Raw genomic sequence first — 565,804 nt, 5'->3', positions numbered from 1 at the left:
TGGTCAAGTGCAGGATTATTGTCAAGTGTCATAAGAAACTCCAGTGCACAAGGATGTGTTCATGGAGAAGGGGGTGCTAACACTTGGCTTCCTTAAATATGTCTCTTTTGTCAGTCCCTGCTAACTTTCCAGTCAATGAAACTAAAGGATGGTTTTACAGACTACCCAAGAACATCCCTGTCGTGGGGATGAGGTATCACATGCAGTGTTTTTTTGTCTCTCAGCCTGGGAACTTGTGAGTGAGAGGGTGGGTGCTGCGGAGAGAAACCTGCTCAGTGTGCAGGAGGGCTGCCCCAACCCCTGGGCATTCTGCGAGGAGCTGCAACATCAGGCTGTGCAGGTGAGTATTAGGGTTGGAGAGGAGGCGCACCAGAGACGAGCACGGCTGCTGGGGACACTGGGAACTGGAAAGGATCACTGGAAGGCTGATTTGCTTTCTTCTGCAAACTCTGCTCCCTCCACTGGTAGGCAATGCCACCTCTGTCCCTTGCATTGCACACCATGAGGTCACCTTCCCAGCCTGAATGACAACATGATGATTAGTCTGTTATATCTTCCCTCATCACAACAATGTTCTTTTCTGCAAATCCTTGTTGCCATACAGGGCGCTGGCAGCCTCACTGTACCGGCATTTATCGCTTTTATGGCCACGCAGTGTTGGGAAGAGATTAGCTGGCTGGAAGGCAAGGTACTCGGTCAAGGAAAGTTCGCCTGGCTGGGGCAGTGCCTGCTTTTTGGGTCTTCTCCTGCCCATGTCACCTCCTATGTGCTGCAGCCCTCGTTGGTGTCCCCACTCTCCCCCGAATGCTGCTGTCCTGGGGATGAAGCTGTCTGATGGTAGGTCCCCCTGGTTGGGGGGCTCTTGCCCTGTGGTGGCAGGGACACGGGCAGTGGGCAGCCCCCTGGGTCCCACCTGCCTGGTGGGGCAGGTGTGCAGCAGCATGCCCTGCCGCTGCTGTCCGAGCCCCGCCGCGGCTGCCGGGACCCCCCGGCGCTCTTCCGCCCCGCTTGCCCAGATTTCCTTCACGGGGAAAACAGGATACAAGCGGAGGGGGAGGGGAGTGGAGCATGCCTCCGTCTCATCCTGACACGGAGGTGACAAACACAAACATGCCCATCCGCAGGGGTAGCACGGCCGGGTCCCACGGTGTACGTTCCTGCTCATCTGCTGAGCCTGGGCAGAAGGCCGGGAGACCATGCTCCTAAATTGGGCACCTGAGTTAATCATAGAATCATAGAATTGTTCGGGTTGGAAGGGACCTTAAAGATCATCTAGTTCCACCCCCTCTGCCCACCTCCCACTAGACCAGGCTGCTCAAAGCCTCATCCAGCCTGGCCTTGAACACCTCCAGGGATGGGGCATCCACAACTTCCCTGAGCAACCTGTTCCAGTGTCTCACCACCCTCACAGTAAAGAATTTCTTCCTGATATCTGATCTAAATCTACCCCCTTTCAGTTTAAAACCATTACCCCTCATCCTATTGCTCCACTCCATGATAGAGTCCCTCACCATCTTTCCTGTAGGCCCCCTTTAGGTACTGGAAGGCCACTATAAGGTCTCCCCAGAGCCTTCTCTTCTCCAGGCTGAAAGGTTATGGCTTGAGGCCGGCAGTACAAACATCCCCTTTCCTCTTCTATTCCCACTCCCCGGTTTTGAATAATTGGCTCCCCAGTCTGAGTAGATGACAATTTGAAGGCTGCTCGCCATCAGTTTGCCAAGAAACATCACAGTGTTCACTGGGCTCAGGAACAGAGCTGGGATCCAGACGGAGTCCGACTCATTCCCATGCCTGAAGAGACCAAGCAAGCTAGCTTGAGGGAGGCAGGGGCTGGCCAGTTCTCCTGTTAGGTGACATCTGTCAAGTTCCTGTCATGCCTGAGTCTGTTGACGATGCCCAGGGAATAAACTAAGCATTACTTGGTTATTTGTGCAAAGATCAGAGCAGTAAGGAACCAGTTTGTCTGTGTTTTGGTTATTGAAGTCAGCAGATCTGACTGAATGCACAGGGGGATCAGACTGGGCCAAGACTTATTTATTCAGAAGCACTTTCCAGAGGGCGACTGCACTTTAACACCATTCCTGTAAAAAAGGAAGGAAAAAAAATGGCCTGAACATTTGAAGGAAAAACACTTGTTTCCTGTAAGGAGGTTCAGCCAGTGGAAATTGTACCTCTGCTGCCTGCATCTCACCAGTGTACTTTAGCCTCAGGTATGACTGTCAACGGGGAAAGGCAGGAGCCATGTCATCCTCCAAAAGGCAGCACAAACATTTTCTGGTGACCATGGGGCTGGTGACCTTTGTGCTCATCATCATGAAATCAGCTGATGTTATGCTGAGTTTTCTAAGATGCACTCCCATCCTAACCTTTGCTTTGGGTTTGTGACCTTTGTTTCTGCTGGTGCCACCCGAACCTTTCTGATCCCGCCTAGACTCCTGCTCGGTCCTTCCCGGAGACCTGCCAAGCTGCAGCTTGGCAAAGGAAAGCCACGGAGTTTGCTTGCTGTTTGTTCAAAATGCCCAGGGCAACTTCTCTGAACCACATGGGTTCGAAAATAAGCTGGAAATATCACAAGCTCTTTCCAGGGTGTCCGATACTTCCCATTCCTGGTCAGGCTGAAAATATTAAAGCAGCTCCCCTTCAGATAATTCTGCTCCCCTGCCTTTGGCTCAAAGAGCAAGAAGGACACTGAATTATGTGGGTAAACCGAAGCAAGCACTGAGATAAGAAAATCTAAATTTGAGGTAAAGATGTGTTTTATTTAGTTGGAGAAAGCAAGGTCTACGCATGAAAACACAGACAGTACCAGGGCTTTTGCTTTTGCAGCCAAAGCCTTAAGCTCTGGTTCGTCTGTGATGCAAAGTGGCTGCAAAAGCAATGCCAATGTTTTACAGCTGCTTGTCCTCATCCGAGTAATGCAAAATAGTCAGGGCTTGAAAGTCAGCCTGCCCTTTGTGTCCCGGCCAGCCCCCATTCTTACGTATACACCATACACCAGCCCTCGAGCTCGCTCTGGTTGAGGAGTGGTTCACTCGCAGCTCCTTTGCTGGACAACATCACAGGGCTGGGCTGGAAATCAGCACAACGCCGTGTTTGAAACAAGGTGACCAATGTACTATCACAGCCGAGGCAGTAAGAGAGACGTGGGACTTGCGGAGATCCTGCCAGCCCCTCCATACAAGCCAGTCCCAGGCTCCCTCTCTCTGAGACACTGTGGCTCCCAGGCTCCCGAGCCGCAGCAGGACAGTGGTTTGGGGATGCATCTTGCAGGGACAGCCATTCTGGCCACCATGACGCAGTTGCGTAGGTGGTAACCTTCTAGACATGGACAAGTCATTCATATTTCCTACTGTTTCTCAGTTGCCCTGTTGATAAAAGAAGAAAATTTATCACCCACCTTTCCCTCCACCTCCTAGCCCCCAGCCAGGAGGATTTCCCTGAGGAGCTAGCAGAAAGAAAGCGCAATATACTGTGGAGAGACTATACCAGTACCGTGGTGGGCTCAGTGGAGCTAGGTGGGACAGGAAACAGGTTCGGAAGGAAGAATATTCCCGGGGTCTGGAAAATGCTCCTTACACCATAACAGAAAAATTTCCTTAGCTTAGTGATCTGGGAAAGGAGCCCCAGTTTTGCAATGACTTCTGTGACTCCTCCAATAAAAACATTGTGTTACTGAGGCATCACATGCCCTGCGGGCCCTGGTATCCTACACTCAAAGCCTTTGTCTCTCTGCTCTGTGAATAAACAAGAAAGACCGCAGTGGGGAGAAGGGAAGTATTGCCTCCCTTCCTCTTTATTTTGGGAGACGCAGACCAAATGGTGATGGAGCTGGGAAAGGCTCTTAGCAATCCTGACGCCTGGTCTCCTCCGTCAGCCAGAGATGACTCCAGCAAAACAGGTCACTGAAAAGTGCTTTCAGCTTGTGATCTAAGGTGCATCCTTTATTCTGTCTGTAGTAATGGGGCAGGAAGACTTCTCTCCCCAAATCTATCTGCTCTTCTGTTCATAATTTTGGGGCAGCTGGTGAGTCTCCCTCCACTCGCAGAGACCTGGACCGTAATTTGCTCTTGGAAAGAGTGCAGAGGGCTGAGCTGGCCCTGGGCACAAGCATCTGAAACATCCGGGGCCAGAGCAGGGGGAAAGAGTCAAGAAATTTAGAAAAGACATTTTAAAGCTTACCTCTAACTGTTACTTGGGGTCCCTGCCAAGAGGACAACCCAAAACACATCCCTTTTCATTTCAAGGAAAATTCTGGGAGAAACTGAAAAAAAAGGGGCTTTTTTCTTGGATTATCCTGAGAAGCACAGGCAGCTATTTGACAGCGTGGAGGTAGGAAATGTTGTAGCATAGGCAGCCAGCCTCTCCTGCCACAGCCACGAAAAGAAACACAAACACATTGATCCTATAAGTAAAGAGCTGATCCTTGCTCGCAGTATGCTAGTTATGAGCAATTAGGATAGATGCCACACAAAGGCTGCGTTATGGTTGAGAAAAAATGCTGGAAGGGCATCTCCTGCCTTTTCACATGCAAGGGATTACATCAAAATTCCTGGCCACATTGACACACTGAGACCGTCCCCCAGCTGCTTTTGGGAAGTGGGACCATCTGAAAAACCACGGGCAGAAACATCTGGGAAGTAAACTGGCCTGTCCAAAGTTTACATTTCAGTTCAGCCCAATCCATTCAGATAAAATGAGAGCTGCCTCGTGTTCTTAACCCCAGGGGCACTTGGAATCAGAGATTTGTGTCAGATCCAAATAAAATAAAAAACAATCCCAAAATGCTGCCTAAAATGCAAATTAAACCAGAATAGAAACCATTTGTTTAAAAGAATAATCACATAAACAAAGGACAAAAGAGGCAGAAAAATCACGTAGTTGCTTAAGGAACCGTAAGAGGTTCCCCATCATTTCCTGTATCTAAAAAACTGAGGTGGTTTTCACTCTGTGAGGCAGAGGGGGCTCTGTGCTGGCCCAGCTCATACATGCCGCCCTTGGCTCAGCTGTTACATCTCTTCCTGTTGCTGGGCCTTAACGATGCCCTTTCCAAGAGACTGAATGAGCAAGACAGCAGTCCCAAAATTTGAACCCCAAGTCCCTCAGTGTGAGAAGTGAGATAACAGTCGGAGAAGCTTCACCTAACCAAAATCAATGCCAGGGCGTGTGTCAGTATAATACAGTATGGGCTGGGGGCTGCCGTGGCTTGCACGAGGCTGCCTATAGGTATGGCTGAAACGAGGTTGCGGCGGTGAGGGCAACGGCTCTGCTTGGGTTAGTGGTAAGAGTGTGGGTATCCAGAGCAAGCAAGCTGCAACAGCGTGTAGCTTGGTGTGGCCTGAAGAAGCTGGATCAAAAGCTGGAAAAGCCCATGTTCCTGTGGCTCCAGCTAGTCCACTACCACTGGCCAAGCCAGGCACCACTGGGGTTGCTCCAGCATGCAACCACTCCTAGACACTTGTCTTTCCATGGGGTTATAGTACCAGGGGGGTTCATCCCACAGACCTCCATCTCCCAGCTATGCATTGCACCCACCGCTGACTTTGCAAGCGTTATCCTAGAGCCTGGGTTATCTGAGGACCTATTCTGAAGGATCAATACTTCGAAAAGAGCACATTTACACATGTGAAAATCCAGGACTTGTTCTCTACTGCCAACTCCACCCAGACGAAACTCTTCGGTGTCACTCCTGACCAATGTCAGGCTAAGTAAAAGCAGACCTGAGCCCTCAGTTTCTACATGCTTAGAAGAATTTCTGTTTTCCTTCATGGAGGGAATGTTTGAATGAGTTGTTACACTTGCATAACATAATGCTGAAGTGCATTTTGTCCACTGTATAGTTTCTAGATGAAAAAGCAAGGTTAGAGCGAAATTACACAATATAAGAGCAAAGAGAAAATGTATGAGAGAACTGCAGAAAATACGCTTATAACACATTATAAATCCCCAAATTTTGAAGTTAAAAAAACATAAAAGAACTCCAAATGCACCCTTAGGACATATATACACCCTTAATGCTGCCCCAAAATATTGCCTGAACAGGGAATAGTGCGAAAGAAGTGAACAAATGAAAATTTACTCTAGGACTTTTCCTGAAAAATGAATTTCAGGTAGGTATGAATCACAAACACTCCGATGCCATTATTCTAACTACAGCTATTCATAGAGCCAGTGGATGCAGTGGGATAACCAAGGTGTTGGCAAACATGATCACCTCTCCTTGCACTAGTAAATGTGCTCCTGAGTGCATGCATCCATCCATCCATCCATCTGTCCATCCATCCATCCACCACCCATGCAGCAGGTGCTGTGCCACTGCCCTCCATGGGCCACAGCGCAGGCCTGGAGGAGGACCCGGAGACACGGACCCTTGCAACTGCGCTCCATTCCTTGGTTTACTTTCCCCAGCTCCCTTTCTCCCCAAGGAGTCAGAAGATGCTGCTGCACTTCCCCAAAGCCCGGGATATGTGAGGGACGGAGGGAGGAAACACTGCCCTTCTGAGGCCCTGCAGTTAGCTTGGCTTGCATCAACCATCCCTATTTGCCTACGCTCCCCCAGGCAGGCGTATGCAAAGGACCTGTCTGCTTTGGCTGTGTACTTGAGACACATCCTGCACATTGCTTTCCCAGCTGGGCCCATCCCATCCCGGCCCGTGACTCAACTGTGAGAGAGATGGAAGTGTCGCAAAGCCCGTTGTCCTGAGTCATCAGCTATTATTGTCGTGTGCAGGTGGACAATGCCGGCGAGAGGAATTTCTCCAGTGTTGCCAGAAAAAGCAGCATCGCCATCGCCACATCACCACTGTAAAAATAGACCCTTCTCTTTGGGGATTGCTACTTCAGATTGATTTCTGGAAGGTTGTGGCCTCCTGAAAGAGATGGGATTAGCATGTCTCCATATAAAGAAAGCTCAGGGAACATGTGCTGGGACTAGACCTTGTGGAAAGGGATGTTTGAGCGTTCTGCTTGGGTTCTGGTTCACTTGCCTTACACCAAGACCCACAAGCGTGTACATCTGGATGCTGTATGGGATACGTGTGCTGTCCACAGAGCAGATCTGGAGTATCAGGTTATACATGGCTTCAGCAAAGTTGCCTTTGCCAAACTGCAAACTTCCTGACTTACCAGCTTTGATCTCTTTGACTGAAGAGCATTTCAGCGGATAAAGTTTTGCAAGAAAGCACTGACTACACTGGTTTCTGATGACATCCCATACGTTTTCATTTTGGGAGGGATTCTGTCCTGTGCTCTCCAAACAGCCGAGTCAGAAGAGCCCAGAGGATTGTTTGTCAGGAGGGAATGAACAGGGTCGTTTCCCCCATGGCGGCTGGGGACTTCCAGACAAACCTACTCTTCTCAGGTGTTTTCATCCTCTTGCAGATACTGAGAGGAACCATCCTGCGGCGGCCGAGTCCACAGCAGCGCAAAAAGCGCAGAGGGGAAGCAGAGAGGAGCAGGGTCCTGCCCTGGGTCCGAGGGCCTCGCACCTGGCATTGGCCAGCTTCCCCGAGGGCAGGTGGCCCCTCTGCCAGGCTGGCATGGAGGAGCACCCCCATCCACCGGCTGCCTAAATTAGTCCCAGAAGTACGCTCCCTAAGGAGGTGCCAGGGAATCCCGGGCTCCATTTCCTAGGGAAAGGTTTAAATCTGAAGAAGGTTTTGGCTGCGGGCTGCTCGCAGGTTCCTACCATTTCCTGAGGAACGAAGGCTAATGGCATCGCTCAGCCACGTTTGGTCCCTCACTTCCTCAGCACCAGGACACCTGGTGCCTCCGGCTGTGCCCACAGCCCCGAGAAACGCCTCCAGGACCCACCGCCCCGCCGGGCGCCGCTGCTCCGCCGGGGGCTGCGGCCCCGCAAAGCCGCCGGCAGCCGCGGCGCACCGGAGCCGCTGCCCCCTCGCAGCCTGCAGCGGCTTCGTGAGAAGAGGCAGCCCGGGCGAGAAGATGCTGGGGCAGCGGGGGCAGGGGCATCCCGCCCGCCGATCCCCCCGGGCTCCGCCGCCGGCCCTCGGTACCCCCCTAGCGGCCGCCCGGCCGCCCTCGGGCCGGCGGAGCCGGGGCTGCCTCCGAGCCAGGCGCCCCACGGCGGCCCCGGCTGCGCATGTACGTGCACCTGCCCTCCCTCCTGCTCCGGGCTTGCAAGCACCAAGACACCCTCACCTGTGGGGCTGGAGGGGTCTTCTGGCTCATGGGTGAACGGCGTCGCCACCGAGAAAAGAAAATCTCAGGAGACGTTTTCCAGCCTAAAATTATATGGGTGACTGAAAATGAGAAATAGTTTTTTGTTGGCAGTGTTTTCTTCTGTTTTCTCAAAAGGAGTCAGGAATTTTTAGTCGGAGCTGAAGCGCTTTTTGCCAAACCCTGATGAAATTCCTGCCCGTGTTGAAAAACCTTTGGAAATCTCAGATGTTGCTTCCAGGATACGGATATCATGCTGGGTAAAGCCAGTCCAGACCTGGCTATAGGTGGCCAGGGCAGAGCAAAGAAGAGGAAGGTGGATTATAACTTGTGATGACTATAACTTGTGATGATGAAGACAAGACTTTGGATCAACTTCAGAAGGGAGACGGCATGGTCTCAGCAGGGAATGCCTACAAGAGGTCTCCTGCCTGGGACCCCCACTAGCAGCACAGGCTGGCAATGCACCAGCCACTAGAAACATGATAATACCCCTTGGAGAAGGCCAGGCAGATTCCTCTCCTGAGAGTGCAGGAGCCCCAGACAACAACTCCCTGGTTGGACCAAGGAGCATTAGCTCAGGCACAGTGCCCTGCAGCTTAGTTAGGCCGTCACCAGGTCTGAGTGGTCTTAAATCCATCACAGGTCCTGCCCTGCACCTAGCTGCTGCCTTGGGGTGGGTGAGGAGACCTAAGGTCTCTGCCACGAGAGCCCCAGGCTGGGGGCAAGGGCTGTATTTAGCTCGCAGAGGCCTTCCCCAGTCGCGTCAGGATCTGTGGCAGGACCCTGGCTTTCACAGCAGTGCGTGGCAACAGCCGCACACCCACCGCTGCCCCCAGCTCTGGGGCTACACGGGCATTTTTCCCCCCCACAAGCTCCTCAGACACTATGGCATCCTGCCAGCTTCCCAAGCAGGAGCAAACTGCTGCTTCTCTCAGGTGTTGCTTGCTAAGAGGAGACCAGGGACTGTTTCAACCTGGTTTACGCCACCTGCTCTCCCAAACAGGTCAGCCCCTGACCTCTGCACACAGGGAAGTTTCACCCACCCCCTTCTCCCTGGCCATTTTGCGGGCTGTGCAGGAGGGGCTTGCAAAAGCCGTGCTGCTGGACCTACTGCTCTGTTTTCTTCAGGGAAGCGAGCATCTTCCTGCGCAAAGCTGGTTCCCAGGTCAGTCTCCACACCAACATTCATTTACCACCTCTTGACTGTCATTAGTGGGTTGGTTTTTTTTTCAGTAAACCTTCAACCAAGGAGCAAGTAAACCAGATCTTCGTCCCTGCCTCTTGCTCTGTCCTTGAAAACACAACAGAACGCAATCAGGGATCAGCCTGGAGACCCCTAATGACAAGGAGAAAATGGGTTTGTGCAGCTGTGGTGGAACTGGGCATGTCTGAAACTATGACTGGGGCAGGGTTGACTTTGCGTTTTGTTTGGATCAAAGACCAGAGCTCAATCTTCTATTTCCTGACCTGTTAGGAATCTCAGGTTCAAAATCCCCTGTGCTTAGGCAATATAAAACCAGCTACTGGTTCCTCAGTTCTGAAGGAGATTTTTCTAGTTGCAGGAGCCCAGAGTGAATTCCTCTCTACCTTGTACTTCTGCATTTGATGAATCCTGTCCATATTTAGCTTTAATTTGAAGGGTGCATAAACTGGATGTCTTGTTGGAAGCGCATGGAGAGCTGCCTTGCTTGCATTTCACCCAGCAGCTGCAGCAAGATTGGTACATTAAACACTTTCAAGTCAAATTCCCCTAGATAAAGAAATATCCTCAGTTGCATTGACTGTGAGCAGTAGGGGAACTGACCTCTTGGGTCAGTGTTTATTGCAATGGTGATGAGAAGCCAATGAGGGACTCCATAAGGAGGGAGATGATTGCAAGACAATGCCTCTGGTACGGTGAGAACCTCTCTCAAATCTGCCAGGTCTGAGATCCCCACCTGAAATGGCAAGACCAGGGGCTTGGTGTGTTTCCTTCTGTCATTGGTATGCTCTGTGAACTTATACAACTTTATTAAGCATCTGTCCCATTTCCCTCTCTGTAAAAAAAGGGACAATAATACCATGTTTTGCAAGACCCCAGGGTGACTGAGCTAGATTCATCTTGCATCGTGCTGCAGGATTCTGCGTGGCTCAGAAGAGAAGGTAAATCAGTTACTTCCCTTGGCTTGCGGTGACAGCAGTGCCAAGGTGCGGGTACCGCTTCATGAATCCCTCTGAGAACTTGGCCTGCACAAACTGGCACTTGGAAACAGCCTCCAGCTTGTTTGGCCTCCACATTCACACGTCCCCCTCCAGTCTCTGACCTAGAATTCTGTTGTCTTTCCACACACAATAATATCATTCAACATATTAGGCCACGGGCTTTTCAAGGTCAGTGCCATCAATATGTGGAAAGCACTAGAGGACAATAACAGGTTGATAAGTCACATGGCAAATTAGGAAAAGGCCCTCAAGGGTTGTAAAACGTATCAGATCCACTTATCACAACCCTTTCTGATAGTTTCTGTGAATCTCTGGTAGTAAACATCCTGCCTGCTCGCAGTGCCAAGGACGCTTCCCCATTGTGCGATAGCAGGCGGCTGTCAATCCCAACCACTTCTGACACAAACCTGAAGTTCTCCTTTCTTTCCCTTGACAGGAACAACTGGAGTCACTTGCCCTGCAGAGCTTAGCGATCTCTTCTGCTTTCAGAGCTCACGAGACACAACCGAGGGCCTGGTGAAGAACTACTGCTGAATCCCCTTGGGCTGTGCAGAGATGTTTCCACTCTTTGCTTTGCTCCGGGGCCAGTGGCAGCGGCAGCAGCCGGAGGTGCTGTGGGAATGGCAGCGCAGGGAAGTACATATGAGACTCCTGTAAAATAGCGATGTGTCTGGGGTGATCTTGGATCTAAGCTCCTCTATACTAGTAAATTGAATATTGCCAGGCACTGGAAGGCAATTGCCTACCCTGTTAAATAGAAGTGTCTCTTGAACAGTTTTGTCCTGATCCAGCCAGCACACAGCTCCAGGCACGGCACAGGAATTAGCACAACCAGTATGAACACGAGCGGTTCAATGCTAGCTGGCCTCAGTGTCAGAGAAAAGCCCTGGGTTCATTTAATTTACTAGTACAGATGTACCATATGGCTTTCACAGAGCTGTAATTCACTGCCACTTGGAAGAAAGACACACAGACCTATTCCCTGTCCTAAGTATCTGACACCTGGGAGGAAGGTGGCTCACCATTCTGTGTAGCAGAGCAGGGACTCTGACACACCACTGAGGAGTGCAGGCACAGCCAGCATGGAGCACACATGCTCCTTTCTACCTGTCCTTGGGGTGGGATTCACTTCCCTTGAGTAGAGCTGGGAGTCTGGCTCCCTGCAGAGGGGTGGAGAGGGACAGACACCTCCAGGAGATGGTTCCTCCCATCCTAAGACACCAACAACCAATAAACCCCCTCTGGCAGTGCCCGTCTCTGGCAGAGCCCAGGTGACCTGGTCCGCGCTGGGTGCCTAACGTCAACCTGGCTGAAAGAAGCCGTTTTCTCACGGCCTGTAGGCTGGGGTACGCCGACAGGGCAGTCTGCAACCTCCAGCCAGAAAACAATTCGCCCCAAATGATAGAGACACAGCAGGCAAGTGAAACATGCAATGAGGAAGAAATGGCCCAGTTATCTTCATCCTGTTAGCTCTGTTCCTGCCATGCTGTGTCCAGTGTCACTCGGAGATAAAGAGCAAGTACCTTATTATCACCATCATGTCTGCCCTTGAGGGTTTATTCTTTCACCCCCTCCTGTCTTTGTTTCTTTCCCCCTTCCCTGATTTTTTTCTGTGTTGTCTCCCTACTTCCTACCATGCAATTCCCACTTCCCATATGGGTCTCATTCCTACCCTGTCCCCATCCTGTCTGCTAAAATAATCAGCAGAGAAACCCTGAATATGGCCGTTCACATTGTTTCCGTGGGACTTGGTGGCAAGTCTCCTAGTGCGATGAATGAAGGCAGGACGCGCTTCTCAGAGCCATTGTTTCAAGCTGTCTGCCGACTCAGGAAAGCACTGCCAGCTCCGTTTACATTGAGTCCTTGACTGGTGGGTTTTCTCCTCCATCTGCTCTGAGTAAGAAAAGAATCAGGCCCTTGGACTTTAAACAGTGGCTGCTTAGTTTGTGGAGTGCGTGCTTCATAACTAGCCCGTGGGCCAGAGTCGATCCATGGGAAGGATGTTGGATGAGAGCATCATGAGGTGGTCCTTTGGCAGCAGCCAGAGACTGTCTTTATTCAATCGCTGATGTGGCTGTTAAGAGCGGGAATCCGGCTAGCGCAGCGCTGAGTGTGGAATGGGATTGCCAAACCTGGGCTCTCCTCCTCTCAGGCAGCCCTGATGTCCTGTTCATCATATTTGGACAGTTTTCAGTCAGCCGAAAGCACGGAAGGAGACAGCTCGCGTGTGTCTGGAGAGAGCTGCATAGACATCTCCTGAGTGCTGAGTAACAGCATGAAAACACGCTGCAGCACCTTCTAGCTAGCATCCCAGTCTGTGCTGGTCACCAGGAACATTTTACTCCACAAACTAAGACCGCCCCCAAGGAAGTAGGAATGATGGCAGATGAACCTGGAAGATATCAGTGGATTTGCAGGTTATAAAATAGTCTCTTGGACATTTCAGATTGTTTTAATAGCTTCCAGGCTTCCAGCATACAGAAACAGACAGGACCTTGCCCAACATCTGAATAGCTGCACTGTACAGTTTACAAACATGATTCACCAAACAGAGCACTACGTGGGGTCCGAATATTGACGTAACGAAAATGAGTGTGAAGTGAGACATCCCGTCTGCTGAAGAAATCATCCAGTTTGCTGGTAATTGAAAATTCAAGGCAGTCTCATCTATTTCAGTAAAAACATCTTCCCATACCAGGAGAACAGCTTCCCATCCATGTCCTGCCCCAGCGTTGCAAGAAATTTATTCTGTTTGCTCCTGCTCTTCCCCTTTTGACCTGAGCGATGTATCAACATTCTTCTGTGCGGTCTGTATACTCTCAAAGTGTGTACATAGAGGCCCTGATGTAACAAAGCCTGGTGGCTCCCAATCTCCTACCCTAAACAAGAGTTTCCCTGAACACAGGGGAGGGTGACACAATTTCTTGTAAAGTGCCAGTCCTTTCTCCACCACAAATAGTCCTCCCAAAACTCTCCTACTTCCCCCCACTCAGAATCAGGCTGCGAGGACTCCTCTGTGGGCAACACCGAGTGAGTTTCACTCCTTCAGCCTGGGCGGGAGGCAGCTTTCCTGTCCAAAGACCTCTGTGAGGATCTCCCAGTCCTGAGCCCCCCCCAGCCCCTTTCTTTGGCAGAGCTCCAGGTTGTGTTGTCGCTGCTGTTTTTGGTTGTTTCTTGCTCTGTCACATGTATTTCCAGCCTAAGATTGGCAGATTCCTGGGAGAAGGGGGTTCAGCAGCCAAACTCTTCCAAGCCCCATTCCTCTGAAGGAGGAGGACCTAAATTATTGTGTGATGCTGCTGTTCATCACTGTCCCTGGCTAGTCCCACGAGGGGAAGAGCTTCAGCCCAGCAGTTTAAGAGCTCCCTTTCTCTCCAAACTCTATCATACAGGAGGTGAGGCATTTGGCTGTGAGATGCGTGTTCAGGAGAGAGAACCTCCTCCAGCTGGTCCTGCTGATGGAATCACTAAGAACCAGAGAGAGCAGGCAACAGGGGCCCTCAGCTGCAGTCCAGTGGTTAGTGCTCTCGGGTGGAAAGAGGGATGGACAGTTGAGCAGTTTCTGCTCCTTGTATGCCAACTGCATATTTTACAAATACATCCGAATGCATGGTGCCCACAGGACATCAGTGACATGGCTACGACATCGGCTGAGCAGGGTTTCAATAGCACACAATTCAGCCTTGAGGGCCCGAGTCCTTTTGTAGACCCAAGTCCAGGTGACTCACCACTTTGCCAAACTCAGGTTGCTCAAGGTAAATAGGTCTTTAATGACTGCACTGTCCTGTTTCCTTGCCCCATTTGTTATTTCATAATCTTTCCTAGGCTGCTGACAGTTTCAAAAAATCAATTCTTTTGTTGAGACAGAATTTACTGGTAATTACAGTTCTGATTTGCTTTCTCCAACAGCTGGAGAAAGAGATACAAGCATGAAGCACATATGTGGCATTGGGGGGCGGCGGGGGAGAAATTCTTCTGCACTATTTGTACATTAGAAATATGGCTGCCAAAAAGCAAGTTCCCAAATGCCTGGGGTCCACATGTTGTATAAAAGCAGAGTAGCATCTTGGCAAAGAAAAGGAACCCAAAGTCTCCCCAGGTCACATTGTCCTCACAGGAGATGAAAGCCCAGGAGCGGCAAAGTGGTGCCCCATCAGCTGCCTTTGCCACAAGGCAATGCATTTTGCTTTGACTGCTTTGAAAGCAAACCCCTTAAAGGAAACATGTGCTGGGTATACAAATGCAGTGTTTCGTTTATTTAAGACACAAATGCAAAACCAAACAGGCCTTTCACAGTTCTAAGTCACAGATGTCTTTAACGAAAAACAGCTATTGGAATGTTAATAACAGCCCCTTGTACCGTAAGCAATGAGTCCACTCAGTCATGCTTTTAGGAAACTAACAGTTTCGACAGATCAACCTATTAATCACTTGGCCTCCTAATGGTTCATTTAAGGGCAGCTCTTATGAATTTGTTAGTGTGCTGTGCTGACAGTTCGCTGAGCGGTGTACACAGACATCCCATATTCCACTCCTCTGAGGTCCTAAAATGACAGGCTCTCCTCTGAGATACTAATGAAGCATTCATTTGACCCAAACTGCTTCCATTCATTCAGTCTTTAGTCACTTAGTTAACTCAGAAATGCTCCTGTGGCTACAAAACATTCAACAGTGCTAAGAAGATGACAATTCATGACCCCACACCAACAAGGCTGGAAACCCAAGTGACTGGCTGGCGTAAAATATTGCCCCTTAGTGCAGACAGTGAAAGACAGTGATTTATACTGGCCATGAGAGGAACTGTAAGGTAAAATCATTGGTTTCTCTCATTGGAAAAAGTCAGGTAATTTGGATAAGTATTTTTAAAAAGTGTTAGCCGGGAAAAATTGCGGGGTTTCTGTTGACTGGATCCCCACATTTACCTCTGCAAGGTCTGCTGTCTGTGCTCCACAGCTTCATTCTGAGAGCCTTCATGTCAAGCTGCTTAAAACTGATATGGGATGAAACAGACAATAACACCTGGGTGGTTTTTTCAATTTTCAACCAGAAGCATGAGCAGCACTAAACTGCACCATGTAAACTCATTACTTCTATACATTTTTAGATATTCTTTCAGGCTTAATCATTACTGCTGCCATTAGAAAGCCAGGAAAGACTAGCTACATCTGGATTTTCCTCTCCTTAAGCTTCAGCTTCAGGAATAAACATAGGTTTTATGATTGGGCCTGGCGCATGGCATGGAGTTACAGCCAAGGGAAGCTTTAGCTGCCCGTGTCCTCACTCTCTGGTTCCTCTGCTGCAGACCCCGGTGCTTAACACGGCGCCATAACTCCTCTCCAGCTCCCTAGGCTGCCGGTGGGTGGGTTAAGCTAAGATGCGACATTTCCCGGTGCAGAAGCAGGTAAACGTAATGGTGTGGGGATGGTAACTTCTGGCATGGGAGCAGGGCGGGCAGATGGAAGTCGTAAGTCTGATTGTCAAACCCTTGAATCAGCAGTTGGTGGCTGTGCAGAATGGTGTCATTTATCCTCTCTGGATAAATGCAGGAGAAACGCCAGTCACAAAGCACTTTATGGGAGGATACAAGGCAGATGAAGCTGCCCATTCTTTGTTTTATATCCTTATCTTACCCGCTGTTCACTATAGTTCCCTCCATACCTTCAGAACATGAATAACTAGCTGTATAATCAAGGTGACAGTCTGGAAGACGTTTTCCCATTATTTCTAGTGAAAGACACAGACTCATTGTTTGGAGGAAATTATTTCCTCAGTGCTGCAGAACTTGCATCCTCCAGCTGAAATGTGAGTCATGTCTGAGAGTTGACGCTACCGTGACTACAGTACTCCAAAAGGACATGCTTTGCAATTGAAACAGCATTGTCTGCAAAGAGCAGCGCAGGCCAAAACTCCAAGCATCTGTCCCTCTGCAACGCCTCATTCCAATGGACGGTCACATTTTTAATCAAGGCATTCCGTTATTAAATGAGAAACCGGGGGCTAACAAGTGCTGATCCATGTGACGACACAGTGTATCCAGGTTTTTTCCTTCCCATCTCTACTCACACACGCAATTTACTACCCTCACCAGGTGAGCAGGTATTTTTTCTTCATCCTAACCAATCATATTCCAATTATAGAGACAACATCGAAACTTACATCGCAATTCTGGATTGCGTGTTCAATACGTGTTCCTTGGGGTCTCTGTCCTGCTGGGACATAAGCACCTTTGCCTGCCAGTGTTCCCAGGAAAGCTCTGTGCTTACCCCAAAGAAAATGGGAGTCCCACAATCTGCAAATATGTGCGTACGCATGCACACGCACGCACGCATGCACACATCTGGTTGGAAAACCATCAGCTCTTTCCGAGTAAGATCAGTTCACCAATAATGATTGATTCATGGAAAAGAAACAAGAAGGCTAATAGGAGAGAACTGCTGTAAAACGCGACGGTTTGCTACGTAACATTGTCGCTTGGCCTGCTGTCGTCAAAGGTGAAAGTTTAAGAATGAAGCATCCTTGCCTCCCTGCGCTGCATGAGAAAAGCCGGCGTCACAGGCTGCAGAAGTCAGTTGTTTTTGTGCAGGGTTCCTGTTTGTTACTCATTTCCCCTCCCTGTCCCAACACTCTGCCTCTTTAAAGCTCTTCCAAGATTCCTTATAGGAGAAGGTTTGCTGCCAGCTCAGAGCTTCCTGTTGTACTCCGAGAGCCTTATCTCTGCAATCTTCATGCAAACTGCTGGGGGATTTTATGCTTGCTTGTTTGTTTTTTGCAACCCAGGCCATTTCTATGGACTAAGCAGTCTCTCTGTTGCTGACTGAGGTGGTGCGCTTTCTCAGAAAATTCATTAGGTAGATTTGTTTGGTTTGCAGGTTCCAAATTAATCTCTGCCTCTGCGATTTCTACAAAATGAACACTGCCGGCTTGCCTTACCTAAAAGTCCGTTTAAAAAAGTTCTTTAAAATCCTCCAGAGAGATAGCTAGGGATCTGGCAACTGTGTCTCTCCACCTTTCTTTGATTCCTTTTGTCTTTTGATTTTCTAGCACAACTCTCATCACCGGCCCTCTAAATCACATTTGTGCTCAGGAAATAAGAGCCTCGTTTTTCTTGTAGCTCTTCTCAACTGCAAGAGACGCGCTGTATTTCTTAGCTTCACTGGCAGTCTGACAATGTTCAAAGCTAATGTGAAAAAAAGGCCTCATTTCCCAGATCCTCCTCAATTTCCAATGTTTCCTTCCATCTGCACTGGTGCATCTTTGCACAGAAGTTGTATGAAAGAGAAGCTTTTAAAAATACAATTGTATCAATCAGCCTTTCTTACTGAGTTCTACTCTGGCGCTGGATAAAGATTGCTGCTGCGTCTGACCTGAGGTACCAGTATCCTTGTGTTGCGAGGGTCCTTCTCCAGCGTCCTTCTCCAGCGTCAGCCCAGCCAGCTGCCAGCAATGGGGTGAGAGCACTGGCTGTAGCTTTTAGCCACAACTTTTAGCCAGGAGAAGTCACCCTGAGCAACAGCATGAGCTCCCTGGATCAAACTCCAGTTGCTAAATTTATCAAGAAGTAGGTAATATCTCTCGGGACACCTTGGTTTGAGCCTCCAAGACATCCCACTTATTGCAATAGCTATTAAGCATCAATATCTTGGAGCATCTGGATAGTAAATGGCAGTAAAGTGATCAGCAGGAGGGCTGGCTCTTAGGAAAGAGCCCCCCAGAGTAAGGTTCACAGCAGGGAGTCCTGAATCTCGGCTCTGCCCTGTGCCCATTGCTCTGAGGCCATCAGATACGTTTCACACTTTAAGATGAGGACTTGCACCTGGGTACATAGACACTTCTCAAGCTGATGAATAATTAAGGACCTTCCCAGAAACTCAGTCTATATTAGGAAAGGATTTCTCCGCTATTTGGTTGGGGTTTTATCTAAAATAAGAACAGCAGGTGAAGGCCTAGTATCTTGGGCCAGTTCTTCATGCAAGATGAGTCAGGCTGAGTTGGCTTTGCTCTCAACGTGAATCACACGCTGTTGTAGTTATGTCTAGGAATGAGGTAGGGCTGTCCCAGGGGCTGCTCTTTGGGGAAAAGCTGCGGTGTCCCAGTGCTGCCATGGAGAAGGTGCTTTCTTATTTCTGTTCTTCCAGTGAAACTGGCAGCAAATAAGCTGCAGTGCACAACCAGATGACACGGTTTATCACCTGAGATGCTGCAATGAACAGCTTGGGCATGCTCACGGCTTTGGTATCAGAAGAGGCAGTGCTGTCAACATGCGTCAATACAATGACCCTAAAGAGATAGACAGTTCAAGAGAGGTTGAAAAACCTGAAGAAGTGGCACGGAGTGACTGCTCCGTGTTTGCATGAGAAATTGTTAATTCCAGCTTGTGTCTCCATGTGGCTGGATCTGATAAAAATTGTTGTGCTAAGTGATGGCTTTCCTTTCCCTCTGTGAGGGGAATGAAGGAGTCAGAGCTGCTCGTGACACACAGCATGGATGAGAAGGTAAGCAGCATTGCCATAACCCAGAATATGACAGTGACAAATACTGCCCTGTGTGGCAACATGGGCTAGGGAAGGTGCCAGCTAATGCACAGGGTGGTAAACGGTCCTTTGCCTGCGAATGGAGAACCCTGTTAAAATCACTGAAAGGAGAAGGAAATGACAATCTGCTGAAGGAAAACTCTTGAGGTCCTAACTGGGGCTTAAGAGAAAAGAAGAATATTGAAGAGGTGAGAAAAGTCCTGCTGGTGTTTGGGAATGAACCAGCACAATGTTGTGTTACATCTCCTCAAGTGAATTATCAAAGCAAGAGAGCAATAGGTAGCTGAGAAGCCTGATCTGGCCTCCCAGCCCATGGCAGCCCTTAATAGCCCAAGGCATGGTCATCATTACCAGGAATTCATTTGTGAGGGCATGAGAGGAAAACGTTAGCTTTGAACAGACCTGTTCAACTAAGGATGTTGGCCATTTTGCCTCACAGAAAAAGACTTAGAATCATAGAATAATTTAGGTTGGAAAAGACCTTTAAGATCATCAAGTCCAACCATTAACCTAGCACTGCCAAGTCTGCCACTAAACCATGTCCCTTAGCACCACAGCTACGCGTCTTTTAAATACCTCCAGGGATGGTGACTCGACCACTTCCCTGGGAAGCCTGTTTCAATGCTTGACAACTCTTTTGGTGAAGAAATTTCTCCTAATACCCAATCTAAATCTTCCCTGGTGCAACTTGAGGCCATTTCCTCTTGTTCTATCACTTGTTACTTGGGACAAAAGACCGACTCCCACCTCAATAAAACCTCCTTTCAGGTAGTTGTAGAGAGCAATAAGGTCTCCCCTCAGCCTCCTTTTCTCCAGGCTGAACAATCCCAGTTCCCTCAGCCACTTCTCATAAGGCTCATACTCTAAACCCTTCACCGGCTTTGTTGCTTTTCTCTGGACACGGTCCAGCACCTCAATGTCTTTCTTGTAGTGAGGGGCCCAAAACGAGAACACAGTATTCAAGGTGCAGCCTCACCAGTGCCAAGTACAGGGGGACAATCACTTCCCTAGTCCTGCTAGCCATGCTATTTCTGATACAGGCCAGGATGCTATTGACCTTCTTGGGCACCCAAGCACACTGCTGGCTCACATTCAGCCAGCTGTAGACCAACACCTCCAGGTCCTTTTCTGCCAGGCAGCTCTCCAGCCACTCTTCCTTCCCCAATCCTGTAGTGCTGCATAGGGTTGTTGTGACCCAAGTGCAGGACCCAGAACTTGGCCTTGTCGAACCTCATACCATTGGCCTTGGCCCATCAATCCAGCCTGTCCAGATCCCTCTGTAGAGCCTTCCTACCCTCAAGCAGATCAACACTCCCACCCAACTTGGTGTCCTCTGCAAACATACTGAGGGTGCACTCAATCCCCTCATCCAGATCATTGATAAAGATTGTGGACTCCTAGACAGCACTGGCCTTACAACGTGACTTCATGTAGAACCAGGATCCTGTTTCCCAACAGACTCATGAAACTGTCAGAAGAGAATTTTACTTTTCATTTCTGAACTCTTCTTTTCTAATGAGGCTGTTTCGATTGTCCTCACAGGAGACCTGTCAAACCAAATCTGGGCAGACTGTGACTACGGCAGTGTCAGATGGAGACAGAGCAGGTGGCCATGCCCCTAAGCTCTTTCCTTCTCCCACTGTCATCCTTGGAGAATGGTTAGCAATGCAGCAGCCTTGCTTTTGGCATCAGAAGTTAATTTCCTAGCAAATTATTGAAAACTCAAAATTATTCCCATTTCCCACACAGGAGCAAATAATAAACTATTAATATTATCCTGATTTGAGATCTATATGGTTTGCCAAAGCAAGATAATTATTTGGCTACTTTGAGCAGACCTCATCAGGTAGCCTTTTGTGGCATTTGTTTACTGCTGGGCCCCCAAAGCCTCATTATGTGATGTCCTGGGGAAGATCTAGAAAACTCCTCTCTCCGCTGTCAGCACAAGGCTGTGTTATGTGGTGCCAAGCCCACAGTTCTTCAGAGCATGAACGTGGTTCATCCCTCTGGTTTCAGACAGTTTTGGAGATGCTGATGTTCCTTGGCTTGCTGCTATCCCTGGCTGCTCTGGGAGAGATCGGTTCAGTCACTTTATCTGTCCACAGCATAGATACCCACATTTGATCTAGTTGTCTAGGCTCCCTTCTAATAACTGAAAATATGCAGGCACTTCTAAGGCATGGTTCATCTGGCCCTAAAGCAGAGAGCCGGAACAACTCAGATAATTTTCTTCCTCTCCACTGACTGAAAAGACGCCTTCTCTTAAATCTGGGGGGATAGGTTTGCTCTGTCTACCAAGGACTAATTCTGACAAAGCACTTATCTGGGGGTCAGAAAGTCTAACTTTTAATGTGAAGTTCTGGGGGAAGCTGAGAAGCCTGGGTTGGGCACCTTGACTCCTGGCACAGCATGTGGTGAGTGCAACATGCTTCCCAAGGGAAAGCTGCGTCACCGCAGCCTAAGCAGGGCCACAGAAGCAACGAAGCAGCTCAGCTGGTCACGCTTCTAACTTTGCCACCAGCTGCCACCAGCCTTGCCTGGGTGGGAAAAGGAAGATGTACTGGGTGAGAGAGCAAGATAGACCATAGGCCCACTTCTGCCTACTTCCGAATGCTTTTGAAAACCTACCACTATCACGCTGTTGGTTTTGCTTGGTCATTTGTAACCAATCCTTCTTCAAGCTCCAGCCACTGTTTGCTTGTTACCGTTGCAGGTTTCCCTTCCAAGCACAAGCAACCCACCTGCCCTGGGCTAGATGTGACCCAGCCCTACCAGCTTCAATTTATGCTGAGAAAGAGACAAAGACCGGTTGAAATGTAGGGCAAATAAAGGCATCTCCTAGACTGTCACAGAAGCACCTCACATCACGCTCCCAGCTCACTTCTATTTGCCCAGGTTGGTCACCCCTTCATGTGAGGCAGTTTTCAAAGCTGCCAGACATCCTGTGCTGTCAACTTCACCAGCGTTACAAACTTGCCACAACTCCAGAGTCCTTTCACCTAATGGCAAAAGTAGGAGAGCAACGGAGATCTCCTCTTCCTCTTCTGACCAGCATCAATAATTTGATAACAATCCTTAACTGGATTTTTTTTTAATTTCCAAGCCAGTTCAGAGCAGGGAGGGAGAAGTGGCAGACAGTTATTTTAAACCCATCAGTGATAGTGTGAGATGAAACTGAAAAGTTTCTAAGTAACTGTGGCCAGTTACAGCGGCCAGTCTGTCCCAAACCATGACAAAAGGTCTAGGTCTCCTTCTTGAATGTACTTTATAGACACTCAAACCCCTAAATCTCAGTGGGCATCCGAGGAAATGATTGTCTTAAATGTCTACATCACTTGAGCAGGGGATAGCAGCTCATAAGTCCACTCCGATGCCTAGCAAAATTTTGCCCATTTATAAATGAGCTTTTTTCCTGGCTTTCCTTGGTGCCAATTGAGTGCAAGTGTTGGCAAGATCCGCGCTAGTTTGTCTGGACTCCGAACCACTTTGCTGAATGCTTAATCAAGCTGCTCGCCTCCCTCTCCCAACAGAGGCCATTTATACAGCAAGAGAATCAGCTGGTCGATGAAGCAGACAAGTGGAGTGGGGGAGAGGGAGCGAGCTCTTTGAATGGGATGAGAACAGAGCCACCGGCACCTCAAGAAAGTTTATCTGCCTCCAGTGCCAAGCACACACAGTGCTAATCTTTTGTTGCCATGAATATTCAAGCCCAGCTGCCAGCAACAGAGGGAGCAGCTGCAGTGGCAGAGCTGGCAGGTCCCCTCGTGGTGCCCTCGCTTGCCGACCCTGGCATCTGGGTCTGTCTGGGGGTGGGGAGGGGGAGATGCTGCTTGCATGGCAGACGACGAGCCATTCGGCAGCCCAGCTCCATGCTTCCTAAGCAGCAAGAAGTCAGGGACACGCTCAACCTGGAGAGCCCAGGATTGTCCTCTCTTGCCGACACGGGTGTGCCAGATGCTCCAGATGTTTGGGGTCACGTGAAGTCCTGGAGGGAACGGGTGAGTCTGGGACAAGAAAGAGCAACAGCTGGGGCAATCTAAGATTGAAGAACCCTTGCTGCTGCTTGGAGAAGCCAAAGTAAGACAAAAGCCTGCAGGCCCCATGGAAAGCTAGATACACAGAGCCCTGGGCAGAGCGCAGTTCTCATGGCATATTTTGTGAAGGGGCATATTTGGTAGCAGGGCATGGTGGGCTGGGGAAATGCCATTAGGGGAGTGCAGCACGGGTCACAGACAGGCTGGCAGGTGACTGTGCTGCTGCAGTGCCATGGAAGAGCTGGAGGGCTTCTGTCACTCAAGATGGCAGGCAGCAGTAGGAGGAAGCCATGAACTCTCCTCAGATGGGCAACTTGTCCTTCTCCACAATTTAGGGCAGCTTTTCAGGGATAGGGCACTGCAAGAGCAGCTCTTTGACAGGGAACAGGCACACCACCTCCCAACCAGGAGTGCAAAGTCCCTCCTCTCCGGCACATAACTTCCCACTGAGTACAGGCACACAGCCACAAGACTGACCAGTTCTCCAGGCTTTCTTCTTACGGGACTCAGAAATGTGGAGCTAGAAAACCTACCAGAAACAGAGATACACAGCTCTCCCAGGAGAAAAAATGGCCTTTGAAGGCTAGAGGTGGATATTGTGCCATTACCTATTGATCTTCAAGAAAGCAGGGATCAGGATTTTTTGAGAAGATGATCAGACCTGGGTTTGCATCCCTCAGAACGGTTTCTGTGGGACAGGAAAAATGAGCCAGATGCCTGCCTTGGGACACATTTCAGAAAACACTCTTAAAAAAGCAATTATTCAGCACTGGACGGAAAAGTCATTTTGATGCTGTTGAATTTGCCAGTTCTCCGTCCTGTCTCTATCCTTTCAAACGAAGAAAGAAAATCTACCCTAACTGAATTGGCATTTAGGACATCAGACAACTGGGGAAAGTAGGGATAAAGGCAGCAAAAAATCACATCTATCAAAACATTTAATTTCACTTTATGCTTTCTTTGCCCTTTTTGTACAAAACTTGAGAACAAAAGCTGATTTTAAACAATTAATGAAATATTTCAGATTGAAGAAGGAGACATATTGACCCAGATAAACACAAATGTAAGAGTACCTAACAATCTAATTTTTGTCTAATTGTAATTTATCCAATTTTCTGGCAAACTTCTCTTCACAAAGTAAGTGCCCAGACACCGCAGTCCACTTGCCTGGCACACATCCCATTCAGAATTAGAATGGACACAGAATATAGGTGCTTCCCATGGATTTATGGCTATCTTTGTCCCTAGATTGATATTAAACGATAAACAGTTTGCAGATAAGAGCTTTATCCCCAGCAAATCCACCTCCTCCTGCTGCTGCTGCTTTTTCACACTAAGAGGTCAAGGGTTTAGAAACTGATTTCAGACTCCCAAGCTGTTACTGCCAAAGTGCTGATATAGCAGAAGGAAGGGGCATGGTCACAAAAGGTATCTTTGTTTGCAAGAATTTTAAATTGCTTTTCGTATTCCACCAGTACCATATTTCCTTCCACCAGGCTTCACCTTGGATTGAGCTGCATCCTTCTGCCCTTAGCATCATTGCATATATTTTTCTCCACACTTCTTTTATATATTTGAACACATTGGTTCCCATGAAATCCAGCAGAACCGATCTGTGCAACCTTGCCCTGGGAGGCTGAATTTCTTTAGCCAAAGTGGTCTTGATGAGCTGGTCTGTACTCTCAAACACAGTGGCACCCCCAAACCCTCCAGGCGTGCACACAGCGATGCTGCTGTGCTACACAAGCACATTATAGACCAGATAAGCATAAAACAAGGCTCTAGCTAAACGACTCGGGGCACAGCTAAACCACAAGGGACAAGATGAGGCAGATTCCCCTAGGGAAAGCGAAAAGGTGGGCAGAGCCGTACGTGGGCTCTCCTTGTGGCACAGTGCACTGGGATAGATTCAGCCTGTTCCAGACGTGGCCAGTGTCTGAGCTGGTACTGCTCAGCTCCGCAACGGGCAAATGCCAGAAACTGACACATCATCTGATGGAGTTGGATGCCTGGTTTAAGATGAGAGGAAATAGTCAGGGCTAGACTACTTTGGGATAGGAGAGGGCTGTGTTATCCCACTACTGTGGGATAGGAGAGGCCAGTGGCTCCAGTTAGATACATCCCAAAATGAGAAAGTCCCTACATACACTGCCAATATTCCCCCGCAAGACTCTGAAGAAAGAGTTTGGGAGAGCTGAGTAACTCTCATCACAAAGTACTGCAAAGGGGAGAAGGGTTTTATTAGAGAGACAGAGTGGGGAAGCTGATGAAGCCAAGAGAAAGGTGGAGGGTCCTATGTATGAGGAGTTTAGGGAATATTTACTATTTACTGTGAACTTTACTATTACCTGTGCACTATTGAAAACAGAGCTGAGATGCTACCAGGGTATTCCCAGCACCAGGTGAGTCCTGAGTAACCCTGTCTGAAGGAGCCTGAAGGACTCAGTGCAGAACAGCCACATCTAACTCCCTAATGCCCAGCATCCAGAAGGGAGTCCAGATCCACAGACTTTGAGTCTCCTCTTGAGGCTGCTCCACCTTGCAGACATAAACGAGATCCCCCAGACTAGCCAGAAGGGAAGAGCGCCCTTCCCACCAAGGAAGGCAGCTCAGCAGAGAAGGGGGTTTGGGCTCCCAAAGGGACACGGAGTCAGGGTCCCTCTTGCACTCATCTTCTGGCTCAACAGGTATTGCGTTCATTTTCCACACAGTGAAACCTTTTTAACAGGAGGCATCAAAACTACTCCCCAGCACCCTGTGTCTCTTCTCCAGCAAACACACACCTGGAAATGGGTTACGTGAGCTCTGAGCAAGGCAGGTACTAAGTTGTTCAGCACAATCAAAACAAAGCTTTTTCTGGGCATGGTGACTTTTCTAAGGGAAAAAGCAAAAAAAAAAAAGGAAAAAGGTGGATTTCAGCTAAGTGGGAGAGGACAGTGTGAATTTCTGGGTCCACAACCTGAACTCAGCTTTCTGAATTCTGCCAAACTCCCTATTCAGACACCTAACTCTTTACTTAGGCTAAACAAACACTGGATACAGTTAAATGGCTACATTTGCAATCTGGAAATTGTGTGTGGGTGGTGGTGGGAGGGAGGGTGTCACACAGAGACTTACTGTGTTTGGTACAGGTATTAAAATTTCCCTTCATTCCTTTGGTTTGACATAAGATGAATTACACAGAATGGCAGTGTCTCATTTTTTGGTGATGTGGAAGTTCTCAGCTTTGCATCCCACCCTCCACTGGGGGCCAGTTCAAGCAAGGACCGCCAGCAGAAGCGTATATGCTTGAACACATCAGCTGCTGTCGGCATACCTGCTGGTCCCAGAAGAGGTTGGCGGAAGGGGACTAGACATGGCAGTAGTTGGAAGGAGCCTAGCAAAAGAGGAGGGAGAACTGATGGGAGAATAAATGTGTGACACATCCCGTGGGTGCCAAAACATCTCATTGCAGCCCTGACTTGAGGGCAATCAGTGAGAAGGGGACTGATGCGGATGGCTTTCCTCTGATATGCTTAAAGGCAGGAACAAACAATGTGGGCAACAGTCCATTCTGCCCCTTCTCCCCTGAAATTCAGCCCATGGTGCCCTTCACAGGGAAGGCTGCACCGCTCTCTGAAAGCCCCTTTCCCCAGGGAGGCTGGAAGCACTCCCTCAGTTCGCTGTTGTCTCCAACCCACCAGATATTTAAGTTTGCTAAACCTCCCACTGCTTCCTGCATGTTTGATATCTTCCTCTGCTGGGCTAGGGTCTGGCCTCTTCTCCCTTTTTAAATACAGGCAAGATGTTTTTCTGGTAGTTGTTTTGTAACAGTTTCTTAAGATTTTTCCCTTTTTTTCTTTTTCTTCTTACCACAAATTAGTTTTTAGTGCCTACATATTCAAGGGAAGAAGCTGCCCAACCCACAATGGCACTATTTGGTGCACCTCCTAAGCTCTGATTATTTAATGCATTCTTTGCTGGGAAGCAGGCCTGCCAAGAAATGCACTGAGCCTGTAGAGTTGTCCGCTGGAGTCTGCAGGCAGCTTGAGAAAAGTTTGGAGAGAAGGACCTGGCTTGTCCAAAGAGCATCTGTCTTGTTTTGCCAGGTGCCAGAAACAGCAACTGGACTCTACGCACTGCCTGGTGGGTGGCAATATTCCTTACAGTTTCTACGGCACTTCCAATTTCCAATTCTGTAGAATTTCCTCCGAGTCTGCTGTATCACCCAGATGCTGCTGCAAATCACTCTGATGCTGCTTTAACATCATTAGTCCTTTGCACGAGTGATCCAGAAAGCAGAGGGTCTTGCTGGCAAATTTAACTGAGGCTCGGCACAGAAAACACAAAAATCTTAACTCTAGATTTTTAAATGACACTAGGGACTTCACAGTGTTAAAGGAGATGTGTTCTAACATCTGTAATTCTTTCTGTGATTTGCATTCTGTCATTTCCCTCATCTGCAGTCCTTCAGAAAATCTGTGCCCAGACCAACAAATATGGCCAAGTCCCACGATAGCTGAAACTATTAAAATCAAAACCAGTGGCATTAATTTCTAACCAAGACTCACGCAAAGAACCCAGTTCTCCCCAAAACAAGGACAGACAGAATTCCTTGAGCCTTTCTAACATCACAGGAATAGCCTGGTGCCGATTGCCCAGCCTGTGACCTTCTGTGGCTTTTGCCCTCAGATGCTGGGGAGAACAGGCTTTACAATGTGCATAAATAAGAGGAAAAGTTGGAGGCTGATCCTTCTGCATTCCATGCGTCAGGTGGTACCGAATCCTACACTCACTAGCGGACAAGTCCTTCATAGCATCAGTTGGCTGTTGAGTCACTCTTTAGGAATGGGATACCATGAGCCAGCAGCCACCCAAGACACATGCTAAAACAGCTCAGGGCTGGCCATCTCACCTGGCACCCCTTCAGGCCCAGGAAAGTGCTGCTGCTTTCTCCATGTTGACAAGCAAGTAGAGTTTGCAGTCTCATATTTTGCTCACAATCCAGAAAGCAGCTTGAAACTCTGGGTGGTGGTGCTGGTGTTTTTTAAATGAGGACTCAGATCATAGAATCATAGGGTTGGAAGGGACCTCTGGAGATCATCTAGTCCAACCCCCCTTCCAAAGCAGGGTCACCCAGAGCAGGTTGCACAGGAACGCGTCCAGGCGGGTTTTGAATGTCTCCAGAGTTGGAGACTCCACCACCTCTCTGGGCAGCCTCTTCCAGTGCTCTGCCACCCTCAAAGTAAAGAAGTTCCTCCTCATGTTTAGGTGGAACTTCCTATGCTCAAGTTTATGCCCATTACCTCTTCCCTGGTCACCACTGAAAAGAGCCTGGCCCCATCCTCCTGAAACCCACCCTTTAAGTATTTATAAGTGTTGATAAGGTCCCCCCTCAGCCGTCTTTTTCCAGACTGAAGAGACCCAAATCCCTCAGCCTTTCCTCATAAGAGAAGTGTTCCACTCCCCTAATCATCTTGGTAGCCCTTTGCTGCAGCCTCTCCAGCAGTTCCCTGTCCTTGAACCGGGGAGCCCAGAACTGGACACAGTACTCCAGGTGCGGCCTCACCAAGGCCGCCAAGAGTAGAGGGGGAGGATGACCTCCCTCGACCTGCTGGACACGCTCTTCTTGATGCAACCCAGGATGCCATTGGCCTTTTTTGGCCACAAGGGCACATTGCTGGCTCTTGGTCATCCTGTTGTCCATCAGGACTCCCAGGTCTCTTTCCACTGAGCTGCTCTCCAGCAGGTCAGCCCCCAACCTCTGTGCAGCAACAAGAGGAAGGTTGTGCAGCTGCTCCAGTGCAGGTTCAAGATAACTGCCTGCAGCATGTAGGAATTCCTTGGATCCTTGAGAAGTGACAAAGCTTCAGTTTAGGCATGAGAAAAAGATGAGGATGCACCCCAGGGCCAGAAAGGGATCCTCTTATGCCACCCCTGCCTATTGCTATCCGCCTTACAACTGCCGATGTATTTCTTTTAAGCTCTGTGTTGCTCAGGTCTGATTTTTAATGTGCCCTCATTGCCTGTGCTCTATGTTTGGCTCCAAGGTTTCCCCTTTCTCATGGCAAACTCATCAATAAGAAAAGCCTGGAGACAGCTGTAGGACAAGGACTTGAAACTGAATTCAGCCCCAGTTCACCAAAGTACTTTGAGTGCTTGTGTTGAAGTGCAGCCATAAATCATAGTATAGTAAACTGCTTCTGGACAGATCCTTGTCCAGCGTAACACTGTGCCCTGGCATTTCAATATGAACACTGTCTGATGTCCACACAGATTTTGCCTGCTTCTATGGCATTTAGAGCTTCAAAGATTTTTAGGGGGGAAAAAAAAAAGAAAAAGAGAGAGAGAGAGAGGTGGGGAACCTAAACAAGTGATTATATCTGAGCCTAAACAACTAAAACAAAAAAATCCAAGTCTCTATTTTGTTGCTCTCTTAATAATGTAATTGTGGCCAGATGTATGTTGCCTATTTCTTCAAAGTAAACTGAATTTTAGAAAAAAAATCCCTCATTTCGCAATTTGCTGATGTAGTACCTCAAGATTATGCCAGAGAAGAGTTGGCTGACACGCAAATTTTCCAGTTCATGCATCTTATGGGTAAATTATCTTTTATTTATGCTTCTATGCTTAGTTCAATACAAGAAACTTTCCTACTGGGTCACTGAAAAACTTTATACCATGTCTGAACACTGATATTCTGTATGCACAGTGCATGCTGCCTTTCAAGTACGGCATCACACGTGTGTCTAGATACAGCTCATTAAAATAGCACCAGACACAAAGCTGTGCCCCACTTAGATCCTCCACCTAGGATCCTCAAAGGTCCCAGCAGCGGTGGGTCGTTAGTAGGAACCTGGCTCAAGAGGGGTGAACAAACTACAAAATGCGTAAAGGCATTTCCTGACACGACACGGCTGCAAAAACATGCACCTGAGCAGCCCAAGCCAGGGAGGGGATTGAAGCTGGACTAGTCCTGAGCTGCGGTGGAGCTATAATCCCAGCTGCCCCTGTGGCAGGTGACAACTGAGGCAGAGCCTGGGGTATTTTGTGTGCCTGTCAGTCATGTGCCATCGCCACAAGAGCAGATGGGGCAGGCACGGCACGCAGGGACCTGCCTGTGCGGCAAGTAAATACACAGAGCTCATTCAAGGCGCTTTCCCTGAATACGCTCGCTGGTTCACCCTCAGCCCAGTCCCGCGTGTGGACAGTCGGCAAATTTGGCCTCAGGCCCAGCCTTGAGGCTGCTCTTAAAATTCAGCGTCGAGGCAGCGACAGCGTCAGCTCTAGCATTGCATCTCTCAGGAACTCGGCTTTCCCGCACGCGCGCTGAGCAGGACCGCAGGCTCCGTGCTCCGCTCCTGAATGCGGACACATCAGACCAAACGTTTTTCCAAGGTAACTGCCGTTTACTCCTTAGAGGGTTGCAATTGCAGGGCAGAAGGGACTCAACTCTTCCTGACAAAGTAAACTGCATGGAAGCGACGTGTTAGCTCACCCCGAACTGTGAATCACTTCTGAAAAGGCAGACCTCTTCCTGGTATGTTTATACATATAGCGAATCTGCATAAACATGCCACATGTCTGAGCACATGGACTCAGCCATATGCACCCATGAATACACACACGCTTCCTTCCGTGTGCGTGTGTGTGCGTACGCATCCCTCTGCCAGCACCAGATTTCTGGCAGGCAGCTCCTTCTGCCCTTGCCCCACAAACAGCAGGCACTAATTCTCCCATCTGCAGACTTCACCCCTTTCCTTGCCTTGCTTTCTTGCCTGCCAGCAAACATGCCCTCTTTACCTAGTCAGTCTTGCAGGCTCCCCACCACTTCCTAAACTGGTGCTTTTTAATCAAGCAAATTCTCTGCCGAAGCCCAGTGCCATGAGGGGAGGAGCTGGAAGGACCAAGTGCTGCAGTGACTCGACAGCATGACCCACTGAAGCCTCTTCATGTCCCACCTCTGACGACACCCCAGGGGCACATCTGGGCACACCTGAAAGCCCCAGAACCACACACCCCAAGCACACGACATACCACTCGTCTCTGCCTTGCATAGAGGTGGACTGCATTGCATACTGATGGTACGAACATAATAGCAAGAGATCACAAATAGGGGTGTCAACTATGCTGATTTCTATTTTTCTTTTGTTTTCTAAATTTGTCTATAGGTTATTGCAATTCCACGTAGCACAGCAATGCTTTGGCTCTAAGCCAAAGGCAGGAGTAATTTTGAGGCAGCTGACTGCAAGGTTAAAAATTGGGTTAATACATTTTAAAAAACAGCTTTAATATTAGGTGGTCATCTGCTTTCCCGATTAGATCAGTCTTTTTACCCTTTAGCTACGCTATTTAGCTGTATGCTATTCATGCGATTTCACAGTTATTTGCAGACCTGACTTTGTCACAGCACTTCTGTGTTTCAAGAGACAGCATCAAGCCTTCCCACAGGACTGAATTAGGTCTGATTAAAGTAGAAATGCAATTACACTTTTTTTTTTCATGACTCTTCCCGTAAGTTTTTTAAACCCATACAAGTGTTACATTCCATCTGGAGCGGAGGTGGTGCGGATGTTTGCTCTGAATGATTGTTCACTTTTTACCACTTTCAAACAAGAATCACGAATTTGAGTACAAGTCCTGTAACACCTGTTTTGACAGCACTGTTGAATTCTGAAAGCTTGAAAGACCGTTCTAACGTCTGTCCAAACCACCTTTGTAAAATTATATCAGGTATGATTACCTCTTTCTAGCACCTCCTCTCTAAGAAAAACAATCAATCAAACAAAAATGAGAGGCAAAGGAGGGTAAAATGAAAACCGAGAGCACATTTTGACTAAAAGCATTCTTACAATAAAAACAGTCCCAAAGCTGGCCAGCGTGTTCTCTCCCACATGTTTTATTCCCTCCCCAAATCCTCCCTAGGTTGTGTCATTTTAAAAACCTGCAAGCTGGGACATCAAAGAGAGGGCAGGCGTAAGAGGAAAGCAAGCACAGAGGCACTGTACAGAATTAATACACAAAGACCTGTGGGATTAGTGGCTGGAGATTTAGGTCTGTGCACAGTCACAGAGGAGACTGTGCAGACATGGCACGCAAAAAGATTTGCCTTGAATATCAGAGTAGGGCTTTGTCAGTTCTGCCTCGCAGAATGGGAAGGCAAAGACAGCACACGCAGATCTACACTGAAACCACGTCTGAGTTACTGCCCCAGCAGCAGACCCCTTCCTCCTAGTCAGGGCTGTCACAGAGGCTGGTTTGGTTTTGTTGGGGCAGTTTGTTTTGTTTTTGGAAGGATACACTTTGTTCTTGAGATTATTTTTTTTTTTGGACAACCAACATTTGGGGCGATGCCATAGATTCCATCAATGCGGGAGCCTGCTGCGCCTTTTCTTTCTAGACTGAGCCCCCAGCCTGCGAGACCAGCATGGTGTCTCTTGATCCCTCCAAATGAAATTAGGAAAATGGGCCGGCTGACTTGCATCTGCCCTACACTGCACGAAATGGCATTGCAGAGAGGGTGCATTTGCTAGGAAAAGTAATAAATGTAATTTCCTCCATGAATTAGCTGTGCCACACTGGTTCCAAAAGGGGTCGAAGGGAGAACAAGAAAAGAGCCACAGTCTGTTAAAAACACCAGCCCCTGACTTATCAAAGGAAGCGGGATATTGGGTCACACTTCAAAACCTAATGACAGCAGTTCAGGGGATTTGCTCAGACCCATTCCCTTAGCTCAATTTTTACGAGGCACTGGGTACCTTAGAGCGAGCAAGGAGCCCTCTGTTCCTTTGAGGAGAAGGTGACTGGAGGATAGACCACGGGGACAGAGGGGAGGGCAAAGCAGGGCACCGGGTTGTAGCCCGGCTCTGTCGGTGCCTAAAGTGACCTTGTGTAGGAGCAGGAAGAATTTCAGGTCGGCAGAATGTAATTACTCTGGTTGGAAAGTCGCCAAGATTCTAGCATTAACATCCCTACCGCCTGTAAAAAATGCCACGGGGCCAGAACTATAGATTTCTCCATCGCTGGAAAAACAGCGCTGGAGAGGTAGAGGAGCCTGTAAGCTTTGTGAGCAGCTTGAATTGTTATACTGGGGGTTGCAAAAGCAGTTTGACTTTCCAAATCTCCCTTTTAATTTAAAAAACATGGCTAAATTAAAGGAAAACGGTGGATATTTCCCCCCTTTCCTCTCTTTTAGGAAAGGAAGAAGAAATTCCCACAGAACTGTGTCAAATACATCCTGGTGCGATAGCACTCACAGATTATTTGTGTTTGCACCAGATTATTTTTTCCCCTCTCTTCCCCCACCCTCATTGCTTTTTGCAAATCAATCATCTCATTCAGGACAAAGTCCACAGCAGACAGAACACTCGATTCTAGCACTGTCCCAACACCAGATGAAGACTGAGGAGCTACGCTGCCCCCAAAAAAACAAAAGGTGAAGCTCCTTTTTCTAAGCACCTCTTTCTACTTTGCTGCGGTTCAGAGGAAACCAAACTGAGTGCTCTACGCTTGGCCAAAGTTTTAACAGGACCCTCTGCAGCACAAGAGGTGATACTACTAATGTGGAGCATTGGGTCCTGCTGAGTTTCATTGCAAGCAGAAACATTTTGTGCAAACAGGTGTGGAGCTTTCCTATACAGGTCTTCAAAATCCAGGGGCCCGATCTGGAGCCGGAGGAGAGGAAGGGACATGCTAGCACAACAGCTGTATTGGATTATACTCATAATTCGCAGAAACATACAGAAACACTTTCCAGCATGCGATCACTTGTGTTTCAGGACTAGTCTTGAAAAGGCAGAAACGAATTCTTCGCTTTCCTGGCACTCTCCCTTTGACTCACAGGGGATCAATCAGCTTGTAAGCTGCAGAGGTAAATTTGCACACAATAAAGATTCTTTTCAGATGCAGCATTTGGGCAGGGGCTCATTAGGGGGAAAAAAATGGCACGGCTTTAGTCAAAGAATGGCATTAACTTCTCTTTTTGCAAAAGGCAGAGTATATCAGTTCCATGGAAACAGGCATGAAATTGCGAGGCTGGGGGAGGCACGCCTGAGGGGCTTGGAGAGCCACGTGGCATCACCGTGTATCGCACGTGCAGTCACAGCGCACGACAAAGGTGCGGCTGTGCAGTATGACTCCACTTTTAGATCAGAGTTGTGTCTACTCACACGATTGTTGCACAGAAGACCTTGATAACGCAGGACGGAACGGTCACTGCCACTATCTCAAGCATCTTTCTTTTCACCTTTGGTGGGTTTTTTTTTGTTTGTTTTTGGGTTTTTTTTGGTTTTTTTTAAAGCTCAGACTCTGAAAGCAGCTCTGAAACACTTGTATTTTCAAAGTTAGCTTCTGTCCTTCTCTGCTACAAAAGAAAACGTAACAAACGCTGGAGGTCCAAAACAGAAGCAAAAGAACCTAATTTTTTAAGTGTCAAGATTTCTTGGTCTCGTGCTTTTACAGGCCTGCTCTCCGAGCGGCAAGATTGCTTGAAGCCTTTGGGGCCTTCTGCCTCAGGAGCGTGCCTGTCGTACCTGAGCTGCAACTTCTAAACACACATGCAGGAGCACTATGTTCTTTCGCTGCTTTCCTACAATTTTTGATTTTATAGTTATTCCTATTTTATGAAAGCTAACAAGAGAGATGCATAGTCTACCCCTCTATGAAGGCTGTCTTTTCCCAGTGGAAAATCTGTAAGCTACGCCCACAGTGATGTTGTTCTTGTTTGTACCCAAGAGTCAAATGAAAGTCAACCACTTGTGCTCAGATTTTTGGTGGACGTGCATTTGATACTTTTTATAATGAGGGAAATCAGGAGCAGGCTGCCAAATAAACTCGCACGACTGGAAGTGAAGCACTCAGTGCTATTTCTTGTACGTGCACAAAGTTGTTCAGTTCCAGCATGCCCAATCCTCAGAGCAGAATCCCCCTTTCCTCTATTTTGACTCACTCTAATTGCATTTTACCTGTAGCATCGGCCCAGATTGAAGCCCAAACTGTCCTGTGTGCCAAAGAGAATAGTTTTACTGGACAGATTAAAAAAAGACAAAAAAAGGCAGTCATGAGATGTCCCAAAATATGCAAGATGATGCCCTGCTGTAACACATAACAACACTCCAAGGAGAGGATAAGCATAAGATCAAGTGAGAACAGAAGCAGGAAAAACTGACCACAAGCTCGTCTTTTGGGCAGGGAAAGGAAGCTCAGCTGGTGTGGCATCTCAGTACAGACCAACACTATTTCAATCACAACACATTTTAAACGATGAAACAAAGCTGTCCATCGAAGCTCTGCCTTCCTCAGAGGCACTGTGTAGGTCCAGGCCCTGCTGAGATTGTATAATAGTAATTGTTTGATAATGTTCAAGCAATATGTCTCCACCCTCAACTCCCGAGCCTGTAGTTTAGGGCAGTTAGATAATTATTGTAGGTGCTGCTTTTATGACTAACAATTTTCAAAGACTTATGCGCATCTAGATCAAAGTCCAAGCATGCCATACATTTAAGGGAGCAGCAGCATTAATCTATTAAACACAGAATAGGCGAGTTGCCCCTAGACAAATGAAGACATGAAGCAAGAGCAGCAATAACCACCAAGGACAGAGTAGGTGCTCACAGTGAGGTCACTGGATTTCAACATGATAGTCCCAGTGGAACATGAAGAAAGAGTATTTTCTTTTTTAAATTGGCAACAGTCTAATTTTCTGGCCTCCTCCTGCATGATTGGGGGTCTCGCATTTCTGGATGATCTGGATTAGTGTAATTTTAATCTGTCGCTGCACTCATTCCATCAGCAGTTCTGGCAGCAATCCAGGCAGAGAACAGAAAACCCCCAACACATTTTCTTTGGGAGCCTCCCTCTCCCTGTCTCCTTCATATACATGTTGATGGAGCTTTTTCTGACTCAGAAATATGCCTGTCTTATACTCTCATTTCCTCTGAGAGCCTGAAATAGCCACACAGCCATCTGCCACAGGTATCATTCTTCCCATTTTATCATATCATGTCATTACATGGCTCAAAGGCCAAAAGTAGGCAAGTATCAGAACCAGTAAGATGTACTAAGTTTCTTACACCTTCAAAAAATAAAAGTATTAAGCAAATAGCAATTTATCATGAGCTATTTTATTTGGTTCTGGTTTGCATCAATTTTGAAAGAAAGGTTTTGACTGCATGAAGAGTCCTTCACTCTGTATCGCACTAAAAAAAGAGGGGGAGGGAAAAAAAATTCATCAATACTCAGTTAAAAATAGACTCCTACCCTTTACTTTGGTCAGACCAGTAACTAAGAGCAGGAAACAGAGCCCTGCTGAACAAAAACTGGAATTGTGGCATTTTTTATATGTGCTGGCAGATTAGACTGTGCTAGTTATGAAGAAATCCCCCTCCCCTTCCTGCAACCATGCACCATGTCTCCCTTGACTGGGGAGCAACATCCCCATTGCAGGATCAGCTGGTAGAGGCATAGCACTCCTCTACCACCGTCACGTATCAAAGTTAACCTCACGGTGTGTTTTTTGCTATCTATCTCCTGTAAACTATCAAGAGATAAGATGCTCCTCACCACCAGATCCTCTTTCCTATTTAGCAGAGCTGTTCAGGCTGGCTCAAGAAGAAATCAAAAGTTGTTCTCTAAGAGTCATTAATGTTTACAAGTATCTAAAGGGTGGGTTTAAGGAGGATGGAGCCAGATTCTTTTCAGTGGTTCCCAGTAACAGGATGAGGGGTAACGGGCACAAGCTGGAACATAAGACATTCCAATCAAATATGAGAAAAAAAACTTTACGGTGAGGGTGCCAGAGCACTGGAACAGGCTGCCCAGGGAGCTTGTGGAGTCCTCTTCTCTGGAGACTTTCAAGACCCGCCTGGATGCAGTCCTGAGTAATGTGCTCTAGGCAATCCTGCTTTAGCAGGGGAGTTGGACTAGATGATCTCTAGAGGTCCCTTCCAACTCTGAAAAATTCTGTGATTCCGTGAAGAGTCTGAGCATTGATTTTTCTCATCTACTCAGATCCTCCCCAGCCAACACCACTGCAAGGCAACAACTTTGGGGAGGGACAGAACAGCTGGGGATCCTAATCAGTTCAGCCATCTCAGCTTAATCTGCCGCTTATACATTAACGGCATCATCCCTATTCTGCAGCTCTTAGCACTTATCTAGAGCTTCTGAGCACTGAGAGGCTTACAAAGTGTCCTGCCTCACCACAGCCTGTCCAGGACTCAGCATGTACAGCAGAGTAGAACATTTTGTGGGGGAGACCCCAAAATTTAGACTATTCACGCTTGCAGTACTTCCTAGCTCTTATTAAAGAGAAGGATTAGTGTCTACAAGTATCCAGTCCTCTCTCAGAATTACCCACCACAACACGCACAAAACACACTCAGATGCACTCTAGAGTATGAAAGAGTCCCTTTAAAGATAAATTAAAAGTGTGCCATCTGTAAATAAAGCAACCTGCGCCTATGAAGCCAGACATCTTCACTAGGAAGAAAGGGCCTCAAGCCGAAGGCAATAAAATATCTCAGTAGGACTGTTAGAGTTTAAATTCCCTCTTTGAAGTACCACACAGTACTGTTGTTATGTGCGCTAATGAATAGCTCAGCATTCTCAGACTAGTTAAGCACTACAAGGAATTAGAGATGCCATGTGCCAGCCACTATTTTCTGTGAAGTCACTGGCAATGCTTTTGCTCTAGTTGACTCTCTGAACCCTTAAAAAAGTGGCATTGCCGAGGGTTTCCACAGAAAGAAGGAAGGAAGAAAGTAGAAGCAGGTGTACTGGATAAAGAATAAAACTCTCGCCATTTATTTCTGAAGAGCGCTGAGCACCAATTCCAGCAGCAGCAAACACAAGTATTCAGCAGCACTCTAGATAAGCACATGCAAATAAGCATCGGACAGACATGTAGAAATGCGAGTTACCTATTCTCTAATCGCTCTTCCTCCTTTTGGTTATGTTCCTTTGCAAAAAATTAAGGTCAGAGAAAGCGTCTAGGTATACTGCAAACAATAACAACTGCTCCTGAACATAACTCCCTGCACCACTCTGCTGTCTAAAAAAAAAAAAAAGGACTGCACCGGGCATCTTTCACAGGAGGTGTGCAGTATTACCAGGTGGACCAAAGCCAGGACAACAGCAGAGAGAAAATAAGCTATTAACTATTAACAGCAGCTCAGTGGCTTCTAAGCTCAGCCTCGCTATAGCCAGCAGGAACGGTTCTGGATACTGCTTCATTGAACACACTGCCTTAAGCAACACAGCCTCATTCGTTTGAGCATCTGTTTCACCTGTTAAAGAGCAGCATTTTTGGTCCTGAAGTGACATTACACTGCACAGCAGCCTTGAGAATGCTTTCAAGGAAACTTACGGAGACGGATGCTCTTAAAAACATTAAAGCCCCTCTGCTTTTGTTTCTGTACTCTAGAGGCATTTCTATTTGTCCCCTAAATAAACACTCACTCTCCATTCCTTGACTTAAAACGTTGATGTAGAAGCTCCAGTACATCTTGTGAAGCACTGTCACTAGTGTGACAGCCTCAATCTACATGTGGTCCGTGAGAATTCAGTGGTAGGAACAGTCCTGCTGTACCTCCCTCAGGAGGAACCAAGCTCAGCAGCGTTACCCGCTGCCAGCAGTCAAGTAACTCAGCTCTACCAGCCAACAAATGCAACTGTCTTTTGGAAAGATTCATGGGGTGGGGGGAGATGGACGCAGCCCAGATCCCAGCTCTTCTCCTGGAAAGCCTCCCTTCCCCACACACATACCCCCAACCCAGCTAAAGAAGTTCCCTTTGAAAACCAGGGGCACCTCTCCCCACTCCCTGCTGCCCAACGAAGAGCTCTGCCCCTTACCAGCAGCCTGTGCTGTTACCATCTCTCAAGTGGCCTGTGCAGACTCAAAGAAGCAATCCTGCCGCAGTGTGCCCCAGTTTCCCATGGCAGAGAATCGTTAACCCTGCAGCAACACTGCACCCTGAAGTCTGCTGATTACCCTGGAATCAGTTAACACCAGGCAGGTCTGTGGGTAACAGCAAAGAAACAAGAAGTATTAACAGGCAGCACTCTGGGAGAAACGTAAAAAACAAAAACAACCCCCCCACACACTTGTTTTTACTTACACTCTGATCAGTTCCAAGAAGTCTGTTTTTCACCCAGCATGCTGCTGTCAGGATACACACAGTCTCGCAGTTGACTCCCATTTGTCATGGTTATTGTTTCCACCAAGAGACATCCTGCCTTAGGAATACATGTTATCTTTACATATCCAAACTCTCAGCAGCCTGAGACACAGTAAACTAAATAGCTCACCATCACCAAGAGATTCAAGTCCTTCTCCCTTTTCCCACCTCTTCCCTCCCTACGCATTCCTTGTCAGGTCTTATTGCCCACTAGTGTCATCCACAAGCCAGGAGAAATGAATGCCAGCTCAGATGCACATGAAATCTCTGCCTCAGGCTTTTCTCCCTCCCTGCAAGGCTTCTGGGCAAGACCCAACTTAATCAGGGGTCACCTGTTCAACAGAATGGCTAAAAGCTCCCATGTCTCTTTAGAAACATCAGTGTCTCTTAACACAGGAAACGGTTCAGCCATTCTCTATCCAGAAAATAAACAGAACACGTTAATAAGTGTCTCACAGGCACCTAATAAGGATAGGCTGTAATGTTGCGGTAGTGCTAAATTAGGACAGTTGTAGGTAGTTTCTGAAAAATCCAAGGAACTTTTTTTCCCCCCACAGTTACTACTGTGACTAGTTTTCACAAAGAGTTACAGAGGTCGAATTAGAGAAGATGGCTGCTATATGAATTAGCATTTAGACTCGCATATGTCTAACAAGCCCCAGCATCAGATGAAGTTTTTCCTCTGGCCACAGCCTCCCCAATTTTTCTTTCACATGGATTCTCTAGTATCTCAAACTTTGAGCATACACCATGGGTGTTGTCTACAGAGCTACAAATAAGAGCCACTCCCCATCACTTATTTTCAGGGAACTTATAGGAAGGCGGTATCTTTACAATGTATGTATCAAATGAAATTGCACTTGGCAAATAGATTCAGAAATTGTAGACAGAAAACACAGAAAAGAAAAAAAAAAAAAGGGATATAACAAATGTGTGTGAGCTCAGATGCCCAGGCGTCGTTTCCTTAGAAACCAGGCTAAAGACTGCAAAATCCTGTAACTAACAGCAATGTCTGTAGCAAAGTATCAAGATTTAATAGTAAAGCCTTGTGCTTTAGAATATAAACTCAAAAATGAAAATCCTCCCTTTCCTTCAGATTATACAGCTGCAACACACTGACAGGAGTAGCTAGTGATTGCCTTGTAAGGTTCAGACACTAAAATTACGAGCAACAAGTGCATGGCTGTGCATGATACAGATAAGATTATGATAAACATCATCCTTCCAGAGAACTGGCAGGGGGCTGCTGTATTATCAGCACCCAGGGTAAAAAGAAAGGATTCTCAGGGAAATCATCTATGTTTACTATTCTGTGGAATCAAGTCCAAATTTCAAGAAAACTCCATCTAGACCTTAAAAGAAGAAGAGATTTCACGAAGTAAAGGGGTTTGGTGGAAACCTGTCCACCATGTCTACCAGCCCACCTGGGGAATAAATGGAGAACAGTCCAGCATTAGCACCTACTGCACATGAGTAAAGCTACTTTTTGAGAAAGTTCTTCAACCCAATTCCTTTGACAAAATTCACAGTGAATGGCACCACGATGACTTTTGGATGAGTGATACATGGCTTGTTTCATACAGGGACAGTTACTAATGGCAACAGTCTAAATGCATATAGGTTTCAAACAGTAAAAATCAGTACTACAGGTATTGCATAGCATAGGAAAACAGTGAGGTATATAACTCCAATAACACTGCTCTAGAGTAGGTCAGAGAAGACTTCTTCCTGCAAGGACTCCAGAATAGTTTAGATGTAGACTTGTATGTGGCAGTGGTGTGACTGCCTCAATGTGCAAAGCAGCCGAATTGGGTTGAAGAACTCCAAAACACATGGGAGTGGAAAGTCATTTTTTCAGACTAGGCATTGCACAGTGCAAAGATGATGCTGGTCCAAGGGGGTCAAGGATCTTCCTGCCTTGTGGTAGAGCTGGGGAGAATTGCCTCAGAAAAGAGAAAAGGGAAAGTATTTCTGACCACGTTGGCTGGTTAGACATCTTGATTGCAAGAGGACTGAACGTTCATTCCTAGCACTCTGGGCACAATCTCTGACTCTCTAGATAAAATCTTAATCTGTCAGTGGTGGAGAGTACATGTATCTTCAGAAACTTTAACAGTGGCCAGAAGAAGTGGGTTCCTCCCTTACTATTCCTTTAACTCAAGAGGAGGTGCCTGGTTGTCTGACAGTGCAATCTTTGAGCCAGTGGAAACAGAAAAAAACATGAAACCTGTTCACAAGCTGATTATTATGCAGATCAGCAATCGTTATCCTTTCTCTCATTACCTCAAATGCTTTCTGCCATCTGTTGGTAACAAACCTGCATCTGGCAGATTACCAGAGGAGCCCTAATCAATGGGTAATTGGGGTAGAGGATTGTGTGGACAATCCTGGCAATGAAAGCACAGAAAAACTTACAGCAGAAGAAAGTTTACCTGTCACAAGCGTGAGATCCTACACCCAGCATTTCTCTACCATTCTGACAGAATTTTTTGTTGGGAAGTGTGTGAAGGGGGCGGGGGGAGACACAGATTTGTCGCAGGCAATGGGATAAATTATACTAGCCTCTGTAACGATACCTCAAGCAAAAGGTTAATTTCCAACAGATTATGCCAGCGAGTGCTGCCAGGAGAGGCAGAGCAAGCACAAACACGCATGAGTTTGCATTTCCACGGTTGCCTCTTAGAACCATCTGTTAATGAGACACAGAGGATGCTACGGACGCTTTCAAGTAATGGCTCCTAATCTAGTCTCTCAGTGCCTTCTGATAAGAAACGCTCAAAATATGTCCCCTGCAGGTTTTCCTTCTCCAGCCATGCATTCAGGGTCCCGCTCCATTCCACATAGTCCTTCCAAGTCTTGATTACAGCAGCTCAGATATAATATTCACATTATTCCTCTCACTTACAAAAGAAACAAAGCTTTTTAAAAATCACGCTTACTGGTGCCGAGCTCCCAACAGAGACATACTCACAGATTTCAACTGAATTTTAGAATGAGACAGAGTCTCAAAGTTACCAGATTCCTACCAGTTTTGAGGGAAATGGCAGCTGGGTGGAAGACAGAAACCCAGCCAGCGCCTCTACTACGGGAAAGCAAAGGGGAATTTGATGCTCTGCATGCCCATCATCAGCTGGCTGGTGGGTCAGCAAATGCTTTGAGCTACTCTGCACACGTGGAGCTGTCAAGTGACTACCACTACTGCCCCCCTTCTCTACCACGAGTACCTAGAGAGTGAGAGATGAAAGTTGAAGTGGTAATTGTAAAGACCTCTGTAAGAATCAGACTTTATTGATTCATCTTTCAAAGAATGAATCAAAATAAAAACAGTACCGTACTGTTTGAAACATCCAATCCATGCTGTCTGCCCTTCTGCCATTCTGTATAGGCCCAGAGGACAATTTCAAGCAGAAAAATATTCAGAGCATTTGACCCTCTCTAATCACATTATAACAGTGCTTGAAATGTCAAGGTATCAGAGTTTAACGACACAATAAATCAACAAATCTAAGTAATCTCCCAAAACTAGATGGAAGGAGGTGAAAAAGGCAGTGCCCGTTTTTTTGTTTGTTTGTTTTGCTTTGCCTTGCAGGCCACTGCTGTGTTTTACCTGCTTGCACTTGCCCCAGCAGCTGGGAAGGTACATACATAACACCTACTGCCCAGACACCACCCTGGGAGTGTTGCATTCATTGGAGCATGGAAGGAACAAGGAATTCTTGTAGTAAGTAAGAAAGTAGCCCAAAGAAAGGATGGAAGTAGAAATCCCTATAAATATCCAAATGCTGCCAGTGCCCACGCGTGCTGGGCTGGGATCCAAAGTAAGTGTTTTGGGGCAATAAGAATCCTTATTAGGCACCTGAACATGGGAGAGGAGCACCAACACCCAAGCTAAGATGTTAATGAGACTCTGACAGAAAAACAACATCCTTGAGTGATCTAATATCCAGGCTGCTGTGACTAAAAAGTGAGAACATGAATCTTTACTATTCAAAGGGACTAAAAGTAGACAGAGGAATGCAACTGAAAGATACAAATCTTATTTCCTTCCTGCTATTAAAGGAAAGGGGTGACTTTGATACGCGTTGGATTACATTAGGGCAGAGAGCAACACCCCCATTTATTCAAATCCAGCAGCTTTTTTTTTTTTTTTAAATTCAGCATTTCAAGGACATTACTGCAATCCCCACCTAACAGCTGCAGCCTGCAACATGCTAGTTCACTTGCATTTACATCCCCACAGACAGTAGGCATCTGGACACAATAACTTTTTGTAGGCTACCAACTTGGACTGCTCCCAAAAACCAAGGGTTCCGGATAGTTCGTGACCCAAATTAGATAATTTAAAACTTTCAGAGAGGGAACAGAAATAGAGCTGGTAGAGAGAGATTTGTTTTTGTTTTGAAATGGGGATATTGTGTGGCCCCACCATGAAAGGGGGAACAAGAACTCAGTCTCTCCTGTGCAAGATCAGGTATCTGTTTGTCAATGGAAGGAATACTTTCTCCAGCCATCTTCAGCCTCCCATACGCATTAATGGTGTTAAGTCAGAAAGAAGGGGGCACAGCGAAAAGCCAAATCCTCTTCAGATGTCATTTGTGACACCAGAAAAGCAGTGGAAAAAATACAGAAGATCCAGATTCAGTTCTTCAACATGACCATGCTACTGGGAGCAATCTCTTCAGATTTTAACGTCAAACTTTGTTAAAGCAGCCATCCTATTGCTTCACTGCTTAGACAGCTCTGAACAGCTACACTGGGCAAGTGAGAGGTGGCATTAGTTCAAAGACATGACACTTAACTGTCCTGCTGACACCTTAGTAGTGACTCAGCTCTGTAAGCATCTAAGAGCATTTTAAGGATCCTGAGTATTTCAATATACAGACAGGGTAGTTTAGGAAATAAAAGCACCTAATAAAGCCAGGTGTGACACTCAGCAGCATCTAGGAGTGCTGTTACATCAGTAATCCTCTTGAATCCAAAGTATGCTCTGTCCCGCTCTCTAACTCCTCCTTGTTCCACCAATATAGGTTTGTAGATCATCCTCTGTGTCTCTTGCAAATGATAAAATCTGAGACACCCTTTCCCTCACAACCTTCTCTTGATGCTCCTGTCTGTGACTCAGAGAAAAGCAGTACACCCTTCAGGAGAGAGAGATTGGCCAGAAGCAAGTATTTTTCACAGCCTGTATTAATTCTGCTGTATTGGAATAAAGACTGCAAGCTACATTCATCACACTACCCTGGCACAGCTTTGGTCTGTCCCCCGTATTTCATCCTTCTGAAAACTGCAAGCCAGTGGGCTTCTTGTTACCCACTCCACATAATTCTCTTCCTTTCTGCATTAGTTTTCAAGCTTAGTGGCAGGGAGTTTCACCATTCACCCCCTATTAACCCTTCCTATATTTAGTATTTATGTCAGAATCAAACGGTTCTTCGCTAAAGGAGCAAGCAAAGGTGGTGAAAGAAGTGAGTGGGAGACACTCACTCATGGGCTGCTGAGCTGGTGCCTGTCCCTGTGACAGAAGAATGAATAAAAAAAAAGGTACAAAACGTCAGGCATCGCGAAGAAATGGCTCCACCATCACTGTTAATTCAGGGTCTTTACCACAAGGAGGCAGTCAGCTCCAGAAGCGTTCTGACTTCTGAAGAAGGGGATAAGAAGAGAGCACTTCAAACTTCTGCCCAAGACCCCACCTACAGATTTTGGTTGATTTACAGGGAGCGTTCAGCAAGCTTGCTGTGGACAAGCATTATGCAGACGTGCTGAAGGACTGAAAGCACCTATGTTGTGTGCAGAAATTCTTCCTACTTCCTCATTTCAACCTAAGTTCAGCGTGAACTTCCCAAGTTGTTGATTTTCTTCAGAGCATAACTCAGGGCAGGACAAGATGCCTGGCAGGCAAATAATACACACCTTTACTTTTGGCTCAGATGCCACAGCATCAAGCGTGCGACTAACTCAAAGCTGCTGAAATGCAGTACTGAATCACTCCATTCTATGCAGTTACCACTTTCCAGGTACCTCTCCATAAGGATACAAGGGCCACCCAAGATTCTTCTGAAAACTCCCTACTGCTTTTGTAACCATGCTGCCGAGAAAAACAGCTTTCAAGCAGCAAACCCCGATTCTACATCAGCAAAGAAAGTACTGCCAGAATGTTGGCTTAGTGACTGCTGAATGCTGCTATACATTGTTCCACTTCACAGTCTCCTAAAACTGGCTGTGTGTACAAGTATTAGGTAGATCAAGGATCACAAGACATTTCTCAACCAACAGCAAACGACAAATTTAAGATGCTCCTTATAAACAGAAAAGTCCACATTAACTGACTTGCATCCACTCAAGCTCACAGAAGAGGACATTTCCGTCTTTCATGTGTTCCTTGAAAAGTCTGAGTTGAAGGAAATAATAATAATAAAAAAAAGTTACTTTACCGCTTATACTTGCTTTCTCACTAAGAATTTTCAACAGAATGAGAACAAACTCTGGCTTATTAGGGAATGGGTTTTGGTATGTTCTGCTTTCATTAGATGTTTCCTGTACTAACATATTTTTTGCTTTGGAAAGCCTGCCACTGCAAGTCTTTGAAGCACATACTGAGGATTACCATAAGCAACCTTTCAGAAGAACACCGCAGAAAGATGACATGGTCCTAGTTATTCCAATCTCATTAACTGGGCAAGCAGGCAAGTGTTTGAAACAGACTGCAGAACATAAGGAACTGCTTTTCTCCCAAAAAGGCTGCTCAGCAGAACGTACCACTGTAACACAAATGCAGATGGCACCCTGCGACAGTCATGCTGTGTCACACAGGCAAGTATTAAACAAAGAATTGGGACATCTAGGAGAGTAAGCCTCAACTCTCAGTTTCCTCCTCACCCAGCAACATTCTGCTCAGTTCTTTCAAACAGCATGAGCTGATCTAAGTTTATGGCCCTGTTATCAAGGATGGCAACATATGCTTCAGCTATACGTGGAATATTGTTTTATTTAGATCAGCTATACATGTTAATGTTATCTTGATAGCTACTATGGGAAAAATTGGACAAGGGCTATTTTGCTAGAACCATTTTAATTAGCTGAAGAGCAACAAATTTTGACTACCCATACCTTCACAGGCTCTTACTAGAGAGTAAGTATTTTGTTCACATGATGAAAAACACGCAACAGCCATCAAAACCAGACAGGGCAGCTGTTAATTATTGTCATGTAGAGTCTGTAGAGGAAAGTCCTAAATAAACTAATACAGCAGCCTTCATGTTCCTCTTTGTCTGTGACATTCCTGATTCATCCAAAGGCATTGGCCCAATATACCCGCCCTTGCATGTGAAAAGAGGAACAGAGCTGAAACATTAGAGATCAAAACACACCAGATCTACTCTCAGACAAAACCACACCATGCACCTTGTTTTTAATAAACATGGCAAAATAAAAGGGAACCTATAGATAGGAACAACTGTCTTATGAACCCAGTTCCACAGTAATCATTTATTTATTAGAAAATCTATTCAGTATGTACACGCAGAGATGAAAAGAGACTGTTGAATAACTGATTAATTGGAAAACACAGATGTCTGCTTAAATGGAGTCCAGCAGCTTCCAAGTTCAGGCTGTGTTCCGAAGATCATGTGCCATGCCAAGTGACCAGCACTTGGATTTCAATCGCACAAAGTGGAGAATATCTGCTTTTGGATACCAAACCAGTTGTTCAATCCTTTTTATGTAAGCCGTCACCTACAATGAACCATTCAATATGGAGCATGAAATGAGGGGTAGGCTATGGTTCAGCTTCTCCTGAACACTTTAATTGCAAAAACCTCTACCAGTAGTAATCTCAGTTACAGATGAAGCAAGCAAACTACACATTAAACAAACAAAAGGCTATCTCAAATGGCCTATCTGAAGACAACCCAGCCTACAGCCAACACAGCAGCACAGAAGGAATATATGAATACCCGCACATGAAGGAAAACCAAAATTACCACCTGACATATATCAGGTACAGCCTGTACACCCCTTATAAAACAAGGGTGTTTATGTGGTGTTTGGAGCATATGATGGAAATCTCTGTGCAGTGAGACAGCCTGATGTTGTATATACAAATCAGCTGTACTTATTCCCACACCGACCAAGCTCTGCAGCTCAAGTGCTGAATTAAAACAGCTCTATCAACCACCATCATGGGAGCCATGAAGCACTGCAGAAAGTCTGAACCCAATACTGACTTGCTGCAAGTTGGAAACTGCCCTCTGCTGAGCTGCCCCACAATGACAAAGTGAGTCTGTAGGATTAGTTATAGCTGTATTTGTAAGCTTAGAGTGCTCCTGTAGCTTCCTTGTTCCTAAGCAACCAGTCTTACTCAAAACAAGCTGCCTTCAATACCTCTAGCCATTACAGAGAGGAAACGCCTGACCCCTTTTTCTCTCCATCCCAACCAGTTTCAACAGGTAGATCTAACAAGTTTGTTTAATCTTATTCCCCTCCCACCACCTGAAAGCAGCTGGAGGCCAGACTGCTTCAAAGCTGCAAATAAGCAGCCTGATGCCTTTCTGTGAGATCTGGGAGTGAAAAAACCCCAACACTGAGCTGAGGGGGAAGCATCACAAGTCTCCAAAATCACAGTAAGGGCATGAAGCTCAAATCCTACAGGGCTCAGAAGGTGTAAAGTCTGGACTGGGCATGATCAGAGACAGCAGATAATTTAGCAGCTGAACCCATACACAACCCACTGCAAATTTAAGGCACTCGTATAGTGTTCCACTTTCAAGCCCTAAGCTCTTCAATTTTACCAAAATTCCTATTCCAAAGGAAATGAGCTTTTTCTTCTTCAGCACCTCAGTGTGAAAAGTACAGATTCATCAATATTGCAGTTACACTGGGGAAGCTTGTCTGAAGTCAGATACATAAAGTTTGGCCAAATTATTTTATAGAAACCACACCACTCCCTCTCCTTTCCAAGGCATCCCTTCCTCCATGTACAAAAAGGATACGAGATCCTGGCCAGCCTCTCTCTGCTCTGAGGATGCCGTAAGATTCTCTCATAAACACTTACACGTACCACAGTGACCCACACAATACTCCATCTATTCTGGAAAAAGATACTTCATCTGTCTGAATAAAAATAATAATAATTAAAAAATCCAAAATTCCATAAGTCTTTCTCAAATTTCAGCTCAGTACACTTGTTGCAAGGAAGAGGCCTGTTTTCAGTCTGTCTTCCCACAGCTCAGTACAGTGTTGTTGGATGAAGTGATGCAAGAAACAACAAACTTCCCATGAATTCCTACAAGAAGCTACGTATTTGCACTCATAAGCATAGACAGTCTATACACTGACGGTGACAGGGCAGTAGTGAATGGTAAATACCTATTCCAAGAACTACATGCTAATACACGACTACAGTCTGAGTCAAACCACAACATCTAATTTTGATGGAGTACAAGATGTTCCTACTCCCATTTGCCCCTTTACTGGGATTATGACCCCACAATTCAAAGGCAAAAACAAACACACTATGTTCCTGCAAGTCAAGCGTCCAATATCATATTAGAAACCCAACTTTACGGATGCTTTTAAGAAAACACACTAGATGTGAACTCAGGCAACTAAGGAGCTGGCTCACATGCCTGCTGCTAGGACACGATGAAGCAGCAGCAACCAAACATGGCCAGACCCAAGGCCACCAGATATTGCAACTCCAAGCTCAGGGATAATCCCTCTACAGTTTAGCAAACACTAGGTCTGTAGGAACTTACACTAGAATGCAATTACACAAAAGAGGACTGATACTCATTTGTTAACAGCTTTTGATATTCAAAACCAGAGAGTGATTCATTAACTGAAATTGCCTTTTAGTTAGTTTTTTTAGCACCTTGGCCTCCAATAACTACCTTACAGGTCTGCCTCCACTCTCCCCACCAAAAGGCACTGGGCACCTGCTTCAGTTCCTTACTGTTATGTACCTTCCGTTCTTCTGCTACAGAATACTTTTAGCTTCTCTGCAGCAAGCCTCAGTATTTAAATGGACAGCACTGACATCTAGTGGCTTATTAAGAACTTGCCTTCCTAAATTTCCAGCCCAGTCATTTCTTTTTAGAAAGACAAAACACACAGCTCTCAACGTTTCAGTTAGCTGCTTCCTACTACACAGACCAACAGCAAGCAAGCACATCTGAAGTTCTCTACAAACTCTTCTGTAACACAAACTCACCGTTGTCTCCCCCAACTCAGCATTTCCCCAGTCACTTCCTTGAAGCCTAGGAGAAGTGAGGTAGCAGGCACAAGTCTGCTTTAGGCCTTGCCTGCACAACTAAATTTCTTTAGCATAAATCTAGCTGGAGATATTTGTTTTGGTTACGTAGGGCTGGGGCTCCCACTCACCAACCCTTTTGGTCACACTGTTCTCTAGCTGCATTAAAGTAAATGGTAGGGCTTATTCACACAGACAAGGACAAGACCCAAGGCCACATCATTTGTAACAGCTGGTACACAATTCATTCACAGCTAAAAAAAAAAAACAAACATACAAAGGACTGTGATTTCTAAAATGTAACTGTGCTGAAATTATAACAAGAAAAGATAAAAATGCTATTCTGAAAGCAAAGAGGAAGAGACCTTGCAGATTAGATTTATGGGAAAACAGTAAACAGTTCATTTCCCTCCACACCCCCAAAAAACCATCTTACCTTTTTCAATGAGTGATATTGCAAAATTGCCAAGAAGCACAGGTGAATGGTTATTGAAACTTCTGAAGCATGTGACAATGTAAGGAAAGTTCAAAAGATATCTTTATGTAGCTTCCTGTACTGCTGGAAGTGGTCTGGCACGAGTCATTTAACCACTGCTGGAGTCTTTGCAGGCATTGACACACTCCACAGCCTTGACAGCAAATGACTTTAAAGATTTTTCAGGTAACAGTGGTGAGGAAGCAGGAGATTTGTGGTATATTTATCTAGTGCACAAGCCTAAAGTGCTCTGAGAAAGTTGCATACTAGTAATTCAAAAAATACCTAGTTCTAATTTTGTTAACTGAGACATATTAATTCCTAAGACTGGAATAATCATTAGGTTCTTGAGGTGCCTTCCCCTACCACCTCATCTCAGGCAAAGACTTGAGGGTTTTTATTCACTTGATATGCCTCAGCTCCCACAGACATGCACTTCTTCCAATATTATGGACAAGCAGATCTCCCTGGAATGGTATTCAAGCAAAGAATATTGCTAATCTTCAGAGCACAACAGAAACATTCAGCAATGCAACTGTTCTGTAGCACTAATAGGAAAAGAATGGAGCACTATAATAACTCTAATATACCAGCAAAGCATCCTGTAAAAACACAAAACTAAACAGATGGAACAAATATTAAGAACATCTCAAAGAAAATAAATAACTTGAAATTACTTCCTGCATCAGAATGAGCTACTGCTCATGTTTCTGCTAAAGGGCAGAAAAACAGCCACTTGCTTTTGACTGGAGACTGGTTTGGGTGGGGGGCTACTGTTGCTTTATAATGACATATACAACCTTAAATATTACACTGCTTACATGAAAAGATGATGATTCAGGAGCAGCCAGTTATAACTGGCTTAATGTTGAACTTCAAAAGATGTCACATTTAGTTTTCATCACAAATTCTTCTGCTAGACCCATCAACTTTTTCAAAGGAAAAGGCCATCCAGAGACAAAGAAAACTACAGCATGTGGGGTTTCTGAACCACTGCTTAATGAAACAACTGAAACAGTGGTTTCTGATAAGCCAGCCAGCAGCAAACACTACCAGGTGGTAAGGAGACTGCCTATCCCACAGCTTCAGCAATGAAAAGAGGATTCCAAAACCTGAGGTTTTCCTACTGCCAGCTCCGGTTTTTATTACTCCTGTAATTTTACACACATGAAATTCATTCCGTCCAGGCTGAAGCTCCCAAGAAAAGCATGGATGTTCTTCTGGAGCTCTGAATGGTTATCAAAATTCTTAGGTCAGCTCCTTGAGAAAACCAATTTATATTCTGTTCCAGTGATGTGAAGACCCATTTCTACAACCCTACGAACGGGTGACTAGCAGATTCAGAGATGTAATCGAGACAAGCACATACATTCATGTGAAAGAACTGAAGAGGTTTTTCAGAAGAAAGTTATTTTCTATTGCCTTAATGAATCAACATTTTTCATTTAGATCATGGCATTCTTCTGCCAATTACTACCTTTGTGATTCAGCCCCAAACAGCAGAGCTTCATTAAAATTTTAGTTTCTTCAAACATAAAACATGGAACCCTTGCTAAATGACTGAAGAAAATTTTTTGTTCCCTCACCCACAGTGTAATGATTGCCACCTTCTGGGAAGAATTTTCCAAGTCAGAGCAACAGACAGAAGCACTGAACTGCAGCCATCTCCAGAAAGTATCAAATACTGTCAGGAAGACAAAAGACTGGCTGGTCACAAGGTACTGGCTTCAAATGGCAAAGCAAATTTTATACCAACAGAACTTTTCTGTAGTCTACCCTTGAGGGAACCTACAACTAGATCTGTCGTCTAGTGCTCAAGCGTAGCTTGAAGAGGACCACAGCAGGACAACAGAAATAGGCTGTGCTCCTGCTTGCAGAGTATCGGTTGAAACATTACTACTGCATATATCAATTTTGGTTTGGGGTGAAGACAAAACCAAGATCCACTGTACAAAGACAGTCATAACAGAAATAGGATGGAGAGAGGGAGGAAAGGGTGAACAGGCAAGGAAGTATTGCCAGAAACAGTACCTAGAGAAAACTGAAATGTATGGGCTCGTCCATAAAGCTTGTGGGAAAGAATTACACACCTTGAATTGCAGGCAACTGACTTAAGTGTATTATGAGACACTCCTGCTTGAGAATTATACACATTCTTATATTACATTATGTAGAAACATGTATTTGTGTAGCATGATGTTTACAAAATATATATGCAAGAGCATTTGTCCTTTCATGTTCTTTCCATGTACGTGGTTATAGACTCTCGGGAAAAGGAAACAGAATGCAATTCTAGCTTTGAAAGTGATGAATGAAGACTACACTACTTAGTGTTCTTCACTACCTTTCCCTTTAAGCTTGTCTTCACCAAAACAAATACCACACAACAGGGAAGACAAATCACAGGCTGTTCCCAATTCCTTCTGGACAAGGCACTCCATTAGCTTCACACTGAGAACCTCAGAAGAACTGCAAGCAGCAAACATCTGCTAAATATATTGCAGTGTTATCTCTAACTATTGTTCAAGTTCTTAGACAGTCATAGCTATATCTCCCCATTTTTCAAGACTAATTCACTGTAATCCTGATAACAAGACCCCACTACTCTTTCCTTAGAGTTCCACTGAAGCCACTGTGTTCCTGCTTCCGGAGGTTGTATCTCCACCACAGAAGCTTCACAAGTTGTGAACAAAACCACTCTGGTCCATTGACAGCTGCAGATTTGGAAAACTACAGCCAGCTTTGCATCTCCTCTTCATACTTTTGGGGATCAATAAAAGGTTTGTCAATGGACCGGATCATCAGCTCACCACAGTACACACATTCGGCTGCCACAATATCATCAATGTCAGCTTTGATCTGTTCCCGGCTCTGCTGCCCCTTCCCCAAGCTAATGGTATCTGCGTCCTTGGGACGATGGTGGCTCTTGGAAGGCTGACTGGTAGCTGCCAGCTTCTTCTGAAGATCTTCAAGTTTTGCCTGCTTATAGGCAGGAAGGTTTGGGAAAACTGCTTGGAGAAGACAGTCATAGTGAAACATGTGACCACACAGGAAAAGGTAAAAAGGGCGGTTTAGAAGTGGAAAGTCACAAGCAGCACATTTTTCCTGAGGCTCCACAGAGCCATACTTATTTCTCATTTCCTGAATGTCCTCTCGGATTCTCTTGGCACTCTGTGTGGCTTCCTCCATCTCCCTTTTCAGCTCTTCAATGTGTTTGTTGTAGTCCTCTAGGGAGTTACAGATTGCCTCCTTGAAATGGTCAATAGTGACAAAGTCTGGAAAGAATGGCAGGACATCTTCAATCTTCAGCAGGGCACAGCTGGAGAGGCAGGCCATTGCCTTCTTGACATCCTTCTCTTCCTGAACAACATGGCGAGCAATCTTCAACCAGAGCTTCTTCCGGAGTTCCTCATCATCTTCAGGGAGATCTGCACAGGACTTGGCAAGATCAACATCCACCTAGGAGTTGGACAGACAAGGAAACTGAGTTAAGCTTCCCTCTTTGTTTATCCACCATTCAACTTCAACTGCTGTCCCTTATAGGAGGCGTTAATAGAAAACTTCTATTGCTATCTCATTGCCTTGGACGGCACTACTGGCCTGCTCCTTGTTTACATGTGAAACAACTTTCCTCTCCACCAGCGTTCCTCCTTGCAGATTTGCTTGCTACCCAGCAGAGAACAAAAAAGCCCAGCACTACAATAAGGGCAGATAAGCCATGTTACGGTATCTTTGCTGGCCACACATTTCAGCAAAGACATAGCAATGACAATAGAAAAAAAATCCTACATTTCCCTGAAGCTCAGACTAAGCTGACAAAGGCATTCTTCTGTGATAATTATCACAGCTAGAAATAGGAAGTAATTAGAATCCTGAACAGTAGCTATACAAGTCTTGCATAAATGCAGATACGTTAAAGGTAATTTACATTAGAGACTGAGCTTAAGACAGACAGTACTCCCTCCTCGTACTTTCCATGCCCCTACCCTCAGTTAATGACTTGTCAGTCAGCTGTCTACTTAAAACAACAAAGCACAGAAGTATGTTAACAGAGTCAGGTCTTTCTTCCTAGACTTAGCTGCACACCTCCTATACCAAGGAGTCTGTCCACTTCCTCTCAATGCTCGATTGTTCAAGATAACTTGAACAAGCTACATTCCTATACATCATAGCATGCATGCACAGACACACATACCTGTAAGGCTAGATCCACAGCCTCCTCATATAATTCCATCACTTTGTAAATATGGACACATGCGTGGTGGTGCCCATGCTCTGCACACAGGCGCAATGCATACTTCAGGTCATAGTGGATCCTGTTTGGGTTGGTTCCTGCTTGCTCCAGGTATGACAGCAATGAGTCTGGCCGACACAAAGCATAAAGAGACAACAGGTAGTTGTGAATGGCTTGCTGGGTTTCCTCCAACTGATAGACACAGAACTCCATATATCTAATGGCTTCATTGATTTGCTGGGTGCTGGCACTCTGGCTGTAGTTAACAAGCGCTGGAATGAGGTTCCTGGCATCCAGTCTAGAGCCCATAGAAATCCAAGCATCAACTACCTTCTTGGGAATATGCTGGATGAGGACTGGAGAGAACTTGTAGAACAGCTTCTCATCTCTGTGCCTGGACAGCACATTTAGAGCTTCATCGTACTCATCATGCTGGCAGTGGTGAGCTACTACGCGCTCATAGTCCTGCATGATGACTGCAAAGTAGACCATGTGCTCTGTGTCCCCATGGCTTGCCAACAGCTCATAAATCGATGCCCGGTTATTAAATAGACAGTCTTTGTTTTTAGGACTGCTCAGGAAAGTGCGAAACTTCTCCCGTGTATCCAAATAGAGATTTCGCTGTGAGGGATCTCCTTCCAATATACCCAGCCAATTCAGGTACAGCTCCGTTAACCACGTGGTCAGCAGAGTGGTCTGTGTCTTCTCAGAAGGCTTTAGGTTACTTAGCTTCTTAATCAGAAACTCCATCAGGGCCTCTTCTTGCTTGGCTTCAATGAACTTAAGGGCAATTTCCTCAAAGTAGTTCTGGGTCAGCGCATAACATTTGGCACTGTCTAGATACCTCTTGTTTTGGAAGCAGTGCTCTGCCTCTTTTGCCAGCACAATATCTAGGCACTCTGGACGGTCTTTACAATACTCTTTGGCTAAATCAAATTTGTTCATATTCATATACATCTTCCACACATCTCTAGATTCCCGCTGGACGTGGTAGCGGAACACTACTTTCTCAGTGTGAATCCATATCTGCTGGACTGTGGGATCTTTGATCATGCGTGTCAGTAAGCCAAACTTCTCCAGGAACAGATCTTGAAAAACAACCTGCCCATTCAGAGTGCATACAGCCTTCACCCGATCAGGCAGCAGCAACAGGAAGTGGAACTGGGTAAGTACAATGGATATTGGCTTGTTCACAGTTATATCAATATCAGAAGGATAAACCCAGACCCGTTCATCACTCAAAATTGAATCAGGACGGCTATAATCCAATGTACCATATAAAACACCATTTCCCATCATCCAGGCAAAGGAGCGTGGGTTGGAACGCAGTTTTGGGGTGTAAAAGGCTATCTCACTGAAACCAAGGTTGGCTGGAAACTCACGGAAGCTGGGCAAATGGTCAGCATGCATAGCAAATATGGAGCTGAAGCCTTGCTGTTCCGTCCCTTCAGGCACTTTGCCAACAAACTGGAAGAGTCTCTTTCGAGTGGTGGCTATAATAAAAAATTTCCCTTCTATTCCTCGTTCAATCTCCAAGCAGCAGACTGGGGCAGGTCCCGATTCCTCCTCCAGAGTGTAGACCTGTCGAAAGTACTGGTCGGGATTAGTGCTGAAGAGACTTCCCTCGCTGACAGAGATTTCGGCCTCATAGATCTGCCCCTGGGCTGTCCCCACCAGGATAGGCCCAGTGTTGGTCTCTGAACCAAGAAATTTGTTCCAGCCCACACTTTCAATCAAGTGGCCTTTCCAGCGGGAGAGTGTTCGCACTTTCTGAACACTTCTGTTCAGGTAAAGGCATTCACTGGTGTTCAGAGCAATCAGGAGATGAGAGCCTGCCAACAGGTGAGGGGTATAGGAAGGAGAAGGAAAGAACAAATTAAGATTGTGCCTAAGCAAGCCAAATTCCTGAGGCTTCTAATCCTCACACTTGATAAGCTCTGATATCAACATACTAAATCCAAGACTTTCCCAGGCATTCTTAGGAATGTGGGGGATTTCCATGCTGGATCAGAACAGTAGTCTATATGTTGCAAACTTAAAATACTAGTCCCAGATGCTTCAGCGAGAAGGTATTCTTCTGTGTCAATAATTATTCTAAGGATAAACAGTTCCCAGAGTTCTCTCCTATCCCTGTCAGTTGGTGACAAACATGAGAATCTCTTTCCAAACTTTTGTTTTCTTTTTAAAAATCAGTCAAGGCTACAGTGAGCTGCAGATGTTTAACAATCCCTTTTAAAAATTCTTATATAAACACAGCACAGGGTGGCTGCAAAGATATCCTTTTATTGGTTTTAGCAGCCTTGCTCAGAACAGGCTAATTGGCTATGTTCATTTCAGAGAGTTCAAAAGCAACAACATACACACAACAAACCAGTGTTTTTCTAATAGCATGGGGCAAATCAGAAGGCAGGACCCTTGGGCAATGGAGTCCCGCCCACAAAAGAACCACCTGTTCTCCTTATTTACAGAACAGAAAGAGAACTCCTTCACCAGTGCTTGTTACGTGCATTCAATTGCATCTGCTGCCAACCACTGTCTGTAAATATACATAGTCCACTGCCTCACCTGTGTGGTCCAAAAACATCTTGTAGACTTTGGCTTCATCTTTGCGTCCCAGCTCTACCTGATTAGGTTCATCTGGCTTCCCAAGATCAATCCTGCAAAGAGAAACCATGAAAGCATGCTTCCAACAAAAGTTCATGTAGGCGTTAATTGCTTACTGTTTTCCATATTGGGTTCATGCCTTCTTATCCAGTTTGTGATTTTAAGTTCTCTGACAACTTATGAAAAAAAAAAAAAGGCAAGGGAAAACAAGCAATAACTTCAGGTCTCTCACAGCATTACCTGAGAAGAGTGTCTTTGCCAAGGCTCATACAGAGCTGGTTAGATGAGACCACTAAGCTGTTAATTTTCTCTGGAGGAGCAAAGTCAATCCTTTGCTTGTTAAATATTGGTGTTTCCTTCTCCAGTCGTGCATTCACATATCCTGAAGAAAGAACATGAACACTTAAAAACAAAACAAGACAGAAACCCACAACAACAATCACCCCCCACTACACCAAAATCTAACCTAAAAGACTAGAAAGATCATCACCTGTTCTGAGTTTTACTGAAAAGAGAGTGTGCTTCATGGAGCATGCTGCACAGAGAGCAGCACTCAGGTAGATATGTATAACAGGAAAGAAAAGTAGTAATACACCTTACTGTCTTGTCACAGAACCGCAAACTTGTCACAAGTGTTAATTTGAATGCACACAGAATTCCAGGGGAAGCCACAAAACTGTCACGTAAACTGTGTAAAAAGCTGAAAATGAGAGTAGAATCACAAAGTAATTTGTTTTCCTTGGTTGGCAGTTTATTTCTTCAAGACAGGAAAGAATGGCTGGTATTACATAAGACACAAAGAGGACTCTGGTTTGACACTCCCATAGAAACTACCCAAGAGACCACTGTGGCCTTAATTGAAATATATTTCTCTCTTATTCCATGTTGTAATTGAATGAGCTACCATACGTGACATCCATCATTCACAAGCTGAAGCTATTTTTAAAGCCATGTTGGGGTTTTTTTTGTATCCACATAGCAGACTTCATCATAGAGAGAAGTCTGTTGGATTATTTGCTGCAGGGAACACAGCTGGAGGTCACAATGATGTTTTTACCATAACCCTGTTTTACCAACCATAACACTATCCTAATTGCAACTTTCCAGCTGTTGCTGGAAGGCATGCGAACTACTTCTTAGAGCCAAAACAATAACCAAGTCCTGGTGATTGCTGAATCAATGCTCCAATCTTGGCATAAATTGCTTCCTGAGCCAAAACCCTTTCAGACTAGTTTACTGTTTCATGGTAAATCCCAAAATGGAGACAGACTAACCTAATACTCATATCCTTTTGAAAACCATGCCCGAATTCTAAGAAATGCACAGTTAAGTTCAGGTTAGAGTTAAGGGTTGAAGTTTGACATGACACAGCCACCTTACAGGACACATGTTGCGTTTTAAGCCCAACCAAGCAAACCTGAAAAAGCAACGAACTGAAAATGGGAGTGGACAATGAGAGCAAGTTAGCTCATGCAACTAATTACATATTCAGCTGGTCAGTTTAGTACCAACCACCTTGGGAAATGTGGCATCCATAGGAAGGCATGTTGAGGGATTACTTATGAAGGACATCTAGGTGGGAAAGGCAGAGAGTGGAGAAGGTCTGACTTGAGGGAATTGACATACTTCCGGAGAAATATGTTAATAAACAAATAAAACTTAGAAATCAATTGCTTTAAGAATCTCTTATGATCTTCAGTGCAGATGGGCAAAGCACAGGATGCAGTTCAAACTCATTCCTTTGGCTACGACAAAGGCAAAAGCTCAGCCACAGGCAAGCAGTCAACAAACTGAAACTTTTAAAACAGGTGAACCTGTAACACCATTTGGCAGCACAGAGAAGCAGCATAACGGATTTAGTTTTCACTGAAGGCGGGTAGGCCTCTGCACCCAAAAACACAGGACTTGCAGAGACCAGGCCATTCTATTCCTAAATAAGGGCAGCAGTCTTTATGGTCTTCCTATGAGGAAGTAAAAAACTACAAAATAGCTCAGATAGATATGCCAGTGAACTGCAAAATAAGAAGCCATTCATCTAAAACCAAAACCAAGTGATGATGCTCATTAGCAAAATCCTGGAACATATGTGCGTCCACAAGCAGATCTTATCACAAAGTTTCATCCACATCTATCCCATGAGACTAGTTTTCCCACTGACTGAATTTCCCATATGCACAAAGTCTTACATAACCCTTTAACAAGGAAAGCAGCAGAGGATCTCAGTCTGACCACACTACCTCAAGCTAGAAAGCAAGACAGATAGATCCATTGCTAAATTAACCTATCATCTGCTTTGTTCCACATGCAACTGAAGGATTTCTAAGGCAAGCAGATCCATGCAGCAGTTAGCCTGGATAGGAAGACTGAAAACGAAGCAAGCTATAATAAGTTGAGGCCATTCATGGCCAAAGTAGCTACCTAGGAAGATGTAAACTTAAAGAAAAAGGAAGCCTGGGATTGTATCTCAGAGGAAAGAGGCTGCTTCCATCCTAAAGAGCATAGGCCTGACACTCTCGAGATTTTGACTAAAAGCACCACTCCAAAGCACACTCAATATCTATAACCTCCCCCAAAATATCCTGAAAAACTCTAATTTCAGTCCTGTTGCTGTTGAAAAAGCCAGTGAAGTCATGGAAAGCAGCCTGCTAACACTACGAATCCTTTAATTGCTTATTCCACCGATGCCTTCTGCTTGCCTCGGCCTCACCACTAGACCAGCTGCAGGATCTTTAAAGGATTCTTGTTTTAGAGAAAAGATGCACATGCAGGAACAGACAAAGCAACCACAATCTCAGTAGGCAGCCTTTTGCTCAGCATGTATGGGTTTTTTTCTTACACATTGATCCACATCTTAAACATTACCCACTTATGCAAATGTGCGTTCCTTTATTTACAGTTAAGCAAAACAGATGTTCTTCATTTCAGATTAGGGAGCTGCAATGCCACATTTTAAACTTGCTGGTGTGAACTGCGGTTCAAAACATGCAGACAAAGCTCCCAAGCTGCAGATTCACATGATGTCACAGCTAACCAATAAATATAAATACATATTTATATATATAAAAAGGAAGGATTACTCTGATGGGGAAAACCCACATACGAATGGATTGCCAAGTCACATTCATTCAGGCACTCTTGATTTTTTTTCAGATTGCCATCAGGCAAAACAAGGCTGACAGGAAGAAAACCGAACAACTAGCACCTATACACAGGTAGGGGTTTAGAATTCGGGTAGGGTTTTCTGTCTGTTTTGTTTTTTGTTTTGGTTTGTTTGTTTATTTCAGTCATAGTTCAAGCCAATGGACTGGATTCTAGCCTTCTGGACTCTTTAGGACTTTATCCATTACAATTATAACAACTGTAGGATCATCATCGCTAACATGAGAATTTTAAAATTTTAACTAGCATCCATAACAGGAGAAGGATGAACTTGTTTAACTTACAGTTCTTTATACAAAGGAGATGTCTATTTTATAACATGCATTCCTTTCAAACAGTCCCCTCCTTCATCCTGACCCCAATGTGTCCCTCTGCTGTTCAGGCGAGATTCCACTGCAGCATTTCCCACCCTGATTTCTGGACAAATCTGCATTTTTCCTTAGAGCTTTCAATCTGTTCAAAGATCTAAACTCACCAACATCAGTTAAGTCTAGTGGATCAAAGTAGGTCTTTTCATGCTGGCACTGCAGTACTTGAAGTTTACAATGCAGCACTGTAAGTTGGCAACAGAGTCACTGCTTGGTTACCTACAACTTCGAGAAACAGTACCTGCAGTTTAACAGGCACAGGGAACAACTAACTGAAACAGAGGAATAAGTTTTAACACCTTCCAAAATTTCCAACCTAACCTTAAGGACTGCTTTCAGGAAGTTAACTATTTACTTGCATCTTTTTTGCGTCGGTCATCACAGGCAAGGGCTCTAGCTACTCCGTCTGAGCTGCAGAAGGCAAAAGCAGGGACTGGGAGAACGAGGATCTGCCCACTGAAGGAAAAAAACAGGTTCAAGACCATCTGAGGAACCCAAAGGTGCCCAAGCCCACGGGACCGGTCCTGATGGAACTGGTGGATGAAGTTGCCAAGCCACTATTCATCATATTTGAGAAGTCGTGGCAGTCTGGTGAAGTTCCCGTTGACTGGAAAAGGGGAAACACAACGGCCATTTTTAAAAAGGGAAAAAAGGAAGAGCCGGGGAACTACAGGCTGGTCAGTCTCACCTCTGTGCTTGGCAAAATCATGGAGCAGATCCTCCTGGAAATTACGCTAAGGCACATGGAAAATAAGGAAGTGATCGGTGACAGCCAACATGGCTTCATTAAGGGCAAATCATGCCTGACAAATTTGGTGGCCTTCTACAACAGTGTTATTGCATTGGTGGATAAGGGAAGAGCATCTGATACCATCTGCCTGAACTTGTGCAAGGCATTTGACACTGTCCCATATGACATCATTATCTCTAAATTGGAGAGACATAGATTTCATGGATGGACCACTCGGTGGATCACTAATTGCCTGGATGGCTATACTCAAAAAGTTGTGGTCAACGTCTCAATGTCCAAGTGGTGAGCAGTGACAAGTAGCGTTCCTCAGGGGTCAGTACTGGGACTGGTACTATTTAACATCTTTTTTTGGCATCATGGATGGTGGGGCTGAGTGCACCCTCAGCAAGTTTGCCGATGACACCAAGCTCTGTGGTACGGTCGACACGGTGGAGGGAAGGGATGCCACACAGAGGGACCTGGACAGGCTTGAGAAGTGGGCGTGTGCGAACCTCATGAAGTTCAACAAGGCCAAGTGCAAGGTCCTGCATGTGGGTCAGGGCAATCCAGTGGTGAGACACTGGAACAGGCTGCCCAGATAAGTTGTGGGTGCCCCATCCCTGGAGGTGTTCAAGGCCAGGCTGGACGGGGCTTTGAGCAACCTGGTCTAGTGGAAGGTGTCCCTGCCCAGGGAAGGGGGTGTGGAATTAGGTGATCTTTAAGGTCCCTTCCAACTCTAACCATTCTATGATTCTATGATCTTTTTGCAAAATCAATTTACTTAAACTTCAGATTGCCCACAACTTCTACCGGCCCAACTTTTATTCAAAGTTACCAGTGAGGTCTGATTTAAGACTAATTAAAACACTGATTAGGCTGTGCCTTTGCAATTAAGTAGTTTCCCAAACTTCCTTTGCCAACACTAATTGTCAGCAAACAAGCAGATTTCTCAACTGTAAGACAGCCATGACTGGAGACAGTGTTGCAGCAGTCAGAAAGAAAAGCTGAGTCCCTGAAAATTTATTTTCAGTAACAACACTGTTTTGCACAATACCTATTCAGGACACTTGTTCTTTATCTAACATTACACAACAAAATAACTATGCATGTTCAAACAAACATGGGGAACATATCTACTTCAGTACCTAGACTCAGAGTAATTCTGTCTGTGTACTTATACTCAATAATAGATATAGTATGACAGAATTCATCAATTCTTGCTACATATATAAAGCTCACAACCTGGTTTCCCCAAAGGTTAACAGTGGGCAACATTACATGAGGAAAAAATTTGAAAGAACACGTCCATGCGTTTCCAGACTTGTAACTCAAAAATGCCAGCTCTGCATAGGAGCTGGTACTACCATGACAATACCAGGCAAAACAGAATCCTCTCATAACCTACATTTTCCTGCCATACTCAATAAAGCATTGTGAGGTGGCATCTCAAAGGGAACCGTTATTGAATCTAATAAACCTTGAATTTACCATGGAATATACCTGCCATTTGTTTGCTTTCTCTCACATGAAAGAAACAACTGACTGGTCATCACACCATTACTTTGCATTGATTGCACAGCTCCCCAAATAGTACAGTATACCAAAGCTTCACAAACCTTGACAGAAAAGTTTAACATTAATACAGATTGCTTTCTTGGTAACCTTCTTCAGCAGTAACCTTACCATCATGTAGTCGGACTAAGGGAACCACTCTAAAAAATGAAGTCTTTGGTTAACTGGCCCTGGGTTAGGAAACTAACTGCATGCAGGTACAGCTGTGCAGCCAGCCAGAATACTGTGGCTGTAACAGCTGGGTTCCACAGAGAGGAGAAAAAATTAAAAAAAAGGAAGCAAGCTTATGAGATGATCTCAGACAACCACCTACCACAGCTCTGAACTGAATAGTGCTGAGATGTGGTTATAATTTGTGACTATGAAGGCATGCCACTTCACGTACAGTCTTTCCAGCACACACCACTTCATCGCACAGGGAGGTGAAGCTGTCCCACTGGTAACAAGCACATCGGTCTTGCTAAGATAACCTGCATCACCCCTAAGCTTTGTCAGGAACTGAGTGTCCCCTGCATCAAAACATGTCACATAGCAAATTACCCCGCCCCCAACTAATGAGCTGCCGCCTTGCCTCCCCCCTCTCAGCAGGAACTCCCGGCGCCCCGGATGCCCCGTCGAGGGGCTAACGGTGGGAGCACGCCTCCAGCCGCCCGGACCCCGGGCCTAGTCCTCCACCGGGGGATTCCCAGGGACCTGCCTGTAACCACAGCGCCGCGCTGCCCCCGGGGGCCGACCCGGGCCGAGGGTTGCGCCTACCGGAGTGGGGGATGCCCACGCTGGCGCGGCTCTGCTGCACGGAAGCGGAGCGGTAGAGGGAATCTTCGTACTCGTCCAGGATGGAGGCCATGGCCGCCAACAGTCACCCGCCAACGGTCACCGGTACCCCTGGCCCGCGCCGGCCGCTTCCGCCAACGCTCAGCTGACCCGCGTCACGTGGCCGCCCGGCGGCGCACTGCGCCTGCGCAGTGGCCCCGCCCCTCTCCCCCGGCGCGCGGGGCGGCAGCTTCCCTGAGGGACGGGGCTCCCCCGCATCAAAATGGCGGCGGGGGGGCGGCCGGTCTTCCCTAATTACGCCTGTAGTCGCAGTCCGGATCTTCATGTCCCTCGCAGTACCCTGAAGGTGGCTAATCAGCACGTACCGTTGCTCCTGGGTCAGACACAGCAAAGCTTGCAGGGGCAGTGCATCTGTGCGGTGCGTGCGGCCTTGACAGGCTGCCATGCTGTCGCCAGGAGCTGGGTGCGTGGTACCTCACCTGAGAGCGCACCAGCGGGCTTTACTGCTAACACACCCACTGACTGCAACCAGTAACTGACTGTTTTTAAACACTCTGTATTGCGATTTTTCTGTGCACTGAGTGGTAAAATCTTGGCTTTATGGCTGAAATAATGACTGTGGCAAAGCATGTGGGGATCCAGCCTGAGGCTGTGCTCATGTGCTAGATTTGCTATGCAAGTTTATCCCAGCTTTCTAGACCAGGCATGTTGGACCTGACTGCTGTACTTCAGAGCAGGGTTCTGAAGTACTAAATAATACTTAAGAGCTGTTGTTCTGATTATGCCAACATCAGCTGTATACAGCTTTACCCTCTAGGAAAAAACTAGAATTTATAACAACGGCATTAACAAAAAGACTAATCTCTTATACAACGATTTTGGGTTTCGTCCTATATAAAATGAATAGAGACATATATACTGTGTGTGCATTATATACCGTATATTACGCGTGATCTTCACAATGCTCTCTGGAAGGAACAGCAAAATGTTGTCCCACAGGGCAGTTTGCACACAGAGGGATCCATTGCAAGGTAAAGGAGGTCTTCCCAAACTTAGCTTGCACATCAGGTGGCAGTGAGGCACCACCAGTAGCAGCAGCATGTGGCTGGCTTTGCACAAACAAGAAAGTTACGTCTCCTTTTCCTCTGCTCTTTTACTGGACACCTCATCCTCATAAACTAGCTCCAGTCTGCACCACTCTGCCTCAGGCCTTTTCTCCGGCGCTGAGCCAGACGTGCAGGTCCCACGCTACCTGGGTTCCTGGAGGCTCCCATGGCACACCTCCACGGGGTCACCTCTGTCTGCTTGGCTAAAAACACAAGATGGCTCTTCCTGACTCAGCCTGCCTGCGAGCGCTGGCAGGAGCCGAGACCCAGCTCCAGCCTCTGCTGTTTACCCTCTTTATGTGGCAGCTCTGAGCCAAAACAACAAAACCACATTCCTTGGCTCTCCAATCATCCTGATCGTCATAAACAGCAACTGTTCTCTTTCAGCTTCTCAAAAGGTACACACAAATTACATTAGGTTTAGGGTAATGAGGTAGGAAGAGAATTCTTCGACTATCAGATCCGTTCTCCCACTCTTGTAGATACCACATCATATAGTCCTTTCCCTATTCCTATCAAGCTCTGAAAGTGTGGGTATTTTTTCCCCCAACTGCTCCAGCTCGTACCTGTTCCAGATGCTGATTATTCTCATGATTTCAAGCTCCGATTTCAGTATAACGTAAGCTGTGGCTAGTCTGAATCCATTTGTTCTCGTTCAAACACTGTCCTTTAGCGTACAGGACTTTTTAGGCCATTGATTTCCTTTGCAAAAATCATCACCAATCATAGCCTTCATTCAGATGTACCAAAACCAGGATTTACCAAACAAAGGAGTTCTTGCCTTTCTCCTCTTGAAAAGAGGAGGCAGTTAGTTTCCTGGAGCATCTGAGTCCTTCTCTGCGTCGGTTGCAGCTTCAGCTCATGTTTTCGTGGGCTTGGGTGAGCATAGTTTGACCCCTCATTTCAGATGAGGTCCCTCCCTATTGCCTTCAACAATGATGCTTATGCTTTTTCTCTTTTTAGTTACATTTTTAGCAGTAGAAGACTGAAGACTGGGGAAATAAACTCTCCCAAAATATATCTGGAAATTTTGCTAAATTGAAATTTCTGCTCAAATTTCTCAGTCTCCAGCTCTGTGGGGTGTTTCAAAGCCTAGATCAGGACATATCTTTATAATGGTTTTTTTCTCTTGGTCAGGTCCAGAAATGGAAGAGAAGAGATTTTCTTTCTCATTCTGGGAGATATTATTGCCATTTAGTACTGATACCTCAAGAGAAACCTTTGTCTGATTTTAGTGTGGTTAAATTGGAAGCCAGATCTTCACCTTATATGGAAATGAAACATCAGCCTAAAGCTAATCCAGGCCCACAAGCCTGCGCCGTCCATCTGCACTATCATCTGCTATGACTATTTAATTTACAAACATGTGCAGTAATTATATCCTAGTGCCGCATTCACATATTTCCTATTCTGAAAAGAAGGGGAGAGCAAGGGTTGCAGGCAAAAGATTTATGAGCTCTTTGATTCACCAGGAGCGCATGGAGAATCAGATGATTACATTTTGTGTGTAGAAGTGGTATAAGTCTTTAAGAGGGACTTGTGGGAAAAATTTAAGGGGAGCGATTTTGGTGAGGCTTTTGAATTGGAAACCTAAATTCTGATCTTGTTTTTGTATGGCTGTGATCACACTTGCAGTAATTTTGGGTTAAACAGCGTTTTCTCCAAGCTATGGACACAGTTATCAACATCTAGGTGCTGTATGACATGCTAATCTCTTCAGCTGCCTTGAAGAACAGATTCTAGATAATGGCATTGACAAACATATCCCGTGTCCAAAGGTCCGGATTCACAGCAGATTAAGCCTGTGTAAATCTCGGCTTCAGCAACACTATGTCTCTGTCACTCGTGGCTGCCCTGTCTGGCCGGTACTTTGTGCCAGTATCAGTGCGTGCATGACTGCAGAGTGAGCCAGTTCATTGCCCCGCAGCAGATGACGGTGTGATCCACGATCTAAACACGAGTGCTGGTGCAGAAGAGAGGTCGGGAAGATGTGGCTGTGGGAAGAGGTAAGGGCAGAACAAAGGCAGCTCAGATTTAAGTGGCTTGACCTGCCGCTGAGATAACTTAGCAGCACAATTATAATTTGAATTAAACCCTGGACTTCCTCACAGATTTCCACTACAAACGTGGCACTGATCATCACTCCACCTCACTGTCTATAGAATATTCCTTCACTGTGATCTACAAAAAAAATACACTGTGTTCATAAAAGCCATAGGCAAGTAGGTGTATTATCCTAAACGCAACAGCCTCCATAAAATACCAACAAAAATGTAATATACGGCCTGGCTCTCAGACACCCCGCTTTGAGGAAAGTGCTGCAGATATCTAAGTCTCCCACCCAATCAAGAGACCATGTCCGGGAAGTGACACTTTCCCAGTGACACAGACAGTGTCTTTGGGTGACCACTTGAATTCTATGAACAAATTTACTACAGTAAAGAAAGGCTGTGTACCTATGGGTATCACGGTTGCCCATGAGAATCTGAATTGGAACCTACATGGCAAGCCATGCAACAATTATAATTTACACTGGAAGAGATCAAAGCTGGAAATGAGTTTGCCAGAGCCCACCTCCTAACCATTAACCAACCTCCCCAGCTTTCCAAACTCCTTGTCAGAAGCAAACTTCCTGCAGACCAGCAAACGCTGAGTGGAATCGTATTGCGCCAGAGCGGCAATCGCAGACCTGCTTACCACAGCTCCTCTGACACCTTAAGAAGTTTTCTCATGAGTGAACTACCAAGGTCTGTTGATGCTACACGTGTGCTCCAGCGCATGCTGCCCTTCAGTGAGCACACCGAGTGCCCTCATGGAAGCTCTACAGGCGTAACCCGTCAGTCCTGGAATGAGCATACATGCAGCAGAGAGAAAGGACAGAAACGTGCTTTTACAGTGAGAAAACCTTCTTCCTATCATCGGTACTCTGTGGCTGATCCCACATTTCTGATCCTCAAGGAAGATCTATAAATGATACGCTTGAGAACTGAAACTGGTAACTCAGCAGAGACAGTGGTTTTACAGCATTTTATGGTTTTCCTAGTGATCCCTCTTCAACCCAGCACCTCAATATTCGGTGTTAACTGCCTGCCATTCCCCTGGTTCACATAGGGGATATGCTAATTCCCTCACCCCTTCCAGTTAAGTGTTAACTCCTCTTTTCGCATAAATTGTCTATTTGATTGCCATAATTAAATTAAGCTCAGAGCATTGTCTCCCAAACCTATCCTTAATCTGAAGTTTGCTGTTTCTGCTTCAGATTTAAAGAAAGAGCTTTGAGTGCCTTAAACCTTGCCCACTTTTTCACATTTATGTTGATTTATGAAAAGATGTACTTTCTCCAGCAGATGGCAACATACTTCTAAATTATTTATAGAACATCTGAGAGGCAGGACTTGTTCCTGTGCAAGTCAGACAGGAGATGAATTTGTCTTTGAGAAAGGGGCCAAGTACAATATAGGTGCTTATCTTTTCTTCTAATATTTAAGAAAATATTTTTGAAGTTGGTGGCGTTGTCGTTTCATTTAAACTTACTATTCTGTAATCTTAAAATGTAGTATAATATTGTTGTTGTAGCTCTTTGCCTCCGCATTTAACTAGAGCGGCAGTGAACAGATGAACCAGAACATCTCTGTGCATCCCCCATGGTGTTGCTTTATTTCCGAGGAGCAATAAAGTAGTTTGGAGGCCAGGATAGTGGGAGCTGTATTCTCACTTTGTTTCTCTCCTTTTTTAATTTTCCTAAAAGGCATTTCAGAATCACACATCTCCAGTGCCCACCAGAAATACCCATTAGCTGCTATAGAACTCTAAAGTATTTTTATTGCTGTGGACTCAGAAACTATGGAGCTCCTATCAACCAGGCGCTCTATACGGGAAAGCAAATACTAGAATCTTTCTTCCTTTGATTTCAGCTGTAGTAATTTTTCTGTGAATAGCCAGAGCCTGATTTTCCACTGACTTGTGCATTGTGGCTATTTCTGCCTCTGCAAGGTTGATAGAAAACGATAGGAAGAAGAGTTTGACATCACTTCCTGCAGGTTGCAGTGACTAGACGAGGTACACCACAAGGGAAAACCAGGCTCAGGCTCTTGTCTTCACCCTTTTGTCTGTCACTTCTTTTAAGTGGTAATTACACTTGATTTTTCCCAGGGAGGATGCACACTCAGGTGCATGGCAAAACGCCGGTGACTCAGCACTGGTTGTCTCATCGCTTGCCATTATGAAGGCGACCGGCCGGGCAGCCGCTGTTTCTTGACTTCTTCAGCGTATCTCTTGGCATCACGGGACCTGGTTTGCTCTGGCACCCATGCTCCAGTTTAGCCCCTCTCTCAATCCAGGTCCCCACCCGTCTGCCCTGCTGGGTGATGGCGTTGTCGCCTGCGTTCATCATCACCCCGTTTCTCATTGTTTCGTGTTTCCTCACACGCAGCGCTGTGAAAGGATTCAGAAATGTGATCTGAGGTCATCGTTTGCAAAGGGAGTGTGTTGACATACACAGCCCACTTGTACAAACGCATGTAAAGCTGAAGGCCAGGTTTGCTCACTGCTGTGTTAAGAGTGGCCAGTAAATTTTTCTCTCTCCGTCAGTATGAAGGGACCCCTGCTATTTTTAAAGCTGAGGTCTGCCAGCTCCCACAACACGCGATGCTTTTTCTGAGGCAATGCGAGTAGTTCGGTAGGCTTTGCAAAAGACTATGAGAGTGGCTCCCACTCTGTGACCTTCAGGCAGGCTGGTCTGTGGCCACACGTAGTTCTGAAGTTAGAAATGAGATCAGTCAGGGAGGCAGAATATGATATTGTCAGAGGTGCAGTATTGCTCAGGAACCAGTGAAAGTCAGGACCACTGGACACAAAAAGTCCCAGCATCACAATTTCCCAATATTGTAACACTGCACTTCAGAGGGGGAATTATACGGAATAGTTTGAGCTGATCCATAGCTTTGTCGTGTCTCCCTCAAGGGCCAAGCCCTAGTTTCCTCCTCACACAAATTGGCTTGGTTACTGTTTTTACCTTGGTCCATAGGTGTACTTCTTCTGCCACAGCTCCAGTGAGAAAGGTGGCTATAATTAATAGAAACTGGCAGAAAAAGAGGTGTCTTCCTCTAAATAACTGTGCCTTTTAAATAATAGGGCTTTGTACAGATGTATAAAGTTTGTTCGGTGCTGACAGTCACAAACTGCCTAAATATATAAATAGATTTCCACTGTAAATCACTGTGTACTCTAATGGAGCAGCTTTTCTATTTAAGAAGCTGTGCAGCCCAGCCAAATAACGGCGAAATGCGAACAGTACCTGAAATCTATATTTGGTCTGCCTGAAAAGAGTTTGATCTTCTGCACTTAATTCCCAGTGGATGGGAACTCACATCATGAGGAATACCTTCGTAATTGGTGCTAATTATAATTCCTGGGAGAGAGGCCAAACAGAGCCTTGCAGACTGCATGTTTCCCACTCTCTCGGCAGAGGAGCACCACGACAGGGAGGCAGCGCAGGATGGGGCTCTCCTGCCCTACCCACTGCCTCTGCGGAGCCTGTCCCCGTGGCTGCTGTTCGGCAGCTCATAGGAAAGGGCCAGGCTTTCACAGAAATTAAAAAAAAAACAAACCCAAACAGCACAAAAAATCTTGCAAAACCAACACGTCTGACTCCTCACTGCATCGTGAAACTAAACCTGCGCCTTCTGTTAGCCGTCAGGAGCAAGGCAAGACCTGAGAAACGAACCCGTGGGAGCTGCCCTGTTTGTTTGCTTAATCGCTTAGTTTAAATATAGATTAAAAATCACTTAAGCTCATCCACAAGTTAAGTATGTGTCAACCAACGGCTGCCAGAAACTGCAAGGGAAAAAGAACATAGTCACAGAAGGAAGAGATTTTAGGAAAGGAACAAGAGAAAAAAGGATTCAGTCTTTGGAGAGGGGCGACGGTGTATCTTCTTAAGGAACATCCACTCCTAAGTAAACAGCATATAGGAAACAAGAGCTGCCAGCTTCTCTTTATCTCTCCCCCCTGCCACTGCTAACACTTGCTAGCAGTGAATAACTTGGTGAATAATCCCTCATTTACATTCATTTCTTCCGATTAAATGGAAATGTCATAGTTCACAGAATGTCAGCCTGTGCCTGAAACGCACTGAAAAACCTCTGCAAGATCCTCACTTGCTGTGCTGCCTGCCCCGGCTGCCGTGGAGCGTGTCCTTGCCGGTCCCGTTGGAGGCACGGACACACCTCAGGCGTTCCAGAGTATCGCCTGTCCCAGCACCTTCTGCCTCCTCTGGAGCAGCTCAGCTGTCACCTGGCTCTGAACTAGCACTGGGGAGCGTGGCACTGGAAAAAGCCGACCTAATGCAAGCCCGTCACTTGAGTTAGCAGCCACTTGCCATTAGCAAAACTATCATCTGGCACACTGTTTAGCATCAGCCTAGTTTGTAATACCATCTCCCTTTTTTTGTAGCTATAGAAATTTAAGTTTGTGCTAGTAAGAACACAGAAGCTCAGGCACTGCTGATCCACAGCTCCTTGCAGCACAGGTCTCCCTTGCTGAGAGCAAAATGAAGGACATCATGTGATGCCACCAAAGTGGTTGCATTCATCGACAGCCTGGGTTTAGGTCCCCCATTAGGAAATGGCTCCACTTTCAAATACCGTCTCCCTTTTTTTGTAGCTATAGAAATTTAAGTTTGTGCTCGTAAGAACACAGAAGAGGTCAGTCAAAGCAAACTGCTAGAGAAAACTGCAGAGAGGAAGCCTTCTTGCTGTTCCCAGGAAGCTTCTGGGCCGTCTCCAAAGAGTGGACATGCTTTGTCCAGCCAAGACTCTTGAACCTGAGGGGCTGCAGTGCTGGTGACCTCTCAGCCATGGGGAAAAGCATTTTAGGCTGCGCCTGACTTAAAGATGTCTTCTCAAGTTTAGCATTAATGTAGGTGAAACACCTGGGTAGCTTCTCAGTGTGGATGCAAACCGTGGTGAGACACAAGCTCAGGCACTGTTAATCAACAGCTCCTTGCAGCACAGGTCTCCCTTGCTGAGAGCACGATGAAGGACATCAGGTGATGCCACCAAAGCGGTGGCATTCATCGACAGCCTGAGTTTAGCTCCTCCATTAGGAAACGGCTCCACTTTCAAAGCTGATGTTGCAATACCGGGTATTGCACACATTAATGCTTTGCCCCCAGTGCTTTCAATCGCTTGGTGGTGTTACCCTGGGGCGCAATGGTTGCTGTGATAGCGCGGCCACATCTCTCCTTTTAAGTGGTGTGTTCCCACTCTTCTGTTTGTTTAGTCGTACTTCTTTAGGCAGTGAGCTCCCCAGGGCAGGGATGGAGCCAGCTTCTCAGCTGCCAAGGGCACAGTGCAGTGTGTGAGCGACCGGCGGTGAATATGAAAAAAAGCAGTAGACTGGGAACCCCTGCGCATGTCCATGGAGCTGGGAAAATTTGCTTTGTGGCTTTTGCCAGCGTGTAGCAACAGCTCGGCTGGGTCAGAGGAACTCCGTAATGGCAATCACATCGTTAATAAATGTGATGCATTTCTGTCACTTGTTGTCTATTGTCCCTCACGATACTGGGCAGCACTTGTTGATGTTATCCCTGTCATGCCAGAAATCACGGATGCTGCGGGCGGGGTCAGTGGAAATAAACGCATCAGCGCTGCTTCTTTTGAACATTTTGAACAGAAAACGGGGCGGGGAGGGGGGGGGGGGAAAGGCGACTTTTTCCTGTGCGTACACAAAGTGGAGCACGGCGTGGCCTTGGGGTCCTACCGAAATCCCGAGAGCAAGAGCTGCTCGGGGGTCACCCGGCGGAGGGCGGGGGTGCGGCACCGGGGCTGTAGCCCGCGGGGCGGTGGCGGGAGGCGGTGGCCGGGCCGGGCTCCCCTCCCGGCGGGGCGGGCTGGGGCGGGACTAGGGAAATGGGGGCCGGTTTTGGGCGCAGGGCGGCAGGTGTAGCGATGAGGAGCGGTGCTAGGCGGGACGGAGAGGGTGGCCCCGCACGGCAGCGCGCAGCCCCGACAGCAGCTCGCCCGCCCGGGCATGGCAGTAGCCCCGCCGCGCCGCTCCTCGCACTGAGCCTCCCCTTGTCGGTGCCATGCCCCCCCAGGAGCTGCTGGACTACCCGCCCGCCCTGCGGAGACACAACCCTCCCCGGGGCAGCGGCCCGGAGCTGGGCATCAAGTGCGTGCTGGTGGGCGATGGCGCCGTGGGCAAGACCAGCCTGGTCGTCAGCTACACCACCAACGGGTACCCCGACGAGTACCAGCCCACCGCCCTCGACACCTTCTCCGGTAGGCGCCCGCCCGGGCTCCGCGGTGCCCCGGTCGGCCGGGTGAGGGGGGCGGTGGGGGGCGAGCCCCGCCGGGCGCAGCGGAGCCCCCCTCGGGACGCGGGACTCCCGGGGGGAGCGGCCAGCGCAGCCTGCGGGGCCGGGGGGAGGCTTTCCCGGTGGGATGGGCTGCCGCCGGGGCTGCGTACCGGCGGGGGGTGGGAGGGGGCTTTGCGGGCGTGGGGGCACAGAGCCCGGGAGCGCGTTCTGCCGCTCGGCCCGAGCCCCTCGGGCGCTTTGTGAAGTTTAGCAGGTGCGAGTCCTGCTTTTTGCGGCTTCGTGTATCAACAGGGCATGTGTCAAGTCGGCTGGCGAGTTCTGTGAAATCGGGCACCTTCCTGGTTTTGTGGTGTTATTACGGATAAATGGAAGAGGACTTAATTTATTTTTTTTTTGGTAGCGGTGGTGGTTTTTTAGCTCCAGAAGTATCACAGCGTTGCACTGTAGGTTTTCTAGCTTCAACTGATACTCAGCAAAAGCATCCTTTTCCTCACATGTCCACTGAAGCTAAAATTGAACAGAGGTTTCCAAGAAATTGAAGACTTCAAGCCAAGTCTGGCTAGAATTGCCTTCCGTGTCAGATGATGAGCTCTCATTAGTTTCTGCTTTTGTAAATGCCATCTTTATTCTTGTTCTCCACTCCTCTCCTCTTGGGATCCAGTTTCTAATATAAACCCCAGGAAAGTACAAAGTCCTTTGAAGGGTTTCTGATCTTCATCTGATACAAAGAAACACAACAGTACATGACACTATAGATCGGTAGATTAGAGACGGGCTCAAATCAGACTAGGAATGAGTCTTCTAATGTGTCATAGTCTCAGGGGTTCTCAGAGGGAACTCTGCAACCTTAGAGGGAGCGTTTTGTTTGTCTGAATGTCCCCCTTACTTGCTCACTCTTACACTGGGAATTGTTGATTTGCCTTGACACTCTCCAAGCTCTTCCGCTGTCCCTTGACGGGAATGAATCAGGAACGTGCTGCTGTTCAGCGTCCAGCAGCCTTTTGGCAACAAATGTAAGGAGCCCTCGAGTCCTCCGGGGGAAAGATGACTGCCCTCTCTGCTCCCTTTACACTGATCTGTACAGTTTGGGCTAAGAGAAGCTTGAAATTACCATAGGTATTAGCCTCCTCTCCAAAAAATTCAGAGGCTCCCTGATTAGCAGCGAGGAATTTGAAGATAGCTGCACATGGGTTTGGCCCCACTCTGAATGTCCAAGTATCAAGCCAGATTCCCAGAAGTGCGTAGCGTTTCCAACTGATAGAAATTAAAAACATTAAAACCAGGTCTTCCAAAGTTCACTTTCTATGAGGAAATAGGAGAATAGAGAAGTTTTCCTTCCCACCCCTACTCTTGACATTCTGGATAAGCTTAAAGAAACTCCCTCCTTAGATTCACGAGGCACAGTTCAAGATCCATTCCAGAAATTTCAGCCCAGTTCTCTCCACTCTTGGGGAATACTTGCAATTGAAACTGCCAGCAGAACCGAGCTTCACAGTTTACATCCTGATGCTAATTCTGGACAATGGACTGTAATGCCAATAACAAGATAGGAGAAAGTATTGAGTTATCAGGGGAACGGCTCTGTGACTGTGACCCAGCCGCATCTGTCTGGGTGCTACCTCCTGCTGGGTGTCACTGCCAGGTAGAGCAGCCTTGAGTGAAACGTGTACCCGGTGACCTTTCTCCACCAGGCTATCCTGTTCTGCCGGCCCCTTCGCTATTGTACCGAAATCCAGCCTCATCCTGAGGGTGTGGACCTTGTGAGGGCGGTATTTGGAGGACTGTCAGAGAGCTGCTAGCTTAGCTTAGGCTAGCAGCAGGTACAAAAAACCCCTTGTGCAAGCACTAGAGCAGCAGGTAATATACGTGATGCCTTTCTTCTAAAGACTGTAAAACACTTCAGAGATGCTAATTCCTTCTCTCAACACGCTTGTGAGACAGAAGAAACCAGATACTAGAAAGGCAAATGCCCAGTGCCTTGAAGATCAAGTCAGGATCTAGCAGGTTCTTTGATCAGGAACAGGTTTCTCCTCCTCCTCTGGGGCAAAGATATGGTAACAACCCAACCGTTTCCAAGTCACAAGGAAGCATTGACTTTCAGCTATGCTGCGAGGAGTGGCATGGAGGTGGACGCACCCACCCCTTCGTTTTTCCGTCACTCTCAGTCTTCCACCAAATTTCAGTTCGTCTTTTGTCTGTGTCTCCCTCCTCCCCAAAGTGCTTTCAGAGAGAAGCAGCGCTCTCCTCCCAGATCTTGTGTGGAACTCTCCAAGTCAATTGTTTCTGTCACTTTTCTCACCCGGCTAATTACTTTAAGAAACACAAAAGATTGATCCTGCTTGGGTTGGTTTTGTGTTGTTGGGTGTTTTTTTTTTTTAACAAAAAGGACAATAAAGCCTCCTCCCTGGGCACAGCAAGGGCATTTAGCTAGCTCATGTCAAGTGTCAGCCATTGTCACCTTAGCCAGGATGCCTGCCTCTGTTCACCAGAGCACAGCCTCATCCACCTTTTCAGGACTTTCAAGTGATTTCCAGCCCCCCCAACCCCTTTCTCCTTTTCGGCGGTTCCTAGCCAGTCTCTGTGGTGTCTGTGTGCTTAGACATCTAACAGTTGCATCCCAGATTTCCATCAGAGGTCCTGCCAGCCCTCAGTCTGAGTCAGCTGATACCACATGAAGGCTTACTGTGATTAGGGAGTGAAATGGGAGCAGACCTTACATGTGTAACTCAGCAGTTTTTCAGTGTGTGCGTAGTCTCTGAAGGGGATTTCACTCATCACTGTTTCCTTAATTGCGTCTTCATTTCAAAGTTGGTATTAGGCCTTTGCTTTTCCTTAGCTGGGACACTTATGGAAATGCTCATCTTTTTTTTTTTTTTCCTTGGCCGAATTTCTGGCCTGGATGGGAAAATTCTTCAATAGCCTGTTTAATGGAGACTGATTTGAACTTACACCCTGGGCCAGGAAGCTAGGAGCAAGTTGCTGAAGTTCTCAGTTTGTTTTTATCCTTATCTACTTTCTTGGGGTGTGGAAGAAGAACAAGTTGTTCTCAGGGCACTGTTTGGCTAAGGGCTCTTCTTCTCCTAGCGAAGAAGTTGTCCAGTAATATGGAGCAATTCTTTCAAAATACTGGAGAAGAGCCCAAAACACCTAAGGGCTAACCAAATCAGAAAGTCTGTTGCAGGTCTCTTAATGTTCCCAGTGCAAGCCTCAGCTGTTTTAGTGGGGTTGTGGAGGATGCTCAGCAAGGAGGACAGACTTAAGTGACTTCAGCAAGTCTGTTCAGTGGGATGCAAACCAGAGTGCTCTGGGGAAAAAATCGGTATGAGTGTGCATGTGTATGCTGGACGACTCCCTTACACTCAGCCTTATTCTCTTTCTGCTACAGTGCAGGTCCTGGTGGATGGAGCCCCGGTTCGGATCCAGCTGTGGGACACTGCTGGACAGGTAAGCTTTATCAAAACAGCTGTGGGCTCTGGTCCTCTGGGACAGGGGCTGTTTGCAGGCATTTGAGAAAGGCAGTGTTTAACTGGGAGGGAAGGGAATGCGCTAGTCCAGCATCAGGCAGTCACAGATGGGTGAATCACAGACTTCCTCAGCTCTGAAACTTGTGCTCAAACCATGGCATGGCCACGAAGTTAGCTTGATGCCCTGCCTTTGAGGGTGTTGCTGTCCTAGATAACACATGAAAAGGCCACTGCAGCATCATGATCTTAGAGTTCAATCCAGTGAAACCTTTTTTTTCATTTTTCCCCTCCATTTTCTACAGGAGGACTTTGACTGTTTGCGCTCGCTTTGCTACCCTGACACCGACGTCTTCCTTGTTTGCTTCAGCGTGGTAAACCCAAGTTCCTTCCAAAACATTACCGAGAAATGGATCCCCGAGATACGAACTCACAACCCCCGGGCACCGGTGCTGCTAGTGGGGACACAGGCAGACTTGCGGGATGATGTCAATGTCCTCATCAGCCTGGATCGCTACCACGTGAAGCCCGTGCCCCGGCCTCAGGCAGAAGGTCTGGCTGACAAAATCCGGGCTGAAGCCTACCTGGAATGCTCAGCACTGACCCAGAAGAACCTCAAAGAAGTTTTTGACATGGCCATTGTCAGCGGTGTTGAGCACAAAGCACGGCAGGAAAAGAAGATGACCGCCAAAGGCATCAAAACTCTTTCCAAGTGCCGCTGGAAGAAGTTCTTCTGCTTTGTCTGAAGCTGCTTTGAGGGGGGAAAAAGAAACACCCAATGCCGGTATTGGCTCTGCACCATCTTCAGGAGTGACTGCTCCTATGGCCCCAGCAAGGAGGGTATGATAAGCTGCTGGGCTTGGAAACCTGGCTCTTGCTGGGTTACAGTAGCAGATGCCTGGGAGACATGAACTGGATTTCCATTGTGCCGGGATGTGGAATGGTCCAGGCAGCTATAAGTACCTGCCGGACATGTCTGTAGTGTCCCAGGCTAATGGGAGCCTTTAATACACCAAGACTCGGTACCCCAGAACAGGCAGGATCCTTCCATTGTTCAAAATAACCAGTTTTCTGTCTGAAGCTCACACACTTTTGGAGTCCTGACGCAGCATAATAAACGTGAGGGACTTTTGAAGTCTGCCTATGTTTTGGCTGATTTACAGGCTTGGCAGAGAGTAGGGCAGGGGCAGTTACAGGTGACTGCAGTGTGGTCAGATGTGGGCTGCTGAGTTTGTAATGCGAGACTTGTGTTTGCCCCTCTGATTCTGCTTGCCAAAATAGGTAGAAGTCACTGGGCTGTGAAAAAGCAGCGCTCTTTCTTAAAGGCCCTGTATTGTGAGTACCCTTGAGAAAGTTTTTCCTAAATAAAGGCCATCGGCAGGCTGAAGAGAAAATGCACTGGGAGCTACAGTAATTCTTTAAGCAAAACGTTTTCTGAAGAGGACTCTGCACTCCAATGGGTGCCAATGCTATAGCCCTATCTTAAGAGGTAGTTGTAAACTTGGGGACCTATTTTGAAAGGCCTTTTTGTGTGTGTGGTGTTTTGAGAGAAAGAATGGGTGAGGAACAGCGCTGAGTGGCTCTGTCTGTCTAGCAGAGACCAAACTGTGTCAGCGAAGGGTTTGTAACACTACCAAGGGGTGAAATGTAGATGGAGAGCCATGCAGGTAATGAAAGGAGAAGAGAGAAGGAAGAAAAGGAAGGGTATAAAAAGGAGAAAGAAATGTAAGGAAGGAAGAAAGGGAGACAGAGAAGGAAAAAAGAAAGGACATTGTTAAATGAAAGTTGTGATTCTGCTTAGTTGAGATGCTGATATTCAGGGAATCTTCTAGGGACCTGGAAAATTTGCTAACAATCTCAATTTCAAAGTAATATTGTCCATACATTAAGTGCTGAATCAAAAGGAGGGGGTTGTAGGGAGAGAGAATTCCTCTTGGTCAGTAAAATCCTCAGTTTCAGATCTATGCAGGAGAACAGAATTTACCTTGTACTGTTCTTCCTGAGGCTGCAGAACAGGAATGGGGGGCTCAGGGCTTCTTTCTGTTGTGCTTCCCTTTCTTAAAAGTCACTGCTTGATCTGCTGAAATCAAAAGCAAAGGAAATCCATGAAGTTCCTGCCAGAGAAAAACATTCACTATGTTTGCTCTGTTGCCCTCTCGCCTGTTTCTCGGGGGATTCTTTTCCCCGTGAGTCTACTCGCATTTTATTACAGAACTTGCATCAATTTCTGAAAGTTCTTTCACAGAGACATTTCGTTCTGGTTTACGTAGCAGAGAGCGTGATAGGTCTGTCAAGCAATGCTTTCAATACTCAGGGTGTTCTCTGCATCTGCCCATGGCCCGTCACTTTGAGGATGCTCTGGAGTAATGTGACAGAAAGGGATATAGCTGTGGATTGTTTGCCTGGCACCAAAAGCAAGCATGCCTGACCTAGTGGGCCTGTAAGAAAAAAAACAAAAACAGAGGTACTATGGCTTTGGATCCAAACAAATGCCTGCAAACATCTCTCACAACTATCTCTTTGTGGCACAGGTCGTGTAGTCCCCGGGACGTGAGACAAGCCTGCTGGGCGGTGTCACAGTATGAAAGAGGAGGGCAGGTCTTCTTACCAAGGGAATTGGCCCGCAGCCTTGGAGCTGCCTGTAGGGTAAGGCTTAGAGACCTGAAAAGGATGGTGCGGCCAAGCGAGCAGAACGTTGAAATGACTCCCCCAGCTGAAATGCCATCTGGGTCCAGTGAGGAGTCCGAAGAGGTGGAGAAGTGACTTGTCCTACACGCCTCTAGGCAGGACACCACTTCTTCAACAAAGCTCTCACTCAGCAATGCATCCCTGCATGTATTTCCTACCTGTACAGGCACCTTTGCTGTATCACTAGTTCAGTTTGTCTGTTGGGTCTTTACGCATTTCTTTAGCCTGTGAGACCAAGGGCCGTGTTGTGACCCGCTGAGGAGCACGCCATACCCCTATGGGGTGAATCCACAGGTGGAAAGAACACCAGCCTCCCCTCCTGCTGGGGAGAGCAAGGGTTGTCCTGCAGTAGCTTAGTATGCAACAGGGATTATTTCTTTCTGGAAAAGAAACTGTACTGAGAGCTGCTTTCTTCCTCTGTGTTTGTGTCTAATATTTGTTCAAATAAATTTTTTTAATGTCTGCAATATGTGTTTGTAATTTTGTCAGGGCAAAGTAAGCTGGGCTTAAAGATGGAGGAGGAGTTACTCCGTTTTACTGACAATAGCATAAGAGGGAAATTGCCCCACTTCTCCTTCCATGTCCTGACCCCCACTAGCAATGGTAAAAATCCCGTCATAGCTGAAACCTTCCAAGATCCTTCTGTTGCCTCAGTTGATCTTCCTCTCCCTCAGCAGCTGCTCAGGGTGGAGGCTGCCAAGGGGGATGGAGCAGCGAACATCCAAGGCTTTCAGTGTCTCTCCCCGTAAGCCACCATCCAGGGATCAGTGAGGAGACCCTCCCAGCACCCTCTGAGACAAGCCCACGGAAGACTTGCATTTGGAGCCTTAATAACAGCACGCTGCTCTGTCATTAGGCTGGTGGGTAATTTAGCCACCAGCCTTATTTAACTTAAATTGGTAGTTAAACACTACTCAAGTGCTGAAAAATTTTGTTCGTGCTACATAGGGCACAAAGGCTCCATCTGAGATAGCTCACAGGCTTCATCCTTTAGCCTCATCATCAGCATCAGAGGTAGGGCAGGGCTCCTGTCTGTCCACATCTGGGGCCCCCACAGCTGCTCCAAAGGCAGAGGGCTGGGGAGCGAGACTGCTGGGGGAGCTCAGCAGAGAGGTGGGAAAGAAAACGGACAAAACCCCCAGTGTAGCAGCGGTAATGAGCAAATGTGATTCAGAAACTAGAAGGGAGTAGAAAATTACTGCCAATAAAACATGATTTGGGAATTTGTTTCTTTTTTTTTTTTTCCTTTGACAAAGTCTGAGACCGCACTGTCCTCCTGCAGTTTGCCGTTTGCTAGATGTAAAGCGACCTGTGGGATTATTTGGAGCCGGCTCCCAGCTTTGCAGCTTCCCAGCATTAAAGCTTACAGAAGAACCTGTGAATGGAAATAGCAGGAAAGTGTGAATTAACTTTACAGGGGGGTGAGTCATCCCACTGAGCCATATCCTGTCATGTGCACAACAAGCACCCTAAAACTGCCTGAAACCAGGGAACAAAGCGGAGCTCCTGGGGGTGAATCTGTCTCGTTAAATGGAGTGTCCTACCAAAGCCACCAAGGCATTTTTAAAGCCTTGTCCTACTCCTCTGCGTGGTGCGGTACCAGACCTGTGCTACTACCTGGCTCCGGTACAGTTTGGGCTTGTTTCTGCCTTACAGTGCTGCTTGACCAACCTGTATTTTCAGATGATGCTGAGACCACAGGAGGGTTCCTGGGAGACTGTTGCTAACACAAACCACCCCGCCAGCCTGGATGAAGCTAGCCAAGCCCATTACTAGGCCAGCACAATTCCACATGAGTGTCACCTACGTTATTGCCAGAAAGGATCCTTATGATTAGTTGATCTGACTTGCTCCATAGCACAAAGCTCAGCATTAAAAGCTAAAAAAACCCCAATGTTCCTATAGGGTAGAAACTCTCTCGTATCTTCTTTCTTGCTCAGGTCCCTGACTTGGATCCTGGTCAGGAGACTCCTGCATCTAGCAGAGTAACTCAGCAGGGCTTTCCCACCAGTAAAAGCAACGCTGCAAGTACTTCAGCACAGGCACGCACCACATCGTGTAATTCTGCATGAAGCCGGTGTGCTAGATGCCGCTCTCAGCTGCCATCTCCAAAGGAGCTGAGCTCGGATGTCAGCAATGGTCGGAACACGGTGTGGAAAAGACCCTTTTGTTTCTTTTCTCCGTAGGTAGCACACCCTAAATAGGCTTAGCTGTGCCAAGAAGGTTCCCAGCTGGCAATGCTTTCCCGAGCTTCCACTGAACCCTGGCTGGGAATTAATCCCCAAAATAATACCAAGTTTCGTCTGACTCAGCACAGCCTCCTTCCAGCGCTAGAAGGGCAAGTCTGAAAGGTCCCTTCAGGAGATCTTTATGCCCTGTAGGGTACGTCCTATTTACTTTGAAAGGACAGCCTGAATTATTACCAGGTCAGGAGCTGACATGAGTCCAGCAGGAGGGACCTGGCTGTGCTTGAACCCTGTTGAAATGCAATTACCAGGGAATGGCGCCCTCCCCCATTTCCTGAGAGGGGTAGGATTGTGTTAACAGCCTTATCGCATTCTTAACACCCCCCCAATTTAATCCTCAGGTGCTAACTGCCTTTTTTTCTTCTGATTGCTCCAAGTTTAATGCTATTTATCAATTAGGCAACAATTTCCAGCTTGGAAGCAGGGTCTGGTTTGAGTTTTTCCAGCTTCAGCTGGGACAGCTAAGTAGCCTACTTCAACTTTGCTTTCCTGCTCCTGGTTTGGGCTAGGTTGGTTCCCTCCCGTGGTCCTCTCTGTGGCCTCACAAGGAGCAGCGTGGGAACACCGGAGGGGTGGGAGTGAGCAGAGGCACTACTCAAACAGGTGCTGGCACCACAAGAAATGTTTGTCCTCTCGCAGCCCGTGCTTCCATCGAACTGCTGCTCTTCCAACGCTGACGAGAGTCCTCTGTGGCCAGGAGGCTGTCCTTGGCCCGCCTCGTCTGCTTAAACATCTCGGCTCTCCTTTACATCATTGCCTCTCTTGGAGCCATGCTAAATCACTCCCTAGTGGGTCTGGGAGCTGAGGCATTTATACAAAGAAACTGCTCAAATTTTACAATATGGGTCCAAGACTGCCCTCCCTGTACTGGAGGATGTTGGGCAAGACCCAGCTCCCGGTCTGCATCTGCTCCCAGAAGAGGAATCAAAGAGCTGGCCCAGCCGGCACCTGGGCCTCCTGGAAGCTGCTTACTCATGCCTCTGCGGAGTCCAGCCCTGGGCTCTCCGTTCCCACCGTATAAATACAGCATTGTACTTGCAAAGACCTATTGCACAAGAGAGCAGGGTATGTTTCAACGTATCCCTTGAGACAGGTTCCCTCTGCTGCAGCCCCACGTGATCCTGGTTCCCAGGGTGACACCATGCCCTTTCCAGCTCCCGGACTGCACCGCTCGGCATCCAAACTTGCTGGACTTGTTCTGGAAGAGCAGGAGGAGATGTGGGTCCCATCCTCCCCCTCCATCCCCTCACCTCCAGCGCTGCCCCTGGGGCACTGTTGTGAACTGAAATACTCTGGTTTCTGCTGCTGTGGAGGAACATCAGGTGCGGGAAATTTGGCTCGGGGACAAGTTTCACCACGAGTCACTGAGCCAGGCTTTTCTTTCCCATGAGATAATCTTGGGCGGGGCAGACAATCTCTTAAAATTAAAATACAATGAAAATACACGGGCTTCCCAGGGTTTAGGGTAAGTCTCTCTTTCCTTGTTTTCTCAGAAAGTGAGCCAGGGCGCTGCTGAAACCTTCCGCAGGCTTGCGGTGCAGAGGGCAGCGACTGCTCAGCCTCGGAGCCGGGCCTGGCTCTCCAGCCAGGGGATGGTCCCACCGCTCCCCCCGGCCCCTGGCTGGCAGCAGGAGCCCACCCGTGGGACCTGGCTCCGCTGGCAGTGAGGGTGGGAGAGCTCCACCTCCTGTGGAGGCACCTCCACAGCCCTGTAGAGGAGGATGGATGGGAGAGCGTGGGTTGGCAAGTCAAGCATGGATGGCAAAGCCCCCCTTCCCATGACACCCCGGTGGCTGCACTGCTGTCTTTGTGCTGGTGGTATGGTGGCATGGGGACAGTGCTGCTGATTTCCGAGTGGCCACCACTCACACTTGTGCTGGTGGTGCCATCACCACTGTTGCACTCTGGGGGGGCTCAGGGCACTCAAGTCATGGGTCTCCACCTTCCGGTAAGTGTCTCGTCCTGCGACCCAGCTTAACCCTCTGCTTCTCCAGGAAAACACTTGGTTAGGTAGCTTGGTGGCAACAGGGACACAGGGAGAAGCCGGGGTGTCCTGGCTGGGATCTCACTGGCGGCGAGCGTCAACACCCCAGCCCTGCCGACTGAGGCGCTTTCCCATCCAAAGGGGAAGGTCAGCATCACGTGCTGCAGCGGGGCCCGTCGTGGGAGGATTCGGTTCTCCCGGCAGAGGCTGCATCCCTGCGGGGCTAGACGGGAGGGAGAGAGGCTGGGAAAATGCTGCCTGAGCAGTGAAAATGGGTTTCGGGTGGTATTGCAGAGCCCCAGCTGCTCTTTGCTGGGCCACCCGCCCAGGGAGCGGCGTGTGCCTTGGGGACAGCTGGTGCCCGCTGCTGCCGGAGCCGCTGGGATGGCTGGGATGGCTGTCGGCAGCGCTGCAGCCAGCCGGGAGGCAGGAGGAGCACCCGGCTACAGGCAGAGCTTCAGAAACTGCGCATTCATCTTCCATGCCAGTAAGTCAGAGAGCGCCCGGGGCGGAGTGATGACGCATGGCACACCTGAGATCATTTTCATGGGAATAGACCCGTGAGAGACAGCGAGAGGAAGAGTCAGGGAAACTCTCCCAGCACTTCAGTCAGTGTCAGCATTCACAGGGCAGATTTCACAAGATAAACAAAAGCCTTTAATAACCGCACTGGAGGGAGGCTTTGAAACCCTGTGGAACCTCTGCCAGCAGAGAAGAGCGGCAGGCTCCTCACGGCGCACCAACGCCACCAGCCAGCCAGAGACTCGGCGGCCGCAGAGAAAAGAAGGCTTGCAAAAACCAAACCGTAAAGATCCGAGTGCGGGTACCCGAGCTGTCCTCCCAGCTGTGGGTAGTAATATGCATGGTGCTATATATAGCACAGATGAATATTCATTCCTCTCACTAAGGGGTTTTAATAACATGGAGCAGATGAAAGATGTCAGCCACCCTGGAATATTATCTGGGCAGCAGGGTGTAATCTGAAGGGAGGGTAGGAGAGGATATCTAATGTTGTGATATCTTCTACAGGATGATTGGGTTTATTTCTTGTAAGCCAAATAGATTTGTAGAATAACAAGAGTTATTAGCGTCTAATAGTAAAGTCTTACGTGTACGAGGCTCCTGTCAAAGGATGCTAAGCCTGAAATACGGGGACTCTGAGCTAACTAATAAAATACAACCGTAACAGGACATCCTGCACCACCTGGTTGGTTGCCTTATGGGTACCAGTAACAGCAGCATCCTGCCTTTCCATGGAGTGCATTTATTCACTCTCTCCAAACATCTCTTTTCACATGATAAAAACACTGCATTAGGTGCTGGGAGAAAGGGTAAGACCAAATATAGTTTAGGTCACCAGAAACCTGGATGTGCTAACCCAGGCTTTAACATCATTTCCCTGTCTGGTTTTGGGCGAGCAACTTTCCCTTTTCCATTTGCAAAAGGGAGCTCCTTCCCCTCCAAGGGGTGTGATACGCATTTATTAACTGGTATTCACAGGGTGCCGTAGCAGAGGAAGGGTTGTTGCCAGGGCCATCACAGCGCTTCTCCTCATGGTCCTCAAAATGGGAGGGTCCTCATGGGTCCTCTGAGATGTGTCCAGACACCAGTCTCAATTATTGTCTTCCGTGAGTTGCCAGAGAGATCTGGAAAACCAAACACTGTGATTATAGCTCCAGCTCTGGGGTTCGTGCATTTAAGGGAGGAATCCAATACTCATTTAGAGCAAATGTCTCCAGCCTTCAGAGCTGTTGAAAGAAACATGAAACCCCATGGTCTGGAAAATTAGGACATGATTAAAGGGAAGTCCTATGCATATTGCTACTTAAACGGTACATATGCCACCTTGATGATGTGACAGGAGAGGAGGAAGAATGAAACGTGGCGTCTTCATACAGCTGGTACTCTCGAATGCCCAGAGAAAAATAAAGAGATGAACCCAAAATGCAGAATGTGGAACACTTGTGTTCTGCTGCTTCCACCAGGTGCTTGTAGCATCAGCAGAGCTCTCTGAGCACGGCCACAGCCCGCGTGGATGAGGGGCCACCACACAGGAGGGCTGGGAACCCAGCAGCAGCAGGAACCGTTCCCAAGCAAGGCTCAGAATTAGCTTTACTTATGGATGGAGAAACAGCATCCCACCTTGAGTCTGTTGTGTTGTAGAATGGGGAGAGGAGGAAGAGGGGTTCTCATTATTGAGACACCTCTGCATAGTTTAGGAGAGAAGATCAGCGAGATGAGAGCAGCACACGTTTCCAAGAAGGCCAGCTCTCTGGGCAAGCAGCCAATGGCCCGGGCAGACATGCCTGAGCCCATGCTGAAGTCTGTGCTGATGGGCTGTCATGGTACCCGATGTGGCTGGATGAAGCCAGCTCACCACCACCAAACTCTCATCACGCTTCCTAACTGAGGTGCAGACAGACTTTCAGGCGCAAAAAAGATGCACCTGAGGGGCTTGAAGCCCGCCCGCCACCACTTGCTGTCAGGTACGGGTTGGCCCATTTCCTCCTCCCTCTTCCAGAGGTGAGACTGGAGTGGGGCTGCTGAGCACCTGGAGAGGGAACGGTACACTCCGGGGTCCAGCCTTCTTCCTGCCTCATCCGGACTAATAGTCATCCAGTGAGGGGGTAGTTTTTCTTCTGCTAAATTTCAGTGCTGACTTCACTGATGCTGCCCTTCTGTGTTTTATTGGCACCCACTGGAAATCTCTGGCCACATCTGTGGTCTAAATAATTATAGCCTCCCAGCAAGAAAGGATGAGGGGACAGCACGAGCATTTAAATGTTACAAACGGGACTCTGCAGCAAGCACCGGTTGCTCTTCCCTAAACTCCTTTCTATACATCAAGGAGCGTAAAAGAGTAGGAAGAGACCGAGTCCTGCTCTCAACCCTCCATCCTAGAGCATGGCTTTATTGGTAATTAAAAACTACATCTCAGCTTAATTTTCTTCCCACACTTGGTTGTACTCTATCTTACCCCCATCTCAAAGAGGCATGTCAGTCCTTTCATATCCTCACTGGAGTTCACAGAGGTTTGCCAGCATTAATCAGAGGCAATTACCTCTGCCTCTTTAGGCAGGGATATCAGACCTGAGCCTAGGGTGACTCATCCCAAGATCGCTTCCCCTGCAAGGTTCTTCCAGACATCTCCTTTGCCTGGAGACCTCAGCTGCCTTTGGTCATTCCATGCCTGGGAAACTCTCCTGGCAAGGAGCAAGCCCCAACTACTACCCAGCCCCGTGTAATCCACATCCTCGTCTTTTCATCTCACCTGGTGGAACTGATAAGAGGGTTACAGGCTGGTGCTGGCCAAGAATTATCCAACCAACATTTTCACATTTTGATAGATTAGCTTTTTCCAATGGATTTTTGGGTGGAAGAGTCCTGTTTTGGTGACCACCTGCTGCAACGCAGCCAAGGCTGCTGGACCACAGGCTGCTCTCGGCAGTGGGTCTGGATGAACCCTGGAGCACCCCAGCCACGCTGACCACACCTGACTCTGACATCTCCAGGATTCCCACCTTCCTGCTGAGAAGAAACGAGTTGGACCTTCAGCCCTTTCAGCTCTGATGCCCTAAGAGCTCTGGCTGGAAGGGGATCCCTTTCGAGATCCCTTGGCTCTGTGGGAAGGGAGATCCCTGGGAGGTGAACAGACCACGCTGCTTCTTTCATTTAGGAGGGAAAGGACTCATGGTTTCCTAGAGGGAAAATTTTCTGTCCTACAGAAATCCCAGGGTTCAGTGTGGGTCATAACAAAAATCTACTTTGGAATAATTTGCCGGAAATATTCCAAAGTAGTAGAAATAAATGTGCCAGAGAAGTAATGGAGATCGGCAAGCTGTCGCACTTGTAAAAAAAGTGAAATCTGTTGACATTATGCACAATATGAAGTAGATACTTTGTTACCATCAATGTTATTATTACTTAGTAATAAGTATATTTGTTATTAAGCTCAGCCTGCCAGCACAGACTCTCTGAGCGTTGGCTGCAGGCATCCGCCCCACCGAAGCCTGCGTCAACCTCCTAGAGATCCTGACTCTGCACATAAAGACTCAGGTGGCCCTGGCCCACCGACCTGCACATACCTCCAGTGCTCCAAGCAAGCATTTGCAGGAGAGCAAAAGAAATCTGGTGGTTTAAAAGGTCACAGACTTCCATCACAACCTCTCTGGCTGGTCAGGGAGCAGAGCATTTCACATCGTACCTGCCATGCTATGAAATGAGGTTGGAGAAGTACGAGTGATGGGGACCTGCTGGGGTAACTCCGTGAGGATCACTCTCCTTCTGTTTCTTCCCTTCCGCTCCAAGCAGCCCACCAGCTAGGAGAGATTTCTGTTGTTCTCAATGATTTGGATGCGCTGTCTGTAGATCTGGCTCCAGGGGGCTGCTGTGCAAATACGCTGGATTGGTGTCCTGGGGTCAAGAAGGAAAAATGAGCAGGAAGGAAAGCAACTGGCTGAAAATAAACCATGTCTCAGTAAACAGATGAAAGTCACTAAGAGGTAATCTAGTTTTGTGCAGAAGGGCCAGAGCCCTCAAAAACCCAGGGAGCTGGAAAAGGGCCTGCCCCCAGCAAGGGCTGGGAAGCCCCTGGGGGGACTCACCCCACATGTGGGGTGCTGCCCCCCGAGTCCTGCCTCGTCTGTGCTGACTGAGCAGGGTGCGATTGCTTTACGCAAAGCATTTCCCTGTGAAATAACTACTGCCCTAGCTGTAAAGAAGCTGCCCGCTCGTAATACGCATCACTGATTGCAAAGTTGCATAAGAAGCAGCCGGTTCTGAACTCGGCGAGAGCGGCTCGGTGAGCACCCTGGAATGGCAGGGGCTGGCCGGGCGGCAGCTCACGTCCCACGGCGTTTTCCAGATCGTGCCGAACGCAGACTTGTTTTCAAAGGCCGCAAATCTCAACTCCAGCAGCAGGGAGGGAAAACAGACACAAGGCAAAAGTGCAAATGTCTTCTGCACGCTCCTTCACGACACGCACGGATGTGCTCAACTGTTGGCAGCAAGGGCAAAACAAACGAGCTGTCACTTCCACCTCGGGCACTGCTGGTGACAGGGAAATCTCCTGATAATAGGGACAGATCTCCAATGAGGAAAACAGCCCTTGTTATTGACTGGCACTTCCCTTCTTGCTGAAACCTCTTTTCATCTCCTTAGCCAGCGTGTACATCCCCGGCTCCTGTTCTTAAAAGGTGGACAATAGCCTCCTCACTGGTAGCAATTACCTCTGTGTTGTGAAGAGGACAGGGACACGAAAAGCAGGCTTGTCTCACAGGGCAAGCCTTTCCATCACAGCAAAACACTGCGGTGCATAACAGCCTGCAACACTGTTTTGGTGCCCATTGTTCCTTTGCATAAAAGCCTTTGAACCGGAGTTAGTAATTATGGGAGCCGCGCCGTGCGCAGCTCCTCAGCTGCTGATATGTTTATCAGTGGAGCATCAATCTGACTTGCTTCCAGGAGGTTTAGATGGCGCAGGGTCATGCTTGCATCAGCTCATAAACTCCTCGGAGCTGGGATGATCTCGTTCTTTTGTATCTGTGAAGCAGACAGCACCAGTGGAGTCCCCATGTCTGATTTAATTAGCTGCCTCAATTCAGCAATGGCAACGTATAAGGCTTTAAAGCTCAGGGACTGGAGAGGCATTGCAAAGGTGCAGGAGTGCTTCCTTCCATTTTCGGGAGGTTGGAAACAGAGGGGCTTTTTAGCTAACAAATAGATCTTGCTATGCTAAAATATATTTTGTCATGAAAACACAAAGGTTGGCTTTCCTCTCACCCTGTCTGAACTTTTGCTGAGTACTGCTGGCAAACAAGTGACTTAGAAACAGTCACCAGCCACGGCAGGATCCTCTTTGACACCTGCCCTTACCTGGGAGGAACAGGGATGCTTGGGTTGCCGGGCAGTCCGTCTGATTTGTCCTAGGGTGAATCAGCAAGTCTGAGCCTCATCAGACACCCTAAGGATTTCTGAAATCTCTCTTATTTTGTGAGCTTTATTGCTAATCCTATGGAGCTAGAAGATCCAGTGCTCTAACCATCAGATACAAGAATTATTGCAGTTTGGGATGAACTGCAAGAGACTGAGACATAGCCACTGTCTTCTGCTGATGCTAGGGGTAGAAAAAGAACTTGCAAAAGAACGATTTTTGACACAAATTAAGTGGGCAAAAACTGAATAAAAGTCAAGACAGGTTGGAAAGTAGAAGATGTTTTCTTGGTCATAGAACCTGGAGGTTCTTGAGAGGTTTTCAGCTGGAACAGTGTGAGGACAAACCCTGCCCCTTGAAGACCGAGCGTGTCTTGTTTATGAAAACTGCTAGATTACAAAGTTGTCTAACATAGAAGGTAAGTAAGTGGACATGAGTCAGGAGGCCCTTTCCAGCCCCGCGTTCAAAAGCAGTTTCAAAGGCCTGCCATGCCTTACAATTACGATCACACTGGGGATGGCTCCTGAGCTTTGCTCAGCTCCACAACACTCATCTCTATGAGAAATTTGGACCATACTATGTGCAACATGTATTACTCCACTCTAATTGCTGCACAGACAAGCATAGACTTGGTTAGGAACCAAACACAGTTTGTCTCATTGCTTTCAGTGGCCAGTTTTAAGAAGCACCCGTGCACCACCTCTTCCCTCGTAACAGAGTCCTGGGTCAGGAGCCTGGCCTCCAAACCATCACTTTTTTCCTGGGACAACCGGGCAGAGAGCGGATTTCCTTACTGCCAGGGCTGGGACAAGAACTCTGTCCCCATCAACCACCCACAGGTTTGGGCTCACAAAAATTGATCCAAGACACCTGGGGATGGGAGCAGAGCACCTCAGCAGACAACCCCAAACCCATGTCACGGAGGCAGCAATCTGGTCATGAGGAGGTGGCTAGTCAAGCTCTGAATGTATCAAGGAGGAGCTGTTTTGTCCTCTTCTCCAAGGAGATGAAAGGTGCCCTGGAGAGGACAGTTTGGTTCAGCTCTGCTGAAAAGCACCATTAACCTGGGTGAGAAGGCAGTCAGGTCATTTTTACCTCAGACAGCTGCTGGAGATCTCCCACGGCTGGGAGCTGGAGTGTGGGTCTCATGTAGATACGCTGGGGTGAACATTTCCTTATCTTGAATTTTGCTGTAGGACACTCAACTGAAGTTAGCTTTCTTGGAATCAGAGGCAGTGATTTTTGCAGCCAAGGCACATTTTCAGTTATTAGGGCTCCCCTGGTGCTTTCTGCAGTGCTTGCAAGTGTCCCACCCAGACGGCTATTGGAGTGCTTTGCACAGTGCCAAAAAGCTCCTCAGTGGTTCAAACTGGAAAAAATAATTACCACGTCCTTTCCTGACACCATTACACCTGGTGCAGAAAGTTTACAGGGTCCCAGGAACGTACAGAGAGATACGGTGCTCCTGTGGCTGGAGAAAGATGCTATCTGCTAGCCGGATGCTGTCATGTTTGGATTGTGCCACACGGTCTGGTGGTTCCAGACATCTTGCAATGCATATCAGAAGTCTCTGAGGAAAAAAATAAAAATGAAATAAAAAGAAGGGAGTGCTGAGAGTCAAACAAAGGTAGAGTTTATGGGAAAGTGAAGGGGAGGGGGGCAAACAAGAGCAATAGGAAGTCAGACTTTGAACAAGCCCGGCCATGCCTCGGGTACCGGTTCTACCTGCCCGCCGCCTGACCACAGCCCAGTCTGCCCAGTGACTGCAGTGGGAACTGGGGCGCGGAGCAGCACCGAGCGAGCGAGCGAGCGGGGTTTCTTCGCTGGTGGTGTTCCTGTGGAGGGGAGGTAGCCGAGACACGTTGCGATGAGCAGCCCTTGCCAAAGGCCCCTGCGCAGGCACCAGAAGTGTTTCCGGAGAGCAAACGCTTGTTCACGTGTGATGTCTCTGTTGCAGGGCTTGGGAAGCAACTGGCTGTGGGATGGTGGCAGAGGAGGATTCGGTGACCTCTGCAGCTGACCTCGGGGTGCATGTGGTTGCCAAAAGTGGTGGCAGAGGAGGTCCTGATGACAGGACCAGGTATATTTACAAGTCATCGCAGCTTAGCATCATCCCCTCTTTACAGAAGAGAAACGACCCCCCCATCCAAAATATCTGCCTTTCTCCTACCCTACAGACTATAAGGATCTAGCCAAGCCCTGAGCTTGGTGAGAAGAGGCAGCACTCAACCACAATAGCAAGCACCTTGGCACACAAGCCCTTCTCTGTTTTGAAACAGAAGTAGCAGACTCCAAAGCCAACTACAAGCTGAGATCAACTGTTCTGGATTTCATTAGTTATGTATCAACTAGGCATCCCAGGAGGAAAAGTCATTAGGAGCTACAGAGTAGAAGGGGCATTAGTTGGACGGAGTCAGGTAAGATATTTATCTCCCGGGGAAGGACGAGTGTCCTGCGCACCCTGCCATCCTCATTCCCCAGTTACTTCTCAAGGTCTGGAGGCAACGACTGTACATTTCTGCTTTGTTTCTGCTGAAGAGAGCAAGCAGAGGGAGGCTCGAGTACCCGATCCGCAAGTCATCTGAGACTTGAGAGCACCCCAGCTGCAAAAACCTTCTGGAGCAGCTTCACTGGAATGCAGAGATTGGAGCGCGGACACAGGGCTTCATTCCCTCCAGCCTAGAAACCTGCGGAGCTCTTCAGAGCTACCAAAAAAAAAAGGTGTTATCACCACTTTTTTTTTTCACCCAGAGGGAAATGATGACCAAGTGGCCTTTTGTACCTGCTTTACATACAATACAATGACTGTGTGGACAAACTGTTGGAGCGCATGGATCCAGGGATGCAGACCCTGTGAGCTGGGGCCCAAGGTGTCTCTTCTTGTCTCTGGGAGCAGCTTTTCTCCTGACCTACCCATGGTCACACACACTGCCCTGCCAGGCAGTCCTCGGCCTGCTGTCTCAGGTGATTTATGCAAAGTAAGTGGCCACTTTTGCCCCAAACACAGGTTCTGCTTGAGGCTGTCGCAGCCTGCTCCTCCCGCTGCCGAAATCCAGGCTCAAGGGAAAAGCTTCTGCAGTTTTACATGCGGGTTTCACCACCGCCATTTCCCAGCTCTTTCCTCACAGCCTCCGTGGAACAGGCTGTCAGAAGAGTTTCCAGCCCACAGCCGGTTAATCACGCCCAATTAACATAAACCTGAATGCAGTTTGGAATAAATGAAAGCTGGGAAAGCCCCCTTTTCTCAGCAGCTGGATGAGGCAATTTACAGAAAGCCTAGAGGCATGGGGAAGAAGGAACCTTTCATGAGGTTGCGGTCCATGTGAAAGGATGGATGAGGGCAGTCTGGGGCAGCGCTCCCGGCCCCCTCAGCCCCAGCACCGTGGGCCAAGACAGGACAGCTGGTGAGCCGCCTGCCCCACACACCAGCCCTGCTGCAAACGGTGCAGGGAAAAGCTTTCCGAACCACAGGGAGGGCTGTGAGGCGAGATGGCAATATGAGTCCCCATCTGCCAATGAAGAGATACACCAAGCAGGGATGCGGCTTGCAGGACAACAAGCAGAAGCTGGACACAGTTTTCTAGACCCTCAGTCTGGTGCTGTAGAGCCGAGGCACACGGGGCTCGGGGAGATGTCAGGACTGATGGGTTTGGTTTGACATTTCAGGGTTAGCTTCCCTCAGAGATGCTCTCCAAGGCAAGCTCCTGTAGGTTTTCTCCTGCCAGCGCTGGTGCTCAGCTGGTGCCCTGGGGAGCTGGTTCAAGGAGCTGCACTAGCAGAAAGCAAATTCCTGCAAAGCAAATAGCTTTTTTGCCTGGATGTATTTTTTCTGGGGGGAGGGCAGTGCTAATGTAATGAAAGCAGCCAGAGCATGGGCCTACCCCTTCAGCAGGGGCTAGCTGTAGGACAGGCTGAGCTGTAATGCTGAGCTGTTCCCTTGGGCTCAGTTTTCACCATCAGCTCTTGCAGGCTGCTGGTCACGCAGGGGTCCTGCCCTGTCTTGCACCCCTGGCTGGAGGCTCCCACCAACACAGAGGAACAGCCCGGCTGAAAGCTCACCCAACAGAAAATCGAAACGTCCACTCCGGCCTGTCCCACCACGCGGACCGGGCTGGCGCTTGGCAATACGAGGACCAGCACCCACGTGAGGGAGCCCAGCTCACCTCCAGTGCATGGAGACAAACACGTTCGGCAGTCTGGGAGAAGCTGCAGCGGACTGTGAAAACACCAGCTGTGAGATACAGCACGCGAGATCTTAGACCAGTTCCGTGCATCCAGGGCCTTGCAGAGAAAGAACAGCCCTAGTGGTGAAAAAATACTGATGAAAACAAATAGCTGTTTTCTTGGTACTTGGGCTTCCTTCTGGACCTCACCCATTGCCCCAGAGTTGGCCAACAGTGGAAGTTTCCCCAGTACACGAGGCTTTTAGCATGCAAATGGCAGTATCTGCCTTCCTTGACTATTTCCAAGCGGAGACCTTCAGATGCTTGCTCATTTTCTTGATGGCCAGGTATTTGTGTGGGTTTTACAGCCTTGTGTGCTTAAGACAATAATGTGATGGGAATGCAATGGACAGAAAAGGAGGAAGATAAAGCCTCGCTGGCTGAGAATGTGCATATACAAGGTGATGGGAAGAATGATATTGGGCACAGACATTGTGCCAGCTCTTCCCTTTATCTACAGGGTTGTGCTCTGAGCAGATCCTGTCTCTGATCCGTCCCTTCGCAGCGGGGAGATAAGTGGAAGGAGGGTGGAAATTGCATGGCTGAGCAGCGGAGGGGTGGTGGAAGGATCAGTTAGCGGAAGACATGGCAGGCAAGAGGCAATTCCTGGGCAAATCCGTTTTCCATTTAAGACAGATTAGCTCAGACTTTGGGGTAAAGGGGAAAAGACTTCCCCCTCTCCCCAAATACTAGGATGAGAGGGAAAGGAAGATTTGTTGACAGGGTGTAATTCTACAGCATAAGAAGGGATAGTTTCTAAATATGAGAGAGAACCAGTTCAAACTGGTTTAACAGAAACTTCATGCACCAAAAACCTCTAGCAAGGACATTAGAATAAGAGTGTTGCATCCTCGGCAGTAGCTCCCGTCTGCTCGGCTGCGGAGCCACGCGGTCCACGGTCCATGCAACGACCCCACAGCTCCCCAGAGATCTGCCTCTGTCATTAAGCCTCCTCAAGTGTGTCACAAGTGTTCCTTCATCCTCTAATTTAGATGTGCAGCTGCCTCCAAGGCAGAGAAAAGGGTTGTGTGGCACGGCTACAAGCCTAATGAAGGCTCTCCTGCCTGAAGTCCTCTGCTTATACACAAAAAAATCTCTTATTTCTGTCAAAACATCATGTGTACATTGCAGGAAGGAGTAGAAGTCAGGAAAAAAAATCTGAGAAGCTGATCCAAATAGATAAAAACAAGAGGGAGAAGGACCCGTGTGCGTTTTGTTTAAAGTCTCACTCCCAAGTTTTTGCTGCTGGAGTGGTGACCCCAGCAGGGGGGGCTGGCTCTGTGTAACCCATACAAAGGCACGGGGAAGCGGACCCAGGGCACAGAGGGCCCATAAGAAGTTTGGGAGACCTGAGGTGAATTCTCTGATCTTCTGAAGGTTGTACCATCTCTTCCCTGCCTTGCAGGTGGATTAAGAGGCCAGTTCAGATACGGTAACATGGACCATAACATTACCACAGATGGGGAGGGAGGGAACAGGACCTGGCATCTTATGGGGCTCAGCGGGGCGTAGGGCATCTCACACCTTAGCACCCATCTCCAGCAGTACCCAAAGTCTCTGCTGGTTTGACAGCACAGTGTCCAAGGCAACACCAGGTGGGATGTAAAGATGTTGCTGCCCCCTCTTGGGGACACGCCATGGGGGCTGGTAAACCACACTGGGCAACTGCTCTGGCTGAACAATAACCCCATAATGAATTAAAAAATGCAGCAGTGCAGCCGTCGGGCGGTGGAGGTGCAGGCAGGAGGCAGGCAGCAGAGCTCGGGTCCCCCGGGGGGTGCAGCTGTGGGAGGGAAGGGCTCCCACCGTGCCTACATGAGAGGGACGCAGTCTAATTTAAAGACGAGTTTCTGGCCGGGGGAGTCCCAGCAGCTCAAATTCCTGGGCCAACCCTTCGCTTCAACCGGTCACGAATATTTTTTAACAATCCTGAAGCAGCCGGCATGTGGGTCAGGTGTGTCAGGGCAGAGAACAAAGACACAGACACTTTGTCTGCACCGAGACTTGTGGAAAATTTCCCCTCTTCTTGCCGGAGCACCTGGCTGGCTCCAGCAGGGCTCCTGGCCTCTGCAGCTCCCGTCAGCTGCTCGCTATCATTTTGTATATCCTCTCATGTAGGCTGGCTCTGGGCAACTTAGCGAAGACGGTAATTAAGTGTTGGGTCTGGCCTGCGCGAAATCTCCTAGAGCTGTTACAGGAACCGATGATGAGTTTCAAAACTCCTGACACAGCTGGAGATGAGGACATGTCGGAGAAGCAACCATTGACTAAGGGCCACAGAAACTCTGTCACGCCTCAGGTGGCACCTTGCCCAGGAAACACGCATTTCCCTGTGACATTGGTCCTTGCAGAGAGGTTCTTCCGTGCCCTTTTACATCCTGCAGAAGAGATGGGATCTGCTGTGATTTCTATAGCTGACTGTATTTGTCTGTGACTATAAGCTACTACAGTAACATGCAGTTCTGCGCTTGATGACCAAGGGAGAGTATTTCCAATTTCTCCCCTTCAACGGGAAAAAAAGAGCGTCTGGAAAGTTTTCTTAGGCTATTTCCCACACGAGCACTACTTTAACAAGCAACGTTTGCTTTCTGCATTCTGGTCTAGCCATGGCACTTCAGATCTGCATCTGCTCCATGTATGACCTCAAAGCACACTTCAGTAGGAGCAAGTCTGGTCATTCCTAATTCTTGCGGTAAGAGGGGGAAAAACAACTTTCAAGATTTCTCTTTGCATTACGCAGAGCTTGCAGACAACCCCATTCCTCCTTCCCCCTGAGTTTTAGAGCACTCTTTTTAACCTGAATGAACTGCTTGACCTCAAAGCCAAAATAATTTCTTCCTTAAGCAATAAATTAGGACGGAGAGCTAAAGTAACTAATCAGAAAGTATCACATCATTGGCTTTTCTACAAAGGACAGTATTCTGGCCTGCCACTCTGAAGCCGTCCCTTGTCATGCTGGGGCGGCTGCTGTGTTTATCTGCAGAGCCATGGTGCCATGGGGAAGCCAGGGACACCCGATATTTAGCTGTGAGCTAGTGCTTCCTACATCCAGCCTGTGGCCACACGAAGCCTGCCAGGTCCCCTCCAGCCCGCTGGGATTAACTCCGCCGAAACCTCAGGCAAGCCCTCCTTCCCCATGGTCCGAGCAAGGCGGGTAAAGGGCTTTGCTGGCCGGGAAAGGATGAGGGGCTCGATGGTCTTCCTTCTGCAGAGGTGGAGGCCACCAAGAAGTTAGACCAGACACTTGTGAAGAGGCGGCTTCACAAGTGGGCAGTTTCCCTTGGTGGAGCAGCACAGTGGGCAGCAGCTCCTGGGGCTTGGCTGGAGCCTGGCTCCATAAACCGTGCAAACAGCCCCCTCGAAAACACTGACCTTGGTGGAGAAGACATTGCCTGCACCCACTGCAGGGACAAAGGGCCAGCTCCGGATGGCCAGGACCCTCCTGCGGCTGACCTCCTCCCTACAGAGACACTGCGCTGGGGTGATGGGCTCCGGAGCTCTAAGCCAGGAGGAGCAGCTCTGCCCCAAAACAACCAACAGCTTCACGTAACTGCTTGTTTCTGGCCGCAGCTGGGGGAATAGCAAGGATTTGCTCACCGTCAGGCACAGCCAGTGAAACAAGGTAGCTCAGTTTTCACTGAAAAATGTGTTTCTTAACCAGCTGACAGCGAGGCAGTCTTCAGTTCTGGGGTTTTTTTGCGGGGGGAGGGAGATTTTAATTTTGCAGAAAGTTTCAAGATCTGGACTCCCGTTCCCATCTGAAAAACAAACCCCTTTTGAAGAGCTGGGGTTTCCCGGGGAGTGGAGACCCTTGTGCCTCACACCATGGAGGGGTGGGACGTCCCCCTGGGGGTGTCCGGGGTGCAGGGCCTTTCCCCAGCCGCCCCACGCGGGACCTGCTGGTGCAGCCCGAGTGACCCCACACGGTAAAACCTGGGGAATGCAGACGCCCGGCGTGCGTGGTTACAGGTGTGGGCGTGCGGCACATCATGGTATGCCATTGCTGCCTGGGGCTGCCCTCGGTGCCAGCTGCGCTCCTGAGCTTCCCTGGGTCCCGCTGTACCGGAGCACTGTCCTCCCTGTCTGTCCCTGCCGCGACACCGGAGCACCAGGTCCCCTTGCCGCAGAGGGTGCCTGCCTGGTGCCAAGCAGGAGCCGGGTCTGGCCCCTTCGCTGGCTTTGGGGACAGAAAGTGCTTTGCAAGCTGCCAAGCAAAGGGGAGGGCTCTGGCTGGACCTGCAGACCCCACCGGGGCCACGGTGACGTAGTGACCATGGTGTCTCCACCAGGTGACACAAAGATGCTTTAAGTGAAAGAGGCTGTAATGCACACAGCCTTCTCTCTTCGGAGACTCTCAAGAGATGCAGCTTTGGTTTCAACAGGGCTACCCTCACCCTGCCAGGACTGGTGACCCCATCGGCCGAGCAGAGCACGGCTCAGCACAGACCAGCTCCTGGGGCTGGGGACACAGGGGATAACGTAGGCGTAAGTAGCTGGAAACGGCAGGATGGAAGAGGTGGTGTAGGTCAGGAGTGGAGGAAGAGAGCGGTGGTAGTGAGAGAGCAAAGCCCACAGTCAGGAGCAGAGCGTGGTGGGGGGGAAAACCTTCCTGCCAGCATTCGGGGCCCCAGAGCTGCCAGGTCAGTGACGCGAGGGCAAGTTCGCCCGGTTTCCGTGCATATTCATTGCCGATTAGCCAAATTTACATTTAGCTAACTTTACATTACAGTGCCAGAGCGGATCACCAGCCTGGAGACACAGCTAAGAACAACTCCTGTTTGAAGAATAGTGTCTGCTTTTGGTTTCAGACCCAAACCTCAAACCAGTCTGACCAGCTGGAACCCAGTTTCAGGTTACACCCTGCCTTGCTCTCCGGGTGACTGAGTGGGTAATGATCTCACTCCCAGCACACTTGATGCGGTAGTTGTCTCTCCAGGTGTCCACACGGGCTGCACCCCCTCCTCCCAGCCCTCCTCAAGCCATGGGACCGCCAGCAGTGAGACCCGATGGCTCTCCCCTGCGCTACCGCAGTCCGGGCAGGTGAAAGAGTGTGAGATATCAGCCATGGGAACAGTACCTGCCCCCTCCGCAGGTCATTGCTTCTCAGACACCACTCCCAAGTCAGATAAGACAAACAATTCCTTTTTATTGCAACTCGTGTTATCAGAGTGAGTGCATACACACACACACAAAAAATAATCAAGACATTAGGTTTCTTGTCTAGGCCATGGTAGGCTGTGGGAAAAACAAAGAGATGGAAGAAATGCTACAAGACAGATCACGAAAAGCCGTGGAGGAATCTGACCAGCCCCAGGGACATGGAGGCAGATGCCCGTGACGGGGAGAAGCGTGCAGTCAGATTGCCAGCAGGCTGTGGGCAGCGGCTTCTTCCCTTCCAGCCCAGGCATTGGCCCAAGGAGGCAGCTCTCCTGGAGCTGCACTTGAGAGGACCTGAGCCGTGCCCTGAGCCGGGCATGGCTTCACCAGGGCTTTCCAGAGCCACTCTGCCCTTGGCCCTGAAAAGGTCTAAGCATATAAACTAAAGTCTGTACATAGATTTATGCTTCCTATTAGATTATGCTTATTCTTACACACACGCACACATGCAAACACACACGCACTGATCTCCTCTCTCTTCACAGCAGGAGTTTCCCAAGAGCAGCAGGCACTGGAAGTTTGGGGATTGGTGCCAACCCCACAGCTGACAAGGCATACCAGGCACTTCAGAAATAGCAGCTTCTGCCCCCAGAAGTCCTCAGCTCCCAGGGGTACAAGCCTGGACAACAGAGATGCAGCAGTACAGATCTGGGGAGCACCTCACTGCAAACAGTCTACAGGGGAACACACGGGACCTCGCCGAAGTGTGGATGTCACATGCTGCCATGGGGCCAGGAATGAGCTCTGGACCTCCTGGGGCTGGGCTCATCTTGCACCAGGAGGAATGGGCCAGCAGGAGCGGGAATGCCCGGGGACATCACCTGGTGGTATCCAGCCCACTCCTGTGCTCTGGGAGATGCCAGGGACTCAGGTCAGGCTACGTGCCCGGAGGAGAGTGCAGTAAAATCAAAGCTGCAGCAAAGGTCCAACTGTGAGGGGGCCGAGCCCTTCCACCCTCCCCTCACCATCAGCAGGAAAAGCAGGGACATTTCCTTTCCTTTCATGTGAGAATAAATAGATATTTTCTGAATGTATCTGGGTTCAAACTGAACACTGGAAAAGCAACCAGAGCAACTCAGAGAGAAAATGGTGGACACATACTGTACATAGGAGGCTGTAACACGGCAGCCAGGCAGAAAAAAATCTAGGTGTGCTTTTCTGGTAAAAAGCAAAGCCTAGAGATTAAAGCAGGTATTTCTCTTTCCTTCCATCTCAAAAACAGGAACCACTGGAGAGTGTCACAGAGCCTTTGGAACAGGTCTGGACGGTTATCTGAATCTCACAGCCCTCAAGAGGCTCACCACGACCAGGAGGACTGCTGGGAGGCAGGGCCACCTTGTAGAGGACTGGGGGAAAGGGAGGAAAATACCAGGTTGAGTGGAAGAAAGTGGCGCTGCAAACAAATTTGCTGGCTCTGGTGAGCTTGCACCATTCATCAATGTGAATGCTACACAGATCCAGTCCCAGGATCCTTCAGTAAGTTGAGCGGAGTTGTGCTCTGGGTTCGAGCAGGGAGAAAGATGTAATTCAGAGTTTCACTGGACTGTTTGAAGTTAGGAAGGGACAGACATTAGGGAGCATCAAAATGCTCCCAGATCCTCACTTTCCCAGAGCAGCCATTTAGCCAAGACAATCACAAACACTAGTAATGCCAAATCATGGCTAAGTCTTGGCCTGATGCTACAAATGTCTTCAAAGAGAATGAGTCCTTCAGGCACAGGCCTGTGTCTGAAAACAGAACTCCAGAAGCTTTGGGGAGCGCCCCAATGCTGGGCTGGAGAGAGAGAGAGGCTGTAGGTCAGACTGGTTTGGTGGTGCTGCTGTAAAACAGATGCTCAGTGTCCTCTGTGGTGGAGAGGGTTGAGTTGGTAGCGGTGGTCGGTTGACGGCGGCGGCTGTTCTTCTTCCTCCTGTTCTTCAGGAAGAAGTAGCCGATGATCACCAGGACCACCATGATGCAGATCCCAAGGAGCACGGCGATCACTACCTCAAAGGCACCTGTGGGGGATACATGAACACGTTAGAAGGGCAGATCCACGAGCCCTGATGCAGCAGGAGCAGTCAGGAAGAAGCAGGCACAAAAGTTGCTGCAGAAGCTGCATTGGCAAAGAGAAGAGGTGGGCAAGAGCTGGCCTGACAGCAGGGTGGTCACTGCACAACTGGGCAAAGAAGACAGAAGGCAACTGCATGGCATAAGGGTATGGCCTGGGTATAGCCAGCCTGTCTCTCCCTTATTATGGATCCCATCATTTCCCAGATGCACCACGCCCTCTAAAGGCTATTTGGTGACTTCGGCAGGATTGGCCATTTGATGCCCCTAAGAATATCCAGCCCTTCTGCAATGCTGGCCTTGCTTCGTACGTCAACAGGGAGACCACCAAGGGGTGGTTGCAGAAAGCACCTCCTGGTTGGGATAACGCTGTCGGCGTGAGCTATGGTGGATACGCTGAGTTTGTGGGGAAAGAGCTTGTAGCAGCGCTGTGGGCACTTGGTCTTCTACAGCCAACCAAACTCCTGCAAAATCAGTGGAGACAGCCAAATATGATGCGTTTGAGAGCTGGTGTGAATTCAAAGATTAAATTGAGCTCTAGGGTTGAAGAAGGGTATAATTGAACGAGTTCTCTACTGAAGAAAGAAGTCTTACAGCTCTGTGGTGAAAGGACACCAACCTTAATGTGATATTCTTTTAGGAACTTGTAATTCAATAGCTTTGGTGTTCTTTACTGTTGTGGAGAGGATGTATAGGGTCATCAGATTTCCCCACAGTCTAGCACCCAACATTATTCACATACCCACTTGGGCCTTCCTTCTTGCAGAAGTTAGTGGTCCTTACGTGAACTTGGCCCTTGGGAAAAATTTTACTTGCCATTTTTTGATGTTGAACAGTGGACCATTCAAGCAAGTTGATGGAAGGAAAATCAGGAGCCTCTGATGTGAGCTACTGAGTCACAGACAAAGGAGAAATTGGACCACATGTGCACAGAAGCATCTCTTGCCACTGCTAGCATCCTACAAATCCCACATTGCTCCCTCGGCTTCAGAAGTGGGGTGGGAGAAGGCTATTATTTGCAAGGAAAGACAAAATATTTTTCAGGGCACAGTAAAAGCAACAAGCAAGATCTGTAGGAAAAACTGTTACTCACTTAAGATAGCACTTTGGGACTCAAAGGATTCCCATCTCCGGCCAATGGCATCTGCTTCTGAATTGGGAACAGAGGGGGGGAAAAAGTTTTACACAGAAGGTTAGAAACAAGGGATAAGACAGGTTTCTGAGGAGCATATTTCTAGTGCTCTGAAGTGACTGAATGCATACAGCATCCCTCTTGACAGCCCTGGTACTGAGCTCTCGGGGCAGGCTGTGAGGCACAGTGAAGCTGAGGGTGGCACTTCGGAAAGGCAGCAACAGTTTGCCTCCCAACAGATACAGTTTGGCAGAATTCCTCCTCTTTCAGCTGTTGGCCTCCACAGCAACATGTACAAAGCTCTACAGCGTAAATCTTTCCCTCTCATTTGTTTAAAACTTGTGCCTAATATGTGTCATTCAGGATTTTCTTACTTTCTCCCCTCCCACTTGGGATGAACTGGAGCCAAGCTAGAAAGTCAGATTCTCTTTAGAGAGGCTATTCCATGTCTCCGGTTATCTTTGTCATCTTCCTCTGTCCCTTTTTCAACATCAGCACCCAAAATGTTTTCCGGCTCTGAGAAATGTCAGGCTGCATCGCAGAAAGATGCTGTAGATACACACCGTTCCCCGTAAGGCATCGGTCACGTTGAAGAATCCTGTGAGACATGGCCAGGGTTTGACAGCAGAGCTGCTTTGACTGAAAGCTCCCAAGCCACCACCTCTTTGTGACTGCAGAATTTAATCTGGAGTGATTTTCATAGTTTGATCAGTAAAACTCCAGCCCTCATTATATCTGCTTACTTGTGACGCCTGAACATGATTTCATGCACTCTTCCTCTCCTTCAAAGTTGTTGCTGTTCCCACCACAGCCCCCGTAGGTGAAGGGGTCACATTTCTCAGAGAATGGGTTATAGTACCAGCGGGGGATGCTCTCCGTGCACTGTCCAGTATCAGGCAAGTCCACACAGTGACCTGGCAAAGCAAGGGGGAGATGTTCTAGCCCAAGCAGTGCTTTCCCAGAGCGGCAACATTCTCTGCTCACAACTGAAGAGCACAAGCACCATAGCAGAAGGAGTCCATGGCTTCCCATGCCCAGTTGCCAGCTGCTCAAATTGGCATTGCCAAGGTGAGCTGGCACCTGCCCAGAAACCCAACTAGCACGGAAGAAAATGGAGCATCAGGGCAGTCATGTTAGACCTTGGATTCAATCCCCTGCAGAAATGACCTGTGCTCCCCGGGCGGCAGAAGGGAACATGAAGAGGACAGACAGAAACCACAGTTCGGCTCGGGTCTCCTCTACAAGCAAGCTGCATCTAAGCTGACTTGGGATATGCTGTTTTAGCCCAGTGATAGTGCCACTGTTCACCCTAGTATAAACAAGGCAAAGGCATGGGATCGAGCACAGGCATACGATTACTCGTATTATGGCTTTGTTGCGTCCCCCACACTGCTTTGGTTTGCACTATTTCCGAAGAAAGTGCTGCAGGGTTTTGCACAGGCCGGGTGCTGTGCCCAACAGGCAACATGCATGAGACCTGCTTGGGTGAAAAAGTTTAGTCAGGAGAGTGAAAGCCTGCTATAAACAGCCGTCCTCAAGGTCAGAGAGCAGGCTCTTGCCCATTTTTCGTACAGGGACTACGCAGATGCTACACCCGCTTTTGGAATTATACAGGGAAGCGGTTTTACCATGAAACAACAGACTGAGGGAAAAATAAAAGCTGGTAGATGTCAGCCTAGGTGCTGTGGGTGGTACGTACCTTGCTTATGTGTGACATTGATTTTCTGCAGTCTATTGAACTCACGAGCATCTGCGAGAGAAACATTTCCTGTTAAAACTTCTCTCACCAGTTGAATACAAAAGAAATGTCTCTGTCTATGCGGACGTGGGCAGGCAGGGCTCTCCTGCACATCCCTTTGGTATCACAAGCCAGGGAAAGGGAGATATAATTTGACGTTCTTAAAGATCTCAAAGCTATGAGAGGAACATGGGAAAAATAAAATGTAGTAGCGGGGAACTATTCCCCATTTCCATTCCACAAACACAGAGACAAAACTAAGGAAAACAAAGACTGCATTCTTAGGGTTTTTTTTTCCATCAAGAAGTATGGGAAAACTGCTGTCACTCCAGGTTTTAAGACGTGTGAAAGAGCACTAGTATAGGATATAAGATAGGGCAAGAGAGATGAATCATATGCTTGCAACCTAAAAAGGCAGCAAAACATCCACATATGAGAAAGAGATTATGGGAATTCTGTCAGAAGAGGGAAGCAGGAAGGGGGAAAGAGAGGGAGGGAGAGAGGGCGGGAGGGAGGAGGGATTACAGACTCGGGCAGCTCGCCAGTGTGCATTTACATTAGCATAACGTGAGGATGTTAAGGGGACTGTGACACTGGACAGACTGGGAGAAATCATGGTTTCATTTCCTATCTCCCAGCTCTGGGAGAGCAGGTAAGGTCATTCAGTGAGAAAAATATTGGAAGGGGAGGGGAGGACAGGCTCTGAAGTCTTACAGACAGGTGCAGAGAAGAGAGTCGAAGAGTATTTAAGAGGCAGGAAACATCCCAGAAGGAAGATCAGCCCTTGCAGTCAGCAGAGATATGGGAGATGGCAGAAAGAGGTAATGCAGGGTCAGGAGATAAGAACAGAAGGCACGAAAAAACATTGAGTCAGCACCTGTAACTTCCAACACACTCTCATCTCTGGGCAGATACTAAATTTTCTAATCCAGAATTTGAAGTACTTACATTGTTCACAATACATTTCGTCTGATCCATCAGCACAGTCGAGAGTTTCATCACACTCCAGATAGGCATCAATGCAGCAGCCATCCTTGCATCTGAAGAAGGGGGACTGACAGTTCCCATTGCACACTGCATCAGAAACAGTTCAGATCATAGAATGAATATTAGTGAGCTTTCTCCCTGCCGCACAGATGCTTTAGGAAGGACTTAAAAGCTGCTGATAGGGCTGGCAAACAAGAAACAAGACAGATCGGTTAAGGTCTCTCTTGAGTGACACCCTGGACTCAAAAAAAAAAAAAAATTTTTTTCTTGATTTTAAATGAAACATTGCTCTGGGAACAGACAGGCTTCCCCTCAAAAAAAGAAGTACACAGAAGGTGGAAGCAAGAATGAGCTTCTCAGGAAGAATATGGAGATATTGCCCAAGCATAGGGGATTAAATTTGGAAAGACAAACTGAAACCTGCACACCTGGCTGAGAGAGCCAATGGGGAAGAGCAGTTATTCCTCTCTGCTCCGGAGGTGGTCCCAAGTGCTGAGCATTGTGCCCAGTTCTGAGCTCCCCAGTGCACAAAAGGCACTGGCATACTGGAGTGAATCCAGCAGGGACTCAGCAAGAGGCTGGAGCACAAGAACTAGCATGAGGTTATGGAAAAGACAGACACAGACTCATTTCGGAGGTGCACAGTAATAGGATGAGCAGCGACAGACACAAGTTGCAGCAAGGGAAAGTGACTCGATGTGAGGGGAACAAAATTATAACATGGGCCATCAAACACTGGCACAGGTTGTCCAGAAAATGGGCAAAATTTCCTTCATTGGAGATTCCCAAAACTGGACTGGATACAGTCCTGAGCAACCCAATGTGACTCAACGCTGTCCCTGTTTTGAGTAGTGGGTCGGACCAGATGACCTCCAGAGGTAATTCCCAACCTGAATTATCCTATGACAGAAAGTGAAAGGCTTAGTAAAGAAATTAGTCTCCAGTGCCTCTCTCTCCACGCTGACTGAGTGCTAATCAAAAGCCACAGGAACGGACATGAGACACTGAGCCTGAGCTCACAGCAGGGTTACACCGTGGTACAGGAGGCTCACCTGGCTGTTGTCGCCCGCCAACAGAACCTGAAGAGACAAGGGGAAAAATAAAATAAGTTTACCACCACATCACTTTGTCAGCTCAAGATCAGCTTTATATTGCCTTCATATCTCAACTAAGAAGTGCATATTTTCCGGAAGCAAGCCCTGCAAGGGTTAGGGAGGGGAAATATGGGTGTCCACCACCCAGAGACCCCAGATGAGTAGTACCCCTGTAAGGCAGGCCTGGAGGAGCACAGGGGAACTTCCCACCACTAGCTATGCCCAAACACCCCTTCTTTTCCAAGGCTTTTGCCACCTCCTTAAGCTGTGCAGCACAAAGGGCCTGGCAGAGGCTCAGCCCATTTATCTGAGGTAGCACTCAGTCATTCTCAGGCTCGGCTGAGAGGGTGCCAAAGGAGAAGATGAATTTCATTTTGGGAGTGAAGCACTTCTGGCTCCCCCCCAGCACAATGCTACCCTCTAGATTTAGGTTTCAGATGTGACACGAAGATTTGGTGAGGGTTTCTGCAGCTAGGGATGCACCAGGGACACTGACCAGGGGAGCAGCACTCCAGGAGCTGGGTCAGATATGTTGGCAGTGTGAGACTAGGACTCCCCATCCATAATTAGCCTGGTCTCCTCAGCTCTCTGAACTCTAACTAGCTGCCAGACAAGAAGCTGCAGTACCTGCCCACAGGGTCATCCCAACCCCATGAGAAAGAGAGGGCTGATTTTCGAAGCAGACTCACCTCTGACATTCTTGCAGGCGAGTTGACACTCCTCTTCCCGTAAGTAGTTATTCTTGTTGGCCTTGCAGCCGCCAAAAATGAACTCCTCACACTGCTGAAGGCTTGGGTTGTAAAACCAACGTGGAAAAGATCCCCGACACCAGCCCACCTTCTTAGGAGTCAAACAATGCTCTATCAAGAAAGTTAACGTAAAAGGCTCTGGTTAGCTTGCCTTGCCTTCACATATACAAAGGAGAAAATCTTCCAAAGGAAAGTTCAACACTGTGGACACTTCTCTGAAAGATTTATAAAATCTTGAGCGGTGTGAGAAGGGAGTCATGGTATATATTTTCTTATATGAAAGGCAGGGTCACAAAATCAAATTAGAAGGTACCACATTCACAAAACAAAAGGAGCCGCTTCTCCGCGCAGCACATAGCTACGACCTGCTTCAGGATGTTGGTGGTGTGCAAATATTACATGAGGTCAAAAAGGGATTCATCCATGGCCATTAAACTCAAAGACACCATCTTCTGATTAAAAAAATCTCCCAGCTGCAAATTCCTTGCGAGACTAACCAAGCGTAGTAGGGATTTACTGAGAGCATGTCATGTTCTTGTACTGTTTCCAAATTATCAACCTCTGGACGCTGTGGGATGCAGTGTACTGGATTTTGGACAGATGATTAGAGTCACCTGATATGGCTGTTCTTATACTTTTATGGCACCTGTGGTAGGAGGAGAAATTCGCTGCTTAGCTACTAGTCAACCATTTGTCCAAGAACTCCTTGCTCCTAATGCACTTGTAATGCTGAACATTTTGATCACTAAACAAGGCCATATAAATAAAGCCAGGGAGACTTTGAATGATGGCTCCACCTATCCTGCAGCTTAAGGGAATTAGGGCTTTCACAGCAAAACCGTGAAGTCAATAAGACCTTTCAGGTTCTCCTGCCTTGCACCCTCAGCTGCACTCCAGGCTTCAGTCACTACGGCGTCACCTAGCAGAGGGCAATGACATGCAGCGAGGATGAGGTTATTGCAGGCTACCTCTTCTGCAAGAGGATGCGAAAACCCTGAAGCAGATCGCTTTGAATGTATAGACCTTCCGCTACTGGTCAGGTTCAGGCTTTTCCTGGGAAAATTTGACATGCAAGTCCCGTCTCTTGATTATGCTCTTTTCCCATCCACCCCTCTGAAAAGAGCACCAGTAATGCCAGAGCAGCACCCAGGCTTGAGGACTCCAGCTAGACATCCGTGGGCTCATGCTCACCTTCAGTCTGCTCCGAATTCAGCACCATGATGGTGATGTTGGTGAAGTCTTGCTGTTGTGCAGTGTCCGTAACAGTAAGCTGGAAGACGTAAGTCCCCGCCTGTAGGTTGGAGATTTCTACCTGATCTTCTTCGTGCTTCTGAGAAGGCAAAAGAAAGGCTTATGCAAAAGAAGGTACCTCTAATGAGGGAGTGAGTGAAGCCGTGTAAGGCCCATGCTCCTCCATTAGGAAGGAAGGAGCTTGGCTGGAAACCACCAAGCAGATGTCTGGCATGAAAGATGTCTCAGTGCTATACAATGCCCCCACATCCATGGGCTGGTACCCAGCTGGAATGGCAGAGAGAAAGAATACCACAAGACTAATTAGATATTTCATATTTTGTCACATTGTGAAGGCACGAGGGAAAATAAAAATCTTTGGAGAGGACTGAAATACCTGCAGTTTTTGTTTTACTTTTTTAAAAATAAACCCCATTATGAATCACTTGCTTAGTACATAGGGAATAAGCTAGGTGTATTTAAGAAAGATATATTCTTGCCTTTTGAATATGACAAGCATATTTAGTATTAGAGATGGAAATGAGTGCCTATTTCTTTGCCTACTAAGAGGTTTCTAAAAGAGAGTGAATTATTTTGTCAGAATAAGAAGTTGTGATTTTATTGACACAAACTTCTCCCTGTATTTGGGCCCAACAATATTGGGCCTCTATTTCCATGCTATCTGCCTTTTTGGTTAGGTTTCAAGAGAACATAGAGTTGCCATATATCATCTTAATGTAGTTAATATAGCATAATACTAGAGGACTTTTTTTTTCCCCCTGAAAGTTGCTTTGGTTGGGCTAGGGGGAAGGGAAAAGGAAAGGAGCACTTCCAGATTTCCACAGCCCCCTCAGCACCCTAGGAATAGTCATTGCTGGTCTTTGAAATCAGCTGTAGACCTGATGCACTCGTTTGCTAATTCTTCCAAAAGGTGCCACAAGAACTCCAGATGAGCTCCAAGCTTTCCCAGAGCATTTTGCAGAAGTTTATCAGTAATCATTTGCTCTTCTAAAGGCACAATTCACGTTTGACATCTATAAAAGTATCTAAAGGGTGGTTTGAAGGAGGATGGTGCCAGACTCTTTTCAATGATTCCCAGTGACAGGACAAGGGGCAATGGGCACAAGCTGGAACATAGGAAGTTCCGTTCAAATACACGGAAAAACTTCTTTATGGTGAGGGTGCCAGAGCACTGGAACAGGCTGCCCAGGGAGGTTGTGGAGTCCCCTTCTCTGGAGACTTTCAAGACCCGCCTGGATGCAGTCCTGAGTAATGTGCTCTAGGCAATCCTGCTTTAGCAGGGGAGTTGGACTAGATGATCTCTAGAGGTCCCTTCCAACTCTGAAGATTCTGTGATTCTGTGGTAAGATAGGCAGTGTTCACACCCTAGAGATCTTGGAGTCAGTCAGGAGACATGAATTCTGCTCCAGCTCAGATAAAATAGGAGAAACCTATGCTCTAAAGAGAAGCAAAGTCCAGGAAAAGCCCTAGGAGAACAGAAGCAGAGCCTGAGACTGGATTATTCAGAGGAGGAGAAGCCCCAAGGAGGAGCAGAGCAAAACTAAGGGCAGGCCCCTCGCTGAACTACAGGAGCTTGGGAGCAGAGGCAGCTCTTGCACCGAAGCTACTGCCCTCCTGGGTGCTCCCACCCAGGCAGACCAGGCGTTGCTTAGGAAGGTTTGAGATGGCCTGCTGGTGCAGGGAGCCCAAGACCTGATGAGGCCAAAAATGCCACATCCCAGTAGGTGTGAGAGAGTGGGGGCAACTGTGAGGAGTGCTCCATAGCTATTGGCAACAGGCTCATGGGTGGACTGGCTTGGGGAGGGAAGGACAAGGTGACCTCTAAGTCAGTGGCTGTGAGAGCCCAATCTAATGCAGATCACAGGTGACACTGAGCAAGCTGCTTCCTTCAGCTCCCTACCTTCATCTCCACGGAGGGGTCGCCGAGGATCTGTTTCCATTCATAGCTGACTATCCCTCGGTCATCCGTGCTCTCTGTACCTCTCAGCATCACTGGCTCCCCCGGCTGTACCCTCATGTCCATGCCAGTGCGGGCTATTGGAGGATGGTCATCTGCAGAAGAAACGCAGAGCAAGGCTTGGGTAAGAGGCTGAAGAGCCCAGTCCTTGCCTCCATTACAGTAAGACAAGGGAGTGGGATTCTTCCAGGCTAAATTAATACAGACTTCAACCACTGAATGGAAAATGCTTTTATACAGCTGTGCTTCTTGCAGCCTGAGCAAGCAATGGACAATAAATACCGTTATTACTGACCTCACTAATTTAGTAAGTCCACAACTCACTCTGGCAGTGCCTTTGAGCCAGATGGCTCCCTGGCCATTTCTGCCCACAGGAACCACTGTAAGAGGGTGTCCCTGTGGCTACAGCCATTGTGCTTCTGACCAACGGACCACATCCTCACAAAACAGCACAGAGCAATCTCCACCCTCCACTTAGGGAGATGACCTGATGTGGGTGTTGAAGAATGTGGAACTGACTCTCATTATGCCTACCACCATCTCTAAGCACTATGTTAGCATGCTTAACCAGAGCTATGCACTGCAGGATTTGGATGGAAAATACCGCTCCTCAACCTCATCTGCCACCTCCCTCTCTGACACGCATGCCTTAAAAAAAGCACACAAATGCCAATCATGAGATCATTATTTTTCTGCCATTTCCATGGATTACCTTACTAGCAGCCTCCACAATCCTTTAAACAAATTTCCAGACTGTAAGAAACAAAAACTGATCCCTGCCTGTGCCAGCAAGAACAGCCTAAACAATGGCACTATTGAGTCTGACTCATAACTCCTTTCAGCCTGAATGTCTCTGTCCGCAGGCTTCCTGCGTAGCTCAGCCCATAAAACTCCACCTGGTAGCACCTGTACCAAGTCCAAGACCCAGTGCTCAAGTTCAACCTGAGTCTTTTATAAAGGCATTATTTGTCATTTAGAAGCTAGATATAAATCACTCTACCATTACACTGTTGTATAGACTGTATCTGAAGAAGAGGACTAGTGCCCAAAGCCCTTGGAAAACTACTCCAGCAGCTAATTACTTTCACTGTCGTAGACTTGCTCCTAGTTTCCTGTTTGAGTGTTTCTGGATTCAGGTCCCAGCTGCTGACTCTTGCTAGAGTCTACTGAATATAGCCTTCAATATAAGGCATATGTACAAACAAACCTGACATTCAAAGCAAGCTACTTTTTAGTTCTTTCCTCACTAAATTCAGTAAGATGGAGGGCTTTGCAACAGATCAGAGTTACCACAAATCCACCCAGAATCTTCTATTTTCTAGTATCTTCTACCAAATGAAGACCTATTCATCGTTCGGCTGCAGAGTCCGGGAGGGTATGTGGGTACCAGTCCTCTGAGGTGCCCCCCGCAGCCTGCTCCCCAGCTGCGGCCCTGCAGCTTACCTCCCTCATCGCCAGGCCGATGGGGCTGCGGTTTTACTCTGTAAGAGGTCAGCTGCTTCTAGCCTGTACAGCTGCAGGGCTTCTGGTCACGTTTGTCACACCTGTCTGTGTGCTCTCTGCGATCTGTCACCGGTTTTATCTTTTATTCCATCTTTTCACGTGAGTTTTGGGTGGGAACAGTACAAGATCAAGTTCATATTGTTGAGCTTGAGCCAACCAGCAAAACAGGCAGCTGGACTGAGAGGCCAGGACGGATGACACCTGCACCACAAGCAGAGATGCCCACCCTGGCGTCCTCTCACCTTTGGGTAGGGCACACCTCCCTGCCCCTCCTTCCATGGGGCTGCATGCCAGAGCGATGGGCATGGCATGCAAAGGCTGCTCAAAGACACCAAGCAGGGCCCAGTAAGCCTGGCACCTCTTGGGTTTGAGCAGGGCTGGTAGAACCAATAAAGGAAGTTTCGCTTTATTTTCAAGTGGTCTTGCCACGAGAACATTCACAGGAGAAAGCAAGGACTGGAGCTGGCAACACTTTCCAAACAAGCTGGGAAAATCAGCCCCACAAGCACCTTGTACACAGCACTCACGACAAGCTCTGGAAATGGCGTGTTCCTACCGTTCCTCCCAGACAAACGCCGTGAGCCTGCCAGGGAGAAGTTGCTGCCCGCCACCCTCCTGCCAGGGTGAGCCCAGTAGATGGGTGCAGTCACACGAGGAAGACCAGTTCTTCAGCAACATGGAGGCTGATCATTAACTCACAACAACTCCAAATCATACTTTTCCTTGACATTTTTGAGCATGTACGCTTAAAAGGAGGTTTAGACTGGATATTAGGAAAATTTTTTACACCGAAAGGGTTCTTAAGCATCGGAACAGGCTGCCCAGGGAAGTGGCTGAGGCTCCATCCCTGGAGGTATTTAAAAGACGGGTAGACATAGTGCTTAGAGATATGGTTTAGTGATGGTTTTTGTCAGAGTTAGGTTGATGGTTGGACTCAATGATCTGAAAGGTGCCTTCCAACCTAGGCAATTTTATGATTCTAAAAAAAATAATTGCTGGCCAAACATTTCTCCACAGGTCAATTTAGTTACTTCGGGTTGTGGATTGCATGGTGAAGTAAGACCTCAGTTCTGGTCAACGAGACAGCTACCTCTCCAGATCCCATCTCTGATTACCCAAATTCCCTGACCCTCCTCACCTCCAGGAAAATAGTCAGAGTATTTGCCTGTGTGCGGCGACTGCCAGCCAAGGAGGAAGTCTCCATAGAAATGAAGGACTTCACTTTCAAGTCTCTCCCTTTTCTCCTTAGGACATCTCAAAGCTCAGTGACATTGGAGTATTTCCGCTGCACTGACTTTATGAAGCCTTCAGTGGCAACGTGGCTATTCTCCACCTGAGCTTCATAACCCAGTGCTGACTGAACCAGAGAGAATATCAACAAACTGCTCGTAGAGGGGAGAGTCTCCATTCAGTTCTTTTTGCTCTGAAAGCCTGTTTGAAAAATGAAAGTTACCTTTGCTATAATGCTCTTTTGACTATGGAAAGTTTCTGCTGTAAAACTCTGTAATTAACAGGGAGATTAAAGCTTTATGATGCTGTTGTGTGTCGTGCGCTTTACTGTGGAACTCATGCTCCTGGAGTCACATCATTAAGTGACAACTTCAGCTTCCACTTATAAAATACATCAGAAGGTGAAATACCTTTTTTTTATGATCCTGGAGAAAAGCTTGATAGAGTAAATCTAAAATGTTTAAAAACAAATTTATATGGCTCACAGTGTTTTCCTGCCTCAGTCCCTGTTTTCTGCTTTTTAAAAAATTTCATTTAGTTTTAAGGCTTATGCAGTCAGTTGTTTGTCTGGCTTCACCTCCAACGATGAGTAGACTTGAACCAAAGTTGTTGGGGGAACAGGAATCTAAAAGTTATTGAATTCCTACATGGGCTGCAAAAGTTAGCATCTAGGTTGGGGGAGAGACCCCAGTAGGGACCTCGCTATCCGAACACGCAGGCACCAGTGAAATCCCGCAGCAGAAAGCACTTGCAAAGCTCCCAGTTTAGCGATTTCTCTTTCAGAGCTCAGATATCAGCTCTTGCCCTCGAGACACAAATTCACAGAAAACCAGATTTCCTCCATTCCAGCGCTCATGCAGATACACCCTGAGTACTTGAGACTGTAAAGATAACGCTTGAAAATACCTCAGAATGATTTGAGGTTGCCGCTAGGAAGAGCTGGAAGGCTTTCTCAGGGTCACCCAGGGGGTCCTACAGCCGGCTGCTGTCTGCCATTGCAGGAGCAGCTTACAAAGGAGACAAGTGCGGCTTGTGCACGGGACACTGAGGCTCTCCGAAGGGAAGGACCTCGTTGGGGACAAAAACCACTGGGCAGGCCAGTAGCAGAGGCAGGAGCAGAAATGAGGCCATCCAAATTCCAGCGTCTGTGAGACACGCAGCCTCGGAGACTCGAAGCGTTGGAAGCCAGCTGAGCCTGCCCGCTGCACAAGCAGGGGGGCAGGGGCAGGGGCTCTCCCCGCAAATGCTAAAGCTCTGCTCTAGCGTCGCTTCCAGGGCAGTCATTCGAAAGCCAGCAGCTTTCAGGGAGGGTTCATTCGAATCTCGCCCATCGACACGAGAAAACTCTCCATAATAACAGGCAAAAGTAAGGAAGATGCTGCTTCTGCAGGGTTGATTTGCCTGAGGCGGGGAGAGAGAGAAGGGCACAAGGCAATGCGACACAGTGCCTGGAGAAATACAAGCTCTTTCTGTAGGGATTCATCCTGGCTGGGCAGCAAATACAGTCACAATAAGGCCGTATAGTTTTCCGATAACTCATGCAGAGGCAAGCAGCTGTCAGCATTAATTTCTAGAGGTTTCTGTAGTGGTTTGTAAGAGGTGCACACAGTAGGTCAGCTTAGCCTCTCTAGAACAATGCAGCATGACTGAACGGATTGTATTTTCAGAATAAAGCTGCTGCCCCCGGGCTCTTTCCGTCCTTCCTCAAGGTGTGGGAAACCAGTCCGATTTGCTTTAGCGGGCACAGGGAAAGGGTCTCCCACAGGCCTTTGTGCCAGTTTAGTAAAGATCAGTTTGTTACTGATAGCTCCAGAGCCACGACGTGAAGTAGCCACAAAATGCGGCACTTCAGTAAATTCTGCATGACAAACAGCAGTTCCACAGTCAGTGGAAGCTGCTCATCACCTGCTCTGAGCAGGGAGCTGGACCGGCTGGTCTCCAGTCTGCCAGTATACATTGGCCTCTGAATGCATGATGGGGGTACTGAACATGCAATTCCCCCCCTCCTGGCCTGAGCTGGGCGCTGGAGGACGAGTGGCTGGCTCCGGATTGAGCAGCATCAGCCAAGGCCACACCAGTGACCGGACCCTTCTCAGCCCCAGACGGGATGCCAGCACCGCTCACTCTAGTTGCCTGCAGAACGGAAACCAGCGCGCGACCAAATGTTTGAAGATGGATGAGCTTCAAACTTGCTGAGCTCTCCTTTTTGAATGCTTTACCAAAGTTTTAACCTGCAAATCTCTCTCCACAGCCAGGCAGGAGCAGATACATGCTGAACCCAGTGGGTTCCCCAGTGCTGCCCGTCTCCCACTCACAAGCCCTGAATTCAACAGGAGAGTGTCACCGAGCATTTCACAACCACCACAAAAGGTTCAGTTCAAGAAACGGACAAAGGTTCAGGGAGGTTATTTTCCAGTTTCACACCCAGAACTGGTTTGCCTAGACCAGAATAAGCTCGGGGTAGTTACTTAAACACTGGGCTCCATTATTACCAATAAAGTGCATGGTGAGCCTGCCCCTCCCGAATGAGCCAGGCAGAAAACTCGCACCAAAGTTCAGGCTGGGGAATCATTTAAGAGGATAGTGCCTTTTAACAATAACATCAGAGACTTGGGGCAGTACGTTAGCTAAAACAGGCGAGAGACAGAGCCAAGGTGTCGTCACCAGCTTATACAGGACTCAGAAGCTCTTGTTCTCCAAAATACTGAAAATAGACTCAGATGATGTGCAGAAGCTAGATTTCAGCTGTATTCCTTGTTGCCTGTACCCACAGGTTTTTCTGGTCATAAAACAGTAAGAGTGGCCACAGCGGGTAAGAGCAAAGGTGCCTCTGTCCCTGTGTTCGGTTTGCAAGTCTCGTTGTGGATGCTTGAGCAAGAGCAAGAACACGTAAGCATAAACAGCGCTTTCCCCGTAACACTCTTCCAGCTTTCAGCTACTTCCATCAGGGTCAGGAAACACTCCAGGATTAAATTTGCCCATTCAGCAGCCCCCAGCTGCACTCCCTCTTTCAAGTGCTTATCTAGTCTTCTGAACAGATATAAACCTGGTCTGCTCCTGTGGGCCTTGCGACACGTGGCTTTTCTGTTTAATGTCTCCCACTGGGATCACTAAATATATATTTCACTATTCACTAGAAAAAAAACACGCTTTTAATCCGCATTATTGCAGAGGATGTCTGAAGATTGCCACGTGGCAATAGGGCATACCCTAAAGGCTCCCAGGACACCTGACAGAGGCACATAAAGGAAAGGGGTGGATGACAAAGCAGCATATAAATTTCCAGCAGACCTTTAGAGCCCAGTCTCAGGGGGCTGACAATAACCTGGGCTCCAGAGCAGCCACAGAGCTTCACATTTTAACAGCGATACCACAAAACCTGGCGTACCTGGTGGTAGCCAGGCCCCCACCTTCCTGCCTAGACAGGACCATTCCTTCTGCATGGACCCAATTCCAGCATCGCAGCTGGAGGAGCCTGGAGTTTTGCTTCGGATTTTTCTGTTTGGATCTCAACCAAAATCGAGATCTGCATTCTTAAGTGTCTCATCAACTGCTGTGGGGAGGAGGGCCCAGCTCGTATGGTCTGATTTAGCTCTTGTTGTTGTTTGCAGTTTCTCCAGTAAAATAACTCATTTTCAGCTATGGATTAATAAATAGTAATAGTTCTTTATCTCTTTTCCTGCCAGCCCTCTGATGTCATTCAAGGTGATTCAGAAAGCTTTTGGTATCAGTCAAAAGGCAATGCCTAAAAATTTTCAGGGGAGGAGGGAAACACGTTTCCCATCAAAGCATGGCATTAAGAACGCAGCCCGACCTAGACACGAAGCAGCGAGCTGCCCGGTGTCCGTGGCTACAGCTGGAGACCTGCCCAGCACCCTGCACCCTCTAAGAGTGCAAACACGGGGTGTAGAAGGGACCGAGCCCTTCCTACACCCGCAGCGGTATCGTGGCGCAAGCCCCAGGTGAGCGAGGAGGGGCATGCCCGCCTCGGCAGGCAGAGTATCCCTGACAGCATTTCTGGCGTGTTTTTCACTTCTCACTGATAAGCCTTCCCAGGTCTTCCTGCTCCACCACAGCCATCCCAGCATCTGTGAAAGCAGGGCTAGATATAGCCTGCAAGGCAGCACCTGCGTGTCAGTGGCGGTGACGCTCCAGCTAGGTGCCGTGGAGTGGCAAACACAGCACTGCTGGTGGCACAGAGAGCTCAGTGACCCAGGGACACTTTGTAGAGACCCACACGCACGCAATATCACATCCTTCGACCGGTCCAGGGAGGAGGGGGGTTGCAGTCTACCTGTATGAGACGCTGGTCCACAGAGGTGAAGGGGCTGCATTGCTCAACAGTACATTGTATTTTAATCTAATCTTGTGAAATCAGGATGCACTGGAGATGATGCATTCCATTTTCCTCCTACAACAAAGCATGTAGGAGTTCAGGCAGCTGCCAGCGTGCCACCTCCAGTCCTGGAGATGTGGGCTTCAGTTCCTCACCAACTGCAGCTCCTGTGGAAAGGATTTTGAGCCCGGAATGGAGACGCCAGACAACTACTGCAACAGTGAGATAGAGATTTACCAAAAGGCCCTAAAATGGGGTGGGAAGCGACTAGCAAGGACAGGAGAACCACTTCTGCCACATTGCTGCTCAAACCAGTGACAAACAAGGGCTGCTCCAGAGGAGCCGTGCCCTCCCCTGAAACCCCTGCGCTGCTCCTTAGGATGGACAAAACTGATCAGTGTGGGGTTTGGTGCCATTTCACATCTCCAGCACCTACAAGGCTCACAGGCTGGCCCATCCCAGCAGAAGATCAAAGGCCTATTCAGCTCACGCGGTCCAGCCTGAGCCTATGCACCCACCCAGCTGCTCCCCTTGTCATCTTTACATCCCTTCCGTCCCCACCACGGGTGGGCTGGGAGGGGACGTGAGGATTACCCATACAGGTATCCCCTAACAGCCCTGCCTACGCATCAAGAAATAATAAACTGGTTATGGTTGCCAAAGACCCAGCCAGGCTAGAGACGTCCTGCCCTTGTTAGGCTTCCTCCAAAACATGGAATAAGGAGGTAAAAGGAGGGATTGCCATGTTTTCAGCATTTCTGAACACACTGCACTTCTTTGGAGACAGCAGAGCACGTGGCAAGCAGCCAGCTCCAGATTAGTTTGTTTTCCACCTGTTTTTTTGGGTCCAGGTGCAATCTTTCAGAGCAGGGAACCAGGGACTGGGGAAGAGAAACCCACCTCCAAAGGGAAAGTTTTCTAATCAGCCTCCCTCAGCTGCTCCCTCTCCCTCCCCCAGCAGCAAGGACCAGCCCCACCAAGCAGAGCGATACCGAGACACCTCACCATCCAGGCTGCTGCTCACAAGATTCAGGCTGTGGCAAAATGAAAGGTAACTAAGTGGACCATGTCCTGCCCCCAGCCCCTGAGCAATTAAGGGATTAACACAGCCCTTTAAAACGCGGTGGTGTGTAGATTTTTAGAGGTTTTCACTTTCCAACCTCAAAGGCCTGGGGGGAAGGAGAAGAAAAACAATACCTTTTTCTCCACTTTGTGAAGTATCAAAAACTCAGCCTGCATTTGGTAAATACTCACTCCACCCACTTCAAATAGGTTAAAAAAAGATTCCCTCTCCATTTGCTCATAGGTAAACTGAGGCACAGATATTAAGTTAGTTCACCAAAGTTAGGGAAAACCTTTGCAGCAGAGGTGCATATAGAAACCCCACTGCTTTATCCCGACTGTGCACAGCTGCACAAATGGCGGCTGGAGGAGCTGGCACCAGTGGCCATTAGTGCTCTTCCAGCCCTGGTTTGCACAGATCCATTATGGGCACCTTACCACTAGATCTGTGATCCTGCATTGCCACGTAGGAATCGTACACGTCCTTCCTCAAGAAGTTGAGAAAGCCAATCTTCCTGGCAAACCTGCAGACGAAAGCCTGGTCGTAGAGGCAGTTGAGGAGAAAGCAGCCCTGGATGTGGTCTTCCTCCGTGCCCGGGACCTGCTCCACGAGAGCCAGGTTACAAGTGGGGTCCTTACAGCAGGCTCTCATGCAGTCTCTGCTCCGATGGACCATGGGGGACGACAAGAAGGTGGCTCCATTCTGGACAGAGGCGTCTATATCCAGCACCAAATCCGGCATCCCTGCTGTAAAGTCCTCCAGGCACTTTTCACCAAAGGGTTTTTCCTCCTGGCCTTCACTGAAGTCCACCACCAGCACCAAGCAGACCCAGAGCACAAACCATGGACTCCCTCGGGCCATCTTGGCGCCCCGATCCTCACCGCCTGAAGACCTTAATCCTTTCCTAAAGGAAAGGAGAAGATAGATGAAGCTAAGCATGACCGGTGTCCAGGTGCATGACACCCCGGAGCAAGCGGGCACCTGGAGCGCGGCCTCGGCTGTGCTCCGGGTCCCCGCTCGCCCCGGGGTGACCAATGTGTCCCCCCACCCTGCACCTGATCCCCAGGCATGCGCTCTCAGCCCCCCACCTGGGCGGTCTCAGGTGAAACCGGTGCTGGGAGTGGGGTGTCCCCCTGGTCTCCCCCCGGCTCCTTCACCCCTCAGGTGTGCCTTCAGCTGCGTCCAGCAGAGACAAAGGCACGGAGAGCGCAGGAAGTGAAAACCAACTCCCTGAGAAAGAAAAAAAAAAAAATCCAGTCACTCCCCTGCATTGCGTAAGAGGAAGGGGAGGAGAGCCGGGCTGATACCATCTTCCACTCCTCTGGTGAAGGGAGCGGAGGCTCCCCATGGGAGCCAAGATGGTACTCTCCTTTGTGCAGGTGCAAGTGCACCCGCTCCGGATGAGCATCCCACCAGCTGGGTTCTTCCTGCATCCCCGTGCTTCGGCCGCTTTGAAGGAACTGAAAGCCGGGTAGCATGCTGTCTGTGTCCTCCTGTGGTAGTCCTTGCACTCCGGTGTGGCCAGTTGCATGGCACAGAGCACCTTTAGTCCAGTCTTGCTAACCTGGACAAGTCAACCCTGCAGTCGCATCTACAGTGCCCGCTGCTATCGCAGCTGCGAGGGCTTTTGTGCTCAGTACAGGCATCTCGAAATCATGAATTCCCTTCTCTTGGGACACAATAGTCCTCTTGAGTGAAAGCACTTGGTGGCGTGCCCAGAGGCTGCCTGCGGCAGGAGCCCTGGCACTGCAGCAGTGAAAATTTTTGGTAATCTGCCCCCACTGATGAGCAACATTTCACTGCATCTCGTACAGATCAGTCACAGTCTGTTTATATTTCCCTTGCTTTGCAGGACGGTGCTGTTTGGAGCCACGGGAACATAAAGGCAGCCTGCTATAACTTCCATGTATTTTCTCCCTTCCTGCTTCTACTTGCAGATCCAGGATCAAATTCCTCTGTTCAACAGATAAACCACTGTCATCCACCCTCTCTGTAAACAGCCCTAAAGCCCCTGGGTAAACTGTTCTTACCGCTCTGTCGTAGTCCTTAGGAGAGCAGGGAGTGCTTGTAATTTGCTTGGCCATTATTTGTAATGAAATATTGCATAACTTAGAACAACAACAGCAAATGTGAGGTAGTGTTGAGTGGCGTATCTTCAAAAAGCGATGGTGAGCAGCAGCTATGCCTCAAAGAGCAGCTGGCCTTGTGGTTTTGGAGGCCATTCTGGGTGTACGGTGTTTCAATTCTTGCTGCTTCTTTCTGTACCTCTGATGCATCCTCATGTACCCTCACGGGATTTATTGAGAGTCCTTAGACATGTTTCCACCTCCTGGCTGTCACAGACAAACACTATGGGAATGTCATGTTGTAGGAATATTATTTTTCAATACCTCTCACAACTTTCTATGGCCTGATGCTGACATTTGTGTGTAGCACTGACTTATGTTTGAAAAGGGAATTGATTTGATCTGGCTATGGTTGGGTAAAAAAAAAAAAATATAGGCAAAGCCTAAACCACAAAAAGAGATGGTAGGGCAGTAGGAAACACACATGTCTGCAGTGCAGAGGGATTTTTATTTTCCTTGTTGGCTATACGATTCTTTGTCAGAAGAAGCGTGTGTGTGTCCCACTCCACACTCAGACCCCATCTCTACACCAGGTCTTTAGGACCTGCTCGCAGACCCTGCCAGGTTAAAGGCAGATCTGACCTTGCTGTCCTGCACGTCTTCTAAATCTATGCAGGAGAAATAAAAACAACAACAAGGTTGTCTCCTCCTTTTATTCTGCACTTGCCCAAGGCGCTCCGCTGGGGGCTCTCTCTTGCGTTTAACCTGGAGGAGATTTTTTTTTCCCTGGCTAAATATTTAAAGCCTTCAGTCTGGAGCCAGGTGAGACTCAGTGCAGTTCCCCGACACAGGAGCGCGCTGCTCAGGGAGCAGTTAGTCCCGTCCCCTTTGTAAACCAGTTGACTGTCCTTGGATCCCAGCACTGGCAGAACTGCCCCTCAACAGGCTGGTTTGGTATTTTTGTCTAACTGGCAACAAGCCAATCTGCCTCAGCAGCAGTGTTGGGTTACAAAATCTCTGCCAAGGGTTTCCTGCGAACCTGAAGGACATGACGTCTCTTGTGCTTGCGTCAGGTAACGTAACTCCTGCAAAGGTAGAGCTGGGAGGACTCCTGGTTTGGCATCTCTAGCCTTTTTTTATTTTATTAATGTTTATGAAGGGGTGAGCCCCTTCATACGCTGAAGAAGCCTAACCTTAAGAGTAGGGGGTTTTAATAGCTTTTGCTGTCAGCAGAAGGCTGTGCTAATGTCCTGCTGCAAGGTTTTCTGCTGCTCGCCCTGAATATATTTACTTTATATTCATTTTTCTTGTGCACTATTGTCCTTTCATTTCAAAAGGTTCCCTCCTTTTGTCGTCTTCATCTGTGTTTATTGTAGTGAAATGATATCCTAACCCAGTCTTCAGTTCGGTAGTGCAAGCAAGCCATGATATTTCAATTGCTTCTTCTATGGTAGAGTCTCCATTTCCCCTCTGTTACCCCAATGGCCTTTTTTTGGTACATTTTCCAGTTTCAGGTTTTTTATTATTAAACAGGTGTTACAGAATTCTCTGCCATAATCTAAAGAATGCATCACCATTACCAAGTATTCAATCTTCTCTCTCTCTGCTGGAAATACATTGCTGAATACATTTTGGGATCATATTAGTATTGTTTGCAGGCTCACTGCAGAGCCATCTTATGAACAGTACTTGTTTTATGGATCTTGGTCTTGTTCTCTCCATCATTTTCAGCTGGTCAGCCCCCAGCTAATATTTTTATGACCATTTCTTAAGTATGTCATCTTACTTTTTATATTTTCTATATTCTTAAATTGGACCTATTTTTTTTCTGCTTGGCCGATGGGTCTGTCTCGTTTCTTTGACCTGTAAACATCCCATTTTCGGTCCTCCACCGTAGGAGTGATGCATCCCACTTCTGTGCCAGTAGCACAGTTTCTAAATATGCCCAGTTTCTTCTGGAGAGGTGCAGTAATTAAAATTTTAATTGAGGTCAGTCCCAAGATCAAGGACTTTTGCTAGGAACCTCTCTCTGTTGCAGCAGTTTTCTTTCCAGCTCAGTAACCTATTCCTTGCCCTCCTAACCTAGAAATCCCATCGCAGCCCTTCTCTTCGGAACAAATGATTTCCCATGACTTCAGCTGAAGCGTGTGTTATTCATATTAGTGTGAAGGGAAAGTAGGGTGTGTGATTTTATGATTTGGGAGTGTTTTTTAAGGGGTCCCAAAACGGTGAGTCACTGTTAACATTTGTCTGTCTTTGAGAAGTGTCTGCTCTCCGTCCTGCAATAACTATTCAGGAGATGACTCAGGGAAGGTAAACCGCACCGTAGTTTAATATTTGACTAAGATTATAAGAGCTCTTAGACACGCATGGCTTGTAACAGGCTCAGTGCAGGAGCCTGCATCACCTGCCTTCTTGTGATTCCTGTGGAGACCCCAGCACCCATCGGCAGATGGACGCCCACCTTCCAGAAGGAAGTGACCCCAACAGGCAGAAAAATAAGGAAGACTCGGTCCAGGCCCCCTTTGCCTGGCTGTGCAGCCCAGCTCCATGGCATCACTGCTTGCCATGACTTCCTGACGGCAGCTTGTCCCACCAGCTGCTGCAGATGAATCCATTCTGCTGCGCTTTACCTGGGAACCGCTCTGTCTGTAATTAACGCTTGGGAGACAGGTTCGTTTTGTTGTATTTGCCTCAGGTTAAACCCCCTGCTGTGGTTTAGGGGCGAGACCCGGATGCAAGTGACGGCACAAAGATGTGGCAAAGGAAGGAGACGGGGAGGGACCTCATCGGGCCGTGACTAACCACCGGTCCTGTGGAACAAAGCAAGGGAAAGGATGACAGGCTGCTGAGTCCTCCCAAGATCCATTCCCATTGCATCAGGGGCAGCTTTGGGGAAGGGAGTTACAATAAGGGTATATTGTTTCTTTGGGGAAGTTCTTGTTTACGGTCCTGCATGGCACTGGCTTCTATTTTAATGTTGCTGGTCAAGGTAAACCCTTAAGGGCAGGCGCACAGGGAAAGGAAGAAGGGAAAATAATGTTGAGACTACTTACATCGAAAAAGTATCTGCGTTTTTGTCTTGTCTGCGCTAGGCTTTTACAGAGAAATAGGTATGGAAATGGCTCCCTTTATGAAGCAAAACCCCTTCAAATTGCAGAATAAATTTAACATTTCCCATTGAAGTCCCCATAGGCAACCTGAGCTGTTCTTTACAGGTCCTGTGAGTGGAACAGGATCGGTCATGGGGTTCCCCACAGCCCCTCCTTCTCCATCACTTCCTACAGTGACTGCATCCCTGGGAACCTTCTGACTTTCAACACCTTCAGGCCAGCTGCTGGTGCCTCCCGCGAAGGGCTGCTCTCCCCTGTGTGTGTAGATGGCCATTTCCTCGCAGGTGTGAGCAGTACCGTCCCTGCAAATGTAATTGCACCCTTTCAAGGGGATTGGGTCACAGTAAACTTGTTGGTGCAAGAACTATACAGACGGCCTCTGCAAGCCTGAAATGTTGAAAGCAGGCTGGAAAACAAGGAAGATCCCCTTCATCTATTCAGCCAGTGGCTTCTCTTGTCTCCATCTCTACCATTCAAGGACGTGCTGAAACCTCTGTACAACACGCGCCATTCAGTGCCGCAGGCCTCTTTCCGTAGAGCAATAAAATAACATGGACAGGTTTTCAGCGATCCCCAGACAATCCATTCGGTATCTAATTCAAGTTGTCAGCTTCACCTAAGTATTCAATGGGAAGGGGCTTCCTCCTCAGTGGAGATACTTACTTATCCCACTACCTATGGGATGTCTGAGGGTGGACACAGATAAGCAGAGTTAATTGCCTAAGTGAGGAGAGAGTTCAGGGTTTGCTACTCCTCTGGTGTGCCAAAGCAGTAAGTACAACTATTTCTCATTTACCCCTTTCAGCTGCTGATGAGCTATGAGCTTTTATGCTTCACTTGACTGCCAGTAAGAGAGGCAGGGGGAGGGCGGGCAGGCAGGCTAGCTCGTCTGACTTCTTACCTTTATTGCTGAGACCTTTCTATTTTCTGAGGCGGTGCCAAATAGTGCAATTTTGTGGGTTGATCAGTCAAATACTAAGTCAGGAAATGTTTTCCTCTGTCTCTTGGCATTCTTCCTGCTCACTGCCCTTTCACTGCCTCATGAAAGGTGAGACTCTCAGGGTAGAGGAGTGAGACTGATTACCGATTGCCTGACTGAAGTTATGTAGGCTCCTCTCCGCGTGCTGGTGGGAAGGTAGCCATACTGGCCAGGGGATGGGAACTCTGTGAGCTGGAAACACCTGGCTGCTTTCTTAACTCTCCTGGAGTCAAAGGCGAGAGCAGATGATGTGCTCTCCTCCTTCTTGCTGGAGCTCTGGGGAAACGGTGCAGCCTTTTCAGTTTCCATGCACTGGTGGAGACACTGGAGGATGAGGGAAGTGGACAAGGGATGTCAGGATGCTGGGTGTACCAGAGCTGGTCACTCGGGGCTCTGGACTTTTGGAATCTCCAGCCCTGGCTACATTTTCTGATCTGCAAAACTTATTTCTGTGCCTGTTCCTGCTCACGGGAGGATGAAGAGCCTCTTTTCCTTGTGGTGTCAACATAGTATTGATACAGTCACCTCTGCTGTCTTCCCTGGTTTAATTCGTGTTAACTACCACGTTTGCAACCACAGGGAAAGTGATTATTTTCTAAAGCAGGTGGAGAGTGGCTTCTGGCTGTCTTGAAGGGAAACATTTCTCTCTAGGCTGGGACTCAAGGGAGAGAGGCTGACCTGGTTCTCTAGAAAGTCGAGCTGGGGCCCTGCTGAATTATTGAGTGTGCACCGCAGCCGTCAGCACGGAGAGAAAGAGAAGCACCAGTTTAGGTCACAGGTGTGGGATGGAGATTACTAGCTTCAAGAACAGAGGAGCGTAACCGGATCTGCCTCATGCACTTGGTTGCTCTGCTGCCTGGATCAGTGTCACAGCTGCTTGGCACTAGATGCAGCTGCTCCGCTTGGTTTGGTGGCCCTCTCTTGGGCCCTACGTGGTCATAAAACCCCAACTCCACAGTATCGAATCCCTCCCTCCTTTCAGAGGCAAAACCCCACTCTTAGGGCAGGCCTGGAGGAGCAGCGCCCCCAGGTCATGCACATGGAAGCTGAGGCACGGTGTTTCAGTCTAACACTCAACCATGCTGGCTACTTTTAAACCCCCTTTATTCACCCACATAAATGATAAACAGATTTGCAGAGGACATGATCACCAGCAACTGTGGCAGGAGGTCCATTGGAGCTTACCTGTGCTCAGCTCGTGTGAAAAAACAGTTTGTCTGATTAGATGACTTAGTTGCCCAAGTACGCGTGTTCACTTTGGAAATTTTGGTCCAGGTTGTATGTCCAAGGATACGAGGAGAGATAACTAGGTTGAAAATAAGATCTTATCTCCCAGCTGTGCCTGAGATCTCTGAGATCACCATGTTGTGCATGTCTCAAGAAAACGGTGAAGGTTCTTCTGTCCCTTTGGCCACCTGAATCTGCTACGATGTGAGGAAGAGGACAGGATGTGGTGCAGCACTGTGAAAAGAGCCATGCAGCCACTTCTTACCAGCACTGGGAGGTGGCTGGTGCACCCATAGGAGATGCTGCTGTGTCCAAAAGAGACAGTATCACTTATCCTGCATGAGGCACCTCATCCTGTGCCTGCAGGAACTTCTACCACACCCTTATGGAGTGATCTTGCACACGGTCTTTTCACTTCTTCCTCTTGCTTTAATCATAGAATTAAACAGTTTATTACTGGAGGAGAAGTACTTTATCTGTAAATATTTATTTCTATATTGCCACCTCCTCATTACAAAGAATTCATGACTAAGCTCATATAATCCAAAGCAGTTTGATGAACATCCTGTAATCTGGCCCATTTTGGTTTACAGCTTTCGTGAGAGGGCCTCTGGTGTTCCTCTCTGAACGTCTTACTCAGCTGTAGGGTGACACTGACAGAGCAGCACGAGGGCACCAGGGACTGCTTATTACTTTACTGACAGAGTATGGGCAGTGGGGTGAGTCTGCCTGTGGACCTTCTCAGATGATGTGGTATCTCAGCACATTGCTCATGCTCAAGTGAGGTTACAAGTCAGCAGCGGCTCAAGCTGTTCGAAGAGCCATTAGGGCAGGTTATATTCCCCTTTCCCTTTTCCTCACACCTATCCTGTGACCTCTGGATCCTGTGCTTCGTAAATTCAATGATCCTGGCAGAGGACTAACAGGGCAAATGCCAGCTTCCATGTAGAGTTGAACAGGTTCAACAAAGAGCACCAGAGTCAGCACAGGGGGTGGAAGAAGGGGACAACTTCCCTGCCAGCCCTTCAGCCACTGCTAATTTTAGGGCTGACTCCGGGGTGCCAGGTAACTTCTCTTTTAAGTCTGGTCCTTTCTCTCATTAAGTCCTGGTCTTAATGCCAGCCTGCCTGGAGTTTCTCGGCACCAAGGAAAATATAGGTTGTTTTCCCCCGTTAAAAAATGTCAGTCCTTGAACAGCAAAATAGAGCACTTCTACTGGGAGACGGAAACTTGACACCTGGCAGCGCGTGTCCTTTGGTCCGGAATTACCTTGTGAAAATCTGCCTGTGTTGGGCCAGTGTATTAACCTTTGAAAAGTCAATAGTTGTAAACACATGACAGGATGTTCAATGGGTTTTGCAAGGTTTCTGACAGTTACGAATCTCTGAAGAATCGGCACTCCCGGGGTATGCTCCTAGCCTCTCACAACACGGATTTTTCTAGGAAATGTTGGTCAAAATAAGACAGTTTTAGGAATTAGATTAGAGGGGGTGTATCCCCCCTTGGCTGTATCGCCAAGCAGTGAGGAAAAATGGGTAAAGCTGCTTAAATTAAATAGCTGACAACTGTCTTCTGAATAGAAATTTTAGATAAAGAGAGAAGCAGAGATGATGACACCTGTTTCGGGTATACTTTAATACTTTACCTTTCACTGATGTGGAAGCAAGTTTCAGGATCAGCATTTTGTGGAATCTTCTGTCTTCTGTCTTTATTTTTTTGCTTACATTCAGGATGAAGAGAAGGGCTGGCATGGCCCTGCCCATTTTTCTATCACCCTGTGTACAAGATGTTGCTGGCTGTACCACCATCCCTCTGGGCACAGGAATGTGGCTTTAGCAGGGCGACTGGGTATGACTTCCAGAGGAGACCACCTCACTCCCCAACACACTGCCCCTTGCTGCCCGGCAGCAGCTGTCAGTGGGAGAAGGGTTGGTCATTTTTCCTTTGGTTTATCCAGCTCTTGGTCTCCAAACTGGAAGTATACCTTGGCTGCCAGGAGCAGCAGAGACTTACTTGCTTTTTCCACATAAGTGACGAGACTGGGGTTGTTGGATCTGCTTCATGATGTAGGGTCTCAGCTGGTTTGTCTATCCGATAGGGCAGCTCCCTGGGCAGGTTGCCGGAGGGCTCTGGGAACAGATGAATAAAGAGATGTGATACAGTGTCTGAAGGGAACGCAGGAGTCCCAGTGCCCTGGCACCCCATAAACACAGCCATCCTGATTTCTGCTCCTCTGAACAGCGCTGCTCACGTCTCCTTCTAAAATGGCATAGGGCAATAATGCTGCAGACCTTTAACCTGTCTTCCAGTAAGAACGAGATTGTAAAGCAAGAAATGATAATATATTATACGATAGCAGTTTATGGTGCTTCAGCAGGTGGACATTTTTACCCTAAATACTTTTCTGTGGGAAGGAGATAGTGCTATATCCATAGACAGGCCTTCCCCTGCGGTGTCATCACATCAAATATTGTACTTTTTTAAAAAAATAAAAATACAGGTATTTTGTTTTATCTCAGAAGCACCTCGCTCAAATGATCTCAAATTCAGACCACTGGGATTTTCTACAGAAATTTTTGAGAAAGCTGGAATAAATTTACATCATAGAACAATGTAGAATGGGACTGTTGAGTCCAAGTTTGGCATACAGCGTCACTGACCAAGTATTCCCAACCTTGCAAAACAGTGGATGTAGCCACCTGACTCCAGACCACTTCTCCTTGTCTGTGCTGGGTCTGGTGCTTTAGCTGGAAAATGCCAAATACACCATTTCAATGGGAGCTAAACCTTGTAGCTGCAGGCAAAGTAGTCCACAGAGGCTTGGGGAGCTTGAACACAGCAGGATTCAATGCATTATGTATGGATCAATGCTCCGGAATTGCACATCCATGTAAGCTATGCCTGTAGGAAATCAGTAATTTGAAACCTCCTTCTTCCCCACCTCTTGGACCTGACTTGCGTTAAATATTAACAAGCTTGTTTCATCAATTCCGTGGTTCACTTGGCTTCTTTTAACAACAGATGTTATTACAACAACTCCTCTGCCTGCCTCCCTGCTCCTGTCAGCACGGCCGATGGTGAAACCCAAGAATCTGCTGCTGTAACTCTGCCTGCCTGCAGAGCCTGGCTGCTGCCCCAGCCGGCCGTGTGGCCTCCCCCACCTCTCTCCCTGGGATCACCGATGCTGCCCACCTTTGGCGTCTGCGAGTAGCTTGTGCTGTGAGCCACTAGTTGCAGAGAGGCGTTGGTTAAAAGAGACAGAGAAAAGGAGTGAGGGAGCCCAGGGGAAGGCAAGTTGCTGTGGTGAAGCGGTGAGCATGGCCAGCGACTCCAGCGCACTGCCCCGGGTGACTTTCCAGACGCCAGAGAAACCTGGTGAGGAATCATCACACAGGAAACTGGGCAAGTTAACCATAAAGTACAACCGCAAAGACCTACAGCGCTGGCTAGACCTGGAGGAATGGATCAACACCCAGCTGCAGGAGCTGTACCAATGCCGGGTGAGTAGCTGGGGCAAGTCAGCCCCCCGCTCCTCAGGTGAATGGGGCTAGAGGCCCTGAGTGCTGGGGAAGAAATTTGCTTGCTCTGCCTTACTGGAAATAGCTTCTCATCTTCAGTCTTCATTAGGTATCTAATTGCCACCTGCTACAGCACTCTGTCTGACTCGTGTGTTTGCAGTCAGAGAAGCTTGCATAGACATAATCCAACTAGCTTTAAACTGCCTGCTTCTGCAGCTGCTGGGGGGCAGCTCTCGCTCAGCACGAATAGCAGAATTTGGAGAGATGCGCAGAAGATGTTGCTGAGCTCCATGTGGTGAGTGGCTTTGCTGCAAGCAGCATCTAAGCCAGCTGGGTTAGAATTATCTGTGCGTCCGTGTTCCTTTTGGTGACAACAGTGTGGGTATAGCTGCTGTTTGAATTACACACTCCAGATAACGCTGTATTTGTAGCTGCAGAGTCTGCAGACTTGTAGGTTTCCCCACTGGCAGCAGGGAAAGAAAGAAAGAAAGAAAGTACGTGCTGAAGTGATGTGTGTACAGTTCTTATGCCTTCAACTTCACAAATCCCCAGAGCTGTCTTCCTTGCCTGGGATTCCCTTTGCACCAGGAACTCTTCCTGCCATCTGAGAGCTGACCCACTAAGAACGATCCCGGAGTGCCCAGGTCCAACGCCTGAATGGTACCTGTCTTTACTTGAGCTGTTGCAGGGTACATGACATTTTTTTCTTCAGGGTGATGGGACGTTTCAGTAAGTCATGTTGGAGCAGTGGCTGGGTACACTGAAATTTTAACCTGGTAGTATTGCTTCTGTTCCTATACTGTGCTTAGGTGGATGGCACTTAGACTGGGAGCTTTCAGAAGGGACAGTGCTTTTCCAAGTTTGAAATAATTCCTTTGCAGTGTGGGACAGAAGAAGGGGAAAGGATTTGCTCACATTGTACATCATAGTCTTAAACCCATTTAAACAGCTTGACTAAGGGGTTTGCTTTTATCCGTAGGGCAACGGCTGGTTCAGTAAGAGAATGTAGCTTTCTTGACTCACAACCCAGTACATCTTCAACAGAAGACATAGATGGGTTTAACAAATTGTGTAAACCGGCTTATTCCTGTCCTGGATGGGGATGGACTAAATGAACTGTAAAGCCCTTTCTGCCCCGCTTTCTGTCTTTGCACCCCAGCACACCGCTAACCACATTTTTGAGATACAAGGAAAAAAGAGCGGATGATTGCTTAGAGTCTTCCACTCTGAGCATCAGCAGTCTCAAATTGGAATCAACGGTGGGAGTGGACATGTTAGAACGGCCCAGGAGAGGAGATTTTTGTCCTATATGCCATGATGGTACAGAGAAGCTTCTGTCTGCCCTGGGAGAGCTCCAGGCTGATTTTCTGGGCCTGAGAGCCGTAGAACGATGCCAGCTCCACAGCTGAAAAGTCAGACTTCGGGAACTGTCTCCGAGGCTGTCTTTATTACTGTTGTTACTGTTGTTGTTTATTGTTATTGTCATCATTATTATCATAATTTTCTGTGTGACTGTTTCCTATTTGGTATTTGTGGGAACGTACAGGGTTCTTAAGTCATGTTGGGAGAGGAAAATAGTTAATTTCTGTTTTAATTGATGCCATATGCAAAGAATATGCAGTAGAAAACAAAAGTGGGGAAAAAAGGTCCATCCTTCTGGCGTAAATGCATGGCTACTCTGGAAATGAGTATATTATTGCTCCTGTTCTGTTAATTAACATTTTTAAACTTCTCAAACAATTTTATAGCTTGAATTAGTAAAAATGACAAAGGAAAAAAGCTTATAATGTCTTCAAGACCTAATTCTGAATTTCCAGTTGTCTTCTTTAGTTTATAAAATGATAGCAATTCTCGGCTGTCTCTTAGGCCTTTTGATAATGCATTGTGAAACATTACATAGCGTACAGAGGAGCAGATGTTATCGCTAGACCTGGCCAGATAGATAGGCAAAATTCTGCGTGTCTGCGAAATGCTAGGGTGGTGGTCCTGGTGAGTGGAGGCTGTACAAAAGAACAGTGGCAGTGACAGTGTCGCCTGCCAACCATGCCTGCACTGGCACTGAGGGGACTGTCCCTGGGGCTGGTAGCTCAGTTCAGAGAGCCCTGAGCCTGACTGGTGAGATTTGCCAGAGATAAGCGAGGAGAAGGGCTGCTGCTTTGAGTAACAGAACACCTTGCCCTTTGGGGATTTATTGCAGTTTTAAGGAGAAGGTCTGGATAACGTGACCCCGGATGAGGCTCCCCATGTACTACTCGTACTTGCCCAAGCCTACAGATGTACGCTTGTAAAGGTGTCAGAAAAACAAGTCGGGTTATGTTATCACTCCTGGTTTTCTGAGAATAAGGAGCTGTTTACTGTCATCAGAATAGCTGCCCAAAGGGGATTTTTTTTTCCGTACTATAAAATCCCAGGAGGCACAAGTGAGAAATCCAGCCATGCCCTTACAGGAACAGATTGCCAGTGGCTTGCCTTTGCTAGCACCTCTCCAGCACAACAGGTTTCCCAGCTTCCTGGTGTATTTGGGCCAACCTAAGAGATTTGCCACCAGGAACTACATAACATGATGCTGTGCCAGGTCAGAGATTGTTAATAACTGTAAACAACAGGGGGTTACAGAGGATCTTTTCAAATAAATACATGTGCCACAGTAAATTACTTGTAATCACCCAGGTGTGCAGCAGGTCCTCCTGCTCTCCTTTGTGCATTGTGCCCAGACTATTTAGTTAGCCCTGCTAGTCTGGGCTTCCTCGGATCCGTCGACTTCCATTACATTGTCTCTTCATCAGCTTCTTCTTTTGCTCCACCTGCCCTTGGCAGTGCAATGTTCCTCAGTGTCTTCCAGAAACCCGTGTGACAGGGCCAGAATAAAAAGCATTGCGGGTTCAAATGCCAGCAAGGTTAGTTCAAACATCGCCTCCTGATCCAGGTAATCTGAATGCTATGCTATTTACTGTCATGAGGCTTTTTGCAACAAAACTAAGACTCAGGAGACAATTTTGATTTCTGAGATAATTCCCTGCACCCGGAAGCCAGAACACCATCCATACTAGGACCAGAAAGCCATAGGGAGTTCCTACCCTGCCTCTCCCTTCTGGCCAGAGACAAAGGCAGGCTGGATCAACACCTGTTGTCTAAACAGTCACATGAAAACTATTAGTTTTAAGAAAAAATGCTGTGTGGGTCACAGTACAATATATTTAACTCTGTTTTATTACTTATTGTCAAGTCAGCTGCGTAACAAAGCTGAACAAAGGTTTTCTACTTCCTCTCTGGCTTGGTATCAGAGACTGTTCAGAACAAGCTTCATTTTTTCCTGTAAGTTCTGCCTTTAATGTTTTACATACACATCCATAAAAGCTACCCAGCAATTGGGTACTGCACTGTTTACTCAGTATCCTTATTTTGCTCGTTACTATGTTAAAATATTACTAGTGTTGTGTTGTCAAAGATTCATTTTGCAAATACGTTGGAAACCACAGCCTGCTTTCCTTACAGTCTTGTAGAGACATGTGGAGTTAAAATGTGGCTGTGATCAAGTTTACAAATGTTTCCAACTAACACCCTTACATGCATTACAAGATTATTACTCCAATCACCCAAGCTTGGGGTCTCTCTTACATTAAAGGAGACAATTATATCCCTCTCACATCTGTTAGAGAAAGCTGGCAAAATATTGTTTTCGATATTTGTGCTTTCAAAAGCTTGGTTTTGCCTCCATTACTGCAAAAAGCCATAGTATAAATACCAACTATGTGAATGTATTTACCCTAAAAGTCAAAAAATCTCTTTATATTAGTTGTGCCTCTCCAAGATTAAGCCCACTGGATTTCTGTTTGGTGAACGCTTGTGCACACTCTTCTTAGATGAGGGTTGTCCCAGGTTGGCTAACATTGCATTGCAGTCGGCAATTGCAGTTGGATATTCTTGGAAGGGTCTTCCCATGATGGACAGTGATCCCTGAGCAGTGGTATCAAGTGTTGATGTGGAAAAAGATAAAGAATGCGTACATCAGGATGCGTGGCTGCAGCAGGCACCACAGAGGTGCTGGGATCCGTGCCTTCTTTATAAGAATCTCCTTGTTTTGAGACAATTTATATCTTGACCTCAACTTTGCAGCATAGTTTAATTATAACTTGTTTCTTCTCAGCTGCTCAGTTCTTTAAAGATGGCCTCTAAAGTTCTTAGAAGTCTGAAGGTTTATTAACTGCATATATTTTTTTATTTTTAGCTAAGAGAGGAAACAGAGGCAGCAGCTCCTGAACCAGAAATTGATCTTGAAGATCTCCTGGAGGTCCCTAATGAAGAACAGAAATTAAAACTACAGGTCAGATAGAGGGACTTGGTGACTTTAAGTTAGGGACTTCTTTCATAAAGAGTAGTGGCGGTGTGTGGGGTACAGAATATGTGTATACACTGTTGCATGATGCTTCCCTGTGTCTTAGCTTGTCAAACGTAGTAAGTTCATATACCTTTCTGGAGGAAGGGGAGAATAGGTCAATTCATAAAATACTAAAATGACTCCTCCTTGGTTTTTAGGAAATCCTCCATGAGTGCTCCAGCCCAACAGAGGTGAGTGAGGCACCATCAATATATGTGTGTTCTACTGTGCCGTAAGAGTGTGTCTGTTGCTGCTTGGTTGAATAGCCAAGATATTACTGTGCCTAATATGACGGTGCAGAATTTGTTTAATTCCCAATGCGAAAGAAGTCCCACTTTATTCTGCTGTGTTAGGAAAATACATGCAAATCTACATGGGTGGGCTGAAGGCAGAGCAGCGGAAGAAATAAGGAATTACGCTTTACAACCAAAGAAAGTTCATTCCATGGTTCGGACATCCTGAGATGACCAGGCTGAGTTGCTATTTGGTCCTCACTGTAGAAAAGCCATAGGCAGAGATCCAGCTCACATAACCATCTTGCCCACCATTAACTAAATGCATTCTTAGCTTAAACTACTCTAGTGTTACAAGTGACGAGAACGTAGGATGGCCCTCAGATTGGATTAGGCAGATAATTGTTGATCAGTGGCCATGTAAATTAGTTTTACATGTGAACTTTGCAAGTACTGGTTTTCAGTTAGAGAGTTAAAGAAATCCCAGTAGCTGTCACAATGTTCAAAGGAGCGGAGCCCAATACTTTGCAGTGTAGTGCATGCACCGCACAGCAATTGCTTTCACTGCGCTGCCTACCTGTGCAACACGGGGTTCCCCCATCACTGCTTCAGTCACGCGCATTGTGTGTGAACAGTGTGTTTGGACAGCATTCATCAGTCTCCACATCTTGTCAAGCCCATGTAGGTGCACAATCATGAACATACAGAAAATGAGGTGGATGCACGACTATCATTGAAATTAAACTCGGCCGTAGCAAACATTGCAGAGAGTCACAGGGGTTCAGCAGACAAGGCCGGCAATAGGGAAATAGTTTTCAGAGTATCTGAATTTCAGAATTTAGGGAAGAACCCCACATTACCAGAGAGATAACTGACAAGAGTTTGCTCTACTGATTTGTAAGCCATGAAGGTATCTTGTAGACAGCACGGTACTCTCTAACTACAAACAGATACTGTTGCCCCATTGGCAAAAATATGTACTTTCACCACGGTGATCTCAAATCTGGTCCCCTTGAAAGATCACAGCAGCCTAGTTGCAGAAAGTAGATAGAGGAAACAAACTGGTTTCTTTTGAAAGGCCTGACGGAAAAGGTATGTATGATCCAAGGCATTTACTTCCAGAGCATGCTGTGGCAGGCAGCCTCTGATGACCCAAGTAAGGAAGCTGGGCTTCCACACAACACAAATGGTAACAAGCTGCAATACTTGCAGTGACCTTGCCTAATTACAAGTACATGTAGCTATCTTTTTGGGTGAAGAAAGGCTGCGCACTCCTTTATGGTGATGTTAATTGTCATGCAGAGGGTAAAGTTTGAACTAGTCACATTGGCTTCTGCTTGGAATAACCAGACAGTCCAGTTTAGTTCATAGTCCTTGTCTGTGTCAGCAACGTAGTCGGGGTTTATCTCCATTAACAGGCAGATCTATCTGCTCTGCCTGTCCTCAAACCCTGCTCCAGGTTATCATTAGTCCTACATGTGTTTTGCTCCACCTCTCTGCCAGCCACTTCCTTGTAAAATTGGCACAGCTCCGAGATGGTTTGCAATCCACACCATGGAGCTTTACAGGTTCGACAAGAGGGACAGCTTGCTTTGCCCTAGATTGGGAGGGCAGCAGAAGTGGGCAGGAGGTTATGGTGGCAACAGGAAGCAGTGGAACCTAACAGAGGACAACAGCATCCTGAGGTTATCTCATGGTGGAAAAAGCAGGTATCGGGGATGAAGAGGAGCAGGCTGGCTCCTCTTGGGGAGAAAGTAAACGTGGCTGCTCCAGAGTGAGACAGGGGAAGGGAAGGGGCTTTTAGACCCTTCTCATCCATCAAAAGGTCTCCTTTCCTAAGGTAAAAGATAGGTTTGCTCAATACATGTCAAAATTCTGGTTTCTGCTCTACATGAAGGCAAATGTGGGAATAATGCAGGTGCCATAGTACTCTTTGGGCTGGTGAGCACTGGAATTAACATGACATCCTTCTTCAACCAATTCTCATTGTAGGACTTCATTACGGAATTGCTTAGTCGATTGAGAGGTCTCCGGAGAATCACCAATCCTCAGAAGAAATGACCTTGCCCACATGAAACACCCAGCTTTGGTCACAAGGAAATGTGTATCTTCCCCACAAAACCCAGGATCAGCAACATCACTTCAGAATGTGTTTAGGACTTACTGTTGTGAAATGTCACAAAGTTTGTGAAGTTTGTACCAGTGGTTTGAAGTCTCCACTCCTTCCAGATCTACGCACAGAGCAGGGAGCTAGATTGCACATTTTCCTGATTCTTAAAGGGCATGTTAAGCTGGGGAATAAGGACATCCTTCCTTTAGTTTCTTCTAGGAATTCCCATGATGGCTGAAGAGCACTGAATACAATTCTCAGGAGCTCATCGAGACTTCTTTCTTTCCGTCCACTGCAAGGAAAACAAGGCATTGGTTATCACTCATTCATCAACATGGAAAATCAGTTACTGTTAAGCTGCACTCTATTTCAGTCTGGCTGAGACCCAGCTGCGATCTCCTGCCTGTTACTATTGTACCTGACTCTACAGCATTGCACGTACTTTGTAAGTCATATTAAGCCTCTGTTATTCATGAAGGTTGGACAGAAAATATACAGTAGGGTGGAAGGAAAATGTTTGAGTGCACCTGGTCTAGTAAGGGGAAGTTAAGAAGTGAAGTGAAGTTTAAGAAGTTAAAGAAGTGAAACAGCTGCTAAGCCCGATGGGAGAGAGATTGTTTTTCCTTTTTGTGGAATTTAGGACTTAATGAATTAGAAGTGTCTTCTAAAGCAGCAAGGTCTGGGAATGATTTTTGTCATAATTTAAAAAGATGTTGGAAAACCGCTTATTTTGTATATTAAAACAGAGAAAACCAGCCATGCACTGCTTGCTTTTGCTCTCTTTACAGACACTAAAGAAGTCTTTTGCAGACAGGTAGGTCTCACAAATGAAAACTGAAGTAGGACACATTGTGTCACTCCACAAAGTCTTCTGGCTACAACTAACGTGTCTGGAAAAATACAGGGGAAATTACATCCAGCCTCTCAGCAAGTCAGTAACTTGACACACGTGGCTAGGAAATAAGACAGCAAACTGAGGCTGATTGCTGAGGCAGAGCAGACTCTCACATTATGTCCTGCCCCTACGCTCTTATGCCTGCTGCTCAAACACAAGAGATGAGTTGCTGAGTCACATCCAGAGAAGCTCCTATGTACCAGTATGTTCAAGGATAGCTTTTGAGTACATGTTTTGTCAGACAGAGACAGAAGGGGCCAACTCTGGAACAAAAGGGACATGCAGGTTAGCTAGCAAAGACAAACAATAACTCTTGGGCTGGACCAGCAGTATCTTAAATAGATTAGTCTTTTCACCTTTATCAGTAACAGGGTGACGTCTGTTGCCCTTTTGCTTCCCTCCTATTTTCCAGTAGAATTGTCAGTGATCAAGCTGTGGGCTGTGCACATCTCTGAGAGGGCAAAATCCAAGCTGCCATTAACAACTGTGATTGATGTAACAGTTTGCTTCCCTTCACGTGCTGCTCACGTATGTGACAGCCTCCTGGAAGTTAGCAAGCCAGGCAGCTCTTTACCTTGTCCTATGTCTGCTCTAAGAGGCTCTAGGCCTCGACCACTAGTTGGAGAAATGGCTTTTCTTTATCGGGTCCATATATATCTATGGTAGCCCTAGGGACATGACATTTTTGGCTTAGTAAGGGGCTAATAGGACATGCCTGCCCTCCTGAAACATCAGCTTTGTTAAGTAAAGTAACAATAAAAAAATTAAATCCAGAGCTGCACTGGTTGTAGATCTGGCATTGCTCATGGATTGACCCCTGCTAAGACTCATGTATCATACCCCTTGAGAAAGGTGAGCAGCACACTGACAAAAAGCTCTGAGTACTGTTAAAAACACAGACTCGGTTCAAACAGAAGTTCAGGTAGAAGATCAAGGTGGACAGGCCATGAGCTGAGTTTCCTGAACTAGAGCTGTAACTAGCTACAGCACAGTAATGCATAAGAGTCCAGATTAATTAGATACCCTAGCAGGCTTTGTTTTATTCTGCTGAGTTGTAATAGCACAAAGACCTGAGATGCCTCTCCTCTGGCCCAAGAAAGAGATTTTTTTCTCCACCCTGGGCATTGTTCTGTATTCTCTCAATATGGAGTGATGCAAAAGAGAATATCTGCTTTAAGGCAGACATCGTTAGAACCCATGAAAAAGCAGGTTCTTGAAACTCTGCTAGAGAGAAGTTGTCTTTGTACTTATTCTGCAAGTAGCAGAGGGTAAGCTGCAGGCCTTATGATGCACAGTTCGTTGTAATACATAAGGACATCAATACCACATGAGAGCGCTTCAAATCACCACTGTGTGAGCATTTGGGAAAAAAAGCAAGATGTGGCCAGTGCTACACGTTTTCTCAGGTCACTGGTGCAAAAGAAAAAGCAACATAAGGCAATCAGAGCAACTTCTTTTTGTTTAGTTTTTAAAAGCAGCAAGTTATACTTGCTTTTATTTACTTTTTGGCTGTTTTCAGCTTAGACCATAAGGATAGACTAAATGCAATTATTTATTTATTTTTTTTTTACAAACACCTTCCAATAACTTTGCTGTTTCTCAGCCCCATCACTAGCACAGAGCTGCGAAGTTTGGTACGCAGATACTGTGTAAGAATGTTTCTTTAAAGGAATTTTGCCTTCTTGATTATACCAAGATAACTCAGAATGCATGAAAGCTTATATGCTTTTCTAATTGAAGGTTTATGAAGGTGTATAAAATAACCTTTAATGCAGTTTTCCCTTAGTTATGATCAACACTTGCATTGCCTTTATAAATATTCTGTCTGTTACATTTGGACACACGATGATGTTACAGCACTTGAGACAATGTGCATGCTTGTGAACCACAGCAAATGCAAGTTAATGCAATTTAACTAAGCTGAGACCTCTCTTTGTAAACTAATCTGAGTTAAATCTTGTGTTATTATTTTGAATTCTTGTTGGGATGGAGCCTACATTTCATAGTTCACATACAAAATATTTTGAGAGGGAAAGAAAATCTTGTGCCCTCATGACATGCTACAAAGAGAGAAGCAAAGCAGCTGATTCTCTTTCTTGAAGACACCAAGCTCTCTTCAGTCCTTGAATGGCTATGACTGAAGTGGATCCAGCCTGTCAGGAACTGATTGTTTACCAGTATCTTTACTTGTTTACCAGCACCTTTGCAAAGACAAGGATAGGGAGTGAGCAACACAGCTAAAAGTGCACTGCCCACTTAAAAGGTCACGCAGCATTCCTCTTTCACAATGACAGATTCAACTAGGTTTGCTCCCTGCAGAAAGCTGATCTAGATACCCCCTTTACCCCTCCTACATGGAGGTTACTGAGGCAACAGCTCCAGTGGGAATGCCTTTTCAGGGGAAAGTAATTGGGCTGCCACTAAAACGGCCAATTATATGCAGAAATCCCAGGAGCCACAAAAATGTCCATTAGTGGCACAGGGAAAGCAACAGCATGTGTGTGTATGAGCGAAGAGACTCTTCCATGTATGACTAAGCTCCATTTCAGGTATTGGGTTGGGTGCATTTCTGGATTCCTTGGGATGACCCCACAGAAACCAATCTGGGAAACTAAATAAACTGCTTCCGGCTGTAACCTGCTCCTTTACTACTGATGTGAACAGGGCAAGGCTTACAAGACACAGGCTGCACAAGGAGCTCAAAGTTTGGTTGTGGCTGATGAAGCATTCAACACGTTGCAAGCAGCGTACCAGCTCATACTAAGACGTTTAAAAAAACAAAACAAAAAAGCAGCTGTAAAGCAAGAATTAAAGTGTCTACTAACTGCTTGGAAAGGACAGAGGCTGAAGCCCAAAGGAGTGGATCAGTCTTAGAAGAGACGTAAGAACAGGTATTTGCATCTCCTCCTGTACATGCAAAACACAAAGCATTTAACCTAAGACAGAATTGGGCTGTCTTGCTATCGGACTAATTATCCAGGTCAAATAGCAATGAAACAGTGTTGTTCCTACAATAACACAAAGCCAGAACAGCATTTTGTTTTCATTTTTAAGACTGCAAGCTCCTCAGGGCAGTAACTCTCTACTTAAATTTTGTGTAACACAGGGCTCATTGTGAGCTCTTGCATCAGAACAACTCAAGTAGTTTTCCTATCTACCTGTCCCAAAGAGACAGGCACCGGTAAAAGCAAGGGCTGCCAGGAGAAGGAAGATCCTCCACAAGAGTCAGGTTTTGCCACCTCTTCCTAACAAAGGGTTTTGATGGCACTGCTGGATACACTCCCAATTTTTAGTGTGTTAACCTGCAGTATTACTACTCTGCATTGTTTGATGCAGGTTTCTGTTGAGGGGCCTGATCCAGTCCAGCATGTTAGCACATAGACATCTTCAGCAGTAGTTTAATGTTTTTGATGTGCTCTGACCAGGGGTGGCTGAGATGCGGGCAAACACTGTTTCGTCAACTCACCTACAGAGCCAGTGACCTTAAGCACAGGGGCAGGGCAGACAGCTGGGAGCGGCAGCGTCAAACCAGACAGGCAAGATTCATTGGAAATTTGCTGTCAAAGGCAAATCCTTGATTTTTTTGCCATTGGAATTTGTCAACCTTAGAGAGCTGTCTTGGAAGTCACATTATAGTCCTGGGAAGAGCTCATCCTGATGGGATAATATAGCAAATTCAGGGCAAGTTTAGTTGGGTATTTGAAGCAATTCTGGGTGCTTTGGTCACTGGCAAGTGCCACTTGAATCTGGACTATCTCCAGGGAGGAATATGAGCATATTAAACTGAACTTCTCTCATAGCACAGATAAAGAGCATCGCACAGCTAACATCTTTATCCTACCAGGGGACCAAATAATAAACAGAGCCAAAACCTGCTTTCAAACTAATACACAACTCTTCCAGATTAACATGCTGCTCTTACAGACCACATGGAACCTTGGCACAGCCACTGCAAATCATAAAGCTGTGCATCAGTAGCAAATTGCCTTTACAAAGCATCCTTCTTTTCATATACATGAGCAACACTGCCCATCAAGGCAGAGTAGCCCCTGCACCTTTTCCAGCCACACCACAGAAACGTTTTTGATGACTTCACAATCCTTCATTTCTTTGCCTAAGCCACTTGACACTAGGCATAAGATATGATTACAAGAAGGCAATACTTTATAAAGGTCTGTCAGGCATTTCCAGGAGAGACTTAAACCACAGGCCTCCATAAATAGTTTTTATTATGCTTTGGAAGTTCTCATCACACACGTGATCACGACATAGACAGTTTTCTTAGTGCAAAGTGCTTTGCTGCCTGTTGAACCAGCGTGTAGGCTGTTAGCAAAAGCAGGAAGTTACTTATGAGCCAGTCAGTACTGCCTTAAACACACATCTTTACTGCTACCCGCATAAATACATCTGTATTTGTAGACTTGTATCCACCTCGTCATATCAAGTCCTCATTTATCCCCAAGCATGCACAGCAAACCCTGCACTTCTCTGGTTGTATTTGTGAGGACAAAGTCACATGCCCTCCAAGCCTCTCTCAGATTACAGCACATCCTTTAACTGTCCAAAACATCACCCGTTTTGGCTGCAAATCCACTTGGGCTCTTCCCATCTGGCCAACTCTTCTCTTTTCCCGTTCTCCATCTCCTTCTCTGCCCATGAAGAGTGTGATCACTTTTGCTTGCAAGGAAGATGATAGCGGGAGGTGCGGTGGTCCTTCAGGTCAAACTCATCATGGCCTTCCCTGAGAAGCAAACACAAAGTGCAGTCAGAAGTAAACATCCAAGCAGGGAACTCACCCTCAGCCACTGCACAAGATGTCTCCCAGCAGCCCTTAACTAGAAACTTCTCCCAAGGGTTAGCTGTGAGGACCTGACTGGCAGCCAGGTGGACTAACTACTTAAGATATTTGCTCTGAGGTGCTTTGTGGAAAGGTCTGCTCATCCTTGCCTGCTGGAATGGGAAATGACAATAGGTCACTCTGTCTCTTTCCCTCTTTGAGAAACTCATGTAACCGGTGTCTCATTTTCAGCACCATATCTGTGATTCCCAGGCACATTAACAACTTCTATGACAACAGTCAAATAGGCAGTCTGCTCCACATAACTCTGAAAAGTAACTGTTGTGGCTAAAATGCAGTGTATTGGCAGCTGTCTTAACCATGCTCAGAAGCAGGCAACGTTGAGTAAGACACAAGCTTGCATCTGCAGCGTGAAACCAATATACTCACTCACCTGCCAGACTGCTGATTCTGCTTTTACTGATGTTTGCTGTCTGACACTTTTGTTTGTTTGTTTTGTTTTTAATCATCTAACATTTCCAGTCATATGTTTTCTTACCATTTTTATATGTTCTCCCCTACTCCATTTCCACCTCTCTACACAAACATTTGGAGGAAATGAGAGAATATATGCAAAAGCAACTCTTAATATCCCAATCACATTGTTAGTATCCTGCTGTCTGAATGTCATCCATCACTAATCTGAAAACCCACCCAACTACCCAATACTTTCGAGGCATGAAAAAAAGAAGCCACAAGTGCTGTGAAGAATAGTTTTGTACTCAAAGGAGTTAACCCTCCAAATCTGAGACATGCAATTTTTTTGGTCAAAAATCAAGCTACACATGTATAAGAACCAAGACTCTAGCTGCTTCAATGCCTGACTGAGGAAAAAATGTTTGCCCATACATATTTCAACAAAGATTTTTTAAAATGGTTTAAGACTGCAGAGTTTCAACATGAGAAAAGCCTTGGGAATTTATAATATTTGAGCTCCCCTCTTATGGGAATCCAGCCCAGATCACCCAACAATGTCATTAACAAGCCATAGGAGTCACTGAACAATGGTCTGGCTTATCCCGTCCCATGCAATGCAATACATCAGCTGCTCCAGCGAACACTCGAGACAATGTGCCCAAGCATGCACTGGAGCAGTACAGATAGAATATTTCTGCCTAGGACCAGTTTAGTACCTGAAGCCTGGGATAACTACTGATTGCACAAAGTATTTCCATAATGGCTAGCACTCAGCTCAGATCTGGGTTCCTCGAATCTTCCCTCCTACTGCCTGCTTTTCAGCCCAACAGGAAGAACAAACGAAAGCTGCCAAGCTTACCTGTAACCTGCCTCTAGGACCAAGAGGAATTGTGAGACTTACCGAAAACAGCGCTGGCAGTAGAGGTCCCCATCGCAGCCATGGCAGCGCAAAGTGGCATCTTCATTGCAGATACAGCACCAGGGTAACTCCTCTTCATCACTGTCATCTGCCCTGACAAGAGCTGTGGTGGTTGGAGTCTGGCTCTAATCCACAAAGAAAATGGAGACACAGAATTCAAACCCCAGCAGAGACAATACAGGACTTTCATTGTAATGCATGGTGGCCACAGTGACATGTCGCGTGGTACGTAGTTCACTCTGTTGATCTTAAGTCTGTGAGATGAACTTGCCCAGAGGTCAAGGATAGGCTCCATACGTATCTAGATTGTTAAATAAAAACCCAAGGTACTCCCTATCATTTGCTCATGGATCTATGTTGCTCAGAAAGTAAACAGATACTCACCCTCATTTAGTATCTACAGCAATATACACCAACATTGGCCATACTGTGTTAAGGGCATGAAGCCCAGACCTTCTGGTAGGAACCACAGAAATACCAATCCTGGCTGCAAAAGCAAGCAATCAAGCAGTTTTGCTGAACGCAATTATGTAGGAAGGGAAAGCAGTGGGGAGGTCAGGGAGGGGGGGGTGGTGTTTTCTCTCTGTTATAGAAAGAAAACTGGGGGACGAAGGAACTGATTTGCCAAAAGGCCCCTACTATTGATTTGTACCTGAGGTTGGGCCAAAATGATCTTCTGAAAGCATAATCTAAAAATCTACCCATGAGCCCATCTATTGTCTCCTTCTGCTTTACAAAGAACTCTTGTGGAACTGAACAGCCATACACACACTGGGACACAGTGCCTGGACACTGGCAGAGGCAGCTTCCTAACACAACAGCAATAAGATGTCACTATCTTTTACATCAGTAATCCCAGAAGGGCAAGATGGCATACCTATGAGATGGATGTTTTCAATAATGCTTACAATTAAATAATTTCTTCCACTGGGGACAGGCCTGTCAGGTGTCTGTGAGTCACAGGTCCATTTCATTCAGTAATATACATTACTGAAGGTGTATGTATTTCTACAATAGGCGGGAATCCATTCTGAGCATAGGATATCTTGTTACTAATTCCTTCCTCTGACGTTATATGAGAACACAGTTGATTACTATCTAGAGGTTCTATTCTGCACATGCTGAAAGCTCTGGCAAACCTCTCACTTACCCTGGTTCAGGCTGTATGGTACTAGACATTGGCCTTCTTGGTCTAATTATATTGCCGAGTTAAAAATCCATTCTCTAATATCCATCTTGTGAGGTCTATGCTAACTTCTCTGGATTTAGAGGACACCATCCCATTCAGCAGAAAGCCAGCCTGAAAGGAATTGTATTTCAGGAAGAAATTACTTGTAACCGTGCTCAGGGCTGGTCAGCCTTGCACAAGCCACTCAGTTTGTCTACTCTGGAGAAGCTAGTTGTTCGGGTTTTTTTTCCTGTATCAAGCCTAGGATACAGCAAACTTTTGCTGCAGAACTGTACTCTCCTGAGACCCTAGAATATGTCATTTCAAGAGATCCTGACCAGCTCACTGACCTTTTGCTTTGGTTTCTTACGCAGGTTCTGTTGCGAGGGTCCTGGTTGGGGGGTCTGATCTGGAGGAATGTTGAATCCACTTGCTTCACCCAGGGCTGCTTCCTCTGTGAGCTGGTGACAAAAGACAGCAAGAAGCTTCTTGTTTCAAACACAATTTGGAAGCTCTAAACCTCCTGCCCTTCTCCTTGCTCTCATGGGGTAACAGGAGATGACAAGTCTGAATACATCTGTGTCATCCAGACGGATGTGAGCTTGCTCTGTCTGCACTCTGAACACTGTGTGTACGTTGTGAACAGTCAGTGCAGCAGCAGGGGCCTTCAGCTAACACACTCTGCTTTGCAGCGCAGCTATCATCAGACCCTCAATATCATGATAATCACACGCATGTGGTCTGTGATCAGGCAGAAACTTAAGCACAGAAAGCTCGTGTCTGCCTGCAAGACAACGCATAGACATTTTAGAGAGAAATCTAGGCATAAGCCGCACTCAACAGCACGCGTCTCATCATCTATGGGTCGAGGAAAACAGTGGGGTTGGAGAGGAGACACACACCACAAGAGACACTAAGCCCGAATGCGAAGAAAATGTGACAAACTAGAAGTCATGTTTGTCAATTGCACGTAGCTGAATGGCCCACCGCAACAAGTACTGGAAAAGCACTAGGAGGGGGGAGGAAGGAAACTCTGCCCAGGAACAGAAATACATCCTTTGCTCACTCACCAGGTAACATACACACTGGGAATAATTGAGAGGAAGATAAACACGGCCACAGCTGCCACTTCTGACCTGTTTTAGCACTCTGCGAATGGCTTCCTCCTCAGCTACTTCCTCATCACTGTCAGGAAGTTTATAGGTTTCCAGTGTAACTGCAAGAGTAAGAGACAGGAGACTGTAACGCACACCTGCCTCAAACCTTGTGCCCACTTGTGTGCAGAGACAATCCTTTGTGGTGTGAGCTGGTTTTGGCAGCTCTGGCTCTGGCAGAGACAGATCCTTTTCAGATGGGGACTCCTCAAAAAGGGTGTTACTGTTTGTTTTTAATACTGGAAGAGGGAAGGAAAAAATCACTACCAAAACCAGAGCTCTTATTTTAAAAGCTTTGTTAACCTCACCAGGGTATGCTAGAATTATCTCAAAGGGTGAAAGGCAAAGCAGTCTGACCTTACAGCTCCAGCCTTTACCCTCAACTAAGATCTTTCATGCTGATTTCATGATGAACCAACCAGTATAACCTTACAGACAGAACCAAATCTCAGTCTGTTTCTTGCAGAACAGAGGATTTAAACGGATAAATGCCTCTTGGAAAAGAAATTACTCTGTCACGGGAACTTGGTTTCTCTCTTGGCACTGTATTCTCATCTGCTACCCACCTTTCTCTGGGTCCTCGCCTCTGAGCGCTGCCAGTCTCTTGGCAACTTGTAGGATCTTTTCCTGCCTAGTGTTCTCTTCTCGCAGCTCAGCAGCAGCTTCTGCCAGAAGTTTATTCTTCTCTTCCTCTAGCTGTTTTGGGTCCAGATTTGCAGGGCAAACACCATCTTCACTTTCACGACTGAGATCGTTCAATCTTTGTCTACTAACAGCTGCAAAGAGACACACAGAACATGCTGGTGACTCAGCAGCAATGTTCCTTGGGCACAGACAACATGACTAAAACAATGGTATGAGAGCAGCTTGCTGCTCTCCATTAATCTGGGTAATAATGGGAGAAGGCATGCCACAGTAGGATCTGCACTCTACATGAAAAGAAAAAAGTGAATTAAACTGTGTTTTACAGTCAGATCACAGAGAAAGCATCACAGCTAGGAAGATAATGGTATCCGAGATTCCGATGTTTTGTAACAGAGCATAGGTGTGTTAGGAGTAGCAGCAGCTCCTCCCCAGGGAAGGGTCACCTTAGAGAAACAGAGAGGAGCAGCAAGCCTGAGAAGAAGGAACCATCTCCAAGCAAAGACAATGAGACCCAGTATGGAGCCAGATGGCTGCTCTTGGTCAATTTGGAAGTCATATGGGCGAGACAGGGACAAACTGGATACCCAGCTCACCTGTAAGCTAGATAAGGAGGCACATATTCCCTTCTCACTATAGTACATACGTTATTAGACAGAAAAAGGTCTTTGGAAGCCAAAACAGATACCTTGAGGCTGCACTCTTGGTCTGTAATGCTCATCAATGGCAACTTCCTCAGACAGTTGAGTTAACAGGTCATCTGTCTGCTGGACCAGACTTCTGGTATCAGGAGGCTGGTGTACCTAAGAAACAACAAGGGCATGGGAAAAGGCAAATGAGAGGAAACTGGCATACTCAATCGAAGGAAAAGCTTGGTAACCAGGATCACCCTCAGTGGGTGCAGCACAAAAAGGTACATCCACTGATCTCGTGAGTCTCAGCTTACAGTTATCTGGTATTAGACTTTCAGGGCTTCATTCTCAGAAGTGCTGAATGTGCACAACTCTAAAAGCAGTCACCCAAAAAAGGCAAGTGGTGCTGAATAAAGAGGAGTACATGCTGCTGGCTGCCAAACCCAGCTCTGCCTCTACCTCCAAAGTAAATAAAGTGCCATTCTCAATAGTGCCAGCCAGCAGCCCCGCTGAGACCTATGATAACAGCTGGGTGAGCAACACTGCTGGAAAAGGAGCATGAGGAAATGGTTTCTCAAGGACAAGATCATTCATATAGGCCTTGAAGGCATATATCTAACTCATTCCCGTGTCATCTCAGACTAACCACTCTGTGCTTCCATTTCTGGAAAAATTAACAGGATTTTGCCCTGGGATGCAGTAACAACTTCAAGATACAATTAGAAAGTTGGGCTGATAAGCCCCAAACACAGATAACACAGCTCTGAAAAAATATCAGACCACCTTGGTATACAAATGGGTTGAGAGGAAAAAATTTAGTGTCTGTTGTTAAAAATAAATACATGAACTACATTTGACATAAAGAAACATACTGCATTCAAACAGAAGCACTGAACTGCTAAAGGCTTCTGGAGCAATGACAGAAACAGGAGACGGAGATTTCTGAAAGGAGACACCTGGACACAAAAAAGCTGAAAAAGGAAGAGTGGCTAACTTGCTGGGACACCAGTTACTGCGTCAGCTCATCATACGTTGCTGCCCAAGGAGCTGAGGGAGCTTACCGGTCTGGGAGCCTGGGAAGGAGGATCTCTCCCCTGCAGGACAGCCAACCGGTCCTCCATTTCCTGTGTGGATGGAACAGGTCCCCGGCAGTCCTCCTTCAGGGCAGCCAGCCTAGCTTCGATCTCAGCCTGAGTAGGGATGGACTCTGCAATTCAGAATAACCCAAGGGTGGAGGTTACTCTATCATTGAAAACAAAAGGCTTCAGTTTTTTTTTTTCTTAAAATTGTATTTCCTTCTGGAATCAGACTCTGAACATTTGAGCAAAAACCTGCCTCAGACCCTGATGTGAATGAGGGGTCATACCACAGTGACTCGGAGACTACCCTAAAGCTAACTGCTATCTCCTTCTGAGTTTATCTCCTAGCCATAAGGCAAGTATTAGGATAATGTCATTCGGCAATCAGCTGACTCGGGATACTAGGGACAGGCAGAGAAATAAGTGTGATTTAGGCAGGACAATTCAGTGCTCCCATATCTCTCAATGTAATCCTAGCCATCAGACTGAAACGCTCCCCCGACACACAATAGGATGAGAGGAAATGGCCTCAAGCTGCACCAGGGGAGGTTTAAATTGGATATTAGGAGAAATTTCTTCACTGAAAGGGTTATCAAGCATTGGAACAGCCTGCCTGGGGAAGTGGTTGAGTCACCATCCTTGGAGATATTTAAAAGACATGTAGATGTGGCACTTAAGAACACGGTTTAGTGGTGGACTTGGCAGTATTAGGTTTACAGTTGGACTTAATGATCTTAAGGGTCTTTTCCAACCTAAACGACTCTATGATTCTGATAATCAGGTAGCCACTCTGCAGTGTGCTCTTTCCCTTTTAGAGCTCACATATCATTTTTCAAATAGTTTATTCTCCCACAAGCACCACAAAGCTGCCCCAGAACCTGACAGCTGTGGACTCGGATGAGAGTCTCTTTTCTCTTCTGTGAGGCAAGGCTGGGGAGAACAAAATCCCACAGAGACTGGCACTGCTGTTGCCCAGGACAATGAGCCCCAGGAAACCTCCTGCAAAATAGTTTGGCCAAAGGCCCTTATTTCATCCAGCTCCTATTGGGCTTGACAAAGGCTTTTACCCCAAACAATGAAAAATGAAAAAGTGATTTCACGAGTAAGATACTGCCCCAAAACTGAGACGCAGTTTCAAGGGAAACCCCAAGAAGCAAAAAGAAACTGGACCATTAATCTAAAATCGTTGCAGAATCTGGCCATTGTGGCAGCAGGACATGGATGCTCTGTCCAATTTTAACCCTTCAATTCCTTAACAGGGCAGGCTCTGAAACCCCAGCACTTCCCTCTCCTTCCAGGTTCCGTGTTTCCCAAGTAGCAGTGTTCCCACCCAAGGTATCTCTGGTATCCTCCAAAACTCACTCGGTTTCCTTTCCTCCCTGAGCCTCTCCAGTCTCTCTGCAATAGCTCTGTCCTCTTTTGAGAGCCCCTGGTATCTGGAGCCTGCTTGACCTGGGGGTTTTGTAGCTGCCTTCTCTTGTCCTTTCAGCTGTTTTTGCTGAGCCTCAAAAGCTGCTACACGCCTGTGAGAAGGATGGAAAAAAGACAAGACAACTGAGAACAGAGTTTTAAACCCTGAGATATGAAAACATCCTCTGTGAAGCCAAGAAGCTATTTGAAGAATGTCAGTGTAGAACAGAACAGAAACCACTCCCTCCTATACCAGGTTCTCCCGTATCAGCACAATGAGGTACTCCAAAGAGTAAGGAAAACCTTAGCTCACAGGAGCAGCACACCTAGCACCATTTCCAAGTAGACAAGGAACATTTCACCACCAGTTTCCTGTTTCCAAGCCAACCCTGATCAGTCACAGACAAACATAAGCAGGTGGCTGTTCAAGAGTCTATTCAAAAGAGCACACACCCCGCCCCCCAACAAACAAACAAAAAACCCAAACAACAAATCAAAAGCCCCATCCTTAATCTAATTCTGAACAAGCAAATACCAACATCGCAACTCCCACTTTCGCTGGTCTCTACAGGGGAAGTGGAGTGAAGGCCTGAAAGGCTACTCTGCAGCAGAAACAACCGTCTGATTGGCAATTGCAACTCACTTTTTGTAGTTTTCTGGTGGTGACCATTTTGCTGAACTGCTTTGAGATCCCTCGCTGAAAGACAAAAACAACAATTTCTCTGAACTCAAGATTCTGACAATGCTTCAATCATCTAGTCTCTCAACTCCAGAGGCATCAGTATTCGTTTCTCAACCTCCCCTTTCATAACCTCATTAATATGGAGAGTGATCAGCTTATGGAAGGTATTAAGATGATACAGCTGTCTGGGACAGCAAGGGACTCTATTTCTAGTCCTTTGGTCCAGCTGCTTTGCATGTGGACAAAACGTGATTTAGTGTGATCACCAGTGATCAAAAGGAGGAGAGACTGAAATACCCTTGCCTCCCACACCTGAAATACCCGGCACCTTCCAGTTCAGAGAGGGATAGAGAGTAGTTAGGTAAGACTCCCAGTGTAATTAGTTTCCATGCAGCACAACACTCTGAAAGGAGCTGTGGCATGCAAACAACACAGAATTATATAATGCACAAACTAAACAAAATGTTTAAAAAGTTATTATATAACCACTAGTATCATAACGACATCTTCTAGCACACTTGAACACTGCACACCACAAATACATCTTGTATAACTATCTTCTATTTTGCTGCGTTCGGGTTGAGCTGCTAAACTACACACTTATGTAAGGCAGTTAGCATATTTTATTCATTCTTAGAAGTCACAGCTACAAACACATCTGCACTGTGCTAAGGCTTTTATAGTAACAAATGAACGCCAACATTGATGGACCACTTGCCAGACCTAAAGTCTCAGTTCTGAAAGCTATTTGCATGAAGAACAACAACACGTGCAGCTCACAGAGCCACAGCCCACGTGTATTATCTACATGCTATCCAGTCAGGGAGGATTTTTTTTCTGCTGTAACTTTATAGTACTGATATTAAACAGATGAGAAAAAAACACCAAAGGAAACATGGAGAAAGGCTGCCCTGTTTTCTTAATGGCTTTGGAGTTGTAAAGGGAAATAAGACAATTTCAAAACTGAAAGACTGAATACTGCATTTTCACCATCAACAGCTCCACTGTTTTCATGAGCCAGTGTTTCTGAAATGAAGACCTCTGCTAATGAGAGGCTTTTCTCATTTAGACAGAAAATTCCCCATTCGCTGGTGAAAATTCTTTGCTATAGGAGAGGAGTGAGAAAGAGAGGTAAGAGAAATGCAAGAGAAGGAAGAGGACACAGAAGAATTGGTTGAGAGCGCAGTTCTGGTGTACACTAGTGCTCTTGTGTTACTTATTCACATATAGAACTCATACTGATACTGAATTTAATTCTTTTGTTTTCAACAAGCACTCTACAGGTTATGTTTGCAAGTATTTTTTTTTTTCTTTTAAAAGCAAACTGACTTTATGCTACAAAATTTTAAGTCTTCAGGCTACACGCAGCAGAGACCCCTCAACAATGAGGATTTGTGTCACTGTTTGCCCACAGAGGTAATAACACTTTCAACATCTTATTGTTAGGCCATTCAATCACTACACATCTGAAAAGACTGCCAGTGCTTTCAAAGGGATGTACATTTCTGGGCAAAAACACAATGAGGCTTAACTTGGCCTCCTCTAGCTAAGATATCCACAGGCATTCAGCGTCCACCCTTGAAGATTTAAACCTGGTTCTTTCAGACTACTCTGTCACCATAGAGAACAGCCTCACAAATCCCGATTCCTATCTTCGGACTGCACAGTTCATGTAACAACAGTTCAGTAATGGCCTGGCTTGAAACTCCAGGGTACAGGCAGTGTGCATGCAGAAATGGAAGGCACAGCTCACACAGAAATCCGCAACACAGCACTGGATGCAAAATGAAGAAACAAAGTGGGACACTGTCTTTGGGTGAAGAAACACTCCCGTCTTACCCAGTCAGTTTTCCGTGACACTGCTTGCACACTTTCTGCTGAGTGCTTCCAGAGCGGGGAACGACAGCACTGAAGCTGAGGCAGCCCGAGCAGAACGACCGTCCGCAGTTCTTGCATCCACACTGCGGAGATACAAGAGAGGAGCAGGACAGGGCTCCATCACCTCGTCACCGTACACACCCCATTACTCTGGCTGGCTGTACGCAGGAACCAGGCCCATGCTGAGATGCACTGGCAATAACACTGGGGCTATGCTGATTTTTTTTTGTTGTTGTTTTTGTTTTTTTTAAGAGAACTGTACCATTGGCTGCTGCTCAAGAAGATACGGAGACTCTGGAGAGCCTTTGAGCACCAACATGCAACTCCTGCTAGAAGCAGGGACACCATTTCATCCCACAGTATAATAAAGCGTGTATGTGGGGAATTCTCCAAGACAATGACCGAATATTGGGTTAGAGGGATGACATCTATTTTGACGATTTTTTTAAACAATTTTTTTTTTGCAGTGATCACACATATTTAAAGACATAGGCACCACCAGAGCTCATTAGGCAAGCAAGGACAACGACGCTACGATGCCGGTCGGGAAGCGTGCCTGGGCGTCACGGTTCCCCGCTCGGGCCCTCGCATTGCGGGGGAGGCGCCCGCGGGACCGGCCGGGCTCCGCCTCGCAGCCGCTCCCGACCCCCCCTCGGCCAGACTTGCCTCCTTCTTGAAGACGGAGAACTTGGACGCACACCCGTAGCACCGGTTATCCATGGCGCTACCAGAGGCGCGACAGCCGCCCGGGCTACCAGTAACGAGGAAGCCGCTGTGCTGCCGCCCTCCCGCCCCTCACACACCGGGCCGGTGCCGTGCCGTGCCGTGCCGTGCCGCCCCGCCCCGCCCCGCCCCGCCGCGGCGCGGCGCACGGCCCGACGGGAGTTGTAGTCCTTCGGGCCGCCGTCCCCGCCTCCCGCCCTGCGCCGACAAACTACACTGCCCAGGACTCCGCGCCACACACACAGGGGAGGGGGAGGCAAAACATCCGGGTCTGCCGCGCGGTGCATTGTGGTACCTGTAGTCTGATGCCTGTGGCGGCGGGGCCGGGGAAGACGCCACTTCCCGGCAAGCAACGCGCCCGGCCGCGGCGGCGGGGCTGAGGCGACCAGTTAGCTTCTTTTGCCCTGCGATAGATGGGGGCGCAAGTGGAGGGCCCGGCAGCGCCTTTCCTCGCCGGGAGGACACACACGGCGGCCGCCGCCTCAGCCTCCTCCTCAGTTCCCGCAGGAACGAAAGGCAATGCCCCTTTTGAGGTGGGAGAGGGAGAGTTACAAACGCGCACATCTGCGCTGTGCTAAGGCCTGTATAGTAATGAATGAGCACAACATGGCTGGACCGCTTTCCAGTTCCAAGGTTTCGGTTCTGAAAGCTGTTTGTGTGAAGGACCTCACTCCTCATGCAGGCTGGGTGCTGCATTGGTTTCTCGTTATGCCAGTACGGGATTGCTTACAACAGTTTCAGTGTGGCATCAGTGTCCGGTGTGTCAATGTGTGCCATACTCCCAGTAGAGCAGACATAGGTATTAGGGTGTTGCGTTTTTGCCCATGGGTTGTTGTTGGGTGTTAAAAAGACAAAAAGTGTATTCTCTAATGCTGACAGGGTGCTGTTCAATATCTTCATCAATGACATAGACGGTGGGATCAAGTGCACCCTCAGCAAGTTTGCAGACGACACTAAGCTGAGTGATGCGGTCGACGTGCCAGAGGGATGGGATGTCATCCAGAGGGACCTGGACGAGCTAGAGAGGTGGGCCCGAGTAAACCTTATGAAGTTCAAGAAGGCCAAGTGCAAGGTCCTACGCTTGGGTCCGGACAACCCTTGTTATCAATACAGGCTGAGGGATGATGTGATAGAGAGCAGCCCCACGGAAAAGGACTTGGGCGTACTTGTGGATGAAAAGGTGGACATGAGCCAACAATGTCTGCTTGCAGCCCAGAAAGCCAATCGCATCCTGGGCTGCATCAAAAGAACTGTGTGGCCAGCAGATCCAGAGAGGTGATTCTCCCCCTCTACTCTGCTCTAGTGAGACCCCACCTGGAGTACTGTGTCCAGCTCTGGAGCCCTCAGCACAAGAAGGACATGGACTGTTGGAGTGGGTCCAGAGAAGGGCAATGAAGATGATCAGAGGGCTGGAGCGCCTCTCCTGTGAAGACAGGCTGAGAGAGCTGGGGTTGTTCAGCCTGGAGAAGAGAAGGCTCCAGGGAGACCTTATAGCAGCCTTCCAGTACCTGAAGGGGGCCTACAAGAAAGCTGGGGAGGGGCTGTTTGCAAGGGCATGTAGCAATAGGATGAGGGGCAATGGTTTTAAACTAGAGCAGGGTAGGTTTAGATTAGACATTGGGAAGAAGTTCTTTACAATGAGGGTGGCGAGGCACTGGAACAGGTTACCCAGAGAGGTGGTGGAGGCCCCCATCTGTGGAGACATTCAAGGCCAGGCTTGATGAGGCTCCGAGCAACCTGATCTAGTTAAAGATGTCCCTGCTGACTGCAGGGGGGTTGAACTAGATGACCTTTAAAGGTCCCTTCCAACCCAACAAGTTCTATGATTCTGTGAATCTTATGGTCTTAAACTGTGGTGAGATCCTGGTTCAGAAGAGCATGGAATCAGGTGAACTGTGAAACTCCAGGTATTCCCAGCCAATATTTCTGCCAGTGTTTGTTTGCATGCCTTCAGAAGTCAATGTCCTACAGTGTTTGTAAAAAAAAAAGGTTACTGAATGTAGTTCTAGGTGCCATTGGTTCCCATGAGTCATCTTGTTAATCGTGTGGGTTTGCAATTAACATTTTGCGTTCTTTCCAGTTTAATAGATAAGTCCACACTATAAAGACCTACACAATTAAATTAGGAAACTGGCTGGTCTATTCAAGGAAGTAAGACTCATTAATATCGGAATAAAGCTAAAGGAAAAAAATTGGGGATTCCCCTCTCAAGCGTTCAGATTTTTTGAATAGTAAAGAACATTAGAAAGACAACTGTATAAAACTTAGAAGCTAAACTTCGCACCTGTCCAGCAATTGTACTAGAGACCATCTGGAAGTTCCAGCTACTGTAGGCATAAAGCAGGGAATCAAGACAAACATAAAGCAGAATTTACTCAAATAAAAGACTTCATTTGATGTTGTCTTTGCTATTGAGCTAGTCGATGGGAAAAGAGGAAGAAAAAATTTCAGTCTGAATGTCACCAGGTGTAAATTTGGGGTGCTGCTCTTTAATACAAAGTACAAGCAGTGATCCAAAGAACCTTCCTACCCAGAGAGCACCACCAAGAGAGGTGCGAGGGAAGGAGCAAGACAGTTAAAGAAATTGAACTTACCCGTTTAGAAACGCCTCGGCTGAATTTACCGGATGGACCTGAGAGTCGTGACCAGGGCAGGAGATCTCACTCTCCCCTAGTTGGAGAAGAGGAAGGAGACCGGTTCACGTTCCCCTGCTGATGTCCACCAGAGGGGGCCCGGGCCCCGCAGTTCTTCCAGCTCCTGTACCAGAAGGTGATTTGGCAGATGAACAGCAGCAGCTTTTTTTTATTTCTTCTCCTGCCTGCAGATGTTTCCCATGATAAAGGGAACTCTGATTATTAAAATCCTATGTGACGACTTAGCCCATACGGTTTTCAATTTCTGTTTGAATTGTAGGAGAGATTAAATGGTCTTTGGTTCATATGTCTTCTCCTTGCCAAACTCAGTTGTTGTGCAGTAAGTCGTACATACTCTGTGCCACATAGTTATAGCTGCAAATGCTGTGTTCTTCTCTAACTTGCTGTGAAACTGTGCCCCAGTGTATTAGCCTTGGCCATGATAATCTTGGGGCTTGATTAGTATAATGGAACACGTCTAGAAGTATAACTTTTGGTATGAAAAAGTTCATATCAATTCAAAATGTGGTTGTCTGCCTACTCAGTTTCCCAGGCTGTAATGTGTCTCCTTGCAGTTCAGTGTGATAAAAAGGGCAGATCATCACCACAGTGAAACTGAAAACTGAGTTTCGGTACTCTCTTGCTGTTCAGTAGGTTCATTTTCTTCTAGATGAGGAACCAACAGTACTATCAGCATGCCAAAAGCTGTCCTTATTTTCTGTTTGGGGTTCTAGTCATGCAAGCAAGCATAGTCTCAACCACAGTTGTTTACTTATGTAAAGGAAATGTGTTTTAAATTAAACACACACACAAAAAAGATCTATGAGTAGTACATTTTTTGTGTGTTTTCGTAATGCTTTATTTCAGGCTGTTTTTCTCCTACAGCAGTAATTGACAGATCTCTGTTCTGATTCTTACAGAGTACAAAAGCGTACCACTTGAAGGTCCCGATTTGCCTCCCAGATAGGAACCTGGACAGTCCCAAAGCAGGTAAGATTGGACTACAGGGACACAAACACTCTTGTCTCTTCCATATGTACAGGCTTGTAGAAGTGTTTCTCCCTTAGCACAGATCTGGTTTTGTGTGCAATTAAGGTCATGCCTCTTTGTATCATGAGGTATGTACATATATAGGAATACATATATATATTCATCATTGCTAGATACCTCTGTTTTTTAAAGGTTAAATCCTTACATGTTGGATTTCAAAGGTGTGTGAAGTGGATGCTGAACTTTCAGTAGAAACTCTCAAAATCCTCCTATGATTGTATTTTAATCCTAAACTTTTGGCTATACTGTCCATTGCGTCTACTGGCTGGTGACTCTTAATTCATATATCTCAGAATATGCATGTTAATAGCAAGCTTATAAATCATTTTTATATATGGGCAATGCCTGTTGTGGGAGGATTATCGTCTGTTAGATGCAAGTCCCCTTACACTGAGTGGTTGGGTACACCTAGGCTCTTAGCAGAGTTTGTGAATTCTACAGCTTCTCCATTTAAGACTCACAACTAACTGTGGGTGAAAATTAGCAGCAGTCATTATAAGAAGGATGCCATTCATCAGGATGTTTTGTGTCTTGCACTCTCCTGTTTGTGGCCCACAGATTTATAGATGAGTAATGTATAACTAAAGTGGGGACCGCTGTCAGGAAACCAGGGATTTTAGCAATAATTAGATGAAAGCTGAAGGTTTTGATATCTGCAGAGGGTCAGGAGGTGGTTTGGAGCACGTGTGGAAGCTGCAGCTAATGTGCATATCCCTTAAGGAGAGCAGTTAACAAGGATCCCTAACAGAACTCATGAAAAGCAGAACCTTTAGATCTCAGACTGAAAAGCCTTTCCTATGAAAGAGAGAACTTATTCATCCCATTATATTTCAGCCTGTCTGTACATTCAGGAATGCATTTCTACATCACTATTGTCGAATTCATAATCTCAAATGAGATTAGAGTCTTTAGCCAGGCTGTGTGCCCTTAGGGCTTACAACTTGCCTGCAGGAAGGGCTTGCTTACAAATAAAACACCCTGGTCAAGTCATATTGCCATGTCTCAGACTCCTACTTAAAACCATATTTCAAGGGACAAGTTGCAAGACTAATATTCCTGTATGTGGTACATTGCTGTTTCAACATGTTGTTCATGCTCCTTTACCAAATATGGGTGAACATCTAAAACATTGGACCCATACAAAGCCCCACATCTGGCCATGGAAAGGGAATTTAAAGTAATACTCAAGTTACAAAGCTGTTCAGCACTGTATATTTAAAATGGGGACCCATTTAACTTTGTATACAATGACAGTTGTCACGGGGTTTGTACTTCTGCACCTCCATGAAAGTCCTCAAACTCAGGGAGAAGAATTAGCTTTTGTACAGACTGAAGTTGAGGTTAAAAACAGAAATAGAGTTTAATTTTCTCTCATGCTGATGAAATTGTTATAACTTCCAAAAAGGTGCCGATCTAAATAGTGAGCCAAATTAAATGAAGGAATACTTTTCATAGTCAGAAGACAGGAACTTGTAAGAACTACAAATATTTGTTGCCTGCTGTGCATGCACTTTCCCACCATGATGCAAGCAAGCTTTAGACCCTGCTGTCCACAACTTATCAATTATAATTCTTCTGAGGGTGAAAATTAACCAATGCATAAAAAGGAAAACAAAACAGATTCTTAAAAAAAAAAGTCAGCATAATTCAAAATTTTCTGGGCTGCCTTCCTAGTACCAGTAAAGCAAATTGGCATTTTCTACGTGCTCTTCTTCACAAAGGCTTAATTGTAGCAAGAACTTTTATTATTTATTACATTTTGGCATCTTCCAGTTTAGCATTGGCATTTAGTTCTGAATACATCAAGTCAAGGCAAAGTGTTAGGTGTCTACAGTGGTGATTTCTTTCTCTTCTTCAGACATCTTCTCAGAGGTGGAAGATTTCTCTCTGCCGACAAGGTACTTAACACCTAATATGTTCTCCAAAGTTAGTGGCTCCTTTTATATGTGGTGGACTTTGCATTAGGTTTTCAGGCCTCATTTTTTGAAAATATTTTGGTAATACCCTGTGGACAATTTCAATACCTGATTCAGGCCACAGCAAAGTGGCAACAATAGGTGCTTCCCTCCATTCCCTCTCCCTCACTGCTTGTTCCTGCCACTCTTAATTGTTTCTTTAGTTAAATCTGTTCCCTGACCTGGTTCATCTCAGAGAGGAGTAGTGCAATTCTTTGAGTTGAGATGCAAACATCCTAGTGTGCACCTTCAGTGTAAAGTGGTGATTTCCAGGCTAAGCTAAGGTGCCTATATGAATTGTATAAGTGAGCTTGGCTTCAAAGTATAAACAAATATGTGTCTGAAGGTTTTTCTGTATGCCTACTGGAATGCACATTAGGGTTGGGTAATAACATTTGTCAGAATACAGGTTAAAGTTGCTACATATTCTGAAATTTTTACGGGCAGTTTCTAACACTAGAAGTTCTTGAAAATCTGCTCACATGGTTTCAGTTCTGCTATTGTATTTCTCCATGCAACACCGGCAACGGGAATACTATAACAAAAAGCTTACAGACAGAAGCTCAAACAGAAGCATCCCATGAGCAGGAATGGTTTTGTCCATAATTCACTATGCAAATGACACCACTGTAGACGTAAGACTAAGAGATCAAGCTTCAAGCTTGTTAAAGGTATCAGGGAGCTACAGTTTTTTGCTGAAATTGGTGGCATCTTGACTTTTACCTGTGGCTAGCTGGCTTCTTACTTTCATTCTGTATTTTCCAACTCCCATCTCTATAGTACTACCTACCAAATGTATAACTCATCACGAATCCGGGCAACTCCCAAACTATATCACTGTGAAATTCAACGAGCACAAAGTTCCCAGTGGAAGTAAAGTCTGCAACCTTCTCTGTCCCACAGTAAGGGCCAACTGCAGGTGATGTAGGTCGGCTTCCATCATGTATGAGCAAGTAGTCATAGATGCATCTGTCACTATCTTCCAGCTCAAAGGATAACATTTTGAGAGATATCTGGAGAAAATACAACCAATGCATTTTGCTTCCAGGTTATATCCTTTTCTCTCACCCTTTGTATATAGTAAGCACAAATAGTCTAAATTCCTTGTGTGCAGGCACCATTTTTTATTTTGTCTTTGCACCACATCCTGATCCCGTACTGTAATGTAAATCAGTAGCAAATTATTTGCTTAGTTCATGAGCATTTGGATTGGAAGGAGAAGCAAGGGACAAGATTGATCTTGTACACTTTAAGTTCTTTTCTCTAGAGAAATATAAAAACAGCAGCTGTGCAATGTTTCAGTTTTCTAGTGGGAACTCTTACCTAGGGATTATTCTGAACCAAACTTACTGGTACAAGCTAAATTCATAGGAGTTCACAGGCGTGTGTAAAGGTTTTCCCTTGCTGAACACCTCAGATACCAAGATCCAGCCTAAGTTCTTAAACAGGATTTTTGTGTTCAAATTTTTACTCTGAGAATGCCTGCTCAAAAAGTGACATTATAGCTGTTACTGTCCAAGGCAAAAAGAGATTCCATTAGAGAGCACTAATGAAACCCACAAATGAATTCATCTGTGCCTTACCTTGTATCCTACTGGAGAACTGATGACCCAGAAGCATACTTGGTTTTTGGGGTATTTATTGGGGTAGTTTGGAGAGGTGATGACTCCCTTTGAGTCTGTGAAAGTATCTCCACAATTCACTGAGGAGAAAGGAGAAAAACAGAGAAAGGCATATTAATGAGTATTTTGGCAGTAGAAGTGAGCTTGCTTATACTCTATTGTATTCTGTCTTCAAGCCAAGAAAAAATGTGCTAACATGAAAATCTACTGCTGAAATATTTTACTTCTTTGCTTAGTATTCTTCCATACAAATTCTATTAATACTGTTCTCCAAGCTCAGTAAAGGAGTGTTCATACCCCTGTTGTAGGAGGCTCTGAATCCTGTGGCTGTAACGCTCTCATCACTTGCAAACTCAACCAGCATTGCTGATCCAGATGCCACTAAGGAGGGCAGTGGCCCCTTCCCACAGTATTTGTCCAGCAAGACAGGGGAATTTTTGCTGTTTCCATTGTAAATTTTTATATAGTCAGAAGAACAGTCTGAGGAGAGTTGGAGATCAAAAGCCTCAAACTGCAGGAAAATCTTGAGAAACAAGAAAACAGATGTTGGGTTTAATGCTATACACAGGGAAAGATTCAAACCATCTAATTGTTATGAAGTGAACTAGGACTTCGTATTCAATTTACCATCCATGTATCACTGAAACTTTACTTTCTGTATAAAAAGAGCATAGAATTTCACATAGCTACCCTGTTACTGAGCCCAGTAATGTCTTTGAAAAGCCATCCAATCTTAACTGGATAAAAATTAAGTTAAATAATGCATCTGATAGTCTTAATAAGTCTTATGAAAATTGTTGAGACTGTCTTTTTATTCACTGCATAACAAAATAAATGTCTCGGTCCATGAAAATGACTCCCAGAGGGCAGTCATAATAATGAAATAATGCTCTGTAGCCTTGACACTGGTTCAAACCTTTTTTCTCGTAATAAAAATTACCTTACTTCGACGGATGCGGATCAGCCACAGGCAGTTGCTGTTATTTGGGTATGGGGATGGGTAATTGACAGAGGAGAACGAGCCTTTGGATTTAGGCAACACAGAGCTACAGCAATCTGAAGGGAAGAACCAAACAGTGTTGAAGAGAATGAAAACTGCACAAAAATCTTCCAGAAATGCCTGACAAATCTCTCCAACCATCTGCATCAGTCAAGCTTGCAAAAGAGAAATGAATGATAATGCTTACAATCGTGTAGATGTTCCTAGTCTAAAAGTTATTCAAAACCTGCAAGTGAAATAAAGCTTGTTAAGGTACTTACCTGCTTCAGCTGCTAATGTTTTATTAAAGACAGTAGGGCTTCACTCGCATATTTGAGTTTACTATAAAAGGCCTGGATCTTTCATGAACTTCTTAACCTCAATCACAGGAGTCGTTTCAATGACATCAGTACATCAATTCCCACTAGCAAATGTGTGCGTATTTGTAACTGTATGCAAAAATCAAGCTTGAAAACTAGATTCTGTCCAAGCAAAGAGGGGTAGTCACTGGGGGAAAACAATAACAGACAGCACTGAAGTCAAGCTACAAACCTAGTGACTGGTATACAAAGCTTGATCTCATCTGTCTTTCGTCTTCCCACATGTAGTCTGCATTTATTGCACTATATGTAACTCCCCAAATTACAAAATATGAATATATGACATCTGAATATATGAATTTATGACTTTTTTTTTGCTCCCTACTTTCCCTGAGATGACCAGTCTTTTTGTCTTTTTAGCCCCTGAGTTTTTCTCCTTTTTTAAAAATTTATCCCTTTTCTTCCCAAACACACAGATCTAATTATGAAATTACATAATAATGGTATTGAAGTGTGATTCATTCCCAGACCCACTAGCAAGAATAAATATCATTAAATACTTGTTATCACCATCTTTGAGACCATGACAGACACTGAAATTGTAAACTTCTTACCTGCAGTTACGAATTTGGGAGGAACCACTCTCAGCAATTTCTGTACCTAACTATCCAACTGAAAGAATGTGGATTCCCACTAATTACTGATGTTTATTTAACTAAGTTCTAACACAATTCAGAGCAGAATTTGGTACACTAATATTTAGGCCATGTTAATGTTTCTTGCTGTTTTGGTGGAAACGAATTGAAAAACATCTCAGGGAAGTCAAATACCATATAAATCAATTAACCTATGTACTGGGAGTCGAGGCAAAACCCATGCGTTGCAGGGGCATGTCTGGTGTTTTACCTGTGTTTTGTGCTTCTCAGCTGAAGAGTTGCTACAGAGGAATGCTAGATATTTCTAGACCTTAAGATAGCACAGTGATGGGTTAAGAAATGGATGGGGCAAGGAAGCAGATAACTGTACAAAAAGCCTGGAGAATTACCCTCAAATAGACGTTCTGATCAGCCTAAATGGCACCCATACTTACAGCCCTGAAGTCGTTTTCTAATTGAAAGAAATCACAAACCTGCTGGTACTACGGATGCACATGACCCTGAGGATAGCTTACGTGCTTTGCAACCTTCAGAGCTTTCCTGAAATGAGAAGTTGACAGAGGTAGCAACCATGATTTCTCTGATGGTTTTTGCTTATGTCAAAGAGCAGGGACCAGGTGAGGATAACTTAGAATGACAGTGGATTCTTGAAAGTAAATTGTCCTTTCCAAGAAGGCAGCAGCTTGCCACAGGGATGGGTCTGTTTCCACACACGTACCAGCCCTCTTGTAGGGTGAGGGATAGATGTATTGAGTGGACTGTGGGCTGAGTTCCTTTGGGGGATGTCTGACAGTGCCTGCAGACATCAGCTGTATAAGGATTCGCATGCCTTCTATCTACAGCACTTACTGCACTTGTAGAGCTTGTTGATTTTAGCTACATCCAAGTTACTCAGCCCTTCTCTCTGCCCAATGGGTATGGAGGGGTCAGGAACTGGTACAATAGTTGGTTTCCCTGGAGTGCTGGAGAAATCATACCTGTAGAAATAAAGGAATCACATTTCTAGATCACTTCTCTTAAACAGTGAAGTTCTGTAACTGCATAATCATATTGATGTACGACATGCACAGAATTTCAATGGACAAGGGCAAGAAGCTTCTCAGAGACCAGTTAGCCTTCCCTGAAGAGGACCAGCATGGCAGCCATTTTGCGTGCAGCAGCTGAAAGCAACAAACAAGAAAAAGCTGCACTGTCCTGAGTGAGAAGAGCTTTCACTAATGTCCTGGCACAGTGAACTGAATCCCACCTTCATGGTTCCAGAGGCAGAGGAGCTGCAGTAGTTCTGTCTCAGTTACCAATTGTCTATTTGCTGTCTGCAATTTCCTGCCTCCTGCTAGACAAGTTTTATTTCATGGTTTTGTTCAGAAGTTGTTACTTGCTAGTGGAAATAAAGGAGAAGGTACATGATACAAGCTTGTACATTGTGGACTAAAATGCAGCCTTTGACAGTGTTCCCAGATGAATATGAGGCAGCACACAACATCTTAATGATATAAAAAAAATCCCATCTTTCTTCTCTCTGTAATTAAGTATTGTTGTCTATGATCAGCTGTTACTACGTTAATGAAATTATTTAGACTTCAGAACTGTTTTAGATTAGTGACTCAGTGGAGTTAGACTTTGGACCATAGCCATGTCAAAGGCCTCTAGCAAGAGACAGGAGTACAGTGAAAGAAAACATTGTCCTAATTTTTTCTTCTATCCATATCAACTCTGTTTTCCAGAAATCCTGCTGACAAAGGAAGTCACCCTTAACTATGTCCATTCACTCAATTTTAAGTGAACACCAAAAGTCATTCCCTGTACAGACCAATTCCTTCTTCCTGGATCTGAGCAGAAGATCTGAAAGCTGTTTGCTCTTTTGAAAAGACATTTCAGAAAACAACTTACGCGCCATAGTGCATCACTGAAGAGTAGTCATAGGGAAGGCCCAGATTTTTGGAATTCATTTTTCCGAAGTTCCCTTGTTCCCCTGTAAGGTAGGAAAGCAAAATTTCAGTCAGAACAATTATTGCTGTTATTATTATAGTACACTGCCTGCTGTCGTAATCCTAAGAGAATTTAGGATACAAATACTTGTTCTCATGAGATCTTGGCTCTATCAAAACCACCAGAGCCCTTTGAAGCCCATGGGAACCCATTTTCACTCAGCCTAGTAGGTTTCAGAATATAAACTGAATCAACTAAGTCAAAGTTTCGATATAATCAATGAATCCATTCCACTCTTCAAGTAAAAGTATTCATCTGTTCATCTTCATTAGGGTGTCTCCAAGTATATTTCAGTGCATTACCTTGAACATTATAAGCATCCAACCTGTGTCCCCAAAGCTGCATCCATACCTTCAGAGGGAACTCTGGCTGACCACCTAGATTAAAAATTCAGAGGTATGTGTGGGTGACCACCAACCTGTCTTGCTGAGTCCTTCCACCAAAAGGTTGTAAGACCACAAAAGAAAGTTTGCCTGTTATTCACTCCAAAGTACATGTTATCACCCATGTTCTGACTCTGTCTCTGGTCAAACCCATCAGCAATAACTACAGTGAAGTGGTATGACTCGCACAAAGCAAGGGCACTCAGTAAGATCAGCTAGAAACATTCTGTCTGAATATAGCTGCTGATATAGCCCCTCTCATCAGAGCTGCTGGGCATCTCGTCACTTTTCATCTGTTTAGCCTTAAAAAGCCCATATGAAGTAAGAAAGTGGTACATTGACACAGGACTGGTGCCCAGAAACACAGACTGGAATTCAAGTCACCTGGCTTTATTTCTCTAGGTTAGGCACTGAAGCTATTCATCAAGGCTCCTGGGATAATGAGAGGAAAGGGAGAGAAAGAGAGACACAGTTGGAGGGAGTTTCATCTGAAGGCACCTATTTCTCTCCACTGACAGGAGACCATGAATACAAATTGCACCCTGGGTCTCTTGTCCATGGTAAGACAGGCAAGCAAGCAATGTCAGAGCAGGGAGCCTGGCCTCGAGGCTAATGCCCTAACCACTGAGCACTCCTTTCCAGTTCAACATCTGTACCTTCGTTATTGTAACTAGTGGTTTGTAAACCACAAACCATCTGGACAAGAGTTCAGTTTGGACGCTTGTCAGAAAAATCTCTGGAGTCTGCACAACTTGGCTGGCAGGCTTGTAATCAGAGCCAGTCTCTTCCAGTAATGTCCTTCAGCACTGGTCCCAATGAGAAGCTTCACAATCCTGAATTATAGAAAGTCTGGGGATAAACATGGCTTTGGAGCTTTTGATAGCTCAAAAACTCAGTTAAGTCTCAAACTGGTTCTCAACAGCATTGGCTTTCCTGACTTTGTTAGGTTTTCATCTCAGTTCCTCTTATCTGCTATATTGACTTCAGAAAGAATTATCAGCAAGTGCACAGCTTCTTTTGAGGTGATGAACAGAGAACACAGTTCAAATGCAGTGAAACATTTAAGCATATTGCTACTGTTTGGCACATGCGTGCTTTGCTGAATTGGTTTGTTAAAAAAGAAAATGTAACAGCAGCCTGGCTGGACAAAGGTGGTGCCAGAAAGCTAGTATCTGCCTCATCACATGCCAGAGAAATCTGGCTGTCTAGACCTGCACATGTGTGGTGACTTAGCCCATCTTTCCATCTTTTCCACTATAAAAAAAAATAATCTATCTCTGCCAGAATCTAGGTGTAATGACTCAGAAGAGCTGAAAAGGAAGCTTTGGCTGAAGACTTTGAAGACAGTTATTTTCCCCAAAAGTTTGGGATAAACAAGCTGAGTTTTAAGTAGCTAAGTGGACAGCAACCGATCAGGCTGCCTTTTGTCAAAACAAAGAAGTAGGATGGCTTCCAAGGTGAATTTCTGGGTAAAAATAAAACCCAGCAACCATCCACAGTACTGCAGTCCTGGCAAGAGAAAAACAGCCTGCGTGGGAGAGCTGGGAAGCTGCAAAAGGTCTTGAGGTCTAGTTCGGCACCACTGAGGTCAGGCGGAGTTCTGCCATCAGCACCGTGTTTTTGCAGGAGATGTACACTAACAGTCCTCATGAACATAGCTGTGATTCTTCATTTCCTTTTCCCTGCATATCTTTGCAATTTTTTCCCTACAGTGCTTCTGCTGCACACACTCTGCGTTCTAACTCCCTTGTGATGCCAGTCTTCTCAGCCTCCGCTCCTGGTGAATGCAGTTAAAACACTGAAGATACACCCCATCTCCCTTTGTGTAGTCTTGTCTTCTTCACCTCTTCCCTCTCTTTTATCTTTTCATGATACTGTGCCTGAATCAGAGCTCGGTTACATCTGTATCCTTTAGGAACGATGACATTGGAACCTGTGGACTTCCCCCTGCAAAACTAGTGTAAGAGTTTATGTGTGCCAGTATCTTTGGTATAACTCCATGTTTTCAACTCCTCTTTCCTAGCACATCCTTTGCTAGCATTTGAAACATGACACACCCTTGTTGTACAACGGCAAAAAATTCACAGGAAAATTATACCTTAACACTAGAGCTGAAACCTCAATAAAGAACAGCACAAGTGGAATTTACTTAGGATATCATGGGAATAGCTGAAAAAAGTTTGGAGAACAGTGTGTTAGGAATTTGCAATAAAAACAATCAAGTTCCATCTGGAGAAAAAGACAGATATATTTTCAGCTGTGCATGACATTGAAAAGTTGAATATCTTATTTATTGAAGAGACTTATTAGAATTTGGTATTCAATTGTTCGGCCTCATTTACTATTATTTTCTATAATGAACTAAGTATACTATTACCTTTTTAGAATTGTTGTGCGTTGTCCAGCTCTCTCATAGCTGTCAGACAAGGGATTGCTTGCATCCTTTCCTCCCCTACTTTCTTTCTACGTACCACTTTCTCGCTTTCCCTGGGATGTCCTACTATTCTCTCTAGAACCCGGAGCTCCCTATCATTCTGTGATTCTGTGATATGCTCCCATGTTCCCAGCACACAGATTGAGGGCACATGCCCAAACTATTCATCCTGCATTCCTTTCCCTAAATAACATTCACTTGTGTTCCCCCTACAGATATACCAGTCCTGATTGCTCCCTATTGCTCCTTCTTTTCATGGCAGTGTATATTACTCTCTCCTCAAGGATGAAATAACTGCAGTCCTTCCTCCCACATCATGCCACGTCCCAGGATTTTGCACATGCTAGTGGTTGCATGTGCTTCCCTTCTCTCCACGTTGAGTCCCTTGTTCATCTACATTTTAGGCTATGTGCATTTCATTCACTGCCAGTGCCAAGACGCCTACCTGCTGCCTTCCCTGTTTCCATAGCTCTCCCTAAAATATAGAGTTGTTGCATGATTCCCCATCATGATCTCTGAATATCATGTTTCACCCACCTCAGCTAAAAGTCCCCCCCTTGCCTCCTGGCCAAGTCTTTGCAACATTTTGCGTTCCCGATGATCTTGGTATTTTGGATATAAGGTGAGTCTGGGCTCAAGATGGCAACGAAAATAAGAACGTAGAGCTACTTTTAGGCTGCATCTGCCTTGGGGGACCACACTAACGTAGGTGTAGCCACAGAAATTCCCCTGGTATACTGAATGAGAAATTCTGTCACACTGAATGTGCTGCTGCTGCAATTCATCCAGCATTAATCATGATTCTTGTTTGCATGGCTGTTCATAGAAGAAACATTCTCCTTTATCTGAAAGTGTATGTTTTCTCTTAAGATTTAGTGGACATACCTGCCACAATGTGTTCCCACATAATCTTGACAAACCTGTCCCGATCACTCCGTGCCTGTTCATGGATGAAACCCAGTGCATGGTTCATTTCATGCTGAATTGCTCCTTTATCCATGCAGCCATTTTTCACCAGGCCTACTGCTTGACGTCCTCCAATTTTTCCAAAGTAAGACCAGCAGCTAAGAACAGGCAATCAATAAGCAAAATGATCACATTCAGCAAATACAAAGAAATAGATGTACTGATTATGCCACCAAGGGCCTCCGGATGTGCAGCCACAAAAGAGGACATGCAAATAGTCACTGGTGTGAGATATCTAGGCTTCAGAAAGATGCCAAACTGCATACAGCCTTTGTGATGAGTATGGCAAATTTTAAAACAGTAAAATGGCTATATCAAACTAAGATGAAGCAGTTTAAGTAGTCAAGCAAAGAACCCGAAACAATTATACTTCTTTAAATTTTTACAACAATTAAGGAAAATACCTCATCTTGAATTACACCCCATTATCTTTAAGTCCACATACACATTTATTCTTGCCCCCTACTAACTGATATAACTACCAGAAAGTTAAGAAAAATGAAAAATTGCACCTGCTCCCTGAATCTTGACTCATACAACAAAAAAGGGCAATTACTTACAACAGAAAAGAAGCTGAAAGACTTTTTGAGTGCCTCCACCCCCAGGGGACAAGGAGCTTACCTCTGCCCACGTTCAACATACACGTAGTCTGTTTCTGTAGTGCGATTTACAAACTGCACACAGGTCAGCGTGGAGATCTCTTGCAGAGCATCAGCAATCCAAGACCTCTCTGTCACTGCTAGAAAGAGAAAGGGGCCAGGAGAAATCTGCCTTAGTTAATCAAAAACAAGGTGGTTTTGGTGCATCCCTTTAAAATTTCATAGCACTTGTTAGCTTTTTCTCATACAAGTATAATAAAAATAAGCCTTCAGAGATCTTCAAGTTGATTGGATTTTTAAGGGGAGATGTAAGATTCATAGCTGGCCCTTATGCATATTCTATAGAAGACAGCTGATGGAAAGCAAAACACTGGCATGGTTTCTTCCATTAGACAGAACGGAAAAAATGCAACAGTTTCAGATACAAATAATTGGATTAAAGTATCCCAAATGAGCCATCTGAACGTAGCTAAGCACCGAAAACCTATTTTGTTTATCAGAGATAACAAATGTCTTCCACACACCCCTTGGAATCACTTGAGACAGCCAGCGTTCAGAGGCTCTGAAGATCACAGTGTTTCTATTCAGGTACCAAATAAAGACTGGAGTATTTATCTACCTTTGAACATTTTAGCCTAATTTGGCTTCCTCAGTAATGAATCATCTACAACCGATTCGTATCTTAATTTCCTCATCTTTAAAGTTTGGAGAGAGGGAGGTAGATGGAATAACCCTCACTTAACCACAAGAGTATATGCTGCAATACTGGAAGCACGCGGGCAGAGAAGCAGCCTAGATAATGCAGGGACTGGGTTCTCCTCAGCTCAAATGACAACACAGATTCCCTTTCCTCACAAATGGGAAGTGGGCACGGCCTGTATTTCACTTCCATGACATTTTCTCTCAAGGTAAGATCTTTTAAGAAGGGTCTGTATGGAAGCCTCAGCAGGGGAGAGATGGAAGACCTGCACAGCCCATAGAAAGTCTTCCAGAACAAAATTTTCTAGATTAAGGCATCGGTCCTGCAGCCTTTTGCACAGGACAGAGCTATTGACTGACTAGAGGGAAATAATAAGAGAAAAAATATCGCCAAGGATTTTTCCTCCATTTTGTCCTCTACAGGATTTCTGGTGTGGGAATATTTCTATGAGAGATTTGAAAGAAAATTATAGTGTTCAAAAAAGTGCTCCTAAGTGGCAATTTTGACAAAAATACATTCATAATGTCAACAAATTATATTTCTTCTTCTGTACTTGCTAAATATCAAAGTGCAGGAATTAGCTAATATTTGTAATTTGCTAATTAATTTGCTAATTTGGAATTATCTAAAATGTGTAATTAAAATTTAAAAAATATAATTAAAATATCTCATATTTATATAACAAGTACTGCCCAAGTGACCACATATTTTAGTGTCTGTAATTGAAATGTTTGGAGTCTTAGCCAAAGTACCATAGAACTAACAGATTAGCGAAAGAGACATGTCGATAAATTCTCATTTGGACAAAGATTGCTTTTGGTGCATGCCACAGAAACAAAAAATAACAGAGAGTATAGGGACCGGAAGATCAGTGCTAACTTTACAGCATCCATTTGCATACACTCACAGAAATCAGAGGAGATGTTAACTGGAACCTTGACTAGTCCATCTTGTGACTTGGGCCATAAACAGCTCTCACAGTTAATTGCACTGCGTCGTCCTCTTCTCAAGAGGATGTCTCCTTCATACACAGCTATTTCACTACCTGGCAGACGAAGCACATAAAGAACATACAAGGCACTGAGAAGGCAAATAGATGTGGAAAAGGGAAATGAGAGGTATGCACTAACCAAGCTTTTGTACCTTTGGAAATTTCTTTCACTGAAGTTCATTTCCTAATAATGTGAAAAAGGATTAGTAAACTAAGACTGAGCGAATCTAGCACTCACAATATGCTAAGATTGGTTATATCTGCCCTGCTTCCTGGATAGAAAGGATTAATATTAATATAGATGTCATAGTGCAGCTGTAATGAAAGTTATGACTAAATATATTTTAGCTTCAGAAGCTTTGGGAGCCTTCAGAGTGCAAGGCTAAGTGTTATAAGTCATTGTTCTCTTCATTAGAGCTTGTAGAATTAAAGAAAAATCATAACTGACCTCTGTAAAAATGAGATGAGTCACACAAAAGAAATTACTATTTTTATCATGCATATCGAATGCATGCAAGCTATTAATTTCCAGGTTGACTGTTAATTTGACATAAGACATTGTGACATGCTTCCCAGTTCTGACTCCAAAATACTTCAAATACATTTCTCACAGACAAGAGCTATTGGTTATTATGCCAAAAAATGTACAATAGTCTTGTGTACAGCAGACAGAGAAGTGCCTTATATCGCATAGGAAAGAAATCAAAGTGAAAAGTATTCCGATTTGCTGAGGCTACATATGGAAAAGAATGTTCCATGTAGCAATTGCTCAATAAGTCTTCTTAATTTCTTTATCGTGACAGCATAAATAATCACACTGAATGCAACTTTAAAACACATCTGAATTCTGTGAAATGTTTTCCACTGATGCTGGAAAATATTTTCAAAGAGAAAAATATACTGAATAATGAGAATGAGGTATAGAGAAGCAGCCCCACCAAAACCTACAGTTATTTATATAATAATTACAGTCAAACTCACCTAAGTCATTGTTTCTTGTAGCTATCTGCAAAAAAAAAAAAAAAAGCATATCTTTTAATACATGCTTATCTCCATAGCTGAAAACTTTTATCATGTAGAATCACAGCAGTAAAGTTTTTAACTCATTTTAAGACAGTCAGAACAACTCAGCAGCAGCAATGTAAATTCTCAACATCTGAGAGCAGGGACACACCTGGACAGGTTTACTTAGTGCAAAGCTATAGAGAAATGCTAAATGAGCTGGCAGAAGAAAGTACTTCATGTTTCCAAGACGATCTTCTCTGCTCTGCAGCTCGGTTCTCAAAGTTGTGGTTAGTTTACTTGGGGCAAGTTTTATGGGAAAGCTGCTGCTTTTGTTAACAAGTGTAACAAAATTAGATAACAAGAAGTATTTTCACAAAACAAACAAGCTGCAGGACTTCTCAAGAGAATTTCCAGGCTCTCATTTCTTATTTATCTTCAGAAAACAGAGGAAGTGGAGCAATAGGAAAGAAAATGCAGCAACCTTTAAAGTGACTCATCTTTAATTCTAACAAGAACCCATGAGCTGCTGCAGGTCTCATCACTGCTGACCAAGGGACAGGATATCTGATAGCAGTTTGTTTACAGCAAAACTCAATGTCAAGGACCTCTTTGATCCATCCACTCTGACTACCTGTTGTAGAAACTCCTTAGCTTGCTGCCAGGAGCCACCCTGCTCCACAGAGCCCATCTGTCAGCCTGCCCCCTCTGTGCACAGCTCTCAGCCAGGCATTGCTGGCCAGGAGCACTGGAAATCTGTTGGAGCCAGAGATGAATCCGATTGTTGGTTGAAATTGTTTTTCCAATACCATATCTTGCAATATAATCATCAGTGGCAGCGATTGTGTGTCTTTCTGGAGTCTACAAATAAATAAAACCACCATCTCCCAGAGTTTTGGCTTCCCACCTTCTGGGAAGCTCTCCTTCGCTTGATGTCCATGAATAGAAACAAGCCTAGAAAGGCAGGCTGAATCCTAGAAAACCCACACAGAGTAAGCCACACAATGGGAATATTCATGTTGAAGCCACATGACCACCATAGGCAGGCAGATGTTGCTTTCTCCTCCCAGCTTCATCCCTGCACAGATATCTAGGTGCTATAGAAAGTCTTAAGGAGTTGCTGCATCAGATCTTTAAGAATCAAGCAAGAAAACCTTTGGAATTGCCCACAAAGGCAAAATTCAGAGGAATCTATGTGGTTCACAGCAGATCGAGACGGCAGAGGGTGCCTTTTCAGACAGATGTGTGGGCTGGTCCTTTGTTTTTAAGGAATACTTTGCTACAAAAATTTTAGCTGATATTATGTAAAGCTTGGCTACTAATATTTTCATTTTACCCTCCTAATAGTTGTTTCTAAACTTTCTAATATATTCCACATTTCTGTGACTTCCACGATTCATCTACAGTTATAATTTACATGTAGATCATACTGCAATAAGAAGGTGCAGACAAAAAGGACCCCTTTTGCTTTGGCTGATAACAGCATAAAATTCAGAAGTCCTCAATAGTTTGTTAAACTGGTAACCAGAGGTCCTCCCATACAGTTCAGAGCAACCTCTGCGTCTATTCAAGATCAGGTTGAAAAGAGAGACAGAGGGAGTCACAGGAGAACATTTCTGCTGATACACATCACAAAACGACAGGGGAGAGAGCAGAAGTTACTACACAATAAAGGCAAGAGAACAAGACCAGATCACTGTGCAGAGCCTGGAGCTGGGTCACTCCAGGCGTGCAGCAAGGAGGGATGGAAGAGCCCTTTGAAGTTCTGCCATGCAGATTTGCATATCGGTTCATGGAAGGCTGTAATACCTTACTGACTCCAGTTGCAGACAACAGATCAGAGTAACCCTTGAGTGAGGAGATTTATCCCATGGCTTAATTAATTTTCCTGACTGCCAGAAAGAATTGACTATTTTTCAAGGCTAATTAATAGACCAAAGTCACATATCACACATTATCAGAAGTTGTCTCGTAGATGCAAATTTCCTTTTGATGCTGCCTGTCTGCGTTTTCTGCTTTGATATTCTAGCAGAATAATGTTCAGGTTCCAGTCTCATTATCTACCCAAATAATTTGATTACACAGCTGTAACTTGCATTCTTTCTCCTGTACGCCTTTTCTTACACTGTCTTTTAACATTTCTCATTCTTAGCCACACTGTCCTTGATCTGCCAGATATTATATCACTGCTGGTTGTTAGTAATTTTAGTATGATGTTTATCACATTCTTAGTCATGCTTACTTAGTTTCACCTTCATTCCACGGCAGGCAATGAGCATTTCTTTCACCATGTAATCCCAGTCCCTCTTGGCATAATATTAAATGACAAAGGTAGAAAAACCAAACACCTGTTGGTGTTCAAGTGTAGGTTTTTTCCTACTCTATATCAGTAATAGGTATCATCAGAAGAAACAGGAATAATAAGTCCAGCGGTGTTTCCATAATGAGAAAGCACAGAGGGCACTTTCCCTGGCTAAAGCATTAAAGCGCGTGAACCTCAAGGGAAACAAAATTCAGGAGAGTGAAAGGCCATGTGATTATCTAAGGATCCAGTGGAATATCGCTCTAATGCTTGGTTTCTCAGCTATTCGCACCAAAGGTTATGCAGCCAATTGCTGGTGAACAAGCAGTTGGTTTAACTCACCTCTGTGTTCACCTTAAGAAGCTTATTACTTTTCAGGAGGATTCACAGTTATCTCTGCATGTTTAAATAGGCCAATTGTTCTTACTAGATGAAGAGTCCTAATTTTTTATGTCACAATAATAGAAAGCATTGCCCTTATTAGATGACAATTCCTTTTAAACTTGTATGTGTGATACTGCATTTGGACAGAAATCAGATTCTGCTGAAGAGCATTTTAAAATAACTTTGCAGCCATTAAATGAAACTATTGTACTATACTATAACAGGCGAAAAGAGTTAAATAATAAAAACATGCACAAAACTTCCTTTGTGTTTAAAATGATGCTATTAAACAGTTACCTGCTTACAGCTATTGTGTCCTTCAGGATACTAGGATTAGTGAAAGCATGCATTCATGCCTCGTTATTTACTAACTGGGAGAAGAAAATGAGCTTTCCCTTCTTTTCAGTTGCCAGTCAGTTAATCAGTTTAGAATAATTAAATCATTGACCTTGATCAAGTACAATAAAAATGTTTTGGCTTTTGCAGAAAAGGTCAAAATCACAAAAATAAGATTTTGTAAACCTGGTCTCTAGTGCCTAGTCCGTCCTTTGTTCCAGTTACCAGCCAGCAAAAGCAAACCTTTAATAGAAAAGGTTACTATCCAGCATGTATTCTTCATATATTAAAACTAGCATTATAGTGTGTATGTAATTAGTCAATCTTAGTGTAGGCTAAAGTATCTTATGCCTTAGCATATATTGACATATTTCCACATTTTAGGTACTTTTTTATTTAAATGAAAGACTTACTCTTTAAAAGAAAAAATCTCTAGTGTAAATACTCACTCAGATGTGTTGAAATTATTTTGAAACAAAAAAGCGTTTGGACTCTGTTCCTCCTAAACGACTCCTGCAGCAGTGTGATCTCTGCTATTTTACCACCATTTATCTTTTACCTTTCCTGTGTCAGAATGATACCATAAAGGTAGAAAGGAAAGGCTCAAGTCCAAAGACTCTGCACTGGAGATAACCACAGGTGTCAGTGAGCCTTAACCTGAGATGATGGCTAGAGACACGAATCAGCTGAAACTTTTACAGCTAACTTCGTTTTATCTGTTTTGCCGTAGCTGTAGGCTAAAGAGAATTTTACTATAGCTTTTGAAATTGATGCGTGGGGAAAGTCAGCTTCCTGGAGACAAGCTACAAAGGTTGTGGTCAGTATTTGAGTATCTAAGTACCCAAGGACTGAGCCAGTTGGGACTGGCTGGTCTATAGCTTCCCTGGTTCTGATAAAATCTCATCTGAAACTAGTGTCCAACTGCAAATATCACCCTAATGCTTTGTTTTATTCACAATTTTTTCAGGCACATTAACAGAAGTCTTGATCTAATGCTGCTCTCTAGTGGTTTGCCATTTGTGCAAGTGGGACTCGTTTCCAGCAACAGTTGGGAGCTCCCCATCACCACGCAAAACCTGTTCACGCCTTTGATCCCTGTCTGCACAGTATGGACCAATAACTGCTTCCTGCAGAAAATGCTTGCAAGCATGAAGAGTCTGTCCTGTCATCTGTGCTGAGAAGTGATGCAGCAGTTTTAGCCCAAACCCGTCTCAAAACTTCTTTAGCATCTGCCGCTTGTTACTTCACTATTCCCCTTCTCCAGATACTTACAGGTTATACACACAGATGCCACAATGTATTTCTGAGATGCTCTGATGGCCTGTTAGGAAAATGAGCCATTTACCTGCACCATCTTCTCTAAGGGATTTTTAAATCTTAAGATATATTTTATTGATGAGACCTCCTAAAAGCTTTTGGAAAGCTTATACTGCAGAACCCAAATACTCTTCTGGCTCTGCCCTAGCTCCACTTCGACTTCACAACATAGGACATTGTCCCATTCCCTGGTTTGCCTTGAAAGAGAACCAAGACAAGTGGTCCAGAGGGAAGCAGCAAGAAAAGGTGTACTCCATAAGGGGGGGGCACTCCCTAGGAGCTGTGACTACAGCACAGTCCCACAGTACCTCAGCACGACACGGGTGGGCAGATAGCACAGCCTGTTGACGAGGTGTTGAATCACATCCAGAAGCTACAGAAGACTAAAGACAAGGTTACAACATGGGTCCAAGGTCCAGCAAGAAGACCAAGACCAGACTGGAGATACATACTCCTACAACACAGCCCAAACAAGTATCAAAGGCTGAGCCCAGAGCTTAAATGGAGCCCCTGGGCCAACAGACAGAGACTGTGGATGGAGGCCCCAGGTGAGGCAAGTCAGGAGCCATTTATTGTTGGCACCCTCCTTCCCTAAAAGCTACAACGTGTTGCAACAGCCTTCGTTACTCCCTGTACCCCTGTGTGGACTGTCCAGTAAACAAAACTGCAGCTTAGATAACTATATCCACTGGATCACTGACTGGATCATCGTTGTCTTCTTCAGAGACCTCTCAGAGATTGTATTTCAGGCTCTGTGAAAGCTATGTTGACTCAGCCCCAACAGATGATATTTATCCCTGAGTCTACTACTTCCATTTTTATTACATATTTCTTCCAACCCTGGGTATGGAAGAAATACAATCACTCATCCTGGATCCTTTTGAAAGTTTGATTGCACTTTCCTGTAGCTCTGGCACTGCAGTGATTTAAGTGGCACTTACCAAGCTCACTCAGTACCTGAGCAGTTTCATACGTCAGCTGCCTCTGAACTCCTGGGTGAGCATCATCTGCTTCTAGCAAATTGTTACTGTTCATTGCATTGATTTGTGCAAAAACCCTGTCTTCTGAGCAATGATATTTTCTCTGAGACATTCTTCCTGAACCTGAGATTTCCTCAGATCAACCCTTGTAAGGAATGATCTGATCAGGAACGCCCCTGTCGTTCTCTGTAATGCATGTCAACCTAAGGGATGCACAGCTTTTCTGAATTAACCTTATTTTCCCCTTTTATATCTTGCTTATCTAGTGATTCCATCAACTTTGACAGATTTCCAATTTAAAAAAAAATTTTTTCACCTATGTTGCCACTTATCAGAATTTACCCTGCTTCAACAGCATGACTGTTGTCTTTTTACAATGTCTAGTATACATTTTATTTCTATCTCAGATAACGCTATTTTCTTGCCATTTTGGAGTTTTATCCTTTTAGTGGCTCCTTTTATCTAACTTGTTTGCTTTCGGGGTGTTACATTTTTTAAAGTGTCATGTTACAACCATGCATTTTTCAAGTCTTTCTGTGCAACCAGAACTTAGACTTTATACAAACGTGGAAATGTATATACATGTACATATGCATTTCCACAGCAGCTTTCAGGGAAAGAATCCTGAAACCTCGCTAACAAAACTGGTTCCATACACGAGAGACTACTTTCAGATGAAATTTCTTAATAGATAAGCATCAGGCAATTGCGCAGGAACAAATATTTATTTCATAAATCTGTCAGGATGAAGCTTCAGAAATAGAATAGGTTCCATTTCCCTGCGTGTTTGTAGGGACAGCTCACGTCTTTGGAATATACACTGCTAGCCTAAGAAATGACGTGAAAAACATACAAGCAGGCAATAATGCTCAGTACTCTCTTAGCATTTCTTATTCAAAGTATATTGAAAATACATTGAAATACTGTCCTGAAAAATGGTATGTTTAGTTGCATTTCATGAATACAGAAATTCAGATGCTGACTCATGAAAAAGCTTATCCAGGATTTCTCAGCAGCAGAACAAGAACTAGAAGCCAGAAGTCCGTGTCATCCCTCCCTATGGGGATTGCTACACTTCCCTGACATGTAATATTTGGCAAAGGAACAGAGCCTCCAGCCTTCAAGCGTTCTCTTGCTAACGCTTACAAAGCAGTTGGGTGCTATTACCTCTGTTTTAGACAAGCAATTAAGGCCAGGTTTTCAAAGCTGATTGCTAAAGAGAAGCACCTTCAGCCACATTTAGGATTTGAAACAGATGTGATAGTTCTCAGAAGTGCTTAATACCTGCAGCTTTCACAGAGTTCAGGGATCCAGCTTTGAAAAAGTTGCATTGAAGGAGTTGTCTAGGCCTAGCTTTGTACAGGGGAAGCTTTGTTAGTAGCTGGTGTTTCTGTGATTAATCTCTTCATACTTACTAATGAAGTGCTTTGTCTTGAATCCCAAGCACTACAGGTAATAGTTGCAGTGGTATTGTATGCCATCTAATTAATAGCAGGGACTGGGTCTTTTGCACAGGATTGTCCCACGTGATGGGAGAGGGTTGTGCCACAATTGTAAGTGACTAAATAATTGTCATTTCAGTACTGAAAATTCTCAGAGTCAGAATATAATATGCACAGTGACGTCTGTCAGCACAAAACAAGTACCATGGATGTTTGGTGGTATAAGTGTGCGTGAGTAAAGGACTACAAGGACCCTCCAAGGCCACTTAGTCTAGCTTCTGCTGGTCCAGATATTAATGTCATAGGCTAGATATTTTTTTAAAATTAAAATTTGCCTCTTTTCCCCATCACACATGTGCTCTTGTTAGAATACTATTCTGAAAGTAGATTTTGTGAATGATATGGGTACTGATAATGGTTTATTGAGGGCTCATAAGAGAAGACTGGGTCCAAGAAAACATTGTTAATGACCCAAGCTATCATTTGATGTGAAGATTTGTGATGAAGATGGTTTGTAAAAGGAAGCTCAGGCTGGGGTTAGGTGAGTAGCATAGTGTTGCTAATGAAATAGCTGTATTCTGGTCGCCGTTGCTGACAGAGCACTGGTTTACCTGAGGGGATGCAACTCTACAGTCCTGTAGTTCTGAGGTGTCCTCTTCTGTAGTGAGAAAAACGTTGGGGGTACAGCGCTGTAAAGGGCACTGTTGAAAAGAGCAGTCTAGGTTGTCTTAGGCAAAAATTTTGTATTTTCAATTAGAAAAAATCAGCTTTTGAGGCCTTTTTTTGTGGTCTCTAAGTATTCCTATCTTACACGTCCCACAGAAAAATTAGGCTGCTTAAACGGAGCTGAACTGCCCAGAACAGAGAAGAAAAGACATAAATGGTCAAAGAGCAAAATGACTTATGTTCTGCAACAGGGATGTGTATTTTTCAGGTGTGCTGGTGGAATAGGGCAACATAGAGACAGAAGACAGTTTACTTGTCCCCTGGGAAAATGATGATGTTCTTTGCAAAAGCAAAGAAATTTAGGAGCTAGCATAACTATATTATCCTTCTTTAGCTTTGGGATATGTATGTTTTCAACAGCTTAAGACCTAACATTGCTTACTAGCACAGCTTGCGTGAAAATAAATATTTGAGGCCTTAATTTTAATGTCATCTGAAATGTAGAGTTTCCAGCCAAAAAGTACTTCAAACACCAAGCTGTGAGTATCAACTGGTTATAATTCATAGAAGAAAATGCAATATATTTAGTCATCAGCAGTTTCTTCTATTTATCTTGACTATCTGAAAAATGCTTTTACACAGGTATTTTCCAGGTTTATGTTTGCTTTTGAAACCTGACGGGCTTTACAGCATGTACAGGAGATATGCACGTTACAACCTTAATCCTGGAGACTCTCAGGCGTTAGACATGTAGCAGTTTGAGTTTGGTTTATTGCATTGCCGGGATTTGATAATAGTGGCAATTCAAAGATTAGAGTTGCATTATCTCAGAAGTCTCCAGACTGTGGCTTTTCAACTGTGTGTTGTTGGTGAGCCATTCAAGAGCAGTTTCCATGCTGGGGCTGTGTCAGGCAAACAGCCCTATAGCCTGTGCTGATACAGAAAGTAATCTCCAGCTAGATTCTGGAGTCATACCGGATTCAACTGGAACACCTACTGCTACCTGATTTCCTAATAAGGTTGGTGGGATTCTTGGAGAGGCGTTGCATGCTGTAGTGTGTTATCCATGCCCAGAGTTCCCCTGCCTTGCCTCTCTGATGTTTATGAACAACAGCTGATTTCTAAGCTCTTTTTATCAGTGGAATAGATGAAGCGAGGCGGGGGGAATCATTGAAAAGGCAAATCTGAGAATCTACTGTGGTATCTTAGTGCTGGTTAATATTGAAGTCAGGCATTTTAGATCCCAACATTATACTGGGGGGAAGGAAGGAAAGTATTTCAGTTGGTCACTGGAGACTGAAAAGGGGCTGAAAGAGCTATATAACTGGTACTATATAAGTTATATAAGGGTACATGGCTGTCTCCATCAGCTGAAGAACTGGATACCTCATGAACAGTAAAGTTAAAGCAGGGAAAGGAGGAAGAGAAAAATAAGATGAGAGAATAGGAGTCTGTTGTATCTGAACCTGTGCTTCAGGAAGGCTGGCTGCCAGCTGTGGGATTGCCACAGCATCTTTTGCAGTTCTGCTGTGCAAAGTTAGTACTTTCCCTGGATGCAGTGGAGAACTGAGACCTTACACCTTAAGCATTTTGCTTTTCAAATAGTTCATATACTTTTCAACGGTTACTAGATTCCATATAAGTTGCCCATGCTTTTGTCTCCAGGGCAATCTAATATCCTGTCTCCATGGTAGCTCTACAGCAGGTAAGCCCAGGCCAACATTTCTCCTTCTCGAGCTATAATTATCAAGGCACAGCCCATTAGTGGAGAATAATATGAAGGGTATGAAGGAGATGAAATTTCCCTTTCTTGGCAGTAATGGTCCTACCACATTTCACTACGATTAGAAAAAGGGCTAATCGTACATGCTAATCCTCATGTGCATGCATAAAAGCATCAGTGCATGCATAAATGCAGAAGCACAATTTTGCATATGGGTGCTGTCTCTTGCAAGCACATAAACATACAAACATTAAGAAATATTTGCTCTGCAATGGATTTTTAAGAGTGTATAAGATCTGTAACAGGAACTTAAACAGTCTGTGCAAAATACTTCTATGTGTTTTTGTGGTGAGGATAAGGTAGGAATCTCCTGCCCCTACCCCGCCTTAATCCACTGCTGTGAGTTGGGTCTGAGATGGAATTGGATTCCTATCAAAACAGTGGTTATGTTTTATATCATCAGCTCTGAAGCATTGTTGCCACCTGCTTTGTGTGCAACTTCAATTAAATATTCTTAAATATAAGAAGGCACATCCTTTGACTGATGTACTGCCAGGCACTTTTTTTTAAACGTGTGCCCCTGTCATTCCTGTTCACGCAGCATCCCCCGTGCACGGTTTAATTCATGTTGAATTATTCCCTCTTTCATGCAGCTTTTGCTCCAAGTCATTATCTGGGAGCCTCGGTTCTTACTAAAGTGAGACCAGCATCTAGAGAGTGAAAGAAGGTGCTCTAGAGTTCATTTATCAATCAAAGACTGGAGTTGCCTCTGAACCTAATCTATAAAAAGGGAGTCAGTCACCGATGGCAGCTAGCAATATCTGTGTTGACCATAAACTGCAAAAGCTACATGTGGATTGCATGTTATACCAAATAAGGGAACACATATTCCTGTTCCTTGTTTAGTACTAGTCATTTGGGGATTAGAAATAGTTGGTTTGAAGTGTTCAACACCCTCTGGGACTAGACACCGTTCCAGGTGCTGACATCTGCCGTAGTCTGACATAACAGGCAGCTTGAACACAGACCTGATTCTGTGGAAGCTGTGTGGGTTGTTTTTTTTTTTTAGAAAGTTTTGCCTAGTGATTGGACTTTCCCATCAATATTAATGTGTATTGTCAGCTGCTCTCGGTGGAAACTTGTTTTGAGCAGAAGCTGTTGAATGTAGGTAGTATTTAAAACTACACAAAGTGGGCCTGTGTGAGAAGTGAAGCATCTTTGCCAGTTACTGTATCAACGCAGTGACACTGACATTTCTCTTTTCACTGTAGATTGTCAGGTAGTTAGTCTCTGCCTGTTTCAGTAGGCAAGTCAAGAACACTGTCACTATTCCAGAGGGGGTGTTGGAACATCAATATGGGTCTAATCCAGAGCAGTGGGTCAACGGTCAGGTTGGAAAGAGGATCCAGGAAAGGCAGATAACGGTTTCGGCTGGGATGGAGTTGACTTTCTTGCTGGCAGCTGGTGTAGTGTTATGTTTTGGATTTGGGATGAGAGTGGTGTTGATAGCACACTGACGGTTTTGGTTGTTGCTAAGCAGTCAAGGCCTTTCCTGCTCCTCAGGCTGTCCCACCAGTGAGTAGGTTGGGGGGGGTGCACAAACAGTTGGGAGGGGACACAGACGGGACAGTTGACCCCCACTGACCAAAGGGATATTCTATGCCATGTGACATCATGCTTAGTATATAAAGCTGGGGGAAAAAGAAGGAAGGGTGTGGGGGGATGACACTTGCAGTTATGGTGTTTGTCTTCCCAAGTAACTGTTATACGTGATGGAGCCCTGCTTTCCTGGAGATGGCTGAACACCTGCCTGCCGATGAGAAGCAGTGAATGAATTCCTTGTTTTGCTTTGCTTGCGTGTGTGACTTTTACTTATTTAAACTGTCTTTATCTCAACCCATGCGTTTTCTCGCTTTTACTCTTCTGATTCTCCCCCCCTATTCTGCCGTGGGGGGAGTGAGTGACCGGCTGTGTGGTCCTAGTTGGTGGCTGGGGTTAAACCGCGACAGTGCACTATGTCAGGACAGGGGCATGTGGCTAAAGCTGCAGTGGACAAGCAGATCTGTAATTAGTTTACAGCCCCAAGTATACCTGTATATATACTGTGTGTATATATATATATATACACAGAGCTTAGAAGGGTTCACGCAGTGCCCAACAGAGAAACAAGCCACTGCTGTTAATCTCTTCCCTCTAGGAGTACTAATTTTTACAAAACTAACTTATTGATCAAAGACTAATGGGATCAGTGCACTGGAACCTGCCTGTCATTAAGAGAAATACTTATGCAGTCCTTTCCTGTTGTGCAGTCTGAAAAATAGATACAAGTCAAGATGTCATACTGTGGGATGGCCCCACCAAGCCTAATGCCATTTCCCTAATAACCTGAGAAGAATCCACTGAAAGCACTGCTAACACCAAATGAATCTCCTCTTTTGTAGCAGGTACATCAGTCTACTTTTGCAACACAATTTGTATAAAGCCATGTTACTGTGCTTAATCAAGATGCACATTTGGAAAAAATGTTGGCGAGCATCTTACATCTAGTGGTAGATACCTCTGCAGATAGGGCAGACACAATTCAACCTAGCAGGCCTGGGCTATAAGACAAAATCCTTGGAATCTCAGGGTGCAGACCTTTGATGCAGAAGGAGCTACAGAGCTGGTTACAGAAGCAGCAAAGCTCCACTGACAGTATGTCAGCGTGTGGAATTTCCCTGTTGTTCCCCCTATCTAACAGCAAGTAAAGGCAATGACACACCAGCTAATAACTTCTAAATATCCAGTACTGTTTAATTGTGCACAGGCATGCCTCCACAGGGACAATGAGCAGAGCAGGCACCTGAGACTCAGCATTTGGAGGCAGGAGCTCTTACCAGGGAAAGAGCTCCAGAGAGAGCCTGAGGAATGTCAGTGTATCGTCCCTGGCTTCTTAACTGCTGGAAATGTGAGCATGTTAGGAAAGCATGTTGGTTGGACAGTAGCGCCTGCTCGAACTACACCATAGGTTCAAGATTCCAAATGCTACACGTGAGAGCAGCCATGATGAACTCCTGGAGTGATCATCAAGAACAGTATTTGTAAAGAATGCCAAAAAATGGAGGAGAAAATATTTTTTCCACATATTTACCACTGCAGCATATGGTCAGGAGATAAACTGGGAGAAGATGTTCTTTAGGAGGTCTCCAGGGACAGGTTGCTCTCCTTTTCCCATCCGCAACTGTGGGGCAATTTAAATTAGAGATACGCCTATGTGCATGTGTGTGCAGAGGTGGCAAGATGGGAGAAAGAAGACAGCGTTTCACAGGAAGAATGGGGGAAGGGAAAATTCCACCTACTCCAAAAGCAGCTCAGAAACTCAGCAGAATGTTAACTGGGCCAATATTTAATTAAGCCTTAACACCACAAGGAACAATTTAAGCTGGAATGAAAGTCTCGCTATCTCAGTTCAGTGCCACTAGTATTATTCTTTCTGGACCACAGATCCTGAGCTCGGAGGCTGTTAGTTGACTCCTCAGCCGTGTTGTTAGCAGTGGTAAGAAACTTTACTCTAGGGAGGGGAGATCACAAAATGGATGATAAATTCATCCAAGGATTTTGGCCAGAAGCACTGGTTAAAGAAACACCATAACTTTGCAAGCATTATCATGTCAATGTCTCCTTCCTGTAAAATAATCTTACTGCCTGTGTAGGTGGGGAAAAAAACCCAAAAAACCTTAAAATTAAAAGGTCAAAAATACCCTGAAAAGAGAGACGTGCCCATATGAATTCTATTGTTCATGATAGGGGTGAAATACTGTCTAGAGCCTTGTTCTGGCATCCTGAGAACAAATTACGGGTGATTCCAAATGTCAGCAGAATCTACCAGCAGAGCTGTACTGCCTGTACAGTTCAGAGTCTTTGGCATGAGTTCAAAGTAAAAATGAATCTGAAAATTTCTGAAGTCTGAGAAGCCCATATGTGAATCCAGTTACGTATCCTGGCATTTTGGCAGAGACAATTTTCTATTGCAAGACTTTGAAGCCTACATAAAAAAATAAATTTGCCTTCATGCTCTATAACTAAAGGCATATGAAATAAAGCAGCTTTGTTTAAGTTGAACCCAAAAGTTCAGACCCACTTATTTTCCTTTTTTTCCCCTCATTAAAATTATGAAAACTTGCTTTCATTGCCAAATACATGGCTTTTTATGAAATGCAGCTTCCAGTTGCTTTTAAGGCTGGTGAATCTCTATAGATTTTTCAATTAATCTCATCCAAGTTTTAATTTTGGAACTATATAAACATAGATGCTTTCACAGTTTATTTGGTATAAATTGCTTTCAAATCTTGTCAGTTTATTTTTTGAAGTAATGCAAAGCTAACTATACGAACAAACTGACTACCTTTATTAAATTTTAGAATTAAACCAAAACAGTGTTGCCTTCATCCTCAAAGAAGGCAAATCCTAAAAAAAAAAAAGAGAGGAAAAATGTGAATTTAAGACAAAATACAATTCTTGACCCGTCTGAGAATTAAACAGATTAAACTGATATATTGCTGTCAAACTGAAACAAAGGTTAGCCCTATTGAAATTCACGGCAATTTTATATGACTTCAGTCATACAAAAAGGATTTTATTCCCTGAATGCTCCTATAACTGTTATCTAATGAGCAGGAGGTGCAACTATTATAGTTATGCTTCTATAATGGCTATTGTTACTTTATTCTTTATGCTGTCCTTCCAGGTGGTAGGATTTTCCACCAAGCGTATACTGTATTTGCAGGGATGTGTGTGAGATAAGATTTACGACAGGTGAAAAATCAGGCTCTAAGAATCCTTGGTTGCTAACAATATGCCCTTTTTTATACAATCTATTTTGTAAAATCTCTCTAGAAGATGCCATCATCTGTTGGTGGAAGTGCTTTGGCCATTTAGTATATGCAACATGAAATACTGCCTGCCATAGTGTAATAGAAAATCATTCTTGGTGCTCTGAGAACAAGCAGACCACGGTCATAGTTCAGTGTCTCCTCATATCATCTCTGATATATTTATTTTTTTGTAATGTAACAGTTTGAGACAGGCTTTGTCACAGGCATTAAACAGCTAGCCTCATTTAACAACGCTCTTTCAAAGAGCTATAGAGAAACACAACAAAGAACCAAAAACAATGACACAATAAGCCAAGCTGATATTTGGAGTTCAGGATTTTACACAATTGAGCAAAAACCATTTGCATTCAGAGAAGTGGGCAGACTGATAACTACAGCTCTAGAAGGTAATGGGTAAGTGTTGTATCCCTGCACAGAAGGATCTTTAATAGAGATTTGAAATGGATTTTATATAAGAACCTTTCCAATAAGAAGGAAAGCCCCCATCGACTAAAGCCAAAGTACCATTTGTAACCCAAAGCTGCAATATGTACTGAGTTCTTTTCATATATCTATTTGATAGCTAGCTGATTTCAGCTTGCTAAGAGGGCTGATAATTTTTTCTTTTTATTACTGCCATTTTTCAGTATTGTATACATCACATCTTTGTAATCTTTGTAGTCTTGCTTAGGGTGCCCCATAAGAATAATATATTTAGCATGCCCAAACCTGTTAGTATGAGGGGAAAAAGGGGAATTTAAAACATTATGAAAGCGAAGGTCAATCATGAGTAGTTTTCCAGCTTATTTTAAATACTTATGGTAAGAAAGAAGAATGTAGTATTACAGTCACCAATAGTAAAAATCAGTTACAGGAGACAAATCTGTCAATAGCTTTGCTATTTTGCTCTCCCATCAATAGGGAAGCTCACGGTGACCTGAAGCTGAGATGCAGAATAAGAGAATTAGGTCTATCAAGTTCTGAAGGCTTGCCAACGGCACAGTCTACTACGCTGTTCTGCAAATTTTCCTAGTACTTCACAGTAGAGCTACCACACGGTCTCTTCATGCATGCAGGAGGTGTGACTATAAGCAAAAAACCTGGAGAAACAATGAACTCTAAACTAATGACAGATCTCTCAGGCTGTGTGCAATATCCATGAAGAGAACAGCTTTGAGAGTTAAAATAATTTATTCTTAACAGTTGTTATCTGTAAGGTGGAAAGAAGTCTGCTATTTTAATGAACATTCTCAGTGTCTGGTCTTTATATTTTGCCTTTCAGCTCAGATGGTGAAAACAGCTAGTTAAATCTGTGTTCCCCTTGCCAACTTTTCATTCTGTTCTCAGTAAGGCTTACGACATGCAGATATACTGGGGACATCATTTGGGCAATATAGTCTCCATCTTCCCTATTATTACCAAATGATGCAGCATCAGTGTTCAGTCATGAGTATGTTTTATCGCACATTACCCTTACCCTTATTATGAAGTATTTTATTAAATAGATCTGTTCTATAGCGTAGATATTGAAAAGGCATCGGTAGAAAAATATTTCCTGATTTTTGTATTTCAAGTGCTCCTAAATCTTGCTGTTGGTTGCATTAATTTGTGGAGCAGTACTGTTGTAAGTATCCATTTAAACAGTCTACGGTCACCAAATCTGCTTTAAACATAAGGAGTGTGATAATCTATATTTAGAAATGTCAAAATCTCTTCCTTTCCATCTGCAAGACCCAGAAGTCATGTACACAAAGCTAGGCAATAATACATCAAATCCAGCTATAACAAATTTCAGAAACTATTAATAAGCGTCCTATTGTTGCCATCCCCTAAACAGGCATTCAAGAATATACTCGTCACTTGGCTACACTTGATTCTCTTCCTCTTCTTGGTACCTCTCATCTTTCCTGATAAAAAAAGACTTCCCTCTGCCCAGGAAAACTATGGCTTATCTTTATTTCATGCAACACCAAGCCATTCTTTTGCTTTTAAACATACCCATGCACCTTGCACCTAACACATACCATGTGAAACACTGAGATCCTCACAGAGGAAAAATCCCTATCGCATGTGAGCTTCTGGCATTCCAAATTCTTCAGCTTGAGTGGCATGGGCTCCTCTCAGAAGAGGGCAAGTAAGGACCTGTGGACCGCTGACTGCTTCTTTCTACAGCTATGAATCATGGCCTCCACAGCCGAGTCACAAAATTGTCTATACTTTTCTTGTTATACCATTAGGATTTATTGTTCTTTTAAAATAAATAGGGACAAATATTTAAAATGAGTCGGTTCCTGAATTAGGCTGTTACCAGTCCAGGAGGCAGGAGACTAAGTGGTGCTCCTTGCTCTGCCACAAATGTTTGCTTTGGCACCTGATGCCTCATTCAGATTCCAATATATAGTGGTATTTAGGCAAATGGCTGCTGTAAGTATGTAACTTCCCTTGGTTTAGTCACCTTTATGCCTTAAGAAACATGAACTTAATTCTCAGAGAGAATTCTCTGAATTTTCTGCTGGAGTTGGAGTGTTCTTCAATATCCAGCTACCCAATGCAGCAAGTACCTCCCTACCTTCCAGGGATGTTGTAAGGGTGAAGTTAAGAAAAAGACACTGAAATGCTGCTGTACTGACAGCTAAATAAGCCTATAAAATATACAAATTTGAGGTAGCTATCTGAATACATGAGTCCTTCATGAAGACAAAGCATGAAGAAAGGTTATTGCTTACATTTTTGCAAAGTTGTGGCTAATTTGTTTGCTGGGTGTTCGTGGGATGCTTGATAAGGCCAGCGGCCAATTTATTTTCTCAAGATAAGGGAGAATTTTTTGATCCGGAACAGAGATGTCTGGAGGAGTTGTAAATGTTACAGTCATTACTGATCAGCAGCTTCATTGTCTGGAAATAATTTCCTTTCTATCAGGACCCTTTAGCACATAAGCCAGCTACTGCTAGCATATCGTGACTACCTGTTACAATGAATTATTACTGTTTATTCTTTTCTTGTCTTATATCACATTACTTGCATTTTTTTTTATGCTGCATTATCCTTTTTAACAGCAGTCAATGTGAAGGCTGTTCAAATGTCACATGGGGCAAGTATGCGACAGAGGAAACCAGGGCGCGAGGTAAACAGGGGTAACAAGGCAGGGCAGTTCTGCTTCGTGATGCCAGTCACCTGCACGCAGGTGACTGGTATGGAAAGGTGAAATAGAACCTCGCAGCAGTCTAATTTGGTATCAAATATCTCTATTTTAATGCTTCAGCCAACCTGAATGCTTTATGATGATCATTAGTTATTTCAATATGTTGAAATGCATCTAAGGGAAGGCTCTATCATTGTAGAGGTGAGAATTGGAATCTCAGTTGTTGATCAGACTCTTACCTCCGAGCCACTGTCTGGTCATCAGCATACGCAAAAAGTGCTCAAATCTCATCTCCTAAAGTTAGCAAACATAACAGGGAGATGCCATCAGGTTATGCTGTACCAAAGGAGTGTACTTTCTGGTCTACACAGGAAAAATGATGCCCAAATATCACTCTCACACAGAAACACACTCACCCCTACACAAAGAATAATAACTTTTATGAAACTATTTCTTTTTCTTGTAAAAAGTTCTTTAGGAAGGTACTGTGACCAAACCTGAAGGTCAAAATATTTTTTCCCTGGTTTCAACACCTTGAAAAAAATTCTAAGTCAACCATGTTTTAGCCGTTTAAGATGTTTGAGATCCTCAGCTTTCACTGAAAATTCTGGGTAGGCAAATCTCCCAAAGCGGTCCAATCTTCAGGGAGGCTGGGAAGTGAATTTCTGCATTATAAAGACATCACTTTTAATTTGCAAACAGTACAGTTTAACTATGGAAACATCTACACTGGCCTTTTTGCTTCGATAAAGAAACACTTTTGAGGTGAATGTCACCAGAGCAGGCTTGGAATGCATTAAATCCTTTTGGATGCAACTAAATTGGAAAAACTTATTCCAGGTGCACGGTTGTTCGAGTCATTAATGGGCATTCAGTCTAAAGTATTAGAACTTGTTCAAAGCAATCACCCCTCGAAATATGGATAATAAGGACCTAGCATCCTCAGCACCAACTGTTTCACTGAACAAAGTCACACCCTGTGAGCTGCGCTGCTAGTGTGTACGTAGCCTGTGTTGTGTGATTATTTGTTAGGGAATATTTTTGTTAGCTGCTGAAATAGTTTCAGGAATAAAGGACTTTCTGTGCCTAGCATAATGTAAACTACTTATTTCACGATCTCCCCCCCCACCCCGCTCCTCCCCCCTGCCCTGATTTGTCTATCATCCAGAATATTCTGTTTTTTCAGCTGGAATGTTCTTTGAATGTTCTACAGACATCGCAAACATAACAACCTAATGTTAACTTGTTTCAAAAATGGCAATTTTAGAGGCTTAGGAACTTCCTAAGAAATCATGTTATGTTCATCTGAAAATTTGAATTTTAAATGTAGAAAGTTTCATTATTTTGAACTTCACTAGAATGACTCATTTTACCTCGATGAGGGAAAAGACAGTTTACTCTTTAACCCTTTATAATTTAGGTAATAGTCTTTGATTGGGAATCGGGCTAGAATTTACATGTTAAACTCAACACATAATATGAACTTCTTTCTGCTCACCATCTGACTCGAACATAAATACAAATTTCTATTATGCAATTAAAAATCTAATACTATCTAAGGCTACTAATACTATAGACAAGGTTATTTGGTAGATATTTTGTTATATGGTGTGTTGAGGAGAGGATTTATATTTTGGTTATTACAGTTAATATTATATATAAAATACCTAAGGTAGTATTTCACACATATAGTAGTGCACACATATATATACGCATGTCTGTAGAAATTTGTGTCATCTGTGAAACCTTCCCTGAATTCACTGGCTTCCACTACTGGTCTTCTGAGAAGATTCACATGCTTTAAGTGATGTATGCGTCTATGTGCAGAAGATATCGTAAATTCTGCTATGAGAATCTACGTCAGGAAAGGGTTGCAGGATACTTTCTCGGAGAAGTGATCCAGAAAATGATTTAAAGCATGGCTGTGTTGTGAGAAGCAAAGGAAAGGGGCCTCTGGAGTTGTCAGCCCACATGGGGCGAGGGAATTACTTTGGTGTCTTCCAAGAGTCTCCTCTTTAACTGAAAAATGAAAACTAGTCTTAGCATACCATTCTACCTCTACTGTCCAAGGAGGTTCTGCAGATTAGAAAAGGCAGTATGAAACAAAAAAAAAATTAACTGCTTTTCCTCCACTGTGCATTGAGGCAAGGCATTTCTAGCCTTTAAGCTAGGACATTTTTCCTTTTGTGGTTGCTGACTAAAGAGGGGCCACTGTACTGAAGAATGACTTAGAAGACATACATGGCTGCCAAGGGCATATTCTTTAGAGAAGAACTTGCAAAGTTTCTCAGTCAAGGGGCAAAAAGAGGGAACAAAAGCAGTCTTTCCTCTTTCAGATTCAACCTCTTGTCAAGTTGTAGTTATGTTCTCTACGTAACATATTAACTCAAACTGTGGAATACTACTAAATGAAAGAAAACCATCGTTTGCTTAATGTTGTTTTATCTCCCAATTCCAGGAATCATTACTTCAAATCACCCTTCTTTTTCTTTTGCGTTCTTTGGCTTTCCTCATTGCATTAAACCAATTGCTAGCCGTTAACACCCTTCTATCCACGTGTGCGACTGTGCCCGATGATACATTCAAAGCAATACACCAGGAAGAAGCCTTCATGTGCCAAAGACTCTTTCCAGGCTCTTACATCTTCACCACCAAAGAGTGCACCCTGACGTGAGGCAGCAGCAGCGGGCACAGGCTGAAGTTGTGCTCCCTTGGCGGAGGGTAACGGGAGAGAGCCCCACGCTCTCCTGCTCACTGGGTGCCCGACAGCAAGCACGGAGCGAGGCCAGAGCCTGGAGAACCGGCTCCTCGCCTCGGCCAACCACCACCTCCTTGTCTGACTGTGGCCGGGCCAATTCATCTCCCTTTGCTGCATTCCCACCAGGTATACAGTGGACATTTGAGGCGGTGAATGTGGTTCAATTTGGAAAGCGCTTTAACATCGAACGTCAGGAAGAGTTTATAGGGTGGGCTGGTGGGGTTTCTCGGCGAAGGCTGCCCGCAGGCCTGGCTTCCCGGGCGCGTCTCGGCTCTGGATCCCTCACAGCATTACAGAAAGCCCGACGCAAGCTCCCGCGGCCGCCTCCCCCGGCAAGACGAAGCCTCGGCGCTCGAATCCACCGCCCGGCCCCGCCGGCGGCGCCCCCCGCCAAGATGGCGGCCTCTGACCCCCGCGCTTCCTCTTCCGGCCGGGGTTGCCATGGCGCTGCCCCCCTCGGCCCACCCTCCCCCCTCCCGCCGGTGTGTGTTTACATCGGGCAGGAGGAGCCGGAGACCCAGCGCCGGGGGAGACGGGGACGCAGCCGACGGCGACGGCCGCCCGCCCTCCATCCCCGCCGGGCGGTGCTCCGGGAGACGCGGCATGAAGGTGATGCTGTCGGCGGGGCCAGGCAGGGGGTTCGCGCCGGCGGGGGTCCGCTGGGCCGCGGCGGCTCCCGGTGGCTGGGGGGGGTGGAGGGGCTGGCGTAACGGGCCCGGGAGGTGGTGACACCTCGCTCTTTTAACGAAGTACAACTTCCAGAAGCTTCTAACTTCGCGGGGGATGCGGCGCCGCTCCTTGGAAACGACTCCCGGGAAAGATTCCTCCATTAAAACCCGGAGCGTTTCCTGCCGTGAGGGGAGGCGGGCAGCGTGGGGGCCGGGGGGGGCTGCCCAGTCCCGCTGCGGGTTTGTGTCGGTGTGGAGACATCGTCCCGCTGCCCCCGGGCTCCTTCCCTCGCCCACGTCCATCGCCTTGCGGGCGGCTTCGCTCGCCGGCGGCCGCGGGGCTTCGCGCTTTTGGCATCCCAGCGGCCGCTCTGGGGTATCCCTGCCCTTCCCAGGGCCTGGGGCAGGTCGTCGCCGTTCTCCTGAGTTGGCTGTGGAAAACTGTTGGGAGGGGAAGGGGCGAACCCGAGCCGGCCGGCAGCTTCGGCGCCCGGGGAGAGGCGGTACCGAAGCCGGCCGGGCTGTAAAAGTAGCCATGGACTAGCCCTCGGTTGAGAGGTGACTCTTCAGTGCCGGAGCTCGGGAGTCAGCGGTGCTGCCGTATTGGGGTGTTTCCCCATTATGTTCTTTCTGATGCATCTGTTTAATTTGCAGGTGTATGACTTTTTAAAGGCTTCCCCTCTTGTTAATCGGTCTGAAAAACGAGGTGCACCAGTCATTCTCTGTGTCCTGAATTTGTCTGGCAGTAAAAAAAAAAAGGTATCGATTAGCTAGATTGTAAGCTCTTTGAGGCAGAAACTGTATGTAGCTATGGTCTCTACCTTTCGTGGAGTAATTTGGCTCAGGCCTTCCTCCAAACCTCTGAAGTAAGTATGTGTTAGAAGTTCCCTGGCTTGTGCAGGTTTTGGGTTCTGGGCAGCACACGTGTCTGTCGCTCAGGTTAAGGATCATCTCTGGGAACAAGGGGCTCTCAACTGTCGCTGTCTGCGTGGCTAGCAGAGGGAAGAAAAGGGGCAGTTTCCAAGTACATGAAATAAATATATACAAAAAAGAAAGTTCCCCTCTGTGCAGTGATATTTATTTGTTTTGCTTGTGTTCAAAACCTGATAGTAAAGAATACTTTTTTTTTCTTTGAATGCTTGTTAGTTCAAATCGTGTGGGAGAACAAAAAAAATAATAAATATATATATAAGGCAATTCTTGGTAAACAGTGCTATGGCCCTGGGTGAGTTGTTGACTTACACTGCAAAACAAAAACCTCAAGAGTGCTGGCTGAACAGTACATCCAGCTTGAGGCCAAACATGAAAAGATTTCCTTCAGCTTCTGTTTTATTGCATGCAGAGTAAAACACTGATTATTCTTGCTAAGCCCATTACTTCTGCTGAATTCGTCTTTTGCCCCACCAGAGTGGGGAAAGCCTCTGGCTGTTTTAGGTGGTCTCACTCAAAATACAGCAAGATGCGAGTGGAATCATGTTCTTCTGATTGTAAGGAAAATGTGTGTATTTGAGGGAGTATTTTTTAAATTTTTTTTTAACCAGTCATTTGTCAAATATAGTCTTGTATAGAGCTTTTCAGTATAAAAGGGTTCACAGTTTTATCTCTGAGTGAGTAATTTCTTTCAGTGTATATTTCTTTCCATATGTACCACCTTTTGCTATAACAGTTGTCTAGGTTTTCTTTATGTGACATCATTCCAGATGCATGATTTAAAGTCTTAGGCTGGGGGGGTGGTAATTACATTTTTAATTAACAAATGGAATGCATCAAAGTGTTTGTGCACAGGTGTTTTTACCCCTTAAATGGGGGAGGAAGGGAGAAGTGGGGTGGGGGGGGCTGTCTGTACAGTGTGGGAATTAGTTCTGCATACATTTTGTGGACCTGCTCACAAATAGCTCGATGTGACTTTAAAACAAATCAAAGTTTGAGTTGTTGATCATTGCACATCAGAACCAAGCTTTTTGAAATGTCATCTTGCCTGTTTCTCCCCTAATTGCTGTTACATCTTGGGAAATACATTTGAGTTTGTGTGTATTTAGCAGTATTGGTTCTGAGCCTTTCTCATTGATGCAGGCTGCTGAGAAGGCAGAGCTGTCAAAGTAAAGCAAGTTAATGCTAGTATGTACAAAGATGGTCTGCCTACTTACAGGAGGGAAGAAGCAGGTCAAGAAAAGTAAGTGGTAACATCTGGGGAGTTCTGCTGTGGAAGTGATCCTTTCGGGATCCATCACTAATGTCTGATTGTTGCTGAGGAAACTGAAGCTTGATGTATTTTATTTTTAAGTAAATCAAATGACATAAATAACCTATTAATAAGGTAGAGTGAAATAAAGTAGTGTGGCAAAATCATACTTTAAAGCTTGAGGTGTTGAAGCTGGATTGGATTCAAAATAGTCTCTGTGTACTTTGTTTCTGTTCCCATCTCTTTCAACTGTTGGCAGTGCTGAAGGATGGTATCTCTGGGCTCTTTCAGGCTATGGAAAATATAAAACTGGTTGAAGCCCTTATTTCCTGCACTGCGTGACAGGAATGAGAGGCAATCAGCTTGAAAGTGGTCCATTCCTCTCTAGGAATATTTAAGTGATATGTGATGAATACACCAAGAACGTTTGCTTTCCTTCAAGGGTAGATCATCTTGGTGGCAAGGAAATACACCTTTTCAGGCTGCCATAGGAGCCTGGGTAACTGGTCTGTCGGAGGGGAGGGCAGTTTCTTTCATTAGGGAAGTGGAGAATTGTGGGGAGATGACCAAATCCCCACACATCCATCACTGACAGCCACCTATTACTGTCCCACAATACAGTATGTTTCCAGTATTCTTCTGTTGTGACTAAGCACTGGATTTCTCAGGTCTTAGGCAGCACTGGAGAACGTGCTTGTGTCTTTGCTAACAGAACCTCTTCATGCCTTACCTTCAACCAGTGAATGAGTGGGGGCATTGGGATAGTCCCTGGTGGCTACATGGTATAATTGGTGCTGCAGTGACTGCATCTAACACTGCTCCTGTCACTGCTCTACCTTAAATCCAGCATCAGAGGAATTAAAGGCATTGAGAGTATCAGGTTGTAGGGAAGTTCATGTTTGGGAAAGCAAGCTTAAGATGTGATTTCAGCTAGGGACCTTCTCCCCATTTTATGGAGTTGAAGTAATTCTCCAAAGTAGAATGAGAGCTTGTGGTGCGTTGGCATGTGCCCACATTTAAGTTATGTATTTTTGGGATAAGACAGGTGTCATAAATGTGGCATTTTCCTTTGAGAAACTTATAGCTATATTTAAGAGAACAAATGTGAACTTAGTGCCTGTAGTTGTTCTGTTTTCTGACTGGCTGTGATACTTGATGTTGGCAGATGAATCCTAGAGACCAGCTAAAGGCAAGGTATTTTGAAGATGAAGTACCGAAAGTTACAGAGAGTCTGAGTAAATATTTCTCTTGCTTGTATTTACAGACGGCTCTGTTCCTGAAGGATGTCATGGATTGTCCTGTCAAAACTTGATGTATATGTAACTTTTTTTTTTAACGTGTCTCTGATCCTGTTTAGCAGGGCTCTTGTCAGTTGAAAGGAAAAGTACTTGGGAAAGAAACAGCTTATAAAAAGATGAGACAAGAGGTACTGCTTTCTATGGAGTGTGTAATAATCTTTTTTTTTTTTTTCTTTCTTGGCATGTAGTCCTAAATTTGTTATAGGAAATAAGAGGAAAGTGAATGTAAGAGAGTAAATGGGAACATGGATTGTATATTCTGTAGATAATTCTGACTTTAATATTTGCCTACGATTGGTCGCATCCAGTTCTCTTTATCGGCAAACTACCTTACAAACTTTCTGGTAGTTTTCCTTTCCCAGTGTTTCAGCTGAATTTCAGAGAGATGGGAAGAGGTTACGTGCTTTCAAAGTTTCTGGGCAAGGTACATGCTTACATTGGTGAGGGCAGTAGTAGAGCTCTTGAGCTGTTTCTTCAAAAGAAATGTTGCTGGTTGAACTTACTGGAAGTCACACAAGTGGCTTTTTCTTGTGTTAGCAAGTCTTACAATCTTAACACTTCTGTGGAGCTGCCTAAGGTCTAGTGCAATTCTTGGGCTTCCTTTCAGTCTAAAAAATCATTTTGGAGGGAGTCTGTGCACTTTGCAGATCCTCAAAAGTAAAAAGCAGCCACTGCCAAAAGCTACTTCTGCCAGAATGAATTTTTTACTGTTAAGTTGTGTTGCTTGTGTTCATAATGATCGAGTGTTTTCTCTATCCGATGGCTGTTTAGTTGCTGAGTGAAGTAACTCTGGTTGGAACCTTGTATGCGGCAAGTTGTGATCTTACTTACACTTCTCACAGTTATTTTGAAAGAAAATGAGATCTGTATGAAGCCTGAAATAAAAAGGGCATTATTGCTGGCAGCGCTTCTGGCTGTCAAGTTTAAGGCATGCAGGCTAGGTGTGAAATTGGAGAGCTTGGTAGTATCAGAAGATGTGTTTGCTCTGTAGAGTAAGTAAATATTTTATCTGAAATGTTAAAACACTACAACAAATGCACAGAGCAACAAGCAACACTGAGATGAAAGAACTCTGATCTGAGTTAAAACTCATTTGTGAGGAAGGAAATAGACTTAGCTACCTAGCCATCAACAAAATCAGTTAAAATTTGTGTGATAAATGCATCATATTACAGTCTCCTAGCTAATTCAGAAATGTTTGATGTTTTGCAGAAAATGCATTTTGAAATTTGTAATGAGGTAAGGAAACAGAGACAAGTTCTGGAGCGAATAAAATATTTTATTTTTAACCTCAATTTCTAGTATTTAAAATTATTTTGGGTACTTTTGGAACAACTTTTTAACTTTAAATGGATTTGCGGCATTATTTTTTTTTTGGTCTAATTTTAAAAAATGAAATTAACATTTTTGGCAAGATATTCAGACTGTTCTAGTGATGCCCCTTGTGACTCTCTTTTTGGGGGGAGTGCTAATTTTTCAAGCTGGGTACATGCTTATGTACTTTGAATTCAAGTTATATTGTAGAAATCACTATGTTCTAGCTGTAAGAGCCCTTGAAAAAATTACTTAAATTTCAACTAATTAAAGCCAAAACTGTTGTGCACTTTTAAGGAAATAAATGCATGGAAGCCAGGTAGTTCAAGTTGGCCATATGAAACCACTGTTACAGAATACTGCTTAATGCATCCTTCCATGAGTGTAGGGGTTGCGTTTTTTTGTGGTTTTTTTTGTTTTGTTTGTTTGTTTTTTTAAATTGTGACCCTGATGAGGATAATGGAAAAAGTACTACTTTTTTTTAAAGTCTCTGCCATGGTTAACAAAATCTTAATGACCTCTGTCATATAGGCTTATATTATTAAGCGAAGGACTTCTCATTTTTATTTCAGACAAATTTCTCATGCTGTCTGCAGCCTTCTAGAGTGGTACGTCTGCATCTCACTAGGAAAATGGAAAATATTCTTTGTGCAGTATGCATTATCTCATTTCTTTAGTCTGAGTAAAACTGGCAATTAATCATTAAATCCACCTATCAGGGACCAGGCTGCAGAAAATACATTTACACTACTTTTGTTAATTGTAGTTATATAGATAGTGCAATAAAACTGCAGGTCATTAAGTGTTACTATTCATTCACCAGCTCAACTGTCTGAGTGAATTTTTTTTTCTCCTGACATCTTTGTTGATGGACGGTGAATGACTGACTGGGTGTAGGAAGGGTTCTTCCTGCTGAAATTACCTAAATCAGTGAATGGTCAGTTACCAATGTGAGTTAATTGATATTTTTGAGATACCGTTATTGGTATTTATTTAATTGCTTTGCTGTGATGCAGGGTCATGCTTTGGTCCTGCGTCATTCCACGTCGCACTATTCTCTGTTCCAGAGTCTGTTAGGTGTTTCTGCAATAACCTTTTCTCCTATGTATTAGCCAGCCCCCAACTTTAATGATTGCTAGTGTTTGGCGTTATGCTGTGTAATGGCGCTTTGCCTTCATGTGACTTCTTTTTTTCCAAACAAATGCAATTCAGCACCGTCAGTTTTTGAATATAAACAGTGTTCTGGACAAGCCATGCCCTTCCTCGTGGAGGTAGTAGTTTAAACTAGAATCGACAGCAAATTACGCAGCCTCTTTCAGGGTAACTTTTCAGCCTTTATGCTCCTTTTGATATTCCACGGTTGACCTGCCAGAGCGAGAAGCATTCTCTTTGGGCCAGGCCAGTATGTGATGAAATGAAGCGTGGTTTGTTTTTTGAAAAACAGTCTTACTTTCTTTCTGTGCTAACCTATTGATTTAGTAGGTAAAATTCCGATGGAAAACAAATGGTTGATCAAGACAAAATTCAATACAATAATTAGTTCAAAATCCAGAACTGTCTGAACTACCCCTGAGCAGACTGTATTGGCTTTTGCTGTATAAATGATGGTATCTGCCCCATATAAAGTGTAAATGTAAAAAGTGTAAATCAGGCTGTTTACTGGGTTGCTGAATAGAGAATAGATTGTGGTGTCACTAGTACTGTTGAAAAGTTATTTATGCCAAGTAAAGCCTAATTAGGATTACTCGCAGTACAAAGTTGTTTTATTGCTGTAGAAATAGGATTTGACTCTCTGCTGAGAACAATAGAACTCAATCTTGATTTGGAATTTGCAACATGAAAACTTGCTCTTGTTGGCTCTCTCCTCCAGTCCTGTTGTCAGGACAAAATTAAGTGTTGCTAAAATCATGGTGTCCCTAATGTCTTTCTCCAAATGCAGAGAAGAGCAAGGAATCTAAGCAACTCTTCTAGTTCTTTCTTACAACGCACTTTGAACAAAGTGCTATAATTTTACACTACTGTCATCCTCAGCATTTCTATTTCTGTACTTTCCTTTAGTGTTCTCGGGGATTTATAACTGCAACTCAAATTCCCCTTGGGCTGAAACCTGGCACAGGAGCTCTCATTATGAGTGAACCTTGTTTTGCAAAATTAAAAGCAAAGCATCCATCAAGAGGCTTTCTTAAACCTACAGGAAAGCGAAAAAGAATGTTTATGGTTGCAGATCAATTTTTTACCCTCTGCAGGAAAATTCCAGCTGACTTTGGAAACCCCTAAGGTGTGGGTGTGCAATCAATAGTGATGGCAGATTCAGTGGAACATTCCTATTACATTTAGAAAATTCTAAATTAAAGTCTTAATTCCCCAATATGCTGAAAATTCATTGCTGAAGTAAAAGCTGCAGCTGCAACAGGTACTTACCTGACAAAGGTACAGTGATAGTTTTAAACTTGTTTCCACTGTCTGAGCGTGGTTATCCAAGCAGTAGTGTAGAAGGAGGTGGTTGGGTAGTTATGTGCTTCAGCTGAAGCTAAGTACCTGTAGACCCCCTGGAAAAGGGAGCCGTCATGTTGAAGTTCCCACCCAGTGTCTGCTTGTTTAAATTTAAAAAAAAACAAAAACAAAAAACCCAAAACCTTGGTTTCTGTAGGAATTGAGGCTTTATGTGATTGTGTAGAAGCAGAAAGGACGTTCTGAGCCACAAGCCACTTTCAAATATGGAATATTTTCGTTTGATTAAACATGAAATATCAAAGAATTTCATGAGGAACTTTGTAACAGTGATTGGATAGAAGAGAGATCCCAAATTAACACTGTCATTAATGATGTCATTGTAGGAAAGCCTGATGAAGGTCAGCTTCATTATTACTGGATCTGACAAGCCCTTTGGCATCTGCACGAATTGAGCCCGGTCATAGTATGTATCTCACCTGTTTGGAGGAAGTGAACCTGGAATGGGAAGAGCTGCGGTCTTTGTGGTTTTAGGAAGGGGTAAAGTACGCAAATGTGCAGGAAACCGTGTGGTTTTTAGTCTTCTGGGCATGCAATAAGCATTCTTTAAGCATAATGCAAAAATAGTCAGTGCTTTCACTAAGATACTTAACATATGTCATTGTAGTTTCCCAAAGCACTTAACACACTGGCCTATATTTAGGGATTGCTTCACTTGTTTCTTCCCACAGATCCTCTGAGTCTTATAATTCTTTAGAGGTGCAGAGGTGTTGAACTGTGCCAGGAAAGCTTATGAGTGAAATCACAGATGTGGAGGGGTGAAGCCTCTGCTGCCACTAATTTTCCTCTGCTAAATTGCTCTATTGGGATTGTGCCTACATAGAATACCAGGTCTGAAAGTCTGAGTTAGGAAAGACAGAGAACATGTGATTTAGGCTGGCAGTTGAAGTTTTGCATAGAATGAGGTAGGTCTGACCTTGTGGGCTCTTAAGGACAGGCTTTACGAGGAATGAGGCAGTTTTGAACAGTGAAAGAAGTGAGATTCTAGGCTCAAGTCCAGAATGGAAATAAATGTGAAGATGAATGTCAGAAAGGAAGAAATTAAAGTGCTCAGGAACAAGAATGGAAATATGAAGATCTAAGTCAGGAAATAAATACCACTTTCACTTGAAAAGGCACAGGGAAAGTAGTAGCTAAAGCTGTAGATTTTAGAATAATTTCCAAAGGGTAGTCTCAGAACTGAGACACTAAACTGCCGCTGAAGACATCACTGTGGGTTTTACATTTCTCCAGCATGTGTTCTGCAAGGGGGAAATGATTACTAATAAAATTCAGTATACTGGAGAAGAGTATTAATGTTGTGGGTTTTCTTTTGTTTTTGCTTATCTGGGGGACCTTCGTTGGTTGGTTGGTTTTTGGTTTTGTTTTTTTTAAGAATACTGTGTTTCCAGGGGATGGCAAGAAGGAACAGAATTGTAAGATACGTTCTTCTTGGTTGGGAACAACGGTGAAGTGTCTTTCTATTAGTCGTCATAAACTGAAGGAAAGTTGAAGTTATTTGCCCCAAATTCATTCAATTTTAGTAATAATTTTTCACAGGATGGACTCTTTTTATTTTTGATTCCCCCTCAGTACCTTGTGGAAAACAGTGACCCTCGCTAGGTAGGAGCCTTCTTTCTGTCATGCATTGATTTATCACAGCACTTGTAAAATATGCAGTCTTTAAATATACTGAAAATACAAGTGTATCACTGAAGTTCTGGTCAGAATTATTCTCAAAAGTATTGTATCCCATGGAAAAGCATGAGGTTTAGTCTGAAATGCTTGTAGGTGATTTGTCACACTTGTTTAGTTCAGTACTGTCAGTCTTCTCTATCCATTAATACATAACCTTCTACAAAACACGGTATAAGGCAGCAAACAAACACTAATTTACCGGGTCACAGCAATCCATGATATTTGAGTTAAACTGCACTGTAAGGTCAGTAGTCATACAGTGTGATCAGAGTATAGGATAATATGTTCTCCGGGGAGTTTCCTTGAGAATCCCTGTAGGTTTTTTCTCTTGATCTTTATCATTTGCTATGTTTATACACAGCTTTTCAGCTTCCTTGTAGTTCATTGAAACTGTTGGGAGGGACAGAGTGAGCTACTTTGGAATTGATACATCCATAACTTCAGTTTGGAAGGCTGGCTATTGCCTCTGCTTGAGTTGACTTGCTTCTGGTCAGCTTAGGTCTTGTTTTAAAATATGACATATAAAAATTGCCACTAAACCTTAATAGTGCTCATAGTCAGAAACTCATCAACTGCTGAAAGGAGTGGTACGATGTGTTTGCTTGTGAGAGCAGGGACCATATCTGGAGAGCCAAGCATTTTTTCTTAGTTACATGTTCCTAGGCTCCATGGCATAACCTCGCTATTCCTGTGATAATACCTGTTTAAGTTTGTGCTTCTGCAATGGCTCTAGTGAGGAAAGGAACTGCAGTCTCAACTAAAAACGCTATACAAACCCTAAATAACTGAAAGAATATTGTATAGTTAATAATCTACTGATATTTCTGAACTGCTGATACATCTTCCTGTGTCCAAGATGCTTCTAGAGGGAACATAAAAGCAACATCTGCATGCGTTACTTCTTCCATGGCTGCAGCTCGAGAGGATTATTATAGAATTGCTGGACACTGCATGGCTGCTTACCTGCAAGCCGATAACTTATACAGTTGTGTGCATCCCATTCTCTTATTTGTCTGTCAAGGATCCTTAAGAACGAAAAAACAGATGTAACTGATGCCTCGTTTTTGAAATTATAGTATTAAAAAAAAAGTTGAGACCAACAACTTTAACTATAACTTAGTTATAAATCTTCTTAGAAGACAATTTCCTGAAATTTTTGATTGCTGTACATTACTGTGCTGCCAGAACTGCAGGTATCTTAAGTATTGATTACCAAGCTTGCAGTAGACCTGGTGAATTGAATGCAGCAGATACAACTAGAAAAGCAATGGCTAATATAAGATACACAACCATTGTAAAGAGACTTTATAATTTTGTTAATAACACCTGTCAGTGTTTGAGCCTTAAGTATTACTTCTAGGTATGGATACGAGAACCTAGGATCTCATCTACTGTTAACTGTTTTACATTTTAATTACTTAGTGAAATTCAGTGCCAGCACTGTGCACAGTCATTCACTGGTCTCAATGATTAAACTGATAAGCTGAAGTCTGATGAACACACATATTTACAAGACTATTCCTAGAAGCTCCCTGTGTTATAGGTAATTATATATAGTGATAACATATCAATGAGATAAGGACTTGGGTTATTCTACAGAAAACATTTCGAACTTCATTTTAGGAACTAGGAAATCTCAAGATTTCAAGGTTTCTTGCAAAACAAAAGCAAGTAAAGTTTTTGGTTACTTTACATGCTGTGCTCCAGTCTAGACTGTGTTTTCAATTTTTAACATTAAATTTTGCAATAAAAAAAATTGTAAATCATTTTTTTTCAGTGTTTTTTTGGGGAAGATTCTCAAAAGAATACAGGAAATGCAGTTTAAAATATGCTGTGTTGTGATTGTTTTTGAGTATTGGGAAAAAAAGTCTTCAAAAATTCTGGCCATTTCTGTTAGATATTAAGAATGTTCTGTAAAAGTATAGGATTGTGTGTTTTTTTTTCATTGAGATTCCAGTAGCAAGTGTTAAAGGTTTGAACTGGAGGGAAGTAGGTGATGGCAAACAGCATCTCAGCCATGGACTTTAGAGTGGTCTGTAGTGGTCTATTTTCTTCACAGCTGGATTTGTTAATACTAGCTCAAGGCTAAGGTTGGCCTTCAACTAAGGTAAACCTTTGTTTTAGGGTAAGTATTGTCAGTGATAACCAGCATTCCGGAGAGTTGTATTGCTAGTGAACACTGAGTAGTAGTTCATGTATAAGGAAAAAAACCCCGTAATACTGCCAATCACTTTTGATAGCATTTTGCATCCTCTTTGTATTTATGTAGATGACAGCAATTGTAAGCTCAAGGTGCATCGCTTTCGTGGATTGTTGTTGGAGAAGCCACTGAGCGTCTTTGTCTCATGGTAGCGAAGTGAGACTACTGACTAACTTGAAGTAGGAAAGACAATGTCTTTCTTACTGGCTTTTCTTAGTCCCTGGAAGTCAGATTGTCTCCTTGGGCAGCGTAGAGTTAGTAAGGACTTAAGCTTTGCCTTGTGCAGAGGGGTCTGTTACTTTTTTTTTTTTTAATTAAAATAATTTTGTTGTCACAAACTGGAAAGTACAAGCTAAGGATTTGAATTTGAGACCTGTCCTGGTTCCGGTGGGGATAGGGTTAACTTTTCCTGGTATTCCATGCCATGTGAGCCACGCCCACCCTGAGCTGCCGGGGGAGGGGGCAGGAAGTTGCTGCTTAAAAGCGGGCTGGGGCGTCCCGGGTCCGGCCGGTCGGCGAGCGGCGGGGAGCGGCGGTTCCGTAATTGCGTTTGTATATTCCCCTGTCCGTGTTGTTGTTGTTTGCCTGTTCCCTTTGCTGTTCTGTTAAACTGCCTTTGTCCCAACCCAAGAGTCTTGCCTTTTCTTACGATCCTTCCTGTATTAGGAAGGCACGTGCGAGCGGCACGTGGTTCTTTGTTGCCATCTGAGGCTAAACCACGACAAGACCACTTCTAGTTTAGGAGTTCTTATAGTTGTGGTTCAGAATGTTTGCAAGGCAAATATTCATACATCATATCTTACCTGTCTACATCTTTTATATGAAAATAAACATTCTGATTTGGTACACTAATGTAGCCTTGTCTTCTCCTTTCTCTGCTGTAGCATTAACGGGTAGGAAAGACATGTATATAAGTACGTTGCTTGTGGTTGATGTAGAAAGTTATTCAAATACATACTCTATATTCAATTTGTTGCTCCAACACAGAATTGTTTACGCATTCTTAAAATCTAGATCACATTGGGTCAGACCTCAGCGTTGATAATCGACGTCTGGGTTTGTTTTTTAATTGGACTAAGGCAACTTACTACTATCTGTACCCTGTGGTAAAAATATTTTTTTCTCCTTTCCATAACAGCTACTACAAGGCATGACTTAATGTTTGAACTGTTCATTGGCCGAAGCTGGGCAGGTGATACCAGGTGCTTTTAAATGCGGAGAAATAGGTAAATAGCTTAGATAAAGCTTGCATAGTCGTGGATGACAGAAATCAAGGTTGCGACAGTGACACTAACACAATAGACATGTGTTAGTGTCACCCGTGTGGTCTGTTTTTCCCTGCTATCAGAGTCGTGAAAACAATGTGCTGGTACTCCTTGTTTTCATGTCCATTTTGTTGAAAAAATGGTGAATGAATGAAAATGTAAGCTACTTGTGCAAAGGAAGGAATTTAAAAAGTGTGTTAGTCTTTATAACGTGCAAAATGAGGATAGAGAAAGTAAGCAATGCTCTTGGGGGTAACCTTGCAGTCACGGGGTTTGGAAATTATGAAAAGAAATACTGCAGCTTTAGTGCTATGAGCCCTTTTTCTTCCTGAGTTCAAATAATAAAATCTTGCAAGCTGTTGATGTGCCAGTCTGTAACCTTCCAACTCCATATGTTAATACACATTTTCAGATAGTTCAGACTACAAACCCATTCATGTTTTCAAAGTGCACAAAAGCCTCATTTCCTAATGACTGCTAAGTTTCTGATTTCACTCTTGACTGTACTAGCATTCCAAAAGAAGAAAATTGGTTAGATTTTTTTTTTTTTAAGGAGCACTGTAGCTATGCCTGATGTTTACTCTGCTGTTACTTTTTTCTTGAAAAAGAGGGGGCTGGGGGGGAAGAGCAGACAGTGTTTTGGTGGTGTTTTTTTTTTTTCTTTGGCAATTTGAAACTGAAAATGTAACTAAAAGTAACTTTTACAGTTCCACAAATCATGAAGATATTGTGTGTGCAAAGTGAGTTCAGCAGCCTTAAATACAAGTGAATGCTAAGTCTACAAATCCGATAATTCTGCTTACATCCTTCCAGAAGCAACACTGCAGACTCTTTCCAATATCCTGAAGGCTGGAAAGTGGAAATGCAAAACTTTGGAGGGCAATCTGGTAGTTTGTCAGGAGCGGTTAGTTTAGCATGTTACACATGCAGGCACAAATGCATGTACAAGGGGCATGTAGGGGAAAACTACATGGTCAGTGGACTTTGGTGGGTTAAAAGATCATAAACCAGTTTCCTTTATCTTCCTTTGGAAAACAAGGTGTGGGATCATTAGTATAACCCATATTGAACTCCTCCTGTATTCAACAGGCCACAGATGTTTCAGAATCTAGTCTTGGTAAGACAAATCAAATACTCTATTTTTTTCTTGAAAACTCCAAGTGATGGTGAATCTGCTGCTGCCCGTGGTAAATGGGGATTTGAATTTATTATTGCATTGCGTGTTTTAGAAATAGTAATTTAGAAATTGTGCTTCACCGTTCAGTTCCTGGTCTTCAGTCTACTGAGACGCTTGTAAGTTTGCTTGCTAGCTTGAAGGGTCCTTTTTTTCTTTTTTTTTCTTTTCTACCCCCTTCCTGTAAGTAATTTGACTGCAGACAGATCTCCCAGCAGTTTTCTTTTTCATCAGCTAAAGTGAGCTCCTTATGTCCGTACTATCTGGCATATTATCTAATCCTATAATTATTTCTGTGGTTCCTTTCTGAACTTTCTCCAGTTTACCTCCTCTTGCTGTTCTGTTCTGCAGGGACCTAGCTTAGAAACACAGATGGTGGAAGATGAAACTGAGACAACAAGTGAAGAACTGCCTCCTCATCTGCGGGAAGAGCCTCCCGAAGGTACAGTACTAGCAGTCAATATAAACTCTTTGCATTAAATTGGGGAAAATGTTTTGGCCAAGGAACTCTTATTTATCTACCTATCTATCTGACTTGACAGCCTACCTCTGCCTGTTTTCTGAGAGGGATAAAGCTTTGTCAATGCTGACAGCTGAACTAACCTCCAAACCAGAGACCTAGCCTTTTGCGTTAAAACGAAGCTGTGCCCACTGAGGTGCAGACATTGTTCTGCATTCTCTTTTAACAGTATGGTTTTTGATTAAAATTGTCCTGCTTGATCATCCTGTCTGTAGGCTTAGGAATAAAAGGCTTCCTGTACTGTCTTGTTTGTGATGTTTTGAGCCTTCATTAGGGAAGACTTCCTAAGCAGTCATCTATTCTTTCCTTACCTCTCTCTGCAGCATCCTGCTATTGAAATTGTCCCCAGCAGAGACTTGTCAAAGTTAGGTATTCTAGTGATTTTGTTTCTTTCCACCATCTCTCTTGGAAGCCAGGTTAGCCATCTGAGGAGGGAGGCAGTGAGACGCTGTCAGTCAGTAGGAGGCTCAAAAATGCCAATTTTAATTAAAAACCTTGTTTGCAATGACATGCCCTGGCTTTATACAGGGAGCGTTTTTTTCCCCCCTGTGTCAATGTTGCAGACATTGTATACGTGCAAAAAAATAGGCGTTGTGTTCTTTTGAATAGAAACTGCTAACATTGCCGCAAGTGATGATACGTTTTGAGCTTTGTCTCCATTTCAGTGACTTTTAAAACACAATCACTCATAATCGCTGTGGATGGCTTAAACAACCCAGAGAGTGCAGAGATTCTTATTAGCAACTTACTGTTAAAATACCATGACATGTCTCTAGGAAACATAAATGTGTTTTATATTTTTCCTCTAAGAGAATAAGATGCTGATACAGCATTTATACTGACAGCCATTCTTAAAGGGAATATGAACCAAGTAGACGGTTTTAGGAATTTGCTGCTCCATCACTTCTTGTTGAAGTTTTCTCATTAAGTTGTAATTTCTTGTTCTGCTATCTCATATACTCTCTGTTGGCAATTACAGTACCTAGAGGTAAGTGAAAGACAGGTTTCTTTTTTGCAACTCTATAAAGCCAGAAGGAAATAAATGTGGAAGATATTGTGATTGCTGAATATATACATGCAGAGAATATAATCTTGATATTTCCCACCCCCCTCACCCCCCCATCTTTGTAAGCAATGCCAAGTCAGCATGTAATAACAATGCATTGTTGAAGTAAGAATTCTGGTCACTAGCCTGAGCAGATGATTACATGAGCCTGGAGACCATATTCTGAAATGTAAAACACAGGAGATCATCTTGTCTCAGCAGTTTATCAGGAGTAGTCTCAGATTTTGGACTATGGCTTTGAATTGTGTAATCAGAACCGTGTGTTTTTTAATGTGGCTAAGTATTTTTGCAAACCAAGTTTTTGTAATTGAAAATGTTTCCTTCTGCCTGCCTGCAACCCTGCTGGTTTGAATGACGATGAAAAACGTCAGTATTAACATTCTGCTTCTGTGACTTGTTGGGTGGTCTGGGAGAGTTATGTGCTCTGGATATGCCCACTTTGCCAGGGTGAGGAAAAAGAACTGTAGCAGTTGAGTTGATGTGATTAAGCAGTGGTACAGTAAATACTGTGAGTTCTTTTAAAGTCTGAGCTCAGTATGTACTTTTAAAATTTACAACAATGCTAGGAGTAGCAAAATAGGAGGGACATTGAGAGCACAACCGAAAATAGAGATTGGGAGGGGAGGTGGAAAAATTGCTCCTGAAAGAGCCATCAGGATTATGCTGAATTTAGAGCTGACTCTGTGTATTAGTGGAGCTGAGTAACAGGAGTCGTCTTTAGAAGCTGCTAATAGCGTAGACCAACTGGAATTACTGTAAGGATCATGTAGTTGCAGGAGTGATTACAACCATCCTGTGAAAGAAACAGATCTCAAGTTCTTTTACTATTAAATGCCATTCAGTGCTATGTTCTTGCTCTTTCTACTGACTTCTGGTTTCTTCTGATAGCCCTTTCCTAGTTAAATCAAATGCTTTGCAATAAGTAAATAAACTGTGATGTTGTGACTGCTGCACTCTTGTTTCCTGGGATCTATGAACTGGAGACTGTCTGCTTGCTGTATGGTAATGAGCGCGTCAGGGCTGGAAAGCTCTCCAGAGCCTGCGTCTTTCTAGTGCAATCCATTATTTCACCAGATTGCATCATAGTGACTTCATTTTCCAGCTTGCACCAGTGCATTTACTCCCCTCCTGAAAGGCGAAGAACTGGAAGCACTGTGCCACGCAAATATCGCAGTGAAATACAAGGTTACCCTTCAGGGATTGTCCTGTTTCTGAGCAGTGTTGGCCTTCTACAAAGAAAAAGACAATTTTGAGTCCATCACGTACATAACTAAATAGAGTAAGTGTTATGTGTGGGTAATAAGTGGTGTAGAACAGCAAACGGTTTCGGGTGCAGTGTGGCAGCCTGTCAGTATTTGAGAGAAAAAAAAAGTTTTGCGGTTTATAAAGGAGGTTAACCAGGAAATGCCTGAAAGGTAACCAAACAAGGCAGAGGCTAGTGTCTGTGTGTAACATGAAACCGGTTATTTTATCTGCTGTCAAAGTTAACTTTTTTTTTTATATTCAAATAAGTCAACAGAGTAAAAAATACTACAGCCGATGTAAGATCCTGTAAGCGATGTCAGATGTCGGAAAGGGCTTTTTATTTTATAATGAAGGCCAGCGATCATCCATGGCGTTGATATACCGTGCCCCCGTCTCGAAATGAGGCGGAGAAAGCCAGCCCTGGTGGGCGAGGCCGGGGCGGCAGCCGGCTGTGGGGGGGCTCCCCGCTGCCGGGGGGGTGCGTGTGCGCGCGCGCGGGGGGATGTGTGTGTGTGTGTGTGTGTGCGCGCGCGCGCGCGGTGTGCGGCAGCGCTCCCGCCGTGCGGCCCGCGGCCGCGGGGGGGCGGTGCAGGCCCGGCAATGCCGCTGCCGCCCGGCCGCGCCGTGGGCTCCGGCTTTGGAACGTCTCTCGCACCCGCCTCAGCGAGCGAGAGAAAGTATTTAAACCTATTAACTCCTCTCCCGTAAGCTACTTTGTGACATTACAAGGGAAGCTTGCCACGCGTTGTGCCTCGGGAAGGCTGCTTATCCCCTAATGGTATCTTACCTCTTGACTTCATGATCCATCTGCCCAATTCACGTTTTTACTTTTTATTCCCCCTTCATCTTTGCTTTCTCTTCGATCTTGTTAATATGCTCCCTCCCTTCCCGCCCCCCCCCAGTTAAAAGGCAAGTGCGGGGGAGCGGTTGTAATTAGCATTTGGAGTGCCGCTGAGGCTAGAGTGCTTAACACTTCCCAGGAAAGGCTACGTGTATGGCAGAGTTCCTGTCACCAAACAGTAAAGGGCAGCAAGCTCTGGGGAGGAGCTGAGTCTGTTTTAAATGGTATGAAATGCTTTCCTCTTCGCAAGGATTCAGCAGCAGCTGATCTGTGTTGCCACATGTTTGAGCATTGAGCTGCTTTCAGGTAGATTCTATGTGATCTCGAATGTTTCCTGTTAATAACAGTTTGGTCATAGTAAGAGAACTAGATTCAGTTACTCAAGTACAGCAGCACCTTGCTGTATCTGTTGCTTCTTTATCCACCATTTCAAAGTTCTGTTGCTGATCATTTAATACAGTGCACTGTTAATTGTTATCAAAGCCTTACTTTTCTGTCCTTTTCCATTAAGTTTCCCAAGGACGATGATGGCAGTGAAATCTGGTGGTGATTAAATCTTCTGTAATATGATAAATTATGGAACAACAGCATCTCCTTTGTTGGACGACTCGGATCTTAATCTCTTCTATTTGATGAATCAGTGACCCTGACTTTATTCCTGCTTCTTCATCCTGTTGCCAGTAGACTAAGGGAAGTGATTCTTCCCTTTTATGTGGTATTGATGAGGCCACATCTGGATTACTGTGTCCAGTTCTGAGCTCCACGGTATGACAGACACATGTACATACTGGAAAGAGCCCAGCAAAGGGCCACGAAGATGATTAAGGGGCTGGAGCATCTCTCCTGTGAGAAGGCTGAGAGAGCTGGGACTGTTCAGCCTGGAGAAGGTTCAGGGGGGAACTTACCAACGTATGCAAGTACCTTAAGGGAGGGTGTAAAGAAGACCGAGCCACGCTCTTTTCAGTGACGCCCTGTTATAGGACAGGAGGCAGTAGAGACGAACTGAACCATGACTGAACATAAGGAAACACTTTTTCACTGTGAGAGTGACCAAACACTGGAATGGGTTACCCAGAGAGGTTGTGGAGATATTAAAAAGCTGTCTGGATGTGGTCCTGTGCAGCCTGAGCTAAGTTACCCTGCTTGAGCAGGGGGGGGGTGGACCAGATGACCTCCAGAGGTTCTTCCCAGCCTGAACCATTATGTGATGCTCTATCTCATACATGCTCTGTCTGTTTAAAGTCTCTTTCTGAAGTTGCTGCATATATCCCCCGTCAATTACACTAATCTTTTAGGAAAAGTAGCTTTACTCTGTCAAACTGCAAAATTTTAGGCATTTTGGAAATGCATCATTGGTAGATACTGGGATATAGCTGCAGTTTGTTTTGGCCCTACGTTGCTAACTAGTACTGAGTATACTAAAGCTTAGTGCAAGGTGTTATGGCCTGATTGAAAGGCTGTGTCATTAGTTAACAGCAGTAGCCCCTCTTGGGAGTTTACAAACCAGTTCTTTCTTCCATGATCTTGAAATATTAAGCATTAAAATTTTATCAGCCATCCTACTATGACCAATTTGGCAACGAGCCTGAGTCTTGTGTCTGAACTGTCTGCTATCTCTTCCACAGTTTTCAGACCTAGCAGAGATGTTCCTTCTTTGTTGCAGACAGATTGGGCCTTGTGGAGTAAAGCTTTATTAAAAGCAATGGGTCTTAGCAGCTCTGCAGTATATAACAAATCTTGGGAAATTTACTTTCCAAATAACTGTGGTGTTCCTAATTCAAATTGTTTTACACTTGCTGTGGGTAAAAAGCACACATGGATAGTTACTGTAAATCAGATGATTTGCACCAATTTAGAACGTAGTATCTTGTGTGAGCCTTGTAATCTGTCTCCATGGAGGCATATAGCCTTTTCTGTTGTTTTAGATCTTCTGCAAGATAAAAGTATATTGCATACTTCTGTGGGAAGCTTTAGGATTCCTTATCCACAGTTTGGGAATCTCTGATCCAAAGTATCTGGGAGTTTTGTAGATCACTCATTCAGGGTTGTCTTTGGATAAAAGTATTTTACCTAGATGTATTATCTGTACACATTTAACTCAAAAAAAAAAAAAAAAAGTACAGTTGCATTTCAATTGAGGTACTACCATGCGCTTGAAATTTCTGAAATTAATTAGACTTTTAACTGGAGTAATGTTGGGATATTCTCTTATGAGAACATGGCAATTTCTTGAAGCCAGCAGATGCAAAAAGAACATGGCTGTTCAGGCATCTCGTCTGAGATGCAAGACATTGAGTTCAGGTCCATGCTATAGGTGTCTAACTTTGAAAAGGTACATTCCTATAAACAGATACATCTTTGATGAATGTGTGGCGCTTTTCCAACTAGTTTGCTTAGAGTATTCTTTACAGAGAACAGTCTTCATCAGAGACAAAGTTTTATTGTCGGGCCAAATGTTTGCTGCAGTAAGCACCATGCCAAGGTTTAAGTGCTGCAAACTTGAGCTACACGGTGTTTTGCGTGCTTGTGTTGCAAGTAATGTTTAGCATGTTTGTCTCCAAACTGCCTATATCCAAATAACCGTTAAGAAAGCACCTTGGAAAATGATGCAGTTAATAGCAACTCTCTTTCTGTCTTAAGCTCCATACTGAAAACTGGTGCTAGTTCTGGTATAAAGTAACTAATAAAGTTGCATGTGGCACTTAATGTCATCTGTTACATACATATGTAGGTGCATATGTATTCTACCGAATCAATATCTTCAAGAAGCTGTGTGAAGCTGGCAGTGAAAAAATATGCTGTCTGCTAAGCCCTTTTCTGCTTTCCCAAGTCAAATCACTCTCTTCAACATGTTACCTAGTGAGGCCCAACAGTCAAATCCTTCTACAGAGGAGCTCTTCAAATGATCTGCTTTTTTTGTCTAATGGCCAGTTGGCAATGTTCTCAGCCTGGATTCACCTCGGCAGTCCTGTGGTCTTATAACTAAAGCAAAAGACTGGGAACTGGGACAGCTATAATCTATTCCTAGCTCTGCTGTTGACTTATTCTGTGTCATTAGTCAAGTAGTTTGGCCTTCCTTGAACCATAGTATTCTTTGTGTATGAAACAGTAATGACTGTTCTTATTTATAAATGAGGATGGTGAAAAAGCAAATTGTAACTTTTTAAGCTTTTAGAGGTAGAAGATACTTGAAAATTGAAACAGAAAATGTGATCATAATGTATAAATAATACAAAACTTTGCCTGATATAGAACTTGTCAGGGTTTTGGGTTTTTTTTCGAGTCCTCAAAGAGGTGATTGGACTTGTCAGATAACTTCAAATAGAAAGGCAGGTTTCTTAAAAAGCAGAGAAAGAAATTAGCAATGAGGCTGTCTGTTCTTTGGAGCTGGGACTTTATGTACCTGGCGTGTCCTCTCATCTGTAAAAATATTTCCTGAGCTACTTCTGTAGATAGCCTGAGGCTGAAGAGCAACATTTCAGTATCATCTGTCTCTTTTTAAGGCACAGATCCTGTGCAGCCATGCTCTCCTGTTGGCCAAAACAGTTCTCGTTTCTGCAAAAAGAAATGACCTGGAGTGTCAGCTCAGTCTTCCACGTAAAGTCTACCTTAGTATTTCTGGTAGAGTTGTAAAATACTTTCACATCTATCCAAGTTCTAATACTGTGTTTCTGTTTAATTCATCATCGTCATTGTTTTAGTAAAAGCTGAGATTCTTCTTTGTTTAAATTCTCCAGTGGCTCTATTGGCTTCCTCGTGCTTTATTTAATTTTGTTCTCTGGGGGAAATCGGCAATCTGAAATGGGAATAATGCTCAACCAGTGTCTGTGTGTTACCCCTTTTTTCCCCTCTTTCACCCCCCCAAACCCTTGTGTATTACTGCTGCCGTGTGCCTCCTACTGACAACGGGCATCTTCCATTCAGCAGCCGTGTTACGTGGTCTCCTAGAAACAGCATGAAAGCTATTTAAATTGTTTTTATTCCACTTCTCCCTCTGCCCTATTCTTTCCTCTTCACTACTTTCATATGATATAATGAGATGTTACTTTGACAGCTCAGCATCCCTTTTCTCTACCCTACTCCATGCCCTGCAAATCATTCTGTCACTAAGTGTTGTATGTGTGCACCGCATATGCTGTTAATGGCAGCATAAATAGCCTCTGAGTGCCTGGCGGATTCTAGAAGAAAGGTTCTCCTAACTTAAGTGTGGGAAACCTCTTATCAGTGGATCTTGCTAATACAATAACGGTATGAACTGAGTCGATAACCATCTGGTTTTCCCCGAGGGTGTTTGCACGTAGGATGGGGCAACAGTAGTTTTAGCCTTTGCCTTTGCACAGTAAGTAATGTGCATCATCCAAATGTGAAGACATTTCAGGGTGAAGGGCCAGTGCGTCGCCTCTGTCAGAAGATAATATCTTTATCAATTATGAGTGAATGTGTTTTGTTCTAGCAATAGGGTTTTGAACTGCAGGAGTGACAGAATTCTGTTTCACGAGTGAAAGCAATGGATCTTATTACCTGGCTGAAGTGGCAGACACTTATCACTATTTGTGTACTGATTAGAGATGTATGAAATTTTGAATGCAAGAGTATATTCTTTTACAATGTATTTTTCATTTTGAGGAGCAAAGATGTTAACATAGAGATGTAACCAGTTGTTTTTAAATAAATCTTTTGGACTTGCAGTTATCAGTTCTGTTCTAAAGCTTAAAAAGAAAGCAGTTCTTATTTGTTCCTAATGGACTAAAAAAAAAAAAAGGAGGCAGGCAAGTCTCACTTACTTATAGCTACAGTCTGAAGTACTAAATAAGAATGAGCAATGCCGTAAATCCAGGTCAGGAGTGAAATTGAATCGGTATATCAGTGTGTTAACAATCATGATATCTTGAACTGCTAAACTATCAGAGTATTATAGCAGGCAATTAAATCATACGGTCAGTACAGGAGGCTGTTAATTCTGCCTCAGAACGGAGTGAAATGCCCAATTGACATTTCATAAACATCTGTAGTCTCAACCTGGCTGCCTGTCTTGATTTCGGTGTTTTGTGAACAGTTTGAACCACTACGTCGATTATCAGTATCATTGCATGATTGCACCAATCTGGCCTCTCCTGGTCTGATCATTTTGGATCATAAAAACAATCTTATTCTGAAGAGTGGGTTTCTTTTCAAAGCTGTTTATGAACTTTAAGGATGAGCTGTAAAAGTGAGGGCGTTTTTGTTGATTTTCTTGCCCTCTGGGATAGTGTTCTAGAAAAAGATCATAATCTGTTTTGAAATTGGGTAGAACTCTAGAGTAATTTTTATAGAGAACAGTCTTGCACTAGTATGCGTTTGTGGAATTCTCTGTCTCATATTTATTTTCTGATCACAGTGAAGACAAATGCATGTTCCTTAGTAATGTGGAGGATTCTCCAGTCATTGTAATATACTTCTTTGGCATATTATGGGGGATCTGGCCTCTTTCTGTCCAACTGATACTTGCCTGGTCAGAAAGAGTTTAGCTAAGGCTAAATTGTATGTTGACTCCTGTCTTCTTTGTTATGCCCTTTCTGTACCACTAAGATAGTACTGCTTTCAGTTTTTGCCACAAGTATGTAATATTCAGTAGGATATACCTGCTGCAAAAATTTTAGGTGGCTTTATATTTTGGGTCTTGTATTAGGAAAAATTAATGTCTTTTTTCAGATAATATCCAAAAGGAAATAACAGAAGTATTCTTCATATAAAATATTAAATACAGTTTGCAAGTAATGCTAAAAATTTGGCTGTGACGTTTCTGTGAATTGTGAGAGGGTCTTAGGATCTGGTATTGTTAAAAGAATATCTTGGAATCTTCTTACAGTGGAAAGAATAGATTTATAGTCTTGAACTATAACAAATTTTATTTTCTAGCACCTGAGACCTGATCTCTGGACAAGTGAGAGGTGTTCAAGAGGTAGGCAGCAGATGAGCAGTTTGCAATGTAGCTATGTGAGCCATTCACCAAAATACCTGTCCATCCATTTAAGACTCTAGGAAAGAAACTGGTAATGTTGTTGACTTCTAGTGTTTTTACCTTTCTGGAACTTAAGTTTTATTGTAAAGGTATAATAATAATAATAAAGGTTCTGCCCTATGCAGAAGTTCAAAGTCCAAGATTGATTGTTTCCTTCCCCCTTCCTCTCCAGAAATTTGTGTGTGGTGGTGATGGGGTGTTCTGGATTTTATTTTTTATTAATTTGTTTTCCCCTAGGAAGTTCCTATATCTCTTGAGTACAAAATTAGAATAATTGTAGCTAGTTATGTGAAGTCATCCTCTTTGGTTAAGACAGCCACTTGTATATGTATTCACCACTGGAAAGTACGATTGTATATAGTGCCCAGTACTTCTCACTCATCCCTCCAAAAGCCAAAGAACAAAACCCCAAGATTTAATACAAAGTTATTACAATATGTTAAAGTTAGAGCTCTGGGAAATGCAAATTGAGGCTGCAAGTTTAGTTCAGTGTTTTTATAGCTTGAGAATGTTATTGTTACCATTATTGCAGTAGTTTGTTCCTAGCATCTTGAGGGCTGTTTTTTGCTCAAAGTATTTGACTTATTTAGAAGTGGGTAAATGCTTTCAGTCTATGGATCTTGTACCTTTATGTTGGAAAAGGAAAAAAACAAAAACAAAACCAAAAACCTTTACCAAGTCTGAATATTGCCTAAAATTCTCCTTTATGTTATGTAAAGAAAACTGTTTTCTGAGATCTGCAGACATTCAAAAGGTGATTAGCTGAACCCAGCTGTAATTAAAATACAGCTTGGTCATTGGTTTAAGCTTAACGTGTGCCCACACAGCTACTGAAATAGATGTTCCTGCATTCCGCCCTGGCTCCAGGTTACTGGTTTTTCCCCACTGCGTGGCCACATGTGGCTGGTTCCTAGCACAAAGGCAGCAGAGCACCCCAAGAGAGACGGTGCCTCCTTCTGGAGAAGGTGTGGATGTGACTGGAGCGAGTTCATGCTCATGTCATTCATAGAATCATAGGGTTGGAAGGGACCTCTGGAGAACATCTAGTCCAACCCCCCTGCCAGAGCAGGGTCACCTTAGAGCGGGTTGCACAGGAACGCATCCATACAGGTTTTGAATGTCTCCAGGGATGGAGACTCCACCACCTCTCTGGGCAGCCTGTTCCAGTGCTCTGCCACCCTCAGGGTAAAGAAGTTCCTCCTCATGTTTAGGTGGAACTTCCTATGCTCAAGTTTGTGCCCGTTACCTCTTGTCCTGTCCCTGGGCACCACTGAAAAGAGCCTGGCCCCATCCTCCTGACACCCACCCTTGAAGTATTTATAAGCATTGATAAGATCCCCCCTCAGTTGTCTTTTTTCCAGACTGAAAAGACCCAAATCCCTCAGCCTTTCTTCATAAGAGTGGTGTTCCAGTCCCCTAATCATCTTGGTAGCCCTTTGCTGCACCCTTTCCAGCAGTTCCCTGTCCTTCTTGAACCGGGGAGCCCAGAACTGGACACAGTACTCCAGGTGCAGCCTCACCAAGGCAGAGTAGAGGGGGAGGATGACTTCCCTCGACCTGCTGGCCACACTCTTCTGGATGCACCCCAGGATGCCATTGGCCTTTTTTGGCCACAAGGGCACATTGCTGGCTCTTGGTCATCCTGTTGTCCATCAGGACTCCCAGGTCTCTTTCCACAGAGCTGCTCTCCAGCAGGTCAGCCCCCAACCTGTACTGGTGCATGGGGTTATTCCTCCCCAGGTGCAGCAACCTACACTTGCCCTTGTTGAATTTCATAAGGTTCCTCTTTGCCCAACTCTCCAGCCTGTCCAGGTCCCTCTGTATGGTGGCACAGCCTTCTGGTGTGTCAGCCACCCCACCCCACCCCCAGCTTGGTGTCATCAGCAAACTTGCTGAGGGTGCACTCTATCCCCCATCCAGGTCATTGATGAATATATTGAAGAGGACTGGACCCAGTACTGACCCCTGGGGAACACCACTCATCACTGACCTCCAACTAGACTCTGTGCCCCTAATCACGACCCTCTGAGCTCTGTCTTTCAACCAGTTTTCAATCTACCCCACTGTCCATTCATCTAACCCACTCTTCCTAAGCTTCCCTATGAGGATGCTGTGGGAGACTGTGTCGAATGCCTTGCTTAAGTCAAGGCAGACCACATCTACTGCCCTCCCCTCATCTGTCCATCCAGTCATGCCATCATAGAAGGCTATCAGATTAGTCAGACATGATTTCCCCTTGGTGAATCCAGTTCCCATGGATTGTAGATGAAAGGATGGGTTGTGCCACTGAGCCAAGCCTGTAGTGCGCATGTGAGCTTGTATGGAACCTAAGGACAGGTTTTGGGTCCAGTATGTGTTGCGGGGCTCTCCTAGGTTCCTTGTTATTTAGCAAGGAAGAGAGGTGCAACCACAGGCATCATTAAAAACCTCTTTTGTGACAGCATGCAGGAGGTCATCTTCTGATGTCTGTGTTTCTAGCAACTTCAGTGTAGCACAGTAATTAAGGCAGTGAGGAAAGCAGAGGGATCTTGGCTTTCAAACTTACTCCTCCTGGCTCTGATCCAAGTATCATTAATATGACATGAGACGTTTTGTTGGTATTTGATTAACTGGGAGGCTTGTTCTTGTTTTGTGTGACACATTGTAAGTTAACCAGCCGGCATGCTGACATGTGCGATTAAAAACAAACACTTAAAACTAAATTGAGTTGCCGACTGCCAAATGCACCACAGGGAGGAGCCTGAGCAGCCTGCCCAGAGGGACTCTGTGGGATAGGCCTTACCTTCTTCTGTACGGATCGGGTGTCAGCGACTTTTGAGTTCCATCCTTGATTCATGACTGTTTACTTTTAAACGTTTCCTTCAGCTGTCTTGTGCAGTTAAAACACTCCTGACAAAATTCAGGAACAGCAAATGGCAAACTAGTGTTGTATTGTCCAAGCAGAATGCTCTGTGGTAGTCGCAGAGGTTATGGGTGCCTCTTGGTAGCGTGGTGTTCCTGCTGCCTAGAATGAAAATGCTCTCCAGCTGTGGGGATTTTCCATCCCCTTGCTCCCTGGGGGCTGTGTGTGGCTGCAGGCAGCCCAGCAGAGGCCTGCCGAGAGCATCGGCGTGCCGAGGGCTGGCCAAAGCCTGTGGTGACTGATAGGATTAGTGTAATAGAATGGCCTTTCTCTATTATATCACAAGCTTACATTTGCTGTTTCCACGAGTTTAAATTGCAGGGCATCAAGAATGTGTCTGGACTTTCTTATTTCATAATCAATTAATTCGAAAAATAAAACTTGAAGAGTTAGCGAAGCTTCCTTTCCCTTTAGTTCCCTTCTCATCCTCCTCTGTATTGTATTGTAAGGTTTGTAACCTTCCCTCTCTTGTTGGGGTCCTTGGTGTGGAAACCATTCCATATTTCCCAGTCAGAAGCAGGTTGTCTTTAAAGGAAGCATTACCCAGACAGGGACCTAAGTTTATGGGTACTAAATATCCAAAGGAGTGAAAACTGTAGCATGCACAATAGCTGTTATTGAAGTTTTGGTAACCCTTAGCTTTATTTTCGGACCTGAAGTGGGCTTCACAGCGTAACGAGGAACTTTCTGCTGATTCAGTGGGCACTTTCAATTCCACTTAAAGCAAAATGTGCTCTCTGACCTGTTTCCAGACAGATGTGCAATGCTTGTAAAAACACACAAATCCTCTTGTCTGGAACTGCTGATCTGCATCATGTGGTGTAGCCTGGAGTTGGGTGGCCTCAGAGGGTCCCCATTAGCTCCTCCTGGCAGGGAGAGCGATGGGAAGGTGGGCATTCCGCAGCCCTGTGATGGGTCCAGCTGTGGTTGCTCCAGCTCATTTTGTCAGCTCCACAGCTGAATGCTTTTCTTCCTGTTTGCCTGCTGATTTATTCCTGAAGCAGAGTAGTTCCTTGATTGTTTACTGAGTCTGTAAGAATCTGTTAGAAAGTATTTTGGGGAGGGGGTAAACAGACCTTGCATAAAGCTGTTTTGTTCTTTCTGAACATCGGTATCTGCTTTCTTTTCCTTTGAGGCAGGTGCAGGGGAAAAAGGAGATATCTTTTAAATGTACCTGCTAATTCCCAAGTTGAGATTTCAGTCCTTTTGTTCGGAATGAATTTTTCTCCAGAGGAACAAATTTTAGGCATGCAGATTGTGGACTGTGATTAGAGTAGAGGGAAAACAGCAGCAGCGGCAAGTGAACTGCTGGGAGGGGACACACACACAGTTTCCTGCTACTGTCATGAATTACAGCCAGGAAGAGAAATCTGTAAAGACACTTAAAGTATGGAACAAATAACAGTGTTTCCAAATAGTTGGAGTCTCCATGACATATCAGCAGTTCCTTTAAATGACCTGTGAATTTATAGTAGCTTCTGGCTAAAACATGTTTTCAGAGTAAAAGAACAGAGTGTTTTTTCACCTGACTTCTCTTCCTGCAGCACAAAAAAATTCAGGACTTCAGATAGAGATAAGGAGGGTCCTGCGAGGACAGCTTGGAAAAAAATATTCTGACAGCCTCTCGGAAGGACCTAGTTGGAGTCCATTAGTAGTCATAGGTTTGATTTGAGATCATGAGAAAGCTTTTAGTTCAGAAAAGCCAACCATCCCCTGCCCTCATTTTGTCCTGAGGAGGCTCTTGTTCTCAGATGGTCACTTGAGCTAAATTACATCTTTCTGCCACACTGGAAAATGGATCTGTGAGTAATGAGTTGACAAGAAAACAATCTTCAACCCTACTTGGAGTACCTAGGGTATATTTGGGCCGTTACAACTGATAAATAGGGGAAGGATGGTCTTTAAATCGCACAACTTTTAACTGCAGATTTAACTCTTGTTTTTAAAAATTGTGGTCAGATTTTTCCTTTCAGACGTCCAGCCCTTCAGATGTGGAATTAGTCTCTTGTTGGGCAACTAGGACTTTCATACTCTTTTTAAAGGGTGAGTTTTAGGGGTGATCCTCACCCCATGTATTTTTGTATTTCCAGTGCTAAGTTTGGAACGGTAACTATTTGAACTTGAAGCTGTCTTCATTTTAACATGCCAAGGTACCCTACTTTGCTAGAGAAAAAAAATGTGATGTTAAAAAGTAAAGCAGTAAATACGTGCAAAGCTCAGTGACTTTAGGCAAAGGAGGGAGGAAATATAGGAAGGAAAGAAAGAGGTAGGTAAACTGACTCTGGTCAAGATTTTGACAAGAATGTAATAACCTTAAATGAGGTTTGTCCCCGGCAGACACTGAAGGCATCCTGACCTTTTTTAACTCTGATTTATTCATCATGAGAACGGATTTTTTTTTACCTCATCCATTCTGTGACTGATGGGCAAGAGTAATTTCTCTCTCAATACAGATGAATACACTGTGGTAGACTCCATTTGCCAGACTGACAGGAGCAGAGTGCCATCAGCCACAGAGGCAGCTGAAGAAATATTCTCCTTTTCAGTCTTGCACTCTAACATGTGCATGATGTATGTGTAACCATAGGATGGGGGGAAGGTTCCTGAATTGTATGAAACTTGAGTCATTAACTTCCTCCACTGAAATTTTCTCAAATAACAAGGAAAAGGAGTACCTGTGGCTTTGCTTGAAAGAATTCAAAGAGAGGGAAGAGGAGAAAAAAAAAAAAAAGGTAGTGAAGAACATCCCTGCCCCCACCAATCCCGCTCGTGCTCTCTTTCCCATAACACAATTTTATGGATCTTTTGCTTGCAGATATGTTCCTTCTATCTGTAGCTTCTTCAACTGTCATGATCCTTAAATGCTGAATTTATTTTGTACAACTGTCTTGTCACATGGATGTCCTTGAAAGTAGTAATGGCCAGTCCTTTAGGGGGGGCAGTTATATTCAGCTTTTATTTCAAAATATTGCAGACAGATCAGTTTTTCACAACTACTTTTTCCTTATGGATGCCTTTGGGGCGAGAGTGGGAAATACAGCAAGGGAAGAATGAGATAGTTGAGCTGATGCTGAAGAATATAACATTAGCATTGTCAGCTTATTGTATTTCAAAATATACAAACACAATGAAATCTTGTGTCAGGGAACGTCAGAGATTTTAAAAAAAAAAAACAAACCAAAAAACCCTACAAAACCCTAGAATTCTGATGGTGGGTAAGAGGAGAGCATCTGTAATTAAAAATTGTAACAAGAGGGTTTATAAACCGTTGGGGGTTTTTTTCAAGCACAAATGAACTACTCACTGGATCTGGTCACTAAACAATCACCGTGTTAGCAGGTTATTCCAGGGTCATCCATGATGAGTTGGGCTGTCTGTTGGAGGACACAGGCAGGTTTCATGTCAGAACAGATGGTGATAATGCTTCTGTTCTGCAGTTCTTTGCTACTGACCAAAAATGTATTTGGGAAATAACCAAATTATGTGCCATGTTAATAACCAAGTTATGTGTATGAATGGCAGAGCATCCATAAATAAAGGAGGAGAGAGGGGTGAGAAAGACATGCGTGAGTGTACTGTCCTTAGTAGAGCAACGTAATTTCCTGTTCTAACTGTATCAGCTTAAATGCTGAACTGTGGTTCCAGCACACAAATGCTTTGAAAACTGTCACACAAACCATTTCTGCCAAATCAATCTTACTGTTTAGGCATTTCTGTTTCCTGGTAGGTGAAGCCCACATAAAGGTGGGTAGCCCCTATTAGATGCTATAGTGTTCTTTAGAGGATCCTTCTGAAATTCCATGTAATCAATTCCTGGTGAATGGAAAGAATCTCTAAAACGTGGTTTCTTCTGCTGGATTAACACTTTTATGGGCTTTCCAGAGAACTAGTAGCTCAGCTGAGGTAGACTGCATTGTTGTGTTGTTTTTCCACAGCTTTATTTAGTAAAAGTTTGAAGTCCACTACTATGTCTCTGTCTAGATATTGATCTACTGGAGATTTTAATTGATATTAGCTTTCAGTACACTGCAGACCAAAGCAGGCATGAAACGGTATAGTCTGTGATACCTGTTTGCTTTGCAAAATTGAGGAGCCCAGCTGGGATGTCATTCAAACAGATACTGTGGGGCAGAAAGCTTCAGGAGTGGAAGGGTTTTTAAGAGGCTTGCGTAGCTGGGCAGCGAGGCATCACTTCAGTGACAGATTTGGAGTTCTGTTGCTGGCTCATTTGGGATTTGCTTGATATCTCAGCTTCTTCATTCAAGAGTCTTTAAAACAGGCAGGTGTCAACCCGTTCCACAAAACCCATGGTATCTTCCAAAGCTTGCCTGCTTTTTCGCGAAGGTTGACAAAGTAGAGGCATGTTGATGGTGGTTTAAGAAGCTGAAATGAATAAATAATATGTTGATTTTTCCCCCCCCCCCCCCTTTTCTCTTTTCCAAGGTGGCAAATGGTGACTTCACAGGGCTCTGGCCTGGTTGGTTGCAGAGGAGACCTGAGTGATGATAACTTAGTATATGTCAGCATGGGCAAACTGATCAAGTCCTCAGCTCGAAACGAAATCTGTTTGTTGCTTTTCTCATGTCTAGGGATTTTTGTCTAATGACACGTATTTTCAATGTAACTAGTAATCTCTTTGAAATAGACCCATTTTATTGCTGTATTTATCTTGCCAAATCTAAACTGGGTTTATGCTAATTTCACAAGACCCCCCTAAGTCTCATATGCGTCTTTAGAGACTGTCTGCTCCCTGTCAACGTCTGCTGTGCTGTTATTAAAAATAGAAAACTTTGGCATACTAGGAAATGAATAGGGGAGTGATGTCAAATATACTGGACTTCGTATCAAAATTAATGGAGGTCCTGTGTGATTTTTTTTTTAAATTATATTTAATAGTAAGAGAGCTTCCCTTTATTTGTATAAATATACCGTTACAGAATATGAAAATTCTACCACTGAATTTTGCACTTGCCTATTCCATGATAAACAATGTCTTTGGTTTTTCACAGCTGCATGATAAAAGCTTTGGTATTTGCAGGAGAAGAACGAGCACGCTTGGCAGGGTAGGATGGTTTAATTTCTTTACACCACTCGCTGCTACTGGAATTCTGTCATTTTTTTTCCGCCTTTATCTTTAGTGATTCTTTCCTTCTTTCACTTTCAAAAGGTAATCTACCACTGCCTCTTTGCTTTTACGACTGTTTGCTGCTGACCTTTAATAAGCCCTCTAAATGTTACACTAGGTTGTAGGGTTTGTACACTTTTTAACAAATAAGGAAGCTATAGAGCTGGTAAATGTTCCAGTATCAGTGAAGCTTTTTTAATTTTGTAAAACCCTAAAAGAATGGCTCTAAAGGGACAAAAAGGATAGCCATTACAGAAATGTCCTTTTCTGAAGGGCTGTTGCCTTTTTAATACAGTTTCCCTGTAATGCCAGTTCTACTTGTCATTTCCCTTTTCCCCCATAAAGTGGTGGCTGGTATGCTTTGTGCACTAGAACAGCTGTGGCACTCTCAGTCATTTCCACCAGACTTAGTCTCCAGACCAGAACTGCTGATCCAGTTTGCGTTGATTGCTCTTCCCCATCCCTTTGCCTTCTCCTTATGTCTGTCTATATGGAACTCATGATAAAGCTGAGATGTACTTTGAGACGCTAAAGTAGCTCCCTCTCTTTTTTTTTTTTTTTTTAAAATACATTTAGGTATTTAATTTCAACTCTGGCGTTAAATTTAATAAGTTCATTTGTTCTTTAAAAAAATGTCCTTAATTAAACAGTTTCACGCTGCTGTTCAAATGCAGTTTTCCAGTCTCTCTCTGAAATGTAGCAATGCTGCTGCTTAGCTTGTGCATTAAAACTGCAATGGCCTGTGTGACAGTGTCCAACTGTGTCCAATGCTGTGGTGCTCCCAAAGCTTAAGATTCCGTTCAGTTCGGAGGGTGGAAATCTATTTGTAATCAAATGAGTGATTCTGATATTAATAAGATGCCAAGTGCTGTAGTATTTCCAGCTGATGGTGGATAAGAATTGCATTGTTAATGGAATGCTGACACCTCTTTCATGCTTTTCCTTCTTTGAGGGCTTAAATAATCTTTTGAAATCACCTTGAGGATTTTAATCCTTACTAAACACAGTGTTTTTTCTTTGGTTTGCCTCTTTCTGCTAACCCTACAGTATTTCTTTGCCATTGCCGTGTCAGAGATCACGGCATCTAGATGCCTGAAATTAATAACCTAGAGTTGTTCCTCATTAAAAGAGAAGAGAAAATCCTGTTTGTGGGGTTCTACCAAAAAACCCCTAAGCACTGGTATGGCACTGCCTAAGTGTACATGGGGGATCCAGCTTCCAAAGACAACTAAAAAGAATTTTCTGTTTTGTCTTTTTTCTTTCTTTTTTTTTCCCTCTTAAAGTGAATGTACTTAATCTGCTGTCATCTGTGGCTTGAATGTTTTGTGGGTCACTTCTGTCACATTAGCTAAAAATTTAGCCTTTTGAGAACTGCTTGTCTATGTAGTATTGGTTTCTAACCGGCCTACTGCGTTTAAGGAAATGCAAAATATATTTTATTGTGTAACGCCTTGATGTTTTATAGGTTTGCTGAAGGGCAGCCTCAGTAAAATGAAGGCTTTGTGCTTGCAACTGATCAGTCAGAATTTTTTACTGGGATATGATGGACTGTGTCAGTGTTTTTGGGGTGTGTGTGTGTGTTTGTGTCACTGGACAGACAGCTTAATTTCCAGTTCTGCCATTCATTCTTCCAGTACCAAGCTACCTCTCTGTGTCTTAATGACCACCTGTTTATGGTACTGGGCCTTATATTCTCAAACTGGCACATGCTAAAAAAGAATCTAGCTTAATTTTTAACTTGTCAAAGAAATAATTTGTGGGCTTTTGTTGTTTTAAATGTTTCATAGGTTGCTATCGAGCTGTTAGGATTAAGAGGAGCATGTTTGGGTAGACTATGATCTAAACCATCATATTTCTAACATGGGCAGCCTGCCCAGTCCTCAAGATAGCAATGTGATTGTTTATCATTTAAAAACCAACCAAACCCCCTGTAATTTGCTCTGTTACTTAGTAGCCAGGGTGCACTGCAAGTATGTCATAAATTTTGTATCTTACCTTGTATTATAACATTTTCTAGTAGGCAAAACTAGTCTAAGAATGAATTACTCAGTAATGAACTCAAAAGGGTAGGCGTAGGTAAGGAAATATGGACCTTTCTTCTAATCCATCTGGGCATGTTGTCTGCAGCAGGTCTTTAACTTCCAGTCATGAACTTCTGTAGCACTTGTAACCTAATGGGGCCGTTTTTATACAATCCTTTCGTTTTACCATAAATCATGAGGTGGGGGAAAGTGGCTGGAAAAGTTTCCTGGGCATATGCTCTTTAGTGCTGTACCCATCCAGCCTTTCTAATCCTCTTTAAAAGCTCCTCTTATTTCTTCTTGGTTTTAGAAGACAATGGGGATTCTTATTCTTTGGTGGTAATAAGCAGGTTTAATCTCAAGCCGGTCTCATTTCTCCTATGAAAGATGTGAAATTGTCCTGAGAGGAATTTACAACTGATGTTGTAAAGAGGAATTTCTACTTAAGCCATGTTGTTTTTCTGATGGAACCCAAGAGATATGAATTCTATGGTCAAGCTGGTACACATAATTAGAAAGGTAGTGAATTGGAAGCCTTGGATGCATGACTGTGGTATCTGACCTAAATTTGATCCCTTGCATTTGATCCATGTTTTACTGTTCTGTGCATGCTGTTTCAGTGTCTGCAACTTTTGATTTAGCAAATGTAACCTAGTGCATATTAAAAAAAACAAAAAACAAAAACAACAAACCACAAAACAAACAACTGTGTTGCTACTGACATTATATTTTAATTGGACTATTGTATAGCTTAGAGGATAGGCCACAAGGGAACAACCAATTACTCTGTGTAGCTGTCTAAAAGCCTTTTCATTATAGAACACTGATTAAGATTGTATAGCTTCATATTGTTTCATGTTATTGATTTCCACCAACCCCAAGTTGATGGTCTCATTAATTGACAATTACCTTTTTTCCCACGTTTCAGAAAATTGACATGAGCAACCCAAGGTGTTAAGTTCAATTTGAACTAGGTATCAGTGTACCTGTTTAATCTCTAACAAGACTCATTAGGCTCCCTGTTTTAATTTTACACAGGCCATAAAGGCATCTCCACAGGGAGGCTATGACCCTCTGAGTATAAGCAGAGCAAAGATAGTCTTTACAGAAATAATAGGAAATATCTGTGATAGGGCTTTTTACCCATCTGTGCTGAAAGGAGGAAATCGATATTTTACCTGTCACAGATGCTGCAGTAAAGTTTGGGGCCATTGACGTGTACCAGCGCACTTGCATTGTACCTTTTGAATTGTTGCACTGTAGGTGTCTTGCTGGAGTTGTTGGATACAAGAACTGAAGTCTTTGTCTTGCATGTCAGAGGTGAGAATGTTTGAAACTAGCACAGAACTAATTCTTTTGGAGGGAGGAACCTCGTGTATACAATGTGAAGCTGGGATTTTTACTTTGATAGGTAAAGATTACCTTTGTTCAGGACTCTTAACTTCCAAAAAATACTTGCTCATGTATCCTAGGTAAAACAGTCAGCCTTTGATCGACGGTATGTTACATCTACCCTTCTAGGAACTTCGTGTAGCTCTGCTAGCAGCAACTAGCTAGTCCTCCAAATTCCACGTCCCACTAGACATGACAACACTGTTTGTTAATTTCAGTCATTGTGAAAGTGGCAATACCGAGCTGGAGGACATCAGCATGCTGGTAGTGCCACAGCCCCATCTCTTCATGAACTTCCCCAACAGTCCTGAACCACAATGAGCAATGAGGTCCTTTTATATCTTCAGAAGAGATGCTTCAGGGCAAAGCACCATTTGGTACAACAACCCTTTGTGTTTAATCAGAGAAGCAAAAATGGAGCTACTTGAGAGCGGCTCTGCCTAGCCCAGCTAAGCTATGTCAGTAGGACTTTATTATAACCAGTGGCATCAAAGGTTTTCTCAATGTGCATACTGTTTGTTCAAGCAAAGAGCAAAAATTAACAGTGCTATGGTGCTTGATTTTAGTTGGTGTTTCTTGTTCTCATGCAGTGGCTCAGTGTCATGAAGTTAATGGTGTGCAAGGGTTATAAATTTGCAGGTCCTCAAAAGAACTGTTGTTTTCCACAGTCCCCGTGCTCTTGTGCACTTCTATGTCCCACTGTATTCCACCTGTGTGCTCTTGAGAAAAGCATAGTGAATTGCATTTGTCTCGGAAAGGTTTGTCTTCTGGCTGTTGTCTGACACTGCTGTTTCCCTAAATGACACACATTGGTAAGTGGGTCCCGCAGCTACTCATCGGTGGGAGGTGGGAGGAAACTTGCATGCCAATGTAAATGAACTCGTGTGTGGAGGATGCAGTGCCATATGCATGTCATTGCTTTGAAACCGCCTACTTGTTAGTGGGCAAATTCAGAAGGCAAAGAGTGACCTACGCTTACTTTTGCAAGGCCAGGTAATTGACTCCAAGTGCAGAAAGAGAAGAAAAATTTCATGTTACTGTTTTCAAAGATTTACCAGGAACTTCACCCAGTATCTAGTTACAGACAGTCTCCCAGGGCCTACCCCGACCATTACAAACTGAGTATTGTTTCACAAAACTTACCTTTCTGTCTCCTGATTGTAGTTCTGTTTCACTGGGTAACCTCAGTGACTCAAAATTAGAAGATGATCTTGAGAGAGTTTCTTAGGAAGCTTGTGTTAATTTAAAGTAGTCTTCAGACTGCCTTGGGTACTTTCCAAGTAGAGATTATAATCCCACTTTCCCAAAGGTTATTAATTTTTCATTGATTATTAAGTATCAATGTTATCCTTAAGAACTTGTGACTTGGACCCAAGGACTCCAAGTTTTAGAGCTGTTCCTCTTTATGTTCTTCATACTTTCTTTCCTGTTTTTTCCTTTTGTGGATTTTAATGAAAGATCATTATAATTTTACTTTGAAATAATATTTTGTTTTGCTGCCGCTAAGTATATCACTGTAAATATCTACTGTTTTGGTTTTTTTCAGTCAATCTCTCTAAGAACAAAGGAGATTTATGGTTCAATTACAGACACTTCGATCTGTAATGAGTTGTGATAGAGGAGATGGTTGCAATCTTCAGTGAGCCAGAATCTGTTACCACAGTTTTCCAAAGGAACAGTTATAACATTTATTGTGCTCATGACTTTAAATATTCATTTTAGCTTCTCTTCAGGTTAAATAGTGGATCCATTTGAAGTTGATTTCAAAAATATTGCTGACTTGAAAAGCATCAGAATTTTACCCTCCATTTCCTCTTTCCCATGTTAAGAAAACATTACTTTCCCTTTAGCATCAGACAAAAGTATGTTTTTGAAAGATATTACTGTATATGCGTTAATACGTGCAGCAGTATACCTGTATTGGTTTCCCGCAGCCTCACTTTTACTTCTTATCTTGACCTGTTTTAGGATTGAATCTCTCCTATGTTTCATTTTGGGATGAGATAATATTAAGGAAGAGGTGGTTGTTTTGGTTTTTTGTTTGTTTGGGGCCCTGTGGGGTCTCTTTTTTCAGATGAGAAGGATTTGTTTTTAGCACTCCCCTTTGCTTTATTTGGTTCTGCTTTCATAGTGGGTCTGGAAGGCTAAAAGGTGCAATAAACTTCAAGCTTTTTGAGGTTCTCACTGAAAGGATTTGAAGATTGGTAGGTCTGCTTTTTTTTCCTTTTCTTTTCTTTAAGCCATTGACACAGGCTGAATTAATGTGAAGCCTCAGGCCTTCTACTGCTGAATTTGTCTAGAGCATGAAGAATCTCATTATTGCAGAGTGCACTTGAAGCTTGAAGTATGGAGAGTATGATGACTACATTGATGGTTAACTTCTGCACCCTATGAGTCAGTGTCATCAGTGCATTTAACGTCTAGGTTTGTGCCAGCATTCGCATTCATGTGCTTGAGTGATGGCAGATGATGATGACTCACGCTTCATTTACTGGTGTCCTATCACTTTTTCTCTGGCTTCATGGACTTTTTGTTGAATCTCAAAGAGCAATTACTGGGAAAGAATGAAGTGTCTACGCATGAATAAGGGTCAGAGAATTTAGAGGGACTCTGAACATTGTTTTACCAAAGAAAACAGGATGTTTTTCTTTCTTTAGTTTTCGTGGAATACTGGTTTGTGTCATGTCTTCTGCTTTTATCAGAGTAGTTTAAGATCCTTTGTTGCAGGTTTAGCTACAGAAATTCATAAGGTAAGGTGGCTGTGTTCATTTTTCCACTTCTTGGTTGAAAAGTAAAGTAGATGTGGTTGCTCTAGTTTAAACATTACAATAAACAGAAGCTCTGACGCTTAAATACATTGCACCAAAAGCGGTTCCACGATTTCCATCTGTGTTGTGAAAATACACTATTGTGCTAATAAAGATCTGGAGAGGCTTTAAGCTCATTATTACTTAAATAATGCTTTAATAAGTTTAATTTATGAATTATTTGTTATTTAATTCAGGACTTAAAAAAATACTAGACAAAAGACTTCTGCCAGATGTCTGGCACTTACCATCCTATTTCCTCTCTCTTCCCTGTTGTCTTTCCTGGCAGAAACAATGCAGAAAGATGTGGTTGGTGGCATAACCATGCGAATATAAATCAGACAAACCACTGCCTGTTCTAAAGCTGCCTCTTGTTGCAACATCACATGGTCTGAAAGTCACAAAAAAGTTGTTCACCTTGATGTATTTCTCAGAGGGTAAGAGGCCTCCACAGCAATTGAATACAGAAGATTGCAAAAATGAAGTTTTAGGTCAGATTCGGAGATCAGAAAATGTTTTCTGGCATGACCAGTCAAACATCTGTGAGAGGTCTAGGATTTTTGTTTTACTCAAGTCAGATGTGCAGCGTTTTGCAAATTCTGTTGTGTGTCTGAACAACAGAAATTGTTTTCCCATTTGTGGGACTGAGAGCTGTAAACACAATTATCTGCATGTGGAAGTAAAAAGGCATATTAGAAAATGTTGGGTCAGTAGCAGATTTTCAAGGAAACCTAGAGATGTTCGTGTTGCCTGCAGATCCCTTTCTTCCTCCAATTGAGAAAGAAACAGGCTGGAGCAACTTAGAAGCTCTAATTCCTTCACTGTAAGGCAGCCTTGCATATATTTTCAGAAGGCTTGCGGAGCGATGGCTGTGGTTCTTTAAAACTAAGGAAGCTGATATAAATGCTAGTTCTCAAACAGTTCTTTTCCTTGTTTTGAAAAGGAAAGCTTGGGAAACAGCTCCCTGCCACAGCAGTCGAGAACTCATGGTGTTACTTACAGAGCAAGGCTGAAGCTGTACAAGATGGTTGGATCTCATTCTGACCGTGAAACTGTTGATATTCCCCAACTGAAGAGTTGAAATCTCAGTTCTGGATGTTGTGCCATATGCTGTATACATTTGCAGTATTCCTAGGGGAATTACATGTGTTTACTACTCATTCAAAAATCCTGAATAAGTACATGTTGTGTTAGCTGGCCTCCCCTGCTCAAGGTAGTTTGCCATTACAGGCTGGTGCTCCTAAGGTGCTGCAATGCTTGAGGCATCAGTAGCCCCCTGACTACTGATAACATGGTGGTGGCACCTCCACCTTATTGCATTTTAGGGGGCAGTGGTTTGAAGTATGTCCTTTATAAATACAATTTTGGATCAGAACTTAATTACAACCTAGCAGGTAATGATACCAACTGGTGCTGGAAGACGGTAGCATACACTTATGTGAGTCTGGGAGATACACTCATGGTATCGCTTAAAGACCAGAGAAATAGAGAGGTAAGGCATAAGCTGCATATGCAATCTTAACTCTGCGACAAAATCGTTGTGGTTTTTTTTCAGTATCTAGGCTACTCACCTGCACTGAGAAGTTAGGAGCTCTGCTCACCACCATTAGGGCTGCGTCCTTACTGAATGCACACAGATGTACTACTGTTCTTTTTGAGCCAGCATTTCTAATTGTGTATGTTGCCTTTGCACAAGAATAAGCTTTTTTTCTCTGACTTTGTTATTTTATCCTTTTAGCCATCCATCTTTCTTTCAATTGATTTGAAAAATTAAAAGCAATTAGAAAGTTTTAATAAAAGACTCAACATCAGATAAACTTGCTACCCATTAACAAAATCACCAGAAGACAGTACTTCCTATGGGGAGTTAGAGGGGATGTAAAGAGAGTAGGGTTGGAGTTTCTTCCCTGGGTTATCATTATGCCGTGTAATGAAGCAGAAGCTTACACAGCCATGAACTAATTTGTTATAGCTCCTCATGAGGTCTGCAGTCCAGCTGGAGAGAGGTAAAGAGATGACAGTAGTTTGTTAGGAAAGAGAAGGAGGAAGCTTTCTTTAATAAGTTATTTGAAATTTTGGATTTTCTAATGCCATCTTTGTTCAAAAGCCATTTGAATTAAATCATGTGTGTCTGATCTATAAATTGCTAGTGCCTACTTTCTTCCTCTCCCTCTTTTTTGAACATCATGAATGCAAAAGGGAAGGTGACTAAATACTGACACGTGATGCTGTTCACACACTGTAGCAATCTGTTACCATCTTTAACAGTAGGGCGCTGGTTTGGATCTGTTTAAATGAGAAATATGTTTATCACAAGGGTGCTGAGCTATGCTTCCTTTTTAGATTCCTTAATTTTTAATGTGTAATGATTCCGCTGAAAGCACTTCTCTTCCCATTTTTCTTAAGGCACTGCAATATTCATTAATAAGAGCAGCACTGTTGTAAGGTGCAATGTGTTGCCGTTGTATTAAATAATATATATTTGAAAACGGCATTTAAAGTGATGTTTTGAAGGTGTGTTTCCCATGAGCACAACATGGGAATGGCTACTTTGTCCTTAATTCACCTTGTTACACTACAGATCACAAGAAATACAAGAACAGAAACATTTGGAGACAGTTGTTTTCCGCTTGTGATTTTTATCACATGCGACCTCTTTTTTTTTTTTTAACATAGGTTGTAGAGAATTTCCTACTATTTTTTATTAACAAATATTAATTTACTTTGCAGTAATAAATCTGACAAAACCTGCTTAGAGAAGTTTGCTTACACAAATTTGATGCACCGGGTGCTTGAAGCTAGATTTCCTTCTCGATGGCTCACCATTCTGGTAGATGAGGTCTGTGTATGTATCCCTCTAACACATGCAGTATTTGGTTTTTTACATGTGAAAAAGGTATCTTTATTGTTTGTCTTACTCTTTCCTTTAGAGTTCCTTCTTTGGGATTGTGGAGTCCTTGACTGAGATTTTGACACCAAAACAAGCATATGGGCTAGCGTGAATCACAATTGCTACCAGCTTTGTTTGCAAGTGGTCCCAGAGTGCAGCTCTGTCTCTTACAATCTGGCTTTTCTGGCATGGGGCTCATCTGCTTTCCCTTGATATGGAACAGGGATTTTTTTCCGAAGCCCTTCATTGCTCAACACCTTTCCCTCCCCTGCATGAAGAGTAGCAAACCCAAGAGCACAGAGCCAAAGTCTGTAAGTTCTTCTTAGCTTCCCAAGGACTTTTTGGAGGAAAAAATATCCAATCCCTGTGTTGCAGCAAAGGGGATGATATCTGCTTGTCACTGCCAATCATTCTAGCTCTTTTTGCTAGCTCTTTTAAAATGCTGGTGGTACTTAGAAGCAGCACTGGAATACTCCTGACTTTTAGGTATTTTATTTTTTTTACATACCTGGAGAGTGCCGTAGAGTGTCTCTGGCTGTTTTAGACAACCAGTGTCCTCTTGGTGGAAATAAACGTGCAGAACGTCTGTACTTCCATTTTGATTTTGAGTTTGTCAGAATGTGCTTGGACAAATTGGCAGCTAGGGCATATTTAAACAGTGGAGCTTTCAACAGCACACACTTGTGAAAAACCACACAACATTTGAATGATTTTAATCTGCTGGAAAAGCAAATGGGAAAAGATGGTGAAGAACTCTTCAGTTTATCCATGTTTGTCAGGTCTGTTTGCCTGCCTGGCTCCAACGATTGCGTCTACTGAAGTTCAAGACAAATTATCAGTAGCTGGTCATCAGGTTCATAATTTATCTTGTGCAGACTGCTTAACTCCCTGTTTGCTGAAATCTACAAAAATCAGTAGAAAGGAAAAAACAAAGCAGAAACAACCTAGTGAATAAAACGCCTCATCAAAGCTAGTGAGTGTTGCCTTGCAGCTGAATTCTGGTACTGTCTGGCAGGTGTTTAGTTTAATGCTTAGACTGTACTAACCAGTGGTTCCAAAGAACTGTGGAATTTTGGGTCATGACCAAAAAAAAAATGCATTCATGTCTTTTCCAGTAGAAAAACAGTCTCAGAACTGCTGAAGCTGGGCATGGACAGGAAGACTCTGAATGGATAATTATGAGAAAAGCGTAACTAACTTGTGAGATCTCTCACTATAGTGGGCATCCCTTCTCGAGTTTTATGAATTTGGTTGTTCTGAGGGATGGTATTGAGGAGTAGCAGGAAAGAAATGTAATTTGTGAATAATTGTCTTTTCTACAGAGGACTGACTTTCTGCTTTACTGGTCCTGGATGAGTGTGTAGATCTTGTACAAGAACACTCAGTATGCACTTCTAACTGCAAATACATGTATTAAAAAATGCACATACAGAGTGGTGGAAATAAAAGCGTTGTTAGACTGACGGAAAAAATCATCTCATAAGCAAGCAAATTATACTGAATGTATACAAAAATAAAGGATAATGACGGTTGCACAGGCAAAAAGTGGTGATCTATTTCTTTACATAAAACTGTAATATATGTGGCTGGCAAAAAGAAGAAGGGAAAATCTTTTCCTTCTCTCACACAATAGCACTCCAGAACAATGATTCTTTTGTATGATTAACTCTGTGAATGTTGATGCCAGGTTCCAAAAGTGAATCTGCATGGTTCCAAGTTGGTAGATATTGCCCCCACTTGTGTTGTTGGCTAAATGAAATTTCCTCCCCGAGAGCTTGTTTGAGAGCTCCTTTGATCGCTCCACATAACAAGAGGATTCATCTCACAATGTCTGTTTGATGTTAACATACTGTTTTTGTTTCAGAATAGTAAACAAATATGCTATTGCAACAGGTTAAGCATTGCTAGACCTTGGACATGTGAGAAGGTACGTCATCTTAATTTAAAAGTAAAACTTCACCGTGGCTCAGATGTGTTGGAGGATAACTGAGGCAAGGAATGTTTTAATGATATTCTTCTGAAGACTGTCTTGAGTTATTTTGTTTAGTGTGTGTAAAGTACAGTTTAAATACATAAATTTGATTTCCTCCCTTCCCATCAGCCTTCCCAGTGGTGTTTATAGAGCAACTCCCTTTAAAATCTTAGTAGGCAGCTGTTAAACTGCCTGTATCAGGTGATGTGCTTAAACCTTAAGTAAAGGTTAGGATCTGATGCATTTAGGAACAACAGCTTAAGGTGTTACCAGCTACAGCTGTCTGGTTTGCTCTAAGCAACTACCCCTATAGTAAATGATGGCGGGAAGTGCATCCTTTGCTTAACTGCTTCAGACCAGTCCACTTTGCTGTCTTAAACTGCTGAAAAAGGTGGGTTTGAGCTGGATTGTGAATTAAGATACAGGCACACACACACAGGCTTGGCTCTGTAATGGAGGTTGTGACCTCTGAAAGTGATAACATTCCCACGTCTCTCTTCCTGGAGATTTTTTTTGGAGGTACAGCATTGCTTTCATAAGTCACCTCATTTGTAGTGTGGCTTTGGGTCATGGAGTGCAAGGGCCAGTTTAGTAGCCTGAAGACAGGAGGATGTTGGCACTCCCAATACGTTCTCAAAATAATGCTCTCGAAGATGCATAGCTGAAGGAATGTGCTATATCAAACCCCTTGCTTTTCTTCACTTTTTTGTTAACACATTTGAAACGTAGATTGAAACCTGCTTTCAGATGATGATGTTCTTTCTTTAGTGTTAAGGCTTCTATTTACGTAGATGAGCAGGCTCGTTGACTGCTTGGCCCCAGAAAGCTGACACACGTGTGTGTGTGTGGGGGGGTTGCTCTGAAAACCCACAGAATGTTGATCTTTGGAGTCCTCAAAACATTACAGTGTAGTAATGGAGCTGTACGTGACACTGTAGTTTGGCACCCTCCTCCTCCATAAGGTTTCTTTCTTGAAAGCGAAAGATAACAAACATTGCTGATAAATTATACTTATTTATATAAATTATGTAGCCAGATTCTCTTGCTTCGGTTCTGTTTGTAGCTTGTCCTCAGCCAGCTGTCATGCTAGGCCTCTGCTTTGACAGCTGTACTAACTTTTTAACTTCAAATAACATGAAAATAAATATGACCTGCCAGCCCTGCATGTAAAACCAACCAGTGCAAACAAGACACGCTTGTAATAAGGCAATGTGAGAGCTCCGATGCTCTTGTCTTCCACTTTCGTCCTAACATCTGTCACTTGCAGTTTCTGCAATTCCGAAGTTTTCCTACGTTGGCTCTGCCACTGTAAGACTTTGTTATATTGTATTTCGTTTGACTTTATATAGGCTGAAGTAGTGCCTCTTTTCACTGTACTCTATTGCTTTTCCTTAGAAGCCTGTGGATAATACAGTCTTGCCCCACTGTGAGAGCAGGGGCTCTGACTGTTTTTCTGTATTATGAGGCAGCCAAGCTGAAATCTTTGCTCTGATAAAGCGTGCTTTATCCTCGCTCATGCTGATTCAGCAGTGCAGGTACTGAATCTGTGCTCCCTGCTTTGCAGGATGACGTTCTAATCTTTTTCTTTCTCTAGTCTCAATCCCCCCTCCAATTTTGAGAAATACCAAGTCAGAACAGCGCTTTTCTTTCCAGTTCTTGGTTATCTTTAACGCTGATGAGATAGGTACACTGTAGATCTACCATGCACAAAGGCAGATCAAGCTGTACTGTACAGTATGGTCAGTGAACTGAACTTCTAGACGGAAACTCTCCAAAGGGTTAGCAACTTTTGCTGTTGCTTTTACCACAGCAAGAAGTGTGGGTGTGTTTGGGTCTTGGTTGCAGGGACCATTTGTAATGCTAGTGAAGCTGTATGACTGTTTACAGGATATACCATATCTTGGAGTTCAGCAGGCCTAAACAACCCTAGTCTCTACTCTTTTTCCGCTAGTCGGTGTTGTTAGATACCATAGACAGAATATAATTTTAGAAAGTTACCTATTTTGTTTTCATTATTGAGACGATTAATATCTGAACTCCTTCATGCTAATGCTGAAAGTTTGGGGAATTCCTCAGATTCTTTATATATAGAAACAGCATGTCTGTGGTGCTGAGCTGTTCGCTTGTAGGCGGTTATACAGCTGTGAGTGGAGAATTTAGGAGTTATGTTATTTTTCTACTTCTCTTACAAGTTACCTATCTCTGGAGAAGCATACTGTTGACCACACAATAAGTAACATATGTAAGAAAACTAGAACATGTTTTGGTCGCACATGTACAATAATTAAGGTTAGCATAGTTTAAACAGGAGCTCAAAGTAACAAGTAAAGTAGGATATTTAATATGAGAAGAACTGAAAATAATCTTGAGAGAGGAAAAGTTTGATCATTAATGGAGGCTTCTTGTGCTCTTCTTCATTCAGGTTTTCATAAGGTCAAGTTCTGGGAGAACACCAGTGCAGGAAGGCCGTTGCTGTAGTCTGTGTTGGGAGGAGGGAATTCTTTCTGTTTCCCCTTCGTTATTTTCCTTCTCTCCAAAGATTTTGATCTCTCTGGGAACCTGAAACTGTCTTTGGGGAGCTTTACCCTAGGTTAGAAGCTGCAGTACGAAGTGGTGGTGTGACCCTTTCCCTGCCTCTTATCTTCTCAAGGCGAGGAAACCCATCACATTGGTGTGATTCTCTCATGCATTTTCAGTATCCGCAGACACTCCCACCACCCCTTCCCTTGCTCCCCCCAACCCAACCACCAAAACAAAAAAAATACCCCACAATGCAAAACCTCAACAAGTGACTGCTTTAATCTGACATTTGGTGGGGAAGAACTTGGCACCGGCTGGTAGATAGGCTGCATAGGGGCCAAGGTACAGGTCCAGCAGGCTGCAAGGCAGCACAGAAAAGATAAATATTGTCAGAGTGTACTAGTATTGATTCCTAATGTTTTGGGTATTTTTTGGTTGTGTCTATATTCAGAGTAGCGATATGAATGCTAACTGTCTCTGGTCAAGAAAAAAGTTGAAATGGTGCAAGTCCAAACTTGCATGGAGTGAAATCCTGGCTCAAGTACAAAATTTCATGCTGCCTGTTGGTAATTCATTGTACACTTTCCAGTCAAACTTTGATAACTTCTGAATCTTAAAATGTTCCAGTCTCTCTTCCATAAAGACTAGTTGGACCAGTTCTCAGATTGATGTGTTTCCCATACTGCTTTGTTAGAAATTCTTTTATTTTAGGGGGGGCGGACGCAACACTTGGGGAATTTTAGGATTTGGCTTAAACAGTTGCACTGGGGATGCGGTGGTATGATTCAGATGAGTTTTGCTCACTGTATTTTAATTTTGGGAAAGGAGTTTCTTAAATCTAGTTATATAATAGTGAAGCATAACCAAAGTGTTTTCCTTGCCACCTCACCCCAAGACATTGCTTTCTTCTATGACTGTTTCTGTGGCTGAATATATGCCTTGTAAGTCAAATGGTCCCCGTGTTTAAGGAAATATGTATCTTTCTCAGGCAGATTTAATGCAAGTAGTAACCTCACAGAGTTAGTTTACAAGTCCAAGGCCACTGTTTCATTCTGTAACTTTAATAAAAGAGGGTTAAAGGTGGAAAAGACCTAGAAGTCATACTGTCTGTCCCTCAGTTGATGCTTAGGTCATGAAGCATTAGACCCTTGTGGCATTTGTTAATGCTGCAGCATGAGATTGTCCAGACTGATTTGTTCATCCACCTATCATCATCTTGGCTTGGAAAATGGTGTCAGATATGATCCTCATTCTCGTGCTTTGTGCTGCCAGCACATCGTTGCTGGTTTCAGCTACCGTTGCATCAGGCAAAGAAAATAGACCTTTTCCTCCCCCCTCAAATTCAATTACAGCTTTGGTTGTGGATATCAAATACATTCATGATACTTCATAGCATCAAAGAACGAAAATAGTCCAAAGATGTTTGTCATAGCCATAGGCTGCATTATTATACTGACTCATTTCTGTGTGCAGTAAAGTATTAGGGAGGGAGAAAAAGGGGGAGATGAAGCAGTGTGCAGATGCTGCGCAAGGCTGTCTAATGCGTAGAAATAGACGAGTAGTTTCTGTGGGGCCAGGCCTTTTCTCATAGGAAACCTTGAATTTACAGATTTGTTCACAGTGATTTGATCTCTACCGTTTCCTGTCACATAATGTGCTGTGTTCAGATATTGCAATGCGTCTGTTATGACAGATATGGTAGATTTGGGGAGTCATATGAATAGAGAAGTGGGGAAGCCGAGCTATTCATAATTCTCTTTCAGGATGGCTACCAGAACACAGCCACTTAATTTTGGGGTTGGTGTTTATTCACTCGGATTATCTCTTAGGGAGAAAAAAATACTCTGGCAGTCTGTATATTAACCTTACCTGAAAACTCGCCTAGTATTGTTGCTGCTTCTCTCAGTTGTCTTTTGTCTGGGTCTTTGTTGCTTTTTTGTTGTATCATACCTGTAAATGTTTTCTGTGTTCCTTGAGATAGGAAGCACGGTCTCCTATTTTGGTAGGCTTTTAGAGGATTTTTGAGTGCTTCTTCAGGAAGAAAAGGTGAAATAAAAATGTGCCTGCCGACTAGCAGAGAGGATGCTTCTTTCCTGTTGAGAGCTTCTCTGTTTGCTGATAGCCTGTACAAACAGGAATGGATCTGGGCAGAGCTCTGTGCAAAATTCCTCCTTCGCCACACCTCTTTCTGCTGTGTAGACCTTGTTAGAGTAAGCCATGACTGAATTAGCATTTCAGAGGTAGTGCAGTGTCTCAGATGTTTTTGGTTTTGTATTTTATAAGTGGGTTTTCTTTTCCTCCTACCGTTCTCCTATTAATTAGTTAGTGCTGTGTGGAAGATCTGGTCTGCTTGCTGATTGTTGTCTTCGTTATTGAGTTGTAGCGCTAAAGCAGTGTCATTATCCCATGAACCTTCTTTTATGTCTTTAATAAATTCACTCTTACTACTTTACACAGGATGCTAGATTGATGGAAAAAGCTCAAGATGAGAGAGCAAGTTTCCTCACTGTGTTGTGCTAATGTTCCGTCTCCTTTTAGCTGCTGGTTCTTGAGCCATAGGTGTAAGGAGCACAGTCATTTAAATTGTGGCTTTTCAGTGGAAAAAATGGGGATTTTGTTACAGTGGGTACCTCATCGTTGCAGAGTAGCATGAATGTGTTCATTTGAATCATAAAACTTGATGAATACACAGATGGATATTTTTCCTCCTTGAAATGAATGTGTGTTTATGTTCATGTTGTATGCGCATGTGTTCCCAATATCAGAAATAAAATGGGAGAGTTCCTTGCCCAAAGGCAGGTTGTCTTTTCTCTTTTCCTTTAGTTTCCAGTTGTCATACAATCTGATTATGCATTTGTGCATTGAATGTCTTCTACCACTAGGAGAAAATTAAAAAAGGGCCTTGGAAGACTTCCTTAAAATAGTCTAGGAAGTAGAACCTGACGTTGAAAGAAGTCTTGTATATTATTTCTCTTTTTTTTTTTTAAACCTTGCTTCTCAGTCTTAGCTCACAGTCCTAAAATGAACCATAGCTTGTCCAACACAGCAAGTTCAGCGAGTGAGTTGACGCTTGTTTCCAGTTCTTCAGACAATGCATAGTAGAAATTAATTTCCTGAGTAGTTGTGCTCTAGGGCAGATCTTATGTGCGTGCCCGCAGTAGGAGTGACCACTCAATCCAGAATGACACAGCAGCAAAACTAGTGGGAAGCGTGTGAGGTTGTGCCATCGGAAGAAAGGGCTGTGTGCCTGTTCTGACAGAACAAGGATATGGGGAGTGTATTAATTTCACCTGTTTGCTGGCCATTAAACCTGCATAACCCTGCGTGTGTAATACCTCACTGATATTGTATGATATAGTTCAGACACCCATCTTCATGTTTATTCCGTGTTTTGGCATGGGCACAGGCAGAACAGTGGCAGCCAATCAAGCATAATTGTGTTAAATTCTCTTAAAGCATTTGATTGTTTATCAGGATTAGCAGACTGTTTTATTTTGTAGCTATACTGTTCTGTTACCTCTCTCCTTCATGAGACCCTTTCCTCCTCAGTGAAAGATGGCTATATTTTTCTCTTATAAGTAGGACTGATAACTTGCTATTACTCACATGGAGGATGAACTTCTGTAAGTGAAACTTGTAAAATCCTTTCCTCAGATAAAATTATTGCGATTCTTCCTTGTGTCAAGTAACTTCTCTTCAAGTATATGCTGCCAAAATGAGGGCCATGGTCTTCAAAGCCCATCTTTTATCTCCTTTTCAAACCAGAATTAATTTCTTGCATGTCAGTCACCTCCATGGATTGTGTCATCATCATGATAGGATTATATTGGATTATTCATTTATTAGTTTTTCTAAAGTAACATTTGGACATATATCTATAATTAATATAGCTATAGAAATCTGTAGTAGATAATGGGCTGCATATAGGCAGAGAAGCTGCCTTATTTTGGCTAAAGCTGTTTAGAACAGCAAGGTCTCTAGTGACGTAAGCAAAGTGGAGACAGGAACAAGTCGGTTGGCTGCTTCTTGTTTAATTGTCTAATTTTCCTTCCTTTGGCATCCTCTCTGAATTTACCGGACTCTGTGGAGATCTTAAGACTGATACAAAGGAAGTGTTCACAGCATAAAGATGGACCTGTGTCAGTGACAAGGTGCCCTGTAGTTTGTCTTATCGGCCACAGCAGATTGGGAAGGAAGTTACCTTGGCATTTGCATATTAATTGTTTGTTTTTAATAAACTCTCAATTTACAAACTCTTAAGGGTAGTGTTTAATTCATTCTCTCTCCTCGTAATGAACTTCCTAGGGAGAATTCTGGAAATGCTCTGTGTGTAGTAAAGCTGACATTTCAGATGGAAAGAGACTGAGGAGTTAGCTTCTTCCTGTGCGCAGCAAACCTGCACAGGGTATGGCTGTCACAGCCCTCTGTGTCCTGCCTCCGCTGCCTCCTCTTCCTTCTTGGTCTAAAGCACACAAACAGAAGGAGGAAGTGTCTTTAGAAGAAGAAAGATACGTCCGTTTCTGTGTGTGCTTTGCTAAAGGGTTGTTACAAGTCTTCACTGAGTATTGATTCCCATGACTTTCGAGAAAGGGAAATGTGAGTAATCCAACTTCATGAGTGAGCGGACTGAATAAAAAAAACTCATTGGGTTGTCCAAAACTACACAGCAACAGAGTGATGAAGCCAGGGAATCCCTAATACTCTACCCCATTACTCTGACAACTTATTCTCTAACTGGGCAGTATTTATAACAGCAGCATTTATAACCTTAAAGTTGTGACGCAGTCTGATACGTTCCAGAAGCGTGCATTCTGCTCTTGCATGAAGTATGTCTTTGTTCACCTCCCTAGGTTAGACTAAATAAGGGTTGTAGCCCATTTTTGTTAATAGCCTTGTTTATTTCCCAGTGCACTGTCATGTCATGTGTGGGGTGCTTCCAGTACACGCTTGGGGTCATGCAGTATGGCACCACTCCGCCTCCCGCTGAGAGCAGCCTGGATGTAGCACTGGAGGTTTGAAGCAGGTGGCTTGGGACGGTGGAGTAAATCAGCACTTTAAAAGGAGCGCAGTGCAGTTGTATTCTCAGGTTTATCACAGCTATTTGTAACTGGGCTTTCCCTCTGTTGTTCAGAATAAACGGGAGCTCTGATTTAGTGTTGAAAATACGTTTTGTTTTGGAGATTGTTCTGGTGGAATGGGCTCTTTAATGTTTTTTTTCTGTTCCTGCAAGGACACAGGAGTAGCTCTTCTGTCTAATGAAAGAGAACTCTTCATTAAGTGGCAAATTAATGCAGGGTATTTAAAGCTCTCAAGTGGCTCTCTGGCCGTGGTGGAAGCACTTTTTCTCTTACGACTTTACTGTGGGCATTGTACTTTTTCTCTAAACTTTAATAACAATCCTTGCAAGCTAAGCCTTCTTCCCATGTGTTGCTTTTGTGAGAAAGCTGAGCCTTGTATAGTTACAGGTACATCTTGAATGTGACTTACTGCGTCTTCTCTTTACAGTCTTCATGGAAGACTTTGTCTGAAGATGGTAGTATCTACCAGCAGGATTGCTATGTAGTACTTCCAGCTCAGCCTTTCCATTATAGATCTCCCTTGTGAGTGGCTTATCCTCTAGCTCAGATGTTTGAAGTGCTTTCAGGCTGAAACTAAATGTATGAGTTCTCTGCCTAGAAGCAATCCCCACCCTAATATTCCCTTAAAAGCAGGTTAGCTGCAGAGAGTGTAATGTAATCCTCTGTCTGCCTTTAGCGCTTTCAAACTGAAAGTGTTTAAACACTTCCCAAACATTAAATTAATACTTGCAGCGCTTCTGTCAAATCAGCGGCTTGATGCTAAGGATAAGTAGATCAATTTTTTACATATGAAAACAGAAACAAACAGCAGAGTGGCATACAGAAGGTCATGATTGCTGAGCTGGGAATACAAGAGTCTAGTGTCACAGAATCCAGCCTGTTTTAAGAATGAGAGTACTTAAACCAGCTGATGAGTAGTTGTTTATTTTTTGTGTTTCTTCCATCTGAGATCATCTTATTGTTGCCTGAGATCTGTGGGGTGATGGTAAGTCTCATTTTCTTTTTTTTTTTTAATGTCCTTGTATGGCTGTTGACTAACTGAGCCATACCTCTTGATTGGGATTTCTAAAAGTAGCCTTAATAAAATAATAAATGTGTTAAGATTCTGTAATAAGTGACCTAATTATGTAGCACTGTAAATAGGAAATACTTACCAGCATCTGCTTTCAAAAAATTCTGTAAATGGGTTGCATACACAGTTGTATACTTCAGTTGGGCAAAATAAACATTACCTTGCATTTATGCTAAGAAACATATCACATTAAGGATGGACTCTTTTGTTTAAACTTGACAGAATTATGCCAGTTTCTCTCAGGGAAACAAAAGCCTTTTCTGTCAATGCTCCTGTACTTGTAGGATGCAGCAAGATTGTTGGAATGTGTTTAGTAATAGTTTAACTAAAGAAGGAAACTTATGATCTGCATAAAACGGATGGGTAAGTCTTCAGTTTCTACCCTTTTGCCATTTCTCTGTATTCTTCTGTTTTAGTTCTGACAGATACAAAAATGGAAAAATATGATTTTGATTTGATCTTTGGATGTTATGTGAGTTGTTTCTATCTTCTCAGTGCATATGGCCTCATGACACATCTTAGCCTTGGTGATTTCCTCAGGCTGTTGTTCTTACTTACTTGCCTCTGGACAGTAAATGGCCTCTTCCTTGTTTGAATGCTCTTCCAAAAATTTCTTCCTGTAAGAAACTGGTCACTGTGTGTCTGTCTAGCTATTTCCTAGTCTAACGACCTAATCAAAAACTAGCAACTGTGAAGTCAGCTGTTTGGCATGGATATTTGGAGAACTGTGGGAGGCTTGGATATACAGAAGCCTTGGCAGATGCTTGAGGCAATCATCTTGCTTGTCTAACCTGAAATCTCTCATCTGGGAGAAGGAGATATATTACAGCATGAAACAAACCATTTTCCAAAATGTTTAAATGGATACAAGGAGGAAATGGTGAATTTAGACTTCTGCGGAGTCTTTAACTCAGCTTCATGTGTCTACCTGTTAAACAACTCTTTTCTATGCAGCAACACAAATAACTGAGTTTCTGTGCCATCATCACTTTAAGACCAAATGGCAGCATTTATGTATTTGTGTTTAATAATATAGAATGGAGTGCAGGTCTTTAGTTCCCTACAGAGACCGCAGTCAGAACCTGTGAAGTCTACACAAATGAGTCAAGAATTTGAAGATTGACTTACTTTATGAATTCCAATAGGTTGCTGTTTGCTATTGCATGCTAACAGGAAGATGAAGGAGGAAAGTGATAACGACACAGCGTGTGTGAAAATAGAGGTTCCATTAACCTGAGATCCTGTGGCTTCTGATGCTTGAGCATCACTCGGTATGCGTCTGCTCTCGAGACCTGGTTACTTCAGGGCACAACTCTACATATACTGACTAAGGGATCCAAAGGTGATTTTCCAGGTCTGTGTAGGGACAGATGATTGCAGTGACTTGAGCAATTGTCTAACGGCCTCCTACACCTCATGCTTGTTGCTATGACTTAAATAGGGACGTTGTCAAAAGCTGAAGGAGATATGAAGTAAAGAGGTTAAAGGAGACAGTATAATCAGAGATGGTACTACCAAAGACTGGGGAGAGTGAAGACAAGCTGTCCAACAACCGCTGTTTCAAGTTCAAAACACACTGGGGAAAGTACCAAAGTACAACTTTGACTTCGTGTGCTGCATTTTAATTTTTCTTCCTCCATGAACAAGTAGATTAGGGACAGCTTTCAAAGGAAAGCTTTCAATCTTTTCTTCTCCCCTAATCTGCAGCTCTGTTTCTCTTGTAGAATTATCTGCATTCATGTGGCAACCAGATCGTTGCTGCTGCTGACTCTAGAAGCTCACATTAAAGAAATCTGTATACTGGATGCAGCGTTCCTTTTCACACCTGTTTCCAGAAGTGCTTACCCACAAGCAAAGGCAATACACAGGTGAGACCATACTCCATTGCTCTGCTTGCCCATGAAATACTGGAGAGCTTCAGGTCATACTTAGGTCCCGTGGAACATATGCTGTAACGAAACCTACTGCATTTGTTGCATTGTAGATTTTTAGTCAGTAGAGTCAGTAGGCTGAACACAAACACGCCTTTTTTTTTTTTTTCTCTCTCTTCTTCTGTAAAGGTAAGTGCTGTTCCTTAAAGTCAAAAATACGTGATTTTGATGCTTTTGTGGAACAGCCTTGTTGGATCTCTCAAAGTCCCTGGTACGTATTGGGGCAGATGTATGATTCAGTGGTGAGCACACATAAATTTTAATTTGTATCTCTTAAAAATTCCATTGATACAGAACCTCCTGTGAGCTGAACTAGAGCAGATTAGCTTCTTGTGCCCCAGCTCTCTGCAGGGGCAAGGCTGCAGCCACCTAACAGGGATCTATTAAAAACTCTACGTAGTTCTGTTTTATGGGATCATGTGCATGCGAGTACCGATAGCAACACTTCCCACATGTGTCTTGAAGAGTAGAGGGTTGTAGCAATATCTAGCACAATAGGTGGCACTGGCTTTTGTATCGCATATAGGCTTACAAATCTGCTTTACTGCATTGTTAGAAATCAATATTAGAAGTTCATGGCCGTATTTTTTTATAAACTGTAATTTGTTCCTTGCTTCCATATTATTCTTGTTTCTCTTGCTGATACCTATGATAAGAGCTTTAGCACACATTAATGATTCTACTTCTGTCTTTGCACCTTACAACGAAGTGCATCCTCCTTTGCTTATTCACAGTCTGTGTTCATGTGAACATTGGATCACTTTTTTTCAGTAGCTGGAGTGGAAGACATCATGCTACCATTTTAAGGAGATACTGTAGTGTTGGGAGAGCTGTGAGTGAGGGGAAGGAAAACGCATTGTAATCAGTCAGTTGATGATATTCATTCTGACTTCTATGCAGAGAAATTGCTCATTAATTTTTCAAATTAGCCCCAAAAACAGGTAGCTGCCGATTATGATACCAAGCATTGGTTCACCAGTCAGATTCAAGTTACTGCTTCTGGCAGCCAAACTGCAAAAAGGGATAGAATCTTCAGACAAATATGCAAGACCTTTCACCCAAGAGGTCTTCCAAGCTCCTCCCATAGGAGAAATATCAGATGCAATGATGAACTTTAATTCTGAAGGTCACAGCTTGTCTGTAACTAACAAATCACTGAACCCCAAGAAGACAGACAAGTAAAGTACATGCTGACTTTTTGCAGCCTCTAGATGCTCCCATGTACCATGCTGCTCTCTGGGGACTTCTCATGACAGCATGGTCTCTGGCTGCCAAAATACAGGGTGATTATCGCTACCAAGGAAAGTGCTTGTGCTCTGAGCACCTGTGAAGCAGGTGAAATCTAAAAAAAATAATCAAAGATAGGAAAACAAAGGCTTCTTCTGTCTTAGTTTTGCCCAACTCCTCAAGCTGTGGCCATCTCTAATTTATGTGCATGTCTCTTCCGAAATGCTACCAATGTATGTCTGTCCTGATGTTTTGGTATTTGGCAAATACGAGATTTTTAAGATGGAACTTTGTCGTCTTAAGTAACAAATTAGCTTTCTTGCCTTTGTGCTGCCTTATCTGCCTTGACTCTGTACCGTCAGTGGAAGGAAAGAGGAAGGTTTTCTCGAGGGAGACAATAAAGCATGAGCCTGATGTAACTGTTCTGGGCTGTCTCCTGGAAGACTCTTCGTCTCCTTGTGTTGACTGCATAAGGGTGTTGTACAGCTGCAGTTCCATGACCTACTGTTAAGCATTATAAACAGTCCTGGGTATTTTTAACCAGTGTTCATAGAAGTGGTTTGATTTAGTAATCTCACAGAATGTTGGTTTCATAATGATACCACTTTTGAGCTAATTACTCTCACTAAGGGTTAACTTGTGATGATCTTGATTGCATCAGAAGTAGATTTGATACTATCTTCCTTTGTTCAAAGGCTACAATCTACACTTGCGAGATTTCGGTCTTGTTACAGAATGAAATTCGTAAGAGCTTTTTTGCCATCTTCTTTTCTAGGGTGTGTCTTTCCGCTGTTTTGTGAGTCTCTATTGCATAGGATCTCTTGATGTTCAGTTATGCGTACACTTGGATTCTAAACTCCTTCAGGTTGTGTCTTATCTGAAAATCGACCTTACGAACAGTGGTAGTACATTTCTATCAAAATAAGTCTTATCTGGGCTCTTGCAGCAGCAGTGATTAAATAACCCAATTTAAAATAAAAGCAATGGTTTTTGAGGGAAAAACAAATCTTTTTTACCTTTTCCAAGATTCCAACTGCATGCAAGTGTCCAGTGACAACCTGATCTGTGGTCACATAATACTGTCTCTGTAATAAGCGTCAGTACAAAGCAAGAATGGGATTATATTGTCACTCTACAGGTAGGATATAAATAGAGTTTTAACGGATTCCGTATCGCTTGCAAGGCTCCTGCTGCTTGCTGCTGGTGGTGATGCCTTGAAATGTTCATTAAAATGACTTGAAGTGTTGTTTAAGCAGAGTGTCTTGCACAGTCAGCTAAGTTGGCTGCTGTTTTCAATTCACTGTATCAATCAGGACTTCAAGTCTCTACATTTTAATTTCTTTTGCGTCAGAATCAACTTTGTCGGCTCCTTTGTGAAACTCAGTTGCGTAAATTGCCTTCTCAGCTGTCAAAAGTAGGTAACGGACTGCTTTGTAAAGAGCCCATACTCTGAGGACTCTGGAAAGATATTTTTTTCTTTTTTTGAGTCCAAACTTATGAAAAACAGTTTTAGCTTTCTTTTCTGAAGTTTAACTATTACAACTTAGGCACTGTTAATAGCCGATGGTAAAGGTTCAGAACCTACTGGCTGCCAAATGCTGACAAGCACTGTCAAACATTGGGTATGTAAATGAGTTTGATAGAATTTTAGGATTCTGACAAAGCACACAGAAGTAGATGAGAGCTCAAGTGATTTTTTTAATTTTTTTTTTTTTTTTATTTTAAACTTGAAAAGGTGAAAATCTAGGCTTTTACTTTCTGCATTGATTCTTTCTCTGCCTTAGGGAAGCAACAGGAAAGAGACTGTTGAAAGCAATGGTGCTGGCCTACCGTAACTATGAACATTCACTTCGGTAGTTCTGGTGTTTGATACAGACACTTTGTTTTAACTCATCTGTGATACTCCCATTATAAAATCATAAAATTGATCAATGACTTAGTATTTTTACAATCTGACACCTGTGAACAGCCTTCAGAAGAAGCCTGACATCTTCTAGCTCTTCCTAAAAATGCATATGGATGAGTTTTCTTTCTTGTATCTTCATCCTGCATCATAATGTGCAAGTCCAGTACCTTGTTTGTATCAGGCAGGGCCATATAACCTTCTGTATAAAATGATGAGATGGCCTCTTGGGACTTGTTAAATTATTGGTCCTTGGAGTAAGTGTCTCCTCTTGTAGTTAGAAATCTCTTAACGCCTTGTCTAAAAGGGCAGTACAGCATGTTGGCAGTGTGGATCCTTGAGACTGTAAAGAGAATAGCCAAAACTTTCTTCTCAAGCTTCAGGACCGGCAATCCCTGGTTTAGGAGCTAAAAATTAAAACATTTTATGTTTTGTTTACATATCTTCCCTCTCTTTGTCTTCCGTGACTAGTGGATTTATACAGCAATCAAAATCCTATTGTTTTCCTCTTCCTCAGTAATGACTGCACCAAACACTGAGTATATTTTGTGATTTCAAGCTTCTGTTTTCTTATTAGAAAATATTCTGGCTCTGTCACTTCTGTCACAACCTTATAAAGGCGAGCTGTCTGGATAACTCTTTGGGGACAGTCAGTTCTGTCTCTGCTTTCCCTTAAGATGAGACTGCAGTGAGCTTGGCAGTTGTTGGAATTGTTGGAATTTGAATTTATAATGACTATCAGAAGAAAAGGGTCTCTGCATTAATGATTATTCATGATACTTTTAAAATATCCATAAACTTTCAGTGGCTATATCCAAGCTGAAATGGTAACAGTTGTGGATAGGGACATGCTGATAGTAGATGGTAATTTGAAATTTTTTTGCAGAAGAAATCCTATGTCTGAGTATTTTAGATAATAATAAAATCTTTAAATAGTTGAAGTATGTGCTAGCATGAGACCAGGTAGGTCAGTGTTCTGGGGAACCCAGTAGTGGTACAGTCATCTGTCTGACATTTGATCTGCAGAAGAGCTGCTGGAATAGCTTATTGTGTTTAACTGTCTTATTTCAGCTTGTTTAAGGCAGAAAACAGTCTAGTGATACGGAAAGAATCCTTTGCCCAAACCCTGCAGGATCTGTTGTATTTAAGAAAAAGGGCAACAGATTTCACGCTAAGCTGCAAGATCAGTGCAGTGGGCCATGGGTTTACAGTGGCAGCCAGAATACTGTGGGTCTGAAAAGTGCACACCAATGGTATTTCTTTGTAGTTATCCTGAAGCTGTATTCCTCTAGTAACAGCAGAAATGCAAAACCCAAACTATGAATTTAGGTGCAGTTTATGCATGCTTCCACCCCCACCCTCAAATCTTCACTTTCTTATAGCCATTTTCTTAGTAATGTGTTGGAAGTGCAGCATCTGATATGAAATGCTTTTTTTTTTTTTTTCCAGCCGAAATGAGATTGGTGATTCTAGACGAGATCTTAATTGGTTTTACTTCGCAACATACTCTGTGTTGCTAGGTAGTACATAGCTCAGCACTACATCAGTCTGCTGAAATGAGTCTCAGGAGAGGAATAACAGGATTGAGGAGCTTGCAAATTAGGTGTGATGTACAATGTCAAAGAAGTGGTGGAGGAGTGGACTAGAATTGGCCTTCAACAGCTTTTTCTAGTCCAAGAATAAGAGAAGGTGTCACAGGAATAAATTTAACTCAGGGGGTCAGAACTGTGGTAGCTGTCTGGGCTGCAGGTCAGAGCTGAGGTATGCCATCGAGCTCTGTCTGAAGGTTTTAACAGCATCTGCCTCCTCTCTGCGCGACTTTTAGCACTCATGAAAGCAAGTTCATAGACTAAAATATGCTTGTATAAAAATATCTATCATATACTATGTGTAAAGGCTTTCTGTAGATTACTCAAGAAAAGAAGTGAGAAGTGTATAGACTCTTCTTGCTGTGTTTGGTTGGAGATGGCAAGTCAGCTTTGTCAGCTCTGACAATTTCCTTGAAAGGACATGCTCTAAAGACACAGTGAAGAGCAAAGCACTGAGAGGAGAAAGTTATAAAAAGGGCACATACTAGATGAATAAATTGCTGCCAACCCCATTGTATTCCTAATAATCCATCTCACGAGAAGAAAAACTTCTAGTGCACAGCCTTGAATTTATTTTACATCTATCATGTTTTGTAGTCTTGGCGCCGTCTCCGTCTCTGATTCAGGTTTTTTTACACTCTTCATCTCTCAGGTAAATTAAATACCATTGAAACAGCTGTGTGTTGCCTCTGAGGGTATTGCTTCCATGTGAAAAACAGCAGTTTTCCATAGGACAGAAATTAGATAGGCTCCTCTGGGGAGAAATATTTGTAAGTCTAAATGCCAGCCAGTTGAGTGCAACACCCGTATTCTCATGTTTTTTAGTATTGATCTCTGCTGTTATTTCTGAAAAGGTGTGTCCTGACACAAGGTAGGCGAGTGAGAATGAAGCATCCGCTAAGGACAAGGGACGAAAAGATGTACTTCATACATTGCTAATTGAAAGTATTGCATGCATTTGACCTGCGGCTGCTGAAAATGGCATCTATTGGATTGCTTTCATTCACTTAGTGCAGTAATTTTACCAAAAGAAGGCATGCAAGGCTTTTTGACAGTCCTTGTGAACACAGTGCTGCTTTTTGCTCAGTTTTATCCTCTAGTTATTTAAATATTAGTTTTATAAATATTTTCCTACTGAAGTCTCTGTACAAAGAGTGGAGAGGCTTGTTTGTGAAGAACCTGTGCCACCTTCTCAACTTTTCCCTCCCCCTTTTCTCATTCTTTCCTTTTCCTACAGTACTTGAAGAAAAAAAAATAAATCATGCTCTAAGCTATGCCAACCAATATTTTGATGTTCTAAGATGGGTATTATTTTGTCCCACTGATATTTGTTATAAATACTGCATATACATAGACTACATTAAAAGAACATGAAGTGATGCACTCATGTTCTAAAAAATGCTTTAGTTAAGACAACCTTTAGCCATTTCCTCTGTTCATCTGTATTATGATACTGCTTAGTAACATGTTCACATACTGCTGCAATTTCCCACAGAACATCTGCTTTAGTGCATTTGCTTTTTCTCATTCTTTCCGAGACTATGTCTTAAGTACTGCATATAATGCAAATCTTATGGTCAGGTCAGAAATAATTTCTTCTCCTGGGCTGTTCTGTAATATTACTGTGATACCAGCGTTTGATAAGTACGCGTTTAGTCGCATTGTCGCAGTGAAGCGAAGTATTTTCCTCTTGACAGAAACTGAAGTGCAACAGAATCTTTGGTTCGGTTGTGCTTTGGGTTCAGCATTACAGCACGTAGCTGGGCAGCTTTCTCGTGTTGTCAGAAAGGTGGGGTAGGAGCAGAGCTTGTCCAGTTCCTGCTTCCGTGCCTTGACCCAACCTAGTGCTGCAGCTCTACTCCAGGTGGCCCTGGCAGGTGGAGTTGGAGGCTGTGATCTTCTTTTCTGCTGAGATGTGCAAAATAGTTTTGTTTTTTTTTTTTTTCAAAAGCTTGTAAACAAATAAAACCACGGTGGTTTGGATTTCTTAGAGTGGGAAAATTGAGGTTCACAAATGTTATTTGTTGTCACATGTTTTGCCTCCTGTTTGCTGATAATCTTTAGAAGTTAATGAGTGGTGGTTGGCCTTTGATTGTATCTTGATGTAAAGTCAGTCATGTGTTGGCAGCCCTTGATAATTAATTGGTAACAGACCAGACATTTCTGTGTGAATCATTCTCGACTTCATTTTCTAATTCCAAATGCCACCCAAAACCTCTTAGTTCTAGTAGGTCACAACACAAAACAACTGGATAACCAAATTGCAGAAGTTTTCAACATCTCCTCTGGTAACGTGTGGGAATTATGTTTTTCCTTGTACAAGTGTGCTTCTGTTATGGAACAATACAGAGACTCTGCCTCAATGCCACCGCTATGGCTTTCTCTGAGCCTATAGAAAACAGAGGCCCAGCTGAGGTTGTAGGAGAACATATGCAAACACTTCATAAAATGGATGTTCTGTAGCAGACAGAATGGAAGTAACAATAAACCACTTTTGCAGGCTTTCCTTTCCTGTTTCTGTTGACCAGAATAATGTGTAACGAGGTAATTCCTGTGTAGTCCAGGGTTGTTCTTGGTTTTGTGCCTTTTCTACAAGGAGAGTTATTGCATTGATATTTTTGGTGGCGCACAGTAAGTAGCAATTGTAATGCAGAAGTCTGAAATGCTTTGTTTAGTTATCCTCAGGTTAAATTAATTTCTTCTTTGAAGTAATGGAAAAGCTTGGATTAAATTATAGGAAGGAGTTAGATTTTATATTCTGATGTGCTAGAGTATCTTTCTGCCAAATAAAATTGTTATTCCATACTATGTCTGCAAACAAAAAAAAAATCACCCTTTTTTTTTCTTCTATGTTTAACCCCTCTTGTGTCACTAGCTCCCACTGGAGTTTATTCAAACACTTGCCATTATAAAAAAGAAGTAATCAAATGGGTACTCAGGTGTTGCAGGCAAATAATTCTAACTTTAAAAATTCATGAGATGTCAAAAAAAAGAAAAAAGGCGGGGGGGCAAGCATAGAGGAAGCTTGGGCATCAAAGTGTTCTGTCCAAGTGTAAATGAGGGCTGCATAAACAAATGGGATCTGGGCAATCCTCACTTCCCATTCAGTAGGAGCCAGAAAAGAATGTGAAGTCAGCTGGGAATTGTGTAGTTGTCTTTATGGTGTGATCCATAAGGCTGAGTCCTAACCGCATGGAGCCAGTCTTTCGTGCTTTTAACAAGAGAATTAGCTTATAAATCTGCAGTTGTTGTGTGCTGAAGCACAGGATGTGTGAGTTTACTTGCCAGGCTTTAGATTTCGAGCTGGGGTTTTGCTTGAACTGGGAAATCAAGGTCTTGGGGAATACCAGCCAGTTTGGCAAGAACAGACAGGAAAAGTATTGAGTTGGAACAGTCCCATCTACACTGCTGAACGCTACTGATAAGAGAGCTTCAGGTCAACTGATCATGACCAGTATATAGCCTTGTTAAATGCATAGGAACTCTTTTGCCCTAAGAAACGACAGTGTTTTAAAGGTCCTTTGTCTCCGAGCACAAAGCTGTGCTAGCTCAAGCCAGTTGTTTACAGCACTGACTTCAGCAGTGCATGCAGCCTCTGGGTATCCTTTGTGAAATGTACCTTTGCCAGCTTAAAGCTAAGGTGGTTCTCTGAGAAACTATTTCCAATTCTTTTCAATTTTCTTATACTTCATTAGGGCTCAAAGCTTCTTATACGTAGCATGTATAATCCTCTCTAGAAGAGAGACAATGCCACCAAGGAACACGCTGTAGCTAGTCACTTCCATAGTTTCTGTTTTGATCCAGAAATATAACAAAGTTAATGCTACGTAAGAATTTCCAAAGCAATGCCCAGACTCTTGGGGGGTGGGTGGGTGGTGTCAATGAGTATGAAAGGGAGGGTATGAAAGGCTCATGATAGTATGATAACCAAAAAGCTCAGTCATAACCTAAACATTAAACAAATGGACGAAGTTCATAATCAGATGAATTGAGTATCTGTGACACTAAATGCTGTTTAAATTTGTGAGACACCATGTGTTTTGTCCAGCGTCTCTTGGGAAATATGTGGAAAGTAAGGTCTGAAACCAAAGGTTTTCATGCTCCTGAGAGCGATTTATCCTCTGAACCGTCCTATCCCAGATCTAGTTACCAATTACCAGAGTCACCCAGCATTAGTCATCCATCTTATTAGCAGTGCCATTTGCAACAGGGCTTTATGAGAAAGTAAGCTGAATTTTAGTTCCAAAATACTGTTCTTTGTTCACTCCCTAAGGTTTGCATAGCCCCTGTCCATATTGCATCTCTCCTGTAGATAAATAGAGGAAGTGGTTTAGAGCCATCCAGCCTACAAATCAGCTAAATGACCTCTTACTGCTCCAGGTAGGCTTTTTTTGTATCAGTGCTGGAATATTTCCATAGATGTCCCCACTTCAGCTCTGGTTAGATTTTTCGAGCCTAATTTAGTGGCAGTTATAAGAGGTAGTGAAGACATGGCTAGTCATCTACGCTCTCCCAAGTCCTTGTGGTGTGCAAGATTGTCCCTACTGAATATTTATGAAGGCTTATCTATTTTATTTCTGAATATTTAACCAGGAGTAGGTGCTTGCACTCTTGCCTTGAAGAGCATGCCGTATTCTCATTCTTCTAACTCTGGAAGCTTTTCATAGTAGCAAGACTCAGATCTCTCCAGAGTTATGTTCTTGCTAACATCTTGAATAGTGTATTTTAGTGCCTCTCCAAAGACACTTTGAAGATATTGTCAGGCTGTTACCTTGGCATCTATTATCTTTTACCTTCAAAACTGTAAATATCTTTCTGTCTTCCTGTGTCTGTTTCTGTGTGGTTTTTACGTTATTCATGGCTGCCTCTTTTCATTATATCTGAAGTCTCACGACTTTGGGGAAGGGGTTGTTTAGACTGAGCCAGCAAATGCATTAATGGAACAATTTAGGGAGCCTGTATGCCTGCAGCACTGATTCCTCCCTCTTGCCCTGCTTTGGGGGACTAACTAAATTGATTTCTACCTGGTGAGGTCTCAGAGGTATAATTTCTACCTTGAGTAGATCGATGAAATATAGACACATTTTGTTAGTCTGTGCAGTTTTTTGGTTTGGTTGGTTTTTTGGGTTTTTTTGGTGTGTTTTTTTTTTTTAAAGTTTTCTTGCTAACCAAGCATTGCCATGCAAGTGGCTGGTACTGGTACTGACCCCTTGTTCCTTTTTATCGTGCGGACCACGCATATTGTAGGGACAGTGGACTTGGTGCTAGAGCACAAGCAGAGTATAGAAATGTTCATGTCTCCAGTGGGGTGGTTGTGATTTGAGCACCGAAGTGAGGTTTGGGGACTTGTTCTCAAAACCCCTCTCTGTCATCAGATTTTGGACAAGTTATGTCCAAGTATATTCCTCATCTGTGCTGCTCCACCTTTCAATTTAAACAAACAAAGCAAACAAAAAACCACTACCAACAAAAAAAATCTCACCCTAGCTGCCTAATCCCCACAAGACATTGCAGAGTTTTCCCAGGCTTTAATGAGTGTTAGTAAGTTGCAACAAACATGAGAAATGCTGTGTGTTATTAATTGTAACTTCACAGCATGTGCTTTTCTTTTCCTGACAAAGGATTGGCTTTGACCATTTCCACGAGTCAGGTTTCTCCAAGGCCTTTGAAAACAAACACCAGCTAGTGCAGCTTCTATCCTAGAAGGGTGATGGCATACTTTCCTTACGTGAGTACCGGGTTTTTTTTTTGTAAAGGAACCTGGGCTTTCTCCTGAGTTACTGATCTCAGGCAAAGACTTTGCCTGCCGTTTCTGTGGAAGGACAGAGATGCCTTCTAGCTGCCTGCAGAAAGGAGTGGCCCTGGGGGGTTCCCAGACAGATGCACAAGCCATATAGTTCAGTTCCCAGGGGAAGCGTGTAAGACCCTCTCAGGCAATGCTCCTTTAAAGCAGTATTGGAAGAAGAGGAGAGAGGAGGAACCAGAAGCCTTCCTCAAAGGTGTGCTCTGCAGCATAATGACCCATGGCCTGTTAAAGCTAGACCATCCCTATTGTGTGAATTATAAAAACCTCGTTGGAAACACCATGTGTAAGTGAAAGCTGGGAAGAGAAGTGAACAGGAAATTAAATGTCATTTCTGTAGCTATTTCTTAACTTAATTCTCCAATGCTTCCTGTAAAATTGTTCTAATTTCAGTCATTGTTGTGGATATTTGGTTCCCATTTGGACAACACAGGGAAATGGTCAGCTGCCATCTGCTAACAGAAGTAGCAGCTCTCCCTGCAGTGTACGCAGGTGCGGCTGGAAGATTCCACTAAACAGCCAGATACTGCATGTGTGAACTTGAAATAAAATTGGTGAGCGCCCTGGGAGTGTTGCTTTGTGGGAGTCATGCCCATCACCAAGATGACTACATCCATGTGTTTCAGTGCTGTACAGCCTTTAAAAGAAAACTGAAGGATTGCTTTTGAATATCTCTAATAGAGGAGGATGTGATTTGAAAGGCACTTCTAAAACTATCTAGGTAAAAGTAAGTGAAATATGCTGGATAATGAAAAGCCTTTGAACTCCAGTGATGCATCGAGAGTGGTAATGTTCACTGCTTGTTTTTATCTTGTTAAATGTATAGTAGCACTTAAATTGCTTTGCTTTAACACCTCCACATAGCACATGCTGTAAAAAAGGAGAGTCGGCGTCACAGTAACTGTTAGCTAGGGACTCTCAAGTCGCACTGCATTATCACTGTTATTGTATATTCTTATGAGTATAGAGCTAGGAGGAACCATTGGGTCATTGAGTGTGCTCCTCCATAACAGCAACAACTGTGTTAAGCCTAGAAGTATTCACAGAATATGAACTCCACATATTATGGGTGATGGTGTGCTTCTTAACAATGTAGTATGGTTTGATAACCTGTAATAAAAGATCAGATAGTGCAACTATAATGTTACGTAGTGCAGAGCAGGAGAGTTTGAGGATATTGCTAGTGTCTTAGGCCTATTCATTTGCATAGTGTGTATTAGATAATATTTGTAGATTAACCTTGGAATTGATCTTTATACCTCATTATAGGGGATGCCAAAAAACAAAGCAAAACACCTCCTAGCATTCTGACTGGGCTATGAGGCAGTGGCACAGTACAGAGTTTCCTGCCACACCAAATTTTCGTAAATGATTTAAGATCAAACATGAGCAGGGCACATCACTTGGGCTGCTGTCCATATAATTGCCCTAAGAAGAGCAACACATCCTACCCAACTTTCTGCCTATCTGTGGCTGCTCCCTAGGGCTTTGAAAGAGAAGAAAGCATGGACAGGGAGGAGGAAGATTTCTGTTTAGAGTTCTCCAAATGATTCACGAAGATCTAAATCTAGTATTTGTAGAAGATTAAAAATAGTGGAAACAAACTGATCCAGTCCTGTTTCAAGCCTTCTTCAGAGAGCCAGTCACTTAAACTGTTTCTTTCATCAGCTTTGTATGGTGTCTTCAAACACCACAAGTTGCTCCCTTTCTGCCTTATAAATATGGGAAAACCATTGCAGAGCTTCATTCTAGAGTCCACGTTCATTTTGACTTCCAGTGTGATGCAACCACTTAGATGCAACCATTGTATAAATACTTGGTCTCCAGCTGAAACATTGCCCTTTGATTGAAATAGTTTGTAATTCATCTTCCTGCCTGCTTCTTTATCTGTCTACCCTTCCCATATTTGAAAATCTTGACATTTCTCTCTTTTAAAGAGACTCCATTTCTCTAATCATTCTTGTAACCTTTCTTTGCAACTTTGAAGTTTAAGCTCCTCTTCTTTGAATGTAGATGACCAGAGTGGGGGTACAACATTTCACATGAGACTTTACAGGTGCCTGGAACAATATTCAGAAATGAATGGCCGCAGTACATACGGCATTTGAGAGCTGGGAAGTGAGAAGGCAGCAGTTCCCCTGGAGCACTTGCCCAAGCTCTCTCCCTGGAGGCCACCCTGTCAGGGCTACGGCCTCCAGCGTCTTGGAGCCTCGTCTGCCATCCGCACTGTTACTCAATGCATGTGCTCAAACCCATGCCCTCCTGCCCCACAGGGGGAAAGGCGGAGGCCAGAGCAGTAAACAGAATTTTATCTTGCTCGCAACAGGTTTGCTTTCAAAAACAAGAGAGGAGATTTAGAAAAGTTTTGGCAGGGGTCCTTCTTCAGTCCCAGGTTTGAAAGGACCAGCGAGGTTAGACTGGAGTCCTCTGTCCTCTCTGCTCCCACCGTTCCTGAGCTCCTACAGCCGGCTAGTCTCTATCTCTCTGCAGCTGTTTGAGTAAGCTTTCCTAACTGATTTGCTCATATCTTTTTTGCTGCCTTTATACTGCATATCTGTCCTGAAAACAAGCTGGTGTCTTACCTTCCGATCTCCTTGCTTTGAGCAATCAGCGTGTGGTCTCTGGCAAGGAGAGAATGAGAGACTGGAGTGGGAGGCTTGTGATGACAGCAAATCATGTCCTCTCACATGCTGGAGTAAATGCGGAGTAGCTTTTGCTTGGGCTCCGCACAGGTGCTACCAAGGTCAAAACACTGCTCATTTGCAAATCTGTCCTTAAGCACACACAGATGCCTACTGAGCACCCAAATCATATGGAGATGAAATGGAAACAAATCTGCTTCATAGCTTCTCCAACTTAAAGTTAGCAGATGTGTTTTTGTTTCTTCCTCATGCTGCAAAATCCCTTACGTCAGTGCTTGGGACAGAGTTACAGATATTTGCTGCCTTTTGATATTGGTCTTTATTTTCTCCTTGCATTTCAACCTTTTCTGTATCGGTATTTTTCACCTACTGGATGAGAAAGTGACAAGAAAAAATATTTTCTCTATCTTTGCCGTAGACGTGCGACAGATACCGGCTCTTGAGCCTATACACCAGCTGCACCATTGCTAAATTATGATACATTATTGCTTCCATTTCTTTGCTTCCTCATTCTGCAGCCAGCCGGAAGGATAAGGAGTTTAGGAGAAAACAAAGGGGCAGGCTGCTTTCAGAGTGGGAAACCTGAGGAAGGAAAACCATCAAAACCAGCAGTAAGAAAAAGGACATGTTGTAAAGGAAAAGGAAGAGGTGCCTACCAGAGGTTCGGCGGGGGGCTCTGGAGCAGCAGTTGAAGCAGTGGGGGTGTAAACACTGAAGAGGTGCTGGAAGGAAGGTTAGGATGTGTTTGGAGCTTATCACGGAGGCACAGGCGAGCTTGCAAATCGCGTTGAAGTGGTCACACAACAGAGACGCGTTTGACCTTGGTGCACACTGAACCATTTACTTAAAGCATTCGGATTTTGAATCGGTGTCCATTTACTGCGTAGGAAACAATGTGTGTGTGTACTTCATCTCTTCCAAGCCAGAGAGCTAACATGTAAATATTTTGTTCTTTTTCCTTTGGTGGGATGGAGGCCTTTGCCATGACCTCCATAAAGCTGTGGTGTCTGTGACCTGCTTGCTGGTGCCCCCATGTGCAATGGGATTTCTCAGCGCTGGGTACTGGTGGAAACTGGGCAGGTGTGCTGCCTTACGGCAGCTCCCCCAGCTTGAGTTCTTGGGCAGGACTGAAACAAAGGGTTGGGTGTCTTGCTAATACGCATGCTCTTCCCTGGCTGTGTAATTTAAATGAAAGTAATGGTAAAGCCTAAGTGTGTCAGAGTAATAAATAACAAGTGATAGACTTTTTTTTTTTTAAATAAATATATATAATAATAAAAGCTTCTTTATACACACACACACACACGTATATATTAAAAAAATAGAAAGAGAAAGAGAAGGAGTTATCTTCACGTGCAGCTGGAGGAAGGGAAGTATGAAAGAATATCTTGAAAGAACTAGGGGTGGGTGGAGGAGTGACCATCATAATGTACCTTTTTGGTTTTCTTCTGCTGGAAATTAGACTAAGAATTTTGCTGTACCTTTTCTGAGCAAGAGCAGCAGTTGATTGATTGTTTTTCTAATTAGGCGCAGTAACGCACACATGCTGTGGATGCACGTCTCTGAAAATTTTGCCCTAAATGAACTCAGTAGTAGGAAGACTTTTTTTTTTTTTTTTTTTGTCACAGTTAACACAGCACAAACAAAACCCCAAACAGAAAAATGCCCTTAACCCTCATTCATTTGTGGACAATTTAATTATTAATTTAGGAACATTACTTAAATTCTGATCTCATCTTCTGGTGTGGTATATGAGCACCTTTTAATTGTTGGGTCGCTTCAGTGATGCTTTAGGAAAGCAGACCTGCTAATTGGATGCTTCAGACAGCATTTAAATCCAGTTAAAGCTGGGGTACTTTGGGCACATGCTGGTTTTAAGACATGAGTTTGACCGCTTTGCTGGAGAAGAGTTGAACATTGGCTTTCCAGACTCGTACATCTTTTAGAGTACCCATTATTCCTCCACAAGCAACAAAGGCAGCAGAACACTTACTTTAGTCGAATAAGGTATTAAATTGTCTACTGAACTTTTAGGAAACCATTTTTACCATTTTCAACACTGAAAAAAAAATAAGATGACTTATTTTCATTTTGGACGGATTTATAGTTTTAATAATACAGCATTCCCCAATAATACTGCCATGCTATTTTGTTCCCAGTAAAGATGATTTGGAAATGAAAACATAAATCTCTATATTTTTTTAAAACAAATCTGATCATGCTAAATTGAACATCAGTAGTTTTCACAGGAAGAGTGGTCTAGTCCATTAAAGTAGACATGAAGAGGTTTTTTGAGTATTTTTTTCTTTCCGTATCCAGAACTCTCCATTCAACAGATGAAGAAGTTAAAGCTTATCAAGCTGCAGAATCCCCATCTGAATTTTAAGAAGTAGGCTAAAAATTGGAGGACCTTCAGCAAAAGAGATCTTAAATATAAATAATTATTTCAAGATTTCACGTGAAAATTACACTGAAGAACTGAAGCTTTGAGCCCTTGGTGCAGCCATAGCTCTCAGGCTGTTGGCTCATGTGTTCCTTGCCTGGCTTATGGCAATGAGTGGCTGATGAGATCGGGCTGATCGCATGGGACGCCAGGTGAGTTTCTGATTTGAACCTGTCTAACTAGCCAGTCTGGAAGCTTGTGTGTGGTTTGTCAGATGGTGTGTTAGTATCAGTAACGTTTTGCTTGTGGTGAATCGACTACAAATTTAGACAATCCCGAAACATAGTCCATCGTGTATGTATTGTGATAAACAGAGGAGCAAGGGATGTGGTGGTAATGGAGAGAGAATAACTTTCAGTGACTCGTCAGGTGTATGAGAACCTGATGTCTGCTTACCCTTGGGGCGTTTAACAGTGGTACTGGAAAGAGTCTTCCAGAATTTGAGTACTTTATTAGTTGGGAAGACACTAAATTGGTTTGTTTTCTAATCTCTGCTTTTATGACATGCAGTTAAAATGGAAAGATACAATCCCCCTCCCCCCTCGTAACCCTGCCCTGTGACAGAAAGCTCAATGCATGTTTGTGATCTCCTCCGTCATTTGTATCTAAATTCAGCTGGTTTCCTCTGTTGACTTGCTGTAAGTTTGTAATGTATCACAAGTTTATAAATGACAACAGCAACATAAAATGGGGTAGAGAAGTAAATGCAAAGGGATTTTGCAGTGTTAGCTTTATTAATGGGTAAGCTTCTCTGTTGTATTTGTAGTAGCTTATATTGCATCTCTTCCCAAGTTTTTGATTCTCATTCACAGGAAATGTAGTTTTTGACTGTTATCAGATTAAGTATTTTGATTAAAAATGATGAAGCCATTAATTTCTAGTGATTATTACGGGGGGAGTCACATTTCCAATGTATTAGCCCTTGAAAGCGAAGGCCCCTTCCTTAATGGTTCCAGTTTTATTAGTTGGTTAAAAAACAAGCTTTTACAACATACAATTCTCCTTTAGAAAAGTTGTTATTCACCCAAATGTAGCTTGTGGAGGTAGACAGAAGGCTTTGAGATAGAGGATTAAAGATTATTTGGAGACCTTACTCAATGTATTCTAACTTTCTGAGATGTAAAGCTCCTTCAACGGTAGAAAATAAATGGCTTTTCAGAGGTTGGATGGGAACTAATTCCATATGTTGCTATGGGTGGTAAACATTGATTTCCTCTTCGATTCAAGAAGCTTATAATGTGTGAAATCCTCTTTAAGGCAAAGAGCTCCCAGTGCCTCAGTAGGGCTAGTTTTTGCTGCAGTTACTGCAGTTTACTGCCACGCTTACACTGTTGTGGATTTACCAAGGACTTTCTTTTAGCTTTTCTCAGTACATAAATTTGCAGAGATTAAGCTGGGAAGCAAAAGGCCTTACTTGTGATACACTTTTGGAAAGTGTCCTGCATGTGGCTGTTTTCCAGTTTTATTCTTAACTTTAAAATCAATAGAAGCTAGTGGCCATAAACCTCTCCTGTAAAAAGATTAACTGACGGTCAGTTATTGAGAGCAAATTAGAGCAATACTGTTGGGTTTCTAAGGGAGACAGATAGGTGTCCGTCTAACATTTTTGTTGCCATTCTGTTTTAGAAGATGTCTTTTCTTTCCCTGACTGTCACCATACTGAAAAAATACGTGGCGTTAGTAATTCTAATGAGCTAGATTCATTCCTGAGTTAAAAAAAAAAGAAGAAAAAAAAATGTCATAAGTTTTAGAATTCCAGGACAAATAAAATTACTTTTCCTTTGTAACGGTGTGATCTAAAGTCCTAAATTTAACAGCATTTGGTATCCCAAGTTTTGTGTTTGGTTCTTCTGTAGGTGATCACCAAACATCTACTTTAGCAGACTTTACCAAGGACTTGTCTCAGTAAAGCACTGTCATTAGTTAATGTACTTCGTCTTCTGAAGAAGTGGTGACACCTTTTTCTCAATTTCTCTAAAGTCAGATAATATCAAAACAACAACTGTAGTAATGATGGATGCATGTATAATATTTATTTGACATCTCCTTGATGAAGGCTGTCAAAATACTTCATTTCTATGGACATAATCAAATGCCTGGATTCACTTGAGGACAAGCCCGTCCTCGTCTTTCTCAAGGAGTAGAAAAGTTAATGTACAATGAACATGGTGCAATTGTATTCATAATCCCTGTTTTGCAGGTTATAGAAAGATTAAAGCACTGGATTTTGTGGTGCCTGTCAAAATTTTCAACGCTTGCATTTGTTAATAGTGTGTTCATTTTAACTGCCTTGTATGTGTGGATACATCTGCTCATATATACACATACATTCTCAGATAAAGCTTGAGACAGGTCCTCTGGTGAGGAGTTGGTTGATTGCTCCATTTGTCTCTGCCAATATAAATTTCAATAACGTGTTTAATAGTATCTGGGTATTATTTTGGGAGCAATTTGAGTGTCTGTTACAGATCTGTTTTGGGAAATAAAGTAGAAGATTCCTGAGAGGTGAGTCTCCAGTATGAAGAGTGGTAAAGTAGTCCACTCGCTGTACCTGTTAATTCACTCTCAGATAGGGGGAGATAGCAATCCGCAGGGTCAGTTCTGGACCAGTATTACTCAGCGCTTTCATTAATGCTCTTCCTTTTCTCGTCTGGATTATAATTACTAAATCTGCAAATGGTACAAAATTGGGAGGGATTGCAAATATGTTGAAGGACACAGTGAGAACTGAGTATAATCTTGGCAGATTGGAGAAGTGGTTTGGGAGGAAGGTGGAATGACACCATGTAAGGAAATGTGCAGTTTCCTAGACTTGAATAATAAAGTGCATAAAATGCATGAACACAGAGTACAGAATAACTGGCTAGTGAGTCGTTTTGTAGAAAAAAGATCTGATGTTAGCATTTAGTCTGTGAATCACCTAAGTTGAAGTGTCAGACTTGCAGAGAAGGATGTCGGAGGATGTATACAAGAAGAGACATGAAATAATCCCCAAGACCTCAACCGGAGTGTGGTGTTTGGTTCTGAGCATGCTCCAGGGAGGAGGTGAAGCAGTGGAAGAGAGTGCAGAGGAGAGCAATGAGGATGATCAACCTTGGATGACTTGGTGTTTGAAAGAGAACTGAAAGATCTGGTCTGGTTAATCTAAAGAAGAGAAGATAGGAGAGACGCTTTCATCAGGGGTTGGAACTGGGGCTAATGCTGTTTGACATCTTTGTTGGTGACATGGACAGTGGGATTGAGTGCACCCTCAGCAAATTTGCCAATGACACCAAGCTGTGTGGCGAGGTCGACATGCTGGAGGAAAGGGATGCCATCCAGAGGGACCTGGACAGGCTTGAGAGGTGGGCCTGTGTGAACCTCATTAAGTTCAACAAAGCCAAGTGCAAGGTCCTACACATGGGTCATGGCCATCCCAAGCACAAATGCAGGCTGGGTGGAGAATGGATTGAAAGCAGCCCTAAGGAGAAGGACTTGGGTGTGTTGGTGGATGAGAAGCTCAATGTGAGCTGGCAACGTGCGCTCACAGCCCAGAAAGCCAACTGCATCCCTGGGCTGCATCGAAAGAAGTGTGGCCAGCAGGTCAAGGGAGGTGATTCTGCCGCTCTACTCTGCTCTGGTGAGATCCTACCTAGAGCACTGCATCCAGATCTGGAGCCCCCAACATAAGAAGGACACGGACCCGTTAGAGCAAGTCCAGAGGAGGGCCACAAAGATGATCGGAGGGCCACAAAGATGATCAGAGGGCTGGAGCACCTCTGCTATCAGGACAGGCTGAGAGAGTTGGGGTTGTTCAGCCTGGAGAAGAGAAGGCTCCGGGGAGACCTTACAGCAGCCTTCCAGTACCTGAAGGGGGCCTACAGGAAAGATGAGGAGGGGCTCTTTATCAGGGAGTGTAGCAATAGGATGAGGGGTAACATTTTTAAACTGGAAGAGGAAGAGGGTAGATTTAGATTAGATATTAGGAAGAAATTCTTTACTGTGAGGGGCGTGAGACACTGCAATAAGGTGCCCAGATAAGCTGTGGGTGTTCCATCCCTGGAGGTGTTCAAGGCCAGGCTGGATGGGGCTTTGATCAGCCTGGTCTAGTGGGAGGTGTCCCTGCCCATGGCAGGGAGAGTGGAACTAGATGATCTTTAGCGTCCCATCCAACTCTAGCCATTCTATGATCTTAAGAATAATCTTCAAACATTTAAAAGCTGCTGAAGAAAGAAAAGAAACCTGAACTCTGCACACGGAGTGGCTAGAAGAAGTGGTGAAGAGCTCTAAACTGCTCTAGTAAGTTAGGTTCAAGTTGGGAAAATACTTCTAACATGCTGGCTAGCTTGACTTCTCACCTCTGTCAAATAGTGGAGTAGGTTGGGATACTGTGAACTCTTGATCGTTGGATGTTGTTCTTACCTGTTGTTGGGTTTTTTTCAGGAAAAACATAACCTTTGATTCTTCTGTGAACAATAGGTGGACTAGTTGACTTCTTAAGATTCCTTGCAGCCCTGTGGGTTTGGATTTTTTTTTTCTGCAGTTTATATTAGACTGCAGATCTTTCTCAAGTGCTTTTAAGGATGAAACATCTTGTAAACCGTATGTCTTTTCAAGAATGTAAACTAGTGTAAATTATCCTGCTGGTTCCAAATTCCTCTCTACAATTCTGTACAAGATCTAGTAGCAAAAATACTCTATTTATAAAGAACACCGACTTTTAGAGACTGTCAAGAATGGGTAATTTTCCTCCATAGAAGGGTGATTTGAGAATAATGGCTTGGGGTCACATCAAAAACTGCAAGCAAATTTGAGAGTGAAATTGTTTCATTGTCCGTCTTCCTTTCCATTTTATCAAACTGACAATAGTGGAGAGATGTTTTAATTTTTCATATTTCACTTTTTAATTTGATCCATTAAATGCATTTTAAATATAAACTAGCATCTTGCACTTACTTAAGACCCTTTTACAATCTGAATATCTTGGCACATTCAGTGTAAGTGGAAAATTGTATAGAAATTACCTTAACATCTATTCTGTATTGCTTTTTACTGCCGACCTCATCGTTCAAATACACATAGCACATGCCCAGCTGGTATAACTTAATTATGTTCAATTTATGTAACTTAATTATTAAAGACCAGTTTTTGGAGAGTTGATTTCTATGCTTCATCCAGCACTGTTGCTGGCTTAAAGGAGCCACTGTACATTTCAGGAAGACATCCTTTAAAAATTGCGCATTTGTTTTTACTTTCTTTTTCCCTCTTTTCTGGGATCCTTTCTTTCCGAATTTCAATTAGGTCAGTAAAATACTACTTTAAAACCAAAACAACCTAACTTTACGCAATAAGAAGCAGAAGATAAAGGTATAGTTTGTCTAAAATTAATTTAAAATAGTCTCAGAAATGAGACCTTAAGACAGATGGTTAGGAAATCTGACAATATGATAGCAGGACAATTTTTTTTCCTGCTTCTCAGTAAAGACTACATTGAATGGTTTTCTGAACGCAGTGCTGCGAGTGTCAGGCTGAAAAACTTTTCTGCTGACACTGGAAGATCATAGATCACCTGTTGTATGGCTGAATGGGCAAGAAGTTTTGTGGGGTGGAATTAGATTGCCTGGGAAGAGAAGGGGAACTGGAGAGCTGAGTGGTGTGTACGTGTAGACATCACTCATATAAACGTACGTCACACTGCTTCTTCCGCAGTCAGTGAGGCACTTCACCAGGGTGATTCAGAACTTGGGGTGAATCATCTTCTGGAAGTTTTGTTTGTGTAGGAAGATTAGGAAGATTGGACCTTTGATTCAGGGCTTCAGTCAACTGCTTAAAACTAGGCTGGATGGATCTGAGCCAAGGTCTCTGCATCTTTGAAAAGTAAAAATTAAAGAACAAATGAGAAGTCATATTAGTGTTAGATGCTTCAGTCTCTTGAATCTGTTTCGGGACGTGAGATGACCTTTTAACATGAGTTACCAGAGTGCTGAGACCCCTGTCCCTTTCTCCTTGTACTCTTGGCATGTGTCATGGCCATGTTCCAGGCGGTAGACAGGCATACCAGTTTGCACATGAGAACCTAAAATGGTTCACGTAGTCCAAAGTCCCAGCTGGGAAATCAGTTCACAGTAAGCCTTAATCTAGTAAAATAAATAAATACGTACACACACTCTCCCCCCCGCCTCCCTTCCCCTCCCATTTCTGGAAGTTTTGCTGGGGAGAGAAGAACGGCTCTCCGACTCATGGAGAAGGAGAGCGGTTCTGATCACCACTGTGGTGGTGTTATGGGCACATCAGTTTTACACTATATTGGCAGGGTTGGTTTGGACGAAATGAAATATCCCTAAAACTCTTACGGTGTGAGCCTCATTAAGTTCACTGAACTCCTTAATGTAGACTCTAGGACTGTCCACGTGTTAAATTCAGTGACTGAGCTGAAAACAAACAGAATTAACCTAAAATTTCCTTTGACACAGAAAATGATTTTGAGCCTCTAATTGTGAAGATTTATTTCTAGAATGCATGCCATCTTAAGGCAAGAAAAAGGGGGAAAAAAATTGATAATTTTTCTTAAATTGTTTTGCTTAGGAGTTGGTTTTATTTCAGGAGGAAGGATAATTTCAGATGTTTCTTTTTCTTCAACGATTCATTTTTTTTCTATCCATTCATTAACCACAGGAAAAATATTTGCCCTGCTTTGTTAGGTGTGTCCTTTCGGACAGCATCTTATAGGCTGTGTCTGGACTAAATTTAGGGGGAGCTTCACCATTCGTTGCAGCCCTCTAATTATAACTGCAACAGCCACGAAATTGATCCAAACTAAATTAAAAACCAAATTGCTGCTGCTGCTGCTCCCACTGTTTGGATCACCTGAATATTTATTCAGCTAGCGATACTTCTGAAATTGGAGAATTTTTTCGTTTTGGAGAAGGGGGAGAAAAATAGCCCAGCTGAGCTTTGACATCAGGATCCTGTCTTGGTACTATTTCTGATGTGGTTTTTTTTCCTGCCCCCCTTGTCTGTCATCATCCCCCCCCGGCCCCCCTTTTTCTTTTTTTTAAAAATCCACTCATGAACCCCCATGGCAAAGTGCACTAGTCCTGCTGGTGAGAAGACGTCAATAACTCAGATCACATTATGCTGGCAATTCAATCAAATACAAAGTTACCTACGTTTCAGAAACATTTAAAATTCCTAGTTATGTAGGAAGTTAATTTGAAAGAGCAGCTGAATGCCTTCTGGAAACTGCTGAGAGTTTCTCTTTAGTACCCATTCTGCTTGCTTGCTCTTATCATATATTTTCTGCATTTCTCTAACCTTGTTCTTGATGACAAAAGACATTTGCATGAAAACAGGATCTTTGTTTCTTAAGTGTTCATCTGTTCCTGCTGTTTATTTCCCACCTAAAGTCATAATCCTCTGTTTGTGGCATCACTATTGGTTGCAGTGGAAATTATTATGTCGTCACAAACGGAGGATTATGACTTCAGGTGGGGGGATAAGCAGCAGGAACAGATGAACTCTTAAAAGCAAAAATGCTGTTTCATGTAAATGTCCCTGGTAATAAAGAAGAAAGGGAGGCAAAATACAGAGAAACAGAAAATTGGTATGAGCAGACTTGTGCCGGAACAGTAGGGCAGCAGATTTTCCTTCAGGCAGGAGCAGCTATTTCAAATTAGGAACGTGTCCATGTAGAATTTATTATTTTAAATATTTTTCCCTCAATTAAAAAAAATATAAATACTGATGTTGCCACTCAAATACTGAAATGACTACCCAGCTCGACGAGGGATTTTTCATCTTTGTGAAAATTTCTTTTATTCATTTGTGTATGTGTTTGTCAAGTCACTTTTAATCTTAAGGGAGTTTCCCTTTTTGTGCCTGCTGATAGGTTTTTCAAGCCCAAACCCCACCATTTGGAATGGAGCATCTGCCCTGTGTAAAGCAGGATGACCATGCTGGAAGCTCATCTAAACCACGCTCCTGAGCCAATCAGCCAAATGCTTTTCACGGGCTGCTTCCATTTAAAACCACAAGCAGCAAGCTGACATTTCTCTTCAGCATCATAAGAGGGAAAGCTCTGAAATACCCACTAGCAATCTCAGCTTGTGCCTTATTTGGGTTTTATCTGAGTGCTTTTTTTTTTTTTCCCCCTCCATGTTGCAGCTGCTCTATTCTTTAGTAACAGGAGGTTAAAAAAAATTATTGGTGCAAACCAAAAGGTTTATAAGAACAGAAACTAAAGTACTGAATTGAAATGAGGGTAGGGAAAGATTAATAACAAAGCCTATTGTGTGCTTCCTGTGGTAGCAGCCAATTTGACTTGCTTTCATTAAAATTCTCCTTGTTAGCTCGGGTGATGTGTTGGGGTGATGGACTATTTGATGTCTGAGAAGTGGTGAGAAGTTAGCTGTCTAATGATGGACTAATTAGAAAGCCCATCCTAGCAGGATCCATGGAAATTGATTTGCACAGTACCATTTTTGCTAATGAGAATCATGAATACATGTTTGCAGTCCTTTACTTACTCTTCCTACCCACAGCTAATGAAAGAGAAGCAATCATTAAGAGCTCAGCTACAATCCATCCAGAGTTTCCTCTGCCTTGTAGGAATAGCTGTACTTTTAACAACTTCAGTTTTAAATAATACTCTTCATAGAGAAGCAAGCTCCCCACGTCTGCCTCCTATAAAATGAGTTTGTTTTCTAATGCATCTCTTCTCAAGAGTTATCCTCGCTGTATAGGGAGTCAGTATCTTCTCTGTGCAATTTACAGAAAATTACTGTTACAGCATGGGACTGGAAGAAACCATAAATATGTAGTCTGAGTAAAATTAAAATTAATTAGATGATTTTTCCTACAAGGGCTTAACATGTCCATCTGCAACTAGGTCAAACATCTTTAATATTTATGTGTCTAAGGCAAATAAAAACGTATTACTTTTAGTATCTCATCCTATGATTCTATTTGAATTCGCATTTACCCAGTTGCTTTCAGATGCCTTTAATCAACCCAAACAGTATGTACGCAGCCAGGCCCGTATGGCCCAGAGGAGAATATCCACAAAACTAGATATTTTTTTTTTTGCAAACAGATCTCCTGAATAAAATATGATGTCGATCGATGCAGTGTGGCTGCCCATAAGTACATCCTCCGTTGTCTGTAGGACTCTAGCCTCCTATCACCTCCCCAGCTTCTCGAGGCCTTCTCTGGGCAATAATGATGTGGCATTGCGTTGTTTTTCTCTTTCACCTGCATATGTTCTTGTAAATTCTACCATAATTAAAGAAAACTATAGACCTATTCAATTATCCCTTAGCTTAGCTCTTCATAACTGTTGTAACCCATAACTGGGGATGTAGCATTAGGCTCTAGGAGCTAGCTGTAGGGAAGTTTTAATATATTTGCAGTGAAATGGATGTCCCATACATGCTGTCAGGCAAAGGTGAAGACATAGAAGGTATAAGTGTAAGCTGACAAGCAGCTGGGGGTTGAAAGTAAGAGGGCAAGCAAGGGAATGGTGAAGTGTCTTTGTAGGCGGCAGCGAACGAGTTGGAGCCTGAGGTTCTGTAGTGAAGACTAGAAACAAGGGGAATGGATTGCTTGAAGCTATTGTTACCTGAGGGATTAGACGAAGGGGTAGCAATCAGAGTGAGTTATCAGAAGGGAAAATAAGAATGGAAAAAGAAGGAGGAAGGTTTGAATGCCTGTATCTGAATTTCTCAGGTTTCTTCTAAGTTAGAAAGAAAGGAAAAAGGAATTCTTGAGGAGCCAGAGATAGCAAGCAGGTGGGGAAACTTTAAAACCTTCATGAGAGATTCTGGTAAGAGGACAGTAATTTGCTCCGGGACAGGGAGATTATGTGTAGACAGTATCACAAAACAACATGATATTGGTGTCGATGTCTGATTTAAATATGAACAAGAAAAGTCCAATTTATTTTAATGAAACTGAATTACCTGGACATAACCAGGAAGAAAAAGATCTTCCATTTTGCCACAAAGGAATTTCGATGAGGTCAGCACTTTAATTTATTTCTGAGGTTGAGCCTGCCCACATTATCGTGTCCCTGCATTCGCTGTTTTACTTCAAGGAAGTTCCTATGCATTAGTTCCCTGAAGCAAAAGCCGTATCTGATTTTAGCAGTGAAAACAATTGTAAGTGTATTCAACCAAAGGCTTGCTTTTTCCCCTGAAAGAAGAGATTTTCTAACTTAAAAATTTGCTTTTAACTCCTCCATTCATGTTTTGTGGTGTAGCATCTGTAAAACATATATGCATATGTATATTCCATATGTATATATATACGAAAAACATCTAGATATGGTAGGTGTTGCCTCCCAGCATTAGCTACTTGTTAGTTTTGTGGGTTTTTTTAACATATTTATTCCTTTTTATTCCTGTAGTGAAACCTACCTAAGAGATTAAAAAGAAATGTCAAACTCTTTTATGGACTTTCTGCACTGTTATTGGAGTGGGTTTTCAGTCATCTTATAATACATACCATTCAACATCTGAATGTGCTAACACATAAAAAGAAACAAAAAACTAACACTATCTTTAAATTAGCCTTCTTGGACATTTTTTATATGCAGATTTTAATTAAAAATGAAAATGAACCTGCAAAAGCAATTGAATGGATGCATAGCTCAGAGTGAGTTATTAAAAAATGGCAGTCAAGGAAGACTACCCAGTAGAGCAGACTAGAAAAGATTTGTTTGTAGACCATGTAAGGACTTCCAGAACTGGTATTTCTTTAGAAAAATAAATTATGAAAAGTATGGGTATACAGTAATGTGATCCACTAGCATTGCATAACATACAATATTAATGACTAATTGTCTTTTTGAAGAAGTGTTGCTATATAGAGGCTCAAACATTTGGGTTTAAATTAAAGTTCAGGTGATACAGCTGTTTATTTATAAATAAATAGTCTAGATTAATGAGTTGTTGGCCTGCTTGGGACAAAGAAAAGATGTTGATATGGGCAGGTGGTTTGTAGTGTCATTTACTCTTGTACAATTCTGATAAACGTACTAGTAAACTGTAGTATATAGTATAAAGCAAAGATAAAAACATACTGGGTGATAGGATTTTGCTAAGCTGTCGTTAATGTTGGTCATGTAGCTAAGTGTCTGTGCACTGCACTGCGGTCTACGGTGTTCTTTCTGTATAGAAAACATCCGTGTATCCAAAGAGCTGCTGTTTTCTAGAGGATTTGATAGCTATTAAAAATAGATGTAATGGGAAGTAGGCAGCCACTGGACAGTGAATTCACTGTAATAATTATGGAATGCTCTATGAACAAACCTCTTACCCTTCCACTGTTCAGGTCAGAGGCATAGCCTTCATAGGCGTGGAACCACTTGGCTGCAATGAACCAAAACAATACAGGAAAGGCCACATTAATGAAAAAGCAATGAGTGATGTTAGAAACCTAAGATACTCTGGTAGAAAACCACTCGTGATCTACCTAGCTGGTGTCTGGTGTCCTGCTATGTAAAAAGAAATCACCTACACAGTTGTTCTCACCTAAATGCAGCCTTTGTTCTGCTTTACGCTCTCTCCCCCTTCACGTGTGCTTCTCATCTTTCTTCCCTTAACATGCTCCTTCCATTTCATTTTCCCAGTGGAACTGCAGTACCTCCCTATGCAGGCTCCTTTTCCCACTGCTGAGAATCTCATATCCTCTCTTCTCTTTCTTCCTTGATATATTTTATTTGCTTGCCAATAAAATTCACTTTTATGAGCTACAGTATTCTTGCTTTTTTTCAATTGTATCTTAAGAGAGGAAGAATTTGGTTTTGTTTTATTGTGGTCAGTCTTTTAAGGTGTGTGCATACCGTGGGACTTGCATAGTTCTCCACTGGGAGTTTTCCTTAAGGAGAGCCACTGACCTTGTGAAGCACAAAGGTTAAATGGTCGCTGTCGCTTCTCCATGCTTAAGTTGGAGATCATTGCAGTAGACCTGCTGAAATATCCAAAGATACCTAGGTTTTTGTATCATGCTTTATTGGACAACTGCTTTTATAAGGTGCTTGGATTTATTTTTTGAAATTTAAAAATATTTTTTTTTGTCCTTGTTGTCTTCTGTTCATTTGAGTTTAGTGCAGTCAGAGTAACGGCAAAAGCCTAGACAACAAGCTAGCTTTGGGTAAACTTTAATGCCAGGAGCTCTTTGTGGGCTGCCATTGCTCATATTAAGAATCTTTTCTCAGTTTTGCTCCAGGATCTACTTTCCTTTAAGATGGTGTTAAAATGTAGCCCTTCACAACCAGGGAGATCAAAGCACTTGAACAGCTGGTAAAGTACGCATTTGTATTTTGTAGAGCATGTCCTGGACTTCGTCATTCATTAAGACTGGTGAAGTATTGGAAGTACCTTTATCGCTTGCTGAAGTGTAGCTGGAGGAAGTAGTTACTGAAAGCCCTTTGTGCATGTTCTGTGGCATGGTTAGGAATCCTAGTCAGGGAACAGAGGGCGTCTTTGGAATTAAGGTGATGAGTCGCAATATTAAAGTTCAACAGCAATGATTAGTAGAATAATTTTTGAGGAACTTATTGACTAAAATATACTATTAATAGTTTTACTTCATGTTACATACTTAAAAAATGGAAGCCCTTGAAATTTTTTTAATGTAAGGGATACATATAAAGAATAGATAAGCTGTCTTGATTTACAGACTATAGTCACCTGTTTAGAAGACAGATGTGTAGAATATTCTTGTGTTACCTGTTCATCAATAATGTAAATTTGCTGCAGACTGATTTCATCAGAGAGAAGTTTGTTTATCCCTGGGGAGTTGGAACAATGAGCTTGTGAATCATCCTGCACTTGGGTAGCTCTCCTAATCTACCCTCTCCCAGCAACCTGTTGTAGCAAAACCAAAACCCACTCGGCTTTGCCCTTCAGGTACCCTCCTACCCCTCCTGCATCCTTGGCTGAGTGAAGTCTATTGTCTCTGGGGTTTAATAAACCAGGTGAAGTGTGGAAGAGGACCACACCGGATTTTTCTTGCTAACCATGTTGAGGACCAGCTTGGCTTATGCACACTGCCTACCCAGAGCTGCGAGTTGATTTTTCTCTTTTATTCCCTTCACAGTTGGATAGCATCATTTAAAAAAAAAAAAACAACAAGAAAATTCCTCACAACAGCTTTGAAAATCTGCAGTAAAGAACAGGATCCATAGCTTTATTCAAAACTTGAGACAGAATAAAAAAAAAGGCGTGTTTATAGTTGTCTCTACTAACATTTTTCAGTCCATGCTAAAAAGAAATGAAGACGCTTGTCTAGGGAAACATCTTACAGAAAACAGTTAGGAAAAAAAATAGTTCAGCTAACTAAATTTTTGATTCATTTCTTAGTTTCTGTATCTACCCTATAGCCTTAAGACCCCAGAGTATTATGTTTGCGTAGAAGTGGGCGTGGGTCACAGAACACCAGGTTTTTTAGTGTATTTTTGTTAGGTTTAAGTCTTTGTCTCAAGAACTCCCAGAAGTTTGATACCCCAAAAGTTCAGTGTATGGAGACCAGAGAACAGATACAATAATGTGATGATCAGTGAAACCATTGCTTCCTACAGTCTCGCTTGCTTTGTCCAAACGGCTCAACAGCACAAGAACAGGAATTACGAAAACTGCAGCTCAGATATGAAACATCTGTTAACACCAAGCAATTAATTAACTTAGGAACAATCATTGTTGGTTTCCCATAGTGAGCGTGCATTACTTACTCAGGCACTGTATGCATTGTCTCTGCAGTGCAAGAATTTAATTCTTAAAGTTAGGCATGATTCCATTTAATTTCAACACGTACATTTTCATCCAAATCCAGTTGCACAGAGTAGGTCCTTAATTAAAAGGAATTTAATTTTGAAAGTCTTAGTCCCTGCCCGAGAGACTCGGGACCCAGCCCCAGCCCAGGTCTTTTCCCCAGGACTTCACCTGTCCAGAGTTCCAGTACGCAAGTTCCGGGGCACTGGCCCAGCAGACAGGGCAGCACGGTAGCCTTTGCTTACTCTCCAAAAAAGTGTGCTTATGACCTTGCAAACACTGGCTATTATTGACACACTGTGTGGATATTCAGGCAATTTTCCTGTTTCTGAACTGAGGCTTGTTCCCTTGTCCTGGCTGTTCCAGCACCTGCCAGTGATGACTGGATTCCGGTTACTTAAAAATGTTCCCAAACAATACTGGCTTTCATAAAAGCCAGGTTTCATTCCCCCGTGTCTAAAAGCTGGGATGCTCTCCTGAAGCTACAGAACATCTCTGGGCTGCAACGAATAGTGGCAAACCAAAGGACTGCTTTATCGGTGTTGGGAGAAGAGGAGCGCACAGTAATTGTTACTGAACGAGGCATCCAGCTTGCTATGACAGGCAAAAATTTTAGTTAGCACAAGTATGTATTATGGATGCAAAGAAAGATATGGATGTAGAGGGAACGGTCTAAATACATTATTGTATTTCATATCTGCTGGAAATACTTAGGAATTGTTAGTAATGGGTAGCGTGCTTGGGGAATTGTACGGTTTAGCCAATATTCAAAGCAACAGATGCATTCAAACTAAGTCAATGCATCTCTCTCTAAATAAATTTTAAACGTGAGGGTATTTTGCCCTGTATTTAGACAGTTCCCTAGTGTGTAAGGAATATCTTCTTGGTTGAGTATTTCAGACTCTCTTCTAGGCAGGTCAGTCTCTCCTAGAGTAAGACCATTTTCTGTCACTGGAAAAAGAGAGTAACGGATTTTTATTGATTGAGTAACGGCCCATCCAGTGATTAAAGTTGCTGTTTCTTCGAAATTGCTGGCTACTGGCAGGAGAAGCCACAAGTGAGAGGAAATGAAGACTTACGCTGGGGAAAATACCTCTATTAACAATAAAAACGTAGGTGTAATATTCTTGCTTTACTACTGGATTTTTTTAATCTTAATTTCTCTTTGTAAGAAAGGACAGGCAGTAGACTTCCATGCCTTTTGCTACTGCTAAAGTATATTTTAATTTATATTAATTTATTGATTATTTTAATTATCATTAATGTAAGCAAGTAGAATGTGGATATTCTGCTTTACTGACTTGGAACTGTATACTGCAATATTAATTTCATCTGTCTGCCATGTTAGAGAGCAGGCCAAATGCAAGACAATAAGCATGTACCATGAATTACTTTTATTGGACAACTTTAATCGCAGGTGCAAGTTGGGATGTAGCATGTTGTACAATCTTGTTACTGTCAAGAGTATTTGGGTGCATGAGACTCTACTTTAAGACTGCAGAGAACATTTAGGTGAGGGAAGGAGGGATGAATATTTGTCTATCTCCCAAGTTTCTCTGTCAAGATTTTTAGCTGTACTTTTATCTCAGGAGATTATGGAAATATACATAGATGTGTTCACAAAGAAGTCTTGTGTACCTTAATTTAATAAGCTGGCTTTGTTGCGGCAGTGTTGCTGCTAATCTTGTGACAAGAGCCTGCCGTCACGAGATTTCAGGTCTGTCTCTGCAAGTATAGAGCCCTATGAAAGAGACCAGAAAAAAAAAGGAGACTTATATGGGCTAGACCTCCAAATATTTGAGTTTTTCACAGGGAGAAATTGAAGGATCAGTAAGGTGAGGGTTCAGAGCATGATTCTTTACTGCTTTGTTGTGAGTCAGAGCAACATGAGAAATGCTTATTCTTTCCAGCAGTAAAAGTAGGTGAAGTACTTAGGTGAAATGGCAGAGAATGCTTAATGGCAGGTGTTAGGTTGGTGCACAGCCTCAGCCTGAAAGTATTCGAGTGGAAAAATAGATGAGACTAAACAATCCACAACGTTGCTTCCGTTGGAGCTCTGTGGAGGTGGGTAGGTAGCTGGGACCCCTATGAAGAAGTGTCAGATGAACTGAAGAGCTGTAAACCAGTGTCTGCTGCTGACAGTGGTGAGAATAGTGATTACTGAACACAGGAGCTGAGCTCTGTAGTAGCTCTGCTGCTACTTACTAAGGACTTATTCTGGAGATGTGCTGTAGAAACTGCCATGGTTTTAGCAGAGCGAGCCTAAGCTCACCGTCCTGGCTGGCCAACACTAGCTAGTTCATAAGCAGGACTTGGTGCACAGCCTAATCAGTGTAGACAGCTTTGGAGCAGAGATGTCCCTTCCTTTTTGGATGTGTCTCCAAAGGCTACCACTAGCCTGTGTAGTTTGTGGAAATGCTTACTTCTGTCAAGTGACTAATTAGCATCATTTGACACCCAGGGTGTCACACCTAGAATGTCTGCCAGGCGCTGGAGAGGATATAGGCAGGCAGATTGATCCAGGTTCCCCTCTCCACCCCCAAGGAACTTTAGGACAAGAATTTTTGAGGTAGAAAAAGGATAAATACTAACAAATTGCTCTTAGGTATTACCTTTGGATGTGAGGTAATGAGTTAAACTCACTGGTGAAATAAAGAAAATCCTGTCTGAACTTAACAGCTGTCAAAATTGACCTTAGGAAGAACTGGGCAGAAAGAAGTTTGCTGAGACTCAGGGCATTGTAATAAGATTTGAGACAAGGATTTCTATTATTTATGAATATAAATAGCATTCAAAATTACCACTAAATAGGCTTCAAAAAACAAACTTCGTGTTAGGAATGTTAGTGACTGGTAGGAGAGGAACAGAGAATAAAATGGAAAACATCATTATAGCACTGCATAAATTGATGGAGCATCCACGTCTCCGATTTTTTGTGTGGTTTGGGTCCTTTGTCCCTCCTATCATCACTCCTTCCACCTCAGGAAAAAAAAGAAAAGATAGAAGGACTAGAAAAGATGTATAGAAAGGTGGCAAATATAGTTACAAGTTTACAATAATTTCCATATTGAGAAATGACTGTAGATGGTCTCTGCACTGTGGAGAAGAAACCGTATGGAATAAGTCTGGTATACAGACTTCTTCAATCATGAGTACCAAAACAGGGAATAGTTTTGCCTGATTTCTTCTCATACAAGAACTGGAGATCATTAATGAAGTTATTAGCTGGTAGGCTCAAAACAAATGAAGGGCAATATTTCTTTTCACAGCATCTGTAAACTGGGATCTTACTGCCACGGGTTGTTTTGATGCAAAAGTTACATGGGTTTAAAAAGTGGAAGAAAAAATCCATTAGGACCCATTAAACAAAAGGTTAGCAGGTGTAGCTGAGTTTATATGCCTTAGCTGTAAGTAGCTAGAAACTAGGAAAGCATACAGAGGAAGTATTATTCATTATAAACTTGCCTTGTTCTTCCGTTCATTTGTGCCCAGGTATTGTTGCTGAGAGATACAGATACTGGGCAAGGTGGGGTTTTGGTCTGATCCAATTCTCAGTCATTCTTACTTTAAAAAAAAAAAAAATAAAAAAAAAATTAGAAATTCCAAGGTTCTTGCTTTAGGACATAATTGATGTTTCCTTTAGGCTGGTTAATTCCTCTGTGTGCTTTTCAGAATGTGCCTGTGGAACATCTGATAATGATTGCTGTGGGAAGTGGTCATGCTGAATCATACTGTTGTCCATTTCAGCCACTGTATTGTATCTCACTGTGCCTATGCATTCCAGTATATGTTTCTCATTTTTAGTATAGAATACTTTCATAGCTATGGTGTTCAGTGCAATTGCAGGAGATGATGGAATTCTTAAAAGGATACTGTGAACTCTGAAATCATACAGGTGCTTAGAGACACTGGTAATATGGTAATTAGGAGTACTTTACTGACAGTGTTTAAATCCTCTTCCATTTCTCTACTGACACCTCTAATGTAAAATTGAGCTACAAATGTTACGTAGAGTTCCTTGGTGCCTTAGAAGTTGAAATCCTCACCCTGCATTTGTTCTCTTTGTACTACTCAGGAGAAACAAATGAAGTACCGAATATACCCAAGCATAGGAACACCTCCAAGGGCAGGCGCTGGCACATTTGTATTGTGGTCACAAAAGCAGCAGCAGCGTATTGTACATGGGGCAAGTAACAACATATACAAGCCCACTTGGAACTCTGTCTGCTTTGGATGTCCTTCACTCAAACTAGCTAGCTTAAAGACGTACCCTCAGATGGCCTAAGCAGATCTGCGCTGCGTCCTGCAGACCTCTCTCTAGCATTTCCACCAGCTCTGACTGGTAGGTAGCCTGTGGGAGAGCACTGCTCATTTACGTCATCCCCAGGTTGCTTCACGTTTCCGTGGGACACACTTAGAGCAAGCTGTACAATAAGCAGCCTATTTGTAAGTCATACAAACATTTTATGGTCTCTTTTTATTCAGTGTAAAGCATTTTACAGAATGTATGTAAGTGGATACTCAGCTAGAGGAGATTCTTCTGCCTTCCCCTGTTGCCTCTGGTTACATGCATCTCCCTAACCTTGGTTAGGGTAGTGTCTGGCTGCGCGGAATGGAGTATCTAAGCACCTGACACGGACTGTTTTGCATACACGGGTGCAAAAAAGCAGGGTAGTGGGAGATAGGCAGAATTGGTGATGTACTGGGTTACTGGACAAATGTTGGTTGCTTCAAGGCTGTGGAAGGGAACATATACAAATGTTAGTTCATGATGTTGATACGAATGCTCTCTTTAAAGAAGCCTTGGGATGCCCTTAGCCATGTGGTTGTCATGTAATAACACATGGCCCTTTAAATCTTCTTGATTTAAGAAGTAGATATTGTTCTACTACAGCTAATTTGCGGAGCTGAAGAGTATTTTGCTTGAGTTTCAGACATGTCCTCCTTTCCTTACTTTTTCTTTTAAATAGATTCTGTCTGGCTCACTAAGGCCATGCCGATAATGCAGTTCTCCTTGCTTTTGTGACTTTTTATCCCTTTGTAGAAGTTGCCACAATGAGACTTTTGTTCTGTCATTGGAGAATTTCTTATTGTCATAGTAACTAAATATGAATAATGCAGCTATTAGTATTTTCAGATACAGAAGGGTAACTGACACAATTGAAAGGAAACTGATGCCTTTCACTACACTTTGGGGGACATATATTTGGTAAGATGGTATTCAATTCATTGTCTGTCTAGAAAGGAGGAGGAGAGTTTGTTTCTTCAAAACCGAAATGAGTTCATGGAGTACCTAGCAGGTACTCTTATATGTGATAAAATGTGGAGTTTTTACAGACAGAGGAGGAGATACAAGATCAGTGGCATCTAGGACAACAGTGAGTACCTACTGCTACTGGAGAGCAGATAGTGTTGTTAACAAGGACCAGTGCAGAGCAACATGGATGGCCCAAGCCAGCCCAAGGATAGTGAGGTGGTTGTTTGGCAAGGACAGAGGGCAGTTGTCATGCAGGATTGTATTCGCCATGGGTCAGTCTTACCTTAAGAAGGTATTCTTAATTTGAGCTCAGATTTAGCTGTGAATTAGCCTGGATTTAAAAACAAAACCCAGAACTGCTTGGCTCATTTTTCATTTTAATATGGCTCTCTTTGTTGCTCTTCTTTCCTGAAAGTGAACAAAACAGGTGTGGTTAAAATTGAGTTGCTAGCTCACTTATTTGGGATTGTTCTTTTCATTGCAAGCTCAGGGGGAAAAAAAAACAACACGTATGGCTGGAAACTGTTCTGAGCTGTCAGCTCAGATCGAGTATGGTGTGTGCAGCTCGGTGCAGCATGCAGTGTTTACCACAGACAAAAGAGAAGGAAGTATTGTTAATTCTTGCTGCACTGTTTTCTGTGAAACCTGAAGAGGATGCTGGGAGGATTTTGATTTTGTTTCTGTTTTTGTAAAAGACATTTCATGTTTCCCAGGGTGTTATTCACAACAAGCCAGATGTCAGTGGAACCCAGACCAGAACTCAGCCCCGCTTTCCCCAACACCTTGTGGTGCACTAGGAGCCTGGCAGGAAAATCTCAGTCATCCATCCTTATCCCGTCCTATTTTGCTACCATTTCCCCTAAACAGTAACCCAGCAAAGCCCTGCCCCGTGCTGGTCTCGGCTGCAGGCTTTTCAGTCAGAGCTGATAATTAGACTTTGAGATAAGCCATCTGCTTGCTGGCCCCCGGTGGTCCCTGGGCTTGGCACCGAGCTGGGGAGGCCAGTGGCAGGTCTGCTGCAGGAGGGGCCTGGCAGTGACACAGCAGCTGCTCGCCGAGATACCGAGTGCTCTTGCAATTGAGCACCTACGTGCTGGGGGTTTTAAAATGTCACTGGCCAGGAGGAGCAAACAGCGCTCCCGTAAACAGCGTTTTCTGTCTCTCCGAAGCACTGGAGAGTAAAGGGAAGGGAACGGTCTGCACTAATGAGGGAAAGTCAGAGTGGGAGGGCAGAAAGGGCTGAATTCAGTAATGAATTCATGATTTCATCATGCTTGTGAGCATCTGAGCAGGGAAGGGAAGGCATGTTTTACCCAAGTTAATTCTGGCTGATTATAAATGGAGGAGGGCAGGGAAAAACCTGCCTTTTAGATGTTGTTTGTTCTGTGTTTTTGGCAATCTTGTCCCCGTCATACAGATCAGCAATACATGAAGCTGTATTTGCAATGGGATAGATAGCTCAAATTAACACCTTATTAGACGTTTAAATCTAGTATACAACTGTATGAGGCTCTGTGCTGTGATTAGAAACCCGCTTACCCCTGGAGTCGCTTTCAGTTCTTCCTTATGTTTCTCCTCTCGCCCCATCATTTGGCTAGAAATCCCTTCCTTATTGCAGGCTCCTTTCTGCTATGGCTCTGACATTGGAGTGCAAAAGCTTCATCATCATCGTTATTATTATTTATTATTATTAAAATCACAGTCTAGTCCAGTTCTTATTGGTGAACAAATAGGCTGTAATTTTCCTCTCTTTCCTGTTGTGCAGTGAGCATCTTGTGTGAACAGAGAAGGATAAACGTGCGGTTTCTTTTCTTTCCAAAAGTGAGTGGAAGCTTAGCTCAAATCGGTCTGTTTCTGCCTGGCTAGATTAACAGCAGGATAGCTGCAATTTTTGTTTTATTAGGCGGAAAACTTCTTACTTATAAGGGTAATCCCATGAATTCCAGCTCTGTGGGTCAGCTGGCTTCAGGGACATCCCGGAGGGTGTAATGGCCTCATTGTGGACCCGAGGAAGAAATGGAAGTCTTCTATTCACTTAATGGACAGAAGCTTAAATCCTAATATTTAGCGTCTGATTGCATTTACTTTTCTAGTGATGAGGTGCAATTGTTGACAATTGCAAAGGGAGGAGTAGGTGCCCACCTCTCCCTTCAAAAAAAGGAAACAGAAGTGTTGGTGTTTTAATTAATTGGGAGGAACTTCCGATTCTGCAGTGATGAAAGCTGTGAAAATGCCCGTGGTCAAAACCAGATGCAGCAGTGTCTGCCCTATGCAGTGTGGGGGCAGTGTGGTGTGAGCACAGGCCAATCCATCGATTTAATTACAGCTGGGATCTGATATCCCAAAGCAGTAACTCGTCTTTCTGCCTTCCCTGCTGGATGAGATGACACTGGTAGGAAGAGAGAAGAGGGACTCGGGAATAAGCAAAGGATAACATGGCAAAGGAAAAAAAATGAAGGACTATCAGTGGAAACCACATCAGATTAACAAACTTTAATTACATTTAATTTTAATCCTTAACACTTATCTAAAAGGTGACTGAGGGAAGGTTTATTAGGATTCTATGTCCCTATAGCCCTTCTTTGAAAGAATACTGAACAAGATGATTGCTTGCGTCTCTAATTAGAAGTTTTTCCCCTCTTGATCACCTAAAGTCAAATTCATTTACTCTGCTTGAAACAAGGATTTAATTTGATTTTTTTTTTTTTTTGCATCAAAAGATATCTCTCAAACTTGATACAGAACCACAGCCTGCTAATCAAGACAGAACCCATTACCAGCCCAGTTTTATGAATATTCACATCAGAGGGCAGGACCAACCTCATTAGGAAGGGTGTTGCAATCATTATTAAGCTGTTGGAGTCCATTATGATTCAGAGTGCTGTAATGATGACTGATACTCACGGAGGGCAGCTGAGAAGAATACCGGAGCATAATGACCTCACTTTTTTTTTCATAAGCCTATAGGGCTTTTAAAGGCTTCCAGCTTATGTAGTTTGTATTCTTTTCATCAAGTGCGCGCAAGTGGTCTTAATATCCCTGATTCTCTTGCACAAGTGGTGTGAAGAGAAACACAAGAGCAATTAAGGAACCTGGAGGTTGTGTTTGGGTGATGTACTAAGTCAGTAATACTACTAATTCTTTCAGATCTTAGGTCTCCATTAATGAGATGTTTCTTGTCAGTTGGACTAAAAGCTCAAAATTTATAAGATGGATCAAGCCCCTTCTGTTCCTTCCTTGTAAAGTGAGGAGACCGCACGGCTGTTAAACCTGAGTTTGATCATTGGAGCAGCAGAACTGCTGTAGTTAATGGACTGTCGGCACTGTCAGCATAAGCCCTTTCTCCACTCTCTTTTTCTTTCCTGCTTTAAGAATAATATCCACTTGAGGTTAAATGTTACTACAAACAATTTGCTACCCCTGTCTTGCTTTCCTTGTATCCCTGCTTTATTCAGGCACAGGGAATGGAGGTGAGCCTGAACTCGCCAATTTGCAATCCCAGTCCCGCCTTGGTTATATTTACATAAATTAATTTTGTGCAGATTGGCATGGTATTGGTGGAATTTTTCTTTTGGCATTTACAATAAGCTGGAAGATGTGTGTAGCTGTTAGTATACTTCCTGAGCTCAGAAGTAGGCTTCTGATCTCAGCCTTCATGCACCGATGAAGGAACTGATTTATGCAGTCTTCAGTAGCTGTTTACTGCTTTTTTGTGTCCTTGAGGCAATTTACTATCTTCTTTTAATGATCCTCCTCTCTTCTCCTTGCATCCTGGAGATGATCTTTCAACCCAGAAAGAAGCTCTCTTTGGAGTCCTTTGGGATCTCTTTGCTCGGCCCTGAAGGGTGCTGAAAAAGTTGCGGAGGCTGCATGTGCCACCTCTGTTTCTCCTGCAGGTTGGAACTGGAACCTGGCTGTCTTGTGCATTGCAGTCTTGGTGCGTCTGTTTCAACGTGTTTTTCATTGATATTTCTTGCTACAGTGTTCTTTTTATAAACCTGCAAGAGACTTTTAATGCAACTGGTGAAGCTGATTGTAAATTATTCTGTGATAATGATTCTACAAAAAGGAGGCATTATGGGAGACTAATTGTAAATTTGAAGCGGGACAGCTATGTGCCACCAAAGAGCATCTCTCTCTTCGTTCTTCTTCCAGTTTGGCTTCCACACTAACAGTGTGAGATCTCTCCAACTTGAGAGCTCTCACTTCTTCAGCTACCGTCTTGTGAAATGTGAGTGAATGTGTCGTAGTTGGTTGAAGCATAGTTGTTATAGCTGTTCACAGCAAAAGTAGCATCATTTTTTGTAGAATAGAAGAGGAAGGAGCTTCAACCAACTACAGTGTTAATTAAATCTAGTGAGGGGAGTGGAAATGTAAGGGGTCTTGTAATAAGCAGGGCAGAATCTGCCTTTGATTAATGATATTGCCAAGTGGATTAATTAGAAGATTAACTCAAATACTACCTAGAGGGGTCTGTGGAGAAGAATGTCTAGCATTTCAACAAGAGAAACTGCAGTAGGCATCTTAACAAAGATTGGTACGCGTCTCCTTTACAGTGATTTGGCAGAAATACCAAGCTGTGAAACAGACTGCCTCTGGCAGCAAAGAACATCTCCTAATTAGACTGTTTGCACAACACTTGTTGGCAGGAGAACATATCTTATTTAGGATCTTTGGGGATGCCCCTCAAGTAAACCTTTCCAAGATGAGTATTTAGACTAAGCCATTTTTGTTGCGTCCTGATTCACCCCAGTTTCCAGATTGCATTGCTGGTAGCACCTACCATTTATCCAGTAACGCTTGTGGTCAGCAAAGACAGTCTCTGTTCTGATGTAAATGTGGACCTTGTGGGAGGCAGATTTTGGGCAAACCACCACTGGATGACAAAATGATTGTCACCACTTCCTGTGTGAAACTTCGTATTTTGCTGAATGATGCCAGGTCACCTCAGGTTGATATATTCCTTTGTTATATGTGGCAATAAGCAACAAGTAGAAAAATTGCAGTTCAGGCCTTCCATTTCTTTTAGAATTGTAGTTATAATTTACTTCTAAAACAAGTGTAGAAAGCTCATCAGAACTTGATTTGAGAAACAACCATTTCTTTAAACAGGGAGTTTCCCTTGTCCTGGATTACATTGCATGTGTCCTTTTAAACAGCTTGCTTTCAAATAAGTCTATCTTAATTGATCCTCTGAGAGGTTCCCTGCTGCACCAGCTCTTGCTCATTAATGCGTTTTACTATTAATGAAGATATGTAAATACCAAGTTGTTTTAAAAAGGGCTTCACCTCCATTATTGCACACTAGGCCTGCCATTCCTGCAGGTATTTGCTGATGTTAGTTAAGAACAATGCCTGTTCCTAATGATTTTCTTGCCCTGTAAAATAACTTGTGATGCATTGCATGAAACTGAATGAGAGGCAATATATCGGCTCTGGTAGCGATATCCAGTGCATCGAGGGAAAACAGAGTTTGCTGTTCCCTCAAGGCTTAAATTTTCAGGAGGCTTACATTGACTTTTGGTAGTATTTGAGTACTTGACTCTACTTTTCTTTAAAACTCTCCACCTCGGTGATTTGTGCAATTTTGAAATTGTTAGAGAAATTTTGTCCTTAGACACCTGTGAAACTCGAATTACTGACTTTTTTTTTTGTCACTCGGAGTACAGTTGCCATTTACAGCAACTCATTTTGTTTGGCAATTGACAGACCCATATAAACCCCTAGCCAGAAGAGTGAGGAAAGGTAGAGGAAATGCGCCGACCTTCTGAGAGATGGTAATTGTATCCAAGACAAATGGTAGAAAAGTCTTTCAAAGCAGGTGGAATTCAAGCGCTGACACAGTAAGTATAAAGACTGAACTAGTTTTGTTAACATCCCTTCAGAATCCATCACAATTGGTCCTTCTTGCAGCTTGTCCAGTTTTCCCTTTGTTAGGCATCAGAGGATGACTAATATGCTGTTATTCAGAAAAATGGGGCTTTTATTGGCAGCAGTCATCTTATGCAGCAGTAATGCTATTTTTAAATTATAACATGCATTTTGCACATAAAACTCTGCTGATTTCACTGTACCTTTTTGATTATTTTTCTACAGAAAGCACAGTAGCCGTATCTCTCTTCTGATAATTGGTTTTAAGTTATTGTTAGTCCACTGATATCTAACCTGGTGTTTTCAGGAGCACGAGACATCTGTTTTTCGTATTGGTTTTATAGGATCTATTCTGCGCTCATGAGGAATAGGTCGCTTTAAGTGTCCAAATGTGTACAGCTTGGAGTTCAGCTTTTGGAAACAAGCTTTGGCAGTTCTGGTTAAGATCATCTGAAACTTACAACAAGAAGTTTGTCCCTACTTAAACAGATGACTCAACTTAAACAGTTGGACTCGATGATCTTAAAGGCCCCTTCCAGCCTAGATGATTCTATGATTCTATGAATGTTTAGACAGGAATTTCCAAGGTGCTTGGTTACTTCCGAAAAATGCAGGGGTGACGGCAGTGCACCTCTGCCTGCCCCCTTCAGCCGATCGCAAGGATTATGTGACTGCTGGAATTTGGGAATATGTGTCCCTGAAGCGCTGAGGAAAACAATCCAGTGGATTGCCCATCTTCTGTTTCCCCTACCAAACAGGTGAATCTTCATTGGGATTTCACAAGCACCTTTTGGAGTTCAGAAGATAGACTCTAGAAATAGGCCATGTTTTCCTTCATTTCTCTCTATGAAGTGACCACTCTCTTCCGACTCGTTTGTAAACCCGGTTGAGTAGGAGGAGGCTGGTTTGTGGTATCCACTCATGTTTATGGGCTCTTCAAGTGATTTGTCAATGGACAGTTACTGTTGGTATTGGATTTTTGGTGTTGCTTTAGATCGAAATAGTGGTTTTTATGTGTGCAACTTCAATATAACTGTTGGAAAATCTGTTTCTGACATGTTCTTTTTGATAAAACCCTTAATACTCATTGTCTGCAGGGATAGGACACATTCCCCACGTATAATTAGCCTGTCTCATTTCAGACTTCACAAGAAAACAAAATGAGTACTTTTCCATCATGTTGAAGTTGTCCTCTTGCTTCCAACCCACTCTCCAATTTCCTATGTCAGGCTTCCTCTGTGAAGCCGAAGCTCTGTTCTCAAAGAATAGAAAGGAAGTGCGTAACGAATCAAGAATAGGTTCATTTTATAATGTCTTATGTTTAAATGCACAGCTGGGTATGTTGTTTTAGTACTTGTGCGTATATGTTTAAGGTTTGTGTTATGTGTAACAGCTTCCCGTCTGTTGAGCGGTGTCTGAATCCCTTTATCGGAGTGAAGATCACTAAGGCATGGCGCAGAGGAAACTTCAGCCAGGTGGAACTGAAGTAGATTCCTACCTGTGAAAAGAGGGAATGGCACACATTTTTGCCTACCTGTTATATGGATCTTTACATGTGTGTATTTGACATACATATGTAGTGTCATTTCCTTTAGGATCTACAGTTACCTGAGTGTTAATAACCTGCTTTCAGTCACTTAATTTTGCTTACATTGTCAGCCTCAGCATTAGATTTTTGGGTTTCCTCTCTGCCGAAGGTAAATATTTCTGAGAAATCTCAAGAGGACTTCTCTGAGTACAAGAGGGGTGAATAAAATGTCTGAAGACAGGGTGTTGGGTTTTTCAGAGCTCTGTAGTATCGGTAGGATTGCAGTAGTAAGAAGCTGAAATTTATCATGGAAGCACTTCCATGATAAGAAGTGATTTTGCATCCTCCAGTGAAGACTGACTTGGTGCTTACAATATGACTCCTTGAAGACCTTTTACCTGATGGTAATGACCTCTGCAAGAAAAGGTGTCCAGCTCTGAAAAAACGTGCAAGACAAATGCTTTTTATTTGTACTCTTTATAGTTCAGTAGAAAAAGGGCCCTCTTGACCTTGGTGTTAGATATGGAGTTTTCTTTCTAGCACGTCTTTCCATGGTCTGAGCACACAATGGAAAAAAAGCCTGAGAATGCTGTTCTCCACATACTTTTATGCTCAAAATTCAGGCAATAACAGCATACACAGCCTTGTTTCTTTTTGTTTATGTGAGTGTGTTTGTGCATACTATAATTGCCTTGTTGCATACTGCCTCTTGGACAAGTGTGCATTTTTGTACAAGCCTTAGATCCCTGGGATAGTACCTTTTACACTCCTTTAATCTTGTCTGTTTTCTGCTTCTCTCACTATTATTATGGTTTACAATCTTTATAGATTTTTTTGTGTGTGTCTGTGACTGATCTTGGCATCAAATTCATTATATGCAGAAGGGGTGACACGTAGAGAGTAATAATGAAGGGAATGTGATTCTTTGGAGGCACAAGTATTTGCCCAAGTGGTTACAACTGTGTAGGGTTGGGGCTGCAGACCATAAGCATGAGTTTCACGCTTCTTTTTCAAATAATAACTTTGCCTGCATTAGGTAATTTCCAGAATTACAAGGGCTACAAAGAGGCACTTTTATTGGAAACATAATGTTGCCAGAATATACACATTTGCTTCTAATCCTGGAAAGTGCCAACATACCTGGAATTTTAATAAAATACCATCGTTATATGTTTAAGAACTATTTTAGGGGTGTTACAGGTTTTGAAATATAGCAGTTCCCTTTGCTTCCAGGGCATGCACAGTTAGACTTAGAGTATTAAGGTGACCTGATTTTATAGGCTATATGGAAAATAGTATCAATAAAATACCTTAGAACTCTTTAAAATAGCCTAAAATAGAGCAGCATGGTGGATGGTATAAAAACTTTATTTCTATTCTATTTGAGTCAACCAATATAATTTGTTTGCCACCTATTTAAGTCTTTTCATCACACCACGCACCCTAGTATTTGTTTGGTTCAAAACCTTTAGAAATTCCTGGCTTGAATGCAAGCACTGGATAGCAAAGAGAGATTATGGGTGATGAATGGATTGAGAGGAGCCCTGCGGAGAAGGACTTGGGGATATCAGTAGATGAACAATTAACTATGAGCCAGCAACTTGCACTTGCAGCCCAGAAAGCCAATTGTATCCTGGGCTGCATCAAAAGAAGTGTGGCCAGCAGGTCGAGGGAGGTGATTCTGCCCCTCTGTTCAGCTCTCGAGAGACCCCACCTGCGGTGTCCAGCTCTGGAGCCCTCAGCACAGAAAGGCCATGGACCTGTTAGAGCAGGTTCAGAGGAGGGCCATGACAACGATAAGAGGGCTGGAGCACCCCTCCTGTGAAGACAGGCTGAGAGAGTTGGGGTTGTTGAGCCTGGAGAAGAGAAGGCTCCGGGGAGACCCTATTGCAGCCTTTCAATGTATTAAAGGGGATCTGTAAGATTTTTAGCAAGGCCTGTAGTGACAGGACAAAGGGCAACGGTTTCAAATTGAGAGAAGGCAGATTTAGATTAGATATAAAGAAGAAATTATTTACAATGAGTGTGGTGAGACACAAACAAGTTGCTCAGGGAAGCTGTGTATGCCCCATCCCTAGAAGTGTTCACAGTCAAGTTGCACAGGGCTTTGAGCAACCTGATCTAGTGAAAGATGTCTGGACTCATGGCAGGAGGGGTAGACTAGATCATCTTTGAAGGTCCCCTCCATCCCAAACCATTCTGTGATTACACCCAGGACTCCACCGTGCAATTAGTTAAATGTCTTCCACATTTACTGAAAGCAGAGTGGCAGCTGGGCAGTTATAACTCCTATTCTTGGACAGAGCTGTGCTCTTTGAGAGGAAAATCTTTCGGACATTGCATCCTGGTGAGATATCTACATTAGGGATTGTCTCATGGATTGTTCAATTCAGTTACACAGAAGTAATGCTTGAGTTGGGATAATGCAAGCAGTGGTGACACAGTGCCCTTTTGGAGTAGTGTGACGTGACAGGAGAACAGCCATCTGTTTGATAGGCGTTTCTAACTGACGTGTACTGCAATAGCTAAAACTTCTCAGTCTCTTCAGCAAAGGGTAAGCCCTGATGATGAGCTCATATTTTGTGTTTGTGAAGGGAACATCTGAAAACAGTTCAAATTATGTTTACTATTGATGGTGAAAGAAAACCATACCAGCGCCAAACACGACCTAAAATTCAGTCAATTTAAAAAACAAAGCTATTATTTCCTCATGTGATTTTTCACTCCTCTTTTTAGTAGGGAATGTAGGGGAGGTAAAAAGTGGCAGGTTTTAGCTGACACATTGGCATCATCTAATAGGCTCAGTTGCAGCGAGAGAAACGTTGAGCTGACTGGGAACCTCTCTTTTGCATCAGCAAATGTACACAGGTGGGAGGTTATGACTCTTCTGCCAGCAGAGCTCCAACAGTCCAGTCAGTTCTGCATCTCATAATTCAGGTACTAAACTAATTTCCAGTAGTAGTGTCATTTTAAATTAGAATATGAGCATGTAAAAGGGACAAGTCACTAGGCTTTTAGGTAATTGAATAGCTGAACTTCACGTCTAGAGCATTTCTACTGGGGCAGTCTGTCTAGTAGAGGTGCACCAGCAGAAGTATCACGTGTCAGGTTAGGAAAGGATGTGGGAGACTGCTAAGGACACATCTGGTTTTGTTCTCTTTAACTCAAGAGAATGCGTGGATGGTTTAGTCAGCTGGCGAAGATGATTCTAAAGGGGCCGCTTACCTCAGTAAGACGAGTTATCTCAGGAACGGAGGGTTCATGTGAAAAACTGATACTGTGCATGTTAGCCTGAAGAGGAAGAGATATAAAGACAACTTTTCCTGCAAATCTTGAAGTCCCAGCATTTTAGTCTAATATAATGGATCAGATTAGCAAACATGGCTGCTTATACATTAACTAAAATAAGCGGGTGTGAAGGGTGACAAATTGGATTAAAATGCAGAAATTTTTAAGTGTAGCTGATAACCTTATTGGTACACACGCCCTTGCACTTCATGCAGATAACAGGGGGAGCCTAATTGTCATTCAGAGTGGGAATTTGCATGGGGAGAGAAAGGCTGTTGGCTGGTTTGGGATTTTTTAAAGGAATACACCAGCAGGATGCATGTCTAGCAAGTGCCTATCTGTTTCTAGAGGATATCATGGAAACCCAGTGTGCTACATCAAAGATGACTAGAGGGGTGGCTGGCAAAGATTGTCTACATGGTAATGCTGGTTTTTTTATGACATTTAGCTACAGTAGAAAACAGATCACAGACCAGAGAGGAAGCAGCTTAATGAGAGTATTCAGAGGTGTTGAAATAAAGATAATATTGTCTAGGTGCTGACATAAAAGACAATTTTGTGTCTAGAATGGTAATGAGGATGCTCCCACCTTTTAGGCTCCTGTCAGACTTTGAAGTAAACAGGGGAAGAAATTCAGAGGGAAGGGAGGAGTCAGTGGTGGCCAGAAGACAGGGTTGGAGAGATTGTAAAATGCTGGCAGAGCGAGCTACCAGAAAATGCTGGAAATGCTCCCATCCTGTGCCTTGCCATATGTTGTACAAAATAAATAACTGGTAAAGCCATGGTTTTACCATCTGCAGACTGGCTGATAGTTAGCCTCAAATGAGGGTAGTCTAAACAAAGATCTTAAAGAAACAGGACACAGAAAGCCTTTTATCAACACCCCTGGCAGATCTTTCCCAGCACTGGTGCAGTGGATCTGTAGGCACCATCGCATCCACTGTGTCTGGAGGCGCTTCCACGCTGGGTCCTGGTGCCTCCTGAGAATTTGTCCAGCAGCAGGGCAGGTTTTGTCCTCCCTTGAGATCCTGCCCAGGTGACCTCTGCTGCCTTGAAGCTCCTGGATGACTTAGCTTACTGTTTTACAGTCCTTCACGTGCCACCTTCTGTATCTCTCCCTTATAGCCGTCTTTTGAACACACCTTTCTATATGTTAAGTTTTGTAAAAGCTGTGGTTGATTCATAGCACACGATTGCTTGAAGCTGTGGTAAATCTCCTCTTTTAGTTAGCAGAGTGAAACCTGATAGCTTGACCTAGAAATTCAAAGAAAAGAGGCAGAAGGAAAAGGAGAGTTAATGGATTAGCTCCACAGAGTGGCTGAGATAAAGGCTCCGTGTTTCATTCTGCTGCTGTTTCAGCAAAGAGAGGGTTTTCTTTAAATGTCTGCTTTAACCCATGTGGATGGATCTCTGCTAGTTGGTGACCCAGGAGAGCAAAGAGCTTTCGTTTGTACCAAAGGAGTGCACAGGTCCTTTTTCTTCTCTTACAAACACATTTAAAAAATACAGTTCTGTTTTAGTTAGTCAGAATAATGAAATGCAGAAGGTGAGAGGTTAAGAAGACACAGGTAAACAACAGACGGAAAATGGTTTTCCAGTGAGTCTAACGGAGAACATAGAAAGTTGCACGTGGCAGGGGCTACAAGGCAAGATGCCTGCGTACAATAGAGAAAACTGATGCCACATGAGCAGAAGGAGCAATCTCTCATATATATTTTTAAAATAGAATGAACAATTGCTACTTGGAATCTGAAATTACTTGAGACTTCTCTGTATTTTGTTGGGAGACTTGTGGTTGGGTCAGTAGTGGTCTGATCTCTGTATTATTCTGAAGGATTCTAAAAAAAAAAAGATAAAAAATCAGTATTTATTTACTGCCTTGCAGGTGGCAAAGGTCTGCAAATTTCCTCCAGACAAGGCTGTTTCCTATTAAGAAGATGCTGATCATTGACATTTAACATCTGTGCCCAATAGAGAGCACATAGTTCTCTGAAGGAACTTAGATTTGGGAAGGAGGTAGGGACCTAAAATTGTTTGTGCTCCACTGAGACGTTCATATTTACTGATGTCTGAGAGGTGCTTAAAGGGGTTGCCTGATAAATTATTCTACTGTCTTGCTTGACTCTGCGGCTGGATGTTGGAAAGATAGCGTTTTGCCATTAAATGAAAAATACAGGGACAAGAAGATGCCTGTCTCCCTGGTCTGCCTGTGTGATGGCTTTGCTGGTACCATCCATCTTGCAAAGCAGCACACTTGTTTGTGACCTGAGAGATAAACCCTGTGTCACAGATTGTACCCTGCTCCTGTCCAGCTGTAAAACGATCATTAAAAGAGCTCTGACCCTTCAGTTTCTTTCTTTATGTAGCTTCTGGTGTGATCTAACAACAGTAAAGTAACAGCTGTGAGTCAGTAGTTTCCCAAATTATTTTCTTCCCTTCATTGAGAAACACTGCTCCCCTGCCAAGAAACTCACAACACTGTTTGTAATAGACTTTACGTACAATTCTGTATTTCTTAAAAATTCAGCAGTTTCCCTTTGCTCGCGTTTTGACACGCTCAGATCCATGGGATACAGTTATTTTTAATTAGCCTTTTGTTTTGTTTTAATTCCAGAATTCTCAAACTGTAATCAGATTCTTTTGTAAGTTAAAAACTTGGAAAATATTCTTTTTTCTTTTGAGAACCTTTTTATTCTACCCATACAATTTTAATCTTTTCAAGTCAAAGGGCAGTCCAGGTACCCTGCTCTTTCTTTGCATTTAGACAGAGTGTTTGAGGTGCGGTTCTGCCATTTATCAGAGAATCAAGATGTGACACTCCAGCTGCTTGGCCCTGCAAGAAATACTGATGACCCAGAGCCTCAGATTTTTTAACTGCCTTGCCTCCCTTACCAAGCCTTTCAGTGAGGCTGTCCAGGATCATCTTCCACTTATGGTTTCTTTTCTGAAGCAGGGAGAGAGTCTTGCTGTCATCCTGGAGTGGGTGTCCTTACATTTGTCACCAACCAATTAACAGAAGGCTTTTAAATTTCAATAATCGTCTATTTGCAGAAAAGCACATTAGGTAGAGAGCTACACTGTCATCCAGAACAACTGGTCTACACAGCTAAACAGATCGCCTAGTAAGGGAGGATGATTGTAGGAGGAATCCGAATGGGAAAAGTACCACCCGAAACAGGGCACAAACAAGTCATACATTCAAAAATGAACACACGCAGCCAAACACACATACAGAGACGATCTTCAGTTCTGTGGATGATTCTTTATCTGTACATTGGCAGATTTTTCAAATCATGACATAGCTTACGCCAGGACTTTTAGTTTTTCTTGTGCCAGGACACGTTGCCGTACACTTGTCAAGCAGAATATAAAAGCTCAAAATATTAGAGTACAGACATGGAGAAATGAAATAACGTTTTTATAATCTTATCCCATGTCATAATACCCTCAGTGTGTATTGCACACTTTGAGATAAACTTATGACTGAAGAATAAATTTTGCGCTTCAGTTGGCTGATGATGCATGCTTCTTGATCCTGAAGTAAGAGTGAAGGCTTGAGGCAAAAGATGTCAGTTTTGTAATAGTAATTAAAATACATATACACCTGAAAGAATTGCAGTTACACATTTGAGACCTTCACCTGTGGTCTGTGGACAGGACAGAGTCTCACCATGAAAAGAAACGAGAGCCAGGAACGTCAGACCCCAGACATGGGTGGGAATGAAACCTATTTGTAGCCTTTGCCTCATTCTGAGGTTGCCATCGTAATGAGATGATACAATTGCAAATCATATATATATATTAAAAAATAAGAATGCATATAATTTATGGTTTTGTTCTTAATAATAACAAACTTAAGCTGTGTTTTTATTTATACTCCAGATTAGATTTTCCTCATCACATAACTCTGGGAGCTTAAGCTTTATACATAATGCTAATTTTGCAAGCTTTGTGACAAAATCTAAAATACTGGCCGTGTTACGGGTAGAAGATGAAGTTGCTTCAGATTATAAATGTAATGAATTTGCAAGAGCTGTGGTGGTGGCTTTCAAGTAATCTTTTGTGGCTCTGTTTTTTTGAAGGAGGTGTGTGAAAATGAACTGAGAGCAAACTGCATGTGGAATGGCACAGTAGGGAGTTTCTCATTACTGTTGTATTTATCATTTAGCACAAGCCTGAGCTCTGTCAGACTTAAATGGCAAGCTCATTGTTAATTTCAAAGTTCAAAGCGTTCTTTAATCTTTCCCTTATTTTTGCTCACTCATAAATAGCATTATGGTTTTCAGTACCCAATTCCAAGGGTTCTTGCCAGTATTATCAGGTTGTCCTTGATAGGTGGGAAAATCCATCTTGCTAAAGGAGCTGTGATTCAAGAGGTCAGAGCATTGTCTGTCTCTGGAAACAAGGCCCATAAAATACTGCTTAATAAAGGGGTGTATTTGCAATGTGGAGGCTCAACATATATCTGGTAGGTGCCTGGATGTCAGAGATGAAGAAAGAAATGAAAATAAAGAAAATAAATACCCAGCATTACTAAACACTTCAGTACACTGAGGAGAAGAAAGAAATCCATAAAAGGAGCCACTTTTTCTTTTTATTAAGGAGATTTCTTAACAAGGGTTATTTTTTACCTTTTGAAAGGTGCTCATGGTGTTTTCACTTTCTAGCTAAATAGAGAGGGGAACATGTTGTGAGTGGCCCTTGCATTCATCCCTCCTTCCCCTACGGCTTGCATGCTAATAAGCTGCGCAGATCCCAGAAGCGGTTTCCTCTGTGGCTGTGGCAGGTCTGTTAGTAGATTAAATGGTCAAGGTGGATTTATAAAGGGATTTAGGATGTTTGGAGCTTGTGAGAGATTTTGAGTTTAAAACCCACTAAGGTTGATTATTCCCAGAAGAGATAAAGGTTTGGCAAAAATGAGTGAAATTTCCTTTCTAAACCACCTGTCTTGATCCCTCAAAATCTAATGTCAGTGAAAGAGAAAGGTAATAATGAGCTTTTCAATCTAGGAAATGGAATCAGGTTGGCTAGCTTTGGTGATAATTCAGTAATTCCGTCTAGGAAGTGGGTCTAGAGCCCTAACTCCATGTAGACCTATTGAACGTTTGGCTTTATTCCAGCCTAAATTGTATTCAGATTGGTAAACTAGAAATGACAATTTCCATTGCTAATATGCGGAGCTGACCAGCTCGCTTTATTATATTATTTAACGGCGTGCTGCCCTATTGACCACGTCCATGTCAAACTTGAATGAACGCCCACAAAAGATGTTACGTCATCCCCTTCTTAGAAGCCACTGGAGTTTCATGATGCCTGTCTGTCTTTCAACCAATATTCTTACTCTTTCACACAGACGTTCAGAAGTATATAATTTCTTTGGTATTGTACTAAAAATTTCTTAAAGTAGTTTTAATGATTTTTCTGCTTCATGTTGTCTGTATTAGACGTGTATTTTCTATATCGGGACCATAGGACTGAAACTCTTGTCTTTCACAGGATCAGCATAGGTTAGTATAGTTGGAGCTATTTCGCAAATGCATTTTTTGTGAACTTCAGTTTATTTTTTTCATTTAATACACAAAGGCAAAGGTAGCTTCTCAGCAATAGATAATTCTCCTAAGTTGGAAGGGCACAGGGAAGATAATACTGAGTACAGTCATCGTGCTGCTCTGGCTGATGCCATGCCTTCAGTGATGGTGGTTCAGGTCCCTGCTACCCATCACCGTGCCTCCTGACGGCAGGAGAACCCAATAAACACAGGTATTTTGGACTCGCCACTGTTGGGGCAGAATATCAGCCTTAGCAAACCAGTGATCCAATAACTGATTTAATTCAATACGAGGAATACTTACTGCTTCCCTTCAAAGGTTCTCTATTCTGCCTTTATATGAGCAGCCACAATCAGCAGCATAAAAGCTGTTTTAAAAAAGACAATGATAGAAAAGTGAGATTCCCCTGATGATGTGTCTGTAGCAGGGTCACATGTACTGCAAGGCACAGGGGGCCTGAAGAGATCTTCTCAACCTTCTGAAAGATGCAGCGGCATTAATTTACTCTGTTGTTGTGTGTGATATACCACTCTATGCAAGCAGATGCAGGTAGAGTCCCTGCTGTAAAACACTCATCGTTTTTTCATGTGCCAATTGTATTTGCGAATGGCCTTAATTTTCCTTGTCCATGTGACCTGGCCCATATTCCAAGGTCTCAGCTCATAGGGCCATTTAAGGCCACTTTCCTCAACACCTTTGTGTTTTAGGAGTCCCAGGAAATGGAAGAGCTGTTCGAGCCATTTATCTTTCTGCTGTGCCAGCAGCTGTTCAGCTCCCTGTTTCCCGGCTCCATCACCCCTTTGGTGCTGCCCACCTGCATGGGGCAGCGCAGGGGGAAGGCAAGGGGGGACCAAGGGGAAAAGGGGCAAGCTAACAGGTCCCAGCAGAAAACTGCAGAAGAAGGTGCGGTACTTTTAATGGAGCAAAACAACGCTTTCCACAAAACAATTGCTAGATTAGGGGGACTTCTTTAAGAGCCTGCAGGGCCATGCAGATTTCTCAGGAATACTGTTTGGGCTCTGCAGAAGGTTGGACGTGGGATGGTTAGACTGGTTTGCTGCTCTTAGGCTGGTTTTATGTTCATAAGGCCTATGTATTTTTTTCCTAATCCTGAGCTTCTACAGAAGATCATTCATCTCATTTATGCATATAGCTGGCTTCTACTTTGATTAATTGTGTTTTGAGGAGGGGGGTGAACCGTTGCTCTCCTGATGTCCCTTCCAACCTGAGTGATTCTCTGGTTCTGTGTTGCCGGCTGCCAGTTCAGCTCCGGCCTTGCCTCTCCTTGCAGTCAGCAGCTTTGCCCGCAGCCTTAACTTGCTTGTGCTATCTGGGGGCACCAGCTGGAGTCATTTGGAAATGCTGTCTTTATGAAATAAGTCACGAGGTGTTTTGTTTCGTGTTTAGTTTTCAGGGCAGGTACCATTTCCAAAATGATGTCAATTTGTCTTTCATGCAAAAGTTCTCCTTTGCCTGAGACTTCATGAGCTTTATGATGATTGTTTCTGGGTTTGGAAGTTACAGTCATAACAGTTCTTCAGGCCAGCACTAGCTTTGCTCTTGCATAAATTCGATGGTGCTTTTTGTTTGTTTGAAAATTTCTGAAATTCTGGAACTTCATGTTGTCATGAAATATAATTGTTCTCAAAAGCACAGATCACAACGTGGAAAAGAAACCAATTCCTGAGAATGCATTTGGTTGAAAGTAGATTCGTACTACTGCATGTAACCTTGTCTCAACTTACATAAGGTTGCTGTTCTGTCAGTAGATGCTGCAGTACCTTGTCACAAACTCAGGAGATGATTTAGTTTATATGAAATGGAGCAAGTTTGGGCGGATGGATGGAAGATTTGGATGGATTAGTTGTTGTTGCTGGGTTTGGGGCTTTTGCATTTTTGTCTGTGGCTCGCTTTGTTTTAAGTAAGCACATCATACAGACGGCAAACTGGGTTTACAGTGTTTTCTTATTAAGGACGGCTATACTGCCGTCTGTTCTCGGCTTTTATGTTAAATACACTGACAACTGTGAAGCAGATTCCCTGTTTTCAGGAGGTGAAGCTCAGCTGTGGGCTGTACTAGCACTGTCCTGGTTAGGTCTACCATGTAGGTATGTAATTATATGTACACAGTTATGTACGTGTGTAGCTGTAACCAGAACGGTTCTCACAGGAGGAAAGATTTGCTGATGCAACTGCTTTCAGAAGGGGCCCAAAGAACTTCTGCCTTCTGTGATAAAGCAATTCCTAAACTTCACTGAGTATTTTAGCTGTGATTTGACTCCGGTAAGATAGTGTCTCCAGTCAGCTTTGCCTCTGACAGAAGTCATTTCTGCCCCCAGCCATTCGTTCCCTCGCTCATCTCCTTTGTCAGTGTAAACATTTGTGCAGCTTTATGGTAAATCAGATTGAGGAGCCGACAAGGGTTTTTTTGGCCGGGACAGCCCAAAGGTGATAAGAAGAGGCTGGGCTAGGGAGAATAAGACTGCTTTCAGCAGCAGTGTCAGCTTATGGCAGCTTTACCTGCTAGTGATACCGCAGCCGGAGGCTCTGGGAATTTTTGTAAAGGAAGCCTCAGTCATTTCCTGAAATCCAGTTTTGCAAACCAGTATAGACTCGATGTGGTGTGTGTTGGATAAGAAAACTTATCCAAATCCAAGGAACCAGCTTCTGCTTGATAATACCCTGGACGGATGAAGTTCGTGTTTCACCTTTTAAATTGTCCTGTGCTCGTTTGCCTTTGGGGTGTGTGTGTGCCTGCTTCAACACGAAAAGATTATAAACTTAGCTCATTTCAGGCTCTTTAGTTCTGCTCTGAATCGTGTCATCCATGAGGATGACACAGCTGTGATGCAGTCGGTGGGTGAAGAATATCAAGGCATTTGCTCCAGAGTCACTAGTCAGCTGTCAGGTAACCAGTCTGGGAGGAACTGAGGAACCGTGTCCTGGCAATAGCTTGTTATGAGGATAATGATTATGTTCAAGAGGATAAAATGTACATAAAGTGACAGAGAGAGAACTCTTTCCGCTTTACTTGTAAAGATGTTGGATTGCAGCTGGAAGTAAGTGATAAGGAACATAGCAGAGCTGGAAATGAGCAGTGACCATCTTGCCTTCTTTGAAGTGTGTTGTGCCCTCTTGGGACATCAGGGGGCTTTCTGGTTTGTAAAGGCCAGTAAATGGCTGATTAGTGAACAGAAAGGAGCTGTAAATCCTTCCAAAAACATACTTTGCATTTTTATTAAGTAAAAAGTCCCCTTGAATGATGTACGATGAAATGTTTTTATATTTTCTATCAACTAAGCTAATTGATACAATGACTCGCTGTACAGAAAAGCGTCTTTCCTGCATTTCATTGCTTCATCTTAGTCTATATTAGCTAGAAAACAGATCCTTCTTATAGAGTCGCAGTGACCTTTAGGGCCAATAAATGAGATAAGTTTTTAAGCAGAAATAAGTGTGTCATTTCATTGTCCTCTGCCCTTTTTCCTCAGCAAATCTAAATGCCCTGTAATGCTGCCCACCAATATAGCATGGAACATTTGCTTGTTCAGTGCTTTTGAACTGAGGAAAGCCTTAGAAAGCCAGATTAACTTTGTTCAATGTGAGCTATCAATGCAGTCGTGAACACAGTCACCAAAAATTGTGAGTATAGCAGAAATAGGTAGCAGCCATACATGACCACCAGTGCCATCAAAACAAGCTCTTCATGCCATCAACTTAGTTTGAGGCAAGGAAATAAACTGGTCCAGAATTTCAGCACTACCGTGGGAAACTGAAGCAAAGTCCACGGAGAAGTGGCCCCGACTGACTCTGGGACTGTGCTGACCTGCCTTTACTCCTCTTCGCTGTGAATGGTTTTGAAAACCTTCCCCATTTTCAAGGGAAATAACATAACCAGCTGGAGAGCAAACAGTCTGGATCCAGGCTTTTCTTATATGGTTGTTCTAACAAAATATATACCTTCATTAATCAAATTACAAATGTAATTAATTTTGTTGAATGACTTTAATTGGAACGAAGACAGTCTTGTGCAGAAAATACATCGAACTAATGAACCTGATTTTTTAAAGCATCTGGAATTGAGGTAATCTTTAGTTTCAGTGCACAGAACAAAAATAATTTGAGTTCAATTAATTCTCTGTTTTCTAGACTGTACCTTTAAAATTCTTAGCAGCTGGTAAAAGAGAAAAATACTTCGTTCCTTTTGCTTTCTCTGTTTTAGCTGAATTTGTGAGGGTGAGGATTGCTCCTGTGGCAAGTGATTAGCTTGTCCCTGTGTGTGTTTTTTAATCGTTACTTGCCTGTCATTTTCAATCCTCTTCCCTAATTCTTTTCTATATAACATCTCATATGCATTTCTTCTATCATCTGGGCATCCTCTGCCTCTCCTCTTCTTTGCTTACCAGTTCCTTTGCTTTTCTTTCAAGTGTGCTTATTATTAGCCTGTGCTGACTGGAGTCATAAGTATGCCTCTTGCTTAGTTTTCTGGGGCTTAGAGAGACTTGGCTAGTGCCTTATTAAATAGTCTGTGACTATTCCTTGCAGATGGACTACGTGCTAACTTTTAGAAAGGGTCTCTATGCTCAACTGGTACAATCATGATCACGGGGATGAAGGAATCTGCTTTGTAACATGTCAGCGTAGCTCCTTACTTTGCTTTGTATTCACTGAGTAGTTTTATCTCCTTCCTGTGGATTCGCTGACTGACATGCTACAAAACGTCTCTCCCGTCTCTGATTTTTTTTATCGTCTTCTATCTGGGTGTGTTGGAATACAGAAGAGATTTGGTATGCAATAAGCCATAGACCTTTCCAGCAATAAAATGATACTGTTCATCTTGGTTTTAATACTCTGTTAAGAAAAGGATCTGATGATAGTGCTGGTTTTGGAGATTTTAATCTGGTAGTCCCTAGGAGGGGTGAATCTTCAGTTACATCTTTTGATAGCGTGATTCAGATTGTGACCCAGTGAGAAAAGAAGTAGCTGAGATTTCGGATTGCCCATCGAGACAGCTGGGAAGAGCGTGGTTGCAAATCCATGTTGATTGTTTATGTTTTCTTTTCTCTCTGCATGAAAACAAAACTTACTTCCAATTGGTTTTTCATCGATATAAAACCAGAGGAACTAACCTAAAACTTTGTCGCCCCACCCTTTTTTTTGTACTTTTATTCATATGGTGCAGCCTTTTATTTCTCACTCTTATAGTAACTAGCTGTACCTGCAGAATGCCACTTTTAGCGCACAATGTCTACAACTAGGACTGAAAGAAGGAAAACGGAGGATTTGCAAAATAGAGACCAACACTGGCAACATCAGCAAATTGGTGATCTGCCCTGCTCCTCCCCTTCTTACTTCACCTAACCCAACATTGTATCTTCCTTCAAAACCTGTCTTTGATTAAGCCATCACCTGTAGTGTTAATAAAATCAGCTGAGGACATTCAGTGCTACCTGGAAGGAGTGGTAGGTCTGTTGAGAGAAGTGCTGGCTGTGGCCTGTTTCCCCTGTTCTTGGAAGTAGCCTGTGCAGAATATCCTCTGGTGAAAGCCAGCGTGGTCTGTGGCCCATCCATAGATGTGTCAGTGCATCTGCTCATTATCCAGATACAACGCAATAGGAAATGTGACTTGAAGACAGAGGAGAAAGCTTCATGTGAGACCAGAGAGACCGTGCTGCCTGGCGTGGTAGTTGGTTCTCCTTGCCAGCTCATTGCCACGATGCTATGAGGCACATCCAGTCTCGGTAGCATTTATTGTGTCAATGATGATGACATTCATCTGCTACTTTGATGAGCAGACTAGAATAATCACTGAAAATAGAATAAGAAAATGCAAAATGTTATTTGGAAGGGAGAGATAAAAGGTAAAGCAGAGGACCGGATCTTGAATTCCTTCATGATTCAGTAGTAATACAGCATAAGCAAGGCATCTCTGTAGCCTAGACAGGATCTTCACTGGGTGCCAGAGTTTATTTAACACTTCTACTTTGCCGTGTTGAGGTTGACTAGAACTTAAGAAAACTCCTTTACTGAAGGGAGTTGATCTAGCATTTCAATGTGATTGGTACCATCTGATACTTTCTTTTCAGTCCCAGAAAATCCCCAGAAGGTTATAAGACACAAGAAGGTATTTTATTTCACTGAACTTTCACAAGCCTGAGATAATAGGAACTCCTGCAGTAGGCTGCTGAGGCAGTGGAGAGTCTCATTTTCCTTAATATGGGTAAGGCATCTCCCCCTTCTCCTTCCTTCTGCTAAGATTTGAAAGAATAGGATGAGCTACAGTGTTCCATTCAGAAAGTTTATTCTTAAAATATGCTGTGCTGTGTCTGTTTAGGAGCTTGCAGGAAGCTTGGTTAAAGCTTCTGTATGTGTTTTGCATACCTTCACTCCAAGGCGGGAGAGCTCGGGTACTACAGTCACGGATAATGGGCATCAAATGTGGATATTAGCCCTGAAATTTTTTCCTGTCAAAGCAATGTGGTTGGAGTTGTTTGAACTGGGGAAACTTAAAACATGTGAGAGTGGGAGTGAGTCTAGCGCTGGGCGCAATCCAAAAGTCTGACACTCAAACCACAGGTTCTTGGTAAGATCTATGCAATGTGTTTCTCTAGTCATAATTTTTATAGACTGGCCATGCAGAAAATCAGAGCACGAGTGCCAGGCGTTAGTTCTGGAGGATTTTATTACCTGAGAGAAACAAGGTGGTTCAGGTGGCATCTCATCTGTTTCTTCTGCTGACGGAGAAGGAAATAGTTTCAGAGATGGATCCACTCAGTTGTTCTCTAAACATTTTAAAGTTTCTCTCAGACTCGCTGTCAGCAAAATCCATCAGGGAGAGCTAGTTGTAACACAGAATCAGAATGACAATGCCTTGCAAGGGTTTAGTTAATAATAAAAAATAAATGTAATATATCAGAATTCCTTAACTACTGCAGTGTTATCTTTATGCTATATGTGCATGGGTGTCCAGTTTTAAGAAGAAATAAACCAAGGATTTTATAATATAATAAATTATATTATATATAAATTATATATATATAAATTATATATAAATAAAATATAATAAATAAACCAATTTTTGGTCATCCTCCAGACTTCTCCATGTTTGCTTGATGTACCTCAGGCTTTACCTGGGAAGAGGGAGTGAAACAGTTTGATCCCACATCTGATCCAATTTTGGTCTTTTTGCTGACATAGCCAAGAGAAGGGTAGTTGTGAATTGTTGCTGAAGCTTCATAAATTGGAAGTCAAAGACACACTGTGAAGCGGTTATGTTACAATGGCCTGATACGTAGTGAATAGGCGGTCCTGCTGTACGTTACTGTCTTATAGTGTGCTGCCTGTGTTGCATGCAAGAACCTCTAATCTCCTGTAGTCAAATCTTTATCTTAAAGGTTGTGAGGCACAACACAAACAGAAAACATGGCTAGTGAACTAGCGCAGGACTTCTAGTCAATTGAACTAATCCTATTTCCAGCTCTGCTAGTGATTCTTTGTAAACTTTGGCACATCACTTAATTTTTGTGCCTCAGTTTCAATATCTTTAAATGCCACCAGTCCCTAGAAGCACCTTCAGATTAAAAATGCTTACTGCTTTCTCACAAGGGAACCTCCGGGTCACAGCTGTATGAGGCACAGTTTTTATATGACTGCTACACATTTGTACGAGAGCCCCTGCATTAGCAGAAACTAAATTTAACAACTGCCTAGTGCTCCTTTGAAGGTCATCCTGTCATCTTAATATGAAGGTCATCCTAAGTATTCACCGGGTTCTGTTACATTTTATGTCTGTCAAGGAATCTCCTGACTCCTATTGCTCTGTAACCAGCATTTTGAAAACCGGAGGGTTTTCTTTTTTTCGGAAGTGCTCTGCTCCCTGTGCTGCCTGGTCTCCCTCTCCCTCTGCTTCAGGCTCCTTCCTGTCTCTCTTGCTCTTGGTCTCTGTTTCTGGTATTGCTGGCTGAATCTTGCACAGCCTTCTCTCCAGCCCTTCTAACTCTTATTAAATGCAGTTTATCTCTCTGCTGTTAAGTAGTCTATTGATTCACTTTAGAGTTCATTAGATTATCGCTGTCTGGGGTTTGAATTTTTTTAAAGCGGTTTTTCAGATGCGTATGTGCGCACGTATGAAAATAAATCAATGAGCAGGGACAATGCACAATTATTTACACGGCTACAGCCGCCGCTCTAATGTAATATTATCATTTAAATGCTTGCTGAGTATTCAGACAGTGAAGGTCTGTACTGCATGCTCTGCAGTGCCGGAGCCCTAGGGTAATGTTTTTCATAGCTGTTTATTCCTAAATACTCTGGATGGAAATACAAATGCCACCAAAGCTCCATATGTGGTTTCAAGTACTGGGAAAAGGGGGAATGGAGGGGCCTGTATTGTTTCAAAAATGGCACTAAAACTTTAAAATGTGTCTGAAAAAGAAACTGAGATGCAATGGGTCTGTTTGGGAGAGAAGAGTGATAAAACCAAGTAGAAAATTGATCTGCAAAGCCTGCAAGTTTATTTGTAAAATTCCCCTCCAGCAGGAGCTTAGACACTTGAACGAAAATATGCTGCCAGTGCTGCCGTTAACCCTTAGCAGCCCAGAGTAGGTTGCATCACCTACGCCTTCCTAGGGACACCTTTACTGTTGTCTTTGCGGGATTTCTCTGGCTGGGGAAGGCAAACAATTTATTTTAGCAGTGCCTTACAGCCGTGTCTGAAATGATTCATGTTTGTTTAAATTTACAAGTGCACTGCGCTCACTGTTTTATATTGTGGTGGAGCTGCGTCATGCCCAGCGGTGTTATAGTGTCCCTTGTGCTGGCGGGGATCAGACTTCCTCTGCTGGATCAGATTCAGTTTCACCAGCTGGTGGGAATAGGGACAGGAATTTGGGGGATTACAGATGTTCATGCGGCCAAAAAGGAAACAAGCCAAGTTTAAAGGGACATTGTTAAATTCTGTCCCTGGGGCCTGGCTTTTATTTTCCTGAAGATATGAAGACCTCAAAAGACTTTTTAGTGTCATAGTTCATCACTCTTCCCCTGTTCTTGGTAATCTATCCTCCATTAGGAAAGTATTCTTCTAAAAATCTTTAGCTCACCAAAATGACATAGTTGCACCAGAAAATACTTCATCTTTTCATGTAAAACCTCCAGTTTGCCATGGATGTGTTTGTACAGGCACAAGCCTTAATTTAGCAGAACTCTTAAACACATACTGAAACCCCGCTAATGCCGATTGAACACTTGCCAAAGTGCTTTATGCTTGGCGCCACGCTCTTTGTATGGACAAAAATATGTAAGTACACATACATGCATATATGCTGAAAGGAAGAGATTTCATATCTGGTATTAAAACCGACCCAGAGCCATTGATGTGGGCTCACAGTTTATTTATGGGGTAAAATCTCTTTCAAAGAGCTTTTTGTTTGTCACCTTATTCTTAAACTGATTTTTCTTTCTTCGCTGAACTATTCCTTTTTCAGTCACCATTTCAGTAGGGTTTTTTCTTTCTGTGACACAGCCCTTGGTGTGATACAATCAGAGCTCCTCTGTTCCATTCTTCTGCTAAAGGCTTCCTCCAGCCTGGCTTTATTTTGCCCTCAAAGGCTGCTGAAAAGGAACTCTGTTGCTTTCCTGCTTATTTTAGACAAGCTCCACTGTCAAGTTAGCATTACTTCAGTTGGAGGAAAAAACACCTAGTCTATTCTATACCAGATTTTCTCTACTACCATACATACTGGTGTGTATTGTTTTATTTTAGTGTGGTTCTGCAGCTAGTGCTCTGCTGTGCAGCCTCCAGTTTTCATTTCATTGTCCCTTACCTGTGGTTTTGTTGATATAAAACCAAGGGCAAATTGTTGATGTTATCTAAAACAGATTGCATTGCTGGAGGTGCGCAGGTTTAATTTCGGATGTTAAGAATTCCTATTCCATTCATATTCCTCTGCTGCTCCCCTTTTCCGCACCTGCGTTGCTGGAGCAGTTTCCATAGCAATAACCTCTTCAAGTTTTCCAGAAGTGTTACAGGAATGATTTTCTATCTCCTCCTCCTCAACAATTCAGGAAAATGGAGCTTATTAGAGATACTTTTTTGTCCTCTGTGCCTTGATAGGAGCCTAGCAGGGGCACTCTGCAATCCCAGGTAAAACTGTCTGCAGCGCACAACTGCTCTTCCGTGATGAGGACCCCGGCCGGGCTGCCCACTGCTGCAATTTGCTTGACCTAATATAGGTTGTCTTCCCTTCTCTCTTGACTCGGGCAACCGTATTTTTACGCTGCTCTGACTTCTAAGAAGAATGAGCAGGACAAATATATTTAAAAAAAAAAAAAAGAACAAAGAAAGTATTCTGAAAATGAGGAAAAACTATTATATATCCTATAGACTGAGAGGCAATAATTCAAGTTTCCATCACGTTTCTTTCTTCTGCCAGGCATGTGAGCTACTACACAACAGTTCAACTTGCAGCTCAGTAGCATATGGGAAAATATAAATCCCTGGAGAAGGCAAGCATTAAGCAGCTGCCTGGAAACCCTCAGGAGCCTGACAAAAAGGGGAGGTGGATTTAACATGGGACAAACAGTGATTATCTGCAAAAGTAATGCATTTGGGGACAGATAAGAGGTTGTGGTTTGAAAGCGAGCCGTAGGTGATAGGATCTGTAGCAATGTGGCAGATCTTTACTTTGTGACCTACTAGGCCAGAGCAGAAGGACGTGGTGAATGCAGGTGTATGTGCTAATAACGTCTGAGGAGTGATCCCTGAGACACAGCCTAGAGCTACAGCACTAGGACTGGGCATTAGGATACTACCATTTCTGAATTGATGAGCAAGCTATTATGCCAAAAAAAAGGCGAAAAATGTTGAAAGCAGCTTATAGACAAAGCTGGGACGTCTTCTAGGGTGACACATGCAAAAATAGCTCCTGAGCATGATGGGGCTATGTTCATTTAAAACTAGGTTTGCCTAACAGAGACCTTGGAAGCAGCTGACTTTATCTGAAGCACTGTCTGAGACACAAGTCTGTACGGGTCGTGCTTAACATTCCAAATTGAAATAGTAGGACGTAACTTAGCCTTGTTTTCGCATTTCCCTCCAGGTTTGTGACTGGACAGCAGCAAAGTTGTGAAGGTCGTGGCAAAAGCCTCTTTCTCTGGACACAGGAGATGAGCCCCATCCCAATGCTAAGATCCTTTATGATCTCCATGCACCCTTGGGGTTTTACTCCATATCTCAAGTCTGCCAGACCCCTCACTGTGTAGGCTTTCTACTTCACCATTTGTTTCAACCTTGAAAAGACCTTTTTGAATGTTTTAAAATAACCACATTGTCATTCCTTAGTTAAAAAAGAGCTTTTCTTCCCTGTTTTTTCCCCCCTTCAGCCTCGTTTGTTCAGACCTTTTATTAATTCATATCCCTTTTGACTTCACACACTTGCTTGTGCTACCTGTGGTGCTCAGTGAGAAATGTGCTCTTTGCAGAGCTCAAAAGATCAACTGAGAAGTTAGTTAAAATGAGGTAGGTGGAGGGTTGTGTTTCACCTGCTAATTGAAGTACTAAACCTGCAGGTGTTAGGGCTCCTACAGCAGCCTGGCCAAAATGCCAGTGCTAAGTTTATCTCTGGCTGATTTCTCCAGGAAGCATGGATGCTGACTTTGTGTAAGTCAGTTGTTGATGAAGAAACCGTGAACTGGAAATTCCCTATCTCTGTGTATTACATCTTGGCTGCAACATTTTGCTGTTGTGTTTTGCACACATTTAGATGCGCAGACTAGTAGGGGGAAGGTTGGAGTACTTCACTAGTCTTTCATCTCTTTTGCAGTTTCTTTAAGCTTCCTTTACTTGGAAATCCCTGGTGTTGTGCTTTCTTACTGATGTAAAAATACCATTTTGACAACCTAATCTTGCAAAAAGACAAAGTCAGAGTATTTCTTCAGGAAAGTGTCATAGCCGCATACATACAAGATTTGGGTTTTAATTATTGCTACACCCTCTAGCTATAATAAAAGACCTGTTAGCGTATTCACACTGTCCCTATTCATATTCAGAGGGTTGGAAAGTAGAGGTTTAGATTCATTTTGGATTGAGGTTAGGCAAGCAAGGTCTTTTCTTCGGTATAATGACTTTCTACTCAGTTTGGTGACTGATCAGTTCAGTTGTCTGAATTGTGTATGCGCAAAGAGAAGCAGGGTTGTGCTTTTGCATACATTCAATTTTCATATTTATAAATCAGAATCTGCCTCCATTTAAAAAATGAAGTGTCGTTGCCTTCAGCTTATAAAGAGCAGCTGCCACCACCATTAAAACTTTGAAATGTTCCCTTGAGAACTCTGAGAGTGCATCTGTCTGAGCCTCATAGTGGTCTGAGCTTACAAGTGGGAGCAAAGTGTCCCTTATTACTTGAGAGTTTACACAATAGATCAAAGACTTGAGGTTTAAGCAGCTATCTTTCTTGGATGAGCCTGTCTGCCTGGGTAGTTGCAAAGTTCCAGCTGAAAAGGATGGTCTTGCTGCTGCCGAGTTTAGGCAGAATACTGCTGTTGACTTCTTTAGAAGCAACACTGAGTCCTAAGCTAGCAAAACACTTTGCTAGCCTAAGAAAGACCTCTGGTAGCTTTGGGCAGAAAGCTTTTTCTACTCTTCCCACTGGCGTAACTACAGAAGTAGAAGTGATGTTCTGGAGCTCTGCAGATCTGGGCTTTTACTTTGCCTCAGAGGTGGTCTGTAGAGTAAAGCTCTCCTGATTATTTCAAAGAGCACATCCACACCTTACAATATGAAAACTTGTGAGGTAGCTATGGGTGGGTTTGCTCCAAAACTGGAAGTGATCGAGCTACAGTGGCATAATGTGGGTGAGACACAGGGCTGACGAGCGGAGGCACACTCCATTGGTGACATGGCTGTGCTCCTGTCGGGACTTATGCTGGTATTTCCATATGGCATTGCGCTGCACAGGCTGGGATTTATGAGAGGAAGGAGGAAATGGAAGACATCATTGCCATGTTCGTTGAGCTTAGCTTGCTCCTGCGTGACTGTGGCACCACGAGCGGTGCTACCCCGTGGCTGTGGGGGTGCCAGCAGCATGAGGGCCGTGTGGGAGGCGGCAGCAGTTAAGGTCTCTTCCCAGGGTCTGTGGTCTGTTGGGACTGTGCTGTCTCTAAAGATGTCTGCCTGTGCTAGAATGCGGTTGCCTCCCCACGGCTGGCAAAGCTCTGCCGTGGCCATGCTGCAGTGCAGAGGCTGATTTCGCAGCATCTTTTCCCACTAGGTCTCAGCTTCTGGCGGCTGACTGTGCCCCTGCTGTGCACATCACACAGGAGGAAGCCTTAGCTGTGTTCACACAGACGTCGTTTGCCATGGCTGCACTGTAAGGACACAGCCACACACTTGTAACTATCTTGGACACATTATGCTTACTCTTAAATATTCAACACATTGATAAGAGATGTAGTTGCATATTGTAATATCACTATGCTGCAGCTGAAGCTATGCCTCAGTTTCTGCAACTGTGAAATGGATTCTACACATCAGGGATCTTTAAAAATGAATTTGTAACTATGTCTTCCTCAGCTTTGCTAAATTTTGCTGTTGCCTATACCTCTTGTCTTGCAGGTCCCAGTCACAAACACCCTCTTGTGCTCCAGATTTGAGTTAATAATCAAATCAGTTCTAAAGACTTTTTCCTTTGGTCTTTGTACACAGAAAATAAGAAGGGACAGAACAGCTAAAGTTGTCTATTGTGTAATTTCGTGGTGTCATCTGGCTTTCTGGGTTTCACATCTAATTAATGAACTCCCTTGGCATCTCTGTAGTTTGTACAGCTCTGAGCTCATTATTGGCACCTTCCAAAGGATGACTCTGAAGAACGTAGTAGGGGTTGAATGTTTCTGGGGTTTTTTTACCAGCAATGTCATTTAGATTGTCTTCCTTCTTATGTCTTTTCCTCATTCTTTTGTTTCTTTCCTTCTTTATTTCTGAAGGTCTTCTCAAAGAGTAGCATGTGATGAAGAAACTTGGTGAGCGTGGGGTCTTCCTCTGCACTGGGCACTGGGCAAGCGTTAACAGCTCTTGTGTTGAGCTGTTTTAGCTTAGGAATAGGCTTACTGTTCTGTGGTTTGACTCCCAGTGCCAGAGAATTGATCAATGACACTTACTGGAGCCCACGCTCTCATTTCATCTCCGAATCATGCCAGCTAAGGCCAGGATGGTGTTGTAAGCCGGTAGGTTTTGTCCTTTCATACCACAGTTAGTCTTGTGAGGCTGGTGGCTTTGTAGACAGTAAACAGCTTGAATTAATACTATGTGTTTGGCTGGGGAAGTAGGATACGAAGTAAGTGTAGGCTGAGACCGAGAGTTTGGGCTGCGAGATCAGTTGATTTCACCTTGTGGACTGGTGAGTGTTATTTGGAGCTTGGCAGCCGAGGTGAGGCGATGGCAGCGCTATCTGCGTGTGAGCTCCAAGCTCCTTGTGCAGCAATGTCCTGAACGCCGAGGGAGGACAGAGCAGCCCACAGGGCAGGCACGAAGGTGTCTCGACTCAGGGGATCAGTGGAGTCATGGACTGGTAAGTGTCAAGCCTGCAGACCTTCCAAGTTCAAGTGTTTGACTGTGCTTGAATTCTCTTCCCCTGGGGGAGAAGAAAAAGCTTTAATTTATGAAGTGTCACAACACATTACAGCACATCACATCCCAACACGCCGCTGCATGGAGCTGACATTTGTTTGCTTTAATTCCTCAAAATAGCTTTTATTTAGAGCAAATGTTCCCTGTTAATTCAAACAGTTCTCATTTTCCTGTGCTCTGTACTTGCCAGTTCCCATGGGGACAGTTGTTCCTGCAGTGCTTTGCCCTGTGTTGGTGAGCTGTCAGGCCTTGTCAAGGGTTTTAATTATTTTTCTTATTAGTAACGGAGAACTTCTTTGTTGCCTCTCAACCCAAATACTCACTAGACAGGGTGCAGTGATGCTTACACTTTTTAATTTTAGTATTCTGACATACCAAGTGCTTTGCAATCCTGCAAGGAAGAGGGTGTTTTTTGGCAGAGGAACAGGCTCCAAGTGTTTGGCAGTCACCTGGCCGGCTGAGGCAATGGAAACCAACATGGGCTCCACGTGCTGTTCCAGATGAGCTTGCTGTAGGGGGCCAGCTGTGGCAGAAGCCACCTACAGAAGGTCTGTCTGGAGACTCGTGGTGCTGTGGAAGCTGCTTTGCTTGCCAGGCAGCAGCTGCCGCCCCGAGGGAGGAGGATACGGCCTCCCCGAGGTCAGCCAGCACATCAGGATGAGCAGCACTGATGTCCTGCCGAGCTCCTCGGCATGAACTCCTTGCTGTCCTGAAGCTTTCCTCTGATGGGGCTCTGGCAAGCTGAAGTTTGTCAGCAAATAGCTGAGCCTCAGGCCTAATTAGGATCAATATCCTGTTGTGGTGGGGGCTACAAGGGCACGGAAGAGGCACCTTCACCTGTAGTGAAAAACTAGAGAAGATTGCAACTTGTGTATTCAGCAAGGAGTTTTCATCTGGTTTGTGTATGTGTTTTGAGGGAGGACAAGGAGTTGTTCTCTCCTGAGAATAGCAAGTATTGCATGTCATGTGAAAGACTAAAAAGAACCGGGAAGGGAAGTTCAGCCACCCATCTCCTAGTGTGTGCAGTACATGGTTTTGCCTCCTGTGTGAGCAACGTCTGTACAGGTACAATATTCCAAATCTCTGGGATTTGTCATTTGATGAATTCTAGAATGACAAATTTAACACTTAGGCATCTAACGTTACCTAGAGATTCAATGTGACCTTTGCTTTCCAAGCGATGACCAAAAGATGGGCAATACCTACTTTGGATGTGTTTATTTTCTTCAGGAAGATGCATGTCTTGTCTATTTGGCAATTAGTTGCTGGACCATTTTCACAGGTGTATGTGGACTCTTGCCCCTTTTTTTAACAAGTTGGGAAAGTTCTTGGAGCGGGAATGTTCTTCCATCTTTCTTCAGTTGAAATAAGCAGACAGGTCAGGTGACTGTCAATGGCATTGCTGTTTGCTTTCTTGAAAACTTTTTACTTTTCACCCAGTCTCCTTCACTGTCCTTCATTTTGCTGTATCTCCTCTAAGGAGAGAGCCAGAGCTGCCTGTGCTTAAAAGGATTTCTGCTGCTCACTTCTCCGAGTGGTTCAATGCATTAGCAAATCCCAGGTCTATGTTGCATCAGGCCCTTTGTCACACTACTTCTACTGGAAACTGCTGCTGTCAGAAAGTGTAACTTACAAGCAAGGTGAGAAGGACACTGAACAAGCAGTGGAAAGCACTAAAATTCTTGATACTTCCTACTCTATGTGCGTTCCTGGAAACATTTCTGCTGTTTCCTTTCTTGGTCCTTTACTTGGAGCCGTACTCATCTCTAGCTAGGTACTGCAAAAAGAAAATGGAAAAATGTCAACGTGACCCAGCAGGCTTGCAATGGGTAAGCATAATATGCGGAAGAGCCTGTGTCTTTGGTGCCTCCTTAGATTACTGTCTCCTGGGCTTTGGGAATCCCAAATAAATTAGCCCTTCTGCAGACCACACACCATACAAACAAATCTGCCTTGACTTCTGAGCATATTTGAATACACTCCTTCAGATGGAGCAGTGGCTTGGGCTGTTGGGGAAAGCAAGAACTTAAGATCTCAGAATAATGTCAGAAATGTTTTATTTTCAGAAACGTTTTCCCTTATGGTTGAAAAAGCTAAATGAGTAAGGGAGGCTGTTTTGGAAGAGAGAGTGAGTGGGGGAATAGTGTGAAGCAGGAGGGGATAAGTGAGCAAGCAAGTTGGTCTGTTGATAGGGGAGTCTCAGCACAATCAAAAGCAGTGTTTATGTAATGTAATAGCAGAGTGTGCCTCTTACTTTCCTTTTCCTTGCTTCAAAACTATTTTATTCTATTATGTTGTAAAGTAACCTGCATGCACTTAATCGTAGGTGGTTGTGATTTTTGTTTCCCATAGTGTCTCCAGATGTCTATGTAGGACTTGGCTCCTCTCCTGAAGTGAAGAACAAGGCTGCAAGGAGACTCTGAAATGTCATGGCCTGAGCTTTGAGTGTTTGGAGCAGTCCTTTCTGTAGCAGAGGGATCAGCTAGAGCTACTGTAGCTCTAAAGTTATCAAAATGGCCGTGAATACTCACTGTGGGTAGAAGGCCTAGTTGCATCAGGTGTCTTCCTCCCAAGCATTTACACCACAATGGTAGACTGCCTTTAAGCAGAAGCTAAGGGATTGTTTATATACAAATACCTATAAAACTTATGTATGATGTTTTTTCCCCCTTCATAACAGCGCATTATTTCCCCACCGTCTGTCAGTATTTCTGTGGAGCTGATCTTATTCAACCAAGTAGCATCCTCCTTCTCTGGGCAGCAACCCAACTCGCTTTCCTCCTTCCCCTTTCCTTCATTTTAATTCCTCACTATTCTCCATATCCAATGGTAGATAAATAATAACTTCAGTAGAAACCATAACCACACAGTTTATTCCATATTGCTTTGTACTTTCTTTTCTGCTCATCGTTTTTTTTCAGGATTATTATTTATGAGTTAAAACTGAGAGAGCAGAAAGCTTTTCCAAGTGCAAAGAATGCCAGGGTTTTTCCTGCTTTGGGCATGGAAGCTTTAAAAAACTTTTTACAATTTTCATTTAGTACACCAAAGAAACTCTCTCAGTTTATGAAAAATAGTTACTATTTTGTAGTTGGGAGACCACTGTGTTACCTATTGATTCTCCCAAACCCAAGAGCCATGGGACAAACCTCAAACAGTGTTGATTTTCTGTCTGTAAGGATTATGTGTGAAACTGCTTTTGACTGTGTTGTTCCGTGTCTGAGATACATTTCTCTCAAGGGAGCATGTGACACTTCTGTCCCATGCCTGCCTTACCTTCCTCATGTAATTTAAGGTGTTGGCTTTAACCTTTAAAGCTTGAAATAGGATGAACGGTGTGTGGTGTAGCTCAGGTGCATCTGTTGATTTCCCATCCTGCTAACAGCCAGTTGGTTTAAGGAGGAACAGTTTAACTTGAGGCCTTTGGTTCTGTGATACCATTCATGTGTTGTCTTGTTGGTGTCTGAATGTGTCACCCTTTAAGATGAACGATGGATTCATCGTAAGGTGAACGATGGATTCATCGTGTGTTGGGTGTGGAAGACAAAGGTCCATTAGCTGGGGTGGGACACAGCAGGGAAAAGTCTCTTGCTCACAGAGCTCTGTGGGAACGTGTGGATCATAGATGTAGGCATTCTGTGTACGTGTCTCCTGATGTTATACAGCCATGAGATAGGCGCAATCGTAAAAGCTGTGAAAGCAATTACTAAAATTGAGGATGAAGGGGAACAAGTATGGAATCTTTTCCTCTGACTTGTCAAACCAACAAGCCAGGGTCATGGTGAAGTGTATGGTGCTTTGTGCAGCTGCCTCTCTTTCCTATTTTCGCTTTCCCGGGAAGGGGTTGGAGCCAGGTTACCTCGGCTGCTGTGGTCAAGCACAGATAAGCAGAGGCTAAGGGTTTGCTTCATTTTGTGTGGTCTGACCTGTTCCAGGATCCGTGCTTCATTCTCACGTACTCCGTGCTACCTATTGTAAGGGATAATGTAAACTTTCTGGGAAGCTTTCTCTTTAAGTGGCATTTATTTGTATTGCCTAGTGCCTTAATGCATTGCTTTGCCTTCAGCGAAAAAAAAAGGTACTTGAATGAAAAGAAAGGGGTAATGGCAGTGAAAGAAGAGGGTTGTTATGTATCATAATGTTAGCATTCTTTGGAGAGATGCTACTGTAGTTGGAGGAACTAATCTTTGCTTGCATAAGTAGACAGAAATGCTGGCAATTTACAGCATCCGCTCATACCCAGATGTCAACTCACATTTCCAAAGAGAATCATCAAGTCAGGAGATAAACAGCTGGTACAGACGAAAGGAAAATAAGCTTGTAAGTGTTTAAAGAAAAAAAAAAGTATTAATTTTTATGAAGTGTAGTGTGTTGGCATCTAAACAAATGAAAGTTAACAGCCAAGAGCAGAGAAGTGAAAGGGCTTCTTTTTGTTTTAACATCTGAGAATTAAAGTCTTGTCTCCTCTCATAGCAGCTTCAGAGCACCCCTGTATTTTTGTATGAAGTTCCCTCTAGTACAACTTCATGTACGCTAGCGACAAAAAGAGAGCTAGTATTGATGGGTTTTGGACATCCCTACAGCCCTGTCTTGATGTGCTTTAAACGGGTCCAAGCAGCAAAGCATGGCTGCACATGCCTCTAATTTTAGATTTTAACCTGACGCACATGTCTCGCAATCGGAGAGAGTGTCAGTAGCTGCTTCAATGGCTACAGGGGCACTGATGGCCAAGAGACAAGGTGGGCCTTGGAGACACGGTCTGGATGCCACATACATGGTGGCCATAATTGAGTCCCTTTCTTCTTGAGAAGTGAGGCATTTGCCTAAACTTTTAAGTATTGATCACTAGGTAGTTATTAAATAGTTATGTGTAAAAACCAAGTGTTCCTATGGTCAACAGACATTGAATTGTAGCTGCGGGGAAAGTCAGTGCTGGGATTATTGCTGAAAGAACATCTAATAAAGAATGCTGACTTGCAGCGTCCTTTGCAGGGAATGAGAAACAGCAGGTCTGCTGCTGGCCTGCGGATGTCTTTCTGTACGGACAGGAGATAGGTTTGCATCTTAGTTGGGTTGATAACAAAGCAGAGTAAACAAGTCTTAAAAAAAAACAACAAACAAACCAAAAGTAAACTAAAACCCAAACTATAAATTCTCTACTTATTGAAGGAAAATAAAGTGCAGAGTATTTACTGTCTTTCTCCCTCCCTTCCGTTCTTTCTCACTCCAGTCTTCTAATGCTCACAGGGCCTAGCAGGGTTTTATGTGGAAATCGTTGGAATTATCTCCCAATTTTTTCTCAGATAATTCAGTTGAGAGGTTATACAGAACTGAACGGTTTGGAGACTGGCAATCACTAAGCTAGAGGCTTTAAGATGCTCACAGGCTCCTATCCGGACAGAACAGTTCAATATTTATTGGATGTGCTACTAATTGGCTGAAAAATCCATCTTTCCTACTTTTTTTATCTTTTCCCAGGGTCGTTCTCTGAGGGTTGGGAAGGGCAGGAGGGTAAGCAAGTAAGTGTCCCAGTTCTCTGAGATCTCAGCCTGGCAGAGTGTACTGGAAATCGCTATGGCGACTTGCGATTTATACTACGTGTTTCCCTGTGGTGCTTCCCAAGTAAACAGGGGCTTGCTGGCAGTCTGCCTGCTGTCCTGGGATGGGAATCCTACAGTCTAGGAGTCAGTCTAGGAGACTCTAGTCTAGAGTCGGTTGTCTGTCAGGGTAGGTGACAGTGCCTGTGGGAAGCCAGACAGCACAGCTTGCAGGGCAGACTTGGAGGCATATTTGTATGTGTGTGTGTGTTATTCGGTGCAAATACAGGTTCCCCACCATAGCTCACCCCCAAGAGCCATGCCTACAGCAGCAGACCCTTACGGCAGTTCTTTCCCCATCTCTTCCACTAACAGAACCTGCAGCTGCCAGCCCTTCCCTACACTAGTGTTTGTAACAAATAAATTGTAATGGGATGAGCTGTCTTGGCTGTTACAGTATTTACAGGATAAATAGTTTCCACTTCACAGCCATCAATACCTCCGCCCTTTAAATCCATTAACTTCCTGACTGCTCTGTGCTGCCTTAGTAATGGGCTGACACTGATTTAAGGCTAGAAAAACCCTGTTTAGAGCTCTGCATTAGGGAGAGTGAATGTAAATTGTGACCACACCATTTGGTGACTGGGACTAAAAATGTCTTCAAAAGTGACACGTTTCAAACTGTGCATTGGGTTGCAACAGGAATGGTGCAGAATATTCTTCTCGTCTCAGTTGGTGGATTAGCAGGAAACCTGGAAATGAGCTGTGACACCTTCCTAAGAGTCTGTAATCTTAAAACTAGAGAAACATGGTTTGTATGGACTGCTCTGTAGCCTCATCTAAAACCTTTCTCTGCCCTGGACCATCATGCTTGCAGATGTTGGTGACGTTGACTCCCTCCATCAGTGAAAGTCTTCCAGAAAGTTTATTTGAGTTCCTCTCCTGGACCTGTCATGGTAGCATAAAATGGTTACTATTTTTAATCTTTTGTAGCTGATTGTTTTAGAGGAATTGAGGCAGACTTCACTTATTTATTGATGGCTGGAAAAGAATACCCTGCAGCCTCCCTCTTGCATTCCTAGTGTGACCGAGAGAGGAGAGGTGTAGAATCGGAATAGAGGATCCATCACATTCAGCCTGCAAGGCTATTATTTGAGCTGTCTCAGAAATGTTTAAGTTTTTTGCTGTTGTGTTAAAGCATTGGCACTTGCATTTTGTTAAAGACAACAAAAGCGGAGAGGTTTTATTTGAATCCCACCCACATGATCTTCAGGGATTTATATACAACAGAATGAAGCTCCTTCTCATTTTTACATATTGCAGATTGGCCTTCTTAGCTTGTGATGCAGGGAGTGTATGTATTTGAGCCTGGGAGGGAGGAGAGGGAAAGGAAAAAAAAAAAAAAAGGAGAGTTGTGTCCTTTATATCTTCCCCTGGTATATTTTGTGCATGTTGGTTAAAGCCTCTACAGCCTGGACACTGAGCAATGTAGGCTATGCAAGGACAGTTCTAGTGATGGGATGCCATTTCAAACTCTCGCCGGCCTCTCCACAGTGAGAGATTCTGCGTCGTGCTGTATCCACGGGCAGTAATTTTGCAGGTGGAAGCATGTGACCCCGAGCAGCTAATACAAGAGCGGCTGTACTGGCTTCATCCCGCACGAGCAATCAACACTGAACCCATTTTCTCCAAAGGCACAAACCCCACGCAATTTTGCTGCTGGTGTCTTTCGCATGAACCTTTCCTCTCCTGCTTAGATTGTTTCAGTTGAGGATATAGGACAGGCAGTGAGAATATGATTTCTGATGCTGTATCCTGCAGTACAGAGTGAGGGCCAGTCCGAGTGTCTTTTTTTCCCTAGTTGTTTCCTTCCCGTTATTATAGTACTGATAGATGATTGCCAGTCTCCATCAGAAATAAGCCTCCTAATTCCATTTGAGGGAGGACCGTGCAGAGAAAATGTGCGGCAAGAACTTGTGAGACGCACCCTGTCACTTCCAGGAGGTGAGAAACAAAAGGGCAGGTTGCTCTGCAATCTGCCACCAAGTTTGCTTGTGCGGGCTTTTGGAGTGAAGAAAGGTGGGAGGTTTCCTATGGGGCTATTCGTGCATAAAGCAGCCAAGCGACGTTAAGCATCTGTTTCATTATTAAACCATTATCATTAGCTAATTTCTCAAAGCCCAGTCAGCGGAAGGAGGGAAGCATCGTGCTTTTCGCTGTGTGTATACCTGCAGGTTACTTCATTTTCTTTTTGGATATGATTAGAGTATTTGATGGTCGTTAGCTGAAAAACAGTAAAGTCATTAAAGGGCCATAGGTGCCCTCTGGAGCCACTTGCTGTATGTTGATAAAGGAAAATGGCAATGTAATGTAAAATATAATCTGATCACCGCATCTAATTACAGACAAGAGTAAGCTGCTAAAGAATGGTTCTGTAAGAATATTATAATTGTGTTCATACAGCATTTCTAACTTGAAAGCTGTGAGCAAATATCGACTAATCCTCCCAACAGCCCCTGAGGGTGGGAAGGTAAATCTATTACTGTTTATTAAGAACTTGTTTCAATTAACTTTAACCACTGTTAAAATAACTATGAATTGCTGAAAAAATTAACAGCGCTTGCCTTGCAACAATTTTGAACATCTTGGATGTCCCAGCACTGAGCAGCATTTCTGGTATCTCAGATAGAAGGCCATCATTTGACTGGAATTAATGTTTGGAAGCATCAGAAAAATGCCTATTACTTTTTATTTCCATTAATCTTTAGTGTCTTATTAAATACTAAATATTCTTGTTTGGTAAATATTTAGCAAGGTCTTTGGGGCTTTGTAGAATGTATCATTTTCAATAAACTTACACAGCACAATATTATTACTATTATTACTATTATTGTAATTTGAGGAGATGTTTTTCAGTCCAGCATAAAACTGCAAATGTTACTAGTAATGTGTCTTTTTACAGCATAGAACCACTGTGATTTTTCTCCTTTAATTGATAACATTCTCTCTCAGCCCCAGGCCAGGGGACAGGGGTTGGAAATTATACATGAAATCATTAAGCGTAGCCTAGGCACCTGCAAGGCACAAAATGGACAAAACGTTGTTTTGGCTACTTCTGGTTTGAGGTTCTAGATGATAGTGCTCGACCTTCATCGTCTGGCTGACAGCCCCTACAGATTTCCACTGGTATCAGGTTGTGCTATGGATGCTCAAACCTTCGAATAGAAGGCTGGCATTCCCTATGAAAGGCTGGTCTCTTGGAAATACAGTGGTTTTAAACTTTTTCCTCATCTTAGAGGCTGAAGAATTCATGTTTAATGGGTGTCTCAATGGCAGATCAAAGATGGGGTGTCATTCCATAATCTTTGCTTTGTTTTTTGTTGACTCTTTTTTTTGGCAGTGGTTGAAGCTTTATTCCAAATTTATACTTAACATATAGGCCAAAAAATTGAATATTCTGTTTGGAGGAGCAAATGGAACATTTTTATTAGTTGCATGAGAACTTGGCTTAGCTTAAGTCTGTTCAGGCTTCTGAGGATTTATGCCCTGGGCAATCTCCCTCAAAAAAAAGCACCATAGTTTGGGTTTTTTATTATTTATGTATATTATCATGCATATTTATCATCTTTTTGGAACAATCCCTTCCATGCAGAAACATGCTGCAAAGCTGTAGAGCGTGTACTGTATTCTGCAGCTTTCTCAGTGAATGTTTTCTATGTCATTTTGTTATATAAAACTCTTGGATTTGACTCAATGCTTAAATAGTTGTCAGGTGCGTGCAATAGATGGCTGAGTGTCTTGTGGCCCTTTTTTGCTCATGTATGCTGAATGAAAAGCTGCTGTTTTGTCACTTGTTTGGCAGACTCTCAGTGCCTGTGCGCAACTTGCATTAATGCTAATGGGAGCTGCATGCACACTGAAGAGCCAAAAGAGCCAGGTTCCTCCTTAATCTACAGTATCAGATAGTGAATACCTTGTCATAGTACCCAAGGTGGCCTTTTGCTGCCCAGAAATTCAGTCTACCGTGCCCTTATTGCTTAAACTGCATCTAGAAGCTAATGGGATTCCTCCTCCATCCTGACAGGTGAAATATGGAGTAGTGTATGAAAGACAAAGCTTGAACGAGCAGTAACAATTGAGTAGGCAAATGGTGTGTGCGGAAGATCACTAGATCTTTCTTCGGTTGGCACTGGAAATATCTGGGTTCAGGTAGGTGCTGGGAAAACATCAGCCTAGTGCTTCTGAAGGTTTTTGTCAGCCTTCCTTGTTGTTTGTTCCTCTTGAGATGTAGCTACTCACCCTTCTGCTTTTGTCTGTAGCTGATGTGCTGGGTACCTGGTACCTGCAGCAAACAGTCTGTCCAGGGAGGCTTAATGAGAGAAGATCAAAGGTGAAGGGTGAGCAGGCAGCTGCTTCTTCAGCAGCGCTGGGCTCTCCTGAACTCCTCTCGCTTTCCCTTTTCGTGATCTTTTCTTTTTTTAAAATAATCTTTTTATGTCTGATAGTTAAGAATTGCTTTTTCTTTTTCTGTGTCTCACAATAAAATGCTAAAGGAGTTGGGAAATGGGTAGGCATTATGGCAGAAGCTGCTTAGAAGCAGAGTCTGCACGTCTCGCCTGAGCGGTTCTCTTCCAGTTGTGTTTCCCCTACGAGCTTCCCTCTGAAACTTCCCCTTCCTCCTCAATACAATGCAGTGTTTTGAAGTTTGATCGTTTTTGTACTACTCCTGCATTTCCTCCTTATGACAATTGCAGCCCTTAAGAGCAAATTAAAGTGATTGGGCTTTTTTGGTGGCTTTTATTTTTTATTACTTTGTCTTTGGAGGCATTGATTGAGACTCCCAGCTGAGACTCTAGGCACGTTTTGTGTGTTGCCTGCTCCTGCTCTTTTCTCGTTCTGATGTGTTCTTGTTACTCTTGAATACCTGAGCGGCCCCACATTTGCTTTTTCCTTAGCCAGAGTTGATTACGGCGATTTTGAGACAGGAGAGTCTATTTTATTACCCCTCAGCCAGCCTGAGCGTGGTCCTCCCAGTGGAGCTGCCGACCTGCTTTGCATGGACTGGCTGGCAGAGGCAGCAACCGTGGGTCTTCATCGATTGTCGTGCACCTTTTACAGATTAACCTCTGCTCTCTTCCTGTGGCATTGTTTTGTAGGCTTGTTGACAAGCTGCTTTGATAATAAGGAGTGGGTGTGTATTAACTGGGAAAATGCTTTGGCTCACCTTCACTTATTGTATGAGACAATTAGGCAGCTGCCTCCCTCTTGTAGCCGCGATCTGGGTGAATAAAGCCGATGGTTAACTATAGGTGGCAGCAGCTTTCTAATGCTGTTATTATGTGTGCATGTTGTTCATTTTCTCCAAAGCGGAGGTGATGCTTCATTCAGACCTCGGCTCCTATTCTTCTTTGTTCAGCTGAAGCTTTTTTACCCTAAGCTTTCGTAGGAAAAAACCTAGCTAGCTCGACAAGTCATTACTACTCTGAGAATTTTGCATCTGCAGAACAGGACAGGCTCTAATCCTCACACTCCTTGAAATTTATTAATTTGTAACTTATAACTATTTCCAGAACTACAGTGTTTCAGAAGATTTCTGGCTTGACCTGATTTCTGGCTGCCTTCTCTGCTGTGCTCTCACAGGTTTTCTTGAACTTGGTAAAGATGTATAGCTTCCTACACCAGCATCGTACTAGTGATTGCATTCTCTGTAATCATCTCTCGAACTGCCTTGCAGTGGCAGAGCAGCAGCCTCCAAGCTGCAATTGGCAGGACCTTGGGGACCCATGTGCTGCTTCGGCGGGGAGTCTGTTAAAAGCAACTAAGAAAAAGCAGTTGTCTGCGGACTTATGCTTGCTTATAAGGTTCTGCACCCTCCCTGGAAAAATGCCTTTAGGGGTCTGTAAATTGCAAAAGGCTGAAAAACAGTGAGTAATAAACTAAAGAAAAACAAATCTGTGCACTAGGAATCACCGTTAAATCTATCGGTATTAATGCTATAGATAGGAACATTTTGGACAGCAAAGCACAAGCACTTCTCTTAACTGTGCTGTAATACATTGGTTTGTGAGAGTTGTGGCAAATGTGGTGATAGATGTTCTGCTGAAACAGAAGAAACATGCGTCTCTCTTAAATCCCTTGAATTGAAACCCAGATTAATTTTCAGTTTTATTTGCTAGATCAAAACTTTGCACTTGTCCTCACACCTGATCTTTCTTATGCTTGCTGTATGCTGCTTCCCAGTCTGGTTGGCAGGATTCCCCGAGCAGCGTGGCAGTGACAGTGAAACAGGGACTGCAGCAGGACATTTTAAAGATCTTGTACCTAAAGCTACCTGAGGGCATTTTGAGAAAACTAAATACTTAGGAAATGCCAGTTTGTCAAAAGAGAAAGATCTGCAGTATGGAAACTTTCATGGGAAGAGCATCCTGTTTCCAGGAAGAAATTACAAGTAAAATTCGAGATGCTCTCTTCCATGTTCGGTACTGTCACTTGAGATGTAAGAGATCAGGCTTCAGCTTCTTCCTCTCCCTGAATAAGACCAGGGCTTGAAGTTCATTTTTCCCATGCTAGATGAGAGTCCTGGCTGATGACTTGGCAACTCTTAGATGGGGGTTTTCTTGCTTGGTCTGTCTTGGAGCAAAAAGCCTCTTGGTTCCATTCAGAGAGGGAACAGGAAAATGTAAGAAATCCTGGAGTGGCATGGGATGAATAAGCCATTGCCACTCACCTGTAGACGTGACATGTGTTGCCATCTGGACATGTGTTGATTTTTGTAGGCTTTCCTTCAGTATTCTGGCAGGTGAGCATATGCTTGTTCTGCACAGTGCATAGGCGAGTTTCCCCATAAGGACGTTGGCGTTACATGCAGCTGCACAGCTTTTAGTATGCTGGGTAACTGGTTAAAGCTAGTTTAGCTGTCATCTCCGCATAGTACCAATTAGGGTACTGAGAAATTAAATCAAACCATTCTTGTACAACTGAGAGGGTTATACTTCCCATTCCAAGCACTCATCCTTGAGTCCCCGGTGATACTTTCCTATCCCTTTACTTTTCACGTTGCTCCTTTCACTGCCCCGTGTTGCCCATCTTAACTTCATCCTGCAGGCAATTAAAAAAAGAAAAGTACTTGGTTTCCCAGGAGCTCAGTGCATTCATGCAAAAGCCTTTTAACATTAGTCTGTGAATCAAACCATCGGGCGGTACGTGTGTCTTTCTCGCCCTTATGCGTGTACACAGACTGCAGCTTTCCACCGATGAGGAAAAAGCAGCAGCATGTCTGACCCATACTTCCAGTTGCTGTTGTTGCCTAATGAAATGCTTCAAAGCCAGAGGGATAATGTTTTGGTTTGTAGTCGAGGCTCAGCAAGTGGTGGTCGTGAATGAGGCTGAGTTCATAAGCTAATACTTCTTGTCTACTGGTAGAAACTACACAGCCCCGGCACTGCTCATATTTTTTACAGTCGTTCTTCCCTCGTTTTGTTTGTTTGCTATATGCTTTTGAGCAGAGACTGTAGTGGGACAGCGGATGAATGTAACCATTAAATTTTGCTGGAAATGATGAAATGAAAGTGCATATTATATTCATACCTGATGCATCATTCTCCCGCCTCTACCTTCCGGCCCATCACATTCCAGTCTATTTCAGAGATTTAGATGCATTTATGTCAGATCTCCCGTCCCGGAATACAATCTACATCCAATTATCAACCCTTAGGGATACATTAGATGTAACTATTATATCTTCTCCTGTCAATAAAATTATAATCACGGAATGCACAGATGTCCTACTTTGTTTTCTAAAAGCATCATGGAAAAGAATGAGATGAGATGAAATGAAAGGGCTGTTATGCAGCCTCTTACACATGCTTATATGCAGAAGATTGCCAAAATCTCGAGCTGAGGTATGTATCTCCTCTCTTTTGTCTCCTGCTGACAAATACTTGTCCCTGAACGGGCAAGTGCCTGCGTAAGATCTGACAAAATTAGATGCAAAGATGATTTAGGCTTTTCCTCCATTTGTTCTCGTGCCATGTCCAAGAGAATCACAGGGGCCCGAGTGACTCGTAGAGCTTCAGTCAGGACTGTCACATACAAGTTTTACAGGCCTGTCTACACAGAAATACTTGGTTAAGTGAAACCAAGTTAATCAAAGAGTTGAATTTCAGATATATTAGAGCTCACGAAACCCCTTCAGCACTCTCCTGCAGAAATAAATTGCTCTAAGTTCTCATTAGCTTGCTCAGACCCCTTTTACTTATGACTGAAAACATCTGTACAAGGGTTCCTTAGTTAAGGCACCTTAAACTTACACCTGTACTTAATTTGGCTTAACTTCCCTAAGTTTCCCTTAATTGCAGATATACCCTAAGTGAAACAAGCCATATTTAATTAGCTTGGCAGAGTCTGGAGAGCAGTAGTCACTCTTTATCAGATAAAAGTCGCGTTCTCCCTTTCAGGCAAGCACGGTTAGTTACCTGTGCTCATGAAACAATCATCGCTGATGCTAAAGAAAGAATTTCATCTCCTTAAGAAAACTACACGGCACTTGAAATTAAAGGACTAAGGGGAAAGGGAGAATTTATTCTGCATGCAGATTATTCTGTAATAGTCTGCTCCGGTGTGGTTTTGCACCTTCATTTAAACTTTCTGGTATTGACTACCGTCAGAGCTGGAAGGGAAGGCTGGACAATCTCTCGCTGATTCAGGAACACGGGAATTTCCGTACTCTGAGCTAAGCCTCTGTGGCAGGGCTGCAGGCAGGGCTAACAGCATCTCTTTCAACCACTGCATAAAACAGAATTTCATTTTCTAATACTTCTAACCCAAACATTTCAACAGCCAAAAATACTCATTCGAAATACTGGTATCTGGCAATTCCTCTTTTAATTCTCATTTTTTAAGCTGGAGCTCTTACCTGAGGGCCAGGGATATGGAAAGAGGAGGATGTCCTAAACTGAAGACACAATGACTTGATTAAGGATTTGGTGATCATTACCAGTAAAGGGAAAATATGTGGGCTGAGGTTTGTTTTTTTTTAAAAAAAAAAAAAAAAAAGAAGGAAAGAAAAAAAAAAGAAAAGGCAGCAAAACACAAAGTTCTGTTTCCCTGGAAAGTAATTAAGGTTTAGACACCCCAGCCCCACCACCACTGCACCCTCCAAGAGGAAAGCTTTCTTGTCCGTGTATCAATTTAACAGCTGATACCTTGCCGCAACTGAAAGGAGCTGGTAACAGTAGCTCTACTGTGTAATATCCAGGAGAGATGTTTACCTAGGTTCAGAAACAGACTGGGGTATCGGTGGGATTTGTGCAGTAGCTTGTACATAGGCTGAATGGAAGAGATGGGATTTTAGGCGGGATCAGGAGCATAAATCTGGTGGTTAATGTTTTAGGAGCATAGAGTTTAATGGGTAGTCACATTTTCAATTCAGTTCTCCCATGGGATTATATCCACCAGAACTTTTGCTGAGAGATACCATAGTGAGCATCTGTAAAACGCCGACATCTGTTTGATACAATGAACAAATTTGCAAGGATTGAACAGTACTAAACTTCATCCCTGTTTGTTACACCTTAAAGGGTTTGTTATCAGTAAACCAGGTTAGGACTAGACAAAGGAAGTTTTAAAACAAGGAGACTTCCATCTTTTTTTCCAAATTGCCCTGTTGCTGTACACCATTGCCATATTGAGGTGGAGGAGCTATCACTATCAAAAACTGTCTGTGTTTCCTTCCAATTATCCCTGTTACACTCTTTCAAGGTACTGCTATTTCTAAAATCACCAGAATTTCTGTAAGATGAAGATTAGTTATGTGTTTACTTAAAATTTCCTTGCAGAAATTGCTTTCCCATGTCTGTGTGTGCACGCATGTGCGTGCATGTCTGCGCACGGGTATATTCTATAAAATAACTTGCTGCTTTGGAAGAGTACTCTTTTTTTTTACCCTTTTTTCTTCTGTGACTCTAATTTACAGTGTCCTATGGGCTGGTTTTGCTTGAATAAATGACTGCAATATAATTTCAGGAAGAAAACAAACGAGACTTGGAAGCAGCATAACAGGTCCGGTTGCAGGAGGATGGGTAACAAAGGAAATGTGCTGAAAAAATACTCCCCTGCTTTCCGCCTTTGGAGGGCTATATAATTTATAACTGTTCTCTGCAAAGTGTCTGAGGCAGTGCCAGGTGGTGGGGAGTTAAATTAACCCCTGTGGCGTGTAGTTATCGGCAGAGGCCAGACCCGTGGATCGATACCTCGGTGCAGTGAGTCACCGTATCAACTGGGGAAAGTGAATCTGTAAGCTCCTTATTTCTCCATTCTTTTAATCGCAGGGCTGTGTCTGGCAGTGATGAAGATGGAGCAGACGCAAATGTCTGACGCTTGAAGCTCTTTGATTTCTGAGTTGATGGGGTGAAGCCAGTGAAAAGCTGTGAGAGACTCAGAGAGCTGATAGTGTATTGCCTTTTTCCAAGTCTCCTCAGTCCCCATTCTCCTTTTTCTTCCCTTGTTCCCCACAGATCTGGTTACACTTAGTAGCTGCATGCTCTCTGCTTTGCTTGACCAACACAGATAATTTCTAGCATCGCTAGTTAAGCCTATTTTTTATTATTATTAATAATAAAGGCTGTTTTAGTCTCACTTAAATGGATTAGCCTTACTCCTGCCTGCTTTTTGATTTTTTTTGCTGCTGGGGGTTCACTCTTCCGATGAGAGTTCTTGCAGATAGAGTTATTGCCAAGCTGGTCCGTCACTGAGGCATACCTAATATGGATCAGACTCGGGGCCAGTGTAATTGGGTTTTCAGAGAGCTACTGCACCAGGAGAGCGTGTCTCACTCCAAGAATGAGAATTTTCATTGTAGCTATGGAAGACACTTGCACAGCTGCCGAGTCAGCCGCCTCCGTTCACGTGCCCTCAAAGCTTGTGGGCGCACCCATTTTCTGTACGCAGCCCCCTGAATTCGTGCCTGTTGACAGCTGAGTCTTCATGCTTCCCTGAAAACCGTACGTGTCTTCCAAATCTATTTTACCACCCCCTCCACCTCCCTCTTTAAAAAAAAATAAAATTAAAATAAATCAGTTACATTCTTCCCTGTTAATTTTTTCTGAACTCAGAGTTACCCATTAATTGGCCATGTAGAGTGCACCAGTAAATCAAGTAACATGTTGTTCTTTCCTAGCTGCACCCACTCTCTAGAGGATTGGAAGATTGGCATCTGTAGTCATCACCTAACAGAAAAATAAGCAAGATCAAACAACTGCAGTGTGTTCCTTTAAAGCCAAGTGTAACATGCCCATCAAAACCACTCCCCTTCCTTCCTTTCACAATAAGTGAATTATTTTTGCCTTTTGAACAATGACAGGGGTCACTGGCCTTAGAACGAATTGTCCTTCAGCTGAGACTTGAAGCAGTTAGAAGATAAGGTAGCCTTTTAGTTGAACACTGGTAGCTGTGGATGGGCACTGTGGGTGATTGGTTTCCATGATTAATGAAGGCTGAATTTACAGTGGCTCCTCAGCTTTACAGCTGAGCTTCTGGCTATTGTTCTAAATCTTGTCCTGTCCCTCAACTTATGTTCTGACTTCTAACCTTGCTTTCTAGTTCAGTTCCTATCCTTATTCTGCATCCAGTTGCAGGCATTGATCCTAACCACTGGGCATGACTGTTCATGCCCTCGTCTCTTTCTCTTAAAAAAAATCATCTGAGCCAGGACTGAGCTTTACGGGTTTTCTACTGCTTTATTCTCAACCCATTGTCATCCTCTCAGAGCCGTGGAGAGTAAATACGTATGTGCAGATTTCTGCATGGCTGTTCCTAGCGTAGACGGGGACATTCCTGCATAACAATGGAAGGTATTATTTATCTTGGTGTTCTGACCGTGTTGTCCAAATTGGTTGTCCCCATCCGTCTTCTCCCCAGCTTCTTGCACATGGTCAATTCTTTATCCCTCAGCTCTCTTCCTTTTTATTCATGTACGAGGGCACCTTTTAATACTTACTTAATTCAGGTCAAATAAAAAATTACTCTTATGCTGAACTAAGAATGTCTAGAGAAGGATTTTTCACCCCTTGGGAAAATGGGAAAAACATTAGATAAGGCCTTCACTAGACAAATACATGTTGGTTTTAGATATTTTGATCGGAAAATGTCTGTAGGAGCTTGAACAGAAATAACCAGTTTTCGTTCTTAAAACTTTTACTTCAGTGCAAGTTTGTTTATGGTCCCAAGACACTGGGTGAGGCTCACGTTAAAGACTCTCAGGGTGAGTTTGCGGGTCTTTGAGCTCTGGTGGCAACACTATGCTTCATCTCAACCATAACAGAAAAAAAACTGTGATCGTAATTGTGTCAGCCACAGGCGAAGGGTTAATGTTGCAGCAGAACTCCATTAAAAACGTTTTCTTTGGCTCACTGGCACTTGAGGAGTGATTGTAAACAAGCCGCTGCAAGGAAGCCAGTGCGCAAACAGGTAGACAGTAGCTGATATTGTCTGGATCCTGCAGATGGGAAGTTGGTGGTTTTACTGCTGTACTTCTGACTTGGTATTCCTTATGCTTTGTGCATCAGCACAAAGGTTCTTGCAGAGGAGGAGCGACTGAGATTGAAAAGGTATTGATACGAAATAACAGGGAGCAGAATCAGATGCAGAAAAGAGGGAGGAAGGATCAGTGTTCCCTTTCTTCATCCCAGCATGACTGGTGTCTGGAGGACTGTCAGGAGAGTTCTGAATGAGTTTTCCACAGGCCGACTCCAACTGGCTAGGTGAGGTCACTGGGCTTTTGAAATATTTGAGGTAGTGGTTTTAAACAAGTGACTACCTCAACACAAACAGGAATAAAGCAATCTTGTATGGTCTTGGTCATACAGTGACCACTTTGTTCTGCCTTCACTGCTCACAGTGAAATGACTTGGCTTCTTAAATTGGAGACTTTGCATCCCTTTGTGGTCATCTACCCCCGTCCAAAGTCTGCATTGCAGATACTCTCTGCTTCTGCTCATCAAGAACTGAATTTATATTTTCAGTTCTTTGAGTGAAAGTATTGAAGCTGTGGTGAAAACAAATAGCTGGAATCAGAACAATCTTTTGATTTAACCCTGACCCTGCCAGCATGTGATCCAATACAAGTGACTGAGGGGAAATTCCCTGCATCCCAGTTGACACAGAACGAGCCAGCAGCTGGGAATCTTGCTGAAACCAGTTGCCTTGTGGTAGCAGTGCCATGGTTACAGTTGTGTGCTGAAAGGAGTTTTAATTGGAGTGTATCTTTTCCCTTCTGAAAGAAGGTGACTAGCCAGGGACAAATTACACATAGATTTAGCTCTTGTGTTCTCAAATGTTTCTCTCTAATTGTTGTTTGGCTTTTTTCTTTATAAAAGTTCAATATGAAGTCACTGAGTTTGGGTTAAGGCTGAATTGTGTGCTTCTTGGCAGTCCTGGTTTTCATTATTGACCAGAGAATTTAAAAAGAGACATTGTCCACATCTGTGAGGATCCCTCAGAAGTGTATCTTGAGTAAATTGGCCACGGTATATATATATTATTTTTTTTATGCTGGATTTAGGATCATCTTTTGTTTGTGCACATTGTGTATAAGCCTAAATGCTGGAGGCTTGGAAAGAGACAAGACTGAATGGGTGAATTGTATGAATTGGCAAACACAAGATTTCCTCCTTCACACACTATGCTTCTCTGTTAAATGTTCTGCTAAAACAAAGAAAGATGAAATGTTTGGTCTGTGTGGTGTGTGAAGGCTTTCTCAGAGGCCTAGCGCTTCAAGTAAGTAAATAAAGCAGAAGTTTCAAGTATAGACCTTACTTGTGAAGCAGAATGATGCTACGCATGCATCTAACACAAGCCTGGAAAAGCAAGGAAACGAGAAGCTGAGTCCCTGTTAGGTGGTTAAATAGTAGCTTTGCAGTAGTGGCTTAGAGCTCTTTGCCATCCCCATACTCCTGGTGGATTATGCTGGAGGTGGGATACAGTCACGGAATCCAACTGCTTCAGAACTGATTTGGGGTTTTTTTTCTTTCTTTGTAACAGGAGCAAAGAGGGGAAAACCCCATCTTTTACCAACTCTTTCATGCAAAGAACTGCCTGAAAGTTTCAAATGCGTCTCTCATTTCCCTCTCTTTCCTCTCTCTGCCTTCCTGCTTCGTATTTGATTTGCAGAGAGACAGGGTCGCTGCCCCCCAAGAAATATCTTTCTGTAGTGCAGAGGTGAGCTGCTTGGGCAAGGGGAAACCTATGGCCCCAGCTGTGCATGCCCATTTCTTTCTGTTAGCAAGCTCCGAGAGGAGGGCATGAGACATACTTCTGCCAGAAATACGTTTTTTCCCTTGGGCACCTTGCCCTGATTCACCAGAACAGCTCTATATTGCCCTAGACCTGCCTCAGAAGGACACCACCACACTTTGGAGCAAGGCCACAGTTTTGCTGCCTATTTGGGAGCCAAGTTTCCCACTGCTGAAGTATAGTTGCCTCTCAAGAGGAACATAGCAGCTGTTTTATGACAACACTATTCAACAAAACTACTTTTGCTAATGGTGAAGGGTTGCGTTTCAGCATAGTATTAGTATTTCTTCCCAAACATGAAATGTAAGCGCAGCCTATATATCTCCTGGGTACTGATGAGAGAATAACTCACATGGACTAACTTTCTGCACTGAAGAACACTGGCAATGGGCTGTGAAATAAAGGCAGTTTTGGGGTTGTGCAGCTGAAAGTAATGTATTTCATAGTAGGATGTGTATTGTCTCGGGAGTTGAACAGCATTGCATAGACTAAAGGTATATATTCATGGACGCTCTGTGGGCAGCATCATACCATCCACATCATGCACTGTTCTGTCTTCCCGCTTGCAAATAAGCTTTTTTAGCCTTTGTGTCTTTGAGTATGTGGTAGTTTGAGATGGCTTGTCTGCAGTTGGCGTTGTTTTGTTGGCAGCCTCCATCAGGCATCTTGTCGGAGAGCAGCTGTTTTTCTCTCCCCTCCCCATCCTATCCCATCCCACTTGCATGTCAACTGCAGTGTACTGTTGTCTTATCAGTCATCTTGGAGAAGGGGTGGTTTGAATTATTTTCACCAGGAGCGTTGTGCCTGCTACAGTTTTCAGTGAGAAAAATGTTCATAATTCCCTCAGAGATGGAAAAAGGTATTGCCTTCTCCCTTGCAATGTCCAGTAGCAGCAGGACACTTCAGATTATATTTTCTTACCCTTCCACTTCAGAGGCTGGCTGCCTGATTTGCTGAGTTGTGTAAAAAGACAAGGTGATCACCATGTACCTGTTTTGTTCTCCTCTGACTGTGTTTCCCTTCCTTGTGTTCTTCTAAGGACTGAATTTGCACACAGCTCAGCACGCATGTTATTCCCTGCTTCCCGCAGATGTGAGCCCAGCAGAATAATACATATGAACCCAGTGTCTGGATACCCTGGTCACAGAACCCAGATGGGTGAGTTGTATGCTGGATGTCCCAAAATCTCACGTTTTCACATAGCTGATCCGGTAATTTGTGAAATGCCCATAACTCCTGAGTCTGAGAGATGTGAGCTTTATAGTGTTCACCAGAGAATAGCTTACAAAAGGATGAGAGCTTTCTCTGAGAGGAAACATTGGAAAAGGAGCGTGTGCAGTGTATTATCACGCTCAGTAGGAGCACAGATTTTCTGGAAATTTGAGCTAAGTAGAGCTGGAAGTCAGTTGTGTTAAGTCATCCAAACAGGGTTATGCCACCTGGTTGGGGATCTTATGAGAAGCTGAGCCACATGGATCTTTTTAACTCGTCACAAGAATCAGGACTTTCACTTCAATAAATAACTTGTCAATGGCTTGGTTTTCATTAAAGGTGTTTCTTTTGCCATCTTTGAGGTCCACAGGGGCTAGGAAGAAAAAGGTGTAAGATGGAGGGACTTGGAGCAGTAGATTGAGTCAAACATACCATAGGTAGGTAGCGTGCAACATTTAGAAATCAGGGTATGCTTAAGTCACAGACTGCAGCAGTCCCTCGATTGCCAGTTCTAGGCTTCTCTTGAACATACTGCCAGATAATCAGTTAATGCTGGCAGAGATCTTAGAGCCCGACTCGAGGGCTGAACATCGTGATGAGGCTGGTATGCATCATGCTGTCTGCTGATATGAAGACATTGTGGTGTAGAGCAGAGTGACGCCAATTACTCCTCCTCCCTTGCTGCCCTACTTCTGAAGTGAAAAGCTGCTGCTCTAACCCACGGTTCACTCTGATTCTTCTCCAGGTGGGTTTCAGGGCATTCACATATAATTGCAACGTAAGGTTTTATCTCATGCCAGCCACCTGCGTTATCCCCCTCTTGTGAGCATCAGCAGTAAAAACCACCAGTTGGACCATGATCTACACAAAATCTCAGCAGGCAGTGGCACTCCTGCCACTGTTCAGGCAAGCCCAGGCAGCACACAGGCAGGAATGTCATCTGCCATCAGCATCTTCACTCTTGTTTCTTGTCATGCTGTTGATCATGGGGCTTCACAGCAACAATTAATATCTCAGGAGAACCAGAAGGTTTTAGACATGTTTTCAGTGGAATGATAGAGGTTTGTCTCAGCTGGCGTTCAAATGGCTTGTCCCACTTCCCTGGCATTGCAAGAGTTCCCTTGCTTTGTAATATGAGACAGCGGGGCTTGAAGTTAATGCCAGGGTATGGGGCTTTGAGGGCTTTTTCTTCCGCTGGCAAACTTGTGAGGAAAGCTTCTTCAGAAATATTACCCATTGGCTGCCACTTGGTAGAAGCTATAACAGTTGGTGATGGTGATAGCATTGGTTTGAAATAAATTAGCAGGGAAACGCAGGTCTAGCATACAGACATCTAAAATCTATGGAGTGATGGAGCTGAGGCACACGAGATGTTCAACTAGCTTTTGAGTTGAGGGCTCGGACTTCAGGTTTTACAGCATCAAGCTGTCTTGGAATTTGGCTGCAATAAGCAGTTGCTGCTTCAATAGAGAAATTTCCAGCTAATCTTTTTTCCTGCATTTGCCGGGCAGACTGCACTGAGTCAGCTCAGCCCGGTCCCCACTGTGCAGCGGCTGCAGCCAGTCTCACTCCATCACTTTTAATGAAACTGAGTCTCTGTGGTTTTCACTAATTTACTCATACGAAAGAGAAATGAGGAAGTATTTTCCTGTCTCTCTCCGATAATGAATGAGATATGAAAGAGCTTCATGGCCAGTAAGCACCCTGGAGGGACTTGAGTTTGTCAAAACGTGCAAGGCGTCTTTATCAAAGTAACAAAATGATTTTCTTTCCCCTTACTCTACGAAGTGAAAATTCACATGACAGGAACGTGCCCAGTTTTGCTTAGACAATGGAATTGACTTTGAAAAAACGAACGTGTGGCAAAACCGATAACATCTTTTACATCACTATTTTTCAGAGGTGTATCATGCCATAATAAATGGTTGCCTGAGGCAGACTAGTGTAATGTGGGGCTTTTGCTGTAGTCTGGCTTGGTGTCTGCACTGTGAACGCCCGCTTGCACAATATAGTGTGTTGCTCTCGGAGCACAGCGTGGGCAATAAATGTGTTTCCTTCAAGGGATGTGTCAAATTTTGTTTACCAAGAATTCCCATTTCTGTTTGCTGCCCTCCTCAGATGTACTTTGTATACATCAGAAGGACAGAGATAAGAGTTTACAGAAGATTAAACAGGCGTAAACACATTAAGAGAGACAGTAAGGGATGCAAATTGTTAAACAAAAATATTAAAGTCCACTTTAGATATCTTCAGGGCTTTTTGGTATCCAGGCTTAATAAAATTAACCAGCTATTGCAGCTTAGCTCCTGTGCTTAGCATTGCTATCAGAAGCAATCAATAGGAAATCCAGCCTTATATGGTATGGTTTTGGGGTACAAATTGTAGCTTCCGCTCTGAAGTGGAGAACAATTCCCCAGGAATATTGTCAGCTGTGCAATTTCAACAAGGTAACTCATCACAGTGCTCCTTAATGCACTCCTGTACTTCAGCCCTTTTAAAAACGCAGTCCCCTTTGAAAATAAGAGTAAATAATTTGAGTTATTACTCCAGTTTCATATGTAAAACCAGACAGTGCTTGCAGGAAATACAGACCTTGAAAAGTGAGCTGAACACTTGTTAGTCCAAGGATTAAATAGCTGGCCAAGAGAGAATCATTGCCCTACAAACCTCCATTGAAATCTGAAGGGGTACAAATATTTTTGGCTGTTTCATTTGAACATATGGTTATTCAGTGGTGACAAATATTCACTGAAGCTACTATTTAAACAATATTGCATATTAATTGAATATTGTGTCTGTAGCATGCAATTTGAGAATCACTCAGGAGTCCTCTCTCTTGGTGCTCACTACTTCACTTTGATTTCAGCATTTCCTGAGCTCTTAAGCATTGGTCACATATCGATTCCCATGGAGTTCCCAACTTTTCATCCCTCCAGGGAGCCTATGCATGTTTGAGTGTGGTGGAAAAGGAGAATATCTTGGTGCTGAGGTCTGAGGTTTTTTTCTGGGTGTACACTAGATACAGACTGGGTGTGATACTATTTCAGAATTGTCCATTTTTTGTCCAATTGCGTGTATTAGCCAGAACCCGGAGGCTCCAAGACGTTCAGGAGCCTGTTTTGGTGCGTGCTTTGTGCACTCATGACAAGACACAGTTTCTGGCCCAAAGAGCTTGTCTGTGTTCTAAGATGAAACCCATCAAGTGCATGCAGCAAGGAAGCAGAGGAGAAAAATAGAAGATAATCATGATAGAAGCACCTGAGTATCATAGAATCATAGAATGGTTTGGGTTGGAAGGGACCTTAAAGATAATCTAGTTCCAAGCCCCCTGCCATATGTGGATTCTCTTCCTGCATCTTTTGCCTGTTCAAAATCCATTTTTTATATGACTAAACTATTAATAATGTTCAACCCTGTTATCAAAGGAGAGTGCCTCCAATTCCGCCTTCCGTATGTGCAACAGTTATCATCACAGCAATTAGTGTCCTGCAGTCTGTGGCTTGTCCCTCTAGAACGGAGCATACAGCACAAGCTCTTCTGAGGAGAGTTCAGTAACATCAGGTAAGATGAAGGAAGCTCCATTGCTCCTGCAATTTGTCAGCTTTCATCTTAACCTAGCTTCATCCTGAAAAGCGGGTCTGAGGAAGCAGCTCCTTCAAGGCTGTTTGGGCTCTGGTGCGGTGAGTTGCAGCTGTGCCAGCACATCCCCCTGGCCCGTGGCCTTTGTGAGGGATGGCTGAACAGCAGGAAGATCTATTAAAACAACCCCCTGCCAGTGCAGAATGATCCCTGATGTTGCTGAAGGCAACTCTAAGGCACTCGAAGGAAAGACATTGGCTGGCACATATATATGGCCTTCTTCTGGAAGGAGCCAAGTGTGGGGGAAGCATTTGGCCTGCACTGGCAGCTGGACTCTCCCTGGACACCCGTGCCCTATCAGTACGCATCAGCAGACTGAACAGATGTGCAGCTAGCAACCTTTAAGAAGTGATCTCTGAGGTTTTATTTCCCTCACAGCCAGATCCTGAGCAATAGACCTGTCACCTGCGATACCTGTTGCAAAGCTGTGTCTATGAGTTTGAATTTCAGGCATTCCGGTGCTCTACACAACATCTCTAATTCATTGCTCCCTGTAAGGAAAAGTTTGCACAGTTCCTGTGCCAAGTGAAGTTCTGTGTTAATCAGGAGCATGATATATATCTCTCACCTATAGAGAGAGAAGTTCCTCCCGATAAATACTCAAGTCATTAAGAATGCATTACATGGAGCAGAAGCTCCAAACACAGTTTCTACTGCTGTGGGTCCTTTACCAGCAGAAAGAATGATTCTAAAAATCTATTTAAAATTAACAAAAAGAATCATTAAGCAGAGTAAGATTTTTAAAAATGCACTTTCAAGCTGGGAAACCACCTCATTTAGTATAATGAGCGAGCAGATCCTTGGGCCCTGAAGAGAAGCAAATTGAAACAAAATGGCTCCAGCACTGACTTGCATAATGATGGACCGAGCACGTGTCCTGGCATGTAATGATCCCATCTTTCCCACGGGGCTTCAGAAAACAGCGTTTATTGTGACAGAAGGATCTGGCTGGGACACTGTTTCCATCAGGAAGAAGAAAAGGGCTGGTAACAGTATGAATATGGAGTGGAAGAAAAGGAGGAGAAAAGTTAGCGAAGTTTAAGGTCACAAGCACTGGAGGGGAGAAATAGTGATAATGCTCACAGAAACAGGGTGGGAGGCAGGAAAAGGGGAAGAGCTCAAGGGACAGCACATTTGGGAAGGAGGATGAGTTGGGGGTGTGGTTGAGGGATGCTTCCAAAGAGCGTCCGGTAAACTGGGTTAAGAATGAATGAGCAATCCCTGGTGGGGTAGCTAACCCTCACATGGTGCCTTGTCAGTCCTAAAAGCTTCTTTCCATCTCCTCTTTCCAAAGCGGCACAAGGATGATTTCAGGGAGAAGGAACCGACCCGCCAAAAATGTAGTGGTGCAGTGCCGATAGCAGCAGTGCACCCAGCAGGTGCATGTGCTTGTGCCAGCCCCACGCTCCTCTGCCCTTCCTGCATAGTGAAGGGTTTCCTGACGTGGGAGGAAGAGTAGGCTGGTTTCATCCTTGGCCTTTCTGCTGAAATGCCAGCTGTAGATGAGAGAGAGTGTTGAATGACCACATGAGATAAAGAGTAATGAGATGTGGATGCCATCTCCTGACAACTGGACTGCATCTCTCAAATGCTATTGCAGATTTTCTGTGCTATTCCGTAGAAGTTACTGGGCAGCTGTGAAAAGTAAATGGAGCAGTGGATCCCAGCTGACAGACACTAGGATTTTCCTCTGCCACCCCCAAAGTCCTTGGAGGTCTTGCTCCATTTGTAAGTTCCAGCTGCTACTTAGTCTGTTGTGGCTAAGTAGGTTTAGTGAATCACTGTGCTGAATATCGCCCTGCAGCAAAATCACTTGTCCACTTTACAGGTACAGGCTGGAGAGTGGAAGATCCTTAATTAATGACCCACTTTGTGAGGGAGGCAGCGGGATTGCTTTCTCCAGAACATCAGTCAGCTGGCCCAACTGAAGTAACAGTGACAGCATAGGTAATTTAAAGCTAGATTACTACCCTTTACAACAACATCAGAAAAAGGGCAACCGTCCTCATCTATGCTAGCTAAGAATTCAGGAAAAGCACGGGACTGGTGTAGCAACTGCATGCATACTCATCAAAACTCGGTGGTCCCAGTGGAACAAGGCTGCGCACTGCCTGTTCGGCATGCAGCCTGCCTGCTGCCTGATCCGTCATCCATTCCCTTTCATCTATCATTGTGCATGGGAAGCAGGGAGGCTCTTCACTCCTCTGTCTGTGGCTTCTGTCATTTTTTTATTATTGCACACTGTCAAAATGTTGTCTCTCCCCACACCTCCCTTTTGCCTGCCTCCCTTTGGAATTTGTGCTGAAAGATGAAAGCAAAACCATCTTTCTTGGCTGCTAAAAAAGCAGAAGGTTCATTCTGACATGTGCGTGGCCTGTGGAGACACAGAGATCACGCTGGGGGATGAAGAGGAGAATATTTGGGTGGAGAGAAGCCATCTGTTTCTCTGGCTAAAGCATAGCCTACCTTCTCCTGGGTTCTGGGAGGTTTACTTACTGAAAGAGCACCTATCGTCTTGTTTATCGAAGCCTCCACTCTGCCACTTGAATGCATCTGTGATCCAGTCCAGCACAATATTACCAGGCAACACATCAACCTCATCTGTGGATAAGGACACACAGATCTGTGTTTCATACTCCTGCAAATCTCCACTGACCGCAAGACTGTCCTGCCTCCTAGCTAAAGCCTTTCCTGGGAAGGCAGGCACACGTGAGTGTCTGGCCCTGTGTTTGCACTGCATGCAACGTTTAGAGCCAGCTCTTTCTTTCCAGAGTCTCGTTTCCAAGGCAAAGAATCCTTCAAAATCACTCAAAGAGGAGGAGGGGCTGTGGGAGCAGACTGATGTTGGCATTTGGTGTGGGGGCCCTGGAAGAACCAACAGGCTCTTTAGCTGTCCGAGGGTAGTGCTGGGAACTGCAAGGGAAATGGTGGTCTCTTGAAATATTGGTCTTTCCGGTAACTTTGCAAATTAACAAGATTTTGAGTGGGGAGTTGTCTTCATTCCTGATCCAAAATGAGATTTGTGTGTTCCTTCACATGTGTCACCATCCCTGCTGCCCTGAGCACGAGCTGTGTTGATGAAGAACTTGTTAAGAAATAAAAGTTCTAACACAACGTTTGAAATCTGGCCATGCTCCCTCTCTTTCTTTTTTTTTTGACTCTCTGCCTTGTTTATATTTTCAGTAATTGTTAGAAAACTTGTGTTCCTCCATGTCTAAATACATTAAGGTTGGGCTGTGGTGGAAGGGACTGAAATACTATTAGTGTCACATTGATGTTGCAAAGCACCTGGATGTTTTTCAGCTCTCTTGTACCACCAGGAGCTTTGGTGCTGGAGAGGGATATGTAATCGTGGCTTCAGATTTAAGGATATTGCCAGAACTCCAATGTTACTATTTGGGATTCCTGATCCCACTCCATCTAAACCGCCATCCTAAATCTGGTTGGGTCCTGAGATCCCCTCAGACATTCAGGTCTCTTTTCAAGAAAGCTGAGACGTCAAATCCTGGCAATCTGGTTGGATTCCAGGGCGTGCGGTTCTGACAGCATGCATCTCTCTGCAGTTACAGCTGGATTCTCTCATCTTGGCTTCCTTTCTAAAATGGAAGCGTACTGGTGTTATGTCTGTTCCCGCACACATCAGGGACCACTGGAATTTAGAGTTTGTAAATTGTTTTTTTCTTTTTCAAGTGACGTCTGTATTCAGTACTGTTCAGATTTTGTCAATTGAATGTCTTTAGACGGCCATTACGTTTGCGGTTTGGTTCTTTTGTAGTAAGTTCTTAGTTACTCCGGTACTTTTAGAATAAGTCACAGAAAGTATTGATGTCCCAAAGATTTGCTGCAGCCTTGCGAAGAGAAAAACCACCCAGTTTTGTACCATCCCGTCATACGTGTCCCGGCAGTTCAGCTGCGGTGCAAACTGTTGGCACCCCACAGCGTGATCCCCAGTCAGCCCCAACACTGACCACCTGCAAAGAGGATTGCTGGCAGCCAGTGTAGCAGGGCAGGATTAGAAAAGGAGGAGTGGATTACGTGAGTACAGGCTAAAGGTAATTGATAAGCAGGGAGAAAATGGAGCGTGCCCGAGCTTGGAGGAAGGAGCGAGCAGTTCTAAAACAGGAGTTTTTCCCGTTTCCTTAGCAAGTACGGGGCTTCAGTTATTCTGCAGTCGCAGTTCTGTCTCCCACTTAAAGACAGTGACATATTCTGTGTAATATCCTTGCTATTTGTGAAATCGAAGGTTCATCACTGTCCTTGAAAATAGGAATTAATGCATTTGCTTCTATAGTGCCAATTAAATCCTCTGTTTAATTCTGGGAGCCAGCTGGAGATGTTTGTGACTGAGACTTTAGATGTACTCATCTTAATGCGTCTCTCTTAGTTGCTAGTGGTGTTTTCCATCTCTCTGATGCCTTATATTCCAGGACAGCTGCTTCTGAGGACGTTAGCACTTTCTAATCCCCCACGTTCATAGCCTTCTGGTTCAACCCCTCTGATCTCAGACCGAAAACTCCATTTAGTTGTCTAAATATCATGAAGCCCAGGGTGGTCTCATCCTTACATATGGAAGTGAGCAGTTAAGAGATGGCTCAAAACTGCCCAACTGAACAGAAAGTTAATGCTGGTTGTTAGAGGGTTACTGTTCCTTCTAGCAAAGTGTATTTTGTGTGCGGGGTAACAGTTACGGATGGGAGTTGTTTGTTAGACTAAGATTTCTAGGTGTTGTCTGATGCTTCTTGTAAAGCGTGCTGTTCCACACAAGGCTTCTGATGCAATTGCTGTTCTGGCATCTGCCCTTTACCTGCTTTGGTAGTCTTGCCAAGCTTTTAAGAAAGTCTTTAGCCGATAATAGGGTAGGGAGAGCTACTAGTGTTTGGGTTTCTTCATTTAATGCAAATTCTGTTTTTTTCTGCTGCTGGAGCATGTTTTCCTGCTTCTTGCCACAGCTGCAGGCCAGGTACAGGCGAGTGAAGGCTGGTATCCAGGGAGCAACGTTAGATTCAAACTGAGGGCTCTGATTCATAATCAAGCTCGTCTGAGTCCACCAAACTGGAATGGCTTCTCGCATGTGTATTCTTATCCAGCAGGAGGTAATTTGGTTGATTTCACTTTCCAGTGAAAGAGGATTACCGGATTTGTGTTACCTTACTTTCCTTTTCCCACTGATAACCACCACCCACAAAGCAGAACTTGGTAGTTACTGAATAGCTGCCGAAACCACAGTACCTGGCCCCCTGTAATACCATATGTTTACAAATCTCGAAACTTTGCAATGACTAAACAATAATTTAGCAAATGAGGGTGATTTTTTTCTTACTCCTTTCTTTCTAAGTTAATCTCTGTTTAAAACTTAGTGAGCCTTTCCTGACTGTAGCTTTGAAAAGCTTTGCAGATTTAACTGACTGTTACTGTATTCAGGAGTATTGTTACGATGACAGCTAATTCCTTGAGCAATGCGATTTTCATCTGGCTGGCTGCTATTCTTGCAGAGCTCCAGGGTGATCCGTAGCTGTGAGTGCGGAAGCCTGATCAGTCACGCTTTCCGTAGAACCCATCCAGGACTGTCTGGACAGAACCGAATGCCCTTTATTTATCACTTTGCATAGCAATAGAAAAAATGAATGAAGGAAAGCTGGTCTCGGCATGTTCTCGGGCAGTCAGTTGAGTCAGAGTAGCCTGCACTGTCAACACACATCATGCAGCAGGGAGAAGTTAGCTCCCTCTAATCACTTCACTAGTCTTCAGGCTTCCGCTTTTTGCTTGGACTTGACTCATTGGAGTACTTGTCAGCTGGCCTAGCTAGCTTGTCATGTTATCTGTTGTGTCTCTTTGACCATTCTGTCTCCCTTGCATGAATGACAACTCTTTAATTAGGGTATTATAGGAGGATGGACCTGGCTGCAGGTCTGTGTTAGAAGTATCACCACCCATTCTCAAGATGAACAGCTACATTGCCTGATTTCCCAAGAGCTCATGTAACAGGAGCTAACTTTTCCAATGAGACTTTTTCTTTTGGATGAAAAAAACCGATCTTTTCCTGTTTTTTTCTTTTATTTCCCCCACCCCCAGGGAGATGTGGTATTAAAATTTTCAGCTGTCTGTCTCATTTCTTAACATGCAATTTGTCAGGAAGTGAGTTTCCATTAAAGTCTTGATAATTAGCATACTTGGACTTTGATAGACATTTTTCTTTTTTGCAACAATATTTTTTTTCTTAGCTCATTATCTGCATGCAAGATCAGTCAGCTAAATTCCTGTCTATCCGACATCTCTATCTTGGCTCATTTTTAACCAGTTTGAGGCCCATAAGTATTGCAATGAATTACTGAAGTGGATCTCAGATTTCACATGGGTCACAGGTGAAATGAGTTGGGAAAACTCTGCCTAAAACATGCTAAATGCTTTCTCCTTCCTTGCTATCTGTTTTGAAATTATATTTTTCCCTGTTTTCTATGCTAAAAAGGGGAGCAGGAATTCAGGCCAGATCAGCAGTGGGGTGGTATCTAGAGAGCACTAATCCTTTAAAACAAGGTATTTAGTGTTCGGTCCCCGCTTTGGAAAGGACTGGCAGGATTTAAGGCAGCCTTTCTATGTACGTTACGCTTAGTTATAGCTAGGCTTATTGAGCTCGTCACTATCACAGGCACTGGATTCAACTAATTTTTTATTATTCATCACAATGTGTTCTTTGACTAAATTGAGTTTTCCATTGCTATTGCAGCTGCTTTCTCAAAAGAGCTGGTTATAAATGCACAGCCTCTTTTTCGGAACGTACTGCTTTAGAAGCACATGGACATGGCTGTATTAATGTAAAAATCTCTTCTTGCTTAGTTACTCATCCACTGGCCTTTTCTCCCGTGGGTGGCTGTTGTAAAAGAGCACTTGGAAGTGCAAACACTGCTGCAAGTTCTCAAGTAGTTCTGTCCAGCAGCTTGTTGAGATGTCAGAGAAGAAGACAGCCGCAGCAAAAATCCAAGCGCTTAACCCGGATGACATCCGTGGCAATGTCCAGTAATTTCTGCCCCAGGGTAATGCAAAAGTAAATTGTATATTAAAAATTATGTAGAGAAAGTAGCAAAGAGGTAGATAATCCCACTAAGACGTGGGCTAGAGGGAGCTTTTGGACATGAGCAGGGAGTGAATTGATCACAGCTGGCCAAAATGGGCCATCTGGTCATGTTAACTTCGAAGGGGTTCTCAGCAGCTATGGTTTCTCTCAGGCTTACTAGTACCATCCAGGAGCAGAGAGAGGAGGAAAGGATGGTCAAAGGGGGCAGACTGGGATGCCCACTTGGCAGTTAGTGAAAGGAGATTAAGGGAAAAGTAGGAATTGTCATGGTTCTGCATAAATACATTCCTCCTTGAAGGAGCGTGGAGACTCTGGGGCTCTCTCACAGCAAGGGAGGAACCACAAACAGCAAATGACACGAAAAGCTCTTCTAAAATTCTTTTTCTCATCAGTTGTCACTGTGCACGTGTGCTGCTCTCCCAGTGCTTGGTGTCAGACACTGTGTAGCTCCCACCTTAAAACCAGGACAAACAGGGCAATGGCATACGGGAAGTGAGCCAGGCTCTGCGTGGCCTCCTTTGCATCCCTTTGCATCTGGAGTGCAGATGGAAGCATGAGCCAGCTCTTTGGACTTTCCTGGCCTCAAGCAGCATGGCTGTTGATGGGCCTCAGGTCCCCCATTTACAACTGATTTGAATCTTGTGCACTTCAAAGGTACTGCCTGCAAAAGATAATCCCTAGCTATGCATCAGCCCATGGCTTCTGGCAGTCTGACTTTAAAAGAGGTAGAGCAAACTTTGAAAATAATACCAGCGGTTTTTGTTCCTGTCCTCTTTCCCATAGACAAACCTTGCTTGTACTGCTGCCTTGTTAGTGTTGAGAGAAAGAAAGCATATGGAAATCAATCTAGAAGTTGAATGTAAGCTAAAAACCAAAATCACACCATGACCTGACCATAATTCCAGGACTCCCCCTCCTTTGGGAGCCCGTTTTCTTCTGTATGGGCTCCTCGGACAATGTAGGTGAACAGGGTTTGAGCATTTGCTGTTGAATTATTCTCTTCAGATACAAATATTGGTGCAGGACAGTGGCTGAGGCCGTCGGACTTCTGGTTCGGGTAGGTGAGTCACTTAAAAGCCACGTGGCTGAAAGGTTAGCCAAGGATAAGAGCAAGCTGCTTTCACCGCTGAGGTGGTGAAGCCACCGCACGCAGGCGTAAGGTTGCGGGCAGCTTGTAGGTGTGCTGCTGAGGGAGCTGGCTCATTGAAGGCAATGCTCTCCCCTTCTCTCCTTCAGAAGGGGACCCTGTCCTCGTTTCTGAGCTGCTGCAAGCCGAGTGGCTGCTTTTAATAGAGTGTGCACAGAAGATGGTTGTAGGCAATTGAATTAGGGTTGCGTTATTAGTCCATCTGTGCAATATGCTCTGTCTATTGACAATCTGGTTAGAGTGGCAGCAGCTTGTTAAAGGTAAAGTGTTTCCCACTGTTGAATTTTGGGAGTTGTCCACCTGTTAAGGGAAAGCGGCACTGGAGGAAGGTCTCTCTCTAGACTGAAAAGGGGCTCAGTATGAACTGTCTGGAAGCTTCTTTGCTGGCTCTTCTGCCTTTCTGGAAGGGAGAAGGGTTGCATGGGAAAGGATCAGCAGCAGGATTTCACTCTGCACTTGGTTGTGATGTGCACGCCCCCACTCCATCCGCTTGCGGCAAGGGGCAGCTGTTGGCGTACAGGATTGTACTCAGGGCTCCGGGGAGAGCTCTCTTTTGCTCACGTTTCTAAAAGTTGCCCAGTAGGGTCTGCTCTGCGGCAACCATGAGCTGAAGTCTGTCTCTGAATATCATTCTGTCCGTGAGGTATCTTTGTGAAGGAAACTGGTGTACGTCAGAGGGGAGAAGCGTGTGCTGCGTTGTTGGTTCAGGAAGGTGTGGCATGACGTTTAGCGGCAGGTTTTATGTGCGTGTGTCAAGCTCTTGCCTGTACCAGTAGCCTTGCTGGGGTATTTGAGATAGAAAGCTTATCTTTAAGGATGATCACTAAGAGAGTAGGGAACAAATACAGCAATTGCTTAGGCAACAAGTACATTGCGTTTTGAAGACAGCAGGTGCATACTGTTGCCTGGGGAATAGAAAAATGGCCAGAATCATAACTCATTACCAAATCCATGATGTTCATTCAGGCTTATGGTTTCCCTGGAATCCCTTATTTCAGAGTTTGACTGTCAGCGCACTCCCATTCTGCTCACCAGCATCTGATGTTTGTCTTGTGTACCAGAGCTATCCATAGTGGTCCAGTCACGTGGCTTGTAACTGATCTTGATGAGTCTTTTACAGCATTGGGTCCCAATAGGCGAGCTTGATTGTTGCATATTACAAGACAACACAAAATGTCTTTAGTATGTGTATCTGTTTATAGGTTCATAGTTAAAACCCCACGCAGAAAAGCAGCAGTGATGATTAAAGGGGGTCAGGAAGTGACTTAGGAGAATAGACATCGAAAAGCTAAATAGGTATAACTTGACTACAAAGCAATTTCTAAGACATGCTGCAACTGTATTTAGAGCTTGAAAGTAACAGGAAGAGGGATAATTGTTTAGGATGACCTAACAGGGATTTAATTTAAGCAAAGGATCAAGTATCAAAATTCTTTATGATAGGGATATATAAATTCTTCATTCTGAACAAAAAGAGCCTCTATCACTTTCTTTGTACAAAACAGAAAGTAGTCTGAATGTATGGAACAACACTGCATAACACAAGACGTGTGCTTAACCCTTACAAGATGTATATTGTTCTTGAAATCGAGTTGCAAAACAACTTCAATTTCTAGAATTCCGAGCTCCAAAGGACATATCTTGAGCACCCTAAGGGTTCTTATTCTGGTAATTTGATTTCAAAAGAATCAGAAGGAGCTAAACAGCAAACTTTTTGCAGTTGACCCAGGCTGGATGCCAAGTGCCCACCAAAGCCACTGTGTCACTCCCTCTACTAAGCTGGACAAGGGAGAGAAAATATAATGAGAGGCTTGTGGGTCGAGATAAGGACAGGGAGAGATCGTTCACCAATTACCATCACAGGCAAAACAGACTCAACTTGGGGAAAATGAATTTAATTTATTACCAATTAAATCAGAGTGGGATAATGAAAAATAAACACTAAATCTTAAAACACCTTCTCCCCATTCCACCCTTCTTCTTGGACTTAACTTTACTCCCGAATTGTCTACGTTCTTTCCCCAAGCAGTGCAGGGGGACGGGAATGGGGGTTGCGGTCAGTTCATCACACGTCGTTTCTGCTGCTCCTTCCTCCTCAGGGAGAGGACTCCTCACACTGCTCCCCTGCTCCAGCGTGGGGTCCCTCCCTTGGGAAACAGTCCCCCATGAACTTCTCCAACATGAGTCCTTACCACGGGCTGCAGTTCTTCACTGGAACAGACTGTTCCAGTGTGGGTCCTTTCCACAGGTTACAGTCCTTCAGGACAGACTGCTCCAGTGTGGGCCCCCCGCGGAGTCACAAGTCCCGCCAGCAAACCTGCTTCAACGTGGGCTCCTCTCTCCACAGGGCCACCAGTCCTGCCAGGAGCCTGCTCTGGCATGGGCTCTCCACAGGGTCACAGCCTCCTTTGGGCGCATCCACCTGCTCCGGTGTGGGGTCCTCCATGGGCTGCAGAGGGAGAGCCTGCCTCACCATGATCTTCACCATGGGCTGCAGCTGAATCTCTGCCACAGCACCTGGAGCACCTCCTCCCCCTCCTTCTTCACTGACTTTGGTGCCTGCAGAGTTGTTGCTCTCACATATTCTCACTCCTCTGTTCGGGCTGCTGTTGTACAGTTTTTCCACCTTCTTAAACACGTTACCACGGAGGTGCTACCACCATCGCTGATTGGCTTGGCCTTGGCCAGCAGCGCGTCCGTCTTGGAGCCGGCTGGCATTGGCTCTATCAGACATAGGGGAAACTTCTAGCAGCTTCTCACAGAAGTCACCTCTATAACCCCCCTGCTACCAAAACCTTACCACACAAACCAAATACACTCCTACTGAAACTCCATACACAACTTGGAAAAGTCAGAATTTTAAGCAATGTCGTTTGTACTGGCACGAAGGTTGACATGAACCTGGGAACGCTTATCTTCAGTTACCTGACAGTGGCCTGAAGCAACACAATATGAAAAGCGGAGAACAGTAAGGGTGCATAAAAATTTGCTATTCTTAAGACCACACGCATTACTGTAGCGTGCCAGTCCTGTGCGAGAGCATCTGTCTTCATTGAGAGCTGTGAGACTGCAAAAGTCAGTCCATATGAAAATGAGCAACGCAGTTTAGAGACAGTCTGTGTTGCTAGAGATCAAACCTTGAAAAGCCCAGGATCACATAAAACGTCTGCATCGTGTATTCATTCTCTTCATCTGGAAGAAGGAAAAGTTTAATAACTGAGAGCTAGACTAGGGAATCCAATCCATCCAGTTACTACAGAGAGAGAAGACTGTGGAGTATCAATGCACTTTGAAATCGGTATCCTGGCAGACCCTGGTGTATTTGTGATGATTTGCAAGTAACCTGACAGTGCATGAAATAATTGTCTTTGTAGATATGAAACAACATTGACATCGACTTTGAAATTTAAATGAAAGAAATACGGTAGAGTTCTTTTAGATGCATAACCTTGGTGCCTTGACTTATTTTTTCTTTATAATAGGTTAATTACTTGAACAGGTATTAGTTAAAGAGGTTTTTATTTTATTATAAAGCTGAAACAAACATGTAAAGATCTGTGTTCTTCAACAGTTGCAGTATACCGCTTCCCACCCTGTATATAAATACGACCCTAAACAAAGTGATTTAATTGTCTGGGACTAAATAATTGTTATTCAGGAAATGCTTTGTTTGACCTGTCCTGATGCCACTGTGAAATGCAAATCACAAAGCAAATAGCAATATAGTCTCATTTGTTTGTGTGCTGTGTGCGGTGCACACAGCAAATGCACAAGCAGCAGCTTTGATAGCCCGTTGGAAAGCTCCATTGGTGTCCAATGTCCTTAATGCAATTTCTTAGCAACAAATGGCTGTATTTGAGCAGAAGCTTTCATTGAACAGTTTTGTCCTTTTCAACATCTCGGGTTTGCTATTGTATGGCATCTGCAGATTGAGTAGGGAGTTATTCAATATTAATAGGTTTATTTTATCAGGTAAAGTGTTTATTAAACAGACTTCCCTAGTATATGATAAAATCTTTATTCGAAGCTATGAAGTAGTGATAGAATTTGATGATCCTTCTAATGCATTCGGTACAAAACCATTTTACATTTCCAACAAAGACCATTGCTGCCCTAATTACAAACTGTTACATTCTAAATAGTAGAATTTAATCTTGTCTAGTCTCAGTATCAGCATTTGCTTTATCAGTCTTGTCAGGTGGCATTTGGTTGGGGGGGGCATTCAATTTCATGCCATTTTAAGCAATTTCACTGGCAATCACATAGATTCACAATGTGTTTAAATGGAAAATGGAAATTCTCAGTAAAAACTTGTTAAAATCTCATTTGAGTTAGCGTATAGTCCTCTGTGGGACATGAGTCTGTGTATAATCCTAGCCCTTTCCATAGCAGCATCCTTCAACAGTCTTCTCCGAGTTGCTTTGAGGAGGAACATTTGGTTTAGTTTTACATTCAGCACCCCAGTTCCTGATTCGGTAATGGAAGTATATTCACGGTGTAAATACACAGAATTCAGAATGTCAAGGCAAACCTGGCTGCCGGGTGAGTTAGAGCTGTTAGCCAGAGCTAACGAGCAATGCACTGCATTGGAGCTAGTTTAAAATCTGTTATTTTCCAGAAATCCAACACAACAGGGCCACAGTTGGTGTCATTTTTTGGTGGAGGGTGGGGGACAGGTTACATTGCTTTCTGTGGCCTTACCTGGGTCAGGATGTGCGGAGAATCCTCGTGCTGTCCGGGGAAGACAGTTTCAAGTCCTGACAGCAGTGTATGTGTGAGCACATGTGCAATGAAATAAATCGGCCCTTCTGCTATAAGATGTGGTAGGTTCCCACTGGAGGAATGTGCTCTGGTAGTACATTCTCATACGATTCTTTTCTCATACGGTCCCAAATTTCCAGGTAATCCGCATGCTCTCCTTTTGTTTTTAAAATGGCTTGACCGCAGCTGTGGCCAACGTGCTGCACTGCTGGTATTGGCCGTGATGCAGATGTGAGCAGCGTGGGAGAGCCATGGAGGAATATTCGCTTACCAGCATTTCTTACTTCCCTTCCTTCTGTTTCTTTCCCCACCTGCAGCACAAGGGAATAAATCAGTAATAAGTGAGAAAATACTGCTTGGGTTTATTGTTTAATTCCCTCCGTGTTTGATTTCTGGAGAACATAGGTTTGGTTTAAAGCAGTCCCTAAGCAACAATCTGGCTATAATTCATGCTTCCTTTTCTTACCAAGACGTAGGAAGCCCTAGGTCTTCACAGAGATGAGTCTTTCTGAGATAGAGAGTATATCCTCATTGCTCTTAAGTGTGCTCAGGATGTTTTGTCATCCTGGACAATATTCACCTCTTGATAATGGGAACCTGACTTCCAGAAAAATCGCATTTAGCCTGAAGTCGGTCTTTTGGCCAGTTTTGTTCAAAAGTTGTTAAAGTGAGGGCAATATCCAGCTCCCACTGAGAACCTGGCTATTTCTCTCTAATGCCTCCATGGGAAATAAAATATTTTGAAAACCTGGCTCCAGTCTGTGCTTGATGAGCAGGCAGAACATACTTCTGAGATTCCTTTTCAGACGTCTCATTCCAGGTCTTACCGCAGAAATCACTAACATCAGGAGGGGCGGGAGTGTGTCTGGTAATTTGTGCTAGCCAGTCTTTTTAGCTCTCTGGACTTGACGAAAGCACCATCTCAATTTGGTAATACTAACAGCTAAGCCTGTTTTCATTACTGCTTGCACAGACTTTTGTGTAAAAGAGAGCAGAAAAAAGCTGGAATCGTAACTAGGAACCAGAAAAGGAAGTCAGAGCAGGAAATGGGCATGTCGTGTCCCATAATTTGCCAGTGCATCTTAGTTCTCCATTGTTGTAAACTTCATATTCTATTTCTGTTTATCCATCCTTTTCTCTGAGGCTGCGAACTCAGAATAGCTTTGCTTGTGATATCCCCATCTGTCCCAGCTGTGTGCTATTTCTGAGCAGATGATGCCATTTGCAGCGTGTTGCCATACTGTGTAACTTTTGCAACGGGCAAATATCCACCAAAGGCTGTGTGGGCAACACCATAATTTATTACCCTGGTGACCCTGCTCAGCTCTCCAGGGGTTGAAGGTTAGAATTTATGGTATCAATCTACCTTCTGTTGTGGTACTGTTTGAAAATACCTCCTGCATTTCAGGGAACGTCTCGAGTTCAGTACATTTAAATCACTTTTATATGATTTTAGGCTCAATAAGGTAAATTTGTTGCCAATACAAAATGTCTTCAAGTATTTCAGGAAGAAGGGTTTGTTTGAGCTGGTGTTCATTATGGGAAGATTAATGGGGCCACTGATCCCATTAAATTGTTACTGACCCTTAACTTCCTATAACGGGTCAGGCGTCCCTACTTTTAGCTTCAGGACAAGTTTACCCAGTGAACAAATTCTCATCTTGTATAGTATCTTGCTTCAGAAAAGTTCCGTTCATCTTTAGCATCTGGTTTTAATAGGGTCTCTGCTTTATATCCAGTCCTACATCTGTGTAATTTGAGCTATAGATAGAGGCAGGTTACACAACTTGGGCAGGATCCCATGGCACATCCTGGTGTCTCCCCAGTACTGTAATATAGCTATAAAGAGATCTGTGCTTGTGGAGTCATAGATAATATCTTTTTCAAACTGAATCTGTCGTGGGTCACGGCTTTTCTAGTTCATCTGTACATCTAGAGACGTATATGAAATGTTTTGCAGAGTAATTCAAAACAGCCCAGCCTGCCTTCGTGAAAGACAGACCCAAGGAGAGTTACCATTTCTCTGAAAGTGCTTGTGTCGTGGAAGCACCAAAACTCAAGCGTAGTCAGTAGCATGCATGGAGGGCAACTTACTTCAGCCAACAGTGAAAATGGGTTATGCTGCGTTTGTTGCAGTCAAAGCTGCTGTGCTGGCACTGGTGTCTTATTAAGCTGCAGTGGCAGAGTCGGGAATATAAGCCCTTAAATGTATGGGTTTGGCAACAATCTCAGTGTCAAAGGGAGGGGTTTCTGTTCAGGTGTTATCATAAGATAACTACATGTTTTTCAGTAATGCATTTCTCTGCCTTTCTGGTTTCTGTGTCCTCCTGTGACAGAGCCTGCTTGTCTTCCCTTGTGAGAGAAGCTTTTCAGGAGGGACCTCTTCCGACAGCTAAGAAGAGTGCTGGGTGCTGCAACAGTTCCATGTCAACCAGGGTGGCTTTTTGTCAGGTGTCCGCCGTCCCCACGGGCAGTTTTTCAGTCTGTCTGTGGTCAGCATGGCAGCCAGAGCTCTGGTGAAGGCGACAGTGCAGTACTTCTCCATGGCTGGTTGTAACATTCCCAACCCAGGGTATGGTGTCTTGTTGTCTCTGCCACCTTGGAGAGAGTATCAAAATTTGGAGGGAAGGAGGAGGTGAGTGGGGAAATAAATGGACTTTTTTCTTCTTAAAGCTTTATGACAATTTGTCTTTAATCTCCAGGCAAACCATGCACTTCCTCGATGATTTGTGCATCTTCGGGAACTGGTGGGTGTCAGGTGTTGAGCCTGGTTTAGAGTGGGAATCTGAGCTACCTCCTCTCCTGCCTTCCTTAAGGCGCAGTAGGTCTTCTACACCATCCCGCCCAAGGCTGAGGTGCAGGTGCTAGATGACAGCCAAGGTAGAACATACCACCTCGCAGCCCGCTTCCCTTGTTCTGTAAGTAAAAGCAAAGGGGCCCTTCATTCACATACATTTGTAACCCCTTTACCAGACATTTTGTGCGTGCCATCTGTGCGCCCTACCAGCGTACTGTGTCCCCTCATGCTCTCGTCTGCACGCCCCGAAGGCAGGCAGAGCTGTGCTTGTGTTCAACAGCTCATGCTGTCTTCCGTGCTGGGTGGTTTGCTGAATTGCTGCTGCCCTGTCACGCAAGGTGCCTTCTGTCTTGACTCTTGTCAGATTGGAACGTTATCTGCTATGTGAGAAACATTGCCACCCTCATCTGGCTGTTCGGGCTGGTCTTTTGCCATGCTATTTACACTTCTGAAGGCCCAGAATTTCTTATAAACTCTTTTTCCAATAATCTCTAAGTTCATGTTTTCTAATGGACCTTTTTTATTAAGGAATGTTATTTGTATACAAACATACAGTAAAAACCTGAGAAAGATGTACCTTGCAGAAAGCATACTGACTGGAACTTAAAAGGTTTTTTTAAGCCTCTATTTTAGTCTCTGCATGCTTTTTATCTCTTGCAGTACAGAGAACAATTTCCTCTGATGCCCTCTGCTTTGAGGAAGTTCCATAATTTAACTTCTGGTTTCCAACGTCCTCCTGCGTCTTTTATCTCATGTCTCATAATTTTAAAGAATTTTGTTAGCCACTTTAAAGACATTGCTTTAGCTAGAATCTACCATACTCTGTAAAGCCTTTTAAAAATCTTTTAAAGCCTAGTATTTCTTATGCTGGCTCTTATAAGGGTTGTATTTGGCACCTGAACCAAAGATACTAGTCTTGCTAAAGTCTTCGTCTTCCCTACAACTCTTTGAATGAAAAGTATTTGCAGGGTTTCCAGGTTCCACCCAGGTCTCTCTTCTGAGCACTTTCACAGCTCCTTCACTCATACCTGTAGGTCTGGACCTCCCTCTCCTGCCCCGTCCTCTCCAGGGAGCTCTTGCTGCGCACCCTGGGCCCTTTGGAGTCAGAGCAAAAAGGAGAAGATGGTCCCAGCTGGGGGCTTGTTCTTCAAGTTGCCTGTGTTTCTTCTGCCTCGTAGCTGGAATCGCCACCTCCAAAGCAAGTGCAGTTACAGGACCAAATTTTCCAAGTGTCTTTGTTCTAAATTTAGGATCTTGTGTTCCTGTGTAACTTCTTGGAACGGCTTGTCGTCTCCAGAAGCTATGCTTTTGCTAATACTGCTTAACTCCAGATTAATAATGATCTTCTAGCCACCACGCTTCTTATTAAATATTTATATTGTGGTAGCACATAAAGGCTGTAATTGGGGTCTAATTGTGCTGATTTATTCAGACCAGTTCTGAGACCTTTGCTACACTAACTCTGCAGCTAGCAACCCTCCTACATGTCCTTGTCCTTCACTGTCATTTTCCTTGGTCAGGTCAGCGCATGAAACTGATCCCTGATTCCCTGGTGTGGAAACTGAACGGCCGAAAACCGCAGTGTGCTGACAGCTCTGTGCACTTGTTCTGTCTTCACCCCTTCTTTGATTTATTCTTGGATTTTTCAAAAAGAAGGGGACAGGGCAGCCTGTCTTTTGGATTCCCCGGCAAATTTTTGCCCTCGTCAGTGTATCTTTTATATGTCTGCTGGTTATGAAGATTGTGAGACAGCCCAGGTGAGCAACCGCCTTCTTCCCTCACACACATAATGCAGATTGCTTCTCGGCTCAAACTACATAGCTCAGCTGCTGCCATTGCCTTATACATGTTGAAGAATCTTAATATCTTTCCCATTTCTTAAAAATTAATCTCCTTTAATCCTGGCAGCACTGTAAGGTTCAAAGATGTTTTACATTATGTACAGGTAGGATTACGGCTTATTCGTTAGTAGAAGGGAAAGATTGATTTTTTTTTTTTTTTCATTGCATCCCTGCTAGTTTTTTCTTTGCTGAAATCACAGTTGATGCTTTTTTTCTCTTCTCAGCCTGACTCTGCAGAAGGTGGAGATATAACCCTCAATATGAAAAGTAAATGCCACAAGTCCTGTTGAAGGCAGGAAACCAGCACCACTCTTTCTGTGACAAAGATGTAGTATTCTGAATTAGGTTGTGCAAGGTGATCTGCCCTTACACCCTCCGCTCTCCTGTTAGCCATTGTCTTATTGTCTTCAGTTTTCGTTGTTTTAATGGTTGCCCTGGTCTGGAACGAAGAGAATTTCAGACCCACAGCAAGGCACAAGCTTGTCAATAAATATCCCCTTCCCACTTCAGGATTTCCTTAAAATCTTAGGTCCAGTTGTCAACGCAAATCTGTCATATCTCAGGCAGCAAATCACTCTAAGGCAAAGCAGAAGAAATTCTCAGCTTGAAGTGCCCCCAAACCCTTCTTATAACGATAGGAACGCTGCAAGATCTGCTTCGCCTAGTCTCCCTGGGTGATTGAAAATGGAGCTTTGTTGACAAGCCATAGACCAGTTGTTTATTTTAAGAAAGTGGGACAGAATACATTGGTGCGTTACAGAGCAAAGTCATCTAGCAGAAGTAATGAAGGCAATTCTGAAATAACACGGTTGTTTTTAACTTTGCCTTTCTTTTCCTTCTTTTTTTTGTCTTCATCATAGCTGGACATGTTTCTTAGAACTGTGCTGAAGGTTGGAATCTTTTGTTCATGTCCTTATGTTTTGTAAGCACTAGAGAGCACAAAAGGCAAGTGAGCTTTGAAGTAACAGGTCCTTACAGGTCCAGTGATTTCTTTTGCACAAGCACATAATCCATTGTACAACTCTATTTCTGTCTATCAAAGAAATATTTAGGGATAAAAATCATTTGGCTCCCAGTCACAGCTTAGTTAAGTCCTGTTTGTAGGATATGATTGCTAAGATACGAGATGGGACCAAGAGTTTTAAGAATTGAGGGGGTTCTGTCGAAAGTGGATGTAAACTATTGGTGTAAGGAGATCATGGGGCAGAATCTGGCTGCTTCAAAATTCGGAAAAGGCACAAGTAGGAAGTCTGGTGCAACAATGAAGTTATCCAGAATTTACACAATTAGTATGATAAATGGGGAATTATGAGCATGAGAAAAGAGTAAGCAGGACAAAAATAAACCTTTCATCAGCTCAGTCTGGGAAGACTTCTGGCATGATTCAGTGACTGGTGATTAATAAACAAGGAAGATCCGGAGAAAGAAATGGAATCTAAAAAAAACGCCAAATCAACAGCAAACAAACAGTAAATAAATTAAATAAATTAGGAAAAGTATATGGCTGTGCAGAAGAGTATGATGACCGACTCAGATGCCTGGGATGAGGATTCTCCATCTAGAATGAAGGTTTAATGAAATCGCTGATGTCACCAGAAACTGAGTTTGAAAATGGTGTATACTAAGATTAGGACATGGTCATAGAGGTCTCAGCTATTCTGAGTCTCGTTTCATGCAGTATCTAGAGTTCACAAAAACAGCCTGTGTAACACAAAAGCATCTGCAGAATGAGGTGGAGGTTGTGTCTGGGCTGAGCAGGAGTACTTGTGGCTTGTGTGCTGGATGCCTCCAAATAGCTCTGCCTAGTGCTGTGGGTGATCCAAATGTTGTAAAAGTTAGTTCCCGGTGTCCTGTTTTCAGCCTGACTCTGCTAGGATGCCCCACAAAGCCACTATTGACACCGCTGCCAGCCCAACATAGAAGTTTACAAGAAGGAGCAGGAGGGACAGAGGCCAGTTACCGAAGCTGTAGCCACAAATATGAAAGGCGGGGATTTTAGACTCCTAAAGGAAACTGGAGGAACATTCTTTTCCTTTCTGAAGAATTCCCATCAGTCAGGTATGAGGTTAGCTTCTGTTCTGGCCATTATCAGGTTCATGCCCTCAATACCTTACTCCTAAAGACTTTCATGCCAGCTTTGTAAAGTTAAAGAGTTCTGCTTTGTAACTGTTCTGCTTTGTAACTGTGAACAAGTGCATTGTTCATCAAACAAGCCCGTCTAAAATGCACAGAGTGTTTTTCCTGCCAATGGGTTTTATCCTTGTTGTGCAGGAATCAAAGACTGAGATGATCGTTCTGTCCTCCATGTGTCTCTGGTGAGACTGCCAAGAACGAGGCACCCAATTAGCATCTGCAGTATTTAGGTTTTTATTGTGGAGAGTCTTGCCTAACTAGGAGCCGGTCTGAAAACAGCCAACTCCAGCTAAAGCTGAGAAGTTTTCTATCTTCCGCCTGTTTTCCTGAGCCATCCAGTTTCCCTGTACACATCATTTGAAATGAAGAACCTGTAAAGTTAAAAGTGCGCAGTGAGCCAGAGGGACCCACGCAGCAAGGGTCTGCAGTGGTGAGACAGATGTGCCACTTCAAAAAGGGGGAACAGAAAGTGTTGCTTCCCACTCTTCCCCGATCTTTTCTAGGCTGCCACCTTCTTTCCCCTGCGTACAGTATCTGCCGCCTGTGTGAGCGTAATTTAGTGCTAATTAAGAAGTGAGTGGGAGCCATAAGCTCATTTCATTTAGAACCTGGAAATGGCCTCCTGGGAGCCCGGAGAGGGTACCGGCTGCTCTCTCGCCACAAAAGCTTCTCCACCCCACTGCTGTAATACTAACCACCAAGCTCCAGATCTCAAAATTCAACGCCAGCTCAGATTTACGGAGCATTAAGCGACTGAATTAAATCCTCGGCATTCACTCGGCGTCAGCCTGACTGAGTAAAGGATTTCACGGGCTGGGGTGCTCTACAAGGCCATAATTTATAACATTATGCAGAAGCTGCTCCTCCGAGTTTTATTTTGGCTTGCCGCAATTTCTTTTTATTAAGGCCCCAATAGTATTTGTTGTTTTTCTGTTTGCTTTGATGTGGGAGTTTTAGATTAAATCTAAATAAATAAATGAGGTTTAAAATTAAATTAGGTTTCATTTGCATGAGTTGGGGAGTGAAGTGCATCTTTCTTTCACCATATAAAACCTAGCGGACCCATTACCCATCACAGAGCCCTCAGTTGCTCCTGAAGAAAAATGACATTTCCCTGTGCGTAGAAAATACTTAAAAGTCCCAAGAATAGATTTATAGGAATATTTTAACCTTTTCTTTGATCCTTGAAATGTCATTGTTCTGTAGGCTACATTGCAAAACGTGACCTTTTATAGGAACCATGGGATGGATTTGATCTTTGGAAGACGTTTTAGAGATAATGCACTACAGGGTGCAAAGAACGTTCACTCCTGAAAAGGAGCTGAAAATGTTTTTGTCTGCAGGTATTTGTGTTTGTGGTATACCTTAAGGACAAAAGGATTGTTTATGGTGAGGCTTGTACTCCAGGGACAGCAGTGAAGAAAATAATAAGAGAACATGGCATCTTCTTTTGTTTTAATGCGCAACAGTTTTATTTTCATTACATTTAAAAGAAAAATTTAAGTAGCAGAAATTGTTCACAGGGGAGATGCTTGCAAATGAACATGTTTGAAATGTAGCGGTCTTTCATAAGCACTAGCTGTTTGCTTCCAGAGTACACCTTGACTTCTTGACTGTCAAAACACAAAGCTGAGCACTTCGGGAAGGAAAAGAGCTGACTCTCTACTTCAGATTTGTGTTTGCTCTGGCGGTGTCCCCTTTCATGGTTCTGCAATCTGTCTCTCCTGAGTCGTTTCTCTGGCGTTCTCCATGCCACCCAGAGTATGAGTTCCCTGGCAAGAGGTGTTTTCAGGCGTGAAAACACCTGACCTGTTCTGATGTTTTCATGATGACTGTGAAAAGCTTGTGAGCCAAGGCAGATGCACGTCCTTGGGTTCGTACTGTGTGAGCTCCATCTCTTTGCTTTGCCTGTAACTATTCCAACCCAGATCCTCCTGAAAGACGCCACAGCTGTTATCACCCAATATTGTAAGGTTGTACCTAATTGTATAGCTCTTGCATGTGCTTAATTTTCACTGAAACCTATTGTTGTTGGCAAAATGGATAAGATTTTCCCCGTAATATAAGAGATGCCATTTCAGTCCCAGCAGAGCTTGCAGTCCAAGCAGAGGGGAAACCTATTCAGTGAGAATGCAGTAAGGAAGACAGTGAGTGAGGAAGCAAAGATCGTAGGTTGGCTCTTACTTGTTCGTTATCCAAGTTTAGGATGAAAAAATGGGCAAAAGCAGCAAACGAATTCTGAGCCACATCAATATTCAAAGAAGTCCTGGCATTGGATCTTCAGGCTTCTGGCTGCTGAACTGCCTGTCCCCCTGGTGAGACTGTGCTGGATCCCAGTCACTCTGAAGCTTGGGATGCAGGCATAAAATCAAGAATTTACAAGTGCTCTAAGAAGTCAGAGTGCAGAAGACTGAAGGGAAAGAAACAGATGGTGGCGTGGAGGAGATGAGGTTCTAGGTGGTGATGACCCTGCATTGCAGAGACTGGGAACCGTGATGTGGCACAGACAGTCCTAAGGGCCTTCCAGGGAAGCCATGGAGACCTGATCAACATTGTCTTCATAGACACTGGACTTGAAAGGATTTTATACATACCTAATGTGCCGGAAGAAAAATTAGTGTCTGGGAGTCACTGGCCTTTTTCAGTGTGACATGACTATTGGGAAGTGATGACTGGTGACATTTTGAATGTAGGAATTGAAATGAGCAAAATAAGGATATCTCAATGGCAAACTGAAGTAGGAAACGATGCACGTGTACCTAAGTCAAAATATAGCAGGTAAGACCCAGTCTCCTCACTTTGCTCAAATAATTGAGCTGTTACTCTCATGCTTTACACAGATTACCTTGCATGGGGTTGCCCCTCCATTGGACAGGCAGGGCTTAAGTGGGTTCTGCACGGGACAGACACCCCCTTTCCTAAATTGTCTTCTGTCTTGTCTGTGTGTCGTGTTTGGTCACTGTGTGCTCCAGAGATGAGCTGAAAATCAGAAGTGTGATAAGATGTTATGTGAACGTTTCTCTGAATCTATGACAGTAGTGGTGAAACACTTAAGTGTAAGATAGTCAACCCCAAAATGCTTTGAACAGCTGAGAAAAACTTCCAGATGAGCATCGGATATTTCACTTGTGTTGCAGGAAGAAGGTGATTATGTATAAACCCTCTGTTGTCAAGTGAGTCATCAGCAATATTGATATGATGTGTAACATCTAGTTGCATCTTGCAGCCTGTTAGAGGTCATAAGATTATCAGAAAATTATTACAGGATGTATATGTTTTATGCTATGTGACTTGTACGATGCTGTGAAATCAAAAAGAGGATTTTGTTGTCTAGGGACGCAACCAAATCTGTGATAATCCAAGCATGTAGTAAGAAATCACTGCATCTAAAAACTCTTTGACAACCAAAGGTGAACTTGTCCCCAGATGAATTTAGGGTTGTTTCCTTTGCCTTCCTCCTGTATGTCACACAACTCTGGTTGCAGGATAGTGTATTTACTGGTATTAAAGAGTGGGTGAGGAATAGGGAAGGCAACATAAGATGTCTTTGATATCAACCGGTGTCCTTGCTCTCAGAGAAAACACCTTCACTTCTAGGCGTTTAGTGAGACTATAATTTTAAGTCATGATTTGGATACATGGGACACCATATTGCATTGTGAATTCATGCCCTCTGCCCCAGTGCCTAGGAAGCATCTCCAACGTAGTTCTCTGAAATAATACTCACTAATGAAGCATTACTGGACTTGTCCTCTACACCTTAATGCAAGGGGAAGCATTGGTCAGAATCCAGAACAGAAACTCAGCGTTAAGTTTCAAGTAAATATTAATTCACTTTGTTATTTTCCTCATTTCCCCAAAAGACTGAGAGTCATCACAAAAAGCAGACACTCCCAAGATTCAAGGAGGCAATGAAAGTCTACAGCAGAGCTCCGTCAGAAATACTGCACCTGTTTTTCTTCTCAGTTGTATAATCCAAATAATTGCCTTTGTTCTGTAATACAGTAAAATTGATTTATCCTCTCCTTAAATCTCTTTTAGTTGGCACTCCCAAGGTGATCTGCGATACAAGGCATGCCATTCCGCCGGCTGTGGTGTATCTGCCCAGGGTGGTGGTCAGACTTGCCTTCGGAGTGAGACATTTTTGAGGCTTTTAAGTGTTAGTGTGTGTTTCCCACTCCCCTACTAGAGGAGGTTTGGGGTGTTTCTTCCCCAATATATCTCTCTAGCTTCTAGCAATCTGCGTTTTAGGCATTTCCTGAGCCAGAGTCCATCTGAACCATCATGTTTGATAGCCACTGATAGACCTGTCCTCCATGAATTTATCTAATCACATTTGGAGCCATTTATACTTTTGACCTCCACAGAAATCCATGGCAGTTTAATTCCACAATTCAAGGGTGTGTTTTCTGAAAAGTCTTTTCTTTCATTTGTTTTAAACCTGCTGCTTGATCATTTTACTGACTGCCTCCTAGTTCCTGTGGTATAAAAAATAATGAATAATCATCTCCTATTCAAATTCTGTATGCCATTCATGGTTTTAAAGTTTTTTGTCATATTCATTCTCAGTCATATCTTTTCCAAGCTGCAGAGATCTAAACTATTTCTTTCTCATCTGGAAGCTGCTTTATACCTCTTGACCAACAGCATTGCAACATCTATAGTTGTAATTGTTTTTATTATTTTCTCTAGTTCTATTATGTCCTTTTCAAGGTGGAAACGCCATAATTGTGCATAGTATTCTAGATTTGCACTCTTCATTGATTTATACAGTAGCATATTTAGGACTTCTTAATGCCTTCTGGATCATAGTTCCTTCATGATAGCTACATCCCTGGTTTAATTTCACAGCAGAAGAATACAGAGGGATGTAATTGGAAAGCTGTGGTCTATCCGGTGAAGTCAGAAGAAGCCGTGCTCCCCAGAATTGCAGATCTGTAGCTCACATCATGATTTATCATTTTCTTTGCTACAGTCTCCATCCATTGCCCTTCATTTCACATTCTAATGCTCTCGTTTCTTCAGTGTCATGAATTGCTCATGTAGAAAACGTACTAACGGAAGATGTCAGAAATGTAGGTGGATTCAGCTTCTCTGTTACTGAGAGAAATTAACTCCTGGATGCCTTGCATTTCTGAGCTGTTTGTTTCCACTTAGGATGCTGTGCTTTCAAAGAGTTATTGCTTAATAATACCAAGTTGCTCTAAGATAGAAGGCCAAGTGACTAGAATTTGCTTTATCATATAAATTCAGTGCAACCCCCATCTCTTCAGTAAAGACCACTTTCCTCCCTTTTTAAGAGGTACCGAGCAGGGAGTATGAGAAAAATTATATTCTTGAGTTATTCTGTGGCATGAGCCACATTGCATGAGCGCACATTCTAATTCAAGAGTGATTTTGTCATTCTCATTGGCATTTGGAGGGTTTCAGAGAACTCAAGCTTTGCCAGCCCTCCTACCCACAAAAGGTAATGTTTGAGTTAAATGTTCAAGGAACATGAGTTTTGAACTGTGTATTGACTTGCTAAGCTAAGAATTTGTTATTTGTTTTCATATTGGAAATTGCATCCACGTCCAAAACCTTTTCTTTCATTTGCCACTTCCTCCCCCAGCCCAAACTCCACATCCTATCGAACGGTTTGATAATCGCGTGTGCCACTGTTCTCAACTTGGGACAACGTGATCTTGGGGAATGTCTTCTCAAGAAGGCATTTCTGGGAACCTGACATGGAAGCAGAGCAGGAGAGATGCGTGTGGGAGGAGGTGGCTGTGTCAGGGGCAGCTCAAGGACTGCACAGGTGCAGCTGTCTAAGAATACTTCAGCTAACAAAAATATGAACTCAGAAAACAGAAGGCAAAGCTTCCCAGATGAGCAAAGGAAAAATGCTGTATCTTGGACAATTATTATTATGATTGCGTCCTGTCCTGGAGCTCTTGCAGAAAGTTTTGGCCAAGTTCTGCTACTCCTGGAAGTCATGAGTTCCTTTTTCTCTTCTCTGTGCCTTCCTCCCACAGCACTTTTCATGGCAGCTCCATTTCTCCATCCCTGTTCCCAAACCAGCCCCCTCTCTTCACTGCATCCCCCTTCTGCTGCCAATGTCTCTAGAGATGCACAGTCACAAGACAAATGACCCATCTCTCTTCAAGGATGCGGTTTGAAACCCACCACACTGGCACAGTACTTGCATGTAGAACAAGAACAGGCTGCGGAAAGCATTCACAACTACTTTAAAGTAGATCGAGATTTTTGCAGCCAGCCTCCTGACAACTTGTGCTTGGAGGAAGGAGGAAGACCAGATGTATCAAATTATGGGCTGAAAGTTCTTTGCATAGGTCTGCTCGAGATTTGCTGTCACCCAGTGCAAACACATGATGCCTGGCCAGGGATCACGACAGCGGGTCTGCGGGATGCTGTTCGTCCCCAGTGGTGTAATGTCACTTGCAGTGCTGAAAGAAAACCTGGATGGCTGTGTAAAGAGACATCTGAACTTTCTGTCACCTTGAATACTATGGTTATACTATCCTTTCTTTTCCCCTCTGAGCCCTCATCTGTGCTGAGGTTCATAGAGCATCACTTTTTCCAGGTGTATGGGAAAGTGTTTTGAGCCAAGGACCTGGACGTGCTGTCGTATAGTATGTGTTAGAATATCTCCACCTTCTTCACCTCACAAAGCCCCAAAGCGTAACTCTTTGCACTTACTTTCTTCCTCTTCCCCTTTCCACGCTGACAACAATGTACAAGTGATGCATTAGCGGTGCATCTGAACTCTTGAGTCGTGGCTGTCTGAAATTTCAGCCCTTATGAGAGACAACAGACCGTGGAAGCCACAATTTTTTATTGTGCCCTAAGGTTGTTGCGAGTGAATCATCAAAATAGTGTGATTCAGTTGTAGCCATAATGTTGTTTTTTCTCTGGTGCTACGAGAGTGGAAATGCAGAATCTATATGCTCCAGCTTTTGGTTGCAGGTGCTGCCTGGTCCCTTTAATGCACGAACTGTAATGGTTCTTATTTCTAGTGGATCCAATCCCTAGTACATGACTCTTCTTCTTAGGCTAGGTTTAATTCAGAGACAAGTAGTAACGTAAGGACTTTGCTTGTCTGTCTGGTTCTGTCTCTTATGCAGATACTTCTCTCCCCCGTGTCCCCATGCTTTTTTAGATCTTTCCTATCAGAACACATATGGGGTCTAATGCAGAAGCGTTGGGAAGTCTGTATTGACATGTCACACAACCATCTCTGACACAGATACCAACCAAATGTGTTCAGACAGCCCAAGCTGCAGGATTTTTGCTTGTCTTGTTTCAAAATGACTTATCATCACCTGTGTTTCACCGTTGTGGGCCCTAAGACTGTAACTGCATAAATAACCTGTGTCTGGGAAGAAGAGGTGCCTGACACAGGCGCTGATTAAGATGAAGAACTAAGTAGTTCCAAAGACTTGATTTCTTGGTGTAGCTCAGGTTAGGTTTGTCAGATTGTCAGTCTGTATAGCGTGATTCACTCATGAGATGTTAATTCTGTGTCTGGCTCGCAGGCTAACAGCTTACTCACCTCAGTTCTTACCATGATGACAAACTATCTTCCCTTCCTGTTCCTCCTTATAAAATGTGTCGTGCTTGTCAAATTGTGGAATTAAACCTTCCATTTCAAACCAGACGGTAGCTGCAAAAATTTTCTGGATTTTCTTTATGTGGTTTCTTTTTTGTTTCTTCCCTGCTCCCTCCTCCTTTGTACCTTCTGAGAGCAAGACAGTACCTCTGCAGCCACGTTTCAAACCAGCAAACAGGTTTTGTCTCAGAGCTCATCCTGTGCTTTCCACACGCAGTTCTGCATTCTTGTCTTCAGACCTGGGCTTCTGCGATAATTGTATGAGCCTTCTGCTCTGCATCTCCTGCCATGAATCAGCTTTAGTACTGTTCATAATTTCTGTGACTGTCAGGAAACTAGATGGAAGTCACCTCTTCAGATCTTCTCTTCCTCTCTCTCAGTATTGGACATGACAAATAAATGAAGATCTCTGCTCCAGAAAGTTTACAGAAGTCCAGAGGAAGGGAGAATGCTGTGTAAGGGGATGATTTGCATGGTTGCACCGGCCAGAGGACTCATTGTTTGCCTCCCTTTTGCTGCTGATGTATTGGGCAGGATTTGCTCACAGTGCCGTGGGAGCAGGTCTTCATGGAGAGGTGTCATGGAGTGGGGGCAGGTCAAATGAAGCAGGAGGTAGAGCAAGGGGAGAGAAAATGTCCGGGGTAAACGCAGGAAAAAGCTAAGGATAGTAATGACATTAGCCAGTCTTCAGCACATGGGTTTATTCAGCTAGCTCTTGCTTACCAGGTCTCCATCCCTTCCCCAAAGCCACATGGCTAGAGAGCAAGGGTAGGACCATGCAGATCTTGCATGGTGACTGATGAGAGAGGTGGAATCATTTGCCTGCTGTCCACTGATTTCCAAATGTCATTAAAGGACCTTCATTTTTCTTTTACATTTCATGTTTCTTGCCCTTTCTGCTACTCCTTTACAAAGAAATAACTAGTCAAAATCCCATTTTTTACCAAAGTCTGTACAGAATCCTCTGTGAGTTGCTTCATGTTGTACTGCATTTTTCATAGCGCTCCCTCTCCTTAATGCCCAATTTTTGTGTTTAGTCTTACATCATTCCTTTCAAAGACATCCTGAGGACGAAATCTAATGGCTGGCTTCTTCTGAAAGATTGCTCTAAGCTTGGCAGGACCTTAGTTCATAGAACAGAATAGTACTTCAGCGTAACACAATGTCTGGGCAGTACTTACAGGGCAAGCAATTAAACTACAACAACAGTGACCCCTGAAATGCAATGTCCTGGTGTACTGTAAATTTTTTCATGTTAAAGGTTTATATTGCTTCCTCAGGAACTGGATTGGGAGTTTTTTCACATCACAGTCTGGATGTAATTGGTGCGTGCCGCAGATTTATTCCTCCGCCAGGTCAAATAACCAGTATATTTCATTGCTGAGCTGAGTGGGGCTTTTATTTTTGTAAATTATGTTTCTATCATATATTCATTTGTCTGTTTCGTGGTCCACAGAGGATTTGGACCGTTTGGTGCTTGCAGCAAGTGGATTTACCCAATGGGTTTGCTCTTCCTCCAGCTTCTCCTTTAGCGACAGTTGGTGCCAGCGGAGGAGTGGTTTGGGTGTGGGCATCAGTGTTCCATTCATCTAGCCATGGCTTTTTGTGCCCTGGGGTGAAAATGCATTAGGAACCATCTCAGCACATGGCCTGGAAGCTCTTAGTATTGCAGCAGTCTGGGGTCTAGCAGCAGCTCCTTTATTTGCTGTGTTTTCAGAGTTGTACGTTTCTGGTGTGAGCAGTTTATATTGAGCCTGAACTTGATAGTCTGTGTCCTACCATGGATCAATAGAGAGTACCGGACTGTATACAGTAAAAGAGAAAGTATCCTCTAGGAGAACCTCAAGGATGCAAAGGGAAGTGTGCAAAAGTAAGAAAATGCATATCATCAGTTTTCGCAGAGAAATCCTATCTCGCTTTTTGCTGCATTTGCATTACAATATTATATTTAATAATACTCTGAAAATAGTTCTCAAATAATACACTGTAATGGAATATGATAATTTGTATGCAAGTTTAGAAACATCTGTAGGATTTTAATTTTCTTGCTCTAGGTTTCCCTGTTTTCGTTATCACAGTGTGTCTGAATTAGACCTCTTACAGACGTTCCCAGTAAATCATTTACACCAATAATTTTGCAAGTAACCTTATTAGACATGTTCTTTCCTGGAGCTGAGGCAGCTAATGATGAACCTGATTTGACCATTTGTACATATGCCCAATGCAGTACTCCTTAGCTGTAGTTTTGGGACTAAGGTAAATAAATAGGGATCTATATCTGCAATCTTGCATTATCCCTGTGTGTGATTCAACTTTCCCTCTTTCCCCAGGGAAATAAAGTCGATCTGCAGTCTGTTAAGGTCAGTCTGCTTATACTAAAATTTAAATGATGTTCTTTAACTGCAGTTACTTCTCATACATAGTTGAGCTTGGCAACATTTTTTATAATGCAAGTATGTTTGGGGAGAGGGATGGGAGGTAATGGCTTAACCATGTGCTCGTTTAAACCCACATTTTCTAGTGACGTCCAGTGAGGAAGCGGTGGGGGAGATACCAAAAGAAATTTTCATCTCCATCATATCCTACCTATCTAAGACTGTAGCTTAAGTGCTCATGGAGAAAGTAGGAGAAACAGATGCAAGTCCATCCTTTCAGGTCAGGAAGCTTTCCATCCCTTAAAAAGCTCCTTTTCCAACAAGCTAGAGAGTGTTTTGAGGCTGATGCCTTTAGTTGTGCTTCTCGCAGGCTTGTGAAGGTACTGGTGGAAATCCTGAGCCTGATGGTGAGAATGCTGAGCTGGCAGGGAGAGTGCTTTAATTCCACTTCTTGCTCCACTGCGTGGTTAATTATTTTTGCATAGAAGAAAACGCTAAAAGAAGTCCATCCCAAAATACAGAATAGCCTAAGTATATAGTATTCCGCAAGCAATTTGGAGATAAAAATTTGAATCTTTAGGGCCATTAAGCCTAGTTTTCTTCTATCCTTGGTGAATGCTCTCGCCTCTGAGCTATTACGTAAAAACTAAATGCACCACCAGTTTTGTGAATCCAACCATTCATTTTCATAACTTTTTTTCTCTTCTAACAAGCACTATAAAAGGCATGTTTTGTTTGGGATAAACTAGAATGTTTCCTGTTAAGCAAAGCAATGCTTTCCGGTTGCCTCTCTTCTGCTGTGCTGAAGAATTTTAAATTGAACTTGATTTGAAGCAGTTCTTTATCTTAGTTAAGTATTTTTTCATAAAATGTCCATTTCAACACACTTGTGGTAGTGGTATTATTATTAATTATAATAATAGTAGTAATAATAATATTATTTATTTGATTGACTAGCGTGCGACCAGTTCTACTGCATGTCCTGGCCCGGTGCTTTTCAGTCTGTGATGCCAGAACAGTTGGGATGCTCTGGATTGCTTTGAATGGGTCTGCAAAGTTGGTTAAGACAACTATGCTAAACCTGCACAGTTTCTGAGAGATCAGGATCTCTGTTAGGAAGCCATTCTGGGACCACAGATTGAATTCATGGAAAACCACATCTCAAATCCGATCCAGCAAGGCACATAGACACCTGCTTAATTTTAAGGAATATGCAGTGTCCCATGGACTTTTATGAGTCTCATGGTTTTATGAAGCATTTTTCAGGACTGAGGTAGAGCATTTGGTGCAGGACAAAATCAACTCCTTAATGAGCTTACCAGAAAACCCCACAGGCATACTCAGCATGCGCTTTTTAAACATGTGTAATTGGGTCAAATGAAAACTAATTCCCATTGGAGTCAGGCCATGCCCAAGGAACCCTTCCGGGATTATTCTTCGAAATCCTTCAGGCAGAAATATTTCCGTGCCAATTTCAACTTCAAAACCTTTTGACTGTGGAGCTGTTCAAGAATAGGCTAACAAGAATTCTTCTTCTATCAGCATTTTGCCTGTTCTGCATATCCCTCCCCAACCATCCTTCTCCCTCTTGCTTTCCTCACTGCTTCTCAGCACACTAGAAAAGGTCAGAAGCAATTTGATCAAACATCCCAAGAAACGAGCATCTTTGAAGAGAGTGCAGGCCTGTGGAATTTGAATATGAGAGGTTAATATTTTGAGGAATTGTTAGTCCCTGGAAATAGAGCTTTATAATGAAAAATCACCTTTGAACCTTACATCTAGCTATTTTAGATGAAAGAAAAATAAGTCTTTTCATTGGGGAAACAAAAAGACTTCCTACCAAAGGTATCTTCACCCCGCTTTGCTGCCTGGGTAGCATATTTGGGCTGCTTTTCCGTCCCTTGATACACGTTCTACAGACACCATGAAATCTAGGGAAGAAACAAATGAATTAGCAGTCCCAGAGGCTGTGAAAATGCAAAAAAGTTATACATTAAAGACAGACTTAGCCTAAATTGGTGTGTGTGAATTTGTGAATGAATTGACACGTGGCTGTGCTTGTTCTCTGAAGCAAGAACTGCTGAATCTGTACAGCTGCTGACCTTAGCCTCCCTCGCCAGGACTGCCTGGTCTTTTCTTTAATTGATCGTGCATAATAGATGTTGTATCACTGTTGAAGCGTACATCATTCTTATCTGCTGGTAAGGCTTGCAAAGCTGTTTGTCTGTTTACTTATTGATATAATCAGAGACTTCAGCGGTTCCCTCGCACATGTTAGCATATGCTTTCTCCTTGATATCCCAGTTGGATTTGTCTATACTGGAGAGTCAGCATCTTCACTTTTGCTATAGCTCATTTAAAAATGTGCAGGAAGTCAAGCTGCAAAACAACTAGTTAGCTTTCTAAGTGGAGGGGGAAGCTTACCCATCCTATTGCTGTACCTTAAATCTGGAAGTGAGACATTCTGACTTGGCGTATGCATTTCACTGTCAGGTGTTGGCCTTTTCAGTAGCAGCATCATTCCTCCTCTTAACTGAGAGACGCAAGCTGAGAAACCCTCCAGCACTTAGAGACGGGCTTTAACTCCAGGTGTTGGTGCATTTCATTTTGATCTTGGCTCTCTGATTTCCAAAAGTTCCACTTTCCTTGAGATCTTTCAGTCGGTTGAGAGCTGATACGCGATATGATACTTCTCATAGAAAATGAGGGAGCGCTTGCCAGAGGACGATGTTAGCCCTCTCTGGTATGAGTCCTTTAATGTGTAGTCTCTGCTAAATGGATGCTCTGATCTTCTCTGGGATATTTTTCATTCTTGATAGTGAAAACAGACTTAATCTGTTGGTAACAAAGGGGAAATATATCTCACTTTTTGGAAGGGAGGTCTCTCTTCAGCTAGGACTGCTGTGCAGAACAGCTAGATTTCATCTCTTTCTGAACTCCTGTATTCACACTCCTGTAGGGATACCTGCAGGCGAGGAGGGTTCAGCTTCCAGCCAGTGACAGGAGAACATAGCTAATGTCATAGACCTTCTCTCGTGCAGCCTCTGTATTTTCCCTTCCTCACGTAATATATAGTTGTCTCTTTGTCTATGCTGGATTGTGCCAGCAGGGGACTGATAATGTCCAGCAAAAGGTATAAAAACGATGATACCTTTTTTTATTTTAAACAGAGTTGTTTAGGCTTTCTGGCTTGCCCTTTTTTTTTTTTTTTCCCAGGCAGGAGAATGTTCTAGTGCTTCTATAAGGAAAAATAAGTGCTCAAGATGGCAGCTGCAGGGGCTGGATCAGTCATCATGCTCCAAGCAACCCCTTGGAGCTGAATTCTGCGGTAAGGGCAGGCTCCTGGTCGTGCAGAGCCCATTAAAAGGGAGAGGGACCTCCTGAGTTTCCACGGCCAAGGGCAGGGTTTGGCCTGCAGCGTACAAGCAGGCTGCTGGGGAGTGCAAGTCTTGGGATTTTCCCATCAGGCAGCAGCCCCGATGTTTGGTGAATTTGTAGATGAGGTAGACCGCAGCGTAGCCTAATGCACGCTGGTGCACTGGGAGGGCCCAGAGCTTTAAAGGTTTGCTGCATTTAAACAAATTAACATAGTCGTGGTAGCAAATGCCTGTGATTTTTCCTAAAGATGAACAAACTGTGGGTCTAATGGGGACCTGCTATTTCGCAGAAACTTCACAACGCTGCTTCCCTAAATGAGGCCAAGGAGGATTTTTCTTACTCAAACTGGCCTCAGTTCAGGTGCTGCTGAAAGGTCAGCCCTCCAATCCTTTTTTTAGATTTTTTTTCTTGTCACAGTGAATAAGTCTTATCCCAGACAAGTAGTAACACCTAAGAATGATGGTTTTTCTGCTTGTTATCCAGCACAGCTAAACTGGAAGTCAGCCCTGGGAGATCTGTATGTATCTGGGGTAGCGTTTGTGAAGTTCATCAGAACAAACCGGAATTGACGACGTCTTTATGAAGGAAAAAAAGAAAAAAGGAAATCAATTGGTCCTAGTGTCAGAGCTGATCAGATGTACAAAGAAGGAAAGCATTTCCAGACGGTACCTGGGGCTGGATAATTCGCATCAAAATGCTCCCTGTATCAGAATCAAATAGTCTCTGTGATAAGAAAATAATTTTCCCCCGGTTCAGAGGATATTGAGTACCAAGATTTTTACATCCTCTTAGAAACTTGAAAAAAGTCCTTTTGTCCCTATCAGTGCTGGTGGTTTATTTTTTTTCCACTGGACAAACATTGATTTTTCTTGCTGCCAAACTCTGCATTTCTAATGGAGCTTGAAATTAACATGGTTTTTTCGTGGTTGTTGTTGTTTACCTCCTTGTTTGCGCACCAACAACCTAAATGATGTTGGCACAGCTTGAGGAACGAGGTTTCTTAAAGTTTTAGTTGAGTGCAGCAGGGAGAGCACAATGCATCTTTTTCTGCAGGCACTACACCAGTAATGACGGCCACACGCTATCAAGGGGTGGGTTTACATATCTGTGACACCGATTGAAAGGCTTGGGAAAGCTTGCATTTGTTTAACATATTTGGGATCCAGAGGGCGTTCTTTATCATACTCTGCTGGGATAATGATTTCAGTGTGCTGCACATACAACCTTGAGGTAGCAGCTGCTGCAGTATCCTGTAATTCTGCTCCAGAGGTGGAGAACCCATTCCCGTGTTTTGGAGAAAGCTTTTGTGAGGTCTGCAACTTAATCAGGCATACCTTGATTCAGAGAAAGTGGCAATGAAGCTGAGGGAAGAATAGTGTTCCTAAAACCTTCTTACATGTCAGAATCCACTGTCCCTCCTGACCTTATAAATGAGGATGCTGAATTGGGGTGCTACCCTTGTACAAAGCCTTAGTCGATACAATAACCCACTCTTGTCTGCCTAACTTTAGCAGTTTCAACTGGTTATAAATTACAGCATGCACCTTGTACAGTATTTGAAAATCTAAATGTCTGAGTATTCTTCTGAAACTTTGCAGCTATCCTTTGGTCCCAGTGCCAGTTCCCCTTTATCCTGTCAAAAACACTTGGAAGAATCCTTGTAGTCAGAAATAATGGTCTTGTGATACAGCTGAATTTCCTTGCTGTAAGTATGAATAGATAATTATAGCAAAAGATTTCTCCTTTCCCTTGATGTTCACACAACAGGTTAAAAAAAAAAAAAGGAAATTTTTAAGCCCTGTAATTAGAAATAACTAAAGATAAGATACTCCTGAGTCCTTGCAGCCAGGACCTTTTGGTAATGCGGGTGATTTGAGACAGTTTTTCACCTCTCCACGACAAGAAAGGCTATGATTAAATCCCAACTCTGCTCTTAGCAATTTGGATCCATATGGGCCTAGTCTCATTTTCTCAACCATCTGCCAAGAATAAGATGTGATCTTTGGCAAGAGTTCGTGCTCCCATGTATTGAGAGCAGGAGATATACACCACAGAACCATTCTCTATCAAACCCGACCGGCAAAGTGTCCTGAACATTAGGTCAGCAATTTTCCATCAAATTGCTATCAGTTATTGTTGATACAGAATGAAGGTCGTTAATTAAGCAGAAAGGATTTGGGCAGTTCAGGGTCAAGACTTTAACAGCTCTTATTCAGTAAGAGCCTGCTGTCAACATCCTTGTTAGCTATTGCATCTGGAAATTCTTTTAAAATTAATGTGTTAATGTACTGTTCTACTTAGGAAAATGACTGACTGGGAGTGTGACACTGTACATTTTGTATTTATTTTCACTCGCTGACTTACAAACTAAAATCTGTTCACTTTCCAACTCCAGAAATGATTTTTCTTTCTGCCAGAGGCGCAGTCTTCACCTGGGATCCGGAAAAATCAATCTATGGCATCTTTATCACCAGCGATGATGTATGGAGCAGACATAAGGCAGGACTCAAGGCACGTGCTCTAGAAGTGCAGAGCATCCTCGTTGGTGCTGCACTCCAGGCTCCAATCTCGTTCTCCTCTCTTGGCTCTGCGAGGCCAAGAATTGAAAATTCATGCACGTTTGTCAAGTCAGTGGTTTAAAAGGCGAGGAGGGGCAAGGAGCAGAGATAAGGTCTCCACTTCCCAACGCTGCCTTTTCTTGTCGTTCCCCTCTTGACTGTGTGAAGCCCCCAGGGGTGAGGTTGTGCCCCAGGACAACATCGCTGTCACATGGGAGACAGCCAAGAGGTTTGTATTTCAGGACAGAGAGTTCGGAGGAACTCATTTGGGGCTAAATCAGCAGTCTTCCATCAGTGAGCTAAAGGTGGTAATGAACCAGCACCTTTGTTCGGTCAGGTTTATTGCAAGCCAGGATTAGAAACTTTATTTCAAGGTCTTTTGCATCTCTTGGCTGTGATGCTGTGGGGCTTGACTCAGCAGCATTCAGCGGCATTCCCCGCACTGTGTTTTACTCTGTTTCTGCTCTTAGGATTGAAATGTCGTATTAGATTAAGAGCTCTACAGATGTCAACAGCGCGAAAGGCTTCCCTTTCACTTTAGCAGGAGTGGGGACTGAGGTACTGCGTTGCTGAGGGCGTCTGATGGAGTTTTGCTAATAAGATCTGATTTCATGAGGTTTGCATCCTATTAAGGCAAGTAGAGATCAGGCCTGCGAGCATGATAGAAAAGTGCAAACACAGTAGAAAAGCTCTTATGAATATTAATAGCCCATGAAACAATACAAGGCGAAAATGGTGATGAGGTGGGGGTGGTAAGCAACTGCTATCTGGTGTAGCACAACGGCCTCCCCTTCACCTTGCTTCCCCCGCCATCTCCCTGCAGCCTGTCACTCTCAAACTCCGAGAGACTCGGGGATGGGGCTGGGGAATCTGATAGCTTCCCTGAACCAGTTTCAGCTCTGCAGCTCGCAGCCTCTGTGTAGGTACGAGTGCAACTGAAGTATCTGATCCCTATGCACCAGTCGTCAATCTTCCCTAGCAGCCCTGCCCCGGTGCAAGCCAAGATCAGCTCTCCAACTATCCAAGGAGTTGTTTTTAAAAATAGCTTGGCTTATCCTTCATGAGCAAGGTATCATCCATGTCAATGATCTATATGCATCTCTAACCTCGGTATAAAACGTCAGCTGGTAAAGCTCCTGTATTTCCCTGCGGTTCTGGGACTGGCTCACGGCCACGGCTATGGCTCCCTCCTCATAGGGAGCCATGGCTATTGCTTCCTCTGCTGTAGCTCAGCAAATTGCTGGTTGTGTTTTGCACGATCTGTCCCGTGATGTACCAGCTTTGGTGCTTTCCTGCAGTACTTTCACAGAGCAGTCGGTTCATGCCTGCCTGTTATCATCCGTTGTAGTTTGCCCTTCTTTACCTGCTTAGCAAAGAATTGCCCTCTTTTGTGCATCTTTAGCTTTTGAAATGATATACAAACATGAACCATCCCATCATCCCACAACAGACCTGCCCTTAGCCCCATTTTACAGACTGAGAAACAGAAGCAAAGGAAACTAAAGTCAACAGACAGGTTGGCCGAGTTGGGATTAAATCCTCGGCTTCTGTAAGTGTGCTCCCAGGAGCAGCCCTTCGGCACCCCCCTGCCCCGCCGCCAGGGCAGACACTCCACTTTCTTCATGCAGCACATGCAAGTTGCCAGAACCTCTGGGCTGCAGGAATCCATGGCACGTGCTGGCCTTCCAGTTTCTTCGCATTTCATCTCTTATGATGCTCGTCTCTCTACAGAAGTGTTTGAAAATCCCCAAGACATTGAATATCTTTCTTTACACACATTTCTTTATCAATTGAATTATTTAGTAAAGAGGTATGTTCATAATTTATTGATATAATTTGAGGTGTAATCTAACTCCTTTTCCCTTAGCACTTGTTTAAAGAAAACAACGTTTTCTTCTGTGTTGCTTTGATTTGTTTCCCTTTCATTCATCCCTGAACCTCTAAGCATTTTATTGCTTTTTTTGGGGGGAGAAGACTGAGTCACAGAGGTTAAGTGATTTGATGCTGTTCATAGGAGGGAGCAGCAGTTGATGAGAAACAATATCTAGGTATCATGCCAGCTAGTCCAGTGCTGGCCACACTGAAATGGTATCAGGCAACATGTGGGCCAGTAGTGCTGTCCCTCCATTTGTTAGCAAACTGCCTGTGGTGGAGCTTTTTTTAAGTAGGCCCTACCTAAAGTGATGTTTTTAATTGCTCAGTAATGGGTTCATGGCTTGAATTAATTTTCTTGCTTCACTGCTTTCTTACATCGTCTTTGCTGTTACTTTTAGCTGCTTTCTGCCTCAAGTTTCCCATCTGTTGACTGGGACTAGCCACATCAGCTCATTTCACAGCAAAGGTGGATACATCAGAGCCTTAAAGGGTTCTGACATCGTGAGAACTGTGGAAGCCGATAAACCAAGGTAGTTTCGTATTAATAGTCTGGAGAAAAGCTCTGTAGGAAAATGGGGCCCAGGCAGGTTTGACTGAAGCACCTGAAGCTTGTTAAAGAAGTGAGTAATGGTAACTTAATTAAACTGCCCTCCTGTTTGTTTTTCTGGTCTTTGGTAGAGAAGTGAGAAGCCAAGTCCCACTGCTGTGCAGTCGTCTCTGGCCCCTGGTCGGTGAGAGAGGTGTTTTATGCTTGGCCTCCTCAGGGAAAGGCTGCTTGTTTGCTTTGTATTTGTGGCATAATTACTAATGGTACAGATCATTTTTATTAGCCGAGCTGTCTGCATTAAAATGATAGATTTTTTGTATTATTAAGAACATCCAAGGGAGTCTCTGCAGCAGCAGGAGAAAGATGATAATTTTTCGTTTAGCTTAAGAGCAGATGGTTACAGAAACATTCCATGTAAATAAATTAAGGAGAAACCACCCTTGCTAATAGTTAAGTAAACAGGTTTGGAAACAGCCGGCTCAGGACCAGGCTTTTCTGTTCTCTTCCTTTCCCTTCATTCTGCTCTTCAGCTTACAGCCCCATAAGGATAGGGTGTTAATCAAACCAATTTGCTTTTGGCCCAAAGTCATCCGAAACAACTTGAGTCCTGCTAGAGCAAGACTCTTACTCGCAGGCAGCTTGCATGAGCACTAGAGAATACTTACCTAGCCTAAGCATCTGGGCTGTAATCAATGTTATTGATAAGCATTTCCAAATGTCTTTTGTCGTGATAGCAAGGCAGTGAGTGATCTGAGAGAGGTATCACTAACGTTGCTGTATTTTATAGCTGCATTTTGCGGTCTCTGATGAGTGCTGTAGTCACAATGCCATGCTGCCCTCGAGGATTTCGACTCAACGAAGCAAGTAAATTAGAGGTAGAGAAATGAGACGTAATTAGGGGAGGAAAGTCAGATTCTGTAGCACAAAGGCTGCAAATGCCTCAGCTGTGGTAGTTGGAGAGAAAGTAGTGCTTCTCTTCCTACCATCCAAACGCGAGCAAGAGATGTCAGAAAGAGGAGATTGTGAAAAGCCTAGACCTCAATAGGTTCACAAAATGAAGAGCTACAAGAGCCTTGAGGACAGAGAAAGTTATGCTTGATCTTCTTTGAGTGGTTCTCTCCTGCCCACCTGAGTTAGAACAGGAACATGGAAAACACTGTTGCACAGGACAATTCCCTCTTCCATCCTCACAATGAGACCGATGCAAAAACATCACCTGGGTGGCTGGCTTCTCCCCAAGGTCTCCGGTCGCACAGCCAGGATTCAGCATGGAACAGGTCCAGCGGAGGGCCACAAAGATGATCAGAGGGCTGGAGCACCTATGCTATGAGGACAGGCTGAGAGTGTTGGGGTTGTTCAGCCTGGAGAAGAGAAGGCTCCGAGGAGACCTTATAGCGGCCTTCCAGTACCTAAAGGGGGCCTACAAGAAAGCTGGGGAGGGACTCTTTATCAGGGAATGTAATGATAGGACAAAGGATAACGGTCTCAAACTGAAAGAGGGTAGATTTAGATTAGATATTAGGAAGAAATTCTTTACTGTGAGGGTGGTGAGACACTGGAACAGGTTGCCCAGAGAAGCTGTGGATGCCCCATCCCTGGAAGTGTTCAAGGCCAGGCTGGATGGGGCTTTGAGCAGCCTGGTCTAGTGGGAGGTGTCGCTGCCCATGGCAGGGGGCTTGGAACTAGGTGATCTTTGAGGTCCCTTCCAACCCGAACCATTCTATGATTCTATGTTTGCAAGAGGGTTTGGAGTCTCAGGCAATGAGAACGTGATTTGTGCCCTGTATCAGGAGGAGATCATATGCAGATGAAGTGGTGGTTTTCTCACTTGGTGGAGGCTGGAGCTGAAGGAGAAACCACTCCTCCTCTTAGTCTGGAACAGATGCTTGCCTGGGATGACTTAAGCAGTTTCTAGATTCCACCGTACGTTTTCTGTTGGGTGTGGACGTACAAGAAGGCATGACACAAAACAGTCAGCATATTGCTATTACTGATAGCAATGCTTGGATATCATACTGCAAAAATTGATAACTAATGTTGAAAATGATAGAAATGTAACGATTTGTAACAGTACCAAAAAAAAAAAAAGACTATACACCTAAGGACTGATAACAAGAATGTCTGGTGTAGACTGAGAGCTCATTAGGGGCTTGAGGGAAGAGAAGGGTTAGAGTATGTTAGTTAATGAAAGAAATTACTGCACCCTCTCAATATACTGAAAACCAAATGCAGTCCTAGGTTGTATGAGGCAAGCTGTCCCTTCAGGGAGAAGGTAGCGTACATGGCTTTGGTGAATCCTCTGCACACTACCAAATACCCATGTGCAAAAAATACCTGACACAAGACTGGCATATAGGTGGAGAGAAAGGTTTCTGGGATGGTGGGGGCAATGGAGAATCCATTGTATACGTGAGGACTATAAGAGCGTGTCTTGTTTAGTCTTGCAAAACAGAGGCTGAGAGGAGATGTGAATGCTCTCTATAAATACATCAGAGGAGTAAACACCAGGGAGGGAGAAGAGCAATTTAAACTAAAAGACAACATTGGCACAAGAGGAAATGGGTATAAATGGTCCATGAATAAATTTAGGCTGCAAATTAAGTTTCTTAAGCAAAAGACCAGTAAGATTTTAGATATCCAAGTAAGAGTAATAGGGCAAATAACCTAACTGTTTCTAAGATGGGATTTGGTTACTTATATGAAAATTAAATAACGTGCTCTAGCTGTGATAAGCTGTGGCACCTCCAGTACTTTACCTGACAGTGGAGGACTGAATATGATTATCCAGTGGTTTTATATTTGCATATGGGGGAAGATCAGCCTGAAAAAAGCAGTCTCCGTATTTGATATCTTCGTAGTCAGAGATATCATGTGCGTAGCCTGTGTGCTTGGCAATAATTTCTGCTACTTAATTCTTCATAATTAAAAAGAGTTCCTAAGTAAATGGCCATCCCCTCAAAATTATGAACTTAAAGTAAAACTTGTATTTACCTAATCAACTGTGTATGATAGGGTTTTAATTTATGAGAACAGGCTGTTTTCTCAAGGCCTGGAACTACTCGAAAGTTTGGAAGTGCTCAGATGCAGGTGTTAACAACTCTAACATCAAGACTAAAATTGTCGTGTGTGCACAGGGAAAATTTTCCAGCGAACCTTAACTGCTGCTGATGTTTCGCCACCCAAAGCCAGTGACAAGCCTGTGCTCAAGCAACATATATCTTCACCGCATCAGTGACTCTGGAAATTGAGAAGTGATCTCTGTGTGTTCTACCTTTCTCTTGTTTGATGGACTGATTTTTTTTCTCCCTTAGTGTAGTAGCATTTAAACCAAAGTCTGTGTGTCTCAAAGCACCAAGCTGCTTAAGAAGAAGTAGTTTGCAGGGAGGAAAATTCTGTTGTTCACCAGAAGTAACCACACCATAAACTCCATTGACCAGAATACAATATGTAAGGTTTTGATATATGCTGTACACTTCAGTGGATGACAGAAGTATGGACTGAGGTGATGTTTATGCCAACAAAAGATTTTTGTCTACACGAACAACATTCATATACTACAGATTTCAGATTTTAACAGCTGCAGGCAGGTAATGCCTTGCATTTCTTCTCTAAGCCTCGTTGTTAACAAGTCCTTATTCAAGTGTTGTAGGCTAGAGATGAAGGTAGAAGGTTGTGGAGGAGGTGGAGTGGAGTAAAATTTCAAAGCCTTTCAAAACTTCCTATTCCTTGGCTTTCTAGCCTGTAGGGCAGTTGGGGGTTAAGTGAGTGAGCTGTGACTTTGCAGCCTCTTGCTGGCTGGATTTGCAAAACTGAAGGATTTTTGCTTTGATTAACAGGATAATTAGGGCTGTATTGTAAGCATAAGTTTCACTGAACTTTGCAAGTACTCATTTCTTACCTTGACCTCAGAGACTCGCCACGATCCTTAATGCTGTGCAGAGCAGACCCAGGATGTCTATTTAAAGGCCTCCTGTGCACTTAGCCAGTGCCTCTTTCCTGCCCTGCGTTAAGCTCCCCTTTGGCAAAGGTGCAATTTCATAGCTCCTGAGTGGTTTTTTTTTCCAAGTTGCTGTCAGTCAGCTTAAAAAATTCTCACTGAGGTCATTAATGCAGTGAAGCCGTGTGAGCGGTGAGGGCCAGGGTCAGGAAGCCGTGAGCCTCCGTGGCACCAGGGGACAGAGAAGAGGAGACCGGCGGCATTACAATGGGGCTGCTTGGATGCTGCTCCCCTACGCTGACCCGACACCAGTCCCGTAGTTTTGTTCTCCCGTTGCCACTGCTCCTCCTTCAACAGTGGAAATCAGTCCCGCCAAGCGAGTCTAACTTGCAATAAAGTCTTCTCAGTTAAGCTGCTGACTCCAGAGAAAAACTGGAATCCTCATCAATCATTTTGCCTATATGATATCTCTCAGTTGGCAAATTTTCTGCTGGCAGTATCCGCTGTCACTCTTGAATCTTTTTGCAAAGTGGCCGTTTGGTAGCTCCAACCTATGCACTGAACTTGAGAGAATTCAGAGTCTCACATCAGGCATCTGAGCCATTCTGAGTTTCCAAACTAAATGAATTACTTCATAAGTAACAAAACCATGATCCCTGAGCAGGAAGGGCGGGGGGCAGGAGGGCTTGGACTTTGCCAGCTGAGCAGGCTCAGATGTGAACTGGGGGATCTCCCAGAAAATTAAACAGGTGGCACAACACAACTTGTTTAGCCTAAATCAACTTTCAATCAACCAACATTAAATCAATGCTGATTCTGCTTTTGCATTGTAACTAAATATGAACTTAAGATGCTGAACCTGAAAATTTGCAACCTGTGTTGAGATGTTAAAGTAGTGGACGCTTCTGAAGCTTGTCAGGCTCTGTGACATTTTATCCAGGTGGTTACTGCCGTCCTGACCACTCAGAGAGAACTGAGTATCTTGAAAACTTACGGTGCTTTCTGAGATCGGGTTCAGTCTTTCTATCCAAATTTTAGTATTTCCAGACCTAAGCACTGCTTTTCCATTTCCCGCTGTTTATTGGTGGAAAGTTTGGTGTTCCAGAATCTGTCATCTCAATGGAAGTGAATTCCCAGACGAGCTTCATTTTCTGTGGAGACATATGATAGGTTGTGGGGCAGAGGAGGCAGGTGAAGGTGTAAGTGAGTGGACTCCACGAGCGCTGTCTGTGTCTGTTGCTTTCCTGGCAATCAAGACCAGCTGGACTGAATACCTAGAAATGCTCTTCCATACATGCCAGCTCTGTCTCGGTGCACTGGCTCCTGGGAAGCTCTGGTATGCAGAATCCAACCGTCATCAGGGCTTGCCATAAGGATAAATTTGCAAGCAGACCATTTTTGGCTCTTGCTGTAGCAGTCTCTGAAAAGAGCCCTTCTTTCTCTCTTTCCTCCACCTCCCTTCCAGAGACATGACCAATGTTTTCCACAAATGGAGAAGTTTACAGTTCCCCACACATTGCAGTCCCTGCCAGAAATTTTGGTTTAGTTGCCACAGTAACAACTTAACGAATTTTTAAAGCCCGTGCTGCTGGCCGTACCTCTGCCCTGTTTGTTCTTCCTGTGCATTTCCCCAGCACCACGCGAGGCTGCAGAGGCAGTGACTGAGAGTTCTAATAACCCCAGTAATGGATCCAATTATGGCCGTTAGTGCTTCTGTTGAGAATACATGAATAAGTAAATCTGTGCATAGTGATGAAAGAGTGTGATTTTAAAGCTGCCTGAGCAGTCTCTGGGAGTGGTGGCCACGTCACTCTTGCCAAGCCCTGGTGGAGGACAGCAGCAGAGGACTCAGCAGCCACTCAGCTCCCCTCCAGACCACGCAGGCCCACAGGCTCCTGCGAGTTGCTATGTGGTCACTAGCTGGTGGCCGTTGCCTTACAGGCATGGCCTCACACCACAAGCATTTGTTTGTGCTTGTTGCAGTTGTGCTTCATGTGCCTCTGTGGGGCAGCTGGGTGCTAGGGTGTCTGCTGACAGAACCTCTCTGTTGATGGCAGCCACACACACAGTAGTGCTCCACTTTCATTAGAAGGTGTCACCATGTCCACATGGTTATGGGGGTTGTGGTTGGGAATGGACTGGGCAGGACAGAAAAAGCACCAGCAAACTTTTGCAGGAAGTGTTCTGCTCTTTGAATGCTGTTTCATCAGTGCAGGATGATCCTTGCATCCTCTTCACACCCCCAGAACATCTGTTGCTTCCTCTAACTATCACTGAGGTCTTCCTTCACCACCCACTGATAGCACAGAGGCATCCATCCTCATCTGGCTCTCACCCATGGTGACACATGTTTGTGGTGTTCTATCATCCAGCAGTCGATCAGACGGGGAAAGGTGTGCTCTTTTGTTCTCTGTGGTTTCCTTCCTTGTCTGCCTTTTCCTAGCTGATGCAGAGAGTGCTGTCTTTTGGACAGCATATGGCAGATTTCAAGGAGGGGGTCCTAAATGTCAGCTGTCCAGTGCTGGCTCCTCAGATGTCCCAAGGGAGCTGGAGGGGCAGGCATCTGGGCAGGAGAAGTTGGCTGCAGAAGACCTTTCAGCAAGCAGTGCCTTATTCCTTCTCCTGTTCCCTGCATACCTGTGGCAGCAGGAGGAGACAGTCACACTCGGATTCAGACAGTGAGCTCATTGTACCCAAAGTCACTCGTAGGCACCAACTCCTAACGTTGTGCATAACCAACCAGGAATCCTTACGCTTGTTCTAGCCACTCTTCCCCTTCCCATGTCATTGTCCGTTTGTCCCAGAGCCCCACAGTTGCATAGCTGCACTGCCTGGGTTTATTTTTCTGGTGCTCTCTGAGTATGGATTGGGACAGACTGGCTGCCCAAGACCATGGTGGTAATTCCCCAGAATCAGATTTCTGTGCTTTATGGAGTATGGGTTGGTGAATCTCTTGAGAAAATTATGTCCTGTAAGATACCTAGTGGCCCTTGTGAGCCCGTTGAGCGCAAGACTGATGGTCTCCCATTAGTGTTCGGAAGACAAGAAAGAGCTGTGAAAGGGAAGCAGCATTAGCTTTTTCAGAATTGAAGCTACTATTTTCTGTTCTATTTCCTGACAGTACCTCTGCTATTGGACTTAGATGTCCCCTTGAAACCTGAGATTCATTTCTGCACACTGCATGCTGGGTCTATATAGCCTCTCTTTCTGAAGCGAGGTCTCATTTTCCTGCCCCACAGGGGTTTGCAATATTGGCCTGCTCTTGTTAACTGCTGGGAATCTGATATACTATGGTAGGAATTACAGTTTGGAAAAGGTCTCCGGAAGCGGTTTCTGGAGAGTGAGCCCATTTTACATACAGATTTGCCCACATGATCCAGGTCCTGAGAAAAGTTTAAAGGACTCCGCAAAATAAGATGTTCTTTGTCATCTCCCAGGCACCAGGGGAGGCTGAGGAGTGAGTTAAGGAAGGCTCGTTCCTCCCTGCTCAGCTGATACCTCCGGGAAAAAGGAGTGATTCTTTTCCTGCTCACCTGGCCTCACCCAGCTGTGTCACAGGAGAGTTCATTTCTGTTATGCATCATTAATCTGAGTTTCTAATAGCAGTAAAAGACTCTGAACTTGGTCGACAGAGAAGTTAACAACCAGTTTGCTGGAGTTCTAACGGTTGATCACTTAGCCTTAGTTATTAACTGCAGGCAAGGACCAGTTTCTGGGAGATAATTGGGGTCATAAACAATAGCTGTGTAATGGAGACTGTGCCTTAGGAGAGGGACTGAACATATTCAGCTGCAAGAAACTTACTGCCTTTGGACGGCATCCAGGTGCTGCCATCAGCCAGCTAGAGTTCAGACAGCCAAGTTGTCACTGTAGGGGAAGAGAGGCCTTTAGTGCTCAGCAGACAGCATCTATCTGTGCTCAGGATGGCTCCTAGCTGGAAAGGTGCTTGGATGCCGCCTCAGGAGGCTTGGTAAAACTTCCTAAGCAGAAATCTGGAAGGTACCGATCGGAGGCCGTGTGTCTTTCAGTCCGTTTCACTAACAGGGCTCAGCATTTAGGAGCGGCAAGTTCCGCGGCCTGGGCTAGGGTTGGTGGTGTCAGCTGGATTTTCCAAGTTGAAGGCATCTGAGGGTTGCAGCGGCCCCCTTAGGTTGTTCTGGCGGAATGGTGAACAGGACTGCAAACGTCCCGCTGCCCCAGCTTTCGCTTGAGCAGGTGCATGCTTGTGCACAGCAGGCATGAAATGTGTGTGCGGGGTCTCCTCGGCCATTTGAGCTCTGCTGTAATGTTGCTGGAGAATTAAGGTTTCTCTCTGTGGAATTCCTTAATACAGAGTTGGTTTGTTGCTAGAAAAAAAGTCCAGAAATGCAGCATTAAGTGCGAGGAGGGTATTTAAATAGAAAGGATTTGTGTTTGTACTTTCTAAAATAAAACCCAGTTTCTGACTACTGAGGCCATTAAGAAACCCTGCTGGGGACACAATGTACACAGGGGTTCTCCAGGCCATAACAAGATGTTTTCTTTCAGTGGAGGGCCTGTTGGGACTGGAAGATAGCTTGATGGGATTTTTGATGTGGCATCAGCCTCTGATTAGATTCATGTCACTCCAGTCATTCCCTGTATGCATCTGATTGGAAACAAAGGGAGGAAAATAAAGGTGCAAATGAGTTTTTGTAATGATTGCACTAGCCAAGCTCAAGTGTGGCATGTTGGGAGCTGGAGTTTCTGAAGGTTTTATCCTGTCGAGAATGAGGGTAGCATATGCATGCATATGGAACACAAGCTGAGCTGGGCACCCTGATGTGAAAGCTGGGAAGGTTCCTGACACACAGATCCCTCAGCTCTGTACTGTGGTACCTGAAAGCATCTTTGGGTACTCCCTCATTTTGAAAGGAATCAATCATTCTGCCCTGTTGCTTCCCATGTGTACAGAACTGCAGAAGAAAATACAAGGGGAATCTGTGGAGAAGGGCAATGTTGCCTTTCATTTCCCGATAGCAAAAGCATGACAGCATTGCCAGGCTGGGCTACGTTACAGAATCAAGACAGTAAATGTTGTCTTAATGTGGAGACCTGAAAGGCTGCTGTAGGTGTGCAGCTGAATTTTTCCACTGAGCCCTTTGCCACAACAACTAAGTCAGGCTTTGCTTGGCTTTGATTCAAAACAGGTAGGTACTGGAGAAGGGCAGTGATCCTGGAGGGGTCTCGGGTTCTCCGGGCTTTCAGCCTTCCCCAGCTCATCGCTATCCCAGTCAGGCATTTGGGAGGATTTTCAGCAGTTGTTGAAGTGAATGAGAGTAGAAGTATTATCAATATTTCTGATACTGGTCTCACATGAAATCTCTGCTGGGAACTAGGTTCACCAGGCTGAAGGGACTTCTTTTGAGTTAGGGAAGGTCCTGCTGAAACTGGTGGGAGGTCATTTGATGTCCCCCCTCCCAGTGCCACAGAGATGCACTGCAGGCTGGAAACGCCTCAGCAGAACCAGAAACAGAGCAGGGAGGGAATAGGGCTCTCTGCTTGCATGCAGTAGATTCTGGTACTTTATGGTCAACCGGTCTTCTCCAGGCAGTGACAGGGGATACCCCGAGCTTGAGTCAAGACTGACGCAGGAGAAAGCTAAGAGGTGACAAGGGGTCCTCCCTTTCAGATAAAGTGAAGCCTGTTTATCACTGCTTGGCAGTGGGGGAAAGCAAGCTTAGGCAGACCTCCCAAGAGAGGCTGAGAGCGTAGGGCTGAGCTGGTGGCTGCGCTAAGGAGGTGGGTGGGAGTCTCTCTTATTCCAGATATTCCTCCAACTATATGAAACACTAATCTTAAAGGGAGGCCTAAATATCCCAGCATCTCTGAGAGCCAAACTAGACCCTGGCTCCATGGCAGTTCTGCCATGGGATCAAAGATGAAATTCAATTTACCTGCAGCACCAGGCAGAGCCCTTCAGTAGTCACCAGGAACCCAAGTGCACGTGGGATCCCTGCTGTGCCGAATTGAAATCTGCCCTGGAAAGAACAAGAACATGAATATGGAAGGAAGCAAAGGGAACTGTCACATTTGCGGCTTCACGTTCCTAAGCAGCAGCTCTTTGTCTGTGCCACACAGAGGAGGAGGTTTGATGTTTCCTTGGGCAGTGTTAGTGCTAACTCTAATTTATGCATTCAGGGCTGAGCTTTCCAGGTGGCAGGCTCACCAGGAGCACAACAGGTAGCCCTGGCTGGCTCACTTCAAAGCAATAGAGGCGAGGGGACACACGAGAAGTTTGGGCATAGAGCTGGGGTGTGATTTTTGCGCTGGAATAGATCTAATTTTGCGAGGCACCGATGGGTCCTGTCCTTCCCCGGTTAGCCTGGCTGTGGGGGAGGGATGCTCTGCCCATTCGTCTGCTCTCACAGGCAGCATACGACTGCAGCACTCTCCCCTTGACAGCTGAGATGGGGGAATGAGTTTTTGAGACTATGCCATCCAACACCTACCACCAGCAGAATAACAAAGGCCCTATCCTGCCCATTGCTGGCATGCTGAAGCACGTGCAGGCAAGCGTATTTGTGCCTCCCCAGTAAATCCTCAGCTCAGCTGCTTCTGTAGCACACAGCTTTTAGCTTAACTGCCTTGTTATCCTTTGGATGGGCAGAGAGACTCCTGGATAGCCTCTGGGATGAATGGGTCATTTCTCTGAGTCAAAATATCTTCACTCAGACCTTAGGTCCGTTAAAATTCGTGGCTTTGCTTTTTGAGCCTCTGTCCATTTTCTCTTCTGTTCCTCTGTGTGCCTTGGAGAGGGGTGGGGAGCACATAGTCAGAATAAATGGGGAATTTCTGGATTTCTCACTGGTGTCAGCCATCCTGCTGGAAAGGATCAGCATCCATGGCTCAGCTGCTCCAGGGGTGAGCACAGGAAATGCGTGAACTGGGGTCCTCCCCTGTTAGCAACGCAGATTGTGCTCCCAGCTTTACACAGAGTGTTTTTGGACAAGTTCTCAGCTATCTCAGCTGTAAAATGCTTGAGTGACAATCATGTGTTTCCATAAGGTAGAGAGATTAAGCCTTTAATAATAAGGTGGCAGAGTACACAAAATATTCATGACAGTTGATGAATGAGCAGAGCAGACTTTTGATGTCTGATCTTGGCAGCTTGGAGCACCTTCCTGCTGGCTAGACGTGACTGTCTTTCACTTCCACTCCCCTTCCCAAACCGCTGGTGAGACCAAACTTCAGGCACTTTTTGATAAATTGTGAGTTAGCAGCATTGTCGTGGGAAGGACTTCTAGCCTCACTGGACAGAGGAGGCTTAGCCAAGTCTGCCTTTGTTTAAAATCCACTGGCTAGCACTAGAGCATGGAAGAAAAGTCATTCCTTACATAAGCTTGGATTATGTTATTTACTCTCCATTGTTTGTAAGGGCCTCATAGAACCGTGAAAATGACCTTTATTTCTCTATGGATTTTGTCCTTTTTCATTTTACAAATATCGATTATTTTTTTTTCTCCTGTGTCTTTATCAGAGCTGAATTAACAAGGCTGTTTAACAAGAGCCTCTGATTCATTTGGGGTCTTTTTGTGCCAGGTGCTATCAGAAGCAGCTGAAAGCAGCTCAGTGAAGAATGTGCAACCGCTGTTACAGAATTGACAGAGGAGGTGATGTGCCCTGACAAGAGCTGAGCTAGCATGGGCCAAAGAGCAGGCTTAAAAAGATGATCTCTTCAGCCTGGGCACAAAAGCAAGGAGGGGTTGTTTGTAAGGAATAAAATTTTATGTCTGAAAGCTCTCCTCCTCAGACCATTAAAGCTTGAGGCCACTGAAAATTGTTGAGTCTACGTGATTATTCCAGTTCCACCCACAGATCCCCAAGTGAAATCAAGAGCCCGTATTTGTAGCAAGAGGTGATTCCAGTCCTCATGATCCAAAATTTCAGTGTCACAGTGATGAGGCTCCAGCAGAAAAAGGAGCCATTGGTGCAGCTTTATATGTTCTTTCTTGCCAGGCTTTTAAGCAAGCCTCTTGACTGACGGAAGAGCTTGTCGGTGGAACAGAGAGTGGAAACTGAAGGCAGACAGGGACATAAAGTGCAAACAAACTAAGTCTGATGGCCACTTTGGACGCTTTTAACATAAGAGAGAGGGAAGGTACAGCCCAGCTGATAGCTGTCCCTTGCTATTCATACCTGCCCTAATGCCATTGTGGTTTCTCGCACAGGACCCGGAGGTGGGTGTGGGTGGTGAGGAAGCAGCCACTGCTCACAGTTCTCTGGGGAAAGCTGAAATCTTACACCTTTCGGGATCATCTTTCCACTCTGACAGTGGCATCAAGACATCCTGTAAGTGTTTTAGCGACCTGTCTGGCCAGTAGCAAAAGCCTGACCTTCTGCATATATTTCACATTGAAAAAAAGAAACGTCGCAATGGAAATAGAAATGGTATGTCCAGATTTCTTTCTTCCTAAGTGGGCAGTGCCACTTGTAACTTTGCTCTGGGACTCTCCTGTGGGCTCATCTTTCTTACAAGCGATACACTGTGGTCGGAGATGACATTTGCTTCGAATGAGACAAGAGTGTCCTTAAGCCAGCTGTTGTACAAGCCTATAAAAAGGGCGAGTCCTCATCCTTAAGCAGTCATGATCTAAATCAGAGGATGGCAACCTTTTGAGGACTTGGTCCCAGTGTGTATTTTTTTCTCTTTGAGATGAGAAGTTAAGTATGCCAGCGGGAGCTGGAAGATTGTCTCTAAGAAGCACCATGAGGCCAATTGGTTAGTGCTCATTAGTTTCCCCTTTGCAAAGGGTGGACTCCTGCCTTCCTCAGCTTGCTGGCCTTGGCAGAGCTGGGACTTGTGCCAGCCGGCCCTGCTGCAGGCCACGTGGGATCCCCAGCATGCTGTCTTCACCACCCATGGCTGAAGCAGGCCAGTAAGGTGGAGAGGAAGCAAGGGAGATGTAGCTTTTATCCAACAGGTCAGCAATAAAGCTGAGAACAGAGGTGGGTCTCCAGGCTTCTACCCTATCCACGTCCTTTTTAGTAGATGATCTGTCCTGCAATTCACTTGCATATTTCTAGCGCAGAAGGAGCATTACTTCTGGACTGTGGGCCATGCTGGTCTTCAGCATCATTAGAGACCATGACCACGCCACCAGAGTAGCTGAAGTGTTGTAAACCTAGAGGGGAAATAAGGAATTAAGAATCAAAAGGATCCCAGGGAATCCTGGTTGAAGGGGGAGTCTGACTGCCCCTTACAGGCTGTTACAGCTATATAAAAGATATTTCTGGATCAAGAAAACAGTTATATTCTGCAGGAGGGCAAAGCAGAGGAGCCGCTTATTTTTTTCAAGAACAAGAAACCCGTCTTGGGGCAGATCTTGACTCTGGTAATGAAAGCACTTGGTAAGTGGGAGGTCAAGTTTATATTCCTTCTCCAGTTAATACCTCTACTTGCAAAGTGAAACAGTTCAGCAAAAAGAGTGAAAGTGGCATTCAGCTGCTGTTTGGGCCATTTAGCCCAAATGTGTGTGAGGCTGGGGAGTGCCCTTGGGCTGACTCGAGGCTGGTCAAATGTGTTAACCCACTGGGTTGTTCGCTGCTCTGAGGCCGATCTCCCTGAATTCTTTTCTCAGTAGAAGTTTCAGCAATACCACTGTGTCTTTACAAGCAGTTTCTGGTTTGGTGACATGTTGCTCAACAAGACCAGTCAGAAAACTCCCAACCAACTCTAAGCCTCAAGCTTCCAGAGTCAGAGCTTCGGCTGCTTCTCCCCAAAGGCTCAGCCGAGGAAAACAAGCCACTGTTCGTTTACCCTCCTGAACCCTGTCTGTCAGTGCTTCAAGGTAGATGCTTCAGCAGTTAATACTGCTCCTGGGGCATGTGCAAGGAACAATTAAAGCTCATTGTGCCAGTGAAGAGCCCTGGGGTGAGCCGGGCTGCGGAGGCAGCTGCCCTTGTTTTGCTGCGTGCAGCAGTTTCCCGAACAATCCTGCTGCAGAGAGAGGCAAGTACGTCTTGCTGATTGCAGAGCTAAAGTTTAAAACTCAAGGGCTAAACTCAATGTGTCGTTTCTAGGCTTTTTGCTGGTGGCAGCCGTCTTGGTTTGTAGCGTTCGGCGCCTGGGCAGGGCAGGGCTGGGGAGGGCACAGCTGCTGGGCCTGGGAAGCCATTTCCAACCAGCTGCAGCATGGGACTGCTGGCAGGAGTGAAGCACGGGTGCTTAAGGAACAAACGCTTTGTAGTGCTCCCTTTAACACTTTGCCTGTGACACTGCAGGATCTAGATCTTTGATCCTAAAATGCCAGAAAGGACATGACTGGTGGTTCCTTCATCTCAGCTGTAAATGCTTGCTACAGCTGTGCCCCACAGGGGTCAGCTGAGCCTTGTCCAGATGCATGCAGGAGACTTGGAAGAAGGCGGTGTTGGCCGTTCCCTGGAGAAGGGCCCTGCTAGAACACGAACAGCGGGATTTCATTTGTGCCCAAGGGTCAGAGTGGTCTCGACCTGCTTCAGCTGCTTTTGCTAGGAGAGGAGTGTATCACCCAAACGGAAAGTCTCAGCTGCAGGATAAACTTGTGTGGCTCCACAGCAACAGGCTGGTGGGCATAAGGAGGGGGCAAGCTTTTATCCTGCCTTTGTGACTGGAAACCTCTCCAGAGATAAATTGGAAGTTGTCATTGGCGTCTCTACTGAGAATGTCAACAGGAATCTGTCAGCACCAGTCATGACGATACAGAGACAATTTCCCCACTTAAAGCACCTTGCCAACTGTACCTAATTAACCTTCATGACAGCACAGCAATACAAGGAAATAGGGATCATTAACTTCAGCTTTGCTTTACAGAAGGGGAAGAGAAGCAGCAGTGCCAGCCCCATGCGTTTCAAATTGAGGTAAGCTCAGAAAAATCACAAGGTTAAAAATAACAATAATCCATTTGGGGTTCTCAGAGCCTTAAGAGTGCACTTGAATCAAACTTTCAGGTTTTTCTCCAAGAAACATCAGGACTGGAAACTTCTCTCCCATACACACTTTTTTATGACTCAATAACCAAGGCTTTTAGAAAATCGCACATTCTCAATCACGGTGGTGCAGGGGCGATAAAGGTCAGAGCGGTTTGCTCAGTGTTGCTTAAAAATCAGCTGGGCGAAACTGGGACTAGACTGTGTGAGTAGCTGATCCTCCACCCCTTCCTTGTACCTCCAGCCCAAACATTTTTCTAGGTAGGGGAACCTGCCTAAATCCACCAGTGGTCACTTAATAGCTGCCAGAGGCGTAATTCAGGCTTGAACTAGTGACCTCATCCCTTCCTCTCATGGCTGCTGAGGGACAGACTGATGACATTGACTGTTTACATTTTGGTCTCTGAGCCAGCCCAGCTCCTTTGCCTGGGGCCCAGCAGGGATGGAAGTGTCCTAAAGATGCAAAACCATTCGTGCTGCTCCCTGACACTGCTTTCCTGGCTTGGGGCTGTTTTTATAAGTTAGTAGGAAAGAGCAACTTGTACAAGTCCTTCTTAAAGAGTTCACCCTGCCTGTCATATCAACTGCTGGCAGGGGCCGAGGGGAAGAATAACGCCTGTGCCATTTTTAGTGGGCAGCAGCGCAGGCGATCGTTTTCTCTCACCAAATAAATGCAATGCAAAGCCCTGAGGAGTCACCGTGGAAGATTTGAGAATTGTATCTGTTATTACCGACAAACTGATCTCACTTCTGCCCTGAGTCATAGATGCTGTCAGGATCAGAGGAGAAAACCCAGGTTTCTCTGGAGCCCCAGCAGGCAGGACCCCTGCTCGGGAGGGGAGGCCAGTGGGGACCACAGAGGGCTGTGGCCGAGGAGGAGAGCCTGTTGTGTGGGGCGCCGACCCCAGCCCAGAGAACTGGCATTCACGCAGGAGTGTATTTTATTCATCTTTTTTTCCTTCTTCAGTTCTAAGCTGACATGGGGTGAAGCTGAAGGGACCCTTGAAAAGGCCAGGTCATTGATGGAAAGGGAAAAGGGCTTGGCAGATGGTGAAAAGCTTTCATGAGCAGCATGGGCTGCAGCGGGCTCCAGGGAACAGAATTGTTCCCCTGCTCAGGCTGTGTGTCTGTCTCTCTGATTATTTTGTGTATTTCATCTCTGCTGTCTCTCTTGCCCTTAATCTGGGCTCCTCTGTGCCAACAAAATGCTTAGCTCACTCCATTGTCTGTGAGACTAATTTGCACTGTAAATCTGATGCTTATCTTACATGACAGCTTACTGTGGGGTTTATTGCAGTCCTGAAGACAAACTAAGCGGGGATGGCTAGAAAGCTTTCGACACATCATCTGTAGTATAGAACGAATACGACCTATTTCAGCTTGCTGCCAGGTTAGGATGCGGCCCCTTGTGGTTGGGGTCACAAGGTATTTCTTTCTCTTTTCAGATCTATTCAAACCTGAGTTTGTTTGGGGCTGTTTTATGGCACAGCTTCTGTTCTGTGTTGGAGCTGCTGGAATGCTTCTGGAAGAGCCTCCCACCCTCCCAGGATCAGGTCTTCTGTCCCCTGTCCCTCCTCCCTGCTACTTGTGGAATTTTAAGGACCATGAGAGTGGCTGCAGACCTGGTGCAAGCAGCATGCAAGCACTGGTGCTCCAGGGTGCTGCAGCTTCATTGTCTCTGCCTAGCTTAATCAGAAAGAACCTTTGTCCTTGTCCTTCTTCATTAGTATTTCCTGACACTTTCTCCAATATGTTTTAGCTCTTTGCTGGCAGAGTAACATCCCCCCTCAATCTCATCTGCAGTTACCTCCTGGGCTACCCACCTGCAGGCATCCAGCTCTCATCTAAGAGATTTTCACACTAGTGTTGTTCAGAGAGCTGGGCAACTCCAGCAGCCTCGGGTCAATTGAAATGTGGGCAGAGGCCTAAATCTTCCTACAGAGGGGTTCCAGGTAGCCTCAGGTGCAGGGTTACCTGGGGAGAGACGGGAAGATTATTGCTGTATTGATACACATCTTGATTCTGCAGCAGAGCACGCGGGTAGGTCTTTAATGCCCAGAGCTTCTGCATTGCAGTCCTCTGATGGGACACAAAAGATCCTGCTTCCCTGCACAGGGACCTGCCATCCTCTGAGGGTGGTGTTCATTTGGAGGACCAGTCTGATTTTTGCTGAGTAGTGTCCTGCTTTAAAGTGTCACGAATTTGTGGATCTCCCTGTTCTTCCCTCCCTCAGTCTGAAGACAAAACATGCAAATGGCTGTACGGGATAAGCTGTGTGCAGCAATTGGAGGCTGGCAGCTGAACTGTAAATGGAGCCAAGGGGTCTCAGTAGCATTGAGGGAGAGTGGAAAAAAACCCAAACACGTAGAGAAACTGTTGAGGATGAGGCGAGCAGTATGTAATATACCAGGTAGAACTGCAGCTGCTTAGACTACACCAGAAACTCTGTACTGCCCCGCCTCAAACTCCATTTTGCTGCCCAGATTATCAGACAGGTGTGTAGCCCAAGGCTTATTCCAAGTCATCAGAGCTGGTGAACACCAGACTCCTCACAGGCACTGTCCTGAGACCTGCCCAAGGGAGAGCTCTGTACAGCCTGGGTCAAGCTCGGGGAAAAATCTACAACTCTGGTAAGACTCCAAAATCTGCAGAATTTTAGAAGAATCATCACAAAAATAACTAGGAAAGGATGATCGCACCACCTAACTCAGATTCATGCCTAGTCTAGGTTAGGCTACTGCATGCAGCCTCCTCTGAAGAACCCCCCTTCTCTTTCCTGGCTAGAAATGGAGCCAGAGGAATCAAATCTGCTAACTGAAACTCCTAGGTTAAGTGCCTGAAAGTTAGCAATTTGAATCTGAAGACATCTTAATTTGTTTCCTAAGAGGCCTGGAAAATCCCCCTTTCCCACAGATGACACGGTGCAATCCGAGAATCCCCGGTGTGACTGACTGGCCTCCCGTCCACCCCAGTGCTTGCAGCACAGGCAGCAGCTCTGATCTGTTTGGCAAGGTCAGGTTGTCCCTTCAGCTGTGTGCATCCAGCACCCCGGGGCAGCTGGTGCTTCCAAAGATGAAATCCGTGCCCTGCTGCTGCTGCTGAGTGTTTTCTGTCAGACTTCTGGTTGGTTTGTTTAAAGAAAAGAAAATTAAAAAGCTTGGTTTTGAGCAGTACTTAGAGACCCTACTGTGTTGCGTGACACACAGACAACGGGAAGATGGTCTCTGCTCCAAAGGATTTGCAGGATAGCTTGGCAGAAGTACACTGAATGGCAGATGCGGCGAAGACACGGCATGAGACAAGTTGGTAGCAGCAAGAGGAGGACGTTTGCTTAGACTTACTAGGTCAGACATCTCCATCAACCAGGGCGTGCTGCGTGCGATGGCCCCACAACTTGATGAGCGTCTGTGCCAGCCTCCCGGCACTCCCAAGGTCTTTGCTTGCTGGCAAAGGAAATCCGCCGCCTACATCGGTGTTGGCTCGAATCCGCCTGGAAATGAGAGCGGGTGGAGACATCAAAGTGGGGGTCCCAGGTGGAGTTTTCTGCTACCTGGAATGTTGTTGACAATCGCGGAAAAAAGCTGGTGCCTGGCTGGATAAACGAGGGGGCTTTCTTCTTGGGGAGCAGCGAGCTTTAGAGAAAAGGGATGGGGGGAGCTGAGAGTGTTGGGCAGTGCAGTGGAAGGGCTGGGATCTCAAAAGAGAAAGTGCATTCAGGCACCAGCTCTCACCTACCTCCCAGTAGCTGTATTAAGCTTAGATTAGCAGTGAACCCATTTGTGACGCAGCCCAGTCTGGGCGGGCAGCTGAACTGGGATGCCGCAGCCAGAGTGTCTCCCTTTTTGGTCCCAGGGACAGGTGCCAGGCCCATCCCTGTGCCCATACCAGGGGGATAGTGGTGCGCACAGGGCTGTGCCATGCAGACTGGCCCCTTTCCCGGGGTGCTGGTGGAGCCTCTGCAGAGCTCTGCTCTGAGGCAGCGGCTGGTGCTGACATGTCCCCTGCCCTGGGCTCTCTGCAGACACATGACTGCACCGGGTCTTTATGCAGGCTTTCAGAAAGCCACTTCTATCCCTGCCAATTCTCGACTCCTCAGGAAATGGGGTGCACATTTAGCAAGGGGCTCTAAAGTCCTCCTGCTGCATCAGCCTGTGCATCCTCTCCTCTGAACAGGTAACGGGTTAGAAGGGCTGCTGCTGCTGCTGCTCCGGGGATCCTGTATTCCCAGCTGGCACTGGCTTTTTTTCCTGCCAGGATTGCTTTGCTTTATTGTATTTTTGCAATTATTAGTAACTCATCTCGAGTACGGAACTGGCAGCAGATCAGAAATCAGAGTGTCCAAAATATCTCGCCCCACAAAAAGAGCAGCTCCTCCTTTGCTGCCTGCGCGGCGGCATTGTTAGCTGACGCAAAGGGAGAGGACTGCGTGGAGGCTGGCAGGAGAGCTGGCAGGTTTGAATCCCGTGAGTAGCAGTTGACTCAACCCTCTCCCGAGAAGTGGCGAGCTGTGAACGTTACGTCTGCAGTGTTGTGGGCAGGTGCGATGGCAGCTTGGGTGGGTGTATCATGCTGGCCTTGATCCAGTTGGCACAGGTAAACCAGCAGTGACATAGTGTAGCAACTTAAGCACTGTCTTAACACTATTAAAAACGTAGCTGAAGATCTCCAGAGGGCTTGTACAACCTGAGGTGACGTCCGTGTCGCTGTATCTTTACTGCAGTTTGCTACCTGTGCTAGCTCAATTACAGTTCTCGCAGACAGCTCTGTGCTGTGCCTCAGTCCTGCATCTGACATTGGCGCAGACCTGCCTCCAAACAGATGCTTCTGAGGACCTGCAGGCCACGCAGACGTCAGCTGTTGCTGTCTGCAGTTTGTGCCTCCTGTGCTGGCGTTAGTCTTTGTGATTTACTGGCATTAGCCAACACGCAGGGGAGAGGAATTGCGTCTCTTGTTAGTGGGATTTGCTTTGCATCGCAGCACCGAGGGTTGTGAGTTTGGGGCTGTAACTGAGCCGCCTTCTTCCCCTCTTTGTCACATGGGCGATTCTGCTCCCACTCCCTACCCTCCCAAAGTCCTCTTCTGCCATGCTGTAGGCCTGGGATCACCCTGGTTCCTCCTTCAGGCACCAAGAGGTCTGAGGCTGCAAGGCACTGCCAATATAGGAGCATGCGCCATGGTGGACAGCCCTCCTGGGCTGGAAGAGGTGCCCAGGGAGAAGGTCTTTGGTGTGGACGCTTCTGACTTGCCCTTTCTCTCTCTCCCCACAGATGCCAGCAAGGACCATCCGCAGCAGCAGGCAGGAGTGATCTGGAGAGTGACGGGCGGCCTTTTTAGTATCACCCGGGGAGCCGTGGGGGCCACGTTGGGAGGAGTTGCCTGGGTGGGCAGCAAGAGCCTGGAGCTCACCAAAACAGCTGTGACCAGCGTCCCCGCTGCTGGCGTTGGACTGGTAAAGGGCAGCGTCTCAGCAGTGACCGGCGGTGTCGGAGCCGTGGGCAGTGCAGTTGCCAGCAAAGTCCCTTTCACCGCAAAGAAGAAGGACAAGGCTGACTAATCCCCATTGCAGCTCCCTTCCAAAAGATCAACCTGCCCATACTCTCCCCCTACACAGCACCTCTTTGAGTTGGAACCAGCCGCTTCAGGGAGGGTCAAGCACCCGAGCAGACTCTGGCTGCAGCCTGCTCAGCACCGCCTGCCTGGCTCAGAGTTCACAGAGCCTCTGTCAATGCCTTTCACTCCTATCACCTACTGGGAACCATCTCTACTCCGAGGGCTTTAAAGGCGCTGTTGTCTCTGTCTTGCAGTTTCTTTCCTCCCTTCTTGCTCTTGTAAGCACAGAGGGGTGGGAGAGGGTGTTAGGCTCCATCTGCCTGGAAGGGGGGAGTAAGAGGGGAGGGGGAGAAACTATGCCTTGCTTGAAGTGTGGGTTATGTAGTCAAATTCAACTTCAGCTGGGAAGACAGCCTCTGAAACACCCCCTTTCTTGGCTATGGGAGGTGCTTTTGGGGTGTCTGCCTGGTGGAAAACTGTAGAAGAAAGTCCCATTGACACAAAGGAGAGATACTGTGAAGAGTGGGAAGCCTCCCTCCTGCCCTGCACCTCTTACCTTTTCTTTGCAGGGCCCATCCCACAAGCTGCTCCCAATCACTTACTCCCTAGCAGAATTGCACCCTTCGGAGAAGGAACCCACAAGCTCAGCAGAGCAGCTCCAGGGATGATGCCACACAAGAGTATCATATGTCCATCAGCTTCTGTGCAGATTTTCTTGTTTAGAGGCAGGAGAAAGAAAGCTACTGTATGTTCCCACCCAGCTGACAGTGGCATCTGCCAGGCCTCTGTGATACTGCAAGCACAGGTAGCGATGTTCCACAGAGACACAAACTGAGCCCTGGGGTTTGACCCTTGTAGTCCTGGCAGCATCCCCATCTGTAACAGGGGCATTTTGACTCGAGGCCACACTCTCGCTCCACAGACAGACACCATTAGTAACCATGAGCAAGCGTGTTCCTGAATGCCACCCAAGTTCTGCCGCAGGGTGGGAGGGGAGGCTCACCCTGTGACCCTGGGAGCAGTGGCCTGGCTGTGAGCGGGCTGCACCATGTTGGAGAACACTTCCCTGAGGGGCTGAGTGTGCTCCAGCAGCAGCCAGCCTGCATGGGGCACCAGCAACTCCTCCTCCACACGCTGCTCCTGAGGCTCCAGCCCGGCTCCTCTAAATGACTGTGTTGCACTAAATAGCCCACCCACACTCATAGTGCTGCAGAAACCCAGCCACCTGCATTCATCTGGGAGTCACAGCCATCCTCAGCCTGGCCCATGATGCTCAAGGGGCCATGTGGCATCGTGCACACACACGTACGCACGCACACGTGCACCCACACACACACTCACTCACTCCAAATTCCCCTGTAATTCTCGGGATGAGGAAAGCCACAGGCTCCACCATTAACTCTGCCGCTCCTGGCTTTGGCAGGTGATTAGCCTAGGTCGTTAGGTGTTGGATGCATAGACAAGTGAAGCAGTGCTTGTGCTGTATTTTATAAATATGCATCTGTGTTAGCGTGTGTGTATGTATCAGTCCACAGGCATGTCTTCAGCCAGGTAAACAAAACTGTGCCACTGCTGCAGAGGATTTTACATAGTCATCTTCAGTACTTCCAGCATATAGTTTTTGTATAGGGTCCTGGTCAAAAGAAGACCAATGTTTTAGAGGATGTTTTCCCCTCTGTTGCCCAAGAGTGTAGTTTATTGAAACCAAAGGAATGTGAAAAATCCCCTTTCTCCCATCTATGCGGTTTGTTTACTTTCTGCCCTATCTTTTGGATACTGAAGCCAACTTCCTTGATCTTCATTTCCCGTTGGAGGTCGTTGTGCTTCCTGGCTGCTCTCTTGTGCTTAGGATTCAGACATCAGGGAATATTTAAGTACAACACCCCCCCCAACCCCGCCACCATTTTTGCTGAATGTTCTTGGGCTTGTGAAACAGTTTTCATTCTGACCTTCATTAAATCCATGTTTTGGGCCTGACTTAAGTCGCTGTGTCCCTGTGCTAGTCACGCTGGTGACTCTCCATACCCTTCACTGGGTAGTCCCTGCTGTTTGCAGTGGCAAGAAGTTGCTGATCTCCACAGTGTGTTACTCTTGATAGCACAAGAGTGGTTTAACCTACATCTTTGTTTCTGAAGAGGAAACAGCATTTGGTATGTGTGTACATTTCCTCGCTGTGTCTCTTTTGTTCTGGTGAAGGCCAAGTTGACCCAGACCTGTTAGTTTTGTCTCTGAAGGCACTGGTTTCACAGAAAGATCAGGCCTTGATGTGTGCTTGCACTTTGCTGGGATGTTCATGGCAGTTGGCAAGGCCAGAAGAAGTCTTGTCTGTTCTTCCTTTGTCTCAGACGCCCCGCAGAGCAGGAGGGCAGTTCGCGCTGCGTGGATCTCTGCTCACCGCTCTCCCTGAGCGCATCTCATTCCTTATTCCAGATCACAGGCTGCTCTTGAAGCCAGCTCTAACCCCAGAGCTAAAAGCTGCTTCTGCATAACCAGCTGTGCTGTCACCATCCCTCTTAGAAAGATACTGTTTCTTACCAACTGGTCCAGAAGACGCTGCTCTTCCTAACTGCCTCTCCCAGGCCTTGGGCAGAAGATAGTTTCTAAGGGGCTTTACTTCACCAGCCACCCCTGGGCAGGTGATGGGAAGCTCATCATGCTTTTGGCTAACAAGTATCCCACACAGGCCCTTGCTGGAGGAGGCAGTACGTCCTTCCCAAGCCATTGTCTGCAGGCACCGTGTGTGCAGAACAGGCATGGAAAATGGGATAAAGGTGCGTTAAGGAAGGCCATAGGGATCCTGAGGGTTTCCCATGTTTTTATTTCTGCTCTTCTGTGCATCCTTGCAGTAAATGGAGTAAATCTCTCCATTTGTCTTGAACTGCCATTTCCTTGTGGGATGGCCTGGAGAAGGGGAGAAGAGGTATGAGGGGAACTCACAGCCTAAATTGCTGTTCTTAGAGCCCAGCTAATGGGGAACTCGTGGACCATAAATAGCAAAAGAGGGCAAACTAGAAGGTACGGGTAGAAGATTAAATCTACTTCAAAACCAGGGCCTCTCACCATTTAACGGGCATTCAGGAATACATAACTATGCAGGACTCAAAAGGCCTCTGGAAAGTGTGTCTGTGTTAGCGTGCTAGGCCTGCTTGGTTCACCCAGGTGACCCGGGCCCAGCCTGCTTTTCTGGGCACTCTTGGTGTCAGAGCAGAAGGAAAACAAGGTCGTCTTCCCAGTTTAAGAGTAAAGATGCCTTCTGACAGCTTTGGCTGCAGAACGGTAGGATCTGAATTGGATGGGAAAGCTCCTGATGGTTGCCCTATCTTTCCTCTTCCCCCACTACAGAGCCTTCAGCTGGCTCAAACTCCACCTGGGCCGCTGACGCGGCCCTTCTCCCATCACCCCTTTGTGGTAAGAGGGGCAAAAACTACATTGTACATAAATCTCATTGGTACTGGGCAGGGGGGACTTAGTATGAAAGTTGGGGGGCACCACCGAGGGAAGGATGAAGGGAGCTAGTACAAGGAAGATCACCCGGTTTCAGGTGACAGTAAGAAGGTGAGGAGGGACTGGTGACAAGAGGAGGCGAGGGGAGAGTAAGAGTGGGGGAACAAGATAAAGGGGAGCATGAGGGAAGTGTTTCTTAGGGCAGGCTCTGAATCAGAGGATGAATGTGATAGAGCGTTCATCCTAGGGAATAGCGTGGAAAGGGAAGTGGACAAATGTAGGGTTTGGTGTGTGGTTATGGTCCGCACCTGGTCGGTGCCCTGTTTCCATAGTAGTGATGATTGCTAGGTGTTTCCATTTAGCTAGATCAGTGTGCCCAATGGATGGTCCAAATGCCAGATCAGCGCCCTCCTTACCCCCTGCCTTCCCAGATTTCCCCCAGGCTCCCTGTGGTGGAGGTGGGATGTGGCCCTACACGCAGCCCTGTGCCCCACCACAGTGGGGGGTTCCCCATAGCCAAGGAATGTGCCCCAGCTGAGAAGAGAGCCCACAGGCATATCCTCCCTTTTCCCTTGGCTCATCTCATTATCCTTTGCTTTCTTTTTTTATCTCTCCCTTAGCTTTTTTGTCGTGCCCCTGGATAGAGCTTTCCAAAGCTCTCACCGAGACTTTCATTAGGCATCCATGCTCATACTGGCTGGGAGGGCAGAGAGGGTGACTCTGCCCCCACAGCTCCCCTGGCTGGGAGAGAAGTGCATGTCTTCCACCCCGCTCTGTCCCCCTATGTTTTCATGTGTGGAAAATCTTAACCCACTTCTTTTCCTCTGGGTTCTCTCGTTGGCTCTTGTCCCTGGGGATGGGTCATTTCTGTGTCTCCATTGCAAAGTCATCCTTGTAAAAACAACAGCACGAGTGGGAACATGGAGATGGCTAGAGAGAGCCACAGGGCTGCTGGGACAGATGCCAGGGCCCAGCTCTGCTTCTCTAGGAGCCGAGGAGCCCTTTGGCAACCCAAAACCGTCACTGCGGCCACGCAGTCCCGTGCACGGTGCTGGGCTCCGGAGAACACTTTTGTTCTTTATCATTTCATTGTCTGTAATTGGTTTCCTACTGAATTTGTTTGCTTGGTTTGTTTTGCAGTGTGTTTCTGGGAATATTCTGCATCTCTGTATTTTAATTACAGTAAAATTTGAGGATAAAAATCTTGGTTACGCTGGCTCTTGTTTCCAGTGGGGGGAAATGAGGAGAGGAAGCACAGCTGAAGGAAGATGTTAGAGATTCCTTGGGAAATCAGATCTCTCCCCCAAGGGCCCTACATGAGGCACCAAGCAGGGCGGAACCTCCGTCCCTGCTTAAACTAGGACATCGCTTTCAACCATAATTCAGAAGCCATTTTGCTGCAGGCGCATTTCCTGATTGGAATGTTTAGAACAGTTTGGATAAGATTTCTAAACTCAGTTTCTCATGTTGGTTTAAAGACCCGTGCATGAGAGGACTTTCGGGCCGGGGACAGCTGGCCTAGCCCTGAAAGTGGGATCTCATCAGATGAAGATGGGAAATCTTGCCTCTGCAGCCACTGTTCTTCATGCAGGTTTGCATAGCCGCTTTTCCCAGCTGAGAAAGTGAGGAAAAGCTTCATTCCCCCCATGGGAGAAGGCGGTTTGACATCCCTCCCCAGAGCTGCCAGGGAGCCCCGTGGGGGCAGCCAGACCCTCTGCCTTTGCTCGCTGGCTGGCAGGCAGTGGGGAGGCACAGCTGGCCACCCTGGCCACTTCACCTGCTCACCCAGGGCGGAGCCACCTGGTGCTCCCAGGGACACACAGCCCTCATCCAGGGAGGATCACAGCCTAGTGGCTGGGCTGTGCTGGATCGGGCCCCAGTCAGGGTGTCCCTTTTACTGGTGGAGGCCAGGAGCCAACGGCTCAGCATTTGTTAAGTGCTGACAAAAGGATTAATTTAGTAACTAATAACGGGCCAATCAAGCCATTTATTTGGTTGACGTTCTGCTGCCAGCTGCTCAGTAAGAGCAGTGAGCAGCGCGCTGATGAGGCTGGCTGCGGCCACCTCTGCCGCCTGCCCCGCTCCTCTGTCCTCACCCGCAGCCACGGCCGGGGCAGGCTGGCACGGGAGGCACTGAGCCGGTGGCAGGAGCAGGTTTGGCAGTGGAAGGGGACAGGGCGAAGACGCTCATTGCTCTCGCCCCTGAGTGAAGGTTGCTGGGGTGGGGGGTTCTCCTAGGAGCTGCCCCCGTGGCTGCTGTGGGGAGGCAGATGGAGGAAGAGCCCATCCCACAACACATGCACGCTGTTGCCCCATTCCTCCTCACTGGAGCCTCGCCGCTGCCACATTCCTCCTCAGGGCTGGAGCCGGCCATGTCACCTTGCAGCCAGCACAGCTGAATTAGAGGTGCTCCAGCCGCGAGCCCTGAAGAGAGGCCATCAGATACATCACCCCCTGCTCACCTGTTCTGCAGCCCAGCTGGAGCAGGTTTGCTGTGTTAAGCCAGGTTGTGGGTGCTAGAAAATGGCATATCGTTAGAGCTTTCCCCAGCCTTACCTGAGCAGTGGGGTACGGGCAGCTCCCTGAGTGTGACCGCAGCACCCAGTCTCACCCTCTCCCAATTAAGAGCTTGGGCTGGGAGCTGGTGGGCAGCAGACCTTGGAAGATGCTTTCAGAGAGGAGACCTGCCCAGTTAGGTGGGCTGTGGGTGGTTCAAACACGCCTGTGCCAGGAGCGGGTCCAGCACTGGGAGTGTGTAGCTGTGGGTGGATGTGACCAGCTGTGGTCGCATCTCTCTGTGGGTCCCTGGCTCCAGGAGCAACAGAGACGGGAAACTGCTGGGGCATTGCTGTCCTCTGTCCCCTGGGGACTGGCCCTGGTGGCTTCCCATCTGCGGCTGCCCGTGGCCTGTGGGACATACCTTGAGGGCTGGGCTGTTTGGAGGACTCTGTCCCAGCAGATCGGAGGAGCTGGTCGGCTGTTCCAAATAGACCGGGCAGCATCTTGTGTCGGGCTCTCGGCGCTCTGCTGCGGTGCCGCGTTGCTCCCGCCCTGCATGCCCGGCTTCCCCATCCTGCTGCCCTGCTCAGCCCGCAGACCCTCCATGGCCGGGGCTCACCCGGAGCCTTAAACATGAGGGCCAACTTTGTGCATTGCCAGAAGCATCTTCTTGTGTGCTCGTTTTCATTCTGGCAGTTTTATGACCTGAAATCAAACGTTTTTCTTGGGTTCTCCAGGGTAGGACATGCCGCCGCTGGCATCACCAGTGTCAGACATGGCGGGGGGGCAACGAGGGGCAGCCTGATGGGGCTGGGGTCACCATGCTGGTGCCGTGAGCGCTCTGCGGCCAGGCACTTCAAGCTCTTGGGGCTGTAAAGTAGCCACTGTTTCTCACTTTCGGTGAGAGCCGGGGTGCAGCTCCCCCCAGCCTTGCCCTGCACAGAGCTGCTGCTCTTTGCCTGTTTGTGCACCCACCCCAGGTCCAGCCACTGAGGTCCTTCAGTTGAAGTTCACCCCCAGGTCAGTTTTATTGCACTTTTATTTACAGAAAACACAGAAATAAAGCATTAAACGTGTTGGGCTTTTACCAAACCACCCAATCACTTCCCGCTTCCCCCCCCCCGCCCTTTTTTTTTTTCTTTTGTGGGTTTTTGGCACAAAGAAATATCACAGGTGTCACCAAACAACCATGTAGGAGCAGACGACCAACTGCCCAGCCCAATAACGGGACATAAAGCAAACAGACACGTCGCACTGAAATCAAAACCGAGAAGGTTGTTCCACGTTCAGCTTCCAGTCTCACCTGCTCATCGGGGGCAAGGGGCGTTACTCTGGAGGGGACAACACCATTCATAAATTATATTTATATTTACCTCTTACATTGTAAAAGTAAACAGTGCAAAAGTACAGTACCCCAGGTACCCTTCGGTTTGGAAAGCTTGAAGGTTTGCTTTATACATTTTGTGTGTTTTTGTAAACATTGTTACCCATCCACAGTTCTAGCTCTTGCTTGGAGAGACCCGACTGCTCTTGCGTCCGAAACATGCCGGGGGGCAGCAACCGCTTCCCCTGGACTCTGTTGAGATTCCCGCTCAAGGTTTAGTGCAAATTTTGGAGAGAAGAAGACGAGAGAGAGAGAAAGAGAGGGGGGAAAACAAAACGAAAGAAAATAAAATAAGGCAACAGTTAGAAACAATCCGTATCAAAACCCAGGCCCCCCCCCGGGGCTGCCTTAGGAGAAGGGCAGGAAGTCTCTCTCCTCCACCAGGCTGATGGAGAGGTTCTTCAGCTCCTCCTCGGAGCTGGCCGTTTTGTAGCCGAGCTGGGCCAGCACCTGCCGGCAGGCGTGCTGGGTGAACGCCACGATCTCGTAGGACAGCCGGAACCGCCACTTCTCTGCCGTCGCTGCCGAGTTGCGCACCGTCCCGTACTTGTGTTTGGAGGAGGACCTGTCTCCCCGGGTGTTGTTCTGTATCCAGCGCTCCACGTTGCTGTCCATGGGGATGCCCAGGAAATCGTAGATCTCCTCGGTTTTTTTCATGGGGTTCCTGGCCAGGTCTTCATACCGCACCAGCATGTACTTGCCCTTGAGCCACGGCGGCCGGTTGAGGCCAGTGGATACGGAGTTCCAGAAGTCCTCACACACCGTGGTGAGCTGGGTCACGTCCAGGTTATACGGCTTCCTGCCAGTGCCATCCCAGATCCTCCACAGCCGGTAGGTGTCCCGGAAAGTCTCGCTCCGGGACGCCAGGATTCCACGGGGGTCCCTCACCAGCTGGATGACCTTCAAGTTCAGACGCGGGTCCTCTACCAGGGCCCGGAGGTCGCTGACCTCAGGCACTCGCACTGTTTTGATGGCCACGTGCCCGTGCTCTCTGCAGGACTCGGTGGCCAGCGTCAGGTTCAAGGTGCCGCACTTCTTCACGCAGTCGCCCTCCTCCAGGTGGAGATCGACGGTTCCCAGGGACTCGCAGACGGGTGGCGAGCAGAGGGCTTTGCTGGCTCCCCGGCGGAAGAGGCGGTCGGTGGTGTGGTTGACAGGCTGGGGTTTGATGTAGTTCTCCAAGAAGTAGAGGTCGCAGTCATAAAGGCTCCTCAGCAGGTCTCGGCTGGCCCCCAGCATGACCCGCCTGTCCGTTGTACTCTTGCTCTGGGTCAGCTTTGGGATCAGGGTGTACTGGACATGGTAGAGGGGCTCGAATAAATAGAAGACATCGAAGTGCTGATTAAACAGCTGCCCGACAAATGAGGAGCCACTGCGGGTGGTGGCGAGGATGAGAACGTGCGTCTTCCTGGAGAGGTTATATGAGAATGTGGGGCTCTCGTCGCACAGCCTGTCAGCCGCATCGGTGTCCTGGCTCAGGCTGCAGTTCACAGGGTTGGGGATGGGGCAGCTGTGGAAGGACTTGGCGGTGAAGGTCCGGATTGCTGTGTACTGGATTGCAATGGATGCCAAGGCTAGTAGGAGGACAGCCTTCCAGGAACATTGCATGGCTGGTCACCTTCATGGGGCTTCTTCACAGGTCGTCTCGATGTCTGCAACCCAACAGAGAAATCAAGGGTTGAGCAATGATGGCCAAAGAGGACCCAAGTATCCTACTGCTGGGGGTACCAGCAAACGCCCTCCCACGGTGCATGTACATCAGCTACAACCACGTGGACCCCAGTCACGCACTGCAGAGCCCCATTTCAGAAGAGAGGAGGACCAGGCAGAGGCTGGCAAGCCTTGAGAGATGCTTCCAGCCAGGACTTCAGCCCCAGGGACTGCTTCCTTCCAGGCTGGGGATGTATGCAAATCCTGTGCCTCACAGCTCACCCCATGTCCTTCCAGGCAAGGGGTGTGTTAGAGCCCGGTGGCCGCACCATCTATGTGCCTCCATCCAGATGCTGCAAACTGTCCTCCCCAGCTGCCTTGTGAGTCACTTGTCACCCCATCAGCCAGTGCCTTTGACACCCAGTGCAGGGAAAGGGCAGGGGATGGTGCCAAGCACCGCCTGGAGAGGCTCGTCTCCATCCTTCCTGGCCAGCTGGCAGGACAAGGCATGGCCCATCCAGGCCAACAACATCCCGCTCGGGAGAGCAGCGATGGCTCTCCTGGAGCTGCAAACCTCTTTGCTTAGAGGTCCACCAGCCAGGCCAGCTCAGTCCGTCGGCCTCTGGGGACGAGCAGCTGCCAGAGATGTCCTAGCTGCCAGCCTGATGTGGCCCCAGCACTGAGGTCGTGGTGCTGGCCAGACCCTGCTCAGCTCTGGGATTCAGGCCCCTCTGCTTTTCTGCATGCAAGAGGGGAAAAGCAATACTACAAAGGAGGAAGCATGAGAAACTGCATCCCCTCCCTCCTCTGTTGGCAACAGTGCAGTGGCAGGAGCCCTGGGCACCAGAGATGGGTGCAGGGAAGAGCAGGGCTGTAGCTGCACAAGCCAGGTTCAGCCTAGTGATGCTTAACCCCTGTCATGCTGCTGCCCGCACATGGGCAAGGGCAGGGGCAGCTGAGCAGGATGCTTGGATGGGGTGCTCAGGGATAGCTAGGTGAGGAGCACCCCTGCCACCCCTGGGGACCTGCAGCATTGCTGGGAGGGGATGTAACTGGGGTAGCGCTTCAATATCTCCCTCCCTGTTCACTAACCAAATAATTTTCACAGACTCTGCCCTGCCGCTCTCCAAAACACAAGGCTTCTCATCCACGTGCTATTGCTCCCCAGCGCCAGCGGGACAGGGGGGTGGGAGGTAGAAGACTCATCCCAGAAACCCCAAACAAGCTAAAACCCCTGTGCAAAGGAGACACCACAGTATTAGCAACAGCTTTGAAGCTCCCCTGCACCTTGCCTGGCTTCCTTCCACGTTCCCCCTCAGTGCGGTATGTTTACCCGTGAGTGTGCCTCTGCAGCTCCCTGTCCTTGCCCACCCTCCTTGGGCAAGACCATGAGGACAGACCCAAATATCTCTGCTCCCCACCCAGTAGATCCAACCCTTCCTTCTCACAGCATCATCGCCACTGTTCCTTCCTTTTCTCCACTCCTCTCGCGCTCCCTGCCTCTCCCTGGGGAGAGCACTGAGCCAGCCCCAAGCTGGTGGTGAGCTCCTGGTCTCCTGCTCATCCCCGGCACACTGGCCACTGCAGGTGGGACTGTCAGAGCTGCTGCTGTCGCTGCTTGGCCGAGGTCTCTGAGGGAGACCAATGTGCCAGCGATGGATTCAGCACGAATCCTGTTCAGGCCTGTTCAAGCCCCGAGCGCGCTGAAATCCCTGATGGGCTTGGGACGCTGCAATGCTCCTGGTGTGCATTCCCCGCAGAGCCTGTGGCAGCTGGCATGGCGTGTTGTTCCCATCTCCTCAAGGTGTCCCACTCCCCAGAGAGACCCTGGCACCGAGCAAGTGACACCAGGAGGACTGTTCAGACCTGCAGGTAAGTAAAAAAGCCTCCTTCCTTCCTTTTTTTAAAAAATTATTTTATTGTTTACCAGTTGACCCAGCAGCCCGCCCCAGGCACAGGCAGGAGGCTACAGGAGCTACCAGCTCCAGAGACCTGTTGCCAGGAGCAGGACGCCAGCATGGGGACTCCAGCATAGCTGCTGCAGGCCACCCCCTCCAGCCACCGCCATGTCTGTGCACTCAGAGCCATGCTTTAGACCCAAAATGACACTTTAAATAAAGGTGGCTTTCTCCTGGGCTGCTGCCTGCTGGGGATGTGGCATGCAGCTGGGGACAGAAGTCGCAGACGCTTGGCTATTGCTGCTCCTGATCTGGGGCTACCTACCCTGCAGAGGGGAGACCCGGTCCCAGTGTCCACATGGGATATTCTAACCCTTGGATAGAGTGTTTTTCCAGGTCTGCTAAGTCAGGGCAGGACAGGAGGGTCCCAACTGGCACCTCCTGGCCCAGGTGGCTCTGGTATACTGTCTAGGTGGAAGCTGCAGTGGGAACGCTTTCCTGCTCCCTAGTGATGGCCAGCCACACTGCATCCTTCACACACAACCTCGACTTCTACTCCTTGCTGTGCTGCTGATGGATGCTGGAGCAGATGTGACTCAGATTGTCCCAAGATGTGGCAGAAACCTGCTGCCGGCTCCCCTGCAGAAGGTGACCGGAGACAGGGCGCCTCCTTGGTCCCAGTTCCTGACGGATCGCTGGCTGCAAGTGTTTCAGGTTCTCCACCCACCCAGAACTGCTCCCCTTCGCCGTGCACCAAGCTGCGGAAGGGAAGCAGCAGGGTGTTGCTTCATCTCCTTAGCAGAGCAAATGCAAAACCACAGCCCAGCTCCAGCCTCGGCTGCCCCTCGTCACTCTTTGCGTGTGCCCAGTCTGTCTGCTGAGCTGCGGCCAGGGAGGGGCAGGTTTTGGAAGAAGGCTTCCCTCCCTGATGTCTCATCTGTGGCCTTTAAAGGCAGACAGAGCCTTCTCTCAGCCCCCGGCCGGCTCTCCCGCCTCCTCCCATCACTGCCTGTCCCCCAGGGGACACGGTTTCTGCTCAGCCGAGTCCCGGGCTCGAGAGGCAGCGGCGACTGGCAGCCAGGGCACCCAGGAGCTGCCGGCATGGCTGAGGATCGCTTCCACTCACGCTGCCCCTTGCTCATCTATCCGACACAGCCAGGCTGGTAGGAAACACCTGCCGAGGAGGAGCGGCAGCGTGGCTCCGCACGGCTCCGAGCGGGCTGGCCCAGCAGCGGCTGCAGCAGAGACGCTGCAGGAGGATGTCTCCCACGCACACAGGCAGCAGGATAGCCGCTTGCTCTCCCATCCCTGCCCGGGGGGCACCTTCCTCTAAAATTGGCCTGTTCCTCTTCAGGCACCCATACTGGGGCCAGCAGCCCAGACCAGCAGCTGGAGCAAGGGCCGTGCCCACGCGGGGCTGTATGTGAGAGTCCTGTGTGAGGCATGTAACTGTTTTGGCTACTTAGCCCTAGACCGCAGGATGCTGTGACCATGGGAGTCATCTGAAATACTGGCCTCACAGATGTTTCCGTGCTATAAAGTGTTCTCAGCCGAAATCTCCCTCTGCTCTGTCTCCAGCTCAGCTCCACCAAAGACGGATGAGCAAATGCAGCCCAAGGGCGGGAGCTGAGTCCAGTAGATCCCTCCAGGCAGCTGGGGCTATGAGATGGAGAGCTGGGATGGGGGTAAATCACTGGTACCTTCTAGCCCCTGGCACTGCTGTCACTGCAAGGGGCCTGCGAGGAGGCACGTGGGGCTCTTTCTTGTGCTGTGCTGGGATCAACACTGCCCCTTCCCCAACCCTAACCCCCCTCTGGTCACAGCATGCCCAACTGTGCTCCACTGCCTTGCCTGCATCTCCGTCCAGCTGCCTGCAGTCGCATCAGGACCAGGCTGTCCAGGAGGGATGCAGAGCACCTGGCTCCAAGCGCTGCAGGAGGCCAAGTAGTGCCTGGCAGGGTGACAGGAGCATTGTCTGTGGGAAGAGGAAGGTGCCGAGCCCTTCCTCTCCCCTGCCCCGCTTCCCGCAGCCTGGAGCCCAGAAGGGAGAGGATGGACGCAGGCAGCACATCCTCCCCTACCCTGCGCACCAACGAAACGGCAGCGGGTGCATAGCCGCCTGCCTTCCTCCTCCTCCTCCTCCTCCCCTGACTCCCAGCACCGCTCCAGGAGGACGAGCAGGCGAGAAGCCAGCGAGACAGCTCAGGAGCACCGGGGAGATGGGAGGCGATGAATTAAGCTGAACGGCATCCGTGAGTCACCGGCACAGGGTGCAGCAAGCGTGGCCGGCCAGCCGCAGCACCAGAGTCCCGGGAGGAGATGCTGAGAGGTGGACTCCTACTTCGGGGATCATCTTCCCAGGTTTGATGGGAATGACCTGCTTTTAGAGCCGTGCAGCGGGACTGCAGCATCAGCGGCTGCGCTGGCAGCTGAGCTCAGGCACCAGGCAGGCTGGACTCGGCGGGGCTGCTGCAGGGATCGGTGCCACTCGCGCCTCTTCTTCCCTCCAAAAGCTGCCAGGCGCTACACAGGGCAGCGCCCCGGCCTTGCCAAAGCTTGTTCTCATGGGGGGGGCTCCCACAGCATCCCAAGGAGCGCAGCTGCCTGGCCTTCTGCCCCAAGCCTTCCTTGCAGGTTCCCTTGATGCTCCCTGGAGGTGGCCGCGTTTGGGCAACTTGGAGGCACTGGCAGCTTTAGGGAGGAGACCTTGCAGTAACTGATACTGTCACTGCTGTGCTTCCAAGGTGCTCTCACAGGGCACTCAAAAAAAAAAAAAACCTGCTCTTTTCGGCTGCCTGCCAGCCTGTCCCCCTCTCTCGACAGCTCCCCAGAAGCTGTGCCCTCGGCCTGGCTGGACTCATCCTGGGCTCCCGCACCACTGCCAGGGAAACCCCTCTGTGCTTCCCTGTGGCAGGGAGGAAGGGAAAAGGGAGCAGGGAGGAAGGTGTGAGGGTCTGTGCAACGCAGGTGCCTGCACCAGCCCTGGCACAAGCCCCGGCGCCAGGGTGATGCTCCAGAGGAACGCTTGTGCCCCACAAGCCCTCCCAGGAGCCTGCCCGGTGCCAGTCCAGCTACTGGCACCCTCTACCCCCAAAACCGATTCCCGCCAGCCAGGCTGTTTCCATGGAAACGGCAGAGTGACTCAGGACTTTGGGACCAGCTGGAAAACACAACTGTGAGCAGCGAAGAACGCCCGGGAGGTGCCGGGGTCTCGGTGCCAGGAGGAAAGATGGGTGGGTGAGCGCCGGGACCGGGCAGGGCTGCCTGCCGGACCGAGGGCTCGGGCACGCCGGTGCCAGCACAGAGGGGCACACCGTCATACCCCCCAACAAGGCCAAGCCCACGCCAGAAGTTGTGAGCCAAAAAAGCTCTCTCCTGACACAAGTGTGACTGCAGCAGTTGGAAGGCATCGCTGCAGCGCGCTCGCCGGGGCACACGTCCCAAAACGTGCCTCATCACAGGCAACTCTTCATCCCTCCCCACCCAGAAGGAAGACCCACGCGGGCACAGTCACCCACAGAGTTCGCAGCACCAACTTCAGCAGCTGCTCAGCCTCTCACCCCTGTCCCCTGCCCGGCAAGAACACCCCTGGGTGCCCTGCTCAGGGCAGAGCAGCTTGTTGGAGGGCTGGTCGGGGTGGGGGGAGCGGCAGCCAGCACCCCAGGGTGCCTCCCTGCCCAGCCAGCCTGGCTCCTGCCGCCCCATTCCCCCCGAACTCGCCGCACAGGCATGGAAATTAAGTCGCAGGGTTGCAAAACGACTCTCGGCCAGGGACCCACTGGCACAGGCTCTGCTGCTTCCCGGTGTCCTCCCACTGAGCAAAGAGTTCACCTCGTAAAACAACATGTTGTGGCCACTGAGGCGGGGAAGACGGGCTCCCGACGGGGTTTAACCACAAGCACCCCACTCGGTCGCAGCGGCTTTGTCATGCCGGTGGCTCTGCGAAGCCGGGCAGACACTGAGCACGCCCGTGGCCCACCCAGGCTGCACCCCACCGCTCCCCAGGGGAAAGCGGAACCGCTGAGAAAAGTGGCACCGAGCCGCTCCCCTTTCCCCTCACCACAGGCACTACCTGATTTTGGGTACCACAACATGAGCAGGGCTGGTCTCCGTCCCCAAACCTCCCCTCCAGCAAGGCCCACCAACATGAGATCCTGACAGGGTGGGAGTGAGCCTTCAGCCTCGCCTCCTCTTCAGCCGTACAGCTCTAGAGCTTCCCTACGGTCATGGCTTCAAATGCCAGCCACCTTCCTCCGGTGTGCACCGCACCGCATGCCGAGCGGAGGAGCTTCGTGCCCGATAAGACCCAGACTCGCTCTGCTCTCGCGTGCATCACCTCCCGGGGCACTTTTCTAATGATAAGGCACAGTACCCCAGCGCTCAAAGACACTGGTGGCACGCGTCCCGCTCCCCTGTCTCTGCCCATCCCCTCTCCGTTTCAGAGGGACCGAGAGATCCTTTGCCGCCAGAAGATCGCCGCCCACTTTGACCAGCACTTAAACCATCACAGAGCTTTCAATGGAGGTTTCGGTTTTTCCCTAATGGCACTCAGCATACACATTTTCAGTTAATTAATCGCTATCAAGTAATGCCAACCCCAGCCAGTCCCAGAGCTTTCTTATCACAACATCCACCTGTGCCTGTTCATCCCCTATCTGCTGAACTGCATCTCTCTCTTCCCGAGGATGCAATCGCCCAGGTACACCCGATACAATTTTTTTGTGCTCTCCGCCTTCCCTTGAGCCATCCACCAGCCTGTTTGTGCATGCTCGCTCCCTCCCGGAGTGCTGCCCTGGCAGGAGCTGGAAGGCTCTTTTGGGATGAAGGCGCTCATTCACCACCTTGAAACACTCTTTTTGCAACCTGCCCAGCCTGCGGCCGCGTCAGGAACCCGACCCTCGACCCACGCAGCGTTCCTGGAGGACCGCTCCATGCCACGGCGAGCTTCAACCCCGCTCTGCGAGGTTTCCTGCGTCCTCGCTGATAAACGGCAGGTTTATCAGACCACTTTAAGGTCTGACAGCAAACGCCGAGGCATTCGCTCCGCCGGCTGGCGCGGCTCGCACGACCGGGCAGGGCATCGGGGCTCCCCTGTGCCACCGGGGACTTACTCGCTCGTTCCAGGCGGCAGCTCCTCGTCTAACAACAGCCCAAGTTTCGCCGCAGCTCTTTCCCCCCGCCCCCGCGGGTCTCGGAGACCAGCGCTGCCGCCCCCCTCCCCGCCACGGCAGCCCGGGACGGGGTCCCGCCACCGCCGGACCAGCGGGGAAAAGTCCCTCCCGCCGCTGCGGGCGATGTCTCGCTGCCCCTCAAAGTTGGTGGCGCGGAAAAGGGCTACGGGGGAGCCCCGGCCCGCCGCCCCCGGGGCACCCGTCCGCGCCGCCGCCCGCCCCCCCGCAGCGCCCCTTACCTGCCGGAGCGCCGCGGCGGGCTCCCCCCCCGCATCCCCGGCCGCGGCTCCTGGGGCGGGGGACGCCGAGCCCGGCCCGGGGGGGGGGCGGGTGGCGGCGGAGCTCAGCGGGCCGCGCCGCGGGGGCTCATCCCTGCCGGCGGCCGCGCGCTGCCCGCCCTGCCCGCGCGGGGGCCGCCTCTCCACGCCCCGCCGCTCCGCTCCGCGCCGCCGGCGAGAGGAGGGCGGGCAGGGGAGGGGAGGGGGCTCCGCCGGGCCGCCCCGCACAGGCAGAGGCGGCGCAGCGCAGCGGCACCGGCACCGGCAGCGCCTCCGCGCCGCCCCGCTCTGCCCCCGCCCCGCGCTGCCCGCACCGCCCCGGCCCGGCCGCGGGGCTCCCCCGCTTCGCCGGGCACGAAACGCTCCCTTTCCTTGGGGTTTTTTTTTTTGGGTTTTTGTTTGTTGGGTTTTTTTCCCTCCTCAAGGCGGCCCGGCCGGAGCGGGCAGAGCCCCTCCTGTCGCGGGGGAGGCTCCCGTGGGGCTCCCCCCGTGAGACGTGTGTTCCCCCCGCCCCCCGCAAGGCGGGGTGTTGGCAGGGGATCCTTGGGGACCAGGGCTGGATGCGGGGCGGCCGGTGTCCTCCTCCCTCCCCACGCCCCGGTGCTGGGGTGCCGCCACCCCCCACCCCCCCCTTCCCCCGGTGCCCCGCCGGCTTTGGCGGCGATGGCGGTGTGCATTTATTCGCTCGTTTTCCGATGGCCTTTGCTCATCCGAAAAAAAAAATACTGTCATGGGGACCAGTTAGTTCTCCAGAGCCAGGAATCCTCCCGGCGCTGCCGCGGCCAGGGCTCGGTGCCACGGGCAGGGACCAAAACCATCCTGGGCGGTGCGGGAATGCTGGCAGATGAGGCGGGAAGGGGGAAGGTGGGATGGGGCAGAGGAAATGAAACACCGGAGAGTGTCAGGGCTGCTGATGGCCTCGTCGCTCCCGGGTTCTGCTTCTGTTCGACCCCTCGAAGCGGGTCGGGCTTTTACTTTTGGCAACTTTGAATGTTTCCCTTTTGCCAGGCGCTCACCAACTTGCATTTTTAGCGCTTTTAACTGCACCTCTGCTGAAAGGGCAGCTGCCAGTGAGACCCAGCTTGTGATTCTGGAGACGCTACAACAGATACTCATTTTTTATACCCCCATTTTACTTTGCGCATGTTTGGTGCTGCCTGAACTTTTATAAGGAATCACAGCAGTTTTCTTCTTACCTTCATATGACCAGCACCCAGCTCCTGACAACCCCCTGAGCTCTGCAAGGAGCTGCTTTCCCAGCTCAGGGATTTCCAAATTTTACTTCCGACTCTAGGATTCACAAAATGTAACTGCATGGTCATGGTACCAGTGTGTCAATCAACAGCTTGGAACAACTTTGCTCCACAGAGAGTGGGCTACAAGAAGCAGCAGCGCCCAGGTCCCTGCGCTGGAATTGTGTCAAGAAAGGAAAAGAAATCCCTGGGAATGCTGGTCTTGCCTCCACTCTCAGAGGCCTGCCAGGCTGCCACAGTGAGTTCAGGGATATGAGGTTGCCTCTAAATCTTCGGAAGCACAATACCGGAATCGTCACTTTTGGTGGTTAGCATTTTGGACTTGCATTTGCTGTTTTAGGAGTACCCAGATCTTGTGTGTCCAAAAATACCAGTATTTCTCAAGTCTTTTACAATATCCTGACAGCCCTAGCCCCCTTAATCTAATTTTAGAAAACTTCGTAGGGATTTTATATTTATAAACAGTTGGTGCTTAAATATTATTTCCCTCACCATAGCAACAGCTCCCCATCGTAGCATTCATTACACGGTGCTATTGCATTGGTGTATCCCTGTTTTGAGGGAGAAAGCCCTGAAGCCACTCTCTCTAGTGCTCATTTTCGATGCCTTGTGAAGGACAAGGACCAAAGCCCCTGCCTGTCCTGACTCCCTTCTTGGAGCTGGGCAAGAGGAGCTGGGAGCGGGCGCCCAGCTGGCCTGCAGCCATGGCTGTGCTCCCCTTCTACTGGGGGCCAAGGCAGTGGAAATGCAAGAATGACAGGATTTCAAGGAGTTTGGCCAAGCGGGGCATAAACCGGGCCAGGGACCGGTGCCAGGAGGAAATCAAGGGGCTCACGGTAAGAATATGAGGTCCGACAGGCACCTGTGTGCTTCCTGGTCTTTCCAAAGAATAAGGATTTTCTCTTCTCAGACACCAGCCCAGAAACAGCGTGGGTACTGAGACACCTCCAAAGTCCTTCTGCAAAAACCTAGGGTGCCCCACAACTTGCAGCAATCCTAGAGGTTTGGACACTTACCTCCCTGTGCTGGGGGTTGTCCCCCTGCCTGCAGGACTCGCATGGGTGCCTGGAGAACTTCCAAACACCAACGATGCACATTGAGCATCTACGCAACCCCGGGGCTTAAAATGGTGATGTCGTACCCAGGGCAATCAAGGTAACGTGGCCGTAGAGACTGTCTCACATGAAGGAAAGAAATTTGAGAGAACAATGCCAAAACATGAGGAATAAAAGCAGGGTTGAAGGACAAACAGATGGAAAAAGCAGGGTTGATGGACAAACAGATGCTTCTGACAATTTCAGCTGGGCATGATCACATGTTCTCATGCTCCCTGGTACTTTAAGCGTTAATCTAGAGAGATGCTGTTGGTTTGAAAGTCTGCATGTTATAGCTCTGTATCTCTGACCGGTGAGTATTAAAATATTAATTAGGCTCCGCGGTGTGTGTTTGTGGTCAGTTTGCCTTTCAGAGGGGAGGACTGCTGTGGCTGGTCTCACTCTTATCAAGAAAATTTGCCTGCGTTTAAAAGGCTTCGCTTTTTCCCTGTGTGGCTCTAGGGGGGAGAGCAGGGATGCTGCTGGTGACTCGAAGAGTCAAAAAAGCTCACCTTTTAAAATTTTCATCCGAGCCCAAATGCAGTTTGAAAGCATCCAATTTCCATGCTCACCAGCAACAGATTTCTGCGAGGGCTGTGTATTTACTTCTCTTGAGTTATGGTTCAAAAAATCTACCTTAACAACATAATCTGCTTGGGAATATATGTAATAAAATACCGATGTGGCTGTTAAGGTGATATGAAGGTTACTGTTCTAATCACTCAAAATGCAGTCGGGAGAAAAGTTACGATTCTCACAGTAATCTGGCCACGTTATATCCCCCGTCCATCTTGTGAAGCGCCGTTAACATAAAGAGCAATGTATTAAGGCACATAAATTTAAAGGCAGACTAATAGAAAATACTATTTGTGTGCTTAAGCAAGGCACTTTGAGAGCCTGTGTTGGGTTGTGCTGTGGCGTTTGTAAACCCACCTTCTTGCCACGGTTTTTCTGCCGGGCAGCAGCTTGGCCGCGGTGGGGCATTGCGGCGGGGTGGGAGCAGCGGGAGGGCTGTGCCCAAGCGGGGGCTGCCATCGCCTGTCCCCTGCCCCGCGGTTCCCTTCGCAGGGTCGTGGGGTGCGAACCTCCCCGCGAGGAGTTTCTAAGAGTCCGCCGGAGCCCGCTGGTGTGTGGAGCTGGTGGGGTTACCAAAGCCTTTCCCAAGCCCCGTAGGAGCGCCAGCCGAGATCTCTCACAGAGTGATTTTGGGATACCTCGATCTTAAGGGACAGAGTCTGGAATATTTTGGGGACATTTGACTTTCAGGAAATGTCCTTTCTCAGTGGCCTTCACGTAGAAGCTTTCACAAAAGACTTTAGACTTGAAATCCTTCTTTAGTTCAGAAGCGGTGATAAACAGCTCATGTTATAATCCCTTCTCTTGAGGAGCTTATGAACTCCGCGTGTTCAGGACTGGTAATGTAGCCAAGGATGTGTTTATTTACCCCAGCGTTTCACTCCCCCTCTCTTTTTGGTTTTCCTTCCAAAGAGCCATGACGAGTTGACGTAACACATAACAAAGAAGGAAATGAATGAGGGCAAAAGCAACCATCTCAATATTATGTTGTTACTTTAATACATGTACACCCTCCTGGATACAGATCAGTTTTAAATTACTGCAGGGAGGACGGGTGTTCTCCTCCTCTACTCAAAATCAAACACGATCAACTATGCTTTTGTAAAATCCCAGATTTTAAGTGCCAAAGAGTCATTGTGACTCTTCAGCCTTGCCCCTGTGGGCGACAGGCTACTGCCTGGTACCCGGTGATTCCGGCATCAGAGCCGTCGGCGGGGCGCAGGCACGCCTTCGGCTCAGGAGAGGTGCCATCACTGCTGTGGGTGAGTTGTTCCAGAGCTTGATGCGCCTGACGGTGAAACGTGCCCCTTATTTCTAGTCTGGAGGCGTTGAGTTTTGGCTTCCAGCCACTGGATCGCATTAAGCTTTTGCCTATTAGATTAAAGAGCTATCTACTATCTGAACTATTTCTCCTGTGTAGGTATTAATAGATTACGATCAAGGCACCTCTTAACCTTCTCTCTGAGAAGTTAAATAGACCAAAACTTTATCTCTCACAGCGAAGCAGGGGGTTCTGGGCTTTTCATCATTCTTGATGGTCCCTCCAGCCCAATGGCTGTTTGGAAACACAGATGCCACAAGCACAGAGCGCACCCCAGGACTGACCGTGGGAGCAGCAGTGCTGACCCATCTCAGCTAAGGATCCTACCTTGGCTCGGCACGCTGACTTAGCCCACTGTGTTCCCCACAGCCTTGTCACCAGCCTGAGCTGATGGCCCTCTTAGCATCCCATCGTACTCCCGAGAAACCTCCCAGGAAAAGGTCATGCCTTACAAGCTCCTGGCCTCTGCCTTACTCCTAGCACAGAAAACAACAGAAATGGGGGGCAGCACAGCTCTCCCCCAGCCTCACTGCTCGGCCCCCAGCCACCATCACCCCCTCCAGGCTCGTTTCCACCTCCCCTGAGGTGAGGTCAACAGGAGAATCACCTGCTGATGGAAGGCCCAATACCAGTATCAAAAGCCATACTGGACTTTCACGTATCATTGTTTTTTGGGGTTTTATTCTCTAGAAGTGTACGTCAGGCTTCATGGTGCTCAACTTGCCTCATAAATCACGCTGTAACCAAGTCAACAGTTTTACGCGGCCTTTATCTTTCGTAGTCCCATTTTCTTGGGAGTTCAAAATACAGTAGTAACTTTAATGCCGCTTCCGGTATTTTTAATAGAAATCATTCACATATTATGAATTTACAGAGGGGTTGGGTGGGTATTTATTAAGAGACGCTATGTTTCACTGGAGTGAAAAAGGGGGGTTTGTGAAATTGTCCGTGAAAAAAAACCAGAAATTAAATAAACAAGGATTAAGAGCCCGGTTAAATAGCAGTCTGGTTTTGGGGCAACAGCCCCCCCCACCCCCAACCACTCCTGTGCCATCAGAGCCAGCCATGTGTGCCACCTTCGTACCACACTGGGTAATGTGCTCCACGTTCGTACACTTGTGTGTCTTGAACATTTCTGTAAGTGGCTGAAGGGTGGGGGTCATTTAATCATGGTGTAAGATAGCAAGATCTTATAGAAGGGGAAGGTGGCTTTGTTATATAAAATCTCTAAGCAAGTTGTTTTTACCCGTTCACGCTCTCCTATGTACAAACAAGAAGACGCGTGTCCCCAGGGGATCTGCAGGATCTCTGTGACCCAGAGGACAGAGGACGCTGGTCACTGTGTCCTCCCTGTGATTGCTGCGTTCCTCTTGCAGGGCAATGATGAACTCGATTTTTGGACTGATCTTATCTGTCTGTTCAGAGTTGTCTTTTGCAAATACGTGTCTGCTGGGTTAACAGGAAATAATAGCACTCTGGTGTCTTCTGATAAGGTGGGGCTTATCAGACCTGGGCTTAGTGGTGCTCAGCTTGACTAACTGGAAATGCATCCTTGGTTATGAATACAGCCCTTCTTTTAGCCCTCGTTCTGCTGCACCCTCCCCCCTCCCCCGGTGCATACACACACGAGCTTGCATTTGTCCAGCATTCCTATCAGTTTTAATATTTCCACTAAAAGCCTCTGCAAGGGCTAAGAAGGGGAACAGCCTGACACCTGCTAGGCCCGGATGTCAGGTGTCCTGGTGTAGGGAAAAATGAGAACCCCCTCCTTGCTCACTGCCCGAGGCTGGGGTGCCGGGCATAGAGAAGCACAGCTCTGCTGGACCTCGGAGCAGGTCTGTCCCAGTACCCTGGGGTTTTGAGTCAGATTAGTTTCCCATTTTGGAAAAAGAAGGATGCAAGGTGTTAAAGTTTGTGTGGTGCTGGTTGTTCTTATTGTTACTTGCAGTGCCTTGGATTTTTTTTAAGTTGCTCTGATGTAGGTGTGGCCGTGGCCACCACATCTGGTAGGGATCCCCTCAGAGTGGAGGGACCTGGAGAGGAACCATCCAGTCCCCAGGGAAGATGGGGAGGCTGCTGGATCCTGTTTTCCGTGCCTGAGACTAGAGAAAAGCCAGGCTGGGGGCTGTAGTTCTGTCCTGAGACAGTTGTGCCCCTACCCAAACTGGGGGGATCACGCGTGGCGAGGGGCATGGCTGCCAAAGGGGCATGAGGGAGCAGGGCGCTTGCACGGGAAGGTGCTGCCTGCCTGGCCATGCAGCAGCAGGAGGTGACAGGACCTTCTGTGTCCCCAGCCCTGTCCTGAAGAGGCAAGGGCTGCGGCAGAGGGCCCGTGGCAGCGGTGCTCCGAGCATTCCGGAGCCGTGCCTCTGCCAGAGAGCCAGGCGTGACCCACACCACCGGCACGCACGGCGCACACTCTGCCCCTCCAGCCCCTTTGATGTGGGTGTTACACTCCTGCGGAACCTCGAATTAGCCCTCGTTAAGTCCCTGGGGAAGCAGGAGGCGTCAGTGGAGTCTCTTATTTCATCTTAAATTGCCCGAAGTTCACAAAGCCTCCATGGGAGCCCGCACGCACCCAGGATGCACATGAGTTGGTGCTGCTCACACTGTGAGCCTGGAAAGTGCCCCGAGAACCTGTCTGTCTCCCTAAGGACAGATGGGTCCTCTGTCCATCCCCAAGGACACCCTGTCTCCTCTAGCTGCTGCTCAGAGGGTGCAGAAAGCTGTGCCCTGAAGCCCCACACAGAGAGCCCTATCGGGTACCAGCCCCGTGCCCACTCCCAAATCCACGGGGAAACATCTGCCCCACCGGCAGGCATGCACGCCTCCTTGCCAGTGCCCAGGGACGCTCTGGGAGGGAAGGGGGTGACCCTGCTCCCTGCCAGGTCTGTGCTGGCAAAGACGGGGAGCTGCTGCTTCACCCTGCCCTGACACGCTGCCTGGGGGGTTGGCAAAAGCCTCCTGGCTCCAGGGTCAGGAGAGAAAAGGTTGTTTGCCAGCTGACAGGTTACACAGCCAGCTCACCAGGGCAGTAATTTTTCCTTTTACGCAGCTCTTGGGCACTGTGGGCTGGGAGAGGCCAGGAGGTTTTGCCTCCATCGCACTGGTGTCCCTTGCAGGGTACGGCCCAGCCTGGTCCCAGGTGGCTGCTGGTGCCGGCTGCTGTCACCAGATGTCTTGGGGCCAGCTTGCCCACGCAGCCATCCTTCCATCCTCTGTCTTGCACATTTACTGGTGGCTGCAGGAGCTTGATGTGGAGGCACAGGCAGAGCTGGAGTCCTGCCACTGCTCCCCCACCATCCGGGCTGGGTCCCACTCAACAACATCCCCAGCCCCGCGTAGCTGGGATGGGGGATGCTGGGAGCATGGGGAGCATCCAGCAGCTGCTTTGGGAAGCACTGGGGTGGTGGTAGCCATCCTGAGCAGAGCTGCAACATCACCCTGAGGGGCTGTGGACCGGCTTGTATGAGAAAGTCCAGCCTGGGGAGCCTGAAGAGGTGCGAGGGTGTGCTGGGATGGTGGGGCCAGGGGAGAAGGGGATAAAAGGATAAGTGCAGAAGCCTCTCTTTTTTTGGGAGGTCCAGAAGCGCACGCTCAGTGCCTCGTCCTCCTGCAGCTCCCGACTGCGGGCAGCGATACAAACCAGCCTTTTCATGGGGGTCTGGGAGGTCGGGGCTGCCAGCAGCCAGGCACGGGGCAGGCCAGCCCCTGCCGCCGGCCGGGAGCGGGGGTCACCCTCTGCCCTCAATGCCGCCTGTGTCCCCGCCGCCGTCGCTGCCCACAATGAGCCCTTTCAGGGACCTGGGGCCGGCCCAGCCTGTGAGCACCGGCAGCCGGCTGCAGGCCTGGGGGCCCTGGGAGTCAGTGTCCCCTTCTACAAACCCAGTGGCATCTCCCGCCCCAGCCCTGTTACGCCGGTGTTGCAGCTCCCTCCGCTCCTGCGCATGCGGGATGCTCGCTGTCCATGGGCTTCCCCCTCAAACCCGGCCTGGGAGGAGGGTGGAGGGTAGGGGCTTTGGCCAAGATGCTGCTAGGGAGTCCAAGATGGTCCTGTGGAGACAGGAGGACCATGTGAGAGCTGGGGGTGGGCACCAGGCAGCCAAAGAGCCCCCATCACCCTGGCACGGGGCCGAGGCATGCCGGCTGGGGTGCGCGGGGGTGTTTGCTGCAGGCTGCCCGCTCTGGATACCTGCGGCTACTGCTGCATCGAAATCCTGGATTAACTCTATGATACAGATTCAGCAGGTGCCTTCCAAGGTCACCCAGTCCCCTGAGTCCCCCCTGTACCCCCTGCCCCTGCTCAGGGCTTGCCCCTGCTCATGGCTGCAGCTTTTCAGCCTCCAGCGCTGGCTGCTCTGACTGCTCCACTGGAGGGGGGACAGGGGAGCAGCTCTTGTCCCCACAGGGCACCTCTTCTGCTGAGCCTGCATGTGGATGCTGCTTCTCCTCCAGGCGTAACTCTGGAGCTGATCCCCAGGCTGCTGACCCAGCACAGGGACAGGAGCAGGCAAGGACGCCGGCTGGGGCAGGGACGCTGACCCATCTCCCCAGAGGAGGGCGAGAAGACGCCCTGGAGCCTCTCAGGCCCCAAGCATTGAGCAGGCAGGGTCTCCGGGCTGGGACCCCTGCACTCTGCGCAGGCACTGCCTGCCTTCTCCGTGACATGGCCATGGAAAAGGTTCATGGGCTGCAAAAGTGAATGGTGGTATAGATTCGTGACTGTGCACTGTTCTCACAGCACCCAGCAACGCGTCCCCGGACCATTAGGGCCTGATCCTTCCCTGAGGAACGTGGTTAGATATCAAGCAGTGGAGCTGGAAGGAAGACAGGGTCATGGATAGCGGAGGAGGTATCAGCGCAGGAGGCCACCTGGGCACAAGGGGCCTTGCTGGCTTCCTAGACAGGCTGCAGGAGACCTCTGTAGGAGTGAAGGGGTTTGAACTCCACATCAGGACACCGTGAGGACTCGATGCTGGAAGTTCTATGTCTTGAGCCCTTTTGTAGCCACGCATGCTTCAGGCTCTACCTCTATCCTTGTTCTTCCTCAGTGCTTTCTCCTGCTGTCCCAGGCAGCCGTCAAGCTCCTTGCTTGCACCTTCTGGTTTGATTTTGGTGGGCCACTTGCTTTCTCCACTTGTTCTTTTGTCGTGCCTGTTTTAGAGCTGTATTGATTTCTGTCTTTGCATGACTTCCACAAAAGCTGCTCTTTGCTCCCAGCCAGGGATGCTGCTTTTCGCCGTCCCTTTTCTTCCCTTTGAAAACGCTCGCCCTGCTAACCCCTGCAAGCAAGAAGACACCTCAAAACCCTGAGTACGGATAGATGAAAGGACTGGATGAAGTCCCCAGTGTAAACTACAGCAGCTCTGGGTGTGCTGTAGTTTAAACAGCCTCCTCTGAGCTGGCTGTGCCTCATCTACAATCCACCCCCTTCCTGCTAGACCTGGTCCAGAACTGCCAGCAGCCTGGTGGGAGCCGAGGGGAGCTCTTTCGGGTTTGATGAAACTGCCCTTTCCCAAGGAGTGCACTGGATGCCACCTCATTTTGCTATGGCTTTCACCTGCCCACGTGCTACTCTGGGACCTGGAGACCCCTCCTGGGGGTAGAATTGGAGACCATCATGGTGCCTACAGAGTCAGGGTTTCTTCTGACCTCCTGTAGCTTTTGGGGGAGACAGAGGAGAGCTAGGCAGGGATTTCAGGCACTCATTGGGGTTGAAATGTAGCCACCATCTTTGCCAGACAAAGAGGGGAAACTGGGAAGCTGACCTGCTCTGCAAAGGGTTGTGGCTGTGACTCCCAAGGGAAGGGACAAAACCAGGCACCTGGCTAGACCCGGCTGGAGATGCCAGTGCTGTGGGAGAGCATGTGGATTGCCTGGTGCCTGACGGAAAGGTGTCCCCTCTTCCTTCTCCCTGCAGGCAGGAGCCCCCTGAAGCCCTGAGGGCAGCAAGTGAGAAGGCTCATTGCTTTTTCCCAGAGCTGGGGCAGCCTGAGCCCCCTGGCGATGGGGTCGCATCCAACACGCAAAGGCGCCATCTGCTCAGGTGCGATGCTGCCTGTCCCTGCTGCCCCCGCCGCCCTCCCCTCTCCCCCCGGCGCTGCCTGCTCCAGCTGCCCTCCGAGCAGAGCCAGCAAGTCGGGCACATTAAAAACTTACTGCAAAACGAATTTGTCAGCCCTAAACAAGTGGCAAAGGCTTTAGTGCACTTTCTGCCTGTTTCCCCAGCGGAGGATGCATGCCTTCTCTCGCTGCTGAACGAGCTCTGGCTCATCGGCACCGCGATCGGAGCGTGGCACACACGGGGCTCCCCCAGGGAGGCGGGAAGGGGGACGGCTGCGTGAGGGGGTCTGCAATGGTGGGAGCCCCTGCGCATGCCCCATGAGCGGGCTAAGGCACGGAGGAGGGAGGCTGGCACAAGTGGCTGCTTCTGGCTGTGAGAGGAGACCTTCAAAGAAGATGCTGTCACCAACCCGAGCCCAGGAGGAGTTTAGCCTGGGAAAGGTCTGGGACCACCCCCAAAGTGTATGTGTGGGGCAGGAAGTTAGGGCCACAGGAAAACTCTGGAGGAGGGACATCAGGAGGTCTCAAGTCCAACGTCCTGCTTGAAGCAGGGTCAGCTATGGGGTCAGACCAGGTTGCTCAAGGCTTTATCCAGTTGGGCCTTGCAATACTCCAAGGATGGAGGATGCCACGACATCTCTGGGCTTTTTCTTCTCAAATAGTTCCACCAGGCCCAGTTTGCAGGACTGTGAACTGTGTGGGGAAAGTGGGCCTCTTGCTGCCAGGGGAAGGGTAGGGTGAGGCACAGGAAGGGACAACTCCTGGTTGCCATGGTGGCCATGCTTTGTGTCTTGCTCGGGAGCAGGCGTAGAAGGGTGGTGGGTCCCTACTGCTGCAGGTTGAAACTGAGAGCAGGATTGGAGGTTGGGCACGTCCTTGGCATGGCTGAGGCAATGGATGGGCACTACGCACCAGTGTCCTGGGGCACCGCATCCAGCCTAGGGGGGGTTGCCAGAGAGAGACTGGGGGAGTTTGTAAAAAAAGAGGAGAACGGGCTGGAAAGCTTGTGTGTGAAGAGAAAATGAAAGAGCTCACGTCTGGCTTGGCTACACAGAGACAGGGTAGCAGGGTGCAAATATCCAGGGGAGGAGGGAGGAGAGGGATGAAGCCAGAGAGAAAGGGGTGAAAATAGGTGGGAAGTTGCCTGGTAAGCCCAGGTCTGAGGCTGCAGAATTGTCCCTGGGAAGGAAGTGGGAAGCTTTCACATCAGCCTGGACAAAACTCCTGGGGGATTCAAGCGCCAGCCAGCTGCTGGGGAGCTGTGTGCTGTGGGGGGTGCATGTGGCATGGCCTCTCCCCGGGCTGCTGCAGGCAGAGAGGCAGCGAGGATGGACCGGGTGACATCTCTAGAGGACTCCACTCTTCACGTGACGCTGGTGACTCACCGCCACCTCGGAGCTAAGTGTCAGCCAGGATGCGCTGGCTGAAACATCCGTCCCCAGGAGGGAGCTGCTCAGAGGGGACGTGGGTGAGCCGATCCCTCGGGATGTGCCGCGGGGCCGGCCGAGCTTCACTCCGCTCAGCCCTTCTGCAGAGCCTTCTGCACTGATGGACAGTGTCAAGTCACCCCAAAAGGCATCATCTGAAAGCCAAGACTGTTCATCCTTTCCTGCTCTTCCAAAAAAGCGGGACCCACAAACAGGAGCCTGCAGGGCCTGACCGCCACTTAGCCTCCCTGGTCATCAGGTGCCTCTACCAAAAAAAATGCTTTAAAGCTCTAGGTCAGCATTGACATTTGTATTTCTGCTTATATCTACGCAGTCAACATGTAGATGCACATTTAATATTAGTATGCACATAGAAATGCAGCAATTCAATATAAGCTAAGTACCGGTGCATTATACTAAGTGCATATTAATCCAAAGTGCTTCGTATTTCTGCATAGCCATGTACTGAGTGTGCGGTGAGGTATTTAAATCTGTAGCACCAATTACTCCTGACTCACGTTAAACCATATATTTATCAGAAGGGGGGGAGTTTGGCGTGTACAATATACCACGAGAAGCCTTCCAAAGTCTTTTTTCCCCTAATTAACCTGCTCGTAATATTGGGTCGGCGTGGGTCAAATGCTCAGCATGTCCTGTGCCTGCGCTGAGCACCCGAAGAGAAGACCATTTTGGTTTTGGCACGATGTCAAATTGGGCCCACTTGATACCTGTCACTTAAAGTGCAAGGATGGATGTCACTGTGACGGGTGGGGCTCTGAAATAGCAATGCCACCTCTTCTCGCCACGGGCACATCCCCACCGCGGCGCTGGCACGGGAAGTGTTACCGCGGAAATCTTGGAGGTGGAAGCATTGCGATTTCCCTGCTGTCATTTTTATGCCGGATCAATCAGAGCAAATGCTGTTGTAATTATTTCTTTACCGTACTCCTGTGGCAGAACAGCGCGTGTTGGCCGGCTTCTCCCCCCAGAGCACGCATCCATCGACACGGCGGGGGGGGGCTAGAACTGCTCGGGGGGGGGGGGGGGGTCTGGCTGCCAGGGAAGGAGGGATTGGGAGTGAGGCTGCGGGCGTGGGGGCTCGGGAGGGCAGCTCCAGGGTTGACCTGGCTGCAGGAGGTCCGTACAGCAGAGCCGTGCCCTGCCCGACTGCCGGGCAGGGTTTGCAGGGGAGCAGCACCGGGAGCGCAGGCAGTGCCGAGCGCTGGTGCCCCAGGGGCTGCAGGGATGCTGTGGGCGAAAGCCCCTGCCTCGAGGAGTGAAAACAGTCAAAGAGAAACTCAGGAGAGTCAGCATCTGGGAAAAATCCCAGAGTAAGGAATAGGCTTCGGATGCAGAAGCTTTATGGTCTCAGGCAAAACCATTCAAGCACTGGGCAAAAACCGGCTCCATCCTTTCTCTCATGCCTGTGCCCCCGTGCTGGGCCACTGGACACTCCCAGCCTCCTCGCTACCCTCTGGCAAAGGCTGGGCACCGCACTCCCTTCTGGCAGTTCATAACCCGTACTGCAGCCCTGGGGCTGCCGGCCAGGACATGGCAACGAGGATGGATTTAGCTGCCCGTGGTCCAGCACGGTGGTATTCAGACCATCCCATCTGCCACATCTTCCATCCCCAAGCATCCCAGGTGGTACCCGTGATGCAGGGGCACTTCGCGAACCTTGTCGGTCTTAGGAGGGTTTGAATCAGCAACGCTCCAGGCCCACAGCACAGTCGCGCAGAGCCAAGGTGCGAGCACGTCTGGGATTCGGCAGAGTAACTGCTTTGTCCCAGCTGCCTTTCTCGACCGCTGTCTGGAGAAGTGAAGGATAATGTGGTCAGGCAGTCGGTGATGGATGGCAGGGCGAGTTCGGAGACGAGGAGACGGATGGTACCGCTTGCAGGAGGAGCAGGAGGGAGGTTGAAAGGCAGGGGCAGCCCACGGTTGTTGGAGCTGTGCGGAACCGCTGACGTGGGGGTTACAGACCCTCGGCATTGCAGCAAGGTCCCAGGAGGCTGGAGGTGTGGGGGAGAGGCATGGCTGTGGGGTGGGGAGGAGGTGGAGAGGCAGAGTTGCTTGGGTTCAGTTGCCTTTGCATCTTCCACCTCATCCCTGTCCTGAAAGGACGGGATGGGGTGAGAGAGGAAGGAATACCACTGTCCTGGGTCCACTGCTGCCCCAGGAAAATAGGCTGCTGTGATCTCCACCCCTGCGTGAGTCATTGCCATGTTTGTCATTACCAGGTTCGCTGAGACATCAGGGTTGTGGGAGGCAGCGGCTGTTGTCCGCCTCTGGAGAGAGCTGAGCTGGCAACCCCTCCCGTGCCGGCTCCCCCGGCCCCCTCCACGCTGAACCCGGGGAGGGGGCAAGCACCACCACGGGTGGAGGAAGGAGGAAATCCCAGAGGAGAGCATGACAAATCATCTCTCTGCACAGACCCCATGGAGTCTGCGCCTTCAAAGCCCCCGCAGGGACGATGGCACCTGGGTACAGCAGCGATTAGGAGCAGCAGAAACATCTGAGAGGCTCCTTAGATCCCGCTCCCAGCATCTTCTTGCTGAAGGTGTGGGAGACATGGTGGGGCAGGGTCTGTCCCACAGCGTTGAGCTGCTCCATCACCCTTGTCTCCAGAACCTCCTGCCACAGAGGGGCCTCCTCCCCGGTGTACAGAGACACCGTCGGCTTGGAAAGAGGGAGGAGAAAGAGGGAAGAGGTGGGGACCTGAACCACCTTCTCAGGCAAGCAGCAATTAAAGCCTGTCCTGGGAGGCCAGGGAGAGGGGATGCTGGCTCCCACATAGCACACTTTTAATTGTGCCTGGCGCTTACAGCACGAGCAGGGGTTTGCTTTTATTCTGATGGGCAAAAGAGTGCAAAGGAGCAGCCTCTCTCCAAAGCATCAGGCAGCTCCTGAGCCTGCCTCCCGCTTGCAAGCTCTCTGTTTTCCACAGGGCTACAGGGCAGGCAACGCTTGTTGGGTGCAAAGAGAGACGGCGAGTCCATTACTGTCCACAGGGCACCTCCTGTTTCTGTCACTTCTCACCAGCTCCGTGAGAGGAGTGAGTGGGAGAGTCTCGTTTCTGCAGCAAACCCTGTTTCCCAACAGCAGAGACAAATGCAAGCTGTATCTAAAAAAACAGCAGGGGAAAAAAAACCCAACACGTCCTTCTAGCCAAGGGCTGTGCTGCATCTCAAAGCCGCCCCCTTCACAGCCATGGGGGACCTGTGGAAGGACAGGGGACACCCAAAATGTGCCCAAACCCACCCAAGAGCAAACTGCCATCCTCCCTTCCCTTATTCAATGAGGAGGGAGGAAAGCCGTGTGCTGGGACCTGGAGTTTCGGGCATCGTCCTCTGCTAGAGGGTCACAGCTGAGGTTTTGGTCTGGCAAAGTGGGGAGAGGCAGCCCCTGCGGCCAAGCACGCTCTTGGCTTAAACACAAATCCACCAAAGAGGGAAAGTGGGTCAGGGCAGTCTCCGCTCAGCTCACTAACAGGTTAATTCGATTCCTCGTTTAGTCAGAGCAGAAGGAAATTGTGGGCTCCAACTCCCACCCTTCCCTTTGATCTGTCGTGATTGCTGCAGGCTCTCGTTTCTCTCTGCAAGGACTAGATTCAGAGCCCCCAAAAACTGCTGGTTGTTTGAGAGGCGACAAGCTGGAGTGGGGTGAGACACAATTTGGAGAAGGACTTGGAAGACCCCCTTCTGGCAGGGCAGTGGTGGGAGAGGAGTGCCATTTTGTGAGCAATTAGGGCATCCTTCCCCACCTGGCTCCCCTTCAGCATGTCCCTCCCTCCCCAAAAGGCTCATCAAGGCCAAAGCACCAGCTTGTTTGCATATCAGCCCTGCTAACTTTGTCTTGGGGCTCCTACCTTCCACCAGCTATTGCCACACTCCCTGCAAAGTGCTGCGGTGGATCCAGGTCTCCTTCTCCCCCAGGAAGCAGAAGCATCATGAAGGTCAGTGCTAGAATGACCTGTTCCAGTCTCTGTTTCTATGGTGAGCATCTAGGCAGGGACTGGGGAAGGGGAAAGCCATCCCTCTGTGGGCTGATGGAAATGGGTCTCTCCTGCTTGCCTAGAGCCTGGGAGGGGTTGGACAGAGAGCAGCATGGTGCTGGCAGGTAGCACCGGTGCCTTTGTGGCCTGGGACCTGTGTGTTTGTCCCACGTGCCACACCTGCCCTCAACCTGGCCAGTCCCAACGCAGGCACCGTGCCATGTCTGCAGCTTTTGGCGCTGCAGGTCATGGCTGTGGGGCTCACCTGCCCAAGCCCTGGGCAGTGTGGGTCCATCTGTCTGTCCCCTCTTGCCGCACATGCTTTGGGGGAGGTGGGGAGCAGCCATTCGAGCGTCTTTGGTTTGTTTTGCAGGCGACGATGATAATTTTCTGCCTGCTGCACACTCTTTAATTAACAGCTCAGAGGATGTGGGGCGAGAGGCGTAATGAGTGCCCCGTTTGCATATCAAAAGGCAGCATCATTAATATCCCTGTGCTCACAAGAGCTCTCAGAAGGCAGGCGGGTTGCAGGCAGGGATGCTGTGTGCGAGGGGCCATGGTGCCAGAGGGCACGTGGGCTGCCTTAGGTAGGCAGCGGGCAACCTCTCATCCCGGGGTGGCAAGCAGAAGGGTTTTGCCAAAGGGACTGGATAAAAGGCCAGTTTCTAGGCAAAGGGGGAGCTCGCTGAGGATTTTTGGCTAAGTTGCCCAAACCCAGCAACACCCTGGGCTGCTCTGCAGCAGCTCCTGTTCCTGACTCTCCTGCTGGGCTGGAGGAGTTGTCCCTGGACGACCCCTCGCTGGCCAGTGCCGGTGGCCCTGGAAGGCTGCGCTGAAGTGGCTGATTGTTCAGATAAAGCTTATCCTGTTACTCAGGCTGTTTGTCGCCGTATGGCATTTGCACAGAGAAGTCCCTGTAGATCTCAATTTGGCTGTGCTCAGCCAGCAGGATTAAATGTTCCTTTGCTTCTCTCTCCTGCATGGAGGAAATCAGCTACCCGGGTGATGGTTTACTCCTACACATGCACTCGTCATTCTTTCCTTAACTCCTTTCTAATTAGATATAAAAATTTCCCAGGAGATGGGGGACATGGCATGCCAGGGCATCCTTGGCTCTCCCTGCAAGTCCAGTCACGGCGTGCTCCCTGGGGACCTGTCCTCGCCAGGCCCCCGAGGCTTTTTGTCAGCAAGAGGCTTGTTTTGGACACTTGGGTTAGCCCACCCGCTAACTTGGGTTATCGGCAGCCAGAGGCTGAGCAGGCAGGCCCGGGTGGGGCTGGTCTGGCTGGCACTTGGCTTCCCTGCAGCAAAGCTGAGGGAAATCTCTGTGGGCTTTGCAAAGTCCTGGGATGAAGAATGTGATGCCCAGGATTTCTTCTGCTCTGCTCCTCCTGCTCCTGCGCAGGCTGCGTTTGTGTGGGTAACTTCACCCAAGTGCCCTCAAGGAGACGAGGGTTTGCAGTCTCTGGAGGAAGGGGCTGAAAGAATTGCTAGAGCCTGATTTTTCTTCCTCAACATCCAGTTAGACAGGGCATGCCAGGCTCTGAGAGGTACTGCAAGGAGCAGGCTTTGTGGGGGGCAGGAGTGCCGGTTTGGTGGCAGAACGCATTACCAAAGATACTTCTGCCCCCCGAGTTCATTATCCATGGTGCAAGTTGACAGAATAAACTGATTTCTGTGTTCTGCCTCGCAAATCTTGTATGAAGGCCAACCAAGCAAAGGTACATTTAAGTCAAGCAGGTTGCAGGGAAAATTTACTATCAGATTCCTCTAAGCCGGTTAGAGGTAGAACAACACAATGATCAAATTAAGGGCACAATTAAGATTAAATTGATAGGTCTGAATGTTCAAGTGCCAAGCGAACACAGCAGGTAATCACATCAAACACTGAGGCTGATATTAGAAAGAATGACATGGTGTTCATCTTCCTTGTGCTGCGAGAGTCGAAGAAAGAGCTGAATCACTTTCAGGAGGGGCTCCAGCCAGTGTTGCGCAGGAATGGAGATGGGGAAGGAGCTGTGGGACACACAGGTCCATAAGATCAAGCACCCGCTGATAAGGGAAACTCCAGATACCAGTCCTCTGCCTCCTTGAAGCTGAGGCTACCCAGGGTGGGGTGGCATGGAGGTGCTGCCAGAGCATTTGCTGCTTGGGTTTGGCTGTTGAAAGGGCACACACGGCAGAGCAAAATAAAGGTTAAATGAGTATAAGTTTGAAGAGCTGTTGACTGGGGCCACCGAAGACTTCCTTGGATTGACAGGCCTTTACAAGGTGTTGTGTATTGACACCGAGCACTTGAATTTTAGCATTTCCATCGTGTCTAGCAGCCAGATGCACACTCCCTGACTTGCTGCTTTCCTCGTTTGGCTGGGATCAGAGCAAAAAGCCTATGTAAACAAACTTCCCTGCCATCCCAAAAGATCTCACTTCCTTTTCTAGAGAGTTTCTTGGTGTTCTTTTGTTTTGTTTTGTTTCTTCCAGCAGCGCTGCTCTGTCCGTAGTGCTTTTTCTTGGGAAGGAAAAGAGCTGCTGCCCATAAGCCTGTACAGGAAGGATGTATATCTTGCACGGGGCCTGTGGTAGTTTGGGATTCGCAGCATGCATTGGTTTGGTGAGCAGATGTCTGGGAGGAGGAGGTCAGGAGCTTCCTTCACTTGCATAGCAAGGTCTTGCTACACCTCCTGTTTTGGAGATCGCTTTCCTGAGGAGCATTTGGCAACTTGCTTGTGCAGCAGGAGGAAGGATTAACCATGAATATCACCACTAACATGTCTGACCGAAACCCAGGGGCTCTTGATATTCAAACTCAAAAGGAGGAGCTGTTATGGCGTGCGGCCCACACAGGTGCTGGGTGCTCCTTAGTCCTCTCCCTCGTTGCTGTCTGTTATTTACCCCCGCTGCTCCCGTGCCCCATTCCCTTTCCCACGGGGGCCAGGGGCAGCCAGCCGTGGCCGTCAGCAGCGTTGGAACACACGCGTGTGGCATTGGGTAGGAGAAGAAACTCCTTCCCCAGGCCGGGGGACACAGCGGTCGGGGCAGCCAGCACAGCACCACTGTTTGGGGAGAAATCCTGACCATCCTTGGTTTTTTGCCAGAACTGTTTAATTGAGTTTCCTCGGGGAGAAGCATTTCCATCTAATTCAGCTCTTAATTAACCCCGTGCACCCCAAAGAGGCTCTGCAACCACTTGTAAATTAAATATGAAAAGCATTATTTATCTAGGAATAGCAGCCTAATGGCTGCAGCTCTGACGTTTATAGTTGCTAATGATGATGGATCTGGGAGAGAGAAGTTGGGAAGGGAGTGGAGGGGAAGAGTTTCTTCTCTCTTAAAAGATACAGAGACAGATGTGTAAGGGCCATGTTCCTGGGGCACAAGTGGACTCTCTTCCTTCGATTAAAAATGTGAAAGGAGCACAGGGAGGCTGGAGGAATACATGCCCCGTGTAATAACCTACATCCTATACTGGCTTTGGCAAGGTGATCCGTGGGGCTGGTGTCTCTAGGCTTGTGGGAAAGAGGCCAGTCGAATCTGCTTGCTGCAATGGGAAATAATTTTGTGGCTTATAGGAGCCAAAGAGAAATGCCAGGAGCCTTCTGACCCTTCCCAAGGAGAGGGTGAAGGGGGAAGGTGCCAAGGGCTGATGCATTCGCCTCTCGCCCCGGCAAGCCCATCGCCGAGCCTGAGTTTCACCCCCAGCAGGGTGGCCGCGGAGTTCACTTGCTTAATGCAGGGTCTGTTTGTTGGCTTCGGAAAAACCCCCATGTCCACGAGCAGAGCCACCTCTCGGAGGGGCTCAGAGGGAGAGGAAAACCAGGAGAGCAGCAGGTTGGGGCTGGCTGGGGAGCTGCCGGCACATCTGCAGGGTGCCAGGGCTGTGTGTGAGCCGGCTGGGGCTGGAGCAGCCCCGGGAGCCTCCGGCTCAGCGTTTCCTTAAAGCCTTTCCGCTTCCTATTTTGTCTCCGCTGGAAGGTTTTGTCCTGTTTCGGGAAGCTGCCAGCCTTTTCAGTGCACGCGAGGGCTGAAGCCAGCTGCCCACCTGCCTTCTCACGCAGGGAGGTTTCCTCCCAACACAGATGGAGGATATTCCCGGTGCGGCGTTCCCCCGGGGCTCGTCATGGCTGGCGTTGTCGGGGGCGCTGATGGGTACGCAGCAGTCACTCGGACCGGGATGGGGGTGGGGTAGTTCAGATGGGGTGATGCAGGCCAAATCTGGGGCAGTTCCCCTGCTACGGGATGCTCTGATCTGAAAAGCCTTCAGACTGTCAAAAGTTTGCAGGTGCCAAGGAGGAGGGCTTCTGCTCCTGAGAGCTTTCCTTGTGTCCCCCCGCCCCTGCTCCCGTCAACCTGTTCAGCAGAGCAAAATTAACTCTTGCTAGCAAGGCCCGGACAGGTTGGAGGGGTCTCGCTGCCTCTGGGTTGATGCAGTGGCTGGCGCAGGGTAAGGAGCAAGGCCAGCAGAGTGGGCACGGGGCGACCCGGCCCCCCCAGGGGTCTGTCAGACATGGGGTACCCAGAGCCCCAAGCACAGGGCTTCCCACAAAAACATCACCAGTAATAGTGACGCCCTGGGTTTCATTGATATCTGTGCGTATATCTAATCCAGCGTTGAATCTCATTGAGTTTCTGGTCTCAAACAGCTATTTCCTGTGGTTAAAAAAAAAAAAAGCACCATCTTTTAATCTCACATTAAGTGAGGTGAAGTGCTGTTTTACTGCCTTGTCCCTCCATCTCACTGGCCAGCCCCCTGCCAGGTGACAGGGAAAACTGGGTTTTCCCATCTTCTCTCTGCCACTTGTTATTTCGCAAGTCTCCCTTGCACCTCTCCTCCCTGGTAGTTATGGTCTTCGTCCCCCGGGCTCCCTGCTCCTCTCGGTGGCCTCCTGCAGCATCGTGCTCGTCCCTGTGCTACTCGCCACACGTTGCCCAACCCATCTCAGCTGCACTGAGGCTTTGCCGGCTGCTGCCGTGCCTTGAGCGGGGGAGCATGGACCGAGCTGTTCCCAGGGCAGCCCTGGCCTCCTCCGGGGATGCTACAGAAGCACGTTTTTGTGCCGCAAAGTGCGTTTCTTCGCATTTATCAGCATCAATGCAGTTTGTCACTGTGGTACCCATCCATACAGTACATCTGGGACTCTCTGAAGCTCCTTGCTGTCTCCTGTGCTCGTGAATCACCTGAAGAAGCCTGCGCTTGCTTCTGTCTCCTGCCTCCACTCCTCCATCCAGACCGTTAATACCAGCCTTGCACAGCAGGAAGCCCAGCACACATCCCGACGTCACCGCTGCTAATCTTTCGCTGTTATAAACCCCAACTGTTTATCCTCTCTGGTCTGGGACTCTTTGCCAGTTTCCAGCACAGGAAAAGATGGTGCCTTTTGCCCCCCAGCTAATTATCTATCTTAGCAGCCGTCTGGACAATCTTTTGTCAGAGGAGCTCTAAATAAATAGCCGCTTCGTTGTCCTGCGTCCGTTGCCGGGCTGATACGTTCAAGGAAATGTGGGAGATCAGTGAGACACGATTTTCCTCCAAGACATGCACACGGGGCTGTATTATGAGATGTTCTGTTTTTAATTATCATTCCAATCAATTTGGTGCACACAGATGTGCAATTTACTGATCTGTAATTCCCCAAATTACCCCTGGAGGCTTCATTTTTATTGTCAGTGTAACATTTGCTACCAACTATCTGTTGTTTGTTTTTTGGGGGAAGGTTTTCTTCTTGGTGGTTTTTTTTTTTTTGATGTTGTTGTTTTTACACCTTTAGCCATCTGCTCTCCAGAAATCCGTTTTGGCTCATTTTTTTTCTCTCTTGTTACCTGCTGTAATTTCTTGTTGCCGGGCGAGGTTTTGATTTCCCCATTTGGGAGTACCTCCACGTGCTGCAACCGAGCTGCAGGAACCTGGAGTCTGTTGTGGGCTCTGACAATTTGGCTCTGCAGTTAGACCCTTTCTGCTGCAACCCCAGCTGGGTTTCCCCGCCGTAGCAGGCAGACACCGATCCCGCTGCAGCTCCAGGTATACAGCTTAATTAATTAGTGCTTGTAGAGCACAGTCAGGAGTTGCCGGGGAAGATGAACTTATCATAAGTGCCCTCTTTATGGAGACAGGTAACAGCTCCTTTTGGGGACCTGCCAGCGTGGGCTGGAGGCAGCTCGTGGGGCTGGCACAGCCGGACCCTCCATGGGAAGGGAGGTGGTGAGTTGCGTCTCCTCAAGGAGACACAATTTCCTCTCGGGGAAATAGGAGAGTAAAGCCAAGAAACATGGCGGGATGGGGGAGTTCACGTCTGGCCAGAGAGCCTTCTCTGCCACCTGGGGCACGTCCCCTGTGGTGCCAGCCTGGCGGACCTCTCTCCCAGCTGTCCCTGGACCTAGCTGTGCCCATGCTGCCCAGGAAAGGCCTCTCTATGTCTGTGTCCCCAGGGCATGCTGACCCCTAGCAGCTCTCCCCGTACCCTCCCATGGCACAGCTCACTGGCCCCATGCTCGGCGCTGGCATCCTCCAGGGCATGCTTCATCGCGCGTGGGATGCCCTGGGTCCCGTGAGGTGCTGCAGCCCTCCTCTGCTTTACGCTGTGGGTGCTTAATTATTAATAACAAATCCTTCCAGCCCCGCTCTGATGCAGGGAGCCACAGATGAGCTTGAAGCCCCTTGGGTCCCCCATATGGGGCCAAGGCGAGGGACGTGGGGGAGCTTTAAGTCTGGTCCTTGTGATGATGTGGGACCTGGGCTGCCAGCCCTGCTGGGAGCGGGGGGCTGCTGAAGAGGGAGATTTAACAAGCACAGCAGCCTGGCCCTGGCAGTGCGTGCTAGGCTGGAGATAATCTCCATTTAATTCTCTTCCAGATAATCCAGTCTCGGATGCAGTCCCATGCTCCCTGACCCCTTAATCCTATTGCCACAGAGCCTGTTTAATGGGGAAGCTGGTGGGGGCTCCTGTGAAATGGCTTGGGACATCCCCCTGGCCCCCAGCTCTTTGTCTGCCCATCTTGCCTCACCCATTCCTTCCCAGCATGGATCTGGCACCAAAATTCCCCCTTTCTGCCTGTGTGGCCCCTTCCCAGCTCTCCTTCCTCCACTCTGGCTTAGAGAGACCCTCAGCTGCCCAAAAGCAGGCAGGGAAGGGGGGCGTCCAGCTCTCAGACATGTTTGCCAGGCAGCTGCGAGGTGATCGATCTGGCAACACAAGGTAGATGCCGGTTTTGCAAGCCTTGCTCTGCTTCGGAAAGGGGTGGCTGTGGTGGGTATAGTGGGGAGGGGGGGAGCAGAGCAGCCCTCCCTTGTGCCCCGGCTCTTGGGTAGGAGACTTAGCACCTTACCAGCAGGGGTAAGGAGAGCACTGAGAGGAAACTGGGGTTAAAAAACTCAAAGAGAGATCTGATGGAAAGGGAAGCTGTTTTATGGTATGAAATCTTTTAGCGAGTTGATCGGATGTGCTCAGCCTCTGCAGCTCATGGACACGGCAAGCTGTGTCCCCAGGTGATCCCCAGGGTCAGTACTGGGTGTACATGGAGGAGAGGGGATGCTGCCATGTGCCCAGGCTTCCTCTGGACAAGTGAATAAAGCTATTTTTTCAGACAGGTCTTCTCTCTGTTAGGAGCGGTCTTTTGCTTCTAGCTTCCTGTTGGGCAAACAGAAAGCAACTGTGCTGTGCTGCAACCCTGCTGATGTCCTCCTTGCCAGCGAGCAGGTTGCCTGTCCTGGGGCCAGAACAGAGCAGGGCCACCGCTTAACCCACCTAGTTAACCATGGGTCCTCCTCGCTTTGGTTAAGTAGAAACGCAGCCAGCCCCCCAGCCCTTCCTTGCCATTCATGCTGTTGCTTGCACACGTGTTTGCATTTGCATTTCCAGGGGATAAGGGTTGGAAATGTTGACCCAGAGGGTGCAGATACACGTTCACGCTACTGAGGGTTACTTGAGCGGTTTTCCCTGGGTGCCCGGTGAGTGCTCTGCAGCTCGAAACCTTCCTTAGGGATGGGTTATCTCTTTCCGAGGGATCCCTGTTAGCTCAGCCAGGCGGTGCTGGCCATGTCCCCTGGTGATCTGCCAGGGCTTGCTGGGTCACTGCCAGCCCGTGGAGGACTCCAACCTTCCTTTGTGGCTGTAAAAGCTATTCGATGATGAACAAGTTGTTCCTGGGAGGCACGCAGTCAAGCTGTGTGGTCCTCGGGGGACATGAGCCATGCCTGACTGACAACCTGCACTCCCTTGTTGGCTTCCCACCGTCCTCCTCCGAAAGGCTGGTGGGGCTTGGATGCTGCCGTGCCCTGCAGGTTCCCAGCAGGAGCCTTTACCCCCTCCTGAATTTGGGAGTGAGAGCGCAGATGTTCAGCTCCTTGGAGTCAGACAACAGGGAAACAACCTGTTCCTGTTCCTCTTCATGCTTCCCTGGGCTGACACTAAGGGCAGATTCAATCATTTGGAGTCTGGGTAGGAATCAGAAAGGTGAAGTGTCCTGAATTGCCTGGGAACAGCCATCTCTTTTCTGCATTGCCCACCAGCCTGTGTCCCTTCCTCGGTGGGAGCCAAGACCACAGAGCAATTGGGGCCACAGGGTGGTAGGTGCAGTGCAGGCTCCGAGCGGCTCCCGAGATGCTCTTTCCCATGGGCTTTTTCTGCAGTGCCTCTCCTTGGCTCTGCCTGCAGAGCTGGAGCCCTAAGGAGGTGGTGGGTGGCTCTGCTAAAACCATCTTTTGAACCTGAAGTTTTGCAGGGAGACATTTCGTCTCTCACTCTTTCACTCTCACATGCATATTCAGCCAGAGAAAGTGCTGTCCCCCTAAGGTGAAATGCTAGGATATTAATTTTCTGAAGTTCTCGATAAGCTATTGAAGATTAATTTTAGGGAAAGCCGGGGGATATGATGGATTGGAGCCCAAGCCTGCTTAAATATGCAATATTAAAAATTGATCGTTGTCTCTCCTTGTCATACACCCTGCCCCGGTGTCTGGGGCAATCCCACAGTCTGACGAAAAGCCAGGGAAATACTCAATAAGCCCCACGCCCAGCTGAGTGCAGATTTTAATAACTTGTGTTGCCATTATTATTTTAAAAATCACTTTTATGAGTTTCTGTTTTGTTTAATGCCTGGCTCTGTTGCGCGGATTGGCAGCTGGGAGCTTGGGCATCCTCCTCTACGTGCCGGGCTGTGAGATATCACCGCCTGGCACGACCTGTGTCCCTGTCCTCCCCACCAGCCGCTGCCATGGGGCTGATGCTCCGGGTGATTGTGGCCCTGTGGCAAGGGCAGCCCCGGTGGGGTGGGCAGGCTTGGCCAGGGAGGCCGACAGGGGTGGGGGGCTGGTTCAGCCTGGAAGAGACCCAGGCACCGTGCAGCGTCCTTCAAGCTTTAGAGGCTTTCCCAGACCTTGACTGCAGCAGGCAGGACTTGGTGCATGGAGAGGTTGCATCTCTTGGTTTTACCTTGCTCGGTAGCGGCTCTGGGGCAATTAACCCCTGTGCATGGACATGGCATTGTAGGCATTGGCTCTGATGTTTCTCACTTGCAGAAGAACAATAAAATCTTGCAAAAATGTTGCCGTTCCTGAAAGCATCGGTGAACTCTTACAGGTGTTTTTGAGGTTGGCTGCAAAGTTAGGGTCTCTCTGTAATGTGAGGCCCAATACGACTCTACAGGGCATTCGAGAGCAAGGAGAAAGCTCTGAGGGATTCCTCTTTGGCCCTCTCTGCCTCAGGGGAGTCCAGGCAAAGTCTACCTGATCCACTCTGATCGGAAAGCTGCAGGCATTTTTTTTCCTCTCTGCAGTTAATGACTGCAGGAGCAGGGATTTGCTGGCATTTGTACTTCACAGAGAGCTGTGATGGGAGAAAGTGAGTCCCGCAGAGGGTGCAGGGAGAACAAGAGGCATGGTGTAATCTGGCATCAGGCTTTTCTAGACAAGTTCTGTTTTCTACAAAGCCACCAGATAAGCAGCGTGGTGATACTAAGATACTGTGTTGACTGATGGGACAAAATGACCTTCAGGGCCAGTTTGACCAAACTCCTTTGCTGTCCATCGGCGTGACTGAGTTGCAGCCAGACTGCAGAGGCATATGTGCAGGACCTCAAGGGGTGGCAATGTGACCGCTTTTGCCGTGCATCCCCGGTGACGGGATTAGCACAAGGAGCCACAGTTGAATACAGAAGAGTCGCACACTTGAGCAAAGGGTTATTATTTGCCAAAGGTCCAATCTTCCCTGATTTGCACTTGGGCTGTAGTAGCACTTGTCTTAATGATTCATCCGTGCTCTTCATTGCAGCAGGCTGACAGTGAGGGATGAGTGTGTTTCTGCAGCTCCCAGGGGTGTGCAGGCTGTGCTCCGAGTGCTGTGCCCCTCGTTAGCAGCCCCTGCAAAAGGATGTGTCCAAAACAGCTGCCTGCCCAGTCCAAAATCGGTGCCACCTGGCCTCCATGGCTGCACTCAGCAGTGGCCACCTTCTCCTCCTCCATGTCCAGAGGACCAGGAATGGGGAGGCCCAGTAGAAAGCTGCGACGAGGGGAAGAGCACACCAGCAGCAAGCCCTAGCTTGAATGGGCAATCAAAAAATGATCCCCGGCACACAGGGATCCAAATTCAGTTTTGTATAAGGCTAACTGACACCACCAATGGTGCAGGTGTCACCGCTGTTGGTTTTGCTGCACCCTACTTGCAGCTTGGGGTACCGGGGCGGTGGCCACAGCTGCAGCGTGAAACTCGCAGCGATGCTCACTGCTGATTCTGCTAAAACCAAGATGTGTGACCCGGGGGGGCAGGAGGGATCTGAGCACTTCTCAAAACCCTTCGAGAGGGACTTAGAGCTGCCCCAAATGCGCAAGAGCCACTTCGAGCCCTCACCAAGGTCTTCTCGGAGAATTTTGGAGACCTGTTGTCACTGCTGTGCACCGCACATGTGTGTCAGCCACCTTTATGGGACTGGTTAGCCCCATGCAAAACTGAATTTGGATCCAAAATGTGCCAGCTGGCTTGAAGCAAGTAATGAAGAATGGTGCCAGGCACGGATGTTACACTGACATTGGTTCCAGGTCGCTTTGGATGGTACTAGTTCAGGACACAGCATTTTTATGATTACATTTAACGACACAACAGAGTGCAATGCTCTGCAGTGTGACCTCCTCGATACCCAGCAAGTTGGGCAGGTGCACTAAGGATGTGCTCTTGCACAGATAAAACCTCCTGCGAGCACCCTGCAGAAATATCAACTCCATCCTCACATTAGCAGATGTGGGACTGACCGCAATGCTGGTTTCCACCATTGGCAAGGCCAGGGAAAGGAAGACAGACAACAGAAACGGGTGAGGAGTTGTGGTTTGTGTTGTTTTTTTTTTTTTTCTCCACCAAATGCAGTTTTATTTCTGCATTAAAAATTTATGGAGCCCTTCATTTAATATTTATAAAGTGAATGTCTTGGTGACAAATTACAGGGCAGCCTGCTGCTCGTGTAGGAGTGCCCAGTGGGGACTGGGAGCTCCCCCTACATCCAGTTTGCCTATGCTCTTTGTCCAGCATCCCTAGGTGTAGATGGGGTTTTTGGGACTGATAGGGCTACAGGGCCGAGAAGGAGGTTCCCTCCTCCCCCCAGCCAACCTTCAGGGTGCCTGGACTGAGCTGGTGTCTGAGCTGGACAAGGAAAGTAGGGGTCCAGGTGAGACCAGAGAGCAACCATGAGGAGCTCTGGCTGGAGAGAGGCTGGGCTGCCACAGGCTAAGACAACGAGTGTCTCAAGGTGACCTGAGCGTCCTTGGAAAACTGGGCTGGATCAATGCAATCAATCCTCCTAATCATTTTCTTCCCATCAGAGCATGGACAAGAACGCCTCAGCTCACAGGCAACCCCTCAGTATCATGCCACAGTGTCCAGACAGAAGCCCGGGGACCCTCATCTGGGAGAGGGGAGCCATTCCTGGTGGATGGGGACCTGTGGGACTCCTCTGGCTCCTTGCTGATGTGCTGGACCTTGGACCCCAGGAGGAAGGGGCACAGGGCAGTGTGGGGTGGCTGCCCTCCGGCACTGGGGAAAGCACATCCCTTCCATGCTGCGTCCCCCATCCCTGAGATGGGTTTCCTGGCAGGGAAAGGGGGTGGCCGTGACACGTTACCCAAGCTCTGTTCCAGACCTTGCGCACAGCAGCCGCCCATCCCTACATTTTCATCCTGCTGCTGCAGGTGTAACGCCCCCAGGCAGCGCAATGGTGAAAGCACCAGTGTAGGCAAAATATCGGAAACTACCTGCGTGTCGGCTACAGAGTCAACAGCTGCTCTGGATGGGGTTAAATGACACTTCCCTGGGGCATTTCAGGATCATTTGCTCCCTCACTCAAGATCCCTAACTAGGCCCGAGGAGGCGGCGAGGGAGCGGACAAGGTGGCCGAAAGCAATTTCAGCCCTTCGAAAGAAATAACTGGCATGTAACAGTGACAGGAAATTGTGCAATTAGTACAACAGGGCAATGTCAACAAGCTCTTAATGCCAGTTGTTATGGCAACACCAGAGAAAGCGATGTTGGTGCTGGAAAAATCGAGAGACTGAGAAATAACAGCAGCAGCGGCATCTGGGACGGCTCTGGCTTTGCTTGCGGGGATCCGGTGCAAAGATCTGGGCTATGGCCACTGCCTCGAGGCCAGTCCTGGCCCCGTGCTGGGAAGAGGATGGACAGATGTCGGGGACCTAGTCCAGCATGCAAGAAACAGGAGCCATCAGCAGGGACTGGGAAAGGCTTTCCCACCTGCAGCCCTGGGAATCTTTTCCCTGTGGCGCTGCCCTGCGGGAGGAGCAGCCGGGGCAGCCCACGTCATCCCTGGACACGAGCGTAGACCATCAAATGGCTGCGAGCTGGCAGCCCCAGCTTGGCTCGTCATGCTAATAAAGTAGCATTGAGTGAATTGCATGAGGGAGAATACTGAGTGTTTTTCTGCTAGCAAAATTATGGATCTGGCAGCATGTTTGCTAATCCTGGGCAAACATATGGCCAGGCATGTTGACACGGTGTGTCTCGTGCCACTTTGCAGGCAGCTGGCTCCTTTGCATCTGTGCCGGGCACGGCTGGACATTTGCAGCCCCCTGCATGCCCCCGCTTCAGCCTGTCCCCTCGCCCCACCATGCCCACGCTGGGGCAGGCACAGGGGAGAGGAGGGAGGCAGAGGGCTGCCCGGGAAGCAGCTCCATCCTCAATCCTTGCCGGAGCTACGTGCAGCCCATCCACCTTGCTGATCGGCCCCCGAGCCACTGGCTCGAGCCTGGACTTGCCTGGTTATGGCTGTCCTGAAACTGTCCCTGCTTGGTGTCACTGGCCCGGCTCTTTGCCCCTGGCTTGCCTATGGTGGGATGCTCAGCCGTCTGGAGGGGCTGTGATTTGTGGGGTGCACATGGAGGGGGTCTGCGCTACTGCAGGAGAGAGAGACATTAATGCTGGAGCTCGGGGCTTGGGCAAGCCTCTGCGATGCTCACCAGTAGAAAGGTGAGGAATTTCTCAACACGCACAAAATTTGCCTCTTGTACCCTGTCCCAAATATGTCAAAATGGAAAGGATTTGATTTCAGCCCGCTGGGGCATACAGCAGTTACTTCCCCCCGTCTCTCCCCATGCTCCTGCCAGCCAGGGCAAGTCCCTGCAGCAGGGTTCCCCCGGGAGCCACCCAGACTCCTCTATGGTTGTGCCCTCTGGTTTACCCCAGCGTAAGCCAGCGTATTCTCCTTTCTCAGCATCAGTGTAGCTCTCGCGGTACCAAATTTGGTGCCTACAAAACTAAGCAAAGGATCCAGGTTACTCCCAGCTCCCTTTTGTGTAACGTTAGATCTTTTCTAGGCAAAAAAGCCTTTGCAGTAGGAGCGGGAGAGACTATGCGATGCTTTCAGAGAGAGCCAGGGCTCCCAGAGTCACAGGGAACATTGTCCCTTGCAGCTCAGCTCAGTTATTATGGAGGTCCTGTGTCTGTCCTAGGGCTTTAGAAGCCAGAGGGGCAACCGAGATCCTGACACAGCAGAAGGACGCCGGTCCAGGAGAAGCTGCTGCAGCATCTCCGTGCAAGATAAAAGCATGTGGCTTCAAAGAGAGAAACATCCTGAGCCCTTTGGAAAGAGCTGAGCGACGGGAGGATCAAAGCACTAGAGAGAATTGTGTTTTGTTTAAAACTGAGGTCTTACAGCAGCTTTTGAGTGAATCTTAAGAAAACCTAATGGGATCTCTTAGAAAACAGCAACGTGAGCCTTGCAGCTGGTACAATGAAGAAGAGCGAAGACCCCTGTGTGTTATCTGGGAGATGTTATTGCCCTTGTAGCAGTAGTTGAGTTAGTCATTCAAGTAATTTAGGATGTTGGTGACTGAGTTTTCGAATGCGAGGGGGTGCTTTTCTGCCAGCTGAGCGCTCTGTGTTGTGCTTCCATCTGGCCAGACAGTAACACCTTTCCTCATTCCACAAAGCATCTTTCCATGGGAATGCTCTTATTGATTTTGTTGGAGCCGTTCGCAGAGCAAACTCTGTAACGTGTCTGTAAGGAGGCACAACTGAGTCTGCAGTGAGGAGGAAGCTTCCATAAAGCTAATGAGCTCCTAATGAACATGGCTGATTACCTGATGCTCTTGCCTGTAAATGTAATAACAGCGTGCGTGCGATGCTGGATGACTATAGCATCGCTTTGGAAAACCTGTAGCATTAATCCTTCCCACAGGTGACAGAGCCACCAGGTCTCTGTGCTTCTGGGCCTGGTGGGGTGTGGCGTGGTCCATCGGTCCACCGTGCAAGTTGGAGCTGGGTGATAGACACCAATGGTGCAGTGCCGGCAGGCGGGGAAGGAGCTGTGCTGCCTCTGCACCTCTCTGCAGCTGCTGTGTGCATTTCAGAAAGGAGAAACCATTCCAGGGAGGTAATGGGGAGCTTTGATGAGCTGATTTCCCATCCCAGCCCACCTGCTAGGAAACATCTGGAGAGCTGCAGCATGACTTTCCCTCCTGCCCAACTGGCTGGTTCCTTGCTGGGGACCACAGCGAGCATCCCATGTTGCCTGTGGCCATCTGGTCCCTCGCTGGTCTACTTGTTTCTGGGATCAGAAGCAAGGCAGGAGCAATCCCATGTCTCACCTTGACCCCCAGCTCCATCTCATCTTTGCCTTCCTCCTTCTCTTTGTCTGTTTGTGCCTTGATCCTGAGTTAGCTGCTGGGGTTATTTAGGACTGAGAGAGCGAGGATTTCTCTCCCTCCCAGTGAATGTGGCCACTCTCCAGCCCATGCTGAGCAGCAGTGGACGGGAGGAACTGCAGCCACTCCAAGAGAGGAGATCCAGCTTGTTAACCCGTTTCTCTCACCCTTGATCGTAGTGAGACACTGAGGAGAGCAGGGCTCTGCTGCCACAAGCAGCCCTGGGATGCCTATCCCAACCTGTGGGAAACAGGTCCCATCATCTTCCTCTTCAAGACACTGGGGATGTCCTGCTCCCTTACATCTGTACCAACTCTCTAGTCTGCACAAACAGACAATGTAAAGAAACTGGAACTTCTAGGGCATGGCTCCTTTGACTTCCTGAAATGTCTACCTTCAGGGTGACCTCATGCTTCTCTGGTGGGAATAAGGTGAAATGAGTGAGCTGGAGAACACGCATGAGAGAAACGTGGGCAGGAGGATGGCACACTAGCAACACCGGAGGCAGGAGTTCTCCGGCAGTGATCCCAAGTTCACCTATTCCCTGGCATGTTGAGCTTACTGCAGAGAGAAAAGGAGGAAAAACCTTTATCAGGGAGGTTAATTCTTCCCCAGGAATTCCTGTGCTCCTGTTGCCTGCACTCCATCTCTCAAAGAGAGCAACCCTGCACTGGTCATCACTCTTGGTGTGCTGCTGGGACACATGGCTGCTAAAGGTGAGTGTGACAGAAGGCTTTGATCAAACATCTAATGCCTCTTTGTGCTAGACTCTGAGCCCGGGAGAGGTCAGAAGCATGGGGAACCTGGAAGATTGGAAAGGGCTTGCTTCTCTGGCAGGAAAACCTGAGCAAGAGCTTTTGAATAGGAACGATTACAGTTTGGGCAGAGGAAGAATGTGCAGAGAGCACCAGAAATAGGACATAGGACAGGGCCTATTGCCCTGGGCTGTTTCTGGTTTTATTTTTGCAGTATGATTTTGCACCCCTGCGTGAAGTTGTCCTGAGGCTGCATTAAATGTGCAGTTCAGGGCAATGATGTCCCTGAATCACTGTCTTCTCAAGGGCCAAGAAACACAGTGTGAAAATATATGGTGAAAATAGTGCACCCCAGTAGGCCTTCTCTTAATGAACGGTGCAAAGGAGGAGCAAGAAAGTCTTCTGATTTACCCATCACAATGTATTTCAGCGTCTCTGCTTTCGTGCCTCTGAGGCATGCAGCTCACCTCCCTCTCCTTCCTCCGGTGGCCAAGGTTTCTGATGTCCTGGCTTTCCCTCTTGCTCCCAGCTCAACTATCCGAGTCCTTGTAACAGCCAAGGCTGATCTCACCTCCCCCTTCCTTTCTTTGGGCTGCTACTTGCATGATTCCTACAGGCAGCAGAGAGAAGGCATGCCTTCCACCAGCCCTCTTCCTGAGCAGGGTAAGTTTATCTCCCTCGGCTTCCCCTCACAGTCTTCTCTCTCCATACTTAATATATACCATTTCTGTGCTGCCTCCTTTGATTTCTTCAGGGGAAGCCTTTTTCAGCGGTGGATGATTTTTCTCACTCTGCCACGGCAGCTTTGGAGCCGTCGAGATCCCAGGAGACTCAGCAAGTCTTCAAACAGTCAGAGAAGCTGAGACCCAGTCTCCTGAGACATCTGAGCACAGCACAGCATCAGCCTTTTGATACAATGCTATCAAGACGTTTCTCTGTATTTCTTTTTTTTGCAAATCAATAGAATGGAGCTGGTTTCCCTCCTGCTGTTGTCGGGGGCTGTTGGAGAAGGAGGTGTTTTCATTTCAGCTCTTGAGTCAAAGAATAAAGGAGGAGGAGAAGGTAGGGGAGAGGAGGCAGGAAAGAAATATCAGAGGGGCTGATAAGGGAGAACATCTGCTCACAGCTTTTCCATAGGGCTGGCCCTCTCTGGGCTGCGGGAGGAGGCAATCAAAGGGAGCTTGCCTGACAAAGGGGATGGTGCTGGAAAGCAAAGGCTGAGTGGCTGGAAGTGAATGAGAGCGGGCAGGGGGGCCGCAGGGGGCTGGGACATGCTGGCGAGCCCGCGCTGGGACTTAGCACCAACAGACAGCAGGACTGGGCAGGATGGGGCCAAAGGAGCCAGCTGGCTTTGCCGAGCCTCTGACCAGATGCCTTGGCCCTTTGGCCAATGAACCAGTGTGGCATGAGATCCTCTCCTCCTTCCACCAGTGCAGGTGAGGTACTGACTTTTCCCCCCTCCCAACTGTGTGGGGGCACCTTGCTGCACCTGTAATGCCGTGCAAAGCCAGCCGCAAGGTCTCCCACCAGGCTGCAGGCTCCGAACCTGGGGTCCTGCACTCTGTCCTGCCACCCCAGCCCACTCTCCAGGGAACTCAGCTCCCTTGGCTCTGGGGGCACCTCTGCTGGTGCTTTCCAAGTCCCAGTCTCCGCTCCTGCCCTGGAGCACTCTTCGTCAGGGACTGCCACAGGGATCGTACTGTTCAGATACAGGGATGCTCCAGGTTATCTGGAAGGACACCCATAGACAGTGCCTGCCAAGTAGCTGGGCTTGGAGCAGGATCTGGCCCCATGCTGCCTTGGGTTACAAGGCCAATGTATTATTCCTAATCGCCATCGAGCTCCTTCTTTGGGTTTGACCTGTGGTCATTAGTATAAAAATACCCTTGGCACAGGGTGCCCTCCGCAGAAGTAATGCCCCCTCCCGCTTGGCTCAGCTCAGAGCTGCTGCCCCACCAGATATCTCAGGAGTCTGCTTTGTCCCAGTACTGGTTTGCCTTGATTTAATCTCTGCCCCATTAAAAGCACCTTGAAATCAGACCACTGCTGAAGCCCTCCAGGCATGCTCTGGGTCCATGCAGACGTTCCCTATTTGCTCCCCTGGCATGTCCCTCGGCACCAGTGGGACACAGGATCATCAGCCAGGCTGCTGCTGACCCTGCGGAGCATCTCAACAGGGACCTCATCTTCCCTGGGAACTGGCTGGAAGTGTGGTGCCGCTGATAACAGGTCCTCAAAATCTTGCTGTATGTGCAGGGAGTGTGTCAGTTGTTACTACTCATATTCCCCATACTGCCCATACTTCTTCCCCGCTCCCATATGCATACTCTCCTCTGAGCTCCCTTTGTTCTGCCCACAGCATGTTCTTTTTAAATTCATCTGTGATTTCCTGCAGCCCAAGGTACCCAGACCCTCTTGCTCCATCGCCACATGAGAGGGAAGGGAGCAATGAAGGACGCCGGCAGAGTGCGGCGCTTCTCCTCCTGCCTCTCTGCACTTGATCCCAACATCTTGGGAGAGGATCTCACCCTCATCCTCCCTGCAGAGGGTCTAAGAAGCTTTTAAGCGCCCCTCCCCCCCCATACACACACACACTCAACTTTCCACTAATCTGTGGTGCCATTTAATAGCAGACCCAGCGAGGGCTGGGCGAAACTTGTGAGTCATTAATTCAACTGGAACGATGAACTAATGAGAGGAACTTTGCGAGCTTCCCTCCCCACTTCTGGTTGCTCGGTGCATATTAATCTTCCCAGGCACATGTGCCGGCAGCATCCCCAGCAGCTGAGCACACTGCTGCATGTTTGCTTTATGGGCCGTTGTTCCCCGTGCCCAAGACCTCTGCTTGACTTGCTATAGTTCTTCCCAGTGAATTTGTTCCAAACCAGATGATTTAGTGGCACACGGAGACCTGGAGATGGCAGGGGGAGGCCGTGCACGTTAATGAAGTCCCTGTTAGTACTCGTGTGCTGTCGCCTGGGCAGAGGCACGGCTAAGTCCCCAATTCCTCTTTGCCTGGTGGGACCGAGCGTGGTCCCTCCTTCTGCAGATGGTGAGGGGCTCTGGGGTGCGGATTTGTCCATCCAGGCTGGATGACGGCAATTCAGCTGCTGTGGGGCAATGCTAGCATCGCTAAGTATAATTAATTCTGCACACTACCTGGGGGATGAAGGGGAGTTTGAGTACAGAGCCTGTAAAACTCTCCCTGGTGAATGCATCCATCTTGGTTTGAGCTTTGCGAGCTTTCCCAGTTGTATACCTCCTAAAAATATTCCCATGGAGCCACAAAATCCCTTGCAGTAACAGTAAGGCTGCTGACGAATCTCACTTTTCTTAGTTACGTTTAGAAATAGCCCACAGCACCCCTGGGATCCATTGACCCCCGGCTGGAAACCACTGACCTGCAGCCTGTAGAGGAGGAGAATGAGAGGGCAGCACTGCGATTTCCACCCACATAAAGCCCTGCACACACAGATAGGTGCTGGGGCAGCCGATTAGTTAAAAAACTACTGTCTGCCATTATAAACCTGGCACCATCAGGCCAAGGGTTGTGCAGTCCCTGGGATGCCGGGAGCATCCCAGTGGGGAGCAGGAAGCCATCCTGTCCCTGTCAGGCTCAGGGTATGGGAAAAGGCTCGGCACGTGGTGGGCTCCATGTGCACATTGTCTACTGCACGGATTTCAGCTTATCTTCTCACCGTTAAGTGTTTGATTTCTCTTTAAAGGAAAATTTCAGAGGGCTTGGTCTGTAGGCCGGTGGCTGTCACCGGTGGCTGTCACCGCTGGAAGGACAACCGCCGGGTCGCAGCCCACAATGGAGGACAGAAGCAAGTGCAGTTTGATGCCATCAAGCAACAACCCAGTTTTAGGTTTGAGCGTGGGAGGACTCCGCTTCTTCCTCGAGCTCAGATGGCTGCTGTTGCCTGAGCCCTAGGAGCAGGATGTATTTAAATATTACTGCTAATAGAGAGTATTTTAAGTCTGCGTTTCTCCTAAAAATTAACTCTCTTGATTTGAAACTGTAAATCGAGGCACAAAATTACCGTAGGTTAATAAACTCCGTGCAAATATAAGTACTCACAAAACGCATGTTGGTTGCTCAAAAGTTAATGCTAAGCCAACAACTCAGCAGGCTCCCGAAACCTGGAATGAAATGCAAAACCAGAATTTGGCAACAGCAGTAGGATCTGTAAGTGCAGCAAAAGGACCATCTTCAGCTCAAGGATGAGCTTGGCCATGTTTGAGAAGCTGCAAACTCCCAAAAGCGCAAAGGCTCATTTTCCACCCTTGTCTTAGCAGTGACATCTGCAAGGTTGAAATCTATACTGCTGAAAATCCTCAAGGACCGCAGCACTAGAAACCAAGCCGAATTCATTAACTACCTCTAATGCTGCCTTTAATAAATTGCATGGCTTTTAAATACAAATGTATTTTGAGAGACCTTTTTTGTCCTGTATCTAGGACAGGTAAGGCAGGCTCATAAAACCAAGTGTGTATTCTGAGTTTGCACATGTTTCAGTTAATTACCATCCAAATTAAAGCTTATTCAACTGATGAATTAAAAAAAAATAAAATAATCAGCTAGTGAATAATTGCAATATTAAGCCTTTCAACACCAAGTGGGGAAAAAAAATCCGAATAATAAATGTTAATTACATAATAGCTCTTATAAGCTGGTTTAACTACAATGGAAGCTGGCGAAAAACAAGTCCTGGGTTTTGCTGACCAGCGCCAGTCAGCTTGCTTTAGGAAAACAGCAAAGTAGCTCAAATGTGAAACAAGATTAGAGTGGATTATTTAAAGGCTTCCTGTTTACAGATTTAGATCAACTTGAATTGAAATCAATTCATCCTTCCTGCCTGGAAGGGGTTTGCTCAGCAAGACGGCGGCAGAGGTGGATCAGGAATCACGGCAGGTGTGATTCCCCTTATTCCCTCTTCACCTCTCTCCATAGAGGGGTGTTTCTTGGAGTTTATATTTAAAAAAAAAATAAAATAGACTGTGAGATGAGTGGATCACCTATCAGTACTTCTGTGGAGGAGAGATTATTTAGCAGGGCATTTCCATTTAACGGAGGCAGCCATAGCGGCCGGATCATGCCACGGAGCTGTGCCTCTGGCAATACCCTCGCAGGGAGGATGCTGTCGGCACAGTGTGAAGGGGAGCAGGGCGCTGGGCACCTGCCACCATCCCCCTGCGCCCCAAAATTGCAGCGAGACCCTTGTGCCCCCCACCCGCCCAGCTGGGAAAGAGCCCCCTCCTGGCCCCCCCTCCCTCGCAGGGCTGCTGCAGATGGGGCTGGTGTGACAGGCAAATCCCCGGCGCCCGGCCGTGCCAGATGCCTGGCACATCAGTGTTGCTAAGCAAGGAGAAGTTTTAACGCGTTGATTAATGCCCTGACTCTGGGTGAGTAATTAGAATTAATGTGGGATATCAAATCAGGAAATCAGGCATTATTAGGAGGAATTAGTGATTTATTTTCATTTTACGCCTGGCTCACCCCAATCCCCCAACACAGACGGGGGATTTGGCAAGAGACGAAGCTCCTTACTTACAGCGCGAGGAGGGAGAAGTAAGTGGTGATGGGAGGAGGAGGAAGAAAGGGGAGAGCACAGCTCCTGCGTGGTTAATCGCAAAGTCTCATCTCAGCCTGTGATTGCTGTGAGCAAAGTGCAGAGCAGCAGCCGGGGACCATCACCATGACTGCCACGCCGGGGCCCGGCCGGCCGCCGATGGAGGGACAGCACGAGCCCAGCAGATGCTTGAGCAGGGAAGTGCCATCCTGGCACAAACCCTGGCTTTCTAGAAGTACCATCCCAGCACAAACCCTGGCATTTCCCTGCTCTGCTTTGCTTTTGCTATTATAGACCATGGATGGTTCCCAGAACCATGGAACACGCCAGATGCAAATCAATGCCCCTGCAATAGGGACACGGCAGCGGGGCAAGGCAAGGGCGAACCTCAATGGTGCTCATGCTGGGGGTCTTGCTGCGCAGAGGGGCCCTGCTCTGGCATGGCAAGGGGGACCAAGCAGTTTCAGGCCACACCAGGCTGCCAAACCTTTGCCCAAGCCGCCTGCCACATGGCAGCTGGTTGCTCCAAAGCTGCTGTCAGGCAGTGCGTGGTCACAACCTGGCACAAATGGTTGACAAATGGCTTGCGGCAGATAGTTTCCCAAGCTGCCGTGGAATGGGGGAAGGCTGGAGAACCCAAGCCTGCAGCCTGCCTTTAGTGGTGCAGGGGAAACAAAAGGGGCTGGGATGTGAAACAGTGTAATTCCGGACCCGTGGCACCCGAGTGGCTTGAGAGCAGTTGCTCTGAAAGGGGAGAACGAGGCCAAAGGATGGAGCAGAGGAGCTCGTTGGACCCCGAGGCCAGCCTGGCCCAGCCTGCAGCACAGCAGCTGATGGGGATGCCATGGCAGCATCCCTGCTGGGAGGGGGCCGGGAGGGGCAGGAACTGGGTGCCAGCCCTCCCAGCCACAGCGGGATCTTCAGTCACACAAATAAGAAGATGGCGTTTCTCCATGGCTCGTTGATTGTGTCTGAGAATTAATTTTAATTACACTGCCCAGGCTCAATAAATCACAGGGGCAATTAAAATCCCCATTTGCACTGACTAATTGCTCCGGAGCACGGATTGTGGTAAGATGTTAAGCTCCTTAGCCATGGTACAAGGCGGAGATGCAAAGGAGCAGGGTGGATTCGAGAGAGAGCAGGGAAGGGGGATGCAGGCAGGGGGGATGGAGCCCACCCATCTTCCCCAGTCCCCATCCCTCGTTCTTGGCTGGTTCTATGATTTGGTGGCTAGTTAGAAAAAAACCCAAGGAAATCTCTGCAGGTGGCAAGGTCTTCAATGTGCTTGACTCAGGTGCAGTGGATATAGAAACCCTGTGCCCTGGGCCTGATGGTACAAGGCAGGGGAAGAGCTGGTGGGGGAGTTGCTGCTGAGACCCAACTGCTGCGTAGGCTGGGAGCGGGGGAAAGGGACAGTGGTAGCTGCATCCCTGGGAGGGACAGCGAGAGCATCGTCTCCCTGGGAGAGAGGACCCTACCGAGCAACCCTCCTGTGCAGGACTCCAAGCCCATGGGTTTGATGCTGGCCAAGCCCAGGAAGCCACGGAGGAACTCACAGGCTTGTATGGGAGTGTGAATGTCTGAAGGCAACAGCTCCTGAAAGACTCGGTAGATGCTGTCTGGTGGTCTGACCCACGTGTGCTTACAGTAGACGAAGCTCTGACTTGCTGCAGCCCTGCAGGGTACCTCCGTTCAAGGAGCTTAAGAAGGTCTTGGCCTGGTAAAGAGGTAAAATGGCCTTTGCTTTGCTGTGATGGGGAAGTGGGAGGGACCTGGGGAGCAGGGAAACACAGGAGCTCTTAGATTGCCCCTGGGGCCTGTGCTGTGGCTGGGACATACTGACGCAGCCTCCTGGGAGTGGGACTTGTCCTGGAGTAGGATATGCTCCCTCGGCGGAGCAGCAACGATGCAGTCCCAGATGGCTTCAGCATCTCCAAATGGAGCTTTCTTTCCAGTTTGCATGACCTCCGGGTTCACCTGCAGATAAACCTCATTTAACTGGGACCTAACCAGGCTGCTCCTGTTGCAGAAGCCAAGGCAAAGCTTCATTACCAGTTTGACACATGGTCCCTCTGCTTGTGCCCCATGGGTGGGAGGTGAGGGGGGCTGTACCGACTCCCTTCTCACCCTGCCCCAGCAAATCTCTCCAGGAGCTGTGCAGAGCAGCACTGCTGTTACGTTATGCCTGTTTGAAAGCAAATAAGCGTAGTAAGAGATGCAGAGACTGGGTGTCACTGTCGGGCTGCATAGTATAAAAACTGGGCGCTCCTCTGGAGTCCCTGTACATGGCAGATGGAGCCTGACTGTCATGGCTCAGCCTTTACCTCATACCTGGGCTTTTCCTCCCATCCGAAGAGACAGTCGATCTGCTCTTGCACAAGGCAAAAACAAGGCTTGGCCAATGAGATGCCCAGAGAAACCGGTCCCTGCCCTGGCACACAGTCCTGTGCAGGGAGGCAAGGAGGAAGAGCTGGGTCTGGCAGGCTGTGAAGACAGCAAGAGTGCTGTCTCCCAAGCAGGAGGGCTTGGGAGGTGTCAGCCCCCCATTATGGTTCATTGACCATGCAGCTGACACTCTCTGAGGGGGCATAAGAGATTGCAGAGCTGACTGCTAAAATGCAGCCTGTTGCGAAGCATCACATGGATTTACATGTAGATTTTCACCAGAACTGAGGTGTATTTGTTTAATTAGTACCACCGTAACACAGGTTTGGATGGAAAAGCTTCACCAGGGAGTCAGGTTAACACCAAACTGGACTCCAGGCACCCCAGGAGAACAGGCTGCAGCCGAAGAGACTGCTGTGCTGGGACAGCTTGATCACTCCCGCACAAGCCGCCAGGAGAGGCTTTCCAGTGTGGTGCCTAGCAGGGCAAGCAGCTCTCAGCTTTGGCAGAAGATGCTTTAGCCTGAGGAAGAAAAGCTAGGGTCTATCGTGGCTGTCTGCAATCCCAGCCCAAGCGTGGCAGAAACCAGAGGTTTTTCACCAAAAGCAGCACATGTTACTCATTCGAGTTAAATGAAGCTTGAAAAAAACCAAAACAAAACAAAAAAACCAAAACCAAACTAAACAAACCAGAGAGAAAGAAACAACATGTCTTAAGAATAGTCTGCTCTCCCAGCTGGTGTCTGGGACGGTTCATCTCTGCCTGAAGATACCCCAACCAAAGCAGCAGCAGGAGCGATGAGTGCCGTAACACTGATGGCACCTGCCAGCCAAACACCGGGAAACTCTCCGGAGTGAAACCAGGAACTGCCGCAGCTCCATCTGAAGGGGCAGGATGATCCAGCTGGGGTTGCAACACGCTCCCAGCTGCTCTGCGGTGGAGTCTCGCTTGTCAGCCACGCCAACAGCAAACAGATGCTGAAGATACCATAAAACCCCACAGATGTCTGGTGTTTCCAGCCTTGCAGAAGGAACCAGGGCATCTGCTCTGACCGTTTGCCAGGAGCAGCAGTGGGGCAGTGAGTTCCCCTGGACACCTGAGAGGGAGGACTCGGGTTCCTGCAGGTGCTTGGTTTCGGTACTGGCTCCTGTAGAGGGGAGGAGCGGGCAGACAGGTCGTCTTGCCCTGAGGGTTTTAAGTAATGAAGCAAGATACGGCCTGTGAGCTCCATGATGGATAGAGAGTGGCATTAAATGGGACTCGGTGCCTGTCTTTATCTTGTCTCTAGCCATCACGAAGGGCAGTGAGCTAAATGCTGAGCACCGAGGCCTCGGAGCTGCTCCCTTTCCTGGCCTGGGGGCAGGTAACGCCAACAGGAGGGGCTGGGGGCATCGCAGGCCCCACACCCCTCTTTTTGCTCCATGGCGCTCTGGAAGCTTCCCTCTGAAATGACAATGTGTTTGGAGGTCTTGTTGCCCAGGCTAACTAAAATCTGAATCATGAGTCTTATGTATGCCCGGAAGCCATCGGAAATTCAGAAGTATTTGAGGAAGCGCAAGGCAAATCAAACGTAGGTTTTTTTATCTATCTATCTATCTGAAGTATTCTGCCTCATTACATGGGGCTGAAAGAGATGCCCCTGCCACTAATGTCCCTGTAACCACCTCCTCCTTGTGCTGTCTGCCCTGATGCCACGGGGATGGGCTTGGCTCGCCTTGTCTGAGGCTGCAGCTCCTCCCAGGGCAGCACTCCGGGGGGAGCCCAGCATGGTGGAGAGGTGGAAGGCGACCCCCAATGTAATCCTAAATGCCATCCCTAACACTGGGCTCTGCAGGTCTCATCTCGGGGGCTGCCATCCAGCCTGGCACTTAGGCTGCCATGCTGCCTCCTGCCGCTGTGCCCCCTGCTCCTCCACGACCAGGGGTTGGGGTGGCTTTGCCCACTGTCAGATACCAGTGCCCTTCTCCCCCTCGTCTCCTGGGACCTGCAGGGCACACCTGAGCTGTTCCAAAGCAGGGGGCTGCTGAAACAAAGCCCTAAGAAAGGGAGCAGCAAATGCCATGTGGGCACAGGCGAGGGGCCGGCACAAGCACGGAGATCCCCAGCTGCATCCCCAGTGCCTTGCCTGCTCTCTCAGCCATGGGATGGAGCCCTGTGCCAGCTCCCTTCTGCCCTGGCATGACAGGGGACAAGGCATGGCAACGGGCTGGCCGCGGGCGGGAGGCTGCAGGCAGGCTTTGGCACCAGCAGGCACACAGACAAGGCTGGGCTCCACCGCAGCGGATTGATAGGTGTCTGGCGGAAAATGTCCTGCTGATAGCCCGAGAACAAAACGCAAACAGGGAGAAATGACAGCTGTTCCTGTAGCTTTTCCATCATCTCTGCCGATAGCAGCCGCGGCGCCTGCAGCTCCGCGATTGATGCATCTCTGGGGACTCTGGGAGCGCGGATGCCACAATCAGGAAGGATAAAAGAATTGCTGCTGGAACCCAGAGGAGACTTCGGATCCTTATCAGGAACAAAAAGGACATCAATCTGGTGCCAGCACAGGCCTGTTAGACGCAACCATTCGCTCAGCAGCCAGCCCAGCAAGGCTGGCAAGGCAAGTCCATTGCTGACGGGCCCTCCTCCCAACCTGGGGAAGCTGCACTGGGCAGCAGGTGCACCCAGACCCTCTTGGCCAAGAGGTCACCAAGAAAATCTCTGGCCTCTAAGGTGTGGAAGACAGAGCAGGAGATGAGCCTCTTTGGAGTCCCAGCTGGCTCTGGCGCGGTTGGTGCCACAGCCTCACACAGCTCGACAGCCCAGCTGGGTACCCCGACTTTCTGCACCACGTGAGCCCCAGCCCGAGCCGCGATGCCTCATGGCTGGTCCCCTGGTATCTGTCCCACTGCAATCCCAGTACCCAAAATGTATGGGACTACTTTATACAGCACTGGCAGCGGCAAGCATCAACCCCTTGGAGACAGATGAAGCTGACATTTCCCTTTTAGGTCTAGCTTCTTGACATGCCAGGGGTAGGGATGAGGAACATAGTGCTGTTGGTTGGAAAGCACCCAGGTGCTTGTGTAAACTGGTCTTTTGGGGCTTCCAGCCAAACCCTGCTGGGGGAAGTCCAGATGCCGCACCTCTGATCTGTGCAAGGAGCCTGGTACTCACATGTCATGGCAAACACACGCAGCATCCCTTCGGCTGCCACGCTTGGCAGGTGGCTGGGAGCTCCCTGCCTGGGGACACAGTGGGCTGCTGCCTAAAAGGACCCTGCTGCTGCCTCTCCCAATGTGACCTGTTGCCCAGGAACCCCACGGCCGGCGCTGCCTCCAGCCTCTTCTGGGGCAGAGCACACCAGCTGCTCGATAACCACACCGCCCCAAACACAGAGGGAGAGGTTAAAGACAGCTTCACAGCATGGTCTGTCTTCTGGGCATGGCCCAGTCCCGGGCTGGCATAGGTGCCTGTGCCATGGGTGGCCAGGACAGCTGGGCTGGTGGGAGGTGGTGCTCACCACGAGTATGGAGGCTGATGGTGCTGTCTCTGAGTCTGCTTTCTTCAACATCCATGCCTCTGGCAGAGGTCTCCCACCTCCAGAGCCAGGTAGGGAGCTTCTATGCTCACTGGTGGTCCAGAACGGGGCCGAGGGGAGCACGGCTGCTTGTAGGACCCACTCAGCCCCGTCCCCCACTGTTCTCCATGCCAGGGGAGATGCGTGCCACAAGGACCACCATCCCCATAAAGCCAAGGAGAGTTGATGGGCATCGCCCTTCGAAGAGCTATTACCTAATGGTCTTGTGACAGCTTTCAGTGAAAATACAGCTGCTTCTTAAAGGCCGTTCCCTGCCTGGCGAGGGGAGTAGGACAGCACATCAGCAGCCTGCTCTCAGCTGCTCCCCAGCCTGCAGGCTGCCTTGGGGACCATGAAATGCCGCGGCGCAGGAGCGTCCTGGGATGTGCAGGTATTGCAAACCTCTTATTTAAAGTTTCCTGGTCATGGCAACCAGTAGCAAAATCGTAGCAAAAATAGACTTGGGTAGCAATGAGGAGCTCTGATTTTTAGCGACAGAGATGTTTTGTTTGGCTCAGTGCACAAACGTGCATACACACAGCCCTCACGAGCGCACAGCCAAAGGGGAAACTGCGCTGATCGAGTTAAGTGTGGCGAGACCTTGCTACGGTGCAGAGCAAATACTAATGCCGTGTAAAGAGCGAGCTCTAATTAGTTTAGAAGCGAAGCCCAGTAAGAGTTTTCAACATCTTGAGGAAATTGCATTGTGGCCGTTTAAAATCTCCGCTGCTGCTGCTGCCCTCTGGAGAAGGCTGGCGATGTTTCTCCCTCTCCTGGAATAATATTTGTCTCTGTGACTCTATTTTGCGTGATTACTTTGGCTGACACAGGGCTACTGGAGAGCTGAAGGGTTTTCGGGATAGGATGGGCTTGGTGTGCTGCAGCCCACGCGGGGCCACGCAGGGCAAGCCGCAGTGGGGAAAGAAGGTAGTAGGAGGTATTTGGAAAAATATGAGGATTCTGGGACAAGGCCCTGAGGCTTGCTGCAAGCTGGAGAGCTGCAAAGGGTGGATCTGCCTAGAGCTGAGGACTTCCATGTGTACCCCCAGTGCTACGCCTTTCTCAGGACCTGCTGTTGCTACTGCAAACGCAGCTCCCGATGGCAGGAGATGCTCGGCTTGTTTTTCTCTCTCTCCCACCTCGCTTCACTTTTAAATAAGTGTCTATCCCTCACTGCTCGGAGGAACGCTTTGAAGACCTGACCCCGGTGCACCCTAAAAGCTCAGAAAGCATCAAGTAAATAAAAAGAGCACTTTCTCTTCTGACTTAAAAGATCACATTGAAGAAAAAAAAACAGCAATCTCCTAACATTTTTTGCCCTGACTCGGGAGAAAATTTTTTTCCTCTCTTCTTTTAAGGTTGGTGCCTGTGGGAGATTTGGGGTTGTGGTGCCAGTGCAGAAGAGAGCCAGTGTGGCCTCTATGCCCCTTCCTGAGGACGCTCGGTTTCTCCTGGTGGCTGGCTAGTGCTGTCACCCGCCAGCCAGCACTTGGTGGCTGTGCAGGACGATAGCACTGCTCTCACTGTCATCTTTTCCTGATGGAAAGCTTCACCATGAGCATGGGACACAGCCACAGAAGCCTTGCCTGTGCCAAGAGCCTTGCCACCCTTCTCTGGCCAGGGTGACTTTGCTCCTTGAAGCGATTTGCCAGGGGCTAAGGCACTCACCTTGAGCTCTCTGGTGGCCAGCTGGTCCCCGCCATAGTCCTGGGTGCCTGTCCCAGGCACGAAGGTGTCTTTGGCAGGGAGGGAATCCAGCCCTCAGGGCATCCAGGATCTGGGCAAGGCTGGATGAAGGTGCCCTCCATGTCTGCCCCCCACTTCTGCTTGTCATCTGTAAGTGCTGGCAGGAGATCTCCAGCTGGAAGTGGGCTGCGAGCCACTGGCAGGCAATTGCTAAAGCAAGCAGGGCCGCATTAATTGAGATGATGGCAGCCAGCAATGTGCTCTTCGTTAGTCTTGGCTCTGCAGCAGCCGGTGGGAAAGCAGAAAACCCGGATGGGAGACAGGCTCTGTTTTGCTACAGTGATGCTCCCTGCAAGGGCCTGCGAGGGGGCAGGAGAGAAACCTGCCTTTCCCACTCGTTAGCTGCACCTCTGCCATTCTCTGTGGCTCCACACCACGCTGGTGTGGGCTGTGCCATGTCCAGCACTGGAACTGGCTTTGCTGACGTGCGCTGGGGGATCCCTGCCCTGTGGACCCTCCTGCCAAAGAGTTGCAAGAGCCTGACGCAGCTGCAGGGTGGGAGGCAGGCAGCCATCTGTGACAGTCATGTGCATGCCCAGCAGGGAGGGGGACAGGGAGCTGCAGCTCCCCCTTTTCGCCCCCTCTCCTCCCACCTATGCTAGAATCGTGCCTGGAGGTACCGTGGGCCCTGGGGGAGTTTGCAAGACCCTGTCCCCAAACAACTCATTACCGCAAAGGGAAGATGTTGCTTGGGCAACACATGAGAGTGGGAGAAGAGGGGAGGAATGCAGACCAGGAGTGAGGGGCGTTAGAGGAGCTGAACAGGGAGCCCAGGGCTGCCAAGGCAGAAATTTGGCCCCCCAGAGCTGGAGGGTAGCCGCAGACCTGGCTGAGTGAAGGTGCAGCGGGATGGAGGAGCACAGCACAGCTAGATGTGGCCCAGGTCCTGCTTTCTGTCACCTCACAGCCTCCTCTCACCTCCTGCCTGGGGCCACCCAGCCTGTGCTAGAGCAGGGACACCGTGGCTCGCTTCGCCATCTCAAGCCACCACTGGTAAGCTCGGACTTGCCAGCCCAGAGGTCCAAGCCTTCCAGGGCAGCAACCACAGTATAGTCCAAGGCTGCTCAGCTGCTGGGTAGGAACCAGAAGCTGCAGCCACAGCAGCTGCTGGCTGCAAAATAAATTGGAAAGAAACAGGTTAGTTACTGTGGCTTGTCTGCAGCGGCAACGAGGTGAGCAGGGCAGTTGCGGCATGCCCAGAGCGTGGGCAGCAGCCAGTGACCTCCTGTGCTGCCCTCCCTGCCAGGTGTCATGGGCTAGGGTGCCCTGGAGATGAGTGCTCCTGGAGCAAGCCTGTCCCACCTACCTGCACCACTGCCCAGGGAAGGCTGACACCGAGATGAGGGACCCTGTCCTCTACGGGGACCAGAAAATAGCCCCAGCTGCCCAACGCTGGGCACTGCAGGGATCAAAGCCACCCTAATCGTAGATGTTTCTCTGACCTCAGCCGCAATGCTGCCCGCTGATGTGGGGGGGAATTGTTCAGTGAAGGTCTTTAGGATAAATGGTGCAGAAAACCACAGGGTGTCATCACGGTGGGGCTTGAGGGCCAGGGGCAAGGGCAGAGCCCCCCTGCTGTGCAAGCCAGGGGTTTGCAGGCAGTAGCGTGGCCCAGAGATGCTCATCTAGCGGGCTGCCTCTTCCACACCCTGCATGTATGGGCACAAAGAAGGATACCAACCACCTGGGGGAGTACAGGCACCTCCTCCATCCCTGACTGCGGGGGGCTCAGGGACCCCAAAGGCAGAACCCCACTGCATCCTGTAGTGGGGCAGCCAGTGGGGAGAAGGGAGGAGTCGGATGCGGCTGTTATGGCAACAGAAGCTCTCAAGATGAAGAGAAGTAGAAGGCACTCTTTAAAGCATGTTTCCATGGCAACAGGCATCTTCAAAGGCCTTTATAAAAAAATGAAATAAAAAAAAAAAGAAAGATGTTTCCATAGAGGTGGGGATTCCTGCGAGCTGAGCTGCCGCAGGTACTTTGGGAGTTAAACAAAGAGCCTGGGCCCTCCTGGGAGGGGATGGGGTCAGCCAGGGAAGGCAGAAGGAGCCGGGGGAGTAGAGTTTTGCAGCCCAGGGGCTGCGTCATGCCTCTTTCCTCCCCCATATTTTAGGGCTGCCCAGCAAGGAAGGCGGGGAACAAATAGCCTGGTGGAAGCCAAGGAGCAAAGAAATGGCTGTGCAAGAGCAGCTCTGGCTCTTCCAGCCTTGCTTTCCCTACCAAGGGGAAGACAAGCCCACAACATCCCCGCTGCAAGAACTTGTCAGCTCTGCACCTCCCAGGGACAGGGGGCTGTAGGCAATGAGCTCTGGGTCAATACCACAGCCCGAGCCCACCTGCTGGGGACGGGGATGTGGCAGCACAGCTGTGGCTGATGTGACAGCAAAGGGCCAAGCTGCCTGTGGGAGCAGCAGCAACAGCCTGCTCTGCCTGAGGATGGGATGGGATGGGATGGGGCCAGTGTGGTCAGGCACTAGCTCTGTCCTCCACAATGCTGAGCCCGCTTTGGGCCACATGTGCTCTCATGCTACAGGATCTCTGCAAGGATGGTCCAAAAGCCTTCCCTTTCCTCTTAGCACGTGCCCCTTATCTAGGGAAGCATCAGATGTTCCTGGAGGGGCACGAGTTGCTGACAAAGGCTATAGTCGGCACTGGCCCCAGCTGCGTCATGTGCTGGGGGTGTAGGCTACCCGGACTGGGCACCACGGCAAATGCTTTCAGAAGGGGGCTTCAGCCTGCTTTGCCCTGTTTCCCCCCTCTCCCCAAAGGCAGATTTACCTCAGCTCTCTCCACTGTGTGATCACAAGCCCTGGGCTCACTTTCCTCCCTCCCCAGGGGTGCTGCCTGGCCTGCAGCAGGGGCTGGCAGGGATGAGACACCCTCCACACACTGCCATGAGCAGAAACGGGTGTCCCATGGGGCTGGCTGTAGAGTCGTGAAGCTCATTAGTGGGTCCTGAGCTGCAGCCCCTTTGTCTGCTCTTACATGGTATAGAGCTATAACTACTGCCCTCACAACCTCTTTAAGAGGGATGCCAGGCACAACTGTGGCTGTCCCACCCTAAAAATGAAGCTTCTCTTTGCTCACTCAGCAATGGCGAGCAGTGATTTTTCTTTACTTTGGGTTGGGGTGGGAGGGGAGGGGTGGGTAGCAGAAGTGCCCTGGTGCTGAACAGATCTTGGCTGGAGGAGGTTTTTGAGACTGTGGGAAACCACAGGGGCTCCAAATCTGTAACAGTTGTTCAATAAAACAGATGAAAAGGCTCATTCCAGATGGCCTATCCATCCTGGATATCTTCAGTGTGGGATGCACTGAATCTTAGCTGATATAATTTCATCTGTGGGCATTCTTCGCTTCAAACAAAAGAGCTTGCAATTAAAAGGACGGACAATACTAGTTGCCAGAGCCCTGGCCCTGCAACTGTCACTGGTTTTCTATCAGAGTACTCCCTGAGAGGTGATTGACCACCCTGAGAGGTGATCGACCACCCTACAGTGCCTGGCTCCACATTGGCAGGGGAGTGCTCTGCTCCTCCAGACCCAGCCCAGCCCCTTCTCTGCAGAGATCTGGGCTTCCATGCCTTATTTTAAGGCTGCTGCTCAGCTTGATGCCTAACAAATTCTACGCTCAAATGATCCTGCTGCAGAGTAATGCTCAGATCCTGCCAGTAGCCCTTGGGATGCTGGAGAACAAGCACTTTCCCAAACCCACGGGCTCTGCAATCACAGACCTCCACTCGCTGATGCCTAATCCAATAACCCTGCAATGCTCCAGTCTCATGTTTTACCAATGGATTTTGAGATGTTACCTCACCTGGAGAATCCTTTGAGTGGCTTCTTTGTCCAATTGTCTGCAACAACGCAGTATCGTTGGCAAGTGGTGCAGGAGAGTTTGGCCTCGCACAGCGTAACTGGATAGAGGTAAATTGAAAAGGACAAGTAATAAAGCAGAAGTGCATTAAAAGGCCTCCTTCAAGTGTAGGAGTGAGGGAAAGATTCTGCACAACCAAAAAGATGCAGGTTAAAAGATTGTACGAGCTGGCTGGATACAGCAGGGCTGTGTGGCAGAGTGTTTCCCTAGATCAGAGGCAGCAGCACGGGAGCGACCCAGAGCATGGCACCGACTGCCCGGGAGTCCCGTGGGTTGCAGCAAGGGCAGAGGCACCACAGCTGCGGTTCGGCTACCCTTAACTCCTGGCACCAGCTCCATGTAGTAATGCTGGGGTCAGCCAGAGGCTTCAATTACATTTATCAGGCAATCAGAACCACAGCAGTCCCGTTAGCACAAAATGAGCACTGGGGACCCATGCACTGGGGAATGCGGAGCTCAGCTCGGGGTGTGTAATGAAGGTCCCCCGGCCGGCGATCCTGGGGGGATCTGGGTGATGCCATTCCTGGTGCACTGGGAAATGCAGGCAGGGGATGAGCTGGGGACAAGACGCACAATGACGGGCCTCGCTCTTCTCCTTCCCGGCTCCCAGCCACCTGCAGTGGGACCAGTTACCACAGGACCTGTTATTGCGGGACTGGCCATGCCCGTGAGATGATTCCCCACCAGCCTTTGGTCTTTGCTTTTCTCCAGCCTGTCTGCTACATCTGGCAACCTGGGGGCTCAGAGCAAACCGGGGTGGGGGCTCAGGGGAGAAGTTATGTGAGTACTTGTATCTAGTGAGGAGCTGGGAAAGGTCTTTATATCCTGTGCAGAATAAGTGGAAGCAAGGAAGGGATGCCTGCTGAGGAGGGGGAGTTTTTCTTACCGGAAAGGATATGCATATTCTTATTTAAAAAACAAAACAAAAACAAAAAAAAACCAAGAACAGTTGGTTCGGCCTATATGGACCCTGTGCTAACCCATGCGCAATGGGGCAGCAGGGGTGCGATGCCCCAAGATGTGCCTCTGCCATCACCAGACCACAGGCTGCTGCGAGGAGCCCTGCAGCTCCTGGGTTACGTTACAGCAGCCAACAGCTCCTCTGTGAGGCGTAACCTGGCCCTTCTCTGCCTTCCTCCGGGGGATGGTTTGCAGTGTACAACCTGCTCCGTGCACTGGAGCGCTGCCAGCAGCCCTCTCGCTGCTCCTATTCTGCGCTGTTGCCGACCACAGCAAGATGAAAGGGATTGCCTTGGCTGCGCCGCAGCAGGAGCAGTGAGCCACCTTCCCGGCCCCATGCCCGCCCTGAGCCTGCTCCTCAGTCTCACCCGCGCTCCTCCTTCTCAGCTGTCCCAGGCTTATGGCTGGACGGCCAGCAGCATCTCCTGGCTGCGGGCAGCCCTCGCCTGCTTTCCCTCTGCTCCGAGCGGTTTGGGAGGTCAGGGCTCCTTGCCCCGTTTCCTCCTGCTTGCTTGCGGGTGCCAGGCTCCCGTGGGTCCTGCAATCCCCTTGTTAATATTCCGGGTGTGAGAGCGTTCAGCATCATGGCAACAGGAGCCAGAGGTTAAAAAGTACAAATATAATTATGGTGATAATGCTCCTGTGCAGCCAGCTGAAATGGCAGGGGAGGAGGTGGCTGGAGAGGGCTCGGCCTTGGCTTCCTCTGACCAGGTATTTTTCTTCTCTGCTTGGGGTAATGCATCCTCAGCACCAAGATCCCATGCCATGGGGAGGCTGAGGGTTTCAACGTATTCGTTTTGGGAGACACGGCTCATGAGCACGTTTGCTCCCCCATGCTCCATGCCAGCTCCCAACCCCTCTCCATCAGTCACGGGTCCTTCAGGTGCAACAGAGACAGATGCTGGCTTTAAATCATTTCAACTCTTGCATTTGCAATGTGGTCTTCATGTTAACCATATTCATTTAATAATAGCCAAGGCCCCGTGTATTCCCTGGCAAGCTTGACCTAAATTCGGTAGCAAGGTTTATTCTGCAGCGGATGGGAGAGTCTGCAGCAGCTGGGGGAAAAAAACAAACCTTTAAAGGGGGAAGCTTGGATTGAATTGAATCTGAATCAAATCGCAGCCATCTCCTCTGCGTTTCTTTAATTGGAAGTTCAAATTCAGTTTATTGTTCCCAGCTCCATCATTTTTAGTTTCCAATGTGCTGCAGGATTTGCAATCTCAAATGGCTGTGATTGTTGCACAGGGAAATTTTGGCTGCTCTTGTTGCTAGAAATTGGGCAAGGGCTGTGGTGTAGTTTGGATGAGGGTTTACTAGGCTTCAGAGTTAGCCCTGAGAGGAAGGTTCCTGCCTCTGTGAGGCACTACTGGCTTCTTCTTTCATCACCTGTGGAAGGTAATCACTAGGCTGATTTATTTTGTGTTATTACAGTGGCACTCAGGCATAAAGGGCATAAAGAGGTGGCTTCAGCAGACTTCATTCTTGGGGGACAAGAAAATAGCCAGGGCTTGATAATAACAAGCTAAACAGTTCTCACACACGTGCCTTTAACCACCGTAACCTCGGGAGGGTTAGAGCAATGATATGGTTAATTCTGGGTGTTTGGCCAACTCTTAACTTTGTTAGTCAGCTCCCTGGAGGAGGAACAAAGCTGCTCACGTATGTACAGCTCTAAGCCATTGGCTATGCTCCAGAAAACCGTCCTCTCTGCTGCTGGAGAAGTATCCTCACCAAAGCTTTGATTGTGCTCATTCAGGCACATCCCCTGAAGGGATTAATGCTCAGCAGATGCCACCTGAAACATGCAGAGGAAGGGAAATGCCACTTTTCCCTGGAGAGTGACAGCAGGGTACGCTGTTGGCTTCAGCTGTGGGCAGGAGCCAACACTGTGAGCCTTCTGGTACCGCCTTGTGCTCCTGGGCAAGCCCAAGCTCTGGCACCCTCCTCAGCAAGGTCTAAGGCCCATCGCCACCATCTGCCCAAGCAGGCAGCTCAGCAACCTTGTAAGAGACTGGGAAAGGAGCTAGATGAAGGAGCATGAGGAGGATGGCTGGTCTCATATTCCCTGATCAGAGTTTTGCCCCATCTTCAGCGTAGGTGTCTCATCACCAGCCTGTTGCAGCCCTCCCGCTCAGCCTTTGTGAAATGCCTCTTCCCTGCTGGAGACACTGCCCCTGCTCCACCACCCCTGCCTGGCCATGCCGCCCTGGCCCCTGGCTGCAGCGCTTGCACACTGTTGGCTTAAGAAACCCAAATCCATCAATCTCTCTTAGGCAGCTCCCAGCTCTGCTGCCCAGCGCCTCACACCAGCCAAACATTGAAGACCTGAGCCCCACCGCACAACAAACACCCAGGACCTGCCACCTCGGGCTGCTGGGACAACCCCATTTGGCATGCATGGGGGAGACCTGCACCTCCAGCTGCCCCAAGGACGGCTCCAAACATCCTCCCCTCTTCCTGGGCATCAGTAAGGGTGCTTTGGGGGAAGGGTGGGTTTTTTTGTTTAGTTCACATCGCTGGGGAGAAGGAGGGAAATGCAGCTCTTCTGCTCTTCTCTGAGCTCAGGCGAGATGGCCTCCTTCCCTCCTGTTATCCCCCACAAGGGGCAAGGGATAATGCTCTGCTCCACAGAGAGACCAGGGCAGGTCCTACAGAGACTTTGGACCCTTCATCTTCATCAGGAAGGTGGTGAGACAGCACCAGGGACCCTTTGCAGCCCACCAGTGCAGCCCAGATACGCCCTTGGCCTTGCCAGGCTGTAGGAAATGGCTCTACTGGCAGGGAAAATTGGATCCTCCTCCGTAAATAACTTGTGATTTGGCTGGAGAGGCAGAAAGGGCAGCATGGCATGGCATGATGCTGTGATGGGGACAGCAGGTGCTAGATGGAGGGGTCCCACTATGGTGGCAACCTTGTCCCAGGGGAGCCGGCTGCTCCTGCGCCCACAGGGCACAGCAGGGAGGGAGGGATGGAGGGTGCTGATGGTGTGTCCCACAGAGGTGTCCCAGCTGGCCCTCCCCAAAAGCACATCAAAGAAAACTGAGCACCTGGGGGAGCCAGGTGGGGGGCTTCAGAGCCCTGTTTGGGGCGGACCTTCTGCCTACTTGGCCACCAAGGCAGGAGGACATCCCGGCCACACCAGATCCATCTCTTGCCTGAAAAGCCAGCTTCAGCCCAACCACAGGGAACGAAAGCAGAGCAAAGCAAAAGCAGAGTTACCCTTTGGTTTCTCCACCTGACCTAGCCTTAAAAACTCAATTTGAAGGTGGCATTAGGGAAGTAAGATATCGTTTATCAGGAGCGACAGATCCAATCTATAAATTAACATGTTCCACCTGGGAGTCAGGAGGCAGAGATATCTATCAATTCCTCCCCGGCAGGCTGACACAGGCACACCAATTTGGCCAATTCCCCAGAGCAGCACGCAGTCTCCAGCAGGTCTGAGGACCCAGAAGTGCTGGGGGGGCAAAGACAGCAATGGGGAAATTACATGGGAGAGCCCTGGAGAAGAAGTGAGCTCCCACCTCCACCCCACCCTGTCCTCTGTGACATGGGGACAAGGGAGTCCCCAACAAAATGGGATTCATGTCTCAGTCCAAAGGCATAGTATATTTTTAAATGCATCATCGAGGCATTCAATATAGGATGAGTTGCAAAACGTCTGCAAACCATTAGGGAAAAGCTGGCTATTTTAAGATACATCTACATATTTTGCCTCCACCCTCCAAAAAGAAAGTATAAACCATGGAAATTATATTTGTTTTTTATGTAGGACCGACACAAACATAACTTTACATACATACAAACTACTGCCTCTGTGCTCAGTAAACCTAGGGGTTTAGGGCTGCTCATCTCCCAGCCTTGGGAGGTGCCGGGTGACTTTTGGTGATGCCTGGCATGACTCTGCTATAAAGGACAAGCAAACGAGGACATTCACAACCCTGTCACGAGGCGCTTGTCTCGCTGAATCACTTTTCTACATAAAATCAGAGAGGCTGGGCCAAATGGCTTTAGAAATGGTGGAAATGGCTTTGATCAGGACCCCCGGCATGGCTTTGATCCCACCCCAGGTAACCGGGTCTCTGCATCAGCCACTCCCTGTGGGGAGGAACGGCCGGCGGGGTGGCCAAGGGGACCGCTGCCTCCAAGGGACACGGAGACGAAATGATCAGGGGGCTCAGATGGTGCAGCCAGGAAGCCTGTTAAAGGCCTCGTAAATAAGAGCCCATGTAGACAGCAGGTACTGCGGAGCTTTATAGGCCTATAAAACACCCTGAGCTGCCACTGAGGCTGGAAGGGATGGGTAGGGAATCTAATTTCACAGGATTTAAAGCAGGTGAGAGAGATATAAATGTGTGTTTTTAATAGTAATTAATGCTGCCATTCAGAAGCACTTAAGCACTGGTTTCGGAGAGTTTCCAAGGACTTGCCTCATAAATCACAGCCCGCTACCTTCCCGCCCTGCTCCTGGGGAGCTGGGCTGCTGCTCCCTCGCCTGACCCGGCCACAGCAGCGGGGCCTTTTCCAGCCCCAAGCAAAGAGCTCAGCATTGCTGCATCACGGCTGGTCCCAAGCCGCTGCAAGCAGAGCCATCCCTCCAAACTGGGGACCACTCCAGGATGGGCACAGGGACACCTTCCCCCAAGGTTATTCCCTTTTCTGCAGAGCCAGAGGAACAAAGCAGCAGCTTCCTCGTGCCGAGCTAACCACTCACTTCCCTGCCGCAGGCTGCCAGTTTTCACCCTGCCTTGTTGAGTCATTCCTGCTCTGCAGGCGGTCAGGTCCCAGCCAGCTCTTTCTGCCCGGTGTGGGTGGAAAGCAGAGGCTGCTGCAGCCCACAGGGATGAGGTGGAGAGTGGGGGGTGCACGGGAAACATTCAGGAATTGGGTATATAATCCGTGATGTTTTGTGTCGTGCTGTGATTTGGAAGTTGACACCAGGGCCCTTGGGGTCTGATTTCATACCATTCTTGGATGGTGACAGAGGCCAAGCGCTTAGCAGAGAAGCCCAGCGTGGGCAGCTGGAGATGTGCCCCATGCCTTAGCATCCCCATGGACCTCAGAAAGCAGTTGCAGAGCTCACGGCCTTCGCTGCTGGGTGCTGTGCACCCACTCCTGCCTCCCACGGCTGCAAGGGGGCAGGCTAAGCGGGACAGCAAGGCCAGGGCTTCCCTCCACCCCAGCCCCAGTCCTGCCCCAGCCTCGCCCCAGTCTTGTCCACTTGCGCCCCAGTCCTCCCCCGTCCAGCCCCAGGCTTGTCTCATCCCTGCCTGGGAAGGCTCCAACCGTGTGCCAGCCCTGCCCTCTAGTGTCACTTCTGCCACAACCACACTTTATAATGCAGCTCATTCCCCCAGCACCTCTGGTGCAGATGCTCAGTTGGGTCTCAGGTGTGACTATTTCAGGCAGAGCTTGACTTTCACGTCGGAGGAGCGGGACAGGAGAAGGATCCAGGCTCAGAGATTTGCCAGATGGTGATACTGTAGTTTGGGGGTGGAAGGAACTTGTTGCCACCTTCACCTCCGGTCTCCGCCCATGGCCCAACCTGGTCCCCACCACTTCCCCAGTGAAGGCAGGAGTCCTGAGGAAATCAAGAAAGAGCAAGACAGCCAGGAGAAACCATCATTAACTATTTCTTACGCACTACTCTTCCACTTACGTGCAGTCAGATTATCCAGGTTGGGGATTAAGCATGCCCCAGATGCAGAGACAGTCTGACATGTGGTCGAATTTATTAGCTGATGGGGCACCTGTACTGCTTCCAGAAGTGGCTCGTGTCTGCAAAGCCCAGGGCTGCTTTAGTGTGGCTCAGAGCCCACGCAGAAGTCCCGTTGGACCCCATTGCTTCCAGAAAGAGCTGAATCAGCATGACTGCTCCAGGGCGCCTGGCACCAGACATGCAGAGGCTGAAAAGCCCAGGCGATGCTGGTTTTGATCCAGTTACAGAACTGGTTTGGATCCAGCTGGGAGTTAATCCCTCCTGGGCTGAGGTCCAGCAGACTCTGCATGAGTCCCCCATGTCCTAGGGTCCAGGAAGCTGTCTGAGCTGGGTGCAGCTGGATCCAAGCACTCTCCAGCTAGTGCCACCAAGCTGCTGGAGGACATCATTTGGGGCAGGCACTGAAGCATCTTTGCAGCAGCTGCCTGGGCCAACAAGTCTGGCAAAGAACCACAGCTAATAAATCCACCTGGACAAAACCTGGTCCAATTTTGCAGTGACACCAGGCTGCCTCTGCACTGTACTGCCCAGGTGCTCCGTGTTTCCCCACGATGCGACTGTGGAGACATTTATTATCCTGCACAACAGAGAGCTATGGCAGCACTACCCTGCCACGGGCATTTCTCCTGAGAATCAGGGAGAGTCTGGAAAGATGCTGTATCATAATGGGAAATGCTGGTGCTAGAAACAAGCGTTGTTTGGGGACAATACTAAGAGATTTTCTATTCTCTCACCCCGATTCATGTTTACCACCTAGCAGAGAGAGATCTGATCCAGCTCTTCTGACCTTATAAATGAGGCTTGGATTTTGCATTGGCTTCCTTCTCCTGTATTAATTATCAGCAAATATGAAATAACGGTGTGACAGCTGAGACCTGTTGTTACCTGGCAATATCTGCAGTTCAAACTTGAAATCTTGAAGGTTCAAGCTAATTTTGCTGAGGTACACAGCAAACCAGCGGAATCACCCCTAAGTCCAGGAAAGTAATGTTCCTGTCACAGGTGAACCCTCTTGGTTTGTTGGTTCCTGCTCGGATGCCATTGTGGGGTCACACTGACTATACACAGGCTGACCATACACACACATGTGCATATGTACAGGTATACATATACTTGCATATGTACAGGTATACATATACTTACATATGTGTTTGTACATACACATGTACATGTGTTAATACATACATAAAGCTAGACATGCTTTGACTCATTAGTCCCACACTTTATAAACATCTGCATCAGGGATGTTTGTGTTAACTGGAAATCAGATCCCCGTACACAAAAGGAACAATAACCTTAAATACACCAGAATGACCTCACTGCTGAGCTAGTTTCTTCCCATTTCCCATTCCAGGTAGTGGAATGAGCCCTACTTCTAACCCCAAAATGGTCTTCCTGAAGACCCAGAAATACTCAAAAACTGGTGGTATTTTCTGCTGCTGTGTTTGCTATTGTACATGACTTACAAAGATCTGTTCCCACACTAATGTGCTGGTCAGGATGTCCAGGTCTCCTGTGTGGCCAGGAAATGCGATTTATGCTGTCTCACCACTGGATTTGACCTACACCCCAAAACCTATTGCTATTTTATCAGCCGGGCTGCTGGTTATCAGCTGATTTGCTTCCTTTCAAGTAGGTCACATAATTTAAGGGGGAAGGGGAGTGCTGTCTCCTCAGAGGAGCACCGCCTGTCATATTTCAAAAGGTTTTCTGTTCACATAGGAAAGGATTAAATGAGATGCAGGAGTGTGTGCGGGGGTGTGGGTGTTGGCTGGCCAGCAGGCAGGTGTGCCTGCCACCGGCAGCCGCACAGGCATCTCGCAGGACATGGGAACAAGGACACTACCGAGGCAGCCAGATTTCCCAACATGAGGAGCCCGTCAAAGCTGCTTGTTTTCCAGCCTCAGACCTCCACTAGCGATAATTGTTTATTTTGAAAGCACTCAGGGAGCACGAAACAGCACCCTCCTAAGCCAGAAATAATCCTGTGCTGGCTCTTCACGATATGTCCTATTGTGTTAATATACAACCAGGCAGCAGGGCAGGAAAATATCTAGGTCTCGTCTGCATAAGGAAGTGAATGGCTGCTGCTATAGCATAGTAAACGTGTTCTGTAAGGAAGCTAAATGTATTTATCTATAGCAAAGCTGTAACAAGATCCAGAGGTTGAAATCTCGAAGCAGGCAACTCTAAGCATGAAAAAGAGTGTACATTATTTAGTGGGAAATAATCAGTCATCAGAATAATATTGCTAGTGTCCCACTGAATTCATTATCCTTGGAAGTATTGTTAAACGAGATTGATTTTTTTTTCCTAAAAAATCAGCTTTAATTCAAGCAGGAATTAATTCAGGAAAGCTCCAAGCTGGTGTTGTGCAGGAGACCAGGCTACGTTGTCACAACGGCTCCAAATAGCATTATAACCTGTTCATGACCACCTTTACTCTGAAATTTCTAAATCACCTACAACTTTAAATCACTTTCCCCCCAAAGCAGAGCATCCCTGTGAGGCAGGTAGGCAGGCATGGCTATGGCAGAGTAACTCTGTTGGTCAGTTTTTGCACTTAGGCAAGCCTTATTCAAAGCACCTGTCAGAACCATTGCCATGCTGTAGACAAGTTCTGCCTAAAGAGATTGACCAGCACAAGTATCACAGAACTACCTGATTATTCGAGAATAAATCACTTTTATTTTGGAATACGCTGTCAACACTGTGGAGTTATATTGGCAGAGCTGAGAGCGCTATTCTGGTCGATTCTCCCACGCAGACGTGCCATACATGTGTGATAAGGCTGGAGAATAATCCCCCAGGAGAAGCAATGAACATTTTATTGATTGGGATATTTCAAACTTGTGCAGGACAAAGCAATCTTCTATGTGCTGAATGAGCGGACAAGATGGAATTGAGGGTTGGGGTTTTTTTCCATCTCTAATTTCTGTGTTTAGTTTAGAGAAGACAGTTTGAACAACACTAGCAAGTTGTGGGGGGAGGAGGAGAAGAGATCTATATCTGGGTCTGATTCTTCCAGAGGCACTGTGATACATGCTACATTAATGGTAGGAGAGGTCATTTCCCTGAAATTCGAGACAAATATGTGATGCTGAAGCCACAGGTATGTGTAATAGGCCATGGGGACCTCTAGAAGCAACCCAGTGCCTCACACTCAGGCTGTTCACTTTCTTTTTCTTACCGGACCAGTGCCTTTTATCAGGAGAAGCGCTGGGCCAGGAGCTGGCAGAAGGTGGATGGGAAGAGACACAGGATAGGAAGCCTGCAACAAGAGAGTGCTAGCTGCATTTCTAGCAGCAGGATCAAAGCATGGCTGAGCTAGAGGAGACACCAGTCAGTCATTTCCAGCACATCGATACCAGCTTCCTCTGCCTCGATGCCAGTCCCTCTGCAGAGTCGTGATCTCTGCTGTTTCGATGGCAGAAGCTGCAGGCCTGCATCCACCTGCTCTCACGCTCCATGTGTGCTCGGGCGAACACCAGGCACCACTGCGGCTCTCCCGGCTGCTGGCGTGGGCAGAGCTGGGAGGTCGGTGAGGCAAGGAGGCAAAACTCATCTGGGGTTGCAAGGGCTCTACCAGGCTGGAAAGGCGCCTGACAGTCCATCACAAGGTGCAGGGGTGCAAGCAAGTGGTCAGCACATACCCAGAGCTCTCTGTCACCCTGCGGGGCACTTGGGCAGTCCAGAGCAAACACCCAGGCACCGACTTTCTCTGTCCAGAGGGAACGTGATTCCCACCAGCGCCCAGGTGCTGTTCACAAGGGAAGAGCTACGAGGAAAGGTGACATCTTTTACTAAACCAACTGATGCAGTTGCGGGAGAAAAAAAATCAAGTGTGATTTCAGAGATTTAAGAAAAGCACATTATGCCTGAAACATTTCCCAACCATATCAACTGGCCTAATGAAACACATCATAACTCTCCCCACAACCCCTGCCACACTTCTGTCCTTCACAACTGCCAGATCATGGCTGCTATGAGGGCAATTAACACTGCTACCCTTGCCTCTGAAATCCCCTTAATTGTGCTCTCTGAGAATTGCTGGGCCCCAGGACTTTGCAGACTGGACATTGTGCAGCAGTCTCAGCTGAAATAAGGAGTGTGGGATTGTACTGACCAACGTTTGACACTGAGCTCGCTGCTGCCTCCCCCACCACATGGAATCTGGCATTAATTTTAATTTATTTTGTCCTGTCCAGCAGTTTGAATTCACAACATGCTGGAGTTTGGTATTGAAAAGGCTCCTTTGTTATAAAGCACCATTAAGAGAAGGTGGGACCTTTTGGCATGCGAGTATGCACAGATGGGTCTTTTATACATGGAATGATGATTTGGGACTGTGGGATGACGGCTTCAGCAGGACAGAGTGAGCGCACAGCTTACCCCACTACCCAGGGCTACCTTCAAAGTAGCTAGTTCTGCATTGCTCGCAACGTCGCAGGGCGGCACAGAGTTCAGCACAGGCTGCACGTCGGTATGGAAGTAGTTAATGGCATTGCCGGTGGCATTGTCCTCATTAAACTTCAAAGTTAATGCTGTAGGAAAGGGAATAAGGCAGCCCATGCTTCCCTGTACCGGCCTTATGAGCCGTTTGCAGACGCCACCATGCAGACGCCCATCCAGGTTGTGTCGGGAAGGTTTTATTTCCCTCCATCAAAAAATGAGAACCTTGTTTCCGTAAATAAGGCTTGGCCAGCAGAGCGCAGACCCATACTTCATAGCCGTGGGCAAAATCCATGTTGGAAAAATCACAGAACGTGTGAGGCGGAGATCCCATTTGCTCCAGCCAGCACCTAAAGGGCACTGATAGGAGCTAGGCTGCTCCGGTTATTAATTGCCCGGGTTGTTAATTACCCCGGCTGGCGCTCCCCACAGCGGGGCTGCTCCCAGTCACCCCCATCCCACCCCAGCGCCCCCCGGCCCACCCCCCTCGCCTGGCTGCTGTGAATGACCACGAACTCCCGCTACGCCCTAGCGCGGCCCCCGCCCAACCCCTTCGCTCCTGGCTGCACGGGGAAACGCGCTCGGTTGATCGTCCCTCGCTAAACCGCCCCGCTTGCTAACCGCCCCGGCTGCCCCCGCCGTGCCCCCCGCGCCTGCCGCGGCCGGGCCTGCCCCGGGGCGGGGCGGCGGGGCCGGGCCCTCCCCCGACATGGCGGCGGGCCGGCCGGGGAGGCGCCGAGCGGCGCCCGCGGGGCGTGAATAAAGGGCAGCGGGCGGGGCCGCAGCGCTCTGGGAAGCGCGGGGCCGGCGGCGGCGGCGGGTGAGCGGGGCCGGCGGCGGGAGGGGGGAGGCCGGGGCGGAGCGGAGCGGGGCCGGGCGGGGCCGGGACCGTCGTCTGACGGCCCCGCGCCCGCCATGAGCAGGGCGCAGCTGACGCGGACGGGGATCCTGCGGATGGCGCTGGGGGGCGGCGGCGGCGGCGCCGCCGACCCGCTGCTGCCGGCGGAGGACGGCGAAGGCCGGCGGGCGCCCTTCCTGCTGCGGGCCCTGCGCATCGCCGTGGTGGTCTGCCTCTACTGGTTCACCTCCATCGCCATGGTCTTCCTCAACAAGTACCTGCTGGACAGCCCCTCGCTGCGCCTCGACGCCCCCATCTTCGTCACCTTCTTCCAGTGCGCCCTGACGGCCGCCCTCTGCCTGGGCCTCAGCCTGGGGGCGGCCTGCGGGCCCCCCTGCCCTGGCCTGCCTGCCCTCCGCCTCGACCCCAAGGTGTCCCGCAGCGTCCTGCCCCTCTCTGCTGTCTTCATCGGCATGGTCACCTCCAACAACCTCTGCCTCAAGTATGTCGGCGTGGCCTTCTACAACGTGGGGCGCTCCCTCACCACTGTCTTCAACGTGCTGCTCTCCTACCTGCTCCTCAAGCAGACCACCTCCCTCTATGCCCTCCTGGCCTGCGGAGTCATCATAGGTGAGGGGGAGTGGGAGGGGGCTGCACCCACCCCATGGCCATAGCCTTGGAGAGCAGGGGGTGGGGTGTCTTCCCCTTGGGAAGCCATCCCTATGTGCATGGTGGCTCCCTGGTGAGGTGGGGTAGCTCTGGGTTCATGCCTTGCTTTGCCTTGGGCAACCCACTTTGCATGTCTGCAGCATGTAGGTAACTCGTTAAGAAAGGAAATTAGTCTTACTTGACCATGGCTTCCTCTTTCCTTTGAGCCCTAAAAACTCTCTAGTCTGTAATGTAACTTGCCTTACCTTTTTTTTGTTTGTTTTTGGGGTTTTTTTGGGTTGTTTTTTTTTCCCCAAAGGCCGTGAAACAGCAGGTAGTTTTCTTCCTGTTCTCAAGTGCTTGTTGATTATTAACTTTGGTAACAATAACAGTATGTCAGCACCATTGGGACCACACAATGGAGCCAGCCAATTCAGACAATTGAATGCGTGTGATGGACGGTTAGCTGATCAAGCCAAGTGTAAAACACCACCAGAAGATCTGGTTGTGTGGTTAGGATGTAGGGCAGGGCATTGACTGGCTTAACGGGAATTGCTTACAAGTCTTTCATTCCAAAGACATAGGTAATGCCACAAGCTGCCTTCCACTGAAGAGCTATTTAGATGCCAAGGGTGGGGAAAGGTTGACTTCAGTCTGGTTCCAGGTGGACATGTGTTCACTTTGGTGCCTAAGTAGATGGACTTGGATGAAAAGGAGACAAGAGAAACTCCTCTCCTTAAAAGAGGTGAACAGGTGTAGAACTACTGTTTTTTCCACCCAAGTGATGCAAGCAATTGCTTTCAGCTAGTCTTGTGTTTGGGTATTGCCCAGGACTATGGCGTCTGCCAGCCTTGCAGGGTTTCTCTAAGACTCTTTCCCCCTGGCGCCATCCCCTTTTGCTGTGGGGGCATTGCCCATATGCCTATAGCAGCGTTGCCGAGCATCCTCTGTGGCCTGACACAAAGTCCTTCATGTCTGTGCATTGAACCCATTTGTATTTGGGCTTAGTTTAAAGCACGTTAGCTGCTTTGCAGGTAACTTCCCAGGCGGCTTCCAACATGAAGCAGCTAATGGAGAGGCGGTGCAGTGCTCCTCTAGTAGCTCGTCTCCCCTTTTATGTTTAGCTGATGAGCTGGATGGGGAGAGGTCTCCCTCTCTGCCCTAGAGAGGCAAAGCTTGTAGCTCCTGTTCTGGAGGTGGTTAAAGAGTGCATTACCCATCAAAGAAGTTTAACTTGGTGAAAATACTGCACTCAGTTTCTGCCTTGTGATCTCTTTTTGATTGAGCTTCTTAATATTACATACATGTGTTTACTATCTTTCCATCATCTTTTCTGACCTATCTTTCCCTTCCTGTTAACAACACAGCAAAGCCTGTGAGGCCTTCTTTTTAAAAAAAAAAAAAAAAACCAAAACAAAAAAAACCTTGAGGAATTAAATATTGGTACCTGTGTGTCAGTTTGCTGCCTTTGCAATTAAAAAACTCCTATGATCTCCTCAAATTGACCTATACACAAAGAGTAGCTTTAACTTTAGTTCACAGCTCTTTGGGGTAATGGTTTCTAAACTCATGCTGCTGGTTCAGTGTGGGAATCTGTCCTCTGAGATTGAATGATAGCACAGTAAATTACCCGCACTCCCGAAATAAATCATTCCAGGACACTAGTCATGACACTTTGTGGGTTCACTTAATAGAAAGGGGAAGCCCTTAAGCCTGTCTCTGCTTGTGGTTGTGGTTGTTCAATTTAAGGTAGATGATGAATTGCTGACTGTATGTTTTGAGTTCTTCAGCAGTTGTTCAGATGATGCCTGATTTGTTTGCTTGCAGGTGGCTTCTGGCTGGGTGTTGACCAGGAAGGAGCAGAAGGCACTCTGTCATGGACAGGTATATTCTTTGGGATCTTAGCAAGCCTGTGTGTCTCGCTCAATGCCATCTACACCAAGAAGGTCCTGCCTGTGGTGGATGGTAGCATCTGGCGCCTGACCTTCTACAACAACGTCAATGCTTGTGTCCTGTTCTTCCCCCTCATGATGCTGCTGGGCGAGTTCCGCACCCTCTACCACTTCGACAAGCTGGGGAACCCCAGTTTTTGGGGCATGATGACCCTGGGGGGAGTGTTTGGCTTTGCCATTGGGTATGTGACTGGACTTCAGATTAAGTTCACTAGCCCGCTCACCCACAATGTGTCTGGGACAGCCAAGGCCTGTGCCCAAACTGTGCTGGCTGTTATCTACTTTGAGGAGACAAAGAGCTTCTTGTGGTGGACGAGTAACTTGATGGTTCTGGGTGGCTCCTTCGCCTACACGTGGGTGAAAGGACTGGAGATGAGAAAAGTGCAAGAGGATCCTAATGTCAAAAGCAGCGAAAGAAATGAGACTGGTGTGTAGGGGGCTCCTGTGCCTCCATTTCTGTGCCCGGGGGGTTAACCTTTGGTGCTCCTTTCCTCCTGGGGAGAAGAGGAGCAAGGAGCAGGGGAAAAATTCACCTGCAAAATGTATGGGGAACCGTGTCAGGAACCAGAGCCAAAGAGCTGACTGGATCGTGTTTTATCCATGGGGTCTCGCCCTGTATCGAAGTTGGGGAGAACATGTGTTGTAGAGAGCAATCAGGTTTTTTTGTGATCGTTTTTTAAAATGAATGTTGCTATTGACCTAATCTGGGCAATTTGCATCTCTGGGTGGGTGGGCTCATAGCAGACAAAGACTGGGATGGGAGCTCTGTGTAGTTAGAGATCTAGAATTAACTGAATGAATGCAGTCTGAAGTTACAAAATCCTGAACCTCCATGTAAGGAAGAGGCAGGTAGTCAGAGTGTTGGGGACAGATTCCAGTAAACTTTTCTGCTGTAAAAGGATTGGCAACAGCTGTGCTTCCTGTTGCCCCATTCAGTGCAAAGGATGGGAAATTCCCTCTGTTCTGGTTCTGTACAAGCCTAAGCAGCAGCACTGCCAAATCTCCTTTCCAAAGAGTTGATATCACATCCTGCTGAGGTCTCTTCTGTGTTTCTGTCCACCTGGTTTCTTAGCTCAGGAAATCATGCTAAGAATCAGGAATGAAACTTCTCATTCCCTCAGCGTGTTCCCCTTCATGGGACACAGTGCATTCTCAAGTGACCTTTCTTGGGGAGGAGCAAGCTTGGCCTCTGCCTCTCTGTGACAGGCAGGAGGGAGAAAGTTACGCTCAAGCACTTCCTTCTGTAGGGTGGAGATCCCAGTTCACGGGCTTCACAATACTTGTCCTCTTTACCCACTGAGTAGGGGGTAGGTTTGTGTCTCAAAAGGGGGTTGTTACTAATTAGGCTTCTTTTGGGTGACTTGTTCCATACCTACTTCGGATCTCCTCTGGTGTTTGCAGTTTGTCTTTTGGCTTGTTCCTTTAAAACATGGCCCTCATGCCCAGCTTGGTGAATCCTTCAACCCCCGAAAATCCTGTTTTTGCTCAGCTGCATCAATCCCTTTACTTGAAACTTGCTGCTGAAGTTAGTGCTGCAGAAATCTCTGTCCCTGGCCTGCTCCCATGCAAGTGCGACCTGGGGTTACGCTGTGCTGCGACTTCTGATCCAAGGGGTCAGCAGCGACATCCTGTAGTCATCTGTGATGTTGCACCGGCTTTCTACACCTCTGGCCCTTTTATATTCAAAGGGTTATTTGGGTAGCGATCCTTGATGTGACTGCTTCATACCCTGCCCCTTGGGTCCTATGTGACGTACTGTTGCCTGTGCATGATGGCTGTCCACTCCTACAGAAGGATACTCCATTTCTGCCCGGAATATGCTCCTGTCTAATTTTGGGGAGGGGGGTGTCCCGCCCTGCGTTTCATCACCACAGGTACCTTCTCGCTCCTCTTCGCTGCAGGCTGCCGCTTGGGACCCTTGAATTCATTTTAAGGGGAACGGACGTCGCACGTACTGACTTGTAACGGCCCTAACCTGCTGAATAAAGTCGGGGAGCGGGGGGACGGGACGGTCCCTGGATCCCATGAGGGGAAGGGGAGCGACGTTTGCAGCGTGTCGCCATGCTGGGGGGGGCTACTCTGGCGACCTTCTGCCCCCACCGCCCAGCTCTAAGCGCGGCCGCTAGGGGGCGGCAAAGCGCCTTTAGGGCCCGCTCGCGCCCCACCCCGCCGCCCTGATTGGCTGCCGCCGCGTACGCGGCGGCAGCCAATCAGGGCGGCGGGGTGGGGCGCGAGCGGGCGGCGCGCGGGGGCCGCGGCTGCAGTTGGCGGCGGCGATGGCGGCGGCCGCCCCGGTCGCGGCTCCGTCCCTTTGCCGCTCGGTGCACTGGTTCCGCCGCGGGCTGCGTCTCCACGACAACCCGGCGCTGCAGGAAGCGCTGCGGGGCGCCGCGTCCCTCCGTTGCATCTATATCCTGGACCCTTGGTTCGCCGCCTCCTCCGCCGTAGGCATCAACCGCTGGCGGTGAGTGGGCCTGAGGAGGCGCCGGGCCCTTCGGGCTGCGGGTGGGCCCGAGGCGGGTCGAGGCACGCTGGGTGTGGGCAGGGGCGGTGCGAAGGGCTTTAGGTCTAGGCCGCCGCAGGAGCGGGAGCAGCACACGCAGCCTCGTCCACGGTTCGGTCCGTGTGTTGCTCCCTCCCCACCCCCGGTCCTCGCCGTGCAGGAGAGAGGTTGCCTTCCCCAGTTGGCCTTGCCATGGTTTTCACAGCGGTGTTGTCTGACTGTGGGAGGGTGCCTTCAACTTTATGTAATGTCATTAGACTTTCTCCTTGCAAGCTGGCTGACTGTATGAGAGCAGCAGCCGATGGGCGTTTCGCTTCAGGAGTGCTTCTTCTTGAATTCAGAGACAAGCGCAAAGAACCTTCAGAGCTGCGTGACCGCACCACGCCTTCCCTCTGCCCTTCGGCTGCCGGGTGTGCGTAGGCATGTGCGCTCGCCTGCCATCTTCCCATCCCCCAAATCTTTATGGAAAAACACTTTGGCTGCTGCTAGGGAGGTAGCAGTGAAGTTGCTGGGGTTTTTCCCCCTCTACAAGTAGGAAAGTGTATGGGGTGAGTCATGTCTTTGCAGAGACTGAGACCTTATGTACTGGTAGCCAGAAACATTACATAATGCTATTCTGTCAGGTCTCAACTGCCTAAACATTTGGAAACCAAATCCAGGTAGGGATTCTTGTCTGCAAGACTCCCCTGCATACAAGCGAAGCAGGTCTCCCCCTGCCCTTGCACTACCCCATCAAGGGGGTTCTGGGCAGGACAGCCACCTGGCTAAAAATCCTTTAAGTTCTCTTTGAAACGTCATATGGCTGTGTGTGTAAGGTTAGGGAAACTGTAGTTGTAGCTGATTGCCTCTGCTTGCACAGCTTCATCTTAGAGGAATAGGATATCATGGATGATATCTAACATTTCTAGGACCCCCATCAGAGGATGGCATAAACATTGTAGATTTGCACAAATAACCTAATGTAGGTATTCAAATTAAAGGAAATTGTGTATTCTGTTACTGCTTAATATCCTAGGAGCCTGAAGAGATCCTTCCATAGACCAGACTTTCTACAGGCAGCAGCAGACAGAAATGCCTTTCACGTGCTGCTGCTGTTGTTAACTGTCCTCATTTGGAAGAACCAAAGCAGTGCCCCCAAAAGATTAATTCCTGATCCTTTTAATCCTTGTTTGTTTCTACCAACACTGTGGAGGGAGGGAAGCTGGTAGTTGTTTTATTTATGTTGTAGTCATGGTATATGTGAGCAGGTGAAGTTTTTAAAAATATTTTCTTGGATGTGTGCACCTACTGCAGATGTCAGAAATTTGCACCACTGGCTGTTAGGCAAAAATGTATCAGCAAGTTACTTATATTTACCAGAGTTCCATTGGTTCCCATTGGAAGCGTTGGCTTTGTTTTGCTTTTTTTTTTTTTATGCAATCACTTGTGTTCGGAGTTCTGTGCTCCAAAAGCAAATGTTCGTGTTTTATGTAGCTCCTAGAAATTTATCATGTTGAAAATCCCTTATTATTTAACTACACAGCATGTGTGAGCTGTATAGGACTAACCCTTGTTTAATTTTTAGAATACCTTGGAAAGTTGATATGGTTATTTAATAGATGGAAAGTGGGCTGGAGGTAGGGGAGTGTTTGTTTAGGTTACCCAGACCTGATTCTGGGTCTTCTGTGCTCTGATACTGGCCCCTTCTTTCCACAAACCCTGAGTCCCTTTCTGCCTTGGGAGGAGCAGATGGAGCTTGTTCTATCTCAAAGCTTTCAGTTCACATTATGGGCTGTGCAGCTGGGGAGAGAGGAAGTACTCAGTTTGCAGGGCAATTGTAGCTTATTAGCTACAATTTCCTATTAGCTGTGCATAGTCTTAAGGGAGCTGATGTAGATACTCATGTCTTGCAGGTCATGCTGCAGAGTGGGCATGTAGGAATAAGGGAGACATAGAGGTTGGCTCGCTGACAAAGGGTTGCAAGTGTGCTACCCATGCCGCGTGCTGTCACAGAGATTAAAGTTTCAAAGCTGGTGGTGTTTGCAGAGTTAGACAAAACAAAGTGAAGTTACAATGTAGATGAGGTGGTACCTGTGGCTGCAGAAGCAAAGATGATACATTTAATGCTTTATAGTGTGGAGAGGGATCAGTAAGACACCATTAAATGCAAAATGTACTTAAATGCTTTTTTACAGTTTTGGGTGGGAGGGAATAGATGAATGTCGTGGCATGCTGCTATCTTTGTGTCTTCATGGTGGAAGAAAAATTGCAGTCTGTTTGCCGCTATTCCAACTACAGATAATTCTTGCCTTGGGAGATCTTGCTGCTCAGTCTCTTGCTACTGATGAGCTAGGAGTGTGCATTTCTCTCTTGTGACATTGCCTGTTTGTAGCCAGAATGGTAAAACTCACACGGTTCTTATTCATTACTTTCCTTGGAGCAGTGTATTGACATCTTTCTACTTCATATGCGAAATCCCTCCTGGCCCCAAACCCATGAAAGAATATACCATAGGGAGTTATATGGTTAATGCTTTTCACCATGTGGTAATGTGGAGAGAGCAGCTGGCAGGGGTGTGCTGCCAGCCCAAGAGAGAACATGGAAAGAGCGTTGCAGGAAGGAGAAAATCCTGGAGGCCTCTTGGATCTGGACAAAGAGAACATGCATATGAATGGTTGGGAGCTAGTTGGTGCTGCAGTCTCATAGCAGTTGGTAGGCGGACCAGGGATGAATAGAAATTCTTGTGTTCTGTTTCTCGACCTAACTTTCAGTTTGATTTGGTGATGCATGTTTGCTGGAGTTCCATGCAAATTCTCCTCATTTGTCTTTTAGCAGTAACCAGACTGACTGACACTAACTGCTGCTGTTTCTTCTCTGCAGATTTCTGCTTCAGTCTCTGGAAGATCTGGACAACAGTTTAAGGAAACTCAACTCTCGCTTGTTTGTCGTGCGAGGGCAGCCAACAGATGTCTTTCCAAGACTCTTTAAAGTAAGAGAATAAAGTAATTTTCTGGAGCATACTGAAGAAAAACTGATGTCCTGGTGCTGTCCTTGTTTTCACTCACTAATGATTTACTAGTTGTTGGAGTTCCCCTCAGCTTCTTTTTAACTATAACTAATTCCTCACTATAACAAACTCTTCTCTTTAACTACAACTAACTATAACTACTATCCATAAGGGCCAGCTTGGGAGCCAGATACACTCTTGAACTCAGGCTTGCTACTAAGAAATTTAGTAGTAGGGTGTAACCTAGCACCACGGAGCTTGAGCTAAGAGTACCAAAAAGCTTGAGCTTTTTGGATGATGGTCTTTGCCTTTGTTTCTGTAAGTCTGGTCTCACGGGGTTGCACTGTAACACACTGACCCCTCTGTGTTGAGAGCTTCTTCCCTACTGGCCATTTTCTTCCTGCAGCTTTTACTTGGGAAGACTGCTATGTCCATACACCTTTACAGACAACTGAAAAAGCATATTGATCTGATGTGAATTGCAAATAGGGCTTTGTGTTAAAATTTCAAAATTCAGAAAATTTTATGTTAGCTGACCTTCCTTTTTTTTCTTCTGTTCAAGACTGCAGTTCAGTCAGTTCAGCAGCAGAATACACCTTGGGTCCAAGCTTCCTGATGATGTACCAGTTAGGACGGTGGAATATGCAGTGACCTTGGCGGTCGATGATGGATTAGTAGGATACATTTCTGAAGTGATATGTCAGTGCTGCAGACTGTGAGAGAGACAGGGCTGGCAAGAGCATCTACTTGAATATCAGTGTTCCTCAAGCAGTATCATTCTTCTCTGTCCTGCTCTAAGGTTGTATTTCCTGCTGGTTTTGAAGCTTTTTGACAGCATCTTTGCTAGAGTGACAAAGCTAAAGGAAAAAAAAAAACATGGTTCACAATAGTCTTATGAGTTGAGTTTGTTACGTGGACTGTACCTTACATATGGTTGACAGAATTAGTGTCCCCAAAGCCTGCTATAGAGCAGCTGCTGAGGAGGAGAGATAAATTTGGATCTATAACCTCCCGCTGTAAATGGTTCTGATGTGTGTTTCCTGGAGTAGGGCAGTATTGGTGAGGGGAATTGGAGTATGCGGGTCAGAAGGAGCACTGATATTTATTTGGGCTTCTGCATCTTAACACATGACACAAACTATGTGCCGCTTTTCAGTGTGGGTTATTTTTATCTTTCAATCTGCAAATAAGTTCTGGCCAGCAGTAGTCCATGCCCTCCTTAATTTAGTTCAAGGTATTCACAGGATAATTAAAACTTTGTTGGAGAAAAATGCCTGCTTTGGTCAAAGAACAAAAAGTAGTTGGCAGAGACTGAGGTTTGAAAAGTGTGAATCAGCCAGACCTGCTTTTGCTCCAGTCTGTTTTACCTGGGCAGGTGAGTTGATGAATATCTTAGATGTGCTGTAACAGAGCTGAAAAGAATGTGTGTGGGGGTTTTATGCTATTATATGGTAAATGTATGGCTTTCATAGGAATTAAGGCCTCTCCAGAGCTGCTGCGCTGAACAGTGAATTAGCAGCAGCTCATGCCTTGCTGTCAGCTGTTGTGAACAGGAGAGTTATGTCACATGTGGTAATGCAACACTTCAAGCTAATATAATTTCTTGCTCTCGCTGCCAGTAGATGAGCCATGTTTTTGATAACAGTCGCTGCAAAGGCACTATTATGCATGGATATCATGAGGAGAAGTGTACTTACTAGCTCTGCGTTAACCTTTGCAGAGGTTTTTTTTTCTCACTTCCTCTAAAGAAACACCTGTAATTTTACCTCTTCTATCAAAGAAAAGTGTATAATTTGTTCACTGAAGTTTTCTCACAATTCCTTTGGTGTGGTCTTTTTTTTTTCACCCTACAGTTTTCCGTTGCTATAGGCTAGATACTAAGAGACAAGTCAGCCATGACTTTTCTTCTGTACATCTACAGCAATTTATTGTCATACAGCTTACAGTTTTCTGGTTAGTTGTGCTCTGCTTCCTGTGTGCTACTGTAGGACATAGAGTGGTGGGCTTCTAAAAACTGTAGGAAATACCTGAATTTGAAGTTTTGTATTCTTACCTAAAATATCTGTTAGCCTTAAATGTTTTGGGTTTTTTATTCCATTCCTCTGTTTCAAGGCAGTAATGTGTGTTTCTTCAAGACTAACGCCACCTTTTCCAAGCCTTCTAGCTGATGCTGTCTGTCTCATAAAAGAAAGAAAAGTTTAAAATGAAGCTGTAAAATCACACAGGAGCAGGGCAGGGCCTGGAACCTGTCTGTCTGACCCCTACTCTGAGTTATGGATGCTGTCACGTTCTTATTTTGTAAAAGGAGTGGAAGACCTCTCTGGGATGTACATTCAGTGGTACATAACTGTTCTCTGTCCTTCTAAATATTAATTTTAAGGTTGAACCTGAAAGTTTAGAACAGAAGAGGTCTTGTACAGCTGTTTTCTGCTTCTAAATTCCCTTCCCCATCTTTGGCATTATTTTTTAATGGTCTTTAGTGAAATAATCCCATCTCTTCTTTGCTCTTTGTTTCTGTTTCTTGTTCTGATGTGGAAAAGACTGTCTGGTACATAGAAAGGTGACTTAGACTGTCTCACTTGGGGAATGTAGTTAACATCTTAGTTGTGCAAGGGGGTTTTTTAAGTGTGTCTCAAGATTTCTGACTGTGTTTGACTGAAGTGTTTGTTAAACAAATCTGTGGGCTGCTGCTCTGCTTGATGGATGTCTCGGGAGGGTCGCTGTGGAAACCATTAAACCTCTTCTCATAGGAGTCGTTTTCTGAGGAAAACTAGGCCATAGTCTTTGAGAGCAAACTGTGCCCTGGAAAAGTCTGGAAGAGGCTGAATGCTATTTCATAAGGCCTATTCCAGGTAATGTGTGAGGGACCTATTAAAGGTGTGAAGATACAGAATAGGTGCGTGTTATGACTAGTGTGAAATAAGTCCCCAAAGGCAGGACTTTTAATTTAAATCTGAATCGCAGTCTCATACTCTTCTGTGCTGCCATGGTTCATTGGCAGGTTCATTCAGTTGCCATCCTTTGTCCTGTGTTTCCCACTACCCTGTTTTTTGCTGTTTGGCTTGGACGTTGGTCCTCTATTATGTGATGGCTTTAAAGAGACATTGGAAAAAATTGGTTTTACATAATGATAGTGTCCACAGAAAAAAATGGGATTTTGATCAGAACTTGTATTGAAAGAGTTCTCTGAAAAGCTTTCTCTGCAAATGCTATAACAGGATGGTAGGGTTACTTTTAGACAGCATGTGCAACAAAACAAGGTGTTGTTAGGCTTGGAAACTGAGCTGTAACTGAAGAACATCAATACAGAAGAACTTAAACTTCCTCTTCCGCGTTTTAAACCTGACATACAGGAATTTGCGTATGCAATGTTTGCTAGAGCTGATAAAATTGTTGATTCTTTGGTTATGTCGACTCTGGACTGCTGTTCCTCACAGGAACCCTCTCTAAGCTTCCAGGACTTAACACTGGCCAGGAATTCTGACATCCTTGTTTGTAATTCTGCTGGTTAGAAAGAGTCTTTTGTTTGACAGCTGTGTGTATTATGTTTCTTGCAGGAATGGGGAGTCACTCGTCTCACCTTTGAATACGACTCAGAGCCGTTTGGTAAGGAGAGAGATGCAGCTATCGTCAAACTGGCCAAGGAGGCTGGCGTGGAGGTGGTGATAGAGAATTCCCACACCCTCTATGACCTGGACAGGTACGGGGAGAGCAAGGGCAGAGGTGCTGCCCGGGCTAGGCTGGGATTGTCACGTCGGGGAAGACTTCAGTCTCCTCCATTACGTTGATTGCTGTCATCCTGTGTGAGCCTACCAGGTGTCGACAGGATTACTCTGCGCATTCGCACTTTTGATTAGAGCACGCCAAAGCGCTGACAGTGATGTGAATGTACAGAAAGGTGTTGCCTCAAGCTTATTAAAGTGTATGTGACGGTCATTTAAGTTGCTCAGCTGTGTCCTATTGATTGTTCTCCTTGAGTGTGTCCTCACGGCGTGGACTGCTTTTTTTTGCTTCATTGTAATAAAGATAGTTGAGCTGTTGTCTCAAACAGGTTATGAAGGCAGGGCTTTTAACTGATGGATGTGCCAGGACAGCTGGAAGAAGTAGAACAAGGTAGATTTGGGCAAACGTACCTTATTCTAAAATCTGAATGCCTTGTCTTTGTTGTGTATTTGCTATGGGAGAACCTTGCCTTTATGTTAAGTTTTATGTATTTACTTATATATATAATCTCCATATATATGTAATCTCCTTAAACAGTGGAGACGGTCTTTCTAAGACTCTAAGGTATGCTTGACTTCAGCTATGTTTCAGTACTGTTCTTACAGGCTGCTTGCCTTTTTTTTTTTTTTTTTTTGGCGGGGACGGGGGGAGGGAGATATGACTTGTGCCAGTAATGCTGAATGTAGATTTCCTCCTATAAATCTTTAGCATTCATAATTTCCTATGGAAAGGAGCTTTGCAGTTAGCACATGCTGTGTGGAAATGTTTGTTTTCAGAGTAGGGGGGATTCTTCTTGAACCTGTCTTGTGAGCAGACACTGTTTTCTAATTTTTGCGTTAGAAGAGATCATTAATACCTATTACATCCTCATCTCTTCAATGTCACTGCCCCTCACATCTTTCCTCATGTCAGCTTTGTCTTTTCCAAGGTGGAGAGTCCTAATTTACATAAGTTTCCAGGTGAAATCTGTTCCATATCTCTTCTAAGTTTTGTCACCTTTATACTTCTGGGTATTTCTAGAGACGTAGAGCAGTGGTGAAAACCGTAGCTAGTGTTCAAAATATAGGAGCAACTTGCATTTGCATAATGCTATAATGGCTATAATGTTTCCTGTCTTCTCCTAATAGTTGCTAGCATTCTTTTTGCTTTTTCTGGGTGCTGCTGAACACTAAACTGATGTCTCAGAGCTTCCTTCCAGAATGGTCATAACTATTTGGGAGGCTGCTACTATATAAGTAAGTTTAAGATTGCATAGCCATGCATATGGGGAAACAACATGACCAATGCTGCGTTTCATCTGATATTTTTGTCAGCTCGTCATGTGGTGTATAGGGAAATTTTTAAGTTGCTTTTCATTTTTAGCTATCCCAGATAGCTTCTAACATCAGTAAATTTTATCATCATGCCCTATTTTGTCCCTTCCCAGATAATTTATGAGTAATGTTGAGCAGCACAAGCTCTAGCTCAGCTCTGTGTAGGATTTCTCCTTCTGTTGTAGGATTCCAACTCTATCCTGTATATCAAAGAATTTTCTGTCTGCAGGAACCTTTTCCTTTTTCCCAGTCTGTCTTGGTTTCTTTAGAAATTTTCAGTGAGGGATCTAGTCAGATGGATTCTGAAAATCCAGGTAGAGTATAGCAACTGAATCTCCCTTGCACCAGGCTTAAATGTCACTAATAGATTTTGAGGGACAACTTCTCTTTACCAAGGCCAAATTAACCCTCCAGCATATTGCATATACCCATGCATTCACTTATTCCATTAGCATTTTCTACCCATCTGCCTAATGCACATATCAGACTTTCTATTCTGTCATCCCCCTGATGCCCTTGAAATGCTTTTTAAATCTAGAGTCATATTTGCTTTTTTTTTTCCTCATAATATTGGGACAATTTTAAGGCAGTGTTAATGTGCAGCAGTAATTAGTTTGGGTGTTTCTTAATGTCCTTTATAACTCCGGGGTGAATCCTTGCTGGTCCTGAAAGCTGTTGCTGTTCAAACATAGCTTTGTTTTGTGGTGTTTCTTCCTTACCTCGCAGTCTTTGACACCTCCTGATTCGTTTCCTTAAAGAGATTCGGAATGGCAGCCTCCGAATTCACTATGAAAACCTCCATAGTGAATACACATGCAAAACTAAATGCATGGATTTTTGCTGTGGTGTTAGTCTCTGCTTTTTTTAAGACTTGATCACCTCTTGGCCCTATAAATATCCTGGAGTGTCTGTAAAGGGATTTTACTTTTTTATCGTTACTTATTTTTACTTATTTATGTTTGGGTTTGGTGTTGTTTTTTTTTTAAGGTTTCTTAAGCTTTCATTTGGATTGGGAGGTGCAAGGAGGCTGCTTTTGTGGCTTTTAATTTAACCTACCGGTTTGCGTTTTTTCTGTCTTTATTTGGCTTTCATTTTTCTGAAGAACTTTGCCTTCTATTATCTTTGATGATGCTGTTCTTTAATTATTTTGACTTTTGTGATCTTTCTGAAATATTTTTTGGTGGATTGTGTGCATTTGTTGAACTTTTTTTCCCCAACGTCATCTTCAAATCATCCCCATGTTGCCTGTCAGTGTTTTACATCTCAGCTTGTTCTTTTTGCTTAGCACGCTTGCTTATGTTTATGCGTTTCTCTTCTTGTAACAAAAGCCATTATGGTATTGTTCCTTCTGGGGGCATGTTAAATTGATGCATGCCAAAGTCATGCTTAGAGCAGGCCAGTGATAACTAACATTTTCAGCTATACCTTAGTGCTGCCTAAGACCAAATAATGAATTGCCTTTCCTTGTGCGTTCCTGATTAATTATTCCATGGAGTAGTCATTTATGGCAACTAGAAAACTGGTTTTTGGCAGGCAGTGGGGTGTGACAGCTCCCCAGTCTGTGTGGAGGCAGTTGAAGTCTCCAGTTACTCTGACATTTCCTGGTTCTTGGCATCTGAGATTTCTCAGCAGGTGGTAATACAGTTCTAATACTGTATTTCTCCTGGAAGCCTTTCTCAGAGTATATCGCTCTCCAGTTGTGTTACCCAGTCTTTTAACTCATGGTATGTGTTGTCCCTCTTCAGCCTCCTGTTTTCCTGCATAATTAGTAACCTGGTGGTAGTGTCCTACTTCTCATCTTTCTTTAATCAAGTTTCTGACAAGATTGTCAAGCCTGGTTTTGAACAATTTATACTAATCTTTCACTTCTACATAAACGATTCCAGGAGTCCTTCTCTTGTCCCCTGCACTGTATTCCTGGTACCACTAGCCCCTTTTAAACATTCACAAAGATCCTGTTCAGTTAACTTGTGAATTTGACCAGTTCTACCCAGTAGGAAGATTACAATATGCTCCTTGTTGGCACTGCCAGCATAGCTGTGTGATTGTCAGAGCATCTTTCCCCTCCTCTCCCCCAAAACAAGGAGAGGGCTATAGAAAATCAGCGTCAGTGCTGGAAAATGCTCCTAAGAAAATATATGAATTCCTAGTCAAGATTAGCGATGTTCAGATTGTAGAAGTCAGACACAAAAGATAATCTCTTGGCTATCAGCTTAGTCTGCTCAAAGCCTTTACTTGACAATTATTCTGTCTGACAACTTCCAGCTGACAGGTTGTTTTGTCCCTTCTCTGGATCTGCCTGTTTTCTCCTCCTTAGGATCTAAATCCTCTGTAGTCTGCTTGCTGATGGTCAGCATTGTGGTTTCTGTAATCCTGGGCAGGCCTGGGTTGTTCAGGGCGAGTGGTTTACGTCAGAAAAGAACACTGTGAGCTTGTATGTTTGTAGCATGCATCAGGAGCAGCTCTTCCTCAAATATTTTAGCCTAAGGCTGAAGTCATAGTTAAATGCACTTTAATAGGAGCATTAACTAACTTAAAGGAACCAAACACTGGGGAAACGTGCATTCCTTGCTGGTTCTGCAGTTCATAATTACACTATGCCAAAAAAGTAGTGTATTTCCATCTAGGAAGGTTAAGTCAAACTTCTGCCTGCCAGATCTTGTTATCCTTGTCTGTCTTGCATGGTGCTCCAGTGTCAGGTGTTTTCCCCCTGCGCTGATACTTAACCTGTCATCAAGTCAATTCTTCATCTTTCATGTGCTCATGTCTGTGTGATTCTGTGGAAGATGAATTGTTTATCCCTTCTCCAGCATCTGTTGTGTGGAGTATCTGTTGGTTATCTCTCCATTTCCTCTTTGAATCTGTAGAAATACCCCTTGTCTTATGTACACATAGCCTTAGCCGAGCTCTCTGGAGCGAGGCTTTAGATCTGAGCAATTGCATAAGCTGGCGGGGCTAACTAGTCTGTGTGCATTGGTAGCGGGGCGCGTTGTAGAGCAGCCTGCATGCCAAGTGCTGGCAGCCAGCTCTTCCTCACGCAAGGAAGCCGCGGGGGGAGCACATTCAGTCCCTTGCAGGAACTGGGCCTGAAGTGTCAGGTTTTTGAGACGAGCAGCCTTCCCTAGCCCTGTAGCCATCCTGCTGGGGCACTGCTGTGAGGATGTGAGTCAGAAGCTGACCCCCGTGGGGGTGTGCATTCAGAGTCTGCAGACGTTCTGCTTTCGCAGGTGACTGACTGTGGCATACCTTGAAATCCTGGCAGCACCAGAATGGTGTTTGGTCAGGTTTTGGTTGCCTGCTGTCTTGAGGTAAAGTGTGACTGATGATCAAAAAGATCCTCATAACTTCTGGCATCCAGATGCTACTGTCAGGTAGCGCTGAGTGGTATATTGCTAGTCTGGCCATTTTTATGTGTGTTAGCTAACACCAGAAAGCTTAGGTTTTGTATGATGAATATAGTGATTCTGCTTTTCTCCGTTCCGCTTCAAGAAAACTAGAAGAATAACTGCCACGTGTAGTCTGAGAGTTACGCTGGGGGAGACAGGTGAAATGGGAGTATTAAATCCTGGGGAGGGTCCTCCCTTTTTCTGACATTGGGCAAAATCCTGTGAGATTGTACTGCCTGGGTTAGAAGATCAGTAGGAGGAAGGAAAGGGCTCCTGCTAGGGGGGCTTCCTGTACAAATCTTTGTACAGAAAGCTGAACAGCACTACAGTACCTAGTATGTATTGTACATACCGTACAATATCATACAATACCCAATATTTGATACTTCTTTTCATGGGAGTATTGTGAAAGGTTCAAATTTTGTTGCATAATGCCAGTGTCAGGTGCTGTGACATGTGCAAATTGTCCTAGTCCTCTCTCTCAAAGATTCGTGTCACAGATCCAATAACTGTCTGTTTAGGAATTTAGGAGCCTGTACTAGGTAACTTCACTCAAATTCGCGTTCTGGAGGATGTCAAATACATACGCTCCACCTGTGAGTCACAGCAATTTGCTCCGAGTAGCTGTCTGTTTGCAAAAGTTTCGGCTGCGGATCTGGGAGGTGGTGTGATAGTGTGGATTTCAGTGTGATAGCGTGGATCTCGGACTGAGCTGCAGCCTCAGCACATCCGTGGAAGAGGACTGAAACAAGAGGCAGTGTTAAAGAAGTGGCTTCCCCTCCCCCATCCCGAGCACCTCAGGACAAACACGGTGCGGCTTTGTCACGTTTTTGCTTCCAAGCTCTGAACTGCTGTGGAACCAACAGCTTCTCCAGAGTGCTGGAACTGTAAATGCCTTGCTTCTCTTCCAGCAGCAATGCCGATTTTCTGCGGGTCTCTGTGAGCTGATGGGCTCGTCTGGGGGCTCAGTGCTCAGAGCAAGCCCCAGAGAAGATCGTGGTGGGTAGTACCGGTGTGAGTGTGTGTTCTCTTGCCATCTCTGGGGCGGTACGCGGAGACAGCTGGCCAAAAAGTGCGTGTGTGAAAGCAGAGGAGATGCTCTCTGGTAGGAAGGTACAGGACAGAGCGCATTGCCTGTAAGGCTCCCCTCACTGCACTTGCTTGAAGTGGTGTCAGAGCGCGCTGTGCCCACGCTGTGCCCACGCTGTGCCCATGTTTACAGCCTCGCACTAGAAATGCAGTGTTTGCGCATCCTGACCGCCGCCCCCGCGCCCCGTTCATTAGTGTCTCTTTCTCCCAGTGTTTCCAATTTGCGAGGGCAAAAACGGGAGGAAACAGCAGGAAGCTTCATTTTTAACCTTGGCGATCTCGCTGCCGGTTGTAAAGGCCGCCCTTCCCCGGCTGGCGGTGTGTAGGCGGTCGGGGCTCCCGGCCGGCGCCTGGCCTAGATGTCGGCGGTGCGGGCGATGCGGGGCCGGCGTTCCACGCTGCCCGCGCTGCGCTCGGCGGGGCGGGGAGCCGGGTCACCGCCGAGCACACGTGAGGGAGGGCTCAGGGCCCGGGAAGGCCCCGGGCCGGCGTGTCGCTCCTCCCCGCTACACGTGCGGCTTCTGCGGGGGGGGAAGGGAAGGCACATGGCGTCCGCCGAAACACTCGGCCCTAAGCCCAGCCCCTTGCATAAGCTGTTGACTGTAACGGGTGGGGAAGGCCGCTCTGCTGCAGCTCCCGTGTGAGCTCTGGGGTTGGCTGCCTCAACTTTATGTAATGCTGGCCATCCCTGTGCTGTCTGCTTTGCTGTTAACTCCTTCCTCTCCCTGCGGGAGGGAGGGTTAGAAATGGCACCTTTCATGCTGGGGAAGCTTACCATGGCCAGGGGCTACTGGGCTTCTCAAAGCTCTCTGTCCCAGGAAAAATAAGACTGCATGGCCCTAGCAGGCTGTGGATGCTTAGTGAAGTAGAGGAATGGGGAACTGTGGCTGCCTTTTCCGTAGCATGATCTGACACAGGTGAATAGCATGAGATGGGTCTACTCGTGACCTTATGGCATGGGGGATGATGGTGATTTCTCTAATCACGGGAGAGAGGAATGACGCAAACTGGGATTTGTCTCATCTGAGATAAGTGGAGGAGGGGTCACTAACAGGCTGGACTTTTGTGTCAGACCAGGAGGAAGTAAGGTCACAATCAGGTTAGGATATCACACGGTGTCAGGGGAACATATGCAGGTCTGGCATTTGCCATCTTGAGGAGACAGAAAGGCAGTAATCAGATTGAGATTTCGTACCGGGGTCTGATGAAGAGCTCTGGGAGAGAAATGCGATGCTAAGCCTGATTCAGATGGAGCTGTTTTGTTTTATTCCCATGGAAATGAATTAGTATGTGGGGTTTTGTTTTCTGGTGTGTCTTAGGATTTTGTTTGTTCTTAATATCCCTTTGAGGGATGCATCAAGTGGAAGGTAGATCTATAAGGATTTCTGTATCCAAAGTAAAAGGCTATCCTGAGCAGATATAGTGGCATGCAGTTTGGCTGTCATTTCCTTATTTCTTCTGTGGTAGTCAGGCTGTGTTGTTTCACTGTGCTTATTTTGTCTCCAGAATAATTGAGCTGAATGGCCACAAGCCACCCCTCACCTACAAGCGCTTCCAGGCCATCATTAGCCGTATGGAGCTCCCAAAGAAGCCGGTGAGCACCGTAATGAGCCAGCAGATGGAGGGATGTAAAGTGGACATCCAGGAGAACCATGATGATGTGTATGGGGTCCCGTCCCTGGAAGAGCTGGGTATGTGTTGAGAGTGAAGGCAAGGGTTAACTGCCAGCTGAAACGGGATCTAGTGAAACTGTTCCTGATGGCTGGCATGTGCCCAGGACAACTCCAGTGTTCTCCTCTGACCTGGGCTGCCCCTAGCCATAGAAGCAGCCTAATGTTTTCAGCGAGGCTGGACCTCATGAAAATAGGCTGCTGTCCCTTGCGCTACTGTCGATGCACAGCATCCCCTTTAGCATTGCTCTGAAGTGCTTTGCATCTGTCTTTATGTTCTCTGCTATACTGAGCATGTAACCACTGTATCAGTGTCTCATGTCCTCGCCAGCTGCTTTCCTCCTACTGCCATCCCTGACATGTTGTGTAACAGACATGAAGAGGTAAACTAACTGTGTACCAGGCTTAGATCATATAATTCAGTTATTGCCAAGCAGCACCAATTTGGCAGCTTAGCAAGACAAAAGATATTACAGAAACTTCTTTCACTCATCCTGCTGTGCCTTATGGTCTTGTACTTTTCTTGGAGAAGGAGAATGAATAGAGAGCTGAGGCATGAGGAATGCAAGGCCGACATCAGGGAAGTGAATTTAAATGCAAGGGAAGAAAGGATTAATGCAGAATACTGTCTGCATTTGTGTGACTGAAGGCTCCATACTTTACAGGAACTTTATACCAACTTTATAGGAATATCACCTTGTACCTTAAGGCACAGTTTCAGCAGCCATGTAAAAATGGAGGACTTTACAACAGGAGTATCCTAAGGCTTGCAGTCCTGGGTAGATCTGCTGCCTTTGTTGTCTGGCCTAATGCGAGACTGCCTGCAAGCTTACACTGCTCTGCTTGCTGCCAGGGGAGGCTCCTCTGTCAGCTCAGAGCAGTGCAGGGCAACTGCATTATTACTTCCCCTTTTGCATCAGTTCTTCGACACTAATCCAGTGCCTTCCCCAGCACCCAGTCTCAGCAGAATAGGAGCCTTACAAGGAGCAGCTAGGCTCTCTAGTGAGCTGCTGGTGTCCGTGGCAAGGTGTTTTGTACAGCAGAGCAGTGGAGCAGATGTGCCTTTGCCAGCTGCTCTGGCCTTTGGAGCAGAGCCCTGTGGGTAGTGCTGACACACAAGAGAGAGTGTTGGCCTATGAACGATGGGGAAGCTCCCCAGAAAGCTGCCTGAAGCATTGCAGGGTGAGGCCCTTGTGTCATGAGCAGGCTCTCTCTGTTCCACATGATTTGCCTGCTGTAGAAGGACTAGAGCAGCAAGTAAGCCACGTTAGGCAACTGCAGTGTGTAGTATCTTGCTGTTATTAATGCTTAATCCCGTCTATACTCTTTGTCTAAGCGTTGCTTCAAATCTTACAAAGTTCTTTCCCTCAGGCTTTCCTACGGATGGTCTTGCCCCAGCAGTTTGGCAAGGAGGGGAGACAGAAGCCTTGGCGCGGCTGGATAAACACCTGGAAAGAAAGGTAACCCCTGTTATTTAAGTGGCGATTCTTGCAGGCTGTGCCTCCAAACAAAAAATGTTGAGCATTGGCCATTGCTCTGTTTCCCTGCTCTTCCTAGCAACTATCACAGCATTCAGCTCTGGAAGGGGTGTTTGGTATTGTTGGAATACTCCTGTGATCTTGCGTTGTTTGTGGAGCAGGGAGCTACTGGGCTTCCTCAGACCCAAAGAAGCAGAGCTGTATATTAATTATGCTGCTGTTTGAAGCACATAGGATTCTTTCCCTTGTTTCTGCCCCTCAGTTTCCTTTAGAGGAGTGCAAACTTGGAAACCCTTGTTCTAAGTTGCTCAGTCCTTCCTGCACACTCCACACCATCTTGTTTTGTCTTTAGCTCGGGTATTGATGTGAGTACATGCTCATAAAAGAATGCCTGCCCCTTGTACATCACCCTCTTAGTATGGTGTCTCACTGTCTGGCATTCCTTGAGTCCCTTGCTGAAATGCTCACATTTTTTCTGTGTGGCATGTGTTCTTGATATAGTGCACAAGGCAAACAATTTCAGAGTAATGAGAGATTACCCAACTGCAGAGGCGTGACTCATTTTTAACCAGTTTGTATCTTTTTCATGCTGGGTATCTTGGTGGCAGTTGTAGACATCAAAGCATAAATTCTTGTGCTGAAGGGGGAATAAACAGTCAACATAATACTCCACAAAAAGGTCTGAAATTCCACAATTTTCTTGTTTAGTGTGTGGACTGTGATAGACATACCTGGACATAAAAAACTGCCCTAGCTTGGGTCCTTAGAAGCTCTCAGGGTTATTAGCTCCTGCATGCAAAGCAAACTTAGTCCGTTTTGTGGCCAAAATGACTAACTGTGTTAAATCCTGGAGCAAAAGTTTTGCATTTCTTGAATGAGATGTGGGGGTTGGGATTGTCCACTTGAGAACTCTCCTGGTGGTGGTTGGAGGTGAATAGAAGAGACTCTGCTGTCAGACCCGAGTGGCCTCACCACCTGCACAGAGGCCTGCCCTTAGCAGTGTCACACAAATTTGGGGTCTTTTTGGCTCGTTTCTCCTGAATATGTCTAGGCATGGGTTGCAAATTACGAAAGACCAAGGATGAACGCCAATTCATTGCTGGCCAGCCCTACAGGACTCAGTCCCTACCTGCGTTTTGGCTGCTTGTCCTGCCGCCTGTTTTACTATCGTCTCTGGGAGCTGTATAAGAAGGTAAGACACAAGGTTCATCTGGAGAACAGGCTGATTTTGAGCATAGCATGATGCTGGTTCCCAGTGTGCCAGAACAGCTGCAAAAGTTACTGTTGCCTCCTTTGTGTTAGACTGTTGGGCTAAGCTTGTTGCTATTGCAGAAGAGGCTCTCGGGTAAGGAAAAGCAATTCTCCTGTCTATAGTCAAGCAAACCTTAAACCTGCCAGTACCCTGTTCTTCAATCTGGACTCCTGTGTCGTGAGCCATGTAGAGCTTTTTGCTGTTAGTTTTGGGTCATTCAAGTCTCTTGTCAGCGTACTGAGCAAGCTAAAAGCAGCACTAACTTTACTGTCTGGGCTTTATGGTGAAGGATCGTCTTGAACTGAGTTCCTTCATGGCAGTTGTCGGTAACTGGCTTGGGAATTGTGTATAAATGCATGGGTGGCTTACAGCTCAGCTTAATGAAGCCAGTCCTCCCCTGCTTGTGAATACCCTTGTTTCCTCCTCCACAGGTAAAGCGAAACAGCACGCCACCCCTCTCTCTGTATGGGCAGCTTCTGTGGCGGGAGTTTTTCTACACAGCAGCCACAAACAACCCGAAGTTCGATCGTATGGAGGGGAACCCCATCTGCATCCAAATCCCCTGGGACAGGAACCCTGAAGCCTTGGCAAAGTGGGCAGAGGGCAAGACAGGCTTCCCTTGGATCGATGCAATCATGACCCAACTGAGGCAGGAAGGGTGGATCCACCATCTGGCCAGGCACGCGGTGGCCTGCTTCCTGACCAGGGGCGACCTCTGGATCAGCTGGGAGTCAGGAGTCAGGGTGAGTCTGGCATTTCCAGAGGCTTGCAGGAGGCCTTAAGGAAAACAGTCTCCCTGGTACTCGCTGCAAGGATAGGCATACAGGTATGGCTTTTGCTTTGCACGTAAGAGTTGCGTGGAAGAGAGGATTTGCCAGCGGGCTCTTGGCCTGACAACAGCCTGACTTCCTTCTGCCCTCTACCATGAGGCTCTGACAGTGTCAAGTGTCTCCAGTAACCATAATTAAATGTTAGTGGGACCCACTGGTAAATATGGACTGGGGTTTTGGGGGCTTTTTTATTTTTTTTTAAAAAGTTCTCTCAGTCCATCTGTTTTGTTTGCAAATTGAATGTCACTTTATAACTGGACCTTTTTCCTCATTGTATAATCCATCACCGTGCCGGTCAGGGAACGCTCCATGACTGTGAAATCTGAATCTAGAGTCTCTCAAGGAAAGAGGTAAAAGACCCTCCTCTTGGGCCGTCTGAAGGGACAGGCAGCTCGAACCTATCCAGTGTACATATTGCCCTACGCAAAAAGTGGAGGCAGGGGCATCTTGTCACAAAGCTGACAAAGCATAGCATAGCTGGAAGTGCATCATGGGGTCAGATGCTAAAAGCGCAGTGTCTGTACATGGATGTGAACGAGTTATTGCTGAAACCCATCTGCCTCTCCGTGGCGGTGTGCTCTGGGACCTTCAGAGGGGTTCTTCCTTCTTGCTTTGGTGCTTGTTCTTCTGTGCAGCATCTTCCTGCTTCCCACTGTTGGTGCTTTGCACTTGTTACGCCTCCCAGGTTAGGATCAATACCCAGGGCTTGCTGCAACACTAGGTAGTGATTTAGTCTGTAGCTGTGTGAGAGAGAAGCCAGCACTTTATCAGCATGAGCAGACGCTGCCTCCCTATGTGAAAGCATCAGGAAGGGAGATATATTGACCGGGCAACTGGCTTCAGCCAGCAGATTGCCTCTTTGCGGCTCCTCTGGTTTCTAGGAGCTGTTCGTACAGCTCAGTGCCTGCCATTTGGAATAGCAGCTTGGGTCTTCCTGCCACAAAGTCTTGCCTGGAGAAGCTCTCACTGTCTTTTCCTCCAATTGCTGCAGGTATTTGACGAACTGTTGCTGGATGCGGATTTCAGCGTAAATGCAGGCAGCTGGATGTGGCTTTCATGCAGTGCGTTCTTCCAGCAGTTCTTCCACTGTTACTGCCCCGTGGGCTTTGGACGTCGCACAGACCCCAGTGGTGACTATGTTAAGTAAGTGATGTGACTGGAGCTTCTTTCTTGCTCCATCTGTGAGGCTAAATTGTTCAGTAGCTGACAAGTGCATGGCGCTTTCTGTACATTGTGAATACTGCATTGCTGCGCTTGCCAAGTGGTGGCTGTGCATCTTTTTACTTGTGTTGCAGGAGGTATCTGCCCAAACTAAAGGGTTTCCCCTCACGATATATCTATGAACCATGGAATGCCCCAGAGTCTGTGCAGAAGGCAGCCAAGTGCATCATTGGGGTGGACTACCCCAAACCCATGGTGAACCACGCAGAGACCAGCCGACTGAACATCGAACGCATGAAGCAGATTTACCAGCAGCTGTCGCGCTATAGGGGGCTCTGTAAGTACCAACAATTGCAAAAGATTTTGTCTTTAATAGAAGATAAAATGCTGAGAGGAGAACTCATGGTTTAAAATAGGTAGCAGTGGTCTCTCTGGCCAGTCCTTGCAAGAGGAAGCAATCCCTGCCCAATCTGCTCAGTTGGTTTCCAGGGAGAGCTCCATTGAGCTCTTGGACCGGTAAGAGTGGGGTTTGATTAGTTTTGAGAGCTGCTGATGGCACGGCACCATTCACGTGCCACCAATGGTCCAGTTCACTTAGGGGAAAAAACAGGCAGAGCATCCTAAATAAATATACTGCTGGATCAGTGTCTGTCTGTGGCCAGCACTGGGTGATCGCAGCTCGGAACTCATCCTGCTTTGGTATATGGATGCGCTAGTTGGTGATCACTAAGGTGTTTCCATATGAAAGGCTTCTCCCGCCTCCAGGTGTGTTTTTTGTTTCTTAACTATGATCCTCCTGCCTTTCTCTAGGTTTACTTGCATCAGTCCCTTCATGTGTGGAAGATCTCAGTGGCCCAGTTGCAGACTCAGCTTCAGGGCAGGGCTGCAGCACCAGTACAGGTGAGTTGGAGCTATTTGTGTGCTTCTGAGAGAGTTTCATGTCAACTTAAAGGCTATGGGCAGGAGAGATCCTTTTCTAATAAGAAGAAGGTGTGTAGCTAGGAAAACATAGATCACATTTATCTTCCTTTAGGCTTTCTTCAGATGTCCCCAGTGAGCCTTTCTTCCTAAAAGGGCTGAAGAATAAGTGAATCTTTTATTGCCTGTATGGGATCATATGCAGCCACTTAAGGGACAAGTGGAGATCACTGTAGGGTTAATAGGGTATAATTAAGCTGTCCTCCATCAGAGGATACTATTTTGTTTGTTCTGGGAGACTTAATTATTGTACTTTTAACAAAGTTGGGGTTTTTTCAAAAGTTTTCAAGGAGGCTGTGGCAACGTCTCTCTCTGTGCCTTGTGCACTGCATATTCTTCTTTCTCCCAGCTCTGTAGCAGGTTAGGCTTGGGTGTATTTGTGAAGAAATCTAAAGGCAGGGGAAATGCTGCAATCACTCTTCTTCCTCAACAGCGATGAGGCTGTCACAAGCAGACCAGGCTTCTCCAAAACGCAAACACGAGGGAGCAGAAGAGCTGTGTGCTGAAGAACTGTACAAACGAGCCAAAGTGACAGGTCTCCCCGCTCCAGAGATCCCTGGCAAGAGTTTATGATTGTGAGTAGTCCCCAGTGTGATCTGGCCTAGGCTACCTTGTTCTGGCAGCTAGCAAGACTCAATCTTACTCGCTCCCTGCATTTTAATGAACAAAATGGACTTTCTTGTGGAGGGAGGTGGCTTCTAACTGTAATTCCATAGCCCTGTAATTTGGCAGTGGTCTGCCCTCTGGTTGTTTTGCTTTTGCTTGACAAGCTGTTAACTCAGTTGTCCAGCAGAGAGCGGTACCCTGTTACTGGAACAATCACAGAGCACAGGTGTTCCTTGGTTTGCTCTAGTGAGGATGCTTCTCCTTCCGCGGAGTGGGTTTGCAGGCAGATTTGCAGATGTGGTGAGGGTATGGGCTGGAGGAGGGGAGAAAGCAGGTCCAGTCATCTGCCTGAAATGCTCCAGGTCCAGGAGGGAAGGAGCTAGTCACACGTTGATAGGACAAGGGGTAATGGTTTTAAACTGAAAGAGGGGAGATTTAGATTAGATATCAGGAAGAAATTTTTACTGTGAAGGTGGTGAGGAAGTGTTCGAGACCAGGCTGGATGGGGCTTTGAGCAACCTGGTCTAGTGGGAGGTGTCCCTGCCCATGGCCGGGGGGTTGGAACTAGATCATCTTTTAAGGTCCCTTCTAACCTGAACCATTCTATGATTCTATATTCTGGCAGCTTTTCAGCACGAGGGGGGAGGTCGTGGCAAATTCTCTCTTTTGCTTTCTCCTACAGCCAGCAACAAGCACCTTGCAAGTGAAGAGTGAGAGTGCTGAAGAGGTGCCCAGAGGAGTAGGGACGGCTGCCACAGAGGGAATGGAACTTGTGATCTGCAACAGAAAATCTGGGGTCTCATATAAATGTGTAATTCCAATAGCTGCCACAAAAGGGCACTGCATTACCTGTGCTTGGGAATATTTGGCTTTCTGGTCTCCAAAGAGCCAAATGTGTCGCTTCTCAGCCATGGCCAAAATCTGCCCACATTTAAGAGGGGCAAGAGGCTTCTATCAGCTTGTTCACTCCCATGTGTATCTTTCTTTTCTGACAATGGATCAGTGCATGTGACTTGATGCATTGAAGTAGGGAGCAGCAGCTATGCATCTCAGAGTAAACATCCTTTCTCATCACTAGTACTAGGCGGTGAGGTGTGCTGTTAATTAAAATTGTAGTAGGAATTGAGAAGGAAGCTGCTACAATGTCAAAAATAGAGTACCCGTCCTACAAGAGAACAGGAAAATCTCAGTATTTCTTTCGTTAGGCTAGACTGACGGGGATATAAATGCTTTCTGAGTAAATCAAGGTGGTAGTCACCTGGGATGGAAACAAAATGAAGGACAACTGTAGCACAAGAACAAAGAGATACAAGCTCTCTATACACTTAAAACTTTCCCTGCAGAAGAACCTCACTGCTGCAAGGTGAGCCATAGGGCTGTTGCCTGAAACAGGCAGCTTTAGAGCAGTTTGGCATGGGAAGGGAGGGACTCTGAGAGAAGGAGAAATTCTTCAGAGGATAAGATCATGCCTTGCTAAGAGTAAAGCAGACTCCCAGAGGCTTGCTGGCCCAAATAATAAAGGAGCTACGCCTGGGCCCTGCACTCTGCAGCATTTCCTTCCCTGAGTGAGCACACTGTCAAATGGAGTGAGTGGTGTCTGGTGTGTAGCCTGCGGAGTGCCTCATGCGGATAGGCGATGTATTTACACATCAGCTCCTTGAAGTGAGTCTTCCTTGGGCTTAGTCCGTTGTCCATTCTGTGTGGATGTTTGCTCTTTCCTGTATTGGCATCTGTGTTTCGAGTTTCTACACAGTGTACTCCTGTACCTGATACCCTGCACACTGCTCCTTCTTGCCATTTGCATTCACGCTGGTGCTTTGTAGTCTAGCAGGACAATTGTGTTGCTGTCCTGGCTATTACACTCCTTGGCCTGCTCCCATTACTTGTCATTTCAACAAGGTGCTGGCAGGGCACCTCTTCTTGCCTTCCCACCCGAGAGGGCAAGGGAGGGTAGTACTATAGAAGAGTCTTTTATGGCGGTTTTCAAGAGGAATTACATCAAGTAGCTAATCCTGTGCAACGGGCTGCTGTTGGCACTCTTTTCATTTGCTGTCCAAAACCTTTTATCCTCACCTGGCACGAATAGTGTGGGGCTAAATGTGAGCTTATGCAACTAACAGGTTGGGGAGCGCAGGAGGTGTCTCCCGCTCTGACTGGGATGATTTGATTGAGTTTTGGAGCCTGTGTTGGAACCCAGAGCAATGGGGCTGCGAATAGAAACTGACTGAAATGTATCTGGGAAACCTGGAGTGGTTGAACTGGGTCTGTGAGTTAATTTATTGAATAGCTAAATAACCTTTCCTTCCCACACCTCTCCCCGCGGCATTAACCCTAGATTCCTTTTCCCAATGGAATCCGTGGGGCAGACTGACCAAGTAAGCAAGAGTCACTTCTCCTGCCCTTACTTTTTTCTAAACTGCTATTCATAGAGTCTGCCTGGTGGATAACCCAGTAATCAACAGGTTTTGTCTCCTTCAGTCTGACCCAGACCTTACTCCCGCTGTCTTGAGGGTAGAAAGGTATAAAGGAGGAGAGACCTCCCCCCTGACCCCCCCCCCCCCCCCGCCCCGCAATCTTCTGCTGCAGAGGGAAGAAAGGGGAAAGATGTGCACTTTGTACACTTAGGTTACAGAAATTGTGACTTCTGTCATTTGGAGAGTTTCATGCTTAGGCAATGGTCTGTAAATATGACTTTTTTTTATATATATAAATGTCTTTAACCCTCTCTTTGCTGTCATCCAGATTATTTCATTTGGTAAGTGGCATTTTTGGGAGTGTAGCTGTGGATCCTCTTTGCCAAGGGTGGGTGAGAAGCAAAAGCTCCTAAGTGATCTCTCAAAAGACTTCTTGGGTGGGGGGGAAATCACATGTGCAAGGCTGCTGTCAATGTCTGTGATGGGGATGGTGGCACCTGCAAGAGCTGCAGTTCAGGGAGTAGAACTGGGAAGGGCACAGGGAAACGCAAGGCCAGCCAAAGAGAAGGGAAGGACTTCCTGCAAGAAACCTGTTCCATAGGCTGGGATTCATCCACTGATACCTTTTCCCAGTTGAAATGATAAAGGTGGGTAAAACTGCATGACGAAGTGGAGTATGTTCGATTAAACTACGAGATGGCATATTCGACACCTGCACCTTACTTGCATAGCTGTTTTTGTCACAAGCTCTTCCAAAGTGGGTGCTAACAGTCTGAGTTCAGAAAAGCTTGACCAGTTCACGTGGAAGGAAAAAGTCATCAACAGCCATTAGTGAAGATACCATCTTTGTTTCAGGAAGGAGCAGAGGATTGCTGGAGGCTGAGGTAACAAAGGAAGTGTCCTGAAATGGGTGCCATTTTGGGGATTTCCATTTCCTGGGATAACGACTGTTTTCTGTGGGGTTTGGTGGCAATGCCTGACCTGGTGCCAGCACCCCCAGGGCAGGCGCAGAGCAGGCTCTTTGCCAGGGCAGGGAGAACAGCTTGGGTTTGATGCTGTGAGAGCAGTGGCTTTCAGGGTGCTCCCCAGGGTAATGTGGAGGCTCCTTGTGACTGCGAGGGTGGGCGCTGGGGCAGAGGAGCGCTACAGAGCCATGAACAACGTGCACATTGTTCAGCGTGGGTCTTCTGTCAGTCACTGAGCCTTGTCTCTTGCAGTTCTTCAGCCAAGTCATGAACTGATACTAAATACACCATGACTTAGCAGTCTAGTAACTAGCTAGGGGACAGTTGGAGTAAGTTCTGCTCGTGCATTATGCTGTCTTCAGTGCTCCCAGTGTAGGCCCAGTTACTGGAACTTCTTTTGTCTTTGGAGAGTTACAGGAGGTACGTTATTTTCTTAGTAAGACTTCAGGAAGCGCAGGTGGCCATGCAGTTTCTCACTGGGGTTCAGCAACGGGGCTGATCTAGAGGAGCAGTGCTAGAGCCGCAGCCTCAGCCAGACATGTGCAGATAGCGCCAGCCCAGACACCAGCTGAGCGATTATTACAAAATATGCAGGCAAAGCCGAGATTTTCAAACAATTTTTAAACATTTTGTGTAAATAAGCTGTTAAAATTTGGAGCCTAATTTGACATGCAAAAGGCATTTTTTTGAAGATGCAAATTAGGGAGTTTCAAAGAGGTGCTGGCGATAAAAGGGCATGTCTGGCCTACGAGGAGGACAACGTGGGCAGTGCATTGGTTAGCCAAGTGAGGGTGCCGTCAGGGTTCAAGCGATTGCTGAGTTGTTCTCTTGGCTCTGGCATGGACTTTGTGGGCTTGAAGAAGTGACACTTCAGTGCTTGACACGGCTTTTATGTGACAAAAACCTTTTGAAAATTGCAGCCTGCACCTTAGAAGATGAAGAGACAGGATGACTGCAGACTCAGTCCGGCTTTCTTTACCCAGAGCGTAATAATGTAAATCAAACCTGGAGAGGTCGGGTTTGAGGCTCCTTCTCTGTGCTGGCCAGAACATCTGTTCTCCCTGTCAAAGGAATGATGGTGATGTGGCTGAGGATGGAAGCTGGCCAGCCTTGGATTTCTAGCAGAGAGCGATTGCCTGCTCCATGTGCTAGTGGTTGGGGAAGTTTCCTTCCCCCATGTCTCTTCCATCTGCACCTAGAAGGAGCTGGGGCGGCTTCAGGAGGGGCTGGCTGAAAGGTGTGAAAGTAGAAAACACACCTGGATATGCAGGGATGGGAGCCAGAGCCATGTCTACTGGGGCAGAAGGGAAACCAGAGCAGCGAGAAGGGTGTCTGACGGAAGGAGAGCAGAGTGCTGGCCTGGTGTCACAACTGCATCTCGAGGGAGAGGGAATACCTTGGGTTGGACCAGCTGGTTCAGCTGGGAGGGAGAAGCAGGAGAACCTCTCTCAGCACATAACCTTTCCTGAGGTTTAACTTAAGGTGACAACAGTTGCCCTGAAGTGAACCTGGTGGTCAATTGGGCAATTCAAAAGAGGAAAAAAAGGCAGCAGATGCCTTGTGAGCAGAGACACTGTCTAGGACAGAAGTGTAGGACACGTACATGCGCATCCCTCTGGGAGCACTCTCCCAGAGGCCATGGGCTCTACCACGTGTGTAAGGAGACAGATCTGACCAGCAGTAGCACAGACCGAAGGACCAAAGCGGGTCTGCTGCCAGGCTGCCCTGAGCCAGGGCTGGTGGGAAGGGCCTGACGACCAGGCCCGGGGGGGGGGGAGCTCTTGGTGCTTGGCTTCCCAGCATGAGCTGAGACCTGCTGGTGGTGATCTGGCTGCAGGAGGAGGAGAAGGAGGCAGCCTTACCTTCTGCCCCAGGTCAGCGGCCAAACCATAGCCATGCTGCAGAGGAATCGTGTTTTGGTAGTGGGGTTTTTTTTTTTAAGATGGAGTTGTGTCAAAGCCCCCCCCACACCCCGAGTGGAGGCTGGTGAGTCTCGCTGCGTGTGAGACAGTTCAGTCTATGTATCCAAACTGCGAAGGGGACACCTAGCCCCCCTCAGGAGGCTGCCCCAGGAGTACCTGTGCCTGGTGACCTGTGGGTGTGTGTTTGTTTCCACGCTGGACCAGGAGTAACATCCCTTTTGAGCTTGTCTGGCAGGAGATCAAGACTCCCGAGAGAGAGCAGGGCTGTGTGCCTCCGAGGGCTCTGCTTGCTCTTCTCTGGAGGAGCAGCTGACGTCCTGGGTCTTGGCCAAGAACTAATAACCACTGCCTCAATGACAGTCAGCTCCGTGGTTTGAGAAACACTGATGGGATCTGTTGTATCTTTAAAGTTTGAACTGCTAAAGCAGTGCCACCCACCCCATCCAGGACTGTCACACACAGTAACCGGGAGCAGGGTGGGAATACAGAAAGTTATCCTGTTCAGCTACAGAAGTGGCCTTGGGACCTAAAAAGGATGTTGTCCAATTCTGTGCACAGCACAACCTTCACGGTTCTATGAGATAGCCTGCAAAGCACAAGGAGGAGAGGCAGGGGTGAGAAACCTGCCGCTCTGGCTGGTGGGGAAGGATAGGAGTGAAGAGCATCTACCTGCTCCCTGGGACGCAGCTGGATGCAAGAGTGGGTCTGCCTGTTCAGGGGAGAGACCTGCAACCTCTAGATAGTTGTTGGGTTTTTTCCCCTTTGTGCCTGTGGAAGGTGTATAAGCTTGTTTTGGTTTTGCATTTTTTTTTAATTCCCCTTGCTGTTCTTGCAGCCCTGGCAAGCTTCCACAGGGACAGGGTTTGTGCTGGGGCTGCCAGACCTGTTGCCAACCGAGCGCTGCAAACCTGCGATGGGTGGGAAAGCACAGACGGATTTTTAGCTGCTGCTCCTGCTGTCTCCAGGCACGTCCCTGCTGGGGAGGAGACCCTTGGAAGTGGCCCCGTGCGTTCGGCCCCTCGCCCTGAGATGCTGCGTGCCCGCTCTGCTGGCCCCTCTCCTGGGGTTGCTCCCCCAGCCCTGGGGGACCGAGCCCCGGGCAGGAGACCCCGGCCACCCCCCGCACCGAGGGCTCTGGGGCTGCTGCCGCCACATCTGCCTTGGGGGGCCGCTGCCTCCAGCTGCGGGCACAGCTGAGGGGGGTCGGTCCAGCTGCGGGCACATCTGCCCCACGGGGGCCGGCGTTTGGCAGGCCCCGGGCTGTGTGGCTGGGGACAGGGTGCGGGGCGTCGCCTCCAGCTGCTGCCGCATCTGTCCTGCAGCTGCCGCCGGGGGCGGCGGGAAGGAGCCCCCGGGCTGCGTCCCCCCACTTTCCCCCTCCCCACCCTCACCCCCGGCGGCAGGTATGGCCCTCCCCGCCGGCACCGCCAGCATCCCCCTCCCTCCATCCCTCCTTCCCTGCCTCCTTCCCTGCCTCCCTCCCTCCCGCCCGCCCTCCGCCTGCATGGAGAGAGCCACAGAATGGCGGAGCGAGAGAAAGGAGCCGCATCCCCGCCCGCCTCCTCTCCCTTCCTGGGGCTGCACCTCGCCTCGCCCCCCAATTTCAGGTACCGGCGGCCCCCCCTCCCCTCCTCCCCACCGGGACCCCCGCGGGGCTGCCCCTGCCCCCGCCTCGGGCAGCGCTCCCCATCTGCTGCAGCCACCCCCCCCCCGCCCCTCACCGCCGCGCCGGGCCCCCGCCTCGTCCAGCGCTTCTGCCTTCTCCCCGCGCATCCTTTCGCCCCCCCCCCCCCCCCCCACATATTCCTTCTGCCCCCCCACCCCAGGCACCGATGAACCCCTACCCCACACATCACTCCAGCCCCCCCATCACTGCTTCAGCCCACCCACCCCATATGTTGCTTCAGCGCCCCCTCCCCCAAGCCCATGTTGGCCCTCACCCCATATACCATTTCAGCTCTCGCCAGCCCCCTGCTTGGCCCCCTCCAGCCCCACCAGCCTCCTTACCTGCCTTGTCTCTTCTCTAAACACCTCTTCCTCATGGAAAAAAAAAAGCTTCATCTCTTTCCCCACCCCCAGGAAAGCCTTTTTTCTAGCCCTTTCCTAGAAATCCCAGGTGCTCCCGTTTCCTTCCCACCCCTGTGAAACAGGAACCCCAAGTGAGAAGGTGGGAGAGTGCCAGAATTGATCCTCTCGGCAATACCAAGTGCTCCCATTGATTGGGACGCAGGGGGCTGTCTCTCCTCCAAAACCCAGCGAGGCTGCTCCTGGGGACTTCCCATGGCATGGGCCAGGCCAGGGATGGCCAGAGGTGCCAACGTGCGGGGTCCAGGGGCTTCGGAGCCTCCGGTGCCTTCTGAGGGCAGCTCTGGGACGGGGATGCGCTGGGTGGGTGAGGGACCCCCGCTACTGCCCATGGGTGCGGTGCCCGGCATTGCTTGCTTGCCATATGGGGGAGGCTCACTGCTTCTGGTGGCCGTGCCATCGTCAGCTATTGCTCTCTGCTGGCCTCTGGCACCCAGGGATGCTGGCTGAGAAGGGGGGAATCGTACCGGCGGCTTTGTGTGGTGAGATTTTGGGGAAGGAAAGAGGGGGGTGCTGGTCCACGCCTGGGGCCATGGCTGAGCTTATGCCTACCTCTGGTAGGCCCCAGCCCCTGAGGCTTGGGGACCAGCGGGGACACCGGCGGGCGCAGTCGAGCTGTGGTGGTGTTCAGGCAATTTACCCCTGAAGGGCTCCTCGGCTCCCGGAGCCCCTTTGCCAGGTGGCTCCCGGGCTTCAGCAGCCGCCTCCTATTGCAGCGCTGCCTGCGAGAGCTGCTGGGAGCTGCTGTTGCAACATGGCTGGGTAAACCCTGCAAATCGAGCGATTAAACGCTGCCTCTGGAAATGTCCACCGTGGAGAAGGGGCTTGGCCACCGAGCCGGGGGCTGGATGCTGAGCTGCCGAGCAGCTTCGGGCCCATGAGAGGGTCGGGCTCGCCACCCAGTGCTGTCCTGGATGCTGCTGTTGTTCCCTGGGCACCCGCCTGCTCCCCAGCAAACAGCGATGCCCCGGGAGGGAGAACAAGGTGCTGCTTCGTGCTGTGCCTCACACCTTCGGAAAGGGATCCCAGCGTGCTGGCAGCCTGCCCCGGGGAAGAACCGACCTCCGTGGGGGTGGCCGTGCAGCCGGGCGGAGAGCTGGCAAGTTGGGGCCGGAGCAGGAGATCTTCCCTGGGCGCCGAGCTCGGGGTGTGAGCTGTGAAGTGGAAGGAGGTGCTGGCGATGTCCCTGAGCCCGGGCAGGCAGGGTCTGGCAGCCCAGAGGCGATGTTGTGGCGGGGAACGGTGCGTGTGCTTGTGAAATGTTTGTGAGCTGGGTTGTGTGGTGCAGCCCCGCCATGGGGGCTCAGCGAGGGGCTGTCCCCCAAGGCCGAGCTGGAGCAGGCAACGATGAGTGTGGCTCAGGGTGAGGGACCAGCCCGTGGCTGTCGGTGAGGGCCTGGGTGGGCCCTGCCCTCTGCCCTGGCTGGCCGCCTGCAGGACGAGGTGTTTCACCTTTTCTGCCCTCTGGACCCGGCTCTTCCATCTCCCCAAGCAGCAACGCACTGGCTCACATCTTACATGATCGGGTGGCTTGAATCGAGAGAGGACTCGGTCCTGTCCGGCAAGCAGCCTGATGGGCTGGGCTCTGAACCTCTGAAGAGGTCAGGGATGGTGGTCTGGCAGGTTCTCATTGCCAGTGATGGTTTGGTGTTGCCTGAGAAGAGATGGGAGAAGGATGGTGAGGTCAGCCTTCCTTTAGCCAGGAGGACCTCCAGAGGTGGCTGCTCACCATGACAAGAACAGCAGCATTTTAGCAGACAGCAATTAAAAAGTTGTTCTCATCCAGCCTCCCCATCGTCCTAAAGCCTCCCAAGGCCTCATGGTCAGGGCTGTGCCCCACGGGGGCTCCTCAGCCCCTTTGTCTGGGATGCCATGTTGCAGCTCCTCGCTCTGCCAAGAAGCTTTGCCAGTGCTTTGGGCCAAGCTTTCCTGTGAGGGGCACTCTGGGGCCTCTCTTGGGCTGGAGGTCCCTCTGCCCAGTATAAGAGGGGCAGGGAGGGCTTGCACAAGTGGGACGCAGCTGGGTACAGGACCCCGCAGCACTCGCCACGCTGCCTGCCCTGCTGATGGATCTGGGACCTGGGGGGGGGTCAGTGGCTGATCTCTATCTCCGTCTGGTTTCCCTAATAAAAGCAAAGAGCACCCACCAAGCTGCTGGGGCAGGAAGGCTCCTAGGGAAGGAAACCCTTATGGAGTTATTTAATGGGTCAGGAGAGAGGGGGAACTACCCTGCTCCCTGAGGAGCCTCGGGAGGGGAGGAGGTCTCCGGGGGGAGGAGACCCCTCCATCTCCTCGGGAAGTTCAAAGAAGCATCTTCAGGCTGAGGCAAAAATCAATGCTAGTGCTATGGGTTGTTTTATGTGTCTGCCCTGCACATCTGGAGCCCTCAGAAGAGCCTGTTTGGAGGTGATGAGCTGGGTGTCAGAGTGGGGTTACCTGTCTTCTTGTGAGGAGAGACGAAAGGGGTGTCTTCCTCTGATGGAGAGAGAGGCGCCTTCTCCTCAGTTCAAATAAAAGAGTCTCTGTGGCTCTTGCAATGGGAGAAAAAATCCAGGGCCACCCAAATGTAGGATAGTACTCCCTTTCCCAGTGATGCTGGCCACAGGGATTCTGCACGGCGCTGCCTGGGAGCAGAGTATCAGAGTACGGCCCAGGCAGCTGGGCTTGTTGGAGCCCCCAGCTCCAAGCCCCCAGCTCCATCGTGCCGTGGTGCCCTGGCCAAGTCACCACGTGGGAAATCCTCTGCGGCGGCGGCAGCAGGCTGTGGAGGCGATGCTATAATTCCCCTTTTCCCTGGCAGGCGATGGAGTCAAGGGAGCAGCCAGGCTTGATTTATAAGGCTGTTATTAGGACTGTGACCCCTTGCTCGTGGTTCTCGGGTGTCCCGAGTATGTCAGTTCTCATGCATTCAGCAGGGCTGCCAGCCTTCCGTGCCTCTTGGACATCCTTCAGGGGAGCACCCGTAACCTCTGCAGACACAGGGCTCACCCGCCCTCAGAGCCGGGGGACACAACATCCCATGTACCTGCGACGCCGTGGTGCCTGCCTGCAGTGACATGCAGGTGGCACCCATGCCTCCGCTGCCACCGCTGGGGAGGGAAGTTGGCCAAAATACTTGTGTAGGTCCTGCTCAGACTTTTACTGCCAATGATGGAGCTGAGGGGAGTGAGAGCTCTCTCATTTTGCTGGTATTTTTAGCCTCTTCGAGAAGCAAGAGAGAAAAGCAGGGGTGTTTCCAGCACAGAGCCGGGGGGTACAACGGAGGGCCTTTCTTGTATCTCCTAGGAAGTCCTGGAGCATCCATGTGAGAGGAGAAAAGGGCAGAAGTAATACGGAGATAGAGATTTCTTTATTCATTGCATTAAGCGAGGATGTTTCAAGCAGACGAGGTGCCTCCAGGCAGAGCTGATAGGGAAGATGGAGCCCTGGATGCCATTATCGGGGATCTGAGAGACAATAAACACGGTGTCACACACGATGTTCGCCGGTGGCATGGCACTAGTGGGGCGAGAGCTGGTGACAGGTTAGCTCAGCGGAGCGCTACAGGCCACATGGAGAGCTGGACTCCTGAGAACACCACCCACTTTAACCTGGCCAGCGGCAAAGCTGGGTCCCAAGGAGCCACCAGTGCTGGTCAGGCTGGTGGGAGACGCACCCATCACTCAGCCCCTGTGCTGGGGGGCCCAGGAGAGCCCCTAGGGGGGTGCCGGCCTCGGGGCAGGAGGGCAGCGCTGGAGAGCAGGGTACGTGCAGCTGGTGGGGAGGGGGATGCCCTGTCCCCATCTCGAAATCGGGGTGGGTGCATCTTTCCCAGAGCTGCTTGGCTCCATCCCCATGGGACGAGGGGCGAACCGCTTGGTGAAGACTCAGGGTCTGTGGCACGCCGGAGGGCAGTGAGTGGCTCCAAGAGGCATCGGGGCGATGGAGGATTGTCTGAGGCCACTATGCCAAGAGTTTGTCAGCCACGCCTGGCGGCCCCTGCTGGGAAAGGCCCCTATTTCCTTCAGCAGCAGAAGAGGGGTGGGAGCTGGCAGAGCAGCTCACCAGGTATTTCTCTGGCCTTTAACAGCGTATAAGGGTTGGGGAGGCTCAGGGACAGCCCTGCCTGAGGCGGGAGCAGGGCTGGGGGCTAGGTGAGGGCAGATGGGGAAGGGGCAGTGCTCCTGGCACTGCGCTGTGCCGGCTGGGCTTGCCCCTTGGCAAAAGCACTCCTCTTGCTTCCTTCCCTCCGCTCAGGGAATGTGGTCCGGCTGCAATGCTGGTCCCACTGTGCTGGAAATGCTCTGGCCTTTGCACTGGTGAGCCGGCCCCACTCTACCTGGGAAGAAGCCGGAAGAATGCTCCCGTCTCCTGCAGGACGGGATCCCGCTGCTGCAGCGGGGCAGAGCCCCTCGTCCCTGGCTCTGCCAGCGATGCTGCAAGGGCAGGAGGAGGAGGAGGCCTGGTGGCGCGGGTGTCCGTGCCAGGGTAAGCAGATCCCTTGTGCCTGCTGCGGGTGCTGGGGAGCAGGCGCTGGAGCAGGACCGGGAGCCGGGCTGGCTGGCTGGCTGGCAGGCGGGGGCAGTCAGCATCCCCGGCAGAGTGCAGGGACTTGGCACTGGCTCAGCTGGGGAGGTTATTTTTTTTTTATTTTTTTTTTTTCTTCCCCTCCAGGACAGCTGATTCCATCTATTTTTAATGAGCTTCCCCAGGTTGCGCAGTGAGGAGACAGAGCAGCGCCGGCAGCCACAGACTGCGCTGGGGCAGGCGGAGGGGCAGTGGGTGCCCAGGGCTCAGCTGGCATCTCCCTAACTCCTCCTTGCCACGGGCCCGGGGGTCTTTTTTGGGGTGGGAGCGTGTCCCCCAGAGAAGGGGGGTCCTCCTCAATGCAGCTGCCCTTGAAAATGGAGTCGAGCACCGAGGAGGAGAGCTGGCTGGAAGATCAGTGGGAGAAATGGTAGGGGACCGGCCGGGCTTCGGGGATGGGGAGGGGGCTGTCCTGCAGGCATGCAGGGGGATGAGGGGCAGCCCCTCACCCCTGGGCACATCACCCTTCTCTGCCAGCAATGGCCGCAGGACAGGAGCAAACTTGGCACCCAATCAAGCCCAAAGTTTTCCCAGCTGCGCAGGGACCAGCACGGCAGCCGGATGCCGGAGCAGCGAAGGCGGCTGGCCGCATCCTGCCGTGCACCAGTATCGCGGGCAGGGCTGGTGCTGGACCTGCGCAGCGTCTCCCCATCCCCGAGAGCACGGCGGGCAGGGCTGGCTGTCCCCATCCCGGAGCAGGGGGCACTGCCACCCACCCCAGCGGCTCCTGCAGAGCCCGGGAGGCCCTGCCAGCCCCTCGGTGTCGTATCCCCTCTGGCCGGGACCCGCGGCACTCACTGTGCTCCCACGCTGTGGCGGGTGGAGGCCCCAGACATTAGCGTCTGATGGTGTCCCACCCTGGCGACCCGCGTAACCGGAGAAGAAATCGATTTGTGCTTTGAAGGCTCATCATGAGCCTCCTGCTCTGCATTCCCTCCCTCTGGCGGGCAGCAGCAGGAGATGGGCAGGGGGGGTCCAGACACCCCACCCTGTGCTGAAGGCTGTATCCATGTCGTCCCCCCCCCCCGATGCGTCTGGGTGCTGTCCCCATGGGCACAGCTGTCCCTGGCCACTTTTGCCCCAGGGAGCCCACTGCTGGCGGGGTCCTTGTAAACGCAGAAGGGAGATGACGCTTCCCTCATGGGCTTCTCCTGCTCCTTCCCCCCCGCCGGCTGCTGGGACAAGGGAGATGTTGCCCCTCCATGGCGCTGGCTTGGTGCCAACGGTAGAGGGTGTCCCAAGGTGTGCAAGTGACGCTTAAAGCGAGGGTGGGAGCTCTGCAGGTCACAAAATACCCTCCTTCCGTCCCCGCCAGTGAGGGCCAAGCCGGAGAGGCGTGATGGGCTCGATGTGGTGCTTCCACATGAGCATCTCCCAGCCTGAGGAGCTGGGAGCACATGGAAAGGGCAGCACGCAAAGCAGTGCCCATGGTGGCTCCAGACAAAACTCAGGGGGCTGAGTTGGCTGGCAAAGGAGTTTCAAGCTGGGCTCTTTATTTACCCCCGTGGCAATGAATAAGCGAGAGGAGCATTGTGGTACTACCATGGAGAAATGTTTTCACACACAGGAGTGCCTCGCTGTTGCCCCGGGTGCGAAGGAAGTGCACAAGGAGCCTGCTCCTCAGCACGTTACCAGCTGCTAAAAGGACATCTCTGTTAACTTTTAACGAGCCTGTGGGGCTGATGGTCCAAAGGGACCCCTGGGGCCACTCAGGCGGGTTTAGCAGCATTGATGGCCACGGGGATGCCTGCAGTCATCCCGGGGAGTGATTTTGGCACAGAGGGAAATTGTTGCCCTCTCCTACTGCAGGCACCTGGGCCGGGACATCCCTCCCAGCCATGGCTTGGGGGCTGGTCATGCCATGGCCGGCGGGTTTGCAGTGCTTGCAAGGTCTGTGGGTCTTGATGTGGTCACCTGTCCCAGTGGATCCATCCCTCAGCTGTGCCCTGCCAGCACCCCCCTCCCTGTAATCCTGGCCTTTGCCCCGCTGGGTGTCTGTGTCCAGCTGGGACAACCTCTGAGCCTCCCTGGGGTGGTGGGAGCTGAACCTCCTGGGAATACCTGGCTGTGCCGTCTGTCCTGTCCTCTCCCAACCTGTACAACCCCACTGGCTTTGCTCGGGCAGATGCTGGTTTGGGGCACGTTCCGCCTGCCTTCACACAGCCACGGATCCCGCCAAGCCCAGCCATTTGGTGGGAAGAGACCCATCCCCTCCAGAAGGAGCCTCCTTCCCAGCCTTTCTCCCCAGCAGGGACTGGGAGAGCCTCTCCCAGGGCAGGTGGTGCTGCTCCCTGCACCCTCCTGGCCGCTGCCTGTGCAGTGGGTGACTGCGCCCTCTCCGCTCCCTCCAGGCTCACCCACGACATCAGCCTCGAGGAGTTTGAGGATGAAGACCTCTCCGAGATCACCGACGAGTGTGGAATCAGCCTGCACTGCAAGGAGAGCCTGGCCGCCCGGGTAAGCCCGATGGGGACAGGGAGGGGGATGGGGACAGGCAGAGGGTGCCAGTGGGGCTGGCAGGGCCAGCAGCTCCTGTGCAGGACCACCAGGCCCCCAGGCCAGTGATGCTTCCTTAACATACCCATTGCCACCACCCCAATCCCTTCTGCTTGGCAGTGCCCTCTCCTCACCACAGCACACCAGCCAAACCCAGGGGACAAAAAAGCATCTCAGAGCCGGTGCCTTTTGGTCCCCACTGTGCTGGAGGACTTTGAGTTCATTCCTCAGGGATGAGCCTAAGGGTTTGGGTGAGACTGGGGGGCATGCCCCCGATTTGGGCAGGGTGGCCAGCGAACTTCTGGCACCCGATGGGCATCCTCGGGAAGCAAGGACACAGGCGAGGTGGCACCGAGGGTCCTGACAGGCTGTGCCTCCTGCCCCCATGTGCGTCCCTGGACCTGCAGGCACAGCTGGGCTGGCGCGGTGAGAGATCTCCACAGCTCACCAAGGCGTTACTTCTGGCTGCCTTTAGCAGAAGCCATCCTCAGGTGTTTTGGAAGTGGGAGACCTGGTGTGTCAATGAAACGGGGATGGAGGAAGCGGGTCCAACCACAGCACGCAGCAGGTGAAATAAAAATGGGAGTCATGAAGCCTGTGCAGATGCTGCAGGTGGGTCTCCCACCCAACTTAAGCACCCTGGGACATGCTGTGGAGACCCTGGTGGTATTAGCACTGCTATTTGAACAGCCCGAGAAAGCGATGGGGGCAGAAATGTGGAGGTAAACAGAATTACATTGAATTCGATAATAAGCAGGGCGTCTGTATTTTGCCAATGATGTGTTTCATGCTAAAGGGATGCAAATGCTGGAGGAGCAACCAAACAGTTTGAGAATCATTTCATCCCTCAGGAGAAATATTTCCTCTGCAAATCGGTTAAAGACCCAGCGAGAAGGGGAAAGGCAGAGGAATTTGTTGCACATTTAAAATTAGAAAGTGAGTTCGTGGTGTTGGGAATCCCTCGTTGCAGGCAGGAGGGTACAGGCAGACCTCATGCTGGGAGCTGAAGGTGTCCTGCTGTGCTCCCTGGTCTAATTCAGGACCTTCCCAGCAGAAATTCGGCTGCTGCCAGAGATGGGGCTGCCGCTCCACGTCTCTGCTCCAGCCACAGCCGCCTCCTGCTCTGGGACATTATAGCCAGGGAAGGATGGGGAAAGCCCAGGCTCATGTGTTTACCAAAGGAAGGAAGGATAATGCTGGAGGCAAAACCAATGGTAAACCTGGCGCTGGGTGTCCGTGAGGGCACAGCAACAGAGAGGGCAGGGACTTGGGAAGATCCTCCTGCCTGTAATAGATACGGCAGTGGCTGTGGTTGCATTGCTGGATGCTTCCCGTTAGCCGTCCCAGTTCTCCGCTGCTGAGAACACCACCAGGCTCTTAGGACAGGATTTTATTTTCTTTGCGGAGTGCCAGCCCTTGGCTGAGGTTTGGCAGGGGGACTCGCAGCTCAACTGCTGCAGCCTTTCCTTGAGGGTGAGGAAAAAGAAGACTGTTTTGCCTTTTTAAAACAGTTCACTGAGGGGTTTCTGCGTCCCTGCGCTGCGATGCAGAGACCTGACCCCAGCAGAGGGTTTGCTGGGGCTCCAGCAGTGAGCATCATGCCTTCCCTGGGGACGGCTTGGAGCTGCTTTGCGCAAACGCCCGGGCGCACGGAGAGTCTGCTGGGGTTGGGGGGGGGGGGATGCGAGGCTGCCCCCGGGGCAGCAATGAGCTATTCATAAACACAGCAAAGGAAGAAGCGTACCACGCTCAGAAAAAATGCCTGCTAAAAATACGTCCAAATGGTGTATATGGGACACAGAGGATTGCCCGAGGAGCAGAACCAAGAGCGGTGACAGCAACAACGGGGAGAGGGGCTTTTCAATCCCGAACGTCAAAGGCAAGAGCCCAGGAGCTTTTGGGCCCGATTGCCATCCAGACCGAGCTCGGGGCGACGGGATTGCGGGATCTGCCTGATGGAAGCAGCCAGGCCCAGAGGGAGCAGCTTGGCCGGGTCTGCACGCGGCGGGGAGGGCAGCAAATCAGTAACGACCCGCCGCCAGCATCAGCCAGCTAATTGCATCACGTGGGGATGGCCGGCTTGGCAAGTCAGACCGACGCTGGGGCCAGGGGGGGCCCTGTGCTGATGCCCTGCCTGTATCGAGCTCCTGGTGCCGGTAGCGCAGAGCACTGGGGTTGTGTAGGATGGAAGGTTGGCCCTGGTCGCCCCTGCAGCACCGGGCAGCCGGCAAAAGTCTGGTGAGGGATGCAAGGTGAGAGCGAGCTGCCAGCTCAGCAGATCACACCAGAGCAGAGAGCGACGGGGAAAAGGAAAATAGAGGCTCTGGGCAGCACAGAGAGCTGCAGGGATGGATGCTCCCAGCCCCTCCGAGCTTCCCAGCCCGGCAGTGAGTCTCCTGAGAGATGGGCATGCACAGTAACTGCCCCAGTGGCCAGCAGGAAAGCACCGGGATGGAGCGATGGGACAGACCCTGCCGGAGGGCTGGGAAGGCGGCTGTTGGATGGGGACGGACAGTGACCTTGGCGAGGCGGGGGGTCTGGGCAGAGCCACTCGGCAGCAAAGCCCCATGGCAGGAACGGGCGGCCAGTGCGGAGGTCAGCGCCCAAACAAAGGAGGGGTTTGGGATTTTTTTTTAGTCCCGGAAAAACAAAGATGACTTCATCATGGGCTATTTTAGCAGCTTTCCAGAAATAGTGGCTTAGACACGCAGGAACTGCAAGGAGGCGTAGACTGGTGTTTGTGGAAGAGGGAACTCTATACACCGACAAGGATTGTGCCTCACGGACGAGAAACCACATAATAAGAATGGGGAATAACCCCAAGTGCGTCTGAAAAACCCTTTAATTTCAACAAGAAGTCCCGGGTGAATGAAAACCGGGAGCAAAGCGAGGGTCTGGGCGAGGAGAGGGCCCAGCGGAGGCGCAGAGCTGCCCTTCGGGCTGTTGAATGGCAGGGCAGGAGGCCAGCTGGGGAGGAGCGGGGGCCACCAGGGCGAGGGATGCCACCCCCGCCTCTCAAATGGCAGTGGGCGGGCACATTGAGAGGGACGGTTGCAACAGAGATACCAGGCCTTCGCTTCGGGTTCAGGCTCGGTTTGGTTGCTTGGAAATCCAAGGTGACGATCCCTGGTTTCAGCAAGATGGATCCCACCAACAACCAGGCTGCGGTTAATAAAGGCTCAGTGCCTCATCTGTATTCCAGGAGCTGCGGAAAATGGTTAATGCAGGAATGAAAAAAAAAAAAAAAGAAAAAAATAAGAAATACTCTTCTTGGAAATACCTGTGAGCGTGAGAACGAGTGCCCAAAGGAAGAGAGCAGTTATAGGGCTGTGCTGAGCCTTCGTGGTATGCATTTAAAGGGCTGAACCAGCCATGAAGATACAGATATGTAGAGAAAAAAATGAAAACACTGGTTTTCCAGCATAATAAGCCTGCTGGAGATGCCGGGCTTCCTCTTGATATTCACTGTCACTGATCCAGAGTGCTGCTGGCAGCAGCCGCCCCTGGAAGGCCGGCGGGACCCACTGCAAAGGGGGAAGCAGCTGCCATGAGCCGGCCAACCTGCTGATCCGGGGAGCTGCGGGGAGCCGTCTGCATGGGCTGGGAGCAAAGGATACAGCAGCAAGGCGGCTGCTTACTCCGGCTGGCTTTTCAAAGGCTGTCCCGTGAAGGTCCCTCCGGGATCCATCGCCAACTGCGGCTGCACCAGGCTGAGGGCAGAGAGGCTTCTCCTGGTTCTTTGAAGCCGGGAGCAAAGCAGTCACAGCTGGGTGGTAGGGAGAGGGGCCACGGTTGTCCCCTCTGCTTGGCAAGTCCCCCTCGCTTCCCCATGCTGGCAAAATGCTGAAGGTTTTGTCACTCCTCCTCCGACAGGGAAGGCTGCAGGAGTAGGGCATCAGGGAAGAGCCTTTCGCCTGCTCAACCATAGCCGGTAGGGACCAGGGTCACTCAAGCAACATCTTGCGCATTACCCCTTGCACGAGCCTTTCATTCCCAGGGAAGTGAGCAGCATCCGTCCCTTCCCAGGGTTTGTGGCAGCCCCCACGCAGGCGGTTCCCCTGGCTAGACTGGTGCTCCCAGGGGTGCTCCCAGCACCTCGCAATTGCAGCCGGGCTTGGGCTGCTCCAGCCCCCCTGGGGCCCATGGGCCACAGCATCAGGAGCATCGGACACCTGGATACTGGGAGTTCTTGCCATTGGGACAGCACCACGTGGGTGGGAGGTATCAGCAGCAGGAGCACACCAGTGTGGAGGCTGTCCCAGGGACAGACCTGTAATGGAGGCATGAGCCTCCCTGTGACTGCATCAGGGTCCAGATGTGCATCTTGTGTACATCCCATCCGCAGGATTGAGGCACCGGTACTGCTCTCCCACACACCCTAATCTCTCCCACAGGCCAAAGAGACTTTGGGAGGTCGCCTCACCATCGCGTCTGTGCTGGGGGGTGAGCATGCTCAGGCTGCCTTAGGTTACATGAACTTGTTCCTAGAGGGCTCCCGAGGCAGCCTGTTCCGGCGGAGCAGCATCCTTCCAGTTAAAAAGACTTCCCAACATCTAGCCCCTGCCCTCGCTATGCAGATCACCACAGGTCCCACTCAGATGGTGAAGTGATCTATTGCCGTGTGGTTTCAAAATCACTTTGTTGTGCTAGAGTCCATTAATAACTACCTGCAGTGGCTGTAGTTTCCTCCTAGCTATTGAACCGGGAATGGTGCATCCCTCCTAGGGCGCACTTTTCTTCAAAACAGGTACTGTTTTGCTTTTCTGCATCCTTCTGGGACTTTCCCTCCTCTGTGAGTTTTCCGAGTGATTGTTACAGCCACAGAATTACTGAGGCAGAATCATTAGCAGTCTAGGTTGAACATCAGCAGCTGGCTCTAATACACCTACCTTGGCTAGGTATAATCTATTTAGCTGGCGTTTCCCTCCAGTTCTTTTCCTTTTCCTCTGTTTCCTCGGTAAAACCCATGTGATTTGCCACACGCAACAGAAACACCAAACTTGTACAAAGGCTAATGTTAAAAACAAGGGAGTTAAATGCTTAAAGCCTCAAGAGGATGGGTTTTGGTGGCAGTGCTCTTCCAGGTGCTCACCCGGTGCCTGCCAGGACTGCAGGAGGGGCACTGGGGTGAAATGGCCCCTGTGAGAGTTGTCATACTGTGCCTGCAGCAGGCAGAGCCCTGTCTGTGCTGGCTTTAGTCCGACAGTTTAGGAGCTGGTAGCAGCGAGAGCTCTTGGAGGGGCTTCCAGAGCTGCTGGGGCTGTTTCTTCTCCCACGGCTCAAGGGGCATCCTCCGTGCATCCGGACATATGGATAGCATCAGTTGCAAAAAAATGCCCTTCTCCACCCCTGCCCGCTGACGAGCTTTCCAGTCACCACAAACAGCTGATAACACGGGGAATTCAGTTTGCTAATGCCAAGCTGGAGCCTTTATTGCTGGCTGCAGCAACCCGTGCATGTGCGAGCTCCGGTTACTGCAAGGAAGGTGGCTTGGGAAGGGAACCACTGACCTTTAAACACCTGCAGCCACGAGGGGACATCGGTGCCTTTTTGCCCAGCAATGCAGCCACAAGGGTATCCATTCCTCGCAGCCCTCATGGGCCATGGTGGCCACCTTGCTCCAAGGGTGTGTGGGGAAAGAGTGGGGCTGCTCCTGCCTACAGCACAGCCACTGCCAGTGGGTGACTGGAAAGCTAATGCCGGGCTGCTGGCTTGCTGGGCATCCCTTCTGCGTGGCTTCACGTCCCGATATGTGCAAATGCAGGGTGTGTGGGAAGAGGCTCGTTCAGCCTCAAGATGAGGAGGCCAAGAGGGATGTAACTGCTGTCCCCAGCTGCCTAATGGGCTTTACAGGGAAGAAGGAGCCTGACTCCTCTCAGAGGTGTGCAGTGAAAATTTCAACCCCGTAGAAAGTAGTAGTAGTAGTAGCGCAGCACTGGCACCAGTGCCCAACGCAGCGGTGGGTTCTCTGTCCATGAGGATATTCAAACACGATGGGCAAGGGCCTGAGCGACCTGCTCTGGGCAGGGGTTGCACCAAACCTCCGACCAGAATGATTGGATGCTTGTGAGAGTCCCAGTTGCCAGCACGGGAGCCAAGAAAGGGCACGGTCTGGCCTGGAAGGAAGAGTCATAGAACAGCCCAGTTTAGAAGGGAGCTTGAAAGATCACCTGGTCCTGCCTTTTGTGGGAAAAGGTGCCTAGGTGAGGTTATCTAGCACCCTGCCCAGTTGTGTCCTGAACACCTCCAGCGATGGGGACTCTACTACATCCCGGGGGAGGTAGCTCTAGGGAATGATTGTTCCCACCGCAAAAAAAGGTCCTTGTTATGTCGAGATGAAACCTGGGCCTGCATGTTTGTGCGCTTGGTGGTGAATGTGACGGTGACATGTACCTACAGGCACCTGCCGGGAATGAGGCGATGGGGGTGCCCCATCCCCAAGGGTGGATGCTGCCCCCCGCCTGCCTGGGGGTGGGGGGGGACGGGACACGAGGAGGGAGGCTGGGGCTTCCCGGCCGCGGGAATAACATCCCTGCCCCTTTAAAAGGAAGAGGCCGCCGGGTGCCGATGCGGCTGCACCGGCGCCGGCCCCCCCCTTCCCCAGCCCCGGCGGGAGGCGCGGCGCGGCGGCTGCCGGCCCGCCCGCCCTCCCGGTGGCCTGATCGCCGCCGCTAATCCCGGCAGGGCCATGTGAGCCGTGCGGGCGGCGGGGCCCGGGCGGCGGGCGGCGGGGAGGCCAGCCGGCTGCAGGCGGAGATGCTCCAGCTCGACCTCATCGACGCGGCGGGGGACGCGCCGGCCGAGGAGCAGACGGCCCCCGAGCCGCTGCAGAAAGACCCCCCGGCCGGGACCACGGACGTCTACAGGCCCAAGCGACCCACAACTCTCAACCTCTTCCCGCAGGTGCCTCGCAGCCAGGTGAGGCCGGGACCGGGGAGGGGGGAGCAGGCCGGGGGGGTCCGGGGAGGAGGAGGAGGAAGGATGCTCCCGCCGCCGATGGGCTTTTGTCTCGGAGGGATGAAGGGATGGAGGGAGGGAGGGATGGGTGGCGGGGAGAGGCTGGAGGGATGACGGGGAGAGGCTCTGCTGCCCTTCCCGCGATGCCCGGCAAGGCGGACGCCCCCCCGAGGGTCCCTTCCCGCCGCTGCCCGCATCCCCGGGCCGGGCGCGGCGCAGGCTCGGTCCCCGCTGCAGAGCCGGGAGCGGTCTGCGGGCCCGGGGGGCACCGGGGGTGGAGGGGGGGAAACACGGGGACATCACGCTCAGCGGGGTCTGGGGGCGGCTTAGGGGCCGTGTGGGTCCTTCTTCCATCCCTGCGGCCGAGTTGGTGAGGGATCAGGCCAGGACGGGGCATCAGCGTGGCAGGGCTGAGCTGTGTCCCCAGCAGAGCCCGTGGGGCAGAGGCAAGGTGGGAGTGGGGAAGGGACCCCATGGGGATGGAGAGCAAATGAGGCACGGCATCCCGAACGCGTGAATGAGCCATCGCGGGACAGGGCACCGCGCCATGGGGCTGGCGAGCCCGTGGTGGCACCACTGGCCAACAACTAGCTGGGCTCCAGCCCCAGGCCAGGGCAGTGACAGCCCCGAGGCAGGACAGTGATACCAGGTGCCCCGTGCCCAGCAGTGGGGACTCGGCAGTCTCCACTCCTACGCAGCAGCGCCCAGCAAAAGAGGCATTAATGTCAGCACCCCCATGCAAAATTGGAGAGACAGAACGGCAACGCCCAAAATGGTGGCTGGGAGGATGAGGGGGTTCTGTTGTCTCACACGCTCTCGGATTTTGCACAAGGTTTTGGTTGGTTTTCGCCAAGACTGCCTGCCCCACGCAGCCTTGGGGTTGCTGTTGTCCCTGGGGTGGGCAGCATTTCGGTGCTCTGCACGCTGATCCTCTGAGCGGTGGCCAGAGTCCCTTTGCCCCATCTCTCCTGCAAACTTCACGAACCCATGCAAGATGCGCGACGCGCAGGGCTATTTTTGCCACCCTCCTGCGTTCAGCCATGCCTTCTGCCAAGTAGGAGGATTTTCGTTGCGGTGACGTTCAGCCAAGGAGCATGAAGTGAGAGGCAGGTGTCCCTGTGGGTGACAGATGGGGAGTAGTCAGAGCTGGGTGTCACCAGCCCAGCACTGGCAGCTGATGCCAGCTCTCTGCCTGGGGCCACGGGTGAGAGGAGGAGGAGGAAGGCACAGAGCCAGGATAGGCGCCCTCGGGGCAGCTGGCACCAGGGACAAAGGCAGCAGGGCTGGGGAGGCGGGGGGAGCCCCACCAAGCATAATGGACAAGGCAACAGCAGCAGCCTTGTCCCACCCTGCGCGGGTTCCCCGAGGAGCAAGTGACACGTGACAGCCACATCCAGCTGGGGGGACGGGGGACAGCAAGGCCCCCCTCCCAGGCAGCCGTCCCAACCGGTGTCTGGGGTGGCAGCAGGCCTGTGGAGAGGAATTTTGGTGGGGGAGGGTTGCATAGATGGTGGGCTGGGGAGGGAGAGCTGATGGTCACCTCACAGGAGGATGCTGGAAGCTGTGGGGCCACAGGCATGGCTGGAGCTGAGGACATGGGGAACAGGAGGTGTGGGCTTTGCCACAGCTGGCAGCAGGAGCCCAGAGCCAGCAGGGATGGGGGCACAGGGCTGGGGCATGGCTGGCCAGGGAGGGCAGTGCTGTTGGTGGCATCTATCAAGGAGAAGTGCCAGAGGCAGGCTGGCTGTAAGGTGCCTGGGGGGCCTGTTCTGGATGCCTACCTCTGCCTAAAGGTAGGCAGGTACCCCTGCCCACTTGTGGTGCCCCAAGGAGAAGACAGGGTGCAGGGCATCCCTTGGGGATCGGCCTGAGATCTGCTTCCACCTGTGCCAGACCCTCCTGCACCCTCCTGGCCTGCCCAGCTCCCTCCTCCTGCAGGTGGTCAGAAGAGGAACCGTGGCCATGCGTCCTTTCTTGAATGCCCAACCTGCGCCTGCAGCCTCCTCATGCTGGGCAGGGTGTGCATGGGCAGGGCACCGTCCCACCCTCTGCTCCAGCTTCTCCTTGCGGGGTTAGGAGCTGGCTTGGTGATGTCTTGGTTGCTGATGGGATCTGTGTGAGTCATCCCACGTAGGTGGCCTGGGGTGAGAGGAATATCCCCAACTTCCCAGGAGGGGAAGAAAAAGCTGCTGGGACTGGCCAGGTTTGTCTTCTGAGACCTTGTGAGTGCCTCTCCACCCTGGCTGGGCATCACAGCCCCCAGGGTGCCCTGGCCCTGCAGGATGGGTGGGCTCGGTGGGCTCCGCCTGCTGCGTTGCTGCCTCTTGTCTTGGTCAGGGCAGCCGGGCTGGCTCGTGTGCTGGACCCGTGGCACTCTGCACGCAGAGGCCGTCGCTGCGACAGCTCGCCTGGCCCGTGTCCCGGCCCATCGTGTCCCTGGGAAAGGCAAGCGAGGACATGCCGTTATTTGCCTTGGCTCGCGGAGGCCGCGCTGGGAGGTCGCCGAAGCCCCATGGTGGGGGTTCTCTCCCCTCCCCGTGCGGAGGCAGGGATCTGGCAGCCATGGTTCGGCAGTGTGCGACTCGGAGTGTCAGGGAAAAAGCTTGCTTCGTGTTGGTGGGGAAGCAAAGCAAGGACGGGGCAGCCCCTGGTAATAGCTGCAGGCTGGCGATAAGGCTGTGAGAAAATCCAGGGAGTCCCAGCGGGGCTTAGTACTTGAGCAAAAACGAACGGAGTGGAAAACGCCACTGCTTCAGCTGGGGGAGAAGCGCCCCTGCGGAGGTGGGCAGGGAGGACTTGTCCCCCATCTGCAGGAGGGCCCTTGTTAGAGGGGGACCAGCGGCCTTCGGGAGCAGGGAGGGCTGCTCTCCCAGCCCTGCAGGCAGGAGACTGCTGTGGTTGCCTGTCCCCAGGTCTGGCACTGAGACTGAGCCACCTGTGTGCGCACGCGTGGCTGCCACCCAGGGCAAGGCAGGCGGGGCACAGCGCCCGCAGGAACCTGCCCGAGCGTGGGCAGCATGGGCGGCCCGAGCCTTCCTCACCTCTCCAGCTGATCAGGACTGACATCTGCTAGTGGAGTATATATTTATAGGGGTGTGTGTGCATGTGTAGATATGTATCCATACACGTATGTGTGTGTGCATATGTATACCCTATATACTCCCAATATGGATGACTCCAGTAGCAGGTGGCTACTCCAGTACTGGCTCCCAGCTGGGCGGCAGTACATCCCCTGGCCCTTGGGACTTCCCCCATTTAATAACGCTGGGTGGTTTGAAAGTAGGCAGGGCCCAAAGGATGGGAGCGAAGCATGCCTGCCCAGCCCAGGCGGGCTCAGGTCTATAATTTTTGGCTTGGGACCGTCCAGCCATGCATCCGAGTCTCCCTGGGAGTGGACAAGTACATCCATCCAGGCCAGGCCGTCTGCCTCCTGGCTGACTCCTTGCCCGCCCTGCTTCGACCGCCGTGCCAGCTCTCACAGCAGCAGCAGTGTGGTGAGATGTGGGGCTGGTTGGGGGGGGGTTCCCCTGAGCACCGCGTGCCCAGGCAAGGGGGGAGCTGGGCAGGGCACCGCAGACCCGGGGAGGGATGGTTGCTGCTGGCGGTGTGCCGCACGCTGTTTACTGTTTGGGCTACAAGGCGGCTTTGTTGTTCTCCTCAGGACACTCTGAATAACAACTCTCTGGGGAAAAAGCACAGCTGGCAGGAGCGGGTGTCCCGGTCGTCGTCCCCTCTGAAAACAGGTGAGTTCTTGGGTTGTTGGCCAGAGGCAACTCCTTGCACCCTTTCGTGGCTCGTGGGAGCCTGGGGCAAGTTGGTGCCAGAGCAGGAGGCTGGGGAAAATATCCCATATGGATGCAGGGTGCATGTCCGTCTTGAGTCTGGGTGGCATCCCTGGCCACCTTCCCTGCCAAGGAGCATCACCCTCTCCGGGGCTGCCAATGTCGCTCTCCTCCCCCTCCAGGTGAGCAGACCCCTCCCCATGACCACGTTTGCCTGAGTGATGAGGTCAATCACCAAAACAGCACAACCTCCACCAAAGACCGGGGCACGTCCACGGAGAGCCCGTGCCGGCGCACGGCAGCCACACAGATGGCACCTACCTGCATTGCCTCATCCCGGCCACCTGAGAAGCACCAGAACACCAGCCGGCCCCCACCACACGGTGCCAGTGTGGTGGTGGTGACATCGAGGGGCCCCGAGGCCCACCGGGACCGCATCCGCTACCAGACGGATGTGAGGCTGGAGGCCACAGAGGAGATCTACCTGACGCCTGTGCAGAAGAACTCGGACCCCCTGGAGACCGACAAGCCGTTCCTGTCTCAGTCCAGTGAGAACCGCATGTCCATCAGCTCTGACATCGACACCTCCGGCTATTCAGCCCTGGCAGGGAAAACCAACCCCTCCATCAGCGAGGAGGACGAGGTGCTGGACTACATGTCCTCCCCTGACAAGACGAACCTGACCAGGGCTTCTTGCGGTGGTGGGAGCAGTGCCTCCCGACCGGGGCACAACCTGCAGAGAGCCTCGGTGAGTTCGGACACCAGCGCCCTCTCCTACGACTCGGTCAAGTACACGCTGGTGGTGGATGAGAACGTGCAGCTGGAGCTGGTCAGCCTCAAGCAGTGCTACTCGGGCTACAGCGACGAGAGCGACTCGGCCACTGTCTACGACAACTGTGTCTCCTCGCCCTATGAGTCGGCCATCGGTGAGGAGTATGAGGAGGATGCACTGAAGCGCGACTCGGTCTGCCTCTCCGAGGACTCCACCCCCGAGGCGGACATCCACTTCTCCAAGAAGTTCCTCAACGTCTTCATGAGTGGCCGAGCGCGTTCCTCCAGTAAGTGCTGGGTGCCGGGGGGAGGTGGGCTGGTGGCTGGCTGCCTGAGCAGCTCTAACCATCCCTGATACAAGGCTCGGGGTACTCTCAGGAGATGGAAAGGCACCAGCAGACATGAACCCCAGCTCTGCTTGCTGCAGCTTGTGGCTTTGTCCCTGGTGGCTGGGGAGGTATGGGTGGAGGCTTGGAAAAGCCTTTTGAGCTGCAGGTAGGGGTGGCTGGAGGTGTTCCAGGCTGCTTGTTTGGCTAGCCCGAGGTATGGTTGTCCTGAGGGGGAGGCTGAGTGGTCTCAGAGGGGGACAAACATCCCTCCTGGAGCGCCACCCTCCTCCCCGAGCCCAGAGGAGCACCAGGGGCTGGTGGCATTCCCTGGCAGGCAGGGCTTCCCACAGTGCGGCTGGTCCCACAGTGCTGGTGACACCAGCTGTCACAGCTGTGCAGGTCGGTGCGGGAAGGCTGTGGTCCCAGTGGGGATCTCTGGGTACCAGTGCAGCAGCTCTAGCTGTGCCTTCCTCTCCTGTGGCACTGTGTGGCTTTGTCTCGGACGAGCCATCCCCCAGGAGCCTCAGCCCATGTCCTTCCCTTGGCTGTAGTGCTGACCCCTCAACACTGAGGCGTCCCCCTCTGCCTTCATCCCCAGGTGCTGAGTCCTTCGGGTTGTTCTCCTGCATGATCAACGGGGAGGAGCAGGAGCAGACCCACCGCGCTGTCTTTAGGTGAGCTTGCAGGCGCGAGCGGTGCCCCCAGCCTCTCGCAGAGGGAAGCCGGTGCTGCCCTCCCGCCTCGGTGGGGCCAGACCAAGCACCAGAGTTTCCAGCTTTTAGGAAGCCCTAGGGACCAAACTGCTCCCCGTAGCTCATGCCCTGCCCAGGACCGACATCTGCCCAGGCTGCTGCAGGGGTGACACCTCTGAGGGCAGCCTGGACCTCTAGGGAGCAGCATGGGTGGTACAACAGGGGTACCCTTCCCTTAGGTGCCAGGGCACTGCCACCTTTTGAGCTTAAACCTTCTCAGATGCTTTATTTGGCATCTCAGGTCCCCATGGCCAATTACACCTGCCAGGTGCCTGCCTGGGCCAGTGGCTGGTTTCGTGTTGCCCCTGCCCTAGCAGCATGCCGGTGTGAAGGCCACCAGCGTTGCTGGCCGGCCAGGTGCTAGTGCCTCCCTGCCCAGGTTTGTGCCTCGCCATGCGGATGAGCTGGAGCTGGAGGTGGACGATCCTTTGCTGGTGGAGGTGCAGGCAGAAGATTATTGGTACGAAGCATACAACATGCGGACGGGCGACCGGGGCATTTTTCCTGCCTACTACGCTATCGAAGTCACCAAGGACCCAGACCACGTAACAGGTACCAAACCTATGCACGCGGCCTACTGATGTCCCCCATCTTGTGTCCACCTCCTCTCTGATGAGAAGAGCCTGATGCTGAGCAGGGGGAAGGAGGGAGGACTAAACTGGGCGCCTGGCAGGGAGCAATGGGCAGCTCCTGGTGGGGTGCCAGGAGATGGTACCTGGTGCAGTGGGAAGTTTTCCCCTGGGCAGGAAAACACACAGGGGTGGTAATATGAAGCAGCGAGGTGGATCTCAGCCTATGTTCCCGGTCATTGGAGATGATCCCTGCTGTGTGCTCTCTCTTCCAGCTCTGGCCAAGAGCAGTGACTGGGTGGACCAGTTTCGGGTGAAGTTCCTCGGCTCAGTGCAGGTTCCCTATCACAAGGGCAACGACGTTCTGTGCGCGGCCATGCAGAAGGTAGCGTCCCACCCCAAACCTGGGAGTAAGAGCGCCTGTTCCTCCTGGCACCAGGGCAGAGCCTCAGTGGGGAAGGGAAGGGAAAGGGTGAGCCACCATCACTATTCACAAGTGCCAAGACTTTGTCTCTGTCGTTTTCCCCCTCAGATTGCCACCACGCGCCGCCTCACTGTGCACTTTAACCCACCCTCCAGCTGCGTCCTGGAGATCAGCGTGCGTGGGGTCAAGATTGCTGTGAAAGGTGATGACTCCAAGGAGCACAGCAAGGTAGTGGCCCACTCCCTGCTTTTCTTGGCCCTTCCCTGGCTGCTGGCTCGTGCCCCTTGTGCTTCAGGTCCTGTTTGCATATGAAAATGGAGGATCTCCACCTGTCTAAGGGTGTGAGAAACACCATCACTGGGGTTGAAGACCCACCTTAGGGTCCCTTGTGCCCCACGGGCTCCCAGCTTTGGGCCGTATTGCCGGCCGATGGCCTTGCAGTTGCCAAACACATCGCTGTGCTGTGATGCTGCAAGCTGAGCCGTACCAGTAATCTGTCAGCTGCTCCTAAACCTTTCTGCTACTATTTTGAGTGGTGTCCTCCAGATCTGCCCTGTAATCTCTTTAGCTAGCTGTGGCAGGCTGGTGATTAGCGTTCTGCATAAGTAGCCTAGCAAAGCACGGGGAGATGCTGAGCAGAGGCAAGCGAGGGCTTTGCAGCAAGCCTTTGGGAAACCTCTCCCACAGCTGAGGGGTTGGAGTAGTTCATGGCCATGGGTGCTGTGCCAGGGAGCTGGGCTTGGGTTTCTACAAGCCTTACCTATATCTATAGGGAGCCATCAGCGTGGTTGCTCTTTGAACTTGTGTAAATAAATTCTTGTTTCTGGCTGGGACCTTTTGAACGCCCAGGCTTGAATGACTTAGTTCTAAGTTATCCATACACCTTCTATCTGCTGGTATTTCTGAGAGCCTTTTCAGCCAGGGAAGAGGGCTGTGTGCGCTGGGCAAAGAGCAGCACTGACCCAAGCCCCAGCACAGCCTAGTCCAGGGCCTCCAGGGAAACCCCCAGGAGCTGCTGGAAGTAGAGGCAGCCGGGGTGGGAGCCAGCAGGGCTGCCTGGAAGATCGCCCTGTGTGCAGGTGCTTGGGGCTGCCCTGAAACTGCTGCTGGGGACAGCCCAGGATCAGGTTGCAGTTTATTTCATTGCTGAGTCCACGCATGCCTTTCCAGGGGCCAGAGTCTGGCTGCCCCATAGGAGTGGTGGGGAGGAAAGCTTTGACAGTTCTTCTCTCTCTCTCTCCCACAGGTAAACAAGTGTAGCCATTTTTTCCAGCTGAAGAACATTTCCTTTTGTGGGTACCATCCAAAGAACAACAAGTGAGTAGTAAGGAGGTGCGGAGTGGCTCTCAGCACCGGGCAGAGAGGGCTTTGCTGCCTCCCTGCTCCCTGAGGGTGTCATGGCTGGGGCTGGGAAGGGCTCCTCTTCCCCTGTAAGCCCTGCACTGCAGCCTTTGGATGGGAATTACATCCCAGCTCTGGGCACGGGCTGCGGGAGCTGGTGGCCACTGGGTTTTGGTAGGGGTGCATGTCCCAAACCCCTGTGCCCAAGGAGATGCTGGGGTACCTGTGCCTGCTTGTCTGACAGTCCAGTCTCACCCGCTCTCTCTGCCCTCAGATATTTTGGGTTCATCACCAAGCACCCTGCTGACCACAGATTTGCCTGTCATGTCTTCGTCTCAGAGGAGTCCACGAAGCCGCTGGCAGAGTCTGTAGGGTGAGTCCTGGCTGGGCAGGGAGGGAGGCGCTTGCTCCCGAAGGGCAGGAGGAAGGAGGCGGTCAGGCTGAATCCTGCCATCTCCCCATAGGTGTGGGGCTTGGACATGGCCCCAAGCTGGCACCTCTTCCCTCAAGTGAGAGGCTTGGGGCGAGAGCCAGGGCTGACAGGGCTATGGGCAGCCTATTCCTGACAGCACTGGAACAAGTCCCAGTGCAAGGCTTTGCAGGCAGATGGCTGGAAGTCATGCGCTGTGCAGGGGATCAGAGCAAGAGTCGCTGCGGCTCTGATGTGCTGATGCAGGATGGGCCAGGGGCTACAGGGTGGGAGGGTCAAACTGGCCACAGGATAGGGAGCGAGGGTGAGAAGGGAAGCGGGGCGCTGTAAATGCCTCGCGGGGAGGATGCTGCTCAGCTTTGCCTGGTGCTGTGTTGCAGGAGGGCTTTTCAGCAATTCTACAAGGAGTATGTGGAGTACACGTGCCCCACGGAGGACATCTACCTGGAGTAGGGGCTGGCAGAGGCACCTCCTGCACAGCCAGGGCTGCGGTCTCGCCCCTTCCCCGTGTCGTGCATGGACAAGAGCTGCTTTGAGCCTGGAGGAGGAGGGGGCCCGGGGCAGGGCTCCCCGGGGCACGGAGCGCCGCCTCTTTTCGTGACTCCCCTTCCTCGGGCTGGGGGGGACGGGAGGGGGGAGGGCTGGACAAATTGTGTTTATTGTACAAAATACTCTTAGTTTATTCTATTGGAGAAGCACCCGCTGGGTGCCCTGCCTGGGAGCAGCGGAGGGGCGGGCAGCAGCGTCCTCGGGCCCTTTCCTGCTGCAGGCTGGGGTGACAGCATCTCCTCCTTGTGACCATGGCCCAGCTTCCCGTCACATCCCTCTGGGGTGACTTTTAACGCAGTGGCAGAGTCGGACTCTCGCAGTATGAAGACACAGCAGCTACAGCAAACAAACAAGACCCACGTGCTGGCTCATGCCTGGGAGATGGGCTTGTCCTGGGTGGGCATCGCCTCCCTGCCAGGCCTTGGGGACAAGGCTGCTGGGCAGAGATGACAGGGAGTCCTCAGTATCTCCTCTGCCAGAGCCAGTGCCAGGATGAGCTGAGACAGCTCACCCTTGCCTCTGCCCCCATCCCTCCCCTCTGGTATCCGTGCCCTGGGGAGAAAGAAAAATCCTCCCATACCTCCCTGCAGTAACTACACCCCTGGGAGGGGAGCCTTTCTCTGCCCTTTCCCCCCCACCACCTCTCCCCAGCTGCAGGTGACAGAGGCAGTGGCAGGGCTGGGCCACCCCAGGGTGGTGCGGCTCAGCCCCTGCACGGAGCTGGGTCCCTGCCCAAAGCGGGGCAGGGAAGGGCTAAATCCTGCAGGGAGCTGTGTGCCGCACTGGGGAGGAAGAATAGCCCTCCCAGTCCCTGCAGCCAGCGGTCTCTGTGCTTCAGCTGGATCTGCTGTGATGGCAACAACTATTAAATATGATGGTTCATGGAGCAGGGCTGCTGTGCTGTTTGTGTCCCACTGCAGTGGGTTTGGGCCATGGCATGTTCCTTTCCTTGGGACGCCAAGAGGAGATGGAGCGTCTCAGGTTTGGTCCGAGAGCCCCAGTTGCAAGGTCTGGAGGCCAGACATCATGGTATGATGATCAGAAGAGACTGCTGGTGGTCATCCGCCCCAGCCCCCACCCAAAGCAGGGCCAGGTGTAAGTCTCCAGGGCTGGAGAGCCAGCATCTCCTCTAGACCCCTGCTTCGGTGCTTAACTGGACCACTGATCACAGCAAATATTTTTTCCTTATATCCTTACCCCCCCTTCCTCCCCCAATTTGTACACCCCACACCTACACTGTCCTGCAGCAGCAGAGGGCAGATGGGGGGGGGTCCCCGAGACCAGGCTGTGGTGGGCACAGGGGCACGCCGTCTCACAGATGGGCATCATAGTAGTACTCCAGCAAGTCAAGCTCATCACGCTTGCTTTTCCCAGCTCTGCGCAGCCCCACCGGCTGCTCCCAGGCCACACGGGTTCTTAGGCGAGGCTGCTTGGGCTTGATGCCGTAATCTGCAGGCAGAGGCTGGGCTCAGCCTTGTCCCCCAGCTCATGGGGCTGGGGACAACCGCCCACCTGGAGTGGGTGAGTGCATGGAAAGGGGTTTTGGAGGGGCAAGGAGAGCACTGTACCATCCACCAAGCCAAAGTGCTGCTGTGGGAGCTCCAGGGGAGCAGAGAAGTCCTCAGGGACTGAGTAGCTGACCCTGCGGCAGAAAACCAGGGACAGGAGTGAGCTGAGACCCTCCAGTACTTGCCCCCACCCTGCTTGTCTTCACCCAGTTCTTGAGGGCTTGGTGCCACAAGTGCCAGACCAGTGGCCCTGGGCTCCCTCTGCAAGTACCAGGGCAGGGAGGAGGAGGAGGGAAATGCCATCACCTCTGGCGCGGCGGGAGGGCAGCCCCCAGTAGCAGGGCGAGCAGCAGGAGCCAGCACCTCATGGCGCACCCCGATTCCAGCTCCACAGCGAGGTCACAGAGGAGCCACCCCAATGGCTCCAGGACACCAGCTGGGTTGGGCAGGAGGCAGGCCCCCCCCCACCCCTCCCCGAGATGTTGCTGCCTACCCGCTCCAGTACATGAGCTTCTGGTTCTGGGCTGCCTGGTCCTGCCCAGGCCACGCTAGCTACTCCCAGCCTGTCTTGCGCAGCTGCACATCCCTCCATGCAGCCACAGCTCCAGGGCTGCTTCCTTGTCCCTCACCACCACCCTTCACCTCCCTCTCCCTCTCCCCCTCTCCAAGAGCAAACTCCTTCATCTCCATACCTCCCTGTCCCCAGGAGTGAACCCCCCCAGCGCTTTCCAGGCTTTGCCGTCTTCAGTATCTTCCTCTGCCAAAAGCCCAAAGGAAGGGAGCACAGTCCCTTGCTCGTGGCTTTTCCACGCTGCTGCGGTACAGGGTTTGTAACGCTGAGGTGGCCACACAGACCCCACGTGCTGACGGAGCCCTGTGGTCCTCAACTGTAGCGGCCCATTAGAGGCGGGGGTACATCCCGTTTCAGGTGCTGAGGCAAGAGCTGCGACCCCTGCAGCCCCAGCGTGCCTCAAGGATGGTTCTGGTAGGAATGTCCCTGTCACCCCCTTGAGGCCAAGGCACCCGGCCGTTTCCAGCTCCCAAGCTCTGCACAGGGCTGGCAGCCGCCTGTGGAGCAATCCAGCGCCACCAGCTGGCTACCCCTTTGTCCTGGCCCAGGGAGCCTCCACAGCAGCTCACCGAGCAGACTGATGCCTCAAACTGTCCACCACTTAGCGGAGCAGATATAAAAAGATGGCCATGGCTATCCAGGCCCCTCCTGCGCCCTTTATTAAGTGTGGCAGCGCAGTATTTGCTGAATTGAACTCTTCATTTCTCCTCTGCCCTTGGCCAAGCCCCCCCGCGCGCTGGCTGGCAGCCATTCCGCAAACTCTTTTAGCACACAGTAGGTGCTAGGAGAGCAGCCTGCCAACTGCCGCTCTCCATGCCCCAGGGGAACCCCGGGAAACCGGGGACTGAACCAGGCACCTGGAGTTACAGAGACCACAGTCACCAGCTCAGCAATGCGCGGAGCCCTGCCTGACACAGGCCAGAGCAAACGGCTTCTAAGTGACAGCATACCCCAGGCTGGGCACCTGCAAAAGCTGCTCTTTCTGATAGAGAGAGACCTGCTGACAACCAGATAAAAGGGGAGCCCATGCAAACAGGGGAAGAGAGGTCCTTCAGCTCAGTTCTTTCCGTTCAGTCAGTTTATTTGACAGACATGCCCGCTCCAAGCAGATCGGCCAGGCACGGCCAACATGAGCAGGCCGCAGGTCAATCTCAGCGCCATGAGGTGGGAGACAATGCTCTCCAAAAAACACTACACTGGCAGCTGTAAAAACAGGAGAAAAATCAAGTGCTTAAAAAAAAAAAAAAAAAGAGGTTGTCCCATCACCACCGCTGCAGCCACAGAATGGTCCAGAGAAAGAGGCAGTCAGGGTCTCTCCGCACACGTAGTGTCCATCATTCACATAACGGTAATGTCCACCATTAAAAAAGAATTACATCCACCCTCTCCCCACCCTGCAGAACAGGAGTTTCTCATTGACGGTTTAACTGAAAATTAGACATTATCAACATCCCTCCCCCAGCCTGCTTGCCCTCCTTAGAAACGTCCAGCCATGATCTTAGCAGAGAATAATCATCTTCTTCTCATCAGCCCCAGTTATAGAAATAGATTTTCTGCCAAGCAGGCAAGTAATCCATCAGTGGCCCTGAAACAAGAGAACAGAGGGATCACACACATGGCAAGGCAAGAACTTGAAGCTGTATGCATACGGGGCAGATGCCCCCCTCCTCATTATGATACCAAACAACCCCAAATCTCCAGTTACACAACTCAGATGAACCCAAGAATAGAACGGTTACTTTTGCCAAGATGGGAGACAACTTTGGGATGGGGTGACAGAGATTAGAGCAGGACCAAGTGGGGTGTGAAACACAGTCAGCACAGCCACGGTGTGGGACACCACTCGCTCAGAGCTGACATGTCCAAGCTCCAGTGGGAAGTGGGGTCTACAATGTGCAAGGGGAAAACCTGCATGCAGCGAGTCAGGAGGACACTGCGGCGGCACAGAAGAGAGGGACACAACTCAGCAATAACAAGCAGGTGCAGACACAGAAGCAACCGCTGTAGACTGAAAATGCTTATGTGGCACATGGCGTAATGCAGGCTCCAAAGCCTCTCCAAAATCACTAACTGGAAGAAGCGGCTCCTGAGCTAGCCAGCTTTGTGACCTCCCCAAAGAAAGGACAGTCCCACAATGCCAGGCTAATCTAATGCCATATCACTGCCATGAACCGCTCCAGGAAAGGTTTCACTTCAGCAGGGAAGAGGATGAGGTGAAATTCTGTCCCATAATAAAGGGATCCACTGGTGAAGGACTAGAAGATAGACCTGGTTCAGCCCTTTGGTTTAGAATCAGCTCCTGGCTGGGCAACTGTTTATCCCTCATGCTGGCACTGCAGAAGAGGCATCAAGGAAAACAGTTCAGAAACCGGGGCTGCAAAGCAGAGCTCTGGTGAACCAGCTGAGGTGCAGAAAGGCAGCCCAGGAGACCGGGAATAGGGAGTTTTACCACTGTGGTTGAGCACAGGTCCCTAATAGCCAGGAAGTAAATCATCCTTTCCTCTTCCAGTTGAAAACACAGAAAGCATCAATACAGGGTACACCAGTGCTAACCATTTAGGGATGTCCCAATTCCTTCCTCAGGTTGGAAACCAATTGACAAATGTTCTGCCCCACTCCTCTGATTTTTCTCCACCCAACAGAAAAGGGAATATAGCAGTGGGGCCCACTTACGCGTGACAAAGCCAACTCCAGGCACATAATCAGCCAACAAGCGCAGGAGGAGGAGAATCCTGCCCCTAGGAAGGTAGAGAGTATGAATGAGTCCAGCGGGACACACCTCCTGCCCCAGCTGTTGAATACAGGAACAGCAGTGACAGCTGTTACGCAAGGGCTCGAATTAACCTGGTCAGAGGCACCCAGACCTCTTCAGATCTACTCACCCAGTCCCCTGATGCTATTTCTGTTAAAAGGGAAATTTTCAGCAAAAGCCCAGCAGGGCCCCCTTACTCTGAATATCGGTCATAGAAAGGAGATCTCAGCAGGTAGTAGAGCAGTAGGATGGTTCGTCGCCTCAGCTCTGCTCGCTCTCGCCTGTTCAGGTCTTTCAGATCACTCAGCAAACTCAGACTGGAAGGAGAAGGGCAGAGAGCTAACTCACGGCCACAGCAGCCAGCAGGGAAAAGAAAGCGGGTCTCCAAATGCCCTCCGTTCTCAGCTCCACACAGAGCAGGCTGCACCAGCTCAGAACAGAGAGCGCTGCAAGTGTTGCGGAAAACATCTAAACGTGTCAATCTCCCAGTTAAAGACCAGCCCCTGTGCGTATTTCTCTCAGTAGGGCCTGCCCAGGATTGGGGAGCAGGGGGAAGTGTGATGCTCAGCCACCACCAACCTCAAGCACCTGCAAAGACTCTTCCTCAGACTGACCTCGAGATGTCCAGGACTGCTGAGAGGAGCCAGGGTTTCCACGATCTTTGGCCCCACACTCCTAAACTCAATACTACGAACACAGTCAAGGAACGGAAAGAACCAGAGATGCTTAACTAGAGGCACACAGACAAGCGGTCCCCTGGGTACCAGCAAAGCTCTCCTGAATGCAGGAGAATACACTCTAAGGCAGTGCTGGGGGAGGCCAGGGAAAGGGGCTGGAGGACTTGCGCCCACAACTCCAGGCGCTGAGGCTACCCATCAAGGCTAGGAGAAGGGAGGAGCCCTGAGGCCCCTGCCTCAGCAGAGCAGCAGGAGGGAGAGAGAAGCCTGGAGCGGCGCTGCCCTGCAGCAGGGCCGAGACCCCAGCACCCTCTGCCGGCACCCGAGGTACAGCGTGAGCCTGCACGCAGCCAGGGCAGGATACGGTGGAGCAGAGGGCGGGTAATGTAGATGGATTCTGCGATGGTTTCTTGGAGACCCAGAGGGCTGGGAGGCTGGTTCATCTCCTCTGCTCTTCGGCTATGCGACTCCTCTCTCTGCTGGGGGGAGCCCCAGTGCCGGGACTGCAGGGATGGGGCTGAAAGAAGCAGATCAGGTCACTATACCACGCTTCCCAGCACCACCACCCCGCTGCTTTCTGCACCGTGAAGGTGTGAAACAGGAAAGCTTGAAGAGCTGTGCACAAAACTGCTGTAGCTGACCAGCGCCCTCAGAGCTTGCCTCCAGAGGGGACAGAGCAGAGAGAGATACTCGTAAGGTCCATGTTTCTCAAAGCGTAACCGTGCTGAAGGATTGTCTCCATTGCATTGCACTGGGGAAAATACAATTTAAGTGCTAGCCTTGCAGCACGTGCCTGTATCCCTCTTGTTTTGATATCCCCCCACCCACAGGGCCCAATAACTGTCAGGATAAGCCCCCAAAACAAGGTTCTGCTCTTTATCGCCCACACCCAGGTCATACACAAAGCAGACAGAGCAGAAACAGTTCAGGCAAGGACAGAAAATGGGCTCAGCTACTTACTGTTCTGGAGAGAGCGCACAACACGGCTGGAACGCCTGCCAACATAGGTCTGATCCTTCCCTGAGGAGCTGTCTTCCATGTCTGTAGGAGAAAACAGCCACAGGGGTAAGGCTCACCCCAGAGCTGGCAGCACCCTTCCCTACATTGCCATCAAAAAGACTGGACTGAAAGTTCCATCCCATGCAAACCAGGCAATCCTGAAGGGTCTAACACTATGCAGACCTGCCAGAGTGTGAAAAGGTAAATCTACCTGACATTGCCCAGGCCTAGGATCTCTTTCCTCACCGTCAGACCAGGGGACGCGCAGCTTGACTCACAGATCAGCCAGTGCTTCCAGGCTTAGACTCCTCCACCCCCTCCTTCCAGCCTGTAGGACAATCCTGCCCCTAGGCTAACCTGGGCTCTGCAGAGTGTGGAAAGCGCAATACAACTTTGCTTTGTGTACCAAAGCCTTACAGTTCCCTGTGCTGACCAAGCCGCTGCTACGATGAGTAATTCCTAGCAGGACAAGACATGTGGCCCAGCAAGGCGCCACGCCAATGACAGCACCATGGGCTCACCTTGTGGGTGGAGAGGCTGCTGCTGCTCCCTGTTCAGCGGGACGATGGGAGGAGACGTCTGGATGCCAGCTTTGTACCACAGCAGGAGCAGGAGACGAAGGATGGCTCTGTGGACAGACATAGAGAAACATTCAATACCAGGGTACAGAGCTGGGCTCCTGTCACACTAGAAAGGTGGCTTCCACAGAAGAAAGGAAACACTCAGGTCTGCTCAGGGCCACTGGCAAGGCAAGAGGGGCTAGTGTCCCCTTCTGCAGCACAGTATCCAGCAACCACGGGGCTCCTAATTCCCCCTGCCTCAGCAACCATCAGCTCAGTCCTGCTTGGGCTTTTTCTTAGGGTACTGCTAAGCCCCCACCAGATCCCCCTTCCGAGCGCAAGCTGCCCCTTCCCCTCCGCCCGCAGCACTTACTTAGCCAGCTGGATGAGGACAATGATGGTCCACCGGCCCATCTCCCCCCACACCCTGGCTGTCCCCATCTCTGCAAAGACCTCCACGCATTCTAGCACGCTCAGCCAGGTCAGCAGCTTCTGCTGGGGCAGTGACTGCAAAACACAGAGGGGAGGAGGGGGACAGGATGCAGATTCTGCTTGGGAGTTAAACGGGGCTGAAGTACAGCCCAGTCTGGCGGGACTCTGGGAAATAAGCACTGGATGGCCTTGGAAGTCACAGCTCCAGAAACAGAAAGTGGTGCCTCCACTGCAGACAGAGTCTACACACGAGCCCGCTTCTCTACCTCCAAACAGGGGCAGACGGAGGCATCACAGTATCACACAGAGCTGCTACCCCAGAAACAGGGACAAAATCACAGCTATGTCTTGGATTGCCTTCTACCTCAACTGACATGGCAGGACAGTCTCCTGGGTTGCGGCACTGTGCTTGAACTCCATGGAAAACTCTCTCCTCCTCCTTGTCCCAGAGTTGGGATACATGACAAACCTCCTCCCTCATTAGCGTTGATGAGGGAGTATGCTCAGAGTAGAGGGAAGGGGACCCAGAGCCCACAGTCACATTAGGGCGAATGCCTGCTAAATACAGCATCAGTCTAGATCTCAGGTGTGAAGTCCAAGACAGCGGGTGCTCTTCCAGCCTGGATCCCTGCTCCCCATGCGGGAACTTGCTGGTGCTGTCACCCGCAGGATTTAACCCATTGAAAAGCATCAATAAAGATAATACAGATGAAATTCACTTCAGCCTTTAACAACTGGGGAAGCAAACCTTCTGCATTTCTGTTTGTTACACACCTGACAATCCAGTCAGAGAGCTGCCAACAACCAAACCCACACACTGGGCAGGCTTGCAACAGAAGAGGCTTGTCTGGAAAATAAACGCCCTCCTCGTTCCCTAAAGGGCCTAACAAGTTCTGGGAGCCAGCCTGGGGCTCTTGCAAGAGAGACATAGAAGCAAGGTGCTTATGTTTGTTTTGCTCAATACCACATGCAAAGGAAGAGTCTGAGGGACAAACTCAGCTTCAGTACTCCAGAGCCACTGCTCTGAAAACAACAATGGTTATTTGGGAACACCTTTGCCTATCTCAAGTTCTGAGCTTCCCAAAAAACAAGTGGAGCTCCTCGTGCAAGTCAGGGCCTGATGTCTGTGGTCCAGGGAGTGTTCTGGCCACTCCTCCTAGCCAGGAGCTACAGGGCAGAGCTGCCGTTTACCCACATTCAGAGCCTGCCTCTGGCCTCTACATACCTGATAGCAAAGAGAGGCCACTGCAAAGACCTGTTAGTTTCTACAGACACTCCCTGAAAGCTTCTGCAAGGAATAAAGCATGTGTCCCAAATTCTCCTCCCACAAACTCCAGCCTTACCACGGGGAGGCTCCGTTGCAGCTCCTTTCGGAGAATCCAGTCATTTAATAGCACTAGGAGGTTGGAGGCAGAGTACACTAGAAGAGAAGGAGAACGACGCAGTTATGGGATGCAAGGAAAGCAAACCAAACTGGGACTGCTGCCTCTTCCCCCAGAAGAAGATGAGGAAAGAAGGGCAGCAAGACGCACAGATTCCCCCCATAAGCTGCCGGAGGACGCAGCCAGGCGTGAAGAAAACAAGAGGTCCGGGGAACGGCCCTGCCTGCTCCCACCCAAAGGCACACTGCCAGCCCCACAGCCGGCGGGCACCGGGCTGCCCCCCCGCCCCCGGCTCCCCGCTGCCCACCTACCCAGCTCCGACAGCGCGTGGGAGTCCGAGAAGCGACCTGCGAAAGGAGAAGAGCGGCTACCAGCCAGCGCCCGGCGTGCGGGGAAACCCCCGCTCCCCGCTGGGCCCTAGCCCCCCGCGCCCCCCGGGGGCAGGTGCCGGCCCAGGCCCGGGCCCAGGCCCCGGTGGGAGGGACGAGGGCCCGGCCGCCCCCTCTCCCGCACCTGGCAGCAGGTAGGAGAGGCCCCGCACGGTGCCTTCCAGCTGGGCCGTGGCGGCCGGGTGCCGCCTCACGTACTCCTGGTAGCGCTGGCACAGCAGGCGCAGCCGTGCCACCGGGCCGCCGCCGTCGCGACCGAGGACCGGAGCCACCGCTGTCGCCGCCATGGCTCTCACAGCGCGGCGCGCTTCCGGGGGCCTCCAGCGCGCCTGCGCGCCCAGCCCAGCCCAGCCGAGCGGAGCCCAGCCGAGCGGGGCAGGCGCGGCGGCCGAGCGCCGAGCAGCCGATTGAGCGGCGGGGCGGGGGTTTAAAGGACCGGGAGCGGCGGCAGCGCCGGCGGCGGTCCGGCAGGTACGGGGCGGTGGGTCACCGGCTTTTGTGGGGGTCTCCTGAGAGGGGTCGGTGGTGGTAGCGTCCCGAGGGGGGACGTGGTTGCCGCGGGGTGTGGGAGCCCCTGTCCCAGCCCGGGGGGGGGGTGCCTGGCGGGGGCCTGGCGGGGGGGGGAAATGCTCTGATGGACACGCAGGGACAGTGTTTGGGTCTCTCCTTGTCAGGCACCGGACGCCCGACCGGTGCCTTGATGTCGGGCAGGGGCAACCCCCGCTCGTTCTGTGGGGCCGGGGGGGCTGCCCCGAGGGGCTGGAGGAGTCTGGGGAGGGGGGGACACCTTGGGGACGGGGGGCTGCCACCCTCGTGGTGTTGTCTCACTGTGAGCGGCAGTGTCCGTGCCTGCCCGGGGTCGCGGGGGCCCGGGGAGGCTCGGGAAGGAGGGAGCGCCGAGAGGGGAGCGGGGGGGGGGGCGCTGTCAGTGCTTCCCGGCTCTGTCCCGGAGCCCAGGCGGGACTGACACGGCCACCGTCGCCTTTACCGCCCCCCCCCCGCCCCTTTCACAGGCGGAGGCGTGGGACCTGCAGCCTGTTGCAGAAGGGGGGGCCCAAACCTGTCGCCAGCCCCGCAGACCCTCCCTGCCGGGCTGCACCGGCTCTGCCCCAGCTCTCGGCCGGGGACTAGTCGCCCTGAGGCTGCCTGGCCGGTGCCACCCTGCCCGGTGTCCCCTCCCTGCTCCCCTGCGCTGGGCCTGGCCCTGGGCGCACCTCGGGGTGCAAAGATCGTCAGCGGCGCACATGGGGCACGGCCCGCCGGCCCCGCCGCGGCCCTTTGAGGGTGAGGAGGGCGTTTCGCGGCCTCTCGCAGGTCTGCCGAGAGCAAACAGAGCTCTGCCCGGGCTGCCTCTCCTTCCTCCTGTCCGGTTACCTCCGCACAATGGACGCAGTGTGTGCCTGCAGCTTCCTCTGCAAGAATTACAGTTGCATGGGCAGGCACTTTATCCTTTCTGGTCTCTCCTCCTCTCCCCCCTTCCCCGGAGGGTTTGTTTTCCAGCAGGCTGAGTTCAAAAAGGGCACGAGATACTGCTGGCAAACAGTCTGGCGCTAAACAAACCTTTTTAGGCAGAATCGCATGGATTAGACCCAACTTTCCATTCGCATGCCGTGCTACCTGTGAGCTCTGAAATTCGCGGTGGCTGAGCTGCTAGTGTAAGTACCAAGGCGGGTGGGATGGCACCTGAAGCCCCGTGACAGAGGTCTGGAGAAGAGCTTGCTGGGGGTAGGTGTGCGCTGTCGGTGACTCTAGGGGCATATCCAGTGCAGACTGCCGGAGCTGCTCTCCTTCAAGGAGAAGCTCTGGCAGACAGCAATCTGAGAGCCGGCTGCTTAGGAGACTGCCAAAGACACCTTGTCTTCAGCCAGAGGTGAAGCTTGATGCACAAAGTCCTTGGGCTACTCTGAACAGCATAGCTAGATAGTGCAGCTCTGTCCCTGAGAGAGAAGCTTTTTGGCAGATGCTGCTTCTTCATCCCTTGCCCCCGGCCTCCCTCCCACCCGCTGTCTGTCCTGTCCCCCTTTCTGTTCATCGCCCTCCTGCAGTGAGTGAGTTTGGAGGACAGTTTGAGTAGCATCATGCTGCCTTTTTATGGTAAATATGCTGCAAGGGAGCACTGTAGGAGGGGTGGCTTCTCAGAGCAGCAGCGAGCCCATGAGATTGGGCAAGACCTTAATTGCCTTGGCTTATAGTGCCTGAGGGGAAGGGGGGGTGTAGGAGATGAAAGGCTGGGTTGAGGGGCCGGTTTCTCTCTCGAGCGTACCCTGAAAGCTCTCTGAGCAGCAACTTTCTTAACATTTACTGTCAGTCTGGGTGCCAAGGGCTCATGCTTACTGGAAATCCACTGGCTGTAACTGAGGCCAAATAGTTCCTATGCTCTGATGATGAGAGGTGCAGGCTCAGCACTAATGGCAGGAAAAGAAGGAAACCAAAAAAAGCAAACGCTCTGCCAGCCCATCAGTGGGTACAGTGCTGAAGTCCAGCTTGCTTGGCTGCCAGTGTCTCTCTCTTTGCTCAGATCCGTGAGACCATGCCGTTTCTGGGGCACCTGACCCCAGGCAGAGCACTGCTGTGGGTCTGAGGCAGCTCATCCTAAGGATAGACACAATATATCGATGCGTGGCTGTGTCTTGGGAGGTTGGTAGTTTTGGGGGAAGTGGATATTCTCCCCAGACATGTTTTCCTGCTGCCCTTCCACTGCCAGGAGGGAAGGAGCCTGGCACTGTGAGGTCTGGGATGTGGATCTTCATGGCTGTGGTTGGAAGGGAGCATCCCTGGTGTGGGATGAGATGGCCCTTCTGTCCCTGTCTCCTTGTCACCGTGGTGTGGCCGTCTATTTTCTTTGCTTCTGGATGAGCTCAGACAATCCTTTAGGATAGCTGGGGATAAATTGTGACTTGCTCCAAATAACCTGTAGACAGAGGGAGTATTTTAATCCCCGACACATGAGCCCTGCCTAGAATGGAAGGCCTGATTCGCTCAGGGCATCTCACTGGAGGCCAGCACCTTTCAGGAGAGCTCCAAACCTCAGTCCAAATGAGGAGACAAGCACACCAAGCTCGGAGCGTGGCGGTAGCTTGCACCTCTGATCTCTGACAGCCCTCCAGGGACCTGGAAAGGCAGCAGCTGGCAGGGGATGTTGGTGGTGTAGTCCTTGAGTTTCTGAAGTGTTGCTGACAGGTCTATTGCTTGAAGCAGTAGTCTGAGGGGAAGGGAAACGCAGGTCAAACAAGCTTAAGGGGCCTTTTAATGAGTGTTTTGACTTGAAGGCATTTTGTTGCTGTTCTCTGTCAGGGTACCCCTGCCCTTCTCTTCCCAGCTTAACTGAGACTTGGCATCTCAGGAGAGAGACTCTTTTTTGGCTTCCCAGGAGGAACAACACGTCTGGCAATGTGTGCAGAGACCCGCTGTGAGATAGTGACCGCCTGCTGCCTCCAGATGCCTTTTCCAGAAAGCCATTTAGAGCCCCAGGCTGTTGCTTGGATAACTCCCTTCCCTGATTCATTAGCAATGTGCAGTCTCTTCTGTAATATCCCAAATCTGCCTGCGCTGAAGGCTGAGAGGGAGAGGCGATATCTTTTAATAACCGTGTGATGCAGTTGGAAAAAAACTTCTGGACGTGCAGTTCTCCAGTGTCCTGTGTTAATGGAAACACTCCAAGGGAGAGATGCAGCTGGGCCCTGAGGGAGACGGTGCTGCAACTGCTTGTGGTCTCTGATCTGCCTTTCCCCCAGCCTCACCCGAGCTCCCCTGACCCCACCTGGAGGAGGCAGCAGATCTGGAGATCGGTCCCACTGCGCTGCAGGTCTTGCAGGCCCCGCGCGCAGTACTGTGTAAATAATTGCTGGTGGCTTGGGTTGTAGCTGTTGGACGTGGGCTCCACCCTGGAGATGAGGCTGTTGCCACGTGTGTACAGCAAGTTTGCTTTCCCGGTGACGCTGGTGGCTGTGCTGTGGCAGATCCCACTGGGCAGCGCTGCCGTGCACGGCAGGCATGTGCCTGGCTCTCCACACTCAGGTGTAGCTCTGCTGGAGGTGGATTTGGTTTTCCAGCTCTTCGCTATTGAAACTACTTGTTCTTCTGCTTCCTGTTCCAGGTGGGTATCTGGAACTTGGCTCTTACCTGGTGAACTGGTCCCTGTAAACACGGGGCTCTGGTAGCACCAGAGGGAGGGTTGTAACTGCAAAGGGGTTGTGTGCCAGGCAGGTGTGGCACCCTGGTTCATACCCAGTTCCCCCTGCTCCAGAAGTATCCATCTTTGAGGTTCCCCTCTTAGACCTCTGAGGTGGGAGCTGACACATCAGGCTAAGTGGAGTGGGGGTGATGGAGGGGATAGATGTCTGTTTACTGCTGTGTGCCAGAGTGTCCATAGGTGTCCTCTCTCACTGCCTGCCACCTTGCAGCCAGGTACTGTGGGAGACTCACAAAGCAGAAGTAACGTCAGGCCAAAGTTGTTGGAGGAGGGTTTTGCTGAGCAGTTGTGGGGCTGTACTTCTTTGCTGGAATTGGTGGGTTTCACTGTTCAGGTGAACAGCTGTTGTAAAGTTTTTCTTATCTCCAGCCCTTGTTTGGATTGATGTTGCCTCCCTTGTTTCATATTGTGCTGTGCCAGGCTGACCTGGGGTTTGCTGTGGCTAGAGGGGTGCAACGGGTGCTGTGTCAGGGCTGGTGCCCAGCACACTTGCTTCTCTGTTTGGGGTGGGACAGACCAGAAAGATGGGGTTTGTAGGTTTTACCTGCTTTGAAGGTCCTGTTCCTCCTGCATCTTGGAGCAATGATGTGTGTGGATAGAGGGTCTTTAAATCAAAACTCCCAGTTCCCCTCTGACTCCTTTGCCCAAACTTACTTGTGTGGCTCTGTGCTTCTCGTTTGGGCTTTCTCCCAATGAGGTGATAATCCCTGTGGCCTCCTGGGAGAAGGGCTCATCCATTCCAGCCTGCAGTTGTGGTGTGTGGGTACCCAGCTCCATGGGTACTGGAGGAAAGGGGTGCACTAGCAAGACCCCAGCAGAGGAGGAGGAGGATGATCTCCTCTGCCTGTGAGGAAGAGTGACATGTGCAGGCTGCTCTGCTCTCTTCAGCACAAGTTACGTGGTGATTTTTGCCTGCTTTCTCTCTGCCTTTATGCCTTCTCCCTCACTGTTGTGCGTTTATCTGGATAGACTCTCTTGAGGGACCCTGGGACTGCCCCAGGTATGTCACAGGGGCTCGTGTTACTGGACAAGATAGTTAATCCCTTCATTGCCTCACAAGCTAAGGATTTGCTGCTGCTATCATGTTTGGGAAGGGACCAGGAAACTTGCATCCCTCCCCGAGCTCCTCATTCTGCTGAAGAGTCAGTGTGAGAACTCACATGTGTTGCGATGAAGCACAGTGGCTGTGGCTTTGCCAGCACTTTTGGGGACACATGTACAGCCCTCCTTGCATGGATGGGGAACGTGCTACAGGACAGTGCAGTGATCTGGGACTAGGAACATGCAGCATGCAGATATTCTCCCATGGGCTGTCTGGGTAGCCTTGGGTGACACTGAGCTGTGCTTTGTAACAGGCTGTAACAGACAGGACCAAGGTGTTGGGTACTGTGGATTTATGACGCTCTTGGCTGTGCAGGGGCCTGTCCCCAGAGCTCTTGTAGGCAGTAGCTCTTCACGTGACTGTTTGCCTTTTGGATTTCAGGTGACAGCAAGCTCCAAAGCCCTCAAGTACAGCTGGGATGTGCTATCTGCCCTTCAAGTTGAGAATCTCTGGTTAAAGTGTGGTCCTCACAGCCGCCACCAGGCCCTGTCAGCTTCTCCAGCTGCTCCCAGATACCCCTGCAGCATTGGCAGCCTCCAAAGGTCAGTTATCTTGCTTGTTAAGTAGACAGTTTACATGTGCTCGCTCCCTTCCCGTTTTAGTGCTTCTGTACCCAAATTGGTAAACTGTGGATGGCAGAAGGTCTCAGCTCTGTGGGTTTCCTCTCTACAGAGCCTGTGGATATTGGGTACCTGTGGGGAGGTTCTGGAGACAACACTGGCACTTTTAAGCCCCTGTGGCCCAGTTCTCTGGAGGGAAAGACCAGATTCCCTGCATGAATTGTTGGAACAAAGTGTGGTCCCATCTCCATGGCAGTTTTAGTTGAACTTCCCTTGAGCGTGCACGTCTGGATCCTTCTCCCCAAACTCTACTATGGTCTATTGCTTGTTTCTAGTGCAGTGGGAAGTAGGTGACTGGGACCTGGGCTGAGGAGGAGCTGGAACAAGCTCCCTGGGCCAGGGGAAATGGGAAGAACCCCTTCTGAAGGCAGGGAGCTTGTGCTGGCATTGTTGTGCCCAAGCAGCTTCTTTTCCCTCTGTCCCGTACACCAAGTGTTTCTGTGGGGCCACTGTTCTCAGCGGCCGCCTCTCTCTCCTCTACCCCTCATTAGTGCAGGGCTTGGCATGCCAGCAGGAGGGAGCCTCAGCGTGTCTGCGCCTTGATCGGATTTGTCAAGGCTCCTTCCCTTTTCTTCCTGTTCATTGAGGGCTGAAACAAAGCAAACAGAAGAGAGGAATTCCAAAGAATAGGAATGAGGGAAGAGAAGGACGCTGGAGTGACAGGCTGCCCCTGCACACACGCACCCCTCCCCTTCTCAGTCTGGTGGGGCAGAGGTGGAGGCACAGCATTTTGGGAGGCGAGGCGTGCTGTCAGGCCAGAGGGCTCCTGTCCCCACTGCCTAGGTAGCTTCCCTGGTGAGGCTGTCCCTGCTGCGTGCTGCAGTGCCAGCAGTGAGGAACGGAGGCTCGGGCTTGCCGCCTCCTCTCAGCACGGGCACGTGGGTCTGAATGCAGCTGGAGGGAAAAGGGCCATTATTTGAACTGCTTTGTTTGTCATGGGCTGCGGCAAAAGGTTTCCCTCTTTACCTGTGCCAGGAAAGTTTCCCTTGCCAGGCAGCCCCGAACAAGCCTGGTGCAGAGCTGAGTGTCCTGCCTGGGTGCCAGGGCAGCAAGGCACCAGCCCCTCCCCAGCATGGAGCCAGATAAGTGCTTGAACAAGGGCCTTCTGTGCAGACAGGTCTGGGAAGCAGAGACAAACGCAGCCTGGTGCTTGTGTGATTTCCCAAGAGGCTGGGGACTCAAGAGGGGGAGTCATGGCCGTCTCCAGGTGAGGCTGCCACAGGTAATGCTTCACTCTGTCTGATGGAGCCCTTCGCTCCCTCTGCCATCCCCAGGCCATCACACAGGTCCCTCTTCATCCTGCCCTCAGCGTTGCTACGGATTGGATCAGGGGAGGCAACAGGATGCTCAGCGGCCCTGGCATAACGTGCTCGAGGTGAAATACATCCCTACCAGTGACACCCCTTGCATTTAAGCCACAAGGAACAGCCTTTAAGCCACAATCTCTGCTTCCTTTCCTTCTTCCTCCTTGTTCTCCCCCTTCTGGCAATCTCTGCACTCTGTGGTTTAATTAGAGAGCAAAGTGCTTAGACTCCAAAATGTGCAGATTAGGGGGTTACTAATCCTCTTCCTCAACGGGTGCTCACATCCTGCCCAGTCTCTTATCAAGCTTCTGTACCCAGAGTGGAAACTCAGCCAAAAATCAAGACTCCTTGCTTGCTGCGCAGAGGAGGAAGGGTGAGAGGGGACAGGAAAGTCATGGGGGAGAAGAGAAGAGAGCTGTGGGCTTCCGAAATTCTCAAGGTGGGTTTGTAGTCAGCATTGATTGTCTTTGCGTCTTGTGTCCTGGCTGGTTTTGGTGCTCCAGGAGCAATAAAGCAAGGGTTTGGTGCTTTGGTTTTGGGGTTTTTTTTAAGTGCTGTCCTCCCGTTCTGATGGAAAAAAAAAAAACAACCTTTCTGTCAGAGGAAGCAACTGCTTCCCTCTGTGTGTGTGTGTGTGCATGTGTGTTTATATGCTGGGTGATTTCATTCGGGTCCTCTGCCTTCCCTGTGCGTACACACCTCTCTCCGTGTTCCCAACTGTCTCTCCCGTGTTCCGGTTCCCAGCGTACGCCCAAGCGAGCTGTGCTGCAGCGCTGCTGAAAGCGCAGGGCTCCCCGCTGAGAGCGGGAGGCTGGTGCCTGGCAGTGCTGCTGGAGGCCGGTCATATCCTCGTCTGTGGAGGCTGAGATCCCTTTATAGGACATATGCTGTCAGTGTGAAGGGGAACACGGAGTATTTGCTGTTCCAGATGGAGGCACCAGCAGGGAAGAGGGAGTAGGGAGGACGGGCGTGGTGGGAAGGAGAAGACTCTTCCTAGAGGTAGGAGGGGAACTTGGTGATCACAGGATGGGCTGAGCTCTTTCTTACGCCTCTGTCCCACTCCTGGGGCAGGCTGGGCACTGCACAGAGGTTGCTGTGAGTTGCAGAAGACGTGAGCTTTTGTCCTGAGCCACTCATCTGCGGCTTGGTTGAGTTGAGGTATGCTGTTTCTTCCCTGCCTTTGTCCTTTGGTGCACGAGTTCAGGGTTTAGCTCAGCAGTGTGAGAAGCCCTAGGGATGGGAACACAAGGAGCAGCAGGAGGGGAGGAGTGCTGGCAATGGTCAGTAAGGAGTTTGGGTGTTGGGAGCATTCTGCTTTCCACCTCCTGGGTTTGGGAACTGCCTCCGCTCTGGGTTCTGCTTCCCCTCCTTTTTTGCCCCCATGAGTTGCTACCCCATTTCCAGTTTGCAAAAATGCCCCATAGGGTTTTTTGCAGGTAAATTTGCAGTCTGTCAGCCCAGCCAGCAGCTCATCCTCCGCAGTGTTGTCAGAGCCTATTTGCAGCTACAGAGCAGCCTCTCTATAGCTCAGGTATCGCTTCAGGTCTTACTAAATGCCCAGGGCACCCTGAGTGGACGGCACTATTGCTGCTTGGGCTTTTTAGAGCCTGTCCTGAGCCCTCCTGGTTGCTATTTATGGTGCATTTGTTCCATTCCTCTGTGTACGAGCTCTGCTTTCAGCCTTGCTGGGGCACTGAGGGCACCAGTGCCAGGAATAGCTCTGGGCAAGGAAGACATGGGAGTGGCTGCTTAAGCACAACTCCCAGTTTGGGCCAGTCCCTGGTGGAAGAGGCACCAGGCTGCATCCGTGAGCTCTGGCTCTCAGTGAGCGTTGGCCCCCTCTGCGGCACAGCTGCTCTTCACACAGGGGAAGTGAAGGGGTTGCCTCGCCTCATCGGGTGCCCCATGTGCATGCCTGGCTGCCTTGTGCTGCTGGTGCAGAGCTTGGCACTGTGAGAGATGGCATCCGGAAGGGTTGCTCCAGCGCTGGGTACCAGTCGGGACTAGTGAGGGACCTTGGTGTGATGTGCTTGTACTGTGGAGGGCAGTTTGCACGGGAAGCCCTGCCCCTTGCATGTCCTTCAAGCAGTGGCTGTGACCTCTTGGTTGCGTGTCTTGAACCGCTGCCCACTAGGGCGGGTGGATGCCGTTTTGGTGGGGCACCTGCTGTCCCTCACACTGCAGCTCTCTGTCCCACAGGCGAGTTCTTGCTGGCCTCGGGGGAGCTCCAGCTGAGGTCTGAAAGGAGCCTGCAGCACAGAAAACACCCAACACCCTCCTTAGCGTTGCTGCTTGGGCAGAGCTGCCCTGGCCCTTTGGCTTGTGATGCTCGCAGCTCGTCTGGAGAGCAGAGCTGAACAAATAATTAATTGCTTGATTTAGTGCCCAAAGTAAAAAACCCCAACACAGCCGAGTTTGAGACACCCCTTTATCTTTTCTTTTAAATGTAACACAGGTCAGTTTCAAACAAAAAAATGCAAAATGAGACTTTTTGCTTGGAAAGCAAAGCATTTTGTTCTTGTCGAAAACTTGTCATGAAGTAGGAAATAGTTCTGAGCTGTCTGGAAACTGCAGTTTTCAATCAATAACTATTCAGCTGAAAACACTTGTCCAGCTCTGCTGGTGACAATGCACGGCAGGCACCTGGGGGCCTGGCTCGGAGCCATGCCCCTGGCACCTTCCCAGAGGTGGCGGGGAGGATGGTGTTGTGCCTCTTGTGGACTTTTCCGGGCAAAGTGCCGGTGCAGGGTTGTCGGAGTCCCTTTGCCGCCTCTTTTTTTTCTTTTTCTGTAATTAACCTAATTAATTTTGCATGACATGGTGCAGACTCCACAAGCCTGTGTAGGGGTTAGGTCTGGTTAGATGGGCTGGGATATGGTCTCCCTTGTCCCACCAGGGAGCAGCTCCTGGTGCAGGTTGTTCGAGAGTATTTCAGGGGAGCAGGGAGATTTGGAGGGGGAAAATCTGTCAGTCCCTACCCGGGGACACTGCTAGCTGGAAACTTAAGACATCACTATTTCACAGGGTGAAATTCCCACCCTTTTGCTGTACGGGGCATGATGCCTGCTGTGTGCTCCAGCTGCGCTGACGGCGAGAGCTGGAGCTGACAGAGGGCTTCTGCAGACTGGCGTGGATAGAAGCGGGAGCTCCCGGCTGTTGACCCTGCTGTTGCTTCTCAGCTCTGACCCCAGCAGGAACTGCCGTCTGTCACAAGCCTGCGGCAGTGGAAGCATCAGGAAATGGCAGGGGTGAACAGGTATTGATGCCCGGAGCACATCCGGAGACCGGGACGCGGTGAACCTAATGGATTCAGAGCTGGCCATTAGCTGCAGCACAGACGTCAGCAAAAATGCAGATATTAGAAACCTAATCCCGGCAGAGGGGAGGGAGCTGGACATCAGCCCAAATGCTGCTCCTCTTCTGTTTCGACAGGCAAGCAGGGTCCTCCTGCTCCTTGTAGTGCTCCTGCACAACGCCCAAGCTTGGTCCCTCCTGTGCCTGGCTGTGCTGGCCAGGGTTGTGCATGGAAGAGGTTTGATCCAGGACTCTGTAGCCTCTCTGTTTGTGTTGGAGCAGTTGCCCTGAGTCAGGCTTATGCTCCATCAGGCCCAGAAAAAGGCCAGTCAGTGGCAATACTTCACCTGCCAAGTATCCTCCTGGCGTCAAACAACTTGTAGTCCAGGGAGGTGAAGCTGGAAGCAGTGTGTTGAACAGATATCTCCTCTGTGAGCTCCGTGGGGGTCTCAGCAGCACATGGCAGGGTTTCATGGGGTTAAGAGACACTGAGGACACCTCCAAGTGCCAAGTTAGCGTGGGACTGGTATAGCCCAGCAGGCTGTGCAGAAGCAGGGTCTCAGTGGGAAAACCATGACCGGCATGGACATGTGAGGTGCTCCCTTGCCCTGAGCCTGGCACTCTGGGCACAGGGCGGGCTGAGCGCTGGAGGACGATGGTCTGCTCCAGAGCCGCACTGAGGGCTGGACAGCCCTTGAGTGAGGGGCTTCCTGCTGGCAGGGAGTGACTTGGTTCCTCCCTGAGAGCTGATCCTTACTTCTAGCCCAGGGTGAAACCCAGCCAGCAGTGTTTTTGCTTGTCTGGGCAGGTTTCCTGGGCAGCGTGTCTGCTGTCCTGCAGCTCTGCTGTCACACAAGCTTTCAGGGTCTACCCTGCTGGTCGCTGCTGCAGCGAGGGGCAAATACAGTGTGCACAGAGGAGTGCAAGCCAGCGCCCTGCCTTCTGCTGCCCTGGTGTCCCTGCAGAGGTGGCTGAAGGCTATTGCCAGATGGATCCTTACAGCTTCTTCTTGGGCATAACAGGAGTGACAGCACTTAGGGACCGCATTGCTGGCTGGGTGGCCCCCTCATTTCTCGCCTGGGAGTTGTGGCCAAATGCAGCTGCCCAACTCACAAGTGTTGCAGGATGTCTGGTAGACTTAATCCTCCCACGCAACACTTGATGCTCTGCTGTGGCACTGGACTCCCCCATGCCTGCTCAGTGCCCAGTCCCGGGCAGGGAGACTGGCTGCGGTGCTGTTCCGCAGAAGCGGACTGTATCTAGCAGGGCCTCGTGATTGGAGTCCCTGCCAAGAGGAGTTGCTCCCTGATGCATTCCTGGGGTTTCAGACACGGAGAGGTAAGCAGCGAGGCATGTTCCTGTGTCAGACCCAGCCTGAACTTGCTTGTTTCCTCTGGAAACAAGGAAACAGTCTGGAGATGAAAGTCCTTGCTTCAGCCAAGCTGGGAGCTTCAACTAACACCCTTCAGGGACTGTTAGCTCCTCTTCCCCAAGTGCTATGCTTCTGTCAGAGAAGATGGCTTTTCAATGTGACCTTTGCAGAATAAAAAGCTGAACTCTTAGAGCAGCAGAATTATGTGTGGTGATTATCTTGAGGAGAAGTTGATGCACAAGAATGAGCCATAACTGAGGGACAGCTGACTGCTGACCCAGAAAGATCTTCACCTCGCTGGGATTTTCTCTGCAGCTTGGTGCTGTTGGGGGCAGTGGCGAGATGGGGACACTTTATGCATTTACAGCTCCTGTTCTGGTATCTGGCTCTGTGGCTGCTGCTTGATCCCGCCTCTGGAATATGGTGGATGTTTTGCCACAGGTTGCTCTTTCCAGGGAAATGTGAAGGTGAAATGCTCACTTAAGTTTCGCTTATCATAAGACTGGGTAGGGAGGGACGGCGTGGTAATCCGGAGCATGGGGTTTTAATCCTGCTCTCCTGGCCAAATTCCTTTCCGCTTCTGTAAATTCTTGCAGCTGCCTGGCTCTGCGCTGCCTGTGTGGTATCCGCCGGCTGGCACAGCCCCCCTCAAGTGGCGGCGTTTCAGCCATGGGGAGGGGGGCAAGGGGGTGACCCCGCATCGCGAGGCACTCTGTCAGATGGGTGCTGCGGGACATGCTTTAAAGGTGACCTGCTGAACGAGGAACCCGCCTGTCCCCTCCCATCTCTTTGTAAGGGCTGAAGAAATCATCCCCTGTTGCCGCTCTTCAAAGCGTGGTGCTTTTTCTCGGTTGCCAGTCTTGCAGCGCAGCTCTCCCCGCGGCTGTTGGGCCCTTTCTCACCCCCTGCGAGCCTGGGAAGCTGCCGTGCTGTGCTCCTGCTGAGGCAGTCTAAGCAGGTCAGCTAAGCTGCTGCTGCTCTCCCAGCTCCAAAAAAATGAGACCTGGGAGAAGGATTTGCGGTTTCTGTCGCCTACAGCTAGGTAAGACAAGAGGCAGCCCAGCTCCGTGAAATCATTCTCCTGGCTGCCTTGCAGCTCTTTACTGGGAACAGCCAGGCCACCTCTTCACTTGTGATGCCTGGGGGGACAAAGCAGGGGGGCAGCAAGGCTAGGAATGTCCCTGTGCCCCTCCGGGATGCTGTCCCGTGACCTGCAGGCAGTCTCGCTGTGCCTCAGCATCCCCTCTGCAGGGGTCCATTAGCTCTAGGGGAGACAACCGGCTATGACGCCCACCCTGACACGGGCCTTGCTGCCAGCTGCAGTGCTGTGGGAAAACGGGGCTGCTCCCCTCTGTGAAACGTGCTGATGCGATGGGAAAGCTCCCACTGCCAGCTCTCCCTAAACATTAACTGCTCACCTGACAGTCACCGAGCCAGGGAGAGCGAAGGCCAGTCGGGCTGAGCCATGCTCCTGCAAAAAGAGGGGATCTTGGAGGAGTGGAATGTCAGTGCGTGGGCAGCTTAGGGCAGAGGGGGAGGGAGTCTGGGGCGAGGAAGGTGGGCGCACTGTCTCAGGAGCAAAGGCTGCTTGTGCATGGAGGGGTGGCCAGTGGACAGCCAGCCTTGGGCTCCTGCCCATGCCTCAGGGGTGGATGTGATCACATACTCGGTGTTTGTGCAGCTGCCCAGCTCCGCTGGCTCAACATTCCCCACGGCCTGGCTATCGCCCTGTTCCACTGGAGGCAGGGGTGTCCAGGCATGAGGTGAGACCGGGGTCCTGCCTCTTCCTTCCCCGATGTCTCCTGTCATCCTCTCCCAGAGAGAGAGGGGACCTGGGCGCCTCTTTCTGTCTCGTTTGCCGTGTCCCCGGTCCCTGCCGAAGCAGGAGCCGCCCTGCTCCTGGGGGAGAGCGTGGGGGAGGGAGGATAACCTGCTGCGAGCAGCACTTCTGCCCCGCACCCTCGCGCTGGGGTCAGAAACCGTCAGTATTGGGAAACCTCTCATCTTACTGCTGGCTGCACTTGTCTGGCGCGAGCAAGGAGACTGAGGAGGGAGGGCGGAGAGGCTGAAGGCCGTGGCTGCGGGGACAGGCATTGCTGGGACGCTTGTGTGCTGTACCACGGCTGCCGGTACCTGCTTGTGCCCCGTGCCTGGGAGCCGCTTACAGCCTTGCCCTCCACTGCTGTGCCTTTAATGTTTCATGGGGGAGGAGAGGCTGTGTAGCTGCCTTCCTGCTTGCCATCTCCTCCCCACGGCCATAAACATCCTAAACCGCCTCTGCCTCGTCTGTGCTCCCCCAGCAGCCTACCTGCTCCTGCCCTGGCTGGCAGCAGGACCGAGCGAGATAGGGAGGCCAGGAAAAGTGTGCGGAGAGGCGGTGGTGGTCAGCCAGAGCAAGAGGCAGATTCCTCCCCCGGAGCAGTGCTGTTGGCAGGAGGCTGCCGGAGATCTGGGTTTCTCCCAGGAGCGTGGGTAAGCCCTGCGCGGCAGCTGCCTCCAGTGCCTCAGTGGGAGCACTTGTTAGGTGATGGATACCACGGGGCAGGGATGGGACAGTCCTGGAGTGAGCTCCAGGTGCCCCTGCGCCAGGCTGGGGAGCAAAGGGAGAGCTCCTGCTGTGGGGAGCCGCTGGCTCGGAGGAGGACCAGAGAGGGCTGGGGGTTTCCTGGGGCTGGGCAGAAAGGTGCCGTTGAGGAGCGACTGCCTGTTGTAATGAGGCTCTGCAAGGGCAAGCGGGAGCTGCATGAGCGGAAGGTAAATGCCTCTCCCGGGGCAGCGATTTCGGTGGTGCCTGGGTGGGGACCCAGCCTGCTGCTGCCCGGGGCCCGGAGCTACCTTTGCAGGCGCTGCTCTGCCTGTGCGAGGCGGGCTGGGGCTTGCTGCCGCTGCTCGCCCTTGGGGTACGGGGTGGGGGGCAATTTACGTTTCATCTAAATTGCTATGCAGGCAGTTCGCATCCGGATCCCTCCGCCTGCTGCCGGTGGCGGCCTCCTCCCACCACACCCTGTCTTCTCTGGGCATCCTCCAGCAGGCTCCATCCCAGGCCATGTTGGGCAGGGGGCTCCTCCTTCCCCTCTGGCCCCAGGCAGGAGCCCTGGGGCCAGGCGCGGGGAGGCGGGGGGAGCTGCAGGTAGAGCCCGTCTCCGCATAGTTAGCATTCCCAGCCCCAGCCTCCCGCTCCTCCTGCTGCCATCCTGCTCGCTCTGGGAACGCTGTGGGACGCTGCGCTCTTCAGGGACCCCCACTCTCCTGGGCTGGTGGGGCTGGAGCAAGGCTGGGCAATTGCAGGGGGGCAACTCTTCTTTCCTTTTCAAACCTACAGCGGCGTTTGCACCCTGTCCAGGTGAGGGTTGGTGCTCAGATGGCAGCCAATACCTCTTCTCTTGGGGTAGCAAGGGCTGCACCCCATCCTTGCCGTGTTTGCATCCTGGGCTGGCCATGCAGCCCCTCTCTGCCAGCCAAGGGGAGGCAGAGGGGGCTCTGCCGCCTTACAAAGCCCCCCCGGTATCTCTCCGTGTGGACAAAGCCTCCTGCACCTGCCCCGGGAAAGGAGGGGGGAGATGCTGGGTAGGGGGTAAATAATCCTGATGCTTCCCTTATCTCAGCAAAGGAGGGATATTGGAGGCCTGAGAGCAGGAAGGGGGTCTGGAGGGAGGACAGATTCCTCCTGACTTACTTTGGGCAACTCCGTGCCCCTGGCGCTGGGGGCTCTTGAGTAGAAAGCGAATTTAATCTCTTGTTTTGTTTGTTCTTTCTTCCTCCGAAAGGGGGGCCAGCGCGGGGCGTGCGGGGGGAGCTTGGGTTTGAGAGCGGGGAGGAGAGGGGGGGAAGTGTCAGATCTGAAAGGGAGGAGTAAAGGGAGGACGGGGACGGCAGACCCGGGAGGGAGCAGCAGCAGTGGGCTGCCAGCCGGCTGGGGAGGAGGAGGAGAAGGGGAAAGGCAGGTAAGGAAATAGGGGGGCCAGGTGATGAGGGGGAGAAGGGACGGCAGGAGGGGTGGGGGTGCTATGGGGGGGGGGCATGAATGGAGTCCTTGGGTGCCTCTGGGAGGGTCTTTGCCAACTGGCCTGCCACTGGTCCCATCCTGTCCCCCCAAATTGCCATCCCGGTAGCATGCTCACATGCAGGCTGGGGACGGAGTGCCGTTCTCCGCAGTGAGGTTCTCCCAGAGGGGCCACGGGGTGAGCAGGAGCAGGAGGGGTGCTGCTGTGTGCCCCCACCTTCTCTCTCCTTTATTTGTGCTAAAGTTCCATTTTGTCCCTTCCTGTCCCTCGGCTTCCCAGGGTGCCGGCTGACCTCCCTCATCTTGCTTCTCCCCCGCCTCTCCTGCGGGGACCTCAACGCAAAGTTTGGGGGATGCCTGGGGCAGGCAGGAGGGATGTGGATCGGGAGGGAGAGGGGCTGGCAGCAGCATGCAGAGACCTCGCCAGATCCAGCAGGGCTCAGGGCCGTGGCAGGGAGAAGGGGCGCCTGGGCCTGGTGTGCTCCGTGAGCCAGCTCCCTCTTCCCTGCCATGCCTGCGCTTGGCCCGCTCTATAGAGCGTAAAAGCAGGACAATGCTGGGTCCCACTTGCGTGGTGCCGGCAGGACCCTTCTCCACCAGGAAAAGGAGTGCAGCCCTCAGGTGCCGTGCCTGCTGCCACAAGGGCTTGGCTGCATCCCCCAGCGGGTTGGGGTGGCCATGCTCCCTCCGGCTGGCCTTGCCCCAAGCCCGTGAAGAGCCTGAGCCTGTTGCTGCGTATCCCTTGCCCCTGGCGATCCATCCGTCCACCCTCAGCAGGCAATTCCTGCGGTGGGCAGGCATTTGCACTCTGGCCCCAGGGGCTGCTCAGGCTAGCGTCCTCCCAGGCTGCATGTTTCAGCCCCCAAGCTCTGGCGGCCCCATGGGCATCTGCACATCAATGGTCTCCGGCGGGGTGTGTGCAGGGGGGAGCAGACCCTAATCCGTCCCATTCATCCCTACGGCAGCTTTTGTTGAGCCTCCAGATGTTGTGCCGAGGGCAGGGGCTCAGTGTGGCCGCAGCAGGCAGGGGAGAGGTTGGTGTTCCCCTGCTTCGTGGGGTCTTCGCCTGCCCTGGACACCTGGCACTTTGGGACTGTGGTGGCAGGGCTCTCTGGAGACAGGCTTTCTGTCCCCGCGTTGGGACTGGGCGCAGGAGCGAGGTGGGGAGCGTGGTGTTCTGCTTGCTGGGGAACAAGAGCAGCAAAGAACGCATGGCCAGAGCCACCACGGTGGGGCAAGGGGGTCCCCTGCCGTGCCCCATTGGGACAGTAGTGCTGGGAAGCAAGTTTCACCGAAGTGTTTTGGGATTTTTCCACCAAACTTTGCCGGGGCAGGTAGCGGTGAGTGGAGGGGGAGGCGCTTGGCCCGCGGCAGACCTCGGTATGGGAGGCTGCGGGAGTTCCCCGGAGACGGCCAGTGGGAGGGCTGGGAAGGAGCCAGCATGCCCAGCGGGGCTTGGCGTGGGCTGTGCTCCCACCCAGCCTGGCGGTGTCCTTGGGGCCGCCTCTCAAGAGCAGTCCTGGCCCCTTGGGCCTGCGGAGGTGGTGGGGGAGGGACCTGCGCTCCATCTCAAGGGCAGGCTCCATTAACCACTCCGTGACCGGCCACCCGGCTCAGGGAGGACCTCTCCAGCACAGCCTCACTCCTCCCCTCCCCGGGGAGACCTTCGTTCTTTCCCCTTGCCTGTGGGATGGCAAGGAGCAAGGAACAGAGCTGGAGTGAAATCACTTAGAGGACTCCTCCCTCCTCCCATGTTTGAGGTTCCCCCCGAGAGCCGTGTGGCCATAGCAGGGTGGTGGGGCAGGTGACTGCGGGGGGGTGTCCAGATGCCCCAGCATGGGCAGGAGGGTGCCAGCTGGGAGAGGCTGTCGCTGAAGCGGTGGAGGGCGTCTGGCTTGCTGCTTTCCTCACCGAGGCAGTGTCCTGGAGGGAGCAGGGGACGAGCAACATCCTGCTGGGGGATGTCAGGGTACCTGGATGTGGGCTGCTGGTGACACCATTCTCTCCGCTCCCCTCCTCCTCACAGGCTCTAGGATGCTGGGGCCAGCCGGGCTTGGGCTGCCCACCTGATCCTCGCCGCCCCTGTCCCATCGGCACACCATGTTGCGCTCCTGGCGCGTGAAGCTGAAGCTGCTGCTCGCCACAGTGACCCTGGCCATCCTCCTCTCCTGGCTCTACCTTTTTGTGGGCAGCCTTGAATGTGAGTGGGTTCTCCTCCTTGGATTGAGGGACGGTCCCCAGCAGAGGGTGGGCAGGGGAGGCCGAGGCCTTGGGGTGATGGCTCCCCATGCAAGTCGCTGCAGGTGTGTCTCTGCATTTCCAGGGGCGTCCCTGGGGATCAGGGGAGCAGAGCTGTGATGTTGGCTGGGCATACGTGTGCCGGGACCTCTCAGTTTGGGCTCTGCCCTGCCATCCACACCCGGTCCCTCCCGGCTGAGCTCTGCCTTGCTCGTGCCCATCGCATGCCCCATGTTTCCTCCGCAGACGGCCGCTTCCTCCTGCTGCCACCCTGCCTGGGCGAGCAGCCGAGCCGGGACGTGGAGCGGGAGGCGCTGGCCTCCCGGGTGCGCAAGGTGGAGGAGGAGAACCAGCAGCTGCGGCTGCGGCTCGGCCAGGCACAGGCGGAGAGCAGCGACGCCAGCCCGCAGTGGGGGGTCTCCGCCGAGGACGGGGACCCCCCCAGGGGCGAGAGGAGCAACCGCACAGCCTGCCCCAAGCAGCGGACGGTGCACAAGTGTGAGGTGGGTGATGGCATCGTCATGGCGGCACGGTGGATGGGGGACGTCGGATGGGAGGCTGGGACCCTGCTGAGCATTGATGTGTGTGCAACCTGTTTGGCACTGCTCATCCCATGCTCTGGCCATGACGGGGCCTCATCCTGGCTCTCCATGGTGCTCAATGGGACACAGCCGGTGGGTGAGGGTGTCTTGCTTCTCTGTAGAGGGAGGCTGGACAGGAGGAGTGGCAGCCAGACTCCTGGTCCCCGCTTCTGAGCCGCCACCTCTCTCTGGGGCTCCTTCCCCATGGGAAGGGCTGGGTCATGGAGTCTCTCCCCGTAGCAGGGCTGCAGGGAGGAGCTGACAGGCCCCTGCGAGGGGTGTGTGTCCAGTCTCAAAAAGGCAACATTTATCTCTGGGCAGCTCCTGCACGTTGCGATTGTGTGCGCCGGGCACAATGCGAGCCGGGATGTGGTCACCCTGGTGAAATCCATCCTCTTCCACAGGTAATGGGGAGGTGCTGTGCCAGAGGCTTGCTGCTTTGGGGTTCCCAGATGAGCTGCTGCAGGGGGGCAGTGTTGTGGGAGAGGGGCTCTAGGGCCTCCCTCTACCCCCTCTGCCACTGCTTAGAGGGACAGAGGGGGATGCGTTTCCCCAAGATGGCTGATTTTTCTCCATCTGTCCCCTCAGCTGATGTCTGTCCCTTGGCAGGGGTGGGAGGGATGGGGACCATGTCCTTTCCCTCCCACCGTGGTGCTGAGTGCTGCTGCACTTGCCTTTGGCAGGAAAAACCCCCTCCACTTTCACTTCATCACTGACTCGGTGGCCCACCAGATCCTCCAGACGCTCTTCCAGTCCTGGATGGTGCCCTCCGTCCATGTCAGCTTCTACAACGCCGATGACTTGAAGGCAGGCACTCGCCCCCTGTTTTGCCCTGTCCCAACCCAGTGCTCAGAGGGCTGAGGGGAGCAGCAGAGAGGGGCAAGCAGGAGGGTGTTCATTGTCTCTTTTCATGCTGGTCCCTCGCTCATCTGCTCCTCTGCTCCTCTTTCTGGACTTGTTGCTTGTTCAGCTGAGAAGGGGGGCACTGGGCTAGTGCTGGAGTGGTAGGGAGGCCCCTTGGGCTCTGCAGCGGAGCTGGGTCCCCCACCAAGCACTGAAACGCTGGGGTTCAGGTGGGGGTTGTTCTGGTGGCTAGAGGAAGAGTCAGGCCAGGGTGAGAGCGAAGGAGAAGGAGATAGAGCCATCGAGCGCCTGCAGGGCCTGGGGATAGAGGTGTGTGGCTGCCGGTGGTGTGGCTGGAGGAGGTGCTGCAGGCTCGGCTGGCTCCACAGCTCTGTCGGGGGGCAGGCGGTGGGCTCGGGCTGTGCCCCTCTGCTGGCTTCCTCTGCACGGGGTGCCGGGCACACACAGCCGTCCGTCCTGCCCAGGCAGGGGAAGGGCATGGCTGTGCCCAGCCCTGAGGCTGTGTCACCTTGCAGCCGGAGGTGTCGTGGATCCCCAACAAGCACTACTCCGGCATCTACGGGCTGATGAAGCTGACGCTCACCAAGGCACTGCCTTCCAACCTCTCCAAGGTCATTGTCTTGGACACCGACATCACTTTCGCCACCGACATCGCTGAGCTCTGGGCTGTCTTCGGGAAGTTTTCTGGTGAGGGCAGGGTGCCCCTGGGACCCGCTGGGGCCCTGGGTGCTGGGCTCAGGGTGGCAGTCCCTGTCTGCCACAACACCTGTGCAGTGGGCTCGCTTGGGCCCTCTGAGCCTACAGCAAGTCGGGCTGCATCCACGTCCCTTTCTTTCCTCAGACAAGCAGGTGATCGGGCTAGTGGAGAACCAAAGCGACTGGTATTTAGGCAACCTCTGGAAAAATCATAAACCATGGCCGGCCTTGGGACGTGGCTTCAACACGGGTGAGCGTTGGCTGCCGGGGTGGCCCTGCAGCCTGATGGCGCATCCAGCTGTGGCGGCACTTGGCACAGGGAGGCTGGGGAAGTCTGGTGGGCACACCGGGCTGCTACGGCGTCCTGGGATCACGTAGGTGGGCACAGGGAAGCGTCATGTCCCAGGGGCCGAAGGCATGCAGGCTGCTGTGCTCCAGCTCTGTAATGGCTGGGTGCTCCCTGGGTGACCCAGTGCCCTCCTCCCTGGCACCCAGGGGTGATCCTGCTCCTGCTGGACCGCCTGCGTCGCCTGGGCTGGGAGCAGATGTGGCGGCTGACGGCAGAGCGGGAGCTCATGAGCATGCTCTCCACCTCACTGGCTGATCAGGTAAGGGTCCCTCCTTCGGGGTGGTCATCCCTGCTGCATTCCCATAGCGCTGTTGGCAGGGGGAGGGCCATGCTGTCTCCTTCATCCACCTGTGCGCTTGCCTTTCTCTCCCCTAGGACATCTTTAATGCGGTGATCAAGCAGGACCCGTCCCTGGTGTACCGGCTCCCCTGCTTCTGGAACGTGCAGCTCTCTGATCACACCCGCTCGGAGCAGTGCTACACCGAGGTCTCTGATCTCAAGGTGGGTGGGTTTGCTGCCTTTGAGACTTAGCTTGAAGGACACTGCATGCGCTGGAGGTCCAGAGAGTCAGCATGGGGTCTCGGGGCTTGGGGAGTGCTGGGTGCTGCTTTCTCCTCCTCTGTGGGGTGACACACCACTGCCCTCAGGTGATCCACTGGAACTCGCCCAAGAAGCTGCGGGTGAAGAACAAGCACGTGGAGTTCTTCCGCAACCTCTACCTGACCTTCCTGGAGTACGACGGGAACCTGCTGCGCAGGGAGCTCTTCGGCTGTGCCAGTCTCCCCAGCCCGCCCAGCAACCAGGTGAGGGTAGTCGCCACTCTGCCCCCAAGCCCACCCAGCTCGCCCTGGGGCTCCTGCTCTCCCTCACCTTTACGGCATTGCAGCTGCAGCAGGCGCTGGAGGAGTTGGATGAGGACGATCCCTGCTACGATTTTCGACGGCAGCACCTCATACAGCACCGTGTCCACCTATTCTTCCTGCAGTACGAGTTCCTGGCCCTTCCTGACCCCACCGATGTCACCCTTGTGGCACAGCTCTCCATGGACAGGTACTTGCCAGTGGGGCTGGTGGGAGGTCAGGTCATCCAACTCCACTGCCTCTGGGGTGGCTCCACAGCTCAGGAGCTACCAGGATTTTCTAATATGGGTTCCTCAGCCTCGCACTAGCGATTTGTGGTGAGGAGCAACATCCTGAGCTGGGAACAGCAATTATTCCTACTCCTCGGTGAACTGGGCTCAGTTGGCACAAGGCTTACTGATGGGCACCCAGTCCTGAGTTTGGCCAAGCTTTCACGGGGCAGAGCTCTTTGTCACGCAGTGCCCTCTGCTTCGCAGGTTACAGATGTTGGAGGCCATCTGCAAACACTGGGCAGGTCCCATCAGCCTGGCGCTGTACATGTCGGATGCGGAGGCCCAGCAGTTCCTGCGCTACGCCCAGGCCTCGGAGGTGCTGAGTGCTCGCCGTAACGTCGCCTACCACATCGTCTACAAAGAGGGGCAGTTCTACCCCATCAACCTCCTGCGCAACGTGGCCTTGGCCAACACGCAGACGCCATACGTCTTTCTGACAGACATTGACTTCCTGCCTATGTATGGCCTTTACGATTACCTCAGGTAAGGCTTTCTCCAGCTGGCTCTTGCTCAGCCTGCTGTGCTCCCCAAGCATCAGGGTTTGCAGCAACTGGGCAGCAGTTCTCAACATGCAGAAACTGTTTCCTTTTCCCACCCTTGCTTTTGCCAAACGCCAGCGGATGAGGAAGCAGCCATGGCTGTGAGGGGTGCCCCATTCCTCCTGCCCCTGCATGGCAGCACTGCAAAGTGTCCAAACTCATTAATACCCTTCTGGAGTGGTGGGCAGGCTGGAGGGGCTGAGGAAGGGGGTCGTGGCCATACCTCACAGCCAGGGAGACCTCACACCCTTCCTACTGCCATAGGAGCTCCATCCAGCAGCTGGAGCTGCCCCAGAGGAAGGCAGCTCTCATTGTGCCAGCATTCGAAACCCTGCACTACCGCTTGACCTTCCCCAAATCCAAAGCAGAGCTGCTCTCCATGCTGGACATGGGCTCTCTCTACACCTTCAGGTAAGGACCAGAGCTGCCCCCTGTCCAACAGGGCTGTCACACACAGCAGAAGCCGGTTTTGGGCCCTTGTGCCACGGGGCTGTGGGTCAGCGGCTCAGAGGACACCCTGCATCCTCTGCCTGTCTCGGAGAGCTGCCGGTTTTCCCCAGTCTCTCATTTTTATCTCTCCCTGCAGGTACCACGTGTGGCCAAAAGGCCATGCCCCAACTGACTATGCCAAGTGGCGGACGGCCACTGTGCCATACCGCGTGGCGTGGCAGCCAGACTTCGAGCCTTACGTTGTAGTGAGGCGAGACTGCCCCAAGTACGACCAGAGGTTCGTGGGCTTCGGCTGGAACAAGGTGTCCCACATCATGGAGCTGGATGCGCAGGTGGGTGAGGGGCTGCTCCTGGCACCGTGGAGGTGCTGGGTGGTGGCCGGGTTGGTACCACCAAGCCGATGCTGATGAAGGGGCTGCTGCTCTGCCCCCAGGAGTATGAGCTGCTGGTCCTGCCCAATGCCTTCATGATCCACATGCCCCACGCCCCCAGCTTCGACATCTCCAAGTTTCGCCTGAGCGCGGGGTACCGGGGCTGCCTCCAGACGCTGCGGGAGGAGTTCCACCAGGACCTGTCGCGGCGGTACGGGGCTGCCGCGCTCAAATACCTCACCGCCGAGAGGAGCCTGTGATGCCGGGGGACAGCGGGTGCGGGGCGCTAGCAGCATGCTGGAGAAGGGGGGGGCGTGGGGCCTCCCTCCTGCCCCGTCCCACTGCTGCAGCCTGGCCTGAGGGAACCCAGCCGGCAGCGCAGCCTCTCCAGCCCGGCCAGAGGGGATGCCCGTAGCCAAGATGGAAGATGCCAGCTGCGAGAACAGGCAGTGCCTGCAGGCCAAGCTGCTGCGGCGTGGATGAGGGTTTTTTTGGAGCTGCAGCCTTCCTGTGTTACAGGGGAACCTCCCCCTGCCAGGGGACCCAGGGGGTTGGGTCTCCTCCCTCCCCTGTTTTAGCAGATTTGGACTCTCAGCTTTCGTTAGCTCACCTCACCTTGAGGCCTGGCTCCTCGAGAGGCCGGGGGGCTCTGCCTTACCCTGCTCTGCCTCTGCTCTGTGCTCCCAGGTCTCGATCCTCCCCACACCCCTCCGGGGCTTTGGTGAGTGGGAGATGAGGATGTAGAGCATCTTTTTGCATCCTTCGTGGAGCCAGGCTCAGAGAAAACCTCCCAGTGGGGCCAGGAAGTGCCAGGAGCTGTGGAGCCCTGGTTCAAGCCCGGATCAAGGCTGGCTGGTTGACAGGGCGAATCACTGTTACTCCCCATCCCTATGGATGCAGAGTCTCCAGCGGGGTTGTCCCAGTACTGGTGCTGTGGGAGTCACCCAGAGGAGGGCGGGCTGTCTGCTGTCCCTGGCCATGAGCTGCCAGAAGGAGCCAGCGCCTCCCGGCTGGAAGCAGCCATGCCGGCGACAGGCGCCATCCTGGGGCTGCGACCCGCACCTGGCAGCCATCACCAGGGGCAAAGCAGCAGCTTTGTGGGCCAGCATGTGCTTGGAGAAATTCCGGGCAGGGGACCACCCAGCTCCTCCCCAGCTCTTGGCAGCGCAGACGTTGCCATCCACAGTCAGGGATGTGGTTGACACTGGACGAGACTGTAGCTGAGCACTGTGGTGACATCCCCGCGCCGGGAGCACCTTGGCCGGGCGCTGTTCCACGGCTATCACACACTGGAGCACAGAGGATGCCTTGCTTTCCTCACGCTATTTAAATTATTTAATACTTTCCTCATAAGAATGAAATGATTAGGGTGTCTTGGTTTTTTTTTGTTTTGTTTTGTTTTTCAAATCCTTACTTCCTCCCGGATGATTTTGCTGGTGGCCCTGGAGGCTCTCCAGGCCAGTTGCTGCTGCAGTCTCCGCTGTTCTCTCCTTAGCGTCACTCTGGGCTGCAAGAGCCAGCTCTGTGCAGGCGTCAGGATTTCCGTCCATGGTGGGAGCAGCCATACAAAGCGCCGGGTACGGAAAGGGCACAAGCGCCTCTTGCCTATTCTCTCTTATTAATTTAATTTTTAAATTAAAGCTTTTTTATTCTTTTTCACATCCTTGTTAGAACTGCCTGGTTATTAATTTTTTTTTTGCTGCTGCTGCGAAGCTGCACGTTTTCCCTGGAGGGGAATCAGCGGGAGGAGAGGAACGCGGGGCCAGCCTGAGCCGCAGCTGGGGGAAAGGCATCGCTGGGCTTCCTCTGCCTGGTGCGTTTGAAGCCGTTTCCCTTTCTGGCTGGCACAGCGGGAGAGTTGGGGAGCAGGGAGCAACAGCAGGCAAAAGAAATGCCCATGTCACCGAGTGGCGGGCGCCCACGTCCCCTGCCAGCTGTGACATGGCTGGCGGTCGCTGACTACTGTGGTGGGATCGAGCAGCCTGCGCCCTTTAAACGGAGCCTGGGGCTTCACAGCTTAGGCATGTACTCAGTGTAATCACACCCAAGTAGCAGAGATGTGTTATTCTTCTTCTGGCGGTGCTGCGGCTTGTTCCCGAGGCCAGCAGGTGAAGCTGGCCGCTGGGCTGTGACCTGCAGGACCTTCTCCTTGCCTGACGAGGACAGTAGCCCAGCTCAGGCCACGACACAGGTGACAGGACTGGCTGGGGCTCTCCTGCTGAATGGCCTTGGCTTTACAAGACTGTTGGGAATAAAAACTGTCTCTTAGGCCGTATGAGCCACCAGCTTCGCAACTGCAAGGGGGGAGGACAGGGGTGGTATGCCAGGAGCAAGCTGTTGAGGCTTTATTTGGGAAAGGGCTGGAAAGACAGTGCTGATGGCTGTGACGCCAGGCACAGCTCCACCTGACCGGTCCCCAGCAGACAGCTTTTGTTTCATACAGCCAAAACTCGGCGACAGCGCTCTGCTGCTGCATTAAGCAATGGCACAGGTTTAGACCAGATCTAGACAGTAGAAGGGCACAAACTGGACCACAGGAAATTCTGTCTGAACATAAGGAAAAACTTCTTTACGTTGAGGGTGACAGAGTGCTGGAACAGGCTGCCCAGAGAGGTGGTGGAGTCTCCTTCTCTGCAGATGTTCAAAACCCGCCCAGATGCGTTCCTGTCCAACCTGCTCTAAGTGAACCTGCTTTTGCATGTGGGCTGGACTAGATGATCTCCAGAGGTCCCATCCAACCCCTATCATTCTGTGATTCTGTGAGTTTAGCCTGCTCTGTGCTGGAGATGAGCTCCGGGATGGAGCAGGCCTCTTCTGGGCATCTCTCTGATGGTTAGACGGTTACAGAAATGCTGGCTCTGCAGTCTTTTTTGGAAGGTGTTCTGCTGTGCCTATAGCAGGAGGACCGCGTGCCATCGTTTTCAGATAATCCTTCCCAGTCCAACCAGTCCTTAGCCCAAAACATACCTACAAGTGTTCAGGTACCTGGAGTAAACCCAGCTTGGGTTTGGTTTGGGCTCCGTGTGCCCTCTGCCGGGAGGCACCACTGAGTCAGAGCCTGCAGAGTTTTTTTTCTTAACCCAGCACAGCCCCTTTTAGAGCTAAAATTCATTTCTACTAACGCAGCACCCTTCTCCCTGCCAAGAGAGTGAGCCTCCAGCTGGAGCGCCCTGCAGCCGTCGCACAGAAACTCCTCCCGGGGCCGGGGACTTTCTGCAGGCACCGCGCCGTCCCCTGTGCTGGTGGGACCCACTGTCCCCGCCTGGTACATACAGCTAAGGAGACAAGAGATTTTATTGTGTTTTATTTAGTAAAATGTTAAAATAAATAAATACAAATTGATCAGATGCTCTGTACCCCCTCCCCCTCCCACCCCCCCAACTTTAATTTGCTAAAATCTAAACACATTTGTACCAAAACTGAAAACCACAAGGGACTTGAAGGCAGCAAAGAGACTGCAGATCACTATGAGCATCAAGGCTAAAAAAAATAGAGATATTTAAAAAACCCAAACCAGCTCACGAGTCGGTGTTCTTAAGATGTGATTCTGTGACAACAGAGCAGTACCGGTCAGAAAGGGCATTTTACACCAGGGCCTGCGAGGACGGGAGACTGGCGGGGAGAGGGGCAGCACAGGCGGGTGGCTCCGGCTCATGGAGGGCAGAGAGCTGTGGCTTCACCGTGGGGAAACCCAGCCGGGAGAGAAGCTGCCACTGTCCCCTCGCAGCGCTGGGCCCATGGACGTGGGGGGCTGCACTGCCAGAACCGGGGGTTGTTCAGCAAAAGCACCTGGTGAAAAGTCGGGTGGGCCGAGGAGGGACCGGAGCTCGGACACGGCGCCCTGCAGTGTCAACTCCTGGTCCGACCCCAAGCCAGGAGTCCCTTTTTACAGCTTGGTCTTGGTGAAACGCAGTGGGTGCGAAGGGACAGGATGAAGCACAGCACACAGGCGGGTGGTGGCATCAACAAGTCCGCTGAGATGGTGCCTGCACGATTGCAGGAACGCGAAGCTGTGATGGAGGCCTGAGTGTTTTCTCTACCCCGGCAGAGCTGCCTTCACAACCTGCCTGCCCTCGGCTGCGGACGACACGGTGGGTGCTTGCAGATTAGAGCCAGTCAGCCCCCAAAAGATGGAAGTACCACATGGGAAGCCACACCACCGCTGCACCGGGCCCTCCCAGGCAAGCTGCCGCTCTGCACCACGGGCTCCGCTGTTGTTAACACTGCGAAGTTGTTTCCTTCCCGCGCAGGAGCCCGAACAGGTTGGCAGTAGCCATCTTCCTCCCGGTTACCTTGCTTAACGTAGTTTGCAACAGCACCCCCGTTTTTTGCTCCTGTGGGACTATGAGAGGTGGCCACGGTGCCTCTGCCAGCGTAAAAGGGTGCCTGGGGGGGCCCGGCAGCTGTAAGTAGTCCGTGGGGCACAACCGCCTGTTGGCTCTGGTTGCGTGGGGCTGCCGGGAAGCTGCCCCAGCCTCAGGGGCTTATGCAGTAGCAAAAACCCTCCTTAAGGAGGGTCTTGGCTGCCTGTCACGTAGGGCATCAGGAATGACTCAGAGACAACGTACCTTCTGGAAGGGAGAGCTGGTGGGTAAGATGCTACTTCTGGCTCTAGAGTCAATCAGTGTTTTGATGCCAGTGATAGTTAAAGGGAAAAAACGTATGAGACTATGATTAGAAATTACACATTAGCCCAGAACAAGCAGAAACAAGCAGCCTCCTGCCGCACCCAGCACGGAGCGCGACTGTACCTCCTCCTTCAGCAGTGCCCACAGCCCACGGAAAACAGCTCGTGCAGTGCCAGAGCTGCTGGTACCCGCTTTACCGAGGGGAATGCGAGGCACAGAGGGATTCTCCCTTTCTTTTTTAAATAAGTGTCCTGCCCCGCTCAATTTCAGTGTGCCCGGCCTGATAGATCTGGATAGATCTGGATCTGACAGGTCTGTGCTTGCACGGACACAGCGTCGCCCCAGTGCTGCTGCAGCCTCAACCCTCAGCACTGGGGATCCACAATCACGGGTGGCCGCTGAACACAGCCCTGGGAGCTCCGTGCCGGACCGGCATAAGCCACTGCCTCCCTCCCGACCTCAGCTACACCACCCCCCCGGCCATTCTGGTTGCTCACTAAGAAAAGTGCTTTCTGGAAGCTCAGAGGCAACTATACTTCACATCTTTTCCGACAACACAGATAAAAGAAGGCAGGCAACAAAAGAGCAGGAATTGGTCGAGGTGTACATTTCCCAGTGTAAATTCAGGAAAAAGAAAAAAGATGCAAATTCCCTGGGTGGTGAAAAGTCTGCTGAGCGCCAGCAGACCGATATTGCTCATGGCTCGCGGCGGCCGCCTTTCTGCGCCACCTCTCTGCCCAGGACAGACCGAGCCAAGCTTACAAGGCTTTTGAGTTCCCCGGGCGCTCCCAATAGTAAACATGCCCTTAAGTACTTCTTCCTTCCTAGACGTGGACTGGGATGAGCTTCTCTGTCTGAAGCATTTGACACCTGCTGGGATACTACAGAGTGAAGAAGAACAGACACTGAGAGCTTACTACCCTGCTAACACACTCCAGCCAGGAGCGCCGTTCTCCCAGGAAGGTGCCCCAGGGGCTGCTGCTTAATGTAGCCCTGCTGCAGGCCCTCAGCGCGGCTCTCCAGGCTCAGCTCCTCAAGGGTTACGTTAAAATTACCACATGCCCCTGTCTAGCTGCTCTGCTGAACTGCCTTTTTATATGTGCCCCTAAATAAACCAGATCCTCAGAAAACAGGGAGGCATTACTGCACAGAGGGGTTTTGGCACAGAACTACCAGATGTGATGGCCCAGAGAACAGGAACCTTGCACAGATACTCCAAGAGACAGCCGAGAATTACCTGACTCTCAGGTCCTGCCCAGCATCATCTCCTCTGCTCACTCAGGACCCAGGACCTCTGGAAGGTGACACTGGTTTCAACTAGGCTGATCGTGACACTCGAACTAGGAAGGTGCAAACCACACTGGCGAGCTGAACCTTTGGCTAGTCCCAGGAACATTGCTAGCCAGGGGATTTTTTAATTAATTCAGTCCAGATGAGGACAGGCTCTGGCTGCCCCAAGGTCTGCCTGATCTGCCTTGTCCCATGTTGTACCACAGAAGTCAAACAAGGCTCCAGTCAGGGCGGGATGACTTGGCAGCAGAAGCAGAGCTAGGGGTGATTTAGTGCCCACTTTTGTCCCCATCTGCAGCTGAGAAACTCTTCCACCACACTTTGGAACAGAGATCAACCCAAGTCAGAAATCGCGGTGGGATAAAGAGCCTTTTTGTTCTCATCTTTCCATTGTACTTTCAAACCCTGTACCTGCAGGGATACTTGTCTCCTCACAATGGAGCCCTATTTCGCCCCTGGATTTTTCCTACCCTCGCTTTCCCTTCTTCTCATCTCTTTCCATTTCTTTTCTCTGCTCTGCTTTACCCCACGTAGTCTTGCTTTCTTTTGCTCCTCCTGCTTGCTTTCTTCCATTCCCCTGTCTCCAGCCCTTCTCACTGCCCTTGCTTCTCTGAACAGGCCTCTGTCCTTTCCCTCATCCCTGCAGCAGCCAGCTCTGGCCAGGGACGATGAGAAGCCCTGGCCCGACTGTTCTCACGCGACAGACTCCAGCGCAGCCATTCGCACAGCACCAGCGCTCCTGGCGAGCCTGTTTTCCATTTGCTCCTGGGGTACTTCAGTAATACTGACAGGGGCTACAGACAGACCCTCACACAGGTAAGGTCTTGGTTTTCTGAAACAAGCCCACATCTTAAATTGACCTCTAGGAGAGGCGTTTTGTCTTTTCATGGGTCTATAATTACCAAGCTTACCAGTGCATGGTATAAATAATTTTCTTTATTGGCAAGTTTCAACTATGTGCTCAGCCTGTACAAGACACAATGATGCAGAAAGTTCTTGTCCCAGATAAGAGATAAACACGGGGGAAATGGGAGCTAAAGGACAGAGAGTGTCATATTTTTCAAGTATTACATTCCATTCTGTAGGCATTACAAACAGGACTGAGGCTTAAGGAAGGATCTGAGTAAGACGGCAATAACCTGGAGACAAGATGTCTGCAGCTCTTGTGTTTTCCTGATCCCACCTGATTTTTAGGGCTTTCCCTGGCCCAAGTCTGACCACTGAAAACGAGGATCCAACAGCGTGTTGCTGCGAGGCTCCCTCACGTGCCCTCAGAGACCAGTACCTAGCTGCCTGTTGGAAAGGTTCTTTGAAGACCTTTTGCATTCTGAATGCCAGAAACTACAGAATCCACACGGTGCTTGGGAATGGCCTTCGCTGAGGTAGTTTGTTGGCCAGGCAAGCCTAAGTGCCAAATGAATTAGCTGCATGACAAAACATCTTCCTCTTTCTCCAGGTTCCTGACTCTTCTGAAGAGTTTCTACACACTTGTCAGAGAACTCTCTGCAGTAACCCAGCAAGGCTGAACTTGCCCAGGATCTTCAGAATCCCAAAGGAGGACAAATGGAGGTGAAGAAGGGTCAAAACAGTTCATAAAAGACACAACAAATTCTACCCAAAAGGGCATGGTCCACAAGGAATTGTAATATCGGTATTTCAGTGGTCATCTGAGCAGCTCACCGAGAGAGGCCCTCAGTAAAAGAGTGAATTTTGGTTTGACGTCTGAATATGATATTTTAAAAAACATGTTTCATTAAAAAACATGTATTCATCATTAGTGCTTCAGAAGCAAAGAGGACAGGGTGCAACCCAGCTGGGGAAAAAGAAGAAAGAGAAAAATATGTGCACTGCAAATTCACAAGTATTTTCCACTGTATCCACATGGGAAGGAAATTTCAGAGTTTACTCCCTCTATTGTAGGCTGCCACTGCTTGGTGGGGCTAAGAGGGAGATTTCACTCTGGGTCCTCCTGAATGCTGATCATGCTGCTTTTCAGGGCTGCCTCTGCAACGGTACAGGGAAGAAAATGATTTGAAGCCAAAGAGGTCAGAATTAGGGTTCACATTTCTAGACAGCTGGAATACAGATGTGCTTTCTTAAGCCTGGTCAACTAGGAAGGATAAAATACAATATTGGTTTTTTCTACCAACAACAAACCCAACAGATCTGCCCATAAAATTATCACCTCTTTAATTTCTAGTTTAGCGGCTTTTAATTCATATCCCCGCCGACAGAAACTTGCCAGCAACAGAGAACAAAGTCCTTGTTTTGCTCATGCAAACCATTAGTTCATCCCACCAACATGGTAACTCCCGGCTAATGATGTCTTTGAAGAACCATCCATGCTAGTCACCCTGCCTGCCAATCAGCCCCAGCAGTACCACCTTTACCATGTTTCTGCTAAAACCACTGCTGGCACTAAACGTAGATAATGAGAATACTAACGAGAATACTAATTCTTCTAGCCAGGTCACATGCTAGCTTTCCCACTCAGA

At 47.5% G+C, this 565,804-nt stretch overlaps 14 protein-coding genes across 34 annotated transcripts; 7 read left to right on the top strand and 7 right to left on the bottom strand.

The window, feature by feature from the left end:
• Positions 1 to 49,575: 49,575 nt before the first annotated feature.
• Positions 49,576 to 63,441, bottom strand: VPS18 (VPS18 core subunit of CORVET and HOPS complexes). Its single transcript, XM_074584571.1, has 5 exons — positions 63,247 to 63,441; positions 56,902 to 57,043; positions 56,623 to 56,714; positions 54,019 to 55,889; positions 49,576 to 53,282 (listed from the first exon to the last, which is right to left on the bottom strand). The coding sequence occupies exons 1-5, from the start codon at positions 63,335 to 63,337 to the stop codon at positions 52,554 to 52,556; spliced, it is 2,925 nt and encodes a 974-aa protein (XP_074440672.1). The 5' UTR covers positions 63,338 to 63,441; the 3' UTR covers positions 49,576 to 52,553.
• Positions 63,442 to 72,295: 8,854 nt separating this feature from the next.
• Positions 72,296 to 79,304, top strand: RHOV (ras homolog family member V). Its single transcript, XM_074582428.1, has 3 exons — positions 72,296 to 72,652; positions 76,076 to 76,134; positions 76,457 to 79,304. Exons 1-3 carry the CDS (start codon positions 72,457 to 72,459, stop codon positions 76,895 to 76,897), a joined length of 696 nt encoding a protein of 231 aa, XP_074438529.1. The 5' UTR covers positions 72,296 to 72,456; the 3' UTR covers positions 76,898 to 79,304.
• A 19,046-nt stretch (positions 79,305 to 98,350) lies between these two features.
• On the bottom strand, positions 98,351 to 119,084 carry SPINT1 (serine peptidase inhibitor, Kunitz type 1). 5 transcript variants are annotated; one of them, XM_074584565.1, is made up of 12 exons: positions 118,885 to 119,084; positions 118,560 to 118,701; positions 117,909 to 118,375; positions 109,283 to 109,434; positions 107,323 to 107,461; positions 106,072 to 106,242; positions 105,341 to 105,367; positions 104,250 to 104,375; positions 103,263 to 103,313; positions 102,307 to 102,477; positions 101,525 to 101,581; positions 98,351 to 100,379 (listed from the first exon to the last, which is right to left on the bottom strand). In XM_074584565.1, exons 3-12 carry the CDS (start codon positions 118,330 to 118,332, stop codon positions 100,180 to 100,182), a joined length of 1,518 nt encoding a protein of 505 aa, XP_074440666.1. In that variant the 5' UTR covers positions 118,333 to 118,375; positions 118,560 to 118,701; positions 118,885 to 119,084; the 3' UTR covers positions 98,351 to 100,179. The 5 variants fall into 5 exon arrangements, with proteins under 5 accessions (XP_074440666.1, XP_074440663.1, XP_074440664.1 ...); XM_074584562.1 differs by lacking the exon at positions 118,885 to 119,084 and adding an exon at positions 104,016 to 104,084 and having other exon boundaries at positions 118,560 to 118,706; XM_074584563.1 differs by lacking the exon at positions 118,885 to 119,084 and adding an exon at positions 104,016 to 104,084 and having other exon boundaries at positions 107,323 to 107,458; positions 118,560 to 118,698.
• Positions 119,085 to 126,869: 7,785 nt separating this feature from the next.
• ZFYVE19 (zinc finger FYVE-type containing 19) lies at positions 126,870 to 151,673 on the bottom strand. 7 transcript variants are annotated; one of them, XR_012586687.1, is made up of 14 exons: positions 151,475 to 151,658; positions 150,770 to 150,891; positions 148,892 to 148,945; positions 148,201 to 148,361; positions 146,821 to 146,966; positions 145,816 to 145,930; positions 145,052 to 145,261; positions 144,468 to 144,547; positions 143,682 to 143,792; positions 142,146 to 142,288; positions 140,564 to 140,731; positions 138,816 to 138,897; positions 135,150 to 135,387; positions 126,870 to 126,985 (listed from the first exon to the last, which is right to left on the bottom strand). XR_012586687.1 is itself a non-coding variant. In XM_074584569.1 (11 exons), the coding sequence occupies exons 1-11, from the start codon at positions 151,526 to 151,528 to the stop codon at positions 140,659 to 140,661; spliced, it is 1,269 nt and encodes a 422-aa protein (XP_074440670.1). In that variant the 5' UTR covers positions 151,529 to 151,673; the 3' UTR covers positions 139,865 to 140,658. The 7 variants fall into 7 exon arrangements, 2 of the variants coding, with proteins under 2 accessions (XP_074440670.1, XP_074440668.1); XR_012586686.1 differs by lacking the exons at positions 126,870 to 126,985; positions 138,816 to 138,897 and adding an exon at positions 131,690 to 132,669; XR_012586685.1 differs by lacking the exon at positions 126,870 to 126,985 and having other exon boundaries at positions 133,062 to 135,387.
• PPP1R14D (protein phosphatase 1 regulatory inhibitor subunit 14D) lies at positions 128,032 to 135,112 on the top strand. The gene is made up of 4 exons (XM_074584570.1): positions 128,032 to 128,356; positions 132,603 to 132,698; positions 132,911 to 132,943; positions 134,978 to 135,112. Exons 1-4 carry the CDS (start codon positions 128,174 to 128,176, stop codon positions 135,044 to 135,046), a joined length of 381 nt encoding a protein of 126 aa, XP_074440671.1. The 5' UTR covers positions 128,032 to 128,173; the 3' UTR covers positions 135,047 to 135,112.
• A 5,266-nt stretch (positions 151,674 to 156,939) lies between the features above and the next one.
• LOC141741580 (embryonic protein UVS.2-like) lies at positions 156,940 to 170,073 on the bottom strand. Its single transcript, XM_074582426.1, has 11 exons — positions 169,983 to 170,073; positions 169,790 to 169,814; positions 168,725 to 168,862; positions 167,140 to 167,257; positions 166,438 to 166,616; positions 162,637 to 162,718; positions 161,596 to 161,723; positions 159,732 to 159,847; positions 159,089 to 159,314; positions 158,753 to 158,871; positions 156,940 to 158,182 (listed from the first exon to the last, which is right to left on the bottom strand). Exons 1-11 carry the CDS (start codon positions 170,049 to 170,051, stop codon positions 157,952 to 157,954), a joined length of 1,431 nt encoding a protein of 476 aa, XP_074438527.1. The 5' UTR covers positions 170,052 to 170,073; the 3' UTR covers positions 156,940 to 157,951.
• Positions 170,074 to 190,107: 20,034 nt separating this feature from the next.
• LOC141742387 (transmembrane protein 263-like) lies at positions 190,108 to 396,682 on the top strand. Of its 4 annotated transcripts, none has more exons than XM_074584557.1 (3): positions 190,108 to 190,322; positions 204,354 to 204,444; positions 391,754 to 396,682. In XM_074584557.1, the coding sequence occupies exons 1-3, from the start codon at positions 190,155 to 190,157 to the stop codon at positions 392,038 to 392,040; spliced, it is 546 nt and encodes a 181-aa protein (XP_074440658.1). In that variant the 5' UTR covers positions 190,108 to 190,154; the 3' UTR covers positions 392,041 to 396,682. The 4 variants fall into 4 exon arrangements, with proteins under 4 accessions (XP_074440658.1, XP_074440659.1, XP_074440661.1 ...); XM_074584558.1 differs by lacking the exon at positions 190,108 to 190,322 and adding an exon at positions 202,700 to 202,789; XM_074584560.1 differs by lacking the exon at positions 190,108 to 190,322 and adding an exon at positions 243,179 to 243,322 and having other exon boundaries at positions 204,359 to 204,444.
• Positions 396,683 to 398,984: 2,302 nt separating this feature from the next.
• On the bottom strand, positions 398,985 to 408,650 carry CHST1 (carbohydrate sulfotransferase 1). 3 transcript variants are annotated; one of them, XM_074584554.1, is made up of 2 exons: positions 408,322 to 408,650; positions 398,985 to 401,015 (listed from the first exon to the last, which is right to left on the bottom strand). In XM_074584554.1, exon 2 carries the CDS (start codon positions 400,969 to 400,971, stop codon positions 399,712 to 399,714), a length of 1,260 nt encoding a protein of 419 aa, XP_074440655.1. In that variant the 5' UTR covers positions 400,972 to 401,015; positions 408,322 to 408,650; the 3' UTR covers positions 398,985 to 399,711. The 3 variants fall into 3 exon arrangements, with proteins under 3 accessions (XP_074440655.1, XP_074440656.1, XP_074440657.1); XM_074584555.1 differs by lacking the exon at positions 408,322 to 408,650 and adding an exon at positions 408,023 to 408,238; XM_074584556.1 differs by lacking the exon at positions 408,322 to 408,650 and adding an exon at positions 406,984 to 407,343.
• Positions 408,651 to 468,995: 60,345 nt separating this feature from the next.
• Positions 468,996 to 472,719, top strand: SLC35C1 (solute carrier family 35 member C1). Of its 2 annotated transcripts, XM_074584553.1 has the most exons (3): positions 468,996 to 469,069; positions 469,173 to 469,717; positions 471,563 to 472,719. In XM_074584553.1, the coding sequence occupies exons 2-3, from the start codon at positions 469,204 to 469,206 to the stop codon at positions 472,120 to 472,122; spliced, it is 1,074 nt and encodes a 357-aa protein (XP_074440654.1). In that variant the 5' UTR covers positions 468,996 to 469,069; positions 469,173 to 469,203; the 3' UTR covers positions 472,123 to 472,719. The 2 variants fall into 2 exon arrangements, with proteins under 2 accessions (XP_074440654.1, XP_074440653.1); XM_074584552.1 differs by lacking the exon at positions 468,996 to 469,069 and having other exon boundaries at positions 469,110 to 469,717.
• Positions 469,655 to 497,387, top strand: CRY2 (cryptochrome circadian regulator 2). 3 transcript variants are annotated; one of them, XM_074584550.1, is made up of 13 exons: positions 469,655 to 469,717; positions 471,563 to 471,619; positions 477,050 to 477,158; positions 480,734 to 480,876; positions 488,194 to 488,378; positions 489,729 to 489,817; positions 490,887 to 491,027; positions 491,519 to 491,830; positions 492,909 to 493,060; positions 493,213 to 493,415; positions 493,889 to 493,978; positions 494,490 to 494,631; positions 495,345 to 497,387. In XM_074584550.1, the coding sequence occupies exons 2-12, from the start codon at positions 471,612 to 471,614 to the stop codon at positions 494,627 to 494,629; spliced, it is 1,572 nt and encodes a 523-aa protein (XP_074440651.1). In that variant the 5' UTR covers positions 469,655 to 469,717; positions 471,563 to 471,611; the 3' UTR covers positions 494,630 to 494,631; positions 495,345 to 497,387. The 3 variants fall into 3 exon arrangements, with proteins under 3 accessions (XP_074440651.1, XP_074440649.1, XP_074440652.1); XM_074584548.1 differs by lacking the exons at positions 469,655 to 469,717; positions 471,563 to 471,619 and adding an exon at positions 473,911 to 474,151; XM_074584551.1 differs by lacking the exons at positions 469,655 to 469,717; positions 471,563 to 471,619; positions 477,050 to 477,158 and adding an exon at positions 473,922 to 474,151.
• A 4,060-nt stretch (positions 497,388 to 501,447) lies between these two features.
• MAPK8IP1 (mitogen-activated protein kinase 8 interacting protein 1) lies at positions 501,448 to 525,900 on the top strand. The gene is made up of 12 exons (XM_074584545.1): positions 501,448 to 501,570; positions 508,966 to 509,071; positions 515,795 to 516,028; positions 519,729 to 519,810; positions 520,032 to 520,907; positions 521,548 to 521,623; positions 522,081 to 522,253; positions 522,546 to 522,655; positions 522,803 to 522,922; positions 523,941 to 524,011; positions 524,310 to 524,408; positions 524,846 to 525,900. Exons 1-12 carry the CDS (start codon positions 501,485 to 501,487, stop codon positions 524,916 to 524,918), a joined length of 2,106 nt encoding a protein of 701 aa, XP_074440646.1. The 5' UTR covers positions 501,448 to 501,484; the 3' UTR covers positions 524,919 to 525,900.
• A 426-nt stretch (positions 525,901 to 526,326) lies between these two features.
• On the bottom strand, positions 526,327 to 526,890 carry FREY1 (Frey regulator of sperm-oocyte fusion 1). The gene is made up of 3 exons (XM_074584547.1): positions 526,829 to 526,890; positions 526,583 to 526,656; positions 526,327 to 526,463 (listed from the first exon to the last, which is right to left on the bottom strand). Exons 1-3 carry the CDS (start codon positions 526,888 to 526,890, stop codon positions 526,327 to 526,329), a joined length of 273 nt encoding a protein of 90 aa, XP_074440648.1.
• Positions 526,891 to 528,153: 1,263 nt separating this feature from the next.
• PEX16 (peroxisomal biogenesis factor 16) lies at positions 528,154 to 534,618 on the bottom strand. 2 transcript variants are annotated; one of them, XR_012586682.1, is made up of 11 exons: positions 534,409 to 534,618; positions 534,207 to 534,242; positions 533,857 to 533,933; positions 532,455 to 532,588; positions 532,043 to 532,149; positions 531,483 to 531,563; positions 530,887 to 531,039; positions 530,460 to 530,532; positions 529,976 to 530,162; positions 529,767 to 529,831; positions 528,154 to 528,678 (listed from the first exon to the last, which is right to left on the bottom strand). XR_012586682.1 is itself a non-coding variant. In XM_074584546.1 (11 exons), exons 1-11 carry the CDS (start codon positions 534,569 to 534,571, stop codon positions 528,620 to 528,622), a joined length of 1,068 nt encoding a protein of 355 aa, XP_074440647.1. In that variant the 5' UTR covers positions 534,572 to 534,618; the 3' UTR covers positions 528,154 to 528,619. The 2 variants fall into 2 exon arrangements, 1 of the variants encoding a protein (XP_074440647.1); XM_074584546.1 differs by having other exon boundaries at positions 530,043 to 530,162.
• Positions 534,619 to 534,662: 44 nt separating this feature from the next.
• On the top strand, positions 534,663 to 559,050 carry LARGE2 (LARGE xylosyl- and glucuronyltransferase 2). Of its 2 annotated transcripts, XM_074584543.1 has the most exons (16): positions 534,663 to 534,755; positions 539,960 to 540,120; positions 552,198 to 552,371; positions 552,656 to 552,912; positions 553,312 to 553,394; positions 553,674 to 553,797; positions 554,370 to 554,541; positions 554,696 to 554,800; positions 555,046 to 555,158; positions 555,275 to 555,400; positions 555,547 to 555,702; positions 555,786 to 555,949; positions 556,236 to 556,514; positions 556,835 to 556,981; positions 557,157 to 557,352; positions 557,454 to 559,050. In XM_074584543.1, exons 3-16 carry the CDS (start codon positions 552,272 to 552,274, stop codon positions 557,649 to 557,651), a joined length of 2,220 nt encoding a protein of 739 aa, XP_074440644.1. In that variant the 5' UTR covers positions 534,663 to 534,755; positions 539,960 to 540,120; positions 552,198 to 552,271; the 3' UTR covers positions 557,652 to 559,050. The 2 variants fall into 2 exon arrangements, with proteins under 2 accessions (XP_074440644.1, XP_074440645.1); XM_074584544.1 differs by lacking the exon at positions 534,663 to 534,755 and having other exon boundaries at positions 539,980 to 540,120; positions 553,674 to 553,790; positions 554,363 to 554,541.
• The last annotated feature ends 6,754 nt before the right edge of the window (positions 559,051 to 565,804 follow it).

Source organism: Larus michahellis, chromosome 4, assembly GCF_964199755.1.
Source record: "Larus michahellis chromosome 4, bLarMic1.1, whole genome shotgun sequence".
NCBI classification, from domain to species: domain Eukaryota; kingdom Metazoa; phylum Chordata; class Aves; order Charadriiformes; family Laridae; genus Larus; species Larus michahellis.
The sequence above is the reverse complement of the archived record's forward strand: the minus strand, read 5'-3'. Positions and strand labels throughout refer to the sequence as shown.

What these genes read in the sequence shown, in the direction of transcription:
- VPS18 (XM_074584571.1), bottom strand. Translation starts at nt 63,337, where the DNA reads ATGGCCTCCATCCTGGACGAGTACGAAGATTCCCTCTACCGCTCCGCT. An exon ending in CGTGGGCATCCCCCACTCCG is followed by an intron (nt 57,044 to 63,246) that starts GTAGGCGCAACC and finishes TTCTTTCTTCAG; the next exon opens with GATATGTGAATGCACGACTG. An exon ending in GGCAAAGACACTCTTCTCAG is followed by an intron (nt 56,715 to 56,901) that starts GTAATGCTGTGA and finishes TTCTCTTTGCAG; the next exon opens with GATTGATCTTGGGAAGCCAG.
- RHOV (XM_074582428.1), top strand. Translation starts at nt 72,457, where the DNA reads ATGCCCCCCCAGGAGCTGCTGGACTACCCGCCCGCCCTGCGGAGACAC. An exon ending in CGCCCTCGACACCTTCTCCG is followed by an intron (nt 72,653 to 76,075) that starts GTAGGCGCCCGC and finishes TTTCTGCTACAG; the next exon opens with TGCAGGTCCTGGTGGATGGA. An exon ending in TGTGGGACACTGCTGGACAG is followed by an intron (nt 76,135 to 76,456) that starts GTAAGCTTTATC and finishes CATTTTCTACAG; the next exon opens with GAGGACTTTGACTGTTTGCG.
- SPINT1 (XM_074584562.1), bottom strand. Translation starts at nt 118,332, where the DNA reads ATGGCCCGAGGGAGTCCATGGTTTGTGCTCTGGGTCTGCTTGGTGCTG. An exon ending in TGGCGGGCGACAACAGCCAG is followed by an intron (nt 104,376 to 105,340) that starts GTGAGCCTCCTG and finishes TTTCTGATGCAG; the next exon opens with TGTGCAATGGGAACTGTCAG. An exon ending in ATCATGTTCAGGCGTCACAA is followed by an intron (nt 101,582 to 102,306) that starts GTAAGCAGATAT and finishes TTCCCAATTCAG; the next exon opens with AAGCAGATGCCATTGGCCGG.
- PPP1R14D (XM_074584570.1), top strand. Translation starts at nt 128,174, where the DNA reads ATGGCCAGCGACTCCAGCGCACTGCCCCGGGTGACTTTCCAGACGCCA. An exon ending in AACAGAAATTAAAACTACAG is followed by an intron (nt 132,699 to 132,910) that starts GTCAGATAGAGG and finishes CTTGGTTTTTAG; the next exon opens with GAAATCCTCCATGAGTGCTC. An exon ending in AGTGCTCCAGCCCAACAGAG is followed by an intron (nt 132,944 to 134,977) that starts GTGAGTGAGGCA and finishes TTCTCATTGTAG; the next exon opens with GACTTCATTACGGAATTGCT.
- ZFYVE19 (XM_074584567.1), bottom strand. Translation starts at nt 151,528, where the DNA reads ATGGATAACCGGTGCTACGGGTGTGCGTCCAAGTTCTCCGTCTTCAAG. An exon ending in GTAAGAAACCAAAGCAAAAG is followed by an intron (nt 142,289 to 143,681) that starts GTCAGTGAGCTG and finishes TTTGTGGATTAG; the next exon opens with AGCCAGACTCCAACCACCAC. An exon ending in TACTGCCAGCGCTGTTTTCG is followed by an intron (nt 140,732 to 142,145) that starts GTAAGTCTCACA and finishes TTTGCTTCTCAG; the next exon opens with GGAAGGCCATGATGAGTTTG.
- LOC141741580 (XM_074582426.1), bottom strand. Translation starts at nt 170,051, where the DNA reads ATGAAGTACTTTCTTCTGCCAGCTCATTTAGCATTTCTCTATAGCTTT. An exon ending in CACTAAGTAAACCTGTCCAG is followed by an intron (nt 169,815 to 169,982) that starts GTGTGTCCCTGC and finishes TTTTTTTTGCAG; the next exon opens with ATAGCTACAAGAAACAATGA. An exon ending in TCAGTGATGCACTATGGCGC is followed by an intron (nt 161,724 to 162,636) that starts GTAAGTTGTTTT and finishes TTATTTCTACAG; the next exon opens with GTATGATTTCTCCAGCACTC.
- LOC141742387 (XM_074584557.1), top strand. Translation starts at nt 190,155, where the DNA reads ATGGCGCTGCCCCCCTCGGCCCACCCTCCCCCCTCCCGCCGGTGTGTG. An exon ending in CCGGGAGACGCGGCATGAAG is followed by an intron (nt 190,323 to 204,353) that starts GTGATGCTGTCG and finishes TCTGTTCTGCAG; the next exon opens with GGACCTAGCTTAGAAACACA. An exon ending in GCGGGAAGAGCCTCCCGAAG is followed by an intron (nt 204,445 to 391,753) that starts GTACAGTACTAG and finishes CTCTCCCCACAG; the next exon opens with ATGCCAGCAAGGACCATCCG.
- CHST1 (XM_074584554.1), bottom strand. Translation starts at nt 400,971, where the DNA reads ATGCAATGTTCCTGGAAGGCTGTCCTCCTACTAGCCTTGGCATCCATT.
- SLC35C1 (XM_074584552.1), top strand. Translation starts at nt 469,165, where the DNA reads ATGAGCAGGGCGCAGCTGACGCGGACGGGGATCCTGCGGATGGCGCTG. An exon ending in GGCCTGCGGAGTCATCATAG is followed by an intron (nt 469,718 to 471,562) that starts GTGAGGGGGAGT and finishes GTTTGCTTGCAG; the next exon opens with GTGGCTTCTGGCTGGGTGTT.
- CRY2 (XM_074584548.1), top strand. Translation starts at nt 473,964, where the DNA reads ATGGCGGCGGCCGCCCCGGTCGCGGCTCCGTCCCTTTGCCGCTCGGTG. An exon ending in TCTTTCCAAGACTCTTTAAA is followed by an intron (nt 477,159 to 480,733) that starts GTAAGAGAATAA and finishes TGTTTCTTGCAG; the next exon opens with GAATGGGGAGTCACTCGTCT. An exon ending in ATAAACACCTGGAAAGAAAG is followed by an intron (nt 489,818 to 490,886) that starts GTAACCCCTGTT and finishes GAATATGTCTAG; the next exon opens with GCATGGGTTGCAAATTACGA.
- MAPK8IP1 (XM_074584545.1), top strand. Translation starts at nt 501,485, where the DNA reads ATGGCGGAGCGAGAGAAAGGAGCCGCATCCCCGCCCGCCTCCTCTCCC. An exon ending in GTCGTCCCCTCTGAAAACAG is followed by an intron (nt 519,811 to 520,031) that starts GTGAGTTCTTGG and finishes CTCCCCCTCCAG; the next exon opens with GTGAGCAGACCCCTCCCCAT. An exon ending in ACCCACCGCGCTGTCTTTAG is followed by an intron (nt 521,624 to 522,080) that starts GTGAGCTTGCAG and finishes CTCCCTGCCCAG; the next exon opens with GTTTGTGCCTCGCCATGCGG.
- FREY1 (XM_074584547.1), bottom strand. Translation starts at nt 526,890, where the DNA reads ATGAGGTGCTGGCTCCTGCTGCTCGCCCTGCTACTGGGGGCTGCCCTC. An exon ending in GCCCTCCCGCCGCGCCAGAG is followed by an intron (nt 526,657 to 526,828) that starts GTGATGGCATTT and finishes TTTCTGCCGCAG; the next exon opens with GGTCAGCTACTCAGTCCCTG. An exon ending in GCACTTTGGCTTGGTGGATG is followed by an intron (nt 526,464 to 526,582) that starts GTACAGTGCTCT and finishes CTCTGCCTGCAG; the next exon opens with ATTACGGCATCAAGCCCAAG.
- PEX16 (XM_074584546.1), bottom strand. Translation starts at nt 534,571, where the DNA reads ATGGCGGCGACAGCGGTGGCTCCGGTCCTCGGTCGCGACGGCGGCGGC. An exon ending in CCTCTCCTACCTGCTGCCAG is followed by an intron (nt 534,243 to 534,408) that starts GTGCGGGAGAGG and finishes CTCCTTTCGCAG; the next exon opens with GTCGCTTCTCGGACTCCCAC. An exon ending in TACCCGCCCTCTGCTCCACC is followed by an intron (nt 530,533 to 530,886) that starts GTATCCTGCCCT and finishes CTGTGTTCGTAG; the next exon opens with TATTGAGTTTAGGAGTGTGG.
- LARGE2 (XM_074584543.1), top strand. Translation starts at nt 552,272, where the DNA reads ATGTTGCGCTCCTGGCGCGTGAAGCTGAAGCTGCTGCTCGCCACAGTG. An exon ending in TTTTGTGGGCAGCCTTGAAT is followed by an intron (nt 552,372 to 552,655) that starts GTGAGTGGGTTC and finishes TTTCCTCCGCAG; the next exon opens with ACGGCCGCTTCCTCCTGCTG. An exon ending in CCGAGGTCTCTGATCTCAAG is followed by an intron (nt 555,401 to 555,546) that starts GTGGGTGGGTTT and finishes CACTGCCCTCAG; the next exon opens with GTGATCCACTGGAACTCGCC.